This window comes from Nothobranchius furzeri, chromosome 7 (genome assembly GCF_043380555.1).
Source record: "Nothobranchius furzeri strain GRZ-AD chromosome 7, NfurGRZ-RIMD1, whole genome shotgun sequence".
Taxonomy (NCBI): domain Eukaryota; kingdom Metazoa; phylum Chordata; class Actinopteri; order Cyprinodontiformes; family Nothobranchiidae; genus Nothobranchius; species Nothobranchius furzeri.
In genome coordinates this window covers 27,967,752-28,544,467 of record NC_091747.1, presented here as the reverse complement: position 1 = coordinate 28,544,467, position 576,716 = coordinate 27,967,752, and the positions used below count along the sequence as shown (strand labels likewise).

Sequence of the window (576,716 nt, the reverse complement as noted above, 5' to 3'; positions counted from 1 at the left end):
GATATCACAAAGCTGGTCCTGGTTGCTGCATCCCTGGATGTGTGTGAAGCTTAGTAAAAAAGCCTTGCTGCTTTTGCAACTTTGCTAGCAAAGCTTTGGATGTCCGTGCCCTCTCAGCATCAGACAAGTTCTTGTATTTTTCCGAGTGTTTCTTGTCGTAATGCCGACTCAAATTGTAGTCCTTAAACACGGCAATCTCCTCCCCGCAAACCAAACACACGGCTTTGCCTCCGACTTCAGTAAAAAAAATACTTAGCAGTCCAATTTTTGTTGAAAATCCTGCATTCGGCATCTTTCTTTTTTTTTCTTTTTTTTTTTTTTTGCATGAGCGGACATTTCTGGGGGCTACAATCACCATGTCAACCGCGGGCACTTGTTGCTATACGTATTGCGTCATTGTGCACGTAAAAAACAACTTCAAAATAAAAGCAATGCAGCCTTAGTCCATGCATGAGGTAAAATGAGAAAATACATTTATTTTGTAATTTCCAATTAACCTTACGCGGGCCGGTCAAAGTCAACCAAAGGGCCGTATGTGGCCCGTGGGCCGTAAAATGCCCAGGTCTGGTTTAGATGAACATTTGCCATTCTGGGAAGCTAGAGATTTCCAAAAAACTGATGGGGAAAAGCTTGAGCATGCTGATTTGTGGACACTTGTCCCGTGCTACTTGAAGAAATTAAAGATAGTGGTAAAACATGTCAACAGTCATACAGGAGGTGTTGGAGCAGATGAACAAGGTAATACAGAAGTGGATGAATTAGTGCAAGCTAGAGGTTTGTTTCTACCTACAGCGTTTTTACAGAACAGGACTGTAGCAGGCGATGAGGAGCTAGTGACCCATGCACATGTAACATACGGACATATGGGAGCTCAACGCTTGCATGAGATTTTCAAAAAGGAAAAGATTCATGTGCCTAAATTAAGAGAACTAACAGCACAAGTTAAAGCTAAATGTGAGCAGTGTAAATTAAAAGGAGGTGCTCGGCCGGTTGATTATGATTATCTGCCCATCACATGTGAAGAACCAGGGGTGTACTTCAGCACAGATGTAGGAGAGTGTGCTACTAAAGGAGTGAAAGGGCATAAGTTATTTTTAGTGATTAAAGATAATGGGCCAGGAAATCAGAGCAAAGTGGTGCCACTACAACGAGTAACAGGTAATACGGTAAGCATGTTGTTGGGTAATTTCTATATTACTCCCATATTACCTCAAAGAAAGTCAAAGCACACACAGAGGGATTAGATTGATAATTTGGTAAATTGTAAACAACCCTTAAACAGACAACAACACATACTTTGCAAAGTGTGATACTTTGCAAAGGGTGAGAGAATCAATACACACGAAACGAAAGGCAGTTTGCTCTCACACCGAGTCGAAAACTCTGGAGAGAATTTATTTGCAAGAACACACACACCCATACATTCCTCATTCATCACAGACCCATGAGGATATTAATGGTTTGTTGGAAGACAAAAGGGATGCTTCAGATAATAGACCAACGAGTCTCTTGGCCAGGGCAGGATGGCGTTCCTGCATAAGAGATTCCCGGTTTGGCTGGTTTGGCCTCTATATAATAGAACAAATGTGCCTAGAGCAGAAAGGAGTTGCTTTAAACATTTAAATGTAAATAAGTACCAAGGAATTCCTGCAAACATTTGGAGTGAGGTAACTCTGTGTGATAATCAGTTTTTACCTATCAATCCCCCCTGTTCAAACGGAGTTCACCTTAAATAATTATAACAATGAAGGATAACACAATCTGAGTTGATAACAAGAACATCAAACAACAATGGTTACAGAAACTGTAATTTACATTGTTGAAATCATAATGAAACCAACTTTATCAGGCAATATATTCATCTTCTGCAAGCTCCTCTTTTTGTCTATTGGACCAAGGCATTCATCATCAGTTTGCTTACCATACTCTTCAAACACGGGAGCTCACAGCCTAAAACTAAACAAATCATGACCAGGATAACAATAACAGGTGCGAGCAGTGGAAGCTGGTGAAAAATATTTTTGGTGGGGCTGTCCTATTTTTTATTTTTAAACAAACTTGTCCTTTCTGAGCTTTGTGCACAACTTCACTATTTCCTGAATTAAGCACAGCTCTTTTATTTCCTGTCTTACATCATTGGACAAACTGATTAATCCAGGTGTGTCTGACTATTGGCACACTGCCTTGTGGACCAAGGTTGAAAAATACTGCATTAAATTGCACATAAAATAACACGACCATAAATGGTAAATAGGCAATGCAAGAGGCAAGTAACAAAAACATTTTGTTTAATTCAAACATTTGAGTGAACACGAAAAATTATGAGCAGGTCACTGTTACAGTAATGGTAGTAAACACTACTTAGACATAATGCCAGAAATTTACACTGTTAAATATTTCTGGAGTGTTGTGCCAAGGTCAACTTTATACAAAGGTCAAGTGGATGCATTTCTGTGTGTGTGTGATACCTCATTTGTACAGAAATTTTGCCCTTCTGTCCTTCTGAGTGGCAAAGCTCTCGATGAGCTTTTTATTGAAGTCAGGAATGTTTGTGACAAGATTTTTTTCCATGGAGAGCATGGCAAGAGCATTCAGCCGATCCTGTGTCATGGTGTTCCTCAAGGAAAGTCTTAATCCTCTTTAAAGTAGATAAATAAAAAAACAACAGATAAGTACATAGGAAACACTTTCATGGGAAATAATGTCATCAGTATCCTCTTACAAATGTCATATTTCCCAGTTTTTGGGACAATAAAACATTTCTGATTCTCAATCAGATGTTTTTACATTTATGTTTATGTTTATTCATTTCGCAGATGCTTTTATCCAAAGCGACGTACAAGTTTTGTTTTTGTTTTTTTTTAATAACCTGTAGGGCATGTTGTGATGTGTGGGGGAAACCGGAGTACCCGGAGGAAACCCACGCATGCATGGGGAGAACACGCAACTCCACGCAGAAAGGCGAGTTTTGAACCTGTGACCTTCGTGCTGCGAGGCAACAGTGCTAACCACTGCGCCACCATGCAGCCTTACTCTTCTTACTACATTTGAGGTAAAAAACATCTAATTGAGAATCAGAAATGTTTTATTGTCCCAAAAGCTGGGAAATTTGTTTGCTGCAGCAGAAGTGTAACAAGTAAAATGGAATCAGATTGATGTATGTACAAATTTACATGAAATACATATTTACGTGATTAAATATGTATAATAAGTATGCATGTTGAAATTAGTTTTTACAATTATTGCACATTAAACAATGTACATGTTATTAAACAAATGTCCCAGTTTGTGGGACAACCAAGGATTTCTGATTCTGATTGTCTTGTTCACAGAAATGTAATGTACAGCTTACCTCTGCACCCAGCTGCTATTGTTCTCCCTGTCCAAACGTCCTCCGTTTCTTCCGTTTCCCTCGTCGAGCTGCATGGCAATGTTAGCTCTGCCTAGCATGGCTAGCTTCACCGTGTTGTTGTCCATGTGTGCCCGGGATGACTCGTGTTTCTTCACCTTCTCAGAAAAATGTTTCATGTCTGTAACTCCTGACTCAATCCATGCCTTATCTGTCCCAGCCATTTTGAATAACAAACACAGAAAGCAAAATAGCCATTCCTCCCCATCCCCACATATTTCTCTCCTCCTGCTCCCTCACATCATCACACAAACATACACATAGGACCTAGGGGGTGGACAAGTCAGGGAGTGCGGGTATGGACCCCATTTCCGCATTCCTGTGGCAACCTGCCCCCCAATTTTATTTGCACCTTATACACATTCCACGCAAACACACACTTAGGGCCTTGGTAGTGAGCACATTCAACAGCACTTGGCAGGGGGATTTCTCAGCCTCCTCCCGAGTGCCGGTGCCGACTTCCAATTTTAAACTGCACTTAGACACCGAGGGCTGTGGGTGTAAGTGGGGTGGTGCGGTGGCATCAGCTGGCATAGGCCAGACAATGCCCGCACTGCCCGCTCACCACAGCCATGGAATACACCTCATCAACACACAACACTATATTGGAGCAGGCGGAGGGAGACTAGCGGTCTTAGCACACCTCTGTTGTTGCTTGGCTTCCTGGGGCTGGAGGCTAGGAGGGAGATCTGGCCGTCTGGTTGGGGTCTGGGGTGGTGGGTTGCTGTGCTCGGCGTTGGGCGGGGGAGCCTGCTCATCAGCACCCCAGCAGAAAAGGTCAAACTCTGGTAACCGGTGATGGTTGTGCAGCAGTACCGGGACCAGAGTGAATAGGGTGTGTATGGGGAGCATGAGTGGGTGTCCGGTGTGCACTTTTGTAAGTCTTTGGTTGTATGTGTATGTGTGAGCATGAGGGAGGGAGTGTTTGAATGTGTTTGTGTATGACTGTATATGTCAGGTGGGGCCTTTGACTCCTCTCTTCTCCTGGGACTTCTTTTTATGATATAGATCTTCGTCTCCCCTCCCCCTGCCACACCTGGTGTGGAGTGTGGTGCCTTGGTCTGCCTGAGTGTTCGTGGCTCCCGGGTCAGGGGGTTTAAGCTCTTTGGCGCCTGCCTGGTCGATCCCGGTGGCTGCCTGGTGGGGTCTGGGTCCCTGGGCTCTGCTGGGTCCCCGGCGGGGGTGGTCGCCCCTGGGTCCCGGGTCGCTGGGTCCCGGGCTCGGCCGGCTAGGGGGTGGGAGGTTTCGGGCGGGCCTGTGGGCTTGCCGCTGATATCTCCTGGGACTCTGCCGGCTGCTGGTTGTGGCCCCCCGGGGTGATCCTCTGCGCCTCTCGAGGGGGGCGGGGGCCTTTCTGGTTGCAGTCTCCTTGGGGTTCCTGTGTTCTGGGGCAGCGCCTGGATCTCTGGGACTTGGAGCTCCCCCCATCTCCTACGCATCTTTGGGGGGCAGATCTGTGGTCCCTCACACTCTACAAGCGCGTGTACACACACAGGTGCTCACATGGTGCTCTCAAAAGTATGGGCTTGGGCACGTTCAACACATGTCTTAAGGCTGTCGTTGCCACTAAATGCACTATGATTTATTATCGTGTGATTGCTCAGTTAAACAATGTTGATTTTATATTTCATCATCAGGTTGACGCAGTGATAGCTTGCTCCTGATGTATTGTTGTGTGTCCCATTTTTTTCTCTTTCTGCAGGTCTAGAAGCAGACTCTTGTTAATTAGGCCCGAGCAGCGAAGCGCTGCGAAGGCCTATTGTATCTGCTCCGTTTATTAGGCCCGAGCAGTGAAGCTGCGAAGGCCTATTGTATCTGCTCCGTTTATTATTAGGCCCGAGCAGTGAAGCTGCGAAGGCCTATTGTATCTGCTCCGTTTATTATTTTTTTTTTTCTTTCTTTCTTTCTTTCTTTCTTTTTTTTTCTTCCGCGTCTTTGGATGGCCTTTAGGGGGTCTTAGCATATCCAAAAAGTCACCAAATTCTGGCCCAATATAGAAAGTGCGTGAAATTTACGTATTTCACTGGCAACGTGAAAGTTGGTAAAAAAATGTTTCAACAGCGCCCCCTGGAAAATTAAAAATACCCCTCCGCTTTGACCTTTTTTCATAGTAGAGTGATGAAATTTGGTACACTTGTAGAACTCAACAATACGCACAGAAAAGCCTCTTGCACCCATGGTCAATATCAAACAGGAAGTCGGCCATTTTGGACTAAAGTGGCCATTTTGACCCAGTTTTGGCCATTTCTAGGGTCTATATTTGGTTGAACAGTTTGGTCATTTTTCGCACGATCGTCTCAAAAATAGTGTGCGATCGAACAGAAGCGATGGACGATTAAAATGAGACAATAAAATTGACTTTTCGTAAATACTGAAGGGGCGGGACCAGGCCTCAAAGTTCGAGCACTCGCCAAAAAAATTCAAATTGCTATAGATTCATAAATGAAAGAATTACAGTTAAAGAAATGTTCTATGGACAATCGTCGTCGCCCTCCGAAGACAAATGAATGGTCGATTGATGATGTCACATAAGCCCCGCCCCCTCAGGACTTAAAAGGTCAAGTTTTACTGGGAAATTTTCCAAAATTCGCCCTTTCCAATAATCACCCCAAATTTGTAGCGGGTAACTGAAGACAAGTTGGGGTTGCTTGGCGTCACTTTATGGGAGTTTTTTCCAGAAAGCGGGGCTGTGGCGGCGCGGCGAAGTCAGGCGTACCGCTTAGGCCTTACGTTTGCCTCCCATTTCGTCATTTCTAGAGATATCGCCACGAAACTTCTTGTGAGTGATCCTAGTCTGGCCCCCCAAAAGATCTGATGTGAAATTCTGGTGGGCGTGGTCTATTTTCTGAAATAGCGCCCTCTAGGACCATTAAAACTGACAGCCCCAAGGCATGCTTTGACTGAGGATTACGAAATTTGGTACACTAATGTGGTGTCTCAGGACCTACAAAAAAGTCTCTTGGAGCCAAGTGCAATGTCGCACAGGAAGTCGGCCATTTTGGTCCAAGTGCGCGATTTAGTGGTTTTCGCACACGTTGTTTGGAGAGTGATGCTCTGTCGCCCTTTTCACCAATCGCCTTCACACTTCTGCTATATACTCTTAAGACATAGATGAAAAAATTCAACCGTCGGATTTTAAATAAGTATAAAGGTGTGGGCGTGGCTAAGCCTCAAACTTTGACCTGTCGCCACGCCACTCTTTTTTTCACAGCTCCCTATTGGACTCCTTTTAACCAATCACCACCAAACAGTGGCAAATAGCAGCAGACAAGTTGAGGTCACTTGGTCTATAGTACTGGCAGGTTTCGAATAAAGGCGGGGCTTTGGGAGCATGGCAAAATTCGCCATCACGACATGGAAATACGTTTGTCTCTCATTTCTTCAGTCATTGTGACATCGCCACACAAGTTCTGATGAGTGATCCTACTCTGACCCCTAATAGAATTGGACAGCTGAAGTTTGTGGGCGTGGCCTATTTTCTGAAACAGCGCCCCCTAGGACCATTAAAACAGTCAGCCCCAAGCCATGCTTTGACTGAGGTTCACAAAATTTGGCACACTAATGTAGTGTATCAGGACCTACAAAAAAGTCTCTTGGAGCCAAGCGCAATGTCGCACAGGAGGTCGGCCATTTTGGTCCAAGTACTCAATTTAGTGGTTTTCGCACACGTTATTAGGAGAATGATATCTCCTCGCCCTTTCCACCGATCACCTTCAAACTTCTGCTATATACTCATAAGACATAGAGGAAAAAATTCAACCGTCGGATTTTAAATAAGTATAAAGGTGTGGGCGTGGCTAAGCCTCAAACTTTGACCTGTCGCCACGCCACTCTTTTCTTCACAGCTCCCTATTGGACTCCTTTTAACCAATCACCATCAATCACTGGCAAATAGCAGCAGACAAGTTGAGGTCACTTGGTTTATAGTACTGGCAGGTTTCAAATAAAGGCAGGGCTTTGGGAGGATGGCGAAATTCACCATCACGACATGGAAATACGTTTGTCTCTCATTTCTTCAATCATTGTGACATCACCACACAATTTCTGATGAGTGATCTTACTCCCACCCCTAATACAATTGGACAGCTGAAGTTTGTGGGCGTGGCCTATTTTCTTAAATAGCGCCCCCTAGGACCATTAAAACTATCAGCCCCAAGCCATGCTTTGACTGAGGGTCACGAAATTTGGCACACTAATATAGTGTCTCAGGACCTACAAAAATGTCTCTTGGGGCCAAGTACAATGTCGCACAGGAGGTCGGCCATTTTGGTCCAAGTACTCGATTTAGTGGTTTTCGCACACGTTATTAGGAGAATGATGTCTCGTCGTCCTTTCCACCGATCACCTTCAAACTCCTGCTATATACTCTTAACACATAGAGGAAAAAATTCAACCGTCGGATTTTAAATAAGTATAAAGGTGTGGGCGTGGCTAAGCATCAAACTTTGACCAGTCGCCATTACGTTACTTGACTTAATAACTCCCATGTGCATGATCAGATCAATTTCAAACTTTGTCTGTGTGATCACTGACCACATCTGAAGACAGTGACAATGTGGACAGCTGACATTACCTAAGCCCCGCCCCCTGACTACAGGAAGTCTACTGTTTTATGGTGAAATGCCCATATTTGTCCCCTCTAATTTAGTCAACATGACACTAAGGTCATGCACTGTCTTCATAATGTTGTAATGACCATTCAGATCTGATAGCTTTTCAGAAAGGGAGGGGCTTTGATTCCATGGCGATTTCTGGCGTGACGATGTGACCTTACGTTTGACTGTTACTTCCACAAACAGCCTCCGATTTGCCCGCGACTGAACATCACATCACCAGTGTGGTAAAGATAGAGTATCTCCTAGTGGTGAGACGTGTAATGGTGGGCTCAGAGGGGATGCTGAGTCAGGGTGAGGTGTGGACAAGGAGGCCATTCACGGTTTCTGGTGTCGGGGTGGTTGACTTTCTGTTCCGCCAGACGTGCCCTGGTGCCACCGGCTGCCGGCCAGGACATAGAAGCGCGGAGCTGGGTTTGGAGAGCATCTGGGATGGAGCGGAGGTGGTGCGGACGGAGGACGAGCAGCTTCGCTGCGAGGGCCGAACGACGCTGCTTGCAGCTTTAATTTTTTTTTTTTTCTTTCTTTTTTTTTCTTCCGCGTCTTTGGATGGCCTTTAGGGGGTCTTAGCATATCCAAAAAGTCACCAAATTCTGGCCCAATATAGAAAGTGCGTGAAATTTACGTATTTCACTGGCAACTTGAAAGTTGGTAAAAAAATGTTTCAACAGCGCCCCCTGGAAAATTAAAAATACCCCTCCGCTTTGACCTTTTTTCATAGTAGAGTGATGAAATTTGGTACACTTGTAGAACTCAACAATACGCACAGAAAAGCCTCTTGCACCCATGGTCAATATCAAACAGGAAGTCGGCCATTTTGGACTAAAGTGGCCATTTTGACCCCGTTTTGGCCATTTCTAGGGTCTATATTTGGTTTAACAGTTTGGTCATTTTTCGCACGATCGTCTCAAAAATAGTGTGCGATCGAACAGAAGCGATGGACGATTAAAATGAGACAATAAAATTGACTTTTCGTAAATACTGAAGGGGCGGGACCAGGCCTCAAAGTTCGAGCACTCGCCAAAAAAATTCAAATTGCTATAGATTCATAAATGAAAGAATTACAGTTAAAGAAATGGTCTAAGGACAATCGTCGTCGACCTCCGAAGACAAATGAATGGTCGATTGATGATGTCACATAAGCCCCGCCCCCTCAGGACTTAAAAGGTCAAGATTTACTGGGAAATTTTCCAAAATTCGCCTTTTCCAATAACCACCCCAAATTTGTAGCGGGTAACTGAAGACAAGTTGGGGTTGCTTGGCGTCACTTTATGGGAGTTTTCTCCAGAAGGCGGGGCTGTGGCGGCGCGGCGAAGTCAGGCGTACCGCTTAGGCCTTACGTTTGCCTCCCATTTCGTCATTTCTAGAGATATCACCACAAAACCTCTTGGGAGTGATCCTAGTTCAGCCCCCCACAAAATGTGATGTGAACATCCGGTGGGCGTGGCCTATTTTCTGAAATAGCGCCCCCTAGGACCATTAAAACTGTCAGCCCCAAGTCGTGCTTTGACTGAGGATTATGAAATTTGGCACACTAATGTGGTGTCTCAGGACCTACAAAAAAGTCTCTTGGAGCCAAGTGCAAAGTCGCACAGGAAGTCGGCCATTTTGGTCCAAGTACTCGATTTAGTGGTTTTCGCACACGTTGTTTGGAGAGTGATGCTCCATCGCCCTTTTCACCAATCGCCTTCAAACTTCTGCTATAGACTCTTAAGACATAAAGGAAAAAATTCAACCGTCGGATTTTAAATAAGTATAAAGGTGTGGGCGTGGCTAAGCCTCAAACTTTGACCTGTCACCACGCCACTCTTTTTTTCACAGCTACCTATTGGACTCCTTTTACCCAATCGCCAGCAATCTCTGGCGAATAGCAGCTGACAAGTTGAGGTCACTTAGTCTCCAGTACTGGCAGGTTTTGAAAAAAGGCGGGGCTTTGGGAGCATGGCAAAATTCACCATCACGCCATGGCAATACGTTTGCCTCTCATTTCTTCAATTATCGTGCCATCACCACAAAATGTCTGGTGAGTGATCCTAGTCTGACCCCCAATAGATTTGGACAGCTGTAGTTTGTGGGCGTGGCCTATTTTCTGAAATGGCGCCCTCTAGGACCATTAAAACTGTCAGCCCCTAGCCATGCTTTGACTGAGGAGTACGAAATCTGGTACACTAATGTGGTGTCTCCGGTCCTACAAAAAAGTCTCTTGGAGCCAAGTGCAAAGTCGCACAGGAAGTCGGCCATTTTGGTCCAAGTAGTCGATTTAGTGGTTTTCGCACACGTTGTTTGGAGAGTGTTACACCATTGCCCTTTTCACCAATCACCTTCAAACTTCTGCTATAGACTCTTAAGACAAAGGGGAAAAAATTCAACCTACGGATTTTAAATAAGTATAAAGGTGTGGGCGTGGCTAAGCCTCAAACTTTGACCTGTCGCCAAGCCACTCTTTTTTTCACAGCTCCCTATTGGACTCCTTTTAACCAATCACCAGCAATCACTGGCAAATAGCAGCAGACAAGTTGAGGTCACTTGGTCTATAGTACTGGCAGCTTTCGAATAAAGGCGGGGCTTTGGGAGCATGGCGAAATTCGCCATCACGCCATGGAAATACGTTTGTCTCTCATTTCTTCAATCATTGTGACATCGCCACACAATTTCTGATGAGTGATCCTACTCTGACCCCTAATAGAATTGGACAGCTGAAGTTTGTGGGCGTGGCCTATTTTCTGAAATAGCGCCCCCTAGGACCATTAAAACTGTCAGCCCCAAGCCGTGCTTTGACTGAGGATCACGAAATTTGGCACACTAATGTAGTGTCTCAGGACCTACAAAAAAGTCTCTTGGAGCCAAGCGCAATGTCGCACAGGAGGTCGGCCATTTTGGTCCAAGTACTCGATTTAGTGGTTTTCGCACACGTTATTAGGAGAATGATGTCTCGTCGCCCTTTCCACCGATCACCTTCAAACTCTTGCTATATACTCTTAAGACATAGAGGAAAAGATTCAACCGTCGGATTTTAAATAAGTATAAAGGTGTGGGCGTGGCTAAGCCTCAAACTTTGACCAGTCGCCATTACGTTACTTGACTCAATAACTCCCTTGTGCATGATCAGATCAATTTCAAACTTTGTCCATGTGATCACTGACCACATCTGAAGACAGTGACAATGTGGACAGCTGGCATCACCTAAGCCCCGCCCCCTGACTACAGGAAGTCTTCTGTTTTATGGTGAAATGCCCATATTTGTCCCCTCTAATTTAGTCAACATGACACTAAGGTCATGCACTGTCTTCATGATGTTCTAATGACTATTCAGATCTGATAGCTTTTCAGAAAGGGAGGAGCTTTGATGCCATGGCGATTTCTGGCGTGACGCTGTGACCTTACGTTTGACTGTAACTTCCACAAACAGCCTCCGATTTGCCAGAGACTGAACATCACATCACCAGTGTGGTAAAGATAGAGTATCTCCTAGTGGTGAGACGTGTAATGCTGGGCTCAGAGGGGATGCTGAATCAGGGTGAGGTGTGGACGAGGAGGCCGTTCACGGTTTCTGGTGTCGGGGTGGTTGACTTTCTGTTCTGCCAGACGTGCCCTGGTGCCCCCGGCTGCCGTCCAGGATGGACAAGCGCGGAGCTGGGTTTGGAGAGCGTCGGGGATGGAGCGGAGGGGGTGCGGAAGGAGGGCGAGCAGCTTCGCTGCGAGGGCCGAACGACGCTGCTTGCAGCTTTAATTAGGCCCGAGCAGCGAAGCGCTGCGAAGGCCTATTGTATCTGCTCCGTTTATTATTATTAGGCCCGAGCAGCGAAAGCGCTGCGAAGGCCTCTTGTTTTTGCTCTGTTTATTATTTTTCTTTATTATTATTTTTTGTTATTCTCGTGCCCCTTTGAACGGCTTTTTGGGGACCTTAGCATACCCCAAAACTCACAATATTTTGCAAACTTGTCAGGCCTGGTGAAAAATTTGATATTTTAAAGGTCCCAAAAAAATCGCACAGAAAATGACTGAACAGCGCCCCCTAGAAAGTGAAAAAAAACCCTCTCCATAAAGCTTAGTTTATCGTACAGTTATGAAATTTGGTACACTTGTAGTACTCAATAGTCCACACAGAAAAGTCTCTTGCAAGCATGGTCAATATCAAACAGGAAGTCGGCCATTTTGGGTTGAAATGGCGATTTTTTGCCGTTTTTGCCGTTTTTAGGGTCCGTTTCTGATTGGATTGCTCGATCATTTTTCGCACGATCGTCTCAAAAATTGTGTAAAATTGCTAAGAAGGGATGGGCGAACAAAATGAGATGAGAATTCTGAGTTTTCGTATATGTTGAAGGGGCGGGGCCAGGCCTCGAAGTTTGACTACTCGCCAAAAATATTTAAATTGCTATAACTTCATAACTGATTGGAATAGAGTTACCAAACTTTCTGTGGTCATTCGTCATCCACCCACAAAGTTAATTGAATGGTCGGATGATGACATCACACAAGCCCCGCCCCCTCAGGACCAAAAAGATCAAGTTTTACTGTGAAAGGTCCCAAATTGCCCCATTTCACTTAATCACCACAAATTTGTAGCTGGTAACTCAAGACAAGTGGGGGTTGCTTGGCGTCACTTTATGGGAGTTTTCGGCAGAGGGCGGGGCTGTGGCGGCGCGGCGAATTCAGGCGTACCGCCGTGGCCTTACGTTTGCCTCCCATTTCGTCATTTCCAAAGATATCGTCACGAAACTTCTTGTGAGTGATCCTAGTCCGGCCCCCCAAAAGATCTGATGTGAACATCTGGTGGGCGTGGCCTATTTTCTGAAATAGCGCCCCCTAGGACCATTAAAACTGTCAGCCCCAAGCCATGCTTTGACTGAGGATTACGAAATTTGGTACACTAATGTGGTGTCTCAGGACCTACAAAAAAGTCTCTTGGAGCCAAGTGCAAAGTCGCACAGGAAGTCGGCCATTTTGGTCCAAGTGCGCGATTTAGTGGTTTTCACACACGTTGTTTGGAGAGTGATACTCCGTCGCCCTTTTCACCAATCACTTTCAAACTTCTGCTATATAGTCTTAAGACATAGAGGAAAAAATTCAACCGTCGGATTTTAAATAAGTATAAAGGTGTGGGCGTGGCTAAGCCTCAAACTTTGACCTTTCGCCACGCCACTCTTTTTTTCACAGCTCCTTATTGGACTCCTTTTACCCAATCACCAGGAATCTCTGGTAAATAGCAGCAGGCAAGTTGAGGTCACTTGGTCTCCAGTACTGGAAGGTTTTGAAAAAAGGCGGGGCTTTGGGAGCATGGCGAAATTCGCCATCACGCCATGGAAATACGTTTGCCTCTCATTTCTTCATTTATCGTGATATCACCTCGACCATTGTTGTGAGTGATCCTAGTCTGACCCCCAATAGAAAAGGTCAGCTTAAGTTTGTGGGCGTGGCCTATTTTCTGTATTAGCGCCCCCTAGGACCATTAAAACTGTCAGCCCCAAGCCATGCTTTGACTGAGGATTACGAAATTTGGTACACTAATGTGGTGTCTCAGGACCTACAAAAAAGTCTCTTGGAGCCAAGTGCAAAGTCGCACAGGAAGTCGGCCATTTTGGTCCAAGTGCGCGATTTAGTGGTTTTCACACACGTTGTTTGGAGAGTGATGCTCCGTCGCCCTTTTCACCAATCGCCTTCAAACATCTGCTATATACTCTTAAGACATAGAGGAAAAAATTCAACCGTCGGATTTTAAATAAGTATAAAGGTGTGGGCGTGGCTAAGCCTCAAACTTTGACCTTTGGCCACACCACTCTTTTTTTCACAGCTCCCTATTGGACTCCTTTTACCCAATCACCAGGAATCTCTGGTAAATAGCAGCAGACAAGTTGAGGTCACTTGGTCTCCAGTACTGGCAGGTTTTGAAAAAAGGCGGGGCTTTGGGAGCATGGCGAAATTCGCCATCACGCCATGGAAATACGTTTGCCTCTCATTTCTTCAATTATCGTGATATCACCTCGAAATTTGTGGTGAGTGATCCTAGTCTGACCCCCAATAGAAATGGTCAGCTTAAGTTTGTGGGCGTGGCCTATTTTCTGAAATAGCGCCCCCTAGGACCATTATAACTGTCAGCCCCAAGCCATGCTTTGACTGTGGATTACGAAATTTGGTACACTAATGTGGTGTCTCAGGACCTACAAAAAAGTCTCTTGGAGCCAAGCGCAAAGTCGCACAGGAAGTCGGCCATTTTGGTCCAAGTACTCGATTTAGTGGTTTTCGCACACGTTGTTTGGAGAGTGATGCACCATTGCCCTTTTCACCAATCACCTTCAAACTTATGCTATGTACTTTTAAGTCAAAGGGGAAAAAATTCAACCGTCGGATTTTAAATAAGTATAAAGGTGTGGGCGTGGCTAAGCCTCAAACTTTGACCTTTCGCCATGACATTACTTGACTTAATAACTCCCATGTGCATGATCAGATCTAATTCAAACTTTGTCTGTGTGATCACTGACCACATCTCAAGACAACGACAATGTGGACAGCTGACATCACCTAAGCCCCGCCCCCTGACAACAGGAAGTCTATTGTTTTATGGTGAAATGCCCATATTTGTCCCCTCTAATTTAATGAAAATGACACTCAGGTCATACAGTGTCTTCATGATGTTTTAAAGACCATTCAGATCTGATAGCTTTCCAGAAAGGGAGGGGCTTTGATGCCATGGTGAATGCTGGCGTGACGCCATGACCTTACATTTGACTGTAACTTCCACAAACGGCCTCCGATTTGCCCGAAACTGAATATGGCAATGAACAATCATGCCCTTTAGCCAATGAGGCACAAACGGTTGGTGAATGTTATATAATGTCACCAAAGCTGACCTCAATGGGACTTTTCTGTAGTTGGTCACAGCGCCACCTAGATAACGTTATCCTTCGATAACTTTAAAAAACATGGTCAGAATAGCATTAAAGTTGGTCACTGTCATCACACCACCAGTGTGGTAAAGATAGAGGATTCCCTAGTGGTGAGACATAAAATATAATGGTGGGCTCAAAGGGGATGCTGAGTCAGGGTGAGTTGCGGACAAGGTGGCCGTTAGCAGTTTCTGGTGTTGGGGTGGTCGACGTTTGTGTTCTGCGGACGTGCCCTGGTGCCCCGGGCTGCCGGCCAGGCCGGAGCGGCGCGGAGCTGCGAGGGCCGAACGACGCTGCTTGCAGCTTTAATTATTATTATTTTTTTTCTTTCTTTTTTTTTCTTCCGCGTCTTTGGATGGCCTTTAGGGGGTCTTAGCATATCCAAAAAGTCACCAAATTCTGGCCCAATATAGAAAGTGCGTGAAATTTACGTATTTCACTGGCAACGTGAAAGTTGGTAAAAAAATGTTTCAACAGCGCCCCCTGGAAAATTAAAAATACCCCTCCGCTTTGACCTTTTTTCATAGTAGAGTGATGAAATTTGGTACACTTGTAGAACTCAACAATACGCACAGAAAAGCCTCTTGCACGCATGGTCAATATCAAACAGGAAGTCGGCCATTTTGGACTAAAGTGGCCATTTTGACCCCGTTTTGGCCATTTCTAGGGTCTATATTTGGTTGAACAGTTTGGTCATTTTTCGCACGATCGTCTCAAAAATAGTGTGCGATCGAACAGAAGCGATGGACGATTAAAATGAGACAATAAAATTGACTTTTCGTAAATACTGAAGGGGCGGGACCAGGCCTCAAAGTTCGAGCACTCGCCAAAAAAATTCAAATTGCTATAGATTCATAAATGAAAGAATTACAGTTAAAGAAATGTTCTATGGACAATCGACGTCGCCCTCCGAAGACAAATGAATGGTCGTTTGATGATGTCACATAAGCCCCGCCCCCTCAGGACTTAAAAGGTGAAGTTTTACTGGGAAATTTTCCAAAATTCGCCCTTTCAAATAATCATCCCAGATTTGTAGCAGGTAACTGAAGACAAGTTAGGGTTGCTTGGCGTCACTTTATGGGAGTTTTCTGCAGAAGGCGGGGCTGTGGCGGTGCGGCGAAGTCAGGTGTACCGCTTAGGCCTTACGTTTGCCTCCCATTTCGTCATTTCTAAAGATATCACCACAACACTTCTTGGGAGTGATCCTAGTCCAGCCCCAAATAGAATCTGATGTGAACATCCGGTGGGCGTGGCCTATTTTCTGAAATAGCGCCCCCTAGGACCATTAAAACTGTCAGCCCCAAGCCATACTTTGGCTGAGGATTACGAAATTTGGTACACTAATGTGGTGTCTCAGGACCTACAAAAAAGTCTCTTGGAGCCAAGTGCAAAGTCGCACAGGAAGTCGGCCATTTTGGTCAAAGTACTCGATTTAGTGGTATTCGCACACGTTGTTTGGAGAGTGTTGCACCATCACCCTTTTCACCAATCACCTTCAAACATCTGCTATACACTCTTAAGACATAGATGAAAAAATTCAACCGTCGGATTTTATATAAGTATAAAGGTGTGGGCGTGGCTAAGCCTCAAACTTTGACCTGTCGCCACGCCACTCTTTTTTTCACAGCTCCCTATCGGACTCCTTTTAACCAATCACCAGCAATCACTGGCAAATAGCAGCAGACAAGTTGAGGTCACTTGGTCTATAGTACTGGCAGGTTTCGAATAAAGGCGGGGCTTTGGGAGCATGGCGAAATTTGCCATCACGCCATGGAAATACGTTTGTCTCTCATTTCTTCAATCATTGTGACATCGCCACACAATTTCTGATGAGTGATCCTACTCTGACCCCTAATAGAACTGCACAGCTGAAGTTTGTGGGCGTGGCCTATTTAATGAAATAGCGCCCCCTAGGACCATTAAAACTGTCAGCCCCAAGCCATGCTTTGACTGAGGATTACGAAATTTGATACACTAATGTGGGGTCTCAGGACCTACAAAAAAGTCTCTTGGAGCCAAGTGCAAAGTCGCGCAGGAAGTCGGCCATTTTGGTCCAAGTACTCGATTTAGTGGTATTCGCACACGTTGTTTGGAGAGTGGTGCACCATTGCCCTTTTCACCAATCGCCTTCAAACATCTGCTATATACTCTTAAGACATAAAGTAAAAAATTCAACCGTCGGATTTTAAATAAGTATAAAGGTGTGGGCGTGGCTAAGCCTCAAACTTTGACCTGTCGCCACGCCACTCTTTTTTTCACAGCTCCCTATTGGACTCCTTTTACGCAATCACCAGCAATCTCTGGCAAATAAAAGCTGACAAGTTGAGGTCACTTGGTCTACAGTACTGGCAGGTTTTGAAAAAAGGCGGGGCTTTGGGAGCATGGCGAAATTCGCCATCACGCCATGGCAATACGTTTGCCTCTCATTTCTTCAATTATCGTGACATCGCCACAAAATGTCTGGTGAGTGATCCTAGTCTGACCCCCAATAGAATTGGGCAGCTGAGATTTGTGGGCGTGGCCTATATTCTGAAATATCGCCCCCTAGGACCTTTAAAACTGTCAGCCCCAAGACAAGGTTTGACTGAGGATTACGAAAATTGGTACACTCATGTAGGGTCTCTGGACCTACAAAAAAGTCTCTTGGAGCCAAGCGAAATTTCGCACAGGAGGTCGGCCATTTTGGTCCAAGTACTCGATTTAGTGGTTTTCGCACACGTTGTTTGGACATTGATGGCCCGTCGCCCTTTACACAGATCACCTTCAAACTTATGCTATGTACTTTTAAGTCAAAGGGGAAAAAATTCAACCGTCGGATTTTAAATAAGTATAAAGGTGTGGGCGTGGCTAAGCCTCAAACTTTGACCTTTCGCCATGACATTACTTGACTTAATAACTCCCATGTGCATGATCAGATCTAATTCAAACTTTGTCTGTGTGATCACTGACCACATCTCAAGACAACGACAATGTGGACAGCTGACATCACCTAAGCCCCGCCCCCTGACAACAGGAAGTCTATTGTTTTATGGTGAAATGGCCATATTTGTCCCCTCTAATTTAGTGAAAATGACACTCAGGTCATACATTGTCTTCATGATGTTTTAATGACCATTCAGATCTGATAGCTTTCCAGAAAGGGAGGGGCTTTGATGCCATGGTGAATGCTGGCGTGACGCCATGACCTTACATTTGACTGTAACTTCCACAAACGGCCTCCGATTTGCCCGAAACTGAATATGGCAATGAACAATCATGCCCTTTAGCCAATGAGGCACAAACGGTTGGTGAATGTTATATAATGTCACCAAAGCTGACCTCAATTGGACTTTTCTGTAGTTGGTCACAGCGCCACCTAGATAACGTTATCCTTCGATAACTTTAAAAAACATGGTCAGAATAGCATTAAAGTTGGTCACTGTCATCACACCACCAGTGTGGTAAAGATAGAGGATTCCCTAGTGGTGAGACATAAAATGTAATGGTGAGCTCAAAGGGGATGCTGAGTCAGGGTGAGGTGCGGACAAGGTGGCCGTTAGCCGTTTCTGGTGTTGGGGTGGTCGACGTTTGTGTTCTGCGGACGTGCCCTGGTGCCCAGGGCTGCCGGCCAGGCCGGAGCGGCGCGGAGCTGCGAGGGCCGAACGACGCTGCTTGCAGCTTTAATTAGGCCCGAGCAGCGAAGCGCTGCGAAGGCCTATTGTATCTGCTCCGTTTATTAGGCCCGAGCAGCGAAGCGCTGCGAAGGCCTATTGTATCTGCTCCGTTTATTAGGCCCGAGCAGTGAAGCTGCGAAGGCCTATTGTATCTGCTCCGTTTCTTCTTATTATTATTCTTTTTTCTTCCGCGTCTTTGACTGGCCTTTAGGGGGTCTTAGCATATCCAAAAAGTCACCAAATTCTGGCCCAATATAGAAAGTGCGTGAAATTTACGTATTTCACTGGCAATGTGAAAGTTCATAAAAGAATGGCTGAACAGCGCCCCCTAGAAAGTGAAAAATACCCCTCTCCATAAAGCTTAGTTTATCGTACAGTTATGAAATTTGGTACACTTGTAGAACTCAACAATACGCACAGAAAAGCCTCTTGCATCCATGGTCAATATCAAACAGGAAGTCGGCCATTTTGGACTAAAGTGGCCATTTTGACCCTGTTTCGGCCATTTCTTGGGTCTATATTTGGTTGAACAGTTTGGTCATTTTTCGCACGATCGTCTCAAAAATAGTGTGCGATCGAACAGAAGCGACGGACGATTAAAATGAGACAATAAAATTGACTTTTCGTAAATACTGAAGGGGCGGGACCAGGCCTCAAAGTTCGAGCACTCGCCAAAAAAATTCAAATTGCTATAATTTCATAAATGAAAGAATTACAGTTAAAGTAACTTTCTATGGACAATCATCATCGCCCCCCGAAGACAAATGAATGGTCAATTGATGATGTCACATAAGCCCCGCCCCTTCAGGACTTAAAAGGTCAAGTTTTACTGGGAAATTTTCCAAAATTTGCCCTTTCAAATAATCATCCCAAATTTGTATCAGGTAACTGAAGACAAGTTGGGGTTGCTTGGCGTCACTTTATGGGAGTTTTCTGCAGAAGGCGGGGCTGTGGCGGCGCGGCGAACTCAGGCGTACCACTTAGGCCTTACGTTTGCCTCCCATTTCGTCATTTCTAGAGATATCGCCACGAAACTTCTTGTGAGTGATGCTAGTCCGGCCCCCCAAAAAATCTGATGTGACATTCCGGTGGGCGTGGTCTATTTGTTGAAATAGCGCCCCCTAGGACCATTAAAACTGACAGCCCCAAGCCATGCTTTGACTGAGGATTACGAAATGTGGTACACTAATGTGGTGTCTCAGGACCTACAAAAAAGTCTCTTGGAGCCAAGTGCAAAGTCGCACAGGAAGTCGGCCATTTTGGTCCAAGTGCGTGATTTAGTGGTTTTCGCACACGTTGTTTGGAGAGTGATGCTCCGTCGCCCTTTTCACCAATCGCCTTCACACTTCTGCTATATACTCTTAAGACATAGATGAAAAAATTCAACCGTCGGATTTTAAATAAGTATAAAGGTGTGGGCGTGGCTAAGCCTCAAACTCTGACTTGTCGCCACGCCACTCTTTTTTTCACAGTTCCCTATTGGACTCCTTTTATCCAATCACCACCAAACAGTGGCAAATAGCAGCAGACAAGTTGAGGTCACTAGGTCTATAGTACTGGCAGGTTTCGAATAAAGGCGGGGCTTTGGGAGCATGGCGAAATTCGCCATCACGCCATGGAAATACGTTTGTCTCTCATTTCTTCAATCATTGTGACATTGCCACACAATTTCTGATGAGTGATCCTACTCTGACCCCTAATATAATTGGACAGCTGAAGTTTGTGGGCGTGGCCTATTTTCCAAAACAGTGCCCCCTAGGACCATTAAAACAGTCAGCCCCAAGCCATGCTTTGACTGAGGATCACAAAATTTGGCACACTAATGTAGTGTCTCAGGACCTACAAAAAAGTCTCTTGGAGCCAAGCGCAATGTCGCACAGGAGGTCGGCCATTTTGGTGCAATTACTCAATTAAGTGGTTTTCGCACACGTTATAAGGAGAATGATATCTCCTCGCCCTTTCCACCGATCACCTTCAAACTCCTGCTATATACTCTTAAGACATAGAGGAAAAAATTCAACCGTCGGATTTTAAATAAGTATAAAGGTATGGGCGTGGCTAAGCCTCAAACTTTGACCAGTCGCCATTACTTTATTTGACTTAATAACTCCCATGTGCATGATCAGATCAATTTCATACTTTGTCTGTGTGATCACTGACCACATCTGAAGACAGTGACAATGTGGACAGCTGACATCACCTAAGCCCCGCCCCCTGACTAAAGGAAGTCTATTGTTTTATGGTGAACTGCCCATATTTGTCCCCTCTAATTTAGTCAAGATGACACTAAGGTCATGCACTGTCTTCATGATGTTGTAATGACCATTCAGATCTGATAGCTTTTCAGAAAGTGAGGGGCTTTGATGCCATGGCGATTTCTGGCGTGACGCTGTGACCTTACGTTTGACTGTAACTTCCACAAACAGCCTCCGATTTGCCCGAGACTGAACATCACATCACCAGTGTGGTAAAGATAGAGTATCTCCTAGGGGTGAGACATGTAATGGTGGGCTCAGAAGGGATGCTGAGTCAGGGTGAGGTGTGGACGAGGAGGCCTTTCACGGTTTCCGGTGTTGGGGTGGCTGACTTTCTGTTCCGACAGGCATGCCCTGATGCCCTCGGCTGCCGGCCAGGATGGAGAAGCGCGGAGCCGGGTTTGGAGAGCGTCGGGGATGGAGCGGAGGGGGTGCTGAAGGAGGGCGAGCAGCTTCGCTGCGAGGGCCGAACGACGCTGCTTGCAGCTTTAATTATTATTATTTTTTTTTTTCTTTCTTTTTTTTTCTTCCGCGTCTTTGGATGGCCTTTAGGGGGTCTTAGCATATCCAAAAAGTCACCAAATTCTGGCCAAATATAGAAAGTGCGTGAAATTTACGTATTTCACTGGCAACGTGAAAGTTGGTAAAAAAATGTTTCAACAGCGCCCCCTGGAAAATTAAAAATACCCCTCCGCTTTGACCTTTTTTCATAGTAGAGTGATGAAATTTGGTACACTTGTAGAACTCAACAATACGCACAGAAAAGCCTCTTGCACGCATGGTCAATATCAAACAGGAAGTCGGCCATTTTGGACTAAAGTGGCCATTTTGACCCCGTTTTGGCCATTTCTAGGGTCTATATTTGGTTGAACAGTTTGGTCATTTTTCGCACGATCGTCTCAAAAATAGTGTGCGATCGAACAGAAGCGATGGACGATTAAAATGAGACAATAAAATTGACTTTTCGTAAATACTGAAGGGGCGGGACCAGGCCTCAAAGTTCGAGCACTCGCCAAAAAAATTCAAATTGCTATAGATTCATAAATGAAAGAATTACAGTTAAAGAAATGTTCTATGGACAATCGACGTCGCCCTCCGAAGACAAATGAATGGTCGTTTGATGATGTCACATAAGCCCCGCCCCCTCAGGACTTAAAAGGTGAAGTTTTACTGGGAAATTTTCCAAAATTCGCCCTTTCAAATAATCATCCCAGATTTGTAGCAGGTAACTGAAGACAAGTTAGGGTTGCTTGGCGTCACTTTATGGGAGTTTTCTGCAGAAGGCGGGGCTGTGGCGGTGCGGCGAAGTCAGGTGTACCGCTTAGGCCTTACGTTTGCCTCCCATTTCGTCATTTCTAAAGATATCACCACAACACTTCTTGGGAGTGATCCTAGTCCAGCCCCAAATAGAATCTGATGTGAACATCCGGTGGGCGTGGCCTATTTTCTGAAATAGCGCCCCCTAGGACCATTAAAACTGTCAGCCCCAAGCCATACTTTGGCTGAGGATTACGAAATTTGGTACACTAATGTGGTGTCTCAGGACCTACAAAAAAGTCTCTTGGAGCCAAGTGCAAAGTCGCACAGGAAGTCGGCCATTTTGGTCAAAGTACTCGATTTAGTGGTATTCGCACACGTTGTTTGGAGAGTGTTGCACCATCACCCTTTTCACCAATCACCTTCAAACATCTGCTATACACTCTTAAGACATAGATGAAAAAATTCAACCGTCGGATTTTATATAAGTATAAAGGTGTGGGCGTGGCTAAGCCTCAAACTTTGACCTGTCGCCACGCCACTCTTTTTTTCACAGCTCCCTATCGGACTCCTTTTAACCAATCACCAGCAATCACTGGCAAATAGCAGCAGACAAGTTGAGGTCACTTGGTCTATAGTACTGGCAGGTTTCGAATAAAGGCGGGGCTTTGGGAGCATGGCGAAATTTGCCATCACGCCATGGAAATACGTTTGTCTCTCATTTCTTCAATCATTGTGACATCGCCACACAATTTCTGATGAGTGATCCTACTCTGACCCCTAATAGAACTGCACAGCTGAAGTTTGTGGGCGTGGCCTATTTAATGAAATAGCGCCCCCTAGGACCATTAAAACTGTCAGCCCCAAGCCATGCTTTGACTGAGGATTACGAAATTTGATACACTAATGTGGGGTCTCAGGACCTACAAAAAAGTCTCTTGGAGCCAAGTGCAAAGTCGCGCAGGAAGTCGGCCATTTTGGTCCAAGTACTCGATTTAGTGGTATTCGCACACGTTGTTTGGAGAGTGGTGCACCATTGCCCTTTTCACCAATCGCCTTCAAACATCTGCTATATACTCTTAAGACATAGATGAAAAAATTCAACCGTCGGATTTTATATAAGTATAAAGGTGTGGGCGTGGCTAAGCCTCAAACTTTGACCTGTCGCCACGCCACTCTTTTTTTCACAGCTCCCTATTGGACTCCTTTTAACCAATCACCAGCAATCACTGGCAAATGGAAGCAGACAAGTTGAGGTCACTTGATCTGTAGTACTGGCAGGTTTTGAATAAAGGCGGGGCTTTGGGAGCATGGCGAAATTCGCCATCACGCCATGAAAATACGTTTGTCTCTCATTTCTTCAATCATTGTGACATCACAACAAAATGTCTGATGAGTGATCCTAGTCTGACCCCCAATAGAAATGGACAGCTGAAGTTTGTGGGCGTGGCCTATTTTCTTAAATAGCGCCCCCTAGGACCATTAAAACTGTCAGCCCCAAGCCATGCTTTGACTGAGGATTACGAAATTTGATACACTAATGTGGGGTCTCAGGTCCTACAAAAAAGTCTCTTGGAGCCAAGTACAAAGTCGCACAGGAAGTCGGCCATTTTGGTCCAAGTACTCGATTTAGTGGTTTTCGCACACGTTGTTTGGAGAGTGTTGCACCATCGCCCTTTTCACCAATCGCCTTCAAACTTCTGCTATATACTCTTAAGACAAAGGGAGAAAAATTCAACCATCGGATTTTATATAAGTATAAAAGTGTGGGCGTGGCTAAGCCTCAAACTTTGACCTTTCGCCATTACATCACTTGACTTAACTCCCATGTGCATGATCAGATCTATATCAAACTGTGTCTGTGTGATCATTGACCACATCTCAAGACAATGACAATGTGGACAGCTGACATCACCTAAGCCCCGCCCCCTGACTACAGGAAGTCTATTTTTTATGGTGAAATGCCCATATTTGTCCCCTCTAATTTAGTCAACATGACACTAAGGTCATGCACTGTCTTCATGATGTTGTAATGACCATTCAGATCTGCTAGCTTTTCAGAAAGGGAGGGGCTTTGATGCCATGGCGATTTCTTACTCTGACCCCTAATAGACATGGACAGCTGAAGTTTGTGGGCGTGGCCTATTTTCTGAAATAGCGCCCCCCTAGGACCATTAAAACAATCAGCCCCAAGCCATGCTTTGACTGAGGATCACGAAATTTGGCACACTAATGTAGTGTCTCAGGACCTACAAAAAAGTCTCTTGGAGCCAAGCGCAATGTCGCACAGGAGGTCGGCCATTTTGGTCCAAGTACTCGATTTAGTGGTTTTCGCACACGTTATTAGGAGAATGATGTCCCGTCGTCCTTTCCACCGATCACCTTCAAACTTCTGCTATATACTCTTAAGACATAGAGGAAAAAATTCAACCGTCGGATTTTAAATAAGTATAAAGGTGTGGGCGTGGCTAAGCCTCAAACTTTGACCAGTCGCCATTACGTTATTTGACTCAATAACTCCCATGTGCATGATCAGATCAATTTCAAACTTTGTCTGTGTGATCACTGACCACATCTGAAGACAGTGACAATGTGGACAGCTGACATCACCTAAGCCCCGCCCCCTGACTACAGGAAGTCTACAGTTTTATGGTGAAATGCCCATATTTGTCCCCTCTAATTTAATCAACATGACACTAAGGTCATGCACTGTCTTCATGATGCTGTAATGACCATTCAGATCTGATAGCTTTTCAGAAAGGGAGGGGCTTTGATGCCATGGCGAATTCTGTTCTGGTGGACGTTTCTATTCCGCGGACGTGCCCTGGTGTCCCGTGCTGCCGGCCAGGAAGGAGCGGCGGGGAGCTGGGTTTGGAGAGCGTCTGTGATGGAGTGGAGGGGATGCGGAAGGAGGGCGAGCAGCTTCGCTGCGAGGGCCGAACGACGCTGCTTGCAGCTTTAATTTTTCTTTTTTTTTCTTTTTTTTTCTTCCGCGTCTTTGGGTGGCCTTTAGGGGGTCTTAGCATATCCAAAAAGTCACCAAATTCTGGCCCAATATAGAAAGTGCGTGAAATTTACGTATTTCACTGTCAACATGAAAGTTGGTATAAAAATGTTTCAACAGCGCCCCCTGGAAAATTAAAAATACCCCTCCGCATTGACCTTTTTTCATAGTAGAGTGATGAAATTTGGTACACCTGTAGAACTCAACAATACGCACAGAAAAGCCTCTTGCACCCATGGTCAATATCAAACAGGAAGTCGGCCATTTTGGACTAAAGTGGCCATTTTTACCCCGTTTTGGCCATTTCTAGGCTCTATATTTGGTTGAACAGTTTGGTCATTTTTCGCACGATTGTCTCAAAAATAGTGTGCGATCGAACAGAAGCGATGGACGATTAAAATGAGAAAATAAAACTGACTTTTCGTAAATACTGAAGGGGCGGGACCAGGCCTCAAAGTTCGAGCACTCGCCAAAAAAATTCAAATATCTTTAATTTCATAAATAAAAGAATTACATTAAAGTAATTTTCTATGGACAATCGTCATCGCCCCCCGAAGACAAATGAATGGTTGATTGATGATGTCACATAAGCCCCGCCCCCTCAGGCCTTAAAAGGTCAAGTTTTACTGGGAAATTGTCCAAAATTCGCCCTTTCAACTAATCACCCCATATTTGTAGCAGGTAACTGTAGACAAGTTGGGATTGCTTGGCGTCACTTTATGGGAGTTTTCTCCAGAAGGCGGGGCTGTGGCGGCGCGGCGAAGTCAGGCGTACCGACGTGGCCTTACGTTTGCCTCCCATTTCGTCATTTCTAAAGATATCGCCACAAAACCTCTTGTGAGTGATCCTAGTCCAGCCCCCCAAAAAATTTGATGTGAACATCCGGTGGGCGTGGCCTATTTTATGAAATAGCGCCCCCTAGGACCATTAAAACTGTCAGCCCCAAGCCATGCTTTGACTGAGGATTTCGAAATTTGGTACACTAATGTGGTGTCTCAGGACCTACAAAAAAGTCTCTTGGAGCCAAGTGCAAAGTTGCACAGGAAGTCAGCCATTTTGGTCCAAGTACGTGATTTACTGGTTTTCGCACACGTTGTTTGGAGAGTGATGCTCCATCGCCCTTTTCACCAATCGCCTTCAAACATCTGCTATAAACTCTTAAGACATAAAGTAAAAAATTCAACCGTCGGATTTTAAATAAGTATAAAGGTGTGGGCGTGGCTAAGCCTCAAACTTTGACCTGTCGCCACGCCACTCTTTTTTTCACAGCTCCCTATTGGACTCCTTTTACGCAATCACCAGCAATCTCTGGCAAATAAAAGCTGACAAGTTGAGGTCACTTGGTCTACAGTACTGGCAGGTTTTGAAAAAAGGCGGGGCTTTGGGAGCATGGCGAAATTCGCCATCACGCCATGGCAATACGTTTGCCTCTCATTTCTTCAATTATCGTGACATCGCCACAAAATGTCTGGTGAGTGATCCTAGTCTGACCCCCAATAGAATTGGGCAGCTGAGATTTGTGGGCGTGGCCTATATTCTGAAATATCGCCCCCTAGGACCTTTAAAACTGTCAGCCCCAAGACAAGGTTTGACTGAGGATTACGAAAATTGGTACACTCATGTAGGGTCTCTGGACCTACAAAAAAGTCTCTTGGAGCCAAGCGAAATTTCGCACAGGAGGTCGGCCATTTTGGTCCAAGTACTCGATTTAGTGGTTTTCGCACACGTTGTTTGGACATTGATGGCCCGTCGCCCTTTACACAGATCACCTTCAAACTTATGCTATGTACTTTTAAGTCAAAGGGGAAAAAATTCAACCGTCGGATTTTAAATAAGTATAAAGGTGTGGGCGTGGCTAAGCCTCAAACTTTGACCTTTCGCCATGACATTACTTGACTTAATAACTCCCATGTGCATGATCAGATCTAATTCAAACTTTGTCTGTGTGATCACTGACCACATCTCAAGACAACGACAATGTGGACAGCTGACATCACCTAAGCCCCGCCCCCTGACAACAGGAAGTCTATTGTTTTATGGTGAAATGGCCATATTTGTCCCCTCTAATTTAGTGAAAATGACACTCAGGTCATACATTGTCTTCATGATGTTTTAATGACCATTCAGATCTGATAGCTTTCCAGAAAGGGAGGGGCTTTGATGCCATGGTGAATGCTGGCGTGACGCCATGACCTTACATTTGACTGTAACTTCCACAAACGGCCTCCGATTTGCCCGAAACTGAATATGGCAATGAACAATCATGCCCTTTAGCCAATGAGGCACAAACGGTTGGTGAATGTTATATAATGTCACCAAAGCTGACCTCAATGGGACTTTTCTGTAGTTGGTCACAGCGCCACCTAGATAACGTTATCCTTCGATAACTTTAAAAAACATGGTCAGAATAGCATTAAAGTTGGTCACTGTCATCACACCACCAGTGTGGTAAAGATAGAGGATTCCCTAGTGGTGAGACATAAAATGTAATGGTGAGCTCAAAGGGGATGCTGAGTCAGGGTGAGGTGCGGACAAGGTGGCCGTTAGCCGTTTCTGGTGTTGGGGTGGTCGACGTTTGTGTTCTGCGGACGTGCCCTGGTGCCCAGGGCTGCCGGCCAGGCCGGAGCGGCGCGGAGCTGCGAGGGCCGAACGACGCTGCTTGCAGCTTTAATTAGGCCCGAGCAGTGAAGCTGCGAAGGCCTATTGTATCTGCTCCGTTTATTATTTTTTTTTTTCTTTTTTTTTTTTTTCTTTTTTTTTCTTCCGCGTCTTTGGATGGCCTTTAGGGGGTCTTAGCATATCCAAAAAGTCACCAAATTCTGGCCCAATATAGAAAGTGCGTGAAATTTACGTATTTCACTGGCAACGTGAAAGTTGGTAAAAAAATGTTTCAACAGCGCCCCCTGGAAAATTAAAAATACCCCTCCGCTTTGACCTTTTTTCATAGTAGAGTGATGAAATTTGGTACACTTGTAGAACTCAACAATACGCACAGAAAAGCCTCTTGCACCCATGGTCAATATCAAACAGGAAGTCGGCCATTTTGGACTAAAGTGGCCATTTTGACCCCGTTTTGGCCATTTCTAGGGTCTATATTTGGTTTAACAGTTTGGTCATTTTTCGCACGATCGTCTCAAAAATAGTGTGCGATCGAACAGAAGCGATGGACGATTAAAATGAGACAATAAAATTGACTTTTCGTAAATACTGAAGGGGCGGGACCAGGCCTCAAAGTTCGAGCACTCGCCAAAAAAATTCAAATTGCTATAGATTCATAAATGAAAGAATTACAGTTAAAGAAATGTTCTAAGGACAATCGTCGTCGACCTCCGAAGACAAATGAATGGTCGATTGATGATGTCACATAAGCCCCGCCCCCTCAGGACTTAAAAGGTCAAGATTTACTGGGAAATTTTCCAAAATTCGCCCTTTCCAATAACCACCCCAAATTTGTAGCGGGTAACTGAAGACAAGTTGGGGTTGCTTGGCGTCACTTTATGGGAGTTTTCTCCAGAAGGCGGGGCTGTGGCGGCGCAGCGAAGTCAGGCATACCGCTTAGGCCTTACGTTTGCCTCCCATTTTGTCATTTCTAGAGATATCGCCACAAAACCTCTTGGGAGTGATCCTAGTTCAGCCCCCCACAAAATGTGATGTGAACATCCGGTGGGCGTGGCCTATTTTCTGAAATAGCGCCCCCTAGGACCATTAAAACTGTCAGCCCCAAGTCATGCTTTGACTGAGGATTATGAAATTTGGCACACTAATGTGGTGTCTCAGGACCTACAAAAAAGTCTCTTGGAGCCAAGTGCAAAGTCGCACAGGAAGTCGGCCATTTTGGTCCAAGTACTCGATTTAGTGGTTTTCGCACACGTTGTTTGGAGAGTGATGCTCCATCGCCCTTTTCACCAATCGCCTTCAAACTTCTGCTATAGACTCTTAAGACATAAAGGAAAAAATTCAACCGTCGGATTTTAAATAAGTATAAAGGTGTGGGCGTGGCTAAGCCTCAAACTTTGACCTGTCACCACGCCACTCTTTTTTTCACAGCTACCTATTGGACTCCTTTTACCGAATCGCCAGCAATCTCTGGCGAATAGCAGCTGACAAGTTGAGGTCACTTAGTCTCCAGTACTGGCAGGTTTTGAAAAAAGGCGGGGCTTTGGGAGCATGGCAAAATTCACCATCACGCCATGGCAATACGTTTGCCTCTCATTTCTTCAATTATCGTGCCATCACCACAAAATGTCTGGTGAGTGATCCTAGTCTGACCCCCAATAGATTTGGACAGCTGTAGTTTGTGGGCGTGGCCTATTTTCTGAAATGGCGCCCTCTAGGACCATTAAAACTGTCAGCCCCTAGCCATGCTTTGACTGAGGAGTACGAAATCTGGTACACTAATGTGGTGTCTCCGGTCCTACAAAAAAGTCTCTTGGAGCCAAGTGCAAAGTCGCACAGGAAGTCGGCCATTTTGGTCCAAGTAGTCGATTTAGTGGTTTTCGCACACGTTGTTTGGAGAGTGTTACACCATTGCCCTTTTCACCAATCACCTTCAAACTTCTGCTATAGACTCTTAAGACAAAGGGGAAAAAATTCAACCTACGGATTTTAAATAAGTATAAAGGTGTGGGCGTGGCTAAGCCTCAAACTTTGACCTGTCGCCACGCCACTCTTTTTTTCACAGCTCCCTATTGGACTCCTTTTAACCAATCACCAGCAATCACTGGCAAATAGCAGCAGACAAGTTGAGGTCACTTGGTCTATAGTACTGGCAGCTTTCGAATAAAGGCGGGGCTTTGGGAGCATGGCGAAATTCGCCATCACGCCATGGAAATACGTTTGTCTCTCATTTCTTCAATCATTGTGACATCGCCACACAATTTCTGATGAGTGATCCTACTCTGACCCCTAATAGAATTGGACAGCTGAAGTTTGTGGGCGTGGCCTATTTTCTGAAATAGCGCCCCCTAGGACCATTAAAACTGTCAGCCCCAAGCCGTGCTTTGACTGAGGATCACGAAATTTGGCACACTAATGTAGTGTCTCAGGACCTACAAAAAAGTCTCTTGGAGCCAAGCGCAATGTCGCACAGGAGGTCGGCCATTTTGGTCCAAGTACTCGATTTAGTGGTTTTCGCACACGTTATTAGGAGAATGATGTCTCGTCGCCCTTTCCACCGATCACCTTCAAACTCTTGCTATATACTCTTAAGACATAGAGGAAAAGATTCAACCGTCGGATTTTAAATAAGTATAAAGGTGTGGGCGTGGCTAAGCCTCAAACTTTGACCAGTCGCCATTACGTTACTTGACTCAATAACTCCCTTGTGCATGATCAGATCAATTTCAAACTTTGTCCGTGTGATCACTGACCACATCTGAAGACAGTGACAATGTGGACAGCTGGCATCACCTAAGCCCCGCCCCCTGACTACAGGAAGTCTTCTGTTTTATGGTGAAATGCCCATATTTGTCCCCTCTAATTTAGTCAACATGACACTAAGGTCATGCACTGTCTTCATGATGTTCTAATGACTATTCAGATCTGATAGCTTTTCAGAAAGGGAGGAGCTTTGATGCCATGGCGATTTCTGGCGTGACGCTGTGACCTTACGTTTGACTGTAACTTCCACAAACAGCCTCCGATTTGCCAGAGACTGAACATCACATCACCAGTGTGGTAAAGACAGAGTATCTCCTAGTGGTGAGACGTGTAATGCTGGGCTCAGAGGGGATGCTGAATCAGGGTGAGGTGTGGACGAGGAGGCCGTTCACGGTTTCTGGTGTCGGGGTGGTTGACTTTCTGTTCTGCCAGACGTGCCCTGGTGCCCCCGGCTGCCGTCCAGGATGGACAAGCGCGGAGCTGGGTTTGGAGAGCGTCGGGGATGGAGCGGAGGGGGTGCGGAAGGAGGGCGAGCAGCTTCGCTGCGAGGGCCGAACGACGCTGCTTGCAGCTTTAATTATTATTTTTCTTTATTTATTATTCCGGTGCCGCTTTGAATGGCTTTTTGGGGACCTTAACATACCCCAAAACTCACAATATTTTGCACACTTGTCAAGCCTGGTGAAAAATTTGATATTTTAAAGGTCCCAAAAAAATCGCAAAGAAAATGGCTGAACAGCGCCCCCTACAAAATGAAAAAAAAACCCTCTCCATAAAGCTTAGTTTACCGTACAGTTTTGAAATTTGGTACACTTATAGTACTCAACAGTCCGCACAGAAAAGTCTCTTGCAAGCATGGTCAATATCAAACAGGAAGTCGGCCATTTTGGGTTGAAATGGCGATTTTTTGCCGTTTTTGCCGTTTTTAGGGTCCGTTTCTGATTGGATTGCTCGATCATTTTTTGCACAATCCTCTTAAAAATTGTATACAGTTGCTCAGAAGAGATGGGCGAACAAAATGAGACAATAAAATTGACTTTTCGTAAATGCTGAATGGGCGGGGCCAGGCCTCGAAGTTTGACTACTCGCCAAAAAAAATTAAATTGCTATAACTTCATAAATGAATGGAATAGAGTTACCAAACTTTCTGTGGTCATTCGTCATCCACCCACAAAGTAAATTGAATGGTCAGATGATGACATCACACAAGCCCCGCCCCCTCAGGACCAAAAAGATCAAGTTTTACTGTGAAAGGTCCCAAATTGCCCCATTTCACTTAATCACCACAAATTTGTAGCTGGTAACTCAAGACAAGTGGGGGTTGCTTGGCGTCACTTTATGGAAGTTTTCGGCAGAGGGCGGGGCTGTGGCGGCGCGGCGAATTCAGGCGTACCGCCGTGGCCTTACGTTTGCCTCCCATTTCGTCATTTCCAAAGATATCGTCACGAAACTTCTTGTGAGTGATCCTAGTCCGGCCCCCCACAAAATGTGATGTGAACATCCGGTGGGCGTGGCCTATTTTCTGAAATAGCGCCCCCTAGGACCATTAAAACTGTCAGCCCCAAGCCATGCTTTGACTGAGGATTACGAAATTTGGTACACTAATGTGGTGTCTCAGGACCTACAAAAAAGTCTCTTGGAGCCAAGTGCAAAGTCGCACAGGAAGTCGGCCATTTTGGTCCAAGTGCGCGATTTAGTGGTTTTCACACACGTTGTTTGGAGAGTGATACTCCGTCGCCCTTTTCACCAATCACTTTCAAACTTCTGCTATATAGTCTTAAGACATAGAGGAAAAAATTCAACCGTCGGATTTTAAATAAGTATAAAGGTGTGGGCGTGGCTAAGCCTCAAACTTTGACCTTTCGCCACGCCACTCTTTTTTTCACAGCTCCCTATTGGACTCCTTTTACCCAATCACCAGGAATCTCTGGTAAATAGCAGCAGGCAAGTTGAGGTCACTTGGTCTCCAGTACTGGAAGGTTTTGAAAAAAGGCGGGGCTTTGGGAGCATGGCGAATTTCGCCATCACGCCATGGAAATACGTTTGCCTCTCATTTCTTCATTTATCGTGATATCACCTCGACCATTGTTGTGAGTGATCCTAGTCTGACCCCCAATAGAAAAGGTCAGCTAAAGTTTGTGGGCGTGGCCTATTTTCTGTATTAGCGCCCCCTAGGACCATTAAAACTGTCAGCCCCAAGCCATGCTTTGACTGAGGATTACAAAATTTGGTACACTAATGTGGTGTCTCAGGACCTACAAAAAAGTCTCTTGGAGCCAAGTGCAAAGTCGCACAGGAAGTCGGCCATTTTGGTCCAAGTGCGCGATTTAGTGGTTTTCACACACGTTGTTTGGAGAGTGATGCTCCGTCGCCCTTTTCACCAATCGCCTTCGAGCTTCTGCTATATACTCTTAAGACATAGAGGAAAAAATTCAACCGTCGGATTTTAAATAAGTATAAAGGTGTGGGCGTGGCTAAGCCTCAAACTTTGACCTTTCGCCACGCCACTCTTTTTTTCACAGCTCCCTATTGGACTCCTTTTACCCAATCACCTGGAATCTCTGGTAAATAGCAGCTGACAAGTTGAGGTCACTTGGTCTACAGTACTGGCAGGTTTTGAAAAAAGGCGGGGCTTTGGGAGCATGGCGAAATTCTCCATCACGCCATGGCAATACGTTTGCCTCTCATTTCTTCAATTATCGTGACATCGCCACAAAATGTCTAGTGAGTGATCCTAGTCTGACCCCCAATAGAAATGGGCATCTGAGATTTGTGGGCGTGGCCTATATTCTGAAATAGCGCCCCCTAGGACCATTAAAACTGTCAGCCCCAAGACAAGGTTTGACTGAGGATTACGAAAATTGGTACACTCATGTAGGGTCTCTGGACCTACAAAAAAGTATCTTGGAGCCAAGCGCAATTTCGCACAGGAGGTCGGCCATTTTGGTCCAAGTACTCGATTTAGTGGTTTTCGCACACGTTGTTTGGACATTGATGGCCCGTTGCCCTTTACACCGATCACCTTCAAACTTATGCTATGTACTTTTAAGTCAAAGGGGAAAAAATTCAACCGTCGGATTTTAAATAAGTATAAAGGTGTGGGCGTGGCTAAGCCTCAAACTTTGACCTTTCGCCATGACATTACTTGACTTAATAACTCCCATGTGCATGATCAGATCTAATTCAAACTTTGTCTGTGTGATCACTGACCACATCTCAAGACAACGACAATGTGGACAGCTGACATCACCTAAGCCCCGCCCCCTGACAACAGGAAGTCTATTGTTTTATGGTGAAATGCCCATATTTGTCCCCTCTAATTTAGTGAAAATGACACTCAGGTCATACAGTGTCTTCATGATGTTTTAAAGACCATTCAGATCTGATAGCTTTCCAGAAAGGGAGGGGCTTTGATGCCATGGTGAATGCTGGCGTGACGCCATGACCTTACATTTGACTGTAACTTCCACAAACGGCCTCCGATTTGCCCGAAACTGAATATGGCAATGAACAATCATGCCCTTTAGCCAATGAGGCACAAACGGTTGGTGAATGTTATATAATGTCACCAAAGCTGACCTCAATGGGACTTTTCTGTAGTTGGTCACAGCGCCACCTAGATAACGTTATCCTTCGATAACTTTAAAAAACATGGTCCGAATAGCATTAAAGTTGGTCACTGTCATCACACCACCAGTGTGGTAAAGATAGAGGATTCCCTAGTGGTGAGACATAAAATATAATGGTGGGCTCAAAGGGGATGCTGAGTCAGGGTGAGTTGCGGACAAGGTGGCCGTTAGCAGTTTCGGGTGTTGGGGTGGTCGACGTTTGTGTTCTGCGGACGTGCCCTGGTGCCCCGGGCTGCCGGCCAGGCCGGAGCGGCGCGGAGCTGCGAGGGCCGAACGACGCTGCTTGCAGCTTTAATTGTTATTGTTTTTGAATGCTTTGCAATTCCGACAAGACACGGAGTCAGAGGTGAAAGAGAAAGGAAAAGACAAATGGTGGGGAGATGGGGGGAGGGGGGGGGGGGTCCACAAAAATAAACAATAATTAAAGCTGCAAGCAGCATCGTTCGGCCCTCGCAGCTCCGCGCCGCTCCGGCCTGGCCGGCAGCCCTGGGCACCAGGGCACGTCCGCAGAACACAAACGTCGACCACCCCAACACCAGAAACGGCTAACGGCCACCTTGTCCGCACCTCACCCTGACTCAGCATCCCCTTTGAGCTCACCATTACATTTTATGTCTCACCACTAGGGAATCCTCTATCTTTACCACACTGGTGGTGTGATGACAGTGACCAACTTTAATGCTATTCTGACCATGTTTTTTAAAGTTATCGAAGGATAATGTTATCTAGGTGGCGCTGTGACCAACTACAGAAAAGTCCCATTGAGGTCAGCTTTGGTGACATTATATAACATTCACCAACCGTTTGTGCCTCATTGGCTAAAGGGCATGATTGTTCATTGCCATATTCAGTTTCGGGCAAATCGGAGGCCGTTTGTGGAAGTTACAGTCAAATGTAAGGTCATGGCGTCACGCCAGCATTCACCATGGCATCAAAGCCCCTCCCTTTCTGGAAAGCTATCAGATCTGAATGGTCATTAAAACATCATGAAGACAATGTATGACCTGAGTGTCATTTTCACTAAATTAGAGGGGACAAATATGGCCATTTCACCATAAAACAATAGACTTCCTGTTGTCAGGGGGCGGGGCTTAGGTGATGTCAGCTGTCCACATTGTCGTTGTCTTGAGATGTGGTCAGTGATCACACAGACAAAGTTTGAATTAGATCTGATCATGCACATGGGAGTTATTAAGTCAAGTAATGTCATGGCGAAAGGTCAAAGTTTGAGGCTTAGCCACGCCCACACCTTTATACTTATTTAAAATCCGACGGTTGAATTTTTTCCCCTTTGACTTAAAAGTACATAGCATAAGTTTGAAGGTGATCTGTGTAAAGGGCGACGGGCCATCAATGTCCAAACAACGTGTGCGAAAACCACTAAATCGAGTACTTGGACCAAAATGGCCGACCTCCTGTGCGAAATTTCGCTTGGCTCCAAGAGACTTTTTTGTAGGTCCAGAGACCCTACATGAGTGTACCAATTTTCGTAATCCTCAGTCAAACCTTGTCTTGGGGCTGACAGTTTTAAAGGTCCTAGGGGGCGATATTTCAGAATATAGGCCACGCCCACAAATCTCAGCTGCCCAATTCTATTGGGGGTCAGACTAGGATCACTCACCAGACATTTTTTGGCGATGTCACGATAATTGAAGAAATGAGAGGCAAACGTATTGCCATGGCGTGATGGCGAATTTCGCCATGCTCCCAAAGCCCCGCCTTTTTTCAAAACCTGCCAGTACTGTAGACCAAGTGACCTCAACTTGTCAGCTTTTATTTGCCAGAGATTGCTGGTGATTGCGTAAAAGGAGTCCAATAGGGAGCTGTGAAAAAAAGAGTGGCGTGGCGACAGGTCAAAGTTTGAGGCTTAGCCACGCCCACACCTTTATACTTATTTAAAATCCGACGGTTGAATTTTTTACTTTATGTCTTAAGAGTTTATAGCAGATGTTTGAAGGCGATTGGTGAAAAGGGCGATGGAGCATCACTCTCCAAACAACGTGTGCGAAAACCAGTAAATCACGTACTTGGACCAAAATGGCTGACTTCCTGTGCAACTTTGCACTTGGCTCCAAGAGACTTTTTTGTAGGTCCTGAGACACCACATTAGTGTACCAAATTTCGAAATCCTCAGTCAAAGCATGGCTTGGGGCTGACAGTTTTAATGGTCCTAGGGGGCGCTATTTCATAAAATAGGCCACGCCCACCGGATGTTCACATCAAATTTTTTGGGGGGCTGGACTAGGATCACTCACAAGAGGTTTTGTGGCGATATCTTTAGAAATGACGAAATGGGAGGCAAACGTAAGGCCACGTCGGTACGCCTGACTTCGCCGCGCCGCCACAGCCCCGCCTTCTGGAGAAAACTCCCATAAAGTGACGCCAAGCAATCCCAACTTGTCTACAGTTACCTGCTACAAATATGGGGTGATTAGTTGAAAGGGCGAATTTTGGACAATTTCCCAGTAAAACTTGACCTTTTAAGGCCTGAGGGGGCGGGGCTTATGTGACATCATCAATCAACCATTCATTTGTCTTCGGGGGGCGATGACGATTGTCCATAGAAAATTACTTTAAATGTAATTCTTTTATTTATGAAATTAAAGATATTTGAATTTTTTTGGCGAGTGCTCGAACTTTGAGGCCTGGTCCCGCCCCTTCAGTATTTACGAAAAGTCAGTTTTATTTTCTCATTTTAATCGTCCATCGCTTCTGTTCGATCGCACACTATTTTTGAGACAATCGTGCGAAAAATGACCAAACTGTTAAACCAAATATAGACCCTAGAAATGGCCAAAACGGGGTAAAAATGGCCACTTTAGTCCAAAATGGCCGACTTCCTGTTTGATATTGACCATGGGTGCAAGAGGCTTTTCTGTGCGTATTGTTGAGTTCTACAGGTGTACCAAATTTCATCACTCTACTATGAAAAAAGGTCAATGCGGAGGGGTATTTTTAATTTTCCAGGGGGCGCTGTTGAAACATTTTTATACCAACTTTCATGTTGACAGTGAAATACGTAAATTTCACGCACTTTCTATATTGGGCCAGAATTTGGTGACTTTTTGGATATGCTAAGACCCCCTAAAGGCCACCCAAAGACGCGGAAGAAAAAAAAAGAAAAAAAAAGAAAAATTAAAGCTGCAAGCAGCGTCGTTCGGCCCTCGCAGCGAAGATGCTCACCCTCCTTCCGCACCCCCTCCGCTCCATCCCCGATGCTCTCCAAACCCAACTCCCCGCCGCTCCGTCCTGGCCGGCAGCACGGGGCACCAGGGCACGTCCACGGACTGAAACGTCCACCACCCTGACACCAAGAAAAGCTAACAGTCACCTCATCCACACCTCACCCTGAATCAGCATCCCCTCCGAGCCTACCATTATATTACATGTCTCACCACTAGGGCATACTTTATCTTTAGCACACTGTTGGTGTGATGACACAGACCAACTTTAGTGCTTTTTTGCCCATATTTATTAAAGTTTTCGAAAGTTAAAGTTATCTAGGGGGCGCTGTGATCAATTACAGAAAAATCCCATTGAGGTCAGCTTTGGTTGACAAGGACAGTTTTCTGTTATTTTGGCATCAAACGGACGTTGTGTGTGTTATCTAAAGCCAGTGAGCTGAAAGGGGCGGAGCTACAGGGATTTGAATCAACAACCACATCAATGTGTTTGGTGCAGTCACGTGATGTCACAAGCCAAGTATAATGCCATTCTGACTTTGACTTTAGAAGTTAATAAAGTTTGAACCCATCTAGGGGGCGTTGTGACCATTTACAAGTAAATGCCATAGAGGTCATCTTTGGTCATCAAAGATGGTTTTCTGTTAATTTGGAATCAATCAAACGTTGCATGGGTCATCTAGAGACAAAAAGCTGTAAGTGGGTGGAGTTAAAGTGAATTGAACAAGTGATCACATACATGTGTTGATTGCAGATGTGTGATGACTCCCACAATGTTTGATGTAGTTTGGAACTTTTTTGCAGAAGTTACAAAGGTTTTTTGTATCTAGGGGGCGCTGTCCCAAATTTAAGAATTATTCCATGAAGAAGTTTGTAGGTTGATGACAGTCATTTGTGTGCAGTTTGGTGTGAATTGCATCATGCATGTGTTATTAAGGGCCTAATATCTGTCAGGGGGCGGAGCTAAAGCAATATCAACAACTTACCACAGGACTGTGGTGGGTGCCATTGTGTGAGTACACATAGCAAGTTTGGTGCAGTTACGACCTCGTCTGTAGGAGTTATTACAGTTTTAATGGTGTGTAGGGGGCGCTGTGGTGACATTACACAACTTTCACCAATGGTGTGTGCCTCGTTGAATAAAGGGCATGATTGTTGATTGCCATGTTCAGTCTCGGGCAGATCGGAGGTTGTTAGTGGAAGTTACAGTCAAACGTAAGGTCACGGCGTCACGCCAGAATTCGCCGTGGCATCAAAGCCCTTCCCTTTCTGAAAAGCTATCAGATCTGAATGGTCATTACAACATCATGAAGACAGTGCATGACCTTAGTGTCATGTTGACTAAAGTAGAGGGGACAAATATGGGCATTTCACCATTAAAAAATAGACTTCCTGTAGTCAGGGGGCGGGGCATAGGTGAAGTCAGCTGTCCACATTGTCATTGTCTTGAGATGTGGTCAATGATCACACAGACGGAGTTTGATATAGATCTGATCATGCACATGGGAGTTGTTAAGTCAAGTAATGTAATGGCGAAAGGTCAAAGTTTGAGGCTTAGCCACGCCCACACCTTTATACTTGTATAAAATCCGACGGTTGAATTTTTTCCTCTATGTCTTAAGATTATATAGCAGGAGTTTGAAGGTGATAGGTGGAAAGGACGACGAGACATCATTCTCCTAATAACGTGTGTGAAAACCACTAAATCGAGTAATTGGACCAAAATGGCCGACTTCCTGTGCGACTTTGCACTTGGCTCAAAGAGACTTTTTTGTAGGTCCTGAGACCCCACATTAGTGTACCAAATTTCGTACTCCTCAGTCAAAGCATGGCTTGGGGCTGACAGTTTTAATGGACCTAGGGGGCGCTATTTCAGAAAATAGGCCACGCCCATTTGATGTTCACATGAGATCTTTTGGGGGGCCGGACTAGGATCACTCACAAGACGTTTCGTGACTGTATCTATAGAAATGACGACATGGGAGGCACATGTATGGTCACGGCGGTACGCCTGACTTCGCCGCGTCGCCACAGCCCCGCCTTCTGCAGAAAACACCCATAAAGTGACGTCAAGCAACGCCAACTTCTCTTCAGTTACCTGCTACAAATTCGGGCTGATTATTCGACAGGGCGAATTTTGGAAAATTTCCCAGTAAAACTTGACGTTTTAAGTCCTGAGGGGGCGGGGCTTGTGTGACATCATCCAGCGACCATTCATTTGTCTTCGGGGGGCGATGACGATTATCCATAGAAAGTTACTTTAACTGTAATTCTTTCATTTGTGAAATTATAGCAATTTGAATTTTTTTGGCGAGTGCTCGAACTTTGAGGCCTGGCCCCGCCCCTTCAGTATTTACGAAAAGTCAATTTTATTTTCTCATTTGAAGCGTCCATCGCTTCTGTTCGATGGCACACTATTTTTGAGACTATGGTACGAAAAATGACGAAACTGTTCAACCAAATATAGACCCTAGAAATGGCCAAAACGGCTAAAAATCGCCATTTCAACCCAAAATGGCCGACTTCCTGTTTTATATTGACCATGGTTGCAAGAGGCTTTTTTGTGCGGACTGTTGAGTAGTACCAGTATACCAAATTTCATAACTGTACGATAAACTAAGCTTTATGGAGAGGGGTATTTTTCACTCTTTAGGGGGCGCTGTCGAGCCACTTTTTTATCAACTTTCACATCGCCAGTGAAATACGTAAATTTCACGCACTTTCTATATTGGGCCAGAATTTGGTGACTTTTTGGATATGCTAAGACCCCCTAAAGGCCACCCAAAGACGCGGAAGAAAAAAGAAAGCGTAATAATAATTAAAGCTGCAAGCAGCGTCGTTCGGCCCTCGCAGCGAAGATGCTCACCCTCCTTCCGCACCCCCTCCGCTCCATCCCCGATGCTCTCCAAACCCAACTCCCCGCCGCTCCGTCCTGGCCGGCAGCACGGGGCACCAGGGCACGTCCACGGACTGAAACGTCCACCACCCTGACACCAAGAAAAGCTAACAGTCACCTCATCCACACCTCACCCTGAATCAGCATCCCCTCCGAGCCTACCATTATATTACATGTCTCACCACTAGGGCATACTTTATCTTTAGCACACTGTTGGTGTGATGACACAGACCAACTTTAGTGCTTTTTTGCCCATATTTATTAAAGTTTTCGAAAGTTAAAGTTATCTAGGGGGCGCTGTGATCAATTACAGAAAAATCCCATTGAGGTCAGCTTTGGTTGACAAGGACAGTTTTCTGTTATTTTGGCATCAAACGGACGTTGTGTGTGTTATCTAAAGCCAGTGAGCTGAAAGGGGCGGAGCTACAGGGATTTGAATCAACAACCACATCAATGTGTTTGGTGCAGTCACGTGATGTCACAAGCCAAGTATAATGCCATTCTGACTTTGACTTTAGAAGTTAATAAAGTTTGAACCCATCTAGGGGGCGTTGTGACCATTTACAAGTAAATGCCATAGAGGTCATCTTTGGTCATCAAAGATGGTTTTCTGTTAATTTGGAATCAATCAAACGTTGCATGGGTCATCTAGAGACAAAAAGCTGTAAGTGGGTGGAGTTAAAGTGAATTGAACAAGTGATCACATACATGTGTTGATTGCAGATGTGTGATGACTCCCACAATGTTTGATGTAGTTTGGAACTTTTTTGCAGAAGTTACAAAGGTTTTTTGTATCTAGGGGGCGCTGTCCCAAATTTAAGAATTATTCCATGAAGAAGTTTGTAGGTTGATGACAGTCATTTGTGTGCAGTTTGGTGTGAATTGCATCATGCATGTGTTATTAAGGGCCTAATATCTGTCAGGGGGCGGAGCTAAAGCAATATCAACAACTTACCACAGGACTGTGGTGGGTGCCATTGTGTGAGTACACATAGCAAGTTTGGTGCAGTTACGACCTCGTCTGTAGGAGTTATTACAGTTTTAATGGTGTGTAGGGGGCGCTGTGGTGACATTACACAACTTTCACCAACGGTGTGTGCCTCGTTGAATAAAGGGCATGATTGTTGATTGCCATGTTCAGTCTCGGGCAGATCGGAGGTTGTTAGTGGAAGTTACAGTCAAACGTAAGGTCACGGCGTCACGCCAGAATTCGCCGTGGCATCAAAGCCCTTCCCTTTCTGAAAAGCTATCAGATCTGAATGGTCATTACAACATCATGAAGACAGTGCATGACCTTAGTGTCATGTTGACTAAAGTAGAGGGGACAAATATGGGCATTTCACCATTAAAAAATAGACTTCCTGTAGTCAGGGGGCGGGGCATAGGTGATGTCAGCTGTCCACATTGTCATTGTCTTGAGATGTGGTCAATGATCACACAGACGGAGTTTGATATAGATCTGATCATGCACATGGGAGTTGTTAAGTCAAGTAATGTAATGGCGAAAGGTCAAAGTTTGAGGCTTAGCCACGCCCACACCTTTATACTTGTATAAAATCCGACGGTTGAATTTTTTCCTCTATGTCTTAAGATTATATAGCAGGAGTTTGAAGGTGATAGGTGGAAAGGACGACGAGACATCATTCTCCTAATAACGTGTGTGAAAACCACTAAATCGAGTAATTGGACCAAAATGGCCGACTTCCTGTGCGACTTTGCACTTGGCTCAAAGAGACTTTTTTGTAGGTCCTGAGACCCCACATTAGTGTACCAAATTTCGTACTCCTCAGTCAAAGCATGGCTTGGGGCTGACAGTTTTAATGGACCTAGGGGGCGCTATTTCAGAAAATAGGCCACGCCCATTTGATGTTCACATGAGATCTTTTGGGGGGCCGGACTAGGATCACTCACAAGACGTTTCGTGACTGTATCTATAGAAATGACGACATGGGAGGCACATGTATGGTCACGGCGGTACGCCTGACTTCGCCGCGTCGCCACAGCCCCGCCTTCTGCAGAAAACACCCATAAAGTGACGTCAAGCAACGCCAACTTCTCTTCAGTTACCTGCTACAAATTCGGGCTGATTATTCGACAGGGCGAATTTTGGAAAATTTCCCAGTAAAACTTGACGTTTTAAGTCCTGAGGGGGCGGGGCTTGTGTGACATCATCCAGCGACCATTCATTTGTCTTCGGGGGGCGATGACGATTATCCATAGAAAGTTACTTTAACTGTAATTCTTTCATTTGTGAAATTATAGCAATTTGAATTTTTTTGGCGAGTGCTCGAACTTTGAGGCCTGGCCCCGCCCCTTCAGTATTTACGAAAAGTCAATTTTATTTTCTCATTTGAAGCGTCCATCGCTTCTGTTCGATGGCACACTATTTTTGAGACTATGGTACGAAAAATGACGAAACTGTTCAACCAAATATAGACCCTAGAAATGGCCAAAACGGCTAAAAATCGCCATTTCAACCCAAAATGGCCGACTTCCTGTTTTATATTGACCATGGTTGCAAGAGGCTTTTTTGTGCGGACTGTTGAGTAGTACCAGTATACCAAATTTCATAACTGTACGATAAACTAAGCTTTATGGAGAGGGGTATTTTTCACTCTTTAGGGGGCGCTGTCGAGCCACTTTTTTATCAACTTTCACATCGCCAGTGAAATACGTAAATTTCACGCACTTTCTATATTGGGCCAGAATTTGGTGACTTTTTGGATATGCTAAGACCCCCTAAAGGCCACCCAAAGACGCGGAAGAAAAAAGAAAGCGTAATAATAATAAACGGAGCAGATACAATAGGCCTTCGCAGCGCTTCGCTGCTCGGGCCTAATTAAAGCTGCAAGCAGCGTCGTTCGGCCCTCGCAGCGAAGCTGCTCGCCCTCCTTCCGCAACCCCTCCGCTCCATCCGCGACGCTCTCCAAACCCAGCTCCGCGCTTCTCCATCCTGGCCGGCAGCCGGGGGCACCAGGGCACGTCTGGCAGAACAGAAAGTCAACCACCCCGACACCAGAAACCGTGAACGGCCTCCGCGTCCACACCTCACCCTGACTCAGCATCCCCTCTGAGCCCACCATTACACGTCTCACCACTAGGAGATACTCTATCTTTACTACACTGGTGATGTGATGTTCAGTCTCGGGCATATCGAAGGCTGTTTGTGGAAGTTACAGTCAAACGTAAGGTCACAGCGTCACGCCAGAAATCGCCATGGCATAAAAGCCCCCCCTTTCTGAAAAGCTATCAGATCTGAATGGTCATTACAACATCATGAAGACAGTGCATGACCTTAGTGTCATCTTGACTAAATTAGAGGGGACAAATATGGACATTTCACCATAAAACAGTAGACTTCCTGTAGTCAGGGGGCGGGCTTAGGTGATGTAAGCTGTCCACATTGTCACTGTCTTCAGATGGGGTCAGTGATCACACAGACAAAATTTGAAATTGATCTGATCATGCACATGGGAGTTATTAAGTCAAGTAACATAATGGCGACTGGTCAAAGTTTGAGGCTTAGCCACGCCCACACCTTTATACTTATTTAAAATCCAACGGTTGAATTTTTTCCTCTATGTCTTAAGAGTATATAGCAGGAGTTTGAAGGTGATCGGTGGAAAGGACGACGAGACATCATTCTCCTCATAACGTGTGCGAAAACCACTAAATCGAGAACTTGGACAAAAATGGCCGACCTCCTGTGCGACATTGTACTTGGCTCCAAGAGACTTTTTTGTAGGTCCTGAGACACTACATTAGTGTGCCAAATTTCGTGATCCTCAGTCAAAGCATGGCTTGGGGCTGATTGTTTTAATGGTCCTAGGGGGGCGCTATTTCAGAAAATAGGCCACGCCCACAAACTTCAGCTGTCCATGTCTATTAGGGGTCAGAGTAAGAAATCGCCATGGCATCAAAGCCCCTCCCTTTCTGAAAAGCTAGCAGATCTGAATGGTCATTACAACATCATGAAGACAGTGCATGACCTTAGTGTCATGTTGACTAAATTAGAGGGGACAAATATGGGCATTTCACCATAAAAAATAGACTTCCTGTAGTCAGGGGGCGGGGCTTAGGTGATGTCAGCTGTCCACATTGTCATTGTCTTGAGATGTGGTCAATGATCACACAGACACAGTTTGATATAGATCTGATCATGCACATGGGAGTTAAGTCAAGTGATGTAATGGCGAAAGGTCAAAGTTTGAGGCTTAGCCACGCCCACACTTTTATACTTATATAAAATCCGATGGTTGAATTTTTCTCCCTTTGTCTTAAGAGTATATAGCAGAAGTTTGAAGGCGATTGGTGAAAAGGGCGATGGTGCAACACTCTCCAAACAACGTGTGCGAAAACCACTAAATCGAGTACTTGGACCAAAATGGCCGACTTCCTGTGCGACTTTGTACTTGGCTCCAAGAGACTTTTTTGTAGGACCTGAGACCCCACATTAGTGTATCAAATTTCGTAATCCTCAGTCAAAGCATGGCTTGGGGCTGACAGTTTTAATGGTCCTAGGGGGCGCTATTTAAGAAAATAGGCCACGCCCACAAACTTCAGCTGTCCATTTCTATTGGGGGTCAGACTAGGATCACTCATCAGACATTTTGTTGTGATGTCACAATGATTGAAGAAATGAGAGACAAACGTATTTTCATGGCGTGATGGCGAATTTCGCCATGCTCCCAAAGCCCCGCCTTTATTCAAAACCTGCCAGTACTACAGATCAAGTGACCTCAACTTGTCTGCTTCCATTTGCCAGTGATTGCTGGTGATTGGTTAAAAGGAGTCCAATAGGGAGCTGTGAAAAAAAGAGTGGCGTGGCGACAGGTCAAAGTTTGAGGCTTAGCCACGCCCACACCTTTATACTTATATAAAATCCGACGGTTGAATTTTTTCATCTATGTCTTAAGAGTATATAGCAGATGTTTGAAGGCGATTGGTGAAAAGGGCAATGGTGCACCACTCTCCAAACAACGTGTGCGAATACCACTAAATCGAGTACTTGGACCAAAATGGCCGACTTCCTGCGCGACTTTGCACTTGGCTCCAAGAGACTTTTTTGTAGGTCCTGAGACCCCACATTAGTGTATCAAATTTCGTAATCCTCAGTCAAAGCATGGCTTGGGGCTGACAGTTTTAATGGTCCTAGGGGGCGCTATTTCATTAAATAGGCCACGCCCACAAACTTCAGCTGTGCAGTTCTATTAGGGGTCAGAGTAGGATCACTCATCAGAAATTGTGTGGCGATGTCACAATGATTGAAGAAATGAGAGACAAACGTATTTCCATGGCGTGATGGCAAATTTCGCCATGCTCCCAAAGCCCCGCCTTTATTCGAAACCTGCCAGTACTATAGACCAAGTGACCTCAACTTGTCTGCTGCTATTTGCCAGTGATTGCTGGTGATTGGTTAAAAGGAGTCCGATAGGGAGCTGTGAAAAAAAGAGTGGCGTGGCGACAGGTCAAAGTTTGAGGCTTAGCCACGCCCACACCTTTATACTTATATAAAATCCGACGGTTGAATTTTTTCATCTATGTCTTAAGAGTGTATAGCAGATGTTTGAAGGTGATTGGTGAAAAGGGTGATGGTGCAACACTCTCCAAACAACGTGTGCGAATACCACTAAATCGAGTACTTTGACCAAAATGGCCGACTTCCTGTGCGACTTTGCACTTGGCTCCAAGAGACTTTTTTGTAGGTCCTGAGACACCACATTAGTGTACCAAATTTCGTAATCCTCAGCCAAAGTATGGCTTGGGGCTGACAGTTTTAATGGTCCTAGGGGGCGCTATTTCAGAAAATAGGCCACGCCCACCGGATGTTCACATCAGATTCTATTTGGGGCTGGACTAGGATCACTCCCAAGAAGTGTTGTGGTGATATCTTTAGAAATGACGAAATGGGAGGCAAACGTAAGGCCTAAGCGGTACACCTGACTTCGCCGCACCGCCACAGCCCCGCCTTCTGCAGAAAACTCCCATAAAGTGACGCCAAGCAACCCTAACTTGTCTTCAGTTACCTGCTACAAATCTGGGATGATTATTTGAAAGGGCGAATTTTGGAAAATTTCCCAGTAAAACTTCACCTTTTAAGTCCTGAGGGGGCGGGGCTTATGTGACATCATCAAACGACCATTCATTTGTCTTCGGAGGGCGACGTCGATTGTCCATAGAACATTTCTTTAACTGTAATTCTTTCATTTATGAATCTATAGCAATTTGAATTTTTTTGGCGAGTGCTCGAACTTTGAGGCCTGGTCCCGCCCCTTCAGTATTTACGAAAAGTCAATTTTATTGTCTCATTTTAATCGTCCATCGCTTCTGTTCGATCGCACACTATTTTTGAGACGATCGTGCGAAAAATGACCAAACTGTTCAACCAAATATAGACCCTAGAAATGGCCAAAACGGGGTCAAAATGGCCACTTTAGTCCAAAATGGCCGACTTCCTGTTTGATATTGACCATGCGTGCAAGAGGCTTTTCTGTGCGTATTGTTGAGTTCTACAAGTGTACCAAATTTCATCACTCTACTATGAAAAAAGGTCAAAGCGGAGGGGTATTTTTAATTTTCCAGGGGGCGCTGTTGAAACATTTTTTTACCAACTTTCACGTTGCCAGTGAAATACGTAAATTTCACGCACTTTCTATATTTGGCCAGAATTTGGTGACTTTTTGGATATGCTAAGACCCCCTAAAGGCCATCCAAAGACGCGGAAGAAAAAAAAAGAAAGAAAAAAAAAAAAAAATAATAATTAAAGCTGCAAGCAGCGTCGTTCGGCCCTCGCAGCGAAGCTGCTCGCCCTCCTTCCGCACCCCCTCCGCTCCATCCCCGACGCTCTCCAAACCCAGCTCCGCGCTTGTCCATCCTGGACGGCAGCCGGGGGCACCAGGGCACGTCTGGCAGAACAGAAAGTCAACCACCCCGACACCAGAAACCGTGAACGGCCTCCTCGTCCACACCTCACCCTGATTCAGCATCCCCTCTGAGCCCAGCATTACACGTCTCACCACTAGGAGATACTCTATCTTTACCACACTGGTGATGTGATGTTCAGTCTCTGGCAAATCGGAGGCTGTTTGTGGAAGTTACAGTCAAACGTAAGGTCACAGCGTCACGCCAGAAATCGCCATGGCATCAAAGCTCCTCCCTTTCTGAAAAGCTATCAGATCTGAATAGTCATTACAACATCATGAAGACAGTGCATGACCTTAGTGTCATGTTGACTAAATTAGAGGGGACAAATATGGGCATTTCACCATAAAACAGAAGACTTCCTGTAGTCAGGGGGCGGGGCTTAGGTGATGCCAGCTGTCCACATTGTCACTGTCTTCAGATGTGGTCAGTGATCACACGGACAAAGTTTGAAATTGATCTGATCATGCACAAGGGAGTTATTGAGTCAAGTAACGTAATGGCGACTGGTCAAAGTTTGAGGCTTAGCCACGCCCACACCTTTATACTTATTTAAAATCCGACGGTTGAATCTTTTCCTCTATGTCTTAAGAGTATATAGCAAGAGTTTGAAGGTGATCGGTGGAAAGGGCGACGAGACATCATTCTCCTAATAACGTGTGCGAAAACCACTAAATCGAGTACTTGGACCAAAATGGCCGACCTCCTGTGCGACATTGCGCTTGGCTCCAAGAGACTTTTTTGTAGGTCCTGAGACACTACATTAGTGTGCCAAATTTCGTGATCCTCAGTCAAAGCACGGCTTGGGGCTGACAGTTTTAATGGTCCTAGGGGGCGCTATTTCAGAAAATAGGCCACGCCCACAAACTTCAGCTGTCCAATTCTATTAGGGGTCAGAGTAGGATAACTCATCAGAAATTGTGTGGCGATGTCACAATGATTGAAGAAATGAGAGACAAACGTATTTCCATGGCGTGATGGCGAATTTCGCCATGCTCCCAAAGCCCCGCCTTTATTCGAAAGCTGCCAGTACTATAGACCAAGTGACCTCAACTTGTCTGCTGCTATTTGCCAGTGATTGCTGGTGATTGGTTAAAAGGAGTCCAATAGGGAGCTGTGAAAAAAAGAGTGGCGTGGCGACAGGTCAAAGTTTGAGGCTTAGCCACGCCCACACCTTTATACTTATTTAAAATCCGTAGGTTGAATTTTTCCCCCTTTGTCTTAAGAGTCTATAGCAGAAGTTTGAAGGTGATTGGTGAAAAGGGCAATGGTGTAACACTCTCCAAACAACGTGTGCGAAAACCACTAAATCGACTACTTGGACCAAAATGGCCGACTTCCTGTGCGACTTTGCACTTGGCTCCAAGAGACTTTTTTGTAGGACCGAAGACACCACATTAGTGTACCAAATTTCGTACTCCTCAGTCAAAGCATGGCTAGGGGCTGACAGTTTTAATGGTCGTAGAGGGCGCCATTTCAGAAAATAGGCCACGCCCACAAACTACAGCTGTCCAAATCTATTGGGGGTCAGACTAGGATCACTCACCAGACATTTTGTGGTGATGGCACGATAATTGAAGAAATGAGAGGCAAACGTATTGCCATGGCGTGATGGTGAATTTTGCCATGCTCCCAAAGCCCCGCCTTTTTTCAAAACCTGCCAGTACTGGAGACTAAGTGACCTCAACTTGTCAGCTGCTATTCGCCAGAGATTGCTGGCGATTGGGTAAAAGGAGTCCAATAGGTAGCTGTGAAAAAAAGAGTGGCGTGGTGACAGGTCAAAGTTTGAGGCTTAGCCACGCCCACACCTTTATACTTATTTAAAATCCGACGGTTGAATTTTTTCCTTTATGTCTTAAGAGTCTATAGCAGAAGTTTGAAGGCGATTGGTGAAAAGGGCGATGGAGCATCACTCTCCAAACAACGTGTGCGAAAACCACTAAATCGAGTACTTGGACCAAAATGGCCGACTTCCTGTGCGACTTTGCACTTGGCTCCAAGAGACTTTTTTGTAGGTCCTGAGACACCACATTAGTGTGCCAAATTTCATAATCCTCAGTCAAAGCATGACTTGGGGCTGACAGTTTTAATTGTCCTAGGGGGCGCTATTTCAGAAAATAGGCCACGCCCACCGGATGTTCACATCACATTTTGTGGGGGGCTGAACTAGGATCACTCCCAAGAGGTTTTGTGGCGATATCTCTAGAAATGACGAAATGGGAGGCAAACGTAAGGCCTAAGCGGTACGCCTGACTTCGCCGCGCCGCCACAGCCCCGCCTTCTGGAGAAAACTCCCATAAAGTGACGCCAAGCAACCCCAACTTGTCTTCAGTTACCCGCTACAAATTTGGGGTGGTTATTGGAAAGGGCGAATTTTGGAAAATTTCCCAGTAAATCTTGACCTTTTAAGTCCTGAGGGGGCGGGGCTTATGTGACATCATCAATCGACCATTCATTTGTCTTCGGAGGTCGACGACGATTGTCCTTAGAACATTTCTTTAACTGTAATTCTTTCATTTATGAATCTATAGCAATTTGAATTTTTTTGGCGAGTGCTCGAACTTTGAGGCCTGGTCCCGCCCCTTCAGTATTTACGAAAAGTCAATTTTATTGTCTCATTTTAATCGTCCATCGCTTCTGTTCGATCGCACACTATTTTTGAGACGATCGTGCGAAAAATGACCAAACTGTTAAACCAAATATAGACCCTAGAAATGGCCAAAACGGGGTCAAAATGGCCACTTTAGTCCAAAATGGCCGACTTCCTGTTTGATATTGACCATGGGTGCAAGAGGCTTTTCTGTGCGTATTGTTGAGTTCTACAAGTGTACCAAATTTCATCACTCTACTATGAAAAAAGGTCAAAGCGGAGGGGTATTTTTAATTTTCCAGGGGGCGCTGTTGAAACAATTTTTTACCAACTTTCACGTTGCCAGTGAAATACGTAAATTTCACGCACTTTCTATATTGGGCCAGAAGGAGTCCAATAGGGAGCTGTGAAAAAAAGAGTGGCGTGGCGACAGGTCAAAGTTTGAGGCTTAGCCACGCCCACACCTTTATACTTATTTAAAATCCGTAGGTTGAATTTTCCCCCCTTTGTCTTAAGAGTCTATAGCAGAAGTTTGAAGGTGATTGGTGAAAAGGGCAATGGTGTAACACTCTCCAAACAACGTGTGCGAAAACCACTAAATCGACTACTTGGACCAAAATGGCCGACTTCCTGAGCGACTTTGCACTTGGCTCCAAGAGACTTTTTTGTAGGACCGAAGACACCACATTAGTGTACCAGATTTCGTACTCCTCAGTCAAAGCATGGCTAGGGGCTGACAGTTTTAATGGTCCTATAGGGCGCCATTTCAGAAAATAGGCCACGCCCACAAACTACAGCTGTCCAAATCTATTGGGGGTCAGACTAGGATCACTCACCAGACATTTTGTGGTGATGGCACGATAATTGAAGAAATGAGAGGCAAACGTATTGCCATGGCGTGATGGTGAATTTTGCCATGCTCCCAAAGCCCCGCCTTTTTTCAAAACCTGCCAGTACTGGACACTAAGTGACCTCAACTTGTCAGCTGCTATTCGCCAGAGATTGCTGGCGATTGGGTAAAAGGAGTCCAATAGGTAGCTGTGAAAAAAAGAGTGGCGTGGTGACAGGTCAAAGTTTGAGGCTTAGCCACGCCCACACCTTTATACTTATTTAAAATCCGACGGTTGAATTTTTTCCTTTATGTCTTAAGAGTCTATAGCAGAAGTTTGAAGGCGATTGGTGAAAAGGGCGATGGAGCATCACTCTCCAAACAACGTGTGCGAAAACCACTAAATCGAGTACTTGGACCAAAATGGCCGACTTCCTGTGCGACTTTGCACTTGGCTCCAAGAGACTTTTTTGTAGGTCCTGAGACACCACATTAGTGTGCCAAATTTCATAATCCTCAGTCAAAGCATGACTTGGGGCTGACAGTTTTAATGGTCCTAGGGGGCGCTATTTCAGAAAATAGGCCACGCCCACCGGATGTTCACATCACATTTTGTGGGGGGCTGAACTAGGATCACTCCCAAGAGGTTTTGTGGCGATATCTCTAGAAATGACGAAATGGGAGGCAAACGTAAGGCCTAAGCGGTACGCCTGACTTCGCCGCGCCGCCACAGCCCCGCCTTCTGGAGAAAACTCCCATAAAGTGACGCCAAGCAACCCCAACTTGTCTTCAGTTACCCGCTACAAATTTGGGGTGGTTATTGGAAAGGGCGAATTTTGGAAAATTTCCCAGTAAATCTTGACCTTTTAAGTCCTGAGGGGGCGGGGCTTATGTGACATCATCAATCGACCATTCATTTGTCTTCGGAGGTCGACGACGATTGTCCTTAGAACATTTCTTTAACTGTAATTCTTTCATTTATGAATCTATAGCAATTTGAATTTTTTTGGCGAGTGCTCGAACTTTGAGGCCTGGTCCCGCCCCTTCAGTATTTACGAAAAGTCAATTTTCTTGTCTCATTTTAATCGTCCATCGCTTCTGTTCGATCGCACACTATTTTTGAGACGATCGTGCGAAAAATGACCAAACTGTTAAACCAAATATAGACCCTAGAAATGGCCAAAACGGGGTCAAAATGGCCACTTTAGTCCAAAATGGCCGACTTCCTGTTTGATATTGACCATGGGTGCAAGAGGCTTTTCTGTGCGTATTGTTGAGTTCTACAAGTGTACCAAATTTCATCACTCTACTATGAAAAAAGGTCAAAGCGGAGGGGTATTTTTAATTTTCCAGGGGGCGCTGTTGAAACAATTTTTTACCAACTTTCATGTTGCCAGTGAAATACGTAAATTTCACGCACTTTCTATATTGGGCCAGAATTTGGTGACTTTTTGGATATGCTAAGACCCCCTAAAGGCCATCCAAAGACGCGGAAGAAAAAAAAAGAAAAAAAAAAAAAATAATAATTAAAGCTGCAAGCAGCGTCGTTCGGCCCTCGCAGCGAAGCTGCTCGCCCTCCTTCCGCACCCCCTCCGCTCCATCCCCGACGCTCTCCAAACCCAGCTCCGCGCTTCTCCATCCTGGCCGGGGGCCGGGGGCACCAGGGAACGTCTGGCGGAACAGAAAGTCAACCACCCCGACACCAGAAACCGTGAACGGCCTCCTCGTCCACACCTTACCCTGACTCAGCATCCCCTCTGAGCCCACCATTACACGTCTCACCACTAGGAGATACTCTATCTTTACCACACTGGTGATGCGATGTTCAGTCTCGGGCAAGTCGGAGGCTGTTTGTGGAAGTTACAGTCAAACGTAAGGTCACAGCGTCACGTCAGAAATCGCCATGGCATCAAAGCCCCTGCCTTTCTGAAAAGCTATCAGATCTGAATGGTCATTACAACATCATGAAGACAGTGCATGACCTTAGTGTCATCTTGACTAAATTAGAGGGAACAAATATGGGCATTTCACCATAAAACAGTTGACTTCCTGTAGTCAGGGGACGGGGCTTAGGTGATGTCAGCTGTCCACATTGTCACTGTCTTCAGATGTGGTCAGTGATCACACAGACAAAGTATGAAATTGATCTGATCATGCACATGGGAGTTGTTAAGTCAAATAAGGTAATGGCGACTGGTCAAAGTTTGAGGCTTAGCCACGCCCACACCTTTATACTTATTTAAAATCCGACGGTTGAATTTTTTCCTCTATGTCTTAAGAGTATATAGCAGAGGTTTGAAGGTGATCGGTGGAAAGGGCGAGGAGATATCATTTTCCTAATAACGTGTGCGAAAACCACTAAATTGAGTACTTGGACCAAAATGGCCGACCTCCTGTGCGACATTGTGCTTGGCTCCAAGAGACTTTTTTGTAGGTCCTGGTACACTACATTAGTGTGCCAAATTTTGTGATCCTCAGTCAAAGCATGGCTTGGGGCTGACTGTTTTAATTTTCCTAGGGGGCGCTGTTTCAGAAAATAGGCCACGCCCACAAACTTCAGCTGTCCAATTCTATTAGGGGTCAGAGTAGGATCACTCATCAGAACTTGTATGGCGATGTCACAATGACTGAAGAAATGAGAGACAAACGTATTTCCATGTCGTGATGGCGAATTTCGCCATTCTCCCAAAGCCCCGCCTTTATTCGAAACCTGCCAGTACTATAGACCAAGTGACCTCAACTTGTCTGCTGCTATTCGCCACTGTTTGGTGGTGATTGGTTAAAAGGAGTCCAATAGGGAGCTGTGAAAAAAAAGAGTGGCGTGGCGACAGGTCAAAGTTTGAGGCTTAGCCACGCCCACACCTTTATACTTATTTAAAATCCGACGGTTGAATTTTTTCATCTATGTCTTAAGAGTATGTAGCCGAAGTGTGAAGGCAATTGGTGAAAAGGGCGACGGAGCATCACTCTCCAAACAACGTGTGCGAAAACCACTAAATTGCGCACTTGGACCAAAATGGCCGACTTCCTGTGCGACAATGCACTTGGCTCCAAGAGACTTTTTTGTAGGTCCTGAGACACCACATTAGTGTACCAAATTTCGTAATCCTCAGTCAAAGCATGGCTTGGGGCTGTCAGTTTTAATGGTCCTAGGGGGCGCTATTTCAGAAAATAGACCACGCCCACCGGAATTTCACATCAGATCTTTTGGGGGGCCAGACTAGGATCACTCACAAGAAGCTTCGTGGCGATATCTCTAGAAATGACGAAATGGGAGGCAAACGTAAGGCCTAAGCGGTACGCCTGAATTCGCCGCGCCGCCACAGCCCCGCCTTCTGCAGAAAACTCCCATAAAGTGAAGCCAAGCAACCCCAACTTGTCTTCAGTTACCCGCTACAAATTTGGGGTGATTATTGGAAAGGGCGAATTTTGGAAAATTTCCCAGTAAAACTTGACCTTTTAAGTCCTGAGGGGGCGGGGCTTATGTGACATCATCAATCGACCATTCATTTGTCTTCGGAGGGCGATGACAATTGTCCACAGAACATTTCTTTAACTGTAATTCTTTCATTTATGAAATTATAGCAATTTGAATTTTTTTGGCGAGTGCTCGAACTTTGAGGCCTGGCCCCGCCCCTTCAGTATATACGAAAAGTCAATTTTATTGTCTCATTTGAATCGTCCATCGCTTCTGTTCGATCTCGCACAATTTTTGAGACGATGGTGCGAAAAATGACCAAACTGTTCAACCAAATATAGACCCTAGAAATGGCCAAAACGGGGTCAAAATGGCCACTTTACTCCAAAATGGCCGACTTCCTGTTTGATATTGACCATGGTTGCAAGAGACTTTTCTGTGCGGACTGTTGAGTACTACAAGTATACCAAATTTCATAACTGTACGATAAACTAAGCTTTATGGAGAGGGGTATTTTTCACTTTCTAGGGGGCGCTGTTCAGTCACTTTTTGACGAACTTTCACATCGCCAGTGAAATACGCAAATTTCACGCACTTTCTATATTGGGCCAGAATTTGGTGACTTTTTGGATATGCTAAGACCCCCTAAAGGCCATTCAAAGACGCGGAAGAAAAAAGAATAATAATAATAAGAAGAAACGGAGCAGATACAATAGGCCTTCGCAGCTTCACTGCTCGGGCCTAATAAACGGAGCAGATACAATAGGCCTTCGCAGCTTCACTGCTCGGGCCTAATTAAAGCTGCAAGCAGCGTCGTTCGGCCCTCGCAGCGAAGCTGCTCGCCCTCCTTCCGCACCCCCTCCGCTCCATCCCCGACGCTCTCCAAACCCAGCTCCGCGCTTGTCCATCCTGGACGGCAGCCGGGGGCACCAGGGCACGTCTGGCAGAACAGAAAGTCAACCACCCCGACACCAGAAACCGTGAACGGCCTCCTCGTCCACACCTCACCCTGATTCAGCATCCCCTCTGAGCCCAGCATTACACGTCTCACCACTAGGAGATACTCTATCTTTACCACACTGGTGATGTGATGTTCAGTCTCTGGCAAATCGGAGGCTGTTTGTGGAAGTTACAGTCAAACGTAAGGTCACAGCGTCACGCCAGAAATCGCCATGGCATCAAAGCTCCTCCCTTTCTGAAAAGCTATCAGATCTGAATAGTCATTAGAACATCATGAAGACAGTGCATGACCTTAGTGTCATGTTGACTAAATTAGAGGGGACAAATATGGGCATTTCACCATAAAACAGAAGACTTCCTGTAGTCAGGGGGCAGGGCTTAGGTGATGCCAGCTGTCCACATTGTCACTGTCTTCAGATGTGGTCAGTGATCACACGGACAAAGTTTGAAATTGATCTGATCATGCACAAGGGAGTTATTGAGTCAAGTAACGTAATGGCGACTGGTCAAAGTTTGAGGCTTAGCCACGCCCACACCTTTATACTTATTTAAAATCCGACGGTTGAATCTTTTCCTCTATGTCTTAAGAGTATATAGCAAGAGTTTGAAGGTGATCGGTGGAAAGGGCGACGAGACATCATTCTCCTAATAACGTGTGCGAAAACCACTAAATCGAGTACTTGGACCAAAATGGCCGACCTCCTGTGCGACATTGCGCTTGGCTCCAAGAGACTTTTTTGTAGGTCCTGAGACACTACATTAGTGTGCCAAATTTCGTGATCCTCAGTCAAAGCACGGCTTGGGGCTGACAGTTTTAATGGTCCTAGGGGGCGCTATTTCAGAAAATAGGCCACGCCCACAAACTTCAGCTGTCCAATTCTATTAGGGGTCAGAGTAGGATCACTCATCAGAAATTGTGTGGCGATGTCACAATGATTGAAGAAATGAGAGACAAACGTATTTCCATGGCGTGATGGCGAATTTCGCCATGCTCCCAAAGCCCCGCCTTTATTCGAAAGCTGCCAGTACTATAGACCAAGTGACCTCAACTTGTCTGCTGCTATTTGCCAGTGATTGCTGGTGATTGGTTAAAAGGAGTCCAATAGGGAGCTGTGAAAAAAAGAGTGGCGTGGCGACAGGTCAAAGTTTGAGGCTTAGCCACGCCCACACCTTTATACTTATTTAAAATCCGTAGGTTGAATTTTTTCCCCTTTGTCTTAAGAGTCTATAGCAGAAGTTTGAAGGTGATTGGTGAAAAGGGCAATGGTGTAACACTCTCCAAACAACGTGTGCGAAAACCACTAAATCGACTACTTGGACCAAAATGGCCGACTTCCTGTGCGACTTTGCACTTGGCTCCAAGAGACTTTTTTGTAGGACCGGAGACACCACATTAGTGTACCAGATTTCGTACTCCTCAGTCAAAGCATGGCTAGGGGCTGACAGTTTTAATGGTCCTAGAGGGCGCCATTTCAGAAAATAGGCCACGCCCACAAACTACAGCTGTCCAAATCTATTGGGGGTCAGACTAGGATCACTCACCAGACATTTTGTGGTGATGGCACGATAATTGAAGAAATGAGAGGCAAACGTATTGCCATGGCGTGATGGTGAATTTTGCCATGCTCCCAAAGCCCCGCCTTTTTTCAAAACCTGCCAGTACTGGAGACTAAGTGACCTCAACTTGTCAGCTGCTATTCGCCAGAGATTGCTGGCGATTGGGTAAAAGGAGTCCAATAGGTAGCTGTGAAAAAAAGAGTGGCGTGGTGACAGGTCAAAGTTTGAGGCTTAGCCACGCCCACACCTTTATACTTATTTAAAATCCGACGGTTGAATTTTTTCCTTTATGTCTTAAGAGTCTATAGCAGAAGTTTGAAGGCGATTGGTGAAAAGGGCGATGGAGCATCACTCTCCAAACAACGTGTGCGAAAACCACTAAATCGAGTACTTGGACCAAAATGGCCGACTTCCTGTGCGACTTTGCACTTGGCTCCAAGAGACTTTTTTGTAGGTCCTGAGACACCACATTAGTGTGCCAAATTTCATAATCCTCAGTCAAAGCATGACTTGGGGCTGACAGTTTTAATGGTCCTAGGGGGCGCTATTTCAGAAAATAGGCCACGCCCACCGGATGTTCACATCAGATTTTGTGGGGGGCTGAACTAGGATCACTCCCAAGAGGTTTTGTGGCGATATCTCTAGAAATGACGAAATGGGAGGCAAACGTAAGGCCTAAGCGGTACGCCTGACTTCGCCGCGCCGCCACAGCCCCGCCTTCTGGAGAAAACTCCAATAAAGTGACGCCAAGCAACCCCAACTTGTCTTCAGTTACCCGCTACAAATTTGGGGTGGTTATTGGAAAGGGCGAATTTTGGAAAATTTCCCAGTAAATCTTGACCTTTTAAGTCCTGAGGGGGCGGGGCTTATGTGACATCGTCAATCGACCATTCATTTGTCTTCGGAGGTCGACGACGATTGTCCTTAGAACATTTCTTTAACTGTAATTCTTTCATTTATGAATCTATAGCAATTTGAATTTTTTTGGCGAGTGCTCGAACTTTGAGGCCTGGTCCCGCCCCTTCAGTATTTACGAAAAGTCAATTTTATTGTCTCATTTTAATCGTCCATCGCTTCTGTTCGATCGCACACTATTTTTGAGACGATCGTGCGAAAAATGACCAAACTGTTAAACCAAATATAGACCCTAGAAATGGCCAAAACGGGGTCAAAATGGCCACTTTAGTCCAAAATGGCCGACTTCCTGTTTGATATTGACCATGGGTGCAAGAGGCTTTTCTGTGCGTATTGTTGAGTTCTACAAGTGTACCAAATTTCATCACTCTACTATGAAAAAAGGTCAAAGCGGAGGGGTATTTTTAATTTTCCAGGGGGCGCTGTTGAAACATTTTTTTACCAACTTTCACGTTGCCAGTGAAATACGTAAATTTCACGCACTTTCTATATTGGGCCAGAATTTGGTGACTTTTTGGATATGCTAAGACCCCCTAAAGGCCATCCAAAGACGCGGAAGAAAAAAAAAGAAAAAAAAAAAGAAAAAAAAAAAAAATAATAAACGGAGCAGATACAATAGGCCTTCGCAGCTTCACTGCTCGGGCCTAATAAACGGAGCAGATACAATAGGCCTTCGCAGCGCTTCGCTGCTCGGGCCTAATAAACGGAGCAGATACAATAGGCCTTCGCAGCGCTTCGCTGCTCGGGCCTAATTAAAGCTGCAAGCAGCGTCGTTCGGCCCTCGCAGCTCCGCGCCGCTCCGGCCTGGCCGGCAGCCCTGGGCACCAGGGCACGTCCGCAGAACACAAACGTCGACCACCCCAACACCAGAAACGGCTAACGGCCACCTTGTCCGCACCTCACCCTGACTCAGCATCCCCTTTGAGCTCACCATTACATTTTATGTCTCACCACTAGGGAATCCTCTATCTTTACCACACTGGTGGTGTGATGACAGTGACCAACTTTAATGCTATTCTGACCATTTTTTTTAAAGTTATCGAAGGATAACGTTATCTAGGTGGCGCTGTGACCAACTACAGAAAAGTCCAATTGAGGTCAGCTTTGGTGACATTATATAACATTCACCAACCGTTTGTGCCTCATTGGCTAAAGGGCATGATTGTTCATTGCCATATTCAGTTTCGGGCAAATCGGAGGCCGTTTGTGGAAGATACAGTCAAATGTAAGGTCATGGCGTCACGCCAGCATTCACCATGGCATCAAAGCCCCTCCCTTTCTGGAAAGCTATCAGATCTGAATGGTCATTAAAACATCATGAAGACAATGTATGACCTGAGTGTCATTTTCACTAAATTAGAGGGGACAAATATGGCCATTTCACCATAAAACAATAGACTTCCTGTTGTCAGGGGGCGGGGCTTAGGTGATGTCAGCTGTCCACATTGTCGTTGTCTTGAGATGTGGTCAGTGATCACACAGACAAAGTTTGAATTAGATCTGATCATGCACATGGGAGTTATTAAGTCAAGTAATGTCATGGCGAAAGGTCAAAGTTTGAGGCTTAGCCACGCCCACACCTTTATACTTATTTAAAATCCGACGGTTGAATTTTTTCCCCTTTGACTTAAAAGTACATAGCATAAGTTTGAAGGTGATCTGTGTAAAGGGCGACGGGCCATCAATGTCCAAACAACGTGTGCGAAAACCACTAAATCGAGTACTTGGACCAAAATGGCCGACCTCCTGTGCGAAATTTCGCTTGGCTCCAAGAGACTTTTTTGTAGGTCCAGAGACCCTACATGAGTGTACCAATTTTCGTAATCCTCAGTCAAACCTTGTCTTGGGGCTGACAGTTTTAAAGGTCCTAGGGGGCGATATTTCAGAATATAGGCCACGCCCACAAATCTCAGCTGCCCAATTCTATTGGGGGTCAGACTAGGATCACTCACCAGACATTTTGTGGCGATGTCACGATAATTGAAGAAATGAGAGGCAAACGTATTGCCATGGCGTGATGGCGAATTTCGCCATGCTCCCAAAGCCCCGCCTTTTTTCAAAACCTGCCAGTACTGTAGACCAAGTGACCTCAACTTGTCAGCTTTTATTTGCCAGAGATTGCTGGTGATTGCGTAAAAGGAGTCCAATAGGGAGCTGTGAAAAAAAGAGTGGCGTGGCGACAGGTCAAAGTTTGAGGCTTAGCCACGCCCACACCTTTATACTTATTTAAAATCCGACGGTTGAATTTTTTACTTTATGTCTTAAGAGTATATAGCAGATGTTTGAAGGCGATTGGTGAAAAGGGCGATGGAGCATCACTCTCCAAACAACGTGTGCGAAAACCAGTAAATCACGTACTTGGACCAAAATGGCTGACTTCCTGTGCAACTTTGCACTTGGCTCCAAGAGACTTTTTTGTAGGTCCTGAGACACCACATTAGTGTACCAAATTTCGAAATCCTCAGTCAAAGCATGGCTTGGGGCTGACAGTTTTAATGGTCCTAGGGGGCGCTATTTCATAAAATAGGCCACGCCCACCGGATGTTCACATCAAATTTTTTGGGGGGCTGGACTAGGATCACTCACAAGAGGTTTTGTGGCGATATCTTTAGAAATGACGAAATGGGAGGCAAACGTAAGGCCACGTCGGTACGCCTGACTTCGCCGCGCCGCCACAGCCCCGCCTTCTGGAGAAAACTCCCATAAAGTGACGCCAAGCAATCCCAACTTGTCTACAGTTACCTGCTACAAATATGGGGTGATTAGTTGAAAGGGCGAATTTTGGACAATTTCCCAGTAAAACTTGACCTTTTAAGGCCTGAGGGGGCGGGGCTTATGTGACATCATCAATCAACCATTCATTTGTCTTCGGGGGGCGATGACGATTGTCCATAGAAAATTACTTTAAATGTAATTCTTTTATTTATGAAATTAAAGATATTTGAATTTTTTTGGCGAGTGCTCGAACTTTGAGGCCTGGTCCCGCCCCTTCAGTATTTACGAAAAGTCAGTTTTATTTTCTCATTTTAATCGTCCATCGCTTCTGTTCGATCGCACACTATTTTTGAGACAATCGTGCGAAAAATGACCAAACTGTTCAACCAAATATAGAGCCTAGAAATGGCCAAAATGGGGTAAAAATGGCCACTTTAGTCCAAAATGGCCGACTTCCTGTTTGATATTGACCATGGGTGCAAGAGGCTTTTCTGTGCGTATTGTTGAGTTCTACAGGTGTACCAAATTTCATCACTCTACTATGAAAAAAGGTCAATGCGGAGGGGTATTTTTAATTTTCCAGGGGGCGCTGTTGAAACATTTTTATACCAACTTTCATGTTGACAGTGAAATACGTAAATTTCACGCACTTTCTATATTGGGCCAGAATTTGGTGACTTTTTGGATATGCTAAGACCCCCTAAAGGCCACCCAAAGACGCGGAAGAAAAAAAAAGAAAAAAAAAGAAAAATTAAAGCTGCAAGCAGCGTCGTTCGGCCCTCGCAGCGAAGCTGCTCGTCCTCCGTCCGCGCCCCCTCCGCTCCATCCCAGATGCTCTCCAAACCCAGCTCCGCGCTTCTATGTCCTGGCCGGCAGCCGTGGGCACCAGGGCACGTCTGGCAGAACAGAAAGTCAACCACCCCGACACCAGAAACCGTGAATGGCCTCCTCGTCCACACCTCACCCTGACTCAGCATCCCCTTTGAGCCCACCATTACACGTCTCACCACTAGGAGATACTCTATCTTTACCACACTGGTGATGTGATGTTCAGTCTCGGGCAAATCGGAGGCTGTTTGTGGAAGTTACAGTCAAACGTAAGGTCACATCGTCACGCCAGAAATCGCCATGGCATCAAAGCCCCTCCCTTTCTGAAAAGCTATCAGATCTAAATGGTCATTACAACATTATGAAGACAGTGCATGACCTTAGTGTCATGTTGACTAAATTAGAGGGGACAAATATGGGCATTTCACCATAAAACAGTAGACTTCCTGTAGGCAGGGGGCGGGGCTTAGGTGATGTCAGCTGTCCACATTGTCACTGTCTTCAGATGTGGTCAGTGATCACACAGACAAAGTTTGAAATTGATCTGATCATGCACATGGGAGTTATTAAGTCAAGTAACGTAATGGCGACTGGTCAAAGTTTGAGGCTTAGCCACGCCCACACCTTTATACTTATTTAAAATCCGACGGTTGAATTTTTTCCTCTATCTGTTAAGAGTATATAGCAGGAGTTTGAAGGTGATCGGTGGAAAGGACGACGAGACATCATTCTCCTAATAACGTGTGCGAAAACCACTAAATCGAGTACTTGGACCAAAATGGCCGACCTCCTGTGCGACATTGTACTTGGCTCCAAGAGACTTTTTTGTAGGTCCTGAGACACTATATTAGTGTGCCAAATTTCGTGATCCTCAGTCAAAGCATGGCTTGGGGCTGATAGTTTTAATGGTCCTAGGGGGCGCTATTTCAGAAAATAGGCCACGCCCACAAACTTCAGCTGTGCAATTCTATTAGGGGTCAGAGTAAGATCACTCATCAGAAATTGTGTGGTGATGTCACAATGATTGAAGAAATGAGAGACAAACGTATTTCCATGGCGTGATGGTGAATTTCGCCATGCTCCCAAAGCCCCGGCTTTATTCGAAACCTGCCAGTACTATAAACAAAGTGACCTCAACTTGTCTGCTGCTATTTGCCAGTGATTGCTGGTGATTGGTTAAAAGGAGTCCAATAGGGAGCTGTGAAAAAAAGAGTGGCGTGGCGACAGGTCAAAGTTTGAGGCTTAGCCACGCCCACACCTTTATACTTATTTAAAATCCGACGGTTGAATTTTTTCCTCTATGTCTTAAGAGTATATAGCAGAAGTTTGAAGGTGATCGGTGGAAAGGGCGAGGAGATATCATTCTCCTAATAACGTGTGCGAAAACCACTAAATTGAGTACTTGGACCAAAATGGCCGACCTCCTGTGCGACATTGCGCTTGGCTCCAAGAGACTTTTTTGTAGATCCTGATACACTACATTAGTGTGCCAAATTTTGTGAACCTCAGTCAAAGCATGGCTTGGGGCTGACTGTTTTAATGGTCCTAGGGGGCGCTGTTTCAGAAAATAGGCCACGCCCACAAACTTCAGCTGTCCAATTCTATTAGGGGTCAGAGTAGGATCACTCATCAGAACTTGTGTGGCGATGTCACAATGACTGAAGAAATGAGAGACAAACGTATTTCCATGTCGTGATGGCGAATTTTGCCATGCTCCCAAAGCCCCGCCTTTAATCGAAACCTGCCAGTACTATAGACCAAGTGACCTCAACTTGTCTGCTGCTATTTGCCACTGTTTGGTGGTGATTGGTTAAAAGGAGTCCAATAGGGAGCTGTGAAAAAAAGAGTGGCGTGGCGACAGGTCAAAGTTTGAGGCTTAGCCACGCCCACACCTTTATACTTATTTAAAATCCGACGGTTGAATTTTTTCATCTATGTCTTAAGAGTATATAGCAGAAGTGCGAAGGCGATTGGTGAAAAGGGCGACGGAGCATCACTCTCCAAACAACGTGTGCGAAAACCACTAAATCGCGCACTTGGACCAAAATGGCCGACTTCCTGTGCGACATTGCACTTGGCTCCAAGAGACTTTTTTGTAGGTCCTGAGACACCACATTAGTGTACCAAATTTCGTAATCCTCAGTCAAAGCATGGCTTGGGGCTGTCAGTTTTAATGGTCCTAGAGGGCGCTATTTCAGAAAATAGACCACGCCCACCAGAATTTCACATCAGATCTTTTGGGGGGCCAGACTAGGATCACTCACAAGAAGTTTCGTGGCGATATCTCTAGAAATGACGAAATGGGAGGCAAACGTAAGGCCTAAGCGGTACGCCTGACTTCGCCGCGCCGCCACAGCCCCGCCTTCTGGAGAAAACTCCCATAAAGTGACGCCAAGCAACCCCAACTTGTCTTCAGTTACCCGCTACAAATTTGGGGTGATTATTGGAAAGGGCGAATTTTGGAAAATTTCCCAGTAAAACTTGGCCTTTTAAGTCCTGAGGGGGCGGGGCTTATGTGACATCATCAATCGACCATTCATTTGTCTTCGGAGGGCAACGACGATTGTCCATAGACCATTTCTTTAACTGTAATTCTTTCATTTATGAATCTATAGCAATTTGAATTTTTTTGGCGAGTGCTCGAACTTTGAGGCCTGGTCCCGCCCCTTCAGTATTTACGAAAAGTCAATTTTATTGTCTCATTTTAATTGTCCATCGCTTCTGTTCGATCGCACACTATTTTTGAGACGATCGTGCGAAAAATGATCAAACTGTTCAACCAAATATAGACCCTAGAAATGGCCAAAACGGGGTCAAAATGGCCACTTTAGTCCAAAATGGCCGACTTCCTGTTTGATATTGACCATGGGTGCAAGAGGCTTTTCTGTGCGTATTGTTGAGTTCTACAAGTGTACCAAATTTCATCACTCTACTATGAAAAAAGGTCAAAGCCGAGGGGTATTTTTAATTTTCCAGGGGGCGCTGTTGAAACATTTTTTTACCAACTTTCACGTTGCCAGTGAAATACGTAAATTTCACGCACTTTCTATATTGGGCCAGAATTTGGTGACTTTTTGGATATGCTAAGACCCCCTAAAGGCCATCCAAAGACGCGGAAGAAAAAAAAAGAAAGAAAGAAAGAAAGAAAAAAAAAAAAAATAAACGGAGCAGATACAATAGGCCTTCGCAGCTTCACTGCTCGGGCCTAATAAACGGAGCAGATACAATAGGCCTTCGCAGCGCTTCGCTGCTCGGGCCTAATAAACGGAGCAGATACAATAGGCCTTCGCAGCGCTTCGCTGCTCGGGCCTAATTAAAGCTGCAAGCAGCGTCGTTCGGCCCTCGCAGCGAAGCTGCTCGCCCTCCTTCCGCACCCCCTCCGCTCCATCCCCGACGCTCTCCAAACCCAGCTCCGCGCTTGTCCATTCTCGCCGGCAGCCGGGGGCACCAGGGCACGTCTGGCAGAACAGAAAGTCAACCACCCCGACACCAGAAACCGTGAACGGCCTCCTCGTCCACACCTCACCCTGATTCAGCATCCCCTCTGAGCCCAGCATTACACGTCTCACCACTAGGAGATACTCTATCTTTACCACACTGGTGATGTGATGTTCAGTCTCTGGCAAATCGGAGGCTGTTTGTGGAAGTTACAGTCAAACGTAAGGTCACAGCGTCACGCTAGAAATCGCCATGGCATCAAAGCTCCTCCCTTTCTGAAAAGCTATCAGATCTGAATAGTCATTACAACATCTTGAAGACAGTGCATGACCTTAGTGTCATGTTGACTAAATTAGAGGGGACAAATATGGGCATTTCACCATAAAACAGAAGACTTCCTGTAGTCAGGGGGCGGGGCTTAGGTGATGCCAGCTGTCCACATTGTCACTGTCTTCAGATGTGGTCAGTGATCACACGGACAAAGTTTGAAATTGATCTGATCATGCACAAGGGAGTTATTGAGTCAAGTAACGCAATGGCGACTGGTCAAAGTTTGAGGCTTAGCCACGCCCACACCTTTATACTTATTTAAAATCTGACGGTTGAATCTTTTCCTCTATGTCTTAAGAGTATATAGCAAGAGTTTGAAGGTGATCGGTGGAAAGGGCGACGAGACATCATTCTCCTAATAACGTGTGCGAAAACCACTAAATCGAGTACTTGGACCAAAATGGCCGACCTCCTGTGCGACATTGCGCTTGGCTCCAAGAGACTTTTTTGTAGGTCCTGAGACACTACATTAGTGTGCCAAATTTTGTGATCCTCAGTCAAAGCACGGCTTGGGGCTGACAGTTTTAATGGTCCTAGGGGGCGCTATTTCAGAAAATAGGCCACGCCCACAAACTTCAGCTGTCCAATTCTATTAGGGGTCAGAGTAGGATCACTCATCAGAAATTGTGTGGCGATGTCACAATGATTGAAGAAATGAGAGACAAACGTATTTCCATGGCGTGATGGCGAATTTCGCCATGCTCCCAAAGCCCCGCCTTTATTCGAAACCTGCCAGTACTATAGACCAAGTGACCTCAACTTGTCTGCTGCTATTTGCCAGTGATTGCTGGTGATTGGTTAAAAGGAGTCCAATAGGGAGCTGTGAAAAAAATAGTGGCGTGGCGACAGGTCAAAGTTTGAGGCTTAGCCACGCCCACACCTTTATACTTATTTAAAATCCGTAGGTTGAATTTTTTCCCCTTTGACTTAAGAAACTATAGCAGAAGTTTGAAGGTGATTGGTGAAAAGGGCAATGGTGTAACACTCTCCAAACAACGTGTGCGAAAACCACTAAATCGACTACTTGGACCAAAATGGCCGACTTCCTGTGTGACTTTGCACTTGGCTCCAAGAGACTTTTTTGTAGGACCGGAGACACCACATTAGTGTACCAGATTTCGTACTCCTCAGTCAAAGCATGGCTAGGGGCTGACAGTTTTAATGGTCCTAGAGGGCGCCATTTCAGAAAATAGGCCACTCCCACAAACTACAGCTGTCCAAATCTATTGGGGGTCAGACTAGGATCACTCACCAGACATTTTGTGGTGATGGCACGATAATTGAAGAAATGAGAGGCAAACGTATTGCCATGGCGTGATGGTGAATTTTGCCATGCTCCCAAAGCCCCGCCTTTTTTCAAAACCTGCCAGTACTGGAGACTAAGTGACCTCAACTTGTCAGCTGCTATTCGCCAGAGATTGCTGGCGAATGGGTAAAAGGAGTCCAATAGGTAGCTGTGAAAAAAAGAGTGGCGTGGTGACAGGTCAAAGTTTGAGGCTTAGCCACGCCCACACCTTTATACTTATTTAAAATCCGACGGTTGAATTTTTTCCTTTATGTCTTAAGAGTCTATAGCAGAAGTTTGAAGGCGATTGGTGAAAAGGGCGATGGAGCATCACTCTCCAACTAACGTGTGCGAAAACCACTAAATCGAGTACTTGGACCAAAATGGCCGACTTCCTGTGCGACTTTACACTTGGCTCCAAGAGACTTTTTTGTAGGTCCTGAGACACCACATTAGTGTGCCAAATTTCATAATCCTCAGTCAAAGCATGACTTGGGGCTGACAGTTTTAATGGTCCTAGGGGGCGCTATTTCAGAAAATAGGCCACGCCCACCGGATGTTCACATCACATTTTGTGGGGGGCTGAACTAGGATCACTCCCAAGAGGTTTTGTGGCGATATCTCTAGAAATGACGAAATGGGAGGCAAACGTAAGGCCTAAGCGGTACGCCTGACTTCGCCGCGCCGCCACAGCCCCGCCTTCTGGAGAAAACTCCCATAAAGTGACGCCAAGCAACCCCATTGTCTTCAGTTACCCGCTACAAATTTGGGGTTATTATTGGAAAGGGCGAATTTTGGAAAATTTCCCAGTAAATCTTGACCTTTTAAGTCCTGAGGGGGCGGGGCTTATGTGACATCATCAATCGACCATTCATTTGTCTTCGGAGGGCGACGACGATTGTCCTTAGAACATTTCTTTAACTGTAATTCTTTCATTTATGAATCTATAGCAATTTGAATTTTTTTGGCGAGTGCTCGAACTTTGAGGCCTGGTCCCGCCCCTTCAGTATTTACGAAAAGTAATTTTATTGTCTCATTTTAATCGTCCATCGCTTCTGTTCGATCGCACACTATTTTTGAGACGATCGTGCGAAAAATGACCAAACTGTTCAACCAAATATAGACCCTAGAAATGGCCAAAACGGGGTCAAAATGGCCACTTTAGTCCAAAATGGCCGACTTCCTGTTTGATATTGACCATGGGTGCAAGAGGCTTTTCTGTGCGTATTGTTGAGTTCTACAAGTGTACCAAATTTCATCACTCTACTATGAAAAAAGGTCAAAGCGGAGGGGTATTTTTAATTTTCCAGAGGGCGCTGTTGAAACATTTTTTTACCAACTTTCACGTTGCCAGTGAAATACGTAAATTTCACGCACTTTCTATATTGGGCCAGAATTTGGTGACTTTTTGGATATGCTAAGACCCCCTAAAGGCCATCCAAAGACGCGGAAGAAAAAAAAGAAAGAAAGAAAGAAAGAAAGAAAAAAAATAATAATAAACGGAGCAGATACAATAGGCCTTCGCAGCTTCACTGCTCGGGCCTAATAATAATAAACAGAGCAAAAACAAGAGGCCTTCGCAGCGCTTTGCTGCTCGGGCCTAATAAACAGAGCAAAAACAAGAGGCCTTCGCAGCGCTTTCGCTGCTCGGGCCTAATAATAAACAGAGCAAAAACAACAGGCCTTCGCAGCGCTTTCGCTGCTCGGGCCTAATAAAGTTTTAAGTATCAGGCGTGACATTAAAAGCAGACGCTCTGATGCTCCACCTGAGAGTAAATCTGTAAGGCTTGTTACCAGCATTCAGACATCAATTCTGTTTGCTTCACAGCCAGACAGGACATGGTAAAAAAAAGATAATTAAAAAAATGTTAATGATGGGTAACTAAACCATTTTTAAAAAGTAAGTAAAATTATTGTTTGAATTTAAACAAATTTCTGCAATTTACATTTACTATAGTTTGATGGAGAAAATCCTCTGATGAGCCTTCGAGCGCTGCTAAGTTTCTTGTCTACTGGTTTAAGTCAGCACCCAGCGCTGGACTGACCATAGGGCATAGCGGGCAACTGCCCGCTGGGCCGACCCTTTCAACTTTTATGGGCCGGTGTCTGTTTTTTTTTTTCTGGCCTCTAGTTGTTGCGGACAACTTGTCCGCGCCGCGCCACGCGACGCCTCGTAAAAGTTGGTGGATTGGCCAATTGGTCATAATACACTCTGGGCTGGACCAATAGCCAGAGGTCTGATGCACCCGCCAGTTGTTTGTGAATCTCAGTAAACAGACAGACGAGCTTAACAAAATGGTGAACAAAAAAACGGAAAGGAGGAGTGGAGAAAATTCGACTAAAAAAGAAACTGGCCCTTCAGACAGATGCTGGCAAATGTGTTAAAATCGCAGTTGCTTGGCAGTGAAGGTTCAAGTAAAATCAATTTAGGAAGTGATGGAGCCTCAGCCCAGTGACAGGTTGGAGAAGAAAAGAGGGAGGAGGAGGAGAACCCCGAGCCAGCCCCCTGTCCAAGTGGCAGAACCGATTTTCAGGTAAGAAGTTGTCTGGGTCAAATATAACCCAAGTTCAGGTGTAGTTTATTGTCATCGTCCTGCCTGCTAACTTTTTAAAGTAAGTTACAATAACTCATCTTACTGTTTATTATACGGAGTTTCTACTGTTGGCCAGGTGCTATGATGTTACTGACAGTTAATGTTTAGGGTTGCCAACCTTCTCGTAAAAAAACCGAATCGTCCGTATGAGTTGAAACAGAACGTGATTTGTCCTGTAGTTTAGCTAGACTGAAACAAAAAAAGAGACAACGCTGTGGTGTCTTTATTTATGCTGCTCCCACCATTTTTTCTTCTTTTTGTTTTATTGGCAACAAAGGCGGGTGACATCTAAACTCAGGTGCATTTGATCATCAGCGGATCTGTTTATTAGCCGATGTTTGCTGTAAAAGCTGCTGGTCATGGTGTCAGTTTGCATCTGATGAGAGAGAAACATCGAGAAGAAATAGGAGATGTCCAGACTCAATCACCCGAGCAGCTGAACAGTTAATGGAGAAACTGTTTACATTTTAGATTACATGAATGACTTGAAGAAAAGTTATGAACAAATGTCACCAGGATTCTTTTTTACGTAGCTGATAGAAGGCTGGTGACTGTGCAGGGGAGGCTCTAACAGTTTTGCCTGGGGGCAGGTATAAGGCAGAGGGGGAGACAGAAATACTTTTATTTCTTATTTTCATTTTAAATGTGTAGAACTTAAATCAGGGATGTCAAATTCATTTTCATGTCTGGCCACATAAAGATCATGAATGCTCTTAAAGGGCCGGTTATGCAGAAAGTATTGAAAAAACTATTAATAGACTAGTAAAATAGTAATAAATGTCTCTGCATTTTAGCAGTACTAGTTAAAATGATATAATTGTGAAAATCTTCTCCCAATGATGTGATTTACAACTATTCAAATAAACACTTATTTGATTTGACTATAAATTGGACATACATAGAACTTCAAAGTTCTATTTATATTGTCCTCCATGAGATGCTGTTTGTAAAGTTACACAGTTAAAATTAACAATAATGTTGGTTATTTAGCCCGTCATATGAGACATTAAAAGGGAATTAATATTTCAAAGTCATTGTTTATTCATTAAGAAATGTTTCAACTTCAGACTATTTGGTAAAACATTTAACATTCATAAAAACATGTATACTTAGTTTGCAAGTGAAATATTTAGTTAAAAAGTGAAATATTTTGGTGAGAAGATACATATTTGGTTTGTAAACAAAATATTTAGTTAAATAGTTAAATATTTCGTTTGGATGCTAAATATATATTTAAGAAGGTAAATATTTAGTTTGTAATCAAAGTATTTAGTTAAAAAGTTAAATATTTAGTTTGGATGTTAAATATTTTGTTAAGAAGGTATGAATTTCATTTGTAAACAAAATATTTCATAATTAATTATTAATAATGAATTATTTTTCAGAACAAATTTTCAGAAATGTTCAGTAGAATTAAATACAAATAATCATAAGTTTGTGTTTGTGGAGACTTTAATATAGATATTCTAAATGCACACAATCATACACAAAAAATTTATTAATTATGTGTTTTGTTAAAGATTCCGTCCAACAATTACACACCCTAACAGGATAGCTATAAATACTGCAACTCGTATTAACATATTAACAAATAGTTACAGAAGTAAATACTGTATATGATGTCAGCATTTTTCCCACATTTTCTAGATACTGCACCAGTACGATCTAGAGCTGTGGCGACGCATCGATGACGTCGACGGCTCGATTCTAAAAATTCGTCGACGTCAGATCCGGTAGCTGACGCACCACGCCCACTTGTTGCATCCCCAGGAGATTGTAAATGGAGACGGAATCTGTCAGGTACTGGGTTTGTGGGTTCATATTTCTTCACAGGTTGTTGGAGGGCTAGGGAGACTCTTAAGGAGACTCCATCCAGCTAATTACCTCGGCTGCAGAGTCACCCTGCTCACCTGCAGCCCATCATGTAATTAGACGGGAGGAATAAAGGAGCCAGTGAACCAGCCACTCAGCGCCGGATTGTTTGCCTTAGTGGTAACATCCAGCCACCTGAATCTGTTCCTGTTATCCGAACTTATTCTAGTCTGTTCCCTGAAACCTCTGTCTGTCATCACAGGATTCCTAGAACCCGTTCTGGATTACACCTTTGTGTGGAAGTCTCATACCAGCCTCTGCAGCTCCCGGATCTCCTGAACCATGGCTGAATCCTCCCTGGCTCTGTTCTCCTCCCGTGCGTCTCATGTTCACCCTCCAACAACCCGCCTCACTGCTCCGAACCTCCACATCTACCCTCAGCCCCTGTACCGGCTCACCTCTCCCACGCTCAGCTACAACCAAATCTCAGTAAGAACTCTCCCCACTATCTACATAAATATCTCCCCGTCCCGATCATCATTTCATGTGTTATTTCTTCCAGTGATCCAATCTCTAGCTCCGGAACCAGCCCATCCCTGCCTCCGCTCTCCTCTAATAAACGTTTTTTACTACATCTCCTGGTCTCTTGAGAGTCATCTTGTATGTGGGTCAAATATCTAAATAGAGAAAAAACCATGACAGAATCTGCCTGTTTTTCCTCTAGTTCACCCTCTTCTCCGCCTTCACCAACATCTCCGCCAAATACCGAAGACCCGGAACAATGTCCGTCCGCTACGAGATTCCTTTCCTGTTTTGCCCGCCTTCGTCTCCCGGCAACGGACAACAACTTCAAATGCACTGCTTCATCTCTATCGCAGATGTAGAAAATCACCGGGAGCATTTCTACCTTCATAAAGGAGCTTCTTTCAGACATTGGGAGAGCTGTTTTGGTGGTAGCAGTCTCTCCTCCATGCTGGTCTGTTTGCTGCTGGGTATTTTTGGTTGATTTAAACTTGGTAACTTTAACTTAACGTTGGTAAAGCTACTGTTAGCATTTTCGCTAACAGCTTCTTGCATTTGGATAAGCGGTTATGTTTTGGTTTAGAGTTCGTCGTTTTTGTGGTGCAGATCTCCCTTTTATTACATTTAGAGTGTTGTGGGTTTTCGGTTTTGTTTAAAATATCACCTTGAGTTTGGTTTAACTGCCCAGTTTAGAGTTTGGACCTTTGGAGATCCTTATTTGGTCCAGAACCCTGTAATCTTTGCCCAGTGGAACATCCCAGGTTATTTGTACTTTTGTTTTAATTCCCCACAGGCAGAATTAGTTTTATTATTCCCAACCTGTGGATGGAAAGATTTAGTTTTTTTTTTTTTTTTTTTGGTAAATAAACCTGATCATCATTTTAACTTTTAAATCCCGTTATTGTCCCTTCCTTTTTGCACACGATCCAAACTCCCCAGGAAGGATCATTTCGGGAGGGAGATGCGCGTGCGCTGACGGCCGATCACCGGACACAGCAGCGTTTGAAGCTCGTTAGCAACCATCCACAAACAATTCAGATGCATTTTTGCCTAATTTAACTACTGACAACGAAAAAATAATCTGGGAAGTATAACTCGCTCAATCTGGAGGTAAGTGAAGGAAATTTAGAAAGTTTGCTAAATTATATTGACGAAGTTTTTGAAGTTTTCGTCATGGGTCCGAAGAAATCAGCTGAGGCTGAAACACCTGGGATCAAGAGGAGCCGTCCTCAGGACTCGCTTGAGGCCTCATCTCCCCGGAAGGACATATTAGAATTATTATATTCTATTGATAAACGGCTTCTGGGATTTGAGGGGCGACTTCATCTGCTCGAGGTTCTTCACCAGGAGTTTCAGAACCCGTCAGTCTCTGGAGTTCAGCTAGGAGCAGGTTGAGCGGCTCGTTGCTGAGAACGCGTCTCTGCGGGAGTTCGTTTCTTCCCTGGAAGAGGGAATGACGCGATCACCCAGGACAACAAGACTCTGAAGGAGACGGTTTTGGACCTTCAGGCCCGTAGCATGAGGGATAATCTGGTGTTCGCAGGCCTGCCGGAGCAGACAGGAGGGGCGGAGAACTGCGAGCAAACGATAAAAAACTTTCTCCAGACCCAAATGAAGATGCCCGAAGAAACGGTAAAAAACATCACCTTTAACCGGGTACATCGCCTTGGAGCTAAAAGAGGAGACAGCAGAAGACCTCGTCCCACCGTGGCTAAATTTGAACATTTTAAGCAGAAGGATCTTGTTAAAAGTCACGGAAGAGAGCTCAAAGGGAAAGATTTCAGCGTCAATGATCAGTTCCCGAAGGAAATTCTGGATCAGGGCCGGGTCTTCTTTCCGCTGCGAAAAAAGTTTATCCAGGATGGGAAGAGGGCTGTCATCTCGGTGGATAAGCTTTATGTGGACAATAAACTTTACAAGGAGCGAGGAGTGACAGACTGGCTGTATTAGCCCAACATCAGGTCAGACTTTTACTATTCTTATCAGGATTCACTGGGTTTGATCACGTCAGGATTAAACAGCTGCTAAATCCGTTTTGTAGATGATAAGATCACCTGTTAATCACCACCCCACACCCCTACCACCTTTTCTTTTTAGTTCTTTCTTCTTTTTTAACCTGTATCTGTACTTTCCTTTCCTCTTTACCTGCTTCTGCACCTTTACACCTGTATGGCACAACCACACAACTTTCCAACACTGCGTCAGACTCCACACACACACACACACACACACACACACACACACACACACACAGAGGTGTCGCTCTTACCGTTCACAGAGAGACATTAATGTACATCGTACCGTATAGTAACCATTGCGATGGCACTAAACCTTTCACTAGATTCGGCAATGTTAAACTAACACTAGAGTGTAATATATTTTATACATCAACTGAACCCAGACCAAGCAGAGCTGTCCAGGTGCATGATGACACTATGCCCCGGGGTAAAATGTCCTGATCACGCCAACACACATAAGTGCATTATAACTACGAACTAATGGTTGTGTACCACTTATACTCGGTGGTAAAATCTATACGTGTAAAAAAAAATACTCACAGAAACCTGTTAGAAGGGAGAAGGAGATCAGGAGGCCGCTGCGCATCCACACATCAGGCCAGCTCCCCAGGCTCGCTCAGATGCCTCTCACACAGAGTCTCTGGGTGGATGTTAAAAACAAAAAACCATGTAAGAGCTGGTGACACAGGCAAGTTTTCGATGGAGACGGACTGGGAGAAGCGAAAGGGTCTAAAAGAAGGGTGTGAGGGACAAACGTGATCGATCCTGTTTTCTTTGACTCAGTCTGTTTAGCTTTGATTTGATTCTTTTATGTTGGAGAATGTAACCTTAACTTTTTGTAAAGGCTTTTGAAATAACCTCGCTGCGACGGGGTGGAATTATGTACTTTGCATTTTCATATTTGTGGAATAAATCTTAGGTCTCTTGACTCTAAGTGACCGGGAACTCAGCTGGTGCTTGCGTCTTCTCATTTTACCTCTGGTAAACAGTCGGGTGGGTTGCTGTTTTCGATCGTTCAATTTCACACAAAGGCATCGTATTTGTATTTCAGGTTAGTAAACTGAATTAATAAAGCAACATAAAACCTGCTCACAGCTTCACAGTCATGTGTTTAGTATGTTGAAACTATTAATAAACACGTGCAGTTTTTTTTTACAGACGTTAGGACCCATTTCTCAATACTAATGTCACTTTTGCTAGACACTTCACACAACATATCTGTAAGCTGTACACCGGAGCGGACTGCAATGCAATGTCACCCAAAACATTAAAAGCCCTTGGACTGAAAGGAACACTTAGAGCTAGTAATACAAAGCTAGTTCCCTTTTTTGGCCACGAGGTGGCAGCGTTGGGCAAGAAACCTTGAGTACAAAGGGAACGTAAATGAGATTGAGTTTGAACTCACACAGGAAGATGTTAGTAGTACACTCCTAGGAGGGATGCGTGTGTGAAACTGGGTTTAGTGAAAATGAGTTAAAAGAAGATGACATAATAAAAGCCTACCCAGATCTGCTGTTCATTGTGTTGTGTGAATGCGTGCTTACACCAAACAAGATACGCATCTGTATGGATCCTAAAGACTTGAATCAAGCAATAAAACGTGAACACTACCCATTAGTCACAGTAGAAGAAGTGGTTTCAAGAATGCCAGAGCTGATTGATGATGGACGGAGTGGTAAACATCATAGATGATCTGCTGGTGTGGGGCGCCACTCCAAGGAACAGCACGATCAAAGACTGAAGCGGCTTCTGGACCGAGTAAGAGAGTCCAAGCTGAAACTGAACAAGAACAAATGCATCATCAGAACAACTGAGATCAAGTACATCGGACACACACTGACAGACAAAGGGTTAAAGCCAGATGAGGAAAAAGATGCTCCAAACAGAAGGGAAAATAAACATCACAGAGGTCAGGTCGGATAAAAATGGAAGCTGCATGGACTCTGAAAGATTAAAAATAAAAGACAAAGAACTTATCTGTAAGCTGGACACCGGAGCAGACTGCAATGCAATGTCACCCAAAACATTAAAAGCCCTTGGACTGAAAGGAAAACTTAGAGCTAGCTCCCTTTTTCGGCCACAAGGTGGCAGTGTTGGGCAGGAAAACGCTAGGTACAACACACACACACACACACACACACACACACACACACACACACACACACACACACACACACACACACACACACACAAGTAATGTTTAACAACTGCTAGATCTAATTCTGAAATGTACACTCAATTGCTGTAACATCTAAACATAAAGAGACCATTTTTGTTTAAAGACACATCTGTGAAAACAGATGTATTCATTGTGTAGTACAAGGACTATGGTGGATCAGATGCTCAAATTAAAAAAAAAAGACGGCACATCCCAGTCAGTTTTGACACTATGGAAACTTGACTTAACACATAATAAAGTTCTGATAGCAACTACTTATGCAGTCCAATTTTATCACTTCTGGTCAAACGAACCAGCCCAGTACTTTAACCAATTAACATCTCAGATTCGAAGGTATAGTGGTCTAAATGATGACACACACACACACACACACACACACACGCACGCACGCACGCACACACACACACACACACACGCACACACACACGCACACACACACACACACACACACACACACACACACACACACACACACACACACACACACACAGCCACAAAAATTGCAATAAGGTTGGTAGCCTAATGGACACATGACATGTTGTTCCTCTGTTTACAATATGGAATGCACGCACGCACACACACACACGCGCGTGCGCACACACACACACACAGAGCATTAGCCTAATGACCTGTAACCAGCCACAAAAGTTGTGATAAGGTTATTTCTTTCTTTCGGTCTTTATTTTGGTTTAAAGCATCAACATAACATTTTTATTTTCAAACAAAACAACAATATTAACAACTTGAATTTAAACCAAAAAAGGAATAGGCAAAAGCAATGCTTATTTTAGCCTACCCTATTTTCCACCTAAAACACATAACCAATATACATTTCTTTTATTTTCCCCAGTATAAATATCTACAATGAAATTCATTAATGTCTATACATACTTTTCATACCCTGTAAATATGTGACACTTTACACCTGCTTTAAACTTTAGTAAAGAAGTACATTTCTTCAAATCATCATCTAACTCATTCCACAATTTCACACCAACAACGGAAACACATCTTGATTTCACATTAGTTCTGGCTTTTACACATTCAAACATAAATACACCTCTGAGATTATAATGATCATCTCTTGGTTTGAAATAAACTTTTATGCAATTTGGGATATTAATAACTACTTTATGAAGAATCTCTAAGATTTTTACTTTAATAATATCACCTAATTTTAGCGTTTTAGTTTGACTAAATAGATTATGGGTTGGTTCGAGGTATCCCAATTTATTAACTATTCTAATCGCCTTTTTGCCTTTTTTGGTAATTTAAATACAGTCTCAACAAACTTTTACCTGCATTTTCCCCAGACCTCTGCACAGTAAGACAAATAAGGCATAACTAAAGAGCTAAAAATCAAAAACAAGGCTTTTTTATTTAGTACATCACTAGTTTAATAAAGTATAGCAATAGATTTAGACACTTGCCATTTGATATATTCAATATGCGGTTTCCAACTGAGTTTACTTTCAATAATCACACCGAGGAATTTAGTTTCATATACTTGTTCAATTGGGACTCCAAAAAGAAGCAGCTCACAGAGCTAAGGACAGAGAGAGCTACAAGGGCGCTAAATACCAGTTCTCAAAAGAGCTGAAGAAGGCGAGATCTCGGTACAACAAGCGACTAAAGGAGCAGTTCTCTAACAATGAGACCGCCTCTGTCTGGAGAGGGCTCAGGCAAATCACAAACTACAAGCCCAGAGCCCAACATGCTGCTGACGATCTACAACTGGCTGAACAACTTAACTCCTTTTATGCAAGGTTTGAAATGCAACACCCATCCCCCACACCCCCTACTGCACAGGTTTCCTCAGCCACTCAGGTCCATCCCTCCCCCCTCCCCCACCCCCTACCCCTCACCCCCCTCCCCCACCACCTACACCACTGTGAATAGTACAGTCCCCACTGACCACCCCTCCCCCTCCACTGCCTTCTCAGTGACAAAAGAGGATGTGCTTAGGGTTTTCCGTAAGCAAAACCCACGGAAATCCCCGGGCCAGGACGGTGTCTCCCCCGCTACCCTGAGACACTGCGCAGAGGAACTGTCTCCAATCTTCACGGACATCTTTACCATCTCCTTGGAGTCCTGCCATGTTCCAGCCTGCTTTAAGCTGTCCACCACTGTCCCTGTCCCAAAGAAACCCCGTGTCACTGGACTGAATGATTACAGGCCAGTGGCGCTGACGTCTGTAGTCATGAAGTCTTTTGAGCGCCTGGTCCTCCCTCATCTCAAGTCCTTCACCTCCCCCCTCCTGGACCCTCTGCAGTTCGCATACAGAGCAAATAGGTCTGTAGACGACGACATCAATCTGGCCCTCCACTTCATCCTGCAGCACCTGGACTCCCCGGGAACCTACGCTAGGATCCTGTTTGTGGACTTCAGCTCTGCGTTCAACACCATCCTCCCTGCTCTGCTCCAGGACAAGCTCTCCATGCTCAATGTACCCAACTCCACCAGCAGGTGGATCACTGACTTCCTGATGGACCGAAGGCAGAGCGTGTGGCTGGGGAAGAATGTTTCCACCACTCAGACTATTAGCACAGGATCTCCACAGGGCTGTGTACTTTCTCCTCTGCTCTTCTCCATGTACACAAACTGCTGCACCTCGAGCTATGACTCCGTTAAACTGATCAAGTTTGCGGACGACACCACCCTCATCGGGCTCATCTCTGACGGTGATGAGTCCGCCTACAGGAGGGAGGTGGAACGGCTGGTGTCCTGGTGCAGCAGCAACAAGCTGGAGCTCAATGCTCAGAAGACAGTGGAGATGATTGTGAACTTCAGGAAAGTCACAGCCCCATCTCTCCTCCTCGTCCTGACTGACTCCCCCGTCACCACTGTGGACTCCTTCCGCTTCCTCGGAACCACCATCACACATGACCTTAGGTGGGAGCCATCCATCAGCTCCCTGATCAAAAAGGCCCAGCAGAGGATGTACTTTCTGCGGCAGTTGAAAAAGGCCAAGCTGCCGGCCCAGATGATGGTGCAGTTTTACACGGCCATCATTGAGTCCATCCTTACCTCCTCCATCGCTGTGTGGTACGCTGGAGCCACGGTGAGGGACAAACATAGACTGCAGCGCATTGTGCGCTCTGCTGAGAAGGTGATTGGCTGCAGCCTTCCATCTCTCCAGGACCTGTACGTCTCCAGAACTCGGGGGCGTGCAGGTCGGATAGCAGCTGACCCTTCTCACCCGGGACACAGACTTTTCGAGCCGCTCCCCTCAGGCAGGAGGTTACGGTCCATCCAGACCAGAACCTCCCACCATAAGAACAGCTTCTTTCCATCTGCCGTTAGACTTGTGAACAGCTTATAAATACACAACCATGTTCGACTGCTGTACTTGACATAACGTCACGTTATCGGCCATGTTACCATTACCTGCCATTTTTTTATAGCTGAATGTTTAATGCTTGTTTTATTATATTTTGTTCTACTTTATTCTATTTTTGAATTTTATTATTCATGTTATATGTAGCCTATTAGTACCGAAGCAAGTTCCTAGTTTGTGAACTGTTTGTTCACTGACAATGGCAATAAACCTTTTCTGATTCTGATTTAAATATAGCTTAGCACCGAAGCAGGCCATTCTTCTGACAGTTCTTTGAGTTATATTAGGATTAATTTGCGCCTCTGTCAGCTTTTGTGGGCGGTGGTAACTAGAAAATGATTCTTGTTAGTTGATCAGACTAACATAGATTTATCAATTAATCTAATTAATCCAACCTTCCCACGCTGGCAGAGACTTTTTCACACTTGCAAACAGAGCCTATTTTAACCTACTAATGTTTTGGCTTATCAATCCTTAGGATGTCTCGTTACAGACGGGAGAGGAGAAGACTAGCTTTCTAGGTTTCTTTTTTTTAATCTGTCACAAACTGTAAAGCAAATCCTGAAAATTCAGGAACCTGTAATTATAATATGCTTACCTCTCCTATTGTTTCGGATCGGGGCTCCCACTCAAACCTTTAAAAACTCAGGAATGTGGATTCTTTTTCCAAAAAGTTTATTACAAGATTAAAAAATACAAAAAATAGGTAGATATAAGACCGATCACTTCCCCCAAGGAGAAATGCTAATCCTAATAATTAACTAAGAATAATTAGTTGACTTGCGCTAACTCTAAGTCTTCTTCAAGTTTCAGGTTAACACACACACTTTCTCTCTCTCTCTGCTGCACTTTATATACTATTCTTGGGACAGTCTAGACAAAGTCCAGGACTCTTCATGAAGGCCTGTCTTCTCCTAATAAGCTATTTTCAGTCTGCCTCCTGTTGTCCCATCTCTCCTGCTGATGGCTGGGTCAGACACTTCTTATTTCTGCGTCCCTTCTGTGGATCACGCTTCTTGCCAGACCACTTACACCAATTTCCTCCATATGTCCCTCTCTGTGCTTTTCCTTCACAGCGTTCCCTCTATCCCCATTAATATTACATCTGTTTCTCAGTATTAAAGCAGATAAACCAGAAGCTGACCATTTAAATCAACACTAAATCCAGCAAAGTCTTTTCTTAACCTTACTTCTCTGCTTTCCACACGTTAGCACAGCTGACATTTCACAAGCACTCTGCGTTTCTCTGTCCTGCAGCTGGATTTAAAGGTTGAAGTGGACACAGTCTTTTACCTGATGGACACGGAATGTGTGAAAGACTTCACTTAACGCAGCCTGGGGTTTTGCTAGACCGGCACATGAGTTCACGCTCGAGGTTTGCATGTGTTTAGAGTGCCAGGGTCAAAGAGCAAATCTGTTGATCATTCTTTTGCCCTTTAGGGACGAAACACATAAAGGTCTTAATGCCTTTTGCTCCATCAGAGAAATCCACTTTATGAAACACAAGAAACTTTGGTCTAACGTGCTCACTGACTCAAATATCAGAGAGTGAAATGTGTGATGAAAAAAACCCATCAAATTTCAGAATTTATATTTGTTTTATTTGGTCATTTTCTTATAAAGACACAATTTGGTCACAGTTGGCTTCATAATGTCTCTTCAGATTTCCACTCCATTAGTCGGACTGTTTCAGAACATATAAAACACACTGCCATCACCGTCTGAAGGGCGCTGAGCCCTGCTGTGGGCCGTATCCGATCGAGGTTTACTGCTCCTCCACCCCGCAGGGAATTAAAGACATACTGACATCAGCTTCTTGAGGGCGCTGAGTCCGGCTGTGGGCCATATCCGATCGAGAAGCCACAAGCTATACTACCTTTACATTTTCAGTTCCTCCTTTTGTACATGTGTTGTGCCCAACAATAAATATTGCACACTGATTGGACAGAGGGGGGAGATGTCTGCTTGGGGGTAGTTTTCCCTCGGTCGGGACATTTTGCTTGGTTGGAGGGTTTTCTAATCTCTCCAACCGAGGCGTTTCTGCCCCCTTGGTCGGAGGGTTTTTCTGCACTCAAATCTCGATCTCAGTGGCGTGAGACAGAGTCACTCTCCCACTGCGATACTTGGAGCTCAAAGGAGGAGGCTGTTAGTGTGCCAGAGGTGACCAGGTTCCAGCCACGCAGAACACCTGGAGTCAAGTTGGATCAACAAGCCTCCCATTGTCATGCTTGAGGGCAATTCTTGACCCACGACATAAAGAATCACCACAGAGAGACAGAAGGTAAGTTTAAATGATTTCTATTTTTAATTGGAGCGGTAGACGAAGCTTCTACAGGACTGGAGGGATCCGTGGATGTCTGAGAGAGGAAGAGAGGTCAGAGTCTGGAGCAACGTGAGATGATGATGATGATGATGGAGAATGAAAAAAGAGCTTACTGTTTCCTGGATGATCCGGGTATTTTCTGGGGGGGGGGGGGGGGGGGGGGGGGTCAGACCTGGCTGGCTGGGGAGACCCGAGGAGCTGCAGGTGGATAGGTGGGTGACGGAGAGCTGGAGATCAGGGACAAATGGCAGGACTGGAATGTTGTTGATGGTTCCGGAGATATGGCAGAGTGAGCATGAACAGATGATTGGAACCTGGAGGAATCAGGAGGGCGAGCAGGTTAACTGCCAGAAGGGCATGAACAGGCAAACGAACAAATTCTAAAAATCTTTCTAGAAGGTCAGAAGGAGGGCTGGAAACTACCCAAGACTGAGTATCATCTGGTAATGGTGAGATGTCCTGCTGCTCCTTAAATCCCCCTGATCGCTGATGAGCTGATTTGGCACAGCTGGGCTCTCCACACACCCACCTGTAAACAACACTGAAGCAGAGATGGTAATGCGGCACAGATCATGACACCCATAGCTCCAAACGTCTTTTTTTATTGTTTTTTTTTTTTTGCTATTGAAACAGTGAAAACAATCTGCCGAAATACAAACAAAAATGCAGCAAAAAATAAATTATTTGGGAAAAAACTACAAATGAGCTGACATAGAAGTTCAAGATTTGTTCAAATTTTTTGGCCTCCTGATTTATATGTCATTAGTGTAGCTGCCCAGTATCCAGGACTATTGGAAACAAAACAATGTTTTGTCTGTGCCCCTTCCAAACAAACTCATGTCAAGAGACAGGTTCCGTTCAATATTTTGGAACATCCACATTAGTGATGCTGAGGAAGATGTAGAAAATGACAGAAAGAAAGGAACAACTGAGCATGACAAGCTGTTTAGAGTCAAGCCCCTACGTATATGATCTACCAACTCCCAAGGCAGGAGAGATTCATGTTTATGCTTGTGTTTAATTTAATGTAGATGTTTTCTGTTATGGATAGGAAGTTTGTAATTATGATTCAGTTATTTGAGTTACCTGAGTTGATTAGACTGGTTTGTTTGTGTGTGTGTGTGTGTGTGTGTGTGTGTGTGTGTGTGTGTGTGTGTGTGTGTGTGTGTGTGTGTGTGTGTGTGAATTGTTCCCCTCTTGTATGTAGAGTGGTCTGCTCAGCCACTTTTTAAGTTGTGGCACTGGACACCGTCCTTTTCTCTGAGACCTGGCTGGCCAGCAAATCCCACAGGCCAGCCACTGAAATAATGAAAAACAAAGTGTCAGAAAAGGGCACCATATGCATGAGAACTTTAAGCTGTTACCTGAGGATTCTGCCGATGAGGAAGCTGCAGGCTGTGGTGGGTCAAGGGTTGTGCTACTGTTTCGCAGCAGAGTGGCACGTTTGGCGGTCAGTCTTTTTACCGCAGTCTCTGAATTTGTAGCATTACAGATCCCCATCACCTTGAATCTGGGGTCCGGGAGAATGGCGAGAGAATGTTGACTGGCTGTCTCATAGTGGCTAAGCTTGTCATTCATGAGCTGCACAATGTTACTACACAGTTTGCTGGCCGCAACACCCCTGACCTGCCTCTGTTTTGAGGTGATGCTGTGCCTCAGCATACGAATTAAGGGTATAACTTTTGACCCTGACACGGATTTCTCTACCGACAACTCCACAGTTGCTTCTTTTAAGGGTGACAATACCTCAAGGCATTCAGAGATGGCGTCGTATTCTGCAGAGGTCAGGGGAGCCACATCAGTATGTAAGGACGCCAGAGCTGCACCTACTGGTTCACACTGCTCATACAGCCTGGACAACATATCAAAAGTGCTGTTCCATCTTGTGTCCACCTCCTGAATCAATTTATGGACGGGGCCACTGCCTCTGTGGGAAAAGCAGCCTCTCTCTGGCCAAAGTACTGGTCCTGAAGTAAGTAGGCAGCAACCTATCTGGCCTTGCCCCTCATGTCCTCAAGACCAGGGGTCAACTCAAGGGCCTTCCTTACTACTAGATTCAGGGCATGTGCAATGTAGTGACTGTGCCTTGCATCCAAATTATTTGCACATGCCAGCATGTTTGCAGCACCATCAGTCACAAGGCACAAACAACGAGAAAACATAAATCCTGAATAGATTTTAAAAATGCTGATTATACCACAAGTAATGAAAACCACTGATGCCTTTTATTTACAACTGACTTGCTCGTGTGTAATTTGGTTATTGCACATTCAGTGTTACTGCAAAAGTAAGTTTGTTTCCAAATTAAACGGTTCAAAATTGCATACATGTTGATAAAGAAAATGTGCATATTTGCCGTCACTTTTTCATCGTCTGGCCCCAGTGTGAATTTGAGTTTGACACCCCTGGTCTAAAAGATACACCCCTACAATATGCACCAAGTATTACTACTATAAAGGTAATTTACTAGACTAGACCAAATACATTTTCAAACCTTATTTGGAGAGATTAAATTGAAATGTTCTTACATCTCAGAACGCCCTCTTTTTGCTACAGGATCCATTTTTGCGACTCAGTGTTAAATCACTGAATACTGAATCCTAAACCGTCATTCGCAGGTCATACAAACCTGCGCCTAAGGGCTAATAATTATTTTTATTTTTAAAGAAATTGTTATTTGCTTTATTTATTCATATTTTTCATAAATGTACAGTCTAGATTATCATTCTAAATTATAATAAAACATTCGTCATAAATATTTGTTGGTTTCACAGTAAAATAAACAACTTTTTTCCAATTCGGATTTTATGTTTTTGAGTGATTTAAGGTCTAATTTGCAACCTCTTTATGTCCAAATATAAAAAATACGTATAAATTCATAAAGTCCAAGTTGTGCTGAAAGGATTGATGCCACATAAGGCAGTGGTTATGGTTTTAATTTTGGACATACAAAGGGAAACTAAATTAGTCAAAAACGGCAAATTACACACCTGGCCAGACCCCAGAGGGTTAAATGTTGTTTCCCGTGTGCGGTGAGTGACGCAGTCCTGCCACCTGCTGTTGCTGATCTGCATAGCCAACATCACAAACCTTCTGTCATACACACGTAAACTTTAGACATTATCTATGCAAAATGACTACTGCTTCATTTTCAAGTTAGGCGATGAAAAAAATTACCATATTTATTTTTTCTCCAACAGCAGCTGAATCATAAAATGTAAACACAATTTTACAACTGTAAGGTAAAGTGCAACCAACTACAAAAGATATAACAAAAAACTCCAGCATACATTTAAACAGGACCAGTAATTGGTAGGGATGCACATCTCTCTGTGAAAAACGATTCAATACGAATCTAGATGCATGGGTTACGATTCGATTCAAAAACGATATCCTTTTATTACAGACCGATTTGAAATGGTTCGTTTCGATTTTTAACTATTCGATACAGTAAGAATAACTAAACAATTAGATTCTATAGTTTATATTTGTTGAAGATATTTTATAAAGAAAATAACCCAGTTCTGTTAAAGTGACAGTACCACATTTATTTTCAAATATGTAAAAAAAAAAAACCATGTCTTAAGCATTGTGGCTTTATGGCACTTGTAGGAAAAAAATAAAGAAAAACAGAATACCAAAACCACACGTTACTATACTTATTTTTTGGCATAGAGAAATGTGGTTGGATTGCTGGATGGGAAGTCCAGAGGTAAAAGTAGCAAGACTAGTTATAAAAAGGTGCAAGAGTTCAGCCTGAGCTTGTTTTGAACACTAGAGGTAGGTAACAAAGTGCAACATTTTCATGTAAACAAGTCACACACCTATAAACCGTAACCTGATGATTATCTGATTAGCCTCATCTCAAAATGTAGCCTCAAGCCTGGGGAATGACAAAGCAGCAACAAGCTTCTTAACAATGCACAACAGTGGCAAGTGCTTCATACACAAAATTAGAGTAAATAAATATAACTAAAATCAAACTGCTGCTTTTTGACCAGATGAATGTATCACTATCCAATCAGAAACTGAAAAACAGCTCACTTCACATACAGATCGCCTGTGAATGTTCTTTGTCATTTTATTCCTGATCACTGTTCAGTTTATTTTTGGAGGGCAGATTTTTCTTCAGGAAAATGAGCTGATCCACATGCTCATGTTTGAGTAGGCTGCGTTTTGTGGAAACAATATCTCCAGCAGTACTGAACACCCGTTCAGAGGCCACACTAGTGGCTGGGATGCAGAGGTATCTTTTAGCAAGAGATGACAGCAGTGGCAAGTCCTGCTGCTCTTTCCACCACTGTAGAGGATTTTCTTCCAGAGGCAATGAAGCACGCTCTCCGTACCTTTTGACTTCTTCATTGACCTTGTCTCTCACAGATGTAGCCGCCATCCTCACTTCAAAGTCTTTTCCCAACAGCTGGCAGATATTTTCTTCTTTTTGAAAGGAGGGAGATCTAAAAAAAAAAAAACAATTACCAGATGTTACTGACTTTGTTTGCCATGCCCTAGTGTTGCTTTACTTTGTAGCTGACATAACCCAGTCATATCTTTCTTCATCTGATGTTCAGAATGAATTACTCTTGTAAACATATGTAAAAATTGTAGGATTAAACCCTGTCTTTGCATGCTAATTCTCATATTTTATCTGTTGTTTTAATATGGTAATATTTTAGATCTGTAGCATGAGTTTATACCAAGCCCCCACAATGCGGCTCTAAAAATGGTCCCAACCCCGAAGTAAAAGAAATTGCAGTTCCACCCTCATCTGCTGGGGGCTGGTACCAGAAGCGAGCAAATCCTCATTGACTCCATTTTCACAGCAGAAATAAACATGTTTACAGCCTGGTACCAAAACATGTTTTTTGTCTAAGTTATCTAGTTTATACTCATGACAACTCTGAGGGGGGTGAATTTTTTTCTCACTCTTCTGTTTAAGTGTATTGAAAGCCTAAAATTCTGTATAATTAATGAGCATCCGACACACGTGACCGCCGCCTCAGACCCACGTGACCACAGAGCTAGCTCCGTGGAAAGGCCTCAGTACAGCCTCGGTCTCTCCTGTAAACTGTTTCGGGATTTTGAGTCTCTGTGCTTGTGAATTCTGTTTTGGATAATATTGGTGCAATTGTTGGACAAAATGACTTGCTGTGGTATTAATTGCACTAACAGAGCGTCCAAGGAGTCTCCACTTCATTTTTTTCAGTAAGTTAAAATCTATATTTGTATTTTATGCCACTGCCGCCTTTAAACTAGCTGAGTTTACCAAAGTAGCTAGCTAACTATCAGTTTAACATGTAGCATGTACTGTTTAACCATGAAATTTAAATGTAAAATATGGTAAAATAATTAATAGGGCATATTTCGATGGGTAAAAGGGTAAAACCCAGTGCATTTAAGATAAAAATGGGTTGAAATATGACGGAGCGCGCCGCTTGGAGGGACACTTCTGTGCTCCATTCTTTCATCCGGTACTCCCCCATCGGTCAGGCCAGGCAGCCTGACCGATGCGGCGCCTAGCTGCTGCGGGCTGACCGCTCGTGGAGCTCTCGAACTCGGAGAAAGATCTGACCGGAGAAATACTGCAGCTCGGTGAGAAGTCTATAGGGCATACAGCGTTTCCCTTAAATCCCACCGCCACGCCGACAAGATCCCAAGTTTCTTTGTTTTTGTTGGCGCTGTTTACCGAAGAAGCAGCGGGAACACCAGCAAGTTTCATCAGACTTGTAAAGTTTGTTTTTGCTGGGGACCCCCTGTATTTTACCGCTCCCTCCTGCAGTCTTCCCCTATTAAAATTTAAAATGTGTAACTTTATGTATTGGGATGAATGACTAATATTCATGTTAAACTAAAACTTTAGGCATTTAGGGGGAAAAAACAAAATAATAAACATTATACAGATGCCAAATAAATCAAACTGTAATTAAACTATACATTTTCAAAGTCTCGATTCTGGATAAAATCCAACAACATATGCTTTATAAATAACAAACACTACACATGGTTTTTACACACACACACACACACACACACACACACACACACACACACACACACACACACACACACACACACACACACACACACACACACACACACATGCATGCACGCAAGCACATTCACTCACACACACACACAGTGCTCTGGTGTACCAGTGTGTTCATGAAACCAAAGAAGTCCAATTGCCTTCTTTAAAAATCCATTTGATGTCATACTGAACAACTGTTGTATTTGATTCTAATTTTAATTATTCTGTTTCAGGTGGAAATGCTGTATGATTCCTGTGCCATGTGGCCCATGACCTGTGTCAGCCCGGTTCTGGATGTGGCCTTGCTGAGTTCTCTGTAGCAAGGTTTTCTGGTGCTTGTGGCCGTTCCAGAGTGCACCTGATCCGGTCTAACACTTCACATCCCAGCACACGCACGAACACATGCTTGTTGATGTTTGTTGTTCATGATGTTTATGGTTCATGGTTTACATGTTTATAGTTGTTCATCCCACGTTTTCTTGATGACTCTTAGAAGTGTTTCTTCACAGGTGCAGCTGCTGGTTGCTGTTTTTATGTTGGTTTGCTAGTTGTATTAATTTTTCTCTTATTTACTTGTTTATCCTCTATCAGCAGTCTTTATTCCAGATTGGTTCAGCATTTACATGCTGATGTGGCGATACATAACCCAAACCAATATTACTCAAGGGGAACCTCGTACACATTAAGGCTCCTCTTTGATAGAGCAAATCTGTTCAGCACATTCTGACAGACAGACCACCATTCTTCTGTCATGTTGCTGTGCAGGACATTTTTAGAGTTTTTCTTTTTAAAGATAAACAGGATTACATTTATAGTGCAATACTTTCACATTATAATTTTCCAACACTTTCTGTATACCTGCATTTTGTTGTTTTTCAATAAAGAATGACAAATTATTTAAGTTTGGTTTTTGTTGCACACAAATATATATCTGTAAGAAATATCTACAAAGCTAATGTTTACATAACAAGTATGATTGTGTTTTGCAATACGGCACTCTGTTTATTTTAGTAAGATTTTAAACCAAGTAAAGTTAGTAAAGAACACATTTCTATTGTCTGCTAAGAAACTGTTGGGATTTAAAATGGGCCTGTTGTACAAATAACTTGTAAATGATTATTCCTCACTTTTGTCTTAACCAAAGAAATTCCAGTAACTGAGCAAAAACTTTTATTTTTAACACTACATTTTATAAAACAGGGCGCAAAGTGTCGGCACATGTATGTATGTTGATGGTCCGCCCCAACCAAACCAGGAGACACAGACGTCAGGGAGGCCAAGGTTGTCTCCGACGGTCTCTGCAGCTCTCTGGGCACCACGCCTCACGTAGCTGTCTCCAATGATCCAAATGGCTAAGGAGAAAAAATAACAGGTTTGTCATAATTGTTTAAAGTACAAAACCATACATGAAGTGGTCAAGACAGGTATTTGGAACTTACACTTGCTGCGTTGTGTAGCTGATGTTGGAGACACACAGGCTGCCATGGTGACCTTTTAACAGATCTAAGAGAAAAATCTAATAAAAGAATGAAACTTACAAACTCCCATACCTCATGTCATATTTACTAATCAGCTATGGCTGATTTATTGTTTGGATCACAGTGAGTTACACTAATTCTAATATATTTTTATTTCTATTACACAGACATACTTTTTAACTGTTATTTTCACATGACTGTTATCAGGCTCACTTGTTCTGGTTCTCATGATAATTCCATGTCTTCCAGTAAGTTATCTTGTGCTTACTTCATCTGTATAATGTCTCTTTACTTTTGGTAAATTGTACTGAGTCCAGAATAAAGGCTAGTTGGCTGTACAAGATACAAACAAGTATTACGTTTTGGAAATATATAAAATGTATTTAGGCTGCTAATTTAGCTCGAATACTAATAACTGCCGTATTTTCCGGACTATAACTTGCACTTTTTTACATATTCTGGCTGGTCCTGCTACTTTTACTCCGGAGCGACTTATATAACAAAATATGTAGGCTACACCGCACTTCTGCGGGCCGACTCCGACCCGCCCAAGAATGAGTTCCCCTGTCCTGCTGCGAGGGTTTCAAAAACCGCCTTCCTCGACTGGAGAACGTGGCGCGCTGCTGCGAGCCGACTCCGACCCAAGAATAACTTCCCCTGTCCCGCTGGGACGGTTTCAAACACCGCCAGCATCTGTTGGAGCCTGTGGCGGGGTGCTGAGGGCCGGCTCCAGCCCAGGAATGAGCTCTCCTCGCCGGCCGGGAGGGTTTGAAAAACCGCCATCCTCTCCTCTGCTGGCTGGAGACCATGGCGCGCTGTTGTTCATTCTGTTATGGTTACCGGTGCTTGTCTTGCAATGTGAAACGCTTGGTCTCAGATAGCTCCGGTTGGGTTGAAGCTAGGTGGCTGCATCCGTTAGCTCGGCTCCCACCTCCGCGTTAGCTTTGGGTTAGCTTTAGGTTAGCTTGTAGCTAGTTCGCCCGTCGATCCCAGCCTTACAGCCCCACCCTCAGCTCCTCCTCTCTTCCCTTTTATGGAATTGTCTGGGCTGGACGGAACCTGTGACACGGTCAAAATGGCGGTGGTGGCCACCTCCCATTATAGACAAAAACGTGTTATTGGAGCCTATGGAATCGTTTTGTCCAGTATATGTATAGTCTATGGTTTATACCAGCGTCAACCCATTTTGTGGGCACCTCTGTTCACAACCAGCTGCAAAGTGTGTGCCAATGTGCATGGCAGACTTTTACAGCAAACTCCATCATAGCTTTAGCCATGTTACGTGAATTATCCCTCACAACAACATGCACTTTTGCCTCGGGGATTTTCCACTAATCAAAAGTCCCTTCAAAAGCAGCTGAGATCGTTGCAGCTGTATGAGAACCACAGCGCTTATCTAGTCATTGCGCAGTAAAGCTTAGCATGCTAATCTGGCTAACACTTGAAGACCAGATATCTGTTGTGAAGCTGATGGACACAGCACCTGAAAAGAAGCTGTCTCGATTCCTCCTCACATAACTGCCGCTTTACAGTAATCACAAATGGCAATTTTATTGTCCAGAGACACTTTGAAATAATTCCAAATCAAAGACATGCTGGCGAATCAAATTGTCACATGCTACGTAACGCTGCAAGTAAAGACGCGGTTTGATGATGTAATCAGGTGTGCGCCGAGAGATGATGAGTTCAGGGTTGGCTGGGAACTGCTGGAGCCAAAGCATTTTAACGCACTTTGTGCCAGATAAATTATAATATCATCAAAATTATACATCAGGAAGACGTCTCGATTCCTCCTCGCATAACCTCCGCTTTACAGTAATCACAAATGGCAATTTTATTGTCCAGAGACACTTTGAAATAATTCCAAATCAAAGCTACATGCTGGCGAATCCTCTCCTCACATGCTACATGCTACACGTTGGGTGTGTCCGAATCCACAGGACGGATGCTTACGAGTACGGGTTCTCGCCGGTCTAGCAAGGGCCGGGTCCTTGGAGTAGGACCTGGCTGAAGACACCGCTAAAACTGGAACCGAGCGACTCTGAATTCGGACAGTCTAGCCTTCACCTCTACGGTGGCCTGTAGGTCCCGTCACAGCCGTGGCGGCAGCTACACGCAAAGGAAAAATGCTAAAGCTAGCGAAAATGGAGCAGGAATATTAAGGAGCTACAGCCGCTTCACGTCCATCAGCAGCGTTTGTTCACAACCGTTTTCAGTTAAAGTAATTTAGTTTATTCTAGAAGCTTTCAGGACTTACATGTTAACTTTAGATGGTTTCATGTATGTTTTAAGCTACAGAATGAACTTGTTAAACATACACAACACATTTCTACAGACTATTATCATGCAGGTAATTAATATAAACCAAATGTATTATAAATGTTGAATTTAGTAAGATGTTTTCTAATGTAAATTGGACCTTATAACTTATTTTGCATCAAATGGGGGTAAACGTTTTAAAAAACAGGCTTTTTAATAAAATGGCATTGAAGTGTTTTCAATGTGCATTTGTTTATTCAACTTAAGCCTAACATTGATTAGATCTGACTTAAAAATGATAATTCTCTGTAGTTTTCCCTGCTGCTTTTCTTTAAGCTGAACAGAACCAGTGCACTGCAGGTTATATGTTTGTTTTACATTTTTCTATAAAAAAAAAAACAAACTCTTATTTAATCTATTACAGGTCAGCATGAACTTTGCTGCACATCCGCATCGGTGCTGGTGAAGTTGTGGGTCTGGAGGATGAGCGTGAGGAAGATGTGTGTGGAGGAGGTCAGAGGTGCTCTGTCCTAGAGGAAGTGCCAGCAGACCACCACTGCTGTTAACAGGCAAGTCATTCACAGAGATGTAACAGCCGTCATACGAGCCAGCCCAGCAGGCCCTGTAGATGGACGATGGAGTGGACAGTGTGAGAGGAAGCGTCCCAAAGCTCTCTCTGCAGACCGTCCTGTATGATGTTCCTCTGACCAGAAACGTCCAGCCACGGGTCTGCTCCAGCCCTCCATCCACGTCTGGATCCTCCTGCAGCAGATCCAGCTGCACTGTTAAAGACAGACAGTGAGAGAGGAGGAACAGAAGCGCTTGTAGCTGCAACTTCTGGCTCACAGGGGTTGGTACAATTGTACTCTCACACACAAAACTCCGCTACTTCGTATACAACGACACGTCCCAAAACCAACAACAAGACAAGACAAGACAATCTCCCCGACAGCACCAATCCCACGACAACATTAATAGCAGGTGACAGTAGACAGTATAAGGTGCCTTTGGAACAAATAATGTGACAGCTAAAACCAACAATAACGCATTGTCTTAAACATTCAGTGATTGTTTAAAAAATCTTTTATTTTTTTTGCCTTGAAAAATATCACAGCCACCCAATGCTACAAGTGTAATAAGAATACGACACACGCACACTGCTGCGCCTGCATGAGCTCACGCCTCGTCCAGCGCAGCCATTTCACATTGAGTCAAATGCTCGTACGCTTCAGAGATCGCCCTGTAAATCTGCGGCCCCCTCTTGAATGAGTGCAGCAGAGTCACGACCACAGCGTACAGCGTCTCATCCTCCATCCGTGGCACCTCGTCGGCGCGGAGACTCAGGAACCGCTGGAGGCACGAAATAAGATTGCGATGCGCCAACACTCGGCTGACGAGCTCAGCGAAGCGACACTTGTAAAAATCGTATTGACGATGTATTAACATCCTCCTCCTTCTGCGAGAGGCTCGTAGTCGATAACAAGTCCATGGTCTCCACGAGCGGCACATGGTCTGCAACTGTCACTTCTTTTATATTGTCCCGCGTGGACTGGGTGTAGTTTCCTACAGAGGTCCATGGCGCAGCATGAGCCTTGATCGCACCCTGATTCTGCTCGTATGACCACACGCGCACATCTCGGAGAACCCAATAGAAGAGGGAAAAGCTACACACACTATTAATAAACATTGAGCCACCGAAAACAAAACAAATTAGGCTCTCCACTTGCAATCGTGCACCACAGTACGCCACGCGAGGAACCTGGAATGGCCGTCCATGAAATGAAAGAAAAACATGCACAAGTTGCAGAAAAAAACTCACCCTTCACCAGTGAACCTATGGCATGGAAATGGAATGAACCAAACAAGGCAGCTTATTCATTTTCAGGAGCCAGACCAACCCGTTCACTTTTTGACGCCATACCAATTACGTTCGAGCTGAGAGGCAACGTAGTTGAAATGACCACCGGAGAGATTAATCAAAAGCGTTACCAAGAGGAATTACAGAAACGTTCACGACCTAGAACTGAAGGACCAACTTCCAACGCGCCCGATGCATTTACCCGTACCTTCGAGTGGAGATCCGACGACGTCGGAGCGACCACCGGAGAGAGTAATCACAAGTGTGAGCGCAACCGCACAGTTAAATTCATACCGTGTCCAAGTATAACACAACCGTTTGAGATGTACGAATATACGTACTACCGTGGAGAAACACCAATGGAAATACCATAACCTTTAACATACATCTTCTTACTTGCCGTTCTGGACCAGCAGAAATTTTTCCTCACATCGACCGCGTCCCTCGCTCACGCTCCATGTACGCGAACAATCCTACTGTACATCGTAGCTACCACATAAACTTTGCTTGTTGCACGCTGTCAAGTGCTAACGTAGATAGACATCGTTACCACTCCTGTCGACACAAACAAAGACTTGGTACAAACTGTCCGATGAATAGGAACGGTACACATACCCGCGTCTCCTCGAGCCTAAAACGGATCGTAACTTGTGTGCCACTTTCACAGACTTTATACAAACATGTGATGGGAATGAATATGTTATCTCGTTCTTGTGCCGCAAATGCACATGGCTGGTTTCAGCTGTTAGCAAACATACGGATGTTTGTAAAAGGATCTAAGAAGATTACATTAATCGCGATATAGCTACTTCATGTTCACTACTGTGGGATTGATTACATACACTGTATTGATGGGTATATGACATAATAAAGAAAATACCACGGCTTCCCTGTTGTGAGCTTTATTCGTTTGCAGGACAATGTAATTACAACACACCACAAGTTACACGGTAAAGTACTTTCATGAGCGCACACAGTGTTTACAACATGCACAATAAAACCATCATGTGTTTCCCACAGATCTATCAGGGTTGTAAATACAGATGTGTATTGGAGACCTTGCATAAACAGCCATCGTATCAAAGTCCTGGTTAATTAGACACACAATAGTCATTGCCCTATTCACTGCGAGCTTCCTGTGATTTCAATGTGGCGTTATTCAACATCCATTCAGTGTCATAAGGGAGCTTTACGCACGTTTCAAATATGGCACACAGGACTGGATTGGATTGCATATCTTCGTAGGTAAACAGCGTACACCCGGGGCGTATTTGGTGTCGGGTAGAGCCCACGGGGATGGCCAGATCGAGAGATTTCGAGGCCAGTGAAACGCGGATTCTATACTTGTCTGTATCCAGGTAACTGGCCAACTCGCTCAATCTCTGTAGATGATAGTTCACTGAAGTAGAGGTCATGTATGTCACCACTTTGGTGTACTCGTTGTACGTAGCAGTCACACTGTGGGACATCTTACGTCTTCGCATTCCACGTAGGCTCCCAGCTGGCACGTATGTGACTACTTTTACAGGATCACACTCTGTCGATTCAATATACACAGTGCCGCCATATCCCCGCACCTCGCCGTAGCTGGTCTCGAGCCATTTATATGTCGGATCATACCGATAGTCAACAGAGTAACGACCGCTTTCTGCAATCTTCTCCGCGATCGGGTCAGTTTCAAGCGAAAGTTGGCGGCACGCTTCGTAAATATCTTTCATGAGCTCGTTAGCGTGCCTGTTGTTTTTATATAACTGCTTATCACGTGCAGTCTCCGTGGAAGTGATCACATCGATCTGTTTCGCGTGCAGTGAGACTCGGATGCGATACTAGTTGGTATCCATGCGACGTGCAAACTCGAGCAGTTTCTGTAAATGACAGTCCACTTTACATGCAGATAACTTATATCTCCCCGATCCACGTCTGTACCAGGCTGGCGCGTACGTGACCAACGTAACCAAATCAGACTCCTTCGATTCCACGTACACAGTGTCACCATAGCTCTGTGTCTCGCCGTAGCTGCTGGTCTCGCACCATTTGTATTTCGGATCATACCAATAGTCAACTGAGCAACCGCCGCGGTCCGCTATGTTTTCCGCCATCTGTGTTTCACAAACAGTAAAGTACAGTGTAGAAAATAACGACTTCACAGTCGGATACTGTTGAGAGTACGCTCTCTTTCAGTATGGATGTTTGCATGTAGTCGCCCATCGCACACAAATCCCCGACCACGCTAATATCTTGACCGAGCAGAAACCTCCGTCAGAGCTAATGTCACGACCGAGTAAAAGAAACATATACCACCATCACATTCTTTCATTCGTACACACAAAGACAACACAAATAACCTCACGTGGTAATCCATGATATGTTTATTGAATATACATACACATGTAGCACTTTACACATCCACACACACACATATACCAGTAGACTATACAATCCCAACGTTCGGTGTTCGCTTGTAATCCCGATACGCATCCTGAATGGTAACTTTGGTCACAGGTTCTCTAGCATCGTCTATATCTCTATGTAAAGCCAAGGACAGAAAAGTCTTATTGATGTACTCCGAGGCGTGTAGCTGCAGTCCCACGTTATCGGAGATAATCTTGATCACGGGAATAAGCCGTCTCACATCCAGTCATCCTCTCAAGGCGATCAGCAAAAAACATAACCAAGCCTTTTCGTGCTCGGAGGAGTCCAGTTCCTTTCGCAGGTTCGTGTACTCTTCGGAGGTGGCGTTGGCAGAACATCGCAATGAAGATGACGCTACGTGTTGTTTGAGCAAAGCAATGTTCGCCTCTAACCTTGCTATATCCCGTGTTACCGTATGTATGGACACGTCCAGGTTGGCCTCTTCTTTTTTTCGCATTAGTATGAGTGTATTTTCTCGTTCCATGGGATGCGTGTATAGCGACGCGAAGAAAGTGACGCCACACGAAATGATGATATCCGTGAGAACGCACAGAGCCTCCATCACCTTGTCTGCGATTCCGATTCGCCTACCGGGCATGGCTATTCTGTTCGGCGCCCTTCTTTCGCTAACGTAGCGTGCGCGAGTAACGCGTGTTGTTGAACACGCAATTAAACACAGGCGTTATGATACGGAAATTGTTGATCGGGTTACTAGCGAACAGCCCGGTGCCGCTAACTCTGGGCGCCAGTCTATCGATCAGATTTTCTGAAGTGTCATCGCTGCAACACTTGAGCCTCTTATTGGACGTTAGCCCGATGCCGTGAGTACCGCAAAAAGCGACGCCGAGTTCTTTGTGCAGAATGTCAGTGATTCGTTTATCTCCGCTGGCTCTTTGGACCGTGTCTTTGAAAGGGTCCGTGTTAGAGTCTAATACGCCTTTGTCCAATTCGATCACGTGTTGAGCATTACAGAACAACTTCAGGTTACTTTCCTCGCCGCGTCTATCTCTAGACGCCTGTTTTGATTTCAACGCGAGCACCGATGAAAACGGATGAAGCAACGTGGGCATACAAGTGTAGCCTTCCGTTCTCATTAGAGGATCTCGAGACAGTGAGGATGACAGTCGCTCCGAATGACCGGTTGTAAAAATGTAAGGTCTACAGTAACCGCTCACAGTGTCTGATTCAGGACAGAAGCCGTTGAAAGCATCCGCTATCACCACATCGAAGGGCCCTTGTGTGTTGATGTGCACTTCGCTCCCTCTCAGATCTTTCATGTACATGTTTGGAATGTACAACCCCGGAGAGTCTATGGTTTCAGGTATGATTGTAGATTTGCAGCATTGATTGATGGACGTAACCTAGTGCGTGTTGTGACTGGTTGGTTTGCAGATCATTCCTGTTCCCAACGTGTACAGAGCGGATTTTTGTTTCATCAACGAGATTCCGCAGCCGGTGAACCGCAGGCCTCTGAACATGAGATAGGATAAGCCAGAATAGTACTTTGTGTCGTAATGTTCTTGGATCACCCGGTGTGACAAAAGCGTGCTGTAATTAGGTTCCAATAGAAGCTTGGCGAATTTATTGGTCACCTGTGTAAGTTTTCTGATCCTGACAGCCCACAGGTATGTGTGTTTCAAAGCAATGTCGTGTATGACGATAGCGAGATGTTTGCCATGGCCGAACAGCTGAACCTGTCCCTTTATCATTCAGAGAGGCTCGAGACTTAGCTCCTGTAGCCCTGCCAATGTAATTCGTAATCAAACAGTTTTTTGATCACGGCCTACAATAGTAGACACCGCGATCTCTAGCGGAATCTGGTTATTCCGTGGGGTTTCAACAAACATGTTGATTTGCTGAACAGGAGACGTCTTAGATCCCGCATAGCGTTTGTGATCCTCGGTGGGCTTATATTGAACAAAGGTACACTCTCCGTTTCTCGACACTACGCCTATCAAATAATCCAGTGAGACGATATCGTCGTCGATGACCCGACAAATTTTGATCTCCGTTCCGCGCTCGTCGCGACGAGCATGGCTGTCGATGGTGTCCGGTCGCGGTTCCGTGGCGGGCTTGCGGTGGAGACCAGTGTAACATAGCATGGTCACAACGAAATTGTGTTACTCAGGTAGTGAAACCTGCAATCCAGAGTTTGTGAAAAGTCAGCGTCTGAAGTGAAATGATTCAGATTTACATCTCTCAGACCTTGACCTATGTCACACATGCCCGCAGAATCTACGGGTCTGTAAATAGGGTTCCTCCAATGTGCGTGATCCACAAACCATTTGGAACCGGCTGCGTTCACCACATGCCACGCGGGAACGCGATGTTGCCTGCACGCTATCTCGAATACACACTGTATATGTAACACGTAAGGTTCTTGTTGCTCACGGAGAAGGGCTTCGTCGACGTAACGCACGTACCCTGGGCCATCTAGATAGTATCAAACACCCCCCTGAAATAGGATTGAAGTAGCCACTTTGCGTTTGATGTGTAGTTGGCACTTCTGCTGGGGTTGGACGAGAAATCTATTCTCGTGTTCTTGTAGCCGTGTTGCGACGACAGTCTCTTCTTGTCCAACACGAATCGCAGTCTGCTCAGTCGTCTGGTTTTTGTTGTGTTCGATTGCAAATGTCCGTACTGTCTGTGTGGCTCAGAGTAGACCAGCGCTTTGAACTTTTGGTTCCCTACGGTGTTCACGTGTAACACGTGCAAGAGTACCCCATTGATCAAGTTCACTAGACAAGAGCCCGTTGTCCGCAGTCTCGCGTTCGCGGACTCGTTTGTTGCGTCGTGATACCGTTCCGACGCCAACGCCACTGTGGCGTTGGGATTAGTCTCTACACGGCTGGGATTTATGAAGCCACTGGCAAAATTTGTCATTGCAGGTAAAGTCGAACGTCCACAAGGCCGCCAACCAGCACAGCCGAGATAGTCTCGTTTCGTATGTTGTTGGGCGTACATCGTTTGCGTCGGCCGCGGATTCGACCGGATCGCTCGGGTTCCCGAGGTAACACGGGGCATGTCGGCGTGTTGCACGCTCGTCCTTTCCAAGAGCGGTCATTGCGCATCGACACGGGATCCTGCCTAGCGTGTGAAAACAAAGAGGCGCAAAGCTCTAGAGGACAGAGCGTTGCCGTGGGTTGCGGTTTGGTGGTTCGCTCGACGCATGGCACAGTGCGATGCGTAGGCTTTTTGACCTACTTAGAGTCAACGCTGTTGCCGATGACGAGACGTGCCAACGCTGCGGCTACGTGTATAGAGCCGCACCGCAGGTGTGTCCAGAATATCTGAAAAGAGTACTAGCCGTGAGACAGATCAACGAAGTGCTTCTAGGGGAGTTGTGTACGTCTTTGTGCGCTAGAGTCTTTAGCGAGCCTGCCGAGTCAAACGAAATACATCGACGTGGTAAGAACCGAGGATACTGTCTCAACCACAAGCGACCGTACTCTGCCAGTTTCGAAGAAGACCGGGATGTAGAACATGGATACCTCGTGTATGGACAAACGGACAGTTCACGCAAAACACGAGAACCGTCATACGAAAAAGAAACGCTCGACCACGAGGCGCGCGAAAGATGGCATCGTTTATCCACAACCGCGTGACCCCGATCCCGGATGGTGGATGTGGCAAAAACGTTATCGATGCGCTCGCTACGGACAAACGGGGGGTGCGCTTGCTAGCAAAGGATCGTTGTGGGCCTCGTATCTCTCCAAACGCGGCCTCGCCGCGCTCGAATCGGACGGGCACTCATTTTCGATTGACCACTGGCGAATGCTATCGTGTTACTCTGTTGGCTATCATGATAAAACTTTTCCATTTGGACGCGCAGACGAGGGGCTCCTCAGAGTCTGACTTTCCCACGAGAGAGTCCGCTCAAGACGATACGCGGGCGAGACTCGACTGTTACGATAGCCGATGTCAGTGTGTAACGCGTACCTTGGAAGCGATGACGAGTACGTTCCACGAACTAACAACGTGGTGTGCGGAGTTCGAGTCTACAGATATATGTAAAGCTATAGGTTTCGACCTAGCCATGGAGATATGCGGGTGTTACAACGTGACGGTCGCGGCGCTGAAGCGCGATCTAAACGATGCATTCTCTGAACTGAGCCACATTAAACGCTTACAGGACATAGCCAGAATGGACAACGCCATAACTGCGCACCTCTCGTTCTGCTGTGATATCCAACGTGCTCCCGTGTGATACGCTTCCAAAGCGCGTAGCCGATGCCATCGATGATATGTTGCAGAAATCCCACGCCGAGGGTGTACACCAACACAAGCCAGAACGTGTGTTGATACAACCTATACACGATATAATGACTCGTGTGAAGGACGTGGTCGACGCGTTGGTTAAAAAATTTACATGTTTAGAGGCGACAAAGACCAGCGCTGAGATATTGCTAGAGCAAGAACAAACAAAACGTGACACTGCAATGGAAACGTTGACCCGTAAACACAGAGAGGAAACCGAAAGACTATACGATACAATACTTGAGCTACGAACTGATCTGGATGGGTGTAACGATAATCAAATGGCCAGTGAGCAAGCGCATCGCATAGAAACGATGGGATTCAAAACTAACATTGAGGACTTAGAGACAGAACTAGCTCGCGTGAACAAAAAATACACAGAGTCGGCTGAGAACTACATAGAGTCATCGGAGAAATGTGAAGCCTTAACAACTAGCGAGAAATCACTTGTCTCAGAGGTACACCGGTTAACCGAAGAACATCGGGTTGTACGCATCCTACACGCGATTGAACTCGAGAACCGCGACCGTCAATTGCGGCAAGCACAAGATGATGTACGGCAAGCCCTTGAATCCAAAGTGTCAGTGACCAAACAGCTAGAGGAGGCTAAGTGTATACTAGCAATATTGACCGACCAGGATAAGAGTAGCGCGCAACATCAAAACTACACCACGGCCCAACTGGCTAAATGTAAAGACACGATTAAGATCATATCCCGCGTGTTAGATGTAGACATAATAAACCTACTATAGGTAGACATAATAAACCTAATATACTCAGTCGATTCGCTTTGCGCTGATCAACGCCAGATCGGTTGGAAATAAAACTTTTATTTTGAAGGAATTCTTCCAGAACAATAGCCTGGATGTTTTATGCGCCACTGAATCATGGATCACCCATGGGGATTCAGCCTCAATAGCTGAACTGCTACCTCCTGGATGCTCCTTCATTAACATTCCAAGAGCACATCGCAGGGGCGGAGGTCTTTTGACTATATTTAAATCAGATCTTATCTGCACACCAATTACCCCTCAATCAACTCCATTGTCCTTTGAATTGAGCGTATTTGAATTGGGTCGTTCTCCTACATTATCATGTGCTCTCATCTACCGTCCACCACAATATAATAAGGATTTTCTAAATGAATTTGCAGCTTTTCTGGCTGAAGTCTCCTGTAGATACGGAAAAATACTCTTGCTTGGTGATTTTAATATTCACATCTGCTGCCCTGACAAACCTTTGGTAAGGGATTTCCTAGATATTATTGACTCTTTTAGCTTGTCCCAACGTGTGAGTGGGCCCACTCAAGGACATAAACACACACTTGACTTGGTTTTCTGTCATGAGCTGGAAATTTGTGATCTTGATATTTTACTTGCGACTTTTTCAGATAACTCACCAGTTTTGTTTAATTTGAAATTAGAAAATGCCCCTCGTATTGAATATTTCCGTCCCAGCTTCTCTCGCATAATCAGACCCAATACTGCTGCAGATTTTGTCGCTGTTCTTACTCTGAATTCAGCTCCATATGACTCTACTGATTCATCTTCTGTAGTTGAGGGATCACTTCGTGTGCTTGATTCATCCTGCCTCGCTGCTATGGATATTGTCGCTCCATTAAAATCACGTCGAAAGACATCCAAGCCCGACCCATTGCTGAACGAACAAACTCGTTCCTTGAGGCAAAATTGCAGGAGACTGGAACGTAAATGGATAAAAGACAGGCTTACTGTATCCTTTGAGGCCATGAGAGAGGCTTGGTCTCAGTACCAAAGAGCAGTCAGAGGCGCGAGAAATCGATTCTTTGCTAGCATTGTCACGGCTAATTCAAATAATCAAGGTGTGTTATTTAAACCATAAATGCAGTGTTTTCCCCACTTCAAAAACTATTTTCCTCTGTGTCCAATGACTTGTGTAGCCAAATCCTGCAGTTTTTCTTAAATAAGATTACTGTAATCAGAGCTCAGATTCACCAAACCAACCATGTTCCTGATTCATTTACCCCCTCTCATGTGCAACTTCAAAGCTTTCAGCCCATCTCTTTGCCCTATCTAGAAAAAACTGTTGCAGCCATGCAACCCTCTGGCTCCCCTGATGATGTTATCCCACCTCGACTCCTGAAAGAGGTGTTTCCTTTAATTAGCAATAGCGTGCTATGCATTATAAATAGTAGCTTGACATTGGCTGAAGTTCCTCATGCCTTTAAACACGCTGTTCTACAACCAATCCTGAAAAAACCCGGCCTTGATCCCACCGATTACTCTAATCTCCGACCAATTTCCAAATTACCGTTTTTATCTAAGGTCCTTGAGAAAATAGTCTATGCACAGTTGGTGAAACATCTAAATGAATGGACATCTGCCAGTCTGGTTTTAGAAAACAGCACAGCACTGAAACTGCTCACGTTCGGGTGTTTAATGACATTTTTCTGGCTTTAGATTCAGGTTTCCATGTGGTTCTGGTACTTTTGGATCTTTCTGCAGCATTCGACACGATCGATCATGACATTTTGATCACAAGACTTCACACTTGGGCTGGCATTTCAGGCACAGCCCTAGATTGGTTTAGGTCATACTTTTGTAACAGGTCTGCTAGGGTCATGTTGGATGGCTGTTCATCCGAGTCACAGCCTCTACATTGGGGTGTCCCACAAGGTTCAATTCTCGGCCCGTTACTGTTCAACCTCTATATACTGCCCTTAGGAGCCATTTTCAGAAAGCACGCTGTCTCATACCATCTTTACGCTGACGACTGTCAAATCTATTTTTCATTTAAGCCAACTCAATCAACGAAAGTTCTGTCTGATTGTTTCCTTGAGGTCAAGCAATGGCTAGCTGACAACTTCCTCCATCTTAATGACTCCAAAACTGACTTAATCGTTTTCAGTCCTAAAAGTACCACGGCAACTCATCAACCTGACCTAAACTATCTCTCACCTAATGTATCCTCTGTAATCTCCAACCTTGGAGTAAAAATGGACCAGGCTCTGAAGATGGATGCCCAGGTCAATAACACAGTTAAATCATGTTTTTACCAACTAAGACGCACCTCAAAACTAAAGCACATCCTGAGTGTCCGTCTTCTGAAATCCGTGGTCCACACTTTCATCACCTCAAGGCTGGATTACTCTAACTCTTGCTTATATGGCATCAGTAAAGCAGCTCTTTCTAGACTTCAGCTGGTCCAGAATTCAGCAGCTAGTTTACTGACTGGAGCTGACAGAAGACAACACATTTCTCCAATTCTGAAATCTTTCCACTGGTTGCCCGTGCAGTTCAGGATAAATTTCAAAATTATGCTTCTGACTTACAAATCCTTGAACCATCAAGCTCCTCCATATCTATGTGAACTTGTCCATTACTACAACCCGCCGCGTGCTCTCAGGTCTGAAGATAAGCTCCTCCTAGCTGTTCCAAATGCACGTTTAAAAAGCCGTGGCGAAAGGGCTTTCTCTGTCTGTGCACCGAAGCTGTGGAACGCATTACCACTGCTAGTGAGGCAAGCACCAACAGCTAGCATTTTTAAATCACGCTTGAAAACTCACTACTTCAACCTAGCTTATATAACATAATTATGACCATCACTTACATCTGCATTGTTCAAAAATGGACTTTACAATATCAACTTCCGTACTATTGAGGTTCTTTTTAAAAATGTTTTTCTAATTTTTATTCTCCCTGTGTCTTATTGATTTTTAGCTGTTAGTTTTTGGGAATTTTGTTGTATTTCCTTTTTATCTTTTATCTGTGTTGGACATGTTTGTATACCGCCTGTTTGATTAACTAACATTTTTAGTGTACAGCGCCTTGTTTGGTTGTAATGCCTTGTGAATGCGCTTTATAAATAAAAATGGATTGGATTGGAAACCACGCGCATAGCATACCGGTGACTGTAACGGAAAGAGCTTGTGTATCCAGCGTGCATATACACAACGTGTTGCACCGAACTTGTGTGCAAACATTATCCAGTTCGCAGGACCCTGCGGATTTGACTTTCAATTCCAAGAGCGGTTGTCTCTTCTACGATTACGAGTGTGCAATAATGGATGCTATAAGGTCTCTTGCTACAGAACAATCGCCTATGGATTACAGCGCAGATCTACCAAAAACCCCCACATCCGACGTTCCTTGTACCGTCGCTATTAAGACAGACGATGACCCGTGCGAAGTAAGTTTAAAATGTAGTTTCACCGTAGAAGATTGCAAGGACACGTTGTGTATGGCAACTGTACAAGTTTCTGACCTGATCATGGAGTTAGTGTGTGCCGGCGCCGACGCTCTACTTGTCAATGCGGAGATATCGCACGTGTGCCTATCCTTCGCAAAGCTGTTAATGCCGGACGATGAGCAAACGATACGAAAACACGCCGTTTGTCATTGTTTGGAATTCATCTCTGCTAGTCGTATTTTACACTGTGCGTTCTTGGTGTACTGGTCAGAGATGTCTACGTATGAAATATACGGACCGACGCACAAGGACAGAGCTCTATGTATCGTAGTAGTTGACACGCTATGACGCTACTATCTGCTGGCCATCGCAAAGAGTGACAAGAGCTACAATTTCAATGTAGCTCAAACACACAAAGAACTTTTGGACAAGCTACCTACAGACCATGTATTTACACACACCGAAAATAAATGCACGGGACCTTCTAAAAACCGTACATCATGTCCAATAAAGGAGAGGAGCGTACAGACAATTTGCAGTGCTGCTATAGTTCTACAATGAGGTGTTTGTATTATATCGATGTTGGTAGACTACTGTCGACAAGGCGTTTAGCGTGTCCTGGTTCGTACAACCAAGTCTTTACCGTGTTCGCGTTTCGATCAAGTCAGACGTAGGAAAGATACGGCTGGAGCAATAGCGTCACCCTTCTGTCAACAACCTAGTTCTCTCTCTCTGAGTGTGTGTGTGTGTGTGTGTGTGTGTGTGTGTGTCTGTGTGTGTGTGTGTGTGGTGATGTCGGGGCCTCCGAAGCTGACTACGTGGGCCTGGGTTGATAGTGAAAGCGACTGGGACAGTTCGGCTAGTACAAGTCCTGACGTCGACAACGACGAGAATGAATGACTCTGGGATATCTTGAGCCGCTCCGATGACCCGTACGACCCTATGTGTTTCACCGGCACCTTGGTCACGGCGTCTAATCGACCGGCTTTTCGTCCCACAACCTCCTCTACAACTGTCATGGACAGTGGGGAAAGGGGAAGCGAGTCCATTCAATTGGCAGAAGGGGAGGCCGAGCGCTCCCAAGACAACGTTACTCCGAACAGAAAGCTGGTTTGCTGGAAAAGACCCAAGTCAACACCACGCATCGAGAAAAGCATTGTCAAGACGAACGCCACCACCCAGCAGACCGCGTCATGCTCTGCGCGTCACGTGCAGTTCTCTCCACTGGTCCAAATCCATGTTATGCGGACCTGGTCGTTTGCTCGCCAGGCGGCTCGTAAAGGGCAATGGGACGAACAAGCCCGAGATCGGGACCGCTTCAGGAAGTGAATTGCGGACACGGCGCTAGCCATCGGTGGCTGTTTCAACCAGTCCCACAGAGAGACTATGCGAGCGTTTTTTTTTATTTGACAGCCACAGAGGTCTGTGACAAGATTCACTATTTCAATGTGGCTCAAACACGACAACGTGCGTAACAGGGATACCGCCCCGACTATGCGGTTTATGTACATTACAACGTGACGTGTAGGAAGAACCTTTTGTTTGGTGTATATAGATAGATCCGTGAGAATGATAGGACCTCCGTGGGAGATGGTGATATAGCAGCATACAACGACTTTGCGATTGTATATCCAACGCAAGGTTTTTCTGTAGACATTCAGAAGTTCTGTTACTGTTGTGGATTTACATGAAATTGCAAATAAAATTGTTAATTACAACTCTGTATCCCTTGTATTGTTTACATCCCTGCTCCACACACACTGGCTAGTACTATAGCATGAAATAGACAGGTGCTACTATAGTCTGAATGAATCACCACACATTGTGAGATAATACAGTTTTTTATTGACATTCTGACTACAATTGACACATCAAACATTTAAATCATACACCAGCGCAATTCATTCGTAGTCAACAAAGTCCGGTCTAGAGCCAATGTTAGCCGACGTCCAATCTCGGTCCAGTAGTTGTAGAGATGTATGTATGATTATATACGCAAAAGCACAGGTGCCCAATGCCACAAATCTACAGGGATTTTTTTCTGCCAGCATTGCAGTATACCGCTTTCGCAGCACACGTTTCTCATCCTCGTCGGCCACCCGGCACGTGGACGGTATAAAGTAATAGGACACGGTACGGCACAGCGGACACCCTTTCACTGTTGTGTTGGCAAAATCACGCTTGAACCGTTTCCACGTTCGTATGCACAAAAGACAGAAACAGTGGGTGCAGTTGGGTAGAATCGCAAACGTACGGTCCGATGGGTTTTCTTTAAAGACTATCGTATCCATACACACGCCGCACGTCTTGTCAGGATAGCGGCTCGTAGAATCTTCGTCCATCGTGTACACTCCTCTTACAAAATGACCCTTGTGTGCACATTGCTGCTGCTGCTGCGTCCTATGATGCGTCTTAGACATTCTTAACGCTGTGTGTTTACGTCTCTTCGAGTCGTCCTTTATATTCACGCTACAATTAATCGCTGTCCACGGTCGATTGATAACCGCTGAAATGCCTAACGTGCGCCTTGGAGTTTTGTGTAGTCCTAGAACGCGAAGATTCCGGTTGCATGACATTTGGTAGCTCTGGGTACACTCTACGCTCCGGCGGAGGTTTGGTGCAACTATCGTCCTGGGGTGCTGCGCTTAGCGAGGTGTCGACGCATGTTGTTTGATTACGTGCATTACCTCGAGCGAAATCACTGTGGATGTCTTGTTGAGTTAGTGGATCAGGATAGTCCTGTCGATAACCGGTCATTATTGTTGTTTCGCCAGGTCCCGAATGTTGCCAAGACACACCGCTCGAAGGACCTGGGCAAGCGATCGGCGGCGCTGAAGAAAAGCTGCTGAATGCCACAGTTTGCAGCCAGCCTGCGGTGATGTGAATTAGAGGCGATCGATGCCGTCTCGAGCTGCCATCGACCCCGCAACGATCTACTGCACTGATACAGTAACGGAAAAGTAGATAAACGTAGTATCTAGCGAGTTTTCGGCCATCCGCAGAAATGGACATCGGCATACCGACATCGTGACAATCCAGGTTTTTACACTCCATGGCGTGTAAAGATTCTACGCCTGCCTTGGGTACGAACAAGCTATCTACTCTTGTCCACATGTCTCTTAAAAGTTGCAGACTGGTCTGAAGCATAGCTACATCTTGAAAGGAGCAGCTGTACAAAAAACCCGTGGCCGGAGATCCGCTGATCACCAAACACTCAAACAGATCAACAGTCCCAGTGTCCGTGAACGCTATCTCCCTGTGGGATTTCATCGTCTATTTACCTGTCCAATCGATAACAATTGGTACGACCGCAGCGGGTACGGTCCCAGTGGCAGGAAAAAGTTCAGAAGCGTGATCTATAACGCACCCGCCGTGCTGCCGCGACAATGCCCGCCAAGGTTGGTGCCGGTCGCGTCAAGCACAACGTTGAGATACTGTTAGGACTGGTGGAGGCTTATAAACTTTTCCACCTGAAGACCGTCTCGTACAATGACCTACATGGCGTGTTGGCTACTGTGTGCGCAGGGCGAGTCGAGCTCACGCCCACGCCAAACTATGACACGGTAACAGAACTCCACCGGTACATCACCGAGCAGGGCTGCGCGGACGTTCACGTGGCCTCTATTTACGACGATATGGTGTTGAACGATGTTGTGAAATACTTAGAAGTGTACACGTGCACCGCTAAAGCATCGACGCTTAAGTACACTTCTATTGTGATATTTCTAACGACAAAAGCCAAAGGTGTCACACCATATCGTCATGAGGTGGAGTGCATGATTAACAACATCAAGACATCGATCAAAAACCAAGTGGCCCAACAGACGTTTCTACCACAGTTCACGTCTCGACAGAAAGAACAGATAGAACCTACGCCACAGGACACGCGGCCCGTACTTCGCGTACATCAACCGACGTGCTATAGTACGGTTACGCCACGAGCGTGTGCGGGTACGATGGACACGTTCAACAGACAGTATGTGGACCCAGATAAACCGACCGGTTATGCGAATCCTTGGTCCCTGTTGGGGTTATTAGGAGCGAACAATTAGTAAGCTTCAACTTACTTTTGGATTCGTCAATAAATTCTGTAAATATGGGAATATTTACTGATTTATTAATTAATTAAGATATTCTTAGACATCTCCGGGGCACCACCCCGTTCTACCGGGGAAAAATTGAATCCAAAACTCTTATCAGTCTTTCTTGAAGTTCGTAGAATCCTTGGAGCAGAGACTTCTCTTCGAAACAACAAAGCTACTGGAGACGAAAATCTGAATTTTATAACATTTAACTGAACAATTTGTCAAATGAATAAACAGTGGCATAAATGAATAATAACCATGTGATATAATAAAAGGATGTATATTCAAAATAATGTTCAAGGTGTTTATGTGTATGTATGTGTGTGTGTGTGTGTTTCTAAAATGGAGTCTGTTTACAAGATGGCTGACCCCTTTGTCTGGCTAAAGTGTGGGTGGCAACTTGCACTTTAACTTCCAAGGCACTTAGAATCATAAGTAACTTAACCTTAAATTCACTCAAAACATTTCAAAGGATCATGAAACAACAAAAAGATTAATCACGAATAATATCTTTTAGTTTAACCACGTGGCTAAGCAGAAAACATTTAAAGATACCAAACAATGATCAATAAGCAGTTTATTCTCTATCAAAAATGACCCAACGGACATATTGGGAGCGAAAGAGGAAAACACGAAGCTACTTTTTAAGCAATAGCACGGTTTTATTGCTTATTCTGGACTATAGAGGAAACGGAAGAAGGAAAGAGAGAGAAGGAGATGAGTTTCTGATCACCAGAACAGTGAAGCGTCCCTCACCGTTTGATCTGACGGTTCTCTGTGTTTCTCCGCAGTTTGGCGTCGTCCGTCGGTTTGATGGAGTTGTCGCTTTCTCCGTTGTTCTCGGCATTCTCCGTGAGTTTGACGGAGTTGCTGATTTTTCAGTCCGGTTCTGTGTTCTCCCTTCAGCAGCTAGCGCAGCGAGCGGTTGAACAGACCTGATGGCTTGTAGCTTAGTTTTCAGCGGTTCCGTGGGCTCAACTTGGGCACTTAGAGCTTCCGCATGCTCAAGGGAGTCGGAGCGTTCGACAAGCGTGTCCTTACCGCCAGGTATCCTGGGCAAAAGAACGGAGTTTTCTTTGTTCCGTTAATGATTTATAGTCATAGAAGTCGCGGGAAAGCTGTCCAAGCTCCCGCCTCCCGCAGAACGTGTTTCTGGTATTAGGCGGTGACATCATCCCAATGCTTCCGTGTGCAAAGCATCATGGGAAATGAAGTTTCTTGGCGCTGATGTGATTATTTGCTTTTCAGAGCAATTTAAGCACAGTCATTTTGGAGAAAATCACTGCATAGTAATTTCCTCCTGAGGTCAGACCCTCAACAGTCCCTGTACACCGGCGTAACCGTAAATCCACGTGACAGCGTCGATTTACAACCGCTACTGACCGACGTCAATCGTGTGTTGGGTCGAGGTGGATTTGGAATAGCTGTGACGATCCCCAACTCGAACGTTGTAGCCAAAATTACTATGTTTCCCGAAATGGTCGACTGGAGCGTACCTTTCATAGAGGAGCGCTTCTATAGGTATGCCCACGTGGCAGCGCAGGTCGAAGAAATCATGTTAGGCGTATCTATGAAACACCCGAACGTATTACGTACGTTCGGGGGCTATTGGTGTGAACCGCCGCAGTACGCGTTAGGCGGGAGAGCTGTCATTCTAATGGAGAGAGCCATGTTTTCTCTGTATGAATTCATGGCTCGAATGAACGCGGCTAGACCCCCAGGTGTGAAGCGACACACGGCGGTGTGTCCAATAGTAGAATACGACACGCTCAAAGGTCTCGAGTATCTACACAGACTGAACGTACAACACAGAGATATGACCTACAAAAACATACTCATGTGCCACCAGCCAGGACGGCGACCCGTTGAAGTGACATTCAAGATAAGCGATCTGGGAACAGCCTTGAACTACTCCACTCCGGACCAACACAGAGGCAACAGGGTGCACATGGCTCCGGAATGTCTGTGGTGCTTGAATTCTACTACGGCCAGTGATGTGTTCAGTTGGTATTGTATAATGTGGGAATTATACACCAGTACGCCTTTGCTCAAATACAGAGTCCCACCGTCTACAGAGTACTGCAAGAAAACGTACGCGAGCAGTCTCGCTCAACTGCTCGGCGTTTACCCTGTCACCGAGCCAGATGCGTCGTTTGAACACCCGTCTATGAAATTGTTTGACTCGAAAGGGGTGTACGCTAAATACCGGAATGTTAGACCTACAGCGGTCGAGATCCTGCAGGCGCTGAACACCGCGAGTCCCGATGTTCAGGATAGGACATTCGTGAACATGGGCGTGTTGTGCATAACCCTATTCCCCCAGGAACGCTGGACACCTACACGCTTGTTAACGTTGAAACGCTACACAAGCCTGGCGAAGGATATCACAGAAGCCAAAGTGCCGCACTGCGCACCTCCGCACAATTTACACATCGGCGCGTATAAAATCACTGACGTGATTATGTCGAACGATTGCGTCAGTAGCGAATTGTCCACCGTACTCTCCGCAAAGCACGTGACCGTGTTTAAGAGCGATTGTAAAACATACTATGGGCTCGACGTGTTGCGAATATCACCTGAGCTGCAGCCACTAGAGTGGTACAAGCAAAAGGAAAAGGCTCTGGACGGTCTACACAGAACATTTTATCTGAAGCGTAAACTAAGCTACAACCCGGAGGAGCCCACTTCTCCAGACGCACAGACGGCCCAACCGATCGACAGTAACGCACACGTATGTGCACTGATGTCCAGCGACGTCCACGGCAATCAACCCAGCAGACCTAATGCGGTAAACACAACCAAGCGGGACTGTGATGCGAGAGCATTGGTCTCACAGAGTCCGCGTTCCTCGTCGGCGACCGCAGCGGCGGACGTGAAAACAACACCGCTGCTCGACGTGCACCGACTGGAGTCGGGTCAGCCACCGCACCCCCCAGCTCAAACGACGGACAGGCTAGCAATCGTCAATCCCAGTACATACAATAGCAAGTGTGTTATGTGTACCAAACAAGTAGAAGGAGAGCTGCCTGTCACGTTGGTGATCCTTAACAATGCCACCGATGAGGATGTCGCTAGATTCGAACGGGAGGTTGTAGACCCCTCGCACCAGCTTACGGCCAACCACCCTTTACTCTTCGCAGGACCCAGAGAGGCGGTGTACAACAGCTCGCGGTCTCGTGATCTGTATGTGTTTCAGTACGGACAATATTTTGGAGGCGCGACAGCTGCCGACTGGACACCACAGGACGACGATGCGTTTTACGCGTGTTTCACGCAAGTCTTAGTCACGTTATCGCGAGCGAGGCAGCGTAAACTGCTCCCAATTCACCTACGCTTGGACTACTTGCTAGTGAGCCAAGGAACCGTTACGATCGACATTGTGAGATACATCTTGGGGCACGTTCATCTGACATCCGACTATCGAAAGCTGTTCGGCAACAGCAGTTCTATCGCAGATCGCGTGTGCTTAGATCTGCTTAGAATACACGTCCCTGACTCTCCGTTGGTCACGCTGATAGAACACCGGCTCACGGGACCCGGCGGTGACGTGGACGTGCTGCAAACGTTGATATCGGAAGTGTCTAGGTTTACTGGTAACGTCGGAGCGGAAAGAGCGCCACCCGTTTTTGCGTCATTAGCAAACACACATGTCACCTTCAAACATTACGCAGTCCACACGCCGAACTGGTTGCGACCACCCCCCAGTGAGACTGATGCAAAGGAGTGCACGGGTAAGGTTCTTGTGTACGGTACGCTGGCGCGTATTAGGATGGATCGCTTTTCTAAAGTGGCGTGCCGCACAGAGACCACGTGCCCAAACGATAGCGTGGCAGGCAATCTTGTGAGAAACATAATATTGCGTTTAAGGGTCAACGCGTTGGGTATGGCGGCGATCACTGTCACCACTCTAGACTGCACGCAGGGTCTGACAAAAATAAAACTGCGCACCGCGGCATTGACAAATGTCCCGTGTGTAGATAAACTAGACAGATGGCTATTTTGCGGAGACACTAAGAAAGACGTGTACACGCATGACGCGTCAAAGTCCTTACAGTGGGCTCCTGTGATAAGACTCACTAAAACCCACAATCCGGGTCCCGTTCCAGAGCTCACGTCCTGGCACTATAAGGTAACTATATTAATGGTATCTCTAGTTACAACGTCGGCAGATGACGGCGCGGTCAACTCTCTAGAGACGCTATTCAAAAACGTCCTCTTTCATTGTACGACGGACTATTGATACGCAATGCGTTGTGAAAGGTTTGCTCAACACCGGAATGGTGTGCGCATCAAATAGTGTTCTGCAGTGCCTCTACGCCACCCAGGAGTACAGAGATACTCTCTCTCGTGAACAATACAGCGCCGGTTATTGGACCGTGGCGGGAGAATTGCACCGTCTTCTTCGTTCGATGAGCGACCGAACCCAAAGTTCCGCCGCGTGCGATCCGAAGGCGTTCGTGGACGCGTTGACTAAATTTGCGTATGGTACACCACGAGGTGCTATTCGCACAATGGAAGAGGCCGACACCGTGTTCCGTTGCTCGCTGGTCGCGCTAAATGACGACGCTGATCCGGCGTGCAAAGAGCTCTCTGGGCTCTGGGTTATAAAAAAGGCAACAAACTGTCACGTGCGCTCAATGTAAAACCGAAAGCGTTACGGATACCGTGGCCGATGACATAAACGTTTACCCGACACAAGAACCTTCGATGCGCCAACAAGACTATATGGACACCTACACTGAATGTTTTACGATAGCTAAAAAAAAAAAGCCCCGGCTTGTACGAGCGGCCAATACTTGCAGGACCTGAGAACTCACCTGCTTGCAGCATTCTCGTTCGCACAGGCGATATATCTGATTCCATCATCTACAAGATGCAGAGAACTGCATCAAAAGCTAAACACCGTGCTTTGTCTCACCGAACTCTTGTGGACCCTCTTTCGGATCCGGGCCGTGGAGGATGTTGTGGGTCATCCAGATGACACCGGCGGCTGACAGGAGACGTAGGTGTCGAACGGAACCGGTCCAGAGTTGCCCTCGGTCCACGTTGATGGTAAAGCAGAGCTATGCCAATAGTAGTTAATTTCATCAGCAATAATGCAAAGGTATTCAAAGGATAAGCAGCTCGTGCGTCACACGGAGCTGGGCAGGTGACGTATTCCTCAGGCGCAGTCCAGGCGAAGTCCAGCGCAGACCTCGACCCATCTCGAACCACGACCGAAGCCCCATGCGACAGGAAACCAGTTGAAGGATGGTGAAGACGACCCCTCTGATGGGATGTAGTCCATACGATTCAAAACTCTATTCTGACCAACTCTATTCTGACCGGATTCTTTTCCACTAACTGGTGGACCGTTACAAATTCTCTCGTTTGTGGGATGAATTTTTAACAAATGTGATATCCTTTGAATTTTTTTTTTCAGGTTGCCTGCCTCCAGCCAGGACACCTGCTACTAACTCACATTTTTAGGGATTACTAACCTACTGATTTACATTTTTAGAATTGATTTACATCTCTATCTTTTTATTAGTGCTTTGTGTAGCATGATTATATTTGATTACAAATTTAATTTTATTTTGTTACTATTTCCCTTAAAGGGCCACAAGCCATTTTGCCCTTCATTTTCATGATTAGTTCTTTTATATATATGCCTTTACTTAATGCAGCCTGCTGAGTTTCACATATCAGTTAGGATTTAATTTCTTTTATTTGTGTTTTCTCTGCATCACATTTTTACATGACATGTAGAACAGGGTGCAGAACATTTCTTCTTTAGATAATTCACAAAAGGCATCCACATTTTCCCAGAGGCACCCATAGATAGGTTTTGATTGATTTCTTTGATTTGCATCAAATGCTATCTATCGTGTGGGCTGTCTCACTTTGTCTCCTTCTCCGAGCTCGTATGGACTACATCCCATCAGAGGGGTCGTCTTCGCCATCCTTCAACTGGTTTCCTGTCGCATGGGGCTTCGGTCGTGGTTCGAGATGGGTCGAGGTCTGCGCTGGACTTCGCCTGGACTACGCCTGAGGAATACGTCACCTGCCCAGCTCCGTGTGACACACGAGCTGCTTATCCTTTGAATACCTTTGCATTATTGCTGATGAAATTAACTACTATTGGCATAGCTCTGCTTTCAAGATTCCCTAAGTGGATTACTTTACAATGATTGCAACAGTTTTGGCCTTAATCTTCTGATCAGGATATACTCCCTTCTGCACAAGACCTGTGGAGACGCTTCATCGTTCCTGCCTTCATCTGGGATGTCTACCTTCACGAGCGCATCACGTTATTGAGGTTGTGACGTCAGGTGGCCTCTGCTTGACCACCATGTCGTCACAAAAGTGGGGATCTGTAACGTGAGGAAATATGGGTTTTCTGTCACAAAGGTGGTGTTGGACTCAGCTGTGTCAAAGCTGGGTCGCTGAGAACTTTCACCCACAGATTAAGACCTGAACGCCAGCGAGTCTGGGAGGAAACCATAACATCTGCCACCTGCGGTACCAGAAGAAGGAGTTCTCATGGACAAGTAGTCATAACAAGTCAAAACATAAAGTTTAAACTTCCTTTTCTTGTTTGAATGTTAAAAGTTTAATCATCAATTTGCTCATTATAAATGTGTTTTAATCAAATGAATGACTATTATGCTTTGGGGTAATTATAAGAGATTTAATGAATCCATAATTAGATAATGTTGAGAGTGTTTGTTGCTGACCTTCACACACACTCAAGCACACACACCCACACACAGATTCTCACAGTTAAACTCCAAAACATTTGCTGACGCACACGTTTGCTTTGAGAAGAGAAAGGCTTTTGGTAAGTTTCAGTCTTATGATTTCAGTTCGTGCTTGACAACGAAAGAGAGAGGACGTGTGAACAACCGCTGAAAGGGGGGAGCCGGTTGGCTCGTTCCCCCCCCCCCCCCTCTCTCACGCTTTTCCTGCCAAGCCAGGCAGAATAGCTGAATCGCGACTTCTAACGCAGACTCATTACCGAGTCTTTTGATTTCTGAGTGAATTAACTTAAGAAAGCGCATCGACAAAACGCTCTACCATCCACGTGTACCGAGGGCAACTCTGGACCGGTTCCGTTCGACACCTACGTCTCCTGTCAGCCGCCGGTGTCATCTGGATGAACCACAACATCCTCCACGGCCCGGATCCGAAAGAGGGTCCACAAGAGTTCGGTGAGACAGAGCACGGTGTTTAGCGTTTTGATGCATCTTTTCCGACTAAACCTAAGTTTATTCAAACCATCACTTTTCACTCAGACACCTGTTTCTTCCTGAAGCAAAATCAGATGCACACACGCATCCATCTCACCTCAGGTTCAATTCTCACTACACTTTGCACACACACGCATCCATAATCACATCATATCACTTTCAATCTTCATTCACCGACAGAAGGTCTATTTGAGCAAGAACAGCATATCAACTGTTAAAGATTGTCCCACAAAGTTGCCAATGTTGATTGTTATTTCCTGTTTGTCAATTTCAAAATCATTAGTTTAATTTGAAGAATTAAAACTTTTAATTGTCAAACTGGTTTCCTCATTGAACTGAAACACAGACACACAGATATTATCGTCAGTTTATCGATGAAAACAACCTTTGAGTCTTCTTAACAATATAACTGAGTAAAGACAGTTTCTCCTTACAATATAACTGAGCCAGTCAATATTTTCTTTACAAATATGGCTGAGCCAGCCAAATTTCTTTACATAACCATACAACCGAGTTGACCGTAGACACTAGGTTCATTGAGCTACCGAAGCTGCTGTAAGTTAGAATCGCAAGGGTGCAAACGCGTACACAAGACGGGATGGTCTCCACATATAAAAACAACGCCAATGTAGCATTCGCGGATCAGCTGCGCTGCAATAGTCTGCGAGCGGAGTCCTTATACGAACTGTACGCCGTGGTACTACACGCAGGCGACCCTGTGACCGGTCACTACTCAGCCCTTGTGAAATCGGATCACACTTGGATGTATGCGTCTGATACTCTTGTGCAGCAATGTGGCCGTAAGAACCTGTTGTTCCATATGACGGATGCTTCTATTGGTACTACAGCATACATGTTGTTAAACAGGCGTATATTGCAGTGATTGATGATCGTGCAACGCATCACTGCTGCTGTTTGTATTTCAAATTGTTATGTGTGTCGGTCTCTATGCTACCACCCCCACCCTGTGTGCCTATGTGTATACATACTTTTCTGTGGCCTTGCAAACCCATTAAAGAATGACGGGATACGGAATCCTATGACTCTTTCCATTTATTTCTATTACACACACCTTTGAAACAAGCAAAAAACCAGTGTTGATGCTACACACAGGAAAACAGAAAGACCTCAACACAACATCGTATAAGAAACACATACAGGGATACACATTTTGCATTATTTGTTTAAACAAAAGTAATTCAATATGGTATTAGTGGTAGTACTACTAGTGTGTCTGTCTCTATGCTACCACCCCCACCCAGTGTGCCTATATGTATACATACTTTTCTGTGGCCTTGCAAACCCATTAAAGAATGACGGGATATGGAATCCTATGACTCTTTCCATTTATTTCTATTACACACACCTTTGAAACAAACAAACAACCATCCAAACCAGTGTTGAGGCTACACACAGGAAAACAGAAAGACCTCAACACAACATCGTATAAGAAACATACAGGGATACACATTTTGCATTATTTGTTTAAACAAAAGTAATTCAATATGGTATTAGTTGTAGTACTACTACTACTACTATCACTGCTGCTCATGCGTTTACGCTTAGCGGTCGGCGGCTTTTGTTCGCACCGCTTATGCATGCTCGATTCAGATACATGGTCGGGGGTTATTGTTTTCGCCAATGTCTCTAAGTACTTAATCATGACAGGGCTTTGTGGATTAGGGTACCTTTTCTTTTTTTCTTTACACTTAGACATATTGACACTGTTCACATAGATATACCAGAGTTAACCTCTTCTGTATCAGAATCGTCGTCTTTTGTGTTTGTAATCGAGCCTTGCACGGTCGATCGTTCCACGCAGGGAGACCTAGATCTTCTTATATTTTTCTCGCCGCTAGCCGTACCGCTTTTATGGTGAGTGGAACTTTTTTGGGTTCACGGCGGTGGTGTTTTTTGTCTTTCTTTATTATCTTGTCCCTCTGGAGCCTAGAGGAGCTGACGTTGAATTCACGGCGGTGTTTCCTCTTGTGACTCTTTCGTGATGTTGATGATGAACATGAATCAGACTGCAGGCGTTTGTAGTCTCGCTCCCGGTCGCGTCTGGTTGTAGACACACGTGACCTGCTATCGCGGTCAGCGCTCTCTTTGGTAGGCTTGCGGTCTATGTTTGTGTCCAAGCTACACCGCTTATCAGCTGGTCCTCGTTTCATACCGCCGATGGTGAGCTCAGAATCGCAGTCTAGTGCGGAAGCGATGTCCACTGGGGACCTTCTCCGTTTGGCTCTCTTGTTGACTACTTCGTTGTCTGATTCCAGCGCACGTTTATACACGCGTCCGCCACGCGAACTGGATCTGCGCTTGCGATACGGTTTACGATTATTGTGTAAATATTTCGCTTCCGGGTCACTGCTCTCCTCAACCGTGAGCTCGTCGGTTTGGCGATCGTCGATGTAGGCTATGTCACTCTCAGTAGGTTCGTCCTCTTCTGAAAGTTCGATGTTGTCTTGTTCCATGGTGTCCGCCAAACGTTCACCGGAGTAGTGTAGCTCATTCTCATCGGCTTGATGTTCAGCCCATTTGCTGTCATACAAATCTGAGTCATCGCCTTGTGTCGGTCTATGCGGGAGGCTTATTTTTACTGTGGCTCGTATCCGCGAACAACCTCTGTTGTTTTGGTTTGAAACAGCCGTGGATGTTGTTCAGCCAATGTTCCGTGGACATCTCCTCTAGATGGTGGATGAGTGCCAAACTGAGCTTATCAGTTAAGGAGTGACTCTTTAGCTGCTCAACCAGGATGGTGTTGTTGCTTACCCAGTGCATCAACAATTGTTTCTTAGGCAGCAGGGTTTTCGACAATCCCAGTATATCACACACAGCTTCCTGATGCCTGAGTATAACCACGCTGTGCTCTGTAGTAAAGTTCCAAGGTTTTTGATCCACGAACCCAAAGGAGGTTTATCGGGTACAATCATTACATACGTATCATCATCATCATCATCATCATCATCATCCTCTGCCCTTGTCTTCTTTGGTGACGTGGATTGCTCACTGGCAGTTGGAGCGACTGCATTCTTTGACGATGTAGACGGTTCGTCGTCTGCGTTTGTAACGTCAGCTCCTTCCTCTGCTGCAACGGTGCCATTCTTCCTAAGCTTACTCATCTTACTTTGGTACACATGTAGATTGTGCAGCAATACTTTTGTGTCCAGTGTGTTCTTTTGCAGCTTATTGCAGGACATGTTCTTTTGCAGCTTAACCGTCCTCGTATTCAGTGCACGTGCGATAGTGTTTACTTCTGGTATAGAGTTGGTAGTTGGATCTAATTTAAGTGTTGCGTGTGGGTTAGCCTTTTTGAGACTTAGCCAATCTTGTTCTTGTTGCTTTTCCAGTAGCGCTATATATTTAGCGTTTGCTTTGCAGCGAAATGTTTCGTTGCTAGTGTATGCAGCGTATGCCTGTGTGTACTTTTGGAACGTAGGTTGCGGACATAGCAGTAGCTCTGCTACAGCAAATGCGTTGGGTATCCTGTCGTCCATAAACCTTACACCGAGTTCTAATATCTCCCCATAACAGGTTCGAGTGGACTTACGATGTGTCTTGGGATGTAGTTACACCAGTAGTTAGCAGCCGGAACCACTCGTTTCACAAACGCTGCCACAGCCGGAATGATTATGTCTTGGTGAAACTCTCTGCCGCTCAGAAAAGTATTGGTCTGCCCGAGTTTTTTCAACATTTGGTGACAGCGTTTCAGAAGCCTGCTGCTACCTTTCACCACGATACACTTTATCGCTCGGCAGAAGCGCGCGGTCGTGGATACGTACAACTTGCATTTAGACTCCTGACATGTTCGTATGCGGACTACGGGTGTCAGGTTACAGCGTGTTTTATCACCTCGACATGTACCGTTGCATCCAAAGTATACCACTTTAACGATACCTGGGTCACAAACGAAATGAGACAGGTCGCCTTTCACACACTTCACATCTAAGCAGTCCACGCTGTTTGGCCTCTTCTGGCCTGTATTCAAGACTGAGTGCGGGTCGTAAATGCAACACATGGGAATTATGTCTGTCACAGAATCGCCCTCTGTTTGATGGTCTGGTGTGAACATAGTTTCTGGCCTTCCACGAAGCAGCTGGGATTGACGAACGTAGTCGAATGAGGGGGTTAGTGCGTCTGTGTGTGCGGGGACCTCTAGGGACATGTCCCAGAAATTATATTTGTTGCCGGTCACGGTTCTCAACAACGCTAGACTTTCCTTACCCGGGACCACCAGAACCTGTTGCACAAAATACGCATCAGTCTTGTACTTCAACTGTACCATATACGTGGCCAGAGACTATCTGTTTTCGTCGCAGTAACGTAGTTCCATAGGCCTAGAACATTGTAACTGTGCTGTCACCACGGGAATGACGATGCGATTATCTGAACCAATCTTCAACTCTGTAGATGGTATATAGAAATGCGTGTAGTTTCTCAGCGCCAGCAGTAATTCTTTAACGCCGGCTCGGCCATTGGTTGACATAAACTCCAATCCAATAGCTTGAATGTCCACAATGTCCATTAACGTAACCAGGAGTGACCTGGACGGCTGTTGACTAAAATGCCCAATGTCTTCAACGACCATGTCTCTGATGACCTTGCGGATTGTTTTGGGTTGATATGCATTGTTCCCAATGTACTCCGTAAGCGTTGTTGCCTTTTCGCTCATCGCGTGTGCAATGTTGGTGAATAGCTCCTTGGTGCAAGCACAGGTGAAGGGTAGTTTGTGCGCTTGGGCTTCCGTGTACCATGGCAGATTAGCCATTAGGACAAACGTCTTTTTGCCCATGCTCGAGGAGAAAAAGGTCTGGCTTGTAGACCGTTGATGTGAAGGACAATGTGACTGGCTTGGTCACACGCGATGCAAACTTAAATACATTCACCACGAGTCACACTGCTGAGTTGCCCAACCACATAAGCAATAACATGCCCAACCAACACAAAAGCCTCAACCAAGCAACATGCCCCGCCCAAGAGAGCAGAAAACCCTCCAACCAAGCAAAATGCCCCGACCGAGAGGGCGGAAGGGCCTCGGACCGAGAGTTTAGAAAACCCTCCAACCAAACAACATGCCCCGACTGAGAAGGCAGAACCGCCTCGGATCAAGAGTTTTTAAAACCCTCCAACCGAGAGGGCGGAAGCGCCTCGGACCGAGAGTTTAGAAAAACCCTCCAACCAAGCAACATGCCCCGAATGAGAAGACAGAAACGCCTCGGGCGGAGAGTTTAGAAAACCATCCAACCGAGGGGGCAGAAACGCCTCAGTTGCAGAGTTTAGAAAACCCTCCAACCGAGGGGGCAGAAACGCCTCAGTTGGAGAATTTTGAAAACCCTCCAACCGAGGGCCAGAAACGCCTCAGTTGGAGAGTTTTGAAAACCCTCCAACCGAGGGGCCATAAATGCCTCAGTTGGAGAGTTTTGAAATTCCTCCAACCGAGGGGTGGAATTTGAATAAATTACTGCACATGGAATCATTGTGGGTTTACTTTTGTGTACAATAAAGAATTAAGGAATATATGTATGTGTTTGTTTTATTATATCTTTTGAGGCACCCAAGGCTCGGTCCGGCGTACGGGTATCATGTAAACGAAATAAATATCATGACATACATGGATCTTGAATAAATTACTGCATATGGAATCATTGTGGGTTTACTTTTGTGTACAATAAAGAATTAAGGAATATATGTAGATGTGTTTGTTTTATTATATCTTTTATGTTTTATTTAACGCTTAACACGGAGTGTTTTAGTTGGGCGTCTGCTCGGTTGGGTGGGTTTCGTTGACCGACAAAAACCTCCGACCGACAAAACAACACTCTGCCCTCTGATCGAGTGGTGTTGAAGAGGCTTGCTGCTGGCGTACACGATGCGCGTGTCTTACTTTCCCGGTGGGCGCCTTACGCGTAGAGCGCAACGCCGTCATTCCGCGAGCCGCCCGAGACCTGACGAGGAGAAAAATAATTTCCTCGGTGGGCGCCCTACGAGTAGAGCGCAACGCTGTCATTTCGTGAAACCTTCCAACCGAGGGGGCAGAAACGCCTCCGTTGGAGAGTTTTGAAAACCCTCTAGCCGAGGGGGCAGAAACGCCTCTGTTGGAGAGTTTTGAAAACCCTCCAGCCGAGGGAGCGGAAACGCCTCGGTTGGAGAGTTTTGACAACCCTCCAGCCGAGGGGGCGGAAACGCCTCGGTTGGAGAGTTTGGAAAACCCTCCAGCCGAGGGGGCGGAAACGCCTCGGACCGAGAGAAAACTACCCTTCCACCCCGAGCAGACATCCCCCCGTCCAATCAGTGTGCAATATTTATTGTTGCGCACAACACAAATGTACAAAAAGGAGGAACTGAAAATGTAAAGGTAGTATAGCTTGTGGCTTCTCAGGGAAGAAACTATTAGTTTATTTATCTGTGTTCATTTGCTATTTGTAACAAAAACACCATGTCCGCTTCGATGAATCTAGACTATGTCTCAACACTGAAGCTGCTAGCAGACCGCATTGGGTGTACTGCACTTTACCATCATGATAGTCCACAAGGACCGCACCACGTGCCCTCGCATACCGTGAGTGTGTTTCTATCCAACGATCAGAAGACTCGATGTGAAGCTACTGGACTAACTAAAATGGAAGCGAAGCAAAAAGCAGCTAGGGCGTTATATGAGAAGTTACAATCAACAACACAAAGCGATACAGAGCCTTGCGTTATGCCGACCATTGACTCTTTGGCTGAACAAAAAAATTACGTCAGACAGCTGCAGGTATGTATGCACACAACAAATCTGTGTGATTATACCAAGTGTCCGAGTAGCACACTTAAACATTCTGAGTCTTCTCTGGTTGCAGGAGTTGTGTACCAAAAACAAGTGGCATAACCCGCTTTACACAGCGTCTATGGAAGAACACCTGCTATTCGTGGTCACGTGCCAATTGACCATACCACTGGATCTTGTCAGTGTTCTGACTGAGTGCACCGAGGCCGGTGGATGTGTCCACGATCAGCTTTGTACAACATTTAGTGGTGAGGTGTACGTTGTTCATTTTAACATCTTTAAAATCAGCTACATCATACGTAATAATATTATTCTCTCTACAGGCACTGGATCATCTAAAAAAGTCGCTAAACAGCAGTCAGCGGGAAAAACTCTACAGTGGCTCCGGGATCACAACATGTGTTTCTGATTGTATATGTGCTAGTTCTACACCTGTCTGATGATCTGAACATTGAGTGTTTATTTGTTGAATAAAAATAATAATGCCTCACGCTGGTTTTGTCTGTTTTATTTCACGTTATACATCTGTAGCTTGTTCTGTTTTAGCAAGATAACTGTACACATACAAGTATACGCATTACACGACACGTCCGGCCGATGACGCCGTCTCTTGGTCGTTGAGCGAACGGTTGCTATTGGTCTTCCTCAGACGCGTGTCCAGATGATTACTTAGTCTCTTGGTCATTGAGCGAATGGTGGGTATTCGTCTTCCTCAGACACGGTCATAATAGAAGACCCATGGTATCCTGTATATGGTGCGCGTCGCGTTGTGTATAAGAACAGCTCACGCTGGCATAGTTTGGCCGTTACATACACGTGTGTCTTGTTGCCGAAGACAAATTAGCTGGATGAGAAAGTATACACGTTACACTACGTGCAGATCTCCAGGAGAGCGCTTCGTCCCTGGTTTGCCGAGCAAAGGTAGCTGCTGCTGTTCGTCTTCCTCAGACGCAGTCATAACAGAAGACCTGTTGGGGTCGTTAAGTGCGCATGTGGTGGGTTTGTATATGGGATTGTAGATCTTCCGATCGGGGTTATGATTGTTGGAGTCGGTCTGTTTGCTTCTCCACAACTTGTACGTGATCAAAACCGCACCTAGAACAATGAAAACAGGACTTGCTATGAGGGTTGCTTTAAGCCAATAATCGTCGCCTTCTAACCACCACCAGTAGGTAGTCTGGCCAGTGGGATTGTTTATGATAGTCTCCATTTTCTACAATAGCAACGTCTTGTGATCATGTGTATGTCGCTCTGTAGCGTGTCTCTTCTGGTCCTTGTGTCCGTTGCTTTTCTACTCCGTGCAATTAATAGACAATGTGTTTTGGTTCATAAACCCTGTCTTGTAATTTTGGCTTTTGTGTAGCTTAGGTTTTTTTTTTTTGAGGGAGACATTTTTCTTTCGCGTATAGTCTCAGCATCATGGACATTAGACCTTGCATGTGTACCTTCGCCTGTTTTGTATTGATGAAAGAGTTGTGTTTCAAGTGTACACCAAGTTCCAGGTGACCCCCATGAGGCCTAGCATGACTCTCAAGAATGGCGTTCGGCGTGTGACTGACAAACCTGTTCTTTGAGAACCTCACTGTTCATTAGTGTGTGTCTACCCAACTCTGCAGTTGTGAAAGAAAAAAAAAATAACTTGTTTTACTGGATAGTTCATTTTATTGGTACAATAGTTCATTTAATTGGTACAACGTAAATAAAGATGTGACATTACAGAACCCAGGTGTTTAAAACAGTACAGTACATTTCATTAACACACCCATAGCTGGTACGTGTGCATGGTATAACCTAAGCAGAGTAGAAAAAATCCAAACTCAACCTGCTAGTATGGTAATGAAAATACAAACAACAGTTTGTGCCACGTGACATAAACGAACACACGTCATACCGTTTACAGTGTACGCAGACATGATATAAAAGCAATGAGCTTATAACCGACCAGCGACCATATAAAATAAACTAGCTCTGATGAGCTCAATGACACGTAAACCAACATATGCAAAGTATCACATCGCAGTATCCCGCTGTTGAGGAACACAATACAAAGACGATTAATATCACAACACAACAGAAACTGTACCGTGTCACAAAACTAGCGCATAATCATATCTGCAGACGTGAAGAGTTCTGGTCTGTCCAACATGGCACCGTGCGCGCCAAATTCTCATGTGATATCGATGCGTGGTGTATCTAGCGTGTCAGGGGGCTGTTGGCTAAACAACTGGTTCGGAACACTACGGTCAATAACATGTTGAAGATCCGTATTTGGTCTACGCTGAGTCGTATGAACCGCACCAGCCCCACGCGCACCCAACTTTGTAAGCTAAGCAGAGTAGAAAAAATCCAAACTCAACCTGCTAGTATGGTAATGAAAATACAAACAACAGTTTGTGCCACGTGACATAAACGAACACACGTCATACCGTTTACAGTGTACGCAGACATGATATAAAAGCAATGAGCTTATAACCGACCAGCGACCATATAAAATAAACTAGCTCTGATGAGCTCAATGACACGTAAACCAACATATGCAAAGTATCACATCGCAGTATCCCGCTGTTGAGGAACACAATACAAAGACGATTAATATCACAACACAACAGAAACTGTACCGTGTCACAAAACTAGCGCATAATCATATCTGCAGACGTGAAGAGTTCTGGTCTGTCCAACATGGCACCGTGCGCGCCAAATTCTCATGTGATATCGATGCGTGGTGTATCTAGCGTGTCAGGGGGCTGTTGGCTAAACAACTGGTTCGGAACACTACGGTCAATAACATGTTGAAGATCCGTATTTGGTCTACGCTGAGTCGTATGAACCGCACCAGCCCCACGCGCACCCAACTTTGTAAGCAGCATTGACACAGAGTCAGCGAACGTGACGCTTTCGGACGGCATGCAATCCAACGCGATCTTCACGTAGTCCGCCGTGTTTCGGCCGTAATGTACACAGACCCACTTGTGCAAATAAAACAACATGCATTTAAACGCTTTGTCGGAACACAATGCACGCACACCGTGGTCGGTCTGGTCTGTCAGTGGTAATATTGTCGTGACACCTGTGTCGCCAGCGCATCTTGAGCACCACATAGTAAGAATAACCTGGTTGTCAAATACAAAACAGCACCAGTGAAAAGTGATATCACTCATGTGTACGCCAAATAACCGCGGAGTGTACGGATCAGGCGCGAGAGCATCCTCCGAGCCAGGAACATGTCCTCCAGAGACGATGTGATTCCACAGCCCGGGGATGTGTGGAATACAGACAAAGCGATAGGCTATCAATTCTTGAAGCGCTGATCCCGACCAGTACTTGAAAGCCACATGGTCTTGTACGTTGATCAACAACTCGTAAGCTGAAAAAAAAACATACACAAATACACACGGGTTAACTAGAGAAGCCAAAGTAGCCAGTACACATGATTATGTGTACGTTGTCAAGACACCTTTTTGTAAGTCGTCGCGATCAGGAGTTCTGTCATGCAAGCGGATAATATCTTGCACCGCGCTGTTCCCCATGTCCCTAGTCGGCGCAGTGTTGTCCAGTTGTAGATCCCAGTTGCGGCACACTATGTCAGTGAGTTGATTCACAGCGGCGTTCACACTGGCTCGTTTAGACTGTGTAACGTGAGGAAATATGGGTTTTCTGTCACAAAGGTGGTGTTGGACTCAGCTGGGTCAAAGCTGGGTCGCTGAGAACTTTCACCCACAGATTAAGACCTGAACGCCAGCGAGTCTGGGAGGAAACCATAACATCTGCCACCTGCAGCTTCGTGCCAGAAGATGTTGTTCCCACAGAAGATGTTGTTCCCATAAAAGTAGTCACAACATAACAAGTCTTAAAACTTGGTTTCTTGATTTTAATGTTAAAGTAATCATCAATTTGCTCATTATAAATGTGTTTTAATCAAATGAATGATTCTTATGCTTTGGGTAATTATAATGGATTAATGAATCCATACTTAAATAATGTTTGAGGATGTTTGTTATCGACCTTCACAAACACTCAAGCACACACACACTCACACACACCCACACACAGATTCTCACAGTAAACTCCAAAACACATTTGCTGACGCACACGTTTGCTTTGAGAAGAGAAAGGTTTTTGGTAAGTTTGAGTCTTATGATTTCAGTTCGTGCTTGACAACGAAAGAGAGAGGACCTGAATAAACGCTAAAAGGGGGGAGCCGGTTGGCTCGTTCCTCCCCCCCTCTCACGCTGTTCCTGTTAGCCAGACAGGACAGCTGAATCGCAACTTCTAACGCAGACTCATACAGAGTCTTTGATTTCTGAGTGAATTAACTTAAGAAAGCGCATCGACAAAACGCTTTACCATCAACGTGTACCGAGGGCAACTCTGGACCGGTTCGCGCGCATCTTTGTCTTCTTTGCCAGCCAAGGTGCCCTGGATGAAACATCATCCTAAGGTGACGTCCCGGGTCCAACAGGGGGTCCGATTTTCGGTGAGGCAAAACACGACAGATAGCGTTTTGATGCATCTTTTCCAACTAAACCTAAGTTTATTCAAACCATCACTTTTCACTCAGACACCTGTTTCTTCCTGAAGCAAAATCAGATGCACACACGCATTCATCTCACCTCATGTTCAATTCTCACGACACTTTGCACACACACACACATCCATAACCACATCCTATTACTCTCAATCTTCATTCACCAACAGAAGGTCTATTTGAGCAAGAACAGCATATCAACTGTTAAAGATTGTCCCACAAAGTTGCCAATGTTGATTGTTATTTCCTGTTTGTCAATTTCAAAATCATTAGTTTAATTTGAAGAAATAAAACTTTTAATTGTCAAACTGGTTTCCTCATTGAACTGAAACACAGACACACAGATATTATCGTCGGTTTATCAATGAAAACAACCATTGAGTCTTCTTAACAATATAAAATTTGGTTATTGATTTATTAAAAACTAATATTCCGAATTAATACGTAGCATGGTTCCTCTTTCATAAAAGAGCATAAAACCACAACGCTACAATATGGCTGAGCCAAGCCAGTTTCTCCTACATTCAAAACGCTATATCTTGTGTGTTATACACCCGGTGTTTTGTGTGTAACACAAGAGACATATCACACAGCCACAGGCACACTGGATCGGTCTGTTGAGTCTTATAGCGTAATTACAGCACATTAGATTACCGTTGAAAACACGGGCGCAGGATGCGCATTGTACGGCCTTCATCGCAAACTCTAGAATAGCAGAGTTGATGTCAGGGTTGACAGTAGATCCATCAGATGGCAGCACCTCGGTTACATTGTCCTGTTGGTTCGATGCTTGTAGCACAGAGTCTAGGATATTAGGCAAATCCATTGACACGTGACATTCCTGTGCATCGTCGGATGTTGTTGGCTGTGTGTGTAAATAGGAGCGCTGGTCCACAACGGTCTGTGACGTCAAGGACATTAAGCGGCTTACGGGGTAGCCTACATGTGCTGATGTCGTTGTGGGTACTTCTTGATCGTGTCCGCTTGAAGAAGCCGTAAGGGGCGCTTGCAGGTCACGGTCCATGTACGCACCAGACGTGTACATGGGCGTATTTGTGTCGTTAGCCTCGCGCCTGTCTAGTTGATTAGATGTCACGTGGGAAGGTCCACCTTGTACAGCTGGGGATTGCACCCTGGCGTAGCTTTGAGGAATCTCGTTTATATAATCAACAGTAGTATTGTTGTTGTTTTCATCGCTGCTGCTGAAGACAGTCTCCTCCATACGCATCTGGGCTTGCATACCATAGTTGATGCGATCATCTGCCATGTGTATACTCTCTGATCTGTCAGAGACAACAATAAAACACAAAGTACATCAAACATTCATCTTCATACCTATCACTTAGCGTGAATTTATGTGCCCACAGAGCCATACTTACAACTGTGTAAGCGCTTCGACGGTTTCTCTAAGTCCAGCTTCATAGCGTGATTCTTCTTCTTCTTCTTCTTCAGCCGGGTACCCGATCACCTCTTGAGTTGCCATGTAGCCACTTTGTACTGGGGCGCCATGTAAAAGGAGCAGCATATTGGCCGCTATTGTTGATTCTTGCGAGCATGGCTCATTTACCACAGTCTCCGTTGCTACCGTAAAGCTTGGAGCTGGTTGGAGGGCTGTAACAGGGTATCGTTGGCCACGTTGTGCTTGTGATAGATCGTCTGTTGTAAGACTACTTGTAGACAAATGTAATGTGAGGAAATATGGGTTTTCTGTCACAAAGCTGGTGTTTGACCCGACTGGGTCGCTCAGAACTTTAGCACACAGATTGGGACCTTTGCAGACATGAAGTCTGCGAGAGTCTGGAAGCAGCCATAACATCAGCCACCTGCAGCGTCCAGAAGACGTGTTTCCATGAGTTGTACCCAGAACAAGTCAAAACATAAAGTTTAAACTTCCTTTTCTTATTTTGAATGTTAAAAGTTTAATCATCAATTTGCTCATTATAAATGTGTTTTAATCAAATGAATGACTATTATGCTTTGGGTAATTATAAGAGATTTAATTAATCCATTCTTAATTAAATGTTAATGTTGAGAATGTTTGGAAACGACCTTCACACTCCTGCTTCTTCACACACCCAAACACGCCCACGCACATCTGCTCACAGTAAACTCCAAAACACATTTGCTGACGCACACGTTTTGCTTTGAGAGGAGAAAGGCTTTTGGTAAGTTTCAGTCTTATGATTTCAGTTTGTGCTTGACAACGAAAGAGAGAGGACGTGTGAACAACCGCTGAAAGGGGGGGGGGGGGAGCCGGTTGGCTCGTTTCTCCCCCCCTCTCTCAAGCTGTTCCTGCCAAGCCAGGCAGAATAGCTGAATCGCAACTTCTAACGCAGACTCATTACCGAGTCCTTTGATTTCTGAGTGAATTAACTTAAGAAAGCGCATCGACAAAACGCTTTACCATCAACGTGTACCGAGGGCAACTCTGGACCGGTTCCGTTTGACACCTACGTCTCCCCTGTCAGCCGCTGGTGTCATCTGGATGAACCACCACCATCCTCCACGGCCCGGATCCGAAAGAGGGTCCACAAGAGTTCGGTGAGACAGAACACGGTGTTTAGCGTTTGATGCAGTTCTCTGATAAGACCTAAGTTTATCCAAACCATCACTTCACTCAGACACCTGTTTCTTCCTGAAGCAAAACCAGACTCACACACGCATTCATATCACAACATTCTCAATCTTCATAAATTCACCACAAGGTCTATTTGATCATATCAACTTTTAAAGATTGTCCCACAAGTTGCCAATGTTGATTGTTATTTCTTGTTTGTCAATTTCAAAATCATTAGTTTAATTTGAAGAATTAAAACTTTTAATTGTCAAACTGGTTTCCTCATTGAACTGAAACACAGACACACAGATATTATCGTCAGTTTATCGATGAAAACAACCTTTGAGTCTTCTTAACAATATAAAATTTGGTTAATGATTTATTAAAAATTAATATTCCGAATTAATACGTAGCATGGTTCCTCTTTCATAAAAGAGCATAAAACCACAACGCTACAATATGTCTGAGTCAAGCCAGTTTCTCCTTACACAACCCTTGATTTTCTAATGCGCTAATATCATTGGTTATAATCTGGAAATGGAAATATGTAACCGTACCGTTCATTGTAAGATAAAAGAATACAATTGATGCTTTTGTTTAGTCAATCTACAATATCACACATCCTACCTGTTTCTGATCATTGTTTGATACGGGAAGATCTGTTCCGTTCAGCCTTACAACTTCCTTTTTTTTTCATTTCGAGCCGTTTTTGTTGTAGATTTGTAAGTAAGCTGAGGCCTTTTAACATTGTTTTCCTAGGGTTACCGGTGCGCGTCGGCGGCTCCTTGCTGGGTCTTTCTTTTTGTGAGGAGGTTGTTGTATGTGTTTCACTGGTGCAGTTGATATTTGTCGTTGAGATGATGAGGGTTGCTGCTAAGGCGCAGTCGCTCGTGATCCCTGCGCCTTCAGTAATGGCGGCAGTTCTCTTTACCCTTTTCCTGCTGGTAGGGCCGGCGACGACGGGAGCCGCCGCCGCCTCCTTGGAGCACGGCAGAGGTGGTGTTGTTAAGGCGCAGTCACTCGTGATCCCTGCCTCGTCCGTAACGGCGGCAGTTCTCTTTACCCTTTTCCTGCTGGTAGGGCCGGCGACGACGGGAGCCGCAGCCTTGGAGCACGGCAGAGGTGGTGTTGTTAAGGCGCAGCCGCTCGTGATCCTTGCGCCGTCCGTAACGGCGGCAGTTCTCTTTACCCTTTTCCCCCCAAAGGGTGTATGATGCTTGTTCAATTCCATTACCTTTTTTCAAGTTATGTGCCTACTTATTAATGTGTGGTGTAATTATGTCAGTAGAATAACTAGATAAATGAGCTTTCTGGCACAAATGCTGTTTAAAAGCTGGTTACTGAAGAGCTGAGCAGATCCATCAGGGTATAATGTGTCAGGGATTTAGAAATGTGGGTGGGGGGTGAACTGGACCACCCAGAGAAAACCCCCCATGCAGCACAAAGAGACAGAAATAAATTGATCGGGTGATCTTTTTCCTGTGAGATAATCCTTGTGCTGCATTTTTTTATACTCCATGGTGGACGCAGTAGATCCTAGATAGAAACACCTCCTGACTGCATGTCTGACCCTAACAGGTTTTGCGTTACCACCCATCCCCACGTGCTTCTGGCAGCTTGTCCACATCCAGTGTCTTTGTTATCCAGACTTCTTAATGAGAGAGCTACATTTCTTTTTAAAGGTTTGGAAAAGTTTCTTCTTCTGACGCTTGGGTTTCAGATTTAAGTCTTTCTTCACTTGGTTCTCTGACTGAGACAAACACTCCTCTGCCTGGACTAACTTTTAAGATTCTGTGTGTTTAGCTTTTAGATACAGGACTTGTTCGTGAAGGACTTGATTTAGGACCTGGTTTGTTGTAAGTTTCTCCATTAAATGCTCAACATTCTCCTCCAAGCGTTCATTATCCTCAACCAGAGCGCTAGTAACTTCTAGAAACTCCTCAGTTTGGCATTCAAGGCTGCTAACTCCTGTCCTTTACGCCGTCTTGGTGTGATCCCTGTTCACAACGCTCATTACAGATTTGATTAAAAAATTGTTTGCACGCGAAGAGCGTTCTCTAAAGTACTGTGAGGCTCTCTCCCTTTAAGTTACAGAAGGACAAATCGCAACTGAGAGCCCTGTTCGTTCTTTGTCGGTCACTTTTATAGCAAAAATCACTGCGCTTTTGGCTCATGAGGGGACTGTCTCCATCAGACAGTGACATCGTTGACCTTTTACTTTGTAGGTGTAACCAGAGCTTGTGCTGTTATGTGTTCTTAAAGTTGTAACCACATCCCGACTCTTAGGCAATGTGACATGGAGTTGTTTTCGTCTTCAGCATGGTTGTGTAACCACATTCTGAGAATAGATGTAGGTGAAGTCAAGTGTACGCTTATGCAGGTACTGAACATGTGGAAAGCATTTGAGGGCAGATGTCGTCGTCCCCGCTTTGGTTTTCAGGTTTTAGAGGGGTGACGCACGTTACGTGCATTTCAAAGCTTCTGCACCTCTTGCATGCTTTTAGCAGGAAGGCTCAGATCCAGCACCTGGTCCCATCGAACATCATGTCTTCTGCTTGACCATCGCGGTTTCCTGTTCACACTAAGAGGGCCACCGAGGGGGTCATGGGAGCGTTCCTGAGGCGGCCCTCACCACACACCACAAGACCACAATTCAGCAGAAGAGATGGAGAGGGGAGTTTTGGTGCTGCAAAAATATATAACTGACTTTTCCCTGAAGCAGGTCCTGAAGAAACTGACCTTTGAAACAGGAAGAATGAAAAAATATTGAAATGCATGATGATGGGAGGGATGGAATAAAAAGTGTTTGCTGGGTCTGATCAGAGCAGTTGTTGGGGCAGGAGTTGATACAGTAACTGACCGTGTGTCATAGACAAAGCTTTTTGGCTCAGATCTGCTATACTCGGGTCTTTGGATGAGAGTGTTTCCCTTTTTTAGCCTGATTTTCATGCCTGTGTGGATTTATCCTTTTTTCATTTGTGTGTGGAATAAACATTTTCCTCCTCCGGGAGGAAATTAAAAGGCAATTCGTGGGGCCTCCTCTTTAAAACCAGGCAAGGTGAGTTTGCTGGTTATTTTATTCCATCCCAGGTTATTATTTACATCAGCTGTTTCCTGATAAGAAAGGAAGCTGACGGGGTTCTGTGAGTGAGCGTAAATAAGCTCCCACCATGTAAGTGTGTGTTAATGCAACAGAGTCTTCCTGTAGCTAAATAATGGTGATTTAAATGGTAAATGGCCTGTATTTGATATAGCGCCTTCTAGAGTCCTGGAACCCCCCAAGGCGCTTTACAACACAATCAGTCATTCACCCATTCACACACTGGCGGGGATGAGCTACGATGTAGCCACAGCTGCCCTGGGGCGCACTGACAGAGGCGAGGCTGCCGAGCACTGGCGCCACCAGTCCCTCCGACCACCACCAGCAGGCAACGTGTGTTAAGTGTCTTGCCCAAGGACACAACGACAGCGACAGACTGAATGGGGCTCGAACCTGCAACCTTCCGATTTTGGAATTTACCAGAATTAAAGTCTAGGTATAGATAATATGAGTTAAATAATCTCTCTACACAGTTAAAGGGTGTTCGCAGGAGTGGCAGATGTCACCCCCACCATTTAGTATCGCAAGTCAAGGCCTTGAAATTTAACATCTAGAGTTGGAGCTAGTCCGGCAGTTGGCCTGCAACATGGCGCCCAACGTGGGGCTGTGACATCTAGTTACCCGAGGGCACCTGGTAGACGAGCGTAGAAAGTCAGTAACTGGGAAAATTCCCTAGAATGGGGGAAGACTCCCTGAGAGGCCAGCAACAGGTCAAGGGGCCGCATAGGGACCCTAGCTTTAATTCTGGGTCCAGCAGCTGGACATTTGTGGGCCATTCCCATCTGTACCTGGTTGGCCCGGCCCGGATAGCATAGCTTGTTTACATATCTGGGTGGCCTGGTATTTTTCCGGGCGCACCAAGGTTCATTCTCAGCCCTCTTCTCGAGGGGGTCTGCTTTAGGTCGACCAGGCCCAACATACCCACTCTCTACTGATGGGTCAAGTGACGCGTTACCCTCCCCTTGAATCTAATCTTCTGACTGGCCTTGCAGTGTTAACATTTAGTATGTGTAGTGATGTCACAGAATCGCGCCAAACTCAGTCTTCAGTATCGCCATTTTTTGCTTATGTTCTCCAGAATCAACGTCTTCTCCCTGCTCACAGACCTCAGCTTCGAACCCCTGGAGCAATGAGGAGGTTAAAATCTTCCTCTCTTTGCTCGCCGACGACAGAATCCAGGGCGAACTGGACGTTTCTGTGCGAAATTAAAAGATTTTTCAGGGGCTTGCACAAGCAATGTCCACCCATGGCTACGAATGTACCTCCAAGCAGTGCTGTGAAAAATAAAAAAACACTTAAAGCTGAGTACAGGTCCGTCAACGACCACAACAGCAGGAGTGGGGCAGACCGTCGGCACTGGAAATGGTTTGCCGACATGGATTCCATTTACGATGAGAGGCCTGTGAGTAATGGCCGGGAGAGTGGTGTGAACACAGCCACTCCAGCTTACACTGGCCCTCAGGACAACGGTGAGTGAGCACTTATCATAATAATTAATAATATGACCTCCCGTTTGTGCTACACTGTACTATAGTGCGGACAAAATGCTGTGCTAGCTTTGGGTAGCGCTGATATGTGAACAAAAGGCTAGGCTAACTCCAGTTTAGTTGTGGTATGCCTACTAGCGGCCTAGCTTGCCCATTAACGTCTTCGGTTAGTTATTTAACCCAATTTGTGTTTGTGCATATTAAGTTATTTATTGTTTTCTCTTTATAAAAGATATAACTCTGGAACTGTGTGCCGATGAGAGCCAGGACGTGTCCGACACCGGGGACATGAATGCTTGGCCCTCATCTGGCGACTGCGGCCATAGCTGCAGCCTGAGCGTCTCGGCGTCATCGGTGGACAACCGACCAAGCTACGGTGAGTTCATTTGCAACAACAACATCAAAATATGACAAGCACGTGCAACTACATATACATCGTTTTGGCATTTATTCAGGAAAAAGGAGGCGGGGGAGCAGCATCGCGTCACTGTTGTTGGAGATGCTGGTGGAGAGTGACGCAGGGTTCCTTGAAACTGCGAGGAAGATGAACTGTTTAATGGAGCAGCACACTGAGTCAGAGATAGGAGACAGACATCTGCAGAAGGATGAGAGACTTCAGGAGAGAGATGAGAGACAAGAGGAGAGAATAGAACAGCGGATATTCAACCACACTTTCTTGGATTGCTGCATAGTTTGGTGTCTGCGGTCGAAAAATCTACTAAATAAATGACCTGAATGTTTGTTTGTTTTTTAAATAGAGGTGCAATAAAGTGTTTGACAATGCAACGTGTCTTCCATCACTGTGTCCATTTCACAGAATATGAAGTGGAAGGGTCCAATTATAGTTTCAATATAAAAATATATGTGTTAAAATAACATAAACCAGCCTTGGATATTTGCTATATTCAACTTTGAGATTTATATAGGAATAAATACCAGGTAGGTGTCATTGAAGACAAGATTAGGTTATATGTCAGCACAAGTGTAGAGAAGGTTCAGAAGCTCAAATGTGCACTCCACACTTGTGTAGCGTTATGAATATGCCATTTCTGCCCTTAACAGCTGCCCTTTGACACAGTGACAGCGTGCATAAATTGCCAAGGTCGTGCGCTTGTTTTTGATGTTTACATTCCAGGAAAGAAGACAAAAGAAGGACGAAGAACGCTTTTCATTAGTTAATCAAAGAACTTTATTTCTAATAAAGCTAATCAAAACAACTGTTGGTCAATAATAATCCTGATTCACATAAGGTTAACACATGACACATTGTTCATTCATCCAATCAGAACTTCCTTTCTGTTGCGGGGCAGAGTCTGGGGTGTTTATTTAATCTGTCCACTCCGATTCGCTAAGAATTATAAACAACAAGCTTAATAAAACAGAACAACGCCATTTTAAGTCAGTTCCATCTAAGTTCCAACGGAGTTATTCAACCAGCTCTCAAATCCATCTGATGTCCCTCATCACTAAGTAAAGTACAGACTGGCCAGCTGTATTTTCTACTTTTAAGCTGAGAACTGTCAAGCTGGAAAATTCTGTCGTTTTACGAACAAGACGACGGTTCCTTCAGAATAAAAGCTGAACTCTCTACGTGACGCTGAAACCCGCCGTTGTACCGGGAGATTATCCTTAGACTGGTTTGTCGTGCTGTTCGACGCTGTTTCACCAGTTCCAGCACCAAAGGAGGGTCCGAGGACCTGGCATTCCGGATCTAACACGGGAGTCTCCGAAGGTACGTAGTTCGGCATAGATGGCGTCTCATGTCTCATGATCAGCGCCCTGACCCACTGGTGTCAGGACAACAGTCTCACCCTCAACGTCACAAAGACAAAGGAGATGATAGTGGACTTCCGGAGGTGCAGAGGAATACACACCCCCATCACCATCAACGGCGACGCTGTGGAGAGGGTGAGCAGCTTCCGTTTCCTTGGAGTTCATCTGGCTGAGGATCTTACGTGGTCAGTGCAAACGGAAAATACAGTGAAGAAGGCACAGCAGCGCCTCTTCTTTCTCAGGAGACTGAAAAGATTTGGCATGAGCCACCGCATCCTCAGGACCTTCTATCGCTGTGCAATTGAGAGCATCCTCACTGGATGCATCTCCGCCTGGTATGGCAACAGCACCGCTTACAACCGCAAAGCTCTCCAGAGAGTAGTGCGGTGTGCAGAAAGGATTATTGGAGGTGAGCTTCCCTCCCTCCAAGACATCTACAGGAAGCGGTGTCTGAGGAAAGTGGCGAGGATCATCAAGGACTCAAGTCACCCCGGCCATAAACTGTTCAGACTACTTCCATCAGGAAGGAGGTTCTGCAGCATCCGGTCCAGAACCAGCAGACTGAGAGACAGCTTTTTCCATCAGGCCATCAGACTGCTGAACACTTCGCAGACACCTCACCCTCACTACTGAAACTCCAACATTACACACTCCATACTGTACATTAATGCCACTGTTTTGCACATACCAACCTCTGTACATTTTATATCTCTTATCTTATTGCTTACTTTATTCATTTGTAAAACACATATATACACACACAAACACACTCACACGCACACACGTAGAACAATATATTAAAAAAAAAAAGATAAAAAAATAAAAAATAATATACTTGCATAAACATTTAGTAATGTATATACATTACAACTTATACATATTATTACTTAGATTAGCCATTTTTATATTTTACATGTTTTTACGTTACTGTATTTTTTGCACAACTCTGTTGCTGTGAAGCTCGCACACAAGAATTTCACTCGCATGTACAGTACCAGTGTACCTGCGCATGTGACGTGACAATAAAAGTGATTTGATTTGATGTCTCTTCCTCCTGAAGTCCCTCATGGTTAGTTAGTCAAAACAACATCTTACACTCAGACTCGCCTGCATCAGATGGAGATTCCGAACTGACACACACACACACCAACACTTCAGCTCACATCCATTTCTTCACTTAAAGGGTAATTCACGTAAAACTTACACATAGTACAACAGGTACTCATATGGGCCATTCCCATCTGTACCGGGTCGGCCCGGGCCAGGTAGCGTAGGTTGTTTACATATCTGGGTGGCCTGGTATTTTTCCGGGCCAACCAAGGCTCATTCTCAGCCCTCTTCTCGAGGGGGTCTGCTTCAGGCTGACCAGGGCCAACACACCCACTGCTGACAGCAAATTCACACCTTCCATTAGAGCAAGCCTCTGATTGGTGGGTAGAATCAGCCCACATGGGCTTAAGACAAGGATGTGTGGAATCAACCAGGCCAGGCTGGGGCCGACTGGGGCTACCTGGCCCGGGCCGACCAGGTACAGATGGGAATGGCCCAATAGAGTTAGGTTTTTATTTGTTTGAGGACATGAAATGCAATCTTGACGTGTCTACATTGAAGTGCCTGCACTGTGCTCTCTCTCCTCTGCTGAGCTCGTGAGGATCCTGCTTCCTGGGGGTGGACCCGTGACTCGTCATCGGAATCGACTGCTCGTGGTTGGTGCTCCGGCTCGTTTGCCATGGACGTCCGTGGTCCCGGCATGGCTGCTGGGACACCTCGCTCGCTGGGATTACCTGCCTACTGCTCTTCCCTTTTGCTGGATTACGATAAGTGCTGTTACAAAGATCAATTTACTATTTGGAATAATTTGGAATAATTCCCTGCTCGTGGATCCGTACAAGCTTTGCTCCTGCTTGACATTATTGCCCGTGGATATATAAAGTTGCTGTTGCTTCAATTATGGCTTCCATGGGGAATATCTAATAACCTGCTGACTTGTGTGCTTCCCGAGGAGTATAAGAGACTGTTCTTCGGCGTGGGGTTCGTACATCACCACGGTTGGCTGTTCCAGTGGGATCGCACCCTGCTCGGTTGTCAAGATCCTTCATAACTCTGGTTTGTTCAACGACCAAGTGGTCTCTTGGTGGACCACATTGACCTTGAAAGGGGGGGGGGGGTGTAGCGTTATGAATATGCCATTTCTGCCCTTAACAGCTGCCCTTTGACACAGTGACAGCGTGCATAAATTGCCAAGGTCGTGCGCTTGTTTTTGATGTTTACATTCCAGGAAAGAAGACAGAAGAAGGACGAAGAACGCTTTTCATTAGTTAATCAAAGAACTTTATTTCTAATAAAGCTAATCAAAACAACTGTTGGTCAATAATAATCAGGTGACCGATCTGTGAAATCACAATGTTATGATTGATGTGTTTAATGAATGACAGGACTTTGGACTAACTGCGCTAGACATCCTGATCCACATAAGGTAAACACATGACACATTGTTCATTCATCCAATCAGAACTTCCTTTCTGTTGCGGGGCAGAGTCTGTGGTGTTTAGTTAATCTGTCCCCTCCGATTCGCTAAGAATTATAAACAACAAGCTTAATAAAACAGAACAACGCCATTTTAAGTCAGTTCCATCTAAGTTCCAATGGAGTTATTCAACCAGCTCTCAAATCCATCTGATGTCCCTCATCGCTAAGTAAAGTACAGACTGGCCAGCTGTATTTTCTACTTTTAAGCTGAGAACTGTCAAGCTGGAAAATGCTGTCGTTTTACGAACAAGACGACGGTTCCTTCAGAATAAAAGCTGAACTCTCTACGTGACGCTGAAACCCGCCGTTGTACCGGGAGATTATCCTTAGACTGGTTTGTCGTGCTGTTCGACGCTGTTTCACCAGTTCCAGCACCAAAGGAGGGTCCGAGGACCTGGCATTCCGGGTCTAACACGGGAGTCTCCGAAGGTACGTAGTTCGGCATAGATGGCGTCTCATGTCTCTTCCTCCTGAAGTCCCTCGAGGTTAGTTAGTCAAAACAACATCTTACACTCAGACTCGCCTGCATCAGATGGAGATTCTGAACTGGCACACACACACACCAACACTTCAGCTCACATCCATCTTTATCCATCATTAGAGAGTTAGTCCTGGTGATTGTTTCGAATAATTATAAAATAAATATTCTTAAACGTCCCATATTTCTCTTTTCTTGTCTCTAAGTCAATACAAAGTGTTTGAATAAAATTCCCTGTGGTAAAAACAACCTCTTCTGATTCTAAGGTAAGATTAATCTCTGGACCTTAATAAAGTGTAAGAATATACCAACTATATTCCGCTACACTTGGCTAATAAGAACTTTTGTCAGTCAGGCATCAATGTAAACAAGAGTCCAAATATTTATTTGCACTTGCCTTAATAACCAGACTTGAGACATATGGCTAAGCCTTGGATGTGCATAAAAACAATTTCTTAAGTCAACGTTATCTAGCTCATCTGCATTAATTTGGACATGATGTCCATATGATTTATTTGGATTTAAAAGATGGTAGTTCTTTTTTATTCTTTTTGTCAGCAGGCATGTTTAGAAGGATCAGAAACTCAAATGTGTACAGTCCACACTTGACTTAATACAAACTCATGAAATATATTTGCTCATCTTTACAATTTTTAGGTGGTGGTGCATAAAAGAAAGTTTAAAGGTCAAACGTTTGCTGAGTGGATAAAACTTTATTTGAGCAAAACATACAGTCAGATGTAATCCAGTCACTACTCCCCCAGCAGGTGCATCATCAAAGCATCACACTTTGCTTTCCCTCCCACATCTCCTGTGTTTTGTGGCGGTGGTGGTGCAGCCACAGGTTCAGGGTATTCCATTTCAGTTGTCCACACATTGTCATAATTCTCCCCATGGCTCTCACACAGATTATGCAGGGCCCAGCAGGTCGGAATCATGGAACGCACCAGACTGACATCACAGTCATTCCTTTTAAGTAGGCAGCGCCACCTTCCCTTCAGCCTACCAAAGGCATTTTCAACCACCACACGTGCCCGGCTGAACTTCTTGTTAAAAAGAAGTTGCTGCTCTGTCAGTCGCCCAGTGTCTGTGAATGGTTTCAGAAGCCAGTCTTGCAGCGGGTAAGCAGAGTAACCCCAGATGCAGTATTCAATTCAATTTTCAATTCAATTCAATTCAATTCAAGTTTATTTATATAGCGCCAAATCACGACAAGAGTCGTCTCAAGGCACTTCACATAATAAAAATTCCAATTCAGGTCAGTTCATTAAGCCAATCAGAAATAATGTTTCCTATATAAGGAACCCAGCAAATTGCATCAAGTCACTGACTAGTGTCAGTGACTATACAGCAATCCTCATACCAAGCAAGCATAAAGCGACAGTGGAGAGGAAAACTCCCTTTTAACAGGAAGAAACCTCCAGAAAATCCTGGCTCAGTATAAGCAGCCATCCTCCACGACTCACTGGGGATCGAGAAGACAGAGCAGACACACACACACACACACACACACACACACACACACACACACACACACACACACACACACACACACACACACACACACACACACACACACACACACACACACACACACACACACACACACACACACACACACACGGACAAGTAATGTGTCTATAGTTATATTGTGATGTCTTAGTAAATATTGTATTTGGTGAAAGATAAACTTTATTGTATTTATCCTAGTGGATCTATAATTAATCGGATAAACTAGTATTAGCACATCAAAAGTCAAGGAAACCAAAAAGTTATTATCAGGAGAGGGAGAAAGTTTAAGTGGTTAGCAGCAGTGTGCTAGTCGATGGCCCCCTCCATGAGGCCACCACAGCTCAGCAGAACGTCATTGTAGCTTCTTCTGGGGAGAAAAACACTTAGAGAGAAAATAAAGTTAACAGCTGAAATTGCACAAAATAATACAGTTAAAGAGCAAACTGTAGAAGAAAGCAGTAGAGTGTGAGAAGTGGTCAGTGTATCCTCCAGCAGTCTAAGCCTATAGCAGCATAACTACAGAGATAACTCTGGATAATCTATCCTATTTAGATATAGGCATGTTGGAGGCAGGGCAAGGGAGAGCCGTCTTTACCGACTGTACACTCCACCTCCCTCTACTCCCCCACATGTCCAGATTTAGGCTAACATCAGATTTTAACCATAGGCCCTATCAAATAAAAATGTTTTAAGCCTAGTCTTAAAAGTAGACAAAGTGTCTGCCTCACGGACTAAGGCTGGGAGCTGGTTCCACAGGAGAGGAGCCTGATAACTAAAAGATCTGCCTCCCATCCTAATTTTAGACATTCTTGGAACCACCAGTAGACCTGCAGTCTGAGAGCGAAGCGCTCGGTTAGGAACATATGGAACAATCAGATTCCTAATGTATGATGGACCTTGATTATTAAGAGCTTTATATGTGAGAAGAAGGATCTTAAAATCTATTCTGAATTGAACAGGTAGCCGATGTAGTATCCAAAGTCAACGTCAGCAATTTGGATTGGATGGTCAGGAAAGAGATTTCCACGGCTTGCCAAATCCCAGATGGAGGAAAGTCTCAATACCCTTGCGTCGTGCATGCTCCCTGGAAGCCCTGCAAAAACTTTCCAAAACAGCCCCTTTCCATCAACCACAGCTTGCAAGATGAGTGAGTGCCACTCTTTCTGGCTGAAATAGTCTGTGTGAAAGTTTCTGGGTGCTATGACGGGGATGTGTGAGCCATCAATAGCACCCACACACTGTGGCAACCCCCACCTGCTCTCAAAATAGGATGCTATCTCCCAAAATTTACCCTCATCGGGTAAATGAATCAGTTATAATAATAATAATAATAATACATTTTATTTCAAAGCGCCTTTCAGGACACCCAAGGTCACTTTACACAAAACACGTAATAAAATACAATAAAACAATAATAAAACCCAAAGAAGAAAAAACAGAGAGAAACATTTCAATAAAATCAGAGGTTGTAGGCAGATTTAAACATATGTGTTTTGAGTTTTGATTGGAAAAGGGTAAAACTGTCGATGTTCCTGATGTCTGGGGGAAGTGAGTTCCAGAGTCGAGGAGCAGAGCGGCTGAAAGCTCTGCTCCCCATGGTAGCGAGACGGGCAGAAGGAACCGCAAGATGGATGGAAGAAGAAGATCTGAGTGAACGGGACAGGGTGTGAATACTTATAAGGTCTGAGATATATGGAGGAGAGAGGTTGTGGATTGCTTTGAATGTATGGAGGAGAATTTTGAAGATGGGCCTGAATTTAACTGGGAGCCAGTGGAGCTGCTGGAGAACCGGCGTGATGTGGTGAAAGGAAGGGGTTCTGGTGATAATACGGGCTGCTGAATTCTGGACCAGTTGCAGTTTATGAAGGAGTTTGTTGGGGAGACCATAAAGAAGTGAATTGCAATAGTCGAGACGGGAGGTGACGAGGCTGTGGACGAGAATGGCGGCAGTGTGAGGGGTCAGTGAGGGACGAAGACGGTTTATGGAACGTAGATGGAAGTATGCTGACCGAATTAAGTTATTAATGTGAGCCTGAAAAGAAAGGGAGCTGTCGAGAATGACACCCAGACTCTTGACATGAGGTGAGGGGGAGACTGTGGCACTGTCAATAGTTAAAGAAAAGCTGTCAGATGTTGAGAGGGTGGAGTTAGTGCCAACTAGAAGAAGTTCAGTTTTATTGCCGTTGAGTTTGAGGAAATTAGAGGTGAACCATGATTTGATTTCAGAGAGGCAGAGTGTAAGGGAGGATGGTGGGAGAGTTGAGTTGGGCTTACTGGAAATGTAGAGCTGGGTGTCATCTGCAAAGCAGTGAAACTGGATATTGAATTTGCGGAAGATTTTGCCGATAGGGAGGAGATATACTATGAAGAGGAGGGGCCCCAGGACAGAGCCCTGGGGCACACCTGACTTGACTGGGGAGGGTTCTGAGGTAAAGGATTTTAACTGGATGAACTGAGTGCGGCCAGTAAGGTAAGATTGAAACCAGCGGAGGGGGGTGTGAGTGATGCCTAAGGAATAGAGTCTATTAAGGAGGATGGGATGAGAAATGGTGTCAAAGGCCGCACTCAGATCGAGGAGAATAAGAATAGAGATTAAACCAGAATCAGCAGCAATGAGTAGGTCGTTAGTGATCTTGATGAGAGCTGTTTCTGTGCTGTGGTGGGGACGGAAGCCAGACTGAAACTGTTCATAAAGGTTATTGCGGGTGAGATGTGAATGGAGCTGAGATGCAACAGTTTTCTCAAGGACTTTGGAAATGAAGGGAAGATGGGAAATGGGACGGAGGTTATTGAAATCATTGGGATCTAAACCAGGTTTTTTTAGAATAGGGCTGACTGAAGCGGATTTGAATAGGGATGGGACCGTACCAGAGGATAGTGAGGAATGAATAATGGCTGTTATAAAAGGGAGCAGAGAAGAAAGGCAGGATTTAACTAAAACAGTTGGAATAGGGTCCAGTTGACAGGTGGAAGGTTTGGATTTGGTGATGTAATCTAATATTTCTGAGGGATGGGGAAGTTCAAAGGAGGAGAACGGAATGGTGGGTTCAAATAAATCAGGAGAGGGAGGGGAGGAATGAGGTAAAGAGAGATGGATTCTATTGACCTTCTCATTAAAAAACTGAAGGAGAGAGTTACAGGTTTCTGAAGAGTAAAGATGGATGGGTAAGGAGTCGGGAGGCTGAAAAATGCTGTTCATGATGGAAAATAATGTTTTAGTGTTGCTGGAGTTGGACGAGATGAGACCGGAGTAATACTGAGATTTGGCATGGGAGATGGAGTCCTTGTAGAGAGAAATCTGAGCAGAATATAAGTCTTTATGGATGGTGAGACCGGTTTTCTTGTAGAGTCTTTCAAGCCTCCGGTTGGTAGCTTTCAAGGAGCGAAGGGCAGGGGTGAACCATGGAGCAGACCGAGTAAAATATACAGAGCGGGATTTGATGGGAGCAAATGAATTAAGGATAGAAACCAGACCGTTATTGTACTGAATGACAAGATCATCGGGAGTAGAGGACAAGTTAGGGGTCAAGGTGGCAAAACTGGAGGACAGGGAGGCTAGATCAATGTCCTTAATATTACGAAAAGAAATGATACGTGGTGACTTGATGATGGAGAGACGGAGGGGAACAGAAAAGGAGATGAGGAAGTGGTCCGTGAAAGGGAGCGGGTCAGCTGTACAGTTGGAGGGGGTCAGGCCGGAGCAGCAGATTAAATCCAGGGTGTGACCTTTAATGTGAGTGGGAAAATTGGCATATTGATGAAAACTGAGGCTGTCCAAAGATGAGGAGAAGTCTTTGCTGAGGGGGAGGGCCATATTGTCCATATGAATATTAAAATCACCAAGTAAAATTACATTTGGGGAAAGGGCGGACAGATGGGATAAAAGAGCAGAGAGTTCATTTAAAAACTCAGGGCTGAACTTGGGGGGACGATAAACAGTGACAATTATTGTGGGGGTCGGGCCGGAGAGTTGACAGGCGAGGCATTCCAGAGTGGTGAGAGGAGGAAGGTTTACGGGAAGGACCTTCCAAGTCTCGCGATACAGTATCGCGAGACCACCGCCGCGGCCCGACCCACGGGGTTTGGAGAGGTAAACAAATCCGGGAGGAGTACAGTCATTGAGTTGTGAGAAATCGCTGGGTTGTTGCCATGTTTCGTTCAGACAAAGAAAGTCTAGCTTATGGTCACTGATGGTATCTTGGAGGAGATGTCCTTTACCAGAGAGGGAGCGAATGTTGAGAAGACCAAAATTAGCAGTGCGGAAGTCCCTGGCGACAGGAGCATTAGTCCGACTAGCCAGCCGGGCTAACACGCTGGAGTCGGCAGCTCGGCAGGTATTCCTGGGTAGCCGCCGGCTAGTCGTGGACCAGAAGGAGGGTATTCCTTTGGAGCCGTCGAGATGGAGGTTCCGCCGGGACCCCCGATGGATATACCGACGGCGAGGCTGGAAGGTGATGTCGGGGAAGAGGCACAGAGCTGGTGGTGGAGATCCGGAGTAGCGAAAGCGGAGGTTGAAGAGCTCCGCCGCCGAGTACTGGAGAAGGCCATCCACGGACAGAAGAATGAGCGACAGGATGATCCAGGCCAGTGCGAGGCACACAGAAATCCTGCTGGACCACATTATGGAGTGGAGCAGGGAGGTGGTGATGTGCAACCAGAACGCAAGCTGAGCAGGTAGGTGAAAATGAGTTTTCACCGACACAGGGATGTGACCAGGGTGAAAAAGAAGAAAAAAAAATACAAAAAGTTTGTTTGCCAGCGAGCAGCGGCAGCGAGACGCGCCAGCGTTCACTCAACCGGAACCGGAAGTTATGGCAACAACAATGCAGCAGCCCAAAAGTCCTTGATACACTTGGCAACAGTTGAGATGTCAACATCAAACAAAACACTGATGGGTCTGTAATCTGAACCTGTAGCAAATTTCTGTAAAGCAATAGCCACAATCTTGCTCAGAGGCACACACTCATGGAAGAAAGTGTCTTTTCGCTGCAATGCTGGCCGCAGTTGCACAAGAAAATGAACGTCTCCTCTGACATTCTGAATTGCTTCAACCACTGCGCTTCTGTGTAATGAGGCACATACACTGAACAAAAATATAAACGCAACACTTTTGTTTTTGCTCCCATTTTTCATGAGATGGACTTAAAGATCTAAAAGTCATTCCAGATACACAGTATCACCATTTCTCTCAAACATTGTTCACAAATCAGTCTAAATGTGTGATAGTGAGCACCTGTGCTTTGCTGAGATAATCCATCCCACCTCACAGGTGTGCCACATCAAGATGCTGATCTGACATCATGAGTAGTGCACAGGTGTACGTTAGACTGCCCACAATAAAAGCCACCCTGGAATGTGAGGTTATTTTTTTTTTTTTTTGCTGTATTTGGGGTCTGGGGACTCAGAAATGGTCAGTATCTGGTGTGACCACCATTTGCCTCATGCAATGCAACACATCTTCTTCGCATAGAGTTGATCAGATTGTCAATTGTGGCCTGTGGAATGTTGGTCCACTCTTCTTCAATGGTTGTGTGAAGTTGTTGGATATTAGTGGGAACTGGTACACGCTGTCATATACGCCGGTCAAGCACATCCCAAACATGCTCAACGGGTGGCATGTCCGGTGAGTATGCTGGCCATGCAAGAACTGGGACATTTTCAGCTTCCAAGAATTGTGTACAGATCCATGCAACATGGGGCCGTGCATTATCTTGCTGAAACATGAGGTGATGTTCATGGATGTACGGCCCAACAATGGGCCTCAGGATCTCATCACGGTATCTCTGTGCATTCAAAATGCCATCAATAAAATGCACCTGTGCTCTTCGTCCATAACAGATACCTGCCCATACCATAACCCCACCACCACCATGGGCCACTCGATCCACAACATTGACATAGGCAAAGCGCTCACCCACACGATGCCACACACGCTGTCTGCCATCTGCCCTGAACAATGTAAACCGAGATTCATCCATGAAGAGAACACCTCTCCAACGTGCCAGACGCCATGTGTGCATTCGCCCACTCAAGTCTGTTACGGCGACAAGCTGGAGTCAGGTCAAGACCCCAATGAGGACGACGAGCATGCAGTTGAGCTTCCCTGAGCCGGTTTCTGACAGTTTGTGCAGAAATTGTTTGGTTATGTAAACCAATTGTTTCAGCAGCTGTCTGAGTGGCTGGTCTCAGACGATCTTGGAGGTGAACCTGCTGGATGTGGAGGTCCTGGGCTGGTGTGGTTACATGTCACCTGCGGTTGTGAGGCCAGTTGGATGTGTGGCTGTATTCTCTGAAATGCCTTTGGAGATGGCTTATGGTGGAGAAATGAACATTCAATGCGCGAGCAACGGATCTGGTTGACATTCCTGCTGTCAGCATGCCAATTGCACACTCCCTCAATGCTTGTGGCATCTGTGGCATTTTGCTGTGAGACAAAACTGCACATTCCAGGGTGGCCTTTTATTGTGGGCAGTCTAAGGTACACCTGTGCACTACTCATGATGTCAGATCAGCATCTTGATGTGGCACACCTGTGAGGTGGGATGGATTATCTCAGCAAAGCACAGGTGCTCACTATCACACATTTAGACTGATTTGTGAACAATGTTTGAGAGAAATGGTAATATTGTGTATCTGGAATGAATTTTAGATCTTTAAGTCCATCTCATGAAAAATGGGAGCAAAAACAAAAGTGTTGTGTTCATATTTTTGTTCAGTGTAATTATCCCACCAGTCAGAGGATCGGCTGAGTGACCAGATTGTGCACCTGCGGCTGGAGCCTTCCAAAATAGCCATCTAAAACAAATGAAACATATTTTATTAACTTGAAGTGTATTAAACATGCACGTTAGAATTTGAATTTTAGCAATTACCAGGATGCGTCGTCTGCGTTGTTGTAATCGCAGCAATGTGTTGTACTGCTTCAGAATGGCTTCCAACATGACTCGGCAACACTTTGCAGATTTAATCCTCCTCTCATCCCTCCTCAGCTGGCGAAGGCGACGCCTTTCGGCCTGTCTAGCGCGGAGTCCGGCCCCCGAAACGAGCCACAAGCACAGAACCATGAAAAATAACACCACAAAGTTCTCCATTGTTTACAACACTACACACGTATCAAGACAGGGCGGCTCAAATGGTTGCTGATATATGATATCACTGACATCTTCGCGCCAATTTCTCCTGCCGATTTCTGGGGACCGCCCGCATGTTCAGTCACGTCCGCATTCCAGAGCAGGGATGTGAGGAAAGTGAGGAATCACTCGGGCCGGGCTGGGGCCGGCTGGGGCTGCCCGGCCCGTGCGGAGCAGGTACAGATGGGAATGGCCCATTGGACGCCCTAGAGTGATGTTCTCATAGAAAGGGAGTGTAGTCCAACTCGACCAAGTGCACACGGCTTATGAGGAATGTGAGTGGCCTCATCAAAGATTCTCATCAGAAGGAAAGTGGGTAGCCTCATTAAAGATTCTCACAAAATAAAACGAGACCACAGGTTGCAATTCCTGACCTCAAGGATGTAATCCGGAACAGAAAAGCTAAATGGTTGCTGGTGTGAGTGGATGCACACCCTGTTTTTAAAGGACTCTGGTCTTAACAATGGTGATGCCTCATGCAGAAGGGGGTGAGTGTAACTGAGGAAAATTTAGGCATGGCAGACATGAGTGTATATGGATCGGCTGATGAACAGGAGACCAAGCAGGCAGATCACGAGGGCCTACTGGCCTGTGATGACAGAGGGAGAGTACGAGCAGTATCATCAGATTATTCTAGAGTGTGTTTTGCACCTTCAGCATCTCTGGTGAATTCAATAAATGAGAACTGTACTTCAGAGGCAGGGGTAGCACTGGCGCTAAAGCACAGGTACCCTCACTGCCATGCGGCAACAATGGATCAGAACCCTCCATTTGAAATAGGTCGGGTGCTGATATATAGACAGCCTGAAGTCTGAGCTAAAGATGGAATTTACGAAATATTAAATCTGGTAACCACCCCATGTGCCTCAGATACCCCCTTGTTGTGTAAGTCGACTGACCAGCTGGTATGACAGCGTAAGAGGAGTCTGTTCCACAGGGCACATAGCCACATGTTTACTGGGAACAGGAGAGTTAAAATAGACAGTCAAAGCTCCACTGGAGGCATTAAAAACTATAATAAATCTATTTACAGATACTCAGCGGACTGTTGTTCTAAACACAGAGGGCTTATTCAGGGCGGCATGCCAGGCTCTCACCTTGAAGGACTGGCCACCTTGGGGGGCTACTGCACCCCCCAACTTGCCGCTTTACCCTGTTTTGAATCCTCCACGCTCATATGTAGAGAGGGCACCCGCCAGGTTTGAACCTATGAACAGGTATACCAGAAACGATATCTCATCCTCTGAGGAGAATGAAAACGGGTCAGAAAGCAGCAGTGACGATCGAGAGTCCGATGACCCAGCTAGTGAATGGGTGACAAATGTCTCTGCACTGGAAGCACAAATAATGCAGGGTGAAAGTACTGCCTGCCTTTCCTCCTGCGTAATGATGCTGGAAGGAGATTTGGGTGGCAGAACTTTACCAGCTCCTGACTGGGTGATGTCTGCCCTGGTAAAGCCAGGGACAGATGTGTTGGGGTGTGAAAAATTAATTTAAGATTTAAATTAATAGCAAAGTTTATTTATTAGACAGAAGATTCCGCAAGATTCTTTTCATTCGATAAACTGGAAATGCAACCCTTTTCTGTGTTTCGTTTCAATAATGAGGCAAGTTTATAAATGAAGAAATTTATTTACTAACAATTTTAAACTGAAAATTTGAAGCAACAATTATAAAAATGACAATTCATGGATGGCAATTTTAGTAACAATCCTTAACAGCTTTGATATTACTTGCACTCACAGAGCAGTCGCACAGTCGCTTCTGCTTTGCTCCCTTATCTTTTTTCCCAAGACTCTTTTTGTCCTTGTCTGCCTACAGAGCACTTCTCTGCATTTCCTCTGGAAATCACTATTTTTCAGAAATGGATTTAATTAATTGGTCATTCAGCGCAATTGATAAGATTTTTTCTATGATGAGAACGGAGGAGGGGGCTCCCACTTGCCCTCACGGGACACGCGCAGCGGGATATATGCTCGATTCCTGGAAGGTGTGGAATGTCATCTGTCTCTCTCAGCTGTCCATTGAGGACATCGAAGATATGTGGATATTTGGCCTGATGATCACTGGATTTCTTCTGACTGGAGTGGGAGGATATCTGGTTTTCCGAAAAAATGGGATGACGGGAGCGATTGGAGGGCAACCCGCACCCATGGACGGCACCGTCCGGGCGGAGACCTCACAGACTGGGACGTTACTCGAGGTGAATCGTAAGCTGGACAATATCTTAGCTGCGTTACCGGTGTTAGTGCACAAAATGGATGTCATCTCGGAGAGGGTCACCGGACGGTGTGGAGATGTTTAATAACCCTAATTGGCTTCACTGAAGGACTGGAATGACCAGTTACAGACTGAAGGCAGAGGGAAAATTATCTCTGCCTGACCCAAACACAGTCTTGTTATCCTTATCTGATGCCATGCAGCCTTGAAGTTGCAAATAATCATCCCCCACGAAGGAAGGAATGCAGACAGACACAAGTTTCGTGTTTAAATTAACTTCAGAAATCAAATGACTCTGGGAGAGTCTTGCGTTAGCTCGTTAGTTTCGTTTGTTCTTTAGCCATTCTGTCGGAGTGACAGACAGCTTGCAGAGGGTCAAGGAGACGGCCGTTCTCCTTTCCTCGTGGTGTTGGTTCCAGAACTGGACTTGGAATCTGTAATGGTTAGTTTTTACCAAACTCTCTCAGACCCCCCCTCTCTCTCTCTCTCTCCGGAAGAAAGCTTGGTCATGTGTCAAAAAACATGTGATGCAGTTATTGTTATCTGAACTCTGTTAGCTGAACAGGGTGAAGGTCTTCTTTGCTGAACACATCTTTAATGATTATAATAATTATCATTATAATACCCAAAGCATAATAATCCATTTCATGTAATTAAAATACCTTTATATCTGAACCAAGTGATCATGTATTAATGATTATTTAAAACAATAATAAAATCATAAATGTATTAATTAGTATCTAATTATTATCATCGTGGCTTGAAGTGTCCTTCTGGGACGGAACTGCAGATACTGGTGTTATGATCTTGGCAGACATCGTGGCTCCTTGGGCTTTAATCTGTAGATTCAAAGTACTGTTTGACCCAGCTTGACCCAGCTGGGCAAATGTGACCATTGGCACAAATCAGAGAACCTTCATGTTGTTACAGATGTCTGATGGGATCCTGTATTGGCACCCTTAAGGCGCCTAGCAAGGAGAAAAGCTGCTAAAGTTTGGGAAGCCTATGAGCTATCAGGCAGAACCCCAATATGGCTGGATTCAGGGACCTTGGGCCTCATTTATCAAGCTTGCTTACACACAAAACGGGGTTGAAAAACTGCATAAGCAGCTTTCCACGCAAACTTTGGGATTTATGAAAGAAAAATTAGCGTAAAAATGTGCGCAACTTTAAGTTGACTAAGGACCTGGCTTAAGCACATTTTGGACATGGAGAGCACCTGCAGTGCTGCTGCTGAGAAGGATAAAATTATGAAATCCTGCAGCATTATCACTTGTACCGCTTCGTTTTCACACAGAACAAGACCCCCCACACGCACACACGCATGCGCTCACACACACACGCGCGCGCGCGCACACACACACACACACACACAGTCTGAAGCGCAGAATACAGAATGCAGAAAATCAGCAGCGGGATAGATTGAGACAGAATGTCATGCGTCTGTGACAGTGTGTGTGTGTCCTGTCACTGTGACCCGATCATCTCCATTTGGCTGACTGGTTAGCGTGTGTGACTTTTACCCGGGAGTCTGGGGATCGAATCCTGATTGGATCTTTTTTTTTACATCCGCCACAGATCTCTCTGAAGAACTCAGCATTGACGGCTTCAGCAACGCTGTGCCACTCCATGGATTTTCTCTTATTTGTTTTGCAAAAGCACTTCCTTTCATTTCTCCACCTCACCCACAAGTACCTCAACTTCTGCTTGTGAAATAGCGCTTTCTTGATCTGTGGCCGCGATCAAAATGCTGCAACAAGCCGTCTTATGTATATGCATGAGGTCCACCAGGCACTTTGCATTGACCATATATGGCAGTACGTGGGAGTGTTGAGGGTGGGATGTGAATAAAAAGCAGCTGAGAACCTTTCTAGATAGTTTTTGATTTATGAAGCGGAGATTGCGTGCAGCTGTGTGTACTCCATGTTTGATAGATCACAAACCTACTTGGTGTAAGTACATTTTTTTTGCTGAGCTTAAGTACGGTTTTAGTAAGGATTCTATGCAATGTTTGATAAATGAGACCCCTGGCAGTTAAAGCAATAGTTGTTATTTCCCATGCATCAGGCTCGACGCCACGCAGCGAGTTAAAACGCTGGAGCATACAAGCAGAAAGAGCCGTGCAGGCTGCGGAGCTGAAACCCACCCGGATGGTTTATTACCTCCAGAGAGTGAAAAATGTGAAGCTGCAGACACATTCCAGAGAAGCCATGATTCACGCGGCCATAAAGAGCCCGTGGACAGGCAGAGTTATTGAGCTGGCACTCTGGGTGCACACCATGAATGTGGCTGCAAAAGCCCTTATAGCTGGGAAACGGCCAGAGCCAAGTAGGCCCCCCAGCAAAGAGTTAACCTTGGCTGCCATCCCCAGCACGCCGGTCAGTGAGCGGCTGGGACTTCCTACGGGAAGCCTGCGCAGGCCAGCCCCGCCTCGAGCCCCGACTCCGTCTAGGCCATTAAATCCCACAGCACCTATGTGGACGCCAACAGGCCACACAACAGAAAACCCACCGAATGGGACACCTGGTTCTGACCTCAGCAGGCCTTCACCTATTCCCTTTAAGGGACCTTCCCCTATTCCCTTTAAGGGACCTTCCCCTATTCCCTTTAAGGGACCTTCCCCTCCAGCACAAGCACTTGCAGTTTAAATGTCATTGGGCATTTTGGGACGACGCAGGGCAGATGCTTCTCCTTCTGGCAGAAATCCAGGGCCAAAAAATGATTCTAAGCGATATCTACGCGCCAGATTTTGAAGATCCTTCTTTCTTTGGGTTTTTGGAAAGTAAGATAAGTGATACAGGAAATTTTCCCATCTTGATGGCGGTCTGCCGGTCCCTGGCCTTGGTGGATTTCTGGAGAATATTTAATCATACCGCAAGAGATGACCCCCCCCCCCCCCCCCCCCCATCAGCTCTCTTCATATCAAATTCATCGGTAACATACTTCTTTCGGACCACGCGCATGTGCTTTTACATTTATGTCCCTTCGTCAACTCTCCCAGGTGTCCCAGGTGGAGACTTAATTCGAGTCTTCTTCACAATTCTAGATTTCGGCATTCTCTTAAGCCGGGCGTACACTGTGCAACTTTTTCACTTTTTTGAGCCGATTTTCCAGTCATGCGAGAAGCCACGACATCGGGGCGAGTTTTGCGCCGAGCGGTCGTGTAGTGTACAGGGGGTTACGAGAGGCGATTAACACCACGTGACCAGCCGCCGTTCAGCAGTGGTGAGGTCGCAGGGACTTCTGGTGTGTTTAATATTTCGCTCGTCCCTCGTGAGGGTATCGCACTGTTGAAGCGGCGCTGCGAGCAGCTGCGAGCAGCTACGATCCAAAAAAGTATCAGAACCGCTCACGGCGCACGCGAAAACACGAAAGCAGGGGCGGAATTTAGGAAGCGGAAGCGACAAACAAATCAGGCAAGACGACGAGTCGACGAGTACAACATGGCTACAGCACATACAGCTAGAAGCATGGCTACGGCACAACAACGTGTTGTTTGGACTTCAGCAATGGAGCCTCAACTTGTGGAACTTTGGCAAGGTCACGCAAACCTTTACGATGTGGGCACAAAGACGTATCACGACCGCAACAACCGGGAGAAAGATTGGCAAGCAATTGCCACACACTTGCAGCTGCCAGGTAAGCATCTATGAACTGTATTGTTTCTAGTAACAATCAAGCAATATTAACAGTAACATGTAGTAACATTAGCTAATGCATTTGCCTATTAATTGCTTGAAACAGTAACTAACGAACTGATGTAATTCAATTCAACTTCAATACTTTATTAATCCCAGAGGGAAATTAGAGACTTCACAAAATGTTATAATCTATGTTCTTTGATTTTCAGTGAACAAGGTGAAAACACGTGGTGCATCACTTCGCACACAATATGGCAAACTGATGAGGCCGAAAGCCAGCGGCAGTGGCCAAAAACAACTCACTTCCAAACAGAAATGGTTGCTGGCCAATTTGGATTTCCTGAGGCCCAATGTAATTCACAGAGCCACAGTCTCTAATGTAAGTTCATAAGCAAGGCACACACACACACACACACACACACACACACACACACACACGCACACGCACACACACACACACATGCATATATATTAGTATATGATATTCTAATGTTCACTAAAAGATGTAAGCCTGGAACACAAGAGGCCATCGGAGCAAACAAGATCCCACCTGAGATGGATGGTGAGAGGTAGTAGAAGATAAACAAGAGACCAATGAGGGCAGGAAGATGGAGGCAAAACTACAACTACAGTGATGCTTCTGATAATCTGGTAGAGCAGATAGAGCAGGTCTTAGTGAGAAATGGGACGTTTACTTGGTGACATGAGCATAAGCTGATGGTGATCTTTGATCCGTATGAAAGACAAGGACGATAACATCATCTTCATCATGTCCTTTCTGTTTCACTAACTGTTCTGTCACAAGAAACTGTTCTAAATAATCTGTAGAAAAGTTTGATTCCAGGTTTAGGAGGAGCTCTCCGTGTCTGCTTGTGTCCTCACGTCCTGCTGGACTGAGCTTCTCTGGGCTTTGTGGTCCTGCAGGAACCAGGAAGGAGCTGAACAGCAGAGCTCTGACACAGACGGAGCAAACAAAGGTTTTAGTGTTTAAATGTGCACGCGTTTAAAAATAGCTCTTTACAAAAGTTAAACAATAAATACTAAAATATTAAAGACTAATAAAATATTGTCTAAACATGTAAATGATTCAAATTAACTTGAATACATATATATATATATATATATTTTTTTTTTTTTTACCGTGTCCTGTCTGGCTGTGAAGCAAGCAGAATTGATGTCTGAACGATGGTGACAAGCCTTACAGATTTACTCTCAGGTGGAGCATCAAAGCGTTTGCTTTTAATGTCACGCCTGATACTTAAAACTTTATTGTTATTGTTGTTGAATGCTTTGTAATTCCGACCAGACACGGAGACAGAGGTGAAAGAGAAAGGAAAAGAAAAGGTGGGGAGAGGGGGGGGGGGGGGGGGGTTCCACAAAAATAAACAATGAACAAGAGTCTGCTTCTAGACCTGCAGAAAAAGACAAAAAAAAAGCAAAAGGACAAAAAAAAAGGGACACAACAACAATACAAGATCTAGCTATCACTGCGTCAACTTGATGAAAAAAAAAATAATCAACATTGCTTAACTGAAGAATCACGATAATAAATCACAGTGCATTAAGTGCCCACCATAGTCTTAAGACCTGTGTTTAACGTGCCCAAGCCCATACTTTTGAGAGCACCATGTGAGCACCTGTGTGTGTACACGCGCTTGTTTATGTAAGGTTTCTCTATAGGAGCGTCCAACAGAGAGTGTGAGGGACCACAGATCTGCCCCCCAAAGATGCGTAGGAGACGGAGGGAGCTCCAAGTCTCAGAGATCCAGGCACTGCCCCAGAACACAGGAACCCCAAGGAGACTGCAACCAGAAAGGCCCCCGCCCCCCTCGAGAGGCACAGAGGATCGCCCCGGGGGGGCCACAACCTGCAGCCGGCAGAGTCCCGGGAGACATCAGCGGCAAGCCCACAGGCCCGCCCGCAGCCTCCCACCCCCTAGCCGGCCGAGCCCGGGACCCAGCGACCCGGGACCCAGGGGCGACCACCCCCGCCGGGGTCCCAGCAGAGCCCAGGGACCCAGACCCCACCAGGCAGCCACCGGGATCTATCAGGCAGATGCCAAAATCTTAAACCCCCAGACCTGGTTGCCACGAACACTCAGGCAGACCAAGGCACAACCCCTCACACCAGGTGTGGCAGGGGGAGGGGGGACGAAGATCTATATCATCAAGAGAAGTTCCAGGAGAGGGGAGGAGTCAAAGGCCCCACCTGACATATACAGTCATACACAAACACAGTCACACACTCCCTCCCTCATGCTCACACATGCACATACAACCAAAGACTTACAAAAATGCACGCTGGACACCCACTCATGCTCCCCATACACACCCTATTCACTCTGGTCCCGGTACTGCTGCACATTGGGTACAACCATTACCGGTTACCAGAGTTTGACCCTTTCTGCTGGGGTGCTTATGAGCAGGCTCCCCCGCCCAACGCTGAGCACAGCAACCTACCACCCCAGACCCCAACCAGACGGCCAGATCTCCCTCCTAGCCTCCAGCCCCAGGAAGCCTAGCAACAACAGAGGTGGCTAAGACCCCTAGTCTCCCTCCGCCTGCTCCATTATAGTGTTGTGCGATCATGAGGTGTATTCCATGGCTGTGGTGAGTGGGCAGTGTGGGCATCATCCGGCCTATGCCAGCTGATGCCACCGCACCACCCCACTTACACCCTCAGCCATCAGTGTCTAAGTGCTGTTTAAAATTGGAAGTGGGCACCGGCACCCGGGAGGAGGCTGAAATATCCCCCTGCCAAATGCCGTTTGGCAGGGGGGAAGTATGTTCCAACATTGAATATTTTAACAAGTTACTGTGCTGTTAAATTAAAGCAATAAAGACTCAGATTATTTACATTCAACATAACTTTAAGATTCACCGCAGAACAAAATTACGATGCGTTTGACCGCGACTAAAGAACGGATAAACATCGTAAAAAAACGAGAAGTAAATGAAAAGCATAAAAGTCAAAGGAGGCTCTAAATCTGTAAAACGTTTATAAAATACTAAAATGAATTTAATTAGAAATAATTTTTTATTCTGACGGTTTCTTTTTTCCTGCATCAAGACAGAATTTATGTTCCAACATTAAATGCTGTGTTGATGCAGGTTTTGCTTTACCGTCTCGGGTCGCCCAAAGCAAAAGGCTCTGGTAACGGAACTCTCAGTAATGAGACGGGGTTCGATTCCCTGCAGGGCCCTGCTGCTTATGCCGACTGAGACTAACGCTGTTTCACTACACTTTACCATCTACATAAAGATAAACTAGGTTCAGTTATTCATTTTAAGGAATTTTGTCATAAATCTTCATAAAAATCTAAATTCCTCTAAACAGTGAAAAGCTGTTTGTCATACGTCACTAAAAAGATGTCTTACAGGGCAGCTTATGCCGCTAGTACGTCGTGTTTAGCTGTATTTTAATCAACTTCATATTCAATAATTACAGAAAATTGTGTTTACAGTTGCAGCAAAAAGTCTGAACCCTATGTCGGAGTCCTACACACATTGTAACTAACGGTTTGACCTAAAATAATAACCTAAATCTATCTGGAACCGCTACCGGTCTTTCTGCACTCCAGACGAGTCCCGTTAGCATGACTGCAGCAACACAGCTAACTGTGTTAGCAAGGGGAAAAGTAATTTGGAAAGCCACGACACACTCACACAGATAAGATCTAAAAGAAGAGCCACATATTTCAACAACAGATCCTCCAGAGACCGGCAGAACCTCAGAACCATCCTGGATTACTACAAACACAAGCTAGCGAGCTACTGCAGCATCCCAGTCAGGAGGAATTATTCTGCTGATCTATCGATTAAGTTTGTTCTGGAGTTATTACATTATAAACACGCAGTGGTTCAACTGGCAGCTCATTGTTTTATCTATAGATTAGTGAATTATATTGGGACGGTATGATGGGGCTAATGGTCAGCTAACAACTCGTCAGCTGAGGGCTACAAGCTTAGAAATGAAATATTCATCTAAAGTAAACAAACTGAACTGATTTTGGTTCTGAAGATGTTCAGCATTCTCCCTGGAGTCCAGATCAGGCTCACGGGTCTTCTCGCCGTATCCCAGATCTGACCGATCTTGTCATGTTCAAGAAGCCAATGTGAAATGATTTGAGCTTTATGACATCCTGCTGTCATGGTCTGCGTCTGCGTCTTCCCTCATGTGTCTCCTGATGTTTCTCCATCCCTCTCTAGATTCTACGGACGCTTCAAACGATGGCTTGGGAGCAGTACTGTTGCAAAAGAATGAAATAAGTGGCAGCCGGTGGCATATGCATCCAGATCTGACTGAGAAACGCTACGCTCAAATAGAAAAAGCAACTTTAGGCTTGGTCTTTGGATGCAGGAAGTTCCATGGCTAGATGTTTGGTTTACCAACATTCATAGCAGAAACGGATCACAAACCTCTCATCACAAAGAGGAAGTCGAATCTCAATGACATGTCACCAAGAATACAATGTATGATAGTGATGCTGCAGCATTTGAACTGATATACATGCTAGGCAAGTTTGCCAGGCATGCCAGGCAAGTTTATTGTATTGGCTGATGCATTGTCTCATGCACCTGCACCAGGTGGTGACAGCAGTATCAGTATGGTGGTGGAGGAAGTCGAAACCAAGCCCCCACAATTTGGTTCTGAAAGTGAGGCCAATGCGGAAGTGAAATAAATTGCAGTTCCACCCTCATCCACTAGTGGCTGGTGTCAGAAAATAGCAAATCCTCATTGACTCCCATGTTAAAAATACCATTTCACAGCAGAAATGAACATGTGTACAGCTTGGTTTTTGGTTTAAATTATCTAGTTTACACTCATGACAACTCTGAGGGGGGTGAATTTTTTTCACTCTTCTGTTTAAGTGTATTAAAAGCCTAAAATTCTGTACACTGTAAATCCTCTAATACAGGCCCAGGCCTGTATTTGACTCAAGCTCATCAAGCTCCAGGCCTTTATTGGAAGGAGGACCAGAATTAGAGGCAGGCCTCAATTTCTATTTGAGCAAAATGAACTAATGGTTCGCAGGAGTTTTTGACAATTAATATTGCGCCCACATTTTCAAAGTTAAACACATTTCTTTTAACAACGGTAGTTTCTGCTTCAGCCCTCTCCCCCTCCCCCTGCGCAGCGGCCGCAAACTCACTGATGCGCCTGCAGCCTCTCAGAGTTCCTGCTGCTCTAAACATTAAAATAATTATTTCATTTTCTGTTCCTCACTTCTGATTACCTTCAATGGTGTCTGTTTGTTGCAACCACCAGGTACAAAAACTAACTTGTTTTTATTTGACTATTTTTCTGTCCTGCCTGTTTATTATCTTCCTGCATCTCCACTCAATCCTAAAGAAAAACTGCTACCTGCCTTCATATATATTCACCTTATGAGTTACCTTTGAACTGCAGTTCTAAAAGATCTACCGACCACAAAAACAGCGGAGTGCGCGCTGCTCGCCGGCCGCACCGGTGCGTCACTGGAGGACAAGGTGATGCGCCCCGATCCACAGCAGCGAAAAGCATCAGGCTCAAATAAAAGACAGAAAACATAAAAGGAAATGAGCCGACATGAACAATCGCGTGTTAAATTAGTTTTTGAGGTGGCGACACCTGATTTGATAATGTTACTGTGGCCGTGCTCAGGACGCAGATGTTTGGAGCGCGTCAAAAATCAGAGCTTTGCATGCGCAAGCTGGTTAAGGTTAGGATGGGGGTGAGGAGAATGTTAAATTGCAAGAGGGTAAAGGTCACAATTTGGTTAAATGACAGTTTTACAGCGGGTGTCAGTACCGACGCTCTGGCACAGCTAGTTGCCTCACGACGCACAGGAGCTCCTCACCTTCTGACAGCAGGCTGCTGTCTTTTCCAAGGACTGCATCTTGCCGGTCATTATCATGTGACAGCGACTAGTCAATGACAGGCATAACAAGTCACTATAGAGCGGTGAAGTCGACTAGTGACTAGTTCATATTGCTCCCCAGAGTGTTCTGCAGCATAATCAGCACGTTCTCTTTGAACTTGATATCAAATTTTCGCCTCCTCTTCGTCTCCGCACGGTTAAAGTTACCCTCGCGGTCTGTCACTGGCAAATCAAAAGTGAGACGGATGTCACAACCGCCCCCCCTGTGGTACTTGCTTGTTACCACATTCCACCCGGCCACAATAAAAAAACCGGCCATTATTCACCTCCGCCGACTCCGACACCGGCCAAAATGTGATACCCGGCCGTCAATTGAATACAGGCCAATATTAGAGGATTTACAGTAATTAATGAGCATCAGACCCACGTGACCGCAGAGCTAGCTCCGGGGAAAGGCCTCAGTCTGAGCCTCAGCCTCGCCTGAAAACTGTTCCGTCAGTTTCAGTCTCTCAACTTAGACCATTAGTTGTAGCGTTTGTGTATTCTTTTTTGGATATTTTTTGTGCAATTGTTGGACAAAATGACTTGCTGTGGTATTAATTGCAATAATAGAGCGTCCAAGGAGTCTCCACTTAATTTTTTTCGGTAAGTAAAATTATATTTATGTATTTTAGGTCACTGCCGAGCTGAGCTTAGATTTTAACATGTACTGTTTAACCATGAAATTTAAATGTAATAGGGTAAAACGCAGTGCATTTAACATAATGCTGCACTTTAGAAAATGGGTTGAAATATAACATGTTGGTGGAGCTGGGTTCCCACTATTGGCTTGTGGAGCTCTCGGGAGACCTCTGTTTTCCACCCGCTTCTCCCCTCCCCACAGCTCGGCGCATCTCTGTCTGATCGCGGCTCCTGTCTGCTGCGCGGGCTGCCGGCTTGTGGAGCTCTGGGATGGAAACCTTTCCACCCAGTTCTCCCCAGCAGCAGCTCTGCGCATCTCAGATCGCAGCGGCACTTGTCTGCTGTGCGGCTGCTGGCTTGTGGAGGTCTCGGAGACCTCTGTGTTCCACCCGGTTTTACCCAGCGGTCAGCTCGGCGTAGCTCTGACTCAGAAGCTCTGGTGTTGTGCACAGTTAACTCCGGTTGTAGCTAGGTTGCTACCTCCGTTAGCTTAGCTCCCACCTCCGCGTTAGCTTTGGGTTAGCTTCAGGTTAGCTTGTTGTAGCTAGTTCGACTGGGTGTCGTCAGTTGATCCCAGCTTAGGGTGACCAGATTTAAAAAACTGAAAACTGGGACACCAAAGTTTTACACAAAATTAAAGACTGACAAATCCTTGCTGGTGACTTATAACTGCTTTTTATTGTACAAAATGCAACAACATTTGAACATCCTATTAAAAATAAGGACATTCTTTTTTTAGTGCAATGTTTTGTTATTTTCTTTTCCAAAATAATACTGTATTTGTGAAACACATTGAGCAATATTAAATGTAGCCCTTTTGTGAAAAGATAAACAAAGAATTTAACTGACCTTAATAACAGCTTTTGATTGTAGAATGTGCAAGAACAGAAACGTTTGATCTATATTCAAAATAAGGACAGTTTTTCTAATAGTTTTAGTGCAATCGTTTTCCAAAACAATACAGTATTTTTTTAAACACATTTGTTTGGGCAATATTAAATGTAGCCCTTTTGTGAACAAAAAAAGGATTTCACTGACTTCAAGTTTTTTAGAAACAAAAATATTGCACTAAATGAACAGCCCTATTGTTCCATTTAATGTCACAGTAACTCTCTAATAGTATTTCATGTTTGAGTGAATCTTTTTAAGCAGACTGTGGTTGTCAACAAGTCTGGCATGAAACTCAGAGCAGTCATCAAAGTTCACCCGAGTAATGAGCAGTGCCTTCAGAGTGTCCAGTCCCAAACGATTTCTCTCACTGGTCCAAGTGTTGTTCATGAGAGAAAAAATGCGTTCCACAGAGGCGTTTGTGCCAGGTAGGCACATGGCAAACTGGCAGATGACGGCTACATTTTTAAATGGGACATGCTGATGCTTAAAATGTATTAAGATTTCAGCCCAGCGCTCATCTGCTGGTTTAATGTCTCTGTCCCACTGTCCAGTCTTGTCAGATGTGTAAGTTTTGACAGAAGTAACTTCGTCAAAGAGCTCCGTTTCATTGATGTGAATGTTTGGCAGCTTTGAGGAGACACACCTCAGGGAGCTCTCAACCACATCCCAACCTGGTGGATCTTCAAGCAGGGTCCAAGAGAAGCACTTCATGTCAGTAAATGAGGAGCTCCACTCCTGCAGATATGAGATGCAACCTTCATAGAAGGTGTGGACGCTTTGCTTAAACACCTCCACTTGAGGGCGCTCTTGGGTAGCCAGAATGCTCTACACCTGAAAAAAACACCAATAATAATTCAAGAAGCATTAATATAAGAGCCTTGTTTTTACATTACTTTTAATTTGAATATGTTTAAACTCACCTTTAATCCCATGAAGAGGGCGGCCTTCCTCTCCAAAAGTTTCTCCTGTAGATCACACAGGTGCTGTGCAGCATGAACAGCTGTGCTCTTCTCTTTCGCCATCTTTTTGATGGTGTCATTAAACAGTGACAGTTGGTTGTAATGTGTGTAAACCACAACCAGGCCTCACACACTTGGTTTTCTAGGAACTTGATGATTAAATTTGGTGCTTTTTCCTGAGACCTGAAGTAGGACTGAAGTGCTGGATAAAGCTTCAGAACCCTCAACTGCAGGTCCCAGTGAAAGCCAACGGGTTCTGCTGGTCCCAAGGAGAGTGGCATGTTCAACATCAACAAATGAACAGAAGTCTTTCAGCTCCTCAGTTCGGACAGTGTAGATGGGAAAATATCCAAAAACCGTGACAACAAAGTTCTCAATGTCACATTAGCTCAACTTAATGTCACATGTCTGTGTAACCTAATGCTCATTGGTTGATGACAACGCCGTTGACGCAAGACGGCTCCTAAGTCCTGCGTAAAGACGATTCACCAAGTCACTCGTTGTTCAGCATGCCTAAAAGATGGTCAAGACTAACAAAATAGCTACTGGAACGACACAGCTTTCTCAGGAAGGTGCCAAGAAATGAATATGCTGCGTTTTGCGTCTTATGTAAGTGTGAATTCTCCGTTGCTCATGGTGGAAACGCGGACATGCAGAACCATGTTAAAACTAGCAAACATAAGCGGTGGTAACAGGCGGGAAGTTCGGTTAGCATGTTTTTTAGTGCTACTGCTGCTGGAGACAAAGACCTTAAACGCGCTGCTCAGGAAGCAACATTTGCCTACCACCTTGTTAAGCACAATCACAACTTTCGGTCAATGGACTGTACTGCTGGACTACTTCGAAAATTTTATGACCAGCATTTTACGTGTGCTCGGACCAAAGCTGAGGCAGTGGTGACAAGTGTAATTGCCCCGCATGCTATGGATTTGCTAAAAGAAGACACTACGGATACTACTCTGGTCTCTGTCGCAGTTGACACATCAAACCACAAGGCAGTGAAGCTTGTTCCTGTTGTTGTGCGCTACTTCAAAATAACCAAGGGGTTCAGAGTGAAGATACTCGACTTTACATCACTATCAGGTGAGACCTCAACCCTGCTGTGTGATGAGGTTTACAGGTGCCTATCTGCATAAATGGCAGAGTGGATCTCTGACTGGAAAAAAAGCAGGGTTCAAAAGGAAATAAGGCACGAAATACCTCTCGTGTATCCTTGCTCAGCTAGCTAAACGGCTAACAAACAGAGGACACACACCTTTGTAGAACATGAACATTGGAACACGTCTTGGCGGCTCCTGATGATGTATCTTCTAGGCAACCGGGGCGAGGCCAAGACATCAAGGCGAGGTTCCTTGGCATTGAGAAACACCCTCTCTCTCCCTCTCACTAAATAGACAGACAGACTTAGGCCAATATGCACGGATGGTTTTCTACATATTATTTATCCTGTGCCATCCAGTGTGCCTTTGTATACAGGATGTATGGTTTTTGTGGCGGTGTCCCAGCAGACATAACTTCAGAAATAATTTGTCAAAAAATCCACAGAATATCTAGGTTTCAGAATGGAGACCAGACCAGCTTCAGGGGGAGGAGAAATGCCTGGTAGTGGGATACATTCTTCCATTTACAGGAAAAATTGCTTCAGGCTTGCTGATGCTTGGTGAATATGATTGGATGAGGCATGCATGTCCCCTTTTTCTTGTCAGAAGCTGGCAGCTACGAGATGGTGAATTAGCCCCTCTGCAGGCCTACGGTGGTAACAGCAGCTGCAGCTTTGTTCTTGATGGCCTAATTAATAAACGTTGAGTTTTGTAACAGAATAAAATGACTGTTTTTTTTTCCCTCCTCTGCACAAGACTAGTCTGCATGAGATATCAAGGTCTCATGCATTCCTTCTAACCTGCTTAGAAGGCATGCACCACTCATGGGCGCTTGGCAAGATGGCGCCCATGAGTGGCTGTGCGTCTGCTAGGCTCCTGATCCGTTTTGGTTATTTGTTGTTTTTTATTGTTTTTTCTCTATCTAGTGCGGAGTCCCTGCTAACATATGATCGAGACTTACTATTGTCGATCAGGTCCACGATGATCAACCTCCAGAACTCCGATACCGGACCCGCTTTCCCACCGCCTCTGGAACCTGGCGTTAACCCAGGTCTCGGCCCTCTGTTATCTGTGGGCCTTCCGCTACCCCGGAGACCATGGAAGAGGAAACGGGGGAAGAGAGCTGGCTTCTTCGTTCAGCTCCGAAAGATCCTGAGAGGCGAAACTCTTCCCGATCGCTGCTCTGCGGCTGTGTTGTGGCGGATCCAACAGAAACTCAACGGAGTTGGGCTGATCTCGCTGCTAAATGGAGCCCGTGATGCAGGATGCTACCTGAAGGTAAAGAACCACCGCGGGCGTAGCCTGGAGTCGCTACGTAGCTTAGCCCACCAGCCGACCGCCATTATGGAGCCCGCGGTACACACATCGCCAGATTTCTCTGCAAAAATGACGTTCATTAACCCGCGCTCCATCGCCAACAAGTCTCACATCCTCAACAATCTGTTCCGGACCAAAAAATTTAACTTTTTGTGGATTTCTGAGTCGTGGCAGCGCAAAAATGACGTCACTCATCTCCATGAGTTCTGTCCCCAAGACTGCTCTTTCTTCTCTGCTCCACGGACCACAGGCCGCGGTGGAGGAACAGCTGTTATCTTTAAAAAAATACTTTTCGTGCCAAATTATATCCTCAAACTCCTACAGCTCATTTGAGATGATCATGATTAAAATTGGTCGAGCTCTACCAGTTTATGGAATTCTGGTCTATCGCCCACCTGGATCTACTTCATCCTTCCTGTCTGACTTTCAGGATCTCCTATCTTCAACTATTAAACTAGACAGGATAATCATTGTTGGAGATTTCAACATCCATGCTGAGGATCTATCTAACAGCTCCACTAGGGAGTTCCTAAACATGATGAACTCTTTTAACTTCTCTCAACACGTGTCTGGTCCCACTCACAGAGCAGGCCACACCCTGGATCTGGTCTTTTCCTACGGACTTCTAGTTGATAAGCTGCAGATAAATGATGTTGTGTTCAGTGACCATAAGTCAGTTTCTTTTCATATTAACCTAAATTCTTTTACCAGTCTCTGCTAAGCAACGACGTATTATCAACAGTTCTACCATTTGAAATTTCTCCTCCCTCTTTGACTTTGTACCTCCCTCCTCTGATGACGTAGAGCTCCTTACCAACTCATTTAATGATCACTGCCTCAAAATTCTAGATCAGGTCGCCCCTTACAAAACCAGCCGCAGTTCCAGTGCCTCTAGTTCACCCTGGCTGAACAACCAGATTCTTGAACTTAGACGCTCCTATAGAAAAGCGGAACGACGGTGGAAGAGGACAGGTCTGGTTGTTCATCGCGAATATTTTAAAGAACTTCTAGAGTCATACAACGAAGCTGTAGAAAATGCCAGGTCTTCTTTCTTCAGCAACCTCATATGTCAAAATAAGAATAATCCTAAGGTTTTGTTTGATACCATCTCCAGCATCGTTTCTTCTCCTCCGCAGCAGGCTCAGCTATCTTCAGCTGATGATTGTAACACCTTTCTCCACTTTTTTGCCAACAAGGTGTTGAATCTGAGATCCAGCATTCCACCAGCACCCCCCCCCCCCCCCCCAGGAGGGGAGGCTCCCCAGTGCTCCGAGTGTTTCACCTCCTTCGTTACACTAAATGACTTAGCCTCAATAATCAGCCAGATGAAGCTCTCATCATGCTCATCAGACATCTTACCTCCCTCTGTCTTAGTCGGGTCCCTTGCCTCCATCAGTCCATCTCTGTTGACTATGATCAACAGCTCACTGAGCCAAGGCTGTGTTCCATCTTACTTTAAAAATGCAGTAGTGACTCCTCTCTTAAAGAAACCCAACCTTGACGCCAGCTCCACCAGTAACTTTAGGCCCATTTCTAAGCTACCTTTCATCAGTAAAGTACTTGAGAAGGTTGTTGAAACCCAACTCAGATCCTGGTTTTCCAAGTCAAAGATCTCTGACCCCTTCCAATCTGGCTTTCTGAAGCAGCACTCAACCGAGACTGCTCTAGTAAGGGTGCATAATGACCTCCTGATGGCTGCTGATGCTGGGAAATGCTTTGTCATGGTCCTGCTAGACCTCAGTGCAGCTTTTGACACTGTAGACCACAACGTTCTACTAAACAGGTTAAAGGCCCTGGCTGGGATTTCAGGTTTTGCTCTAGACTGGCTCTCTTCCTATCTCACTAACAGAACATTCACAGTGAAGTCAGAAACCTTCTCTTCAGACACTGCCTCTCTTACATGCGGGGTTCCACAAGGATCAGTTCTAGGGCCTCTACTATTCACATTCTATATTCTTCCTCTAGCTGGCATCATTCAGTCTTTCCCAGACATCTCCTACCACATCTACGCTGACGATATACAGCTCTATATGTCCTTAATGCCACACCAGTTGGACAGGCTGGCCACCCTTGTACTCTGCCCGACCCAGATCAGTAACAGGCTGTCCAGCAACCTTCTTCTCAACGCCAACAAGACAGAGACCCTCATCTCTGCACCCCCGGAACTTCATCCAAAAATCGAGCAGGAAATTGCCTCCTTTTGCCCATCAGCCAAGGCCAACATTAGAAACCTGGGAGTTATTTTTGATCCGGTTTTAAGTTTAGACTCACACGTCAAAACCATCTCCCGCTCTTGTTTCTTCCAACTGAGAAACATTTCAAAAGTCCGTAAACTGGTTTCCACAGCAGATCTGGAAAAAATCATCCATGCCTTTGTGTCATCACACTTAGACTATTGCAACGCTCTTTTTACTGGTCTCAGCAAAACCTCCCTCTCACGCCTTCAAGCCATCCAAAATGCAGCAGCCAGACTCCTAACCAAATCCAGCAGACAAGCTCACATCACCCCAGTTTTACAGTCCCTCCACTGGCTCCCGGTAGAATTTAGAATACAGTTTAAAGTTTTAGTGCTGACCTATAGAGCTCTTAACAACCAGGCTCCAAGCTATTTATCTGAGCTTTTATCCCCACACACCACTTCACGGAACCTCCGATCCACATCTGAAAACCTCCTGGCTGTTCCTCGAACCAGACTAAAAACCAAAGGGGACAGGGCCTTTCAGTCTATTGCCCCCAGACTTTGGAACAGTCTGCCTTCAAATCTCCATCTCTTGAAATCTGTAGAGGTATTCAAAAAACATCTTAAAACTCACCTTTTCATGCAGGCTTTCCCCCACTAAATTTTCTAAAAGATGTCTTTGTTCTTGTTCACACCTTGACTTTGTTTTGACTCCTGATTTTGGTTACTATTTTATCACTGCTATTGTTTTTATGATGTTTTTATTGGTTTGAGGTATTTGCCCTGATTTTACTCATGTTATACAGCGCTTTGTGATTTATATCTGTGAAAGGTGCTATATAAATAAACTTTACTTAATTACTTACTTATTTTTAGCTCAACAGAAGAATGAAGAATGAACTATTTTCTTTTAATTAATCAAATAACTCTATTTTAATAAAGCTAATCCATCAAAGTGCTAGTCAATAAATAAGATGTGACCAATCTGTGAAATCAAAATACCGTAAATCCTCTAATATTGGCCTGTATTCAAATAATGGCCGGGTATCATATTTTGGCCAGTGTCGGAGTTGGCGGAGGTGAATAATGGCCGGCATTTTATTGTGGCCGGGTGGAATGTGGTAACAAGCAAGTACCACAGGGGGGGCGGTTGTGTCATCCGTCTCACTTTTGATTTGCCAATGATAGACCACAACGGTAACTTTAACTGTGGCAGGTGCGGAGACGAAGAGGAGGCGAACATTTGATATCAAGTTCAAAGAGAATGTGCTGATTATGTTGCAGAACACTGGGGAGCAATAGGGGTTGTATGAACTAGTCGACTTCACTATAGTGACTTTTTATGCCTGTCATCGACTAGTCGCTGTCACGTGATAATGACCAGCAAGATGCAGTCCACGGAAAAGACAGCAGCCTGCTGTCAGCAGGTGACAAGCTCCTGCGCGTCGGGGGGGCAACGCGCTGTGCCAGAGCGTCGGTACTGACACCCGCCGTAAAACGGACATTTAACCAAATTGTGACCTTTTCCCTCTTGCAATTTAACCTTCCCCTCACCCCATCCTAACCTTAACCAGCTTGCGCATGCAAAGCTCTGATTGTTGACGCGCTCCAGACATCTGCGTCCTGAGCACGGCCACAGTAACATTATCAAATCAGGTGTCGCCACCTCAAAAACTAATTTAACACGCGATCGTTCATGTCGGTTCATTTCCTTTAATGTTTCCTGTCTTTTATTTGCGCCTGATGCGTTTCGCTGCTGTGGAGCGGGGCGCATCACCTTGTCCTCCAGTGATGCACCGATCACTGATGCGGCCGCCAAGCAGCGAGCACTCCGCTGTTTTTGCGGTCGGTAGATCTTTTAGAACTGCATAAGGTGAATATATGAACCCAGGTAGCTTTTCTTTAGGATTGAGAGGAGATGCAGGAAGATAATAAACAGGCAGGACAGAAAAATCTAAAACTAAACCCCTTATGCGCTGTGGTAACAAATAAGCAACCAACGTGTGGCTATGCTGGCGATAGCTCTACAAGGTCAAGGTTAAGTGTCCATGTCAAGTGTCACAGAGGTCACATGGTCTTGGAACGGCTTCCAAATTTTGGCAAAGTCAGTTTCCGAGCCCCTCAGGATGAACCTTATTTTCTCTAGTTTCATAAAATAGAGGGCATCTTTAATCCAGCGGGAGTGGGTTGGTGGTTGGGGGTCATTCCAACTAATCAGGATAACTCTCCTGGCCAATAACGTAAGAAAGGCAACCAGATCAGCAAAGTGAGATGGCAAGGAGTGACCAGCAGGTAACACCCCAAATAGAGCCGTCAATATGGATCGTGGAACCCTCCAAGACACAATAAGTGAAAGTGAATTAAAAATAGAGTCCCAGAATTTTGACAGGGCAGTGCAGGTTAAAAATATATGGTTAAGATTAGCTGGACCCCGATTGCATTTTACACAGTTAGAGTCTGTACCTGGAAATATTTGAGCCAACCTGCTTCTGGACCAGTGAATCCTATGTACTGCCTTACACTGAAGTATGCAGTGCCTTGCATAAATTGAGGAGGAGTGAATACGCCTTAGGGCTGATTCCCATTGGCTGTTATTAATCTCCATGTTAAGTTCCTCAGACCAAGCAACACGAAGGTAATCAGATCACGCCCCAAACGTGGAGAGCAGAAAATTATAAAGTTTGGACATCGCTCCTTTCTGGGAGGGTTTAATCTCCATCATATCATCTAGCATAGTGTTCACAGGTACAATGGGAGAACCCATAAAATATTTTCTGATAAAGTCCCTGGCCTGCAGGTACCGGAAAAAATGTGAATTTGGCAGTTGGTACTTAAGCGACAGCTGTGTAAATGAGGCCAAAACGCCATCTACAAAAAAGTCCTTCACATGGATCAGCTCGTGGCTCCTCCATACCACAAAAGTTTTATCTAACAGGGATGGAGGAAAAAGCAGATTCTGGTCAAATGGCGAGTGCAAAGGTATACCCTGGGTTTTAATATGACACCTCATTTGAGATCAAATCTTAAGACAGTTTTTGACTATAATATTGCTAGTGTACAAATGCGGGCTAACGTTTGAAGGGAGACACAGGAGAGAGAGCAAAGAGGCAGAGTCAGACATGGCCTCCTCCAGTTGCAGTCAAATTGGCTCTGTAGATTTGGCCTGACACCAAAATAAGATTGTGCGAATATTAACAGCCCAATAATAATACTGAAGATTTGGAAGGGCAAGGCTCCCCTGATCCTTACTTTTTTGTTGAGGGCTCTTGCGCTTTCTGGGAGGTTTTTTGTTCCATAAAAACTGTGAAATAGAACTGTCAAGAGTCTGAAAAAAACTTTTTGGAATGAACACCGGGATGCACTGAAAGAGACACAGGCACCTTGGCAAAAAGTTCATTTTAATACTGCTAATCCTTCCTGCTAAAGAAAGAGGCAGCATAGACCAGCGCTCATAGGCGTCATTTTAACCGGGGACGCCGGGGACATGTCCCCGGCAAAATTTGTGATTGGCAGCTGTGTCCCCCCCACTTTCAAAAAAGCCTGCTGATGAGGATTTTTGTTTTACCAGCTCAGATCTTATACCAGGGGTCGGCAACCTGTTCCCATCAAAGAGCCATTATTACCCGTTTCCCACAGTAAAGAAAACACCGCAGTAGCCGCAGCGTTGTGGGCGGGGCCTACCCTCAGACAGCAGAGAGCTGCTCACAACCAGGTGACAGCAGCAGGTACCGGTCGCTCGCATGGGCGTCGCACCCGTGGGGGATTCAACACCCACACTTTTCCAGCTGTTTTGCTCACCTCCACACCAGTCTGGTTTCTCTATGTCGCACACTCACTCTGTTTGCCTCATCTCCTTCTTCACATCCCGCTTCTGACAGCCAATGTCGGGTTTCCAGGAGAGCAGGAGAGGGAGGGACGGAAGAGCTCGACTGAATTCATAATTTTACATCTTGACATTAGCTGTACAAAGTCTGAGTTTGATAAAGTGAAGAACAACAATTTGCAGAGGTTTATAACAGGCGCGGTGCCAGGTTTTCATTTTTGGGTGGGCCACGGTAATTTTGGACGGACCTTAATAAGCAGTGACTTAAGTGAAGCAGGCAGGTCGCGCTAGAAAATCTTGTTTAAAAAGACGTCATAAATGTGTTCCCCCGTCATTTTTATTTCTAAAATATGAAGTAAAAACTCCCAATTTAATTTTCATTCATTTGTCATTAATATGTAGTCTACACCCGTGCGTTAAGTGGACCATCTTCCAGTGAAAGCAAAGCATCCAGCCCACCTCTCCAAATGCGTAAAATGTGCACCACATCCGTTAGGCGCGCCGCGCGCACCGCCAGCTACATCAGCCCAGACAAGAGCAGAGCAAATAGAATAGAGGATAATTGTGTCTGGATGTGGATGGAGATTACATTTTACAGCAGCCTGATCATCATTTAAATACGTAACCATCACCTGTCTTCTAGTCCACGCTATCAGCATCATTTTAATTGGTGTGTGTGTGTGTGTGTGTGTGTGTGTGTGTGTGTGTGTGTGTGTGTGTGTGTGTGTGTGTGTTTTCCACTTCCAACACTGGTCTAACCAACCAGACCAGCATGTCCAACATATTAATGTTACAATTAAACAGTTTCACTTCATGTAGGCTAGGAACGTTTTACCTGCCGTGGCCCGACCGCTTCTGCTCCACATAAACTTTGTGCATAATCAAATGTCTCTACAGGTGCTTTCTGAGCTGAAGAGCTATTCTGCCTCAGACTGGATGCGTCATGCGTCTCCATATTAGAGACGGGAAAAAGCGCTGTTCAGCCAAAGTTTCATAATTTCATAAAAAGAACATTTTTCCAAGCTCATCCATGCGCATCAGTGTGCGTCGGGGTAATTCTTTCAAAACAGCCAGCATCCTTGAGTTTATCCATCAAAATACAGTCAAATGTAAATATCTGTAACCTGCCATTTAACTGTTTTGCCTTCTTGTGAAGATTGTTGCAAAGAGAAACAACTAAACCTGATTAACCCCAGAGCCATGCGCACTGCGCTGTACGTCGTGACTGTAAATGAGGGGAAACGATTTAATCGGATCCTTTTCTTTTCAACATGGTTTAATGTAGTTTCATTCAGTACAAACTTTAGTTACACCAATCTAACGAGACAGAGTCTGGATTTGTATTCTGAACAGTTTAAACATGTTTAAAATGGAGACATGCGTGACGTGTCTAAAATTCGCACCTGCTCCGCTATTATGGAAATTAAACTAACAAGGTGAATAACATCAAATTATTTTAGGCACAGACAACATCTCCCACACTTTTGAAAATCTTGCAACGCGCCTGGTCGCTCGTGTACGTCAAAGTTATCTTTCATAAGAAGATAATCAATAAAACGATTTATATAAAGTGGATCCAGAAGTTGTAGCCCGTCTCTGCCTACAATATTTTGATATTTTTCACCCTGTTGGTGGTTTTACTGAGCAGGTGCCACTTTTGTCACACGCTTCTTTTTAAAACATGTTTAGACTGTTCAGAATACAAATCCAGGCTCTCAGAACCAGAGCGCATGCGGGAAGGTTCCTCCCACTGAAGCGAGTGTTTTCCAAACCCGGTCTCTCAGAGACTTGTCACTTAGAAAATGTTCCCTGATTATGAAACTTTGGCTGAATAGTGCTTGTTCCTGTTTCCAATGTGGCGACGCATCCAGGAGCCGTCTGAGGAGAATCCCAGAATCTGACATCCTCCAGCTCAGGAAGCGCATATGATTACGCACAAGCGTGACGCGTCAACCCGGTCTCACAGTAAGACCGGGTTGGACCTGTTCAGGTTCACGCAGACAATCTTTACATTTAGAATTAGCATACAGATGTAAAATTAATGCAGTAAAATATAAAGCATTTTATTTAAATATCCATTCATTATTTTACAAGCACAGAGAGAGCCGCATCAGATGGATGGAAGAGCCGCATGCGGCTACAGAGCCGCCGACCCCTGTGCTAGCCTATATTGTCCCCAGCAATTTTTAAACCCCACTCAAGTGTATGGTTATTGTCCCCAGCAATTCTGAAAACAAACTGACGCCCTTGCCAGCGCTGCAAATCCTGAGCCAATTGCTCCAGCAGAGGCTCAAAGTTAGTTTTAAAAAGTTTTGAGAAGTCCTTGGTTACATGGATACCCAAATATTTAAAACTTTGCAGGACAGCCTTGAAGGGCAGGCTAGAAAGTGGGTATGCCGTTGCAGCTGAGTTAATCGGAAGGATGTCACTTTTTTCGAAGTTAAGCTTGTATCCGGATATCTGTCCAAAGTCCCTGAGCAAAGATAGAATTGGAGACATGGAGTTATCTGGGTCCGACATAAAGATCAATAGATCATCCGCATACAACGACACTCTGTTGTCACAGCCGCCACGTTGAATGCCTTTCATGGCACTCGCCCTAATGGCCGCCAACAGTTCTATTGCTATTACAAACAAAGATGGAGAGAGAGGGTACCCCTGGCGTGTCCCGCGATCTAGGGAGAAAGGCTTTGAGAGATAATTATTCCTATAAACTTGTGCCAAAGGTGAAGTATACAATAGTTTAATCCAAGAGATAAGAGTGGGACCAAAACCAAAACATTTTAGAGTATAAAATGAATAGGGCCACTCCACCCGGTCGAAAGCCTTTTCAGCATCCATAGATATGACCAGTCCCGGAGTGTCAGATGATGAAGAGGAATACAGAATATTAAGTAAGCGCCTCACATTATGGTATGGATGTCTGGTCCTGACGAAACCTGTTTGTTCTGGATTAATAATTGAAGGTATTACCAATTCCAAGCGTCTTGCCAACATTTTGGCCCAGATTTTAACATCTGCACATAGTAAAGAAATAGGGCGGTAGTTACTACAGAAGCGAGGGTCTTTACCTTTTTTTGGAATTAAGGAAATTGTAAGCGGTAGGATTCCAGATTGAACTGTCTCTTTAAACATGGCAAGCATGAGGGGGGATAACTTGTCAATAAAAGCCTTATAAAATTCCGACGGAAAACCATCGGGCCCTGGACACCTTCCACTTTGCTTGAACATAATTGCAGTTTTAATTTCACCTGCAGTAAATGGTTTATCTAGGTGCACCGCAATATCTGGGGCAACTGTCGGGATCATCAGTCCATTGAAAAAGTCATCCAAATATGCATCGCCAGGCAAATTTTCAGACGTATAAAGAGAAGAATAAAAGTCCCTAAATCGATCGTTAATTTACTGGATAAAACTTGCTAGTACTGGTTTGGTAGAAGGTTGTTAAAGTAGCCTTCAGCACTGCGTCAACCCTTTGTTGTGGCATAGATCCTACAAAGAATACGGAAACATTCCTCAGAGATTTTGGTCCATATTGACATGATAGCATCACACATTTGCTGCAGATTTTTTGGCTGCATATGCATGATGCGTTTCTCCCATTCCACATGGTTCCACCACATCCAAAAGGTGCTCTATTGCATTTAGATCTGGTGACTGTGATCTGGTGACCATTTGAGTACAGTGAACTTATGTTCAAGAAACCAGTCTGAGATTATTCGAGCTTTATGACATGGTGCATTGTCCTACTGGAAGTAGCCATCAGAAGATGGGTACACCGTTGTCATCAAGGGATTCACATGATCAATGATCAATTAGTAATAGGTGCCCAAAGTGTACCAAAGAAATGTCCTCCACACCATTACACCACCACCTCCAGCCTGAACCTTTGATACAAGGCAGGATGGATCCATGCTGTCATGTTGTTGATGCCAAATTCTGACCCTACCATCCGAATGTTGCAGCGGAAATTGACACTCATCAGACCGGGCAACATTTTCCCCATCTTCTTTTGTCCAATTTTGGTAGCCTCAGTTTCCTGTTCTTAGCTGGCAGGAGTGGCACCCGGTGTGGTCTTCTGCTGCTGTAGCCCATCTGTCTCAAGGTTCCACATGTTCAGGGATGCTCTTCTGCATACCTTGGCTGTGATGAGTGATTATTTGAGTTACTTGTTGCTTTTCTATCAGCTTGAACCAGTCTGGCCATTCTCTGACCTCAAGCATCAACAAGGCACTTTCACCCACAGAACTGCTGCACAGTGGATTTTTTCCCTTTTTTTGGACCATTCTCTGTACATCCTAGAGATGGTTGTGCGTGACAATCCCAGAAGATCAGTAGTCTCTGAATGTGGCATGGCTGCTGGTGCCAGACGGCCTGGTCTGAGTATTTCAAAGTCACTTAAATCACCTTTCTTCCCCGTTCTGAAGCTCAGTTTGAACTGCAGCGGATCGTCTTGACCATGTCAACATGCCTAAATGCATTGGGTTGCCATCATGTGATTGGCTGATTAGAAATTTACATTGCGAACAATTGGACAGGTGTCCCCAATAAAGTGGCCAGTGAGCATATATCAGCTTTTGTCTGGGATGGAACCATAAAATTAACATGTTGTTCTCTTTATGTGTCAAAATAGCCTTACAGCTGCTAACATAATACGTATAACTGATATGACTATACCTGTTGACAGCTGCACTCTGGTCATGTAACAAACACGCTAATATTTTTATTAAAAGGCATTCTTGAAGGTGTGTAAAATGTTTGTTAAATGTGTATTTGTGACAAACGATTAACTTTAGGGTCACATGACCATCACTAACAAATACTCTTAAAACTCACAGCTCCTCTAGTCCTCCAGTATCTAAACATCCAGACTCTGGAGCAGAACATGAAAACGACGCATAAATGATGAAAACTTGTCAAATATGTGGAGAAACGAGCTGAAGTGGACTTCTGGCATTGCCATGGAAACATGTAATCTAAATAGCTCAAGCTACACAGCTGGTGGATCTAACCCTGCTTATTTACATCCACTAACTCCAGCTGTTTCGGTAGTTTCTGATTCCTCCACCTCACTCAGCATGACTCTATTAAATACCCGCTCTGTTAACAATAAGTCCTTCCTGCTCAATGATCTAATTCTCTCTAAAAACCTGGATTTTCTGTTTCTGACTGAAGTTTGGCAGCAAACATCTGATTATTCTGGTCTGATTAAACTCTCCCCGGAGAAGGGGGCTCCCACCTGTCCTCAAGGGACATACGCAGCGGGATATGCACTCGATTCTTGGGAGGTCTGGTGAATTGTGTGCCTCTCTCAGTTGTCCATCGAGGACGTGGAAGATTTGTGGATATTCGGCCTGATGATCACTAGATTTCTTCTGATTGGAGTGGGTGGATATCTGGTTTTCTGGAAATTTGGGAAGACGGGAGCGATTGGAGTGCGACACGTACCCACGGAATGTGCCGCCCGTGCGGTGACCTCACAGACTGGGACGTTACTCGAGGTGAACCGTAAGCTGGACAATGTCCTCGTGGCGTTGCCTGTGTTAGTGCGCAAGATGGATGTCATCTCGGAAAGGGTCGCCGGACGGTGTGGGGATGTTTAGAACGTATAAATGGCTTCACTGGTGGACATGAATGATCACTTAATAGACTCCAAGGCAGAGAGGAAAATTATCTCTGTCTGCCCTAAACAAAGTCTTGTTATCCTAATCTGACGCCAAGGCAGCCTCCAAAGCTGCCATCAATATCACCCCCATGAAAGGAGGAAGACAGATGCTGTGACCCGACCTTCCCCCCCTGCCTTCAGATTGTGACTTCTGCTTCGAGGTCATCAACCTAGAGGAAACTCAATGTGCTCTCTGGCCCTCCTCTCTCCTTCCCACCTGTTTGACTGCAGCTGGCTGAGCACCGTACACTGGCAGCTCCCGTTGGAGGATTCAGGATCCCCCCCCCCCCCCCCCCCTATCGGAGTCTGATGTTTTGTAACTGTGATGTTCGTGCTTCTATGTATGTATGTTGAGGAGTTTTTTGTATAGTAGAGCTACTCCCTGCTGGGACTAACTCTGGTATGCCTTTTTTACCTTACCCCAATTATCCTCATGTAACACCCTTTTCATCTAATGAAATGAGCGCCGTTCTGGCTGCTCTCATGGACTGCCTGTACCTGTTTTGTCTACATGTGTGTGTGTTTAACCTTGGTCAGGTTGTGTTTGCGGAGTCAAGTTCCTATGCTCTGGGTCGCTGGAGTGCTGGCAATAAAGCTTATTCTGATTCTGGTTATTGTTTTCTTAGCCAACCCCGGGGTTCTGGTCGTGGTGGAGGCCTAGCTGTTGTTTTCAGAGACCATCTTCCATGTAGCTCTACAACCTCTGGTCACGTTGCTTCCTTTGAACTGCAGCTGATTAAAGTCGGGCATAAAGACCCGTTCTACTGTGCTGTGGTTTATCGTCCACCTGGTCCAAACAGTTCTTTCCTTCGGGAGTTTAATGACTTTCTATCCTCCACTGTGAAGCTGTCCAGACTGGTGGTTGTTGGTGACTTTAGCATCCACATTGATGATCCCTCAGACCACTTTGCCATGAATTTCTCCAGCCTCATGGACACCTTCAGCTTTACCCAGCATGTTTCTGGCCCCACCCACACACACCAGGGGACACACTCTAGACCTTGTTTTTACCCTGAGTCTAAATGCTGACAGTGTTTGTCCTGAGGACATTTATATTTCTGATCACCACTGCATTTTCTTTAACTTGTCCGTTTCTGCATCCCCACCTCCTGCTCTCCGCCTGGTTAGTTCTCATTTTCTTAATGAGAGCACAGCTAGCAATTTTTCCGCTGCTCTGGGCTGCATGGTGGCGCAGTTGTTAGCACTGTTGCCTCACAGCAAGAAGGTTGAAGGTTCGAAACTCGGCTGGGGCCTTTCTGCGTGGAGTTGCATGTTCTCCCCATGCATGCGAGGGTTTCCTCCGGGTAGTCCGGTTTCCCCTACTGATCACAACATGCCCTACAAGTAAAAAATTGTACGTCGCTTTGGATAAAAGTGTCTGCCAAATAAATAAACATAAACATAATCCACCCTGTTGTTCTGATAACGACCCAGACTCCTTAACTTCTCAGTTTAACGAGCACTGCCTCTCCATTCTGGACAACATCTGTCCTGTCAGAACCAGATCAGTTCCTGCAGTGGACGGTACTCCCTGGTTTAATGACAGCCTTCGCAGCCTGAAGCGCCAATGCAGAAAAATTGAGCGTTTGTGGAAGAAAACCCATCTCCATGTCCATCTGCTGCACCTAAAGGATCTTCTGACATCCTTTAACTCCGCAGTCAGAGACTCAAGAGTTTCCTATTTTTCCAACCTGGTGTCCCAGAGCAAAGGGAACCCCAAGGTGCTGTTTAACACCATCAGAAGTATTGTCTCTCCTGCCACTCCTACAGCCTCCATCCACTCTGTTGCAGACTGTGAGAACTTTCTTTGTGGACAAATAAGGTCAGATCTAGCATCTCTCCCTCAGCCTTATCTCTGCCTCTCCCAGCTCCAACATGATCTGTCATCCTAGATAGCTTTGCTCCTGTTTCTTTGCCTGAGTTAACCAAACTAGTTAACTCTATGAAGACCTCTGCATGCCCCCTCGACATCTTACCCTCATCTTTGTTTAAAAGTGCTTTTCAGTCCATCGGTCCCAGCGTGCTCTCTATAATTAATTCGTCTCTGGTCTCTGGCCAGGTTCCTGCTTTCTTTAAGAAAGCTGTAATCCACCCGCTTCTTAAAAAAACGAGTCTTGACCCCTCTCTTCATTAGCAGCTTCAGTCCCATCTCCAAGATCTTGGAAAAGGTTGCGGCTAAACAACTCATAGCTGCTCTTGATGAACATAACATCTATGATAGCTTCCAGTCAGATTTTCGTAGAGCTCATTCTACTGAAACAGCTCTTCTTAGGGTCTCTAATGACCTTCTGACTCACAGTGATGCAGGGGACTGTTCTGTTCTGGTCCTGCTGGACCTGACTGCAGCCTTTGGCACTGTTGACCATCACCTGCTACTGGAGAGGCTGAGAGACTGGGTAGGCCTATCAGGAACTGGTCTGGAGTGGTTCTCCTCTTGTCTTTCTGAGCGCTCCTTTTCTTTGGCAGTTTAGGTCCTCCACCACCTCCCTTACCCATGGTGTCCCACAAGGTTCTGTGCTGGGACCCAGGGGCGGATTTAGCAATTTGGGGGCCCAAGGCGAACACAGACATGGGCCCCTTACACTAAATTTTCGACAATCTGACCTTTAACTGGATTTGCAAAACTCTCCTCTCTTCTGACATGAGTTATTTTCACTTTTTATTAGACCTCCTCTTTTTTCCTGTTTTTCTCTCCCTTTGAGTGCCTTCAATATTTGCTCTGCTTTCTTTTTCCTGTCAGTGCTCCTGTGCTTTAGCCTTATTTTTTTTCTATTTTCCATTTTGGTCTATGTTTTCCTCCCTTGAAACATTTTCCATCATCTTTCCTTTCTGCTTCCTTTTGATGTTTACAGCGAAAAACGACGTCACTTTCAGTGAAAATAAAAGCTTTTATGAAGCAAGCTGCTTCTTTCTCTTATTGGAGCCACTAGGATAACTCAATTTCATGCTTAATGTTTTGAAAACTGCTTCGGGTTTGTTACGAACACTCCCGCCTCTCTTCTTATTCTTATTTGTGGTCTTATGGCACTTGGCAAACAACAATTTGGTGCATTACCGCCACCAATTGGATTGGAGTGGAATGACTACCAATCACTTCCACTTTGTGCATCGCCGTCTTAATAACCCTCTTATGACCATAATTATCACAGGGCCGCCTGGTATTTTTTTAATCTTATGGCTGTAAAATTGTAATAAAAAGTGCAAATTGTGTGTAACTCTTCTCCTTTTTTTCAGACCAACCTCAGCTTTTAGTGTATGGTTTGTATTTAGAATTTATTTCTATTAAAGCCTTTGAAAAATCAGCTTTAAAGTGAAAAAAGCAAAAAACGGATTTGAATTTTTTACATTTATTACTGAACAGGAACTTCAAAATGACTGGGCAAACAATTTAAACTTTGAACTGAAATGCATCTATTCTTAAAAAAGTGTGAACGAACCTTGGTATCATTTTTAGCTGTTTTTAGGACCATTTATTTTTGTAATCTTTCGAACGTTTTTATTTGATGTGGTAGACCTTGAAGCAGTTTCTCTCCAGCTGCAGGCAGAGTCCTGCACACCTCACACTGCCATGGGGTGCTTCTCTTGCATACTGTGCACTGCTATACCAAAATCTTTTGTTTTAGCAAAAATAATTATTCATGGTAAAAAGATAAATAATGCTGGAATGAAGCTGAATCTTACAATTAGCAAATAGTTGAGGGTTGTTCAAATAAAAAAATAAAATATAAAGATGGAACAATCATTCATACCCTGGTTCACCGGAGATCTGTCCTTCTTCGTGGTCACTGTCTTCAGATATAAGCCTTCTGGGACACCTAATAGATCGTGTTGATTTTCTTTGAGGCATTTCCATAATTTCATGCTGGTTTTTATGCTGATTAGCTTCCTCGTTCCATTATCCGCTTTCACCGTGGCGCTGCGCTCCGTTTCAATCAGGCTGTACAGCAGGATTTCCCCTCGTAGCGATATTTTCCATAACTCTGATTGCTTCATGCTATAGATCGTTGGAAAGCTGCTTTTATGTACTTTTAGGAACCATTGGAATTATTTGAATCTGATCAGCCATTCAAACGTTATAAAACAGAGCATTTTGGATGACAAACTCTGAATCTGTGCTGTGATTCATTGCGCTCAAGACAGGGAATCCTGGTGGCTATATGCACGGAAAGCCCCATTTTTAATCTTTTCAGCACTTTTGGAATTTTAATGGTATCTTGAATGGTTCACGAATTATGGTAATGAGAAGTGCACATGTCGAATCCCGTCTGCGGCCACAGGTTGGTAATAAGAATATTGCGGCATTAACAGAGGGGTGCCGGCGGTCAGGGCTAGGAGGCCCCCCAACACAAGGGGGCCCCAGGCGGCCGCCTACCTATGCCTAATGGTAAAACCGCCTCTGCTGGGGCCTCTGCTCTTCCTCCTCTGTCTGCTCCCTCTTCAGCACATCCTGAGCTCCTTCAAAGGAATCTCCTACCATCTTTATGCAGATGACATCCAACTGTACATCTCCTTTAAGCCCCATGAGATGTCTAAGCTGCAGCTGTTACACACCTGCTTAGACTCTATCAAAGCCTGGATGGCTGGGAGCTTTCTACAGCTGAATGAAGATAAGACAGATCCTCATCTGTGCCAGAGACAAGCTGGTTCCCAAAGTCAGAGACTCTCTTGGTCCGCTTGCTTCTCACACCAAACCTTCCATCAGGAATCTTGGCGTGACCTTTGACCCAGCTCTCACCCTGGATTCTGATGTCAGTTCTCTTGTTCGCTCTTCCTTCTTCCATCTCAGGAACATTACTAAGCTGAGTCCCATTCTGTCTCGCTCTGAACTTGAGACTGTTCTCCACACCTTCATCTCCTCACGCTTAGACTACTGCAACTCTCTATTCACGTGTCTGAGTAGAACCTCCCTGCACCGTCTGCAGGTGGTTCAGAATGCCTGTGCTCGGCATGTGACCAAGTCCTCCAAACACACCCACATCGCCCCGCTGCTCCTCCAGCTTCACTGGCTGCCAGTCAACTTCAGGGTTCATTTCAAGATCCTGGTTCTGGTCTATAGGGCTTTACATGGACAAGCACCATCTTACATTGGTGATCTTCTTAGTGATTAAAGCCTACTGGTTGTGCAGCACCAGGCTAAAGACCAAAGGTGACAGATCATTTGCTGCTGTGGCTCCCAGACTCTGGAACTCTCTCCCCCTGAGCCTGAGATCAGTGGACTCAGTGGTCTCCTTTAAAAAGCAGCTGAAAACTCACTTGTTCAGGCTGGTTTTTGTATGACCTTCATCACCCTCTCCTTCTTCTGCTCTCCCCACCTATTCCACCTTCCTCAGGATCCACTTATTTCCCTCTTTCCCATTCACGCTCTTTCTTTACATTTTTAATCACAATTGTCTATTTTTTGCTCATTTTAAATATTTTTTAATCATTTTCTAAATTCTTTTTTATATTTTTACATTTTTTATTTTTGTGAAGCGCCTCGTGATTTTTATCTTGAGAGGCGCTATAGAAAAGATCTTTTCTTCTTCTGTTGTAGTTATGTTTGTAGTCCTTGCAGGCATGAAGAAATAATTCTTGCTCTGTCTGGGAGAAGAACGAGGTACTCTACTTTCCTTCCATTGTAACTTATCTAGCATCGATTAATAGGGGCTGCCTGCGGATGCGTGAGCCTCGCTTGGATTAGAGAGGATTGAATCCACAAACAGGGATTTATCAGGATAGCCCCAATGGTCTGAGCTCGCTTGGAGAAATACACCCTGGTCTTTTTACTCCACTAACATCAGGGTGAGTTATGAAGTAAATGGACTGTTCTCCCCCAGCAGGTTCTGAACCAGTCAAGCTGAACCGGGTCTGTTTGACATTTGAAGGACTGCTTTGGCCTAAGTGGGCCGTTATTGTTCCTGATCCAGGTTTAGATCAGGGTGATTAGAAAACTAAAGGTATATCCAGGATGTGAAAGAAAAGATTATTTACAGAAATGATTTATTGCACAAAAAAGAAAAGCAAAACAAATGTTAGTTACTTTTCTGTACAGCTGTAAATTACATGCCAGTCTTGCTCACAGACACAAACAAGGGCACCCTCTTCAAAACAAAAACAGAACCAAACCCCAGATCAGCTGAGATCTTCTCCCTCTGATGACCCACTGGTATTAAAGCAGCATACAAGTGAAACATACAGATTCTCTCTGGTCACCCTGTTGTTTGGTTAGTCCACACACTCATCTAGGTCCTTCGTAAACTCATCGGAAGACATTTTACTTTAAAGACACTTTTGTTTGTTTGGGGAGTGAAGCAAGTGTTGGTCTGTCTACAAATGGAACAGCTATGCTGGGGTCCAGTTCCAAAGTCTGCTCAGGTTCCTTCACCCTGCACTTATCTGATGCTCCTTGACAGTCTGTCAGCTGAAGGTGAAGTGCAATGTGGAACCTCTCCCCCTCCTTAAAAAACAAACAAAAAAACATGGAACAAGGAAGTATACAGAAGTCAAATTTTCTCATCAGTCATCTCCAGGAACTGAGCGTAGACATCTCTGGAACACTCCCCCTTCTGGTTGAACAGAAACTTGTAGTAGCTGCCGTCAGCACAGATGGCTGCAAGGAGGAAGAGCAAACTATGAGTCAGCAAAAATGAAAAGACAGCTAAAACTATTTCAGCTTGTTTGGCTGATGTGATGAGTTGGGTGGCTTGTTGCTAGTTCTCCTATAGACCCCTATGGATAGATGCTCACATCCACACAAGCTGAAGGGCAAGAACCCGGCTCCAGCCATTATTCAGAGCTTTATCTCTGCAATTTAAGCCAATAAAATGAAACCTAGGAATTTAGTTATTACTACTTAAGATGCTGGTGAAGGTTGTCAGTAACCTGGTCATGGTAATCCAAAAGGGTTCACATGAAGGCCACTGGATTTCTTCGGTTTCTTCTCATCGGAGGAGCTTTGTTAACTCTGACTGGAGAGTCAAGCTTATAAGTTGTAGCTGTCTGTTATTTAACGAGCAGAAACTACTCTGAGTACCCCTCCTCTCTACCCCGATAAGTCGTTAGTCTCTATTGAGAGGGGTCGTAGCTTGCCCTCAAGCTTGGGGCTGAGGTGGGGGGTTGACGTATGGGTCTATAACTATACTCTGCTCTCGGCTGCCCTTTTCATGCTCCATAACTTCATACTCATCTAACCTGATTGTTGCTCAGACAAAGATCTGGCATCAGTGTAGACGGTCTTTAGGTCTCATTAAAGTATTGTTTTCTGCCCCAGTGATGAAGAGCCACATATTTGTTCCTTCTGTGTCTGATGAGGCCTTTAATGGGTGGACCTCTTAATTATGGGAAGCAGAAGCTCAGGAGGTAGAGCGGGTAGTCCAAAAACCGGAAGGCTCTAGGTCCGATCGCAGCTCCTGCCTGAGAATTCTGCTGTTGTTTCCTTGGTCAAGATGCTTACCCCACCTTGCCTGTTGGGGGTCGTCAGAGGAACCAACAGCACCTGTGTGTGTCAGTGTGCCCCAGGGCAGCTCCTCACCATCAGGGTGTGAATGGATGAACAATGTATAAAGTGCTTTGGAGTCCTCTGACTCTGAAAGGTGCTAAACAAGTCATACACACTGCTGCCTGCCAAACAGCAGGACTCTCGCTGTGTCTCAATTCAGGGTCTGCATCCTTCGAAGGACCCAGTCTACTCGGACGACGTGGGCTGGGTCCTCCGTCGGCCGAGTAGACCGGATGTTAACGGCTGTGAATTTGGACAGGCCTAGCCTTCATGAATTCCTGCCACTCCCTCGGCGAACGTTCCGTCGCCTAGCAACCGTGGAACCGCTGAGCAGAAGGGAGAAGGAACTTAAAATGATGGAGCTGGAAGTTTTATTGAGCTTTTTAATAATTTCCTTGGTTCTGGAGGAGATAGAAGACATGTATCGCTGGCGAAGGCATTTTCTATTGCTCAGGCTGAGACGCAACAATGAACAGGTAATTTCTATTAAGTAGGCTTTACCTATCGGCTATAGCTAGTTTAATGGATAGTTTCAGCAACTTTTTCAGGTTGTAAATAGACTCCGTACTAAATTCAAAACTTATACTCAAATATAAACTACAACTTCAAATCTTTTATACTTACTCAACTAAAAAAGCTCCCCACCAAAACAGTTACTCAAGTAAGAAGAAAAAAAATGAGAAAATGGCTTAAATTGAAAAAAATAATGATTAAAAAATATGGATATCATTAAATAACAAATAACTGTTAGCAGAAAGAGCACATTACATGGAACCATCAATTACCTGTAGAGGGACATCTAGTGGACAAAATAAGAACTTGTTACATGACTTACAAAACTTTATTACAGACAGCACTTTCAAAATATAATTGATCTTTTGGCCTTCATTGCATACATTCTTCAAAAGTAAAGTTTTTAGAAATTTGAAAGAATAGCATGAAAATGTACAATATTATCACATTTACATTGAGAATAATGTTATGTTTTATAAAAACTTGAAATTACAGCTTTGAAATAAAACTATTTTTTCTGTATTTCTCTTTAACCAGACTAGACCCAGATACTGCAGGATTAACCTGGGTGTCCCAGTCCTGGACCGTTTCTTCAACCAGCAAGATCCGAGACCAGACTTTCGTTTGAGCAGGGAGTCCCTTCCAGTGCTGCTGAATCTGCTGAACCAAGATCAGCGTCATGGTTGGGGTGCCAAAATTGAGACCCTGGTGTTTCTTTTCTGGTCGGCAAGCGGAGCATCTTACAGGGTGGTCTCCAGAGCGTTCGGGATACCTCGTTCGACTGTCCACCGCATCGTCCACAGAGTCACGGAGGAGGTTGTGGCCATTTGCCACCAGGTCATCCACCTTCCAAAAACCCCTGAAGACCTGGAGGTGGTGTCCCAGGGGTTTGCAGGGCTGGCACGGCATAGAGCTTTTTTTTTAAAGCTGCAGGTGCCATCGACAACTGCCACATCAGGATCAAGCCTCCAAGCGGCCCTGATGGTCACTGCTACAGGAACAGGAAACTGTTCCCCTCTACCATTCTGCAGGCTGTGTGTGACCATCAGGGCCGCTTCATTGACACCTACGTGGGCTGGCCGGGGTCGGTGCACGACTCCAGGGTGCTCCGCCACAGCCCGCTGTACAGGCAGTCAGTCTACCCTCCTCCAGGGCACTTCATCCTCGCAGATGGTGGGTACCCATGCCTGCAAAGCCCACTCCCACTCATCACTCATCCAGCCCTGCAAACCGATAAGACGATGCAGTGGACAGTCAAGACACATCTTGAAGCTCTCTCTGCAGACCACCCAGTAGGATGCTTCACTTGTCAACCAGAAAAGAGCAGCCACGGGTCTCCGCTCCAGCACTCCATCCATGACATTCATCTGTTCAGCAGATCCAGCAGCCCTGTTAGAGACTTCCTGCTTCTAAGTTGTTGAAACGGTCATGGAACAGGACACTCAGGTTAATCATGCACCAAATATGCATTTTATTTTTCTTTGTCAGATATTTCTCTTATTTTGTATGTTTCCCTTCATCATGTTGTGTATATATGTTCAACCATGTTCAAAGTAAATTGTTGTAAATAAAAGTATTAAGTTTGATCCATTTTCTCCATTATTTTCTCAATTATATTTTTTTGTTTAATACTTTAAAACATTACAGGTTACAGAAAAGAATATTGAAGTTAATTTTAATACTGTTTCAAGACATTCTCAATATTTTTAATATGTCACTGCAGCTTCCTGTTGTCAACATTTACATGAGTGATACTGGTACTTTTAACTTAAATAGTTGACCACCAGTCCACTGTGGTGCTTTTAGAGGCAATTCAAATGCACCCACAATAGGCAAAGTTTTATGTTTGTTTTTTATTTATTTATTAAAATGATCAAAATCACACACTTAAATACTGTTTTTGGGACTGTTGGAGAGCTAATTCAGAGAAAATACTTTCGACAAGCTGAGCCTGAGCAAAGATGTGATAATAGTTTTTAATACTTTCTAAGGGTCTTAATCTGACCAAAACCGATTTATCATCTTTTAAGACTTTTCAAGACCCCGCGGATACCCTGTAATATTAAACAATTCACATTTGTAAACAAAAATAAAATTCAACAGTTTAATGCAGAACTGATTTTATATAGATATTTATATTATATATACATGTTTAATCTTTATTAACCATTTTTTCAAGCAAACTAAAAAGCCCGTCAAAGCTCTCCCTTCTCTCCTGTGCCCTCTGCTGCTCTGCCTCCCTCTGCAGCCTCATGTCCTCCCCGATCAGCTCCAGAAGCTGGTCATCGCTGTCCCTTCTCCTTTTTCTTCCACCTAGCTGACCGTCTTCATCCTCACTCTCCTCCTTTTCCTCCACTGCTGTACTTGGCCCTGGAGTGTCCTCACAGATAGAGGCAATTAGGACAGGCGGACTGGTTGAGGGTCTCTGTCCTAATACCTCATCCATGAGGTCAAACCAGGGCCAAGTAGCAGCAGCGGGCTTCCCACTAACCCCCTCTCCTGACCCTAGATACTTGCAATCCTAGATAAAAAAAAAAGTCAGTTTACACAAATAACTACAAACCTGTTTAACCTTTTTAGATTTAGCATGTATACATGTTATATGTTTCCACACACATCTACATACTTTATATTTTTTCTTTAAATTATCCTTTTTTTTTTTTTGCCTGGATGGGGGTCACCTTTCCCTGGATGCCCATTTTCTCCAGAATAGTCCTAACATGTAAGAAAAGAAACAGGAAGAGAAAAGATAGAAGAGGACAACGGGTTATTCCGTTCATGTTTTCGCAGAAAAAACTAAACTCAAACGAAAGTTTTTAAAATATGAGATGTTATTGTACCTCCATGCCACAGCCGCCGAATACTTTGCTCCAGTGATCATGTGGTCCATCTCCGCCCTAAGCTTAATAAATTCTCTGGTTTTGTCTTTTGTCCCTAAAATACAATCTTCTATTAGAATCAGGGGGAAAACGTAGCGGGAGAAGTACGACACCGAGCGGCCAAACATACGAGCCGAGACCGCAATACAAGCACTTTTACTGTTACATTTCTAACTAAAATAACGTTCATGTATCACAAAAAGTCCTTAACCTAACAGTTTAAGTTTATACTGACATTTGTATGCGCAATCCTCTCCAACAGCTCCCGCTTCACTGTCCGCCATTGTTTTTAAAAGTTCTACAGTCTGGCCCGCAAGGCATCTTGGGAAATGTAAACCATTGAAGGATACACCCGACCCATCCTTCATTCAGGCGAAAAGAAGGCCGAATTCGTCGACCGCATTTGAAGGAGTCTTCGAATTGGGACAGGCCTAGTCGCGGCGCTGTAACGTAACCGGCCGACGAAGGATGCAGACCCTGAATTGAGACACAGCGTCTGAGAATCATTTTTTCTGTTACACAAGGATGAATAATATGTTCTGAATGACAATTCCAGGGCTGCCCTCTCCAGTCGCCTGACCCGGTGTTGTGTTTGTACCTGATCCGCTCTGTTCCATGCCTACACGGTCTTGTATATAGCAGCCGATTGTCTAAGCATTGCCACTTTTTATTATTATTTTATCAGGATTATATTCTTACTTCCTATATTTTCTTATCTCTTATTTTATCTAAGTTTGGCAGCCATTTCCTAATATTGTGATTCTTGTACATATGCTAATAAAACCTTCTGGTTCTGATTTAATGTTTCTGTAAAATCACCTGCTGGCTGAGTCTAACCAGACACAGCAGGTCAGAGTGGGACCTTGTTGATCAGCCACTGTCGTAGCTGTTGAAAACCTACCGATGACAGCGTTGGGCTCCGTTCCAAAGGCACACACACAAGGAGACCCTGACGGGACCTGGAACTTGGAGAAGCTCCACTTTGAACTGAAATATTTAGGAAGAAAACTGGCAGATGCCAAACTGCAGAAACAGAGTCACACAAACAGTTCTTGGATGAGTAAATTTCCTGTCACAGAAATGAGTTGGGTGTTCATGCTTGTGGGTGAGTGTGTGTGTGTGTGTGTGTGTGTGTGTGGGGGGGGGTTCTCTTGGTGACAGACCTTGATTGCTTGTTCCTTTTAGGGTCTTCTGCAGCAAAGATGTGCACTGTGCCGTGGTCGCTGGACACACAGATGAGGGATGCATCCTGATTAAAATTAATGCTGAAAAACAGAAAAAGCAGCTCAAATTAGTGCCAGGTAGAGCTGTGGTTGTTCAGATCCACTGCTGTTAGGGTACGGGGCATGCCAGTGCTCACCAGTAGATATTGGCTGCCTGTGAGCCTCGTCTCAGCTCTTGAAGAAGCTGACCTGCAGATGTGTCAAAGATTCGGATCAGAGTCCCCTGCGGAAACAACATCTATAGGTTAGGTGTCTCAGAGTCGGGGCTAAAAAAACCTACAAGGCTTCCATACTTTTTCTGAGGCTGTGGCTATTCTGGTGCCCTGCAGGTTGAGAGCGATACAGCACAGCGCTCCCTCATGAGCTGGGATATCAACGGGAGGCTTCTCTGTGTTGGCGAGGTCTACTATCTGCACATGACCTGAATGAGTTCCTGGGAAAGCCAGCAGAGAGTTGTTGCTGTTGGGACACAGCACACACAGACCTGAAACAGGCAAAGAAAGCGGTTACCGTTTGTGTCTGAAACGTCCTGCACAGCTCACATGACCAGCACTGACCTTTGGGGTTGTAGCAGGTCTCAAACACATGAAGCTGATGGGGGTTGTGAGTGAAGGTGAACACTTTTATCATTGAGTCCAAAACAACCACAATCCTAGGAACAAATAGAAACCATCGTGTTAAAGTTATGAGCAAACTAGTCAGTGTGTTGTTCCTCAGATTAAAACCAAAGAGCTAAAGTCTCATTTAGGTAAAAGCTCCATAAAAAGAGGACCCCACCTGTGCATTAACATCTCCCAATGGCAGCTTTAGTGACACATTACCTGTCACGACGAAGCTTCACAGCCTTGACTTCAGTGGAGAACTCTATCTCAATCACTGTCTTCTTCTTCAAGTCGTCCCAGATCATCACTAGGGCAGGACAGCAGAGATGTTAACCAGCTTGGTGATACAGCAGCGCTTAGAGCCTCAGGACTGTGTTTGAGTTTGTTTATTCTTATCAGCTTAGTCAAGATAAAATGTTAAAACCCATACTTTTAATGTATTGTTGCTTGTGGATTAGTGGTAACCAAGAGATCAGCCCTAGACACTGAGCCCAGAGGACACAAACCTTTTCAGCTTTCAATAACCAACCATGTGGTCTTGGGTCCATCACTACCTAGTGCTCTGCTCGGAGTCATCACATTTTTCTCAATGCTCAAAGTCCACAGTCCCACCAAGGAAGCGTGTTAGCAGTAGACATCAGACCAATGCTGCAAAGAACTAACCAACTGATGCAGACAACATCCAGGAATGGTTCTAACAGAGTCTTGTCTCGTCTCGTCTTCCTCTGCTTATCTGGGTCCGGGTCGCGGGGGCAGCATCCCAACTAGGGAGCTCCAGACCGTCCTCTCCCCGGCCACCTCCACCAACTCGTCCGGCAGGACCCCCAAGGCGTTCCCGGACCAGATTGGAGATGTAACCTCTCCAACGTGTCCTGGGTCGACCTGGGGGCCTCCTGAAGGCAGGAGTTTGCTCTGGAACTTAGTGACATTTTAACATCTACATGTTCCAAGCTACAGTGCTTGAAGGTGTCAACTATTGTCTGAGTCCCAGAATACTTCCAAGAAATGCCTGGTTTTGGTTCACAAATTAAGGATATATTTAGCACCACTCTTACTTATAGTCTTCCTCAGCATCCCTCGTCTTTGAGATGGCCTGATGATCTTGCTCTTCTGTTTAGTTTCGCCATCACAGAGGTCAGAACGTTCCTTGCTGGACTCAGCTTGTTTAGCTTGTGTTTAGGGTTTTTGTTTTCCAGGTAGACAAGTCTCTGAGTCTTGTTGGGTTTACAAAAGCACCACAATATTTTGCTGGAACATCCTTCTGGCCATCTACAAAACCCTAGCACCAGCAGAGCCAGAACGATGAACATAATTCCACGTTCCCTCCTTACTTCAGGCAGATCACTGAACAGCCTCAAAAGCATTGATTGAGGATGGCTGAGGAACAGTTGGTATGGAAGTCGGGCAAGTCCAATGTGCGATTCACAGGCCATTGTGGCCTCCCAAGTGAATTTGTGTGACCTGCAGTTGCATTTTTGTAAACGGTTGTCTCTCCAGCAAAATTTGCATGCCGACTGACAATTTTATGAATGAAGTATAATCTTGACCAGTACAAATAAGTTCAGAACAAAGAAATATTTGAATGTTGCATTTTTTTGTATATTTATGTGGCCTACAAGAAGCTGTACCTTGGTGATTTAGGCTCTCGTTTAGAATATTTTAGATACCCCTGAAGTAAGTAAACTTTTGTTTGTATAGTGCCCTTCACAGAATTAGAAACAGAATAAAACATCAAGTAGTATAGCTCAAACCCAGTTAATCCAGCCTGTCTTCAGCTGTTTTTAACACAAAGCATGAGAAGCAAGAATGTAAAAAATGAGAAAAGCATTCAACGACTTGGTGATTAGTGCTCCTCCTGTGTGATGAACCTCTACCAAGCTTTCACCAGAAGATATCGGACTCTTTAAAAGTCTAAATGTCAGAAGTAGGCAGTAGCATTGTGGCACTGGGCTCTAAATGTGACTGGAGTTATACAACAGACTGTAAACTGAACAGGTGTAAAGGACTACTACCACTCAAACCTAACTGCAGGAGCACCAATAGGATGGACCAAGGCTCGGCTACATATAGGGAAGGACTTGGACACTTGAACAGTTTGTTTGAGCAAAGGTGTTTTTATTTTGTCTGTTTTTGTGAGATTTAGCAATAATATGTACTGAATGAACTAGCTGTTTTGTGTATAATAGGATTGTGGTGTCCCAGCTGACTTTGAGCAGATGTTTAGGTGGTTCCCAGAATATCTAAAAATAGGATGGGAGGCAGATCTTTTAGTTATCAGGCTCCTCTCTTGTGGAACCAACTCCCGGCTTTAGTCCGTGAGGCAGACACCTTGTCTACTTTTAAGACTAGGCTTAAAACATTTTTATTTGATAGGGCCTATGGTTAAAATCTGATGTTAGCCTAGATCTGGACAAGTGGGGGAGTAGAGGGAGGTGGAGTGTACAGTCGGTAAAGACGGCTCTCCCTTGCCCTGCCTCCAACATGCCTACATCTAAAAGGCAAGGTTATCAGAGTTATCTCTGTAGTTATGCTGCTATAGGCTTAGACTGCTGGAGGATACACTGACCCCTTTCTACACTCGACTACTTTCTTCTACAATCCGCTCTTTAACTGTATTATTTCCTGCAATTTCAGCTGTTAACTTTATTTTTTCTCTAAGTGTTTTTCTCCCCAGAAGAAGCTATAATGGTGTTCTGCTGAGCTGTGCTAGCCAATTACCCAGGCTAGAAATCTTGGTGTCATAATTGATTCAGACTTAAGCTTCACTGATTAGCGTTATATCATTTATCCATTCTCTTCTGTTTAACTGGAGTTGGGTTGCTGGGGGAACAGCCAAACGCCAGGTTCACATTAGTTGCGAAGCGATGCGAAGTGGACCGCTCACAAAATTTGTGCGCTGCCCATTGCTCCTCTGTTCACATCAGGCGAGAATTTTCGATGAACGCCTCTGCTCACGCCTACTTGTTTTTCAACCCCCCACCCCACCCCCATGCCCTTGCTCTTTGTGTGTGTAACCAGTTTGCCCTGATGGTGATATCGGAAACTGTGCCGATCCTGCTGCTGTTTTGTAGACCAGTTCCTTTTTAAATGGTAAATAACCTAGTGTTTGTGGTAGTGTACAATGCTGTTGTATATCTACCTTTGAAAAAAATGTATTTGGTTGTATTCAAATTTATTAAATCCATCTGCTCGAGAGAAAAAATACAGCACATGTCAAAATTATCGCTTCACGGCGCAAGCCTTCATCGCAATTCGCAGCTAATGTAAATCAAGACGGCAGGTTACCAAGGGTGTCGAATAGAACCGCTCTTTTGTTCCACAACGCTTTGCATTGTTGCACTTTCATGTTAAGTCGAGAAGCCCAGTCTTCCTGCTCCCCAACTACTTGGGCCAGCTTTTCCAGGGGAACTCCATTGTATTCCCTGGCAAGGTGAGAGACATAGTCCCTCCAATGTGTCCTGGGTCTCCCTTTAGGTCTCCTCCCAGTTGGAGGTGCCCGAAAGACATCACCAGGGAGGCGTCCAGGAGGTATCTCTTCTGACTATGCTCTTTTTTCACCATGACAGACCATTACAACGCCCGCATCACTCGCACTCCAGCTTTCCCTCACTTGTGAAATAGACCCCGAGATACTTAAACTCCTCCACTTGGGGCAAGACCTCGTCCCTGAACCGGAGAAGGGATTCTACCCTTGTCTGACTCAAGACCATGGTCTTTGATTTAGTGGAGCTCATTCTCATCTTAGCTGCTTCACAATTGGCTGCGAACTGCTCCAATTAGAGTCGGAGATCATGTTTCGATGAAGCCAACAGGACCACATCATCTGCCATAAGCAGAGACTCAATCTTTAGGCCACCATAACAGATCCCCTCAACACCTTGGGTGTGCCTAGAAATCCTGTCCATAAAAGCTATGAACAGAATCGTGACAAAGGGCAGCGTTGGCGGTGTCCAACTCACCAGAAACAAGCTCGACTTACTGCCGGCAATGAAGACCAAGCTCTGACACCGGTCATACAGGGACCTAACTGCCCGTATCAGAGCCCCCCCCCCCCCCCCCCCCCCCCGAGGAACGTGGTCAAATGCCTTCTCCAAATTCACAAAACACATGTAGATTGGTTGGGCACACCCCCACACACTCTCCAGGACCCTCCTAAGTGTATAAAGTTGGTCCAGTCTTCTACGGCCAGGACAAAAACCACATTGCTCTCCCTGAAGCAGAGGTCCGATAATCCACCGGACCCTCCTCTCCAGAACCCTGGAATAGACTTTACCAGAAGAGTGATCCCTATGTAGCTGGAACACACACTGAAGCCCCCATTTTTAAATAGGGAGACCACCGCCAGGTCACACTCTGCACCCCACTACAGGGAGTGCAGAATTATTAGGCAAATGAGTATATTGTCCACATCATCCTCGTCATGCATGTTGTCTTACGCCAAGCTGTATAGGCTTGAAAGCCTACTACCAATTAAGCATATTAGGTGATGTGCATCTCTGTAATGAGAAGGGGTGTGGTCTAATGCCATCAACACCCTATATCAGGTGTGCATAATAATTAGGCAATTTCCTTTCCTTTGGCAAAATGGGTCAAAAGAAGGACTTGACAGCCTCAGAAAAGTCAAAAACAGTGAGATATCTTGCAGAGGGATGCAGCAGTCTTAAAATTGCAAAGCTTCTGAAGCGTGATCATCGAACAATCAAGCGTTTCATTCAAAATAGTCAACAGGGTCGCAAGAAGCGTGTGGACAAACCAAGGCGCAAAATAACTGCCCATGAACTGAGAAAACTCAAGCGTGCAGCTGCCAAGATGCCACTTGCCACCAGTTTGGCCATATTTCAGAGCTGCAACATCACTGGAGTGCCCAAAAGCACAAGGTGTGCAATACTCAGAGACATGGCCAAGGTAAGAAAGGCTGGAAGACGACCACCACTGAACAAGACACACGAGCTGAAACGTCAAGACTGGGCCAAGAAATATCTCAAGACTGGTTTTTCTAAGGTTTTATGGACTGATGAAATGAGAGTGAGTCTTGATGGGCCAGATGGATGGGCCCGTGGCTGGATTGGTAAAGGGCAGTCCGACTCAGATGCCAGCAAGGTGGAGGTGGAGTACTGGTTTGGGCTGGTATCATCAAAGATGAGCTTGTGGGGCCTTTTCGGGTTGAGGACGGAGTCGAGCTCAACTCCCAGTCCTACTGCCAGTTTCTGGAAGACACCTTCTTCAAGCAGTGGTACAGGAAGAAGTCTGCATCCTTCAAGAAAAACATGATTTTCATGCAGGACAAGTACTCCACAGCGTGGCTGGCAAGAAAGGGTATAAAAGAAGAAAAACTAATGACATGGCCTCCTTGTTCACCTGATCTGAACCCCATTGAGAACCTGTGGTCCATCATCAAATGTGAGATTTACAAGGAGGGAAAACAGTACACCTCTCTGAACCGTGTCTGGGAGGCTGTGGTTGCTGCTGCACGCAATGTTGATGGTGAACAGATCAAAACACTGACATAATCCATGGATGGCAGGCTTTTGAGTGTCCTTGCAAAGAAAGGTGGCTATATTGTTCGCCGATTTGTTTTTGTATGTCAGAAATGTATTTTTGGGAATGTGGAGATGTTATATTAGTTTCACTTATAAAAATAAATAATTGAAATGGGTATATATTTGTTTTTTGCTAAGTTGCCTAATAATTATGCACAGTAATAGTCACCTGCACACACAGATATCCCCTAAAATAGCTAAAACTACAAACAAACTAAAAACTACTTCCAAAAACATTCAGCTTTGATATTAATGAGTTTTTTGGGTTCATTGAGAACATGGTTGTTGTTCAATAATAAAATTATTCCTCAAAAGTACAACTTGCCTAATAATTCTGCACTCCCTGTACATGACACAATATGAATAATGACATGTGATGGAGTGGATATGCGGTGACAGAATGTGATGTGTAGGCGGTGTGATGTAAGTTAGATGTTTATTAGAATCTTTGTATCTGAAAGAAATTGTGAAAACTAGGTGTAAAAGAATTTGTTGTCCGCTATAAACTAGATTGTTGATTATTAATAAAACAGCATCAGACGCAATCTGTTATGCCTACAAACCCTGGCAGAGACCCCCAGCAGATCCGGACTGTGAGAAGTCGGGTGGACCTCAAGGCACCGGGATTTCGTAGATTAAACTCCGATACGACCCGTCCAGTCTTGAGATGTCTCCAGGTCACAACAGTAACTGGAATACTTGTTTGCGTCCAAAGTGGATGTGGCTCTTAGGGAGCCGTCTGGCTGTGCCAGCTTGCTGTGTGCAAACAGGTTTTGACTGTATGTCAAAAGATATATCTCAAGGATGCTTGTTCCGAATTGGCTGGTCTGGAACTCCGCTAGAAATTGAATTACTTGGGAAGTATTTCCTGTTTTATTAACCTACCTTGCCATGATTTCCAGCCGTTGTGGCAAATCAGAATGTGCCATGTCTGGAAGGCTTTACCAAAACATTCCTCAGAAAGCCACACGTTCCTTCAGATACAAAAATGTTTTTAACCTTAATATGTATCTTACTGTAATGTTGTGAGTTTAACTAGGGCTGGGAGATATATTAATATTTTTAAAATATCGGTATTATTTTTAAACAAGATATAAGATAACTTTATATCTTTATATCGATATAACTGGCCAAGCTGCTATGCTAGCAATTAGCCACTATGCTAGCGACATGTTGCTCAGTCTCTAAGTGGCTATTACATGTATTCTCACAAGTTTGCTCAATCTGAGAGCCTCTGGGTAAATGTGCTGCTCTAAACTTTGCATTTGGTGTCCTGGTTTTTAATTATTTGGGGACGTTCAATGCGAGTTCTGTTTTTCCATCCTGCTTGTGCGGAGAGACGAGCCAAACCCCTCCCTCCCCTGTGTAATGAGGAAACAGCTACGGAAAGCCAGAGTGACCAAATGACCTCAGACATATTGTAAGGGTTTGAATAGTAAACTATAATGTTACAGTTTTATTTTGAAGGCGAGCTCAACGGGTGAGAAATATTGTTCCGGTTATTCCACTCTGGTTTGCTATGCTAGTAAATACTCCGTTATGAGCTATTCTGTTGAAAAAGTTAAGAGTTTGTAAGGCGTGGGTTACGGCGACAGTAGCCCGAAAATAATACTCATAAAAGAGCAACCAGAGACTCTGAGTCATTACTGTATAATCGCTGATTTGAGCCAATACTGTTAGACTGTAGCCATGTTTGCCCTGATAACTAATAGCTCGACGGTGACCCATGTGATCTTCAGTAGATGCAGTTACATCATCATACATTTAGTTTAACATGATATATTTTTTTTTCTCTGGACAAGAAATATATGACATAGCCTACCTCTAGATGAAATTTAAATAATTTTACAAAATTATAAACATATAATTAAAAAGTGCCCATGGGACATTTGATACACCTCTAGCTCTCAACTGTGTGTGTGTGTGTGTGTGTGTGTGTGTGTGTGTGTGTGTGTGTGTGTGTGTGTGTTAGCAGACAGCTGTACCAGTGTATCTAAAGCTCAGACTGGTAGAGAATAGGCACTAAGGTTCAAGTTTGACAAGAATCAATACATTTTTATGCATTTAATCTACTGATTTATGTATATACTTTCTCAAGACAGCTTGAAGTGAGTTAACTCGTAAATAATTTACAGGAGGAAAAATATTGAGATATATATCGTATATCGGAATTCAGCTAAAAAATAAAGATATAAGTTTTGGTCCATATCGTCCAGCCCTAAGTGTAACCAATGATTAACTTGTTAAATCAAACACATAGTGATTTGTGATATAAATGGATCGTTGTATGATCAATATTTATTTCAAATTAATTGATTTAAGCACTGGTTATTCAAACATTTGATTTAAACATCTTGTTCATTCATCACATATGATTATTTAACTTATAAGTTGTAAAGCCTTGTAGGATTCATGTGGATTCCCTTCTACTCAGAGTGAGGAATCCAGCAGTCTGACTTTTAGCAGAGAGATAAGGGCTTTTGCGGGAGACCTTGACAGTTTATTCATGTCTGTGCTAAAGAACAATGAGTGAGCAAAAGGTTTATCTGTGCATCTGGATCCTCCAGCTGGTATAACCTTGACTTTGCAGCTCTGGCGTGCATGAAAGGTTACTGTGTAAATTCTATGGTGAAAACTGACCCTTTTGATTCATTACACAGCACACGGTCCCCACTATCAATTTCCCTCTGGGATTAATAAAGTATTTTTGAATTGAATTGAATTGAATATAAACGGTGTTCGTAGTGCATTGCTTTCCCCTTCTGAGGCACCGGATGGTGGACCAGAATCTCCCCGAAGCCATATGGAAGTCTTGTTCCATGGTCTCACCAAACTCCTCCCATGCCCGTGTTTTTACCTCTGTGACCGCATTCTGCTTGGCCTGCCGGTACACATCAGCTGCCTCTGGAGTCCCACAGGCCAAAAAGACCCTATATGACTCTTTCTTCAGCTTGATGGCCTGCCGGATGTCCACCAGCGGGTTTAGAGATTGTCACCACAACAAACACAGACAACACTGCGGTTGCAACCCCAGTCGGCTGCTTCGACAATGGAAGCATGGAACATGGCCCACTCAGACTCAATTTCCCCCGCCTCCCCTGGAACATTTTGGAAGTTCTGTCGGAGGTGAGAATTGAAACTACTTCTGACAGGAGACTCCGCCAGACATTCCCAGCAGACCCTCACAATGCATCTGGGCCTGCCAGGTCTGATCGGCATCTTCCCCCACCATCGAAGCCAACTCACCACCAGGTTGTGGTCAGTTGACAGCTCCACCCCTCTCTTCACCCGAGTGTCCAAGACATGCGGCCGCAGATCAGATGAGAGTATCCTGAGGTATAAAAAGGCCTGAGGTATCCTGGTGCCAAGAGCACATTTGAACACCTTTATGTCTGAACATGGTGTTCATTATAGACAATCCACGATGAGTACATAAGTCCAACAACAAAACACTGCTTGGATTCAGTTGGGGGGGGGGGGGGGGGGGTCCTCCCCACACCTCCAGGTCTCACTGTCATTGCCCACGTGAGCATTAAGTCCCCCAGCAGAATGAGGGAGTCACCGGAGCACTTTCCAGCACCCCCTCCATGGACTCCAAAAATGGTGGGTAGTCTGAGCTGCAGTTTGGTGCATAAGCACAGACAACAGTCAGCACCCATCCCCCCGCACATAGGCAGAGGGAGGCTACCCTCTCTGTCACTGGGGTAAATCCCAATGTACAGGCACCAAGTTGGGGGGCAACTAGTATGCACACCCCTGTTCAGCGTGTCTCAGTGGGGGTGACTCCAGAGTGGTAGAAAGTCCAACCCCTCTCAAGGAAACTGGTTCCGGAGCCAGAGCCATACTTTGAGGCGAGTCTGACAATCTCGTCGAAATCTCTCAACCTCACAAACCAAATAGGCTCCTTCCAGGTTCATTGAACGATCATTTGTGAACTTTTAATTATTTTTTCTGAATGTAAACCAAACTCGCACGTATTTTGCCTGATGAATATTAATGAGCTCTTAATCAGGCATGTGTGAACGGGTTTATGAATGGTGCTCTCTCACAGTGTGAGAGCTCCAGATCTCCACAGAGCTAAAGCCTTAGCTAAAACATCCTGTTAACCATACAGTTTACAAAAAGTAAACCACAAAAATGCAACTATCATATACAGAAGTGATCGGCAAAGCATCTACTCTTCTATGTCTATACTGTTGAGGACGGCCCTCTGTAATGAACAAATCTACACTAATTTGAATGTGTGTGTGTGTTTAATTATAAGAACTACTTTTGGTTTTTAGAGGCTGTAAAAAAAATTTTATGCTGGTGCTACGTTTTGTTCTGTGCTACAAAACCTATGACCTTTGTAGCACCAGCACTATAAGCAAATAATGTTAATGTATAGCCCTGCTATGATATTTGTCCTGTGTGTGCTGCACTCGTGTCCTCCTCTCATCCTCTCCCATAATCGGGAGCCTGCCGTCGGGAGGCGTTTTTAAAGCTCTTAAAAACCCAGAAACGTTCAATATAAACACACCCAAAGTGTTGCTCAGACTACTGAATATAGAAATCTGCACTATCCTCTGGAGTAAAGTACTAACTTCATGAGGGATCATATTTGCAGCTGTGGCTCATTAAAGTAAAAAATGAAACTTGTTGCAATTTTGCAACTTTGGTGCTTAAGAGTTAAATCGATCTTTGGACATACGAATCAATTCTCATGAATATTTATGAGAATTGATTCAGAGTAGAAAAATATATATTTTTTCCCAACACAGCCCTAGAACCAAGTACATCACTCCTGTTCCTAAATCTCTACACCGGTTACCAGGAAACTACAGAATTTATTTCAAAGTGCTTCTACTAGTTTATAAATCACACAATGGCAATTGGGCCAGATATACGCCCAGCAGGGCTCTGAGGTCCTTAGGAAGATCTCAACTAGCAGAACCCTGGGTCAGAACCAAACAGGGTGAAGCTGCTTTTAGCTACTATGCTGCTCACAGATGGATTCAGCTTCCTCATGACCTTAAATGTGCCCCAACTCTAGTAACTTTTAAAACAAAATTGAAAACCTTGATGTAATTATCAGCCTTTGAATAACTGTTCTTATGTTCCACGTTCCACACTGTAACTGCTCATCCTTTAATTTAGCCTTTTTATCATATTCTTACATCTAATTAAATTAGAATAATCTAAATTTGATTTCAAAATCTGCTGTTTTATGTTATGATGTTGATTATAATTTTTTATGTTCTTCCTGTTCTTGCCTCAGGAAAGAACACTGAATTGCTTTTGTGTAGGGCTGCACATTTAATTGAATTTTAATCATGATTATGATCCTGGTTTTGAACAATTTTATAACAAAACAAGCCAATTATTTGCTCCTCCCTCCTGCTCTATTCTGAGTTGCAAATCAAGCACACCTCCCACACAAAGTTGCCAACTCAGCAACTTTGTTGCCATTTCTATTAACTTCTTACCCCTAAAAACACATAGACAACGGCCAGGCAACATTTTTGAGGACACATAGCTACTTTCTGTATAACTTTGTCGTTGATATTCACTGCAGGTTAGCACAACACTCAGCCTGCACTCTGGACCATCGTTCCAGACATTAGGAAATGGAATGATGTGCAGCATGATCATATCACATTGACTGACCAATCAAATCTTTCTCGTTGCAGTGCACACTAGGCTTGGACAGTATCCAAATTTTATTACAATCTGGCTTCCTCCACATTTTACAAAGGTGTACAGTATTACCGGGACTAATTTAAAATCAAATCAAATCACGTTAATTTGTATTGCACATTTAAATGCAGCAATGTTGCCCAAAGTGCTGAACACAGACATATAAAAACTTTAAATAATATAAGCAGTCAAGTTAAAACACAATAAAACCTAAAAAATACATGAAAAAATCAGACATGAGAAATGATAAAAAATAAATAAAACAGGACTAACAAGTCAACTAGAAATAGTAAAAACTGTTAAGTAAACGTAAGTATTCAGTAGCTTTTTAAAAAGGGCAACAGATGATGCCTGCCTAATGGAGATAGGCAACAGAGTCGGTGCTGCCACAGAGAAAGACCTAAAACCTCTTTTCTGTAGCCTTGCCCTAGGTACACTCATCCTATGCTGGTCAGCTGAACGCAATCCACAAGATGGAACATATGGCACTAGGAGTTCAGATAAATGGCTAGGAGCAAGTTCATTCAAACATTTGTTAGCTAAAACCAAAATCTTAAACTGCTGATGGAACATAACTGGGATCCAATGCAGAGGCAAGAACTGGAGTAATGTGATAGAACCTACATGTACCAGTCAGGAGACATGCTGCAGCATTCTGAACCAGCTGCAGCCAAGCAATACATCGACGGTGGCACAGGAGATAAGTGCTCGCCCCGTAATCGGAAGGTTGCAGGTTCGAGCCCCGCTCAGTCTGCCGCTGTCGTTGTGTCCTTGGGCAAGACACTTTACCCACGTTGTCTGCTGGTGGTGGTCGGAGGGACTGGTGGCGCCAGTGCTCGGCAGCCTCGCCTCTGTCAGTGCGCCCCAGGGCAGCTGTGGCTACATTGTAGCTCATCCCCACCAGTGTGTGAATGTGTGTGTGAATGGGTGAATGACTGATTGTGTTGTAAAGCGCCTTGGGGGGTTTCAAGAACTCTAGAAGGCGCTATATCAAATACAGACCATTTACCATTTTACATTCATGATTAATACACAAGAAAAGACTATTGCAGTACTCTAAGCAAGATGTTATAAATGCATGGATAAGATTTTCAAAAGCATTCCTAGTCAAAAAGGATTCAACCTTATAAAGCTTCCTTGGGTGAAATAAACTAACTCGAACCAAAGTATTGACTTGAACATCAAAATTAAGCTGAGAATCAATCTCAACACCCAAATTAGACAAAATCCTTTGTCTCATATGAAAAGCCACACATCTACGACTGAGTGACTACAGGAGCAACGCTCGGTGCAAACATAATCAACTCAGTTTTAGACTCGTTAATCTGGAGAAAATTACAACCCATCCAATCATTAACCTCACGAAGACAACTTGCAGCTAATTCCTTAGCTTTAATAGGAACATAGACCTGTCATTCACCAGCATAAAAATGAAAGTCAGGCTCATATTTCTTAAAGATGGCCCCAAGTGGGAGCAGGTATAAACTGCAAAGCAGAGGACCAAGTACAGAGCTCTGTGGGATCCCACATTTCAGGGGAGCATCACTCGAACAAAAACTACCAATCTTAACAGTTGCATACCTGCCTGACAGGTAGGAACTCATCCATGAGAGGGCTGAACCAGAGACCGACAAACTTCTCCAGATGATTGAGAAGTATGACATGAGTATCAAAAGCAGCAGTCAGATCTACAGCCAGGCCCATAAATATTGGGACATCGGCACAATGCTAACATTTTTGGCTCTATACACCACCACAATGGATATCAAATTAAACGAACAACATGTGCTTTAACTGCAGACTGTCAGCTTTTATTTGAGGGTATTTACATCCAAATCAGGTGAACGGTGTAGGAATTACAACAGTTTGCATATGTGCCTCCCACTTGTTAAGGGACCAAAAGTAACGGTACAATTGGCTTCTCAGCTGTTCCATGGTCAGGTGTGTGTTATTCCCTCATTATCCCAATTACAATGAGCAGATAAAAGGTCCAAAGTTCATTTCAAGTGTGCTATTTACATTTGGAATCTGTTGCTGTCAACTGTCAAGATGAGATCCAAAGAGCTGTCACTATCAGTGAAGCAAGCCATCATTAGGCTGAAAAAACAAAAGAAACCTATCAGAGAGATAGCAAAAACATTAGGCGTGGCCAAAACAACAGTTTGGAACATTCTCAAAAAGAAGGAACACACTGGTGAGCTCAGCAACACCAAAAGACCCGGAAGACCACGGAAAACAACTGTGGTGGATAACCGAAGAATCCTTTCCCTGGTGAAGAAAATACCCTTCACAACAGTTGGCCAGATCAAGAACACTCAACTCAGAAAACCCACTCAAACACTCTTTGTGAGGAGTTTGCAGCCCACTTCAGAGGGAAGGTAGACACCATCAGATGTAACATTTTATCCTCTCAACGTAACGTGGTTTTAGACACATCTGAGAGTGTCTACCTGAGGAAACACTGGACAGTTTTGTCCTGGTTGAAGCTGAGACTCTTGATAAAGTTTTCTCCTCAGTGAGACCCACCACATGTGTCCTGGACCCTATTCCCACTAGGTTTTTTAAACAATTTTATGATTCTTTTAAAGATGATGATGAATTGCTCCCTTCGGACGGGGGTCTTTCCTGCCACTTTTAAGCAGGGTGAGGCCCCTGCTGAAGAAGAGCAATTTAGATTTGAATGATTTAAACAATTATCGACCAGTATCCAACTTACCATTTTTAAGCAACATTTTAGAAAAGCTTGTTTCAATCCAACTCAATGTTTTTATCAACACCCATAATGTTTTTGAAAATTTTCAGTTTGGTTTTAGAGTGAACCACAGCATAGACAGCCTTTTTGAAGATGTTAAATGATTTTACAATAAATTATGACAAACGGAAGGTGACTGTGTTGGTTCTACTGGATCTAAGTGCTGCCTTTGATACAGTAGACCACACTATTCTCTTAACTCGTTTGAAACGGATCGGCCTCTCTGGTGCTGTTCACCAATGGTTCACATCCTACATCACAGACAGGACTTTTATGGTGAGTTTGGATACCTGTTCCTCGAGGGTTCATGGGATTACATGTGGTGTGCCCCAGGGTTCTATTTTAGGCCCAGTGCTTTTTAAACTTTATATGCTCCCTCTTGGCAGTGTCATCAGGAGACATGGGGTGAATTTCCATAGTTACGCTGATGATACACAGCTGTACATCTCTGTGTCTCCTGATGACACACGGCCAATGGACACACTTTTTAATTACATTTTTGATATCAAATCCTGGATGGCAGAAAAGTTTCTCCAGCTCAACCAGGACACAACTGAAGTTTTAGTCATCGGTCCTGAGGCCCAGAGAGAGAGGCTTTTACCAAAATAACAATCACTGTCTCTTAATCCATCTTCACAAGTGAAGAACCTGGGTGTCATCTTTGACTCTGAGCTGACTTTTATCCATCATATTAAAAATATCACCAAAATAGGTTTTTATTAGGGCTGAAACGATTCCTCGAGTACCACGAATAATTCGAGTACAAAAAATCCTCGAATCAAATTCTCTGCCTCGAGGCTTCGTTTAATTCATGTTTAATTAATTCATGGCTTTGCAATCACCCGGGATCATGTTTCACCCGGACCGAAACAAGTGACGCACATACATACTGCACTGAATGCACACGCGAGTAGCGAATGTAATAACTTAACTTTCTCTTAAGACATGGCGGACAACGTGGACCCCGGTGGAGTGCGAAAAAGACAGAAAATGTCAAAGGTGTGGGACCATTTTTCACTTTGTAAGGCGGAAAATGTACTCCAGTTTAAAAACTGTAAAATGGATCTAGCCTACCACAACACCATATCCTCCATGCTGCAGCACCCGACCAGGAAACATCCACATGTAAATGTCACTTCTGCAAGCGGACTCGGAGCCTCTACAAGATAATGCATTTTAGCCTGTATTTCTATATATTCTGCGGACACTGTGCAACTTTTTCATTTGTAGCGCTCAGTTTCAGCTCACACAGTACGTCTGGTAGCAACACGTCGGTCTTAAAATGTGCTAAAAATAGCTGTTTTTACAACACGTCGGACTTTTTATTGTGTTGTTATTGATGTCTGTTGTCCCTCAGGATTGCTGCAGGAGGACACAGGTATTTATGAGTGGCGGAGGAAAACGAAAGAAAGTAAATAAATGTTTTGTGATCAGTGTAATTTGACATAACCACGGCAAACATGCTTTCGACAATCCTTGTTAGTGTGAGAAAAAAAGTGTAGAAATTAAAACGGAAGTGTGTTAATAGGGAAATAGCTGGCGAGCAATGTTTGCGCATGCGCCGTGAGCGGTTCTGGTGCGGTTTGGGCCGCAGCCGCTCGCATTTGTTCACTGTAAAGTAAAGATGAAGTGCTGAAGTTTTGAAAACTAATTTTGAATAAAACTTGAAGAATAACGGGCAACTGCGTGCTCATTTTAAGAGGTCTTTCATATTTTATAAATGCTATTTGATATAATGGTTTACAAACGCAAAAAGGTAATTTATTAGAGTACTCGATTAATCGATAAAATATTCGATAGAGTACTCGATTACAAAAATATTCGATAGCTGCAGCCCTAGTTTTTATCATCTAAAGAACATCGCCAGAGTCTGCCCCATTCTCTCTCGGGCCAATACGAAGACGCTGATGCATGCTTTTATTACCAGGAGAATAGACTACTGCAATGCCCTGCTTTCTGGTCTTCCTAAAAAGAGGATTTCAGGTTTACAACTACTACAAAACTCAGCAGCACGTGTCATGACGACGACCAGGAGGCGGGAGCACATTACTCCAGTTTTAGAATTCACTGCATTGGCTCCCCTTATGTTTCAGGATCGATTTCAAAATACTTTTAATGGTTTTTAAGTGTCTTAATGGTCTTGGGCCTTCTTATCTTTCAGAACTGCTTTTACCGTATGAACCCACGCAGTCTCTGCGCTCCTCTGGCAGCCGTCTCCTTGTCATATTCACGGCGTGGTGTCCTTCCAGTACTACGGTCCTCGCCTATGGAACGAGCTGCCAGGGGACCTCAGGGCTGCTGAGAACGTTCATGTTTTTAGAAACAGGCTCAAGACCCATCTTTTTAGCTTAGCTTTTAACATAATACTCTCACTTTTTAAATTAATTAATTACAGTGATCCCTCGCTACTTCGCGGTTCGTTTATCGCGGATTCACGACTTCGCGGATTTTTTCTTTGGAGCCTTATTCAAGGGAAATTCGCCGATTCGCGTTATTTTTCTATGCGAAATATCAAGAAATTCCTGTTTTTTCATCATAAAATGCACTTTTTGTAATAAAACTATAAAAAACCAAGTAAAAATTTTTTTTCTTTAGTTTTACCCACAAAAAGAGAATGTGATCATACGATAATTCAATATAGTACTGTACTGTAAATATGGTGTCCCTACTTCGCGGATTTTCACCTATCGCGGCCAGGTCTGGAACGCATCTACCACGATAAAAGAGGGATCACTGTACTTAGTTTATTTATTTATTTGATCTATTTATTTTATTTATTTATGGGCTGCATGGTGACGCAGTGGTTAGCAGCTCGAAGGTCGCAGGTTCGAAACTCGGCTGCGGCCTTTCTGAGTGGAGTTGCGTGTTCTCCCCATGCATGCGTGGGTTTCCTCCGGGGTACTCCGGTTTCCCCCACAGATCACATCATGCCCTATAGGTTATAAATTGTAAGTCACTTTGGATAAAAGCGTCTGCTAAATAAATAAACATACACATATTTATTTAATGTATTCTTTATACGTGCTTTTTAAACAGTTTTTTACCGTAATTTATGATCAACATTATTTTAATATCTATATAACTTTTTATATTATTATTCTCATTTTGTCTCCTTGGATTTTATATTTTAATCTTAATTTAACCTTTTTCCAGTGCTTCCTCTGTGGAAGCCCTCTGCCCCGGTGGCAGTGGTCGGCTGTGGCGGCCTGGGTGCTTTCCATGTGTGCCTGGGAGGTGGTGGGGGTCTCTGCCCTCCCTGCCCTGGGCGCCCGGTGTCAGTGCCTCGGCTGCTGCTGTGGATCTGCTGCTGTCGGAGTGGATGGCTCCCCTGATGGCGTTTCCTTATCCTTATTTTAGCTGGTCTGGCTCATCTGATCTCAGCCAATCGTGTTTTTTTTTTTACCATGGGGAAGCGGGCATGTATGTATGTGTGCGTGTGTGTCTGTGTGTGCGTGTCGGTGGAGGAGTGTTGTGAAGGGTTTTTTATTGTCAGACTGTTTTTAAAATTCTGGGGATGGGAGGGAATGTGGGTATGTGGGGCCTTTTTAATTTGTTAAGCACTTTGAGTTGCATGTACTGCAGGATTAAGTGCTATATACATAAACAGGGTTCCCACTCTTTTCTTGAAATAATTTTCCAGGACTTTTCCAGGACATTTTCAAGACTTTTTCAGTGTACAAGTCAAGTTATCATAACTGCGGTTTGCCGATATCCCGATATATTTAGAAACAGATATGATATTGTACCTACCCACACCGTTATTTTGACAATATAGTTGTGGAAATATTTTTGTCTTTCACAAGCCCACCTGCTTTCCTCTACTTACAATGCAACACAACTAAAACAGAAGTTATTCTCTACTTTAGTTCATACCAGAGGTGTGACATTGTGGCATCATCAAGTCATCTCCATGTCCTGTTTTTGTTCTGCTCAGCAACTGAACCAGGTTAATCCACTGTGCTGAATGAAATCGTCGTCGTCTTCCTCCGCTTATCCGGGTCTGGGTCGCGGGGGCAGCATCCCAACTAGGGAGCTCCAGACCGTCCTCTCCCCAGCCACCTCCACCAGGACCCCAAGGCGTTCCTGGACCAGATTGGAGATGCAACCTCTCCAACGTGTCCTGGGTCGACCCGGGGGCCTCCTGCCGGCAGGACATGCCCGAAACACCTCCCCAGGGAGGCGTCCAGGGGGCATCCTGACCAGATGCCCAAACCACCTCAACTGACTCCTTTCGATCTGGAGGAGCAGCGGTTCTACTCAGAGTCCCTCCCGAATGTCCGAGCTCCTCACCCTATCTCTAAGGCTGAGCCCGGCCACCCTATGGAGGAAACTCATTTCGGTCGCTTGTATCCGCAATCTCGTTCTTTCGGTCATTACCCAAAGCTCATGACCATAGGTGAGGATTGGGACGTAGATTGACCAGTAAATCGAGAGCCTGGCTTTCTGGCTCAGCTCCCTTTTCACCACTACAGATAGGCTCAACGTCCGCAGCACTGCAGACGCCGAACCAACCCGCCTGTCGATCTCCCGATCCCTCCTACCCTCACTCGTGAACAAAACCCTGAAATACTTAAACTCCTCCACTTGAGGTAGGACCTCTCTCCCGACCCGGGGTTGGCAAGCCACCCTTTGCCGGTCGAGAACCATGGTCTCAGATTTGGAGGTGCTGATCCTCATCCCAGCCGCTTCACACTCGGCCGCGAACCTACCCACCAAGAGCTGAAGGTCAGAGCTGGATGAAGCTAGGAGGACCACATCATCCACAAAAAGCAAAGACAAGATTCTCCTGCCATCAAACTCGACACACTCCACACCACGGCTGCGCCTAGAAATTCTGTCCATAAAGGTGATGAACAGAACCAGTGACAAAGGGCAGCCCTGGCGGAGTCCAACCCTCATCGGGAACAGGTCCAACTTACTACCGGATATGCGGACCAAACTCACGCTCCTCTGGTAAAGGGACTGAATGGTCCTTAACAGAAAGCCACCCACCTCATACTCCTGGAGCGTCCCCCACAGAGTGCCCCTGGGGACACAGTCATAAACCTTCTCCAAATCCACAAAACACATGTGGATTGGTTGGGCAAACTCCCATGCCCCTCCATCACCCTTGCAAGGGTATAGAGCTGGTCCACAGTTCCACGGCCAGGACGAAAACCACATTGCTCCTCCTCAATCTGAGATTCGACTATCGATCGGACCCTCCTCTCCAGTACTTCTCCAGGGAGGCTGAGGAGTGTGATCCCCCTATAGTTGGAACACACCCTCTGGTCACCCTTCTAAAAGATGGGGGCCACCACCCCAGTCTGCCACTCCACAGGAACATCCCCCGATGACCACGCAATGTTGCAGAGACATGTCAACCATGACAGTCCTACAACATCCATAGCCTTGAGATACCCAGGATGAATCTCATCCACCCCTGGGGCTCTGCCGCTGTGTAGTTGTTTGACTACCTCAGCAACTTCTGCCCCCAAGATTGGACAGTCCATCCCCATGTCTCCTTGCTCTGGTTCCTCCTCGGAATGCGCGTAGGTGGGATTGAGGAGCTCCTCAAAGTATTCCTTCCACCGTCCGACCATAGCCCCAGTTGATGTCAGCAGCTCCCCATCCCCACTGTAAACAGTGTGAGCGAGTTGCTGTCTTCCTCTCCTGAGGCGTCGGACAGTTTGCCAGAACCTCTTTGGAGCCGATCGATAGTCTTTCTCCATGGCCTGACCAAACTCCTCCCACGCCCGAGATTTTGCCTTGGCAACTGCCACTGCTGCACCCCGCCTGGATATCCGGTACCTATCTGCTGCCTCCGGAGACCCACAGACCAGCTACGCCTTGTAGGCCTCCTTCTTCAGCCTGACGGCTCCCCGAACCTCTGGTGTCCACCAGCGGTTACGGGGGTTACCACCACAACTGGCACCGGCCACCTTGCGACCACAGCTAGCAACAGTCGCCTCAACAATCGCAGAGTGGAAGAAGGCCCGCTCGGAGTCAATGTCCCCCACTGCTCTCGGGACACGGTCAAAGCTCTGCCGGAGGTGGGAGTTGAAGACCGTCTTGACAGGGTCTTCTGCCAGGCGTTCCCAGCAGACCCTCACTATGCGTTTGGGTCTGCCAGGTCTACGCAGCATCTTCCCCTGCCATCTGATCCAACTCACCACCAGGTGGTGATCAGTTGACAGCTCCGCTCCTCTCTTCACTCGGGTATCCAAAACATACGGCCGTAGGTCAGATGATAAGACTACAAAGTCTATCATCGACTTGCGACCTAGGCTGCCCTGGTACTAAGTGTACCGATGGGCATCCTTATGTTCGAACATGGTGTTCGTTATGGCCAAACTGCGGCTTGCACAGAAGTCCAATAATGAAACACCACTTTAGTTCAGATCAGGCGGGCCGTCCCTCCCAATCACACCCCTCCAGGTCATGCTGTCATTGCCCAGGTGAGCATTGAAGTCCCCCAACAGGACAATGGAGTCCCCTGATGGAGCACTATCTAGCACTCGTCCCAGGGATTTCAAAAAGGGTGGGTACTCTGAACTGGTATTTAGCCCATAAGCGCAAACTACAGTCAGGACCCGTTCCCCGACCCGAAGGCACAGGGAAGCTACCCTCTCGTCCACTGGGGTAAACCCCAACACACAGGCAGAGAGTCTTGGGGCTAGCAAAAAGCCAGTTTTGAAAAGTTTTGAATTGGCACCGTCTTCCTGACATCACTCACTCCTCCACAAAGACATATTTTGAAAGATTGTTACTGTTTATACAATAAATTAGGCCTACTTTTCAAACCTTAGCTCTTTCATATTCTATGTATTATACTTACTGTACACACCACATTACACTTTACTGCTTATTCCACATAGTTGGATGTTTAACTGCATTTTGTTGTTCCAGTATTGGTCATTTTAGGTTAGTCCAGTCATCCAGAAACAAGATTCAGGATAGATGACTAGGCTAATATCTCCCGCTAACACCACAGACATATTGGACCTGAAAAATATTTTTTTCTACCTCAGAGATAAGTACTTGTAGTTGTTCGCTACCATTTTAGTCTGGACTGTACGTAACATTACTATGATAAATATATAGTTACCACTTAAAATCATTCTAGTTATTAATTTAGCCGTGTTGAATTCAATTTAATTACGTTAACAACTTTGTTCAATGACCATGCCAGTCCAGTTCTCACTGCCACCTGGCTGCGGTCTGTGTAGCTAGCTAAAAACAGTATGAACAGCTGAGGCTCTGTCCTCTGAGCACATACTTAGTATTTTGATAGAATCAAATTCATGACATTTTTATCATTCACATATTTTTGTTTCTGCTGTTGGACAATAGAACAAGTATGAATTACTGAGTGGAGCGCGGGTCCGGTAGACTACCTGCTTTCCGTTGCTATCCCGAAGCTCTCCTCAAGTTCACTCGTCTCATCGAATGAGTGAAAAAAACAAAAGCTCTCCGCTGCTCCTTTGTCACTCAACAGAGAGAAGGAGAAAAACCTCTCGCTCTATAAACTGCGATAACGCAATACTCGCGAACCGAGTCGCTACTTTTGGCCCTTCTTTAGAGAAATAAATCTAGGGGTGAAAAATCTGTAAATCTAGCCAAAAAGACAGTTGGAAAAACAGAAGTGGAACTGGAACTGAAGGGGATTATGCAATCTGATTGGTTGGAAGCGTCATGTGGGGCGCTGTGCCAGCTAGATGCAGAAATTAAAGGAGAAGCGCTACAGCCCAATATTGCCCAAAATGTTTAATCCATTTGTTTATCCACAAGGATGGAAAATTATTTTCCAGGACAACTCAAAAATTTCCAGGACATTTTGCAATTCCCCCCATTTTCCATGTGTTTTCCATGACTGGAAAATTGGACTATAATTTTCCAGGTTTTCCAGGTTTTCCAGGACGCGTGGGAACCCTGATAAAGTTGATTGATTGATCTACTGAACGCTCTCCAGGAGGTAGGTGTATCTGTGTCAAAGTCAACAATCAAGAGAAGGCTCCACCTGGTGAATACAGAGGGTTCACCACAAGATGTAAACCATTGGTGAGCCCCAAAAACAGGAAGGCCAGATTTGAGTTTGCCAAACAACATCTAAAAAAGCCTTCATAGTTCTGGAACAACATACTATGGACAGATGAGACCAAGATAAACTTGTACCAGAGTGATGGGAAGAGAAGACGGAAAGGAACTGTCATGATTCTAAGCATACCACCTCCTCAGTGAAGCATGGTGCTTGAAGTGTCATGGTGTGGGCATGTATGGCTGCCAGTGGAACTGGTTCTCTTGTATTTATCGATGATGTGACTGCTGACAAAAGCAGCATGATGAATTCTTAAGTGTTTCGGGCAACATCATCTGCTCATATTCAGCCAAATGCCTCAGAACTCATTGGACGGTGCTTCACAGTGCAGATGGACAATGACCCAAAGCATACTGCAAAAGCGTATTTGATGGGAAAGAAGTGGAGAGTTTTGCAATGGCCAAGTCAATCACCTGACCTGAATCCGATTGAGCATGCATTTCACTTGCTGAAGACTAAACTGAATGGAAAATGCCTCAGGAATAAGCAGGAACTGAAGACTGTTGCAGTAGAGGCCTGGCAGAGCATCAACAGGGATGAAACCCAACATCTGGTGATGTCTACGTGTTCCAGACTTCAGGCTGTAATTGACTGCAAAGGATTTGCAACCAAGTAGGGCTGCAACAACGAATCGATAAATTCGATGAAAATCGATTACTAAAAGCGTTGGCAACGAATTGCGTCATCGATTCGTTGTGTTGCGCAACTCTTCCAAAAGCCCCCTCCCCTCCCGCCCGCCGTTGCGCGCAGCCCCTTCCCCTCCCGCCCGCCATTGCGCGCAGACCGGTGGAGAGCCGGCAGGTGTTTGTAAGAGGAACATGGCAGAAGCAGCGAGACTCCAAAAAAGTAAAAACTTCTAAAGTTTGGGAGCATTTTCAGTTAAATCAGGCGAAGACATTCAACGTTTGTAGGTCAGACTTAGCATGGCACGGGGATACTACGGTGATGATGCAGCGTCTTAAACGCAAGCATGTCAGAATCATCAGCGAGGAGGGAGAGAGCTCTGTGTCCGGGTAAGTTAAAAACTTTTCAAAAGTGATTCACCCAAGCCCCGGATTATTACACAGGCTAGACATGCCCTAAGCTCGTAAAAAAAAGTCCATAAAATTGTAAGCGCGACGCTATTAGATGGGGGGGGGGGGGGGGGGGGGGGGGTGGACTCGCGCCGCTGCGAACCGGTTCCGCCGTCACATTCCCGCAGAAACTGGTTGATCACACCGGGGCCAGACTACTAACATGTGGTTTTACAACTGCAATGTCCTCAGAAGCGAAACGCTTTTAAAAGGGAGGGAGGAGTCCTAACTTGCTGCAGAAGTGTTGTGTGAGAGTGCAGTTATATACTGGTTAATATATTTTTGGGTTCAGTTGCTTTCATGTGGCCTAATGTGAGTCTATTTGGGATCATTGGAATGATCAGCAGGATTTCTTGATGTGACTTTATGGCAGTTGCCCAGGGCATCATCACAAGGAGGGTGGCATTCATTTACTTTTGTTTTATTTGGTATTTTTCAGTCATTTTTGGAAATAGTGATTAATTTTGATTAATTCACAGCCTATGTTTAATTACATTTAAAAATTAGTTGTTTGACATCCCCAGTTATAATAAATGTCTACGGATGAGATCAAACAAAACAGATGAGAATTGCCCTTAAAGAGCAAGTCACCCCCAAATAAACTTTTTTTTTGCTGATAAACTAAATAAACGAGTGTCTAATCGTGCTGCAGACACGTGTCGTCAATAATTTGGCACTTCAGTGCATCTTAGTTCAAATTTAAATATTCTGCCTAAAACTGGCAGTGTTGTGCCGTTGTCAGGTAAAAACTCTGCACTGTATTTTAATTTAAATCTGCCCCCGCTATTGGCCAAGAAGTATGATATGATGTAAACTGGTACATTATGATGTCACAATGCTGTCGTGAGCCTGAGTGTGTGTGTATTTGTTAGCGGCTCCGCCCTCTCGGTCTGCCAGGCAACAGCATGTGTTGCATTTTTCAAACATAAAGCAGGAGTGGAGTTAGACTCTGGTAGGGGTTGACTTGCTCTTTAAGCTGTTTAACTTGGACCAAGCATTTTAGGTCACAGATAGGTATAGCTTAGGGTCTCTGTCTATACACCTTATAAGACAATTTAGGTGATGGCATGTTGTTTTTCTGCTACTGAACTGTTTTCTAATAATGTTGTGTTTAATAAAGTGAAGGAAGGAGAAAAATAACGTTTCCCTAGCAGTTTTTAAAAATGTCCCTATGTAATCCGATTAATCGATTAATCGTGTCGAGACCCCATCCAATTAATCGATTATACAAATAATCGTTTGTTGCAGCCCTACAACCAAGTATTGAAATGTATGAGTTTGATTTATGGTTCTTATTTTGTCCCATTACTTTTGGTCCCTTAACAAGTGGGAGGCACATATGCAAACTGTTGTAATTCCTACAACGTTCACCTGATTTGGATGTATATACCCTCAAATAAAAGTTGACAGTCTGCAGTTAAAGCACATCTTGTTCGTTTTATTTGACATCCATTGTGGTGGTGTATAGAGCCAAAAATGTTAGCATTGTATCGATGTCCTAATATTTATGGACCTGACTGTAAGAGTAATAAAAATATTGTGTCACCCACATCAGTATAATTATAAATATCATTAAGCACTCTCACTCGAGCATGACGTAAGCCTCAAGTGGAAATACCAAGCTGTTAGTTTGGACCTTCACCGTTCAGAAACACAACAACACTATAACTAAAACATTAACAGCATTACACACATAATATTAACACCTTTTGCAGCTTATAAAAATATTTTTCACCAGAAAACCAGCATGTTAATGGTTTCCGGCTTCAACCTGCGACTGCTGCAAACCCGCTTTGATGAGCTTGTGACACCAACATACAAGTACTTTGGTCCTAGTCGTGACATCTGGGGAAGGCTAGCAGCTTATTTTTCATCAGAAAAGTGCATTGCTGTCTTTTAATAACAGGCTCCAGACAGATAGGTGCTATTTCAGCTAGGGCTGAAACGATTCCTCGAATACCTCGAATAATTCGAGTACAAAAAATCCTCGAGTCAAATTCTCTGCCTCGAGGATTCGTTTAATTCATATTTAATTAATTCAGGGCTTTGCAATCGCCCGGGGTCATGTTTCACCCGGACCGAAATAAGTGACGCACATGCCCACTGGGCTGAATGCACACGCGAGTAGCGAACGTAACTTAACTTTCTCTTAAGCCATGGCGGACAACTTGAACCCCGGTGGAGTGCGAAAAAGACAGAAAATGTCAAAGTTGTGGAACCATTTTTCACGTCGTAAGGTGAAAAACGTAGTCCAGTATAAATACTGTAAAATGGATTTAGCCTACCACAACACCACATCCCCCGTGCTGCAGCACCTGTAAATGTCACTTCTGCAAGCGGACTCAGAGCCTCTACAAGATAATGCATTTTAGCCTGTATTTCTATATATTCTGCAGATGCTGTGCGACTTTTTCGTTTGTAGCACTCAGTTTTAGCTCACATCTGGTAGCAACACGTCGAACTTAAAATGTGCTAAAAATAGTTTTACACAACACGTCGGACTTTTTATTGTGTTATTGATGCCCGTGTCCCTCGGGGTTTCTGCAGGAGGACACGGGTATTTATGAGTGGCGGAGGAAAACGAAAGAAAGTAAATAAATGTTTTGTGATCAGTGTAATTTGACAAAACCACGGCAAACATGCTTTCTCGACAATCCTTGTTATTGTGTGAGAAAAAAGTGTAGAAATTAAAACAGACGTGTGTTAATAGGGAAACAGCCGGCGAGCTGTTTGCGCATGCGCCGTGAGCGGTTCTTGTTCTGTTTGGGCCGCAGCCGCTCGCAGCGCTACTTCAACAGTTATCCTCTGGCTTGCAGGTTAGCAGATTCTCGCACGAGGGGAAAATCGGCTCAGGTTGTTTACTTATTTTTTGCACAGGCATTTGTTTACTGTGAAGTAAAGTTGAAGTGCTGAAGTTTTGAAAACTAATTTTGAATAAAACTTGAAGAATAACTGGCAATTGCTTGCTCATTTTAAGAGGTCTTTCATAATTATAACATGCTATTTGATATAATGGTTTACAAACACAAAAGGGTAATTTATTAGAGTACTCGATTATTCGAAAAAAAGATTCGATAGAGTACTCGATTACAAAAATATTCGATAGCTGCAGCCCTAATTTCAGCTACGGTTTGCCACTCTTCAGTTACAAAGGCGCGTGCATCTTTCGCTGTCATCTTTTGTTTGCAAAAATGACCTCATCAGTGTTTACCGGCTCTCTTTTTGTTTGCTTCAAACCAGCAGAATACTCCCAAACTGCAGAAGCTGTGTAAACTAGACCAAATCTTTGCCTTGCAAAGTATGGTCTAGGCAAGCTTTATTGGAACCCTCGTGACCCGATCCACTGCTATGGCTTTCCAATCACAGTGCTCTATGATGTGGACCAATCACAGTGATCTATCAGCGGGAGTAGCCAAAGACATCATAGCTGCAACCGCGAACACAAACAACATGGTGGCAGCTCAGGAACCATGTTTGTTTAAAATGGCTTTGTCATCAATATTGGAAGATTTAGACTTGGGGTTTTCTTTAAGACACAAACAGATAGAGGCACTAAAGTCCTTTATTTTGAAAAAGGATGTATTTGCTGCTTTGCCGAAGGGATATGGTAAAAGTTTAATTTACCGGCTGGCTCTGGTTGTTGCTAAACAACTCAGTGAAAACCTGCTTGAAGTTATACTCTCACTGTTGGTAACCCTTATGGAGGACCAAGTGAAAGAGGAGAGTAAAAGTCAGAGACTCTCTTGGTCAGCTTGCTTCTCACACCAAACCTTCTGTCAGGAATCTTGGCATGACCTTTGACCCAGCTCTCACCCTGGATTCTCATGTCAGTTCTCTTGTTCGCTCTTCCTTCTTCCATCTCAGGAACAATGCTAAGCCCGCTCTGAACTTGAAACTGATCTCCACACCTTCATCTCCTCACGCTTAGACTACTGTAACTCTCTTTTCACGTGTCTGAGCAGAACCTCTCTGAACCGTCTACAGGTGGTTCAGAACGCCTGTGCTCGGCTTCTGACCAAGTCCTCCAAACACACCCACATCACCCCGCTTCTCCTCCAGCTTCACTGGCTGCCAGTCAACTTCAGGGTTCATTTCAAGATCCTGGTTCTGGTCTATAGGGCCTTACATGGACAAGCACCATCTTACATTGGTGATCTTCTCAGTCCCTACACCCCCAGCAGGTCCCTGAGGTCCAGTGATCAAAGCCTACTGGTTGTGCAGCACCAGGCTAAAGGTCAAAGGTGACAGATCATTTGCTGCTGTGGCCCCCAGACTCTGGACCTCTCTCCCCCTGAGCCTGAGATCAGTGGACTCAGTGGTCTCCTTTAAAAAGCAGCTGAAGACTCACTTGTTCAAGCTGGCTTTTGTATGACCTTCTTCACCACTCTCTCCACCTATTCCACCTTCCTCAGGATCCACTGATTTCCCTCTTTCCTATTCACTCTCTCTCTTTCTTAACATTTTTTTAATCACAATTGTCTAGTTTTGCTCATTTTAAATATATTTTTAAACATTTTCTAAATGCTTTTTTATGTTTTTACATTTTTTGTTTTTGTGAAGCGCCTCGTGATTTTTATCTTGAGAGGCGCTATAGAAATGATATTTTCTTCTTCTTCTTCAGACAGAAGCCGCGATCAGACAGAGATGCGCCGAGCTGCGGGGAGGGGAGAACCGGGTGGAAAACATCGGTCTCCCGAGAGCTCCACCAACATGTTATATTTCAACCCATTTTCTAAAGTGCAGCATTATGTTAAACGCACTGGGTTTACCCTATTACATTTAAATTTCATGGTTAAACAGTACATGTTAAAATCTAAGCTCAGCTCGGCAGTGACCTAAAATACATAAATAAAATTTTACTTACCGAAGAAAATGAAGTGGAGACTATTTGGATGCTCTATTAGTGCAATTAATGCCACAGCAAGTCATTTTGTCCAACATGTGCACAAATAATATCCCAAAAAAGAATACACAAACGCTACAACTAATGGTCTAAGTTGAGAGACTGAAACTGACGGAGCAGTTTTCCGGCGAGGCCGAGGCTGTACTGAGGCATTTCCCCAGAGCTAGCTCTGTGGTCACGTGGGTTGGATGCTCATTAATTATACAGAATTTTAGGCTTTTAATACACTTAAACAGAAGAGTGAGAAAAAATTCACCCCCTCAGAGTTGTCATGAGTGTAAACTAGATAATTTAAAAACATGTTTTGGTACCAGGCTGTAAACATGTTTATTTCTGCTGTGAAATTGATATTTTTAACATGGGAGTCAATGAGGATTTGCTCGCTTCTGACACCAGCCCCTAGTGGATGAGGGTGGAACTGCAATTTATTTCAGTTCCGCGTTTGCCTCAATTTTTGACCCGCATTGTGGGGGCTTGTATCGCGTCATACCCGTGTCACAACCCGTGCACGCGCATTGGGTCCACAGCGCGCGTGTGAACGGGACTCGCGAGCGAAAATATACATGGCGAGAGGTCATTTGTGCACAGAGAGGGAGCAAACTGTGTCTGTGAGCGCACAAGGATGTGCACAAGTGACAAACCTGCGTGCGCGCGTTGTCAACGAGCACACGGCAGAGGAAAACGTGCGCGCGCGGCAGCCTCTGTGCGCGCTCGGCAGCCTCTCTGCGCGCTCGGTTTCTGACTCCTGCTCGCTCGGCTGTAAGGGCTTTTGGCACTCTGGAGGCGTGGCCTGTGGCAGATTTTGTCTGTCCTCTGATTGGTTAGTTCACCCCGCACTTTACCCTCTATTTATATAAAAAAGTCTGATGTTCAGTAGTTGCTGGCATAGCTCAGCTGGGAGAGCGGGTGACTCTCTCCCCGGAGGATCCAGGTTCGAGTCCGGGCAAGGAAAATGTAGTAGACGTCATGTTAATTTTTCTTAATTTCAGGTATTTTACAGTTGTGACCGTTCAACTGTCATTAAACGTCCGAATGTTTGCTGGGCAGTGTTTTAAAAAGTGCACATAAGCTAGATGGTTTTAACCATATAAAATTACATTTTTTGTGATACTGGAAAAATACATACTGAAATAAAACTACTGATTGAAAACTTTATGACTGTGGTTGTACAATATATGACTCACTAATACACTGCAAACTCCCTTAGAGTGGGGCTTCCAGAGAGAGAGAGAGAGAGAGAGAGAGAGAGAAAAGTTCTTGCCTCATTAATGAATTGTTTATTTTTTTCAGTATTTAATTGACAAATTATCCTTTCAAATAATTAATTGATGAGTTACATAATTGTCCATTTCATAAAGAAACTGCATATCAAGCTTTCATTCAGATGACCTTCAACAGTGCTGCACCCTGCTGAGGGACATCCGAGTAAAACCTTGAGATGGCCATTTTCTGTTCACTAACTTGCTTTAGTAAATCCTTACTTTTGTTAAATAAATCAGTTGTTGAACCCCCACTCCTCTGTTTGGTCTCCTTTCTTATTACAGCCCACCACTTCCAGTCTGGGTTGTAACAATCTGCAGACAGATTTCTGAGTATCTCCTCCTTTACACAGATCCTCACTGAGCCATGTACTGTGAACAAATAGTTTCTCCATGATATTATCCAGCAAGGTCCCGTTTTTGTCAAAACAAGGGTGAGGTAATGAAAAAATAGAAATATTTCATTAAATTAACATTTAAATTATTTATATGCATCATTAAAATAAAAAAAACATGTTTTGAAATATATAAAGTGCACCAAACTTGACTCAGTCCATTCAACAATTCTAAATGGACAATTATGTAACTCATCAATTAATTATTTGAAAGGATAATTTGTCAATTAAATACTGAAAAAAATAAACAATTCATTAATGAGGCAAGAACTTCTCTCTCTCTCTCTTTCTCTCTCTCTCTCTCTCTCTCTCTCTCTGGAAGCCCCACTCTAAGGGAGTTTGCAGTGTATTAGTGAGTCATATATTGTACAACCACAGTCATAAAGTTTTCAACCAGTAGTTTTATTTCAGTATGTATTTTTCCAGTATCACAAAAAATGTAATTTTATATGGTTAAAACCATCTAGCTTATGTGCACTTTTTAAAACACTGCCCAGCAAACATTCGGACGTTTAATGACAGTTGAACGGTCACAACTGTAAAATACCTGAAATTAAGAAAAATTAACATGACATCTACTACATTTTCCTTGCCCGGACTCGAACCTGGATCCTCCGGGGCGAGAGTCACCCGCTCTCCCAGCTGAGCTATGCCAGCAACTACTGAATATCAGACTTTTTTATATAGATAGAGGGTAAAGTGCGGGGTGAACTAACCAATCAGAGGACATACAAGATCTGCCACAGGCCACGCCTCCAGAGTGCCAAAAGCCCTTACAGCCGAGCGAGCAGGAGTCAGAAACCGAGCGCGCAGAGAGGCTGCCGAGCGCGCACAGAGGCTGCCGCGCGCGCACGTTTTCCTCTGCCGTGTGCTCGTTGACAACGCGCGCACGCAGGTTTGTCACTTGTGCACATCCTTGTGCGCTCACAGACACAGTTTGCTCCCTCTCAGTGCACAAATGACCTCTCGCCATGTATATTTCCGCTCGCGAGTCCCGTTCACACGCGCGCTGCCATGTATATTTGCGCTCGCGAGTCCCGTTCACACGCGCGCTGTGGACCAAATGCGCGTGCACGGGTTGTGGCACGCTTTAAACGCCATAGACTTGGTCCATACCTGGTTTCTTAACAAGGGGCTTAACCCTTTAAGCGCCAAAGTTGCAATATTACAAGAAAAGTCATTACTAACTTTAAGGAGCTACAGCTACAAATATGACCCCTCATGAAGTTACTACTTTACACCAGAAGATAGTGGAGATGTGTAACTTCAGGCTGAGAAACACTTATGGGTGCATTTACATGGAAAACCTCTGAGATTTTAGAATTTAAAAACTGTCTCCCACCGAGAGGTTCCCAGTCAGTTAGAGGACAAGAGGGAGAGACGAGTGCTGCATGAAGAGGGTAAATAGAGGGATGAAACTTACAATTGCCAGCAGGTCTGGTCTTTGTTGATTGATCTATTTGCCTGGTGACATCATAATATGCAAATTAGATGAGTGAATTTGCTCCCAACACAAACTTTTGGTCCTACTGAAGATTTTTCTTATTTACAGTTTACCTTTATATCTAACCATTTCCAAGCCAAGGACATCACTAGGATTGAGAGATGGGGGGAGGGGCTTAGTCACAGGAGCTGCTGTTGAATATGTTTTGTCACACTCTGCAAATCCAAAAGAGTTCAAATGAAGGCATCTGGACATCATTTGAACCCTTTTGGATTGCCATGACCTGGATGACTGAGAAATTTCACCAGCACACTCTGCAAAGACTTTGTCAATTCTTTCATTATTTGAAGAACATTCAACAGAACTTGTTATTTTATCACTTTCTTTTTCTTTCTTGCCTTCTTGCATGTTCTCTTCTTTTTATCAAAAAATAACCCCAAATCAATTTATTAGCAGGGTCTGTGTTGAAGAAAGATGTTATATAGATCCATTAAAATTAGACATTTACAAATAACGCTATTCATTTCAGTCTACTGCACTTAATGTGGTCATTTATTTAATTAGTATAATTACAACTAGCTTGGTTCAAATCCTACTGCAATTTGACAATTAAGAACAAATTAATATTTGTCTTTATTCTGCCAAATGAGTGCACAGCTGAGACAGTTTTAATATATAAATAACATTGTTATGATATGGAACAAATGAAGTGTCCTTGAATTAACAATTAAAAGACAAAATAAATAAATCTAACCAGCAAGTAGTCATTTTTAACTATTTAGCTGGAATGGGCAAAGTGTCTCTTTAATGAAAGTCAACAAATGGTCACCCTAATCATGATGTCACATGCGTGGGAGAGTTGCGGTTGAGGATCCAAGTTGCGGGAGAAACAAGGCAGGCAGGCAAGAACGATCACAAAAAAGGGGTTTTAATGAAGAGCACACGGGACACTGAAACAATGGACAGACCAGGAACACAGAACTGGGTGGGTTTAAATACACGAGGAGCTGGGATCTACAGTGATTGGGAGACGAGAGGCAGGTGGGAGCAATCAGGAGAGACACAGGACTGAACAGAGTGGGGAGACAGGACAGGTTGTGACACGACGATGGACACGACACATAAATTACAACTAAGTATCACTCTTGCAGCCAGTGGATGGTGACCGGTTGCTTAGCAGCAGAAAGATTGGCTGTTTATTCTGGAAAGCATTATTTCCTGGACATGCTGTGATTGGATGAAAGAGAGCAGTCTGTGATAGGCTGGGGGAGAGGCTACTTTGATTTGTAAGTCGAGTTGAGCTAGAGCAGGGAGAGATGTGCACACATGGAGACAGAGATGAGCGAGTAGATTGTTTTGGTCTAAGGGAAATTATTGTAAATATGACTACAACAACTAATGATATGATTATAATGGGTTATATATATATATATATATATATATATATATATATATATATAATGTATAGATACACACACACACACACACATACAACCTCTCTCTGTAGACAGACAAGACTTAGGCCAGTATATATGGATGCTTTCCTCATATTATTTATATTTACACCAATAATAAAACTATAGATTGAAAGGCCATGAACCAAATACAATAAGCTAGAGGTGAAGGTTTATGCATTTAACAAGAAACTTCATAAATGATCATCAGGGCTGCTGTAAAATCTGATATCCAGTCTAGTCAGAATTATCATCTCTTCGGTCTCATGATAAGCAGCAGCTCGAAGTTTATGACCACAAAGTTGTTTTTTCCCAACATCATTCCCACTGTCAAGAGAAGCACACTCCTTTTTTGACATCTTATTTCTTGTGTTTGCTCACTAATTCTGTTTATCTCTCCTCCTCCATGGATCTACCTGTCTGTCGGAGCATTTAACTACTGGTTGGTCAGCTGCTACTACAGCTGTCATTCATTGCGGGAATGCATACGATGTGGTTAAATCAGATTTTTCCCACCAATACAGATTTCCTGAAAATCATGTGAACGGACCAGATTTCTGATCAGAGCATCCCTAAAGTTACAAATTTTTTATGGTAATTTGTTATCCGTCCCGAAAGAAAAAGGAAATGGTTGAATGATGACATCACACAAGCCCCGCCCCCTTAGGACAAAAAAGGTCAAATTTTACCGTAATAGGACCCAAATCCCCTCATTTCACCTAATCACCACAAATTCATAACTGGTAACCTAAGACAACTGAGGGTTGATTGGCGTCACATTAAGGGAGTTTTCGAAAGAAGGCGGGGCTGTGGTGGCACGGCAAAGTCAGGCGTAATGCTGTGGCCTAGGGCTGCACAATATATCGAAAAATTATCGTCATCGGGATAACAAGACGTGCGATAGGCCCATCGCAAAGCACGTAAAAATGGCGATAAATGTTTGGTTCAAACATTTCCATCCGTGTCATACATCAACTTTTTGTAAACCAGCTCTGTTTTTTACGCGGAAGTATTATTTGACCAATCAAATGTAGCCCTTCTGATAAGCAGCCAATCAGATGGGTCCGTTCACGTAATACGCCCGCCCCCTACGGATGGGTGGAATGCAACACCCAAACTGAGTTAGCGGTGCCGTTCCCTTGTTCGTCATGCTGGCTCAGAGCAACGAACGCACTTTGTGCTGAGGTTTCTGGAATCAGCACCGCTTTCAAACGTGAACGTGAGTCCGCTCGGTGTCGTTAAGCAGCTGATAATAACCGGGTTGACTCCGACACGTGCCGGTGAACCAACCCACCTCCATGTCGCTAGTGTTCCACCGGGTGGTGATGTTAGCCCCAGGCTCCGGTTAGCTTCCAGCTAAAAGGCTACAGCACTCTCCTCCCAGTCCCACCCTGCTAAAGAGGGCCTGGAAAGGTTCCCCCACACATCAAAGTGATTTTTCCTTCATGAGCGTTTATAACCTTGTTAATCAGGATAGTTGATTTGCTGCTACACATAAACTGTCAGTCAGAAGCTCTGCTAGCCGGTTGTCTTAGAAGAGCTAGTTCAATTTGTTAGCTTGTTACCAGAATCATAGTTGCAGTTTCATCATCTGAGCTGCTTTTAAGATCTAGGTAAACTTGTTCAATTTTGGGGTTAAAAACAAACGTTTTCACATATTTTCCATGTAGTTTTTAGCCAGTTCCTCTTCTGAAAGGTAGACAATTGTTTTTCTCTTTCCCTCAGAAAATCTTAATATTCTCCTAGTTTGGGCCAGCACAGTTCACTTCCCAATTACAGCAACAGCCTTATATCATAACCACATAAGTGGAGAAAATGCTCAGTAGCAATGAATTTGCTGTTGCATTTAAGTGATGTTAACTATTATTTAACATTTAAACTTATTTTCTGATATTTTTTATTTATTCTAAAACCCTGGTAAGGGATGTTTTTCTGTATTTGGAGCATCAGAAAAAGTTTTATGGTGGAGGTGATGTTTTAAAGTCACTGAGAAACTGCATGCATGCAGTTTGTTGTTTTGTTGCTAATACAGTAGCAGGTACAGCTGCATATTTTTGCAATAAAAATTTTATGTTTTAATGGAATTCATGCATTAGTTTTTGTTTGCTTTGAACACAGAGCAGACATCACACACCAGACGACATCAACACTGCATACTTTAGTATTTGTTCATTTATCGCGAGTAACATCGATATCACAATATTAAGCACTGTTATAGAATATTGCAGGTTTTCCTAATATCGTGCAGCCCTACTGTGGCCATACATTTGCCTCACAATTCATCATTTCAGTTAATTGTAAAAATTTAACTGTTTAACTAGTCCTACTCCAACAACAGGTGTTTAGGCATTTCAGCTGTCCAGTTTTTATAGCACACAAAATTTCTACTGGGTGATCCTTGTCCAACCCCCCAAAGACATTAATGTGAAAATCTGGTGGGCGTGGCCCATTTTCTGAAGACCATTAGAACCGTCAGCCCCAAGCCATGCTTTGACTGAGGATTACGAAATTTTGTACACTGATGTAGTGTCTCAGAATCTACAAAAAAAGTCTCTTGGAGCCATGCTCCATGTACACTTTTGAAACTGTGTGATTTCCTGTCTAACCCTATGTCGACTGCAGTAATTGACACATCTCAGAAGTGGCTCACGGGGGGAAAAAAAACCAATCCTTTCTTTAGCGGGGCAGTGTGCTGCTTCTGAAAATACTCCATTCTTCACCTACTTTTTGTGCTTCATTCACTTGTTGGTGCTTTTGGCTTCACAATCTTTCAATACATTCAGCTCATTTGGACAGTTTTGCTTATTTTCAGCTTCAGTTCAGCTTTTCAGCAGCTTCAGCTTACAGTTTCAGCATACAGCATTCAAACAACATTTTTGCAAGAAATGCAATTTATCTAGATGAAATTATATTCATATGTTTTCTAGGGTTTCATAATAATTCCTAATTATTTAATGAACTGAAATAATTTTCTGAACAATTCTGTTAGTCTGTCTTTTGAGCAAAGGGACTGCGTAAACCTCGTGGTAGAAAATGTTTTGCTAAAGGTCACATTGATGGCTCTTTTTTCAAATTATTTCAACAGATTATTGTCACACATATGTATAACATATAAAGGTCAGAGGTCACTAACTCACTGTTAAATAGATACATATCTGAAGCCCACAAGGACAAGAAAAATGTACATTTATAAAGAGCTTCTATCCTCTAGATAAAAATTACAATTTGCTTCATAAGCACATAAAAAATAAAAGATTAAAATAAAATAATGGGAAAAATTATTAGCTTTTAATTTCACTATATTTTAAATAATGTGTTAAACCTTGATTTGAAGAAAATTGTGAATCAAACAGAAATTGCAATTTCTCCTACAAAAACTGCAATTGAATGTTTTCCCAAAATCGTTCAGCCTTACTGCACACTTCTCCATAAACTCCCCAGGATGCAACCAACAGAAGTTCTCCGACGACTCTGCCATAGTTGGCCTCATCACTTGTGATTTAGGGACACATAAATTTGTGAACAAGTATCAGCTGAACCTTAATGATACTGGCCAGAGGCTAAATTCCTTTGAATGGTTCTCATTGAATAGGACACGGCAACGAGAACTAATACTGAATTATCGGAAGTTCAACCGAACTCCGACCCCGCTAGCTAGATATCACCACCGGAGGTGCAGACATGTTTTAGACCGTTTGACTCAGAAGACCCGCGACCCGATTTGGATATTGAGGAAGATTCTGTTCATCTTCAGAACCAAAATTGGTACAGTTTGTTGACTTTTGTTAAATATTTCATTTCTGTGCTCCACCGGGAGCTCTAAGCTGGTCTTAGCTCCATCATGTGTCCCAATATAATTCAGTAATCTACAGATAAATAAAATAATGTGCTGCCAGTTATACCGCTCCATGTATATATTGATATAACTTCAGAAACATTTTAATGAATAGCTTACCAGAATAAATCTTCCAGATGCTGAAGTAACTCGCTGGCTCGGCTCATTGTTTGCACTAATCCAGGATGACACGAAGTTTCTAACTGTACCAGGAGGATCTGTTGTTGAAATATGGGGATCATCTTTTAGATTATATCTGTGTGTGTCGTAGCTTTCCCGAATGACTACCTTTTTCTTTTCCGGAGCTAACCCAGTAAGCAGTTTTGCTGCAGTCATGCTAACAAGACTCTGGAGTCCAGAAGTATCAGTGTGGTTCCAGATGGATTTATAGATGTAGGTTATTATTTTAGATCAGACCTGTGTTAGTTTAAAATGCGTGTAGGACATGGACATATGGCTCAGACCTTTTGCTGCAGCTGTAAACGCCATTTTCCGTAATAATTAAGAGCACGAAAGTAAACAAAATACAGTTATTCACGAGACTAGCAACAGCGGCTACCTTGTTTTACGTGCTGGAGTGACGTATGCGAAACACAGTTCTTCACTGTCTGGAGGAGAGGATTTGGATTTTCTGTAATGATTTATGACAAAAGTCCTTAAAATGAAAAACTGAACCCAGTTCATATTTATATAGATGGTAAAGTGTAGTTATACTGAATTTCTACTATTTTATTGCAGAGTCTGGCCAAAACCTTTAAGAGTCCACACTGAGGTAGTGGACACGTAAAAGTTCTTGGGTGTCGACCTGAACAACAAGCTGGAATGGAACCATAGCAGAGATGCACGTTTACAAGTCCTTATCTGTGGAAGCACAAAACTGAAACTCTTGGCCATTTTAGAATAAAACGACCAAATGTTTCCATGAACATGAATTCATCCATCAAACACTGGATGTGTAAAATAGGTCACACAACAGCTCCTATGTCAGTCATGAGCAAAATACTGCTTCTTGTTCAGCCTTAGAAGACATCAACACTTTGCTTTCAACTGGAGATACTATATATGCAGCCTCTCAATATTTATAAAAAATACCTTTGTTAGTGGGGTACTTGGGTTTCTTTCCACCTCCCACGAGTGCTAGGTAGTTACACCTAAACAGCATCTCCACGTGGCCAATTCCACCTTCCAGGAATTCTGAAAATCAAAGATAGTTTTGTGTTAGCATTCAGCATTAAATCCACATCACTGGCCACACTCAGTCCTCTGGATGAAACTGATTAACATGAATCAGAAGGATTTTACAGAAGTAACATGAACAAGTTTGTGTTTGGAAATTTATGTCCACACTTCTTATGGCCCTTACACACTAGCATCAGCTCCATTCCACCTGGACTGGGTTGAGAGTTGTCTCATTTAGGTAGGAGCTTTGCATTTTCCAGCGGGCAACCGGACGTCTTTTCAGCCCTCTTCCCGAGGTGGTCTGCCTGGAGCCAAACAGAGCAGACATGCCCACTGCTGACTTATTGGCTGGCTCAAAAGCACTCCTAACCACTAAGGGGAGTCTTTGATTGGCAGACAGAATCAGCCAACAGGATTTCCCGCATGCGTGTTTCATTATTCTTCTGAATGCTGTGAAGTTAACAAGCTTCTGACTGAAGCCATTTTTCTCCGTCCCTCACTGCTGTGAAGAGGCACACACAGTGCTGCCAGACACAAGAAAGCAGAATGCAAAATCAGAGTCAAGAGTCTCCAAAAGCAAGACTGGTCAGGCTGCTTTCGTTTAATCAATTTCCCTCTGGGATTAATAAAGTATTTTTGAATTGAACTGAGTTGAATTAATAATGGAGACACTGTGGTCCTCTCTGCGCTCTTTTGCCCCGCCCACATGCTTTAAGATGCCCTCGTGACATCACAGACCACACATGCTCAATTACGTTTGCATAAGAAGCCTAAAGCTTGGTTTATGCTTGACGCATTCACTTTCCGCGCGGTGATGCGGCTCGCGGCTGGAACGCGCTTCACAACTCGCAGCGTTTATGGTTTGTGCGGCTCGTCTCTGCGGTGAGCCAATATTCTCCCAAACTGTAGGGGGCAGCATGGAGCTCTACAGCATGCATCCAACACTACACCATAGTAGAAGTAGAAATCACTGTTTACAACATGGTATTTCAGAATTTTTAACAGCGTTCTCGTCTTTTCCGACAGTGCGAGCTATTTCCCTCCAAGAATTATTAACAACATGTTGATCACGGTGATCTCTGAGAGCTGAATCATGTCTGTATTTACGAACCTCTGCCGTGCCGGTCCGCCATGTTTTTCCGCGTCCGACCGTCCGCGTGGTTACAAATTTTCCGAGGTGCGCGTTGCGGAAATCTTGGGCCGTGCGGAGACGCGGTGGAGGGGCGTGGTTGTTAAAATGACGCAAAATGACGCAACTTTTCCGCGCGGAGCCGTGCGGACCTCGCGGACGCGTCAAGCATAAACCAACCTTTAGTCTCCTCCCTTTCCGGTCAGCTCCCGGGTTCCTGGAATAACGAAAAAATAAATACAAGTCAATGGGGCTGAAAGAGCTATTTTCTAATCCGCTTTGCCTAACGTCCTGGATCACACATACACTAACGGTCAAAGGTTTTAGAACGCCCCAATTTTTCCAGTTTTTTATTGGAAATGATGACGTTTAATGTCACATTGCACTCTGAAATGAAAGCATAGTACAAATAAGCAATTGGAGTTCAAAAAGAAATCATGGAATCAATTTATAGACCAAAGTGTATTCTAAATCGAGCAAAACAGCCCCAGACCATCACACTTCCTCCTCCATGTTTGACAGTTGATGCCACACACTGTGGAACCATCCTTTCACCTCCTCGGCGGCGTACAAAGATCCTGCAGATTTTAAATTTGGATTCATCAGTCCATAATACCTTTTTCCGGTCTTCACTAGTCCAGTGGTGGTGTTTCATGGCACAGGCAAGCCTCTTTCTCTTGTTCTGACATTTTAGCAGTAGCTTTTTTGCTGCAACTTGTTCCGTCTTCACGAGTTCTGTCTTCTCTTCACAGTTGAAACTAAGACTTGCTTACTACGATCACTATTAAGCTGAGCTTGAAGCTGTTGCAGTGTTTCCCCTAGGAATTTTTCCAGCTGTGGTGGAGGTGGTGTTGGCGGTGGGGGGTTGGGGGGGGGGGGGGGGGGGATGACACGTCTCACCTTTATGTTAATATTGTTTTATTTGATGCACTCCACTTTGAACTGCACCAATCCAGCGACTGCTGCATTGTAATAACTAGTATTAAAGGTGAGTACACCAATATTTGTACAAGAATAATTTCTGTTTTAAACTCTCAGTGACACACTTTGCAGGGGGATTTGGCATTTAATTTTTCTTGGCGTCTGGAAAAACATCTCCTTCTGCCCCCTTTATTTGACTTTCTGACCCCTTTATTTTGGTCCAAGACCATTACTGGGCTGGCCCTATTAAAACATTCTACACCCCTGCTTAGTAGACTTAATGAAGTATTTTTAAGCCAGTATAAAAATGACTGAAACACAAATTTACATATTTGGCATTATTGACCAATATTTTTGATTTAATTTATTTGTTAAGAACATCAAGATGCATTACAGGGAACATTATAATAAGCTGGGCGGACACTGTGCGACTTTTTCACTCGTAACACAGCTTCAGCTCTAACTGTACGACTTCAGCGCAGGGTAGATCTCATGAGTCATGTGCTCACACTGTACGTCTGGTAGCAACACGTCGGACCTAAAAATATGTTAAAAATAGCAGTTTTTACTCAACACGTCAGACTTTTTTGTCTTGTTTTGCCTGTTGTCCTTCGGGAGTGCTGCAGGAGGACACACAGGGATTTATGGAGGCTGGATGAGGAAACGAAATAAAGAAAGTAAATCTGTGTTTTGTGATCAGTTTAATTTGACATGAACACGACAAACACACTTTCTTGACAATCTTTGTGAGTAAAAAAACGTGTAGGAATAAAAACGAACAACGTGTGTTATTAGGGAAATAGCGAGTGAGCGGAGTTGATGCATGATTGCGAATGCGCCGTGAGCGGTTCTGATACTTTTTGGGTCGCAGCCGCTCGCTGCGCCGCTTCAACCCTCATGAGGAATGAGCTAAATATCAAACACTCCAGAAGTCCGTGCGAGCCTCACGATTGCTGATCGGTAGCTGGTCACGTTGTGTTGATCGCCTCTCGTAACCCCCTGTACACTACACGACGCTCAGCGCAAAACTCGCCCTGATCTTGTGGATTCTCGCACGAGTGGAAAATCGGCTCAAAAAAGTGAAAAAGTCACACAGTGTCCGCCCAGCTTTACGGTCTGTGTGTGTGCGTTGATGCCTGGGCCGAGCTGACGGAGCTCCCGGCTGCAGTTTGGTGTGTAGGGAGGGGCGGGCGCTCTATCTGACTGGCCAATCACAGAGCGTGAAGACAGTCAGTTACCCAATGAGGACTTCATTCAGCACGATTACAGATATTTACGAGTTTTACACTCGTTTCATGCTCGTATTCGTCAAAAATGCTTTATCCGTACGCTCATAGCTGTAACCACCCTGCCCTGCCTCCTCCTCCTTGCTACCTGCCGGCTGTGATCACAAGCAACAACACAGTAGTTCCCGCTGCTTCTTCGGGAAATGGCGCAAAAAAAAAAAAAAAACATCAATAAAACTTGAGATGTTGTAGGCGTGGCGGTGGGATTTCAACCGTGGCGGGCCGCCACGGCTACGCCTATGTAAGGAAAACCCTGTGTTGTACTGTGAGCCGCATACAGTTGTGGTCAGAAGTTTACATACACTTGTAAAAAAATATAATATAATGGCTCTACTGAGTGTCCCGTTATTTCTAAAACTCAAGATTTTTCTCTGATAGAGTGATTGGAACAGATACTTCTTTGTCACAAAAAACATTCATGAAGTTTGGTTCTTTAATGTCTTTATTATGGGTTAACAGAGAAAAGTGATCACATTTGCTGGGTCACAAATATACATACAGCAACATGAACTAGCAATTTTGGTGACTCAGAAACGTGTCAGTGAACTGAGCTTCATAGCATGGCCTCTTAACTTCTTGTGAGTGATTATGAGTGACTACAGCGGGTGACTTCTCTTAGGTCAGGTAAATAGGGCTCATTGGATACAAACGCCCACAAACGCTGCAATGGGAAAGTCAAAGGAGCTCAGCATGGATCTGAAAAAGCGAGTTATTGACTTGAACAAGTCAGGAATGTCACTTGGGGCCATTTCAAAGCAGCTTCAGGTCCCAAGAGCAACAGTGCAAACAATTGTTTGTAAGTATAAGGTGCATGGCACTGTTTCATCACTGCCAAGATCAGGAAGAAAACACAAGCTATCACCTGCTGCTGAGAGAAAATTGGTCAGGAGGGTAAAGAGTGAACCAAGAATCTGCAAAAAGCAGATCTGCCAAGAATTAGAAGCTGCTGGAACACAGGTGTCATTGTCCACAGTCAAACGTGTTTTGCATCTCCATGGACTGAGAGGCTGCCGTGCAAGAAGGAAGCCCTTGCTCCAAAAGCGGCACCTTAAGGCTCGACTGAAGTTTGCTGCTGATCACATGGACAAAGATAAGACCTTCTGGAGGAAAGTTCTGTGGTCAGACGAAACGAAAATCGAGCTTTTTGGCCACAATGCCCAGCAATATGTTTGGAGGAGAAAAGGTGAGGCCTTTAACCCCCTAGAACACCATGCCTACAGTAAAGCATGGTGGTGGGAATATTATGCTGTGGGGTTGTTTTGCTGCCAATGGAACTGGTGCTTTACAGAGAGTAAATGGGATAATGAAGAAGGAGGATTACCTTCACATTCTTCAACATAACCTAAAATCATCAGTACGAAGGTTGGGTCTTGGGCGCAGTTGGGTGTTCCAACAGGACAATGACCCCAAACACACATCAAAAGTGGTAAAGGAATGGCTAAATCAGGCTAGAATAAGGGTTTTAGAATGGCCTTCCCAAAGTCCTGACTTAAACCCCATTGAAAACATGTGGACAGTGCTGAAGAAACAAGTCCATGTCAGAAAGCCATCAAATTTAACTGAACTTCACCAATTCTGTCAAGAGGAGTGGTCAAAGATTCAACCAGAAGCTTGCCAGAAGCTTGTGGATGGCTACCAAAAGCGCCTAATTGAAGTGAAAATGGCTAAGGGACATGTAACCAAATATTAGCACTGCTGTATGTATAGTTGTGACCCAGCAAATGTGATCACTTTTCTCTGTTAACCCATAATAAAGACATTAAAGAACCAAACTTCATGAATGTTTTTTGTGACAAATAAGTATCTGTTCCAATCACTCTATCAGAGAAAAATCAGAGTTTTAGAAATAACGGGACACTCAGTAGAGCCATTATATTATATTTTCTACAAGTGTATGTAAACTTCTGACCACAACTGTATATGACGTCCCAACATAATCTCCTCTCCTCTATGGTGCTGGTTATCGCGGCCAATTTCCTAAATCAATTCGATTTTGATTCATAAGGATCTGAATCGATTAATCACATTTCGACTCAATTCAATCTGGTCTTAAATAAAATGTGGAGGTAGAAAACGACAACTCAATTGTTTAGACGAGCTTAACGTTAAATCAGGGGTGTCAAACTCAAATTCACACTGGGCCAAAATGAAAAACTGGGACAAAGTTAAAGGCCAAACTCAGTATTATTGAAAAGTTACGGCAAAAGTGCACATTCTCCTTTACAGATATGTTTTGTTGAATCTTTTTATTTGGAAAATAACTTATTTTTGCATAAAAACTTAACCTGGAATTAACAAACTACACACGAGCAAGTCAATTTGAAATAAAACACATAGGGGTATTGGTTACTTCTGTCTCATTTTTAAAATATTTTATTCCTTAAAATGTGTAAATATTCAGCATTTTTTTAAAATTTTCATCTTTTGAATTTAAAGTATTTCTATTTTATGTGTTTTAGTTGTATACTCTTTATTATTAACATTTACTCTCCTCTTTTGCTCCTATAATGAATGTAATTGCTGCTGTGAAAGCAAACTTTTCCCACTGAGGGACAACAAAGAGATTTTTATTCTATTTCTATTCTATTCTTCTATCTGTAGTAGGGCTGGGCAATATATCGATATTTTTAAAATATCGATATAATTTATAAACAAGATACTAGATGACTTTATACCTTCATATTGATATAACTGGTCAAAATGCTATGCTAGCAATTAGCCGCTATGCTAGCGACATGTTGCTCCATCTCTAAGCGGCTATTACATGTATTCTCACAAGTTTGCCCAATCTGAGAGCCTCTGGGTAAATGTGCTGCTCTAAACTTTGTATTTGGCATCCTGGTTTTTAATTATTTGGGAACGTTCAACGCCAACGGAGTTCTGTTTTTCCATCCTGCTTGTGTGGAGAGACGAGCCAATCCCCTCCCTCCACTGTGTAATCAGGAAACATCTATGGATAGCCGGAGTGGCCAAATTATCTCAAACAAATTGTAAGGGTTAGAATAGTAAACTATAAGGTTAATGTTTTATTTTGAAGGCAAGCTCAACAGGTGAAAAAAGTTGTTCCGGTTCCAGTTTTTTCCGCTCTGGTTTGCTATGCTAGTAAATACTCCGTTATGAGTGATTCTGTTGAAAAAGTTAGGAGTTTGTAAGGCGTGGGTTATGGTGACAGTAGCCCAAAAATAATACTCATAAAAGAGCAATCAGAGACTCAAAAATAAGCACTTGCCTGGTATCAGAATGTGTCTTTAAAATTCACGGACATCATTTGTGAAATCCATGGCACAAAACAAGTGGAATTAGAAAATAGCCTTTTTACTCCATTGACTTGCATTAATTTTTTTGTTCTTCCAGGGACCCATGGTCTGGATTTAGATAGCCTTTTCCTAAGGCAGTGTGGAACGAATGCAGCTGGGCTGGGTAGAGTGGATTGGAGCCGATGCTAGTGTGTAAGGCATAATATTAAATTCAATTTCAATTCAGTTTATTTATATAGCACCAAATCACGATAAGAGTAGTCTCAAAGCACTTCACACAGTTAACATTCCAACACAGTTCAGTTCATTAAACCACAGTAAGAAGTTTCCTATATAAGGAACCCAGCAGGTTGAATCGAGTCACTGACTAGTGTCAGAGTCTTTACAGCAATCCTCATACTAAGCAAGCATTTAGTGACAGTGGAGTGGAAAACTCCCTTTTAACAGGAAGAACCCTTCAGAGGATCCTGGCTCAGTATAAGCAGCCATCCACCACGACTCACTGGGGATGGAGAAGACAGAGCAGACACACACACACACGCACGCACACGCACGCACACACACACACAAGTACAAACACGCAACATATTTACCAAGTAGTACTTCTATGGCTACATTGCGATTTCTTAGTAAATATTTTATATAATCTATCTTCCTCTAAAAATAAGAAATCACTGTGTTCTACAATTGTACAACCCCCATTAAAACCAGCGACATCAGTTTAAGGGACTGTTCTGATTAAATAAATGGTCAACAAATCAAGCTATCACCCTAAAACACAGTAATGTTAACAAGTCCATGGTTTCATTTTTACATTAAAACAAATTAAACAGACATTGTTTGAAAACCAGAAGCTCTAAGTTGGACAGGGTTCTGAGCTAAGACACCGAATCTGAGTAAACACATGTTTATATAAAAAACAATATTGAGTAATATTGGTGCAATGTGGGGAAGGTGGAATAGATCAAAGCCAATTATGAAAAAAGAGCCATGATATGGAGCCTCCCAGAGGATCCTAACTTGCTTTGAGACAATCATTGGAGGTCTACTATACTCTGCAAACATCTTACAAAAGATATGTAAATACTATCATGCATTAGCTGACTGGTGAACTGGAAGGTGTCTTCATAGCTATCTTTTTATGCTTTGGTTAAGAGTCATACAGTACAGGTCAAAGGTTTGGACACACTTTCTCATTCAATGTGCTGTCTTTATCGTAATGAGCATTTACATTGGTAGATTCTCACTGAAGGTATCAAAACTATGAATGAACACATGTGGAGATATGTACTTAACTAAAAAAGGTGAAATAACTGAAAACATGTTTAATATTCTATTGCCCTTAAAGAACAACACAGTCTTCACACAAAAAGCCACCATTTGCTCTGATTACTGCTTTGCACACTGTTGGCATTCTCTGGATGAGCTTCAAGGGGTAGTCCTTCAAGACAGTTGGAAAACCATTTCAGTTGACTACAATCAGCAGCAATGGACACAAGGATCTGAGTCACTCATGTCACACAAGCACAGGGACAAAAGCAGCTGCCCCTGAATGTGTTTAAGATTTACAAAAATTATCTGGCTAATTGTATTACAATCTGGTGAGACAGCTGGAAGACTGGTTGTTCATGCTTTCTGCATTCACTTGGACTCATGTCCACAGAGCCTGTGTGATGTAAAGCTTACCCATCTGTTGGGGTCCATCAGGTCCCTCAGCAGACATGCAGCCAAGCTGACTGAGCTCTGAAGGACACGTCTCTTCCATTTAAAAGACGGCACCAAAAACACATAAGAATGTAAATCAAAACTACAAGCAGAAGAAAAACAACATGGAAACTTCTGTTGATTAAAGTGATGGTGTGTATGTTCCCTGATAATAGGGGCCAGTACATTCCTAAATCATTGCAAGCAAGCGTTATTTTTGTATTTGAGTAAGACCTTACCAAAGGATGGCCAATAGGGTCAAAAATCAAAAAGTGCAATTTTTGAACGTTAGATTATTTTCTCTGTTAGCTCGTTCAACTTCCAACAAAATGAAAAGCACATGTCTTTCATCACTGGCAACTATTGAAAATGTTTAAAACAACAATGTTTATGAATGGTGAAAGTTTTGTAACTATTTGCTACAAATCAGTAAATGCGTTTCGTCTTCGCATGCTCACGTAGAATAAAACATGGTGTCCAACATAGCATTGCCCAGAGACTTAGATTCGCTCCCAATTATTTTAGACACAATTTTTATGGTTATATGTTACAAGGCCGCCAATATGTTTGAACAACTGAGCATTATTTAATTCCTTTTAAACAGCATTTTGATGGATGCTGATAAGCGATATGAAAATATTCTGACAACTTTCATAAGATAACTTAACAGTCGATATTGATATATCATGACATAAAAACAAACTTTGCATTTGCTCTTGTCAAGGACTGTAAAGTTATATGTTCTGCATGTTTCAGCAGTGGTGCTGGTTCAGATGATACACCAGACAGATGGTATTCCCAAACTTTCAAGGAACCAATGTTGTTGTTTTTTTTCCTCTTCTGGCACTCGCAGAGTACAGACGCTTCCCATTTTGCTCCCTTATCTATTTTTTTCCCCAAGGCTCTTTGTCCTGTCTGCCCACAGAGCGCTTCTCTGCACTTCTCCTGAAAATCCCAATTTTTTTTAGAAATGGATTTAATTAATTGGTCATTCAACGCGATTGATAAGATTTTTTCAATGATGAGAACAGAGCAGGGGGCTCCCACTTGCCCAGAAAGGGACACACCCGGTGGGGTATATGCTCGATTCCTGGAAAGAATGGAGGATCGTATGCCTCTCCCAGTTGTCCATTGAGGACGTCGAAGATGTGTGGATGTTTGGCCTGATGATCACTGGATTTCTTCTGATTGGAGTGGGAGGATATCTGGTTTTCTGGAAATTTGGGAAGACGGGAGCGATTGGAGGGTGACCCGCATCCACGGAAAGCACCATTTGTGTGGAGACCTCACAGACTGGGACGTTACTCGAGGAGAATCGTAAGCTGGACAAGGTTCTAGCTGCGTTACCGGTATTAGTGCGCAAAATGGATGTCATCTCGGATAGGGTCACCGGACGGTGTGGAGATGTTTAAAACCTGAATTGGCTTCACTGGAGGACTTGAATGATCAGCTACAGACTTGAAGGCAGAGAGGAAAATTATCTCTGCCTGACCCAAACAAAGTCTTGTTATCCGAATCTGACGCCATGGCAGCCTTGTGAATGCCAACAACAAAACCCCCACGAAGGAAGGAATGCAGACAGATGCTGTGAAAACCCGACCCCCGACTTCAGCCTGGCGAGGTCATCAACCTGCAGGTGTCAATGTGCTCTGTGCTCCTCCCACGATCTCCCTCCCACCAGTGGCTACAGTGGATGAGCGCCATACAGGGCTGCTCTCGCTAAGGAAACAGGATCCCAGCCCCCCCCCCCCCCCACCTTCCTCTCGGTGTCTCATGTTGTGCACTGTTGATGTTCGTGTTTATGTTTGAGGCGTTTTTTTGCATAGTAAAGCTACGCCCTGCTGGGAGTAACTCTGGTATGCATTTTTTCCCCTCCCCAATTTATCCTTATGTAATCCCCTTTTCATCTAATTGAAATGAGCGCTGTTATGGCTGCTCTCGTGGTCTGCCTGTATCTGTTCCGTCTACATGTGTGTGTGTAACCTTGGTCAGGCTGTGCTGCGGAGTCAAATTCCTATGCTCTGGTTCGCTGGAGCGCTGGCAATAAAGCTTTTTCTGATTCTGATTGTATCCAACTCTTTAACTCTCAAGTCCAAGTTCAAGTCTCAAGTCCCACCCAAGTCCTTAGTGTTGAGCCTAGGCCAAATCCAAGTCACATATGATCAGTCCAAGTCAAGACGGGCGACATGCTGATTATTCACTGTTTTCACACTTATTTTAAGAAAATTTTATTACTCAGGAATTGACATCACAAACCAAGTCCAACTAAGAATGTTTTCCTGATAATGGGGTTTATTTAGTTGTCTGAAAAGGTAAAACGTTTTTAAAATAATACTGCGATAATAATGAAAACCATGATAATTTTGGTAACAATAATTATGAGGTGAAATTTTCACACCGTGAGAACCCTAATTTGAAGTTGCCCGGTTCATTAAACAAAATAAAGTTTAGCGATAACTTCCGCAGGCTGACACATCAGCAAAAATATTGTTCTCATTTCTCTTTGACTGATCTCTTGCCCAGAGCTCTCAGCTCCTCCGTGCAGCCCCCCACCCTGTGCGTACCTCGGAGCAGCACAGCAGAGTCTGACCCTAAGACTGAAACCGACATGACCCAACAAACTAAGCCCCAAATCAGATCGCTAGAAATTATCACACTTTTAGCGTTTCTGTAACACAATAGTGGAATAAAAATGCTTCCGCTGTTTGGGTTGAGGTGCATCCTCACCTCCTCATATTGTGCAGCCAGTCTCTTTCTCTTTATGTCCAAGCGTCACTCATCACACTCAAATTATTATTAGCCTCAAATCCGACCCGTCAGGCTTACTCTGTTCGGGCTCGGATCGTATGAGCGGGGAAGAGCCCCTCCTCTAGAGGTCTACACCGAAGACTTCCAGACGAGATGTGTTCGTGTGCATCGCATGTCACCGGTTCCAACACATTAGTTAATTTATTTACTCTACTGTTGGTGGTGTCTTAAAGTCATCTGGAATATTTCCCCCCAACAGATGAAACTCTAAAACCAAGGGTGAGCTAAGCTAACAATTGCTGAGAAACAAACACCAAAGCAGACTCCTTCATGTTTACATGTAAACAGCGATATAAGCACCAAAAAATAGCTTTTAATAACGGAGAGAGTTAGAATTATGGCCTACTCACCTCAACGCTATTTAAGCAAATAAATACATTAGCTCTAACATCAGCTCATAAATAAACCCAAGAGGGAGATAAAAGACACCCACCTCACTGGAGCTCAGATCAAAATGACGGTGTTTGAGAAAACTTTCTGGAAGTTACATCAAGTGCAACATGCCCAAACGTGATCAAATGGCCAGCCAATGGCCATCATTAAAGGTTATACAGGAGTCAAGTCAAGAGCATTCCCTAAAGGTAAAAAACAAGTTGTTTTTGTGCATTGTTTTGTCAATCACTTTGCCATGGCAACTGAAAATGCTAAGAAAAGTAATAGCGCATATCTTCCGACCGAGCTGTTCCATTTGATGTAAGATTTGTGTGGGTGCACGTTTTTGCTCGAGCCACATTTACGTAGACAAAAGAATAATAATAATAATAAAAAACAGAGACCATTTGGTCAGTGAAGAACATTGCCTATTCGACAGGCCCCTTAATGTTTTCATGTGGTTTTACTCGTGATTATAAAAACAGGCAAGATAATTTCCTTAATAGGATAATCATGCCTGAGTAAACTTTTCATTTGAACTTCAATGCTCAATTAACCACATTCATAACTGTTGAGAGGAGACTCGGGACAGGCTCGTTGATAACATGACTCAAGCCTGAGTCAGTCTCCCCTCTGTGTGTGGAGTCCTCTGACCTCCAACCCTAATGACCCCCCATCTCCTCCACTCCAACCTGAGCCTCTGTGTGTCTGTAGGCCTCTGACCTCTAGCCCTAATTACCGGACCTCTAGCCCTAGTGAACTGCAGCACTCAGTTCTGTGGAAAGGTGCAGGCGGACTGGGTTTTTCAGAACCGAGACTCCATGCCTGACTCCTCAGAAACCAGAGTGTGAAGTCTAAAAGAGAACTGTATGTGTGAGAGAACAAAGGAAATAGGAGGGGGGCTTCCTGCTTGAAGGGCAAAGAGACGTTAAAACACTAAGATCAAGAATGGGCCTGCAAAGGTGGAAGAGGAGTTTTTGTGCAGCAAAAATAAAATATGAGTCTTCCTGTTAAGAAGTTGAACTTTGAATCGAGACAACAATAAAAGAAAGAAACAGCCCGGAAGAATGAGAAAAAAATTATGATGTATGAAGGTTGGAGGGGTGGAATAAAAGGTGTTTTGGTGGTTCTGATCGGGGTGGTTGTGTTTGCTGCTGGGTCAAGCGTGTGTGTACATCAGAGAGCTTGTTCTCCTCGGATATGCTAGAATCTCTGGTTTTTTGGTAAGAACATTTCCTATTTAGCCTAAGCTGTTCTTCCTTAAGGTAGATTACCTTTTTTTCCTTCTTGTGTGTGGTATAAACTTCTTCCTCCTTCGGGAAGGAATTAAAAGTAATTTGTGGGGGCCTCCTTTCCTTCTCTGGCACAACAAAAGGTGAGTTTGCTGGTTGCTTCATTCCATCCCAGGTTGTTTATATCAGCGTTCGCCTGATCAGAGGGCAAGCTGACGAGGGTCTGTTCTGAGCATGATGCGCTCATGCAGTGTGTTCTGATACAGCAAGAGCCTTCCTACAGCAAAATAAAGGTGATTTTACCAGAATTAAAAGCCTAGGTTGCACAAGGTAAAAAATATCTCAACACAGAGTAAAGGTGTTCTACAGGAGGGGTCAGAGGTCAAGCCCACCATCTAGTACCATGAGCCAAGACCTTTTATTCTGGGTCTAGCAGCTAGACATTTAGGACGCCCTAGAGTGATATTCTCATAGAAAGGGAGTGTAGTCCAGCTCGACCAAGGGCACATGGTTCATGAGGAATGTGAGTGGCCTCATTAAAGATTCTCATCAGAAGGAAAGTGGGTGGCCTCAAAAAGATTCTCACAAATAGAAAGAGACCACAGGTTGCAATTCCTGAGCTAGGGGACGTAATCCGGGACAGAGACACTAAGTTGTTGCTGGTGTGAGTTGATGCACACCCTGTCTTTAAAGGACCCTGGTCTTAACACTGGTTACCCCCTTATGCAGAAGGGGGCGAGTGTAACAGAAGAAATTTAGGCAAGGCAGACATGGGTGAATACGGATCAGGTGATTAGCATGGACCCAGGCAGGAAGATCACGAGGGCCCACTGGCCTGTGATGGCAGAGGGAGAGTTTGAGCAATAATATCAGATTATTCTTGAGTGTGCTTTGCACCCACAGCATCTCTAGTGAACTCAATAATTGAGAATTGTTCCTCAGGGGCCGGGGTAGCACTGGTGCTAAAGCGCAGGTACCCTCACTGCCATGTGGCAACAATGGATCAGAACCCACCATTTGAAATAGGGCGGGTGCTGATTTACAGAAGGCCTGAAGTTGAGGCTAGAGATAGAGGGAATGAAATACAAAACCTGGTAACCACCCCATGTGCATCAGACACCCCCCCATGGAGTGCAGGTCGAAAGACTGGCCAGCTGGTAAGACAGTGTACGGGGAGCCTGCTCCACAAGGCACGTAGCCACCTGCCTACTTGGAACAGGACAATTTAAATACACAGTAAAAGCCTCGCTAGAAGCATTAAAAACAATAATAGATCTGTTTACAGATACTCAGTGGACAGTCGTTCTAAACAGAAGGGTTATTCAGAGCGACATGCCAGGCACTCAACCTGAAGGACTGGCCATCTTGGGGAGCTACTGCACCCCCAAGCTTGCCACTTTACCTCGTTTTGAATCCCCCTCCCTCGGGTGAGGAGAGGTCACCCGCAAGGTTTGAAACTATGAACCGAGATATCAGAGATGATATCTCATCCTCTGAGGAAGTTGAGAGCGGGTCAGAAAGCAGTGAACACGATGAGTCAGACGACCCAGCCAGCGAGTGGGTGACAAATGTGTCTGCATTAGAAGCACAGATAACGCAGGGTGAAAGTACTACCTGCCTTTCTTCCGGTGTAATGATGCTGGAAGGAGACATGGGTGCCAGAACCCTACCAGTTCCTGACTGGGTGATAGGGACAGATCTCAGACGGGACCCTGCGTTGGCACCCCTAAGGCGCCTCGCAGGGAGAAAAGCTGTTAAAGTGAGGGGAGCCCACGAGCCAGCAGGCGGAACCCCAACATGGCTGGATCCAGGAGACCTGGCAGTAAAAGCAATAGTTGTAATTTCTCATGCATCAGGCTCAACTCAATGCAGCGAGTTAAAACGCTGGAAAATACAAACAGAAAGAACTGTGCAGGCTGCAGGGCTGAACCCCATCCGGATGGTGTATTACCTCCGGAGTGTAAAAAATGGGAAGCTGCAGACACATACCAGAGACGCTATGATTCACGCAGCTATAAACAGCCCATGTACAGGCAGGGTAATTGAGCCAGCAGCCTGGATGCACACCATGAATGTGGCTGCAAAAGTCCTTATAGCTCGGAAACTGCCAGAGCCAAGTGGGATCCCAGAAAAAGAGCTAACCTAGTCGGCCATCCCCAGCACGCCTGTCAGCAAGCGGCTGGGGCTTCCTACGGCAAGCCCAAGCAGGTCAACCCCGCCTCGAGCCCCGACTCCGGCTAGACCATTAAATCCCAGAGCACCTATGTGGACACCGATAGGCCACTCAAGAACCGAGCTGGACAGAGCCCTTTAAGGCCCAATTTCGGAGCAGTGGGTATGATTTCTACAGAGACTGCTGTATTCAGCAAGACTGTGATGTAGAGTGGGCACATGGCTGGAGCAGTAATCCCCCGTCCCTTCTCAGGTATATGGGGGTTGGGGAAACAGCCAACCAACGGCTGCTGACCAGTCGCTAGTAGAAAAAAGCTGGAAGCTTTTCAGTGCTGGCTGGTCTCATACCAGACCGAAGGGCCGGGGAACCACAAAATCGTTACATTGCCCGCCTGAGACAAGCAGGACTGACTGACCAGAACATGGAACAACACATTGTTTGGAGAATGGTGGAGTAAAAATTTAACGAAGGAGGTGTTAAAGTGCAGACCGGAAGAAAAAGCTACTTTTAATGCTTTCTGAATGGCTAATAAACTTGCATTGTTAAACCCAGCTACAGTCGCTGTGACATGGGAAGAATGTATAAAAAAAAGGAGTAAATTTGACACCTCCTTTCCTGAAAATGGAGAGGCATGTAGCCTTATTGGCACTAACCTTGGTTAGATCACAAGGACTGCACCTGAGCGAGGTGACCTCAACTAAGGCTTACTCAGTGGTTTTCTCGAACAATAACAATGATTGTCGAGAAAGAATGTTTGTCGTGGTTATGTCAAATTAAACTGATCACAAAACATTATCACACCTTATCGTGGTGGAGGAGTTTGAGTGCCCTAATGATCCTAGGAGCTATGCTGTCTGGGGCACTTTGTGCCCCTGGTAGGGTCTACCAAGACAAACCGGTCTTAGGTGAAGGGTGAGACTAAGTACGGTTCAAAGGACCTTTCAGGGATGTAAATACAAGGAGCCGAAGTACCCGGCCCAGAGGGTTACCGGGGTCCCACCCTGGAGCCAGGCCTGGGGTTGGGGCCTGTGAGCGCCTGGTGGCCGGGCTATCGCCCATGGGGCCCGGCCGGGCCCAGCCCGAACCGGAAACATGGGCTCATCCAACTGTGGACCCAGCACCCACAGGAGGAACATGAAGTGCAGTGTGAATCGGGTGGCAGACCAAGGCGAGAGCCTTGGCGGTCCGATCCCCGGACAAGGAAACTGGTTTTTGGGACATGGAACGTCACCTCGCTGGCGGGGAAGGAGCAAGAGCTTGTGGCAGAGGTTGAGCGGTACCGGCTAGATATAGTCAGACTCACCTCGACACATAGCATTGGCTCTGGAACCCAAGTCCTTGAGAGGGGTTGGACACTCTTCTTTGCTGGAGTTGCTCCGGGTGAGAGGCGGAGGGCAGGGGTTGGCTTTTTGTTAGCCGCAAGACTCTCTGTCTGTGTGTTGGGGTTTTCCCCGGGGATGAGAAGGTAGCTTCCCTGCGCCTTCGGGTCAGGGAATGGGTCCTGACTGTTGTTTGTGCTTATGGGCCAAATATCAGTTCAGAGTACCCACCATTTTTGGAGTCCCTGGGACGAGTGCTAGATAGTGCTCCATCAGGGGACTCCATTGTCCTGCTGGGGGACTTCAATGCTCACGTGGGCAATGACAGCTTGACCTGGAGGGGTGTCATTGGGAGGAACAGCCCCGCCTGATCTGAACTCGAGTGGTGTTTCATTATTGGACTTCTGTGCAAGCCGCAGTCTGGCCATAACGAACACCATGTTCGAACATAAGGATGCCCATCGGTACACTTGGTACCAGGGCAGCCTAGGTCGCAGGTCGATGATAAACTTTGTAGTCGTATCATCTGACCTGCGGCCGTATGTTTTGGACGCCCGAGTGAAGAGGGGAGCGGAGCTGTCAACTGATCACCACCTGGTGGTGAGTTGGATCAGATGGCAGGGGAAGATGCCGTGTAGACCTGGCAGACCCAAATGCATAGTGAGGGTCTGCTGGGAACGCCTGGCAAAATAACCTGTCAAGACGGTCTTCAACTACCACCTCAGGCAGAGCTTTGACCGTGTCCCGAGAGCAGTGGGGGACATTCACTCCGAGTGGGCCTTGTTCCACTCTGCGATTGTTGAGGTGACTGTTGTTATCTGTGGTCGCAAGGTGGCCGGTGCCAGTTGTGGTGGAAACCCCTGTACCCGCTGGTGGACACCAGAGGTTCGGGGAGCCATCAGGCTGAAGAAGGAGGCCTACAGGGCGTGGCTGGTCTGTGGGTCTCCGGAGGCAGCAGACAGGTACCGGATAGCCAAGCGGGGTGCAGCAGTGGCAGTTGCTGAGGCAAAATCTCGAGCGTGGGAGGAGTTTGGTGAGGCCATGGAGAAAGACTATCGATCGGCTCCAAAGAGGTTCTGGTAAACTGTCCGGCGCCTCAGGAGAGGAAGGCAGCAACTCGCTCACACTGTTTACAGTGGGGATGGGGAGCTGCTGACGTCAACTGGGGCTATAGTCAGACGGTAGGAGGAATACTTTGAGGAGCTCCTCAATCCCACCTAAGTGCATTCCGAGGAGGAACCAGAGCCGTGAGACCTGGGGATGGACTGTCCAATCTCGGGGGCAGAAGTTGCTGAGGTAGTCAAACAACTACACAGCGGCGGAGTCCCGGGGGCAGATGAGATTCGTCCTGGGTATCTCAATGCTATGGATGTTGTAGGGCTGTTGTGGTTGACACGTCTCTGCAACATTGCATGGTCATCGGGAGCAGTTCCTGTGGAGTGGCAGACCGGGGTGGTGGTCCCCATCTTTAAGAAGAGTGACCTGAGGGTGTGTTCCAACTATAGGGGGTCACACTCCTCAGCCTCCCTGGAAAGGTCTACTCCAAGGTACTGGAGAGGAGGGTCCGATCGATAGTTGAATCTCAGATTGAGGAGGAACAATGTGGTTTTCGTCCTGGCCGTGGAACTGTGGACCAGCTCTATACCCTTGCAAGGGTGATGGAGGGGGCATGGGAGTTTGCCCAACCAATCCACATGTGTTTTGTGGATTTGGAGAACGCTTTTTACCGTGTCCCCAGGGGCACCCTGTGGGGGACGCTCCAGGAGTATGGGGTGGGTGGCTTTCTGTTAAGGGCCATTCAGTCTCTTTACCAGAGGAGAGTGAGTTTGGTCCGCATAGCCGATAGTAAGTCGGACCTGTTTCCGGTGAGGATTGGACTCCGCCAGGGCTGCCCTTTGTCACCGGTTCTGTTTATTACCTTTATGGACAGAATTTCTAGGCGCAGCCGTGGTGTAGAGTGTGTTGAGTTTGGTGGCAGGAGAATCTTTTCTCTGCTTTTTTGAGATGACGTCGTCCTCCTAGCTTCATCCAGCTCTGACCTTCAGCTCTTGCTGGGTAGGTTCGCAGCCGAGTGTGAAGCGGCTGGGATGAGGATCAGCCCCTCCAAATCTGAGACCATGGTTCTCGACCGGATAAGGGTGGCTTGCCAACTCTGGGTCGGGGGAGAAGTCCTAAGTATCTCGGGGTCTTGTTCACGAGTGAGGATAGGAGGGATCGGGAGATCGACAGGCGGATTGGTTCAGCGTCAACAGTGATGCGGACGCTGAGCCGATCTGTCGTGGTGAAGAGGGAGCTCAGCCAGAAAGCCAGCTCGATTTACCAGTCCATCTACGCCCCAATCCTCACCTATGGTCATGAGCTTTGGGTAATGACCGAAAGAATGAGATTGCGGATACAAGAGGCCAAAATGAGTTTTCTCCGTAGGGTGGCCAGTCTCAGCCTTAGAGATAGTGCGAGGAGCTCGGACATTCAGGAGGGACTCGGAGTAGAACCGCTGCTCCTCCGGATCAAAAGGAGTCAGTTGAGGTGGTTTGGGCATCTGGTCAGGATGCCTCCTGGACGCCTCCCTGGGGAGGTGTTTCGGGCATGTCTTGCCGGAAGGAGGCCCCCGGGTTGACCCAGGACATGTTGGAGAGGTTACATCTCCAATCTGGTCCGGGAACGCCTTGGGGTCCTGCCGGAGGAGCTGGTGGAGATGGCTGGGAAGAGGACAGTCTGGAGCTTCCTAGTTGGGATGCTATCCCCGCGACCCGGACCCAGATAAGCGGAGGAAGACGAGACGAGAAGAGCCTACTTCAATTAGTTTTTAATAAATTTTTAAACTTTTAAACTTGACTCTCTCTCTTCCGTTGTCTCTGAGTGAATACGAAGCTGTTATCTAATCCCTGCATTAAAAGGTTCCAATCTTCTGGTTTACAATAACCTCACAGATCCATAAGGTTGATTTCATATTTACTATGGAATCCTACGCCTTATGGCTTATTAAATAACGTAATTTAAATCATTACAGAATGGCGAGCCATAGCCTGATATCTGTACATTATGGACACGTCGTGCTCATTCTGAGACATTTTAAACAGTAAAACACTAAAACTGATGTTTCTGGTTGAAAACAGGATGATCTGTAATCTCACTAGAGGCGCTGTTTCATCTCTCTTCATCTAAGCTGACGTGTCATCTCGCAGACATTTTAATTTCATCTAAAGGCTGAGGTCATCTCAAGCTACATTGGAGTTTCTAGCACAAAGAACGGATTTTTCCTGCTGTCATCTTGAATGTAAATACATTTTATATGTTTTTGAGTGATTTGTGACACTGTGTAATAACTTGTGTACGGAGATAAAGAGATCTCCACCAGAAGTTCACTTCCAGATTGACGATCGATCACGGTTAATCAACCCGTTGAGCTGCCTAGCACTAGCTGCTAACAATATAAGCTTTAAAAACAGAAAAGCGTTGCTGCACCACAAAGTGCATACGTCATTAGGCCGAATTTTAATACGAATGCTCACGAACGTTCGAATATTCGGGCCGGCCAGTTCTACTGCAGAATTGGACCACAATCGCCTGTTTCAGCTGACAGGCCCGCTAGCTTAGCACGCCAGCTAGTTTAGCTCTCGATTTCGGCAAAAACGGAGTAGCTACCCCCGGCTGAAAATCGATCGACACAGCGCTCCTGGATCTTTAAAATCTGCTACCCACAAAGGGATAAAACTTTGCTTCGTTCGAGTTGATTTAGCTGTGTTTCTAACACTTTCGGTGTGAGAAATGGACTTCGGTTAAGCATTTGTGCTAACCGCCAGTGGACGCATGACGCATGTGCCACCATTTTGCCTGGTAAGATCAAGCAACCGCTGCGCAATCTTACTATACCTCGCTGAGTGACATTTCTGGGTTATTACTTAACTGTTCTGCCCTGAATGTCATTCGAAACACAAAAATTTCTCCAGTAACAAAGCTCATTTACAACCAACCGGTAAGCATTGTCTCTTATTCAGCTTCCATTAATTTTACAACAAATTAAAGGATCTGTACAATGGCTTCAGAGCAACTTAATCCGTTGATGTCTCTCATTCTACAGATGAGAAACAAATTTCAACTACAGATTTCACAAACCCAAATGCTGTTTTTCCAGTGGAAACCTGAAATGCAGACCCAGACCCAAATGCAGCTTGCTGAAATGAGAAACATAAAAATGCAGATTTTCAATCTGCAACAGGAAGTCAAAAAAATCCAAGATATTGGAAATGTTTTCCAGGTGGGAGGGGCTGTAACGCTGTGTTCTGCTGACCTGCCTCCTGAAAAGACGAGAAAGCTGCAACCGGATGTACTAATTGGCTCTGAATTACAGGAAACGCACAACATGCCCCATATAACTTCATACACATTGATGATAAGTGAAACCACCACAGACAGTGGCCCAGCGCCCCCTGGTGTTGAGCCTGACGAACTACTGCTGGGACCTCTCCTGCCACAGGGGAGGGGTGGTAAGCCCACAGTGTCTGTCATTTTGTAACAGGTGCATCCCTGCAACGCACATTTAGATACGGGTTCAGATTTTACAATCATGAGCAAGTCTCTTTATGACCGCGTGCGCCCTCCAGAACTGATTCCCTGTGCATTAACTATCTGTTTTCTCTGATTCTACAGTGCTCTTGTCTTCTAAGACTCTGCTCCAGTTTACGATCGGGCCTATGAGCTTGACACACCCCATGTACATCTGTGTGAGTGGGACCATGCTTTTGCTCATTGGTATCAATCTTTTGAAGCGCTTGGATGCTTTTATCGATACTGGACACGGAGAACTGAAGGCAGGTGTTGGAAAACCTCTGCCGTTCATTCCACCTTCTTTCCCTGACTCACACTGCCTTGCGGTAGGTGATCCTGAGCGTGGGGAAACCGCATGCTCACTGCCAAGCTCAAAGCCATCAGAGACTCCCTCTGATGTTTTGTCTCAGATTGAACAGGTCGTGGACCAAGCAGATGCTCTTACCAACGATGTCAAGCGAGACAAGCTACGACAACTTTTGTTAAAATACAAAGATTTTCTTTCACTCGACTCCTTGGACTGTGGTCTAATCCATGAAGTCAGGATTCCTAAACTGCCACACACTGCGCCAACTTTTGTGCGTCAATACAAGATTCCCCTGGCGTTCCACGGACCAGTCCAGGAAATTATCGAAAGCCTCTTGGCTAAAGGGATCATCCGACCCTGCAACAGCACCTACTCGGCTCCATTGTGGCCAGTAAAGAAGCCTAATGGTAAGTGGCGACTAACCATTGACTACAGGCAACTCAACAAACAGGTTCCCTTGTCTAGGTGGCCGATGGCACGCCTGGAACAAGAACTCCCAAAAGTGAAAGACGCTAAGTACTTCTCCACCCTTGACATTGCATCTGGATTCTGGACAATTCCTGTCCATAAATCGGACCAACACAAACTAGCCTTCTCCTTTGCCAACCGCCAGTACACCTTAACTCTGTGTCCTTTTGGTTATTCCAACTCACCAGCTGAGTTCAACATCTTCTTGGACAAAACCTGCCCTGATGCTCGAGAGCGAGGTACCCTCATCTATCTCGATGACATTCTTGTTCGTAAGTGTACCTTGGATGACCACCTGTCCGAGCTGGACAATGTCATGGGTCAGCTCGCAGCTGCAGGTGCTAAGATTTCTCTCGCCAAAGATCAGTGGTGCAGGTCACAGGTTCAGTTTGTTGGCCTCCTTGTGGGACCACAGGGAGTGCAGCCTCAACTTGGCAGAATTCAAGGTGAGGCCACCATCACACCTCCTACAAATGTCTCTGAACTTTGGAACTTCCTAGGGGTGTGCAACTACTCGCGCCAGTTCGTAGAACATTAGCTTAGATAGCGAGACCTCTGACTAATCTACTGAAGAAGGATGTGCCTTTCGAGTGGACTGAGCAGCAGCAGGCCAAGGATGACCTGAAGGCCGCGTTATGCTCAGCTCCATGCTTGGTGCTCCCCGATTGCGACAAGGAGTTCCATCTTGAGGTTGGTTTCTCATCTCACTGTTTGAGAGCCGGTCTCTACCAAGTATATGACTGCGACGGGCGTGTTGTAGCCTATGCTAGTAAGCTCTTGTCCGGTCCTGAGTTGAAGTACTCTGGCTGTGAAAAAGCTTTGCTTTCCACCATGTAGGCAGTGAAACACTTTTCTAGCTACATCTGGGACAGAAAATCATCATTGAGACTCCGCACCAGCCAGTGACCTTCCTTAACAGTCAGCGCATCAGAGATGGCGTGGTGACCAATGCGCAAATTGCGTCATGGCTGCTGGCTCTTCAAAGCTTCGACATCGAAGTACGCTTCGCCCAGAACCGCCGTAGCCCTCTTGGCATGGGTTTGGCTGCGTGCCAACACTGCTCGGACGACGCTGTCATGTCAGTCCCGCCAGCTAGCCCTCCTCAGACTCTTCTAAACCCCAGCCACCACTACTTCAATCAGTCTCTCTGTGTGGACTTGCCGACCGTGTACGTCGATGGCAGTTCTTTTCGACATGGTATTGCGCCTATGTCAGGCGTGGGTGTCGTCTGGTTGAACGCTGACCAGAAGGACTCCTGCTGTTACCGATTGGGTCCTAAGACCTCACAGTTTGCAGAAGTGGCTGGGATCTTGATAGTACTACAACTTGCTAGGGACCGTGCTGTCCGTGAGCTGGTGATTTGCATTGACTCGGGCTATGCGCGTCTCAGTTTCATTTGTCATCTACCTTCTTGGAAGAGTAACGGGTTCCAAACCTCTAACCGGAAGCCCGTTAAACATCAGGACCTCTTCATGGCTTGTGACGCCCTAGTGACATCACATGACATGCACATCTATTGGTGTAAAGTCAAAAGACATTCTCGTGCACCCGGAACTGATAAGGACTTGAACGACCTTGCAGACTCTCTTGCCAAACAAGGTGCAGCCGATGGTACTCTATGGGCCTTCAACCCCTTGTGGTTTCCTGAGGATGTGTCTTCTCAGTCTGACCCACCCCGTGTGTGTGTCGTGACTCGAGCTCAGGCCGCTAACGAGTCCACCTCCAAACCAACCGAGGGTGTGGTGTCCGTTCAACCTGTCTTTTCTGGTAACGATCTTGTCAGTCTTCAGTCCCAGGACCTGCTATAAGCAGGATGATCCTGTACCTTTCAGATTCTACAACTCATCTGCCTTCTTCCGTCAAGCTTGACTCCATTCCTGAGCTCCGTGCTCTCTTCGTGTTCGGGTCACGCTGAGAATGGTTGAAGGGATGCTGATGCACGCCTCCAAGCCTCCTTTGAGACACAAAGGTGTCAAGGCCACGTTCGGTGCCCTGAGCCAGGTTGCTTATTGGCCGGGGATGCGTTGCGAGGCCTCAGACCACGTCCAGTGTGGTTTGGTTTGTTGTCAGTTTCAGCCATCCAACCCCGCATACAGAGCTCCCCTACAGAGAAAAGGACCGTCCACACCGTGGTCAGACTTGCAATTTGATTGGGTGGGGCCTCTGACCAGGTCCAGCAGGGGTAATAAATACATCTTGACCGTGACCTGTGCATTCATCAAGTGGGTTGAATGTCTACCAGCACCTAATGACACGGCGAAAACAACAGCTATTCTCTTGATGAATCACATCTTCGCCCGGTTCGGTCTGCCCACTCAGGTTGACTCGGACAGGGGTACTCACTTCACCTCTGAAGTGATGGCACATCTTTGGAAACTGTTGGGTGTGAAGGCCAATTTCCACATTAGCCATCATACCCAGTCTTCTGGCCAAGTCGAAAGGATGAATCGGACAGTCGTCGGCATGTTGAGGAAGTACGTGTCCTCTAATCACTGAGACCAGGATGTGAAGCTTCCGTTGGTCCTCATGGCCGTACGGGCCACCCCTCATGAGTCTACTGGTGTCTCCCCATTTGAAATGATGACATGTAGACAAATGACCCTGCCACTTCACCTGCTGTACCAACCTGTTCAGCCAGAGGCGGACCCGGCTTACACGATTGAACAATATTTGCTGGACCTGAAGAAACATCTGCCTACAGCGTTCTCGTTTGCACAGATAAATCTGGAGAAATCAGCTGAGGGCAGGAAGGCTTATTATGATCAGAAGGCCTCACATTCTGAACTCAACATAGGTGACGAGGCCTGGTTCTACATTTTCGCTCCTAAAACTGGTAACACCAAGAACACCTCTGGGAAGCTGGCTAAGAAACTTTTGCCGAAGTGGTCCGGCCCATACCTGATAACTGATAAACTCTCGTTGTGTATCAGATCAAGATTACCCAAACAAACAAGGAGCCCGTCTACAAATGGGTCCACAGGGACCAAATCAAACTGCACAAGGGTTCCACTAATTTGGTCAAGGCTACCACAAACAACTTACTGACTTTGAAAGGGGGGTGCCTCATCGGTTCCATAGCTCTCTGTCTCGAGTTACACAAGTTTGTCTATGTTTGTGTGTGTGCATGGTTGTCTTTCCAGTTTATACATGACGTGCAGACTTGAGTGATTTGAGATGAACATGCTGTGGGTTCCTGAAGTAGCTAAAGGGGCATTATGGAAGTTTGACAGCCAAAACATGTATAGAAATAATACATTTCTTCTTCATGCATTCTCCCGCAACACCTGGTCCTGTAGAATGAGCCCTGGCATTTTGACGGTGATTGCCTATTTTTCTGTAAAATCACAGAAAAAGAGAGCTGCTCGGGTTGAGCAGGCTGCTTCATGCGCGTTCACGCTCAAGCATAGCCCTCCGAACCGTTCTTTGAATGTTGTTTCAGCTGTCATCAAGCATATAAATGTTACAGATACAAATGACGTCACTGGCGCTATAGCACGCCTGGTAAAACGTCGGACTTTCGTGTAGAAGACCCGGGTTCAATTCTGGATGTGAACATAGGTTATTAAGAGTTTCTTTTTTACATTAATGGTATTTTTTTAACAGTAAAATGCACACATTTTTATTTGAGACTCGCCGAACGGCATGGAATTCACAGATAAAAAAGATGTGGGTTCAACTTTCATTTTGGAACAATTTTTCAAGAGCATGCAGGAGGACTGACCCATCTTAAACCTTTGTCGGCTGTGCTGAAGAGGAAGGTACAGAACGAAATTATTTAATTAATTAGCTGCGCGTTCCCCCGTCCTCTGTCCTCCAGGCCACACACACACACACACACACACACACACACACACACACACACACACACACACACACACACACACACACACAAGGAACTGTCTCAGCTGTTATTTTCGTTAAGGAGTGTGCACGTACAGCATGCACGCCTCACGCACGAGCCTACTATTGAAGCTGCCGTTACGCTTTTGGCCTGAGGGGGCAATTGCGAGCATAAAAATTCAAAACTCCGTAAAGTCCCTTTAACAGTAGATGGGTTTAGTCCACATATTACTGTTAACCAAATTTTTTTATTTTTATTTTCACTAATCGTAATTCCTTATGGGTACATTCACATGTAGGTTGATTACTAACTTCACTGATTTACATTTTAGTGCACTTTGACACTCATATCTATCTTTTTATAGAACTTTACTACAGTGATTACGTTTTGAACACTTTATGATTAACATTGTTAATTTACCATTATGGGCTACAATAGGGCTGCAACAAACGATTATTTGGATAATCGATTAATCGGATGGGGTCTCGACACGATTAATCGATTAATCGGATTACATGGGGAAATTTTTTAAAACTGCTAGGGAAACGTTTATTTCTCTCCTTCCTTCACTTTATTTAATACAACATTATTAGAAAACAGTTCAATAGCAGAAAAACAACATGCCATCACCTAAATTGTCTTATAAGGTGTATAGACAGAGACCCTATAAGCTACATCTATCTGTGACCTAAAATGCTTGGTCCAAGTTAAACAGCTTAAGGGCAATTGTCATCTGTTTTGTTTGATCTCATCTGTTGACATTTATTATAACTGGGAATGTAAAACAACTAATTTTTAAATGTAATTAAACATAGGCTGTGAATTAATCAAAATTGATCACTATTTCCAAAAAATGACTGAAAAAATACCAAATAAAACAAAAGTAAATGAATGCCATCCTCCTTGTGATGATGCCCTGGGAAACTGCCATAAAGTCACATCAAGAAATGCTGCTGATCCTTCCAATGATCCCAAATAGACTCACATTAGGCCACATGAAAGCAAATGAACCCAAAAATATATTAACCAGTATATAACTGCACTCTCACACAACACGCCTGCAGCAACAGTTAGGACTCCTCCCTCCCTTTTAAAAGCGTTTTTGCTTCCGAGGACATTGTGGTTGTAAAGCCACATGCTAGTAGTCTAGCCCCAGTGTGATCAACCAGTTTTTGCGGGAATGTGACGGCGGAACCAGGGCCAGATTAACACTTTGTCGTACCCTAGGCAACAATATTCAAGGGCTCCATCATAACGACCCGATCACCATAATGTGGTCACATACAGAATATTTTACTGTAATATGCAGTAAATATACTCAATACTTGAATGCCTGACAACACGTAACCCGCCCAGAGTAAACTTTGACCCACGTCGTGTGGACTGACCAATGAGGAGAGGGTCTTAACTTGAGGCCCTCTCTTCATTGGTCAGTCTGCATGAGACTGACTCTCAACTGACGTTCAGTCATAGGCAGCGAAGCGTCTCTGTGCAGCGCAAAAGCCCGGGTGGACAGTTTGTTTAATAGGGTGACCATATTTCCATTTCCAAACAAGAGGACAGGGGATCTGTGCCTATGACGTCACACTATGGCAACGCCACACAAACCATGTTGGGACCCATTTTTTGTAAGAACTAAATTAATATAAGATTCTGCCAATAAAAGGGCTCTAAAACAATTCATATGTAAATATTTTGCATATTTAATGCAAAATCTCATTTTTCTGCTTTAGTGCTGCAACAAGGTTGTATTAATAATAAATTATTATACCTTTTGTTTTACTACAGCATCGGTAAGCTTCCTGTGCACAGATTATTAAGGATGCTTGTTTCAGCTGTGAGATTAGACGATAGGATCAATGAAAAAATAAGTTGTCCCACACTCCATGGAAACTTTCAGAGAATCCACAAATAGTGGCTTTCAAACGGTTTTGTTACTTTTTGCAAGTTTACAAAAGCAGCAGATGAGACAGCATGTCTGATAATTTAGTTTTTCATCTGATAATATTAGAACATGTCAGTAATGTCTGAGGGGCTTTTATAAACACTGTATAACTAACACTACTGGAGAGGGTATGAATTACACAGAGGCTTCTGGGGAGCCCAGTTATGGGGGGGGGGGCATTTTTGCCTTGGCCCCCAAAATGTCTTGAAACGGCCCTGGGTGTGTGACTGAGTTATGAAGGTGATCTGAATTGTATCAGATGTATAAATATGTTTTTTACTGGTAAAAATTTACTTTGTTTGTTTTGTTTTCTTGTTTTTATTTAACTATTTTCCTATCCTGTCTGTCTCTCATCTTCCTGCATCTCCTCTTAATTGTCCCGAAAATCTGTTGCCTGGATTCTTACCTTTTCACCTCATCAGTTACTTTTGAGCAGATCAAAGGGATCTCCTGACCGCAAAGCTCAGAGCGCGTTTTCGATGCTGCGTGAGGTGACATCACCACAGCACAGGTGATGAGCTCCGCAGTAGCGCGCTTCAGGCACAAATAAGACAGAAAATAGAGAACATGTGCAGACATGAACGATTGTGTGCTAATTATAGTTTTTTGGTTGCGCCACTTTGAGAATGGACCGTGCGCTGGAAGCAGCTGCCTGGATCGCTGCGCAACAATGCGCTGTGCCGCTCTCTGCTCAAAAGAGTCCAAAAATGATATAAATGATATAATATAGAAAACTTTTTTCCGGCTCCCCTGATGTGTAGGATATACAGTTCCCCCATAATTCGATCCCTGCTCCTGGATGAAAAGCCGGACATTTTCATCAATACAAGAGCCCGCAGTCCGGACGCCCGGACAGAGAGTGAAAAGTGGACACGTCCGGGGAAAACGGAACGTACGGTCACCATAGTCCTCATAAAGCAGGGAAATTACAGATACAGTATTTTGCTCGTGCCCTGGGCCCTTTAGAGTTCGTGGGCCCTGGGCAATTGCCCAGTTAATCCGGCCTTGGGCGGAACCGGTTCGCAGCAGCGTCTGCTGGCTCTCCCTCGCGGTGATCTGCCGATACCGGCTCTCCCTCGCGCTGATCTGCCGGTACCGGCTCACCCTCGCGCTGATCTGCCGGCTCTCCCTCGCGCTGATCTGCCGGCTCTCCCTCACACTGATCTGCCGGCTCTCCCTCCGCTGATCTGCCGGCTCTCCCTCGCGCTGATCTGCTGGCTCTCCCTCGCGCTGATCTGACTTGCGCTGGTCTGGAAGAGTTGTGCGACACAACGAATCGATGACGCAATTCGTTGCCAACGCTTTTAGTAATCGATTTTCATCGAATTTATCGATTCGTTGTTGCAGCCCTAGGCTACAACCAATTTTGCCCTTACATTTTGAAGACATTTTAACTTAGTGCAGTGATTTCTCCCATATGCAGTATAGGGTTTTATTAATTTTATTCTTTTTGCACCACTTTTTGCATTACACGTAGTGCATTGCACCCATTTCTTCTCTTAAATGTTAATTCACATAATTGCCTACACATAGTACATGCAGGTACTCACAGTGCTAGGTTTCTTTTTGTTTGTTAATTTGCATTAGACGCCATTTTGTTGTGTCTACATTGAGGTGCCCTGTGCTGTGCTCTCTCTCTCCTCTCCTGAGTTTCGCTGATGATCCTTGCTTCCCTGGGGGTGGACCTATGACTCGTCGTTGGATTCCGCTCCTTCTGATGGGTGTTCCGGCTCGTAGGACCTGGACGACCGTTTGTTTCGGCATGGCTGCTGGGATACTTCGCTCGCTGGGACCTAACCTGCCTGCTGCTCTTTCCTGCACTGAATCACGATAAGTGCAATTACAAAGATCAATATACTGTTGGAAGTATTCCCTACCCGTGGATACATAAAGTTTTGCTCCTGCTTCAAATTATTACCCCCACGTGGATACCTTAATAATCTGCTGACTTGAGTGCTTCCAAAGGGATTATGCGAGGCTGTTGATACCATAGACTGTTCTGAGTGGGGTTCGTACCTCACCACTTTTGGCCTCTTCCGGGGGAACTGCACATTCCCCTGTCATCGAAGTCCCTTTAGGACTCTGGTTTGTTCAACGCCAGGTGGTCTCTGTACGGACCACTGTACCATTGAAAAGGGGGGATATGTAACGTATGAAATGACTGTTTCCCCCTCTCCTCTGCACAGAACTAGTCTGTATGAGATATGGTCTCAAAGTCTCATGCATTTGCTTATAACTGCTTCTTTTCAGCTCAACAGAAGAATGGAGAATGGACTCTCTCTTTTTAATTAATCAAAGAACTCTATTTTAATAAAGCTAATCAAGCAAAGTGTTAGTCAATAAATAAGATGTGACCAATCTGTGAAATCAAAATATCAATTAGTTTATTATAATCCTATAGAATATGATCAGTAATATGACTAAGTGTTCCAATAGGACTGATCTCACGTAGCGTTAAAAGACATGACACATTGCTTTGACTGATCCAATCAGAATCTGCCAGATCTGACGGAGGCATGGTTTTGATGGTGTTTGGTAAATCTGTCAACTTTTCATTCGACCATAAACCAAAACATCCGAAGTATAAAACTATGCCCATGTCATCTCGAACGCCAGTTCAAAGTGTTCTAGAGAAGTGTCGGAGTGGCCAATCCGTAATTTTTGTCTTCAACCGAAAGAACCAACGACAAGCTGGATAAAATATGTTGCTGTTCCAACTGCTGCAACAGTTCCTGCCAGAATGTCACACCATTCTCTGTCTCATTCACCTTAGTTACACCATACATTTAAAGTCAGTCTAGTTCAATTTGTTTTTAGTACATTTTTAAACTTTTAAACTTGACTCTCTTCTGTTGTCTCTGAGTGAATATGAAGCTGCTATTTAATCCCTACATTAAAAAGTTCCAATCTTCTGGTTTAAAATAACCTCACAGATCCATAAGGTTGATTTCATATTTACTATGGAATCCTACGCCTTATGGCTTATTAGATAACATGTAATTTAAATCATTACAGAAGACAGGCAGTGTCCTAACTGATAGGGGCAGTGCTGGGATTTATAGACTCAGGTGCACGCTGCCTGCTCTTGCAGGAATCGATCGGATTAGATAGTGATAATCGATTCTAAATCCCAAGAATCGGAATCGAATCGATTCTGGAAATTTGAATCGATACCCAGCACTACATGGCATAACAGTTAAAATACAAATATAAATTACATAAAATAAAAAAATAAATGAAATATTAAATCTCAATAGGTAGGCTAGAAAAATGTCAATAAAGCCTCTCTCTCTCTCTCTCTCTCTCTCTCTCTCTCTCTCTCTCTCTCTCTCTCTCTCTCTCTCTCTCTCTCTCTCTCTCTCTCTCTCTCTCTCTCTCTCTCTCTCTCTCTCTCTCTCTCTCTCTCTCTCTCTCTCTCTCTCTCTCTCTCTCTCTCTCTCTCTCTCTCTCTCTCTCTCTCTCATGAGGTCTGTGAACAGATGTTTGGGGAATTTTGCCTCGTGCATCAGGAAAAATGTCTCACTCACTCACTCACTCACATCTCACTATAAATAAACTGTGACCGGATGTTCAGGGCATTTTGCCTCGTGCATCATGCCACAGTTAGAACTGTTTGACTTGTCTGCTCATTGTCTCCTTCTCTCTTCACTATAGGAAATGGGGTATTGATAAACATATTGATAAAATCCATGACATGGAGCTTGCACTTTAGTGTCAGTATGGTCCCTTACAGTAACGTACGGGACCAGAATTTGGTTTCACACACGGGTCAGATATGCGGTTTTGGTTCCGAAACGACTCTTTTTTTTTCCAGGCTTCCTCCCAAGCAGTTGGACTGGAATCAAGGTGACACTACAGACTGATTGGCCAGCTGAAATTATGCCCATCAGATTGGCGAGTAAAATCAACCAGGGCAGTAGCCTAAGCAAGGTGGCCTAGACTTCCCTCTCCCCAGCAAGTTGGGCCAGCTCCTCCGGGGGAATCTTAACGCCTAATTTATACTTCTCCGTCAGCTCCACGAGAGACACGCATGCTTGGACAGAGACGTTTTGCTTTCTGACTTCTTCATCTCCTGGGAGTGTTGCAAAGCAATTCCCCACCAGGACAACAGAGGGCATAGTGTTGTTCTGTGGTATCCTGTCCAAGATAATGCATTTACTATTGTGTTTATGGGGTTTTGTTGTATTTCTGAGACTTCTTAACACGGACAAATTGGTCTCACATTCTTCTCCACCGCTTAATGCGCTCGCCACCTCTAAACCCACGTTTTCCGTCATTTCCGTCCATGTATAAAACGCTTGCTACGTATTATTTTTACTCCTCCAGTCATGGGTGAATAAAACGTTCATATTTTTTAGTTTTTTCGTGAGGTATTCTTCAAGCTTCTCCGTATCTGCAGCTAGATATCCTTGGCTCTCTTTATGTTTTTGAGGACGCAATGGCTGACCAATAACAAGCTTGCTTTCTCCATCTCGTTGAACGGATGTTTAGAAAAGAGAACTCGACTGTCCGTCCTTGCAAGCCTGCTGGAGAGACCTCGAAAGGACGGACAATGGCATTGCGAGCAACCGTCTCAAAGCAGACGGAGAAGTATAGATTAGGCTTATATGCCAATAGTCCCTTCAGCGTGTCCTGGGTCTTCCTTTAGGTCTCCCCCCAGGTTGGACGTGCCCAGAAAACCTCACCAGGTAGGCATCCAGGAGGTATCCAAATCAGATGCCCGTGCCGCCTAAACTGGCTCCTCTTGATGTGGAGGAGCAGCATTTCTACTCCGAGACCCTCCTGGATGACTGAGCTTCTCATCCTATCTCTAAGGAACAGCCCTGCCACCCTGCTGAGAAAACTCACAGATATGAAATTAATTAACCCTTCCACATTGTTAATGGGGTCTGATGGGCCTTTTTAAACTTTATTATTGGGCATTGCTTTTTTATTATTCATTTATTTAGGAGTGCACCACTTTACCCTTACCAAGGAATAAACTATCAACCATGTTTAACCAACCTCTGTCCTTGAAGGGTCACCTGATAGGACAGTGGAAGGGTAAAATCATAATAGAGACGTTTTAAGATAGCAAAATATTTAATTCATGGTCAAAAATCTAATACAAGCTTCTATTTTGGGATCATATATTTGTCTGACTTCAGAGCAGTCAGTGCTGCCCCAGTCATGAACTTCACTGCACGTCACTGGTCAACATATCATTTAGCTGGGGTGAAATGCAAATTAGCAGGCAGCAGGCAAAAAATAAGACAAAAACCAAAACAAATCTTTCCATGAAGCTTGGTGTTAGGTTCTTGTTACCTTGCTTCTCCTTCTCTTTGAGAGGATCTGTGTTATAGACACGAAATCCATTCTCCATCCCACAAGCGAAGCATCCTGGACACGCACAAACATCAAATGGGATAAAGAAAAAGAATGAATAGAGCCATTTAAAATAAATTACCCGTAATGCTTCAATAGTAATATTGACACAACATAAAGGTGCCCAAACAATACAGTTAGTGAGATTCACATCAGACAGATAGAGGTCTGTAACCTTTTTTTGATTTGTGAAGGTTTATTGTCGATTTCAGCACTTCTACTACTGGACCACATTGGAAATGGTCCGGCTCAACAACTGACAGGAACAGTTGTACTATCCACCAGCATGAGAACAGATTTCTGGGAAGGGGTGGGTCCAAAACTACTTAGGTGTCTAATGTCTTATCGTATGTTTGGAAGTTGATCAAAGGTGGGGGGAATCTGTTTAGTCAGCCTCACCTCTGGTGCCAGTACCCACTCCCAATTTTAAGTTGAAAGTACACGTTGAGGGTTCTCTTTCAGTAGAAAGAGGGGTGTCTGCACTTCACCTTTCTTGACTGCTGGTGGTGGTCAGAGAGACCGGTGGCACCTGTATACAGCAGCCTCACTTCTGTCAGTGAGCCCCAGAGCAATGTATTTTAAGGGAACCTCATACGAAAAATAAATACATTGAACAAAATAATGCATCACTTTGTTTTTACTCCAATGTATCACGAGCTGAACTCAAAGATGTGAAACATTTTCAAATACACAAAAGACCCATTACTCTCAAATACTGTTCACAAATCTGTCTAAATCGGTGTTTGCCAAAATAATCCATCACACCTCACACGTGTGGCATATAAAGGAGCTGATTAGACTTAATGAATTTTGCACATGCAGCTCTGAAAAGTGTGGTTTGATCACACAGCACAATGCCAGAGATGTTGCAACTTTTGAAGGAGTGTGCAATTGGCATTCTGACTGCATTAGAGCTTTTGCCCAAGAAATTAATCTTCATTTCTCTACCATAAGACGTCTCCATTAACCTTGCACTGGAAGATGATTTCTTGCGAGATTTGGAGTTTTCCAAACTCAAGAGAATCTATCTTGTACCGCTCCAGTTCAAACTGTCCGAACAATCGTGTCAGTACTGTGCTGTAGGGTGGGACATAGTTTTCATGATAGTATCGAGTGCCCGGCTAAGCAAAACAAACATGGCCGTGCTGGTTGACGCCAACAGCTAACTAAATAGTCACAACAGTAATACAGGATCCATGGCTAAAAAAAGGTTGCGGTACATGTCTACAGCTACATGTATAATTGTTATTTTGACAGCTAGTTACCTATAGTTTAACACATAGCATGTTGCGAATCAGTTGCAAGTGTACATCCATTACGTGACTTTATGTAATGTCAAAAGAGATAGCTCACGGCCTTACACACCGGGAACCCGGGGTCAAATCCAGGCAAGGATATGAGTTTTCTATTCAGATGGCAAACAGAGATATTTTTTTATTCCACTAATGATATTACAGTAATGATATATTTTACTTTACAGTAATACAGTAATAAGAAGCCTAAATTCTAATTATTAAACGTCCAAATGAGACGATGTGACGGCCAAAAAAGACGTTGATTCAACCTTTATTTTTGAACTATATTATTTTTCAACCATGATGGAATGTTGCGGGCTGGACCATGTGAGTGGGTGTGGGGGGGTTGGTGATTGCTGTACTCGGGCCGGGGAGGTGGGTTGGGACCATGCTTGGCCTGGCGGTAGACAAAGCTAAGTCTGGTGGCCGCCAGGCTTGTACAGCGCTGGGGGAAATCCTGCCCTTTATGCGCATATTCTTCTTGCAAAACCGGCAGAAATAACTCGAGGACATGGTAATTGCTGCGTGAGTGAATGAATGAAGCTCGAGCAAATTGTTGTTGTTTTCCAGGCGCACATGTCATTTCAGTTACAGTGATTGGCTAAAGACAAAATATGGTAGCCTCTGCCAGCCGGGCACTACCTTGCGTGTCCTCTAAATTAGCTCAAAATATTCTACCAGATAGCCCTCCCTCTTTCAGACTGTTTCTGCTGCTGAGATTTTAGATAGAAATGTATGGACTCGACACAGGGCTACACATAGAGATCTGCCTGATGCCAGGTTACAGTGGTGTGAAAAACTATTTGCCCCCTTCCTGATTTCTTATTCTTTTGCATGTTTGTCACACAAAATGTTTCTGATCATCAAACACATTTAACCATTAGTCAAAGATAACAAGTAAACAGAAAATGCAGTTTTGAAATGATGGTTTTTATTACTTAGGGAGAGAACAAAATCCAAACCTACATTTGCCCTGTGTGAAAAAGTAATTGGCCCCTGAACCTAATAACTGGTTGGGCCTCCCTTAGTAGCAATAACTGCAATCAAACGTTTGCGATAACTTGCTACGAGTCTTTAACAGCGCTCTAGAGGAATTTTGGCCCACTCATCTTTGCAGAATTGTTGTAATTCAGCTTTATTTGAGGCTTTCTAGCATGAACTGCCTTTTTAAGGTCATGCCATAGCATCTCAATAGGATTCAAGTCAGGACTTTTACTAGGCCACTCCAAAGTCTTCATTTTGTTGTTCTTCGGCCATTCAGAGGTGGATTTGCTGCTGTGTTTTGGGTCATTGTCCTGCTGCAGCACACAAGATCGCTTCAGCTTTAGTTGACGAACAGATGGCCGGACATTCTCCTTCAGGATGTTTTGGTAGACAGTAGAATTCATGGTTCCATTTATCACAGCAAGCCTTCCAGTTCCTGAAGCAGCAAAACATCCCCAGACTGTCAAGTGCTTCTTTTTCTGTGAGGCGTCAACACTTGAAAAGACCAGACTTTTGGATTCACTCAGATGTCTTTATTTGACCAGTTTCAGGATCATCATAAAGTCAGCATCAGTATCAGGTGAAAACCGATAGCCTGTCAAGATCAAAAGTTCTCACAGTTGAATTGTTTGCTTACTTCTGCCATCTCAGTTTGTCACACCCTGGTTGAATGCCTGCTGCATGCATTAGGAAGCCACTGGTTGTACTTAGTTTGGCTCACCTGGAGGAGGACACATGCCAGGGTTCACAAGCCCCCTCTGGCCAATGAGAAGATTGCATGCAGAGCTCATGTGCAGATAATGTGCAGAAGAGTCAGCATGAGGAGGAGACAGTTGACAGGGCGACCTCTGCCAAGTCAGCATGACACCTCCCACTCGATCTTTGTGTGGCCTTGCCCAGAAAGATTGCATGCAGGTGAGCTTTATCCGACTTGATCCTCTACCGGTACAAGGACCACAAGGCATCGGACATCCCGATGCAGAACGGTGCTTGACTCAGGATCTCTGGCAGCAGATTTTGGACTCTTCACTGAAATGCTGTAACTTGGGGAGACCCTCATGTGCAAGTCTCGGACAACACCCCTGGAATCAGGATTCACGTTGGGGACCTTTCCAAGTCTGAACTGCCCTCTTAGTGCATTTTGATCACAGATCCAAACAATGTCTCCAACGGCGACGTTCCTGTCAGCAGTATGCCACTTACTGCAAACGAACAGATATGGACCAGCAAGTTGGCTCCAAGATTTCCAGAAGTTGGTGACTGTTGTTTGTACTTCAGTGAGCCTTTTGAAAGAGTAGGTGGTGTAGTCAACAGTTTTAAAGTCCCCACTTTCTGTGGCTTGACCAAGCAACAGGTTGTTTGGCATGATGTACTGGAGGCGTTCTTCTCTGCTCTGAATTCTGGCATCAGTGGGTCTCTCATTTGCAAGGTTGACAGCTAGCTGGAGCACTGTCAGGAACTCACTGAAGGTAAGGCCTTCTACATTCCTAAGACTTTTAAGGGCTCTCTTGGTAACTCTGACAGCAGCTTCAACAGCTCCATTTTGGTGAGGTGAATTGGCGGGAAGGATCTTGCACACCCAGGTGGTCTCATTCTTAGCAGCATATTCCTCCAGTAATTCTTGATTCTGTAGTCTTAGGTAAGTGTACATCTCTTTCAATACAGGTTTTGAGCCGACAAAGTTTGTGCCAGGATCTGACCAAATTTTTTGAGGATGCCCTCAGACAGCAGTGAACCTCATATAGGCACACAGGAAGCTCTCAGTTTGATAGTGTGTTTCCTAGTTCGACATGGATGGCTCGGCTAGCCATATAGCAAAACACAACTCCCCATACTTTCATGGTTACCCTTTTCTTGACATCATCCTTCACATGGTAAGGTCCTAACAGGTGTGAACTCGAAACGTGCAGCAGGACTAGACCTCTCTTCAGTTAAGTTTCCCATTATTTGTTTGCAGGTTTTTCCCCTTTGTTTTCTTGCACACAATGAAATTGTTGACAACTTTTTGGGCAACAAGTCTTCCTTTAATGACTCATGCTTTCCTTCTCATCCGCAGTAAAGTCCCTGCTACTCCATCATGTCCTTCACTGTGTTCTTCTCTGGCAAGGAGGGTGGATAACCAGGCATGAAATGGTAAAAGAGGAACAGCTTTGCGGTCTTCTCTGAAGGTCTGAATTCTGCCCCCACACACTAGAAGTCCACTTGTTTGATCTCTGTAGACGACTAACCTGTCCGTTGTAGTGCAAAGGCAAAGGTCTCGAAATGCATCTCGTCTCTCATTGACTGTAAGGACACCCAAGGAAGGCACTACCTCCCACCTTTCTTGATCTGTGGTCTTGGCATTTCGGAACTTTTTGGCCGCTCTCCAGATCCATGCCACAGCCAGGTTGCTGAAACGCCTTTCGTCAACTAGTTTTCGGGTTTTTGCCCCCGCTGGTGGTCTTCTAGAACATATATAGGCTGGATCATTAGCTGGTTTCAAGTGGTTTCTGGTGAGTACTGCTACAAATGTCTTTTTCCGGACCCTAGTTACTTTCTCTCGAGCATGGGCAACAACGTCTCTGGCAGATTTCGTTGGCCACTCGTCATCAGGAAGTTGGAGAAACTTTGGACCGGACTGCCACTCAGAGTTTTCAGTTAAGACATTTGGACTAGTCCCTCTGGTGATGATTTCTGCTATGTTTGCTGGCCCCAGAATCCACCACCAATCTTGGACGTCAGTGCCACTCTGGATCTCACTGACATGATTTGCAAAGAACGTCTGGAAGCCGTAACTTTCACGTTGTATTGCGCCCAGGATCGACTGGCTGTTGACGAGACGGTACCATCTCCTGACCTGAATACAACAGGGCTTCTCAAAAGTAGGTCTTCAGGTGGGCTGCGAAGACAGCGCCTCGTGATTTTTATCTTGAGAGGCGCTATAGAAATGATATTTTCTTCTTCTTCTTCTTCTTCTTCTCTGCTTTTACAGGGTCACCTTTGTGGTCGAGAGGAGTCAGCTTGGCTTTGGATTCTACTAGTTTCATGACAACACCATGACTGCAGCTCCAGCAAAGGTACATCACTGCACCATATGCGTGTTCACTGCCGTCAGAGAATGCAATTGCACTAGGCTCTGCACAAGGATCTGGTGGAGTCAGGGCTCTAGCAAAGCGAAGTTGGTTCAGATCTGCATACTCTTCCAGAACCTTTATGGCATCTTCTCTGAGACCTACAGACAAGGCAGCATCATCCCATGTGTCTTCTGAGAAGGACTTTATTTTGGTTTCTTGGAAAGCTCTTCTAACTAGGATGGCACCTTTCTGCTTGACAGGAGTCACAAGGCCAAGTGGGTCATACAGGCTGGAGACTTGGCTCAGCAGTTCTCGTCTGGTGAGTGGATCAGGGGTTTGAGTTCTGACTTCTTCCCTTAACAGATTTTGGCCAAGGCACATCTTTTAATTTTTCTTTGAGAAGTTGACTACAACCATGACATGGAGCTTGTCATCTTCGATGGTGTAGCCAAGGCCGAGGGCTTTGTTGTTTTCTTTTGTTAGCTAGTTTGGCAGAATTATAGTCTTTGACTCTGCTACATCCATCTCACTGTTGGCTTCTTTCCTCCCACTTTGATTGGAGTAGACCCAGGGCTTCATGTAAAATCCTCCAGCTCTCAGGATATACTCAATGTTGCCGGTGAGGTATTTCAGATGGTCTTGGTCATTGTGTGAAGTCAAGATATCATCGACATAAGCATCTTCTTCCAACACGTTTCTCTTCTTTAAAATGGCTGAATGAAGGCAAGTTTGCAGTCTCTCGCATGGCAACTTGGGCTATGCAACCAGTAGGTTTGTCCCCCATGTTCACTCTTGTTATGGCGTACTCTTCTACTTCTGACTCTTCTTTGTCACGCCACAGAAACCTGTGGAGGTGGACCTCTCAAGCTTCCAGCCAGACAGAGTTGTACATCTTGCGTATGTCACCAAGGGCAGCAAAAACACCAGTTCGGAACCTCAGCAGGACAGCTCTGATTGGGTTCAGGACGTCGGGACCTTTGATGAGGATGTCGTTCAGGCTGAGACCTCTGTACTTCTGGCTGCTGTTCCACACTAGTCTCACTGGGGTGGATACAGAGTGAGGATTTGGTGCAATGAGATGGCTTATATACGACACAGGCCCAGTCCAACTCTGCAGGATGTCTTTGGACAGCTTCACTGCAGCTCTGCGGTTCACCATCTCATGGACTTGTGTGCTGCAGGCTGCCTTCCACACAGGTTCTTTGGACAGCTGCTTCTTGGTTCTGAGGAATGTTGCTTCTACTGCTTTCTTGTTATTAGGCAGTGATGCTGGATCTTCAAGCCATGGATACTTGGCATGCCAATGTGGTTCAGGACTGTGGTCATCTCCGCTTGAGTAAGTCAGGCCACCCTGACGATCTCCATCTCCCACTCCTCTGCGAGCGTAATTTATTTACCCCCTGGCTGACAGTTCCCGCAACGAGACCCTCCATATCTTGGTTGGCAGGCAGCTCCAATGCTTTCCCAACTCCACCACATCAGAAAGTCTCGGTTTCTGGTGGCTGTGCTGCACAGAGTCTCAATATGATCTGGATGCTGGCAGAGAGAGAGAGAACAAAATCCAAAACTACATTGTCCTGTGTGAAAAAGTAATTGCCCCCCTTGTTAAAAAATAACCCAATTGTGGTGTTTCACTCCTGAGTTCAATTTCTGTAGCCACCCCCCCAGCCTGATTACTGCCACACCTGTTTCAACCAAGAAATCAATTAAATATGAGCTGCCTGACACAGAGAAGTAGACCAAAAGCTAGACACCATGCCAAGATCCAAAGAAATTCAAGAACAAATGAGAATATTGAATTAATTCATTAATAACATGAATTATCCCCCCTAAGAAGACAAAGTCAGAAGTATGGGCATTTTTTGGATATTTGAAGAATGCCGAGGGACAGTTGATAGAAGACGGCTATCCTGTTTGCAGCACGTGCAGGAAAAAGTGTCTGTGAAAGGCAGCAGCGCTCCAAATCTCATGACACATCTGCATGACCATCACCCACAACTCTACAGTCAACGCAAGGCAAGTTAACGTTAGCGTTTTAGCTAAAAATGCGTGATCCGAGGATTTAGGTTGAGGGAGAATGCAACGAGTCACTATATAAAGCAGCAGCAGCGCCCACTACCTGCATATAAACCGTGTCGCGAACACCCCCATATTGAAATGACGCTATGCATTACGGGGCTCCCAGGGGCAGATAAGAGTTGGTCTCTTTCCGAGAATAATTATGAATTTAACAATGATTACTGCCTGATGACATTTTCCCAAATCTGCAAAAATCACTGGAAGGACACAAACCGAGGACAATATTTTCCTGATATAGGGTTTATTACTCATGTAAGGGTAAAAAAGTATCTGATTAGAAGGCTACTTGAGTACTGAGTATCATCTGATCTAATATTTTTAAAATGATGACATCAAACAGACACAAAATAAGAAGTTATGGGCAAATATTGGTATTTTAAAGACTAAATGGGAAATTTTTAAACAAATAAACAACAGAATTACAAAATAACAAATTGTAAGTAAAGTTTAGACACAAACTGAGGATGATATTCCATCCATCCATTTTCATTCGCTTATCCGGAGTCGGGTCGCAGGGGCAGTGGCCTAAGGTGAGAGGCCCAGAACTTCCCTCTTCCCAGTCACTTAGGCCAGGTCCAGGGGGAATCCCAAGGCGCTCCCTGGCCAGGTGAGAGACATAGTCCCTCCACCGTGTCCTGGGTCTGCTCCCGGTTGGACGTGCTCGGAAAACCTCACCAGGGAGGCGTCCAGGAGGCATCCTGACCAGATGCCCAAGCCAGCTCAACTGGCTCCTCTTGATGTGGAGGAGAAGCGGGTCTACTCTGAGCCCCTCCCGGATGATCGAGCTTCTCACCTTATCTCTACGGGAGAGCCCAGCCACCCTTGCCACTCTGACTAAGCTCTCTCTTCACCACGACAAACCGGTACAACGCCCTCATCACTGCAGATGCAGCACCAATCCGCCTATCAATCTCACACTCCAGTTTTCCCTCACTCGTGAACATGACCCCCAGATACTTAAACTCCTCTACTTGGGGCAGGACCTCATCCCTGACCCAGAGAAGGCACTCTACCCATTTCTGAATCAAGGACAATATTGTTCCTGATATACAGGGTTTATTTAGTTGTCTGAAAATGTAACAGGTTTAAAAAAATACCGCGATAATACAGAAAACCGTGATAATTTTGGTCACAATAACCATGAGGTTAAATTTTCACACCGTGACAACCCTAATATATATATATATATATATATATATATATATATATATATATATATATATACTGTAACGTGATGAAGGAGCTATTCCACCGAAGGTTATTTACCCTCTCTCCTCAGATGTCTCTGACACAGAACTAATATGCATGAGACTGCCTCAAGGTCATGCATTTGCTTCTAAAACTTCTCCTTTCCAGCTCAAGAGAAGAATGAAGACAGCTCAAGAGAAGAATGAAGACAAAGGACTCTTTCTTTTTAATGAATCAAAGAACTCTTTCTATTTTTAATAAAGCTAATCAAACAAAGTGTTAGTCAATAATAAGATGTGAACCAATCTGTGAAATGACAATGTTATGATTAGTAAGTTTTAATAAGTAATAAAAGGGCTGGACAATATATTGAAAAATGTTTGTCATCGCGATAACAGGACGTGCGATAGGCCCATTGCAAAACACGGCAAAAACAGCGATAAATGTTTGGTTCAAACATTTCCATCTGTGCCATACATCAGCTTTTTGTAAACCAGCTCTGTTTTTTACGCGGAAGTATTATTTGACCAATCAAATGTAGTCCTTCTGATATGCGGCCAATCAGATGGTTCCGTTCACGTAATACGCCCGCCCCTACGTAGACCCTTTTGGAAAGCAACACCCGAACAGTTAGCGGCGCCATTCCCTTGTTCGTCACGCTGGCTGAGAGCAACGAACGCACTTTGTGCTGATGTTTCTGCAATCAGCGCTGCTTTCAAACGTGAACATGACTCCGCTCTGTGTCGTTAATCATTTTTACCAGGCTGACTCAGACATGTGTCGGTGAACCAACCCACCTTCATGTCGCTAGTGTTAGCCCCAGGCTCCGGTTAGCTTCCAGCTAAAAGGCTACAGCTCTCTCCTCCCAGTCCCACCCTGCTAAAGAGGGCCTGGAAAAGTTCCCCCACACAACAAAGTGGTTTTTCCTTTATGAGCTTTTATAACCTTGTTAATCAGGATAGTTGATTTGCTGCTGCACATAAACTGTCAGTCAGAAGCTCTGCTAGCCAGTTATCTTAGTTCAATTTGTTAGCTTGTTATCACAATCAAAGTTGCAGTTTCATCATCTGAGCAGCTTTTTAAGATCTAGGTAAACTTGTTCAATTTGGGGTTAAAAACAAACGTGTTCACATATTTTCCATGTAGTTTTTTGCCAGTTCCTCTTCTGAAGGGTAGACAATTGTTTTTCTCTTTCCCTCAGAAAATCTTAATATTCTCCTAGTTTGGCCCAGCACAGTTCACTTCCCAGTTACAGCAACAGCCTTATATCATAACCACATAAGTGGAGAAAATGCTCAGTAGCAATGAGAGAATTTGCTGTTGCATTTAAGTGATGTTAACTATTATGTAACATTTAAAGTAATTTTCTGATTTTTTTATTAATTCTAAAAACCCTGGTAAGGGATGTTTTTCTGTATTTGGAGCATCAGAAAAAGTTTTATGGTGGAGGTGATGTTTCAAGTGGTTCCCAAACTTATTTAGCCGCGCACCCCCTTCTATGTCCCGACCATGTTGACGCACCCCCCAGCCCCACATCAGGGCATGGCTATATATATATATATATCTCAATCAGACGTCACGCTAAACCAGGGGTCGGCAACCTGTTCCCATCAAAGAGCCATTATTACCAGTTTCCCACAGTAAAGAAAACACTGCAGCAGCCGCGGCGTTGTGGGCGGGGCCTACCCTCAGACAGCAGAGTGCTGCTCACAACAGGTGACAGCAGCCGGTACCGGTCGCTCGTGTACGTCAAAGTTATCTTTCATAAGACGATAACCAATAAAACGATTTATATAAAGTGGATCCAGAAGTTGTAGCCCGTCTCTGCCTACAATATTTTGATATTTTTCACCCTGTTGGTGGTTTTACTGAGCAGGTGCCACTTTTGTCATACGTTTCTTTTAAAACATGTTTAGACTGTTCAGAATACAAATCCAGGCTCTGTCACGTTTGATTGTTGTAATTAAACTTTGTAGGTGGGGAAGGTCAGAAAAGGATCCGATTATTTTGTTTTTCCCTCATTTACAGTGACAGAGACAATGGCGCAGTGCGCCTGGCTCTGGTGTTAATCAAGTTTAATTTGTAACAATTTTCACAAGAAAACAGAACAGTTAAAAGCAGGGCTTGTGTTGACCGGACAGTTCCCGTATTTGGCCGTTGATTTTGATGGAGAAAGAATAGAAAGAATTACCCCGACGCATGCAGACAAACTAACACTTTATTCGTTTCGCAATTCGCAGATGTAGCTAAATCACTCAAGAAAAGATTTCCTTCTGAATATCTGAGCTGGACACCACTCAGCGCAGCTCGCTGTCAGCATGTACATAAGGTGCACAGCAAGCTAAAGATGTGGAGAGGAGCTTGGAGCGCGTTGCAGAACCAGAGCGCATGCGGGAAGATTCCTTCCACTGAAGCGAGTTTTCCAAACTCGGTCTCTCAGAGAGACTTGTCACTTAGAAAATGTTCCCTGATGATGAAACTTTGGCTGAATTGTGCTTGTTCCTGTCTCCAATGTGGCGTCTGAGGAGAGTCCGAGAATCTCACATCGTCTTCAGCTCAGAAAGCACCTATATGATTGCGCACAAGCGTGACGCGTCAACCCGGTCTCACAGTAGACCGGGTTGGACCTGTTCAGGTTTACGCAGACAATCTTTACATTTAGAATTAGCTTACAGATGTAAAATTTATGCAGTAAAATATAAAGCATTTTATTTAAATATCCATTCATTATTTTACAAGCACAGAGAGCCGCATCAGATGGATGGAAGAGTCGCGTATTGCCGACCCCTGAGCTAGGGCATGTGCGGAGGACACACACGCACACACACACAAGCAAAATATACTTGTTTTCAATTACGTTTATTGGGCCCACTTACATTTTCTTAGGCCCACCCACACATGAGTTTATGGCTACACTAATGGTGACTTTTGACAGACTTCTCTGAGCTCCGCAGCCATTACACTTTTCACCTTGCGCACCTCCTAGCGGCAGCTCGTGCACCACACTTTGGGAATCCCTGTTTTAAAGTCACTGAGAAACTGCATGCATGTAGTTTGTTGTTTTGCTGCTAATACAGTAGCAGGTGCAGCTGCATATTTTTGCAATAAAAATGTTATATTGTAATGGAATTCATGCATTAGTTTTTGTTTGCTTTAAACCCAGAGCAGACATCACACGCCAGACGACATCAACACTGCATACTTTAGTATTTGTTCATTTATCGCGAGTAATATCGATATCGCAATATTAAGCACTGTTATCGAATATCGCATCATCATCATCATCATTTCTCTTCGTGCCAGGAGGCACATAAGGCAAGTAGGGCTGCAACAAACGATTATTTGGATAATCGATTAATCGGATGGGGTCTCGACACGATTAATCGATTAATCGGATTACATAGTGACATTTTTTAAAACTGCTAGGGAAACGTTATTTTTCTCCTTCCTTCACTTTATTAAACACAACATTATTAGAAAACAGTTCAATAGCAGAAAAACAACAAGCCATCACCTAAATTGTCTTATAAGGTGTATAGACAGAGACCCTAAGCTACACCTATCTGTGACCTAAAATGCTTGGTCCAAGTTAAACAGCTTAAAGAGCAAGTCATCCCCTACCAGAGTCTAACTCCACTCCCACTTCATGTTTGAAAAATGCAACACATGCTGTTGCCTGGCAGACCGAGAGGGCGGAGCCGCTAACAAATACACACACACTCAGGCTCACGACAGCATTGTGACATCATAATGTACCAGTTTACATCATAGCATACTTCTTAGCCAAAAGCGGTGGCAGATTTAAATTAAAATACAGTGCAGAGTTTTTACCTGACAACGGAACAACACTGCCAGTTTTAGGCAGAATATTTAAATTTGAACTAAGATGCACTGAAGTGCCAAATTATTGACGACACGTGTCTGCAGCACGATTAGACACTCGTTTATTTAGTTTATCAGCAAAAAAAAGTTTATTTGGGGGTGACTTGCTCTTTAAGGGCAATTCTCATCTGTTTTGTTTGATCTCATCTGTAGACATTTATTATAATTGGGGATGTCAAACAACTAATTTTTAAATGTAATTAAACATAGGCTGTGAATTAATCAAAATTAATCACTATTTCCAAAAATGACTGAAAAATACCAAATAAAACAAAAGTAAATGAATGCCATCCTCCTTGTGATGATGCCCTGGGCAACTGCCATAAAGTCACATCAAGAAATGCTGCTGATCATTCCAATGATCCCAAACAGACTCACATTAGGCCACATGACAGCAACTGAACCCAAAAATATATTAACCAGTATATACTGCACTTTCACACAACACGCCTGCAGCAACAGTTAGGACTCCCCCCTCCCTTTAAAAAAAGCGCTTTCGCTTCTGAGGACATTGTGGTTGTAAAGCCACATGTTAGTCTGGCCCCGGTGTGATCAACCAGTTTCTGCGGGAATGTGACGGTGGAACCGGTTCGCAGCGGCGCGAGTCCCCCCCCCCCCCCCCCCCCCCCGCCTATCTAATAGCGTCGCGCTTACGATTTTATAGACTTTTTTTTACGAGCTTAGGGCATGTCTAGCCTGTGTAATAATCCGGGGCTTGGGTGAATCACTTTTGAAAAGTTTTTAACTTACCCGGACACCGAGCTCTCTCCTTCCTCGCTGATGATTCTGACATGCTTGCGTTTAAGACGCTGCATCATCACCGTAGTATCCCCGTGTCATGCTAAGTCTGACCTACAAACGTTGCATGTCTTCGCCTGATTTAACTGAAAATGCTCCCAAACTTTAGAAGTTTTTACTTTTTTGGGGTCTCGCTGCTTCTGCCATGTTCCTCTTACAAACACCTGCCGGCTCTCCACCGGTCTGCGCGCAACGGCGGGCAGGAGGGGAGGGGGCTTTTGGAAGAGTTGCGCAACACAACGAATCGATGACGCAATTCGTTGCCAACGCTTTTAGTAATCAATTTTAATCGAATTTATCGATTCGTTGTTGCAGCCCTAAAGGCAAGGACATCATTTTTCCACTGGGATCGATTTCCAGCTGCACTTCTTGTTGAGTTCCATGAACACCATCCTGCTCTGTTTCTCTCTGCCTCAGCCACTTGCCGCCAAGTTGTTTTAGGTCGGCCTCTTTTCCTTCGACCTTCAGGCGCCCAACCTAGAGCCACAGCGCAGTCGCTCGTCTCCTCCTTTATATATAATATATATAATATATAATATATATATCGAATATCGCAGGTTTTCCTAATATCGTGCAGCCCTAGTAATAACACTTTAATCTAGCTGCACTAGACATCCTGATCCACGTAATGTAAAGTCACATGACACATTTTATCTTTTTCATCCAATCGGAACCTTCCTTTCTGAAGCGTGGCATAGTCTCTGTGGTGTTTATTAATCTGTCAAACTTTGATTCGACCATAAATCAAAACATCCAGATTAATAAAACCAGTCCCCACGCCATCTTAAGTCAGTTCACCGCATTCTAAGAGAAGTATCAGACCAGCCACTCGGACTTCCGTTTTAAGCAAAGAAACAACAAGCTGGATAAAATCTGTTGCACTTTACCAGCCAAGCAACGGTTCCTTTCAGAATAAAAGCTGAACTCACTGACCCTTCGGGTCCATCTGACGCTGTCAATCAACTGTCGCTTTTTACCTGGAGACACCAAAGACTAGTCTGTCGTACTGCTAACGCTGTTTCATCGGCTCCGGTACCGAAAGAGGGGTTAGAGGACCTGGCAGTCTGGATCTGTATGGAGGTCTCATTCTAAGGGTATGTGTGGAGTGACAAAATGGCGTCTTATGTGTTCATGAAACTCTGATCATAGCTTAAGAGCAAAACATCACTTCATCACTCAGACTTGCTTCTCCGGATACGAGAGTTCTGATGACAACATGACTCACACATACACCATTCATCTCACGTCTCATTCACACCAAGATCCTTTCATCACTTAAGAGTTTAGAGTTAGTCTTGTTTAATATTGTTTAGAAATAAATCTTCTTAAACGTTTTAAAGGCGACTCTCTCGTCTCTCAGTTAAAACGAAGTGTTACATAATCCCTGCAATAAAAAGTTCCACTCTTCTGGTTAAAAGTACCCAAAGACCCAAAGATATACATATATATATATATATATCGTAGGGATGGGTACCGAATTCAGTACTTTTTAAGGTACCAACCGAATTCCACAGTACCGACCGAGCACCGATTCACTTCATTTGAAACGGTGCCTCGTTTCGGTACCCGTCCTTCACAACGAGAACTTGCCTAGACAGCTGCACATGCGCAAGAGGGTGATGATGAAACCAGCAACAACGATCTAAGTGAGACATCCTCATCTTAATCTGCTCCGGTAGGTAACTAAAATGTTTAAGATAACGTTAGCTTGATTTGTTAGGTTCCGTTTCACTAATGGTGCATTCGCTTTCTCCTCGGAACTCCGAAGTTCCGACTAGAAGAACATGAACGCGCTCTAAAGTTTGGCTTCACTTTACTAAATGCGACGGGTGATTGGATAAAGGTGAAACCAGTGACAACGATTTAAGTGTGAGGCATCATCGTTTAAATCTGCTCCAGCAGTTAAATAAACTGTTTAAGATAATGTTAGCTTGATATGTTAGCTTCCTATGCCACCATTGTTATCATCTAATGGTGCGTTCGCTTTCTCCTGGGAAATTCTAACTTCCCAGTAGGAAAAATCAATTGAAAAAGGACGGTAAAAGGAATGAAGATACACAGTAAATTTAGTTCACAGTAAAGATGTTTGCTTCAGTTTAATTATCAGCTTATAAAACTACAAGGACGATGTTAAAATACAAACAGTTGAATGTTATTTATCGTGATATTTATCATATATTGTTATATATTGAGAAAAATATATATTTAATTATAAAAGAAAATTAAAAATATTAAACACTCAAAAGTATCGAAAATTGGTACCGTTAAGTACCGGTATCGATTCGTAGGTACCGGGAATTAGTACCGGATCGATTCAAATGTCAAAGGTACCCATCCCTATATATATGTTTATATGTGTGTGTGTGTGTGTGTGTTAAAATTATAATGTGTGTCTTTTTTAATCATAAATAAAATTACTAACAATCTCAGGAATGTTTCTTTGCTTCACTGTTCTGGTGCTGAGAATATCACTTATGCGGATCAAAGGAGATCCACAGATGAATGCACCTCTTATTTATTATTTGGAGACTACATTTACTGCAGCTGGCAGAGGCAGAGATATTTTCTATTGATACACGGAATTTACAGAATCATTTTAAATTTTAATAGAGGAAGACAGCAGGAGGAAGCGGTAAAATACAGGGGATCCCCAGCAAAAACAAGAAACTACGAGTCTGATGAAACTGGATGAAACCCGCTGGATTTCCATCAGGCAGTCACGGGGCAGCTCCAACGACCCAGTGGCTGTGCTGGGTCAATGTTATCTAGCTCAGTCCGGCTCGGCCGTGAACGAGCCGAGGCAACGTCGTGCTCTGCTTAAGAAGAAGCGTTATTTTCCCGCTTCAGAAGAAGCGTCCAACGTGTTTTTACGCTTTCTCCGAGACATGCCACGTCGCAAAGTTGACACGCCAATAGTGCAGCATAGCCTGCTGGAGGTTTTAAGGGTTCAGATGAAAACACCCGACCTCTCAGGCTGCTCACACATCGATCTTAAGTTGTCGCTGTTGCGCTCACGCAGTAATACAGTATTAGATGCGGTTAAAGTCAGACATGAAAAAATAAATAAATTTTACATGAGTAGGTGATGATTAGCCTGGTGGGGGGAGGAAAACCTGGCCTAATAAGCACTGGAGGAAACCCTGTCAAGATCGTCAACACTCATTTATCTTAATGCTATTGAAACATGTAAACCAAAAAGCATTATATCCACTGCTACCTTTCTAATTTTAAACTCAGTAACTTATGCTGTAACTTCACCTTGCCCTGCCTGCTCCTTGCTCTCCGCCGGCTGTGATCACAAGCGACAACATAGTAGTTCCCGCTGCTTCTTCGGGAAACAAAGCAAAAAAAAATAAATACTTGGGATCTTGTAGGCGTGGCGGTGGGATTTCAGCCGTGGCGGGCCGCCACGGCTACGCCTATGTAAGGGAAACCCTGCCTCCTTCTGAGGCTTGTAGGGAAAGAAATGTAACACTTAAGAACAAAATGAAACCCATTCTGAAAAGCTGACAAAAATTCCTACTTTTTGAGATATAATTTGTTTCGGTACTCCAAACAGTCTGGGTGTTGGAAAGAGTTCTTTCCAGAAAATGTGAAGGTCAAAAGTTAGAGTGCTGAATTTTCAGTTTAGAGTGGTGGGAAGCATTTTTTTTACTTAAATATTCTCAAAGAAATGAACCTTACGACCACAATGATTGGAGTGCATTCATGGATTATAGCTCAAAACGAAGGTATGTTCGTAAGCTGTAAGCCAGCGTGCATCTCATTTCAATCAGACCTACGGTTCTCTCGGGACAATGCCAGAAACGGAGCAAGGGAGGGTCACCGCTCCTATCTTTCCCCATTATACTTTTTGTGATTTTTTTCTGAAAATCTCAAGCCGTACCTCAACTTCTACCTGTGATTTTAGAAAAACTGCAAAAGATATGTAAAAGATTTTTAACCAGTAATAGCTGAAAGTCTTGTGAGTTTGTTGAAACTTGAATGAAGTCTCTAGGTTAAAGTTAAACTATAAGATTAAGAGTTCAAAAAAGTGATATGATTTAGCTGAAAATTGAGCAATCCCATTCATTTCAATGGGACCAAAAATCGCAGAAAAAGCTGAATATCTCAAAAAGTATAAAATACAATGCACACAAAAATGAAAGGAACACTTTAAAGAAACACATTAGATACATCAAATCTCAATATGAAGTTGGACATCTATACAAAAAACGACAGGGCAATGTCCTAGGAACAAAAGATTCCAAGTCTTTTAATGGAAATAAAAGTTATCAGCCTACAGAGGGCTCAGTTGTGTAGACACCCTAAAATCGGCGTGAAATGAAGATGTGGCAGGCTAGTCCATTATTTCAAAAACTTAATTTCTGCAACTCAAATTGCTGTTCAGTATCTTGTATGTGTACCTTGTGTGCATGCTTGACAATATCGGGGCATGCTCCTAATGAGACAACGGATGGTGTCCTGTGGCATTTCCTCCCAGATCTGTGTGAGGGCATCCCTGAGCTTTTGTACAGTCTGAGGAGCAACCTGGCGCTGCCTAATGGACCAAAACATAATGTCCCACAGATGTTCTATTGGGTTTAAGTCAGGGGATCGTGAAGGCCATTCAATTGTTTCAATTCCTTCATCCTCCAGGTACTGCCTGCATACTTTAACCACATGAGGCCGGGCATTGTCGTGCATTAGGAGAAAACCAGGACCTACTGTATCAGCGTAGGGTCTGACAAAGGGTTCAAGGATTTCATCTCGATACCTTATGGCAGTCAGAGCACCATTTCCTATGCAGTAAAGGTCTGTGCGTCCCTCCATGGATATGCCTCCCCAGACCATCACTGACCCACCAATAAACCTGTCATGTTGAACGACGTTGCAGGCAGCATAATGTTCTCCTTGTCTTCTCCAGACTCTTTCACATCTACCACAGGTGCTCAGGGTGAACCTGCTCTCGTCTGTAAAAAGTACAGGGCGCCAGTGGCGGACTTGCCAATTCTGGTGTTCTTGAGCAAATGCCAGTCGAGCTCTACGGTGCTGGGCGGTGAGCACAGGGCCCACTACAGGGCGTCGGGCCCTCAGGCTATCTTCATGAAGTCTGTTCCTGATTGTTTGGGTAGAGACATTCACACCAGTGGCCCTCCAGGAGGTCATTCTGTAGGCCACGAGCAGTGCTCAGCCTGTTCCGCCTTGCACAAAGAAGCAGGTATCGGTCCTGCTGATGGGTTGTGGACCTTCTACGGCCCTGTCCAGCTCTCCAAGAATATCCGCCAGTCTCCTGAAATCTCCTCCATGTTCTGGAGATTGTACTGGGAGACACATTAAACCCTCTTGCTGCAGCGCGTGTGGATGTGCCATCCTGGGGAAGTTGGACAACCTGTGCAACTTCTGTAGGGTTAAGAAATCGCCTCATACTGCCAGTAGAGAGCCAAAACTAGGACGAGTGGAAAACCAGCCGAAAAAGATCAAGAGGGATAAAGTTGAAATTACCTCTACATGTTAAACCAGTCCTGTTTTGAGGGTTTGTAATTGTTGCCACTTTAGTGCACCTGTCATTAAGTCCATGAACACCAGTACAGCTGAAAGTGATTAACAATGCCCTCAGCTGCTTAATCAATCAGGAAATTAACAGACAGGTTTAATTGATTTCATACTAGGCCCAAAAAAAAAGTGTTTTTTAAATTCTTGTGAGCAGTGTATTTTAATGCCAAAAGTCATTGCCGGCATAAGCTGAACGAGCTGAACGTTTTGATACCAAAATTGTGTAAATAGTTGAAGAATTGTGGAAGTAGTTAAATGCCAAAAAACGTACGGGAGCAGAATAATAAACTAACTATAAAGAGAAACAGAATGCTAGCGTGATACCTACAGCCATCGTCATGCGCAAGCTACACGTGTAGGGAAATCTGTCCGACTTAAATGCCAGCTTTCAGCCACGCCCCCTGCTGCGCCTGTCTGCTCTCGTCTGTTTTCCAGGCGAGGCTCTGCTCATCTCGAACAAGGCCAAAGTCTGGGAACTCTCCTATTTAAATAGCCCCACCCCCTGAGAATTCTAACCGAGCCAATCAGCGCTGAGTAGCGTACGTAACACCAGAACGCTGAATTTGCCATAAACATGGGAACTGAAGCGGAGTTCGCTGCGACACTTTCCTCTGTTCTAAATGACTTGATTGTCTTTAACACCACAAGTAGAAGCGCTGAAAGCCTTCCTTCTAAAAAAAATTATGTTTGCGCCGTTGCCAGGAGCCATTTTTGACTACAGCGTGTACATTCAGCATTTCCGTCTTTTTTCTGATTGGTTATTTTTGAACTGGCTAGTCCTGCCCCTCATGAGCCCCTCTGCCCGAGTTACCAGACTAGTTCTCTGTGCAGAATTAAACAGAGGACGAGTCTGACAGGCCAGGCTACTGTGACCCACAGAGCTGCTCCCACAGCTCCTCAGCGCTGACAGCAAGCTGCACTGATCATGGTGTCCAAGTATGAGATATGCTCAGATGTTGTGATGGGAATCTGTTCTCGAAATATTTTGTTACCTCCGTGATGCTCTCTGTGTGGAACGTTTTAAGTGTCTGAACACCTGCAAACGTCACAGTAAATCCAGTCTGAGAGAATGACCAACAGAGATTTCTCCGTCAAAATAAATGGTCAAAAACAGAAAATACCCGGTTAACGCAATGCCTTTTTTCCCCTTCCTGTGAATACAGCATGGCAGCCCTTCACAGAACAGGAGTGTACCATTTTCTGCACTTTAATAAGCTCACAACAAAAAGCTGGCTATCCCATCATGCAATGTGCTACAGCACCCGATAGGGAGCCTAAGTCACTTCCGGACCATGGGTCCTCGGAAGAACGAAAAAATTAATGCAAGTCAACGGGGCTAAAAAACTATTTTCTATTTCCGCTTGTTTTGTGCCATGGATTTCACACATGATGTCCGTGAATTTTAAAGACACATTTGATACAAACACACATGATACCAAGAACGTGCTTATTTAGGGGGTGGGGGGGGGAGACAATATTTTAGATTTTGTGTGAAATTAAGTACAGAACTACAAATGCGCTTCACAAAAGTGACGTCTTCCAAACAGAGATGGAGAAAAGTGAGGCAAAATGGCTGTATATTCAGCAAGCTTCCCACAGGAGGAAAGAACCACCATAAATCTGGGGTGTTTCTCAATGCCAAGGAACCTTGCCTTGATGTCTTGGCCCTGCCCTGGTTGCCTAGGAGATACATCATCGGGAGCCGCCAAGACGTGTTCCAATGTTCATGTTCTACCGAGGCATGTGTTTTCCATTTGTTAGCTGTTTAGCTAGCTGAGCAAGGATACACGGGAGGTGTCTTGTAGCCTTGCTTTGGTCAAAAATTACCCACAGTACACCGCGGTATTTTCAAAAAGACGGCGGATCATAAGCCAGCAGCTACTTCGGGAACAATTTTCAAGTTTAAAAGTAAATCAGCCAATGTAAAAAAATTTTAGATCCAAAGAAGTTATCTATTGTTGGTTAGTTGCAGCTTTGGTGGCTAGCAGGTAGTAATTTGACAATATTTTTAATTTAATGAACATATTCACAATTTAAAAAGTAAAAGGCTCGTTATATATTTATATTGAAACTAATACATATAAAATATAACGTTATCTCCCTTGTCACGTGAAGTTACGTGACCACCGTAGTCACGTGATGCAAGTCTGTTCCATTTAACCGTTTTCGTTGACCAAGGAAGGACATTGTCCTTGTAAGCAAGGCGCCTGGCCTTGCAAGACATTGCCTTGCAAGGCAAGGTGCCCTGCTAGGGCTGCAGCTATCGAATATTTTTGTAATCGAGTACTCTATCAAATCTTTTTTCGATTAATCGAGTACTCTAATAAATTACCCTTTTGTGTTTGTAAACCATTATATCATATATTGATGAGCCAAGATGGCGCCGAGTATGGCTGCCTCGTCGCGAGCTCCACCAAGTTCCAACATTACACGCTCCATACTGTACATTAATGCCACTGTTTTGTACATACCAACCTCTGTACATTTTATATCTCTTATCTTATTGTTTACTTTATTCATTTCTATACTTAGATTAGCCATTTTTATATTTTACTTGTTTTTACATGACTGTATTTTTGCACAACTCTGTTGCTGTGAAGCTCGCACACAAGAATTTCACTCACATGTACTGTACCAGTGTACCTGCACATGTGACGTGACAATAAAAGTGATTTGATTTGATATCAAATAGCATGTTATAATTATGAAAGACCTCTTGAAATGAGAAAGCAATTGCCAGTTATTCTTCAAGTTTTATTCAAAATTAGTTTGCAAAACTTCAGCACTTCAACTTTACTTCACAGTAAACAAATGCCTGTGCAAAAAATAAGTAAACAACCTGAGCCGATTTTCCCCTCGTGCGAGAATCTGCTAGCCTGCAAACCAGACAAAAACTAGGAGGGTAACGCTACGAGCGGCTGCAGCCAAAACAGAACCAGAACCGCTCACGGCGCAAACAGCTCGCCGGCTGTTTCCCTATTAACACACGTCCGTTTTAATTTCTACACTTTTTTTCTCTCACACTAACAAGGATTGCCAAAAGCATGTTTGCTGTGGTTTTGTCAAATTATACTGATCACAAAACATTTACTTTCTTTCGTTTTCCTCCACCACTCATAAATACCCGTGTCCTCCTGCAGAAAGCCCGAGGGACAATAGACATCAATAACAACACAATAAAAAGTCCGACGTGTTGTGTAAAAACTGCTATTTTTTAGCACATTTTAAGTCCGACGTGTTGCTACCAGATGTATGGTGTGAGCTGAAACTGAGTGCTACAAACGAAAAAGTCGCAGTGTCCGCAGAATATATAGAAAAACAGGCTAAAAAGCATTATCTTGTAGAGGCTCCGAGTCCGCTTGCAGAAGTGACATTTACAGGTGCTGCAGCTTGGAGGATGTGGTGTTGTGGTAGGCTAAATCCATTTTACAGTATTTATACTGGACTACGTTTTCCACCTTACGACGTGAAAAATGGTCCCACACCTTTGACATTTTGTGTCTTTTTCGCACTCCACCGGGGTTCAAGTTGTCCGCCATGGCTTAAGAGAAAGTAAAGTTTTATTCGCTACTCGCGTGTGCCTTCAGTCCAGTTATTTCGGTCCGGGTGAAACATGACCCCGGGCGATTGCAAAGCCATGAATTAATTAAACATGAATTAAACGAAGCCTCGAGGCAGAGAATTTGACTCGAGGATTTTTTGTACTCGAATTATTCGAGGTACTCGAGGAATCGTTTCAGCTCTATGCCCTGCAATTGAGAAACACCCCTGGTCATGTGGTAAGTGGAGAGGACATTATGTGTTGACGTCACATATGCAACGTGCAGATTTCTAGTTGTTAATTATGCTAATTACGAACTTTTCCAAGCTGATAAATGTCAAAGTACGTGACTGGCATGGTCAAAACACCCATCATTAATTTTCATTTAAATTGCAGTACAACATATGTGTGATCCAGGGCATAAGGCAAAGCGGATTAGAAAATAGCGTTTTTAGCCCCGTTGACTTGCATTCATTTTTTCGTTCTTCCAGGGACCATGATGCGGAAGTGACTAGGCTCCCGATACTCACCTGACAAGGACCGGTGGGCTTTAATAGCAAGTTGCAAATTGAGCAGAAAATGTGTGTTCAACAAAATACAGAGAGAGAGCAAAGCTATAGACCCTTTTACTGTTTGTAAACAATATGACGTCAGCGAGAATGCGCGCGCAGCTTGGCAACAGAGAATGGCGTTGTGTCAGGCTTTATCAAGCTACGCTGCGGGGTTATCACCGGCAAATCTTGAATGTTACATTATTAAACTCACTTTAACGAATGGCAACAGACTCCCTGATCCCTGTGGCATTACGGAATGGGTGGAAGATGTAGGTGCGTGGCCAGATATCCAGTGGCCCGATATATATACGTTTTTAGTGGAGAGGCCCAGTAAGTACACACGTGAGAAGCTACGGGCATACAAATTGTTAGATGCATACAACTATGTTGTCTGTGGCCACGTACAGAAAGTAAAATATCACGACATAGACTCTGTGAGTTTTGCGTCTTGAAGGCAGAAGTCCTTCCTAGCCAAAGACAAGGACACAAGACTGCTATGTACGAGGCTTGGGTCATAGTAAACAAACCAGAGAACTACGTCTTCACAGCCAACTGTACCTGCATGTCAGGGCGAGTATAGCATAGGTTTTTTTTTTTGCGTGCTCAGAGTACAATCGTGTTAATTTTAGAGAAATACAGTTTATACTAATATGCAGTGGGAAAATACAGATGAATTAGAATGAAATGTTAATTTGAAGCATGAAATAAAGCGTATAAATTTATATGTAATTTTAGTACATAATTACCTTACCTGATATAAAATGGGCGCTACAAACTCGAGCATTTCGGATCGTGTTTTCAGTCCAGTTTTCATCAACCCTTTTGATGGCCTGCAGCCACAGGCGCCTCCGATTTTGTTGAAATGGATGTGCTCCCTTCGGAATTCTGTAAAGTTTCAGTCCACTGCTTGAAGAGAAGCGATTCTGGCATCCATACACGCAACAACCCAACATTTTTATGTGCTCAGAACTTCAAAACAAAGGGTTTAAAACGCTGTTTTAGTATCGAGTGTGAATGAGGAAGCCTTCACTCTCGTTGCCAGGCTGCGCGCGCAACTTTTGATGACGTAGGTAGTAAAAGGGTCTATTTGATTTTCTTTACTTTTTTTTCTGCTGATCCCGATAAAGGATCCGAGCCGTGACTGAAACCCGTGATATGATCTGAACCGTGATATTTTTGATCACCAATAGCTCTGGATGTTACTTTAAACGGTGTATAAATAATGATCGTTATTGTTGGTGCAGCCGGACTACTCCACATTAACTGAGGTTTGTCCTCAGACACCACTGTAAAGCATGGTTTATCGTTAATTAGCCTACCTTGTTTCATCAGAACTGTTAGGTAGGAGAAAAGTCAGTCTGTCCTGATGAGGGGAAGAGCCGTGTTGCTAACAATGCTCGACTCTATAAACTACCTATATTGAAGCTGGGGATGTTTCTCAATGTCAAGGAACCTTGCCTTGATGTCTTGGCCCTACCCTGGTTGCCTAGGAAATACGTCATCAGGAGCCCCCAAGACGTGTTCCAATCGGTTCCAATGTTCATGTTCTACCGAGGAGTGTGTTCTCCATTTGTTAGCCGTTTAGCTAGCTGAGCAAGGACACACAGGAGGTGTCTTGTAGCCTAGCCTTGGTCAAAAATTACCCAGAATACATTGCGGTATTTTCAAAAGAACGGCGGATCAGAAGCCGACAGCTACTTCGGGGACACAATTCAAATTTAAAAGTCAACTGATTTAAAATGGGGTTGTTTTTTTTTTTTAGATCCAAAGAAGTTATCTATTGTTGGTTAGTTGCTTAGTAGTTGCAGCTTCATTGGCTAGCGGGTAGTAACTCACTCATATTTTTGATTTAATAAATATATACACAATTTAAAAAGTAAAAAACTCGTTATATATTGTGGTTGCCCTGCCACTGATAGGCCGGCAAAGCCGCATTGCATTCTGGGGGGACGGTAAATTGGGGTTGTTTATTCAGTTTGTGGTGTTCTTAGGGTTAATTTGTTCGGGGTGATGTTAGTGTTGTTTGTTTCAGTTCAAAGTTCATGTTGTGTTGTTCTTATTTGGTGCCTGTTGGCACCGTGAGTTAACTATGTGTGGGGGGATGAAAAGAGTAGCCATCCGGCTATTAAAGAGTTCTATGTCAGCTAACTCTCGACTCTTCTTTGCTGCATCACACACACACCCCGCTAGAGGGCGGCACAGACCACTACATTGGTGTCAGAAGTGGGATCAGCGCTGTCAAGAAAGACAGAAAAGATGCAGCAACTCGAGCGACTTGACAGAGAGAATAGCAAGCTCGAAGAACAACTACGGCTGGGCAAGAGAGCGAGGACACCGCGCCAGCCGGATGGAACCAGCGATCCGCAGTTAGCCCGGCACCCGCGAGAGATGCGCTCAGCGGAAGCGCCCACAATCCCGGCACCAACGGCGCTGAGAGACGGCGGCAATCGTACACCGGTAAAACTCCCAAGATTGAGCGGCGCCACACCCCTTGTACCCTTCCTCGCTCAAGTAGGGCTGGCGGCTTTACATGAAGGATGAAGCCAACAGGAGACAGCGGTCCAGGTGGTCCTGGCCTTGGAAGGAGGAGCACTTCAGGTCCTGGTGGACCTAGCATCGGAAGAGCGACACGATTGGCAAGCTATCACGGCTGCACTGAACAGACGCTTTGGGAAGCAAGCCTCAGGAAAGCAAAGCTGAAAACAACTGAGCAGCAGACGACACTGCCACGGAGAAAGCCTGATAGGCCAGCAAGGCCGCATTGCATTCTGGGGGGACGGTAAATTGGGGTTGTTTATTCAGTTTGTGGTGTTCTTAGGGTTAATTTGTTCGAGGTTATGTTAGTGTTGTTTGTTTCAGTTCAAAGTTCATGTTGTGTTGTTCTTATCCGGTGCCTGTTGGCACCGTGAGTTAACTGTATGTGTGGGGGGATGAAAAGAGTAGCCATCCGGCTATTAAAGTGTTCTATGTCTGCTAATCAATCAATCAATCAAAGCTTTATTTATAAAGCGCCTTCCGCAACCCTGTCAGGAAGCCCAAGGCGCTGAAGGAAGCCCAAGGCGCTGAGGCGCTAACTCGACTCTTCTTTGCCGCTTCACACACACACCCCGCTAGAGGGCGGCACAGACCACTACAATATTTATATTGAGACTGACCCCTTCTTTCCACCAGAGCCGTCAGCAGCACGTTACTGCAGCAGCACGTCATAGCTGCTGATAGGAACCGCTGTGGTCAACAGAACCTTTTCTACCAGAGCCGTCAGCAGCGCGAGTCGGCCGCGTCTCAGGAGCAGCATGTCGCGGCCTTTACGCCCCGGTTCTATTTTCTACCCGTGACACATCAGAAACGGGTCAAGTTAGACATTTTTGGGGAAGGAAAGACAGGAAATCGGACGCGGAGACGGAGCGAAGCTTCCCGAGATTTTCATAATAAAGAAACGTACTACCTTCCGGTTGCTTTATTTAAAAAAAAGTTACCAACTGTGCGCCCTGTGAGAAGTTATCACCTAGCTAGCGGTCTCCTTTGTTTTTCAGGTCCGTATGGGCGATTACAATGGACAGAACATAAAACACAAGCCTTTTGGAGCCATGTTGTAGTTTTCTCCAGCTTGTTGTTGCGTTTACTGACGAAGTCACTCGTGTCACTTCATGCTCTGTCGGTGACAGCTGCTCCCCTGCTGCTTCGCGTCTCGTGAAAAGGGCCAAGCAGCAGCATACGTGAGCAAGACGTGCTGCTGACAGCTCCGGTGGAAAGAAGGGGTATTACGTATAAAATATAACGTTGTCTCCAGTGTCACGTAACATTTGGTGATTGCCGTGGAAGCCCCAGTCACGTGATGCAAGTCTTCCATTTAACCGTTTTCTTTGACCAAGAAAGGACAGTATCCTCGTAAGTAAGGTGCCTGGCCTCGCAAGACATCGCCTCGCAAGGCCAGGCGCCTTGACATTGAGAAACACCCTGGGTCTTCCTTGAACACGCCTAATAAGGTGTTATGTCGATATGTGTTCCCCCCTCGAGATCTGTTTCTTTTGCGCCCAGCTGTGTTTGCAAAAAATGTGTCCTAACCCTTAACCCACATGTGTCAGACACAAGGCCCGCGGAGCATTTTTATGTGGCCCGCAAGATAAATATCAAAAATATATTAAAACTGGCCAGCTGGCCGATTTAACCGCAAAGACTTCAACTCCCATGATGCTTTGTGGCATCAGCGCGGAGCCGACGCGCCCCCTCCTTTGTGTTTTTTCCAGCGTCTGCTAGGGCTGTCACGGTTGAGGAATTCCCCCTGCGGTGATTCAGGGTGGCTTAATATTGCGGTGTGCGATATTATTGCAGCCCTTTTTTATTGCAGTACTATCTAAACATAATGTTTACACATTTAAAAAAGGTTAAAAATTGCCGTGCTTTCTTTAATAACACTTTACTGAATGCAGATCAAAGGGCAGTAACAACACAGATCGCAGTAACGCTTGTTTCTCCGACAGTCGGAGTCCGACTGAACTTAAAAACAACAACATTCAGGAGAAGGTTAAACTTTTAAATGCAAATTTGGCTGCAGCATCTAACAAATAAGAAACAAGTCCCCATTTTGTTTAGTTGTTTAAAATCAAGCATAAAAAATTACATGTACCGGGCGCGCGCGCGCCGGGGGGCGGGCGCACTATCATTTCACTTTCACACACACGAATGACGGTGATTTATAGCTCGGTCACGTCCTTGTTACCTACAAGGAAAATCAGCATGTTAACTACGGTTTGAGAGAGGATCTGAGAGGGGTGGCAACATTTGCAGCAACACTGAAAACCCTCTCGGATGGTGCGCTCGTTGCACTAACACACACGTACTTGCGTGCGACTCTGGCGAGCAAAGGGAATCTCTCCCGGTTGTTGCTCCACTGTGTCACGGGGTTTTTCTTTAGGGTGGATGCATTCCTCCTGCAGGTAGCGAGTGAGCTCCAGCTCGGCTCAAACTCTCTTTGGGACGGCTGCAGAAGCAGTGCTTGTCCGGGACTTCAGCAGGTCTCCGAGCATTTATTTATTTATTTTTGCCGCTGGTGGCAGCTCTGTCTCGGCCAAGGACTCTGGCTGCGCAGCAGCTGACGTACTGAAAACCAAAGTGCTCCCAAAGGAGCGAAGTAATGTTTCGTTTTGATACCAGTGCAGCCATCCTTCTCAACATGCATCATTGAGTTGAACCAAGTTCAATAATCGCGGTGGCGCATGATGCAGCGCGGTGGGCTTCTTCATATCGCGATATTTCATTTTTGCGGTTACCGCGACAGCCCTAGCGTCTGCTGCCGGTGTCTGCAGCTCCGCTGTCTCGGACAAACTAAACACTCCTCTCACTCAGCGCCGAGTTCACTCAGCTATTTTCTGACGTTGAAGCCCAGAAACGGAGATTCTAGCCGCTCAGTAATGTGTTCACGGCTGAAAGAGAAAGTTTTCTAACTAACGTCCAGACAGAGCTGATATAACTCCAGCGAGCAGCGACACGCTCAAACCAGCATGACTCTGTGGTTGCAGTCGTTGTGTTTCCTCCCCGACACACAACAACGTGGTCAAGCTGCTCAGACATGTTCATCAGCACAAACCTATGTGAGCACCTGTTGTCATCTAATGTTGTCATTATTATGATGAAGATGAACAAAACAACAGGAGTCTCCTCCTCAGCTCAGATCAAACCCATGATGCAGGTATCTGGCTGGAACAGGTGAGCATCACAGTAAACCAGTGGAGCAAACTGAGCTTTAAATATGTTGGTTTTATGCTCTTTTTCTGCTCCAGAACATGAAAGTTAACAGGTGAGATGTTGCATTTTCATTTAAGATAAAATGATATTTTTATTTTGTTGTTGGCCCGTGAGAAAAGATTTAACCTACAGTAAACAGGAAGTGGAAAGGCTGCAGATAGATGAATAGAACAGAAAATCCCTTTATTGTTGCTCAGTGGGGAAAGCTAGATGTCACAGCAGCGATGACACTTATTACAGGAGAAAAAAAGGAGAATAAAACATAAGAAAAATGAATAAAGAAAGCATTAATCCTGAATAGATTTTAAAAATGCTGAATATACCACAAGTAATGAATACCACTGATGCCTTTTATTTAAAACTGATTTGCTCGTGTGTAATTTGGTTATTCCACATTCAGTGTTAATGCAGAAATATGTTTGTTTCCCAATTTAAAGGTTCAAAATTGCAAAAATTCTTTATTGTTGATAAAGAAAATGTGCAATTTTGCCGTCCCTTTTTCAAAAAATATTAAGTTTGGCCCTCGACTCCATCCCAGTTTCATCTCGGCCCCATGTGAGTTTGAGTTTGACACCCCTGCCTTAACCCCAACCCTTTCCCTAACCACAACCCTGAAACAAACATAACAATTGTGCTACATGTAATATTTTCAAAAATTATGCTTTTGCAAAACATACATTTTTGGTGACAGCGTGGTTATGTTTTTTTTTTTTTTTTTTTGTGATTGGGTCGTCTCCACTTGTAGCTGGGTGCAAAAGAAACAGATCTCTAGGGGGAACACATATCGACATAACACCGGTACTGTCAGCGCTGTACTGCTAATGCCAGTAGATAACCAAAGTCAGTGAAATCCAGCTAGCATTAGCATTTACGCTAAGTTCAAATGTAGCATTAGCATTTACGCTAAGTTCAAATGTATCATCACCGTATTGAATCTTGACTGTGATACTGCTCGTTTTCCCATCCCACAGTTGTGTATGTTTATCACCACCGACCATCTGGTACGTTGGAAAGTAAACTGATGCTTACGTTAACGAAAACAACGGCTACGCTCCTTCGTTAGCTCAATATGCTAATGCTAAATAATCGGTAGAGGAAACGTTACATGACCCGATGCAGAAGCACAATTACTGGACCCACCCTAGTCTCTTAAGTAGAATCTTTCACATATATAAGAAGGCGGAAATTGAGATAGACATCCTGCAACGTTCTCTTTGGGACGAAAACATGGGTCTTACCTTGATCCTGGTTAAATCCAGCATAAAGAAGCCCATTTCCATGAGGATTCGAGGGCAGTAAATTCATTCTTCTCCCAGAATTATTGACTGTGGCTAGAAGTGAATCCAACACCAGCTGTCTGCGCTACCCCTTTCTCATTCCGGTTGAGTCTGCTGGATAAAGGAAGACAACCGGAGCTGCTGCCTGCTGCTGCTCACATCCGCGGACAGGCAGAGGGAGTTGAGCCAGACAGGACTACCGCGGTTCAGCCGGACCTAACCCACACCAGCTACATGCACATTGCACTGTTTCCAACCAGAATCCCTGGCTAAAACTTTTAGGTTCTCGTTTTGCTGACAACGCTCCCTGGTTGGGAAAAGAAGTAAATAAATAAATAAACGTATCTTGCTACCACGTCTAGATTAGGTACCGGAAGTCCCGAGTTCCATCCGGGGTTGACTGAAACAGGCTGCATCAACACATCACATTTCCATAACATGTAGCATTAATGCAGCTCTGTAAAAACTAAATGTCTGTTAAACCAACTGTAGCACAGCCATGTTTACTCCACTGTCATTTACTTAACAAACCTGTATAAACTTGTTTTCATTACAAACAAAACACTACAACCCACTCAATCAATATGCAACACCGTTTTATTCAAGAAAATTTATTACTTTTAATCACACATACAAATCTTTTGTAGCGCTACAGCAAATGTGTAAAATATGATACAATTCACAACCCCATTAAACACTTTCTAATAAACCATTTGTGGCAACCACAGATGCAGCACAATATAAAAAATATGCTGAAGAAACTGAAAAGTTTGTTTAAAGTATACATCCTGCCTCATGTTCTAGTACAGATGAAGCTCAGCCCTAACCACCATCACAAGGACCTCACTGACAGATGTATGAGGATTAGTTTCATACCAGAACTAAGCATGAACCAGTCTCCTGTGTCGTTTTAGGCCATGCAAACTTGAAAAGCCCTTGCTACACACAGCACAGACATATGGCCTCTCTCCGGTATGGGTCCGCATGTGTAGCGTAAGAAAACATGACTGGACAAACCCTTTTTCACAAATGTTACATTTGAAAGGTCTTTCCCCGGTGTGGTATCTTCGATGTATCTTCAGCTCTGCAGCAGACCTGAAACACTTGTCACAATCGTCACACTTGAAAGGCCTTTCGCCTGTGTGAATCAACGTGTGCCTGACCAACGCATCCTTGCCGAAGAAGCCCTTTCCACAGTGCTCACATGGGAAACGCATTCCTTTGTGATGGAAATTATCATGTTTCAGAAGGCACCTCCTGGAAGAGAAGGTCTTCCCACACTGTGTACAGGTGAAAACCGGCATGGGTTTCTCCATCGCAGGTTCTCCAGAGTGATGCACACGTTCTACGTGTCTCGTCAGAGTGACGCTATGCCTGAACTTCTTGCCACATTCCCAGCAAAGAAAAGGATAAGCTTTAGTGTGTTTCTTTTGGTGCTCTACAAGATCAGAGTAGGAGCGAAACCGTTTAGAGCAATGGGTGCACTGAAAAGGCTGGTAACCAGTGTGTTTCCACTCATGTCTGATAAAACGCTTCAAACTAGCAAATGTTGTCTCACAGTAGGGGCAAGTAAAAGGCTCAGTGGGGTTGTGAATATCAATGTAATGTTTATGAAGAGCCTTGAACACAGGGAAGTTCTCCTCACATCTGTTACACTGAAATGGTGTATGGGACTCTTTGTGCATGGCCAGAGCGTCTGAATCACGTACTAACTTCATACATACCTCACAGTACAAGGGGTTGTGTGTCTGTTTATGGGAATCCAAAGTTGACTTGTATTTGAACGCCTTTTTGCATTCATCGCATCTGAAACAGTGTTTAATATCTTCTGGGTTTTCGGGATCTACTTGCTGCTCATTATAGCAAATATTTCTTAAATGAAATCTAAATGTTTGTCTGCACTTGAACTCAACGCTGCAGTGAGGACAGTAAAATGGACCTTCCAGTGAGTTCTTATCATCATCAAGGCTCTTTTCTTCCAATTCCTGTGAACACCCCTCTGCAGAGGGTAGGTCTTCTGGGTTCTGGGCAGAGCCATCCAGGGGATGCTCTTTATCATATACCTCAACAGGAATCCCACTGGACGACTGCTCAACCCTCCCTGCCGTCTCTTCCTCTGCACCTTTTTTGTCAGGACTTACTCTAGCTGAAACTGTACATTTGTGCTGTTGCAAGAAGCGCAAACTCTTATAAAACCTTTTGCACACAGTACATGCGATGGGCAGCTTCTCTGAGTGCTGGTTCATGTGTCGCTGTAAGAACTTGGCCTTACTCACCACCTTACCACACACTTTGCATGTTCTCTCATTGAGGTTGTTACTTGTAGCTGAACCTGGGGAACTAGGATCGCTGTCCTGAGTCTTGTCTGACTTTCTCCACTGTGACAAGTACCTTTTCATTTTAAGCCCTCTGTTCTTTCGCACTGGTCTCTCCAAGATGTCGGTTTCTGAAGCTACGTTAAAGCCCCTTGATCTGCTTTCACCTTTGAAGTCTTTGTCTGCAGGGTGTTTTTTTTTCCTACCACGCCTGTTTGACTTCTTTGCCCCACCGTCCAGCACAGTCACCTGGCCATCCTCCCCAATGATCAGTGTCCCAGATGGATCATTGTGGTCATCTGCTATTTCCTCCTCACTGGCTTCAACACCTCCAGGGGCATCTGTAACCACAACACTGTCTATTTCTGCCTTCACCTCACCACTAATGCCAAACCACTGGGGCTGTGCAGACTCAGATTCTCCATTTCCTTCAACGTACACTTCTTTGTTCTCAGATTCCACCTCCATTTCTGAACACACTGTATACACAAGGCTGTTCTCTGCATCAGTTTCTGTTGGTTCATTGACAATCACAACTCTTTCCACAGGAGGGAGACACAGAGCTGACAAGATGCCACTGTCAACAGCATAAGACTCTGAAAGAGAGAAAAAATAAAATGTAAAAAATTACATGAAATAAGTTTACAACTTTATTAATGAGACAGACACTAAACTAGTATGTTCTTGAGACAGCTTTACGCCCAGAACACACCAGACGCGGAAGCGCTACGACGCGCCGTGGAACGACGAGCACTTCAAATGGGCGCCCTTGTTAACCTACGCTCTCGGTTGCATCAGCTGCAAAGCACCACAAAGGCTCGCACCGTGCAGCGATCGTTTCAGCATGCGCTCGAATTTTCCCTTGAGTCTCAAATGAGCCGCGTCAATTCTGGCAGGAAGTCAAACCAAAGCAGAAGGGGCAGGCCGGTAAATTTAACAAAATAAAGACATTTTTCAAAATAAAATGCCACGATTGATAAATGTGATCATTTCTGTGTATCTGAACAGTTTAGAGATGAAAATGAACACACACACACACACACTCACACACACACACACACACACACACACACACACACACACACACACACACACACACACACACACACACACACACTCACTCACTCACACACACTCACTCACTCACACACTCACACACACACTCCTGCAGAAAAACAGTGTTTCCATAATGCTATATGCTGATTTTACAGCAAAAGACGGATTTAACAAATGTGAATACAGTTAAATACGTTGAATTCAAAGGCAATAGTATAGTAGACTACCACGAACACTAGTTATTTACATAACCATTCAGAACAGAACTGGTCTACAAAACTGCAACAGGAAAAACAGTTTCTGACATCAAGAAGCAGGGCAAACTAGTTACACACGTACACCTACACAGCAAGGGCACGGGGGTGGGGTGGGTGTGAGCAGTAGCGCTCTTCGGAAATTCTTGCCTGATATGAACAGAGGAGCAACAGGCAGCGCACAAATTTCGTGAGCGATCCACTTCACGGCGCTTCGTAGCTGGTGTGTTCCGGGCGTTAGGGTGTAATGTCCAACTTACCGATGTCTTCTAACTGGATGAGATTTTTCTGAGTCTCCAGCAAGACTCTGAGATCCTGAGGTTGGACCAGTGTCTTCAATGACTCATTCAGAACAGTTTTGGTGTCGGTGATTAATGAAGCGATCTGACTCAAACACAAACAAATCAATGTTAGACATCTTTGCACATGACTCATGACAGATGATTTGCTTTTTACAAACTTAGCCCAAATGTCCTCTCAAATAGGAGGGAGGGGGTGATATGACCCAAAATTAATATTATAGTTCAGGGTATTCTGACAATAAAATAAATCTGATGACAAAGTACAAAAAAAGTATGTTTATCTTCGTTCATCGCTTCTTGTGCAGTAGTGCCTGTAAAATTTATTATTTTTTTCCTAAAGTCCAATTTTTCTGTAGCATTTATCAATTTATTATCAAATGTATTCTCAATTCCTTATTTCAATTATTTTGGTATTTATAAAGGAAATTAATAATTCAACAAATCAGTAGCCACAGAATTAAACATGTTAGGGATGCTCCGGTCATGTGACTGGAAATTGGGCCTGATCATGTGATTTTCAAAGGATATAAAATCAGATGGAGAAGATCTGATAAGACCAAGAGGCCATTTTGGTCTGAACTTTTTGAAGCCAACAAGGAAGTGATTAAAATTGCTGTTCCACCATCATCCACTAGGGGGGTGAAACCAGAAGCGAGCAAATCCTCATCGACTCCCATGTTAAAAAAGCCAATTTCACAGCAGAAATAAACATGTTTACAGCCTCGCTCAAAACACCATTTTAGGTTAAATAGAAATAGTTTACACTCATGACAGCCCTGAGCGGGGTGAACTCTTTTGTTTGAGTGTAATTTACTGCTTAACAATCTGAAGGATTAATGCAGAGCCAAGTCAAAGCCTGGGAACTAGCTCCGGTGAAAGGCCTCGGCCTCAAGTTAATAGATGTTTGGCCATTTCGACTCTCTGAACTATAGTTGTGTGTGTGTGTTTTTTTTTTTTGGGGGGGGGGGGGGGGGGTCTCTCTCTCTATATATAAATCTCACTAACAGATCATCCAAGCGGTTTCTGCTTCTTTTTTTATCAGTAAGTAAATTTATACTTCTGCACTTTATTTGCTGGTTGAATGGGGAAATGTTGTCATGTCAGTGGGGCTGCTGGCTTGAGCGGGTGCTCAGCTTCTCCTGTCTCCTGCCTAGGAACCGTTGTTAGAGCAGGCGGCTGGCTGTTCCCGGTTTCCCAGGGCAGCCAGGACACATGGACCGGCTTCGATGTGAGGTTGTAGTCATGCTGGTCACTTGTGGATCTCTAAAGAAGACCACAGAAACACTGCAGCTCTTTTAGTTGACGCTTCACTTTTGAGTCACTCAACCGCATTTTTCTCGATAATTGTTGGCTGGTTGAACGGGGGAAAATTCTATGAGTTTACCCATTTTAGACCAAGCAGTGTCTAAGATGGGTTCAAATATAATGTGTTGGTGTGGCTGCAGGGTAACGAAACTAGAGCTACATATCTGACTGAGGACAGCAGAGGCTATCGAGCTTCGCTGTTCCACCGCGGTGAAAGATCTGCGAGTCCGCCATTGTCGACGTTCACAGCTCTGGGATGGTCGACACAGCGCTGGTACCTGTTAGCTGAGTCGACACTCCCGTCTCTGGCCAGGAGTGAAACATGGGAGCCAAGACGATAATCAAACTCACAGATCTTTGACCACAGTAGACCTGCAAAGCCCAATATTCTCAGCCAGCTTGCCTAGTTATGATTTCGTTACAATGCAGGCCGGAGGTGCCATCACTTTGGAATCGCTCTACTGTGTTTTTTTTTTTTTTTTTGCTAAAAACTCTCAGAAAAACTCAGTTAGCTTTGGTTTAGCAAGTAGCTAATTTCCTGTTGATTTCCAGCCGTGGAGCCTGAGCTCCTGTAAAAGGCCAGAGTGCCCGGCTTCCATTGCAGCTGTCTGAGACTCTGCTTGTAATTTAACAGTGCCAGTCCATATTAGATCTCCACAGGCAACCAGCATGACTACAGCCTCACACAGAAGACAAGCGGCCACGCAGTTTGGCAGTTCATACCAAGTTGACGCAACACACCCATTCACTACCAACACTGCACATGGCTGCCTGTGTTAACCAACTTAACTCATTCACTCGTTCACTCATTCGACTTTAGTCGTCATTTGCATTTTTTTACTGTGTGGGCGTTGGAACGAGCCCCTGCACCATGAAAACAAACATCTCAGCTCTAAAGCCGATCTTCATCCATGTACGTCACATTTCATGTGATCAGGAAGCAGAAAATCCATGTGTTAGGAGATCGTTTTGGGCCGCTGCTGTAAAAAAAGGTGAGGTGCGAACCGGAAAAGCTTCTGCCGATCACAATTCAACAACAAATTATGAAAGAACGGATAAAGCTCGAAACGCGCAGATTCTTCCTGATGTAAGAGGTGAGTCTACTCTTTGTTTTGGTAGTTTTGGTGTCGACATCATCCTTGCGCGCAACGTTCTGTGAATTAAAAAAAACTGTAAAATGCTGAAAAATGCTGGCAGTGAATGAGTTAAGGAGTTAAGCACAGACTTCTCTACATGTCATTTTCCCCATCCACATGCTCAGAGACATCCGAGAATAGGGCTGCAACGATTCATCAAAATTGTTGACAAATATCAGTAGTGGAAATAGTCGACAATGATTTTCATTGTCGAAGTTGTCGCCAGATGTGTTTTCTTTCCGACCGAGTGAGGCACCTCACTTCATTACAATCTCTGCTGAGAGTCGCACATGCTTGTGTGACCAGGTGGAGTAACGAGGGACCGGGCGGGATTCGATCCCCAGACTCCCGGGTGAGAGTCATGCACGCTAACCAGTCAGCCAAAGGGACATCCCCTTGGCCAAGTAGCCAGGGCGCATGATCTATCGGGACACAGTGACAGGACGCTCACACTGTCACATCTTCCCCCCTCTTTCCACAACCACGTCCTCGTGCTCCTGCGCAGGGTGCCACTGTTGTGGTTCTGTTGTGTTCATGACAGTTAACAGTGAGTAAGTCCACTCACTGTTATGTTTGATGCAAAATCAATTTTTATTTTTCTATTTCTAGCAATTTTGATAAATTTTAGCATTTTAGAACACGGAAGGACTAATTTGGGTCCAATTTTTTATTGTGCTTCATTTTACTTACTAATCTCTATTTCCTACTGTGGTGACCTCACATATAGGTTTTATTACTAACAACACTGATTTACATTTGAGTGTTTTATCCTCCACTAGTAGCTGTGTTACTGATTCTTTAAAGAGGTACTCACAGATATATTTCTACATTATTTCATTTCAGCTGATTTCTTTTCGTCATTTCTATTATAATCTATTTTAATTTGATGTTTACCAGTTATGGGCTACAGTTTATTTTGCCCTTCTGTTTAGATAACTTTTTGCTCCAAGCATTGATTTCCCTTACATATATTATAGGGTTATGTGATTTTGTTCTTTTTACATCATTTTTCAGTATACGTAGTTTACTGCATCCATTTCTATCACCTGAACTCCGGTCACATAATTAGCTTCACATAGCACATCCAGGGTTCATATAATTACTTCACATAATACATATAGGCACATATAGTGCTACGGTTTTTATTTTGTTGTTGTTTTGCATCAGACGCCATCCGTGTGTGTCTACATTGAAATGCCCTGCGTCTGCTCTTCTTCTCCTCTGGGTTCGCCTGTGATCGTCGCTTCCTGGGAGGGTCTCTACACCATCGCCTGATTTGGCTGCCTGCTGACTGAGGGTTCGGTTCGTGTGGGTCTGGACGTCCTGTGGTTCCTGCCGTGCTTACGGGAGCTCTGCGGTTCGCCTGGGGCCTGGACCGGCCTCTGGTCTTCTGTTTACCTTCCTGATAAGTGGATTACTTATTTTTGTTGTTTATGGAGCTACATTGACCATTCTCGGGTGTGGGGGTTTGCTTTCCTCACTCCAGGGGTCTTTGCCTGGAAACTAACCTGTGCTTCCTCGACTGAGTCCCTAGGGCCTCTGACTTGGTCCAACGACCTGTGGTTTCTGCCAGGACCCCGTGCCCTTGGAAAAGGGGTTCTGTAGCGTCCAGCAATGGTCAGTTTAGGTACAGCCTGACCTTCCACCATCTATTCAACATCTGGTCATTAAGGAGACACAACATTGCATGTGTTCCCTTTAAACAAGTCTGCCATCACACCAGCTGGGATTCAGACTCCACAAGTCTGAATCATAACATTAACTTACTTTCCTCAAGGTCTCAGCTCCAGAAGAAAGCAGACCCAGCTCGGATCAGTTGCTAAATGCAAGAGTTATTATAATAAACTTCTTCTATGACTTTTAATCTATTTAATCATTAAATAAACATTTGCTTATTATTACTTGTGGTAAAATAGTATAATGAAGTGAAATGCTTCATTACTCTAACTCACTAAGTGTTTATCTACTGGACGGTGTTCACCATGTTTTGACGACAAGGTCCTTCACAAGAACAAGTACGGCTAAGTTAAATTCATTCCACATAGCTAGACCTTTCACACAGATCAGACTCTCCGTATTAAAGAAGGCGTGTTTCTGTGTTGCCTTGGTAACATCAACTTTCCTGTCAGCCTCTGATTGGCTGCCCAAATCATAACAGCTAAACTTTAAAACTACAACAGACTGAGAGTTCTTCAGTACTGGAGAGTTCGCTCAGACCGGCCATCTGTTGCAAGACCTCTACAACCATCAAAGGTTTTGACACGTCATCAAAACCTTTTTGCACCTGCAGAGCTGATGAGAAACACTTCCTGCAGAACAAAGCTGAATTGTTGTTCACAAGCGGATTCCATCCTGTATTGCCTGTTGACATCTTTTAGACCAGGGAAAGTCGCTACCGTGTGGTTATAGTACTGGACCTGGGTGCCCCGAGGTCATCTGACCTCCCTGACCTCCGGATCCTGACAAGGGTCAGCAAAAGGGCAAGTAGAACACAGAGATTGCGTCTGGATGCATTTTGATGGTAATAACTTTATAAGCTTAACGCACTCCAAATTCATTTCACCAGAACTCAGCTTCATTTGATAAGGAAGCTCTGATCGATATCACATCTACACACTGGTTACTTCAGCACCTTAGTTCCACTCATTCACCTTAAATGCTTAATTCATTAGTCATGTTTTAAATTGTTTGTAAAAGAAATTCTTACTTTTATAAACTTGACTCTTTCTTGAAGTAACACGAAGCGTGGTTGATCACTGAAAAAGCAAAGAACCGAGATCTTCTGAATCAAATCCTAGAATCTTCTGAATAATTACAATAAAGACCTCACAGGTTAATATTTTATATTTATATTGAATATTACAAATTCGTGGTCATAACAGATTAAAATCATCAATTTGTAGACGCTACATTTATATTTTTGCCGCTGCGTGCCTAAACAGTGTGAGAGAAGGGAGGGAGGGGCGACGCGACGCTGGGGTCCATGGGTGAACGCTCGGCCACCAGGGGCTTGCTAACGTGCCCCACCTCCAGGCCTGGAGGGGCCCCGGTGACCTGCGACTTGGTGAGGGAAGACGGTGTCCATTTATATTTTTCTTCATAAGGGGCCTGTGGGCTGCACTCGTTTAAAAGACACACGTGCCAGCAGATCAGTGTAATATTACCACAGCTGTGTGTCTTACAACTGCGTCATGCCAGCATGGCGATGCGTGAATTTTGCTGCATTCGTTCCATCTGGCTTGGTAGTAATACTGCAGTACTTGTCTGTCTTATAAATGGCAAGTGCACCTTGACGCAACAGGGTGGCGTCATGATCACATGGGGAGTTACTGCTGAGCTCTGAAAATCAAAGTAAAAACAGGCTGCAAGTTTAGCTTTTACAAACAGAATAAACTGAGATTATAACCTGGAGATTGCAGCGCTCCTGGAGCTTTTCTCCGTTGGAGCTGGAGGTCAGATCAGCAGAGACTGCACTGGGACAGACACCTTCAATGTGTGCGGCTTTGATAGCAATAAAAAGCAAGTTATGTCCAAGATAAACATAAGTCCGCGGCAATGTAGAGACTCACCATTAGAGCTGAAACAACTAATCGATTTAATCGATTATAATCGATTATTAAAATAGTTAACTTTTTTAGTCATCGATTAGTTGTTTAATAATCACATTTTACCGCATAAAGTCTATTTTTACCACAATCTGACATCGGTTACAATCTGTTCTGTGTGGCAGTAATGAGCCACTGATCTACCAGTGGAGCCGTGGAAGAAGAAACGAGCCAATAAGTGCCCTCGGTTTTCATGACGTAACACGTTACTGACGCTCATCTTGCTGTGAGAGATGGCGGAACAAGAAGAAATACGGAAGAAAAATAGAAGCGACAATACTGAAGAGAAACCCCGGACAAAAACCTCACGAGTATGGGAGCACTTCACTCTAGATGCCATGAAAAGACGGGTGACCTGCAAAATATGCAAAAACCATCTAGCATGGCACGGAAGCACAATGTCCCTAAGTGAACATTTGAGATGAAAACATGTGGGGGCTGATGCAGCAGAGGAAGCGCCAGCCCGGTAAGTAACAGAAAATAAACAAGCTAAATATAGTGGTCCATCACTACACGCAGATCAAATGTGGGACTTAGTGTTTTAGCTGAGTTCGTTATAGTGGATGTTAAACATGTTTTTTTGCCGCGTCAGTCTACGGTGTTCTACTTCTGATTGACTAGATGCAATCGTGAATCTCCGTGTTGTGTATCATGCGCTCGCCAAATTTAGCACGTCTGTTTATAAGAATGTTCTCGTTAAGAGAAAAACGGCACAAACCCATAACTATGTTCCTCATTCAAAAAAGGACAACTCCGCGGTGAAAAATATACAGACGAGCTGTGTCCAGGTGAATATAACGCTGCATAGTTGTACGCTTTCAATTTTTAAATACAGGAGAAATTCAGAAAGTCATTTTTTTTTTTACTATTAAAAGGCTTTTTTTTACTGTCTAACGCTGTAAAACGCCTCACAACACATTTTTGTCAAAATAAATGATCACTGTATATTGTTAATTAATTCAAATAATATAATATTGATTTAGTGTTGTAGTGTGTGTGCTGCTTTATTTTATATGTGTACTTATTTCAGTCTATTTGTGTTTCTCATGCAGAAAAAAAAAACAAGCAACGATGGACAACTACATGGGGAAACAGACACTCACCCTCCAGCAATGCATACCACTTACAAACTCTATTCTAGATTCTACATTATTTTTTATGGAATTTACCTCTTATATTTTGATGCCAAAAAATTATTCTGGGCTGATATTTTGCACTGTTAAGCTCATTTTACACCGCTGACTGTGTTCATGTGCAATAAAATAGATTGCAGTCAACTGCACAATTCTGTTTTTCTTTTTCTTAACTGAAATGTATTCATCACTAGTATAGGTTAAATAGCTAAACAATAACAAACCGATTAATCGAAAAAATAATCGACAGATTAATCGATTATGAAAATAATCGTTAGTTGCAGCCCTACTCATCATACCGCCTTTTTTCGGCCATTGCTTAATCTTTGTGAACAAAACATGATTGCGCAACATTACCCCCATGTACTGATCACTTAGAAACGACCAATGTTCTCTGATGCCTTTTTGTCGTTGTAATTGGACCCGTTTGACATGGATGATTCTACCAGAGGCATAAAGCCTCAGACAACTTAGCTCCTAGGATCATTGAGACACTCAAACCCCTTCACCACGATAAAGTGGCAGGCCCTACTCTTGAGTAAAATTTTTAATATTTATCGTTTATCGCAACAAAGCCCTGAAATACTGCAGCATTAGTTTTAGGTCATATGGCCCAGCCTTACTAAAGCTTAATTTTGTACCTGCTGAAGTGTTTGGTTAGGAAGAAGCTTTTCCAGTCTGGACAGAAAAAGCCACATCAGTGTCTGAATAGCCTTGTCATATGTTGGACCAAAGTCTCCTGGAAAAACATCCTGGAAAACAAACACATCAATCATTATAAAATGTATTAACTAGAACCATCTCAAAAAACAATGTGTAAAATCACATTTTCTGTTTTAACCTGTTTAATTTTAACTCACTTGGAAAAAGTTTGTTCTCTCTACAGGATCTCTCAGCAGATTTTGGACCAGGCCCATGAAATGAGAGTCAGATGTTTGTTGTTCTGTCTCTGACTGACATAAAAGAAAAAAAAGCATCAGAATTTGTTCACTGGTACTTTTATTTGACACCAAACGACCAACAAAAGTACAGGGCTGTACGTTAATGTTTTTAATTTAAAAACCTACAACCTTTATAGCACCTGTTCTATAACAGAACAAAAACTTGTAACATAAGAATTCTGTTACAGTCTCTACAAATTAAAAGTAGTTCTTATAATAACTTAAATACACTGACAAACAACTAGTAGTGCATATAATGAAAACACAAGAAATATCTTCAGACATGTTTATCAGTGAAATTCCAAAAAGAGCATTTTCCTTTATTCAAATTAGTGTAGATCTGTTCATTACGGAGGTTCGTCCTCGACAGCGTGACGAGTAGATGCCACACCAAACACCACCGCCTAAAGTGGCTAGCCTGGCCTGCCAGACTCGTCCTCTGTTTAATTCTGCACAGAGAAAGAGTCTGGTTACTCACAGGCAGAGAGGCACATGAGGGGCGGGACTAGCCAGCTCAAAAATAACCAATCAGAAAAAAGACAGAAATGTCGACTGTACCACGCAACGCTGTAGTTTTTTTTGCCTGTAGTAAAACAAGGCGTCTGGTGACAGCGCAAACATCTTTTTTTTTTTTGTTGAAGAAAGGCTTTTAGCACTTCTACTTGTGGTTTTAAAGACATTCAAGTCATTTAGACCAGAGGAAAGAGCCGCAGCGAACTCCACTTCAGCTGCCATGTTCAACAAACTTGGCTTTATGGTGTGTGACGTATGCTACTCAGCGCTGATTGGCTCGGTTAGAATTCTCAAGGGGTGGGGTTATTTGAATAGGAGGGTTCCCAGACTCTTTCTCTGTGCAGAATTAAACTGAGGAGGAGTCTGGCGGGCCAGGCTATGAGGTGGCTGCATTTGCACTGTTTACTTTTTCTAAAGTCTATGGTTAACAGGATGTCCTTTTATCACTCTGTTGTTGGCTCTATTTTTCATTCTGCTGTGGTCTGTTGGGGTGCAGGCAGCTCTGACCAATACAGGCAGAGACTGAACAAAGCTAGCTTGGTTTTGAACAGCCAACTAGATTCAGTTGAGGAGATGTGTGAAAATGACCTCCATCTTGTAAAACCCCTCCCACCCACTGTATTCAACTATGAAGGCCATGGACAGCTCCTTCAGTGGCAGACAGACATCCAAGATGTAAAACTGAATTCTACTGTAGGACATTCATCCCCTCTGCAGTAAAAGTGTATAACTCCTCAGTTTAACAGGTACTGGCATTATCCTGGTACACAACAACATTGGTGCAATGCAATATTCAGTATGTGTTCGATTAATACTTGTGCAATACCAGATGTACATTAGTATGTCTGTGTCCTTTATTAGGGATGCACAGTTAACCGGTTACTGGTTAATAGCCATTAATGTTGTAACCGGGTAAAATTGTTTTGCCTGGTTAACTGCTTCAAGTACTTCTGCTGCGTGTGGGTGCAATACATTTTGTGCCACTAGAGTGCGCAACAGCACAGCTATCAAAATGTTTACTGGGCAGCCACAGGAAATGAGCTTGTCACATGACCAAACAAATGTGCTTAAACACTGAGCGGTCAGTAAAGAGCACGGCATGGGAGTAGTTTGTTCTTATTCATTACACTCTTGGAACACAAGCCTCACATCAAATGGCCGAGTCTGGCAGAACATGGAGCAGCAAACTGAACCGAGACCAGTAACAGGTCGGTCTGTCATGATGCTCCTGCTTGCGTCTGACTCTTAATTTGTCTAGTAAAATAAAAAAAGTGTTATTATTTAGTTCAATGTAAGGAAGCTATTGTTTGAATTTGAATGATTCCTATTGATTTCCGATTTTGATTCTTTCAAGAGTCAGGGCTCAAAAACTTTACGTTTTAGATGAGCCAGCTAATCATAGGTCTTACTTGATGAAATAATCTGAACTTCAACATTAATTGTAATTCTATGAAAGAAAAAAAACATCACCTTAATTTAGACAAAAACATGTCAAGAAAGGAAAAAAGAGACACAATCACAACCAAAGTATGGGAACTGAAGAAGCCTCTAGGATTAGAGGCAAAACATCTACAAGATAAACAAAATAGTCCAGTTGTGTACAACCAAAACTCTTGAGATTATCATGTCCAGAATGACTCCGGTTCTACACCAATGGTTCCGTCAAAAGTGAAACTAGCTACATTTAAATGGGCACAAATAATTGGAATGAATTCCCTATCAGATCAAAACATTTTTGTGTAAGCATGTCAGTCGGTGTATTCTGATCCAATACGGCCTCATCGGAATGAAATTTCCTTCCGATTGATGAAGGTGGTTTTGCCTGATCATTATTCAGATTGATGTCCATGTACACACCTACTTGGATTGTTGGGGTAAAATAATGCCCACTTCGTATGTGTGCAACTTCAGCATGGCGTCTTTTTGCCTTTGCAGACGCTCAGGACATGTGGAAAATAAGGCGGGAAGGAAACAGAAGTGGTCTGTTTACTGAAACACTACAGGAGCTCAATGTCATTGAAAGTCTCGACGGCCAAAAGGCTAGAAAGGCAGAGTTACACACTCTAGTGTATCTAAAGATGCAGGGAGCGAGAATTCACCCAAGTATAGACCAAATCACAAACCGCTGGAAAGGTATTTTAACGCACTTCCTTCACAGACTTGTTTGTTTAAATGTTTGCCGCTGCGCACCTGCACATTGTGAAGGAAGACGGAGGAGGGGGCGCAATCAGAGTTTCTGCAGGCTGCACAGTACGAGCGACCAAAAGCTGGTATAATCGGCTCTGAAAGGCGTGGATTGGAATTAGCAGATCATGTGTATTTCCACGAAGATCAACCGATTTGGATCTATGGCCAAAGCCATACTTTAGAATGCCTCCACAGCTGCATATTTTCAATGACTGCACGGTAATACAAACACTGAAGCACATACGTATACCGTAAGCAAGTCAACTTGCAAGAAGATGCAGACATTGTGGGAATTGTAGTAGAATATAGAGTCCAGGGCTGTACGTTGACATTTTTAGCTACAAAGGTCGTAGGTGTTGTAGCACAGAACAAAAAGTTGTAGCACCAGCATCAAAAAATGTGTTAGTCTCTAAAAAACAAAAGTAGTTAAACACACTGAAAAACACCAGTAGTGCATATAATTAAAACACAATAACAACCACCAAAGCAGATTCCTGTTAGCCTGAGTCTCACTCATGTACTTGACAGTAAAGCTGATTCTGAAATAGCTTCAGACATTCTTGTCAGTGATCCGAGTGGTCAGAGGTCCGTCCTCAATGGCGTAGACATAGAACTGTAGACGCCACGCCGATCGCTACAGTGTATGATAGTCGCATTTTCGTGGTCTACTTTTTAGAAACTGTATGGTTAACAGGATGTTTTAGCTAAGGCTTTAGCTTCATGGAAATCTGGAGGTCTCAAACTGTGAGAGAGTGCCATTCATAAACCCGTTCACACATGAATGAGAGCTCACCTTATTATTCATCAAGCAAAATACGTGCGAGTTTGGTTTACATTCACAAAAAAACAAATAACAAAAGAACAAGTTCACGAATTATCATTCAATGAACTAGTTCAGGTACAACACCACTGTGTTGTATTTATGAATGTTTTTGGTTTGGTGCAGGTTGTGTTTTTGTGTCTTCTTTTTTTGTTTGTTTTTCTGTTAAAGTGCTTTGTTTAAAGGTTTAAAATAGGACTGCAGCTACTACATATTTTAGTATTGGAATACTCTATTGAATCCTCTAATCGAATATTCCACTTAAAATGTTTCAAGTGAAACGAGACCATGGTCTGCTGCTAAAAATATGAAATAAAACTACAAAATTATGAGGTTGACATGTCAGACTCTTGATATTAATATGTATTAAATTGGTGTCAATTCACGGTTTCCCATCTGATATTTATAGTTAGATATTTTATGAACAAAAATTGTTTCAATAACATTTTAGGTTTGTATTAATATCACTCATCTTAGTCAAAATAACGTATGAATATATCCACAGTTAAACTATGATCAGTAAAATACTTCATTAATGTGTTCTGTAGTAGCTACTGGAAATGATAACAGTTAATTTCTGCTGCTATGAATGTAATTGTAACATATCTATTTTGTTTGGGTTAACAATAATCCAATTTGAATTGTTTGAAGATAGACACGTTTGTGAATTACGTGCTACAGTGGCTTGCCATATACCAGCTGCAGCGTGTGGAGCAGACACAAAAGCACAACTACAGGCAGCAGTTCTGTTCCATGGCGCTGCAGACAGCTAAGAATAAGCAGGATGATGGAAACTTTTCATCCCCTTGTAGAGTTTAGATGTTCTTAGTAGAGCCCTGCACGGGACTAAAATCTGAGCCCGTGTCCGGCACGGCCCAAGGGGGTGGAGCCCCAGCCTGACCTGGTCTGAAAAGGTTTTCAGGATTCCCTGGCCCAACCCAAGCCCGACTTTTGTTTAACCAACTAAATGAAAACAAAGTGCGTCAATCCTGACCAATGTGTTAAAGGACGTGCAGGATCCGATCAATTTGTTTTTCCCTCATTTACCGTCACGGAGATAACGGCGCACTGGCTCTGGTGGTAATCAAGTTAAATTTTATCTCTTTGCAACAATTTTCACAAGAAAACAAAACAGTCAAAAGCAGGGCTTGTGTTGTGTTGACCGGATAGTTCCCGCATTTGACCGTTTATTTTGACGAAGAATAGAAAGAATTACCCCGACGCATGCAGACGAACTGACATTTTATTCTACGCACATCGCAGATGTAGCTAAATCACTCAAGAAAAGATTCCCATCTGAACATCTGAGCTGGACACTGCTCAGCGCAGCTCGCTGTCAGCGCATATGTGTACAGCGAGCTGAAGTTGTGGAGAATGGCTTGGAGCGCGTCGCAGAACCAGAACCATGCAGGAAGGTTCCTCCCACTGAAGCGAGTGTTTTCCAATCCCGGTCTCTCAGAGAGACTTGTCACTTAGAAAATGTTCCCTGATTACGAAACTTTGGCTGAATAGCGCTTGTTCCTGTCTCCAGTGTGGCGACGCATCCAGGAGCCGTCTGAGGAGAAGCCCAGAATCTCACATCCTCTTCAGCTCAGGAAGCGCCGATATGATTACGCACAACCCGTCAACCCGGTCTCACAGTAAGACCGGGTTGGGCCTGTTCAGGTTTACGCAGACAATCTTTACATAGAATTGACTTACAGATATAAAATTAATGCAGTAAAATATAAAGCATTTTATTTAAATATCCATTCATTATTTTACAAGCAAAGAGAGACGCATCAGATTCAGACCAGCGGGAAGATTCCTCCGACTGAATTCAGTCAGAGGAATCTTCCTGCATGCGCTCTGGTTCTGCAACGCGCTCCAAGCCCCTCTCCACATCTTCAGCTCACTGTGTACCTTATGTAGTACACGCTGACAGCGAGCTGCGCTGAGCAGTGTCCAGCTCAGATGTTCAGATGGGAATCTTTTCTTGGGTGATTTAGCTACATCTGCGATGTGCGTAGAATAAAGTGTCAGTTCGTCTGCATGCGTCAGGGTAATTATTTCTATTCTTTCTTCGTCAAAATAAACGGTCAAATACAGGAACTGTCCAGTCAACACAACACAAGCCCTGCTTTTGACTGTTCTGTTTTCTTGTGAAAATTGATATAATTAAACTTGATTAACACCAGAGCCAGGCGCACTGCGCCGTTATCTCCGTCACTGTAAATGAGGGAAAAACAAAATGATCGGATCCTTTTCTGACCTTCCCCACCTACAAAGTTTAATTACAACAATCAAACGTGACAGAGCCTGGATTTGTATTCTGAACAGTCTAAACATGTTTTAAAAAGAACGTATGACAAAAGTGGCACCTGCTCAGTAAAACCACCAACAGGGTGAAAAATATCAAAATATTGTAGGCAGAGACGGGCTACAACTTCTGGATCCACTTTATATAAATCGTTTTATTGATTATCGTCTTATGAAAGATAACTTTGACGTACACAAGCGACCGGTACTGGCTGCTGTCACCTGTTGTAAGCAGCTCTCTGCTGTCTGAGGGTAGGCCCCGCCCACAACGCTGCGGCTGCTGTGGCTCCCAGTGTTTTCTTTACTGTGGGAAACGGGTAATAATGGATCTTTGATGGGAACAGGTTGCTGACCCCTGGTTTAAGTGTTTCAATTTTTGTTTTATGAATTCGATTAAAAATAAAGGCGCCCGGCCTGTGGTAATTACAATTAATTGGCCCGAAGCCTCGGGCCGGGCCGACCTGAGGGCCTAGGGCTTCAGTGCAGGGCTCTAGTTCTTAGTTTCACAACCATGATGTTTTTTCGGAACAACACTCGGTTGTGAGCCTGCTACTCGTTAACATTAGCTAATCTGCCCAAACTTTGGACTATTTTTGCCTTTGTGTCTTTGCTGGTTTCTCTGTTTTCCTACACAGCACCTATGAGCACAGTGAGCGTCAGTAAAAAGCTTCTTCCTTACACAATAACAAGTAACGTAACTTGTTTAATAAAGAGGGGAAAAGTTACTTGAAGAAATGTTGCGCCAGTGCTACATCTAAAAATAGTTTATCGCAGTTTTTTTGTCGCACTGTACAGCCCTGTAGAGTATTTACATTGACAAGGTAAAACTATCACAATAGACTACAGCCATTATTTGGCATTGTGGCGTGCCATGGCTTTGCTTGTTGCTCGTTCCTTACACAAAAAGGTAACTTACATTCATTCAATAATCAATAAATCAGATTCATTTATATAGCACCTTCTACCACCTTGGCAGAGGCTCAAGGTGCTGAACAGCACATAACACAAGGATAAAAAGCATCGTCGATAAAAAAGAATAAAATAGTAGTAGATAAATACAAATTAAAGCAATTAAAAGCCATGTAGTACAAAAAATAAAATACAAAAGCATGTGTCAACAGTGTTGGGGGAAAGCTAACAGATAAATGTGAGTTTTCAGGCAAGACTTAAACTCCTGAAGAGAAAGCGCTTGATTCACTGACAGATGGAGCTCGCTCTAAAGGGTTGGAGCCATTTCAGAAAAGGCCCGGTTCTCCCCCCCAAATCTCAATTTAAAGCGGGGAACTTCTAGCAACTCCTGCACAGCAGAGCAAAGGGCCCTAGAGGACACGCCACTCTTAGTGCAGCCAGATTTGGGGGAGCACTGCCCTGCAGCACCCTGAAGACATGGAGAAGGACCTTAAATATATCCCGATAATATACCAGGAGCCAGTGCAGAGACGCCAACACTGGGATAATGTGGTCCGTCCTTCTAGTTCACATTTAAGTTCTGGGGGAAAAAATGTAACCTGAAAAGATGTCGCAGAAGTGCTTTGTCTAAAAAAAGTTTATCACACATAAAGTTCTTTTCATCGTACAGCCCTGAATCACCTACACTGAACAAAAATATAGATGCAACACTTTAAATTTTGCTCACATTTTTCATGAGCTGAACTCAAACATCTGAAACTTTTTCTACATCCACAAAACACCCATGACTCAAGCATTGTTCTGAAAGGTTCTACATGTGTGTTAGTGAGCACTTTACCTATACCAAAATAATCCATCCCACCTCAAAGGTGTGGCATTTCAAGGGGCTGATTAGACAGCATGAATAATGTACAGGTGAGCCTTAGACTGCCCACAATAAAAGGACACCCTGAAATGTGCACTTTGATCAAACAGAGACAATGCTGCACATGTTGCAACCTTTGAGAGAGCGTGTAATTGGCATGCTGACTGCAGGAATGTCTACCAGACCTGTTGCCCATCAAATGAATGTTCTTTTATCTACCATAAGCCGTCTCCAAAGGAGATTCAGAGAATTTAACAGTACATCCAAACAGCCTCACATCTGCAGACCACGTGACCACATCAGCCCAGGACCTTCACATCTAGCATGTTCACCTTCAGGATCCCCTGAGACCAGCCACCCAGACAGCTGCAGGAACAATTGGTCTACAGGTCCTTCTAAAAAAATTAGCATATTGTGATAAAGTTAATTATTTTCTGTAATGTACTGATAAACATTAAACTTTCATATATATTAGATTCATTACACACAACTGAAGTAGTTCAAGCTACTTGAATGTAGCTCCAGAAATGGTCAGTTTTCCACCTACAGCCTGACCTCTTCAGTATCTGGACATTTGGAGACATAAGTCTTAACTGGTGCCTTTAATTTGCAAAAGAGATACTGGTGTTTGCCCAAGGTCCCTCGCAAGCTCCCTCTTATATAAGACTGGGTTTTATTCACAGAACAAGACAGATGAACAATATGAGTAACTAATCATATAATGAAATAGACAACATGGTTAAATGAAATGTTTTGATTAATCTGAGCTTAAATTACTGAAGTTGTCGTCGTCTCCCTCTGCTTATCCGGGTCCAGGTCGCGGGGGCAGCATCCCAACTAGGGAGCTCCAGACCGTCTTCTCCCCGGCCACCTCCACCAGCTTCTCCAGCAGGACCCCAAGGCATTCCTGGACCAGATTGGAGATGTAACCTCTCCAACGTGTCCTGGGTCGACTCGGGGACCTCCTGCCGGCAGGACATGCCTGCAATACCTCCCCAGGGAGGCGTCCAGGAGGCATCCTAACCAGATGCCCAAACCACCTCAAGTGACTCCTTTTGATCCGGAGGAGCAGCGGTTCTACTCCGAGTCCCTCCCGAATGTCCGAGCTCCTTACCCTATCGCTAAAGCTGAGCCCGGCCACCCTACCGAGGAAACTCAATTCAGCCGCTTGAATCTGCGATCTCGTTCTTTCGGTCATTACCCAAAGCTCATGACCATAGGTGAGGATTGGGACGTAGATCGACCGGTAAATCGAGAGCCTGGCTTTCTGGCTCAGCTCCCTCTTCACCACGACAGATCGGCTCAGCGTCCGCATCACTGCAGACGCTGAACCAATCCGCCTGTCGATCTCCCGATCCCTCCTACCCTCACTTGTGAACAAGACCCCGAGATACTTAAACTCCTCCACTTGAGGTAGGACTTCTCCCCCGACCCGGAGTTGGCAAGCCACCCTTTTCTGGTCGAGAACCATGGTCTCAGATTTGGAGGTGCTGATCCTCATCCCAGCCGCTTCACACTCTGCCGCGAACCTACCCAGCAAGAGTTGAAGGTCAGAGCTGGATGAAGCTAGGAGGACCACATCATCCGCAAAAACCAGAGACGAGATTCTCCTGCCACCAAACTCGACACACTCCACACCACGGCTGCACCTAGAAATTCTGTCCATAAAGATAATAAACAGAACCGGTGACAAAGGGCAGCCCTGGCGGAGTCCAACCCTCACCGGGAACAGGTCCAACTTACTACCGGCTATGCGGACCAAACTCATGCTCCTCTGGTAAAGGGACTGAATGGGCCTTAACAGAAAGCCACCCACCCCATACTCCTGGAGCGTCCCCCACAGGGTGCCCCTGGGGACACGGTCATAAGCCTTCTCCAAATCCACAAAACACATGTGGATTGGTTGGGCAAACTCCCATGCCCCCTCCATCACCCTTGCAAGGATATAGAGCTGGTCCACAGTTCCACGGCCAGGACGAAAACCACATTACTTGTCCTCAATCTGAGATTGAACTATCGATCGGACCCTCCTCTCTAGTACCTTCGAGTAGACCTTTCCAGGGAGGCTGAGGAGTGTGATCCCCCTATAGTTGGAACACACCCTCAGGTCACCCTTCTTAAAGATGGGGACCACCACCCCGGTCTGCCACTCCACAGGAACTGCCCCCGATGACCACGCAATGTTGCAGAGACGTGTCAACCACGACAGCCCTACAACATCCATAGCCTTGAAATACCCAGGACGAACCTCATCCGCCCCCGGGGCTCCGCCGCTGTGTAGTTGTTTGACTACCTCAGCAACTTCTGCCCCCGAGATTAGATAGTCCATCCCCAGGTCTCCCGGCTCTGGTTCCTCCTCGGAATGCACGTAGGTGGGATTGAAGAGCTCCTCAAAGTATTCCTTCCACCATCCGACTATAGCCCCAGTTGACGTCAGCAGCTCCCCATCCCCACTGTAAACAGTGTGAGCGAGTTGCTGCCTTCCTCTCCTTAGGCGCCGGACAGTTTGCCAGAACCTCTTTGGAGCCGATCGATAGTCTTTCTCCATGGCCTCACCAAACTCCTCCCAAGCCCGAGATTTTGCCTGAAGTTGAAATGAATATTATTATTACATTGAAAGATTAAAAAGGATGAAATGAAATATATGACCCATATATTTAATCAGTGCACTGACTGGGCAAGACACACTCACCATATCTCCATGACGCAAGATAGAATTAACGTCACTGCACAGATATTTTCTTATCCACAAAATCAGCATCTTCATATCCGAGGGAGGTGTGAATCTGAGTTGCTGACAAAACCCCTTTACAGGGCAAATTCTGATTTATCAGTAAACCAAAATATGGCCATTATTTAAACAGCATCACTTCCTGAGTGATTCAGTTGATCCCTACTCTGACTGGCCATCGGAGCAAGCTTCTTCTCCCATCACATTTTTGACAAGCTGTCAAAACCTGTTGCATGCTACAGCTGACCACAAACGGTTCCTTCAGAATAAAGCTGAACGAGCTTCAACTCAAGAGGTATTCCTACGACGCAAACAACTGTGGTGACCTGGAGACATCTCGAGACCAGTCTGGTCGTACTGCAGTTTCTCCTACGGACTTCGGTACCTTTGGGGTCCATCTGACTTCCTGACAGTCCAGATCTACAACGGGGGTCTCCGACGAAGGGTACGTAGACTCACATGATTGCATCTGATGTGGTTTTTATAAACCATCAATTATAGTTTATAGCAGACCAAATTCACTCCCACTCAGAACTCAGTTTCTCCAGATTCGAAGGTTCTGATAACATCGCATTCACACATCATCCACATTCCATCCACTTAGATTCATTCATCACATAAAGAGTTTCTTATTTGTCATGTTTTTAATTGTTTAGAAATTAAATTTCTTACTTTTATAAACTTGACTCTGTCTGAATTGATACGAAGTATCTTACGATCCCTGAATAAACAAAAAATTCTAAATCTTCTGGTTAAACATTCAAAGACTAATCAGACTGGATTTCCATATTTATATAGAAATTCACTTCTTTTTGGTCAAACGTAGTGTATTGAGCTTAAAAAGCACCCAAATTAAACACGTATGCTAGCCTTACACTTTTATTGTTTCTAATATTGATGATTTTGGCATATAGCTCATGAAAACCCAAAAATCCTATCTAAAAAAATTAGCATATCATGAAAAGGTTCTATAAACGAGCTATTAACCTAATCATCTGAATCAACTAATTAACTCTAAACACCTGCAAAAGATTCCTGAGGCTTATAAAAACTCCCAGCCTGGATCATTACTCAAAACCACAATCATGGGTAAGACTGCCGACCTGACTGCTGTCCAGAAGGCCGTCATTGACACCCTCAAGCAAGAGGGTAAGACACAGAAAGAAATTTCTGAATGAATAGGCTGTTCCCAGAGTGCTGTATTAAGGCACCTTAGTGGGAAGTCTGTGGGAAGGACAAAGTGTGGCAGAAAACGCTGCACAACGAGAAGAGGTGACCGGACCCTGAGGAAGATTGTGGATAAGGACCACTTCCAGACCTTGGGGGACCCGCGGAAGCAGTGGAATGAGTCTGGAGTAGAAACATCCAGAGTCACTGTGTACAGGCGTGTGCAGGAAATGGGCTACAGGTGCCGCATTCCCCAGGTCAAGCCACTTTCGAACCAGAAATGGCGGCAGAAGCGCCTGACCTGGGCTACAGAGAAGCAGCACTGGACTGTTGCTCAGTGGATCAAAGTACTTTTTTTTCCGGATGAAAGCAAATTTTGCATGTCATTCGGAAATCAAGGTGCCAGAATCTGGAGGAAGACTGGGCAGAGGGAAATGCCAAAATGCCTTAAGTCCAGTGTCAAGTACCCACAGTCAGTGATGGTCAGGGTTGCCATGTCAGCTGCTGGTGTTGGTCCACTGTGTTTTATCAAGGGCAGGGTCAATGCAGCTAGCTATTAGGAGATTTGGAGCACTTCATGCTTCCATCTGCTGAAAAGCTTTATGGAGATGAACATTTCATTTTTCAGCACGACCTGGCAAATGGTTTACTGACCATGGTATTACTGTGCTCAATTGGCATGCCAACTCTCCTGACCTGAACTCCATAGAGAATCTGTGGGATATTGTGAAGAGAAAGTTGAGAGACGCAAGACCCAACACTCTGGATGAGCTTAGGGCCGCTATCGAAGCATTCTGGGCCTCCATAACACCTCAGCAGTGCCATAGGCTGATTGCCTCCATACCACGCCGCATTGAAGCAGTCATTTCTGCAAAAGGATTCCCGACCAAGTATTGAGTGCATAACTGAACATAATTATTTGAAGGTTGACTTTTTTGTATTAAAAACACTTTTCTTTTATTGGTCGGATGAAATATGCAAAATTTTTGAGATAGGAATTTTGGGTTTTCATGAGCTGTATGCCAAAATCAACAATATTAGAAACAATAAAATGCTTGAACTACTTCAGTTGTGTGTAATTAATCTAATATATATGGAAGTCTAATGTTTATCAGTCCATTACAGAAAATAATTAACTTTATCACAATATGCTAATTTTTTGAGAAGGACCTGTACAAAACCAGAAAATTTCTGCGCCAACGGTCAGAAACCATCTCAGGGAAGCTCATGCGCATGCTCGTCGTCCTCATCAGTGTCTGGACTTGACTGAGGTCCGTCGTCGTAACCAACTTGAGTGGGAAAACACTCACATTTGATGGCGTTTGAAACGTTGGAGAGGTGTTCTGTTCACAGATGAGTCCTGGTTTTCAGTGTTTAGGGCAAATGGGAGACTGGAGTCGTGTGGGTGAGTGGTGTGCTGATGTCAACGTTGTTGAACACGTGGCCCATGGTGGTGGTGGGGTAATGGTATGGGCAGGTGCATTTTATTGATGGAATTTTGAATGCACTGTGGTCCTGAGGACCATTGTTGTGCCGTTCATCCACAACCATCACCTCATATTGCAGCATGATAACGCACGGCCCCATATTGCAAGGATCTGTACACAATTCCTGCAAGCTGAAAGAATCCCAGTTCTTGCATGGCCACCATACTAACCAAACATATCACCCATTGAGCATGTTCGGGATGCTCTGGATAGGCTTATACGACAGCGTGTTCCAGTTCCAGCCAATATTCAGCAACTTGGCACAGCTATTGAAGAGGAGTGGACCTAGGTTTCACAGGCCACATTCAACAATCTGATCAACTCTATGTCACGGAGATGTGTAAATCTGCGTGAGGCAAATGGTGGCCACATCAGATACTGACTGGTTTTCTGCCCCTCTACATCACATCTAAAGCAAAACTGTGCACAAGTCAGGGTGTCCTTGTATTGTGGGCAGTCTACTGGGCCATTCCCATCTGTACCGGGTCGGCCCGGGCCGGGTAGCGTAGGTTGTTTACATATCTGGGTGGCCTGGTATTTTTCCGGGCCAACCAAGGCTCATTCTCAGCCCTCTTCTCGAGGGGGTCTGCTTCAGGCCGACCAGGGCCAACACACCCACTGCTGACAGCAAATTCACACCTTCCATTAGAGCAAGCCTCTGATTGGTGGGAAGAATCAGCCCACATGGGCTTAAGGCAAGGATGTGTGGAATCAACCGGGCCAGGCTGGGGCCGACTGGGGCTACCCGGCCCAGGCCGACCCGGTACAGATGGGAATGGCCCATAAGGCACACCTGTACATTATTCATGCTGTCTAATCAGCCCCTTGATATGGCACACCTGTGAGGTGTGATGTATTATCTTGGTAAAGGAAAAGTGTTCACTAACACACATGAAAACAGATTTCAGAACAATATTTGAGTCATGGGTGTTTTGTGTATGTAGAAAAAGTTTCAGATGTTTGAGTTCAGGTCATGAAAAATGGGAGCAAAAATAAAAGTGTTGCTTTTATATTTTTGTTCAGTGTATTTTAGTAAACTTAATCACAGACAAAGCCAATACACACCAGCTCAGAAAAGGTTTCCACCTACCTCAATCTTCCACAGAGATCTGAGGTTCTGCATTCGGTCAAGGTGTGGCTGAATAACATGGAGCTCTGCGGTCTCTTCAGAACGACACAGTTCAAGAATCAGCTGAAATCAAAGATTAGCACAATCAGTGAGGTCCATTTGAATGCTGATTTCCTTCTTGGCCCGTTTCATTTATACTGAAATCAATCACTTGAGTCTCTCACTTGAACTTATAACATTGATGTTCAATATCTGAAAATAGAAATTACCAACCCAAAAACTCCATTGTCATACAAATCAGACTAAAGCAATGGATTGGTGTCATGCCTTTGACCAAATCAATACAAGCTTTTTTGCCTAGACTAGTTGTACTGTTGTGACCCAACACTTTTTCCCAGGTGGGGACCTGACTGCTGACAGCAGGCTGCTGTCTTTTCCGTGGATTGCATCTTGCCGGTCATTATCACGTGACAGCGACTAGTCGATGACAGGCATAAAAAGTCACTATAGAGCGGTGAAGTCGACTAGTGACTAGTTCATACAACCCCTACTGCTCCCCAGAGTGTTCTGCAGCATAATCAGCACGTTCTCTTTGAACTTGATATCAAATTTTCGCCTCCTCTTCGTCTCCGCACGGTTAAAGTTACCCTCGCGGTCTATCACTGGCAAATCAAAAGTGAGACGGATGACACAACCGCTCCCCGTACTTGCTTGTTACCACATTCCACCCGGCCGCAATAAAAAACTTTAGGTTACTGTCGTAACCCCGGTTCTCTGAGTAACATGAGTGAGATGTCTCACTATGGGATACGCCCCTCCGCGGATTCCTCAGAAGCACTTATCTCAATACGCCAATCCTGATTGGCCAGTGACCGTGACGTACGCGTCCCCCTGCTACTATAAGTAGCAAGCGTCCCAACGTACGCACTATTCAAGATAAACACCTCTTCTCGCTTCGCCCAGCAAGAAGGGTTGTCTGGTGAGACATCTCACTCATGTTACTCAGAGAACCGGGGTTACGACAGTAACCTAAAGTTCTCTTTCTTAACATTCGTTTCGATGTCTCACTATGGGATATGGAGACTCCCGTATTGCCAGACAGCTTATCCAGCGATCACCAACCTACAGGGATACGTCTTGGCCCGCCAAAGACCCCACACTCAGAATCGTGTGAGTCATTGCAGGGACCGAAACATCAAGCTTATAGAAGCGTGCAAATGCAAGTGGAGAAGCCCAACTTGCTGCAGCACAAATCTCCTGGATTGACAGCCCCCGAAAAAGGGCCCAAGAAGCAGACAGGCCCCTAGTAGAATGGGCCCTGAGCCCAACAGGTGCCTGAATGCCCTGACAGGAGTAAGCCATAGAAATAGCCTCCACAATCCAGTGGGAAAGCCTCTGCTTTGTGACGGGTTTCCCCTTACGAGGCCCACCCCATGACACAAAAAGCTGGTTCCCCCTGCGAAGGTTCTCCGTCCGATTCACATACTCCTTGAGCGCGCGAATCGGACACAGCTTGTGCCACCGCTCCTCCTCAGGAGAGGAGAAGGGTGGCGGGTAGAAAGCTGTGAGGATAATAGGAGAAAAGGAGCCCACCACCTTAGGCACAAAGGCAGGGTTGGGCTTCAGGGACACCTTCATGTCACCGGGTGCAAACTGGGTGCAGGATGGGTGCACAGAGAGAGCCTGTAAGTCACTAACTCGCTTTGCAGATACCAAAGCCAGGAGTAGCACCACCTTAAGAGACAGGATCTTAAGGTCCAGGCCGTCCATAGGTTCAAATGGAGGCCCGGAGAGGGCCGACAGCACCAAGGACAGATCCCATGAGGGCACCAGGGGTCGAGACACAGGGAGAAGCCTGCGCGCGCCCCTCATGAAGCTACACACCAGGGGGTGTTGACCTGCCAGTTTCTTCCCAAAACCCAAGTGTCGGGAGGAAATGGCTGCTAGGTACACTTTAATGGTGGAGAAAGCCTTCTTCCCATCCAACAAGTCTTGCAGGAAAGACAGAATGACGTTCACCGGGCATTGGAAGGGTGAGACCTCCCTGCCCTGACACCAGGCTTCAAACACCCTCCATTTACAGTCATATAGGGACCTAGTGGAGGGGGCCCTAGCATTCTGAATGGTTCGAATGACCGCCTGGGGCAGCTCTGCTGACACTAGCCCGCACCCCTCAGGGGCCAGGCCCACAGGGCCAGCCGTTCTGGATGAAGGTGGAAGATCGAGCCTCCCGCTTGGGACACCAGGTCCCTGCGAAGCGGAAGTTTCCAAGGTTGGCCCTCCAGGAGCTGGAAAATGTCCGCCACCCAATGCATAGCTGGCCAGTATGGGGCCACCAGAATGAGAGTGTGGAGCTGGGTTCGTACCCTCAGCAAGGTGGGTGGTATCAGGGCCACTGGGGGAAAAGCGTAAAGCAGTCCCCGTGGCCAGTCGTGCGCCAGCGCGTCCACGCCGAGTGGAGCGTCTCGGTCGCGCAGAGGACAGTAAGCATTCTCCTTGGAGGCAAAAAGATCCACTACGGCTGTGCCGAACCGGATCTAAATCTGTTCCAACACTGCTAGATGCAGGCTCCAATCCCCGTACAGGGGTGTCCCTCTGGACAACAGATACGCCCCCCGATTCAGAACACCCGGGACATGGGTGGCTCTGATTGAGAGGAGATGCCTGCTGCACCATAGGATCAGTCTGCGTGCCAGCGTGTGTAACCGCACGGAGCGCAGCCCCCCCTGGTGGTTTATATAAGCCACAGTCAAGGTGTTGTCTGTTCTCACTAGGACATGATGGCCGGAGAGAAAAGGCAGGAAGCGCCTCAGGGCTAGAAAGACCGTGAGGAGTTCCAGATAATTTATGTGTGTCCCCCAGAGCTCTCTGCTCCACACACCCCTGACAGAGCGACCCTCCAGGAGCCCCCCCCAACCTGACAGGCTCGCATCTGTCGTGACCACTTTCCTCACGAGAACCAACCCCAAAGGCACCCCCTGTGCCAAGAGGGAGGGGTGACGCCAACAGCGGAGCGCCGTGACGCACGCTGCAGAGACCGTCACCCTGCGCGCTCTGTGGCGTACTGGAGAGAGACCCAGAGAAGCCACCCAGCGTTGAGAATCTCTCATGTGTAGACGGCCGAGTGGTACCACTGAAATAGCCGACGCCATGAGACCCAAAAGCCTGAGGCATAACGCAAACCGCACCGAACTGTGTAGGCGGAAGCGCGCCAGGCAGAACGAGAGCGCGTTCACGCGCGGTGCCGAGAGACGGGCCGTGAACGCCCCTGAGTCCAGATTCAGACCTAGAAAGGTTATTTTCTGGGAGGGGAGTAAAGCGCTTTTCTGCCAGTTTATTCTGAAACCCAGACCACACAAGTGAGGGATCACAACCAGCGTGTTTGACGCTGTCTCCTCTCTGGACCGTGCCAGCAGGAGCCAGTCGTCTAAATACGTGGCCAGCCGAATGCCCCTCCCTCTCAGAGGGGCGATCGCCGCCTCCGTACACCTGACAAACACCCTCGGGCTCAGCGAGAGGCCGAATGGGAGCACGGTGTATTCGTAACACACTCCCTGAAAGGCAAACCTCAGAAATGTCCTGTGTGGAGGGTACACGGGAACATGAAATTATGCGTCCCTCAGGTCGATTGAGGTGAACCAGTTGCTCTGGTGAATCAGACGCAAAAGGGATGAGAGCGTGAGCATTTTGAATCTGTACTTTCTGAGGCATTGGTTCAGGGCCCTCAGATCCAGGATCGGGCGAATCCCGGTCCCTCCCCGCTTCGGGACCAGGAAGTACCTGGAGTAGAAACCGCTCTGAGACCGATCGGGAGGCACAATGCATATCGCTCCCTTCTCCAGCAGGGAGGAGATTTCTCCCTGAAGGATGTGAGCTGACGACCCCTGGGCGTGGGAGAACACTACGCCGGAGAATCGAGGAGGAACAGAAGCGAATTGGAGCCTGTAACCCCTCGAAATTGTTCTCAGCACCCAACGTGAAGCAGAAACCGCTGTCCATTCCTCCCTGTGAGTGGAGAGCGGTGACACAGCCGTGACACACGGAGCACCAGCTCCCTCCAGAGGTTGTGGGGCAGCGGTGCTCGTGGCAGCCACTGCGCATGCGCGGGGGCTTTGTGCTTTGACGGCCCAGGCTTACGGGGACGACCCGTGGCGCCGCCCCCGCCTGGAACCGCTCATGGGTGACATTTATATTGATTTTTGCTGCGCCCTTGACATCTTGTCTGGATGCGACAGCGAACCTTTTAATGCTCCTTGAGCGTGACATGTTTGTGAAAAACAATGTGAGTGCTTGTGACGTGTGCTTTGAGCCGGCACCGCCGGCTGCACGTCCTGGCCCCACCCTGGACCGCTCGGGAACTCTGCCGGAGGGGTTCCGTGAGGGGGGGGAGAAAGCACCATGGCAACATCCAACAGGAGGAGCTGGCGAACGGGGAACCGCCAGCTGCAGCGTCGGGAGGGAAGAACTCCGACAGGCTGCCCACTTCTTCCTCCTCACCTGCTGACCGCCGTGTCTGGTGGATTGTCCCGGTGGCGGAGCAGCTTGGTTGCCGGATCCCTGAGGCCAAAGTGGTCGAGGCTCTGAGCCCGAAGGAGCTGGTTGGACAGCTTGAGGCTTCGGGCGCTTTGGGATCCGGAACTGAGGCTGGGCTCGGGCAGCTGCCTGAGGCAGGTTCGGCCGAGCCGGTAGCGCCGGTGAGGGTTTACGGGGAAGGCAGAGATGAAGGGCTTCATCCTCTTTCTTTTTAGCCGCACACCGTTGCTGCATTGATGCCAGGGCAGAGCCGAAAATGCCTTCAGGCACGATTGGCATGTCCAAAATGTCCTCCTTCTCTCTCTCAGAGAGGTTGGTGAGGTTCAGCCATCGTGCACGTTCTTGAAGCACCATCATGCCCATAGCTTTAGCCGTAGCATGGACCGCGCAGCGCTGCACACGCAGGCAGATGTCGGTCAGTACGGTGATTTCCTCCCGCACCTCCGGGTCCGGCTTCGTATTCATGTCCTCACAGAGCTCGGCTTGGTACGCCGAGAGCATGGAGGAGACATTCAAAGCTCGGACCGAGATGGCGGCAGCCTTGTACGCCCTCTCGTTCAGCGCCGACTGGAAGCGGTCCGCCTTCGCAGGGAGAGCGGGAGGCCTGGAGGAAGTCGCCGAGAGCCGTGGGTGCAGGTGGGCTGCAACCAGCGGTTCCATCGGCGGCATGCGAAGCATGCCAGCCGTCTCCATCCCTTCGAAGTCCAGCGAGGAGGCTCCTTGGACAGGAGACCTGGAGCTGAACGGGTGTTTGTCCCAGGAGGACCCCACTTCTTGGAGTAGCTCCGGGAAGGCGGGGAGGAGGGGCTTTGCCGCCCTCGTGGCCTGAGGCAGCTTCTTTCCCTCGTAGCGGGATCTGACAGCCTCAGTGACCACGGTGGGCCAAGGGATGTTGAGCCTGGTCGCAGCGCGTCGGCAGACTGACTGCATGTCCAGGTGGGCGGCCGGAGAAACCGCTCCATCCCTGGGAGAGGACGGAAAGCTAGGCATGGAGGCCTGAGCGATTGGGAGAAAGACGTCGTCCTCCTCGTCCTCCTCTGAAATGAGGAGTTCCGAGGTGTCCTCGTCGTCTCCGTAGTCCAACTCCAACACATCCTCGGCGGGGTGGCTCGGACCGGCCAGTTCGAGCTGTGAGCCCCAGCTGAGTTCGGCACACGGTTCCGGCTCCGGGAGGACATGTTCGCTGGCGTCCCCAGGCGGTGGCCCAGGGGCCGGCAGGCAAGGGTCCTTCCCCGACAGGCTAGCTTGGCGCGCTAGCCGCCGGCGAAGGCTCTTCAGGGTGAAGCAAGCGCAGCTCTCACATGACCCGGGGACTTCCAATGCCAGCTGGGCGTGTTCCAGCCCGAGGCAGCTCGAGCAGACCCTGTGCGGGTCTTTGCTTGAGATTTTGTTCCCACAGGTACAGAGGCGAGCTCCTGCACCGTCGAATCCTCTGGTGGGAGGAGCGGCTTCCATGTTGGCTAACTGGTGTGTTAGCATAGAACGAACAGATGCACTGGAGTGTGAAGCTGCTCGTTATGCCCCGAGCCTATGGTGAAGGTCAGGACAGAAGGACGGTAAGTTAACGTTCGGCGACGGAGAGAATATTAGAAGGCTCCGTCTGTGAACAGTTGAGCTAACTTACCTCAGAGATAAGCGACCACCGAAGCGAGAAGAGGTGATTGAATAGTGCGTACGTTGGGACGCTTGCTACTTATAGTAGCAGGGGGACGCGTACGTCACGGTCACTGGCCAATCAGGATTGGCGTATTGAGATAAGTGCTTCTGAGGAATCCGCGGAGGGGCGTATCCCATAGTGAGACATCGAAACGAATGTTAAGAAAGAGAACCGGCCATTATTCACCTCCGCTGACACCGGCCAAAATATGATACCCGGCAGTTAATTAAATACAGGCTAATATTAGAAGATTTACGGTATATATATATATATATATATACACACACACACACACACACACACACAGTGACGAACATAAGTATTTCAACACCTAGCGATTTTGCAAGTTCTACCACTTAGAAATCATGTAGGGGCCTGAAATGTACATTGTAGGTGCTTCCCCAAATTCACACTAAAGAGATTAAAGGATCTCGTCGCTCGCATTGACCTAAGGCTCATGGAAAGAAGGAGAGAAACAACTAGAGGATGCACTCGTGCTTCTTACCCAGGTCCTTCTCTATCTGGGTGGGCTGTTTCAGGAACCAAAACATTTGTGAGTAACCCCATCTCATCCAAACCTCATAAGGAACAACCAATGCAGCTTGGAAAAATAAAACTAACTGATCAGAAGAGAGAGAGAGAGAGCGAGAGAGAGAGAGCGAGAGAGAGAGAGAGAGAGAGAGAGAGAGAAAGAGAGAGAGAAAGAGAGAGAGAGAGAGAGAGAGAGAGAGAGAGAGAGAGAGGAGAGAGAGAGAGAGAGAGAGAGAGAGAGACTTTATTGACATTTTTCTAGCCTACCTATTGAGATTTAATATTTCATTTATTTTTTTATTTTATGTAATTTATATTTGTATTTTAACTGTTATGCCATGTAGTGCTGGGTATCGATTCAAATTTCCAGAATCGATTCGATTCCGATTCTTGGGATTTAGAATCGATTATCACTATCTAATCCGATCGATTCCGATCCGATATCGATTCAATTCAGGTCATCAATTTAAAAACATTTTTGCAGTTACCTTAATTCCATTGTGTAGTATATTGATAATATTGACATTCAACGATACATTAATGAAATACTGGCTATTAAAAACGGTTGTAAGCACCAGTTCCTCTCCAAGAATGTCAAGTGTTTCCAGTGTTTTCTAGGACATCATTAAATTCAGATGTTAGGAATTCAGCCAAATGCTATTGCTGTTGAAAGCAAATGCCATTTTTATTCAAATAAGTTTCACCATATGAAAAAAGATATTATTTGCCAGTGCAAATGTAAACAGAAACAGAAAGCTTAAAATTAACTGCTTTGGTTTTACTTTGTGCAAATAGAAATTAAAAGGTACAGAACCTTAAACAACTGTTTCACAGTCTTGTGCAAAAACTTAAACACTTCAAGTATCCAGAAACATTCATATTAATGTACCAACAAAACTGAACAGGAAATTAAACTTGACTAAAGACAGACTGTGTAAACTGTCCTCTTATGAACATCACTTGGGAATGGTAAGATTCTTCTGCAGGAAAAGTAGCTGATTCACACGTCCAGGGGTGAGACAGCTTCTTTTTGCAGTGATTATATCACCTGCAGTTGAAAAAACCCTCTCAGATGCGACACTGGTCCCAGGGACACAGAGATATCGCTTAGCCATGCGAGCCAAAAGAGGATACTCTTTTTCATCTTCTCTCTCCACCAGACCAGAGGATTGTCCTGCAGGTCTCCTCGCCCTGTACCTCTTGATCTCATCTTCTGCCACCTCTGCAAGAGTTTTCTTTGCATGTCCCCTCTCCTCTCTTGGTATGTAGGCTTCCCCAAGGAGAGACTCCAAAGCACTGGATTGCTTGGGGTTAGGTGCAGGGGGGTTGTTTTCCTCCTCTTCCTCCATTTCATCAACTTCATCTTGCTGCGTGAGAGAGAAGAAATACTTATATGTGTTGTTGTGCAACAATAGGCTTCGGTTTGGCTATGAATAACTTAACACATAACATAAATCTGTCATTTTGATCTAAACTATCAAGTCAGACAACCACTTGGATATCAGGAAAAGTGTTCAGTCTTGGTTCTTAGAGTTGTGTATTTTTTGAAGGTTACAATAGCTTACTGCCTTGTGTATTTGAGTGTAGTCTTATTATTTCTCGTTTTCTCCAAGGATATGTGCTGCTGTAGCGAATTAACTTCCCCACTGTGTGATTAATCAGAGTATATTCTATCATCTATGAATGCCTGCCTGCTCAGGCTGATATTTAAAATATGATAAAATATTTAAATATTTAAAAAATAAAAACATTAAAACATGTGTTTCTGAACAGTAAGAAACTGCACATTTATAATTGGAATAAACACAAACAACTTCTCCCTGATAGGTAAGAGTTTAACAAATAATATACTTCTATCAACAAACTCACTAACCTAGTAGCACTCAACGAAGATACTACTACTAAATATGAAAGAATAAATGAAAACTAAAATAAAAAATATACAAATAAGAATAAAACCAATAACATGTTGTGAAAACCAGGTTTAATAGGATGATTTCAGAAAATAGGCAAAATTAGCTTTCAACTAATTCAGATCAGACTTCACCAGAATGTGTGTGTGTGTGTGTGTGTGTGTGTGTGTGTGATCAATTACATGGTAGTATTTGCTTGGATTTTCTTTTTCACAAGGCTTCTTATTACTTACATTAGATGCTTCTTCCTCCATCCCACCCACTGCCTCAGCCTGGAGAAGGTGTGCTCTCGCTCCTCCTCACCCAGAAATGGCAGGGCTTTGAAGCGTGGATAAACAGCTGAGGCGGCATGCAGCATGGCCGTCTGATTCACATACGTGAAATATAAATGTCACACATTTAAATCTATGCAATTAGGGAGATAATATTTTCTTAAATTGTTTAATTAAATACACAATATAACCTATTTTCTCTCTCACACACACAAAATAGGCCTACCTTGTGCTCAGGTTTTTCTTGATCTCATTCTTCATATCCTTAACAACTTTGGAGTCTTCTGGGAGGCTGGTCATCTCCTTCAGCAGCAGAGCATGCAGGAGTGCCATCACTGAGAGAGTTGGTGACTTTTCTTCTGACATGACTTCAGTAGCTTTTTTCATTGGCTCCGCTACTTTCATTAGCCGCTTGAAGCCCTCGTTTTCAACGACAGAATATGGGCGCATATTCTTGCAAATGAAGCCCGCTATCACCTCAGTTTTTTTGTGAGAACGTGTAGAATTAGCCGGTAGTTGTAGTGATTCCTTGAATTTCATCTGCTGCAGACCAGCGGACGGCTTGCACGCAAGATCTTGGTGATGTCGCAAAATGCGATTGTTGAGATTGGTTGTATTTCCGCAATATTTCACCTCCATTTGGCATGCCTTGCAAATCACTTTGCTTTTGTCAAGCTGACCTTTCTCTTTGTCCGTTCTGAAACCAAAATGCTGCCAGACCGCAGCTTTAAGAGTTTTTGGTGTTTTCAAATCGAGCGCATGGCTAACGTCGCTGCTAGTATCCGACGCCATTTTAAAAAAATATCTTCACACCTAGCACGCATGCGTGAATTCAGTCACATGACGGTGGGCGGGAGAAGGTCGCTGCACCATATTAACCCTTTATCATCACCCACGCCTCTGAACTTCTTTTATATTTTAGCTGTACAAGAGCCAGACACTGTTAAATGGTTAAATCGATCTTTGGACGTATGAATCGATCTTTATGAATTTATATAAGAATCGATTCAGAATCAGAGAATCGATTTTTTCAACACAGCCATGCCATATGCTTGATTTTGTGAAAAAGCATAATAAAATGTGTTTTTTAGTTGGATAAACACATTCCTCATTAGAAATACTGTGAATGCACTGGGGGCAAATGGAGACCCATCCAAGATGGCAGCCAACTACTACGGCAGCTCCAATAGGCAGCGCCAGTCCACAGGGAGTCTTTGTATATGTCTGTGGTTGCTGCAGTCTGCTCGACCCTCTGTCAAGGATGTTTGAGTGGAGTGGGCCGCCAACAACTGAATGCAGCACAACCACCTCCCCTGGAGCACACCTACTGTTTTAGGATTCTTCAGAACTCACAGAAAATCTGTCTGCCTCTGGTAATGCATTAGCTTCCTTCTTAACACATTTTCACATATTTTAGTTGGAGAAAGATCCACTAAACCAAGTCTTTGCACATGAGTGCACAGGCATCAAGCAGCTAAAAAAAAAAGAAGTTAGGAGGTCTCTACTGCGCCATATCATCCCCAGAACTCCTATATGTCCTTTCACCAATGCTATGTTCTCTCACTCAAACCAGGAACATCAGTGTCCTGTCTTCATTGATTCAGGGGCAGACACAGAATTTATGGACACTGATATTGCCAAGTCTATTGGGTTGAGTTTACACCCCATTTCCAAAACACAGGAAGTACAGGCCATAGACGGTCACCCCATGTCACCCATGAAACGGAACCAGTGAGAATGAGACTAGGAGGCAAACATAGTGAAAATCTCTGCTTCCTGCTTATCAATTCCCCTGATATCCCAATCATTTTGGGGATTCCCTGGCTCTGAACCCACAACCCACATCTCGACTAGTGTAAGGGGGAGATTTTAAGTTGGTCTGACCAACGTCTGTCTAAATGTTTTTCCAATGCATCATCATGTACTCTATGTAGAACTTCCAAGAAACCTATCCTCACCTCTCCAAAGTTCCCCCAGATTACCATGACCTGAAAATGGCTTTCATTAAACACTGAGCCACCATGCTGCCTCCACATTGCCCATATGAATGTGCCATTGATATCCTCCCAGGTACCACTCCCCCCAGGGGGCATTTGTTTTCCCTCTCTGTCACTGAACAAACGGCCATCTTATTATCAAAATGCGTCTTTAAAATTCACAGACATCATATGTGAAATCCATGGCACAAAACAAGCGGAGTTAGACAATAGCGTTTTTAGCCCCGTTGACTTGCATTCATTTTTTTGTTCCTCTGTGAACCCGTGGTCCAGAAGTAGATGGGTGTGACTTAGGCGTTATGCCACCTGCTTTGCTTTAATTGCAATACAACAAAACTAAAACAGAAGTGATTCTCTACTTTAGTTAACACACTGCTATTTTACATACTGATATCAGTTTAAAAGTCCAAACTCTCACAGTCAATCTGTGTTCACAATCAGTCACTAACTTTAGAAAATATAACCAAACATTCAAATTATTTGCATTTGCTCATACCAAGACGTAGGGCTGGGCGATATGGCCTAACATCAATATCACCATTTACTCCTATAGAGAAACCTTACATAAACAAGCGCGTGTACACACACAGGTGCTCACATGGTGCTCTCAAAAGTATGGGCTTGGGCACGTTAAACACAGGTCTTAAGGCCATGGTGGGCACTTAATGCGCTGCGATTTATTATCGTGTGATTGTTCAGTAAAACAATGTTGATTTTATATTTCATCATCAAGTTGACACAGTGATAGCTTGATCTTGTTGTATTGTTGTTGTGTCCCTTTTTTTTTTTTGTTCCTTTGCTTTTTTTTCTTGTCTCTTTCTGCAGGTCTAGAAGCAGACTCTTGTTTATTATTGTTTATTTTTGTGGACCCTCCCCCCCCCCCCCCCTCAGGATAGATGCACCTAATACATATCTTACTTTACTTCACTGTTCTGGTGCTGAGAATATCACTAATGCGGATCAAAGGAGATACACAGATGAATGCACCTCTTATTTATTATTTGGAAACTACATTTACTGCAGCTGGCAGAGGCAGAGATTTTTTCTATTGATACACGGAATTTACAGAATCATTTTAAATTTTAATAGGGGAAGACGTCAGGAGGGAGCGGTAAAATACAGGGGGTCCCAGCAAAAACAAGAAACTACGAGTCTGATGAAACCCGCTGGTTTTCCATCAGGCAGTCACGGGGCAGCTCCAACGACCCAGTGGCTGTGCTGGGTCAATGTTATCGAGCTCAGTCCGGCTCGGCCGTGAACGAGCCGAGGCGACGTCGTGCTCTGTTATTTTCCCGCTTCAGAAGAAGCGTCCAACGTGTTTTTACGCTTTCTCCGAGACATGTCACGTTGCTAAGTTGTTAGCGCTGTGCGCTAACACGTCAATAGTGCAACGTAGCCTGCTGGAGGTTTTAAGGGTTCAGATGAAAACACCCGACCTCTCAGGCTGCTCACACATCGATCTTAAGTTGTCGCTATTGCGCTCACGCCGTAATACAGTATTAGATGCGGTTAAAGTCAGACATGACAAAATAAATTTTACATGAATAAGTGATGCTTAGCCTGGTGGGGGGAGGAAAACCTGTCAAGATCGTATCAACCCCGTGTCACTGGACTGAATGATTACAGGCCTGTGGCGCTGACGTCTGTAGTCATGAAGTCTTTTGAGCGCCTGGTCCTCCCCCCTCCTGGACCCTCTGCAGTTCGCATACAGAGCCAATAGGTCTGTAGACGACGCCATCAACCTGGCCCTCCACTTCATCCTGCAGCACCTGGACTCCCCGGGAACCTACACTAGGATCCTGTTTGTGGACTTCAGCTCTGCGTTCAACACCATCCTCCCTGCTCTGCTCCAGGACAAGCTCTCCATGCTCAATGTACCCAACTCCACCAGCAGGTGGATCACTGACTTCCTGACAGACCGAAGGCAGAGCGTGCGGCTGGGGAAGAATGTTTCCACCATTCAGACTATTAGCACAGGATCTCCACAGGGCTGTGTACTTTCTCCTCTGCTCTTCTCCCTGTACACAAACTGCTGCACCTCGAGCTATGACTCCGTTAAACTGATCAAGTTTGCGGACGACACCACCCTCATCGGGCTCATCTCTGACGGTGATGAGTCCGCCTACAGGAGGGAGGTGGAACGGCTGGTGTACTGGTGCAGCAGCAACAAGCTGGAGCTCAATGCTCAGAAGACAGTGGAGATGATTGTGGACTTCAGGAAAGTCACAGCCCCATCTCTCCTCCTCGTCCTGACTGACTCCCCCGTCACCACTGTGGACTCCTTCCGCTTCCTCGGAACCACCATCACACATGACCTTAGGTGGGAGCCATCCATCAGCTCCCTGCTCAAAAAGGCCCAGCAGAGGATGTACTTTCTGCGGCAGTTGAAAAAGGCCAAGCTGCCGGCCCAGATGATGGTGCAGTTTTACACGGCCATCATTGAGTCCATCCTCACCTCCTCCATCGCTGTGTGGTACGCTGGAGCCACGGTGAGGGACAAACATAGACTGCAGCGCATTGTGCGCTCTGCTGAGAAGGTGATTGGCTGCAGCCTTCCATCTCTCCAGGACCTGTACGTCTCCAGAACTCGGGGGTGTGCAGGTCGGATAGCAGCTGACCCTTCTCACCCGGGTCACAGACTTTTTGAGCCGCTCCCCTCAGGCAGGAGGTTACGGTCCATCCAGACCAGAACCTCCCGCCATAAGAACAGCTTCTTTCCATCTGCTGTTAGACTTGTGAATAGATTATAAACACACAACCATGCTCGTCTTCTGTACTCGACACAACGTCACGTTATCGGCCATGTTACCATTACCTGCCATTTTTATAGCTGAAAGTTTCTTTCTATTTTATTCTATTTTTAATCTTATTATTCATGTTATATGTAGCACATTAGTACCAAAGCAAGTTCCTAGTTTGTGAATTGTTTGTTCACTGACAATGGCAATAAACCTATTCTGATTCTGATTCACCCCTACCAAGACGCACCCAGCAGCAGCGATGATGTCAACTGTAAAATATGTTATTCACAATTGAAATGCAACAATTAAAATCATGATCCAAAGTAGCCCCTCCCACACAAAAGAGGGTGCTTCAGGACATAATTTGCATCGACTAGAAAATCAAAATGCAACTCACACGAGCTCTGAGACCCAAAATTAGTTCAGCTCGCTGCCTTATGGAGAGAATTTGAGGGACGATCTCTGTGACCCTGAAGACAAATTCCTCAAGCAGGCCATAGTCCAACACCACTTTCTGCTCCACCGTCTGCCAGATGGCAGCAGACACCAACCGAATGGGTGAGACCAGAAGGCGTAGTGAAGAGATGGAAAGAGTGGAAGCTGTGGAGAAGAATACATTAGGTAAAAATTTAGGAAAGTTGAAATCTCATCTGTAAAAAAAAATTTAAAACAAGTACAACTAAATCAAGTTTAAAATTAAAGCTCTAGAACTTCTTCAGTGATTTTAGACAAATCTACCTAGCACAAAAATTTTGGTGGTTTGTTATTTGCACAATTTCATCACAATTAGCTATTATTGTCCACAGATCTTATGTACCAAATCCCAACTTGATTAGAAAAATTGATGGAGTGGTCACTAGAACTGATTTGCGGCTCTTGCAATATGAGAAGTAAATCTAGCTAAGCAAAAATGTGTGCATCCTTGATCAAGTGATGCAAATTCTTTGAATTAATCATTTAGTGTAGGTATTGGTGGATTTTGTTCTGCTAAACTGGAATGTTTTATTTTTTTTTTTTTTTGACCCAGGCATTTTTGGTTGAAACAAAAAATAATCTTACTTTAACAGAAAAAAAAACACAATTTGAGCTTGGACCTGCTGGGTCGGGTGTGTCACAGATGCGCTCCAAGCAACTCTTTAGCAGTGAGATGGGGATAAAGTGTGAAATAATGCCCAGAAGCGCTGATGGAAATAATTTCTTGATCGTTACCTCCTCAATGTTCTGTGTGTAAAGTGTAAAATATCTGCACATCTGCTTGAGTCATTAACAAACATACTCACAGCCAAATAAATAAACAAATTGCCTCTTGTAAAGACAACTGTAACAGCTCAGATCATTGTTGATGGTTGAATAAGTTGTCACATCACCACAAATGTGAACTGATGTTCGTCCTCAGCTTACACACCAGAACTTTTCACGCTTGTGTTTCTGTATCATTTGACTTCCCTTGTTTTTATACTTAACTTTGTTCTATTTTAATTACTATCTTTTGAAAAGATTAAAAAAAATTGTACTTGTAAAGCACCTTGTGATTTTTGTCTAGAGGCACTATATAAAACCCGTTTATAAAGTCCAAAAAAGTCTCCTTTAACATTGTGCATCACTGTTTAATTCAACCTTTTCCTATAAACCCTTGATATAAAATAGATGTTGATTAGAACCACGTGGATTAGCCCTGAAACACTTAATTTCCTTTCTAAACATAATTTATCCACCTCCAAGTGTCTGTCATACATACTGCTATGTTCACAAATGCCACACGGGTTCAGTCCGATGCGCCTGCGATGCTTGTTGAAGACACAAAAAGGGAAATATGACCAGATACGTTTCTGACTGTGTTTGAACATTTGGAGTTCACTCGAAAACGCAGTTTAGGGCACTTCCTACCCTAGCATTGTAGCGCTAGTTAGCTACGCTCCGGTAACTCATCATCGGTAATGTAACCGCCACGGTTATTACCTCACATGCATCTGGTACAGCACTAGGTGCTACAGGAAGCAATGCATTATTCAAATACCGCTTCAGAAAGGCTTAGATTAAAACGTGATTTACGGTGTTGTTAGCAATGCTATTCCCGCGCGCGGGTTGCGGTGCGGCCTAGCCAAACAAATAACTCTGTTGCCGTTTCACTCACCTGGTGACTCGAAAATAGCTCCATCCATTCTGAATATTTATCTCTCTTACATTACACTGAGTAGATACTAATTATGTTGATTTACTAAAGTTAACCTGAATATTTTCTGAAGTTTCCTCGAGCGATTTCTCCTCTTCAACACAACGGATACTCCGGGTTCCGTCTAAAACAACAGTCCGACTTGAAGCAAAGACATTATAATTTCGTTCTGCATTTTAATGTTTAGCTGTTCTCTGTGATTTCAGTCATTCAGTCTGACTTATACTCAATTTTATATGTTTAATGGACTTAGATTTTGAATTTAATTAAGTGTAAGCTAAGCTCCAAGACTTGCTGGTAGTGACTTTTAGTGTCTCTTCTTCCGGTCATGGGTCCTGGGCCTGCCGGACAGGCAGGGCCCTTTTTGTTCTTCAACAAACATAACGGTCTCTTTATTTTTATTTTTATTAGGGTTCCAAGCCCAAAGGGCAGGGAACCCTATTGTTTTTCTACGGATTTTTCATTATTTATTATTATTTATTATTATTCTTCTCCGCTAAAAGTATATGGGCGCAAGAGCCTGAAATTGCCAGGGAAAATCTGACATGGCAGTCTGATAGAAAATCCTGACCGCTACTCAGATTCGAAAATTTGGACCCCGCGTCACCTAGGTGGCGCTATTGCGGAGGTCAACACGTTTCAGCTACTAGCTCCCAAACCGTAGGTCCTACAGTCAAAAACTTTATATGTACATGATCCTTGGATGATTCTCCATCTTTTATGTATTGGCCACGCCCATTTCCGCCTAACTAGATTTTTTGCTAGATCACAAAAAATGCAAAACTTAGTTTTAATCACCTATTCGACATTTTTCGTCGAATCAACTTCAACCTTCGTACATATGATCTGTGGACTAAGATAAGATCTTGTGATGAAGAAAAATGCAGAAATACTGAAAATTGGGCTAATAACGCCATGTCAAATTCAATGCGCTAGCTAGCACATGTGATAATTGATGATATCTTCACTATTTTTCAAGATAAAGTGATGAGACTCTAGACCCTTATAAAGTATGAGCGGCAAGCCCAATCGACCCAATTTGGTTTAGATTCACCAAGAGGGGGCGCTAAAGAGTCAAAAAGTTTGTTTGAGCAAAACGGCTTGATGGATTTCCACAGAGCTTGGCATATATGTTAATCATCGGACCCTTAAGCTATATTTTGAAAATGATTAAAAAGTGGGCGTGGCTTATAGGCCTTAAAAATTTTCGCCCTTTTCCTCATGAAAAATACATATTCTATACAGAAAGTTACAATTCATATCAGTCATAGTGACATCTACAATCACAGAAAAAAAATTGAATTTTTTCCAATAGGTGGCGCTGTTGTACCCCAAAAATGTTTATGGCGTGTTTCTCCCCATTTTTTTTTGTTAAAAAACAAATGGTCTCATCCAGTATGTTCATTGAGTCAGTCAAATTAAGATGAGTATTTTAAAAAATATTTTTAACTTATGCTAATTAGTAGAAATTTGCATAGTAAGTCAAACGTACTTTCGTAAACTCCTCCCGGCCCTCAGACCCAATCACATCACAACTTTGCCTGACAAGAGAGGAGGAGCGGCTGACCAAACGATCTGAAGGGATTTTGGATAATTTGCTTACTTTTTTAAATATGAATTTTTTAAATATTTTTTTGGGAATGAAAAAGTTTTTTTAGCATAACTTCAAAATATTTGGACATTTTTCAAAGCTGTTCATAACAGTCAAACCTAAGGTCAATTCAAGTGTATGTCTTGATTTTCACCTTGATTAAACAATAGGGGGCGCTATAAATAGCAAGACATTATACTGCTGAACTGGTTAAATGGATCTGCACGAAACTTAGTAATTGTCATCATTGTAGAGTCTGAAGACTACTTTATCAATATGGTAATGATTGATCAAAGTGGGCGTGGTTTATGATCATTTAAAATTTCAAATTTGAAAAATTTCCTAAAAATCATTATTTTCATGTAAGAAGCTACGTTTTCCAGATTGTGTTAACTGGATAGCCATGAGCTTAGATATTGAAAACCGCAGCTCCACGAAGAGGTTTGCGCTTTAAATTTACAAAAATACATTTTTAGGCTAGCAATTGTTGCGCAAATTCTGTTTTCATAATCTTCTTGACATTTGCCACAAAGTTCAATCTTAGGTGGTTCCTGAAACAAAAAAAATGTCGTCTTGATTTGAGCTCCCCCTTGTGTTTAATTATAGGACATATTTTTGTCTACAGCAACTAACGCAAATATTATTTTATTGTAGGTACAATTTTACATTTATGACCCCAACAAAAATATAAAAAGAATTCTCACATCACAGAGGCAATCTGGGAATATTTTGAGATTTTTGTACGAAAGCATTGATTTTTAATGAATTTTTTACTTTTTGCCAGTTTTTTGTATAGTTGGACAAAAAGTAACTAATTTTTGTTAGAAAGTTTTTTTTAGGTACAAAGTAAATATAAAACATTTATAACATTCCACATGTGCCTATGGTGATCTGAGATTTTTCTATAAATTTTAGAAAGGAGCACTATTTTTTATGAATATTTTAATTTTGACTGTGACCCTTACAGTTATATTTACCGATTTTTCTTCAAAAAAGCTTTGAGTCTACTGATTTAAAAACAACATCATAATATTCCACATGTTAACACTGCCATGTGAGAATATTTTGGTAATTTTATGATGAGTTATGTATTTTTCATGATTTTTTGAAACATTTGGTCAGTAAGTCACAAAATGAAACTCATTGTTTTTGTTGAAAATCAATTAAATCTAAAGACATTATCAAGTATTTATGTTGTTTGTAATATTCTGTTGATGTTTAGATTATTGTTTGATAATCTCACTCATTAAATCTTCACGTTCTTTAATAAGGAAACAGTGGAATTACATTGTAATCACGATTGAGAAGTCAGCCATGCCTCTGAAAGATGTGTATATAGGCTTTGCAGGTTTAATGACGTATCCTGAGTGTTACTTTCATTGCGCCGGTTGAAGTGAGCTGACGGGACGCCGGCGGGAGAACGTGTTTTTGGGGCGGGACCGCGTGAGGACCGGCGAAGTTGAGGGTGGGCGACTGGCGCTGGGGGCTTGGAACCCGTTGATAACTGCTTGCAGTTCTAGTTTCTAATTTTATTTTTATTTTTATTTAAGGGGCCTGTCACTAGGCAGGGCCCTTTTTGTTCTTGTTTTTATTTATTTTTTCTGTATACATGGGCGTCAGATGCATAAAAAATGTGGGGGGCACATGATACAGGGAGAATGGGGCACAAAAAATAAAAATGGTGTAGATTACATTTCCTGCACTCTGGTGTATTTACACAGGTTGTTACACCTATTTTATCTACTGTACTAAAATATTAACTCAATAACTATTGTTCACCACAAACCTCTCGCTGTGTAATGTAGAAAATATGAAAACACAAAAAATAGACACTTCTAATAAAATGTTGATTATGTGTTTTTTTCATTCTTGGTGATAATAAGAATACCAGAAGGTGGCTATGGACTGAATTTGAATTTAATTAGCCATTTTAACATTTAATAAGAAGGATTCCTAACAACTGCTCTGATTACATTCATTAGGTTTATTGGATATGAATTCCAGATATCAATGAATCTTTTGATCCAAGTACAGTTATATTTTCCAGATATCCATAAAAAACATTCTTAATATCCATAATGAACACTTGACATTTCTAATTGTATCTATTTAAAATGACAGTATGTAGTTTTGCTGGTGATAGGGGGCAGTACATACCTGAATGATTGCAAGCAAGCATTACTTTTGTAGAAAAAGCAAGAGGAACTCCAAGGCACTCTCAAATAGAAAAAGTTAAAAAGCCTTTATTGTAATGGCTGGCGAATTAAACTTGTCATTTGTTTTAAGGGCAACAGAACAAAGAAGCGTTTTTATTAAGCTTAGAGATGAAGAGTGAAGCTGCTAACTGTTTTAAAAGCACAGTGTTACATTCAGAGTTTAACACAGTTGACATGTTTTAAACAACAATTAAATTAGTTTGTGTGAAGAATATAATTTTTATCTTCTCATGTGGATAAATGTAAAAATGTGTTTCTGTGACCTCTGATTTTCTCTGTAGGACTGCAGGTGTCCAGGGTCAGGAGAGGCTTTACCTGGTTGTCATCCTGGGAGAGAGGCCTTCTACTGTCATCATGTTAATGTTATTTAGCTGTTTGATATTTGAACACATTTATTAAAACAAATACTAACTAATAACTCTTTCTGGTCATTGATTTTATCACCAGTTTTATTATTACAGATGTTTTTGAACATGTTACATGAACAGAAAATGAAAAGAAGGTAAGGAGACAAGATTATTTATAATACGTTACACTTATTTACAGATCAAAACCAGTATGGACCAGTTATGTACGGTTAAAGCAGGATTAACCTGAGTGACTCTTCCTGGATCATTTATTTAAACTGAGTGAGCAGGAGGTCTTTAACAGTGCAGCTGGATCTGCTGCAGGAGGATCCAGACGTGGATGGAGGGCTGGAGCAGACCCGTGGCTGGACGTTTCTGGCCAGAGGAACATCATACAGGACGGTCTGCAGAGAGAGCTGTGGGACGCTTCCTCTCACTGTCCACTCCATCGTCCATCTACAGGGCCTGCTGAGCTGCCCTCAGACGACGGCTGTTACATCTCTAAGACGTATTCAGAAATATGAAATGAGGAGATGGTTTATGGATCCACTGGTATAACAATTGTGACTCTTCAGCAAATAAAACCACAGTGTTGTTTTTAATAGAGGTTCCTACATAAATGACTTGCCTGTTAACATCAGTGGTGGTCTGCTGGTACCTCCTCCAGGACAGAATACAGCTGACCGTCTCCATACCAGCCATCATCTGCATCTTCCTCAGGCTCATCCTCCAGGGCCACAACTTCGCCAGCACAGATGCAGATGTGCAGAATAGTGCATGCTGACCTGTAATGGATAAAAAATGAGTTTTTTTAAAAGAGCTTTTATAAAGGAGCGCTTCCCGGACTCAACATAAATTGGTTTGTGGTGCTCTTTGGATGGGAAGATTCAGTTGAAAAAAACAAGAGACACTCCAAGGCACTCTCAAATAGAAAAAGTTAAAAAGCCTGTATTGTAATGGCTGGGTCATATATGGCCTTTAAAAAAAAAACTCCAACGCGTTTCGGCGAATGTAGCCTTCATCAGGGAGTCAAAAAGTTCTCAGCAGTAAGGAGAGATTCTTAACCAATACAAGCACCAATCAGAAAGCGCCACATAGCAGATGTGTTAGACAGGTGACAAGTGTCAACAATCACCAGCAGGTGTCATCCTTATTAAACTGAAAGAAACCGACATACTGTAGTAAATAAAATACACCAAATATCATACAGTATATAAAATGGTTCAAATGCACCTGTTACATGTCAGTGCCGGCTGGACATGTATTTTCTTTTTCTGGCTGTGTTTGTGTTTGTCATCCCCAGCTGCAGAGCCTGGTTAGAGGACTGCTGGTGCTGCTGGAGCTGGATTGGCTAATAAAGTGCCCAGCCCTTTGCCAACAGACCAATCTGGATCCCCGAAGGTCTCTGCTGGACCAATCAGAAGCCGAGGAGTCACTATAAAGGCTGGCTACAAGCACCGGCTCTCTCTCTCTCTCTCCCTGGCACCTGTTGCTGATTGACTCACCTGTGTTGCAGCTGGAGCCTGTCTTTTGTTTGAAGGTTTGTGGTGGGGGTCATCAGATTGATGACATCCGGGTACCAAGACTTTGTGGGCCACTGAGGGGCCACTAAAATCAGAGACAGGTATGACATGTTCTCTCCAGTACTGCTGGAATAAGTTCTACTGGAGGAAAAGCATAGAAGAGAACATTGGGCCAAGGGTGCGCTAGAGCATCTGAGCCAGCTGGAGCGGTTTGATCCATTAAGAACAGTAGTGATGATGATGTGAAGCCTTTTGAACCAACAAAGCTTTACAATCCAATTGTATTGAAAAAAGGTTCAAAGTTCGATGCTTCAAAACTCTGGGAGGACATCTGCTGGTAAATGTTTGTATTTCATTGTATTGTCACCCAATTCTACTGAAAATGAATGGTGTATTGAACTTTATGGACAAATAAAGCATTAAAAAGCTTCCTCAGGATCATATAATAGTGTCTTGAATTTGAAAATTACACTAAATATACTAAAATTGCTTTTCTTGGTGTGAATACTTGAAATGAAACAATGTTTATTTTATGGGATACGTGATGAAATACATCTAATTTACACATATTAACATTCTCTACATATTCATATATTTAACTTTTCACATTTCTATTGGATTATTAGGCAGGAATAATTAGCTCAATTTATGTATCTTTTTTAGAAATAGAGTAACAAAATGAAGATTAGGAAATTCACATAAGGATAGGACATACTAAATTCCATTACACGTACAACCAAACTGAAAAGCTCATCAACTATTATATTAATTTCCAATAAAAGAAGAAAAATCATACCAAACTAGATTTTAATTTAATTAAAGGAAAATGACAGACGGTCTAAAAGATATAGCCCTACAATATGCACCAAGTATTACTACCATAAAGGTAATTTACTAGACTAGACCAAATACATTTTCAAACCTTATTTGGAGAGATTAAATTGAAACATTCCCACATCTCAGAACGTCCTCTTTTTGCTACAGGATCCATTTTTGCGACTCGGTGTTTTATCACTGAATACTGAATCCTGAACCGTCAATCTCAGGTTATACAAACCAGTATGGCAAGCCAAATAAGCATTTATTCTTATATCAGGATATCAGCCAGAATTGTCATGAACATGTAAGCCATTTCTGTACACTAGTTAACTAGTTAGCCATGTTCGTGTCAACTAGTTAAATATCGAGGGTGAAAATGTGCCCACTAGTTAACTAGTGACAGCAGAAATGCGCACTAGTTAACTAGTGAACACATTTAGGCTTCAGTAGTTAACTAGTTGACACAAAAACTGCTCAATAGTTAACTAGTAAAAGCAGAAATGCAAACCAGTCAGCTACTTGAAGGTATTTGTCTCACTAGTTAACTAGTGAGGGTCAAAATGTGCACACTAGTTAACTTGTGGTAGGCATAAATGTGCACTAGTTAACTAGTGAACACACTGAGCAATACTAGTTAACTAGTAAGATATGAACCATTTTAACTAGTTAACTAGAGAGAATTTAGGCCTTACTAGTTAACTAGTTGACATTTAGGCTGTCACTATTTTACTAGTTGACACAAACATGGCTAACTAGTTAACTAGTGGACAGAAATGGCTTACATGTTCATGACAATTCTGGCTGAATCCTGATATCTGAATAAATGCTCATTTGGCTTGCCTTAAACCTGCGCCTCTCGGTTTGCGTTGCTTTAAATGTTTGAAACAACGTGTGAAGCGGTCACGTGGGTGGAAGGGTGAATGAAGCATCGTTGCTCATTGGTCACGTGACTTTCAGTAAACAAATCAAGCTCCGACACAGTGGTTCATGCAACTGGGGACATAAGCTGCTCTGAGAGACAGGAGATTCAGACTGCAACAGTGCAGCAACGTGTGGGGCAGATTCAGCAGAGGAGGAGAGCGTGTTCCTCCCTGTCTGACTGGCTTAATGAGCTGACCTGTATTGGAATGCTTACTGTGTGAAAGTCCTTGAGACGGCTCTGGTCGTGATTTGGCGCTTTTTAAATAAACTTGAATTGTTTAGATGTGAGATGACTGAAATGTTTCAGAGCCAGAAACATGGCTAACAGCTTCGGAAAGTTTATATGGAATCTGGATTGGGCTGAGGATCATACCCCCCTCACCACTATGCCCCCCAGCCTCTTAAGAGAAGCGTTCTGACAGCATCCCCATAAGAGAACCCTGGCACAACAGCCCTGGTTCTCTCCATAGGAGAAGTCGCCATGCGAGCTCTGGTGACCGTCAACCTCTGCTGGAGGTGACGTGAAGGATGAAGATGGTGAGAGCGGACCCACCGCTGGAAATGTTTAATCTTTCACAGGCCGAGAGGCACTACAGCTACGGAAGAAGCCATCTTGCCCAGCGGCTGTAGAGCTGTGCCGAGTGTTAGTTAGGCTCCTAGCTGATAGCGGGCTAAGCAGCTGCGTAACGCGGCTATTCGCTGGTCTGAGAGACATGCTCTGCCTGACTGAGAGCAAATTTCCAGTCCGTGGAAGGAGAAAGTTTGACTCTGAACCTGGGAGCTCTTTTTGTAATTTACTGTGAAACCCAGGACTTGAATATGATAGAGAACCTGGGATATGTGAGCTTCCGCTTTCCCACTGGAATTTGCTACCAGAACCCAGTCATCCAGATAGGTGAGAAAGCAGATTCTCCTCTCCCCGAGAGGTGTTAGCGCGGCTTCCACACATTTGGAAAAGATGTGTGGAGCTAGGGCTAGTCCGAACGGGAAACCATGATCTCGTAGGCTTTTCCTTCAAATACAAATCATGTTGTCATGTTGTTGTGATCGGGATAAATTCCCACATGGAGGTACGCATCCGTGAAATCGATCATGGCAAACCAATCTGCTTCCTGCTTCTCGGTTTATTCTGGAGTACCGTTGCATGACATTAACAGATTTACTCCATATATTAGGCGAAATGAGATTTCGGAGTGTTTGAGGACTCTTGATAAACGCCTATTCAAATTCCTCAGATCTGGTTGGTCAGTTTATAAACAAACACTTCTTAAAAGTGAACTCACTTCCTATTTTTCCTGGTTCCAGCCAAAGGTCACAGCTCATACTAAATGACCAACCTATGGGCAATTGTCATGGATTTTATCAATATGTTTATCAATAACCCATTTCCTGTAGTGAAGAGAGAAGGAGACAATGAGCAGACAAGTCAAACAGTTATAACTGTGGCATGATGCCGAAGCAAATGCCCCGAAAATCTGTTCACAGACTTTATTTACAGAGAGGACGAGAAGAAAGGAGGAGTGAGGTCATTGTGTGAGAGAGGGTCAGTGTGTGTGTGTGTGTGTGTGTGTGAGCATGTAGAGAGGCATAGAACAATACATTACATCCAGTTGATTGAGTCCATGATCAAGAATTAATAAACATAGATTTTTCCATAACATTCCCTCCTGTTTATCCGAATAGGATAACCAAACAGAAGGAAGTAACAAAACAAAACCAAATAAGGAAAAATAAAAATAAGTAAAATAATAAGGAATTTCATCCTCTTCCATAACTTGTCACCACTAACTATGAAAGCTACATCGATCACAAAAATCTAATCATAGAAAAGGGGTAAACCAGGAAAGATGATCACCTCAGTAGTCATGAGGGCCAACAGGTTACAAATCAATTATCTCGAGACAAAACCAAAACCAAATTGATAAGCATCAAAACAAGAAAAATAATAAGTTAAGTAACAAACACCACGATCAGATGTAAAAGGTTCAGAATCAACACGAAAAGTCAACACAGCATAAGGTGCTGCAATCATATGTCCATTGCAGATTGTAATCTCAATCCTGTTGACTTGTCCAAAGAATAATTCCATACAAAGCTCAATACAAAAACAGCAAAAAAGAATAACAAATAAAATAATAAAGATGATTCCAATAAAAAATAATGAGTACAAATAAATTAATAAACACAAATAAGGCAAACACAACTGACAATAATATCTTACAGCAGTTCACAGAGATAGAAAATAGAATCAGCTAAATCAACACAATTATAGACATAAAAAGCTATTCCATACATATCGAAACGAATTTCCTGTGATGCACAATTCTACGACTAATGGCAGTTCCTGTAAGAAGATTGGGAAGGGTCTGCAAAACCATATAATACACAGAAAACATCAGTTAGGTGTATTGAAACATCAGGTGAATTTAAATCAAAGCTCTAAGGTGCAGACAAATCTTTCTGTGAAGGAGGAAAAATGAAGGTGTAATATTCATTTACTCAGCTCTAACTACGGCAGAGCTGAGGCAAACCAGGCGTTCTTCATCAAGCGCTTGTCCGTGGACTGAGAGTCTTGGTTGGAGAATAGGTTAGAAAGTCAGAGTCCTCTTCCGTTGGTCTGGATGGTTTCAGTCTTACGTTGATGAGTACCTTGAAGTTCAGGTCCGGAGCATTGTAACGTGGTTCGGAACATGAAGCGCAAAGTTCAACTTCTCAATAGGAAGACACCGGGGTCCCAGGTGTCGAGGCGGTTGTCCAATTGTCAGGGAGCTGATCTTCTCCCGGAAAAGGTCCTACAGGTCCTTGACCATGAAACCGGTCTGGAGATTTGGGTGCAGGTGCTTGAAGTAGTTGATCCTTTCCCTTTCCTTGTTTTTGTATTGTTTTTGAATGTCAGAAATGTATATTTGGGAATGTGGAGATGTTATATTGGTTTCACTGGTAAAAAATACATAATTGAAATGGGTATATATTTGTTTTTTTGTTAAGTTGCCTAATAATTATGCACAGTAATAGTCACCTGTACACACAGATATCCCCCTAAAATAGATAAAACTACAAACAAACTAACTAAAAACTACTTCCAAAAACATTCAGCTTTGATATTAATGAGTTTTTGGGTTCATTGAGAACATTGTTGTTGTTCAATAATAAAATTATTCCTCAAAAGTACAACTTGCCTAATAGTTCTGCACTCCCTGTATGTCTTGTTTTCTCTTTGGGACTAAAAATCAATCATACATTAGTGTCATTAATCAGTCAGCAGTGGACGGATTTTCTAGATTATTTGACAGCAGCTCAGTTCAGGGTGACGATCCAAGCTTGTTCATCCAGTCATCGGATAAACAATGCTGCCGTATTTTAGATAAAGTAGCTCCTGTTAAGCAGGTTACTTTTTCTAGCAAGAAACAAAGTCCCTGGATTAATCAAAATATTTACAGTCTCAGGACATGCCGCAGAACTGAGAGACGTTGGAAGACAACTAGATTAGAAAGTCACAGGCTGCACTTTAAAGAACTGATAACATCTCTGAATGAGATGGTGAAAACTTCCAGGGCCACTTACTTTGTTCAGCTGATTGTTGTAAACAAAAGTAACTCTAAAGTCCTGTTTGACACCATAAACCAGACTGTTTCACCCCACGCCCCTCTTATGCCAGTAAAATCAAGGTCTGACTGTAACAACTTTCTAGCATTCTTTTAGAATAAAATCATAAAAATCAGGGAAAGTTTTTCACCCCCCACCCCCATCAAACCAGGGGCGTGTCCAGGGAGTGGCCTGGGGTAGCACATGCCACCCTTGGAATCTTATTGGCAACCCCAGGTGCCACCACACTAATTTACCTTTAAATAGGCTTTTCATTGTCCACAAAAGGCTTGGGGGTAAAACAAAAAAGCATAACCATTGGTGCCACCCATGCATAAAGTTGTGCCTCACCTGGACCACCCCATTTTAAAAGATCTGGACACACCACTGCATCCAACCCCCTCCCTCTTAATCATGGTCTGTCTTTACTCCTGTAGATTTCCAGGACATGTGCCTCATTCAGAAACACATGAAACCAACCTCGTGCCCTGCTGAGTTCATTCCTACTACCTTGTTAATCAGGATGTTTGACCAAATTGGCCCATACATTGTAGATTTTATTAATTTATCCCTACAATCTGTCTCTGGATAACCTAGCCTTTTAGATGGAGGCATGTTGGAGGCAGGGCAAGGGAGAGCCGTCTTTACCGACTGTATTCTGATGAGTGGGTGGTGGATTGAGCAAATAATGACTGACTAAAAAAGGATGTTTTTTTAAGCCGCTAAAATTATTTGACTGAAAAATCTGGTTGATTCCCCACACTATGGTCATTTAGCCTGACCTCTGAGCTAGTCTGTAACCTGGAGCGCTGGTGGACCTGGGAAAAATAGGAAGTGAGTTCATTTTTAAGAAGTGTTTATAAACTTTGACCAACCAGATCCACGTTTACCAAGACCCTCAGATGTCACACATTCCTCCAGCACTCAGAAGAGGCTGGTTCCACTTAATGTGAAATAAATCTGTTAAAGATTCATTTGTTAATGCACTGTAGGGTTTGGGAAATTGAGTGCTTTAAGAGCTCAATATATATATTATTATTATTATTATATTGTGGGCTGCATGGTGGCACAGTGGGTAGCACTGTTGCTTCGCAGCAAGAAGGTTGCAGGTTCGAAACTCGGCTGTGGCCTTTCTGCGTGGAGTTGCGTGTTCTCCCCATGCATGCGTGGGTTTCCTCTGGTTTCCCCCACAGATCACAACATACCCTACAAGTTAAAAATTGTACATCGCTTTGGATAAAAGCGTCTGCCAAATAAATTAACATAAATATATATATATTACCTCTACTTATGACCAATAAGCTGTGATACTCTATCTAAATATAGAATATCAACCCTGCTCGGTCTTTACTGTTTATCAGAAGATCCTAGGATTCTTTGTTTATTAAGGGATTGTACACACTTCGTTTTGCTTCAGAAGACAGTCAGGTTTATAAAAGTAAGAATTTATTTGACCAACAATTAAAACAAGACAAGTTAACTAACATTTACTGTGATGGATGGAACTAGATATGACGTATGAACCTATGTGTGAATGCGATGTTATCAGAACTTCTGTATCTAGGAGAGCTGAGTTCTGGATGTAAAAGAATTTGTGTTGAGCTATGAAGTTGATATTATTAAAAACACATCAGACGCTATCTGTCGTGTCTACACACCCACTCGAAGATCCTCGTTATAGATCCGGAGTGTCGAAGTCCTCGGACTTCCAGGCACCGAGGTCCGTGGAGGAAACTGCGGCACTACTAGACTGCTCTTAGAGTTGTCTCCAGGTCACAACAGACAGATGGAACCGCGCGTCTGGGACTCTTAAGGAGTCTGAACAATATCAGTTTGTTCTGCAGGAACTGTTCGCTGTATCAGCTTTGCAGGTTTAAAAAGATTTGATGACGTGTCAAAAGCTTTGATGGGTTAAAGAGACTTTTGCTTCAGATGGCCGGTCTGAAGCTTTCTCTAGAACTGACTGAGCTGAGCTGCTGAATCACCAGAGTGATCCAGTTTTAATGTTCTCATGTTATGATTTGTGTAACCAACCAGAGGTTGACAAGTTTAGGAATTTATTACCAAGAAAACTCAGAAACACACCTTCCTTGATACCGGAGGCTCTGATCTGGGGTAAAGGACTATTTATGTGTCACGAGTTTAACTTAACTTTACTTTGTCCTTGTGTGAGTGCAAGTGGTGATGACCATATAAACATGCTGAGATGTATTTCAATCAATGTAATCATAACATAACATTCATTTAAAACTTCAATCATTGAGCACAGATTAATGAAACATTTCATTATATTATAATAATTATAAGTAGTAATAAACAAACGTTTGTTTAATGATTATCTAGCTTATAAGGTGTAGAAGTTCATGTTTCATTTAGGAAATCATTCTTTGATTTGGCAACTGATCTTGGCTGCGTGTGTTCCTTATTCAAAGGCATGAAGAATCCTGTAGGATGATAAGGGAAGCTTGGACCTTGAGGAGAAAACATTATTGACATTTCGTTATTACGTGTTCAGAGCTGCAGAGAGGCTCTGAGCTCCAGCTGATGGGATGAAGGCAGGCTGATTTAAAGGGAACACGTGCAGTCTCGTGTCTCCTCTTTGACCAGATGTTGAATGGTCAAACTGTACCTAAAAACTGATCATTGCTGGACATTACATACTTAAATATTAACATGTGAATGTAACTGATAATAAATCATTATTAAATCATCAAGTAGACTCATTTTGTGCATTTAAGATTTGAAATAAGTCATGAAATAATAAACTTTTATGTTCGTTCATGATTAATTATTAAACCACTTTAGATAGAACATTCATTGTAGAGAACACAGCAAACAACCTGTAGATTGAAATAAATAATTTTATGAGACCAAAACAATAATAATTTTATAATGCTTTGTAGGTGGTTACTAAAATTGTCAATAGAATTCAATAAAACATAATATTCCATAAAAATATGGATTATCAATATTACTGAACCTTTAACATTAGATACTTTGGTGAATCCAGGGAGACAACACTTTATAATAATTAGACTCAGAGACAAATATATATTTAATAAAAATCTATTTGTGACTATATCAATGATGATGAAAGGCTAATGATTATGAATGATGACACAGTGATGTTAAATGAGACAATGAATGAACTCTGATGAAACATGACCTGGTGTGTTCAAGAGTTTTCTACGCGACTCAGAAAGGTGTGATGTCTGGTTTATTAAATAATCTGGACGGTTGTTGGATGTCATTTAACAAGTTATCAGATGAATATAAACCACTCTGACACCATTCAAAAATGTGAAGAATCAGAAGGTTTTAATGGTGTTCAGGAGCATCATACGAGATCTGCTGGATTGCTCTGGACCAGCATCCAGTAAAGCAAACACCCAGAACCGATCTGAGATGAAGCAAAGAGCTCGTTAAAGACCATCTGGAAAAGAAAATCCTGTCCCAACTTCACAGTTACCCTAAAGGTCGTCTACTTTAACAGCCAGACTCTCATCCTTAGAATGATTTAGGTGTTCTCCAGTAGCACAAAAATGCTCAAATGTTTATGGGTTAACTCAAAGTTGTGATTTTAGAGGAAAACAAATTCTTAGGCAGGTATTGGTATGAGTCTAGGCATCCATCAGGCTCTTGTTGTACTCTGCCACCAGCTGGTAGACGTTGTTGGTAATGGAGGCGTACTCACACTGCTGAGTCTTGGATGCAATGACTGATGCAGCAGTAAAGGAATTCACCGCGTTCTGCTTTCATTTGCCCCAGTCTTCACTCAGATTTACTAACAACATCCCTAAAGCTCTGAAACTGGAAAAGGGTTCCCTCTCTCACACAAGAATGTGCACTGCAAGTAAAACATCTAAGTAGAATTGTGGATTCTGAAGGATACACTCTTTCATGACATAATTGTTCTGCTCCAAATGCTGCCATTTCCTTTCCAGGTTTGCCAGCTAAAACACAAACACACAAACATCCATGGTGGTTCTGTTCTCTAACTTTGACATTTGGGAATTTGGAATTAGATGGCTCCAACCTGAGTATGAGTCTCATTTTCTTGAAGTTTGGTCTTCTGAGCTTCATATTTCTGGTTCATCTCCTCCAGCAGCTGCATGAATGAATCTCGACGCTGCGCCAGAGATGTCTGGCTCTCCAGTAGTCTCTGTCCCAAAGACGACTTGAGTCAGTGAGCAGATAAAATAAAACGTGTTTGTGTCAGCAACACAGGTGTCGATACCTTTCTCTTTTCCTCGGCTGTGTGTCTCAGAGTATTCAGGTCTCTGAAGGTGTCCAGCTCAGACTTCATGTTGCTGAGCTGCTCCTTTAAGGTGCTGAGCTCACTTTTGATCTTCGCCTCCAGCTGCTGGACCTTCTCCAGGTCCTGGTGCAGACGCAGCGACTCTGGGCGGTGGAGAACAAAGTCAAATTAGCCTGGCATCATTCTGCTTCTGCTACGCTCGGCCTACATTTGGAGGCTAACATTTTATGATATTACGTGTGTGTCAGACCTATTGTGAGTCCTTTGGCAGTGCTCTCTGACTGGACTACCTCGGTCTCCTTGTTGAACAGTACCTCCTGCATGTTCCTCAGCTCACTAGCAGTCATTGTATCCACCTGACGTAGCCGCAGCATGTTCTATAACACACACACACACACACACACACACACACACACACACACACACACACACACACACACACACACACACACACACACACACACACACACACACACACACACACACACACACACACACACACACATACACACACACTTCTTTATATCCCTCCCCTCCTCCACCCCACCCAAACCAAACCAAACCTCACCCTGCTACAGAGCTCCAGGACTGAGACGATGTTCTCTTGACTCTGGGTCAGCTTCTCCAGCTCATCAGCCTCCAACTGCTTGTAAGAATCCAGTAATTCTAAGACAGGAGGAACAACTCAATTCCATGGGCACACAGGAGCACTCTCGGGCATTTTATGGGCAGTCTAAGGCCTAGTCCACACGTAGCCAGGTTTTTTAAAAACGAATATCCACCCCTCCAAAAACTTGCATCCACACCACCTCGTTTTAAAACAAAACTCTGTCCACACGTACCCGGATAAATACGTTGTTAAGGACATGCCAGACCTGTAGGTGGCAGTACTTCCCCCGTTCTTAACCTCTTCCTTCGTCTGTGGTCTTCCGCAAGCAGCAGTAATTCCGCTTGCAAAAACAAACAAGCAAAAAGCGCTTGGACAATTGATAAAGCGAGCGCAGCTCTGAGGGCATCCATGTTGTCGGCTAGTGTAAACACAGGTCGCACACGTGATGTCAGCATTTTTTTTGTCGCGGAAAGTGACGTTGCGGACCTTAAAACTCCGGGTTTGTCCGTCCACACGCAGACACCCAAAACGGAGAAAACGCAGATCTTCACTTTGGCCGGAGTTTTAAAAAAGATCCGTTTTCGTGTGAAAAAACTCAGTTTTCGTGTGGATGACAGGCCAAAACGTAGAAAAATATCTACGTTTTGGCAGATCCCTGGCTACGTGTGGACAGGGCCTGTGTACATTATTCATGCTGTCTAATCAGCCCCTTGGTATGCCACACCTGTGAGGTGGGATGTATTATGTTGGTAAAGGAAAAGTGCTCTCTAAGACACAAGTAAACAGATTTCAGAACAATATTTAAGAGTCATGGGTCTTTTGTGGATGTAGAAAAATTTTTATAGATGTTTGAGTTCAGCTCATGAAAAATGGGAGCAAAAACTAAAGTGTTGCGTCTATACTTTGGGTGATTCAGGTGGTTTCCATTTCTTCTGATCATCCTTGAGATAGTCCCTTCATTGGAGCCCAGTTGTGTTTGATTATACTGATTGGACTTGATTAAGAAAGCAACACAATACAATATATACGACCAATTTCACTTGTAGCAAGACACAGATGTGGCCAAGGTTACAAAAAAAAAATCTCTGTTGCACTCAAGTGTCCTAAGAGCACAGTGGCCTCCATAATCCTTAAAGGAAAGACGTTTGAGATGACCAGATCCCTTCCTAGAGCAGGCTGTCCGGCCAAACTGAGTTACTGGGGAAGAAGAGCCTTGGTGAGAGAGGTAAAAATAACCCAAAGAACACCAGGCTGAGCCCCAGAGATGCAGTCAGGAGACGGATGAAAGTCAGGGCTTTATGGCAGAGTGTTCCGTCGGAAGCCTCTACTCAGTGCAAAACACACGAAAGCCATTTTGGCTAAAAGACATCTGAAGGACCTTGATGGTGAGAAATAAGATTCTCTGGTCTGATGACACCAAGATAAAACAGTTTGGCCTTAAGCCTAATTTATACTTCTCCGTCTGAGTTAGGATGGACACACACAACGCCATTATCCGTCCTCGCAAGGACAGATGGAGTCGAGCTCTCTTTTCTAAACATCCGTCCGTTGAGACGGAGAACGCAAGCTTGTGATTGGTTAGGATGCGGCTGTCGTCTGCAGCGCCGCCATTGCAACCTCAAAAACATAAAGAGAGCCGAGGATATCTAGCGGCAGACGCGGAGCAGCTTGAAGAATACCTCACGGGAAAACTTAAAAAAATTAATATTATTGCCCCGTGACTGGAGGAGTGAAAGGATGTGCAGCAAGTGTTTTATTCATGAACGGAAATGACAGGAAACATGGGTTTAAAGGTGGCGGGCACATGAAGAGGTGGAGAAGAACAAGGGACAAATTTGCTTGTTAAAAAGTCTTTTAAACAAAAAAAAAAAAAACAATAGTAAATGCACTACCTTGGACCAGATCCATGACAGGATGCCACAGAACAGTGCTATGCCCTCTTCTCCTGGCGGGGAATGGCTTTGCAACACTCCTCAAGAGACGGAGAAGTCTGAAGGCAAAACGTGCCCATCCATGCGAGCATGGGAGGCTGTTCTTTCTTTATTTCTTATGCGTGTTTCCCACAGATGCACACATATGAGCTCTGTTCTGTCTTGTCTTCCACAAGACAGAACAGTTATAGGGGGTGGGTCACACCCAGTAGTGATGTGACGTTCACGTATGAATCGTCTTCCGGTAACAAACCTCCCAGAAAGTCAGTAAAGCGCACCCGCTCAAACTCCACCCACTGCTGTGACGGACGTAGGAGTAACACTACCCGACACCGTGTGCCCTCACGGACACCAGAGGAACACGTTGCTCTTAATACCCCCCCACCCCACCGCTCTACTGGCTTTACTAATGAACGGCTCCCATGAAAGAGCCATAAATCCCATCTATTACTACTAAATACTGAGCAAAGGGTCTGAATACTTAGGACCATGTGATATTTCTGTTTGTCTTTAATAAATCTGCAGAAATTTCTAACATTCTGTGTTTTTCTGCCAATATGGGGTGCTTTCTGTACATTAATGAGGAAAAAATGTATTTAATTGATTTCAGCAAATGTCTGCAAAATAAAGAGTGAGCATCTAACCACTAATAATCTGTTTGAGGAATTTCAGTCTGGTTTTAGAGAGTATCACAACACTGAAACTGTATTAGTGGAAGTTACAAATGATATTCTCATGGCCTCAGATAAGAATCTTGTGTCTGTTCTAGTCTTGTTAGATCTCAGTGCTGCCTTTGACACAGTTGATCACAATGTTCTTTTAGAAAGACTTGAACATGTTGTAGGGATCAAAGGAACAGCGCTAGGCTGGTTTAAATCCTTCCTGTCTGACAGATTTCATTTTGTAAATGTACATGACAAATCTTCTTCATACTCCAGGGTTACTTGTGGAGTACCACAGGGTTCAGTGCTTGGATCAATTTTCTTCTCTATGTATAAGGATTATCAGGAACACCATAAGAATACGGTGTTTGACCCCCTTTCTCCTTTAGAACTGCCTTAATTCTATGTGGCATTAATTCAACAAGGTGCTGAAAGCATCCTTTAGAAATGTTAGCCCATATTGATAGGATGGCATCTTGCAGTTGATGGAGATGTGTGGGATGCATATCCAGGGCACGAAGCTCCCGTTCCACCACATCCCAAAGATGCTCTATTGGGTTGAGATCTGGTGACTGTGGGGGGCCGTTGTAGTACAGTGAACTCATTGTCATGTTCAAAAAACCAGTTTGAAATGACTGGAGCTTTAAGACATGGTGCATTATCCTGCTAGAAGTAGCCATCAGAGGATGGGTACATGGTGGTTATGAAGGGATGGACATGGTCAAAAACAATGGTCAGGTAGCCTGTGACATTTAAACCACGCCCAGTTGGCACTAAGGGGCCTAAAGTGTGCCAAGAAAACATCCTCCACACCATGACACCACCACCACCACTACCCTGCACAGTGGTAGCAAGGCATGATGGATCCATGTTCTCATTCTGTTTACGTTGTCTTTAATAAATCTGCAGAAATTTCTAACATTCTGTGTTTTTCTGCCAATATGGGGTGCTTTCTGTACATTAATGAGGAAAAAATGTATTTAATTGATTTCAGCAAATGTCTGCAAAATAAAGAGTGAGCATCTAACCACTAATAATCTGTTTGAGGAATTTCAGTCTGGTTTTAGAGAGTATCACAACACTGAAACTGTATTAGTGGAAGTTACAAATGATATTCTCATGGCCTCAGATAAGAATCTTGTGTCTGTTCTAGTCTTGTTAGATCTCAGTGCTGCCTTTGACACAGTTGATCACAATGTTCTTTTAGAAAGACTTGAACATGTTGTAGGGATCAAAGGAACAGCGCTAGGCTGGTTTAAATCCTTCCTGTCTGACAGATTTCATTTTGTAAATGTACATGACAAATCTTCTTCATACTCCAGGGTTACTTGTGGAGTACCACAGGGTTCAGTGCTTGGATCAATTTTCTTCTCTATGTATAAGGATTATCAGGAACACCATAAGAATACGGTGTTTGACCCCCTTTCTCCTTTAGAACTGCCTTAATTCTATGTGGCATTAATTCAACAAGGTGCTGAAAGCATCCTTTAGAAATGTTAGCCCATATTGATAGGATGGCATCTTGCAGTTGATGGAGATGTGTGGGATGCATATCCAGGGCACGAAGCTCCCGTTCCACCACATCCCAAAGATGCTCTATTGGGTTGAGATCTGGTGACTGTGGGGGGCCGTTGTAGTACAGTGAACTCATTGTCATGTTCAAAAAACCAGTTTGAAATGACTGGAGCTTTAAGACATGGTGCATTATCCTGCTAGAAGTAGCCATCAGAGGATGGGTACATGGTGGTTATGAAGGGATGGACATGGTCAAAAACAATGGTCAGGTAGCCTGTGACATTTAAACCACGCCCAGTTGGCACTAAGGGGCCTAAAGTGTGCCAAGAAAACATCCTCCACACCATGACACCACCACCACCACTACCCTGCACAGTGGTAGCAAGGCATGATGGATCCATGTTCTCATTCTGTTTACGTCAAATTCTGACTCTACCATTTGAATGTCTCAACAGAAATCAAGACTCATCAGACCAGGAAACATTTTTCCAGTCTTCAACTGTCCAGTTTTGGTGAGCTGGTGCAAATTGTAGCCTCTTTTTCCTATTTGTAGTGGAGGTGAGTGGTACCCGGTGGGGTCTTCTGCTGTTGTAGCCCATCTGCCTCAAGGTTGTGCCTGTTGTGGCTTCACAAATGCTTTGCTGTATAACTCTGTTGTAACGAGTGGTTATTTCAGCCAAAGTTGCTCTTCTATCAGCTTGAATCAGTCAGCCCATTTTCCTCTGACCTCTAGCATTAGCAAGGCATTCTGGCCCACAGGACTGCCACATACTGGATGATTTTCCCTTTTCACACCATTCTTTTTAAACCCTAGAAATGGTTGTGGGTGAAAATCCCAGTAACTGAACAGATTGTGAAATACTCAGAACGGCCCGTCTGGCACCAACAACTGCCACACTCAAAATAACTTAAGTCACCTTTCTTTCCCATTCTGGCATTCAGGTTGGAGTTCAGGAGATTGTCTTGACCAGGACCACACCCCTAAATGCATTGAAGCAACTGCCATGTGATTGGTTGATTAGATAATTGCATTAGGAGAAGTTGAACAGGTGTTCCTGATAAACATTTAGGTGAGTGTATATATGCTTCCAATTGGTAAAATCATTAGACAGCATGAGATAAACTTCCACTGTTATGCTGATGATACTCAGTTATATCTATCCATTAACCCTGATTAACCTAATCGGTTAGGTAGATTACAGGCTTCTCAAGTTCTCATATTTGGACCGGAACTTCAGAAAAGGATTGCTTAGTCTATCACCTGATCTGAATGGCATTAAATTAATCTCTGAGAACAAAGTAAAGAACCTTGGTGTTATCTTTGACCATGACATGTCATTCAAATCCAACGTTAAACAGGTTTGTAGGATTTCCTTTTTCCACCATTGAAATATTGCTAAGATTTGAAGCATACATTCTGAGAGTGATGCTGAAAAACCTCAAGACTGGATTACTGTAATTCATTACTCTCAGGAAGTCCACAGAATGTAGTTAAAAGTCTTCAGCTTGTCCAAAATGCTGCAGCTAGAGTTCTGATGAGAATTAAAAAGAGAGATCATATCTCCTGTCTTAGCTTCCCTACACTGGCTACCTGTTAAATTTAGAATATATTTTCAGATCCTCCTCACATATAAAGCTCTTAATAATCAAGCTCCATCATACATCTGTGACCTGATTGTTCCATATGTTTCTAACCGAGCACTTCACTCTCAGACTGCAGGTTTACTGGTGGTTCCTAAAGTATCTAAAAATAGGATGGGAGGCAGATCTTTTAGTTATCAGGCTCCTCTCTTGTGGAACCAACTCCCAGCTTTAGTACATGAGGCAGACACTTTGTCTACTTTTAAGACTAGGCTTAAAAAATATTTATTTGATAGGGCCTATGGTTAAAATCTGATGTTAGCCTAGATCTGGACAAGTGGGGGAGTAGAGGGAGGTGGAGTGTACAGTCGGTAAAGACGGCTCTCCCTTGCCCTGCCTCCATCTAAAAGGCTAGGTTATCCAGAGTTATCTCTGTAGTTATGGTGCTATAGGCTTAGACTGCTGGAGGACACACTGACCACTTTCCACACTCAACTACTTTCTTCTACAATCTGCTCTTTAAAGCCACCTTCAGACAGGCCATGAAAAACGGAAATGTTCCGGACTCTGTCTGTAAGACCTTTGTGTCTGAATACAAACATCCGGATAACGTTTTCCGTAATTAAACTGGACGAAGCCCCTAGTGACAGGACCGGACTTGTTACGGACAGGGTGGCTGCTTCAGACTTGTGAGGTTGAGTTCCGGACAGGGAGGAGGGGGAGGAGGAGGGGACCGGGGGACGCTGTGCGCACCTAGATAGCTCGCTCCTGTAGCATGCGGCGAACCATGGCAGCTCGCCTCCTACGGTACCGTCTCCTAGACGCGCGACGGAGCGCATCACACCGCTTCCGTGATTCCTTTTAACCATTGAGCTTCATCATACTGGTCTCTTATGCGTCTTTGTGTGTGCAGAATTATGCTAACACAAGTCCGATCAGTGAGAGGAATTCTATCTCTGTCACAAACAGAACTCAGAAGACCCGTGAAGACGCCAACACAGTAAAAATATATATAAAAAGTCTTTATTGAAAGCAGAGGTACCTGGAGGGCAAGGCTGAGGCAGGTTCAGAGGCAGGCTAAGGTCAAAGTGGCAGGCAGAGAGCAAGGCAGGGGTCAGGCAAAAAACAAGGTCCAGAGGCAAAGATCAGGCAGGGTGGATGGCTGGAGAACTACTGACAAGGCTGTAATAATCTGGCATCGGTTGACTGGATGGCTGGTTCTTTTATAGCAGGGGAAGCAGGTGAATGGGATGAGGCTGATTACAGGAGCAGGTGGAATGAATGGAGCTGATTGAAGCTGACAGAGGTTGCTGGGGAAAACAGGGCTTGGCTGGAGCTTGGTGAGAGGACAAGGTGAGCTGAATGAGGAGGTATAATGAGGAAGTGGAGGAGGGTGAAGGATGGGAGTCATGACAGAACCCCCCCCTCAAGGGCGGATACCAGACGCCCACAGGAAACCAGAGCAGGGTGGGAGGAGGGGGACCAAGAAGGAGGGCCAGAGCAGGGCGGGAGGAGGGGGACCAGGAAGGAGGGCCGTAAGGGTCTGGGGGGCCGGCGACGGGGAGCCAGGAGCCGGGACCGTGGGAGTCTGGGGGGCCGGCGACGAGGAACCAAGAGCCGGGACCGTGGGAGTCTGAGGGGCGGGCGACGGGGAACCAGGAGCCGGGACCGTGGGAGTCTGGGGGGCCGACGACGGGGAACCAGGAGCCGGGACCGTAGGAGTGTGGTGACAGAGGAGACTGGCGGACGAGGACTACGAGGGGAAACTGGACCACGACTAAGACTACGAGGGGAAACTGGACCACGACTACGAGGGGAAACTGGACCACGAATACGAGGGGAAACTGGACCACGACTACGAGGGGAAACTGGACCACGACTACGAGGGGAAACTGGACCACGACTACGAGGGGAAACTGGACCACGACTACGAGGGGAAACTGGACCACGACTACGAGGGGAAACTGGACCACGACTAAGAGGGGAAACTGGACCACGACTAAGAGGGGAAACTGGACCACGACTAAGAGGGGAAACTGGACCACGACTAAGAGGGGACACAGACACTTCAGACTGGGGAACTTCAGACTGGGGAATTTGAGAGCAGGAGGGGTCCTCTTCAGAGCAGGGGCAGGAGAGGTCCTCTTCAGAGCAGGGGCAGGAGAGGTCCTCTTCAGAGCGGGGGCAGGAGAGGTCCTCTTCAGAGCGGGGGCAGGAGAGGTCCTCTTCAGAGCGGGGGCAGGAGGGGTCCTCTTCAGAGCGGGGGCAGGAGGGGTCCTCTTCAGAAAGGGGGCAGGAGGGGTCCTCTTCAGAGCAGGGGCAGGAGGGGTCCTCTTCAGAGCAGGGGCAGGAGGGGTCCTCTTCAGAGCAGGGGCAGGAGAGGTCCTCTTCAGAGCAGGGGCAGGAGAGGTCCTCTTCAGAGCCTGGAGGCGTCGACCCTTGGACTGGAGCCCCTTGGACAGGCTGGGCCGGAGCCCCTTGGACAGGCTGGGCCGGGACCGGGGCCTCTTGGACCTCATCCGTTGAAGCCGGATGCGATGCGTCCTCCGAGACCACCGTCAGAGCAGGATGCGATGCGTCCCCCGGGACCACCGCCAGCGCAGAATGCGATGCGTCCCCCGGGACCACCACCAGAGCAGAATGCGATGCGTCCTCAGAGACCACCGCCAGAGCAGGGTGCGATGCGTCCTCAGAGACCACCGCCAGAGCAGGGTGCGATGCGTCCTCAGAGACCACCGCCAGAGCAGGGTGTGATGCGTCCTCCCGGACCACCGCCAGAGCGGGGTGCGATGCGTCCTCCCGGACCACCGCCAGAGCAGGGTGCGATGCGTCCTCCCAGACCACCACCAGAGCAGGGTGCGATGCGTCCTCCGGGACCACCGCCGGCGCAGGATGCGATGCGTCCACCGGGACCACTGCCGGAGCAGGATGCGATGCGTCCACCGGGACCACCGCCGGAGCAGGATGCGATGCGTCCACCGGGACCACCGCCGGAGCAGGATGCGATGCGTCCACCGGGACCACCGCCGGAGCAGGATGCGATGCGTCCACCGGGACCACCGCCGGAGCAGGATGCGACACGTTGGAGTGTTCTGGGGAAGGTGACCACCTCTCACAGCAGGTCAGACCCTCCATGGCGACATCCTTCAGTGCAGACCCATATACCCTCCGGACATAAATGTAGTAATTACCAACTGCTGGGACCGCTATCAACTCTGGATGGGTGGAGAAGATGACATTTAACCTATCAGCCGCCCACAGACGTAAGTGGGGGCAGGTTGGCTTGGCAAAGACCTCCCACACAGCCTCCTCGACCATCTGCATCATCCCCTGAACAATCTCCTCCGTCGGGACCGGTCCAGAAGCAGAACATGAGGTGCCGTCCGTGGAACCCGCCGACACCAGCACGGGAGAAGGATTAACCCTCTTATCAGCTCCAGAAAACCTCCGGGACCGCAGCCGTAGTGACCTGACAGGAGGGGTTTGAGGCTGGAGCGGCGTGGTCATGAACCCGCTGCACAAGACGTTTGCAGCAGGCCTGGACAGAGGAGTGGAGCCTCTGCGTGGCTCTGGCCTGATGGCCAGCCGCGTTCCCCAGAACGGTGACTCCTGCTCCTTCTCTAGCTCCATAAACTCCAGGAGCGTGAGATCCTCCATGACAGGTACGATGAAAAAAAAGAAAAAAAATACTCCAAGTGCTGTGTCAGCGTTGGGTCAGATTTTTGGCCAGATTATTCTGTCACAAACAGAACTCAGAAGACCCGTGAAGACGCCAACACAGTAAAAATATATATAAAAAGTCTTTATTGAAAGCAGAGGTACCTGGAGGGCAAGGCTGAGGCAGGTTCAGAGGCAGGCTAAGGTCAAAGTGGCAGGCAGAGAGCAAGGCAGGGGTCAGGCAAAAAACAAGGTCCAGAGGCAAAGATCAGGCAGGGTGGATGGCTGGAGAACTACTGACAAGGCTGTAATAATCTGGCATCGGTTGACTGGATGGCTGGTTCTTTTATAGCAGGGGAAGCAGGTGAATGGGATGAGGCTGATTACAGGAGCAGGTGGAATGAATGGAGCTGATTGAAGCTGACAGAGGTTGCTGGGGAAAACAGGGCTTGGCTGGAGCTTGGTGAGAGGACAAGGTGAGCTGAATGAGGAGGTATAATGAGGAAGTGGAGGAGGGTGAAGGATGGGAGTCATGACAGAACCCCCCCCTCAAGGGCGGATACCAGACGCCCACAGGAAACCAGAGCAGGGTGGGAGGAGGGGGACCAGGAAGGAGGGCCAGAGCAGGGCGGGAGGAGGGGGACCAGGAAGGAGGGCCGTAAGGGTCTGGGGGGCCGGCGACGGGGAGCCAGGAGCCGGGACCGTGGGAGTCTGGGGGGCCGGCGACGGGGAACCAAGAGCCGGGACCGTGGGAGTCTGAGGGGCGGGCGACGGGGAACCAGGAGCCGGGACCGTGGGAGTCTGGGGGGCCGACGACGGGGAACCAGGAGCCGGGACCGTAGGAGTGTGGTGACAGAGGACACTGGCGGACGAGGACTACGAGGGGAAACTGGACCACGACTACGAGGGGAAACTGGACCACGGATACGAGGGGAAACTGGACCACGGATACGAGGGGAAACTGGACCACGACTACGAGGGGAAACTGGACCACGACTACGAGGGGAAACTGGACCACGACTACGAGGGGAAACTGGACCACGACTACGAGGGGAAACTGGACCACGACTACGAGGGGAAACTGGACCACGACTAAGAGGGGAAACTGGACCACGACTAAGAGGGGAAACTGGACCACGACTAAGAGGGGAAACTGGACCACGACTAAGAGGGGAAACTGGACCACGACTAAGAGGGGACACAGACACTTCAGACTGGGGAACTTCAGACTGGGGAATTTGAGAGCAGGAGGGGTCCTCTTCAGAGCAGGGGCAGGAGAGGTCCTCTTCAGAGCAGGGGCAGGAGAGGTCCTCTTCAGAGCAGGGGCAGGAGAGGTCCTCTTCAGAGCAGGGGCAGGAGAGGGACACAGACACTTCAGACTGGGGAACTTCAGACTGGGGAACTTGAGAGCAGGAGGGGTCCTCTTCAGAGCAGGGGCAGGAGGGGTCCTCTTCAGAGCAGGGGCAGGAGAGGTCCTCTTCAGAGCAGGGGCAGGAGAGGTCCTCTTCAGAGCAGGGGCAGGAGAGGTCCTCTTCAGAGCAGCGGCAGGAGAGGTCCTCTTCAGAGCAGGGGCAGGAGAGGTCCTCTTCAGAGCAGGAGCAGGAGGGGTCCTCTTCAGAGCGGGGGCAGGAGGGGTCCTCTTCAGAGCGGGGGCAGGAGGGGTCCTCTTCAGAGCAGGGGCAGGAGGGGTCCTCTTCAGAGCAGGGGCAGGAGAGGTCCTCTTCAGAGCAGGGGCAGGAGAGGTCCTCTTCAGAGCCTGGAGGCGTCGACCCTTGGACTGGAGCCCCTTGGACAGGCTGGGCCGGAGCCCCTTGGACAGGCTGGGCCGGGACCGGGGCCTCTTGGACCTCATCCGTCGAAGCCGGATGCGATGCGTCCTCCGAGACCACCGTCAGAGCAGGATGCGATGCGTCCCCCGGGACCACCGCCAGCGCAGAATGCGATGCGTCCCCCGGGACCACCGCCAGAGCAGGGTGCGATGCGTCCTCAGAGACCACCGCCAGAGCAGGGTGCGATGCGTCCTCAGAGACCACCGCCAGAGCAGGGTGTGATGCGTCCTCCCGGACCACCGCCAGAGCGGGGTGCGATGCGTCCTCCCGGACCACCGCCAGAGCAGGGTGCGATGCATCCTCCCGGACCACCGCCAGAGCAGGGTGCGATGCGTCCTCCCGGACCACCGCCAGAGCAGGGTGCGATGCGTCCTCCGGGACCACCGCCGGCGCAGGATGCGATGCGTCCACCGGGACCACTGCCGGAGCAGGATGCGATGCGTCCACCGGGACCACCGCCGGAGCAGGATGCGATGCGTCCACCGGGACCACCGCCGGAGCAGGATGCGATGCGTCCACCGGGACCACCGCCGGAGCAGGATGCGATGCGTCCACCGGGACCACCGCCGGAGCAGGATGCGACATGTTGGAGGATTCTGGGGAAGGTGACCACCTCTCACAGCAGGTCAGACCCTCCATGGCGACATCCTTCAGTGCAGACCCATATACCCTCCGGACATAAATGTAGTAATTACCAACTGCTGGGACCGCTATCAACTCTGGATGGGTGGAGAAGATGACATTTAACCTATCAGCCGCCCACAGACGTAAGTGGGGGCAGGTTGGCTTGGCAAAGACCTCCCACACAGCCTCCTCGACCATCTGCATCATCCCCTGAACAATCTCCTCCGTCGGGACCGGTCCAGAAGCAGAACATGAGGTGCCGTCCGTGGAACCCGCCGACACCAGCACGGGAGAAGGATTAACCCTCTTATCAGCTCCAGAAAACCTCCGGGACCGCAGCCGTAGTGACCTGACAGGAGGGGTTTGAGGCTGGAGCGGCGTGGTCATGAACCCGCTGCACAAGACGTTTGCAGCAGGCCTGGACAGAGGAGTGGAGCCTCTGCGTGGCTCTGGCCTGATGGCCAGCCGCGTTCCCCAGAACGGTGACTCCTGCTCCTTCTCTAGCTCCATAAACTCCAGGAGCGTGAGATCCTCCATGACAGGTACGATGAAAAAAAAGAAAAAAAATACTCCAAGTGCTGTGTCAGCGTTGAGTCAGATTTTTGGCCAGATTATTCTGTCACAAACAGAACTCAGAAGACCCGTGAAGACGCCAACACAGTAAAAATATATATAAAAAGTCTTTATTGAAAGCAGAGGTACCTGGAGGGCAAGGCTGAGGCAGGTTCAGAGGCAGGCTAAGGTCAAAGTGGCAGGCAGAGAGCAAGGCAGGGGTCAGGCAAAAAACAAGGTCCAGAGGAAAAGATCAGGCAGGGTGGATGGCTGGAGAACTACTGACAAGGCTGTAATAATCTGGCATCGGTTGACTGGATGGCTGGTTCTTTTATAGCAGGGGAAGCAGGTGAATGGGATGAGGCTGATTACAGGAGCAGGTGGAATGAATGGAGCTGATTGAAGCTGACAGAGGTTGCTGGGGAAAACAGGGCTTGGCTGGAGCTTGGTGAGAGGACAAGGTGAGCTGAATGAGGAGGTATAATGAGGAAGTGGAGGAGGGTGAAGGATGGGAGTCATGACAATCTCTTCTGCCACATTTGACTGAATGGCTTTGTTTGGGTAAACGACGCGTGTGCGCCCGCCGCACTATGTGTCCCTCAACCCCCCAGACATCTGGAACTTTTCCCTGCTGTGTGAAGGCAGCCGAAAGGACAAGTTCTGGTACAAAAGTGGTGTGTCTGAAAACACAGTTCCGGTTAAAAACCAGATTGAATTGTCCACACGTATTCCAGAATGTCTATCTGAAAAGGGTTTAACTGTATTATTTCCTGCTATTTCAGCTGTTAACTTTATTTTTTCTCGAAAACCTTTTCAGATAGACATTCTGGAATACGTGTGGACAATTCAATCTGGTTTTTAACCGGAACTGTGTTTTCAGACACACCACTTTTGTACCAGAACTTGTCCTTTCGGCTGCCTTCACACAGCAGGGAAAAGTTCCAGATGTCTTGGGAGGGGGGGACATAGTGCTGCGGGCGTACACGCGTCATTTACCCAAACAAAGCCATTCAGTCAAACATGGCGGACAAAGAGATAGAATTCCTCTCACTGATCGGACTGATGTTAAGCATAATTCTGCGCACACGAAGACACATAAGAAACCTGGATGATGAAGCTCAATGGTTAAAAGGAATCACGGAAGCGGTGTGATGCGCTCCGTCGCGCGTCTAGGAGACAGTACCGTAGGAGGCGAGCTGCCATGGTTCGCCGCATGCTACAGGAGCGAGCTATCTAGGTGTGCACAGCGTCCCCTGGCCCCCTCCTCCTCCCCCTCCTCCCAGTCCGGAACTCGACCTCACAAGTCTGAAGCAGCCACCCTATCCGTAACAAGTCCGGTCCTGTTACTAGGGGCTTCGTCCAGTTTAATTACGGAAAACGTTATCCGGATGTTTGTATTCAGACACAAAGGTCTTACGGACAGAGTCCGGAACATTTCCGTTTTTCATGGCCTGTCTGAAGGGGGCTTTAGTGTTTTTCTCCCCAGAAGAAACTACAGTGATGTTCTGGTGAGATGTGGTAGCCTCATGGTGGGGGCCATCGGCTTGAACACTACTTCTAATCTCTCTCACACTAGTCAGTGACTCGATGCAATTTTCTGGGTTCAAAACCGTTTGAGGAATTATGGCCTCTCCAGGCTGCTGGTCTATTTAGCAAGACAAAGTATGAGGTGTTTTCTCATTATATTATAATCATATCATAAGCTGTAGTCATATTTACATTCATTTCATTGTGCCATTTCCCATTTAGACTATAATATAGACAAGACACTTATTTTTCTCCACTTCAAGCACTGCTGATGCGGCTAAGAGTCATTGCATCCACAGACTGAACGCTAACAGATCACACCAGATCTTGTTCAAGGTAGTACTATGATGATGTGTGAGTTGAGTGATAACATTTTACCATGGTGTAACTCACCATCCATTTCATCCTCTTTCCTTTTTAACATCTTGTATTTCTGTTGACACTCCCCTTGAAAAAAAAAAAACAGTTAGAGGAAAGTCGTCAGTATTTCATTAACTAACCTAAAAGAGCCCTCTCAGTAGCAGATGAATAACTAATGAAGCAATGAGAAAGGACATGGATGAGAAAACAAGTCATTACCCTGAGCTGCATCAGAACCCTGCTCAAGGTGTTCAGCCTCCTCCAAGATTTGTCTGGTTCTGCCGCTGATCTCACTAAGCCTGAGAGGACACACACACACACACACACACGCACACACACACACACAAACACACACACACACGCACGCACGCACGCACACACACACACACACACACATTAGTTTATGATCCAAGCTAAGTCGTAGCTAGTTAGCAGGTATGAATACACACTGTCTCTCCATGCTGGCAATCTCTTGGTTGTCCACCTTCACCTGGAAGAGAGAAGTTGTTCAACAGGGTTCATGGGTTCCTTCAAGTTTAATTAAAATATTTTTAAGACCATTTATTTAAAAAACTTAATACCTATTTCATGATCCTACTGGCGAAGAAAAACAAAGTACTTGTTACGTTGTTCACCAATAGAATGGATTCAAGCTGCGGTGCATGTCTTTCATCGAAACTTTGAATAAGTAAAAATGATTTGAGGAATTTATTGTTTTGAACCATTCAATGATTTGTTTCTCCACTAAAATATAGCACAGGCTTTAGGACCAAGATACTTAAACTCAAGGCTTTTTAAGGTATTCTTTCCAAATTCATAAACTCAATGCTTTTATGGCTTTCTAAGACCACAAAGGTAAAGAAGTCTTGAGTTTATATGTCATCATAAAAGTACGGGATAATCAAGACACCTTTTCATTCATTTAGTTATTTCAGCCAAGTTACCAAACCCTCAGATCCTTTTATATCAAACATACGGTGGGATGTGAAAGCTTGGGCAGCCTTCAGGGTTTTCTTGTATAAATTGTTGGTTGTTAGAACAAAAAATTGAGTTAAATATATCACATAGAAGACACACACAGTGGTATTTGATAAGTGAAATAAAGTTTATAGGACCTTTTGCACCTGCCAATGATGCATGTGCCTAATTTTGTTTAAACAATTACACACATCAAAATCATGAAGATTAACACGGCTTCCCAAACTTTTGCATCCCACTGAATTACGCCCGGAACACACCAGGTGCCTAAGCGCCATGAAGGTTCGCGGCGTGCAACGATCGTTTCGGCGTGAGCGCCATTTTTTCGTGAGCCATCTGTTTCTCATGTGGCCCCATGGAAAAAATAATTGCCCACCCCTGCGTTACACCATACTGTTATGGCTGGCGCTTTTAACATTTAATCAGTAATCACACCTTTTTTTTAGCTTCATTTCTATTTTCACATAGCGACAATATCCTGGATCCTAGTCTAAGTATTATTCTAACTAGTCATCATGGAAATTAAAGGTACCAGCAGATACTTTTTTACTAATATATATTATTTTAAGGACATGTTAGCAACTGCTTCAGGAATTAAGACTGAGAAATAATAAAACCTTAATAGGTGGCAATTTTAACACTTATTAGGCAGACTGGATATTTTCTCTAGACATCTCTAATTCTATTTAACATTTAAGATGAGCAGCAGGTTGAAGTTAACTTCATAGAATTATTTAAAAACATCAGTTTTAGGTAGTAAATATGACAGATATTCATGCTGGTTTTTACTGTTTCGCCAGGTTGTGATGCTGATACAGCAGGTAGCATCATCTCTGTGTTGCTGCTGATCGCAGCGTGTCTATGTAGGGCAAGCCGTTTTAACAAGTAATCAGCAATCATACCTCTCTGTAACTCCTGCTTTTATAGCAAGTTGCACAATGAGCAGAAATCTTTGCACTAAGTGTTCGAGAAAATAAAGAGAGAGCAAAACTTTTTGATTTTTCTGGTCTGTTTCTTTCTGCTGATCCGAAAAACGACCCGATCCAAGACCGAAAACCGTGATACGATCCAAACCGTGAGATCAGTCGCAACACTAGAGGCAAGCATGGCTACAGCAAGCAACATCTTAGGTGTGTTCTTGCTGTGTCTTTGTAAATCCATGCTTTCGTTCTTTTTTAAACACAGAAACAGTTTTGTTTACCTGTTTGTAGCTACGGTTTCGCCGACAGCTGCCGGCTTCTTCAGGCTGACGCTGATGGTGGCGCGTCACTTCCTTCTCCGTTTATCTGCGGGCAGCAGAGGACGTTGTCGCCCTCTACTGCCCGCTCTCCCCTCTCCGACGATGCAGTCCCATGCGTGGTCCAGCGTGTAAACTCCGTCGTCCCTGTTCATGGTCCCACATCCACGTCTCCTTATCTCGATTGCTTCCTTGATCCATCTTTTGTATTTTTGTTGTTCAGTGGTTATGATCCGTGTGCTGTCCCAGTCATTATATGGTTTTCTCTTAAGCAATGATCTGTTACGGCTGACTTTTTTATTGTACTTTCTGCTTCTTCTTTTGCTGCTCTTGTGTGTTTACGATTTGCCTCTTTCTCACACTCCTTTCTGTGTTCTACTGTTCGTGTGTTGAGTTGGCGTCCGGTTTCTCCTATGTATGTTTTATTGCATATTTTGCATGGGATTTCGTAGATGACTCCACATTTTTGTCCAGCTGATATTTTGTCTTTTGGGTGTACCAGTCTGTTTCTAACTGTTGTGTATGGCTTTGTTGGTGTGTTTATGTTGTGTTTTTTCATTGTTGCTCTTATTTTTTCCGTTATGCCTCTGATGTATGGTAGGGTTATCACTGGTTTTGGTTCTTGTCTTTCTGGGTTTCTGGTTCTTTTTTTGGGTTGTTCTTTGCTTTCTGTTTTTGTTTGTTGTTTTCCTTTGTTTATTGCCCATGTCGGGTATGCGCAGGTCTTTAAAGCGTGTTGTATGTGTTTGTCCTCTTGTTTACGGTCTCTCTCTTCTGTTATTATGTTTGCTCGGTGATATAATGTTCTGATTACTGACATTTTGTGTATGGTGGGGTGTTCTGATGTCCATAATAAATATTGGTCTGTGTGTGTTGGTTTCCTGTATGTGTTTATGTTTAGGGTCCCGCCGGTCTGCCTGGTGATTTTCATGTCCATAAATGCTATGCTGCCTTCTGTTTCTAACTCATAAGTGAATTTTATGTTGCCCGTGTCGTCAATATTGTTTAAGTGTTGTGTTAGTGTTTCTGTTTGACCTTTTGGTATGATTTCCAGTATGTCGTCCACGTAGCGTTTCCATAGTTTTATTTTGCAGTTTGGGGGGGCGGTGGCTATGGCTTCATCATCGGAGAGGGGAGAGCGGGCAGTAGAGGGCAACAACGTCCTCTGCTGCCCGCAGATAAACGGAGAAGGAAGTGACGCGCCACCATCAGCGTCAGCCTGAAGAAGCCGGCAGCTGTCGGCGAAACCGTAGCTACAAACAGGTAAACAAAACTGTTTCTGTGTTTAAAAAAGAACGAAAGCATGGATACAGCAAGCAACTTCAAGATAGTGGACGCTTGAATCAGTTTGAAGACAACAGTGTGGTAGCTTGTTGGCTTCTCTGTGTTTACAAATGAAAAGGGTGAACAAAACACCGACAAGACAAAAATCGAAAAATTTGGATTTGTGAACTTAAAACCAGGAATGGAACTGAATCATGGCTTGAGTGAATCGTTACATCCCTCATAAACAGGGTTCCCATGGGGCCTTAAAAAGCCTTAAAAGCATTGAATTTAGGAATTTGGAAATAATATCTTAAAAAGTCTTGAATTTTGACAACTGGGTCTCAAAATTTGTGTGTAAATTCTCCGTACTGTATTTATCCTCTAAATTTTCATTTGTCAACCACAATAATTTTTATCAAATAATGAAGTATAAATAAAGAGTGGCAGAACCAATAATTTAGAACGCAGCGAAGCCTCGGGTCAAAATACTCCAAACACGGACTCAGCTCCTTTTATAGTCTTGTTCCAGAAACGCTCCTCAGCCTAAAACAGCTCTGTATTCGGCTCCCGCGCTACAGCAGTGATACAAAATGGTGAACATAACAACACAACATCGGTTGACTGACGCCCAGGGTGGGGTGCCAGAACTCTGGACCTCTTTGGGACTGAGTGAAGATGTTCGGTAGGTACCGATATCAGAAAACAAGTATTAAAATGTCCCAATGTGCCACCGTGGGTCACATGACTGATCCCAAGTTATGAGTGGAGGAGACGAGTCTCCTTTCAACAAAACTCTGCAGTTCGTGGATGAAAATGCTAAAAAACTCAAATGTTTGTGTGCGTTTAGCTAAAGTAAGCAGCAGCAACACCAGCTAGAAGATTTGTGCAGCAAAAACCAGGAATACCAGCAATTTAACAAAACGCCTCTTTGTGCAGGGCAACATGTTGAGAGCTGAAACATAAAACGTATTTGACTGCAAAAGAGTAAACCTGAGCCCACCCCCTTCCAAAACACTGGAGGAGCTGCAGTCTGCAACACTGACCGCTACTGGAGATCCTTCCTGCCAACAGCCATTGTAATATACAACAACTCTTTGATGACTTCATTATTATTATTATTCTGAGCTACTACAGCAATTTCCCTCTGGGATTAATAAAGTATTTTTGAATTGAATTTAATTGTTTAGCAGCTTTATAACAGCAGTTCAGCAGGTTGTTATTACTGCTGTTATAAAGCTGCTAAACGGCAGTTCAGCAGGTTGTTATTACTGCTGTTATAAAGCTGCTAAACGGCAGCTTTTTAACAGCAGTTCAGCAGGTTGTTATTACTGCTGTTATAAAGCTGCTAAACGGCAGCTTTATAACAGCAGTTCAGCAGGTTGTTATTACTGCTGTTATAAAGCTGCTAAACGGCAGCTTTATAACAGCAGTTCAGCAGGTTGTTATTACTGCTGTTATAAAGCTGCTAAACGGCAGCTTTATAACAGCAGTTCAGCAGGTTGTTATTACTGCTGTTAAAAAGCTGCTAAATGACAGCAGCTTTATAACAGCAGTTCAGCAGGTTGTCATTACTGCTGTTATAAAGCTGCTAAACGGCAGCTTTATAACAGCAGTTCAGCAGGTTATTACTGCTGTTATAAAGCTGCTAAACGGCAGCTTTATAACAGCAGTTCAGCAGGTTATTACTGCTGTTATAAAGCTGCTAAATGACAGCAGCTTTATAACAGCAGTTCAGCAGGTTGTTATTACTGCTGTTACTGGCATGAAGGCAAGCATTAATGAAGGCTAGTTTTATACATCAAAATGTTGTGCCTTTACTGTGCACTGTAGCTTTGCTGTTTTGCTTAGAAAATTTTGAAATAAAGTATAATATAAATAAATATAATAAAATATTATAAACAATAAGAACAAAATATTTAAGTAGTTTGTTATACTCTCTTAAAGTAAAAAAAATAGATCTCAACAAAAGTATCATTAAAGTAGTAGTATCAAGAAGTATCTACTTGTACCCTGCCCTACTTGTCACGGTGCAGGTGAGGACCCAAAGGTGCAGGGGAAAAAGCCGGCAGAAGTTTTAATGACGAGCACGCGGACAATGAAACGATAAACGGACAAGGAACACAGAACAGGGAGGGTTTAAATACAACAGGAGCTGGGATCTACAGTAATTGGGGGGCGAGTGGCAGGTGGGAGCAATTAGGGAAGACACAGGACTGAGCAGAGAGTGGGGAGACAGGACAGAGTGCGACACTACTGACGCTGTTATATTTAAACATTTGTTTTACGTTACCATAGCTACCCTTTCTGGGAAAGCTCAAACCGCTCTTCTGTTCTCTACCAAGTATTTTGGCAAAATATAATAAAAAAAAAAGATAAATAGATGAACAAAGTTGAAGGATATGTTTTGCCGGTAGGGCTGTGAAATAATTATTAATCATTTACATAAGGGGTCTGAACTGAACAATGTGTAGGAACCCTGATAAATGAATGCCTTGTGAGTTCCTCTCTTAGGGGAGGAGCTCTGGTGCTCCTGTTTCAGGGACCAGAAGAAAGTCTTGCCTCTGATCAGCTGCTTTTTCAGTTAACGTGCTCATGCTGGAGGCCCATCCTGCAAGTAGCAAAACAGCAGGAGACAGCTCCCCCCCCCCAAAAAGAATGGGATTTTCGCCCCAGGTCTCCAGTCAAGCCTTAAAGCCTGGTTTATGCTTCTCCGTCAGCTCCGCAAGGGACAGACACGCACGGATTGACGGAAATGTTTTGCTCTCATACTTCTCCGTCTCCTGGAGAGTGTTGCAAAGCAATCCCCCACCAGGACAACAGAGGGCGTAGCGCTGTTCTGTGGTATTCTGTCATGTATCGGTCCAAGATAGTGTGTTTATATTGTGTTTTTGTGTATATAAGAGACTTTTAACACGGACATATTTGTCTCTCATTCTTCCACCTCTTCATGGGCTCGCCACCTCTAAACCCACGTTTCCTGTCATTTCTGTCCACAAATAAAACGCTTGCTGCGCATCTTTTCACTCCTCCAGTCACGGGGGAATTAAACGTTCATATTTTTAGAGTTTTTTCATGAGGTATTCTTCAAGCTTCTCCGTGTCTGCCGCTAGTTGTCCTCGGTTCTCTTTATGTTTTTGAGGGCGCAATGGTGGCGGTGTAAACGACAGCGGCGTCCTGACCAATCACAAGCTTGCGTTGTCCGTCTCGACAGACGGATGATTAGAAAAGAGAGCTCGACTCCGTCCGTCCTTGCGGGGCTCTCCAGCAGGCCCGCAAGGACGTTGCGCGTCTCCGCACCGACGCAGACGGAGAAGCATGAATCAGGCTTCCGTGTGTTTCTGAGTAACCTGCTTAAATAACTTCTCTCTCTGTTCCTTCGGGGAGTCCAGGCTCTTGTGCTCGGCCTCCATAGCATCCCGCTTTGCTTCCAGTTCTGACAACAAGTCATGAAGGTGAACCACTTCTCGTTTTGTCGGAGAGTGGGATATCTCCTGTGCACAAGAGAGAACAAAGCAATTCCACTACATACCTGCATTGTAACTGTTCCACTTTAGTTAAACATGACTCACAGCTTCACTGTCTCCCTTCCTTGTTAGCAGACTATCCAGCTCTTCCTGGAGGACGGCTAGCTCCTTCAGAGAAAAGCATGTAAAGGAGTAAGCAGGAACATTTATCTCAGTGAATACATGACATCACTAATGGGGACTCAGACTGAAGCTGTACATGTAGCAGTTGTTTGTTGGCTGCTGTCATGGTGAAATACTTCTCCTGATTTAGAGCTGGCATGGCCTGGATGACTTCATCAGCAACTCGTCTTTCCTTGCTGATCTCCTCATCTATCACTCGGACTGCTTCCTCTCCTCTGCAGCAAACATACACAACAATGTAGTTCCACCTCTGGGGAATGCTGTCCTTATTTCATTAGCATCAGGAACCTGAAGAGACTAAAGACGACCAATCGATGGTTGGCAGTAGGGGTGCACTGAAAATGACCCAGGAATGCATTTTCAGTTTTCGGTCAAAACACCAAAATAAGCAAAACAACATGGCCGAAACAGGCCGACAGCTGAACCCTGTTTCGTGTCTTTCCTCATGTGACAACTTGCTCTTTGCTTTAGAGAAATTATAAATTCATGTTGATTTCTAAAGTAAAGTCTTTCCCCTTTAAGTGATGCTGTTTTATTACAAACACCGGAATATTCATATCAATGATGTGACACACTTTTTACTTTTGGTTTCAGATCCAGCGTGTCTGCTCGGCGTTTCTTTTTTCTTTTTTACTCCCGCTATGTCTGTTGCTTTTAGCGGAGTTCTAAATGCTATCGTTCTAAATATTGACATAATTCATTTTTTTCAGTGTTCCTGTTTTGGCCCTTGGGTTCCTCATTTTTGGTTTTTGGTCCAGAGTTCTCATTTCGGTGCATCCTTAGTTGGCAGTAGTTGTACCATCCAGTTATTGCTCATACTTTAAAATGCACAACAAATGTATAAAACATATTTTACATCGTTAAGATCATTTCTCCTTATTTTAGGTAAAACAAATGAAAACACACTGAATACTTACTCTCTCCTCTTAGTGAAGATGCTGTCAATACTCTGAGCTTCACCGTCATTCTGTGCTTTAAGCTGGAAGAGACCATAACCATGAGAGGAAGTACTGAAGTACTCTTTTAAACACCGCTCGTTGGACGTATTTACCATGCTGTAGTCACTGGTCATGTCATCCATGTCTGTGTTGGTATTGAGCTTGTCCATTAACTGAAAAACAAAGGTGATGTCATACTGAGCCCACTTTCTGAGCTGAGCTTATTTCTGAGGACAGACAGATGTATTTACAAGATAATATATTTTTATTTTGGTTTCTAACAGAGTTACCAAACTCCTCTAATGCGTGAGGCAGACGCCCTGTCTACTTTTCACTGGTGAGCCATGGACTCAGTTGAAATAGTTTACAGGAACTTCCTGGATAAGATGGCAGAATTGCCCCCATCGCCGTTACTGAACACATAATTCCTCCACAACCACCTAAATCACGGGCCTTCGTTGTCTCAAAGAGAGGCGTAAACAACTGAATCCTTCTGATGGTGAACACCACCCAGCTGCTCTCCTCCTCCGACTGGATTTAATTATGATTCACTTGGAATAAAACTTATGGTTATTAATGTTGCTGTGGATGCTTTTTGGCGCTGATCAGTGACATCACTCACCGCAGTTGCGATATGCTGACTTGTGTGCAAAGTCCTGAAAAGGCTCTATTTGCATGTAGACTCAACAGCTGACAGGACCGAGACGCTGCAGCTCCCGCTGAATTTTCCCTTCCCAGACTTTACCCTGAAGTTCCCACAATGAAAACTCGCCTTTAGACCATTAAGCACTCAGAGGATTTTGTGTGAATTGGTTCTGCAAAGTAACCCGATTTCAAATTTAACTAAAATTTTAACAGTTGAGGTTAGAAAAACAAAATTGATGTTCAAAGCTAAATATCATTATTATTTGCATCAATTAGTAGCTAAGTGAAACAGACTTCTCCCGTTTTTTGGGTAAATTTGAGAATTAATTCCCTGAGCAGCATATTGGTGATGTCTTCTCCTGTTGTCTTTTTCTCTTCAACCAGCTAAGTTCTGGATGACTGAAAATGTCCAACCTGACAATGTGCAAGTACTGCTTACCATGTTATAGTCAGCAAGATGGCCTTGCAGGTCCTTGATCTCTGCAGCCAGGCCCTCAGCTCTGCCACACACAGACAACAGCAAAAGTTAAAAGGATGTTGTAAGTTTAGGATTTGAGGCAGAATTGACCAATTTTGCCAAATGAATGACTTCTTTCAGTTCCTCACCTCTTCTCATAGGAGAGGTAGACAGAGTTTTCCTGGTTGTAGTTTTCAATCTCTTTGTGCAGTCTGGAGGTCTCTGTGGTTAACTCGTTGATTTTGGCCCTAACAGCAAAATCAGAGTCAAAGCTCCTTTTGACACTGGCAAACTGAGATGTTTAAAACATGTTCGAGATACATAGAAGACTTTGTTAAGAAGCTAAAAATGAGATACTACGTTTTAACAGAAATTCATCATAAAAGGTGCTGTAGGTAAACATAGGCTAAAGCATAACATTTTACTTACCTAAGAAGGCCAAGGTAATAGGACTTATCCATAATCTGTCTCTGAGGTCCTTCAAGGGAAATGGGTTTGTGGTGGTAGAGAGAAGGAGAGAGAGAGCTATAACAAAGACTCATGCTAGCACAAGCCCAGGACAACAATCTTCAGAATAATACCTTTCACACTAGTCTTCATTCCACTGAGACCCTGCTGGGTTACAGGTCTGTCAGCTACTCTGATGGGTGCAGACAGAACTCCCGGAGAGGGGATGGCACCCCTTGTACCAGGATGACCACTGGTACTCGGAACCATCTGGAATAAAAAAAGTTAAATGAAGACTTTAATGTACAGGTTTTTATTTGATCTACTGATCAAGAGGTTGAATAGATGGGGCCAAACAGGTTCACCCTGGTGGCATCAGCGGCGTGAAAAGGCAGCGGAACAGTTCACTCGCGTTGACAGCGGCATGACCTCCTCGCTGTGCTCTTCGCTGGACTCGCGAGATCACAAGATCCCTCGAGACTTCAGGTCACAGTTTGTTTATGCAATTTGCCATTAAACCAAGAAGAAGGTATAGCTGTTTGATGTCATATATGGTGTTGTTCCTCTCCACTGCCAGAACTAAAGCCATAAAAACACACTGCTGCAATTCTGGAATGATGCTGTGCATAAATAAGCCGTTGGGTCACACGTAAGCTTCATATATATGAAATAGCATTGCTACAGTACTTTTATTTTGAAATTTACCAGTGATTTTACACTGAAACCGTGTGTGATTTCCTGTCAAACCCTGTGTTAACTGTGGAAATAACACATCCCAGAAGCGGCACACGGCAAAAACAGAACCCGATCCCATGTTTAGCGTTGCTGCTGGTTTGGTTTGAAACACTCCATATAATGGATTCTATTTGAAGCCGTTCCGTGCCGCCGATGCTTTCAGTGTGAAACAGAGGTAATGGCATCATGAAGACAAATCCCATTATTAAAATGTTTTGGCATTTTTACTCAGGCTTTTCTCAGGCAAGAAATAGTCAAAGCCATCAGGTGCTTATTTTAAGTTCTAGGAAACAAGAGGAGGAGAAATGATCAAAAGACACATTTAAGAACGCATCTACGTGTCATAGAAAATAAAGGTATTATTTACATGTTTATGTCTCCTTTGTAGCGGTTACACTTTATAGCGTGATGACAGCAAATTAATTATGACCAATAAGATGTGATGATTCCATATAAATATGAAATAGCAATCTGATTGATCTTTGAATGTTTAATCAGAAGATTATAGTTACTTTTACTTGTTCAGGGACCATAAACACACTTCGTATTAATTCAGACAGAGTCAGGGATATACACACAACAAAAATATAAACGCAACACCTTTGTTTTTGCTCCAATTTTTCATGAGATGGACTTAAGAATCTAAAATTCATTCCCGATACACAATATTACCATTTCTCTCAAACATAGTTCATAAATCAGTTTAAATGTTTGATAGTGAGCACTTCTGCTTTGCTGAGATAATCCATCCCACCTCACAGGTGTGCCACATCAAGATGCTGATCTGACATCATGAGTAGTGCACAGGTGTACCTTATACTGCCCACAATAAAAGGCCACCCTGGAATGTGCAGTTATGTCTCACAGCAAAATGCCACAGATGCCACAAGCATTGAGGGAGCATAAAATTGGCATGCTGACAGCAGGAATGTCAACCAGATATGTTGCCCATGCATTGAATGTACATTTCTCCACCATAAGCCGTCTCCAAAGGCGTTTCAGAGAGTATGGCAGTACATCCAACCAGCCTCACAACCGCAGACGACGTGTAACCACACCAGCCCAGGACCTCCACATCCAGCAGGTTCACCTCCAAGATTGTCTGAGACCAGCCACTCAGACAGCTGCTGAAACAATTGGTTTGCATAACCAAACAATTTCTGCACAAACTGTCAGAAACCGTCTCAGGGAAGCTCAGCTGCATGCTCGTTGTCCTCATCGGGGTGTTGACCTGACTCCAGCTTGTCGCTGTAACAGACTTGAGTGGGCAAATGCGATTCAATGGTGTCTGGCACGTTGGAGAGGTGTTCTCTTCATGGATAAATATCGGTTTACATTGTTCAGGGCAGATGGCAGACAGCGTGTGTGGTGTTGTGTGGGTGGGCGCTTTGCCGATGTCAATGTTGTGGATCGAGAGGCCCATCGTGGTGGTGGGGTTATGGTATGGGCAGGTATCTGTTATGGACGAAGAAAACAGGTGTATTTTATTGATGACATTTTGAATGCACAGAGATACCGTGATGAGATCCTGAGGCCCATTGTTGGGCCGTACATCCATGAACATCACCTCATGTTTCAGCAAGATAATGCACGGCTCCATGTTGCAAGGATCCATACACAATTCTTGGAAGCTGAAAATGTCCCAGTTCTTGCATGGCCAGCATACTCACCGGACATGTCACCCGTTGAGCATGTTTGGGATGTGCTTGACCGACGTATACAACAGCGTGTACCAGTTCCCACTAATATCCAACAACTTCGCACAACCATTGAAGAAGAGTGGACCAACATTCCACAGGCCACAATTGACAATCTGATAAACTCTATGTGAAGAAGATGTGTTGCACTGCATGAGGCAAATGGTGGTCACACCAGATACTGACCGGTTCTGAGTCCCCAGACCCCCAATAAAGCAAAAAACTGCACATTCCAGGGTAGCCTTTTATTGTGGGCAGTATAAGGTTCACATGTGCACTACTCATGATGTCAGATCAGCATCTTGATGTGGCACACCTGTGAGGAGGGATGGATTATCTCAGCAAAGCACAGGTGCTCACTATCACACAATTAGACTGATTTGTGAACCATGTTTGAGAGAAATGGTGATATTGTGTATCTGGAAAGACTTTTAGATCTTTAAGTCCATCTCATGAAAAATCGGAGCAGAAACAAAAGTGTTGCGTTTATATATATATATTTTTTAGAGTAGTTAAAAAGGAATTTTATTCTTTTCTAAACTAATGATTATGCATAACCAGATATGAATAATGAGATGTGATGGAGTGGATATGCAGTGATGGAAAGTGATGTGTAGGTGGTGTGATGTAAGCTAGATGTTTATCAGAATCTTTGTATCTGAAGAAATTTTGAAAACTAGGTGTAAAAGAATTTGTTGTCCACTATAAACTAGAGAGTTGATTATTAATAAAACAGCATCAGACGCAATCTGTTGAGTCTACAAACCCTGGTTGAGACCCCCAGCAGATCCTGACTGTCAGAGGTCGGGTAGACCTCACGGTACCGGGAGCCAGTACCATCCAGTCTTGAGATGTCTCCCAAGTCACAACAGTAGTTGGAATGCTTGTTTGCGTCCAAAGTGGATGTGGCTCTTATGGAGCCGTCTGGCTGTGTCAGCTTGCAGTGTGCAAACAGGTTTTGACTGTATGTCAGAAGGGATGTCTCAAGGATGCTTGTTCCAAATTGGCCGGCTCGGAACTCTGCTAGAAACGGAATTACTCGGGAAGTAAGTCTTGTTTTATTAAATCACAAGGTTATGATTGCTGGCGTATTCTGGCAAATCAGAATTTGACACGTTTCTGAGTATTTACAAACATCCCTCAGTTGAGGGAAAGCCACTCTTTCCTTCAGATGCAAGATTCTTAATTCTGTGAATAAAGAATCTTTAAACGTTATGTGAGGTGAACCTTAACATTAATTTGTATCAAATGAAGATGTGTATGAGTGTAGATAATGAATAACTTGTTAAATCAAACACATACTGATCACAAGACCTGCAATGGATCATTGTAAGTGCAACATTCATTTCAACTTCATTGATTTAAGCACAGATTATTCAAACATTTCATTTAAACATCTTGTTCATTCATCACATATGATTATTTAACTTATAAGTTGTAAAAGTTCACTTTTTATTCAGAGTCAGGAATCCAGCAGTCTGAGATTCAATTCAATTCAATTCAAAAATACTTTATTAATCCCAGAGGGAAATTGATTGCTGTAGGAGCTCAGGATAATAATAATAATGAAGTCATCAAAGAGTTGTTGTATATTACAATGGCTGTTGGCAGGAAGGATCTCCAGTAGCGGTCAGTGTTGCAGCGAAACTGAAGAAGCCTCTGACTGAAGACACTCTTCCGTTGTCGGACAGTCTTGTGAAGAGAATGCTCAGGGTTGTCCATCATTTTCTTGATTCTCTGGAGAATCCTTCTTTGCATTATCTCCTCCAGTGGTTCCACAGTCGTCCCCAGAACAGAACCAGCCTTTTTTATTAGGCTGTTGAGCCTTTTCAGGTCCCTGCTTCTGATGCTGCTACCCTAACAGACGATAGCTGAAGAGATTACACTCTCAACAACAGACTTGTAGAAGATCTGCAGCATCTTGCTACAGACACTGAAGGACCTAAGCGTCCTCAAGAAGTGCAGTCTGCTGTGTCCCTTCTTGTAAACAGCTTCACTGTTCTTTCTCCAGTCCAGTCTGTTGTCCAGGTGAACGCCAAGGTATTTGTATTCCTCAACCACCTCCACTTCTTCTCCCATGATGGAAACAGTGTTTGACTCCACCCTGTTTCTTCTGAAGTCTAAAATCATCTTCTTTGTTTTGTTCACGTTCAAGGTCAGATGATTGTTTCCACACCATGCCACAAAGCGCTCCACCAGCTCTCTGTACTCAGCTTCCTGTCCATCTCTGATACACCCGACAACTGCAGAGTCATCTGAGTATTTCTGTAGATGGCAGGTCTCTGATTTGTACTGGAAGTCTGAGGTGTACAGGGTGAAAAGGAATGGTGAGAGTACAGTCCCCTGTGGTGCTCCAGTGTTACTGATCACCTGGTTTGATGTGCAGTTCTTCAGCCTCACAAACTGTGGTCTGTTTGTCAGGTAGTCTTTAATCCAGGCGATAGTTGAGGCCCCACCTGTGTCTTCTGGAGTTTCTGGCAAAGTACATCAGGCTGGATTGTGTTAATGCACTGGAGAAATCAAAGAACATGACCCTCACAGTGCTGCCTGCTTTGTCCAGATGACAGTGGGTTGGTTGAAGCAGCTGGATGATGGTATCTTCAGCTCCAACTCCATGGTGATAAGCAAACTGCAGCGGGTCCTGATATGTTCTAGTTTGCTTATTCAGGTGGACCAACAGGAGTCTCTCCAGGACCTTCATGATGTGGAATGTCAGGGCAACCGGTCTGTAGTCATCATTGACTGATGGGCGAGTTTTCTTTGGAACTGGAACAAGGCAGGATGTCTTCCACAGGACTGGAACCTTCTCCTGGGCCAGGCTGAGGTTGAAGAGGTGCTGCAGAATCCCACAGAGCTACTCTGCACAGGCCTTCAGTACTCTGGGGCTGACACCATCTGGACCTGCAGCCTTGTTCCTGTTCAGTCTCTCCAGCTGCCTCTTCACCTGACATCTAGAGATAAATAGGTGTGAGGGGGAGGTAAAAGGGGCAGCAGCATCTCCTGACTTGGTTGAAGACGGATTTATAGAACCAGAAGAGTCCATGACTGCATTAGAGGACAAAAGAGCTGGCGTGTGACAGGAAAATGTTGGATCAGAGGAGGATGGGATGTCTGATTGGCTGGGGATAGGCGAGGAGGATGCCGAGTTTGTTCCTGAAGTGAACCAATTGAAGAACTTGTTCAGTTCATTGGCTGTGTCCAGGCTGCCATCTGTGCAATCCTTCCTCTGCTTGAAGCCTGTGATCTTCTTCATCCCTGACCAGACATCTCTGATATTGTTCCTCTGTAGCGTGTTCTCCAGCTTCTTCCTGTATGCCTCCTTGCTGTCTCTGATCTTGATCTTCAGTTGCTTCTGTATACTCCTCAATAATTCCCTGTCTCCCTCCTTGAAGGCTCTTTTTTTCTCATTTAGCAGATTCTTCAGTTCACTGGTGATCCAGGGTTTGTTATTAGCAAAGCATCTCACTGTTCTGGTGGGTATTATATTATCCATACAGAAGTTTATATAATCAGTGACACATCCAGTCATGGCATTGATGTCCTCTTCATATCCTTGGCAGAGAGTCATCCAATCTGTGATCTCAAAACAACCCTGCAGGGCTTCTTCAGCGTCCTGTGACCATTTTCTAACAGTTCTTCTTGTCACAGGTTGCCTCTGAACAAGTGGTTTGTATTCTGAGCAGAGAAAAACAAGATTGTGATCTGATTGTCCCAGAGGAGGTCTTGTTTTGGACATGTATGCATTCTTTACATTTGCATAACACAAATCCAATGTCTTGTTTTCTCTGGTGGAGCAGCTGACAAACTGTTGAAATGTTGGAAGTGTAGCAGAGAGCGAGGCATGATTAAAATCACCAGATATAGCCACAAATGCATTGGAGTGCTGGGTTTGTAGCTTAGCGACAACGGAACTGATGGCATCACATGCATTTTCAGCAATGGCTAAAGGTGGAATATAAACGGTTGCCAAGACAACACTGGTGAACTCTCTTGGCAAATAATATGGGCGACAACTTACTACCAAGAGTTCAACATCTGGGCTGCAGAGATGACATTTCACTGAAACATGACCTGGATGGCACCATCTATTGTTGACAAGCACTGCCACTCCACCTCCTTTTCTTTTCCCGCTTCTCTTCAGATCTCTGTCTGCTCGTACGGTCAGGAATCCTGGCAGAGAGACGCTGGAATCGGGGATATGGTCCTGCAGCCACGTCTCACTGAAACGCATAACACTGTACTGCCGATACTCTGGCTGAGTCCTTTAAAGGGCTTGGAATTCCTCCATCTTGTTGGCCAGTGATCTCACATTGCCCATTATGATCGATGGAAGAGATGGTTTGAATTTCCTCTTTGTCTCCGTTTTGCTCCCGCTCTGCACCCACGCTTCTTGCGTTTTAGCTCATTTGGGATTTGTGGCTTCAGTTGAGGTATTATTTCAGCCTTCCCAATGTTAAGCAGCTGCTCCCGATTGTAAACCAGCTTGTTGCCATGGTTACGCATCATAACAAATGCTCAAAAAGTGAAAAATGAGCAGTAAAAATCCTCCAAGCTTCACAGCACCAGAAACAGAAAAGTAAAATGTCCAAAAGAATACGGTTTTTCTTGAGAAACTAAAGAAAAAATGTCCAAGAAAAGGCAAGGCAAGGCAATAAGGGAGATAAGGGCTTTTGTGGGAGACCGTGGCAGTTTATTTATGTCTGCGTTGAAGAACAATAAGTGAGCAAAAGGTTGATTTGTGCGTCTGGATCCTCCAGCTGGCGTAACCTTGATTTAGCAGCTCTGGCATGCATGAAAGGTTACTGTGTTAATTCAATGGTGAAATTTGACCCTTTTGATTCATTACACCTTGAAACTACATCATTTTATTCTTCATCCATTTGGCTGACAGTTAGCAAGACTGCAGATTTAACACTGTTGTAGTTTATTTATTCTCAGAGGTGTACTTAAGTAGTTTTTTAGGTATCTGCACTTAACTTGAGTATTTTTTTCTGACAACATTTTACTTTTACTCCCTACATCTGAGCATAAATATCTGTACTTTCTACTAAAATGGTCTTGTTACTTAAAGGAGCACTACATTCATCATCCTTGGCCTTATTTAAAAGAACTGTTTGACGTTGTTGGCTCCAAGAACAATTTGTGGCGAATGCACAGTGTTTTTAGAGGACTGCCCACTCCAGTCACTTTGTTCCAGTCACCTGACCCTGTGTTGTGTTTGCACCCAGACTGTTCCGTTCTGATCAGTACCTACGCTGTCTTCATATATTATCCGTTTTCTCCAATTATTGCCTCTCACTTGTTTCTATTTTTTGCACGAAGTACCGCAGCAATTTCCTAATGTTGTCATCAGTCATCACTCAAATGGACATGTGTACATACACACCTTATAATAATTGTTTTATTCAGTTTTTTATTCTTCACGTATTTCATCAGATCTGTGAGCCACTGGGGCGACTAAAGAGGTGACCGGTGTCTGAGTCATGAAGAAAGGGGAGATGAGGCCTCTGAACTCCATGTGATGCTCCCAGAGGTAAGGGACCACCAGAGACCATATTCTAAATCATCTCTCATACACACGTGCAAATAGAGCTGTCGTGTTTGAAAGCAATGGCGCCTCCAAGAGGTGGCCATAAAACGAGCTTTTTTCTGATTCGTTACTTTTTAGCCGGCTAGTCCCACCCCTTATATGCCTTACCTTACTTGGCTCATCTGGACTCAGTCAAATATAAATTTTTACTGGTGTGTGTGTGTGTGTTAACGTTTTTAAACTGTCATGGGAATTTGGGGTCATTTTGTAAAGCACTTTGTTTGAAAAGCGCTTTATAAATAAAATCTGATTGATTGATTGATTGATTGATTGTGTAACGTCCAGCAATGGCCAGTTTAGGTACAGTCTGACCTTTCAACATCTATTCAACATCCAGTCAGAAAGGAGACACAACATTGCATGTGTTCCCTTTAAATGAGCCTGTCTTCATACCAGCTCACAGACTCTGCAAGTCTGAAAGATAAACAATAACTTTCTTTCCCAAGGTCCCATCTGTCTGCCTCCACAGAAGGAACAACTCCAGCCCGAATAAGTTGCTAAAATCAAGAATGATTTCCTAAATCAATATGAACTTCTTCCATGACTCATAATCTAGATAATCATTAAATATGCATTTGTTTATTGCTACTTACAATCATTATATTGTAATGATCTGCTTCATTAATCTGTGTTCAATAATTGTTATGTTATGTCTACAGAGACTGCCATGTGTTCATGTTTATACGACAGGTCCTCACACCTGCATTCACACCATAACAAGTACGGTTAAGTTAAACTCCAACTAGGGCTGGGCGATATGGCAAAAATAGAATATCACGATTTTTCCAATATTTTATCACGATTTCGATTTTATCACGATTTTTTTATCCATGAATAGCATAACTTCAATTGCGTATTAAAGAAGAGAAACAATGAATAAATAGACATTTATTCATATTAGGGATAATCAGCACAGTGCTAACACACTTCTATTTTAAACTCACACCAGAGATGATAAAAGCCCTGAGAGAAACAATTACAAAAATCAGTTTTTCTCGTTTTTCAAGTAACTTAACATAAATTAAAACCGTAAACATATTTAAAGTGCAAACATGTCAATTGCAAACGTATTGTGCAAACATTAACTTGTTTAAAATACTATGTAGCTCCCAGTTGCTCATGTAGTGGATAGTTAAGCTCAAATACGGCTCTGATGTGCGGCTGGACCAGAGATCGCTTGTGGTAGCAAATAACTGCGCATTCTGAATATTTTCTGCAACAAGTCTCTAAATAAAGTAAAATTTTCCAGTGCAGATTGGAGACAACCCATAGAAGCACTGATTTGATCTCATTTAAGAGAAAAATAGAACAGGTCAGATGAACCTAATAAATAAAATTACTAACAAACTCAGGAATCTTTCTTTGCTTCCCTGTTCTGGTGCTGAGAATATCACTAATGCGGATCAAAGGAGATACACAGATGAATGCACCTCTTATTATTTGGAAACTACATTTACTGCAGCTGGCAGAGGCAGAGATTGTTTCTATTGATACAGGGATTTACAGAATCATTTTAAATTTTAATAGGGGAAGACTGCAGGAGGGAGCGGTAAAATACAGAGGTCCCTAACAAAAACAAGAAACTTTACGAGTTTGATGAAACCCGCTGGTTTTCCATCAGGCAGTCACGGGGCGGCTCCATCGACCCAGTGACCGAGCTCAGTCGGTACCGACACCGGCTCGGCAGAGGGTGAACGAGCCGAGGCGACGTCGTGCTCTGCTTAAGAAGCGGTGTTATTTTCCTGCTTCAGAAGAAGCGTCCAACGTGTTTTTACGCTTTCTCCGAGACATGTCATGTCGCTAAGTTGTTAGCGCCGCGCGCTAAGGAAACCCTGCGTTCCTCTTCGGAACGAAAACCTCGTTGTCGCTCAGCCGCGGCGAAGCCATGTTTGTTCACACACAAGTGAAAACAAGCGGGGCACTAATACTATGACTCACTCTGATTGGTTAAGGGTCAAACAAAGGCGTGTCATTCGCCTGGGGTAAGTTCCCTTTTCATTCAGAGGCAGAAATTCAGCTGTGAATCGTGATAAAACGGTCTCTCAAAAATGACAGACCGTCAGATGTGTAGATCGTAAAACGGTCTAAAATCGTCATATCGCCCAGCCCTAACTCCAACACAGAGACTTTTAAACCAGTCAGAACATCCTGTATCAAGAAGGCGTGTTTCTGAGTTGTCTTGGTAACATATCTCAAACTTGTCAGCCTTTGATTGGCTATGCAAGTCATAACATCAAAACCTTAAAACTGGATCATCCTGAGTGATTCGACAGTTCTAGAGAATCGCTCATACCATCTGTAGCAAAATCTCTTTAACCATCAAAGATTTTGACATGTCGTCAAAACCTTTTTGCACCTGCAAAGCTGATGAGCAAACAGTTCCTGCAGAAACAAAGCTGATATTGTTAGACTCCTTAAGAGTCCGCCAGACGCACGGTTCCATCCAGCTGTTGTGACCCGAGACATCTCTGGACTGAAGAGTCGGTACCACGGTATTCTGCAGCCCTCCGGTGCCAGAGCTCAGCCGACCCCTGCGACTTTCGGATCCACCAAGAGGGTCTCTCCAAAATGGGTGAAATAGACATGACAGATAGCGTCTGCTGTTCTTCTGATAATAACTTTATAGCTTAGAGCAAACCAAATTTTGATAGGGAAGCTCTGACTGACATTGCATTCACACATAGGTTCCTTCATCACGTTTAGTTACATCCACTCACAGTAAATGCTTAGTTAATTAGTCATGTTTTAAATTGTTTGTAAAATAAATTCCTACTTTTATAAACCTGACTCTTTCTTGAAGTAACACGAAGTGTGGTTGATCACTGAAAAAGCAAAGAACCTAGATCTTCTGAATTAAATCCTAGAATCTTCTGATTAATTACAATAAAGACCTAGCAGATTAATATTTTATATTTATATAGAATATTACATCTTCCTGGTCATAACAAATAAAAATCATCGATTTGCCTACGCTACAATTGATTGATGTGCCTCTCTGCTTGTGAGTAACCCAACTAGGTCTCTGTGCAGAATTAAACAGAGGGAGTCTGGCAGGCCAGGCTAATTCTTTAGAGCAACATAAGTTCTTTTCTTGGTTTTTCAGATGCTGGTGACCATTCTGGAGGATGAAAGACAGACGAGGTTGCAAGCTGTGCTCACGAAGCCAGGGAACTGATGGCAGAAGACCCCATCCCATCAACACTTCAAACTGAAGGATCTTGTTAAAAGCCACGGGAGAGAACTTAAAGGGAAAGACTTCAGCATCAACGACCAGTTTCCTTTGAAGTCCTAGAGCGCCGCAGAGTCCTCTTTCCACTGCGTAAAAAGTTAATCCAGGATGGGAGCCCGGCTGTCATCACCGTGGACAAGCTCTACATGAACAACAAGCTGTACAAGGAGCAAGGAGTGATCGACTGGCTCTATTAGCCCAATATCAGGTCACAAACGTATTATTCTTATCAGATTCACTGGGTTACGTCACGGGCGTCAGTCCAAGCAAGGCACTCACAGTATCTTCTATCTAGCAAAGCCATAGACGTAGATGGACCCAACAAGCCATTCCTCCCCATTCCCGCACATTTCTCTCCTCCTGCTCCCTCACATCATCACACAAACATGCACATAGGACCTTGGGGGGTGGACAAGTCAGGGAGTGCGGGTATGGACCCCATTTCCGCATTCCTGTGGCAACCTGGTCGCCAATTTTATTTGCACCTTAAACACTTCCACCAACGACATTCCACGCAAACACACACTTAGGGCCTTGGGAGTGAGCACATTCAACAGCAGTTGGCAGGGGGGTTTCTCAGCCTCATCCCAAGTGCCAGTGTCCACTTCCAATTTTAAACTGCACTTAGACACCGAGGGCTCTGGGTGCAAGTGGGGTGGTGTGGTGGCATCAGCTGGCATAGGCCCGCACTGCCCGCTCACCACAGCCACCTCCCATTTTTCTTCCATATAAATATTGTCCAATATTTATATGTCGATGGTCTGAATCCACGTGAAGGATACTTGTAAGAGCGCATTTTGAGGTCGATGGCATCACAGCGCAGCGACGAGTACTGTCCGAATTCCAAGAATACTCATGCTTGCGCCCTCAAATGCGTCCTCGCTCCGCCCACATTTTGAGGATGGATCTGTTGTATCCTCACAGAACAAGGCTATCCCAGCATGCTTTGCGTGCCGGCTGTGGATTTTCAACAGGAAGAGAAAATGGGGAGAGCTACGAAGTTTTAAACGTGAGTTTGTTAAGAACTAGCCGTAGAAACCTAAAAAGCTTAAAGCGGTTCAGTTTATAAACATTTTTCATTTGCATATTTGTTTATTAAATTACATTTTAGGCAGAAATCAGCCAGAACGAGTTTGTTTTGCGGGTCCCAGTTATTCCTGTGTGTGTGGCAAATTAAACTTGTCATTTGTTTTAAGGACAACGGAGCAAAGAAGCGTTTTTATTAAGCTTAGAGGTGAAGAGTGACGCTGTTTACACACAACCACAGAAGTTCTGCTGTGAAAAGTAGTTTTACATTCAGGGATTTACACAGCTGACACATTATAATGAAGTAAAAAGTTTGTGTGAAGAATATAATTTTTATCTTCTCATGTGGATAAATGTAAAAATGTGTTTATTGCCTTTTTGTCACCTGTGGTCTGATTTTCTCTGTAGGACTGCAGGTGTCCAGGGTCAGGAGAGGCTTTACCTGGTGGTCCTGCTGGGAGAGAGGCCTTCTACTGTCATCATGTTGATGTTATTTAGCTGTTTGATATTTGAACACATTTATTAAAACAAATACTAACTGATAACTCTTTCTGGTCATTGATTTTATCACCAGTTTTATTATTACAGATGTTTTTGAACAAGTTACATTAACAGAAAATGAAAAGATTTTAAGGAGACAAGATTATTTATAATACGTTACACTTATTTACAGATCAAAACCAGTATGGACCAATTAAGTACGGTTAAAGCAGGATTAACCTGAGTGACTCTTCCTGGATCATTTATTTAAACTGAGTGAGCAGGAAGTCTTTAACAGGGCAGCTGGATCTGCTGCAGGAGGATCCAGACGTGGATGGAGGGCTGGAGCAGACCCGTGGCTGGACGTTTCTGGCCAGAGGAACATCATACAGGACGGTCTGCAGAGAGAGCTTTGGGACGCTTCCTCTCACTGTCCACTCCATCGTCCATCTACAGGGCCTGCTGGGCTGGCTCAGACGACGGCTGTTAAATCTCTGATATATTCAGAAATATGAAATGAGGAGATGGTTTATGGATCCACTGGTATAACAATTGTGACTCTTCAGCAAATAAAACCACAGTGTTGTTTTTAATAGAGGTTCCTACATAAATGACTTGCCTGTTAAAAGCAGTGGTGGTTTGCTGGTACCTCCTCCAGGACAGAGCACCACTGACCTCCTCCACACACATCTTCCTCAGGCTCATCCTCCAGACCCACAACTTCACCAGCACAGAGGCAGATGTGCAGCACAGTTCATGCTGACTTGTAATAGATTAAAAAATATTTTTTTTAAATTGAAAAATGTAAAGCAAACCTATAACACTGATTCTGTTCAGTTTAAAGAAAAGCAGCAGGAAAAACTACAGAGAATTTACATTTTTAAGACAAATCTAATCATTATTAGGCTTAAGTTGAATAAACAAATGCACATTGAAAACACATCAATGCTATTTTATTAAAAAGCCTGTTTTTTAAAAACATTTTACCGCATTTGATGCTAAATAAGAAGTTCTAAGGTCCAATTTACATTAGAAAACATCCTACTGCATTTAACATTTATAATGCATTTGGTTTATATTAATTACCTACGTGATAATACTCTGTAGTAATGTGTTGTGTACGTTTAACAAGTTCATTCTGTAGCTTAAAACATACATGAAACCATCTAAAGTTAACATGTAAGTCCTGAAAGCTTCTAGAATAAACAAAGTTACTTTACCTGAAAACGGTTGTGAACAAACGCTGCTGATGGACGTGAAGCTGCTGTAGCTCCTTAATATTCCTGCTCCATTTTCGCTAGCTTTAGCATTTTTCCTTTGCGTGTAGCTGCCGCCACGGCTGGGACGGGACCTACGGGTCACCGTAGAGGTGAAGGCTAGACTGTCCGAATTCAGAGCCGCTGGGTTTCGGTCTTAGACGGGCGAGGACCCGTGCTCATAAGCATTATACCCGTGGATTCGGACATCCTATGATCCACGATTCCAAATCATACTGGAAGCGACCATCGACATTTGAAGCGACCCATTACCCGGAAGCAGATAGGCGTGACTTGGGCGCCACACACAAACCCTACGCTCTCTGCTGTCCTGGCGGAGAGTTGCTCCACAACGGTGACACCAACTGGGAAGGAAAGTCTCTGCGTGTGCATGTGAGTGCAAACTTACTGACGGACAAGTATAAACTCGGCTTTACACGCACACCAAGGCCAAAGTTGCACCTTACCCCGGTTGAGACGCGGACCGCGGTGGGGAGGGATCGGACAGCCGTTGGGGGTCTTCCTAGGCCGGCGACCACAAAGCTCCGACTTGGTGGTCTACCCACGCTGGAAGGTGGTCGTTGGTTCGCCATACCTAAAGCAATGAAGTCATTAACGACAAATAAAGCAAACTGTTGCCTTTATCTACATGTTGACACGGGTTATGCTAACTTATCCTTAAATTTACCCCTAAAATAGCTCATTTAAGTGTTTAGCAAAGCCAGGCACGGCTGACGACCAAAATGGTAGCTTTTGATTAAGTTTTACTTACCGTATCAGAATTCAATCGTTTTACTTCAGGTCAGAGATTTCGTCAGAACGGGTAGTCTTAAGCGCCTGCAGGAAATGCAGGTGATCATGCGTGTTGCTTCAACACAACTCCTGTAACATCATTAATGTTTGACTTATAACCTATCCTTTTGCTGGTGCGCTTGTTTATTTCCCACTAATCTTTCTGAAGCTACGCCGACAAGCTAACGGAAAGCTAAGAGACGCTATGCGCCCGAGATGTCGTTACTGGGGCAACCACCGTGTGCCTCTTTTGGAATAGTAGTACGTTCAAGGAAGGTCTCGCGTTTCTCAACTCTGATTTGCTATCAGGGCTATGTATTAGCCAATCGTATTAGGGCTACCCATACGATTGGCTATTTCATTTAGCATCAGTCTTCTCGCTCGAGCAGGTTCCGAACAGATGGACGCCGCGTGCGTCATTGGAATTCTAGGATGTCAAAGGAAGATCCCGCCTTTCTCGTCTCTGATTGGCTGGAAAGGCTCTACTACGATTGGCTGTTTCATTTAACAGCTGTCCTCGCTAAGTGCTGACTGTGTCCTGCCACCAGCAGAAAGCTGTTTTGGGAAGTTTAGTAAAGAAAATGTGAACTTAGTGCTATAATAAACATTCTGTCCTGGTTTGCACAATATTTAATGTTTTATGTTTCATAAAAAAACAGAAAAACTTAAAATGTAAATTTCAGGGCTGCAGCAATCGAATATTTTTGTAATCGAGTACTCTATCTAATCTTTTATCGATAAATCGAGTACTCTAATAAATTACCCTTTTGTGTTTGTAAACCATTATATCAAATAGCATGTTATAAAATATGAAAGACCTCTTAAAATGAGCAAGCAATTGCCAGTTATTCTTCAAGTTTTATTCAAAATTAGTTTTCAAAACTTCAACTTTACTTCACAGTAAACAAATGCCTGTGCAAAAAATAACTTTACAACCTGAGCCGATTTTCCCCTTGCGGCGAGAATCTACCAGCACCAGAACCGCTCACGGCGCATGCGCAAACACGTCCGTTTTAAATGGTAAATGGTAAATGGCCTGTATTTGATATAGCGCCTTCCGGAGTCCTGGAACCCCCCAAGGCGCTTTACAACACAGTCAGTCATTCATCCATTCACACACACATTCACACACTGGTGGGGACGAGCTACAATGTAGCCACAGCTGCTCTGGGGCACACTGACAGAGGCGAGGCTGCTGAGCACTGGCGCCACCGGTCCCTCCGACCACCACCAGCAGGCAATGTGGGCTAAGTGTCTTGCCCAAGGACACAACGACAGCGACAGACTGAGCGGGGCTCGAACCTGCAACCTTCCAATTACGGGGCGAGCACTTAACTCCTGTGCCACCGTCGCCCCATTTTAATTTCTACACTTTTTTTCTCACACAATAACAAGGATTGTTGAAAAAGCATGTTTGCCGTGGTTATGCCAAATTATACTGATCACAAAACATTTATTTATTTAGTTTTCCTCCGCCACTCTTAAATACCTGTGTCCTCCTGCAGCAATCCTGAGGGACAACAGAGACATCAATAACAACACAATAAAAAGTATGACGTGTTGTGTAAAAAATGCTATTTTTAGCACATTTTTAGGTCCGACGTGTTTCTTCCAGACGCACAGTGTGAGCTAAAACTGAGTGCTACAAACGAAAAAGTCGCACAGTGTCCGCAGAATATATAGCGGACCTCCAAGTCCGCTTGCAGAAGTGACATTTACATGTGGATGTTTCGTGGTCCGGTGCTGCAGCATCAAGGATTTGGTGTGGTAGGCTAAATCCATTTTCCAGAATTTACACTGGACTACGTTTTCCACCTTATGAAGTGAAAAATTGTCCCACACCTTTGACATTTTCTGTCTTTTTTGCAGTCCACCGAGGTCCACGTTGTCCGCCATGGCTTAAGAGAAAGTTGTTACATTCGCTACTTGCGTGTGCATTCAGTGCATGCAGTGTGTATGTGCGTCACTTATTTCAGTCCAGGTGAAACATGACCCTAGGCGATTGCAAAGCCATGAATGAATTAAACATGAAATTAAACGAAGCCTCGAGGCAGAGAATTTGACTCGAGGCTTTTTGTACTCGAATTATTCGAGGTACTCGGGGAATCGTTTCAGCCCTAGCAAATTTTAAATCTTGTTGCATTTATCAAACTGTTGGACTTTATATCTCTTGGCTCTGAAGCAGAGTACATAGGATAAACATATGTGCCTTACCTGGTTATGACATTTAATAAAACTGCCCTATTCTGCCCAACTGTGTGCATCAGGTCTGTTTCTTATCTAGAATAATGAAAACTGGTGAAAAATAGGTCTAAATCATAATCAGCTGTAACTTAATTTCTGATTAAATGATATACATTTAATCTGATTATGAGAGATGTGCTCTTAACTTGTAAACAGCCTTAACCTATTAAAGCAGGATAGCCTACTAATGAAGTAATAAGAAGATAACCCCAATAGAGCCAACAGATATAAAGTCAGTCTACAGTGTGATAAAACAAGGTTTATTAAGTTCACATCTGATGTTTTTCAGGCTCTGTTATGAAAGAAACTGAACCTGGTTTGTTGCTAAACAGGAAAGGATGTTTATTATAGTGATGAGTTCACATTTTCTTTCAAAAACTCCTCAAGATCTGGCTGCAAACATAAAAACATGCAGCGAGGGAAAACCAGAGCTGTAGAAAGAGAGTTGCGACATTCCAATAGACATCTATGGAAAGAACGGAATGCGAAAGTCACGTGGTTCATGTAGCTTCGAATAGTTCCAAACAGCCCCCGCTGCTGCAATGACCGCAGTTCATTTTCGGTGTTTCGGAAGGATTTTCTCCGGTAAGTTGATGAAATGTCATCATTTTTTTTCCATTGTGAAGCGTTAGCTAACCACTTCGTACCAAACTAAGCCATCAATGATATTTTATGTTGCCAGTTTTTGCTAGATAACCTTTAATGAGCTAATTGTGTGCAGCTTGTTGATTGTGAGGAGGGTTTAGACAAGCTTGACGAGCTGCAGACGGGTTTATTTCAGTTTGTTGGTTTCTACATTTTAAAAATATTCCCCACAGTTTGAAATAGGTTCTAAACTTTTTACATTAGTTTTATTTTGGGATTTCTTTGTACAATATAGGGCTGCACCTGCGATATTCGATAACAGTGCTTAATATTGCGATATCGATATTACTCACGATAAATGAACAAATACTAAAGTATGCAGTGTTGATGTCGTCTGGCGTGTGACGTCTGCTCTGGGTTCAAAGCAAACAAAAACTAATGCATGAATTCCATTACAACATATCATTTTTATTGAAAAATATGCAGCTGCACCTGCTACTGTATTAGCAGCAAAACAACAAACTGCATGCATGCAGTTTCTCAGTGACTTTAAAACATCACCTCCACCATAAAACTTTTTCTGATGCTCCAAATACAGAAAAACATCCCTTTCCAGGGTTTTTGAATAAATAAAAATATCTGAAAATAAGTTTAAATGTTAAATAATAGTTAACATCACTTAAATGCAACAGCAAATTCTCTCATTGCTACTGAACATTTTCTCCACTTATGTGGTTATGATATAAGGCTGTTGCTGTAACTGGGAAGTGAACTGTGCTGGGCCAAACTAGGAGAATATTAAGATTTTTTGAGGGAAAGAGAAAAACATTTGTCTACCTTTCAGAAGAGGAACTGGCAAAAATCTACATGGAAAATATGTGAAAACGTTTGGTTTTAACCCCAAATTGAACAAGTTTACCTAGATCTTAAAAAGCTGCTCAGATGATGAAACTGCAACTATGATTCTGGTAACAAGCTAACAAATTGAACTAAGATAACCGGCTAGCAGAGCTTCTGACTGACAGTTTATGTGTAGCAGCAAATCAACTATCCTGATTAACAAGGTTATAAAAGCTCATAAAGGAAAAATCACTTTGATGTGTGGGGGAACTTTTCCAGGCCCTCTTTAGCAGGGTGGGACTGGGAGGAGAGTGCTGTAGCCTTTTAGCTGGAAGCTAACTGGAGCCTGGGGCTAACATCACCACCCAGTGGAACACTAGCGACATGAAGGTGGGTTGGTTCACCGGCACATGTCGGAGTAAGCCCGGTAAAAATGATTAACGACACCGAGCGGACTCACGTTCACATTTGAAAGCAGCGCTGAATCCAGAAACCTCAGCACAAAGTGCGTTCGTTGCTCTGAGCCAGCATGACGAACAAGGGAACGGCGCCGCTTACTCAGTTCGGGTATGTTGCCTACTTGCTACCGATTTGCTAACATTCTTTAATATTTTTATATTTAAGTTGAAAACATGAACTGCTGTAACACAAATTTCAAATGTTCTAGATGAGCACTTGTTTCTAATCAACTAATCATTATTTCTGTGATTAGTCAGCATTTTTTCTTTTCAATAAACACATGGAAAAATTACAATTATCTTACTGAAAAAATGGTTTAACAGTGTTGCACATGTATACTTATCTGCACTGGTTTTGATAGTTACGGCATTCTTCAAACTATAATAATAAAATAAAGTGAAAAGATATTTAGAAGAAGAAGAAAATTTCATTTCTATAGCGCCTCTCAAGATAAAAATCATGAGGCGCTTCACAAAAACAAAAAATGTAAAAATTAGAAAAAAAGCATTTTGAAAATGTTTAAAAATATATTTAAAATGAGCAAGAATAAGCAATTGCGATTTAAAAGAAAAAATGTTAAGAAAGAGAGAGAGTGAATAGGAAAGAGAGAAATCAGTGGATCCCGAGGAAGGTGGAATAGGTGGGGAGAGCAGAATAAAGAGAGAGTGGTGAAGAAGGTCATCCAAAAGCCAGCTTGAACAAGTGAGTCTTCAGCTGCTTTTTAAAGGAGACCACTGAGTCCACTGATCTCAGGCTCAGGGGGAGAGAGGTCCAGAGTCTGGGGGCCACAGCAGCAGATGATCTGTCACCTTTGACCTTTAGCCTGGTGCTGCACAACCAGTAGGCTTTGATCACTGGACCTCAGGGACCTGCTGGGGGTGTAGGGACTAAGAAGATCACCAATGTAAGATGGTGCTTGTCCATGTAAGGCCCTATAGACCAGAACCAGGATCTTGAAATGAACCCTGAAGTTGACTGGCAGCCAATGAAGCTGGAGGAGAAGCGGGGTGATGTGGGTGTGTTTGGAGGACTTGGTCAGAAGCCGAGCACAGGCATTCTGAACCACCTGTAGACGGTTCAGGGAGGTTCTGCTCAGACACGTGAAAAGAGAGTTACAGTAGTCTAAGCGTGAGGAGATGGAGGTGTGGAGAACTGTCTCAAGTTCAGAGCGGGACAGAATGGGACTCAGCTTAGCAACGTTCCTGAGATGGAAGAACAACGAGCGAACAAGAGAACTGACATGAGAATCCAGGGAGAGAGCTGGGTCAAAGGTCACGCCAAGATTCCTGACGGAATTTACAATTGATTACTTCAAGTTCCTACTATTTACATTTTATGCATCAATACTGTAAATGGCTGTTTACTAAGGCATACAAAGTCAGTGCCTGTAGTTTGCTAGTAGTGCTCTGATCCTGGATCTGGGAAGGTTCTGGAGTGGCTGGTCTGAGGATCTGGAGTGATGATGGAGAAGCAAGACAACATCTTCAGAAGCTCCTGTAAGACAAGTATAACAATAGTAAAACAACAACAAAAACCAATAGTAAATACTGAAAGTGGATGAGCTTAAGAAGAAGGGAGTTTTGGACAGAAAGAGCACTGATGTTCCAGCTGGACTCACGAGCCACGAAACGAGGACAGACTGATACGTGGCACCATCTAGTGACCACACTTTTAAGTAATCATCAGGTCTGACCGAAACAGCGTTTCTGCCTTTTATAGGTGGACAGAAAAAATAATAATGTTGACACATTGTTGATAATATTACTACATTTCTAGGCTTTATTTATACAGTGAAATTAGTTGAAATGGAGCAGAGTTGTATTAGAAAACAGTAGTCTGACTGCAGCAACCTCTACAGCCCGGCGAATCTGTGACGAATTAGTGCTGCCTCAACCTCCTCTTCTTTCATTGGGTCACTGGAGTTTAAATTAAGTGGATGAGAAACCCATGGGGAGGGCTCTGCACAAATGAGAGTAAAGTTGAATTTTAAACGTGTGAAAACTGTCACAAAGTGGTGTTAAAAATGGCGTTTTATGTCACAGAGCAGCGAAAAAAGCAGCGTTCAATGTCGGTACAAAACGCCCTTTTTTATGCCACCCACACAGGGAACGCGTCTAGGATTAGGGTGACGTAAAAAATGTCCTTTTTTCCGGCATTCTACGGGACCGTTAAGAACGGCTCTGGCTGACGTCAAATACGGCGTTCAGGGAGAGTTTTCGCCGTATTTTACGACGTCTTGACACATCAAACAGCGTTTTTTTTTTTCGCCATCTCTTAACTAGACGGGTTGGGAAAGTGGCATATTTTGGCGGTTTTGGCTTGCCATAACCGTGTGCTGCGGCTGCACGCGCCGCCATAATGACACGTTTTATTTGGAAATGCAGCAGTGTTACCAGCCGGTGTCGGTACAAGATCTGCTCGGGTGCAAGATCGGCTCGGGGTCCTTTGACTGCCGATGACGTCAAAGTACGGCAAACCCACTCGGACAAAATACACTACACATCTATACTGTTGGAAAGAATTTAGCAGTTTCGTTATTAAAATAATGTTTCTTAAGATGTAAGTTTGTGTTTATAATGGTATTTGTAAAATAAAACACTATATTGTATTCATAATGTTGAATTCCTCTTTGAGCACATCCCTTGAAGAATCATAGGTATTAGCAACACCTGTGAAATTGTATTTGCAGGAAAGAAGTGTGTCCCGTTTATTGAAGTATTTTGTGTTTAGAGTTTTTGACGTCTTGTCCATGCGTAGTTCAGTTACGCTCATAGCTGCTAGCCAAAACTCTGGAGTTAAAAGTTTTCTGGCTTTACTAAAATACCTGTCTGTACTTATTTGATTGATGGTATTTTTACTTTCTATTAGACTCCAAATGTAATCATTTGGCACGTTTCTAATTCATAATTTGTAATAATGTAATCGGCGATATTAGCATTTCTATGGGTTTTTCCATGTATATTAGCATTGCGCTAATCACTCGCTGCCAAATTGCAGCCTTTGCGATTAGAAAATCTCCTTTTGTCACATCGCAATTTAATTGCACATGCAGTTAATCGTTCAGCCCTAATATACACGCAGCTCTATGCTAAAAGTGTATTTTCAAAGAGGTAGTGATGGATTTCTTTGTAAAAGTTGTCCATCGTTCCAACAGAAAGATTTGCCTGGACCAACGTAACGTATAACAACGTAACGTGATTACGTAATTCCGTAAGGTTCATGTTCAGCCAATCAACTACTTAGACGTCATCGGCAGTCGACGGACCCCGAGCCAATTTTGCACCCGAGCAGATCTTGTACCGACACCGGTGTTGACGGAGCTTCAGTCTCGAATGTTTTTCTTTTGTTTTCACTCATCAGCCACAGATCGCTGCTCTCGCTCACAGCAAGCTGGGCTTCTTACCATGGTGGCTAGCTCACATGTTCCCTCTCCTACATTAGTTCGTGACGTGGATTCCTAATTTTTTTTATTCACCGCTTCACCAGTGTGTTTTTCCTGTTTGTGAGACTACTGGTACGGAAGCCTGGAAAGGCCAAAATTCCTCAAACGTTTTTTTTTCCTACTGGCTGATATGAATTAATAGAATAGAATAGAGTACATTTTATTAGTCCCACAGTGGGGACATCCACTCGTTACAGCAGCACACACACTTAGAGACACAGGTTACAGTAAAACGTATTCCAGCCATGTTTGCTTTGATAACTTCAATAACTTCATGCTGATGACCCACATGAACATAATCCTCTGTTTAGTGGATGCAACTACATCATGAAGTTAGCTTTACATGATAGATTGTTTTTCTTGGCAGGAAATAATAACTGGAAATATGAATGACATGATAGTACCCACCCCGAGATGGAATTTAAATCATTTACATTCATTATAATCAGTGTTGGGAGTAACGCGGTACAAAAGTAATAAATTACTGTAATGCATTGCTTTTGCTGTAAGTTTATCTCAGCCCATATTCTCTGGTACTTCATGCACTTTTCAGCTGGGTTCATAATCTGTGCCCCAGTGATTTCAACTCATTGCTGCTGGAGCGCAGCGCATATTACGTTTTATTTTTTTGCGTTCGTTAGATCCCTTTGGCTGATTAGTTAGAAAGTAGGAAATCTAGGAAAGAGTTTTTCTGGAAGAAGGAGAAAATATGCAGCATGCAGGAAGGTTAGAGAGAGAAAGGGCCGGAATTTTTCACATAAAATCAAGAAAACAAAAGAAAGTGCTTGAAAAGAAAAAAAGTAGGTAGATTTATCCCCAATACACATTTTTACCAGTGAAAAGCAATAATATATAAACATTTAATATTTATACATATGATAGAATCAGATCATCCCAAAAGTCAGTCCCACATCCAGGGCCGTATCAAGGCATTTGGGGACCAAGGCAAATCTAGGCTTGGAGCCCCCACCACCTCACTCCCTGCTCAGATGGCCCTATAAGATGGCAGCGTGCTGAGAGTACAGATTGTTGTTGCTTTTATTTAATAAACAATCATTTTAAAGCACTGTTATTATATCTGACTGTTTCTAACAGCAACCCTAGCTCAGACACCACATCACTTTCCACATATATGTCATGAGCTCACTGAGCGTCAGATTACCAGATTCATACTGAAGTTGTTTTGGTGAAAGTAACTTAAAGTAATGCAAAGGTAGTGTAATGCCTTACATTTTAAAATCAGTAATATTGTAATGTAAGGAATTACTTTTAAATGAGGGTAACAAGTAATAAGTAATGCATTACAGTTTTGAAGTAACTTGCCCAACACTGATTATAATTAAGTTCCTGTAACTCTTTACTGCAGACAGACAGACAGACAAACAGACAGACAGACAGTGTGAAGATGTTCAGGAGACTTGAATGTAAAATTTTCCTCACGAAAAGAAAATTTGTATTAAACAAAGGTCAGTTCCCTCTGTAAAGTCAGAGGTACAGAAGAGGATTAGGGCCACTGAAAAGAAATAAAGGAAGAAAAGAAAGAATTCAGACTTTTCCCCCAGAATTCTGAGGTTAAAAGTCAGAATTCTGAGAAAAAAGTAAGAATTCTCTTTCTTTTTTTTTTTTTTACTTGTCAGTAATAATAATAATAGTGCATTTAACTTATATAGCGCTTTTCAAGACACCCAAAGACGCTTTCACACACTCTCACATTCACACACTGCTAGTGATGGTAAGCTACTTGTAGCTACAGCCGCCCTGGGGAGGTCTGACAGAGGCGAGGCTGCCATTTGGTGCCATCGGCCTCTCTGACCACCACTAACACAGGCAAGTTGGGTGAAGTGTCTTGCCCAAGGACACAACAGCAGGATACCCCTGGCGGGAGCTGGAATCGAACCCATGACCCTGCGATCATGAGACAACCCACTCTACCACCTGAGCTACTACTGCAGTGGCTCTGTACAGAGTAGAAATAAATAAATAAAGTCAATATTGATACCCCCCTCTAAACGGTCGGCGAATTGTCCGCTCCCAACCCCGCGACCCCATCTCACTTTTTGAAATGTTCAAAAGTTGGCAGCCCTGTTGTACACTGCGGAGTAAACTGCCATTAAACGAAACACAAGGAGAATAGAACATTTGCGGTACGGATCGGGTAGACCCGATCTGTACGGTCCGACGTATTTTTTTTCTTTTCGTTTTTATCTACATTATATTGAAATGTTTCAATATCGCAAACATTTTAATAGATACTTATTATTTTTAACATCTTAACAGATACTCTGACCTGTAACTATCGTAAATTGCTTTGAGCAGAAATAGACGCCTTTCGCGCATGCGTGGTACGGATCGGGTTTCCGGTACAGATCGGGTAGTGACAAGACTGTCCAAATTCAGAGCCGCTGGGTTCCAGTTTTATCGGTCGAGCAAGGAGCCGGCCTTGCTAGACCGGCGAGGACCCGTACTCATAAGCCTCCTGCCCATGGATTTGGACACACAAGCACCGTGTCCATACTTTGTGAGTGATTGCTTTTGTCTGACTGAATTAGCAGCCAATGACACACTGGCTCCACCCCGTTAGTCTTGACTGACGGACTGAGACATTCTGCTGTAAAGTCTCATGAAATAAATCAGCCATGGGAAAAACACTATTATGAAATAAAAGCTGTCTTTGTTAAAAAGACATTAAGTAATAAAACTGAATGAATTAAATAAAAATGGCTCGATATTAATTTGGATTATTATGAATAAATGACTTTTGGAAAAAAAACATTATATTAATAAATACATTTTAAAAGAAGAATGAAAAATATTTCATAATATTGAGCTTATAGATTTTACATCACATTCTGTTATTTATGTCATGTTGTGGGGCAAGAGTCTAACCAAGGACATGCAGAGTCAGAGTCAGATTGTATAAAAAAATATTTATTGACAAAAAGGTGAACTAAGGGCGCACTGGAAAATCCAGCGGGTGCAGAAACGGGAAGCAGCGTCTAGAGGGAAAAGTAGCAGAGGTGAGTATGGGAGTTGTAGAATGGCAGGGGAATTGCTGGCTGAGGGACTTACGGCTTAGATAGACGAGAAGCGTGTGGGAGCCGCGGTAAGTCCAGGTAATGATTGTAGAGCGGTAGAGGTGAATGAGGAATGGGATCCGGACCGGTGTGGTTCTGGAGAGGGAGCAAGAGGTGGAGGAGATCGGGTCGGCACTTGGAGGAGGGTGAACCAGGAAACGAACCAGATAAAAATCCAAAACGGCGTCGGGGAAAACTCTGATGATTATCCAGACCTGAGGTGGGGTAAAATCCAAAAATAGAATTAATCCAAGTCACAAGAGAAAAAAACGAGAGAACAAGAGCAGAGATAAGCGAGAGCTAGAGACTACCAGTCAGTAGTTAATCATCTGGCGTTGAGTCTTCTTCTTCTTATGGTGTTTTATTGGCGGTTGGCAAACAACGAATGGTGCATTACAGCCACCAACTAGTGTGGAGTGTGGTCTGGAACAGCGCTCACAAAACAAAATCAAACAGGGAGAAACAAAAAACCCTCAAAGTCTCCCAAACATCCTTATCTCTTTCAAAAACCGAAATAAAATCTGAAAAGTCACTTTTTGAGTTCTGTCTCAATAAATCAACAAGATCTAGTTTCACTTTCATCTGACTAAGATTTTGAATCATTTTCCTTCTTTCCGCCTGATATTTCTGACATTGTAATATAACATGATCTATAGTTTCGTCTTCTCCACAATAATCACATTTCCCTGCATTATGTTTCCCTATTATGAATAATGTATTGTTTAACCCAGTATGTCCAGACCTTAGTCTAGCCATGATCACCTCCTCTCTCCTACTCGTTCCAGTGTTTCTCATTTCTCCTACTCTTCTTTGAATATTATACAACCATCTTCCCCTCCTTTCCTCCTCCCATTGTTTTTGCCATTTTTTCTTCATTTCTTGCCTTATTATGCTCTTTATCTCTTTTTGACAAAATTGAACATCTAACTGAACCGATGTATTTATTGTTGCTTCCTTAGCCATCGTATCGACTTCTTCATTTCCTCTGATTCCATAATGAACCGGAATCCATAAAAAACGTATTTTACGTCCCATCATGTTTAATCTATAAAAAGTTTGCTGAATCTCTATGAGTATGTCTGGTCTGCTTTCTGAATGGCTGCACTTTAAAATGGTCAATGATGAGCTGGAGTCTGAACAAATAACTGAGAATAATGGTCTGTTTTCTTCCACCCAATGAACAGCTAACAGCATTGCGAGCATTTCCCCTGTGTATACTGATAATCCATCACTTACCCTTCGGCGTCGAGTCATGTCCACCTTCCTCCTTATGAACCGGCCCGCTGATCAGCTGATTGGAAACAGCTGTTGCTCCCTCTCCTGAAACCAAAACACTCAGAGATAGTGAGATGATGAGACGAGTACTCACCCCGGCTCATGACAATTTCCTCATTTAATTGTCAGATTACATGACTGTCTAGTATTTCTTCATGTAGAAATTTATTTCATTATGTCTTATTTATTTAATGAATTTTGAATACTTTTGAGTTCCATGATATTTAGGCATAATTTTTAATTTTTAAAGAAAATGCACCAAAATGCTAAAATAATGAATACACACGTTTAAAACACTAGACACTCATTTAAACAGTTTATCAGCAAAAAAGGTTAATTTAGGCGTTACTTGCTCTTTAAGCAGTCGGTCCTTTTTCCCTCTCTCCCCGTGTCCTGTCCTCCTGTAACGCAACCAGAACTGATGTCTGAGTACCGAAAACAGTTTAACTCACAGGTAGAGCGTTGTAGATTCAGCTATAATCCTCCACCTGATATCTAAACTTTACTAAAAATGCTTTTGGCTGTTTTTAATCCCAAAGGAGACAGAGATGAAAGAGAACAGGGAAGAGGAAAGGAAGAGATGGGGAGAGTTCACAAAAACAAACAATAAATGATGAATAAGAAGCAGCTTCTAGATCTGCAGAAAGGGAGAAACAAAAAAATCCAACAGAATCAGAACATCACTAACAGTCAGTTCTAATGGATGGTTTGTTCTTGTCATCCATATTTTGTTAATTATATTGTATATATAGCTAGCGAAAATGGAGCAGGAATATTAAGGAGCTACAGCAGCTTCACGTCCATCAGCAGCGTTTGTTCACAACCGTTTTCAGGTAAAGTAACTTTGTTTATTCTAGAAGCTTTCAGGACTTACTTGTTAAATTTAGATGGTTTCGTGTATGTTTTAAGCTACAGAATTATGGAACTAGGATTGGGACAATATTCAGCGTAACTTGTACCAAGTTTTGTAACTTCGAACATGTTTCATCACATTTAACTTTGGATTCGTAACTTGTAACTTTGGATTCGTAACTTGTAACTCTGGATTCCTAACTTGTAACTTTAGTTTTCTAACTTGTAATTCTCAATTCGTACTTGTATTTCTTGTTTTCTAACAGGAAAATTGTATTTTGTACATGTATTTTTTATTTTGTCAAATCAAACTTTTATTTTGTACATTTACTACTCATTTTGTAACATCAAACATTCATTCAGAAACATGAAACTTTCGTTTTGTAACTAGCAGACTTCCAAATTGAAAAAATCAAGGTACAAGTTTGAAATCAAAACTCTCAAAACACACATTTCATTCTACAGGTACACACCTCAAATCCTACAGTGTTACGAATCTTTTTGTCTCGATTCTAGCGTCAGTGGGAGGAACTTGGGTGGAACCAATGAGAGCACGAGTCTTGGCTACCAATCACGTTTCTCGAATTCCTGTCCAATCGTTGGGAGAGGAGGGCAGAGCTGTACAATAATACTCGAGCTGTAGAGAGAGTTACGACACTCCGAATGTCCGAATCCACGGGAAGGATGCTTATGAGTACGGGTCCTCGCCGGTCTAGCAAGACCGGGTCCTTGAAGACCGCTAAAACTGGAAGTCAGTGGCTCTGAATTCGGACAGTCTAGCCTTCACCTCTACGGTGACCCGTAGGTCCCGTCACAGCCGTGGCGGCAGCTACACGCAAAGGAAAAATGCTAACGCTAGCGAAAATGGAGCAGGAATATTAAGGAGCTACAGCAGCTTCACGTCCATCAGCAGCGTTTGTTCACAACCGTTTTCAGGTAAAGTAACTTTGTTTATTCTAGAAGCTTTCAGGACTTACATGTTAACTTTAGATGGTTTCATGTATGTTTTAAGCTACAGAATGAACTTGTTAAACGTACACAACACATTACTACAGAGTATTATCATGTAAGTAATTAATATAAACCAAATGCATTATAAATGTTGAATGCAGCAGGATGTTTTCTAATGTTAATTGGACCGTAGAACTTATTTTGCATCAAATGAGGGTAAAACGTTAAAAAAACAGGCTTTTTAATAAAATAGCATTGAAGTGTTTTCAATGTGCATTTGTTTATTAAACTTAAGCCTAATAATGATTAGATTTGTCTTAAAAATGTAAATTCTCTGTAGTTTTCCCTGCTGCTTTTCTTTAAACTGAACAGAACCAGTGTACTGCAGGTTATATGTTTTGTTTTACATTTTTCTATAAAAAAAACTTATTTAATCTATTACAGGTCAGCGTGCACTGTGCTGCACATCTGCCTCTGTGCTGAAGTTGTGGGTCTGGAGGATGAGCCTGAGGAAGATGTGTGTGGAGGAGGTCCCAGCAGACCACCACTACTGTTAACAGGCAAGTCATTCATAGAGATGTAACAGCCGTCGTCTGAGCCAGCCCAGCAGGCCCTGTAGATGGACGATGGAGTGGACAGTGAGAAGAAGCGTCCCACAGCTTTCTCTGCAGACCGTCCTGTATGATGTTCCTCTGGCCAGAAACGTCCAGCCACAGGTCTGCTCCAGCCCTCCATCCACGTCTGGATCCTCCTGCAGCAGATCCAGCTGCACTGTTTAAGACTTCCTGCTCACTCAGTTTAAATAAATGATCCAGGAAGAGTCACTCAGGTTAATCCTGCTTTAACCGTACATAACTGGTCCATACTGGTTTTGATCTGTAAATAAGTGTAACGTATTATAAATAATCTTGTCTCCTTACCATCTTTTCATTTTCTGTTCATGTAACATGTTGAAAAACATCTGTAATAATAAAACTGGTGATAAAATCAATGACCAGAAAGAGTTATCAGTTAGTATTTGTTTTAGTAAACGTGTTCAAATATCAAACAGCTAAATAACATTAACATGATGACAGTAGAAGGCCTCTCTCCCAGGAGGACCACCAGGTAAAGCCTCTCCTGACCCTAGACACCTGCAGTCCTACAGAGAAAATCAGACCACAGGTGACAAAAAGGCAATAAACACATGTGTACATTTATCCACATGAGAAGATAGAAATTATATTCTTCACACAAACTTTTTACTTCATTATAACGTGTCAGCTGTGTAAATCCCTGAATGTCAAACTACTTTTCACAGAAGAACTTCTGTGGTTTTGTGTAAACAGCTTCACTCTTCACCTCTAAGCTTAATAAAAACGCTTCTTTGCTCCGTTGTCCTTAAAACAAATGACAAGTTTAATTAGACACACACACACACACACACACACACACACACACACACACACACACACACACAACACACACACACACACACACACACACACACACACACACACACACACAGGAATAACTGGGACCCTGGGACAAACTCGTTCTGGCTGATTTCTGCCTAAAATGTAATTTAATAAACAAATATACAAACGAAAAATGTCTATAAACGGAACAGCTTTAAGCTTTTTAGGTTTCTACGGCTAGTTTTTAACAAACTTATGTTTAAAACTTCGTAGCTCTCCCCATTTTCTCTTCCTGTTGAAAATCCACAGCCGGCACGCAAATCATGCTGGCATAGCTTTGTTCTGTAAGGATACAACAGACCCGTCCTCGAAATGTGGGCGGAGCGAGGACGCATTTGAGGACGCGAGAATGAGTATTCTTGGAATTCGGACAGTACTCGTCGCTGCGCTGTGACGTCATCGCACTCTTTCAAGCATCCTTCCTGTGGATTCGGACACACCCTATTTATTTCCAACTATCATACATTTAGTTTTTTCTGCATTGGTTTCTAGTTTGTTCATTCTAATCCATTGTGTAACAAAATCCAACTCCTTTTTAAAAATATCATTTAATTGGCCTTCTGTTTTTGCTGATTTAAATAATGTAGTGTCATCTGCATATATAGCCATGATTGCATGTTTTAAAATCAAAGGTAAGTCATTAATAAAAATAGAAAACAAAAGAGGGCCCAAACAACTGCCCTGTGACACTCCACAATCTAACTGACCTGTTTCAGAATAACTGCCATTAAAATAGAAGTTAAATTCACGATTTGTTAAATAACTTTCTGTCCTCTTAATGGAGGACGACTGAAATCTATAACGTTCTAATTTTTTTAATAACATTTTATAATCAATCACATCAAAAGCTGCACTCAAATCTAAAAATATAGTACCAACTAACTTTTTATCATTTATTTCTCCTAACCAATGATCAGTAATCTGAGCAAGTGCAGTAGTAGTGGAGTGACCTGCCTTATATGCATGTTGATAAATTGTGTTTAATCTATTTGTTATAAAATATTCTTGTATTTGTTCATATGCTACTCTTTCCAAAAATGTGCTTAATGCTGATAACAAACTTATTGGCCGATTATTTTTGCCAGGCGGTGATTCTCTGTTATTCTTGATTAATGGAATTACTTTTGTCTTTTTCCATTGGGCTGGAAAAAGACTTTTCCTAAAACTTATGTTAATTATATGTGAAACTGGCAGTAAAATAAAATCTACCACCAATTTTAGCAATCTTATATCAATATTGTCCATTACAGGGGGTTTATCTTTACTATTTAAGATTAATTTTTTAACGTAATCCTCTGACACCTCCATAAACAAACGCACAGTCTTTCATTTGAATTATAACATCCTTAATTCTTTGATGAAATGTATTTTCATCTTATCTTTCCTCCCTGTAATTATGCAATGTTTTAATTTTATTGATAAAAACAGTTTTAAATCATCAGCTATTTCTTTTGGTTTGGTTAAAAAAATTCATCTGCCTCTAGAAGAGTAGGTGCCTTCCTTTTTTGAACCCTCATAAGTTAATTTAATGTACCCCGCGCCTTTGCATTATCTAATTTAGCTTCTGTGATTCTTCTATGAAAATATAATTGTTTTTGGTTTTTATTCAGTTTAGTTACAATGTTCCTTATTTTGCGATATTTGCACCATGTTTCCAATTGATTTGCTTTTATTGCTTCAAAACGAAGCGGTACAAGTGATAATGCTGCAGGATTTCATCATTTTATCCTTCTCAGCAGCAGCACTGCAGGTGCTCTCCATGTCCAAAATGTGCGTAAGCCAGATCCTTAGTCAACTTAAAGTTGCGCACATTTTTCCGCTAAGTTTTCTTTCATAAATCCCAAAGTTTGCGTGGAAAGTTGCTTACGCAGTTTTCCGACCCCGTTTTGTGCATAAGCAAGCTTGAAAAATGAGGCCCCTGGTCTCTATACTCTCTTTTGCTATCTCTTGCTCTACTTCTCTCTCGCTCTCAATCTGGAAAAACCAACAATGGAAAGGGGTTTCTGAGTGACATGCGGCAGCCCGTGCACTGCCAGTGATTCCCTAATTAAACTGTTTCGGTCACTGGACTGACTCAGGGGGAATTCACTGAGTTATATCTATTGAACCTAACCCTTGTCACCCCTTAAAAATCAGTTTTATTAATATTTAACAAAGCCAAACTGGACAATAAATAAGACCCAATAGGAGTGCCCAAAGTTTTGAAGAGGGCGGGGCTTAAGCCCAGGCCAGGGTATATAAAGCAAGGCAAACACATGGAAGGAAGGAAAAGATAAAGGGAGTGCCTAACTAAATAAATATGTTGCAAAAAGGGAAAAGAGGAATGAGCACAAATACTTACCTCTAAGAAGCTAAAGAGGGATTCCAGTGGCCTGATGAAGATTGAAGAGTGTCGAAACGCGTAGCCAAAGTGGGATGGGGACAACTTTAAAAGCCGAAAGGAGCAAATTGAACGTCAGTTAATTGAAGGTAAGGGAATGAAAGAAGGATTCATACAAATCATAATTCAAAACTGAATTCAGTTACTTGGGGAGCTGTGGGCGCTCGTGTGGGGATTGCCCGAGCATGTTATGGTGGACTAACCGCCAGGAGTGCCAGTGCATTCAAGGTTGATAAAACCTTTTATCCTAAACCTAACCCTTGCTCTCTTTAAACAACTCATCACCCCTCAAAAACCTCATTAATTATAAGAACCATTAGGGATAACCGAAGTTTCAAAAGGCGGGACTCAATCCTAGACCGGGACATATAAAGCAAGCCAAACTCATAGAAAGGACAAGACGAGGGGGTGCCTAACTAAATTAATATGTTGCAGTGAAGTGAACTTATGAATAAGAACAAATACTTACATAAGAAGCCAAAGAGGGATTCCAGTGTCCAGAAACGCACAGCCAAACTTGGATGGAGGCAACTTTAAAAGCAGAGAGGAGCAAATCGATTGCCAATTAATAGAAGGTAAGGGAATGAAAGAAGGATTCATAAAAATCATAATTCATCATTTAAAACGGAATACAGTTACTTGGGGAGCTGCGGGCGCTCGTGTGGGGATAGCCTGAGCATGTATTGGTGGACTGAATGCCAGGAGTGCCTGTGCACTTAAGGTTTTTATTGCCTTCGGCGACATTACCTTTCACCCCAAACGTAACCCAATGTCGCCATAGAAACACTACTGTTTATATACATTGTGTGTGTGCGTGCATGCATGCGTGCACGTATGTGTCTGCCCTGTCTTCTCAAATCCCAGTGAGTTGTGGCAGATGGCTGCTCATATTGACCCAGAATGTACTGGGGGTTTCCTCCTGTCAAAAGGTGGCTTTTCTCTCTGCTGTTGCTACACACTTTTAGTATCAGAATTGTTGTAAAGTCACTGACACTGTGCAATCTGCTGGGTTCCTTATTTTGGAAACTGGCATAATGAACTGAACAGTTGAAATGTTTCACTTTGTAAAGTGCCTTGATACAACTCTTGTTTGACTTGGCATTATATAAATTAATTTGATTTAATTTACTTTAAAATATGATGTTTTCCAGTTTCAAATGTGGCATTATTAAACATTGTTTTAATGACAAAACAATATATTTCAGGTTGGAAAACTCTATTATAGCCCAAAAAGTGTAAAACTGTTAAAGGAGTTCAGCTATTTTTTTTCTTCATTTACAGGAAATGGGGACGTTGCAGCAGCTTATTTGAGAGACAGCTGGTTTGAAGAAACCACGTGATGACTCATACTTCCTCTCTGACTGAGGCCTTCCTTTCTTCATTTACATTTGAGACACATGGTGATGGAGGGAATGAGGTAAGAATGTATGGAAAATCTAAATGTCTGTTTCAGATCTTTGACATTTTGAAAAATATATTACTTTTTGTGTGTTCAGAACTTCCAACTGCATTTTTATAACCAGTACAACAGCTTTAGGCTCAGTGTGGAACTTGTACACACCCTTTCCCCCATAAACTAAAAACTACAGCCTTACTTTTAAAGAACATTGTAAGAAGTTACATTTGACTGTTTAGGGATAATTTACAATCTGTCCTTTTATGCAAAGATGGTTTTTGAAAACCTGATGCAAAAGTGAAGAAGCTGCTTCTGTTGTTTGGAGGACTTCCATTTGTTTCCTGTAAGAATTAGTACTCTGTGCTTTTGGTGTGGGTCAGACCAAGGACGAAACCATTTGAAGAGCGTGATTTTCATTTTGATAATCCAAAAATTAAGATATATTGTCAGTGTACCAGTGCAGCTGTTTGTACAGTGTGATTTACCATCACAAGCAGAGTATGAATTTATAGTATATTGCCTGTAACGCAATTTGAGTGACTTGAAAAGCACTATACAAAATCAGTCCATTATTATTAGGGTAAGGGTTAGCATTATCAATATTTAAAAGATTTTCATGTGATCTTTAATTAAATAATTAATTACTGTTTACCTTTGAGTAAATTGTATTATATTATTATTGATTATATTTACTCCCTGATCAGTTGAATTCAAACTTAATCTACTTTTATTCCTAAAAGCATTTATTTTTATTAATATTACCATAATAATGCTAAACATCATCACAAAGGATGGTCTTTATTTTAAAATTGACACCTTTCTAGAGTGTGTGTGTGTGTGTTAAGAGGAGTTTTATACAGGCAATAATGTGCAATTTAGGCAGTTTAGAGGAGTAATTTAAGGCATCGGTCTTAATATAGCAGAAGAAAATGGAGAAATGTTTAGCAGAACATTAGTAGTTTAAAACAGGAAACCAATGAAAACCAAAGAAAAGAACTGGTCTCATGAGAACATTAGAAGCTTTGGTAACACTTTATAATAAGTGCACAATAAATGCAGGAAGCCACACTGCCCAGGATTTTTACGGTTGGTGGTTTGGTTAGAAAGTCTAATAAAAACTAAAAACATGATACTCACATGTCATGTGTGCTTTTTATGCACACTTCTATTATTAATAGTATTATTATAGAATTTTAAAAGGAGTTTTCAAAAAATAAATAAAAACAGTTTTTGTCCTGTCTCCTCATGTAAAGACACCTAACATTAGCATATTCTGTTCAATCTAAAAAAAAAAAGTTTTAAAATTCAGGGTGGTTTGCTTAATTTTTATATTATAACATTCTAAACAATATATAGTTGCAGATTTTTTTTCTCAGTGTTAGATCTTACTAATCTAAAAAACAAAATAATGACCGAAGGGCAAATAATTGTATTTGTATTGTGCCTTCCTGAGTCAGATGACTTCAAAGAGCTTACACTACAGTGAATAATTTACCCATTCATTCACACACTGGTGGTGATGCACTACATCACAGGGTTCAAACTAGCAACCCACAGATTATGAGGTGATCCCCCCTCTCAGAATAAATAAATGTTTGGCAGATTTGTGCACAGGGTTGCAAACCTGCAGAATGCTGTGAAGCAGATGCCTGTGGCTCAAACTCCTCAACACAGTTCGGTTGCACAAGGAGCAGTTCAGATGAGGATACAAAACTCTCAGAGCTCTCAAGACCGCCTCAGTCAGTCCAAATCTATGGTGCTGCAGGACTCGGACCTTCCTCCAAAACCTGTAGGTATAGTGAAAAGCATCAAATATGGTCATGTTCTGTTTTAAAGTACATTTTCTTCTTCAGATATCCCGACATCGTAGAAATCAGTCTCAGCACAATGTGATTGTTACAGGAGCCACCAGCCTTGAACCCACGGTATGCACAAAATTTAACGGTTCAAATCTCACTTGACACATGTGGAGAAAACCGTATTGTCCTAACCTCATTCCATCTTAGTCACCGCTTTTTTGTTGTGTTTGATTGTTTTTCACATGAAGCTATCTGAAAGTTGAAAAAAATACCAATAAATGATCATCCATTATTTATAAAAAATTTCAAATACTTTAATACAGTTTTTGGACTCATGGAGAATCTGCAAATAAGTTGCACATTTCTGTGGACCTACTTGCCAATTTTCACATCTGGACACAAAGTAACCATGGACAAGGTTTGTGGGGTTTAGGTAGGGTTGTCAACTTTCTGAAATGAAAATAAGGAACATCCACCAGGGCTTCTCTGGCCTCCCAGTTCTCTAGTAGTGAGGGGACGCAGTAGTCGTCATCGTCTTCCTCCGCTTATCCGGGTCTGGGTCGTGGGGGCAGCATCCCAACTAGGGAGCTCCAGACCGTCCTCTCCCCGGCCTTCTCCACCAGCTCCAGCTCCTCCGGCAGGACCCCAAGGCGTTCCCGGACCAGATTGGAGATGTAACCTCTCCAACGTGTCCTGGGTCGACCTGGGGGCCTCCTGCTGGCAGGACATGCCCGAAACACCTCCCCAGGGAGGCGTCAAGGTGGCATCCTGACCAGATGCCCAAACCACCTCAACTGACTCCTTTTGATCCGGAGGAGCAGGGGTTCTACTCCGAGTCCCCCCCAAATGTCCGAGCTCCTCACCCTATCTCTAAGGCTGAGCCCGGCCACCCTACGGAGGAAACTCATTTCGGCCGCTTGTATCCGCGATCTCGTTCTTTCGGTCATTACCCAAAGCTCATGACCATAGGTGAGGATTGGGACGTAGATCGACCGGTAAATCGAGAGCCTGGCTTTCTGGCTCAGCTCCCTTTTCACCACAACAGATCGGCTCAGCGTCCGCATCACTGCAGATGCTGAACCCATCCGCCTGTCGATCTCTCGATCCCTCCTACCCTCACTCGTGAACAAGACCCCGAGATACTTAAACTCCTCCACTTGAGGTAGGACCTCTCCCCCGACCCGGAGTTGGTAAGCCACGCTTTTCCGGTCGAGAACCATGGTCTCAGATTTGGAGGTGCTGATCCTAACCCCAGCCACTTCACACTCGGCCACGAACCTACCCAGCAAGAGCTGAAGGTCAGAGCTGGATGAAGCTAGGAGGACCACATCATCCGCAAAAGCAGAGACGAAATTCTCCTGCCACCAAACTCGACACACTCCACACCAGGGCTGTGCCTAGAAATTCTGTCCATAAAGGTAATGAACAGAACCGGTGACAAAGGGCAGCCCTGGCGGAATCCAACCCTCACTGGGAACAGGTCCGACATACTACCGGTTATGCGGACCAAACTCACGCTCCTCTGGTAAAAGGACTGAATGACCCTTAACAGAAAGCCACCCACCCCATACTCCTGGAGCGTCCCCCACAGGGTGCTCCTGGGGACACGGTCATAAGCCTTCTCCAAATCCACAAAACACATGTGGATTGGTTGGGCAAACTCCCATGCCCCCCTCCATCGCCCTTGCAAGGGTATAGAGCTGGTCCACAGTTCCACGGCCAGGACAAAAACCACATTGCTCCTCCTCAATCTGAGATTCAACTATCGATCGGACCCTGCTCTCCAGTACCTTGGAGTAGACCTTTCCAGGGAGGCTGAGGAGTGTGATTCCCCTATAGTTGGAACACACCCTCAGGTCACCCTTCTTAAAGATTGGGACCACCACCCTGGTCTGCCACTCCACAGGAACTGCCCCCGATGACCACGCAATGTTGCAGAGACTTGTCAACCACGACAGCCCTACAACATCCATAGCCTTGAGATACCCAGGACGAACCTCATCCACCCCCGTGGCTCTGCTGCTGTGTAGTTGTTTGACTACCTCAGCAACTTCTGCCCCCGAGATTGGACAGTCCATCCCCACCTCTGGTTCCTCCTCGGAATGCGCATAGGTGGGATTGAGCAGCTCCTCAAAGTATTCCTTCCACCGTCTGACTATAGCCCCAGTTGACGTCAGCAGATCCCCATCCCCACTGTAAACAGTGTGAGCGAGTTGCTGCCTTCCTTTCCTGAGGCACCGGACAGTTTGCCAGAACCTCTTTGGAGTCAATCGATAGTCTTTCTTCATGGCCTCACCAAACTCCTCCCACGCCCGAGATTTTGCCTCGGCAACTGTCACTGCTGCATCCCGCTTGGCTATCCGGTACCTGTCTGCTGCCTCCGGAGACCCACAGACCAGCCACGCCCTGTAGGCCTCCTTCTTCAGCCTGACGGCTCCCCGAACCTCTGGTGTCTACCAGCGGGTACGGGGGTTGCCACCACGACTGGCACCAGCCACCTTGCGACCACAGCTAGCAACAGCCACCTCAAAATCGCAGAGGGGAACAAGGCCCACTCGGAGTCAATGTCCCCCACTGCTCTCGGGATGCGGTCAACGTTCTGCTGGAGGTGGGATTTGAAGACCGTCTTGACAGGTTCTTCTGCCAGGCGTTCCCAGCAGACCCTCACTATGCGTTTGGGTCTGCCAGGTCTATGCAGCATATTCCCCTGCCATCTGATCCAACTCACCACCAGATGGTGATCAGTTGACAGCTCCGCTCCTCTCTTCACTCGGGTGTCCAAAACATATGGCCGCAGGTCAGATGATACGACTACAAAGTCTATCATCGACCTGCAACCTAGGCTGCCCTGGTACCAAGAGTACCGATGGGCATCCTTATGTTCGAACATGGTGTTCGTTATGGCCAAACTGCGGCTTGCACAGAAGTCCAATAACGAAAACCACTTGAGTTCAGATCAGGCGGGCCGTTCCTCCCAATCACACCCCTCCAGGTCAAGCTGTCATTGCCCACATGAGCATTGAAGTCCCCCAGCAGGACAATGGAGTCCCCTGATGGAGCACTATCTAGCACTCGTCCCAGGGACTCCAAAAAGGGTGGGTCCTCTGAACTGATATTTGGCCCATAAGCACAAACAACAGTCAGGACCCGTTCCCCGACCCGAAGGCGCAGGGAAGCTACCCTCTCGTCCCTTCGGGGTAAACCCCAACACACAGGCAGAGAGTCTTGGGGCTAACAAAAAGCCAACCCCAGCCCTCCGCCTCTCATCCGGAGCAACTCCAGCAAAGGAGAGTGTCCAACCCCTCTCAGGGACTTGGGTTCCAGAGCCAATGCTATGGTCGAGGTGAGTCCGACTATATCTAGCCGGTACCGCTCAACCTCTGCCACGAGCTCCTGCTCCTTCCCCGCCAGTGAGGTGACGTTCCATGTCCCAAAGACCAGTTTTCTTGTCCGGGGATCGGACCGCCATGGCTCCTGCCTTGGTCTGCCACCCGATCCACATTGCACCGGACCCTTCATGTTCCTCCTGCGGGTGGTGGGTCCACTGTTGGATGAGCCCATGTATCCGGTTCGGGCTAGGCCCGGCCGGGCCCCATGGGCGAAAGCCCGGCCATCAGGCGCTCGCTCACGGGTCCCAACCCCAGGCCTGGTTCCAGGGTGGGACCCCGGTAACCCTCCGGGCCAGGTACTCCGACTCTTTGAATTTACTTCCATGAAAGATCCTGTGAACTGTCCTTTGTCTCACCCTTCACCTAAGACCAATTTGTCATGGGAGACCCTACCAGGGGCACTAAGTGCCCCAGACAACATAGCTCCTAGGATCATTAGGGCACTCAAACTCCTCCACCACGATAAGGTGACGGTTCAAGGAGGGACGCAGTAGTGTTATGCTTTATTCTATGCTACAATATTCTTGTGGGCATCATCACTAACAGGTTCTACCCACATCTCGTTTTATTGCTTTTTGCAGCCCTTACAAAAGAGTCGTAAATCCATGCCACAAACTTTACTCAAAGCTTTGATTTTATGTCACGCCAAACTGATGCATGAAATCTATCTTATATGAAATCTGACTGCCATCAAGCAGTACTGAAAGGGTTAGTTTCTTTTAGTCTTTTGTAATACTCGGTGGATTTGAACCCACAATCTACAAGCCTCAGGGTGGAAACATACCATTAGGCCACTGAGCTGGATAAAAGGGTGAATTTTCTTGCTCTTTGTGTGATGTATCTTTGGTACAGTGTGTCAATGGAAGGCAGGGTGTGGCCTATATTCTGGATGATTTGCCTATTATGTTTTGTAGTTTTTTGTGTGAATTGGAGTCCAAATTATGATAAATGACCTTTACTTGTATAGCGCCTTTCAGAGTCAGAAGACTCCAAAACAGTGTATCATTCATCCTTTCACAAACCTTAACATGCTGATGGTAATGAGCTGCATTGTAGCCACAGCTGCCCTGGGACAAACTGCCGAGCACAGGCGCCACCAGTCCCTCTCACCAACATCAGCAGGCAGGGAGGGTTATATGTCTTGCCCAATTACACTACAGCAGAATTCTCTGTCCACACACACACACACACACACACACACACACACACACACACACACACACACACACACACACACACACACACACACACACACACACACACACACACACACACACACACACACACACAACATATATACCAAGTAATGTTTCTATGGTTACACTGTGAATTTCTTAGTAAATGTTCTATTTAGTAAGATCTAAACTTTATTGTATTTATCCTAGTGAATCTATAATTAAGTCAACAGGTAAACTAGTAGTAGCACATTCAACGTCAAAGAGAGTAAAATGTTATTATCAGGAGAGGGAGAATATTTAAGTGGTTAGCAGCAGTGTGCTAGACGATGGCCCCCTCCATGAGGCCACCACGGCTCAGCAGAACATCATTGTAGCTTCTTCTGGGGAGAAAAACACTTAGAGAAAAAATAAAGTTAACAGCTGAAATAGCAGGAAATAATACAGTTAAAGAGCAGATTGTAGAAAAACGTAAGAGTGTGGAAAGTGGTCAGTATGCCCTCCAGTAGTCGAAGCCTATAACAGGCTCTGTAGAGGGAGGTGGAGTGTACATTCGGTAAAGAGATAACTCTGGATAACCTAGCCTTTTAGATGTAGGCATGTTGGAGGGAGGGCAAGGGAGAGCCGTCTTTACCGACTGTACACTCCACCTCCCTCTACTCCCCCACTTGTCCAGATCTGGGCTAACATCGAAATTTAACCTTAGGCCCTATCAAATAAAAAAGTTTTAAGACTAGTTTTAAAAGTAGACAAGGTGTCTGCCTCACACGCACTCCATGCCTGTGGCATGTTAAGAACATATGGAACAATCAGGTCACTGATGTATGATGGAGCTTGATTATTAAGAGCTTTATATGTGAGGAGGATCTGAAAATATATTCTAAATTTAACAGGCAGCCAATGTAGGAAAGCTAAGGCAGGAGAGATATGATCTCTCTTTTTAATTCACATCAGAACTCTAGTTGCAGCATTTTGGACAAGCTGAAGACTTTTAACAACATTCTGTGGACTTCCCGAGAGTAATGAGTTACAGTAATCCAGTCTGGATGTAATAAATGCATGAACTAGTTTTTCAGCATCACTCCTGGAAAGGATGCTTCTAATCTTAGCAATATTCCGAAGGTGGAAAAAAGAAATCCTACAAACCTTTTTAACGTGGGATTTGAATGACATCTCCTGGTCAAAGATAACATCAAGGTTCCTTACTTCGTTCTCGGAGACTAATTTAATGCCGTTCAGGTCATGTGATTGACTAAGCAATTTCCTTTTCTGACTTTTAGGTCCAAAGACGAGAATTTCAGTCTTGTCTTGATTTAAAAGCAAAAAGTTTAGAGTCATACAATTTTTTATGTCTTCAAGACAAGCCTGTAATCTAACTAACTGATTAGGTTCATCAGGGTTAATGGATAAATATAACTGAGTATTGTCAGCATAACAGTGGAATTTTATCCCATGTTGTCTAATGATTTTACCAATTGGGAGCATATGTATATTAAAAAGAATTGGTCCAAGCACTGAACCCTGTTGTACTCCACAAGTAACCCTGGAGTATGGAGAAGATTTGTCATGTACATTTACAAAAAGAAATCTATCATACAGGTAGGATTTAAAACAACCTAGCGCTGTTCCTTTGATCCCTACATGTTCAAGCCTTTCTAAAAGAACATTGTGATCAACTGTGCCAAAAGCAGCACTGAGATCCAACAAGACTAGAACAGACACAAGATTCTTATCTGAGGCCATGAGAATATTATTTGTTACTTTCACTAATGTAGTTTCAGTGCTGTGATACTCTCTAAAACCAGACTGCAATTCCTCAAACAGATCATTAGTGTTTAAATGCTCACATACTTGATTGACCACAATTTTCTCAAGGACTTTGGATAAAAATGGAAGTATAGATATTGGTCTATAATTCATTAGATCATCTGGATCCAGAGACGGTTTCTTAAGTAGAGGTTTAATTACAGCATCCTTAAAATCCTGTGGTACGTATCCATTTACTAAGGATAGCTAGATTATATCTAGAATGGGGCAGTAACCAAAGGAAATGCATCTTTAAATAATTTGGTTGGGGTTAGATCTAAGATGCAAGTTAAAGGTTTAGATCAGTGGTCCTCAATAGGCAGTCCACGGGGCCTCCTCTTTGTGGCCCCTGAACCTTGCACACCCTTCTCCCCAGGACGACGGGCGAACGGAAGGTGTGCTGTCATATAGAAGGCTGGTGTAATGAACAGCCACCAGCAACACGAGAGCAGAAAATCACCCCCCGGTTCGGACCTCTTGCTTCTGGGTTTTTACTTGATTGGCCCTCGGACCATTATAATTGAGGACCCCTGATTTAGATTAAACTAATATTTTTGATAACTCTGAAAGCTCAACTGGATCAAAACGGTTCAAGCACAGATGAGGTTCTACAGTCACCTCTGATGCTGCCTCACTTACTGAGGAAGAAGAAATCACATTAGGGAGGATGCTAATGATTTTGTTTCTAATTGAATTCATTTTACTCGTGAAAAATCCCATAAAGTTGTTGCTGCTGAGGGCTAAGGGAATATATGGTTCAGAGCTATGGTTCTTTGTAAGTTTGGCAACTGTACTGAAAAGCAATTTAGGATTCTTCTTATTTTTTCTCAATCAGCGATGAAAAATATGCAGTTCTAGCTTGCCAATGCTTATTTTTATACAGCACAAGACTATTTTTCCAGGATAAGTAGGACTCCTCCTGTGTGTAGAGCTCCATGTTCTCCTCAATTTTCTAGAGTTTTGTTTTAAAGTTCGTAAATGAGAATAAAACCAGGGAGCCAACTTCCTGTCCCTAATTACCTTCTTTTTTAAAGGTGCAACATCATCTAATGCCACACATAAAGACAAAGTAACATTATGAACTAAAGCATCAATTTGTGAAGGCTAGAAATAAAAATATTGCCCCCTGCTATGTTCCTCTGCGATGCTGAGGACGGTAAAGATGGAACAGTTGATTTAAAAGATGCAACAGCATTGTCAGATAGAGACCGACTAGTGAAATTTACTTTCATGTCTCAAGAACTCAGTTATAAAAACTCAAAGGTTATCAAAAAGTGGTCAGAGAGGACTGAATTATGTGGAAATATCATTATTTCCTCACACTCTATGTCATAAGTCAGCACAAGGTCTAATGTTTGATGGCAGGAGTGGGCGGAGTTATGTATTCTTTGGGTAAAATCAATTGAGTCTAAGATATTACTAAAGGCTACATTGAGGTTATCATTTTCAATGTCCACATGAATGTTAAAATCTCCCACTACAATAACCTTATCAGTATTTAGCACCAAATCAGATAAAAAAAATCAGAGATCTGATCCAAAAACTCAGAGTAAGGGCCTGGTGGACGATATAAAACTACAAACAAGAGTGGTTTTACAGTTTTGCAATCTGGATTAGGAAAACTAAGAATAAGATATTCAAAAGAAGTGTAACTATTAATTGGTAAGGGATTGATTAATAGGTCTGAATGAAAAATGATTGCTACTCCTCCTCCTCGCCCTGTACTTTGAGCAATATGATGATTTGAATAATTAGAATGTCGACTCATTTAAGCTAACATAGTCCTCTTGCTGCAGCCAGGATTCTGTGAGAGAGAGCAAAGAGATCTGATTATCACAAATAAAGTCATTAACTAACAAAGCCTTAGAAAACATAGACCTAATGTTCAACAACCCACATTTATTTTTTCTAGTTTTCTGCTCAGTTGAATTTGTTCTAATATTTATGAGATTTCCATGATTTACTTTATTAAGCCTGATATTTCATCTGTGTGATTTTGGCCGTGGGCAGGACACTGTCTCAATGGGGTAGCGGGTTTGTAACAGTGCTGAAGCTGCAGAGGGGTGTGTTAAACTACGACTCTGCTTCCTGGTCTGGACCCTGGGGTGTCATGGAGGACTAATAAAATTTGCCATGTTCCTAGAAAGAAGAGATGCTCCATCCAAAGAGGGATAGATGCCGTCTCTTCGCATCAGACCAGGTTTTCCCCAAAAAGTTTTCCAATTATCAATGTAGCCCACGTTGTTTCAGGACATCACCTAGACAACTAGCGGTTGGACAGCATGCGGCTAAACATGTCATCACTGGTCCGATCAGGCAGGGGGCCAGAGAAAATTACGGAGTCTGACATTGTTTTGGCAAACTTACACACCGAAGCAACATTAATGTTAGTGACCCTAACCGCCAGTGTCCACCAACAGTTTCGGGGCTTGCCACCACGACAGGCATCAATGACACTGTAGCTGCCTTGAAAATGGAAGCACGGAACATTGCCCACTGGGACACAGTGTTTCTCGCTTCTTTCTGGACATGTTCTAAATGCTGTCCAAGGTGGGAATTGAAGCTACTTTTTACAGGAGACTCCAGATGTTCCCAGCAGACTCTTACAATTTGTTTAGGCCTGCCAGGACTGACTGGCATTCTCCTCCATCATCGAAGCCAATTCACCAGCAGATAGTACTCAGATAACAGCTTCACCCCTTTATTCACTTGAGTGTCCAAGACATGCAATCGCAGATCAGATGAGATGACAACAAAGTCAATCATTGAGCTGCGGCCTAAAGTCTCCTGGTGCCAAGAGCAAATATGGACATTTTTATTCCTGAACGCTGTGTTCATTATGGACAATCCATGACAAGGGTAGTCTGAGCTACAGTTCGGTGCATAAGCACAAACCAGTCAGGAACTGTCCCTCCACATGTAGCCAGAGGGAGGCTACCCTCTAATTCACTAGGGTAAACCCAAAAAGTACAGGTACCAAGATGGGGCAACAAGTATGCCCACCCCTGGTTGGCGCCTCTCAGTGGGAGTCACTCCAGCATGGTAAAAAGTCCAACCCCTCTCTAGGAAACTGATTCCAGAGCCAAAGCCTTGCGTTGAGGTGAGTCAGATTATATCTAGCCAGAACATCTCAAACTCACACATCAACTCTGGCTCTTTCCCAACCTGAAAGATGACATTCCATGTACCAAGAGCTACCTTTTGTAGCCAAGAAGTAGACCACTACATTTCCTGCCTTTGGCTACCACCTGACACACAATGCACCTGACCTCTTTGGCCCTTCCCATGAGTGGTGAGCTCATGGAAAGAGGGACTCCTGTCTCCTCTTTGGGTTGTGTTTGGCCACGTTCCAGGGGTAAAATCCCGGCTACCAGGTGCTCGCCAGTGTGTCCCAAATCCAGGCCTGGCACCAGAGAGGGCCCCGTTGACTCACATCCAGGTGGAAACACTGTTTCCATTTGTGTCACACAAAAGAGGTCTTTGGGCTGCACTTTGTCTGATCCCTCACCTAGGACCTGTTTGCCATGGGTGACCCTACCAGAGGCATAAAGCCTCTGACAACTTAGCTCCTAGGATCATTGGGACACCCAAACCTCTCCACCACTGTAAGGTGGCAGCCCAGGCAGGACCCAATCAGAGGTGAGATGTCTAATAATCAGGAAAAAAGATTTCAAATCCTTCAGTCTGAAAATCTCCCCTGATCTTGTCATCTTCTAGATCCTGAAGCAGGTGCACCAGGGCTTTTTGTACCCAGAGTACATTTTACAAGGCATTCATTTATACCAGAAACCACTGCAAATGTATTGATTAAACAAGTGAACAACACCTATAATATTCACTGACTCACCCATCTCGACTTGCCCCACCAGGAAAGTTGACTATTGAGCAGGATTGGTGGTTCATTTCTTTATGTCCACGTGGCGGGGTGAGGTTGTGCTCACTCCTCACCTCTGCCATGTGGACCTCAAAGGATAAACCATTAACCCTGCTCAATGGTCAACTTTCCTGGCAGGGTCACCCGATAAGACAGTGGAAGGGTTGGGAAGCAGCAAAGAATGTCTCAACTAGTCAAAGCTAATCGTTCGCATTGAAAATCCCACCCCACAGCTCTACTACAACGGTAGTTTCTGCTTCAGCCCTCTCCCCCCTCCCCCTCTTCAAGGCTTGGGGTATTTCTGGAGATAAAACATCAATGTTGCAGAGCAAACAGAGTCGGTGGTAAAGTCTTTTTTTTACCGTTATTTAACCAGATAAGTCAATTGAGAACTAATTCTCATTTACAACAACGGTCTGGCCAAGAAGCAGCAGCAACAGAACCATAGTTAGCTTTACAGTCGTGTTCTTGTTATTCAGTTCAAGGCAAAATGGCAAAATATCAAAGTCCTAAACCTGCTGTCTGAAAGTACTTTCTCCTCCAGCAGACGTATACTTTCTGATTTAGGTGGATGGATTTTTTTTGTGCTGTTCAGTTTATATTGGCTGTAAAAACCCACATAGCAGCACAAAAAAATGCAAAAGATGATCTCCTTTAAAAACTTCAGAACCCAACTTTGAAGATGTTAAAGTAGGTTTAACAGGTTTGGAATCACAGGGAGTCATTTGAGCCACTTCCACTTATAAAGACTGTGCTTGATCCAAAATGGTAAAAATGGTAAATGGCCTGTATTTGTATATTGCGCTTTCCATCACAGTCATTCACCCATTTACATGCTGGCGGGGATGAGCTACGATGTAGCCACAGCTGCTCTGGGGCGCATTGACAGAGTCGAGCCCTGCCGAACATGGGCACCATTGGCTCCCTCCACCCACCACCAGCAGGCAAGCCAGGTTAAGTGTCTTGCCCAAAGACACAACAACAACATTCTCTGGTCAGAGCCAGGATTGAACCTGCAACCTTCTGATTACTGGACAACCCGCTCTACATCTTGAGCTACTTGTTGACCAATCCAAAGTCAACAAATGTTGTATAAAAACCTAGTACACTGTGTCGTATGAACTTTAAAAAAAATGCAGGTGACTTACTCTCTAGTATATTAACAGGCTTTAGACATTTGGAAGGTCATTAATGCTTATTCTGTTTCCAGGTGAACCTGAAAGGTGAACACCTTAATGTGGCAAAAATTTTGGAGAAGGGCAAGAAACATAAAAAGAACTGGGGTTTGATGTTGATCATGCTGACTTCAGAGGAGCTGCTGCTTCATAAAGACAAACAAGAAACAAGTGTGGTATGAAATACTCATTAAAATTGACTCCAGTTTGAACAAAAAGCAGATTAAACTGCCATTTTATTTTCAGGCTTATTTGATTCTTAAAGAACATTTAATTACACCTACAACGTTGACCAAAGTGCTTTACAATGAAAAAAAAAGCGTTGCCAACGCATTTCTTCATCGAATTTTATTGATTCGTTGTTGCAGCACTAGTATGGTGGTGCTTGTCCATGTAAGGCCCTAAAACTGAGAACCAGAATCTTGAAATGAACCTTAAAATTGACTGGCAGCCAGTGAAGCTGTTTGGTTCCAGTTCCAAAAACCTCACATCCCCTAGAACCAGACCACTACAGTCGCCTTGACCTCCCATCTGATGAATACCATTGAAGACTCATCCTCACCCATCTACATTCAGTGATGAGCCCGGAAATAGACCAACTGCAATTTGCATATAAACCAAACATGGAGAAAGCCCTCGCCTACCTGCAGCACCAGGCACTGACTCATTGAAGGATGCAAAAAAGCACTGTGAGAATCATGTTTTTCAGCCAGCCAGAAACATCACCAGGCACAGCTGAAGTCAGGTCTATTTAACCATACCAGCCCTGGTACTGGTAGGTCCAGCTTTTCGTTAACTCTGCGTTGTGTTTTTAGAAAGGGGTCTTGAGACGAAGTTTTGCTGACACCAGTATTTAACCTGTTAAACACAGGAATGCTGGTCAGAAACTTAGCTTTTGTTCAAGTCATGCAGCACACTGTTGGAATAAAAAGACAATTAATTATTAAATAACTTTAGGAGTTTTCTTCACACATAGAGCACTAATAGAACCCGAACTACCTCGAACGTCTCTGTCTTAAAACTGAGGAACATCAGACACAGCTGGCTATGTAAGCACGTAAAACAGACATTCAAAACCAACTCCCCACTTACGGCAGAGCAGTTTTACTGCTGACAAGTGGAATGACACTATTTACTCTGTTACATCTACTGCAGCAGAAGATGAGGGGTGCAGGAGTGGACAAACTACTCTGGCCGAAGCTACTCTGGGTACCCCATCAGGGGATGGAGAGCCAGTGTACCCAGATTAGTTTAGACTCGTTAAACAACAACAGACAGCTACAGCTTATAAGCTTGACTCTCCCACATTCCATTTAGAATTGACAAAGCGCCTCGGATGAGAAGCAAGACGTCTTCAAGAAACCAAAGAGGTCCAGTTGCCTTCATTTGAACCCTTTTGGATTTCCATGACCTGGATGACTAAGAACCTTCACTAGCATATGAAATTCAAATTTTATTTATTTATTTATTTACTGCTGAAGGTTACAACAATAGCCTACTGCCTTTGTGTATTTGCCTGTGTTAAAGAATACTTAGTTGTTTGGCTTGCTTTCGACACCCCCTAGTGCTCATTACTGCTGAAATTTCTCCTCAACCTTCATTATTTTCTACATGAGCAGTTCATCACTAAATCAAACAAATCAACTGTGTTCATGATCTAAAAAATGTGCAGAAAATATGCTGAAAGCACATTCCAGCACCAGGCATGTCACTTCCACTTTTACTAAGCCCAACAGGGACCTAACCAGCACTCTAAAAGTTGCAAGTGTGATATCCTGGCCATAGAGGGTGGTGGGTGTCTGAGTGACATTTCATTAACCCTCCCACTGTCTTTATGGGTGACCCCGTGAGGAAAGTTGACCATTGAGCAGCATTGATGGTTTATCCCTTGAGGTCCACATGGCAGGGGTGAGGTGGTGCTCACTCCTCACCCCTGCCCTGTGGACCCAAGGGATAATCCATCAACCCTGCTCAATGGTCAACTTTCCTCGCGGGGTCACACCTATTAGGACAGTGGGAGATTTAACCATGTAAAGGGTCATTTTAGCATATACTGGTTCATAAAAAGTTTTTAAAATATGAAAAAGTTGCAAAGTATGTCTTTATTTTTCGCCCCCATATTTTCTAAGTGTATGTACCACCTTAATGAGTGAGTTCTATTCTTGTCTAGCCTATTCTAAAAGTAGACAAGGTGTCTCCCCCATTGAAGGAAACTAAATGCTGGTTTACCAGAAGCCTGAGAACTGAAAGCTCTACCTTCCATTGCACTAATGGAACCGCTAGGAAACTTAAGTAAACCTGCAGTCAATTGCTTAGTTGTTCCATCTGGAACATGATAATAGAATAAGGATAATAGAAGGAGCTCAAACTTTCAAAACTTTAGAAGTTTAAATAAAAAATGTTCATTCAGTTGTGGATCTTGCTAGAACAACTGGGAGCAGAGACCTAATGTATACTGGATTTGCACTGCGTTGATTTCTTCACTTTTATGTTAGCGTGTTTGTCTACTGAATGCAGGAAATAATTACAATCCGTGTCAATCTATCCTGTTCTCAGAAAGCAGGGGGTAAAATTGACGTTGTGTCGCTGTGTGGGGCAACTATTAAGTGGACATCAGAAAAGTCAAGCAAGAAAAATGTTTTCCAGGTAACAAGTTTACAATGACTCATCATTTAATCTGTAAAATGATTTGAGGTTGGTCTCCCTGTAATGCTGTTAATTTTTTCAATTGTGTGCAGAAACAAAACTGTAATATACAGAGTGGGCTATTTAAATGGATACACCTTAATAAAATTGGAATGGTTGGTGATATTACCTTCCTGTTTGTGGCACATTAGTATATGAGGGGGGCAAACTTTTGAAGATGGATGTTGACCATGGTGACTATTTTGAAGTCAGCCATCTTGGAACCAACTTTTGTTATTTCATTAGGAAGAGGGTCATGTGACACATCAAACTTATTAGTAATTTCAAAAGAAGCACACCTCTGGAGGTGCTTGGGTTGCCTCAGTGGTTGAACTACTGGCGGTTGTGAGTGGGGCCCCTTGGAGGTCTTGGCGGTGGCCATGGGTCACTGCCCGGCAGCTGCATTGCTCCTGGGCAGGTCTGGGTGGGGGGCTGGGGGCTCGGGGTGTGGGGATGGCTGGTCCCGTGGGGGGATCTGGGCGGGGCCTTGGGGGTCGGGTCCTGACATGTATGCTGCCGGGGAGAAGGCAGGAACATGCGGCAGTGCCTGGCTCAGGTTCAGGGGCCTCAGGTAGACCTTGGCTCCTCTGCTGTTCAATCACAGGGGAGGGGAAGTCCAGCAGGGGGAGGACCCAACCTTACCTGGATGTCCTATGTCTTATATAATCTGGAAGTTGTGCACATGCAGGGATGGGCGTAGATATTCTGCTGGGGTGGGGCTGGGTTGGTGCCCGTGGACTCCATGAGGCTCTGTGATGCTGCTGCTTTGGGCCCTGGCAGGATGGGCTGGGGTCTCCATGCCCTGGGTGGCATTTTGACAACAGAGGTGCCTATTGGGGCCAGTGGGGGAGCTGGCTCCCTGGAGGGCTAAGCCCAACCAGCCATTCCTCCCCATCCCTACACATTTCTCTCCTCCTGCTCCCTCACATCATCACACAAACATGCACATAGGATCTTGGGGGGTGGACAAGTCAGGGAGTGTGGGTATGGACTCCATTTCCGCATTCCTGTAGCAACCTGCCCCCCAATTTTATTTGCACCTTAAACACTTGACATTCCAATGACATTCCACGCAAACACACACTTAGGGCCTTGGGAGTGAGCACATTCAACGGCATTTGGCAAGGGGATCTTTCAGCCTCATCCCAAGTGCCGGTGCCCACTTCCAATTTTAAACTGGACTTAGACACTGAGGGCTGTGGTTGCAAGTGGGGTGGTGTGGTGGCATCAGCTGGCATAGGCAAGATGATGCCCGCACTGCCCGCTCACCACAGCCATGGAATACACCTCATCAACACGCACTAACACCATATTGGAGCAGGTGGAGGGAGACTAGGAGGTCTTAGCACACCTCTGTTGTCGCTTGGCTTCCTGGGGCTGGAGGCTAGGAGGGAGATCCGGCCGTCCGGTTGGGGTCTGGGGTGGTGGGTTGCTGTGCTCAGCGTTGGGCGGGGGAGCCTGCTCATCAGCACCCCATGTGCAGCAGTACCGGGACCAGAGTGAATAGGGTGTGTATGGGGAGCATGAGTGGGTGTCCGACGTGCATTTTTGTAAGTCTTTGGTTGTATATGCATGTGTGAGCATGAAGGAGGGAGTGTGTGACTGTTTTTGTGTATGACTGTATATGTCAGGTGGGGCCTTTGACTCCTCCCTTCTCCTGGGACTTCTTCTGTTGATAAAGATCTTCATCTCCCCTCTCCCTGCCACACCTGGTGTGGAGTGCGGTGCCTTGGTCTGCCATGGTCGTGGCTCCTGGGTCAGGGAGTTTAAGATTTTTGTCATCTGTCTGACCAATCCCTGTGGCTGCCTGGTGGGGTCTGGGTCCCTGGGCTTTGCTGGGTCCCCGGCGGGGGTGGTGGCCCCTGGGTCCTGGGTCATTGGGTCCCTGGTTCGGCCGGCTAGGGGGTGGGAGGCTGCGGGCGGGCCTGTGGGCTTGCCGCCGATATCTCCCGGGACTCTGCCGGCTGCTGGTTGTGGCCCCCCGGAGCGATCCTCTGCGCCACTCAAGGGGGGCTGGGGCTTTTCTGGTCGCAGTGTCCCTGGGGTTCCTGTGCTCTGGGGCAGTTCCTGGATCTCTGGGACTTGGAGCTCCCTCCGTCTCCTGCACATCTTTAGGGGGCAGATCTGTGGCCCCTCACACTCTCTATTGGACGCTCCTATAGAGAAACCTTACATAAACAAACGCGTGTACACACACAGGTGCTCACATGGTGCTGTCATAAGTATGGACTTGGGCACATGCTACAGTTAGCAAACTGCATGCTAAGTTTCGTGAAACTGGTTCAGTGTTGGATTAGCCAAAATGTGGATGCATGAAAACTGTCACTAATGAAGAAACATCAGTGGCTGTCCTAGCTTCATCAACAAGAGCCCACAGCGTAGCACTTGCCGCATGTCACTGGAGAGTGGCATTAGTCGAACATCCCTTTGGCGGATATTAGCTACTCACAAATGGCACTCTTACAAACTCCAGCTACTGCAGCATCTCAACGAGAATGACCCACATTGGCCTACAGAATGTGCAGTTCACGCAGAAGATTTTGTTCAGTGATGAGGCAAACTTTTATGTGAATGGTGAAGTTAAACAAAACCATCACTATTGGTCTGACACTAACCCACATTGGATAGATCCCTCCATTGGACTGTTGGAACAAAAAATTGATAGTATGGTGTGGTATATGGGGTACAAAGATAGTGGGGCCATTCATTATCAATGGAAACCTCAAGGTCAATGGATATTTGAAAATGCTACATGATGATGTGTTTCCCTCTTTATGCACTGAAGCTAGCATGTTCCCTGAGTTTTTCCAGCAAGACGGTGCACCACCACATTATGGGTGTCAGGTCTGAGCATTCCTAGATGAATAGTTTCCTGGAAAGTGGATTGGTCATTGTGGGCCAGTTGAATGGCCCCCTAATGTCTCCCAATCTCACCCCCTTAGGCTTTTATCTTTGTGGTCATCTGAAGGCAATTGTCTATGGTGTGAAGATACGAGATGTGCAGCACCTGAAACTGCAGATACTGGAAGCCTGTGCTGGCATTTCTCCTGCGTGTTGCTATCCGTGTGTGAAGAGGGGGAGAGGAGGGTTACATTGATAATCCCAACAAAATGGGCAGCACATTGAACACAATTTATAAGTGGTCAGAAACTTGTAAATAACTAATGAAATAATAAAGTTACGTTCAAACCAAGCACACCATTTTTTTCTTGTGAAATTACCAATAAGTTAGATGTGTAGCATGACCCTCTTCCTATTGAAAAAAAAAGTTGGATCCAAGATGACCAACTTCAAAATGGCCACCATGGTCACCACTCATCTTGAAAAGTTTGTCCCCTTACATGTACTAATGTGCCACAAACAGGAAGTTAATATCACCAACCATTCCCATTTTATTGGTATGTATCCATATAAATGGTCCTCCCTGTATAATTACCTTTCCATCTGTTCCAGATTACAACAAATACAGGAAGTGAGTACCTTCTCCAGTCTGACATTTACTCCACTTCCAGCAAATGGCACGATGCCATCAAAAAAACAATTGAGTCAGTGGTAAGTCATCACACAAAACATCAAATATATGATGTAGTAATTCATTTGACAGAGTGAGGAACATAATTTTAAATAGTTTGTGACTTATTTTTCTTTTCAGACTAAAGAAGACAGGGGTTTTGCTCTATGGAGGTCTAACAGCACAGAATACTTGTCCAGACACAGCTCCTTACCTGGATATGGAACAGCGTCCTCGAACATGAAAATACAAAACCCAGTTCACAGACGCTCCATCAGTAAGTCCAAGACAAGTCAACAAATTAAAAACAACCTAGTCACACAATTATCAGAATGAATTTCTATAGTTGGTTTTTGTTTTGTAATTCTCAAGAGTAAAAAGTAAATAAGGCTAATAGAAATTTTATCTTGCTGCTTGAAGAGAAAACCCATCTTAAAATCTTTCTATGTTTAGGGTTAGGGTTAAGGAACAGAAAAATCTATGTTTTAAATGTTCAGTTAAAGGTTAAATAGACAGTATGTTAGTTTTTTTCAATTGAACTCTTTTTACAGATGTGTTCAGCAGCTCTAAGCTAAAACACAGTGTCTCAGACAGCATTGACAAGAATGGAGTGAAGAATAGACTAAAGAAATTCATCAGCAGACGTCCATCCATGCAGACTCTCAAGGAGAAAGGACTTATCAAAGGTTTTTATCTTTTTAACCACTCTAAAATAATGTTTTGGGATGTGGCTTTTGGTGCAACAGTGGCAGAGGAGTTAAAGCTACGGCACTTTCTAGTGACGGACAAATGTATTTCATCTTAAGACGTAATTTCTTTCAAAATTTAAGGCCAAAAGCAGTGCCTCACATATGTGAACATGCACCTCTAGCTGGTAAGCAGAGATAAAACACATTGTTTTACAATAATTCTCATGTTATGTTGTTTATTCCTATATTGGTACATATTTTAAGGACTCACTTGTCAACAACAAAAGTTACTAACTCTGCATCTGTCTAGGTATGTACTCCAACACTTGCACACACTATGATTGACAGATGTACAGAAGCTGATGCATAACATTACTGGTTAATGCCGAACAGTGGTCAGATGAAATTGTGTTGGGCTTTATGGGTTAACTGCTGAAATGAAAGTTGAAGCTGCTTAAAAACTGCAGAGAAGATTATACTGCCTTGTGGGGGAGGGAAAGGATGAGCGTTGGGGGTGGGTGAGAGATGGGTGTGTCGTAATCATCGACATGGTCATAATCCCTGCAGCAGCGTTGTAACAGCCATAGGAAATAAGCTATTCTTCCGTGTCAGTGCATGCTCTTTTGACTCTGTCTGTGGGACGGTTAGAGAATAGTGCTTTCTTGAATGGGCGAAGTCTACAAATCTTGTTGGCCTTACGGAGGAGCAGTGGCAGAGGAATTAAGTGTTCACTCCATAATTAGAAAGTTGCATGTAGCTATATTGTAGCTCATTACTATCGAGGTGTGAATTTGTGTGTGTGTGTGTGTGTGTGTGTGTGTGTGTGTGTGTGTGTGTGTGTGTGTGTGTGTGTGTGTGTGTGTGTGTGTGTGTGTGTGTGTGTGTGTGTGTGTGTGTGAATGACTAGTGTTGTAAAGTGCCTTGAGCGGTTCCAGGGACCTCTTTTATCAAAAGTTCGTAGAGACGTTTCTATATTCTACCCTACAAATGGAATTTAGAATGTTCACACGAACAGCCCAAAGTCTGATTTCAGAAACACGCGGTGGCCTCTCGCATGTTCCTCCACAAACAGCTGCTGATAAATCCCACTTGCGCGTACTCAGATGCTTGTGCCTGTTGACAGCCATTTGCATAGACAAATGCCCTCAATTAACCATATTTGTTCACGGTACGTCCTCAGCACGTGAGGCCATGGGGCTTTTTTTCTTCAGAAAAAATAAGTAAAACTTTATTGACAATGAGATCGAAACACTGGCTGCCGAAGCGCAAAAGAACTTAACACGTTACAGAGGTAAAAAATTTGGCCAGGACAGAGGAGAGGTTCCTGCCAGAGATAAATAAAGAATGGATTTGATAAATGGTAGAATAACGGGTTCTTATGTACATTTAAGGAATCGTTCTGTTTGGAGTTAGTTTCAGTTGGAAATGTTGTCCCAGAGTGCAGCCTCTGAGCTGTCATTCAATCTGGTTACCTTGTCAACGTGACGTGTATGATCAGGGAGCAGAGGAGGTTCTGGGGTGTTCTCCAGTTGTAAAATAAAATATGAATTGGGATCAGATTCATGAGGTTTGTCTGTCAAGCCATGAAGGGTCCCCAATCCAAGCATAGCAGAAGGATTTCCTTTGAGATCAGAGCGCTCACGGAGAACACGTTCCCTCCAGAGAGCATGCTCTGTTGAATCCTTCAATAACACAGATTCCCATCGGTCACAGGTGTCTTTTATTGGTTTTAGCAACAATTATGTGAAAAAGCAGTTTTTCCACTGACAAAATTACATACTGGGTAAATAAAATTTGTGGATGAGAAACACATTTGGATGACCGAGACATTCGGTCTTGCGCTTCCCTGTTCAGCCACTAGATGCTGTGCGTACGCATGGTCAGAGATGTTCTTACGTTTGGGAACATTTCTACACACAAGTACAAAATGATAAATACCACATAATGCGTAGAATTGTTCCTACGCACGAAATATGCACAGAACTGTTTACTCTCGACAATCACAGCATTCCAGTGCACAATGAGAGAGTCTCAGCAGCGAAGCGGCTTCTCTGCCGTGCTCAACTCGCTAGATCACACGACCCCTGGAGACTTCAAAGGTTACGCTTTGTTTATGCCATCTGCCATTAAACCGAAAAGAAGGAAATCAGGTTATTATTGCTGTTTGATGTCATATATTATGTTGTTCCTCTCCACTGCCAGGATTAAAGCCGTGAAAAACACACCGCTGCACTTTTGAACTAAATAAGTCATTAAATCACACATAAGCTTTGTAAATATGAAACTGGGTCGCTGCAATACTTTTATTTTGAAAATAACAAGGGTTTTTACTCTGAAACCGTGTGTGACGTCTTGTCTAGCCCTATGTTAACTGTAGTAACTGATGCATCCCCCAAGCAGCTTGCAGAAAAAATAGAACCCGATGCTATTTTTAGCGGCGTTCCTGCTGGTTTGTTACGCTCCATAGACTACAGTGGATTCTATTTGAAGCAGTGCCGTTCCGCACCGCTGATGCTTCCAATGTAGTGGGGGTTAGTCTTGAGGTTGAGATGGTTGTTACTGTACCAGGCTGCCAGTGGGACAATTTGCAAATGCCCAAGCCACCTCAACTGGTTGCTCTTAATGTGGAAGAGCAGCGGATCTACTACGAGCCCCTCCCGGATAATCGAGCTTCTCACCTTATCTCTAACTGAGAGCCCAGTTACCTCTGTCTATTTATGGGGAAACAGTGCTACCAACTATGCCACTACATAGCCCTATCTTGGCACTTTCTTCTGACAATAGTGTCTGTTTTAATTTTAGATCGAGTGTTTGGCTGTCACCTGTTCACACTATGTGAACGAGAAGGAACCACAGTACCAAAGTTTGTAAGGATGTGTCTGAATGCTGTTGAAAAGCGAGGTGAGTGACTGAATAAAATGGAGCTCTTGCATTGTGTGATCACAACCAGGAATGGACAACGTAGCTTTAAAAAAAATTACTAGGTTACTAAAAATTATTAGGTGTTAAAATTGTATTTCTGTTTATTACAGTTCTTATCTTTATCTTAGTCACATGAAGTATCACTGATTTCCAGCTGCACTAAATGTTTTGTGTTTGATTCTGTCAAAGCAACATTTATTTTTCTAGATGTTGGTCAGCTTGAAGGCAGCTGATGATGTCGTTTAAAATAGTCTCAGTCAAATCAAAGTTCTCTGGTTTTGGAATAAATACATTTACACATCTTTACTTGTAGATATAAGATCATAAATACCACGGCACATTTATATTTTTAACCATAAAACTGTAATAGCTTTTATCAAGTAAAAAAATATTTGGCTTGCTGGGAACCAAACCTGGGTCAGGCTAATGCTTGGAATGCAGCTATGCTAACGGCCATACCACCAACACTTATGAGCAGTTTAATTCACAACTATTTTCCAGTGATCAAAGAAGCTTTTGTACGTCATCAGAAACAGTTAAGTCACGTTGCTAATATTTTTGTTAGCTAAGTTGATAGTGCTAGGGTGGAGATGCTAGTTTTGACTTTCACCAGCATGTTTTAGATACCAAACTAACTAGCTGTTATAATGCTTCATAACCATATTGAACAGGAGGCTCCTCTGGTACCATCAATATTCCAGAAGCTGCCGAGAAAGCTAGCAGCATAGTTATCGGACAGTAGTAGATTTTAGCAGTTGCAGCTGGAGTGAATGCCCGTACACGATGGTCTAATGGCGGTACGTGTGAAAACACAGCAGCTGATCATTTTTTCTAATAAAATCTTAATGTTAATGCTTTTTCTTTGAGAAAAACAAACCACTTTAGTTAAACAGAGACAAAGTCAATTTATTGTCCATCTCTACCAAATACAGACAGAAACTTCAAATCAGATGTGTTTGATTTTAGCCTTAAAAGGCCCAAACCAGTTAGTACGTCTGGATCCTCTGACAGAAGTTGGTATGATTTTTTAAAGTCTTTTTAAGGCATTAACTTCTTTTTCAGGTTTGGAGGCAGATGGGATCTACAGGGTCAGTGGGAACCTGGCCACAATCCAAAAACTACGCTTCCTGGTGGATCAAGGTCTGAATAAAGAGCTAGTTACCCCTAAAATAACTTTTTTTTTCTTCTGATAAATGATATTGGCAGAAAAGTTTGGTGTCCACACCAGGTTCGAGCACTGTTACAGTCAGTGTTTTTAGGAAAGACATTTAATCCTCCTTGCCTGCAGGGGGTGGTCAGAGGGACCACCCCGGGGCAGCTGTGGCTACATTGTACCTGTGTCTGAAAATGTGTGTGCGTTGGGGAATGACTGTGTTGTAAAGTATCTTGGGGCATTGTTGAATCCTAGAAGGTCCTATATCAAATACAGGCCATTTACCACAAACTGTATAACTGAATGTCAGAATAAGAATTGTGATCATTTATTGCCAAGGATGTGAGAGTGTTACATTACTAGGATTTTGCTTCAGTGGAATGGTGCAAACATTCAAGTGAAGCAAGTCAAAGTCAAATTTATTTTTATGAAAATTTTAAAATGGTGTGGCAGCTTACCAAAGTGCTGAACAAAGAAGGGTAACATTAAACGAGACAGATCAGTAAACTGAAACATGTATCAAGAGCAGCCGAGATACAGAAGCAACAGTAGAACGTAGTGCCCAGCATCAATTGAAACCAGAATGTCATTCTGTCATTCACACAAATATGCACTGACTTTGATTCAGCCTAAAGGCTGATTGAAAGTGGCCCAGTAGGTAATGATCTGTATGTGTGCAGATCTTGCATTGATGGAATGCTAAAGCTGATCACCTTTTTCTGCTGATTGCTCAACACGTTGTAGTCTGTGCTTTTCCCTGGCACTGGCCCCTGCGTACCACACAGTGATGGAGGAAGTGAGACTGATAGACTCAATGATGGTCGTGTAGAACTGGACCATCATCATGGTTGACGTTCTGAGTTTCCTCAGCTGCTGCAGTGAAATATTGCTGTAGACCTATAAAGTCATTATTTTGTCATTTTAGTACATCTTATCTAAAATATAAATATTCAGCCTTAAACCCTCTTCAGGTTAACCCTTTGATGCATGAATTATGAAATCTTCAACCATGATTTTTTAAACAGTTTTTTTCATTTGTCTTTAGGTGTGAATGAAACAAATTTCAACAAATATTTTTTGTAAAATTTTATAATTTACAAATAATTTATTACATGTCCACTTCAGTGGGCAGCGTGCATTCTGAGCATGAAACATGTTGGCTTGACTCACTGAAGTCCAAACGGAGGGGCTCAAATACAATAAAGTCTTCAACAGCTGTGCTTAATAGCAAAAACAAATAAATAACAATTTGGAGTACCTGTCCACTGTAGTGACCATTATGCATCAAAGGGCTAAAACTCTGCCCTACATTGATTTTGAATCAGCCATTGAGACCAAAGCTGACAGATCATTTATTCCGCCTTTCCCGGGATCCACTGGTTTCCCTATTTTCTATTCATTTTCTTTTTCCCTTTTCTTAATTTTTTTAATCACAATTTATAATTTTTCTCAATTTTGAACGTATTTATCATTTTCTGGAACCCTTTTTTATACTTTAATTTTCTTTTGTTTTTGTGAAGAGCCTCGTGATTTTTATCTTGAGGTGCTATATAAAAACATCATTCTTTCTATTGCTTATGGCTAAGAGGTCTCCAGTGATGTTGACTGTAGAGTATTACAGGTCCTTCTAAAAAATTTGCATATTGTGATAAAGTTAATTATTCTCCGTAATGTACTGATAAACATTAGACTTTCATATATATATATTAGATTCATTACACACAACTGAAGTAGTTCAAGCCTTCTATTGTTTCTAATATTGATGATTTTGGCATACAGCTCATGAAAACCCCAAATTCCTATTTAAAAAAATAGCATATCATGAAAAGGTTCTCTAAACGAGCTATTAACCTAATCATCTGAATAAAGTAATTAACTCTAAACACCTGCAAAAGATTCCTGAGGCTTTTAAATAATGAACTTTATACAGTATGCTAATTTTTTGAGAAGGACCTGTACATGGCTGGACTGCAACAAAGTCTGGACCATACTTCCAGCTCCAGCAGCAGCCTAAGTCGAGAAGCCCAGACTTCACTCTCCCCGGCCACTTGGACCAACTCTTCTAGGGGAATCCCTGTCTCTCAAGACATAGTCCCTCCAGCGTGACCTTGGTCTCCCTTTAGGCCTCCACCTGATCAGATGGGCCCAGAAGAGCTCACCGGGGAGGCATCCAGGACACATCCTAATAAGATGCCTGAGCCACCATAACTGGGTCCTCTCGATGTGGAGGAGCACCGGATATATTCCGAGCCCATCCCGGATGACCGATCTTCTCACCCTATCTCTAAGGGAGAGCCCAGCCACCCTGCGGAGTAAACTCATTTTGGCCGCTTGTATCCGCAATCTCGTTCTTTTGGTTACTACCCAAAGCTCGTGACCATAGGTGAGGGTAGGAACGTAGATCGACTGGTAAATCGAGAGCTTTGCCTTCTGGCTCAGCTCTCCTCACCGCGACAGATCAGTACAGCACCTGCATCACTGCAGACGCAGCACCAATCCGCCTGTCGATCTCACTCTCCATCTTTCCCTCACTCGTGAACAAGACCCCGAGATACTTAAACTCCTCCACTTGAGGCAGGACCTCATCTCTGACACAGAGACGGCATTCTACCCTTTTTCAAATCAAGACCGTGGTCTAGAATTTAAAAGAGTTGATGCTCATCCCAGCTGCTTCACACTCGTCTGTGGACCGCTCCAGCTAAAGCCGAAGATCACGTTCTGATAAAGCCAACAGGACCACATCATCTGCAAAAAGTAGAGACCCGGTCCTCAGGCCACCAAAATGAATCCCCTCAATAACTTGGCTTCGCCTAGAAATACTGCTCATAAAAGTTATGAACAGAGTCACTGACAAAGGGCAGCCTTGGCGGAGTCCAACTCTCACTGGGAACGAGCCCAACTTACTGCCGGCAAATCAAACCAAACTGACACCAGTCATACAGGGACCTAACAGCCGGTATCAGAGGGCCTGGTTCCCCATTCTTGTGGAGTGCCCCCCACAGGGCCCTCTGAGGCCCCTCCACGGTGTTCACTACGGACAATCGATGACTAGCACAGAAGTCCAATAACAAAACACAGCTCAATTTCAGATCAGCAGGGCCATTCCTCCCCACCACACACCTCCAGGTCTCACTGTCATTGCCCACGTGAGTGTTAAAGTCCCCTAGCAGAACGAGAGAGTCACTGGAAGGAGCGCTTTCCAGTACCCCTTCCAAGGTCTCTAAAAAGAGTGGGTAGTCTGAACTGTAGTTTAAGCACAAACCACAGTCAGGACCCGTTCCCCCACATGTAGACGGAGAGAGGCTACCCTCTCGTTCACCGGGATAAACTCAAATGTACAGGCAACAAGATGGCGGGCAACTAGTTTGCCCTCCCCTGCTCGGCGCCTCTCAGTGGGAGAAACTCCAGAGTGGTAGAGTGTCCAGCCCCTCTCAAGGAAAATGGTTCTGGAGCCAGAGCCATGTGTTGAGGTTAGTCAGACTATATTTAGTCAGAACCTCTCAACATCACACACCAACCCAGATCCAGCATAAACAATCAAACCCAATTATTTTTGACCCATAGGGCCCTATGTTCCAACAGACTGGAAAATTGCTGCAGTTACACCAATTTTCAAAGCAGGCGTGAGGACTGATATGACAAATTATCACCCCATAAGCATACTCACGGTTATATCTAAAATAGCTGAGAAGTGGGTGGTTAAACTCCTCAATTCTCGCCTTGAAGACACTCAACCCTCACTGCATCCATTGCAGTTAGGCTTTTGGGCCCATCACACAGAGACTGCCCTGTGTGTTAGTGGAGATTTTGAAGAGCTTGTTGGACAAGAGTCCATGTGTTGGAGCTGTATTTTTAGATCTGAAGAAGATGCAAACCATCAGATATTGCTGTCCAGGTTTACTCAGTTTAACATCTCCAGTAAGGCTCTTCAGTGGTTTGCCTCATATCTCTCACACAGGAAACTGTGTGTAGTGTTGGACGGGGTTAAATCTCCATATTTAGATTGTGATACAGGGGTTCCTCAGCGATCTGTTCTCGGGCCCTTATTATTCTCTCTTTTCATCAATAACTTACCTGAAGTTTGTCCAAATACGCTTGTTCAAATGTATGCAGAGGATGCGGTTACATATATGCAAGCTAAAAGTGTCCAGCAGGTGGCAGGAGATCTTACAGCTGCCTTAGCACTTGTAGCGTTAATGAGCGGCTACATGTGTAAAAAATGACCAATAAGATGTGATAATTCCATATAAATATGAAATATAGACCTGATTGATCTTTGAATGTTTAATCAGAAGATTATAGTTACTTTTACTTATTCAGGGACCATAAACACACTTCGTATTTATTCAGACCATCAAGTATATAGTTTATAAAGATGAATTTATTTCTTTTTCCCTAAACTTATAATCATACATGACAAGGGATGAATGAAATGATGGAATGTAATGGATGAAGTTATTTAATCTGATGTGTGGAATGCTGGAATGGAAGCTAGATGTTTTAGCAAAACCTTTAAGTATCTGAGTTTGTGGAGTCTGGGTTGTCAAAGAATTTGGCTTTGTTACAACCCCCTTAGTCTAGGACCAATGGGGCCATAACATATGGAAGACGCGTCACAGATTTCCTACCACTACTGCCACGTGTTAAATAAAACAAACCACTGAACTTCAAAAACTTTGAAACTTAAAAGAGTGTGTTTGATATATAAAGTCCTACATTCCCTTGCTCCACCACCACTAAAGGAGTTCATTCGATGTAAAGAAAGTTCAAACAGGACTACTCAAGCCACAACTCAGCGAGACTTGTTTATACCTTTCAGACGGACAAAATTTGGGCAGAACGTCCTTTCTGTCGAGGGTGGCCATCTGTGGAACCGTCTTCCCCAATCCATCAGAGAATGCTCTACATTTAACTTGTTTAAGGCACAGGTTAAAAACTGATTATGGACAGATCAAGTGTGTGATCATGTGTAAGGTGTATGTCAGTTTAATGTTGTACTTGGTGATAGAATGGTATGTATGTGTGAGTGAGGAGATGAAAGTTTTTACTATGTACAAAAACGGAATGCATGGTCTGCTTAAATGAGAAATATTTTAATAGTTTAATGGGATATGGATGTATACTGTAATATGTTTTTTGTTTAATGTGTATTGGCCTCCATATGACCTACCCTTCAGGACAACAGATGAAAATTAACTCTAGCCTATAATCTGCTGTGTTTATGTTGATCTCATTGTTTTTACATGACTGTTCATTAACATGCACTGTCCTAAATAAATAAATATGATTTCCGTAATGTAGAAAATACAGAAGGACTCATGGAATGTAAAAAACAAAATGGAATTCAGTACAAACACTGAATTTCACAGTATTCCCTCATGTTAGCAAGTAGAGAGAAATAGATGGTAGTTTGTGAGGTATTGTGACCACTGCAGTAACCTGGTGAGGCGGTCGGCTCTCCTCCCCACTCAAATGGGTAAAAAGAAAAAATGGTCAGTCATGGCAAAGAGGCTAATAGAAACATCAATGTCTCCCCAAATGTTTAAAACCATGTAGCTGTGTGTAAAGTTCATAGCAGGAAAATACCCCAGCAATTCTTATAAGAAACATTTTACTATTCAATTTACTTTAACATTCTCTCTAATAGTTATCCAACTTTCATTACAGGCTTGCATTTTTCTCCTACATAACAAACTCCTGGGGCCAACATCTTTAGTTGTAATTTGAAAATTCTTGTGTTGTCTCTCCACTAGAGGAAGATCTTGACCTGGACCACAGTCAGTGGGAGGACATCCATGTCATCAGTGGAGCCCTGAAAATGTTTTTTCGTGAGCTTCCAGAACCACTCTTCCCATTCAAGTCCTTCCAGCAGTTTGTAGAAGCCATCCGTAAGTTATACCAATAAACATTCATTAATGGTTCAAGCTCATAGATGTACCACAATTATAAAACACACCACAGATATCTTAAAAACATGAATTGAACTGCGATGATGGTGGTAGAGAAGCCCATCTCATAACTGGAGGGTTGTGGGTTGAGTCCCGCTTAGTCTGTCACACTCGTGTCCTTGGGCAAGATGCCTCACCATCCTTGCCTGCTGGTGATGGTTGGAGGGAGTGGTGGCATCTATGTACAACAGCCTCACTTTTGTCAATATGTCCCAGTACATGTGTGGCTAAATTGTAGCTCATCACCACCAACATGTGAATGTGTGTGCATAGATGAATTATGGGATGTGTTGTGAAGTGCCTTAGGGCAGGGATTCCCTAAGTGAGCTGCCGCTAGGGGGTGCGCGAGGTGAAAAGTGTAATGACTGCGGAGCTCAGAGAAGTCTGTCATAAGTCACCATTAGCGTAGCCAGAAACTCATTTGTGGGTGGGCCTAAGAAAATGTAAGTGGGCCCAATAAATGTGATTGAAAACAAGTATATTTTTGCGCGCGTGTCCTCCACATGTGCCCTAACTTCATAATAACAATGCGCCGAGCTTCAGCGCTCTGGCCTGCGCACGCCGATATGTTCCGTATTTGATCATTTTTAACGGTGTTGGAGGAATCTGAAGGTGGCGAGTCATTCTGGCAGATTGTAATTAACACCTGTCTCATGCAGGTGTTCTGACATTGTAAACCTCACACACAGAACATTGTGGATGTAACTAAATAAATCAAGAAATGATTCCCATTCAGGCTATTAACAGCGCGCTGAAGATCTGAAGTTCAGAGTGCGTCTGTCAGAGGTCAGACGCGTTCCAGCGGAACCACGGCTCACGGGTGCACAAGTGAGCACATCTGGGCTGGGCAGAAGAAATTTTACAACATTGGTTTAAATAGCGCCAATAACGAGACGCGGTGACTTGAGCGGCTCATGGAGCTGTGCCGCGAACACACACACACACACACACACAGATTCAATAAGCGCGCACGCTGCGCAAACTCCGGCGCGCCGTCAGACTGAAGGCAGAAATGAGCGCTGCCTTCTCTGTGATAAAAACTTTTAAGAGGTTTTATAACATTTTTATTTCAAGGTCAAATTAAGATATTAGCTTCTATTTTGGGATGACGTATTAAAGTCGGGTCCACACCAGTCAGTGACTCCGAACCTGCAGCACTTGTTATTCCAGTCCGCGTGGCAGCGGATCGCAGATTCAGCCACACCATAAAACAGCAATAAGTCGGTCTGAGGCTATATCTTTTCCATCTTTGCCCCTATAGACATTTGATTACGCACAAGTAGGTGATCAGTTCAGGTTTACGCAGAGCAGAAGGAAGGAGAGCGCTCTGGCCGCACAGGTTAAACGTTCCTACTTTAAGAAAACTGTTAAATTGCATTTTTTATGTGCTACCTGGGCACTCTAAATATTTATTTAAAATTAAATCAAAGGAAATTGTAATGGTATCGAATGCTTATTAATCACTGGGGCGACAGTGGCACAGGAGTTAAGTGCTCGCCCCGTAAGCGGAAGGTTGCTGGTTCGAGTCCCGCTCAGTCTGTCGCTGTCGTTGTGTCCTTGGGCAAGACACTTAACCCACGTTGCCTGCTGGTGGTGGTCGGAGGGACTGGTGGCGCCAGTGCTCGGCAGCCTCGCCTCTGTCAGTGCGCCCCAGGGCAGCTGTGGCTACATTGTAGCTCATCCCCACCAGTGTGTGAATGTGTGTGTGAATGGGTGAATGACTGATTGTGTTGTAAAGCGCCTTGGGGGGTTCTAGGACTCTAGAAGGCGCTATATCAAATACAGGCCATTTACCATTTACCATTTAAAAAATGAAAGTGATGGGGAAAAAGGTCGATTTTTTTTTTGGCCCTGTCTGTTTAGCTTGACGTCTGATATATATATATATATATATATATATATATATATATATATATATATATATATATATATATATATATATATATATAGCCATGCCCTGATGTGGGAACTGGGGGGTGCGTCGTCATGGTCGGGACATAGAAGGGGGTGCGCGGCTAAATAAGTTTGGGAACCACTGCCTTAGGGGGTTGTAGAACCCTGGAAGCCACTATACAAATACAAGTCACTTAGTAAAAACACCTAACAACTCATGTTTCAACTAGAGAATCAATGTTAAACAAATGCTGTTCTTTTTTTTGTTTGTTTTTGATCAGAGATCAAAGAGTCCAAACTCAAAGTTCAAGCTGTGAAGAAACTGATCCAATGTCTGCCCAGAACCAACCAGGACACAATGAAGCTGCTCTTCAGCCACCTACAGAGGTACCACTCCAGATCTATTCCAGAACAACACCAGAAATAAACTGTTATGAGTGTCTGCCCTGGGACTGAGAGATTGGGGTTCAAATCCTGGTCGGGTCATGCCAAAGATATTGGAAAAAATGTGGCCCAGAGCTTTGGGTAATGACTGAAAGAACGAGATTGCGGATTCAAGTGGCCGAAATTAGTATCCTTCGCAGGGTGGCCGGGCTTAGCCTTAGGTATAGGGTAAGGAACTCGGACATCTGGGAGGGAGTTGGAGTGGAGCTGGTGCTTCCTCTGCACCAAAAGGTGCCAGCTGAGGTGGTTCGGGCATCTGGTCAGGATGCTTCCTGAACACTTCCATCGTGAGGTGTTTTGGGCATGTCCTGCCAGCAGGAGGCCCCCAGGTCGACCCAGGACTACCTGGAGGAAACATCTCTAGGTTGGCCAGGGAAAGCCTGGGTGTCCCAGCTGAGGTGCTGACAGACTTGGCAGGGGAGAGGATTGCCTGGGTGGCCCTACTTGGGATGCTTACCCCGCGACCCGGACCCCGGACAAGTGGAGCAAGGTAAAGTGAAGGGAGGTGACCCAATGCCTCCCTGCTTGACACACTGCATCAAGGGGTTGGTTTGGGGGTTAAACCATCAAATGGTTCTTGAGCATGGCTGTGTCTCAATCAATTAAATTTTTTTAAAGCACCTTCCTGCCACCAATTAATGCAGCCCAAGGTGCTAAACACCAAACAAAAGCCATCCATCCATTTTCTGAACCCGCTTTGTCCATATAGGGTCACGGAGGGGGGGGGGGGGCCTATCTCCAGCGGTGAACGGGCAATCAGGCGGGGTACACCCTAGACAGAGAGCCAGTCCATCGCAGGGCAACACAGAGACACACAGGACAAGCAATCACACACACACACACTCACACACCTAAGGACAATTTAGACAGACCAATTAACCTAACAGTCATGTTTTCGGACTGTGGGAGGAAGCCGGAGTACCCGGTGAGAACCCACGCATGCACAGGGAGAACATGCAAACTCCATGCAGAAAGATCCCAGGCTGGGAAGCGAACCCAGGACCTTCTTACTGCAAGGCAACAGCTCTAACCACTGCACATCCCACACCATACAAAAGCCAGAATCTGAAAATAAAACAAGGAAAATATTGAATATTGAAAGTTATTGAATATAATGTGAATAAAACCCAACAAAAGTTTTCAGTGATCCCTGTTTGCCAACTGAACAAAAGCATCTACATTACAGAATTATGAATATAAAAGCCACCTACATTGAAAACCATGTGTCGGCATGGAACAAAAAAACAACAACAAGCAAACGTTAAAAATTTGAATTAAAATAAATAAAAACATCAGATCATGACAGTACAATTCCAGCAAGTCGATTTAAAGATTGCCCTCAAGTACTGATGCAGTCGGACTTGAGGTGAGGTGTGATGATGTGTGAATATGATGTTATCAGAACCCTCGTATCTGAAGAAACTGAGTTCTGAGTGAGAGTGAATTTGGTCTGCTATAAACTATAAGTGAGGGTTTATAAAACCACACCAGACGCAATCTGTCGTGTCTTTGTACCCTCTCAAAGACCCTCGTGGTACATCCAGAATGTGTTGAAGTCTGTGGACCCCAAAGGTACCGAAGTCCGTAGAAGAAACCGCAGCACCATTAGACCAGCCTTAGAGTTGTCTCCAGGTCACAACAGGTAGTTTTTAGTCTCTATGGAAGGACCCTAAGGAGTCGGAGCTGTGTCAGCTTTATTCTGAAGGAACCGTTTGCAGTCAGCTGTAGCATGCTACAGGTTTTGACAGCTTGTCAAAAGATGCGATGGGAGAAGAGTTTTCCTCCAGTGGCCAGTCCAGAGTTAGGCTCAAATGACTCACTAGGAAGTGAGTTCTATCAGAATCTTACAAGTGAAGGGATTTTGTCAACAAACCTCAGAAACCACACCTTGCATCAGATACAGGAGCTCTGATTTGTGGAACAGAAAGCAATGTGTCATGAGATTAGTTTAACCTTGTCATTGACATGTGTCTGAGTGTGTGAGCTGTCAGTAGATAGTGATTCACTTGTTAGTGATTCACTTGTTAAATCAAACTTTACTGATCACAACATAATAATATTCATTTCAACTTCAGTAATTTAAGCACAGATTAATCAAAACGTTGTTATTATTCTTCAGACATTATTATTCATTCAACCATATGATTATATATGTATTCCATTGCATCATCCAGTATTCATTATTATAATGGTTCATTCTTATAAAAGTTCATTCTTCTTGTTCTGTGAAGCAAAGCAGATAAAGATAAGGGGAAACTTGAGAGGGACTTTGGTCAAGCAACAGTGTCTTTCTTGCAGATTAAAGGTTCCAGTTAAGACATATGTGTCCATTCGACCCAATATTGGAGAGGTCAACTGTAGATGAAAAACTGACCATTTCTGGACGCTACAGCGCATTTGATAATTTCAGCTTATGTTATAAAGTCACGTAAGAACTTCGAGGAAGTTGACCTTTATTCACAGTGAGGATTGCAGGAGTCTCGCATGAGACCTTGAGTGAGAATGTTATGTTTTCTTGTACGGTAATGAGAAGACATTTGATGGTTTAAAACTCTAAATGGAGGTCGATTGCTTCACATCACCAGGTAAGCAGTTCCATCATTTTGGGGCCATCACAGCGAATGCACAATCACCATGGCATTTGAGCTTGGTTCTTGACACCACCAGCAGTTCACCATCAGCATAGCACAATGATCGAGATGGAACATGTCTCCAAAGAAGCACTGATATTTAAGGAGGAGTCATACCTGCCAGCGAATGGAAAATTAAAACCAGAATTTTAAATTCAATGCACTGCTTCACAGGTAGCCATTTCAGTGCATGCAGAGTCTGTGATATATGATCACACTTCTGCAGCCCAAAGATGAATCTTGCCGCAGAGTTTTGAAGCATTTCTAGACAACGCTATCATATTTAGTCCGGTGTACAGGGAATTACAGTTGTCAAGTCTACACACGAGAGCATGCATCACAACCTCCAGGTTCTGATGTGAGAGCACTTGCTTTATCCTAGAGAAAGTCTTAGCTGGAAGAAATAAGATCTCACAACTTAATTTACCTGGGAGTCCGTTGTCAGGGTGGAATCTACCGTAACACCAAAGTCAGTGATCAGTCTTCTCAAATTGAGCCAATGATAAGAGTTCCAGACCATCTAACTAAAAAAAACTTTAGAGAAAATTATGACCTCAGTTTTATTGTCCCTAAGGCTCAAGACATTCGAGGCTATCCAAGCACATGCCTCACTCAGGCACTCCAAAGGCTGAAGCATTCTTGGTGACCCAATTCATTGGCAAGTAAATCTGGAAGGTGTCTGCATATAAATGAAAATGAACACTGTGCCTTAAAAAAAACATTCCCGGGGAAAGTCGGTAGATAGAAAATAGTAGATAGCCCAGAAGAAATCCCAGAGGCACCCCCCATTATAATGAAGCAGGGAAGCTGAAGACAAGTACATGAATTTAGACACATCATGACCTTTGTACAAAAAATTACACAAGAAAACCCATTGTAACTTACTTGGTTGTGGACCTCACCAAATTGGCTTAATTCCTGGGCCTGCCTCTGTTACAACCCGTCTAGGAGGGCCAGGCTGTAACATCAAAATGGTTCCATCTTCCACCAATTCCAAACCACCACACCAGAATTCCGAGTACAATAATTTATTATAATAAAATAATTTCTTCACAAGATCAAGGTGCTGAACTAAGGACGAGGGAGGATTAATAACTCAGGGTGAACCATCAGCAGTCCCACTTCACAGTCTTGGAGGGACTGCAACTTATTTACCAACTGCTTAAGATGTGGCCATTGAAGTGCTGTGTCTTTTGTAGGTATGTGGGACTTATCCACTGGGATGAAATCCCTAGTGTAGATTTGTCACGGTTTATCAGGTGTTTCTAATGCAAACCCTCTGATCTCTAAACCACACGCAACTTTACTTGAGATGATAGTATCTACTGCTGTCATTGTGCTGAGCTTCAACTGAACTGGCAGAGTACTCACACTTAGTTTAGAGACTAGGCTTTCCAAGATAAAACTTGTATCACTCAGAGTATCCAATAAAGCTTAAGTAAGGATTTCCTTCTTTGGCTCATCTGCAGCTGCCACAAAAACTGGAACAATACTAGAAGTAGCAGAAGAAAACCGTGTCAATGTGTGAGACATGACATGCTGGATGTCCCTAGCATCATCCCCAACACCTGTTAAATTGCTATGAGATACTTTTGTATTCTCCCAGTTTCTCTGTATTTGTAGACATGTTGGATGGTGTCTGCTACATACGCTACAGGTGAGTTTCTGCCTACAATCTTTAGTTATGTGCCCCTTTCTTAAAGAACCAAAACAAAGCTGATTGTCATAAATAAAAGTCTTCTTCTCATCAACAGTTCTTACTGAAAAAAATCAGGCATCTACTCACTCCATGCTTTTCATCTTGACAGACTAAACAGGATGGCTTGAGAAAATTTGAACCCGAGGTGGGAGGCTCAGTTTGAACAGTAGTATTGAGGATGGCGAAATCCTTCACACGAGGCATGGCAGCAGCACAGCCCTGTAGAAAATCTGCAAATTCTCTAATGGCAAAAGGGTAATTTCCAGCTAATTAGGGCCACCTGCTAAGTTTGTCCCTGAATGCCCTTTGGATAATAAAACAACGTCCATACCTTTGTTGAAGGACTGGCCAAGCTCCTTTATATGCATCATCTGAATTCCTAGTAAATAATCCTTCCACTGCCTTGAAGGCCTCACCCGCTACGCATTTCTTTAAGAACAGCATTTTTTCACAGGCAGGGAGTGGTTTTTGATCAATCATGGCCATAAAAGAAACTCTACAATCTATAAACTGTAAAGTATCACCCATGAAGACTGAAGCTTCAGGAATGGGTTAACAACTTAAAATAAACAAACTTGCAAAGTTCCTCAGCAAGATGGATCTGTGAGTTTTGTGACTCCTCTGGAGGCACACACTGGGGTTGGAATGGCGCCGCTGCTGAACTTAATGAGACCTGGGATTGTGTTTGGCTGTTTGCGGCCACTTTCTGCATCATGATTGGTTTCTTGCTCAAAAATGTCCACATCACCAGCAAGGTTTTCATAAGTCCTTACTCTAGCGTCAGCAACTTTTACATTCTTTCCTGTTTGCAACAGTTGCAGTTTCCTCTTCTCCAATTTCACAGTCTTTTCTGCAAGCGTTAGAGCTTCTTTTACATTACAATCACTCTCTAAAAAGGTTTAACCTTGCTCCTGGATCTCCTGAAGAGCTATGACCTGCTCTACCTTTGCAGCAAGTTCAGCCTTTGCCTCAGCTCTTTTAGAGAAGCCGGAGGATGCTGTTGAGTGTAAGTCTGACGCTTCTGAGTCAGAAGTTACAGTCTCTGTTACTGAGGATCCAAATGTTGAGGCATATTAATTTTTGTTCAAAATCATTCTCACATGATCCTTTTCAAGCTGATCATTGAACACAGATTCAAAAGTTTCAACCCGTTTTCTAATAAGATCAAGAATTTCTGCTGTCAGTACTGAACAAGCATCCATCTTTTTAAGGTTTGATTTCTACAAATGGGTTCATACAACTTACACAACTATGTTTCCTTCATTTTAACTTCTTCCTTTAATTTGTCCAGTTCCTCAACTACACAACCCTTAAGTTTAGTTCTGGCATTTGTGGCTGCCTTTTTCCAAGACTTATACGCCATAGATCAAAGGCTCTCTCATTTCTCTTTGCTTGCTGTTAATGGAGCTCTTTACTCTTTTCTGTTAATGTACACTCTCTAGAGTTGGTTTTAACCTGCTTCAGCTCCTTGGATTCCTCTGCTGCATCATTTGATGACAACACTTTGAATTAGGTTACTGGCACTTTAACCCCAAGATTCCACTACCTCCGCTCCGCCCCCGCCTTCCGCAGCCGCTCGCTTCCGAACTCAATTTTTACTGGTACCCGCTCTACAACGGCTCCGCTCCGTGGGAGAAGCATCGAAATGAACTGTCTAATCTGCCCATTATTTGTGTTGAGAGATCAGCAGTGTTTGGATCAACAGAGTGTGACTACTTTGATAGTAGAAACTGTATTTATGGCTTATTTTGGTGCATTTAAAGTTCAACCGCCATTGATAGTTGTTAAAAGTTGTTAAACCTGTGCATATGAAACAAAAAATGCTTTTTGTTTATCAATTTATTGTGAAATAACGGAAGTTGTGCTTGCTCCTTTTCCTGTTGGGCGGTTGTGATTTCTGTCCATTGACTGCGGAGGTGCTCCGGCGTCCGGCAGAAATAGAATCAATCCTATTTTTGCCAGATGGCGGAACGGCGGGCGGTGCACTGCGCTGCACGGCCGCAGTAGTGGAACAGCTCTGATTGACTACAACAGGACCGATTTTGCTGCGGAGTTCGTGCCGGAGCGGAGCGGAGGTAGTGGAATTTTGGGCTAAGAGTTAACATCCAATAACCTAAATAATAAATACAGACAAATTCAATTGACTTTACATTAAGCCACCAATACAAAATAGCCTTTAAAGCTGTCAAGAGACACGACACTTGATATTTATGCATTGAAATGTGTGCGATACAGACAGCCCATTACTTGTTGAAAGGTTTCTTGAATTCAGTCGACCAGTATTAACCAGTCTTGGGTTTATTTACAAGTAAGTCTGAGTTCTGGATGCAAACATGGGACATCAGTCTTTACTCATGGTTCACCTTGGATGGAGACAAGCAGGATTTTATGTGGTTTCAAGATCTTCTCCTTTCTCTGGCCTCCTCTTTCACTCCAACGTCGGCGACAAGTTACAGCCCCATGACTTCCAAATACATCAGCAAGAGTTTCGACGGGTGCAGACCTTTTATTCATTTCTCTTCTTTGTTCAGTTGTCTCATCATGAACATCATGAGAACAATGAGCACTCTTTAAATGCTTAAAGTGTCCTAAAGCATTGTGAAAACTACAAAAAGAGCAAACAACACAAACATTTAAGAAAACAAGATTCAACTGACACATTAATCATAACACATGCAAACAGTACAATTTAGTACAGCATACCTTGCTTTGCTTGCCAAGGGAAGCGAGCTTTGGACACAGCCACTTTACCAAACATTGGCTAGGAACAACACGGCAGCTGAAGACAAGTGCATCAATTTAGACACATCATGACCTTTGTACAAAAAATTACACAAGAAAACTCATTGTAACTTACTTGGTTGTGGGCCTCACCAAAATGGCTTAATTGCTGGTTCTGCCCCTCTTCTTCTTCTTCTGTTGAAATTATTGGCAGTTGGGCTCCAGTTCTGGGGCATTACCACCACATACCAAACCAAACTAATACTCATCAATAAAATGGTCAGAGGAAACTTTACTTTGAACAACACTAACCTATCAATTCCAGCTAATTAATCAATACTTTTAAATTCGAAAAATAGTTTTGTACGCATCAAATATTGCATCAACACTTTCCTAATTAATATGCTTGAGTCTCCCAAAAGGGTACAAAGTGATAACACTTTGTTCTCCTTATCCATGATTAACTTAAGTCCAATTCTCTGTTCCGCATATTGCTGACATTCTATTAAAACATGTTTCACAGTTTCTTGTTGTCCACAATAATCACACAAACCCAACTGATGTCTTCCAATTTTCTTAAGTGAATAATTTAAACCTGTGTGGCCTATCCTCAATCTAGACAAAACTTATTCTTGTCTACGATTTCCCTCAATAATTATCTTATATGCTACCCTATTTTGAATATTACACAAATATCTCCCAGTATCACTAAAACTTCCACAGCCCTGCCACAGTTGTAAAACTTTGAAATTAATATAGGATTTCCCTTCTGCTCGACTAATTGGAACATGTATATTTATCTCTTCTGATCTTGGTACTTGTTTGGCCAAAATATCAGCTTCTTCACTACCTTCCACACCTACATGGGCAGGAATCTAAATAAATATAACCTTTATGTTTTTGTTCATTAGCTGCAACAGAAGGAGATAAACGTTATTCAACAAGTCTTTCCTACATGAATTTCCTGTTTCAATACTGAGTAGAACTGCTTGACTATCAGAAGCTATGATCATTTTCTCTATACAATTTGCATCATTTTCATTCATCCAAGTCAGTGCAAGTATAATTGCAACTAATTCAGCAGTATACACCACAGGAAAATCCGCCAATCTCTTTCAAATCTGAATCTCCCACCTTGGAATATTCACTGCTGCACTCGTCCTTCCACTACAAGGATCTTTAGATCCATCTGTATATGAAACCAAACTATCCTTGTATTTATCTAATAATTCTTGTACCATGAGCCACTCAGAATTACACCTATCTTTACTCCTCAGTATCTGCTGTAAGGATAGATGTACAACTGGAACAGAAAACATCCATGGGTAACCGATGAATCAGTCACATTTAAACAATATTTGAATTGATTTAACTCAAAACTCTGTGCTTTACAATCTCCAACCCATCCAAAGCTAATTGATGTCGCCTTCTGATGTTCCCAGCAATCCAATAACATTGTCTTTGTAGGATGTGTCATGTGCCGGGGTGAGTGCTCCTCTCGTTTTTGTTCCATCTTTGAGCTGCTGTGTTTCAGGAGAGGGAGGCTCCAGCTGCAGCTCATTAACAATCAGCGGGTCCAGCCATGGATGTAATTTTTTTTGGGGGGGGGGGGGGGGGGGGGGGGGACATGTCCCCCCCCAGTTTTTCCAAAGTCAAGTTTTGACCCCTGCGCTTTTTACCATCCAAAACCAATATTACGCTATCCCTGTTAGTGTTTAGTGTGAGATGATAGTAAATATTCTCTTTCTTTCTCCACCAACTTTACCTGATAAGCTAACTTTAGGCAAACCAGCAGCACAACTAATTTTTTCAAATAAGACTAACAAACCTGAGTCAACACCAGTCTCATCAAAGCTGGGGTTCTGTCGTTGTACTTTTTGTCTAAAAAACGTCCTTATGTCCATCTTCACTCATGCGTTTCAGGCAGAGTGTAGAAGAAGCCGGCTGCTGAAGGGCTTCTTCTTCAGTGGTGGAGGCTCAGGCAGGCTGTATACAAACTACTGCCAGCTGCTCCCTCTCTGTTGGACTTTGGTACTGCATGTTACTTCCGCGATTTAGATCCAGGGCTTTTCATAAAACATCTGGGGCTTCAGCCCAAGTAGCCGGGCCTAACGCCGCCGCTGAGGAGGAGAACACATCTCGACGCCGGATGATTAACTACAACTTGGTAGTTCCAGCCCTTTGTGTCTCCAGGTTAACTCTAGTGATTTTTGGATTTTAGATCCCTTGTGGATATACTTGTGCTTACCTGTTCCCAGGATTTTGGATCTTTTGTGAACCTTACCTTGACTCCTCAGGATCTCCTTGCACTTCTGAAGCTTCTGGAGTTTCTCTGGTTTTCCTGTGGCTCCTCTGATTGACTACTTGGACATTTCCACGATCCCGCTGGATTACTCACCTGTGCCCCATAAATCTCCTGGACGCAGCATTCACCGTTCTCCTCTCCTCCCTGCCGGCCCGCTCTCCTGCTCTCCTTGCGCTCCCTCTCCTGGACACCCCCCTTCCTGGATTCACCCCGGCACTCCACCTACCCTCCCAACTCCTCAGCTCCCAGCTCCCCATGCTGCGGTTCCGTTGCAATCCACTGGGCCTTATCCAGTGTGTCCTCAGTTCCCGATTATTTTAATAAAGATACTTTACTTTTACCTGTTTGGTGCGTGAGTGGTGATTCTGCATGTCTTGGGTTAAACTCGTCCCCAAAACCATGTCAGGCTGATCATTACCATATCCTTGTAAACTAATCTAGTAGTCAAGCATTAGTTTTAACCTTCTTAATCGAAGAGGAGTTTTCCAACCTCAAACTGCATAGCATCTACAGGAGATGACCTAAATGCTCCACAAGGTTCGGCCTCTCACCTCCACTCATACAGAACACCTGAGAGGCAGCTCCAGCACCAGCAGATTTAAAGACACAGTACATCATTGTATTACACACCTTAAGAAAAAAACTCCTGTAAAATAACATTATAATACTATATATATATATATATATATATATATATATATATATATATATATATATATATATATAATTTTACTGCTATTTTACAAGATACTGTAAACTATTTTTTTTAATTAGCTTACTGTTAAAGTAAATACAGAACATAAATTTTAATAAAAACTAAGTATACTGGCATCTGTAGCTGCCAGTATTTAACTGTTAATTTACATTTTGGACACTGTAATTGTATTTTAATGTAGTTTACCATTAAAGTAAATACAGTCGGAAACTTAATTGACAGTATAGCTGCCACAATGTGTATTATATTGACATTATATTAAGTAATTTTCCATCCATCCATTTTCATTCGCTTATCCTGAGTCGGGTCGCGGGGCCAGTAGCCTATGGCGAGGGGCCCAGACCTTCCTCTCCCCAGCCACTTGGGCCAGCTCCTCCGGGGGAATCCCAAGGCATTCCCTGGCCAGGTGAGAGACATAATCCCTCCACCGTGTCCTGGGTCTATCTTTAGGTCTCCTCCCGATTGGATGTGCCCGGAAAACCTCACCAGGGAGGCATCCTGACCAGATGCCCGAGCCACCTCAACTGGCTCCTCTCGATGTGGAGGAGCAGCGGGTCTACTCCGAGCCCCTCCCGAATTACGGAGCTTCTCACCCTATCTCTAAGGGAGAGCCCAGCCACTCTTCGGAGAAAACTCATTTCGGCCGCTTGTATCCGCAACCTCGTTCTTTCGGTCACTACCCAAAGCTCATGACCATAGGTGAGGGTAGGAACGTAGATCGATGGGTGAATCGAGAGCTTTGCCTTCTGACTCAGCTCTCTCTTCACCACGACAGACCGGTACAACGCCCGCATCACTGCAGATGCAGCACCAATCCGCCTGTCGATCTCACGCTCCAGTTTTCCCTCACTCATGAACAAGACCCCAAGATACTTAAACTCCTCCACTTGGGGCAGGACCTCATCCCTGACCCGGAGAAGGCATTCTACCCTTTTCCGAATCAAGACCATGGTCTCAGATTTAGAGGAGCTGATTCTCATCCCAGCTGCTTCACACTCGGCTGCGAACCGCTCCAACGAAAGCTGAAGATCACGTTCTGATGAAGCCAACAGGACCACATCATCTGCAAAAAGCAGAGACCTGATCCTCAGGCCACCAACACGGATGCCCTCCACACCTTGGCTGTGCCTAGAAATTCTGTCCATAAAGTTTATGAACAGAATCGGTGACAAAGGGCAGCTGCAACAGCCGGCTTTTGTATATGCATGAGATCCACAAGGCACTTTGCATGGACTATTTATGGCAGTAAGTGGGCGTGGTGAGGGCGGGATGTGACTAAAAAGCAGCTGAGAAACTTTCTAGATAGTTTCTGATTTATGCTCCATGTTTGATAGATCACAAACCTACTTGGCGTAAGTACATTTTTTTTTTTTTTTTGCTGAGCTTAAGTACGGTTTTAGTAAGGATTCTATGCAATGCTTGATAAATGAGACCCATGGACAGTTCTCACTGTACTGGACTGCATGAACGACACCGCTATGCTTCTGTTGGCCAGTATGCAGTCCATTGCAGTGAGGACTGTACTGAAGTAATATGAAACCGGCATGTCAGTGACTGTTACAAAAGCTTATAAGCTTAACTCGTTCACTGCCAATTAGTCGTCCATTATGTTATTAACGGGAGGTGGTAGGGAACAAGCTCACGCACCCTGACAGTAAACACCAATCATCTAAAAATGATCTTCACCTGTGTGCGCGTCCGTGACACGTCACGTGATCGGGAAGAAGCCGATCCATGAAATAGGAGCTGGTTTTGGGAAGCCACTATGCCTATGGCGAGACGCAAAGCGGATAACCTTTTGAGCTCACACTTCAACAAAGTCTGTTTAGCGGTAGCTAAACTTTGCATCGTGTTCCTATTGAAAGAAAAGACGACAACCAACCCGGGTCAAGGGGAGGCGAAAGGCGTAGGTCGCAACATGTTTAATCTGAGCCAGAGACATTGATTTCAGCAGACAGTCCTGACTCAGATCATTTTAGCGAACCTGATCCAGATTTGTCAGAGGAATGGTTGCCGTCTGGACCAACTGGGAGCAGCAGAGATTCTTCACCAGACGATAAAAGAAAAAATGAATAAGGTAACGTAACAGCTAGCTAACAGCTAATGGCTGTGTTATTTGTTTGTTGTGATCACGTCATTCTTTTCTTCACGCTTACCCGTCTTCCCTACTTTCATGAATGTCACACTCTCCTCAACACTTGTTTCCAGCTTTTTTCTGTACAGATTTATAATGGGAATGGTTTGATTTTTGACTATTATTTGAAGATATTTTCAATTTACAGATCGTGCACCCAGAAAAGCTCCCCCCACCACAGCTTTGGGTACTGCAAAGAAAAGAGGTTAGAGAGGCAACAAACAAATAAATATAAAAACAAATAAATAAATAATGTGTGTGTGTGTGTGTGTGTGTAATTATTACAGGTCGTGCATCAAGCAGGACTCCAGGGCAGGATTTGGACTGGGATAAGGCCGGCTGGCAACCCAACAAGATCCCCTTTACTGCATCCTCTGGACCCAAAGATGCTGCTGCAGACTTAGACTGTGATTTATTTGATTACATTGTGGAAAAATTCAAGCAGATGTATCAGCCAGACAAAAACATTTGCATTGATGAGGGTATGAAGCTGTGGCGAGGGCGCTTATCTTTCAGGGTGTACAACCCACAAAATCCTGTGAAATATGGAATCAAGTTCCACATATTGTGTGACTCTGCCACGGGTTGTTGTTTCAATAAGAGGCCTTATTTTGGGGAAGGTAGTAGTTTGCCAGACACCGTGTTTTCTCTTCTTGATCGCCTTTTAGGTCATGGCTATACACTGTATATGGATAACTTCTACAATTCTGTAGCATTGTGTGAGCGCTTACTGGAAGCACAGACCAATGTCTGTGGAACACTGAGGAAGAATAGGGGGGAGCCTCAGGTCATCAGGGATTTGGTAAAAACCGATCTAGGGACTGGGGACAAAGTTGTGCGGCACAATGAAAAAGTCACGGTAGTAGCACGGCAGGACAAACGATTAGCGCAGATGGTGAAAACCTGCCACCAAGATGGGATGCAGAAAGTTCATGTGTGGCAGAAGGGGAACAAAGACAAGGTTGTTCAGTTCAAGCCAGAGTGTATTGTTGCATACAACTCTCACATGAATGGAGTGGATAAGTTGGACCAAAACATTTCCTACTACCCCTTCATCTGCAGGTCGCTGAACTGGTCCAAGAAGTTTTTAGCCTATCTGTTCCAAATGTGCATGTTCAACGCCTTTGTCCTGTACCAAGCCAGAAACACAGGGGCATGTAATACTCTTTTGAAGTTCATTCGTAGTGTAGTGAAGTCCTGGACCTTGAAGGTACACGAGCGGAAAGGGAGTGAGGTGGGGGAACAGGTAGAGAAAGAGGAAGGAGCAGGTGTTGAGGATGGGGACTTGGAGGATGTCAAACATACTCTGAGGGCACCCTATAACACTGACCCAGAGAGCAGGCTAGATGGAGACCTTGGCAGACACAAACTCTGTTACCTGAAACCCACCAGTAAGAAGTTGAGACCAACAAAAAGGTGTAGGGTCTGCATACGCAGAGGAACTCGCAGAGAGACGAAAATGATGTGCAAAGTCTGTTGTGTCCCCTTGCACGCAGGACAGTGTTATATAGATTACCACACCACAGTGAGATACTCTGTCTCTGTGCAGGGGTAGAAGCGCGCGCACACACACACACACACACACACACATGGGTATAACTACAACAGCACTTTCTGTAAGATTGCATGCCTGCAAATGAAATTGTTACCTTTGACAAAAATGATTATTTATTGTTATACATTTGTGAATAAACATCTAATTTCTTGTCAAAAACCATTTTATAGTTTGGTTTTACTATTTTTACACAAGGTAACTGCTTTTGGGGTGTCTGAGGTGTAAAAAAAGCAAAGTATATTAGTGCCAAAGACAGTTTACTGCGTTACATCTCTCTTGACACAAAAAGCCTGTTTTCTCCGTTTTTGGTTCAGAAACAGGCATTTCTGGTGAAACCCACCTGTGTTCTACAGCAAATTGTGAAAGAATGGAAAAGGTTAAAAACGAGCCGTTTTCTCTTGATGAAAGAGAGTTAACTCTTTCATTTGGTAGTTTTGGTGTTTGCATAGTCATAGAGCACAATATTCTGTGACTCTTCAAAAAACAGTAAAAATACTCAAAATCGCTGGCAGTGAGGGGCTTTAGTGATCAGAAAACAGCTGGCAGTGAATGAGTTAAAGATTTTCATCCATTTACCCATGAAAAATATATATTCTGTCCAAAAAATTACAGATCATGTACATGTTTCCTGTAGACTGAGAAAAACTTTGAACTGCATCCATTAGGTGGCGCTGATATACCCAAAAATTACTTTTGGCAATTTTCTTCCAAAGTCTTCAGTAAAGAAACACTTGTTATCCTCCATGTTTGTTGTGTCCTTCAAAGTGAGATGAGTATTTTACCAAAATATTTTGAGTGATGCAAATGTTACACCCTTGTAAAGGAGGGATAGTGAAGAAACAGCAGGGACACGATGTTACTTCTGTCACTTCCGCTGCAATAATGGACTTCCAACAAAATACAACAAACATCTGCATTGCATGTACACAATAGGAAAATAACTTGTTTACATGAAATAAAATGTAAATCACATAGGATTTGGCTACTAGACTTCTGTATCATATGTATGCATCATGTATGTATCATATCAAAACTTAGGCCTTCCTAAACTCTCAGAACTACTTAAATACGAGCCTTCGTGGCCCCTGCACTCCTCGGGCAGTCGTCTCCTCGTTATACCAAAAGTCAGGATGCACTCCGAAGGCGAGGCATCCTTCCAGTCTTATGGCCCTCACCTCTGAAGCAGTCTGCCAGAAGATTTAAGGGCCGTAGAGAGCGTTCATGTTTTTAAGGCCAGGCTCAAGACTCACCTTTTAAGTATAGCTTTTAGCTGATTTTGATCTATTTTAGCCTGTTTTACCATCTTTTATATGTTTTATCAGTGTTTTATTACTTACTCTTTTAATTAAATGACACACATTTTCTTATATATTAACTTTGACTTGTTTTAACTTTTAATAATTATTTGTTTTAACCAGTATTAATAATCTGTATTACAATATATAAATATATATATATATATATATATATATATATATATATATATATATATATATATATATATATATATAAATAATTGTGTGTTTCTACTTGGTTATCTTTCATCAGTGTGTTTCATTTAGATTTTTATTTTTCAGGTGTTTTTGCTAAATTCGATTCTTAACTTATCTTAATCTCATTAGATTTTGCCAGTGTTTCCTCTGTGGGGGCAGCGGTTGGCTGTGGCTCCCTGGGTGCTTCTCGTGCCTCCTCTTGGTGCCATGTGGTGGTGCCCGGGCTGCTGCTGCCGATCCTACTGCTCCCGGTGCAGTTGGCTCCTTTGATGGTGTTTCCGTCTTCTTTGTGCCTACTACATCTGCGCTCAGCCAGCTGCCCGTTCTCTTTAGTTTGTGTGTGTGTGTGTGTGTGTTTGTGTTTGTGTGTGTGTGTGTGTGTGTGTTTGTGTGTGTGTGTGTGTGTGTGTGTGTGAGAGAGAGAGAGAGAGAGAGAGAGAGAGAGAGAGAGAGAGAGAGAGAGAGAGAGAGAGAGAGAGAGAGAGAGAGAGAGAGAGAGAGAGAGTTTGCATCTGCTTGGGATGGGATTGAGGAGGGGAGGACTTGGAAGATGTTGGATGTTAATCTGCATGGGAGGAGTGGGAAACCTACTGCTGTGGGTTGCTTTTAATATTGTAAAGCGCTTTGAGCTGCATGTGTTGTATGAAAAGCGGGTGCGCAAAGTGAAAAGTGTAATGGCTGCGGAGCTCAGAGAAGTCTGTCATAAGTCACCATTAGCGTAGCCAGAAACTCATTTGTGGGTGGGCCTAAGAAAAAGTAAGTGGGCCCAATAAATGTAATTGAAAACAAGTATATTTTTGCGCGTGTGTCCTCCACATGTGCCCTAGCTTCATAACAATGCGCCGAGCTTCAGCGCTCTGGCCTGCGCACGCTGATATGTTCCGTATTTGATCATTTTAATGATGTTGGAGAAATCTGAAGGTGGTGAGTCATTCTGGCAGATTGTAATTAACACCTGTCTCATGCAGGTGTTCTGACATTGTAAACCTCACACACAGAACATTGTGGATGTAACAAAATAAATCAAGAAATGATTCCCATTCAGGCTATTAACAGCGCGCTGAAGATCTGAAGTTCAGAGTGCGTCTGTCAGAGGTCAGACGCGTTCCAGCGGAACCACGGCTCACGGGTGCACAAGTGAGCACATCTGGGCTGGGCAGAAGTAATTTTACAACATTAGTTTAAATAGCGCCGATAACGAGACGCAGTGACTTGAGCGGCTCATGGAGCTGTGCCGCGCGCACACACACACACACACACAGATTCAATAAGCGCGCACGCTGCGCAAACTCCGGCGTGCCATCAGACTGAAGACAGAAATGAGCGCTGCCTCCTCTGTGATAAAAACTTTTAAGAGGTTTTATAACATTTTTCATTCAAGGTCAAATTAAGATATTAGCTTCTATTTTGGGATGACGTATTAAAGTCGGGTCCGCTCCAGCCAGTGACTCCTCATGAACCTGACCACAACTCATGTTACTGCAGCACTTGTTATTCCAGTCCGCGTGGCAGTGGATCGCAGATTCAGCCACACCATGAAACAGCAATAAGTCGGTCTGAGGCTATAGCTTTTCCATCTTTTCCCCTATAGACATTTGATTACGCACAAGTAGGTGACCAGCTTAGGTTTACGCAGAGCAGAAGGAAGGAGAGAGCTCTGGCCGCAAAGAAAACCGTTAAATTGCATTCTTTATGTGCTACCTGGGCACTCTAAATATTTATTTAAAATTAAATCAAAGGAAATTGTAATGGTATCGAATGTTTATTAATTACTATTTAAAAAATCAAAGTGATGTGGAAAAAGGTCGATCATATTTTTTTTAACCCTGTCTGTTTAGCTTGATGTCTGATATATATATATATATATATATATATATATATATATATATATCCATATATATATATATATATATATATATATATATATATATATATATATATATATATATATATATATATATATATATATATAGCCATGCCCTGATGTGGGGCTGGGGGGTGCGTCGACATGGTCGGGACATAGAAGGGGGTGCGCGGCTAAATAAGTTTGGGAACCGCTGTGATATGATATGATAAGGTGTAGTTAGAGAAATAAAACACATTATGAACTGAAATATTAAGCAAAACTTGATACATTTGATACCTAAAATTCAGATGAGAGCAACAACTCCTGAATCTGAGGTTCGACAATCCGATGGACCCTCCTCTCTAGAACTGCTGAATGAATAGACTTTACCAGGGAGGTTCAGAAGTGTGATCCCTCTGTAGTTGAAACACATTCTGCTGCCCCCCTTTTTAAATAGGGGGACCACTACCCCAGTCTGCGAGTCCAATAGCACTACCTCCAATGTCCACGCGATACTGCAGAGCTGCGTCAACCGTGACAGCCCCACAACATCCAGAGCCTTGAAGAACTCAGGGCAGATCTTGTCCACCCCCCGGGTCCTTCCCACTGAGGAGTTTTTTGACCACCTTAGTGACCTCAGCACCAGAGATTGGAGATTCCAACTCAAAGTCCCCATATCCTACTTCCTCACTGGAAGGCGTGCCGCCTGGTTAGCGTTAGACCCTCACAATACATTTGGGCCTGCCAGTTCTGGCCAGCTTCCTCCCCCACCATTGAAGCCAATTCACCACCAGGTAGTGGTCAGTTGATAGCTCTGCCCCTCCCTTCACCTGAGTGTTCAATACATGCGCCCTCAGATCAGATGAAATGATAACAACGTCAATCATCAAACTGCGGCCTAAGGTCTCCTGGTGCCAAAAGCATATATGGGCACCTTTATGCTTGAAAATGGTGTTTTCTCCAGGTCAGAGATGAGGTCCTGCCTCAAGTGAAGGAGTTTAAGTATCTTGGGGTCTTGTTCACGAGTGAGGGAAAAAGCGTGTGATCGATATGCGAATTAGTGCACTGTACCGATCTGTTGTGGTGAAGAGAGAGCTGAGCTGGAAGGCAAAGCTCTCAATTTACCGGTTGATCTATGTTCCTACCCTCACCTATGATCACGAGCTTTGGGTAAAAACCAAAAGAACGAGATCACGGATATAAGCGGCCTAAATGAGTTTTCTTCGTTGGCTGTCTGGGCTCTCCCTTAGAGATAGGGTGAGATGCTCGGTCATCCGGGAGGGGCTGTCCAACTGGGAGGAGACCCAAGGGACGACCCAGGACAAGCTGGAGGAACTATGTCTCTCGGCTGGCCAGGGAACACCTTGGGATTCCCCTGGAAGAGCTGGCCCAAGAAGCTGGGGAGAGGAAAGTCAGGGTGTCTCGGCATAAGCTGCTGCCCCCACGACCCGACTCTGGATAAGCGCTGAAAATGGATGGATGGATGGATGGATGGATGGGTAACAACTACCATGACATGCTGAGGCCATATCATACATTCACACTTCGTCTTAAGGACTGGCTTTTAAGCACACAAAAATGTGAACACCTCTCATAATAATCATTGTATGTTGGTCTTTATTTTTTAACCCATGGTATATGTGTCACACCCTGTCCTGTCTCCCCATTCTGTTCAGTCCTGTGTCCATGTTAACTGCTCCCACCTGCCTCTCGTCTCCCAATCACCCAAGGTCCCAGCTCCTCCTGTATTTAAACCCTGTTAGTCCATTTTGTCTGGTTGGTTCATTGTTTCATTGTCCTGCGTGTCCTCCATTAAATCAGTTTTTTAAATGTTCCTGTCTGCCTCCCTGTCTGTTTCTTCCCCCGCACTTGGATCCTCACCTCAGTCTCACTCACCGGCATGTTGTGACAATATGTATGAGAGATTGATGGATATATGGTTACTTTTGATTCCTTAATGAGTTGTATGGTTATATGAATGTATGTTTTTTATGTTCTTATGTTTTAATGGAGTAAGTGCAATGGCATTATGTTTTATTGTTGTATATTAATTGTTGTGTTATTTAATATGCTCATGTAATGCGTTTTCTTCTTTTTAGCCATCATGTGCTTAATATGACAGGGGTGGACATTAACTTCAAAACCAACCAGCCAGCCGGGCCGGTAACTCTGAAAATCTACCAGCCCCGCTGGTCAGCTGCCAAAACGAGTCAAAATAACAACTGAACCGTTTAAAATGTAATAAACCTTTATTTTGTACACATTCACAAACATAATAACGTATTCAAGTTTGAATTTGTTTGTTCCCTCAACAAAACTCGATTTTGTCGTCACATACTTCCGGCATACAACGCAGTACATCACCAACTCCACTTTGCTATACTCGAGCCATTGGCTGTGTTCGAGATGAGCCAGTTCTGCGCAGATTAGACCAGAGGTGATCGGCGAGCAGTGCATGCCGGTTAGATTTGTGTCCGACTTGACGCCGACTTGCTCTGACGTCATGCAACGAGGCAACGATAACCTCGTGAGATCAAGGTGGCCGCAGATTTTGGAGCAAGGCGCTGCAGTTGTTCTCCCTCGGCTGCAAAACCTAGATGATGACGGGATACGCCTGGCTCTCACCTGAACTAAGATCTGATTGGTTCATATTTTGATCCAAACATCCGGTGGTAGAACATGAAATGTTAGTTGGTCACATGTATTCTGTAAGTCATGTTACAACAATACATGTAACAACAATATAGGCCATAAAGAGAAATATGTTTTCTTTTGTCACGTTTCCTATGAGCACACTGAAGCTACAGCTGATAACCTTTACTTATTATTACAGTCATGTTTTCATATACAATATATGATATCCACAAGCACGTGACGATGTGTTTCAGCTGCTAACAGGCACCAGAATTAAAATTGAAAATTGAACAAGTGTGAATGCTAACGTGATATCTTCAGCCATCGTCACCCCCGAGCTACACATGTAGGGAAATCTGTCCGACTTACGCCGGGGACACACCGGCCGCGGAAGCGCCGCAAAAATGGGACCGCCTTCATTCGGCGCCCTTGTTAAGCTATTCTATAGACCACATGGGCCGCTGAAGCATCGCGAATTGCCTCGCGCCGGCGCTCCAGCCCGCGCCGTGCAGCGATCATTTCGGCTTCTGCTCTTTTTTTCGCGAGCCACGGGTGAATCGCGTCAATTCTGGCAGGAAGTCAAACCTAGACATAAGAGGAAGGCTGGGAAATTTAACAAAATAAAGCATTTCAAAATAAAATTCCGCAGTAGTCAAATGTTTTCGTAATCAGACACTGCAGAAAAACCACACGCACACACATACACACACATCAAACTTGTGTGCGTGTGTGACCACGTGAAGGGGTGTGTGATTTTGGGTGTCTTTTTACCGGAGCAAACAGGACAGAGAGGCAGAAAGTCTGAGGCAAGCAGTTAAGATGGATGACTTTAAATTAATTATGGAAGTTGAGAAACACAAGGAGCTGTACGACCCCCGAAAAACATGGTTATTTACGTACCCATTTCAGAAGAAACTGCTAGGATACAGCTGCAGAAATGGAGCGGGTTCCAAGAGATTCAACTGGCAGAAACAACTGGTTCATACCATAGGTACACACACACACACACACACACGTAGAGGAAAAGAGCTGAGAAAAGGCAGAGAGGAAATGGAGGACACCAAGTAGTTAAAAGAAAAACTACAGCTGAGCCGAGGCGTGCCTCGACTGGGGCGCGTCTGATCTGAACTGAGGAGCGGCGAGCAGCGGCCGAATTTCGTGAGCGATTCGCTTCTCGGCGCTTCCGCGGCCGGTGTGTCCCCGGCGTTAAACGCCGGCTTTCAGCCACTCCCCCTGCTGCTTCCGTCTGCTCTCGTCTGTGTTCCTGGCGAGGCGTTGCTCAACTCGAACACGGCCATTCTCTGCGCCTCCCGTCTTCTTTAAACCGCCAAGAATCATTCAACCTACGCACACGCTTCTCTGCTTCATACCGTTTCGAACTGTCTCGCTTCTCCTCAACAGTTTTAAAGCGTTTTGCCAGAGATTTCATCAAGAAATCCAATCCCTGTGGTGGCGCAATCTTCCTGCGTGCTTGTGTGTTTCTAGCATGGTTCCACTTCGTCTTTAATAGTTCATGTGACTATAACTAGAGTCGTGCAGATTTACTCTCAGGTGGAGCATCAAAGCGTCTGCTTTTAATGTCACGCATGATACTTAAAACTTTATTGTTATTGTTTTTGAATGCTTTGTAATTCCGACCAGACACGGAGTCAGAGGTGAAAGAGAAAGGAAAAGAAAAGGTGGGGAGAGAAGGGGGAGGTCCACAAAAATAAACAATAATGAACAAGAGTCTGCTTCTAGACCTGCAGAAAGAGAAAGAAGAGGGGAAAAAAGGGACACAGCAACAATACAACAGGAGCAAGCTATTGCTGCGTCAACTCGAAGAAATATACAATCAGCATTGTTTAACTGAACCATCACATGATAATATATCATGGTGCATTTAGTGGCAACCACAGCCTTGAGACATGTGTTGAACGTGCCCAAGCCCATACTTATGAGAGCACCATGTGAGCACCTGTGTGTGTACACGCGCTTGTTTATGTAAGGTTTCTCTATAAAAGGGGCCAACAGAGAGTGTGAGGGACCACAGATCTGCCCCACAAAGATGCGTAGGAGAGGCTCCAAGTCCCAGAGATCCAGGCGCTGCCCCAGAACACAGGAACTCCAAGGAGACTGCAACCAGAAAGGCCCCCGCTCCCCTCGAGAGGCACAGAGGATCGTCCCGGGGGGCCACAACCAGCAGCCGGCAGAGTCCCGGGAGATATCAGCGGCAAGCCCACAGGCCCGCCCGCAGCCTCCCACCCCCTAGCCGGCCGTGCCCGGGACCCAGCGACCCGGGACCTAGGGATGACCACCCCCGCCGGGGACCCAACAGAGCCCAGGGACCCAGACCCCACCAGACAGCCACCGGGATTAATCAGGCAGACGCCAAAAATCTTGAACCCCCTGACCCGGGAGCCATGAACATTCAGGCAGACCAAGGCACCGCACTCCACACCAGGTGTGGCACGGGGAGGGGAGACGAAAAAGAAAGAAAAGTTAAAGGGGACTTATTATGCAGAACTCATCTTCAGCATCCTTTTGAGCTGCCATGTGGGTCTCTACTCTGTCCATCCATTTTCTGTTAGTGTTTGGTTTAAGGAATTATGTGCCAGAAATGTACTGACATTTATAATGTACTGACATTTATAATAGTATAGGTCTTTTAAGTACAATTCATCCAGTAATTCAATTACAACTTGCTCAGCATGACTCTAATCGAATTGGACCGGTTTGACGGCCTTTCCATCAGTAACAGATACCAGGTTGCAGCCCCTTTTTTGGTGCCTGCTTTGATGTGGTTCCAAGTGTACTAAGTAAGAAAAAATATGTCAGTTCAGAGAACGTCAGTAACTGATTGGCTATGGAGCTGTGTCACTGGTTGTTCCTGACTTTCCCCTCTGCCTCGCTGCCCGAAGCATTTTTTTTTTGATCGAGTCTGACAAAAAGCCTGCAACTGAGCAGAATAAATAACTTCATCACGTCTGCCTTTGTTGTGTTTTTGTGAAACACAGCTGCAGTTTAGTTGATTTCTGAGTACTGACTCATATTGTACTGCAAGTAATGGACCCATTCATCCAGTGATCTCAAACACTGGTTCCACATGTTTTCTTTGATCTTCCATTTGTTTTGTTGTTTTTAGAGTCCTGGCTTTCTCTCAGAAGAACCTCATGTCCACTCAAGGTATCAGTATTGTGTTTGGACCAACCCTGATGTGGCCAGAATTGGATGCAGGAAACATGGCAGTCAACATGGTGTATCAGAACCAGATTGTGGAGTTCATCTTGATCAACAGCCAAGAGATCTTCAACCTGGACAGGAAGTAAGATGTCGGGGATTGGATGAGACTCAAGGACCCATCAGAACCAGATTCATTCATCTGTTTCACTGATACATTCCTTGTTTTAATCATGTAAAAATAATACATGTATTTGATCAAAATTTGACAACAGTTTTTAAACCCAGTTTGAACTTTGTTTTAGCAAATTCATTTTCCCAAAGATAGACACAATTAGAATGTGGGTATAGACAACAAAACAGTATATTCTTGTGCTCTCTGAAACATGGCTAATGATGGATTGAGTTGACTGGCTTTGTGAACTGTTTTGATTGTACTTTTGTAACTTGTTATGTTTTTATTGAGCTTTAGTAACTTATTGTGCTGTATGAATGATAGCAGCTGGCCATAAAGCAGTTACCTGCAGGACCAATAAAACTTTTATTCAAGAGGGTTTTATTTTCGTTGCACAGGTGTACAACAAAACTGACTTTGTGCTCACTACCACACACGCTCTCTGTCTCACTCACACACACTTCGCACATACAGCCAGTTTAAGGTGCAAAAAATGTAAAAGTATAAATGTAAACATGGTAATAGGCCGTATTTAAAATGTAAACTGAAATATTAAGTAAACATAATATAAATGTAAACAGTCACATGAGGTATCAGAATTAGCTAGCTTAATGTAAAGCTGCTGTAGTGCATTAATTGTCCAGCAGAATCACTGTTAGTGTGACCCCCTAGCAACAACATTCTGTTCAGTGATGGCTCTTGCATAAAAGCTGCTCATCAGCCTGGCGGTGCATGTTTAAAATTGCCCTGTATTGTTTACCAGATGGAAGCAGTTTGAAGAGATGGTTAGCAGGGTGGTTTGAGTCCTTTAGAATGTATGTGGTATTTCGAAAGCAGCAAGTGGTAAAGAAGTCATCCAGGGCAAGAAGGTGTGTGTTTGTAATTTTCGCTGCAGTTTTGATTATCCTCTGCAGAACCTTTCTGTCAGCTGCAGAGCTGCTTCTCTATCACACCAACTCTATGGAGCAGTGGTAAAGTCACACCAACAGTTTTTGATAAAGGTTGATCTTCCTGAGCGCCCTGGAACTTTAACTGTGACACCCTCTCCATGTTCCACCTTTTTCCTTATTGGGTCAATGATGATTTTCTTATTTTTGTTGGTATTCAGGGTCAGGTCGTCAGCTGTACACCAGTCCACCAGCATCTGCACTTCTTCCCTGTACGCACTCATTTCCCTGGCTGATTAGGCCCACCACGGCTGCATCATCGGCAAATTTAATGATAGCGTTGGTGTTGTGAGTGGACTTACAGTCATGTGTGTCGTGTGCACAGGGAGTACAGAAAGGGATTCAGCACGCAGCCTTGTGGAGCTCCTGTGCTGAGGGACAGGGAGGAGGAATCACATTGGCCTAACTTAGACTTTTGTTAGAAAGTCTTTGTCTTTGATAGGCAGTGTTTGTTGATTAGTTACTTTGTAAGTATTGCTAGTTGCCCTGTTGTCATATTTTCTCGTAAAGTATAACCAAACTTCCAAGCATTTGTGCCACTTAGGCACAGTGTTTCCTGCTGAGTGAATGCATTAGCTACACAACGTGTAGACCCACATCACCCACTGGAGCACAAAATGTTGGTCATCAGGACTTTACACCATCGGGCCGAGAACATTCCCACAAAGACTGAAGGAAAACAAAAGCAAGGGAAACACATGAAGAAAGCTCTCCAGAACTGCAGATACCCTAACTGGGCCTTTGTGAAATCTACAATGAACTCTGGAAAAGCGTCCAAAGCAGCAACCAGCAAAGAAAAGGACAACAAGCCCAAAGGCACCGCCATCCCATACGTGCAGGAGTCTCAGAGAAACTTAGAAGAATCTTCTCCAAACACAACATCCCAGCAAACTTTAAACCCAACAACATCCTCAGACAGAACCTGGTCCATCCTAAAGACAAAACACCAAACAGAAACTCACTGGCATTGTTTATGCAGTCCAGTGCAGTGAGGACTGTCCAGATGTTTACATCGGGGAAACTAAACAACAATTACACAAGAGCATGGCACAACACAGGAGAGCCACCTCTTCAGGTCAGGACTCTGCAGTCCACCTACATCTGAAGGACAAGAGACACACCTTTGAAAATGAAAAAGTAGATGATCTTATATATAACACCTCTAGAGAAAAATATCACAAGGCACTTAACAAAAACAAAAACAAACAAATAAAGTATAAAAATATTTCTAAAATAATACAAATATATGTTTAAAATGAGAAAAGAACAACAAAAAAGTAAGGAAAGGGAGAGAGAAAATGAATAGGAAAGAGGGAAATCAATGGATCCCGGGAAAGGCGGAATAAGAACAGAATAAGGAGAGTGGTGACGAAAGTCTTGCAAAAGCCAGCTTGAACAGGTACGTTTTCAGCTGGTTTTCTAAAGGAGACCACTGAGTCCACCTATCTCAGGCTCAGGGGGAGAGAGGTCCAGAATCTGGGGGCCACAGCAGCAGATGATCTGTCACCTCTGGTCTTTAGCCTGGTGCTGCACAACCAGTAGGCTTTGGTCACTGGACCTCAGGGGCCTGCTGGCAAATTACTGAAAAAGTACACATACCATAGTCTGTAACACATGCGTGTAACCGTCATAGTGTCACGTTGCAGGTTAGGAGGAAGTTAGGACCCAAGATGCAGAAGCACCAGATGGCACGACGCAGGAGCGGATTAAAAGTAAAATCCTTTTATTTAGGATGAGGAACAAAAAATCCAAAGGGCAGGAAGCCAAAAACCAAAGTCCTGAAGACCAGGAGAACATAAGCTCACTTAGAGCACAAAACCTAGAGACAAGGCGCAAAAGCTCACATAGAGCACAAAACAACACTGACACAAAACAATGGACTGACAACAGACAGAGACGCAGGGTTAAATACACTGGGGCATGATGGGAGGCAGATAGGATACAGATGTGTGGGGAGAGGATCCAAGTGAAAGCAATTAACTAATCAGGGAGGAAACTAACATGACCTAAGAGTAAAAAACCTAAAGACAAGATGAGCGCGCAAAATTAACTAATATTCTAGGGGGAAGGGAAACTACAAAAACCTGTGGGAAAACATACTAAAGAGACTAATACAATGAGAAGCTGAACCTATAAAAAACTGCAGAGGGGTGACTGGGGAAGACTGAAGGAACACAGGACCTGGGAGGGATGATCTAGAGGGCTGCAAAACAGGAGACACATGAGGAACACAAAGAGACACATAAAAGAGACGCAGACAAGGACACATGAGGGCGCTAGGAGACACAAAAGGAGAACCTAGAGAGGGATGGAGAACACAAGGAGACACATGAGGGGAGACGCAGACGCAGACCATGACACATAGGACGTTTAAAATCTCTCGCCATTTCACCAACACCACACAAACCCGCAGGTATGTCATGCAGAAAATTGGGTACCTGTTTCAGTAAACGCATCAAAGGCACTTAGCAGTTTCTGAGTGCATACCATTTCAGGATCAAACCTTGCAAATACCTTTTGTGTGAACAGATGGTAGTTAGTCGATAACAGGCCTGGGCACTCCCTGAGTGTGATACACGAAGAGGGCCCAGGTTCATACAGTCACGGTAGAGAAGACAGAAGTGAAGGCTTAGCTGCATGGGGCATCACGAAGACACACACAACCGGCATAAGATGCTTTGTTAGACCCACCGAAAGGTCAAGGAAAGACAGAGGACAATGTCACTGGAGCCGGAGCGTAAGGACTGATGTCCACGGCGCCGGGTGTGACTGAAAGCTGGAGGCTTTCCCAAAGAGAACGACAAAAGATAGAAAAAGGGCTCTTCTTTACAATGAGGTTGTGCACAGGCGGCATAGGTGCACGAGGACGTGCACAGGCCTGCAGAGGAGACAAGCAGAACCTCCTTAGTCTTAGATGGGTCTTTATCCAAGTGTAGCGTCGTGGTTTATGCTCTTTTATGAAAGAGGAACCATTCTACATTGTAATTTGTGATATTAATTTTATTAAATTAATAACCAAATTGTATAGTTTTAAGAAGACTCAAAGGTTGTTTTCATCGATAAACTGTCGATAATATCCGTGGGTCTGTGTTTCAGTTCAATGAAGAAACCAGTTTGACAATTAAAAGTTTTAATTCTTCAAATTAAACTAATGATTTTGAAATTGACAAACAGGAAATAACAATCAACATTGGCAACTTTGTGGGACAATCTTTAACAGTTGATATTGTAAACTTGCTCAAATAGACCTTCTGTTGGAGGTGCTGAAGGTTGAGAGTGATATGATGTGATTATGGATGCGTGTGTGCAAAGTGTAGTGAGAATTGAACATGAGGTGAGATGAATGCGTGTGTGCATCTGATTTTGCTTCAGGAAGAAACAGGTGTCTGAGTGAAAAGTGATGGTTTGAATAAACTTAGGTTTTGTTGGAAAAGATGCATCAAAACGCTATCTGCCATGTTCTGTCTCACCGAAAATCGGACCCCCTTTTAGATCCGGGACGCCAGAGGATGGTGATGTCCATCCAGGTGACACCAGCGGCTGGCAGAGGAGACGGAGGTGTCCGCGGCCCAGTCCAGAGATGCCCGCGGTACACGTCGATGGAAAGACGTTTTGTCGATGCGTTTGTTAAGTTTAGTTCACTCAGAAAATCAAAAGACCCGGTATGAGTCTGCGTTAGTTGTTGCATTTCTGCTATTCCTGTCTGGCTGACAGGAATAACGGGAGGGGGGGGAGAAACGAGCCGATCGGCTCTGTCCCCCCCTTCGGTTTCGTCAGGTCCTCTCTCTTTCGTTGTCAAGCACGAACTGAATCATAAGACTAAAACTTACCAAAAGCCTTTCTCTTCTCAAAGCAAACGTGTGCGTCAGCAAATGTTTTTTGGAGTTTACTGTGAGAATCTGTGTGTGGGTGTGTGTGAGTGTGTGTGTGCTTGAGTGTGTGTGAAGGTTAACAAACATCCTCAAACTTTATTTAATCAGGTATGGATTCATTAATCCATTATAATTACCCAAAGCATAAGAATCATTCATTTGATTAAAACACATTTTTAATGAGCAAAATGATAATGATTATTCTTTAACATTAAAATCAAGAAAGGAAGTTTAACTTGTTATGACTACATTTCCTGGCAACTCATCTTCTGGTAGACTGCAGGTGGCAGATGTTATGGTTTCCAGCAGACTCTTGCAGACTTTATGTCTGCAAAGGTCTCAATCTGTGGGTGAAAGTTCTCAGCGACCCAGCTCTTTGACCCAGCCGAGTCAAATGACCTTTTGCACAGAAAACCCATATTTCCTCACATTACGCAAGGCACAGATAGCAGATGTCAGCGCGTCATACAGGGCTTCAGGGAACACGCGTTCAGAATTAGATCTTGGCCTTGGGGCCGGGCTGTGGCCCATGTGTTCACGGTGCAGTGAGTAACGGTCAGGGGCAAGTGCGGCATTCGCCTGAGCGATAGGACTCCCTCCTGGAGTAGTACTGAGAATCCGCCTTTTAGTTAAAAGAGACTCGGAATCGACCACGACCAAGTTGTGGGATGGTAAATGTTGTGCTTTTAAGCGTAATATATTACCATTACTTATAACCAATAAGCTGTGATACTCTATATAAATATAGAATATCAACCTGCTTGGTCTTTGGATGCTTAATCAGAAGATTCTAGGGTTCTTTTTCTTTTTCAGTGATCAAACACACACTTCGTCTCAATTCAGACAGTCAGGTTTATAAAAGATAAGAAATAAGAAATTTATTTTCTAAACAAATAAAAACATGACAAGTTAAACATCTTTTGTACGTTATTGCTGTGTTTGTCTTCTAATTCCATTTTTGGTTCTTTTTTAAACACAGATAAGGTTTCTCTTTATCTTGCTGATGGTTTCATTTGCAGCTGCAAACATCTTCAGAGCTGACGGAAACAAAACCATCAGCAAGGTGAAGAGAACCTTATCTGAGTTTTAAAAAGAACCAAAAATGGAATGACAAGTTAACCAAGGCTACTGTGATGGCTGAAACTAAGAGGATGTGATGTATGGTGACTATGTGTGAATGTTTATCAGAACCTTTGTATCTAGGAGAACTGAGTTCTGGGTGTAAAAAGGAGAATTTGGTTTGCATTAAGCTATGAAGTTGGTTCTAATCAAAAAGACATCAGAAGCAATCTGTGTGTCTACCTCACCCTTTCTTTGGAGACCCTCTTTGTGGATCCGAAGGTCAGGGAGGTCGGATGACCTCTGGGCACCGAAGTTTGGTAGATTACCTCAGCACTGACTCTCCAGTCCAGAGATGTTTCAGAGTCACAACAGATAAATGAAATTGTTTGCGTCTAGAACAGCTGTTTCTGAATAGCTGAAGGAACCGTTTTGCTGTGTCAGCTGTAGCGTGTAGCAGGGTTTTTGACAGCTTGTCAAAAATGCTCTGGGTTAAAGAGGGTTCGCTATGGGTGGCCTGTCTGTAGCTTTCTCTAGAACTGAATGCTGAACCTCACAGGATGCTGGAAGTTGAAGTTGAAGTGCTGAATCACTGTAAGTGATTCTGTTTTAAAATTCTCATATTATGATTTACTTGGCCAATCGGGACGTGCCATCTTAAGGGGTGTTCACAAGCAAACTTCAGAACGTCACGCCTCTTTCAGATACAGGATGTTCTGATTTGTGGAACAGAAAGCAAGGTGTCAGGATATTAGTTTAACCTTGTCATCGTCACGTGTCTGAGTGTGTGAGCTGTCAGAAAATAGTGATTCATTTGTTAAACCAACATTACTGATCATAATATCAAAATGTTTCATTTCAACCACAGTAGTTTAAGCACAGATTAATCAACCCTATTAATTTAAGCACAGATTAATCAAAACATTATTGATCACTTCATATAACATTTGTTTATTCCATTTCGATTGATTAACTCATATGAGCTGAAAATAGTCACTTTATTCAGAGGCATGAGGAATCCTGCGGAGTAATCAGAAGAATGCCTTGTTTGGGAACACAGGCTGACATCGTGTTCCTCCTGAAATGTCAACAATGTTTGCAGAACCTTGTTGCTTGTTGGAAGGTAGAATGTGAAATCCACCTTAGAGCTGGAATTTATGTCTTCTGGTGACCGGTGACATATAGTTCAGTTTTTAGGTAAAAACTGACCATTGCTGGACGTTACAAAGTCGTAGTGAATTTTGGTACCCCTCACCTATTGGTGGGGGGGCTCCGAGCTTTGGTGAAACCTTGGGACCTATTATTAGGGAAGACCTGGGGCTTAAATGGCTAATTGGACTTCTGGCCCTGTGAGTTTGCTCCAGGCCAGAAGTATTGAGCTGAACGGTTGTTACCTTTATGAGTGCCCGGTTCAGGTGCCCCTTCAAGACGCAGCGTGAAGAGAGCATCCCCCACTGCCAGGACTGAAGTGGTGTTGGGGGTCTTGCCTGTAGTTTTAGTCTTCCTGAATATATTGCCTGCCATTTTCCTGAGATCACTCATGGAGGTGAGCTCAATATCTACGGCACCCACAGGGAGGCTTTACTAAGCATGTAAATTCTCAAGGAAAAGTTTTTTGAAATCTTTGTCCTCCTCCATCACTGGTGTAAATTTGAAGCCGAAGTACGCTTCGAAAAGCCGGCGGTAGAAGGCTTGGTGGTCTTTAGAGCTACCCTGCTTTATGGACATAGCCAATTTTAGGCCAGCTGTCTTGGCAGTGCCAGTGCTCAGCTGTTGTGACTCTTTTTGGGCACGTAACTCTTTTTGGATACGCTCGTAATTTATGACTTCATTATTCCAGATGGCTAGACAAGTAACAAAATGCTCTAAAGCATCTGCGCACATCCCAACTTTAACCTTCTCAGCGCAAGAGAGAACCTTGTTAGCTTGTTCCCAAATCAGGTGAAGTATTTCAGCGGATGCAGATTGAGTAACTCTATCACTGAATTCTTTACGGTAATAGAATCAGTCCAAGCTCAAACTGCAGCTTTTACATGCTGTCCTAATGACTGAGGTGCAAGAGTTTTAGAAATTTCACCCTCAGACTGAGACATGTTTGCAATTAGAACCTCAGAATGAAAGATTCACAAATAGTGGTGAAGATGCCAAGAGGTGGTACCAGAGTGTCACTGGTGGGTTGGGAACGGTTGATGAGAGAGTGGGCAGGAGGGGGGTACGTCACTTCCGCCTTCTCGGTGAAGACGCGGAACAAAATAGCACTGTTTGGCTGGATTAGAGAGTTATCGTCTCATTATTTTTTTCCAAACATGGTTTGATTCACCAGAGCTTTACCCTAAAGGGATTGGAGTTGATTTGCAGTCTGTCGCTGCAACGGTAGATAGATAAAGGCTCTTGGAATTATAAATTCAGTGGCATTTATCCATGGATTTTATTAACGTTTAGCAGTGCTAATGTGTTTGATCCGGTTATTATTAACCCTTCGGTTACAGAATACCTTTGGCACCAAGGCTCTCGTTTTTATTTGCCGGTATAATGCATGCGCACGGAATTTGCTTCCTGCTAGCCTTCTGTGTTAAAGCTAGAATGCTAACGTTAGCTTCTACGGGTATGGATGTGTGGTGTGAACGTGCACCTGGTCAGGTCCGGTACCAGCTTCAGAACCGGGGAGGATCTGGAATTTTCAAACAAATTTGCTTCGCTTGGAATGAGTCGTCGAATGGTATTAAAAACACGGGTGATCAGTCCCGGTTAAGATTTTAGCTTTTCGGTTACAATGTTGGATTTAGAGCGTCCTCTATTACCAAGTTACACAAAGCAAATTCACAAATAAACAGACAAATAAACACACTCACTCCCTTTTGAAGGTAAAACAATATTGTAAGTAAAAGCTTTGAGTAGTTACAGACTTGGTTGTGAGATAAGTAAGCACCTAAACTGACAAGAGGTGGTGAGGAGTCAGGCTGCTCTTTGCTTCAACAAAAACCAACCCAGCACAGAGATTTGAAACTTTAGAAAGTATGTAACTAATATGATGTGTTATGATTTGATTGGGCTGGTTGAGCTCACCATAATATGTAGCGGTGAGGATTAGCTACATTTATTAAATGATCAATCAGATTGATAATTCATATTTACTGTATATGGAATATCACATCCTATTGGTCATTTAATAAAAGTAGATAATCCTCATCTCTACACTATTCTACATGAAGTTGTGGAGACAGGTACTTACAGTACATTTTCTACTTTGTGTAGCGGATGTCAAGGATGCCCAAGCAGTCATGGTGACCTTGTAACAAATCTATTAAAAATAAAAAACAGTTGTAATAAAAAGAGTGAAAGTTTTAACCTCCCAGACCTCAATTCTGACACTCTTTGCAGACAGGAAGAGGATCAAAAAATATCATCAACAATCTTTTTGTGAACTGTACTAAGAGTACAGAAGTGCTACTTCACTTGTGAGAACAATTTTTGTAAGTATTAATGAATTAACTTTAATAAGTTTAAGCTTGTTCACGTATCTCAAACGCAAAAAAGTAAAAAAAAAAAAAAACCTTAAAAATTTGTCTTTTTAATTGTATCATTTAACCTTATTTAACCAGGAAAAAACACTTGAGATTAAAAAACCTCATTCAAGAGAGTCCTGGCCAAGACCGACAGCAGCTCACCAACAACTATCAACACACATATGAAAAACCGTTTCAACATCATAAAACAAAAGGACATTATTACATAATAACTTACCGATTGGATAGTTTTTTATTTTCCAGATGATTGTGTTTTCTGGCAAAATCACCAGCAATACTCAGTCAGCTATGAACTCTGTGTGAGCTTCGGTTTAGCTCCCTAGCTTCAGGTTAGCTTTGTTAGCAGCTAGGTTGGTACCTCCGTGGTTGCTCCATTAGCTTAGCACCTAGCTTCGGGTCAGCTTAACTACATCAGTTCAATATGATGGATGTGTTCACACCCTCACAGCACCACCCTCAGCTCCACCTCTTGCCCATTTTTGATTTTTCAGTAGTGACGACACAAATTATGGTAACTACACAGCCAAGACAGGAGTGGAAGGAACCATCTCTCTTAAGCTTCAGATAGGCCGACCAAAAGAGGTGGGCTTTATCAGTCCATTTTTATCTACAGTCATTGGTGGAGACAAGCAGGTTTGTGAAGAATGGACTCTACCTAATGAGGTCTTTAGGAAGGCTTGCTCAGAAAAGGAGTTTTTCTCTCACAGTTTTCAACTTTAAAATTTACATAAAAAGTAGGTCACACATGTCTTTGACCTTTTGGAACCCAAGCTGTCTTTATTCAACAACAAGAACAATGTTGGTTTACATTCTAGGTCTCCTTTAATTTAAAAAATGTCATCTTGATCTAGTTTTCTGCTGTCAATTTTTATTCTAACACTTTCTTTGTTTGGTCACCTTTGAAAAACATGTCTTGATCTTAATGGGTTTTTATTTTAGTTTTGTGTGACGGTGGCACAGGAGTTAAGTGCTAGCCCCGTAATCAGAAGGTTGCAGGTTCGAGCCCCGCTCACACTGTGTCCTTGGGCAAGACACTTAACCACCCTTGCCTGCTGGTGGTGGTCAGTGGGACCGGTGGCACCAGTGCTCTGCAGCCTCGCCTCTGTCAGTGAGCCCTAGGGCAGCTGTGGCTACATCGTAACTCCTCCCCACCAACGTGTGTGAATGGATGAATGACTGATTGTGTTGCAAAGCACCTTGGGGGATTGCAGGACTCTAGAAGGTGTTATATCAAATACAGGCCATTTACCATTTAAAGGCAAAATGATGATTTTTGACCCTAAGGGCCATCCGCTGGTAAGGTTTTACTGGTACTGCCTCTTATGGCACTTTATGTTTATGTTTATTCGCTTAGCAGACGCTTTTATCCAAAGCGACTTACAATTTCTAACCTATAGGGCATGTTGTGAACTGTGGGGGGAAACTGGAGTACCTGGAGGAAACCCACGCATGCATGGGGAGAACACGCAACTCCACGCAGAAAGGCCACAGCTGAGTTTCGAACCTGCAACCTTCGTGCTGCGAGGCAACAGTGCTAACCACTGCGCCACCATGCAGCCCAATGACAAATTCTGAGGTTCCTAGAGGTGGATACTAGCTCAGCCAATGTGGGTGAATGGTCAGGTTGTAGGTCAAAACAAAGCCACTAGAGAATAAGAACTACTGTAACTAAAGTTTATTGATAAAGCTGTTTCACCATCACAATACAGTTTACAGGAATTAAAATCAACCTGTAAACCAAAGAAAGCTTTCATCCAACAGGAAAAAATCACATTTTTATCTTAAGGGTTTTTCAACAGCACTACCCAGTGACTCAGGTGGATGTGGTTCAGTTTGACAGTTTTTTCCAACAACACGGTTCTACGGTGACTCTGAAGTGCAAACCACACCGAAAAATCACTAAACACAACAAACGGAGAAACAAAAAAAACAAAAAATAACAAAAACAAATTAAGATTCATAAAAACATAAGAGGAATCACAAAAATAAAAGGCGAAGCACAAAAACAAACTGAGAAACACAATTGTATTAAGAAACCGGAAAGGGTAGGTACCAGTCGGAAACAGAAGACATCACTGATTGGATGATCGCACTGTTCGTCTTTGGAACCGGAAGTTACTCTGCCTGTTGTGCAAAAGGCACGACGAAGCTGAAGTTGGTTCCCATTTCTGGCTCCCATCAGCTGTGTGTCTGAATCCATGGGCAGGATGCTTGAGGAGGGGTCCTTACCTGTCCAGTTAGGAAGACTGGAAGCCAGTGGCTCTGAATTCTGACAGTCTAGCCTTCACCTCTACGGTGGTCTATCAGACCTGTCACAGCCGTGACGGATGCTACACACAAAAGAATCAAGCTAAAGCTGGCAAAAATTGAGCAGGAATATTTTTGGGAGCTACTGCAGCTTTACCTCGATCACCAGTGTTTGTTCTTCTTCCGCGTCCGGTCGGGAACAAGATGGTGCCTGTGCTTGGCTTAGCCGCAGTCACCTGCCACTTTTTCAAACTTTTCTCCACTAACCTCGTCTTTTCCACCTTGCTCCTGTCTGCGATCCTCTTCAGTAGTGTCCCTGCTACCATCTCCTATGACCGCCAGACTCTTTTGTGCTTCCGTTCGTTCACGATCACCCAAGATGCACCGAGGATGTACCATCCTGTTTGTTTACCTGAGTGGCGCACTGGCCCAGAGCCAAACGACGGTCCCGAACTGCGCGCCTCCGCCTATGTTTATCCGGTCCCGGGAAAACGTCGAAGGAAAAGAGGTAAACGAGCAGGAATCCAGGTGAGAATAAGACTTCTCTTAAAGCGTGGTTTATCTAGTAAACATCGGCGTGATCTTCTAGCTTCCAGTCCTTTGTTTGGTGACCTGAGCGCCACTTCCACATTCCCGCCAGGCCGCTTTGCGGCGTGGTTCATCCGTCAAAGTTTTTTAAGGTCGGTTTATCCTCATTCCTCAGTGGTTTCTCCTCCTGTTCCCTCCATAAGTGGTTTTAATAAACACCGTGGATCTAACCCTGCTAATTTACATCCACTAACTCCAGCTGTTTCGTTAATTTCTGATTCCTCCACCTCACTCAGCATGGCTCTATTAAACACCTGCTCTGTTAACAATAAGTCCTTCCTGCTCAATGATCTAATTCTCTCTAAAAACCTGGATTCTCTGTTTCTGACTGAAGTTTGGCAGCAAACATCTGATTATTCTGGTCTGATTGAACTTTGCCTGAGTGGTTATTCTTTTCTTAGCCAGCCCCGGGGTTCTGGTCGTGGTGGAGGCCTAGCTGTTGTTTTCAGAGACCATCTTCCATGTAGCTCTACAACATCTGGTCACGTTGCTTCCTTTGAACTTCAGCTGATTAAAGTCGGGCGTAAGGACCCGTTCTACTGTGCTGTGGTCTATTGTCCACCTGGTCCAAACAGTTCTTTCCTTCAGGAGTTTAGTGACTTTCTATCCTCCACTGTGAAGTTGTCCAGACTGGCGATTGTTGGTGACCTTAACATCCACGTTGATGATCCCTCTGATCACTTTGCCATGAATTTCTCCAGCCTTATGGACTCCTTCAGCTTTACCCAGGGTGTTTCTGGCCCCACACACACCAGGGGGCACACTCTGGACCTTGTTTTTACCCTGAGTCTAAATGCTGACAGTGTTTGTCCTGAGGACGTTTATATTTCAGATCGCCACTGCATTTTCTTTAACTTGTCAGTTTCTGCGTCCCCACCTCCTGCTCACCGTATGGTTAGTTCTCGTTTTCTTAATGAGAGCACAGCTAGCAATTTTTCTGCTGCTTTTGATCCACCCTGTTCTTCTGATAACGACCCAGATTCCTTAACTTCTCAATTTAATGAGCACTGCCTCTCCATTCTGGACAACATCTGTCCTATCAGAATCAGATCAGTTGATCAGTGAACCCTACTCCCTGGTTTAATGACAGCCTTCGCAGCCTGAAGCGCCAATGCAGAAAAATTGAGCGTTTGTGGAAGAAAACCCATCTCTACGTCCATCTGCTGCACCTAAAGGATCTTCTGACATCCTTTAACTCTGCAGTCAGAGATGCAAGGGTTTCCTATTTCTCCAACCTGGTGTCCCAGAGCAAAGGGAACCCCAAGGTGCTGTTTAACACCATCAGCAGCATTGTCTCTCCTGCCTCTCCTACAGCCTCCATCCACTCTTTTACAGACTGTGAGAACTTTCTGTCTTTCTTTGTGGACAAAGTCAATGAGGTTAGATCTAGCATCTCTCCTTTAGCCTTATCGCTGCCTCTCCCGACTCCAACCCGACCCATCATCCTAGATAGTTTTGCTCCTGTTTCTTTGCCTGAGTTAACCAAACTAGTTAACTCTATGAAGACCCCTGCATGCCCCCTCGACATCTTACCCTCATCTTTGTTTAAAAGTGCTTTTCAGTCCATCGGTCCCAGCATGCTCTCTATAATTAATGCTTCTCTGGTTTCTGGTCAGGTCCCTGCTTACTTTAAAAATGCTGTAATCCACCAGCTTCTTAAAAAACCGAATCTCGACCCGTCTCTCCATAGCAGCTTCAGACCCATCTCTAAACTTCCGTTCATCTCCAAGATCTTGGAAAAGGTTGTGGCTAAACAACTCACAGCTGCTCTTGATGAACATAACATCTATGATAGCTTCCAGTCATGTTTTCGTAGAGCTCATTCTACTGAAACAGCTCTTCTTAGGGTCTCTAATGACCTTCTGACTCACAGTGATGCAGGGGACTGTTCTGGTCCTGCTGGACCTGACTGCAGCCTTTGACACTGTTGACTATCACCTGCTACTGGAGAGGCTGAGAGTCTGGGTAGGCCTATCAGGATCTGCTCTGGAGTGGTTCTCCTCTTATCTCTCTGAGCGCTCCTTTTCTGTGGCCGTCTTCAAGTTTAGGTCCTCCACCACCTGTCTTACCCATGGTGTCCCACAAGGTTCTGTGCTGGGGCCTCTGCTCTTCCTCCTCTATCTGCTTCCTCTTCAGCACATCCTGAGCTCCTTCAAAGGAATCTCCTACCATCTTTATGCAGATGACATCCAACTGTACATCTCCTTTAAGCCCCATGAGATGTCTAAGCTGCAGCTGTTACACACCTGCTTAGAGTCTATCAAAACCTGGATGGCTGGGAGCATTCTACAGCTGAATGAAGATAAGACTGAGATCCTCATCTGTGCCCCAGACAAGCTGGTTCCCAAAGTCAGAGACTCTCTTGGTCAGCTTGCTTTTCACACCAAACCTTCTGTCAGGAATCTTGGCATGACCTTTGACCCAGCTCTCACCCTGGATTCTCATGTCAGTTCTCTTGTTGGCTCTTCCTTCTTCCATCTCAGGAACATTGCTAAGCTGAGTCCCATTCTGTCCCGCTCTGAACTTGAGACATTTATCCACACCTTCATCTTCTCACGCTTAGACTACTGTAACTCTCTTTTCACGTGTCTGAGCAGAACCTCCCTGAACAGTCTACAGGTGGTTCAGAACGCCTGTGCTCGGCTTCTGACCAAGTCCTCCAAACACACCCACATCACCCCGCTTCTCCTCCAGCTTCACTGGCTGCCAGTCAACTTCAGGGTTCATTTCAAGATCCTGGTTCTGGTCTATAGGGCCTTACATGGACAAGCACCATCTTACATTGGTGATCTTCTTAGTCCCTACACCCCCAGCAGGTCCCTGAGGTCCAGTTATGAAAGCCTACTGGTTGTGCAGCACCAGGCTAAAGACCAAAGGTGACAGATCATTTGCTGCTGTGGCCCCCAACCTCTCTCCCCCTGAGCCTGAGATCAGTGGACTCAGTGGTCTCCTTCAAAAAGCAGCTGAAGACTCACTTGTTCAAGCTGGCTTTTGTATGACCTTCTTCAACCCCTCTCTCTTTATTCTGCTCTCCCCACCTATTCCACCTTCCTCAGGATCTACTGATTTTCCTCTTTCCTATTCACTCTCTCTCTTTCTTAATATTTTTGTAATCACAATTGCCCGTTTTTGCTCATTTTAAATATATTTTAAACATTTTCTAAATGCTTTTTTTAAATATTTTTACATTTTTTGTTTTTGTGAAGTGCCTCGTGATTTTTATCTTGAGAGGTGCTATAGAAATGATATTTTCTTCTTCTTCACAACCGTTCCAGGTAAAATAATTTTGTTTAGTCTACAAGCTTTCATAACTTGCATGTTAACTTTAGTTTAATGTATGTTTTAAGCAACAGAATGAACCACCGTTCATTCTGTTGCTTAAAACATGAAAGTTTTGAGACATCCATAATTTGACCTTCTCTAAGCAGTCCAATAGTGGCTGAAGGGAGCCTGTGTTATTATGTCTTAATCGGATATTGACTTGACAATCATCCGCATATAGATGAAACTTGACATTGTGCTTAAGGAAGATGTTGCCCAGTGGCAGCAGATGAAGGGAGAAGAATGGGGAGCCAGGATGGAACCCTGGGGTACTCCTCACTCTAACCATAACCAGTGTATTCTTAAACTTAACTGAAACTTAATTCACATCATACCTCTAAAATTAACGAGTAGAGCTCTGTAGCATTGTACCAAAGTGAGGACCAGCAAAATGTCCCCACTTCGCTACTAATGCCGTCAGTTTGCAGGTAAAAAACTTGTTTTGGTCCTCACTTTGATGTATAGATGGGTACACACACACACACACACACACACACACACACACACACACACACACACACACACACACACACACACACACACACACACACACACACACACACACACACACGACCCGCTATACAAGCTTGTTCTGGCTGATTTCTGCCTAAAACGTAATCTAAAAAACAAATATAAAGACAGAAAATGCCTATAAACAGAACTGCTTTAAGCTTTTAAGTTTTCAACAAACATGTTTAAAACTTTGCTGCTCTCCTGTTTCTCTTCCTGTTCCATAACAGGAACCAGAAACGGGAACCAACTTCAGCTTTGTGGTTCTTCAAACAAAATGCATTACAGGCAGAGTAACTTCCGGTTCCAAAGACAAACAGTGCGATCATCCAATCTAAAATAGACCGGACCAGTTGTGTGTCAGTACTGCGCTGTAGGGTGGGACTTAGCTTTCACGATATTATCAAGTGCCCATCTAAGCAAAACAAACATGGCCATGCCAGTTGACTCTAACAGCAAACAACAGTCACAAACGGTAACACGGGGTCAACAGCCAAAATTGGTCGCGGTCAGATGTCTTCAATTTGTTAAAACCTATGTAACAGAAAATTCCCTAAAAATCTATTCAGATAAATTTTTACATGTGCACATCCACTAGGTGACTTTATGTACAAGTCAACTGGTAAGGTGCACGCCTTACATGCCGAGGACCTGGGTTCATATGAGTTTTCTATTCAGATGGCATACGGAAATGTTTTTTTTTATTCCACTAATTATATTTAATTACAGTAATGATATATTTCATTTGACAGTAAGACAGTAATAAGAACTCTAAATTTTAGTTATTGAATGTCCAAATGAGATGCCACAGCCATAAAAGACGTCGGTTCAACTTTCATTTTGGAACAAATTTTCAACCATGATGGAACGTCTCGGGGTGGTGGTGAGAGCGGAGGTTGGGGGTTGCGGTGCTCCGCTACCGTCTCGAGTCAGTGTCAGCGGAGGAGAGGCCCAAGGTTTGTTTCATTGCCATATATTGTGGCAGCCTCTGCAAGCCTGTCGGAGAGTCCTTGAACCAATGCATAATGGTGTTGCGTCTCCGTACCCACACAAATGGTAAAGTAGAAGTTAGACCTAACATTCGCACCCCATCTCCCTTGCAAACTATGACGGGTACACTCACTTTGAGCTGGTTGTACTGAGCTGTTTGAGTAATGCTGTTGGAAAAAGAGGGTTAGTGAAGTTTAGTTAACATGTCTAAACACTTTACCAAGAAGTCCATCACAGTAAATACACCACTGAGAATAAAACACAACACATGGATATGATGTACACACACACGTACAGAGAGAGAGAGAGAGAGAGAGAGAGAGAGAGAGAGAGAGAGAGAGAGAGAGAGAGAGAGAGAGAGAGAGAGAGAGAGAGAGAGAGAGAGAGAGAGAGAGAGAGAGAGAGAGAGAGAAACGGAAGGAAAGCTTTTGGCTTCATGTGCTGTTGAAGTCAAATTTAATTTCCAGCTTTTCCCTGAAGGACAATTGGACACAGAAACCAAAGCAAGCCACTGAGGAAAATAAAAAGTTAAAATGTCACAACTACAAAAACGTTCCATAATAAAATACAAAACAACCATTACAATCACAAAAGGAACATTTACAACTTCAAACACATCAGGATGAATAAAATATGTCATAAAAAACAAAAGGCTTGAATATTTCATTCTAAAAAGGCATCGAGTAGTGGGTCCCCATGATTCCAGAAAAACCATCAGATTGACTGGTATTTATTTATAAAACAGAAACATTGAGACAGCGAGGATCAGCCATGGATCATCATGAGTGTAAGCTCATCTATGTGGGTAGCAGTTCTCTGGAGAACACAGGGTGTGCATTAACACAAGAAGAAAAGATATCAACCTTTTATAAGTAACTGCTGCTTCCCATCAGTCTGAGATGGGTCAAAGTTCAATCCTGTGCTATTTGTAGGTGGGGCTTTTCAGTGAGATGCTGTTGAAAGACCCTCAGGGAAAGCAGAGAGGACAAGGACGTTTCCAGGAGCAGAACCTCATGAGAAACAGATGAAGTCCTGAGGCCAAAGAAGGTTGCATATTATTGTGATGTTATTATTATACATGAATACTAAAAAAACACAAACAAGTGAAGCCTGCAACACTAAAATCTTTTTCTGTGAATTTTTAGTTCAGATTTCACGTAAAAGTAAAAAAAATTTGTTTTGGGTTAGAGAATTCAAACACCCAAAACAAACATGAAGAAATAATAAAAGTTTAATAAATTATATCAAACTGGGTTTGATTTATTTAAATATTTATCAATTAAATTTTAATGCAATAACTCCAAACAGAATTTTACCTCATTTGTGACCCACTGGTAGTAGCTTCACTGAGGGAGTTGCTTTTGACTTGTCTGGAGTCTGGGGGCATGATGACGTGGACTGGGTATACCACCTCCTCTAACCGAGGATTTGATGGTCGGAGAAGAGATCAGCTGGTGTTGATGCCCAGGTCTGATTGGCTTAGCTGCACGGACACAGGTTACAGCTGAGTAAGGTGGTAAGTACCATGCTTCTGGTTTGAAAGCAGGCCTCACCAATCTGAGCAGAATGTCCTCTCCTGGACATGTTCTTGTATCGGACCACCTCTTTAATTCGATCCACTTCCTGCTGGTAACGTTTGCGGTCCCTCACAGCCGACTCCTTAGCATTCCTCAGAGCACTTTCCAAGGTTTTCACTCGTTCTGCTGTGGCCCTCAGACGCCGGTCCAACTTGGGCAGCTCACAACGAAGGTCTGCATTATCACAAACCAGCTGGAAACACAGGATACATTTACTAGGCTTCATCTGGTCCATCAAACAGATGTGGTCTCTTCTAATATCTGGAGCCCCACTAAACAAAATGATACAGAAGAAAACATCATAATAATAAAGCTGTTTAGGAAATTCTACAAAAATACGAGAAGAAAGTACAGAATCATTATTTTTGGGGTTGATTTGTATTTGACAAAAGTGAGTACTTGAGATATCACGAGGAATGTATCACTTTAAAGGGATATTTCACCCTAAAGTAAAATTTGGTCTGTTGCTATATTTCCCAAAGTTAAATAGGAAATAAATATTTGTAACTAGTCCAGTCATTGCCCTGATCCAGCAGCACTCTTTTAGCTTTAGCTTAGCATACAACAATGTAAGTGATTAGTACCAACTAGCCTATAGAGTAAAAAAGTCCTTATAATTACTCAATAGCAGAGGTCGACCGATATGGGTATTCTATTGCTGATACCGACGACAATACGTAAAAATCATGGTAAGTCAATGCCGATATTTTGGGCCAATTTTCATTGTGAATATTTATACATTTTAGTGCTAGTCGTAGCACATTCAATGTCAAAGAAAGTAAAATGTTATTATCAGGAGAGGGAGAATGTTTAAGTGGTTAGCAGCAGTTCTGGGGAGAAAAACACTTAGAGAGAAAATAAAATTAACAGCTGAAATAGCAGGAAATAATACAGTTAAAGAGCAGATTGTAGAAGAAAGTAGTCGAGTGTGGAAAGTGGTCAGTGTATCCTCCAGCAGTCTAAGCCTATAGCAGCATAACTACAGAGATAACTCTGGATAATCTATCCTATTTAGATGGAGGCATGTTGGAGGCAGGGCAAGGGAGAGCCGTCTTTACCGACTGTACACTCCACCTCCCTGTACTCCCCCACTTGTCCAGATTTAGGCTAACATCAGATTTTAACCATAGGCCCTATCAAATAAAAATGTTTTAAGCCTAGTCTTAAAAGTAGACAAGGTGTCTGCCTCACGGACTAAAGCTGGGAGCTGGTTCCACAGGAGAGGAGCCTGATAGATAAAAGATCTGCCTCCCATCCTAATTTTAGATATTCTGTGAACCACCAGTAAACCTGCAGTCTGAGAGTGAAGTGCTCGGTTAGGAACGTATGGAACAATCAGGTCACTGATGTACAGTGTTGGAAGTAACGCCGTTTAAATATAACGGCGTTCTTTTTTAGGTAACGGAATAATCTAATTAATTACTTTTCCCACTGTTGCAACGCCGTTACGTTACTGGGGACAGAAGGTTGTGCGTTACTATGTGCTTGTCTAACGTTGAGCAACAGTGTGAGGCTTTCTGACTGCCACACTTCAGCAGCAGCCAGGGAGAGAGAGGTGTCGGTAACACACTTACAAACACGATGATGATTGGCCAGGTAGGCGGAGACCCCCAGTGTTCTCACTGTCTCAGTCGCTGCATGCTGTAGACCCAACAGAGCAGTGATGGGAATAACGCCATTTAAAATAACCGCGTTACTAAAAACGCGTTCTTTCAGTAACGAGCAAACTAATTATAGTAATTACCGTCTTCTTTTAACAAAACGATTGTTTCTGTTACTGATAGGAAAATGCGTGCGTTAAGCAGCGCGGTGTATTGAAGCTGTCATCAGCTGATCAGGAGCTAAAGAGGTAGATGTTTTCATCCAAGCGCATCACGGCCCGTGAAGAACGAGGAAGACGTGATGAATATCTACAGCTGCAGACCCGCAGATTCGTTGCTGCAGCAACGAATCTGCGGGTCTGCAGCCGTGCCCTTCTTAGAGTGACAGCGGGACGTCCCGAAGGTCCGCTCACCTGTTCACCGCTCAGATGTCCTGATCTTCTACCTTCCTAGATCATCCAGCTGTAACCTGTTTCTGATCATGTCTTTAGTCCCGCTGTAACACTGATGCATCAGTCTCAGACGTCATGGAGCTCAGGTGTTATTAGAACTACTTGTGTGTGTTTACCATCCAGTTTCAGCTCTTCTGTGGTTGGGTCTGACCCACGTTAGTACATTTAAGTCCTCCATCAGATTTGTGCCTCTTCTAGTGTCATGTTAAAGGATGTTATTTATTTATTTATTTATTTATTTATTTATTTATTTATTTATTTAACCATTACTAGATTAGCAGCAACAGAAATGCTACTAAAAACACACAATTATGTGAAGCTGGAAAAATTAAAATACTGTGCAAAATTACATTCATTTCTGTAATTTAACTAGACTGAGCGACCATTTAAAGGCTCGGGAACCTTTACAGGTGATTCTATTTGCGATTTTAAATTTTAGCTGATTGGGGTCTTGTTAAATATCACACAGTCACCTTTTAATAGTCTAGATAAGTGTAATGTTCCTGTTAGCAGTTCCTCCTGTAAAGTGCTTATTTATTTAAATTATTCAGGTTTATAAAAATACATTTGGACATACATTTTATTATGTTCCAGTCATTAGTCATTTATATTTCACTATTGTAGTAATTCTTGCATTCTTTAATGAAAAAAGTAACGAAGTAGTTATTTTTCTTGGTAATTAGTTACTTTTATAATCTTGTAACTCAGTTAGTAACTGAGTGACTTTTTTGACAAAGTAATCAGTAACTATAACTAATTACTTTTTTAAAGTAACGTTTCCAACACACTGATGTATGATGGAGCTTGATTATTAAGAGCTTTATTTGTGAGAAGAAGGATCTTAAAATCTATTCTGAATTTAACAGGTAGCCAATGTAGGGAAGCTAAGACAGGAGAGATAAGATCTCTCTTTTTAATTCTCATCAGAACTCTAACTGCAGCATTTTGGACAAGCTGAAAACTTTGAACTACATTCTGTGGACTTCCTGAGAGTAATGAATTACAGTAATCCAGTCTTGATGTAATAAATGCATGAACTAGTTTTTCAGCATCACTCCTGGAAAGGATGTTTCTGATCTTAGCAATATTCCAAAGATGGAAGAAGGAAATCCTACAAACCTGTTTACCACGGAATTTGAATGACATGTCCATCCCCCACCCCTGAACTTAGTAGTTATTTTTATGGATGTTCCAATCAAGTTTTTTTTTTGCTTCTTATTCAATTTGGAGTCATCTGCTCAGGACAGCATTAAAATAAGAAGTTGGTGTAAAACATTTTTCAAAATGCAATTTAAAATGCACACATGCATGGGTTTTTAGATGGACTAACGCTGATGGAGCCACACAAGCAATTTGTGAACTCAAATCTCATTTGATATTAATGAGACAAACACATTTCTTGTTCCTTCCACTAATGGCAATCCAGAAGTGGGCAAGGCTTTGTGACACACCTCACCTGCTTGTGGACTTTGCTGAGCTGCTCCAGGTTATTTTCTAGAAAAATGATTCTGTGCCTCTGAGCCAGACTGCCACCGGCTTCATCACAGTCGCCATCTGAACTCTGTTCAGCACAGAGAAAAAACCTTTAGTATTTCCACATCTACGAAATACTTCTTGCTGCTCCAAAGTGTTCAAATGAAGGCAACTGGACTTCTTTGGTTTCTTGAAGACGTTTCACTTCAAGAAACCAAAGAAGTCCTGTTGCCTCCATTTGAACACTTTGGATTCCCATGACCTGGATGCCTGAGAACCTTCACCAGCATACTCCTTGCTGCTGTGCTCTGGGATTTAGACTAGACTTCCATGAGGCAATGGCTTAAAGACCACCATATTGGAATGTTGGATCCATTATCAGAAAATTCCCTAGAGAGGGTTAGCCATGCCCAGTCAGGAAGGTAATATTCAGCACGTTGATGTGAACTGGATCAATTTGGATCTCATTTAATCCCAGCTCATTCCTGGGAATTCTGCTCTTGTATCCTTGGGCAAGGCATTTTATCTGACTTGAATGTGTTGGTGGTGGTCAGAGGTGCCGATGGCCTCAGTCAAACTGCTCCGGGGCAGCTGTGGCTAACATGTAGTTTAATATCACCAGCAGATTAATGGATTCTCTGTAAATAAATCCAACCCATCATTATTATTGTTGGGTATTTTTATAATTGTACCTTTTTGAGGCCTAAATGTTATTAACACAAAATGAATCTCTGTTTTTGCCAACTGTTGCTGTTCATGAAAGGTTGAGCAAGGATGTTGATTGTGGGTTTCCAACTGAAAACTGTACCTCTGTAACCTGAGAAGGCCCGCCTTCTCCCCCATCCTTTTGGTGAATAAAGCCCCTGGGAAACTGAGGAGATTTGGGAGTGACGGGGGAAAAGCCTCGGAGGAGGTTTTTCCCTGCGTAAACTCTCCATTATTTTGGGGACTCAGGGTAAAATGTCTCCCTTATTGTCATGTGTGTTATTTCAGGTTCCATGGTTATGGAGATTAAATATTACCCCACATGTAATTACTTAACATTTTGGTGGAGATGCCGGGGATTCAGAGCTGGTGAGCTGAAGGCTTTCCCCAGGAACAGAGGGGGGCTGGTTAGCTCCATGGAGGGGTTTCTGCGCCCAGCTCTCGCATGACGATTCATGGACATTACAAATAATCTCTCTCTCTCTGTTTGTGTCGTCCTTTAAGGTAATATGGGATAAATCTAAAATTACCTATCAATTATCATTATTACTATAATACACAATGTATGCATAACACATTAGCAGTTTATGTATCAGAAGGTTCGTAAGGTTAGCGTGTTCCTTTAAGTCTGGGCTTTCTTACATTCTGGACTCGAGAAGTGAGGTCTTGAATGAAAAGCTTACGAAGGTTGGTCAGCATCTGCAGCTCTTTGACCTGTTAAATAAAAGAAGAATTATTCAGAGATTGCTGATCTCTGATCTATTTTAGCTGCATATTAAAATGATTTCAACATAAACTAATAAAGCTTGTACCACGGTCTCATCTAGACCCTTCAGGTCCTCTTTGGCTTGTTCCCTTCTCTCATTTAGGAACCTAAAATCACAGCAACAATTTTTAAATCCAAACCTGACTTAGATTTTTGCAAAATATATTTTTACATAATGTAAATGTCAACACTTCCATCTACTGCTGATTTAGGGAATCTGTTTTTATGTTTTTTTTTTAATTGAACACAAAATAAAACCAGGTGAACAGAAAAACTTTCTCTCTGGATCTTTTGCAGAAACGCTGCAGACTTGTGCTAGGTCTACAGGGAGCAAAGAGGGACAAACTTACTGATGTTTCCGTAGTTTCTGCTCTTTGTTTTGATCCTCAGCTCTTAGCCTGTCAACGTCTGAGAGGAGTTTTCGGTTCTCCAGCTGCAGCGCCTGATTCACACTGACAGAAATATAGAATAAAAACCTTGTTTTGGTAATGGTGTTTGAATCAAATTCAAGATGAAACTCATGTTTTACTCTCTGAGGTGGTCGGTCTCTCTTTGTTTTTGCTCAATCTCATCTCTGAGTCGGCTTAGATGTTTCTGATGAACCTCTCTGTGATTCTCCATCTGTTCCTCCAATGTTCTCTACAAAAGACCAACAACACTTAATTTACCGTCAGGAACAAAGCAATCCTCTTTAGAATAAACCCGACAGATAGAGCAGGTGTCTGAGGTCTGTCAGCCCGGTGAATCCTTCTAAAGCTTTAAATCTTACAGATTTAATAGGTGTTTTAGTCTGTAGAACAACAAACAATTATTAATACATAACAAAAAAAACACAAAACATGCTTGAGACTCATTCCTGGTTTTGAACCTTGTGAAGTCTGACGTCACGACACGGCCACTCCGCTCTTCTAAGAAGTGTGGACACCATGCTAATGACCATATTTTCCTGACAGTCCATGATGGTAGTTCTACAGGGCTACCAGGCCAACTCTTCAGAGAGCATCTCGTACCCTACCACCTACCCAGCACATCTCTATATTTGAACTCAGTGACCTTTGACTGGAGTTATTCCCTCTCATTAGTTTATCGTTAGCCTCAAGGGTCGCTGCAGTGTTACATGTCCTCACGTTTAAATCACTTTAGATAAAAGCATCTATGAAACATAAATAACATAAACAACTATGTCAATAAAACAATCTGTGGTTAAACTAGAATGATGGATTAGTTGGAGTTCCCTTTTCTAACATTTATTTTGATGCCTCACTATAGAATACGCCTCTCCACAGATTCCTCAGGAACAGTTATCTCAATACGCCAATCCTGATTGGCCAGTGACCGAAATGGTCACATCACATGCTACTGCATAAAGGAGCATCCAAAGGGAAAATTCAGTCTCTTCTTACTTCAGTGGTGGCTTAAGTCTCTGGTAAGTTAGCTGAACCTTTTGCAGACAAAGCCAGATTCATTTTTTCACATCATCAAATGCTAACTTGTGTTTTCCTCTATCCTGACCTTGCTCATAGGTTGGACATCATAGGTTTCACACATCAGTGTAGCTGTTGTCTTTTTCAGCTAACACACCTGTTAGACCACATGAAAGCCGCAAGCAGAAATTATTGACCCTAGTGCTGAGGTTGGCAACCTTTTCCCATCAAAGAGCCATTATTACCCGTTTTCCACAGAAAAGAAAACACTGGGAGCCACAGCAGTTGGGTGCTCACTCCTCACCCCTGTCACGTGGACCCAAGGGATAAACCATCAACACCTGCTCATTGGTCAACTTTCCTTGCGGGGTCACACCCATTAGGACAGTGGGAGGGTTAACCGATCACAACAGGTGACAGCAACCAATACCATTCGCTCATGTACCTTAAAGTTATCTTTCAACAGAAGATGACTAATAAAACAGTTTGTAAAAAATTGACTGCTGGCTGTCACTACCCTGGGGGTGAGACTTGATTCTGCCCTTAGATTGGACTGTCATGTCAACTCAGTGGTTCGGTCTTGCTTTTTTCAGTTACGTGACCTTACTAAACTCAAGCCTATTCTTTCCAGAACTCACTTGGAGCGTGTACTCCATGCGTCTGTGATCTCTAGGCTTGACTATTATATCTCCCTCTATGCTGGGTTGGGTCAGACTATTGTGCATCGCCTGCAAATAGACCCTTTTACTGTTTGTAAACAATATGACGTCAGCGAGAATGCGCGCGCAGCTTGGCAACAGAGAATGGCGTTGTGTCAGGCTTTATCAAGCTACGCTGCGGGGTTATCACTGGCAAATCTTGAATGTTATATTATTAAACTCACTTTAACGAATGGCAACAGACTCCCGGATCCCTGTGGCATTACGGAATGGGTGGAAGATGTAGGTGCGTGGCCAGATATCCAGTGGCCCGATATATATACGTTTTTAGTGGAGAGGCCCAGTAAGTACACACGTGAGAAGCTACGGGCAAACAAAGCGTTAGATGCATACAACTATGTTGTCTGTGGCCACGTACAGAAAGTAAAATATCACGACATAGACTCTGAGTTTTGCGTCCTGAAGGCAGAAGTCCTTCCTAGCCAAAGACAAGGACACAAGACTGCTATGTACGAGGCTTGGGTCATAGTAAACAAACCAGAGAACTACGTCTTCACAGCCAACTGTACCTGCATGGCAGGGTGAGTATAGCATAGGTTTCTTGTTTTAACGTGCTCAGAGTACAATCATGTTAATTTCAGAGAAATACAGTTTATACTAATATGCAGTGGGAAAATACAGATGAATTAGAATGAAATGTTAATTTGAAGCATGAAATAAAGTGAATAAATTTATATGTAACCTTAGTACATAATTACCTTACCTGATATAAAATGGGCGCTACAAACTCGAGCATTTCGGATCGTGTTTTCAGCCCAGTTTTCATCAACCCTTTTGATGGCCTGCAGCCACAGACGCCTCCGATTTTGTTGAAATGGATGTGCTCCCTTCGGAATTCTGTAAAGTTTCACTCCACTGCTTGATTTTTATAGGGTGGTTTTTTTCCGAATTCGTTTGGTTTCTATTTTTTAATCTTTGTTTTGATTTCGTTTAACAACTTAATTTAAATTTCTTTTATCTAAGTTTAATCTCATTTGCATTTTATTGTTCTCAGTAATGTCTATGTTCTTATTTTAGTTTTTAGTGTTTTTATGACTTGCTACCACTTTTTATCTTTATAACTTTTCCTGTTTAGCACCTTGGGCCACCTTTGAGAGTGGTGGAAAGTGCTATATAAATAAAGCATGATGATGATGATGATGATGATGATGATGATGATGATAAGGAAGAGGAGTCTGGAAGGAGCGATCACCTTGACTTTTATATCTGGTCTTTGGAACTTCTAGAATGTTCTGGTGGGTGGACCTGAGGGCTTGGGTTGGAGCATAAGGCTTTAACAGTTCAGTAATATAGGGAGGAGCTTGACCATGTAGAGCCCTGAAAGTTATAATCAGGATTCTAAAATGAACTCCAAGTTAACGGGTAACCAGTGCAGAGACATCAGAATAGGAGTGATGTGTGCTCTTGTTTGCTCCAGTTAGGAGCCTCACTGCAGAGTTCTGGACCAACTGAAGGCAGTCAAGGGCTTTTTTGTTAAAACATGTGAAAAGTGTGTTACAGTAATCTAGACGGGAGGAGATAAAGGCATGGAAAACCATTTCAAGTTCATGTTTTGACACCAACCTTCTCAGTTTGGAGATATTTCTTAAGTGATAAAAACAGTTTTGGATTTCTACTTTCTAAGAGTGCATCAGTATTTACACTTACAAACCCAAATTTAATTTAATGGAATTAACAGAAGAAATATCGGAAGCCCTTGACAAAAAAAAATCATCTCATAAGTATCTTTATTGATTTAAAAAAAGCATTCGATACAGTGGATCATACAATTCTTATTAAAAAACTTTGTAAATATGGCATCAAAGGGATGGCCCTAAAATGGATAACAAGTTATCTTACCGATAGGCAGCAATATGTTCAAATAAACAACACAAAATCACATATAAATAACATTACTTGTGGTGTACCACAAGGGTCGGTATTGGGCCCTAAACTATTTATCATTTATATAAATGACATTGTTGAGGCATCCAATATATTAAAATGCACCTTATTTGCAGATGATACAACTTTTTACTATTCAGGAGATAATATTGAGCAGATGATAGAAGTGATACAAGCAGAGATGAAAAAAATTAAACTATGGTTTGATGGAAACAAACTATCATTAAACAGTGATAAATCCTGTTTTATGATATTTAGTAATACAAATTCAAATGATGAAATTTTATTAAATATAGATGAGATTAATATTAAAAGAGTTCAAGAAGTCAAGTATCTGGGAGTCATCATTGATGAAAAACTGTCATGGAAACTACATATAAACAGTGTCAAAACTAAAATATCTAAAACGATTGCACTGTTACATAGAGCAAAAGGGTTGCTTGATAATAATTCATTATATTTGTTATATAACTCACTGATCGTACCATACCTGAACTACTGCATTGAAATCTGGGGAACAACATATAAAACTTACACAAATTCCATTTACATCTTACAGAAAAAAGCAATAAGAATAATCACAAGGAGCAACTACAGAGATCCGTCCAATCCATTATTTATTAAATTAAAAACACTAAAATTCTATGATCTGGTGGACTACAATATTTTAAAATTTATGTATAATGCAAACAAAAGGAACGTACCTGCAGGATTAATTAAAAGATTTTCAAAAAGACATAGCAAATATGATTTAAAGGGACATGAATTATTTAATATACCTAGACATCGGATACTCGTAAAGGAACATTGTGTCTCCATATATGGAGTTAAATTGTGGAATAAATTGAATACTGAACTCAAGAATGCAAAAACAATATTGACTTTCAAAAAAGAGATAAAAAATAAAACGATTAACTTATATAGATCCGTTACATAAATGTGTGAGGGGAGGGGGGTGGGGGGGATTAAAGGAACAAAATATTAACCTAGTATGTGCTTGTATGTGTATATATGTATGTATATAGATCTGTAACTTAATGCTTCTTTCTGTGTAAATTGTTTTCTTTTTCTATTTTTTTCTCAAATTCATGGGTTGAGATTTTGTCGGCCAACAAGTCCAGGAACTATATTGTTCAATTTCCTTAAAAGTCATATGATTATTTCATTTGTATTAATGCTATTTTAGTTAAAAGGGGCAGACAACATAAGTTTTTCTTCTTTCTGTCCCCTTTTTCATTTTGGCTTGCAGCAATTTAGTTCTGATTGTATTTTTATTTTAATGTCAATAAATGAAAATAAAAGATTAAAAAAAAATAAAAATTTATGTAAAGTTGCAAATTTATGTAAAGTTGCAAATAAGGACTTCCAGTTAACTCTATCAAAAGCCTTTTCTGCATCTAGAGATATTATACTAGTTTCTATGTTTCTACTGTAAGAGAAATCTATCAAATTAAGTAATCTACGTGAGTTTGTGGATGACTGTCTACCCTTGATGAAAACAGTTTGGTCAGGGTGTATTATGAAGGGGGTTACCTTTTCTAATCTTTTAGCCAGGGCTTTACAAATTATTTTGAGATCAACATTAATAAGGGAAATTGGGCGATAGCTGGTAGGAAATGCAGGGTCTTTGCCTGGTTTTAACAAGAGACTAATATTGGCTGAATTCATGTTTGGCTGTAATCTGCCACTCTGTTCGATTTCCCTCACCATTCTGAAAAATGTTGGAGCCAGAATCATCCAGAATTCTTTGTAGAACTCTGCTGGAAACCCGTCTGGACCTGGAGCTTTCCAATTTGTCATGGATTTAAGGCCTTCCTGGAGCTCTGCTGATGTTAGTGGCGAGTCCAGGACTGTAACTTGGCTGTCTGATAATTTAGGAAGTGTTATCCTGTCAAGGAACTCATTGATCTCGTTATCTGATGGGTTTATCTGTGGTGAGTACAAAGTTTGGTAAAAGTCTCTGAAAGTATTGTTTATGCTTTCAGGGTCATAAACTATATTCCCGGTTGAATCTTTAACAGCAGATATGGTAGTTTTCTATTTATTAATTTTTAACTGGCTAGCCAAAGATTTACCTGTTTTATTACTATGTTCAAAGTTTTCTATTCGTAGTCTTTGTGCTAAAAATGTTGTCTTTTTGTCAATAATTCCATGAAGTTCTAATTTAGCTTTACGTAATTTGCTCATTAACTCTTCTTCTGTGGATGCCTCTAAAGACTTGATGATTTCCTCTAACTCTTGAATACGTTTGTTTTCTGTTTTTTTTTTCTTATGTGATGAGAAAGAGATTGTTTCACCTCTCATCACTGCCTTTCCTGCCTTCCAGAGAACAGATGTTGATGTTCCAGGCAGGTCATTATGTTCTAAATATAAAGCCCACTCCTTTTTTAAAAAAATCTATAAAACCTTCGTCTTCAAGCAGTGATGTATTAAACCTCCAGTTTTTGCTTGGTGGGATTGTCTTCTTGTTTACCAGAGTTAAAGAAACCGGAGCATGGTCGCTGACAACTATGGGGTGTATCTCAGTGTCTGAAATGCCAGCTAACAATCAGCTGCTGACTAGAAAATAATCCAAACGTGAATGAGAGTGATGGACGTGCGAAAATAAAGTATACTCTCTACGGTTAGGATGAAGAGATCGCCATGCATCACAAAGCCCATAATCACTCATGTACTGTTTAACTATGTTAGTGGATTGCCAATTGCGCTGAGTCCCAGCTGTACTGAGCCTGTCTGTTAAAGAGTTCATCCAAAAATTAAAATCGCCTCCAAGTATAAGTGGAAAGTCCAAGTGTTCGGAGAGTACAGAGAAAAGATTATGAAAGAATGAAGGGTCATCAATATTTGGACAGTATATGCTGACAATACATAAGCTTTGGTTCTGTACAGATATTTTTAACATTATAAATCTACCCTCTGGATCAGAGACTGTGTCCAATACTGTGAAATTGATGCTGTCGAAGCGGACTTCTTACCAGACCTGGCCGGGGAACTCCTTGGGATTACCCCGGAGGAGCTGGCCCAAGTGGCTGGGGAGAGGGAAGTATGGGCCTCTCGACGCTACTGCCCCCGCAACCCGACTCCAGATAAGCGGATGAAAATGGATGGATGGATGGACAAATAACAGATTTACATGTAAGTAGTTTAAATAGAGTGCTGTGCTGTTTGAATGTATAAACTGAATGCCAAGATAAATCACTAGTCTGATTTTTTTCCGTGAATAAAATAAATATGTCAGGCAGGAGCGTCTCAGGATCTGTCTGAGATCTGTCTCGGTGAGACAGATAATAGCAATCCAAAGTGCTTTTTATGTGTGATCTGACAATTGATCAACCATTGCTTAAAATGAAATACAGCTTAGCCGGTTAATTGCTGCGATCATAAAACACGGAAACGGCAGCATGCAGAACTCACGAGGCAACGTTTTACGTGATGTTTACTTGTTGCTATAAGACGGAAAAAGCCACGCCAAAATAAGTTTAGGAAGCCCACTAAGAATCATAATAAAAACATTTAAAATAAATACCATACACAGTTGAGGAAACGTTGGTTTAAGTACCTGATATGAAGTGGTCGCTGCATAAGCGAAAACCTTTACTCTCAGGATCTCACAGTTTCATTTTAGCCCGGTCACTAGTGCGTTTTATTACAATGATCCAACGTTTGCGGCGCTCAGGATCTTGGGGAATCCTGTAGACGGCTCATCTCTTATGTCGTCCGCGCCTGTTCTGCATCCTGGGGCACAACAGGAATCTACAATATTTCCCGTCTGATTGAGTTTTCTGACAATAACAAATAGTCCAGCTGCGGGCTTCTGCCTGCCAATATGGCGGCATTTCGATTTGAAATGTTGCATGCCGGAAGAAGTGACGTCAACTCCCGGAGCTCTATATAGGCCAACGACTCATCAGGGGATGGACAGGAGGAGTACTCAGAGTAGTTTCTGCTCAATAAACAGCAACAGACAGCTACAGCTGATAAGCTTGACTCTCCCATATTTCAGTCGGAAAGCTCCTCGGATGAGAAGTTAAACATCTTCAAGAAACCAAACAAGTCCTGTTGCCTTCATCTGAACTCTTTAGACTATCGTGACCTGGATGACTGAGAACCTTCACCGTCATGTGTGTAAAAGGTTATTTTTATTATTCAGTTCAGTTCAGTTCAGTTCACTTTTTTTCAAACATATACATTCACCAACATTTAATAAAAATCATTCCACGCAATTGTTTGAAAAGGAGTAGGGAGAAGTGTATACTTATTTAGCCCTACCCCCTCAGGTTTACATCCTCATCATCAAAATGTAAACAACAAAACAGTTACAATGCCTTCAAAAAAAAACAAAAAAAAAAAAGCAATAATAATAAATAAATTAAATTCTCATGTTCAACTAGAACTATATTTAGATTTTCTAATTTGTAGAAGAGATTAAACATCAGTTTGCATGCCGTCCTGGGTTAATTGCATATATATATATATACATACATATATACAGTTGTGGTCAGAAGTTTACATACACTTGTAAAAAATATAATATAATGGCTCTACTGAGTGTCCCGTTATTTCTAAAACTCTGATCTTTCTCTGATAGAGTGATTGGAACAGATACTTCTTTGTCACAAAAAACATTCATGAAGTTTGGTTCTTTAATGTCTTTATTATGGGTTAACAGAGAAAAGTGATCACATTTGCTGGGTCACAAATATACATACAGCAACATGATCTAGCAATTTAGGTGACTTAGAAACGTGTCAGTGAACTGAGCTTCATAGCATGGCCTCAACTTCTTGTGAGGGATTATGAGTGACTACAGCTGGTGACTTCTCTTAGGCCAGGTAAATAGGGCTCATTGGATACAAACACCCACAAACGCTACAATGGGAAAGTCAAAGGAGCTCAGCATGGATCTGAAAAAGCGAATTATTGACTTGAACAAGTCAGGAAAGTCACTTGGGGCCATTTCAAAGCAGCTGCAGGTCCCAAGAGCAACAGTGCAAACAATTGTTTGTAAGTATAAGGTGCATGGCACTGTTTCATCACTGCCAAGATCAGGAAGAAAATGCAAGCTATCACCTGCTGCTGAGAGAAAATTGGTCAGGAGGGTAAAGAGTGAACCAAGAATCACCAAAAAGCAGATCTGCCAAGAATTAGAAGCTGCTGGAACACAGGTGTCATTGTCCACAGTCAAACGTGTTTTGCATCTCCATGGACTGAGAGGCTGCCGTGCAAGAAGGAAGCCCTTGCTCCAAAAGCGGCAGCTTAAGGCTCGACTGAAGTTTGCTGCTGATCACATGGACAAAGAGAAGACCTTCTGGAGGAAAGTTCTGTGGTCAGACGAAACAAAAATCGAGCTTTTGTCCACAATGCCCAGCAATATGTTTGGAGGAGAAAAGATGAGGCCTTTAACCCCAAGAACACCATGCCTACAGTCAAGCATGGTGGTGGGAATATTATGCTGTGGGGCTGTTTTGCTGCCAATGGAACTGGTGCTTTACAGAGAGTAAATGGGATAATGAAGGAGGATTACCTTCACAATCTTCAACATAACCTCAAATCATCAGTACGAAGGTTGGGTCTTGGGCGCAGTTGGGTGTTCCAACAGGACGATGACCCCAAACACACATCAAAAGTGGTAAAGGAATGGCTAAATCAGGCTAGAATAAGGGTTTAGAATGGCCTTCCCAAAGTCCTGACTTAAACCCCATTGAAAACATGTGGACAGTGCTGAAGAAACAAGTCCATGTAAGAAAGCCATCAAATTTAACTGAACTTCACCAATTCTGTCAAGAGGAGTGGTCAAAGATTCAACCAGAAGCTTGCCAGAAGCTTGTGGATGGCTACTAAAAGCACCTAATTGAAGTGAAAATGGCTAAGGGACATGTAACCAAATATTAGCACTGCTGTATGTATATTTGTGACCCAGCAAATGTGATCACTTTTCTCTGTTAACCCATAATAAAGACATTAAAGAACCAAACTTCATGAATGTTTTTTGTGACAAAGAAGTATCTGTTCCAATCACTCTATCAGAGAAAAATCAGAGTTTTAGAAATAACGGGACACTCAGTAGAGCCATTATATTATATTTTTTACAAGTGTATGTAAACTTCTGACCACAACTGTACATATATATATATAAATATATATATATATATATATATATATATATATATATATATATATATATATATATATATATATATTTTTTTTTTTTTTTTTTTTTTTACAAAAACAATGACCATGTCTGGAGGTTTCATGTACAGGTCCTTCTCAAAAAATTATCATATTGTGATAAAGTTAATTATTTTCTGTAATGTACTGATAATATATATGAAAGTCTAATGTTTATCAGTACATTACAGACAATAATGAACTTTATCACAATATGGTAATTTTTTAGAAGGACCTGTACTTTCAAGCAGAACTGTATTATGTCTTATTCTTGTATAGTCATAGTTATTTTTCTCTTGTCATGCTGTGTTTTTTAACTGTTTTTGATATTTGTCTCATTAGGAAATGTTTTTGTTCTATCCCAGCCTACAGCACTTTGGTTAGCTGCCATGCTATTTTTAAATGTGTTAAAAATAAAGACGGCAGGTATGGTGTGTTCCTCAGAGAGCCAGGGTTACAAAAGTGACCTGAGGTTTCTAAGAGTTTGTATTAGGTGATGGAGTTTATGTCTGAATGTGAACTTTTGCTCTTCAGTCAGCAGAACAAGCTGAAAATAAAGAAAACCAGAAAAGCCATCTGCATTCGCAGGGATTCCCAAAGTGTGGTGCGCGAGGTGAAAAGTGTAATGGCTGCGGAGCTCAGAGAAGTCTGTCATATGTCACCATTAGCGTAGAAACTCATTTGTGGGTGGGCCAAAGAAAAAGTAAGTGGGCACAATAAATGTAATTGAAAACAAGTATATTTTTGCGCGCGCGCATGCGCGTGTCCTCCACATGTGCCCTAGCTTCATAATAACAATGCGCCGAGCTTCAGCACTCTGGCCTGCGCACGCCGATATGTTCCGTCGCGCGCGTGTCCTCCGCATGTGCCCTAGTTTCATAATAACAATGCGCCGAGCTTCAGCACTCTGGCCCGCGCACGCCGATATGTTCCGTACAGAGGTGGAAAGAGTACTAAAATGTTGTACTTAAGTACAAGTATAAATACTTTCATGAAATTTTACTCAATTACAAGTAAAATTACCTGCCTCAAAATGTACTCAAGTAAAAGTAAAAAGTAGCTTATTTCAAATGTAGTCAGAGTAAAAGTTACTTAGTTACTTTTTTGACTGTGCAAGGACGGGCTCTTCTGAATAGTTAAAAAAGACAATGGGGTATAAATGTCAAAGTGGCCGTTTTTTTAATTAAATGAACAAATATGCATATTGAAGTACAAAGGCAGTTACACTGCAAACTAGTAACATAAATTAGGTTATAGTCACAAGCCCATGACTTTCCCCTGAATGCTTATTTAGAGCAGCTGATTTTTAAAGTTAGCAGAGTTCATCTTTGGTAGTGGGTTCACTCACTCATTTAAAGATATCGGCCAGAGGCAAAATTTGTTTGAACAGCATGTGTAAATGTGTATTAAAATCTCAGATGAAAACGGTTTTTGGATTTTGACGGCTGGAATTGTAAGAAAATCTGATGTTTGTGACTGGCGCAGGAAAAACAGAAACTAACTTCCGGTCTAAGCCCTGGGCAGCAGTTGACGTTTCACATGGAGCTCTGCTGAAACAGCTGTAGTAAACAAAGCCTGGCTCCGCTGTTTCTGCATTAGCGTTATAGCAGAGAACATTGTGTGATCAATCAGATGTAGCTTCTGAAGCCTCTACTAGTCCATCAGATTTGTTTTTTCTCTGGGATACGGCGACGAGAACGGATGTTAGATTACTGGAGAAGTTCAACAGAACTTCGACCCCGCCAGCTGGATATCACTACCAGAGGTGCAGACATGTTTTAGACCGTTTGACTCAGAAGACCTGCGACCTGATTTGGACATAGAGGAGGATTCTGTTAATCTTCAGAACCAAAATCGGTACAGTTTGTTTACTTTTCTTAAATATTTCATTTCTGTGCTCCACTGGGAGCTCTAAGCTGGTCTTAGCTCCATCATGTGTCCCAATATAGTTCAGTAAGCTACAGTTTTACTGCTGTGTGTATTTATTGATATAACTCTGGAAAATATTTAACCGACAATTTACCAGAATAAATCTTCCTGATGCTGGAGTAACTCCTTAGCTCAACTCGTTGTTTGCACTAATCCAGGATGTCATGGAGGTTCTAATGTTGAAATATAGAGATCATCTTTTAGATTATATTTGTGTGTGTGTGTGTGTGTGTGTGTGAGTGCGTGCGTGCGTGCGTGTGTGTGTGTGTCGTAGTTTTCCCAAAGGACTTGTTCTTTCCTTACCGGAGCTAACACGGTTAGCAGTTTTGCTGCAGTCATGCTAACGGGACTCGTCTGGAGTCCAGAAGTAGCGGTGCGGCTCTAGATGGATTTATAGATGTAGGTTATTATTTTAGATCAGACCTGTTATTTAAAAATGCGTGTAGGACACGGACACATGGCTCAGACCTTTTGCTGCAGCTGTAAACGCAATTTTACGTAATAATTAGGAGCATGAAAGTAAACAAATAACAGTGATTCACAATATTAGCATCAGCAGCTAGCTTGTTTTACGTGCTGGAGTGACGTACGCGAAACACAGTTCTTCACTGTCTGGAGGAGAGAATTTGGATTTTCTGTAATGATTTATGACAAAAGTCCTTAACAAAATAAATAACTGGACCCAGTACATGTTTATATAGATAATAAAGTGTAGTTATTTTGCATTTCTACAATTTTAATGCCGAGCCAATACCTTTAACCCTTCACCAGTGAAACCAGTTTGTTCATCCCAATCCTCCTAAATAATCCTCCAATCATCCAACTGGAATCCTTAAGGGTCCCGTAACGTCCATCCTGTCAGAACAGGCCGTGGGAGCCCAGGTGTTACTAGAACTAATGGTGTCTCCTCACCAGCGTGAGCCTCCAAACTGTGAAGGTTGGTCTCCAAACATGAACTTTAAATTCATGCATTTATCTCCTCTTGTAACACTTTAACATGTTTTAAAAGGCTTGTATCATGATATGTTACACCTCCCAGACCAAAGATAGGTCCAATATAAGATAAAACATTATCATAGACACTGCAGAGACGTCATTATTTATGAAATATAAGTTATTTTCCTGAGCCATTACTTCAGCCAAGATATAGGATGCATGGATTTGATGAAACCATGCTGTCTTATGCAGTCCCACACACACATACACACACACACATACACACACACACACACACACACACACACACACACACGCACACACGCACACACAGCAGCATGTTAGAATCATTTGAATGACTAATTTAACTACACTGAACTGCTTTTGTAATAATTTAATCTCTTATTCTGGAGTAAAAAAAAAAGAAACAAGCTAAATCATCACATATCTGTGGCATCAAGAAGCAACTTCTGAGTTCAAACACAGGGATGGAGCACAATGTTTACACCTGAACAGTATCAGGATGTTTTAACTCACAGAGGCCTGCAGGTCTTCTGTTTTATGAGCAGAGCGCTGATAATCCGCTTCTTAGGAGCGCTAAACGTAATTTTGCCGCTTCTGTGCGCGGTAAGGAAACACATTTCAAACACGGAACCGAGTCCGGTTGCCGAACCGAGCAGAATTCTGATGACGTCACACCGGTGCGCGAAGGTGCGGGTTCCAACCCACAGGAGAGGAGGGAGAGAGGAGGTAAACAGCGAGTGGATCACAGGGACTGAACTGATGTTTTTGAGCAAAACTGCGGTAAAAATGGCTGTTTGTCCTCATCATAAAGCGTGTAGCCCCCCCGGATTAGACGTGGCGCTCATGCAGGGGTCTCTTTCTGTTCCGACGCTGCTACACGTAATATTTTTAATGTATTAAGCCTACAATTTATTTTTACTCAGTAACGGATATGATTTAAAATGTAGCGAATTACAATTCTTTTTTAAAAACTTACTCAAGTAAAAGTAAAAGTACGGATTTTAAAAACGACTTAAAAGTATAAATTTACAAAAAAGCTACTCAATTACAGTAACGTGAGTAAATGTAATTTGTTACTTTCCACCTCTGGTTCCGTATTTGATCATTTTTAACGGTGTTGGAGGAATCTGAAGGTGGCGAGTCATTCTGGCAGATTGTAATTAACACCTGTCTCATGCAGGTGTTCTGACATTGTAAACCTCACACACAGAACATTGTGGATGTAACTAAATAAATCAAGAAATGATTCCCATTCAGGCTATTAACAGCGCGCTGAAGATCTGAAGTTCAGAGTGCGTCTGTCAGAGGTCAGATGTGTTCCAGCGGAACCGCGGCTCACGGGTGCACAAGTGAGCACATCTGGGGTGGGCAGAAGGAATTTTACAACATTGGTTTAAATAGCGCGAGACGCGGTGACTTGAGCGGCTGTGCCGCGCGCGCGTGCGCACACACACACACAGATTCAATAAGCGCACATGCTGCTTTAACTCAGGCGCGCCGTCGGACTGAAGGCAGAAATGAACGCTGCCTCCACCGTGATAAAAACTTTTGAGAGGTTATTTTTCATTCAATGTCAAATTAAGATATTAGCTTCTGGGATGAGTCGGTCCGCTCCAGCCAGTGACTCCTCATGAACCTGAACACAAGTCCTGTTACTGCAGCATTTGCTATTCCAGTCAGCGTGGCAGCGGATCGCAGATTCAGCCACACCATAAAACAGCAATAAGTCGGTCTGAGGTAAAAGTGAACATCATGGCTATATCTTGTCCCCTATTGACATTTGATTACGCACAAGTAGGTGATCAGCTCAGGTTTACGCAGAGCAGAAGGAAGGAGAGTGCTCTGGCCGCACAGGTTAAACGTTCCCACTTTAAGAAAACCGTTCAATTGCATTTTTTAATGTACTACCTGGGCACTCTAAATATTTATTTAAAATTAAATCAAAGGAAATTGTAATGGTATCGAATGCTTATTAATTACTATTTAAAAAATGAAAGTGTTGGGGAATTTTTTTTAACCCTCTCTGTTTAGCTTGACATCTGATATATATATATATATATATATATATATATATATATATAGAGAGAGAGAGAGAGAGAGAGAGAGAGAGAGAGAGAGAGAGAGAGAGAGAGAGCCATGCCCCGATGTGGGGCTGGGGGGGGGGGGGGGGGTGCGTCGACATGGTCGGGACATAGAAGGGGGTGCGCGGCTAAATAAGTTTGGGAACCACTGCTGTATAGGGTTGGATGTGTTTACCTTCATCTCCACTGCATCCTTCAGTCTGCTCATGTGTTCCTTTTCTTTGTCCATCACTGTCAGCTCGTGCATCTGACCTGAAATTATGCACACCATCAGTCAGAATAATTTTCACCTGCTTTGCTTGGTTCAGCAACTAATCTGTCAGCCAATCACAGGCCAGGGGTTTTCTGGAACCGTTGCAATTGTAACCCACCTTGAGCATGGAGTTTGGCAATCTCCTCCGTCAGAGCATCATGACTTTCCTCCAACTGCCTCTTTTTCTGCTCCAATTTCTGCAGATCATTAGTCAGTGATTCTAATTTGGCCTGGAGCTGCACAATAAAAATGAGAAATGTTAAAATAACCATGAAACATCCTGGCCGTAAAACACCAACAGCATTAGACAACAGTATGAAACTTAAAGGTGCAGTGTGTGATATTTTTCAGAAGCATTTTTAGCTCTATTTGAAATGTTCTTTTCAAACTGATGGCAACAAATGAATCAAATGTTAATGACTGCACTTTCCACTTGCCAGTAGGAAAAACTTTAAATCATCACTTCATCTTACTCTTAAAAACCATCACTGACAGCAATTGTCTGACCTCGAGTGGAAGATCATTCCACAGCTCGGGGGCCAAAACTGAGAAAGCCCTGCCTCCTCTAGTCGAGCACTTTACTCATGGAACGACGAGTAAGTATTGCTGTGATGACCTTCGATCAGTGACGGGTTGTATCGAGTGAGTAACTCGGACAGATAGCTAGGAGCACAGCCCTGCAGAGACTTAAAAATCAAATCAAGTATCTAGAATCTGACTCTGAAAGATACTGTAAACCAGTGCAGATTGGCTAAAACAGGCGTGATGTGTTCCCGCTTTCTGGTGCCGCTCAGGAATCTAGCAGCAGCATTTTATGCAAGCTGGAGTCAAGCAAGTGCAGCCTTGCTAACTCCAAAGTAGCGCTGCACGATATTAGGAAAACCTGCGATATTCGATAATGATTAATATTGCGATGACGATATTACTTACGATAAATAGAAACTTAACTCAGGAACAAAATTAATCAAAAACAAAGAAATAAAAAAATTATAAAAATGAGAAAAGCTAAAGATGTGAAGAAAGGGAAAAAGGAAATGAACAAGAAAAGAAAATCAGTGGCTCCCGGGAAAAGCAGAATCAGCTAAAAGAGCAGACCAAAGCTAAATCAGGTGTATGCTAACCATCAAAATGAAGTGCCACCCGCCTCGGGGGCGGGCCTCTGACCTATGAGAACCCACCTAATTGGCCAAATGGGCGAAGAGCTCTATTTGATTTGTTAAAAAAACATAATGCTTTCATTTGATTGACAGAATGCATTATGTGTAGCAAACATTTGAGCTGAACATTCAATGCGATATTTATCTGTTCTTTGCGATATGCTTATTGTGTATGCTGATATCGCGATAACAATATATTTACGATATATTGTGCAGCCCTACTCCAGAGTAAAGGTAGTTTCGGTAGTCGAGATAAGAAGCAATAAAAGCATGGACTATGGTCTTCAGGTGAGCTTGGGACACTAGTGGCTTGATCCTGGAGAGGCAGCTGTAGCAATGCACCAGCTACATCGGGCTCAACCACACCACTCAGACCACACAGTTTTGCAGGTTTTCATTCTTTATTAGGCTCTCCTGGTCTGACCTACGCACTCCCAGTGCTCATTCCAGGTCTCAGAGCCATCAGACTCTCCTCCTCTTCTTTCAGTCTTCCCCTGCATCTCCAGTGTCTGTGCTTATGTGGGTGTTGTACTTATTGGGGATCTTGTCTTTTGAAACCTATTTTTATGATTTGGCTTTTAACTCAGCATGAGTCTTTTAATGCTAGTTCTTAAGCTTTAGTTTTTATGTATTTTAATGTTGGGTATTGTTTTAAATGTTTTTAATTTCTGTGAAGCACTTTGCTGTTGTAAGGTGTGATACAAATAATGCTGCCTTGCCATATATAGGACCTCCTGCTGATTGCCAATCAGCACCGGCCTCAGGTGTGCTCTGCAACAGTGGCGAAGATGGAAGTGAAGCTAGCTGAGCTGTCTAGTGCCACATACAGAATTTTCCATTGTGTCTGACATTTTCATTTTAAGGATTGTTTTACACATTCTGTTTGGTCTGGTTTTGTAGGGTTAGGAGTCAGAAGCTGGCACAGCACAGAGAGGAAAACAAGTATTGGGTTCTGAAAGTTAAGACCTGTTGATTGTGGGATGTCCTCCAATCAGCTTTATTAAGCACTAGCAGTCCTCCATACATGTATCAACTGAAGGCACCAAAAAAATTATGAACTAACTGTGGGCACTATTATTCCTCCATACAGTGACCAACTTGAAGAGGTGTTTGGGGATAGTTATGTGTGTGAATGTGGGCCTGTGGTTTCCTACGTAGAATAAACAATACTCTTATTAGATTAGAATACTCACAAGGCAATAGACATGTGACTAATGTCTAACACGAAAGTTAAGAGCTAACTTATAATAAGCTACAAAGAAGTAAACTGAAATGCACCTGAAAAATAGCTGTACCTGCTGAGAATTGTCTCAAACTAAAATGTACAGCACACAACTAATGAACACGGCAATAAAGACTCCAACCACTGACCGTATATGTCAAAGCTAAACAAAGCTCTAACAAGTAACACTCAGTAGCTAGCAGTTAGCTTCTCAAACTGTACAGAAAACCGCACAAATGGCCACAATAATCTACCAGATCAAGTATATATATATATATATATAGCTATAAGTCATATAATAAACATAAATGAGGCATAAGTATTGTTACTCACTTCCAATAGACCCAAACAATACCATGGTTAGTATAAGCCACATATGTCAGACTCAAGACCCGCAGGTCAGATGCGGCCCGCGGAGCATTTTTATGTGGCCCGCGAGATAAATATCAAAAATATATTAAAACTGGCCCGCTGGCCGATTTTACCGCAAAGACTTCAACTCCCATGATGCTTTGCGGCGTCAGCGTGGAACCGATGCGCCCCCTCCTTTGTGTTTTTTCCAGCGCCTGCTGCCGGTGTCTGCAGCTCCGCTGTCTCGGACAAACTAAACACTCCTCTCACTCAGCGCCGAGTTCACTCAGCTATTTTCTGACGTTGAAGCCCAGAAACGGAGATTCTAGCCACTCGGTAATGTGTTCACGACTGAAAGAGAAAGTTTTCAAACTAACGTCCAGACAGAGCTGATATAACTCCAGCGAGCAGCGACACGCTCAAACCAGCACGACTCTGTGGCTGCTGTCGTTGTGTTTCCTCCCCGACACACAACAACGTGGTCAAGCTGCTCAGACATGTTCATCAGCACAAACCTATGTGAGCACCTGGTGTCATCTAATGTTGTCATTATTATGATGAAGATGAACAAAACAACAGGAGTCTCCTCCTCAGCTCAGATCAAACCCATGATGCAGGTATCTGGCTGGAACAGGTGAGCATCACAGTAAACCAGCGGAGCAAACTGAGCTTTAAATATGTTGGTTTTATGCTCTTTTTCTGCTCCAGAACATGAAAGTTAACAGGTGAGATGTTGCATTTTCATTTAAGATAAAATGATATTTTTATTTTGTTGTTGGCCCGTGAGAAAAGATTTAACCTACAGTAAACAGGAAGTGGAAAGGCTGCAGATAGATGAATAGAATAGAAAATCCCTTTATTGTTCCTCAGTGGGGAAAGCTAGACGTCACAGCAGCGATGACACGTATTACAGGAGAAAAAAGGAGAATAAAAAATAAGAAAAATGAATAAACAAGAAAACAAAAATCCTGAATAGATTTATAAAATGCTGATTATACCACAAGTAATGAATACCACTGATGCCTTTTATTTAAAACGGACTTGCTCGTGTGTAATTTGGTTATTCCACATTCAGTGTTGATGCAGAAATATGTTTGTTTCCAAATTTAAAGGTTCAAAATTGCATATATGTTGATAAAGAAAATGTGCAAATTTGCGTCACTTTTTAAAAAAATATTAAGTTTGGCCCTCGACTCCGTCCCAGAGTTTCATTTCGGCCCCTTGTGAGTTTGAGTTTGACTCAAGCAGTGATTTAAGCATGCATTGATGAAGTCTGATTGCCATCTAGTGGCAGAAACTACAACTACATGCCAAACACAGAGAAGATACAGACTTAAAGGCTGTAACCAAGTAAATTAGCAGTCTGTTGTACAGTTACGTAGGTGAGTATCCATGCATCCGGTGTTATTCTCCTCCCCAGGCATTCTGAACCACCTGTAGACGGTTCAGAGAGGTTCTGCTCAGACACGTGAAAAGAGAGTTACAGTAGTCTAAGCGTGAGGAGATGAAGGTGTGGAGAACTTTCTCAAGTTCAGAGCGGGACAGAATGGACTCAGCTACGGGAAAATGACATTGAAGAATGGTTGTTGTGTTTTCACAACTTTTTCTCTCCCTATTTGTATTATCTTTTTTTTTAAATATATTTTATTTTATTAATGTGTGTTAATGTCAACACACAGCAACTTGTAGTCACTTCCAATATTAATGTTCATTTCCTTGGATGTTTACTGGAGACACAAGCTGCTCTCTTTTGGAAATTGATCATCAGAACTTTTATATTAATTTATATTTGTACAATCTATGTTACAAATCTTATAAATTATTGGGGATGTCAGGTTTGTGTTGAACTCTTTGTTGAAGCTTAGTCAGTTGATTAGATCTAGGTGTTGTTTACCTGTGAAACTAGCAGCTGATAGGTGCTCAGCTCCCTCGTAGCGGCCTCCATCTTGCAGCCACTCTCCATCAGGTTGGCCTCCAGCTGTTTGCGGCGGTTCACCAGAGATTTGACTTCAGACTTCATTTTATTAATGTACAGACGAGCTGTGATGAACTCCTCCTCCATCATCCCGCTCACCTCCGCCATCTGGGATCAGAGATGAAAAACTCTGGAAACAGACTGTAAAGCTGCAAATATTTTCTTAGTGCATTTCCCTTCTAAGTGTTAACTGAAGCATGAATCTATAAATGTAATGGGGGGGGGGGGGCTCCCGCCTATTGAGTACCACTGCTATAAAGTGTGACATATAGCATGTTCAGTGACGTGTCATGCAGTAAAATGAAAACAGAAGCAACTATTCTTACAGCTTTGAGCTCTGTGGTGCCGAGAATGTTGCCAATTTCAATGACGTCTCTAAGCAACAGATTGAGAATATCTGCAGACCTCTTCTTATGGTGAGAGCTCAGCTCCTGCAGGTTGGACAGCTCCATCCGAACTGCTTCAAGATCAACCTGGACCCAAAAGACATTACAAGAAATTCACCCAAAATCCTTCAAACCAGTTTATAACCCATATTTAAGTTTAACTAATAAAACCAAATGAATCCTTACTAAATATGACTTGATTAAAACTAAACTAAAACCCTAAAACCAGAAAAGTTGTTGCTTTAACATTTATATTTGACTTTTGATAAACTCTGTACCCAGCAGTTGAAGACCATGGAGTTTGGTTTTGAGTCTGAGCTTTATATAGACATGTGTACATATACTCTAAAGGAGCGTACTCGGTACAGACATGTGTAGATATACTCTAAAGGAGCGTACTCGGTACAGACATGTGTAGATATACTCTAAAGGAGCGTACTCGGTACAGACATGTGTAGATATACTCTAAAGGAGCGTACTCGGTACAGACATGCGTACATGTACTCTAAAGGAGCGTACTCGGTAAAGACATGCGTACATGTACTCTAAAGGAGCGTACTCGGTACAGACATGCGTACATGTACTCTAAAGGAGCGTACTCGGTACAGACATGCGTACATGTACTCTAAAGGAGCGTACTCGGTACAGACATGCGTACATGTACTCTAAAGGAGCGTACTCGGTACAGACATGCGTACATGTACTCTAAAGGAGCGTACTCGGTACAGACATGCGCACATGTACTCTAAAGGAGCGTACTCTGTACAGACATGCGCACATGTACTCTAAAGGAGCGTACTTGGTACAGACATGCGCACATGTACTCTAAAGGAGCGTACTCGGTACAGACATGCGTACATGTACTCTAAAGGAGCTTACTCGGTACAGACATGCATAGTTTTCTAAGAGACTAGGACCAAGAATGATCCTTCCTCTTATCCCTTCAAGGTTTGTTTTTAGAACCGTCTCCTTCAGCCATCTCCGAGAACCTCTCATCAGCTCCACTTCACACAGCTCCAACTCATGGCTGTCTGCTCGCCACCACTCCCCTACCGCCTGACCCTTTTAAGCTCACCACGCAGAACCTCTGGACCTCGTCTTCATCAAGACCCCTTTTGCAACCCTTCTTCACAGACCAACCAGTGCTCCTTCCCACGCCCTCTAACCACCTCCCGACAGTAAGCCTAAAACCTTCAGTTATCCATCTCATCATCTCTCACGAATACTGACCTTTCTCTCTCCTTTAAAACATCCTGGTACTTCCTGCATCAGTTCGAGCAGCGCCTTTTCTCCATTCTACAATTTATTTTATTTTTTTTTACCTCCCTGTTTCCGCCTCTGATTCTGCATGTCGTGGGTCAAAAGAGTACCACAGAACATGACACAAGGCCTTGTAATTGGATCTATGAGTCCTCTTGGTCCCTTATTAGCATTTGTGAAGCCCTACATAAAAAAAAACCTTGGGATCTTTATTGATGGTTCCTTTAAATTTGATAGACAGGTGTGTGCAGTGGTCCAGTCTGGCTTCCATCACTTAAAACAACTGGCAAGGCTTAAAAATCTACCAGCAACAGTTTTGGAACAAGTAATCCATTAGTTTCTCTTGTTGGCTGGACTACTGCAACTCCCCCTATTACGGCCTAGAACACTCCACCTTACATCGTCTGCAGTTGGTCCAAAATGCAGCAGCTCGTTTGCTGGCAGGTACAAAGACGCATGATCATATAACTCCAGTGCTTGCTTCTCTTCACTGGATTCCCATTCAGTATAGGATCCAATTTAAAAAGTGCTTTTTGTTTTTAAAACTCTCTGGCCTTGCTCCACCCTACATTGATGATTTACTCACCATCTACACTCCCACAAGAAATTTGAGGTCCTGTTCCCAGTCATTATTAGTGGTCCCAAAAGCTTGTTTAAAGTCCTGTGGGGATAGAGCTTTTTCAGTGGCTGACCTTAGGTTCTGGAACAGTCTGCCCCTAGAACTGAGGACCACTCAAAGCACGGAGCATTTAAAGTCAAAAACTAAAAACAGATTTATTTCCCTTAGCTTGTAGCGGTAGTTGAGTTGTGGTTTGTTGTAGTTTTATTGTATCTTGTTTTATTTTAAAATGGTATCTTATTGTTTACGCTCATTCTTTTATTTATAGTTTTGATCATATACATTGTTTTTAACGCCATAATTTGTAATGTTTCACTGGAGCATGTTTGATTTCATGGCATTGTTTTGTTCAGCACTTTGGGTTGCGTGAGCAACAGTAAAGGTGCTATATAAATAAAGTTAACCTTGATCTTAATAATCAAGCTCCATCATACATAAGTGATCTGATTGTTCCATATGTTCCTAACCCACACATTCTCACTCCCAGCACGTCAAAAACAAATGCTTGGTCAGCCACCCTCCACATCAGACCCCTGACGCCAAAAGTGCCCTTTTTCGTTACTTATGTGCGAAAAGTGGTTTTTTCCCTTATTTGACTGCAGATCCCAATGCAGCGTTACACTGACGCGATGGGATGTCCGCAGCCAGGGCACCAAACAAGCTCATTGTACCTCAACTTAACCTTATCCTCTTATTTAACCTTCCCCTCACCCTTATCCTAACCTTAACCATCTTGCTAGCGAACACGTTAGTGATGTGTCAATCGCTCTAAAAGCCGGCTCTATGAAGTGAACGGCGGGAGCCGCCTCGTGATTGGTCGAGTTTGGACCGAGCCAACGCGAGGGGGAGGTTTCAACTACCACGGTGGAGGTTAAAAGTAGAGGGTATTTGTAACCTCCCCCTCGCCAGATGGTATGTTCTAATGTTCCCCTTGGGCGGCAAATACGAAAATTAACAGTCAGACTCTGACTGTCAGAGTCAGAATGCATGGGAAACAAACGCTTGATCACAGTGAGAGTAACGTTTTAGGTAGCAAGAGGGTTAAGGTTAGGACGAGGGAGAGGGGAAGGTTATAAATAGTGAAACGTTAAGGTTTAGGTGCTGTTAAATGAGCTGGTTCTGTGCCGCATCAGCGGATATCTCATCACGTCAGTTTTACGCTGCATTGGGATCTGCAGTTACAAAAGGGAAAAACCCCTTTTTGCACATAAGTAACGAAAAAGGGCACTTTTGGCGTCTGGGGTCTGACGTGGAGGGTGGCTGACCAAGCGTTTGTTTTTGACGCTTAGGGTGTGAGAATGTGTTGTCCTAACAGATCCCTTCACTCTCAGACTGCAGATTTACTGGTGGTTCCCAGAATATCTAAAAATAGGATGGGAGGCACATATTTTAGTTATCAGGCTCCTCTCTTGTGGAGCCAACTCCCAGCTTTAGTCCGTGAGGCAGACACCATGTCTACTTTTAAGACCGGGCTTAAAACATTTTTATTTGATAGGGCCTATGGTTAAAATCTGATGTTAGCCCAGATCTGGACAAGTGGGGGAGTAGATGGAGGTGGAGTGTACAGTCTGTAAAGATGGCTCTCCCTTGCCCTCCCTCCAACATGCCGCCATCTAAAAGGCTAGGTTATCCAGAGCTAGGTTTTCTCTCCTTCCCTTATTTTATTTAACAACAAAACATGATTAGAAAACAGTTCAATAGTGTGCAAAACAGCATGCTAGCATCTAAATCCATGATTAAATATCAATTAAACTATGATCAGTAAAACTGTATGTGTTTCATTAACATGTTCAGTAGTGAGCTATTGGAAATGCTAATAACATTTAATTTCTATTGCAAAAAATGTAATGGTGACATATTTATTATGTACGGTTTGGCAATAATCCAGTTTAAATTATGTTCACAGATAGACTCGTTTGTGAATTACATGCTACAGTGGCTTGCCATAATCCTGCAGCAGTGTTTAGCCGAGCAGACTCGAACCTAACAGCTGCGGTTCTGCTGCATAGCGCTGCAGACAGCTAAGAATAAACAGGATGGTGAGGTCTTTTCTTTCGCTTGTAGAGTTTGCCAACGCATTTCGTCATCAATTTTTATCCATTTTATTGATTCATTGTTTTAGCCCATCTACTGACATCCGTTTGTTCATTCTAATATTACAGGTTATCCTCGGGTAATCCAACAGTTTTCAAAGGTGAGTACCTTATTTTTTTCCCCACTTCAAGCACTGCTCTTAACAATAACTTATTTAATAAGCATAGCCAAAGTCACACTCAGAGGAATACACCACCATTATTTTCATTCTGACACCCCACTTGCTGCCATGTCAAACAGCAGCGAAATGGGTACAGACCATCTGAACCAGCCCTAGCTTTAACCTTTATCCGTTTGGTTTTGAATACTTACATGAATACTATCGAACAAAGAAATGTTTAATTATGGCCACAGGTTGTGAACTTCACATGGTCCAATATAACCACCAAAGCAGCAGGCCTGTACCAGTTGGATAAGGGGGGGGGGGGTCCGAGGGGACACCTTGTTTTTAGACAGAAGGTGTAAAAGCAAACTCACAAATTTTTGTGCAAGCTCCTCATTGAGCTGCTCATTGCAGCGACTTTTGTTTTCTGCCTCCTGACACTTGTGGTCGTAGTTGACAGCAAGCTCCTCCAGTGCTTGAAGCACTTCCTTCACCTCCTCTTTGCCAAAGTCGTTGTCCCTCTGCAGCCGGGAAACCTCCTCCTGCAGCCGCCCATAATCCTGACGGCTGGACACCAGCAGCTGAGGGTCAGATCAGCAGGTGTCAACAGAGCAAATGACCATAAAACATTGTTTATAAACTCCATCAGCTCAAGCATAGTGTTGTATACAAACATTACACAAATGCAATCATGCGCTGCAAGAAGAAATCTCGCAGCCCGCCAGGCCTATAAAGCGCTGGGGGAAACCCTGCCCTTTATGCGCATTTTCTTCTTGCAAAATTGGCAGAAATCACCCGAAGAGATGGTAATTGGTGCGTGAGCGAGTGAATGTAGCCTGAGTGAATAGTTGTTGTTTTCCAGGCGCACATGGTGTACGTCATTTGAGTTGTTACTGTGATTGGCTAAAGACAAAATATGGTAGCCAGTGCAGCCGGGCACAAGCTCAAAATATTCTACGAGATAGCCGTCCCTCTTTCCGACAGAGTTTCCAGATGGAAGTGTGTAGACTGGACACAGGGCTGGGCTGCACACACAGATCTGCCAGGTTACCAGAAATGTTTTCCTTTCAGACTTCTCTGTTGCCGGGATAATGCTGTGAAACAGCTGCCCACCAGGACAACAGAGAGTGTAGTGCAGTTCTGGCGGGTTCTGTTGGCATTACCATCACGTCTCTGGTCCACAATAGTAAATTCATTACTGCGTATTAGCGTACATGATTTTTTTTATGTATTTCAGAGTTTTTATCATTGACAAATTTCTCTCTTTATTCTTCACCTCTTCATGCTATCGGCTACCTCCAAACTCACATTTTTTATAATTTCCTTCAACAAACAAAAAAATCTGCTGCACATCTTTTTCTTCCTTCAGTCATGGCTGTATAAATGTTAATATCAACTGAGTTCTTCGATGAGACGTTCTCCAAGTCCGCAGCTAAATATCTTCAGCAATCTTAGTTTCTAATGGCAGTGCTGTTGTCAATTTTAATGGAAGTGGTATGTCGAGGTTGCACGTCTCCATATCGTATAGTATAAATTAGACCCAACCCAAATCCACAGAGAGGTAAAACTGACCTCATCTTGCTCAGCCAGCTGCTGGTGGAGCTTCTCAGATGTCTGACTTTGAAGGTTGATCTCATCATCCTAAGACACGGTAAAATAAGGTTCTGAATTTAGTGCGTTCATCACCTCCAGACAGTTTATCAGTTGAACTCACCTTGTCATCCAGCTGCTGGTACAGGTTAGTGATGAGGATCTCATACTGACTCTTCTCCTCCTCTGACAGAGGGACAGTGCGTGGAGGTAAGCTGTCAGTCACAGCTGGTGCTTCAGAGTTGCTCTTAATATTTTTGCTGCTTAGCTGCTCTTCCACAGGTACAGACTCACCTGGATACCCAAACACCAGGAATTTGCTTTATTACCCAGTTCTAGGTCAGGATCAGAGTGAAGCTTAGAGTTGTAACTCTGAAAGTTTGATTTAACTACAAAAACATATAAAACAAATTAAACAGAATGACCGGCACATCAAACAGCAACCCCAACCCAGGGTTAGAGCTTGTTTACGCTGCTGCAGTCTGACAGGCTTTGATGATGAACCAGACTGCTTGGATATCCAAATATTCCTGTGATTAGTTCTTACCTGAACCAGTTCTGCAGAATTCAGTCACTGATGAAACACCTGCGGTCTCTGCTCTCCTCACAGGTACGTACTGGGTCAATAAAGTTTCAATTTATTGACTTTTACAATCTGCAATCTGACATGTGCCCTGATTTAAGGCAATTTTAATAAGTCTTAACTTGTCCCACTTCTTTTTTTGCCGTTTCAAGCTAGTTGTAATGTTTTGTACATATGAAAATGTTTTTTTTTTTAATGAAAAGATATGTGTAGGTTGGCAATGTTCAAGTTGCTTTATGATGCCATACTACAAACTGGGATGGGGTCGAGTCCACCCCAACCGGTCTGTAACAAGAGGATAAAGGAATGGTGAGGAAATGGAGGATGATTCAAATTTTGAACCAGGATACGGCTGGTCAAAGAGGAGGAGAAGCTCATTCCCCTCCAAAAAAAATGCTTCAGCCATCTTGCAACTTTTTGGATTCAGCAAAGATAATGTTGATAAAAGATTTTTAAAAAGTTAAACGTAACCTGTGCAGAAAGATTGCTGTGACAAGTAGAGCTGGACGATAACTTTATTATGATATAAATTTATCGATAGACATGTGGTGCAATAGGAAAATATGGGTTGATTTTGTTATTGTCACAGATCTGTTGTCCTTCTAATTATACTCCATCATTTCTTACACTGCCTGAACAAAAACAAAGTCGCCACCTGGATGTAGCGAAGCAAACAGGTGGGAGCCTCTCATTAAATAATGACTGCATGGGCGATTATCTTTCAGCTGCAACAAGTTATTTAGCCCAACTGCTGCAACGAGTTGCTTCTCATTTCGTAAACAGTCGTTTGGAACGACACATCTCATGGTCAAGGAAAAGGTTGTAACGTCCAGCAATGATCAGTTTTTAGCTACAGTTTGACCATTCAACATCTGGTCAAAAAAGGGACACGAGACTGCACGTGTTCCCTTTAAATCGGCCTGCCTTCATCCCATCAGCTGGAGCTCAGAGCCTCTCTGCAGCTCTGAACACATGATAATGAAATGTCAACAATAATGTTCAATTCAATTTTATTTATATAGCACCAAATCACGACAAGAGTCATCTCAAGGCACTTCACATAATAAACATTCCAAATGTTTTCTCCTGAAGGTCCAAGCTTCCCTTATCGTCCTACAGGATTCTTCATGCTTTTGAAGAAGTGAACACTCGCAGCCAAGATTAGTTGCCAAATTAAAGAATGATTTCCTAAATTAAATATGAACTTTTAAAACTTATAAGCTAGATAATCATTAAATAAACGTTTGTTTATTACTACTTATAATAATTATAATATAATAAAATGTTTTCATTAATCTGTGCTCAATGATTGAAGTTTGAAATGAATGTTATGTTATGATTACAGTGATTGAAATATGTTTCAGCATGTTGATATGGTCATCACCACTTGCACTCACACAAGGACAAAGTAAAGTTAAGTTAAACTCGTGACACATAAATAGCTCTTTACCCCAGATCAGAGCATCCGGTATCAAGGAAGGCATGTTTCTGAGTTGTCTTGATAATATTCCTCAACTTGTCAACCTCTGGTTGGCTACACAAATCAAAACATGAGAACGTTAAAACCAGATCGCTCTGGTGATTCAGCAGTTCTTGAGACCGGCCATCTGAAGCAAAACCCTCTTTAACCATCAAAGCTTTTGACGCGTCGTCAAAATCTTTTTGCACCTGCGAAGCTGATACAGAAAACGGTTCCTGCAGATCAAGCTGATACTGTTCCGACTCCTTAAGAGTCCCAGACGCGCTTTCCCTCCATCTGTCGTGACCCGAGACATCTCTGGACTGAAGAGTCGGTGCCACGGTATTCTACAGCCCTCCGGTGCCAGAAGTCATCTGACCTCTCTGACCTTCGGATCCACCAAGAGGGTCTCCGAGAACGGGTGAAGTAGACACACAGATAGCGTCTGATGTGCTTTTGATAATAATCAATCTCATAGCTTAACACAAACCAAATTCTTTTACATCCAGAACTCCGCTCTCCTAGATACGAAAGTTCTGATAACATCGCATTGACACATAGGTTCATACATCACATCTAGTTCCATCCATCACAGTAAATGTTAGTTAACTTGTCATGTTTTAATTGTTGGTAAAATAAATTCTTACTTTTATAAACCTGACTGTTTTCTGAAGCAAAACGGAGTGTGTACAATCCCCAAATGAACGGTCACCTCTGGTGTGATAGCAAGTGCGAGGACCTTTAAGCAGATTAAGATCCCCACTCCTTAGAACCCACATAGGGGTGTTGGGTTGGATCAGTTCTCCAATGGGAGCTTGTCCATGCAGGGCTCTGAAAACCAAAACCAAAATCTTAAACTTAAACCTAAAAGACACAGGCAGCCAGTGGAGTTCCTTTAGGATGGGTGAAATGTGAAACCTCCTATTCGTGTGCGTCAGGATTCCTGCAGCAGAGTTCTGTACTAGTTGCAGACAATGGAGCTCCTTCTTGTTCAGACTAGAAAATAAACTATTACAATAGTCTACACGGGATGACACAAAGGCACGAATGAGGAGCTCCAAATCATTTCTTGACACCATACGTCTAAGCTTCGAGATGTTCCTTAGTTGAAAAAAGCAGTTTCTCGTTAGCTGCTCACAGCGCTGCACAAAAGACCTTTCACTGTCAAAGATGACTCCTACATTTCTAAGGCTTAACTTCACAGATCGGCCCAAATCGCCCAGGTACTGCTTAATCTCGAGGACAGAACCAACAGGGGCAACAACCAGAGTTTGTGTTTTGTTAGCATTTAGCTTAAACGCCTTTCATCACATCTCCAAACAAACAGAACTTCACTGACAGCCCTATCTGCAAGTATTTTTTCCACATCACCGTTCTTCAGCAGCTCCACTGGCTTCCAGTTAAATTTAGGTCCACCTTCAAGATCCTCCTCCACACCTTCAAAGCAAGACATGCTCTTTCTCCTCCCTCCTTAACAGACCTCATTAATATTGCTACCCCGTCAGGCTCATTCAGATCCTCTTCTCTCCACCTTGTTGCCCCTTCTGCACGCCTCACCACCACGGGGGACAGAGCTTTCAGCCGCTCTGCTCCCCGTCTTTGGAGCGCACTCCCCCCAGACATCAGAAACATTGACTGCCTCACCCTTTTCAAATCCAGACTCATCTGTTTTTATGACTGTTTGATTGGTTTTATTCTGGTATTTGACAGAATTTTATTGTGCTTTTTCTTGTAAAGTGACCTCGGGTGTTTTGAAAGGTGCTTTTAAATAAAATGTATTATTATTACTTTTGTCAAAGCAAAAAAGTGAAAAATCCATACAAAACAATGGCATTGCCTGCCTTTTTGCGAGAAACTCTAATAATTGTGATGAACAGATCTAGGGAAATCGTAATGTAAAATAAAATGGCTGTTGAGCTGCCGCCACAGCCCCATCTACTGGTCAATCTGCAGTTACGCTCCATTTATGATTATCAAAGTGAACTAACTGCTCATCTTACTGCGATACTGATACAAGGCCATATTTTGTTTCTTGGTGAAGCAGTCACAGTCTCCCACCAGATGTTTCTGACCTTTCCTCCAGCGCTTCAGCTCATTCTCCAGCTTCTGGATGGCGACGCTCTGACTTCTGTTCTTCTCTTTTTCCCTCTCATACTTTTTCTTCCATTCCTCAGCAGTGAGCTCTAAGTTGACAGAAACCGTGTTCTTGATGGTTTTAGCCCTGAAACACAAACATGGAAAAGCCTGGGTATGACTTATACAAGGACTTAAATTGTGACAACATAGAGGGTACACGTTGGGGGGTATTCCAGAAAGCCAGTTTAGAACATCAGGGATCTCCTGATAAATCCCTGCTCCCCTCCCAGTTTCACCAGCTCCATGAACGATTCTCAGGTGGATTCAATCCCTTCTAATCCAAGTGAGGATCAGCAACCGAGGCTCACGAGCGTCCAGAGGCAGCCCCCGTTAATGGATGCTAGATAAATGAGAAAGTATGTAAAGGACAAAGCCTCGTTCTTCATCCAGACAGAGCAATAATTATTCATCCATGCCTACGAGGACTACAGAGATATCAGTAGTAAAATAGAGACCATGAGCTGTTTGATTAAACCTGTGTAGCTGGAGCTATTTAGTTAGAACGAGCATAGTTTACATGTTTCCATGGCAACAACGGAAGTCCACTTCAGCCCGTTTCTCCTCTTATTTTATTAAAGTTTACATCATTTATGTTCTCCTCCAGAGTCTGGAAGCTTAGAGACTCGAGGACTTTGTTTTTGCAGCGCAGCTGTGAGTTGTAAGAACATATGTTCGTGGTCACATGACCCTGAAGTTAACGCTGTAAACCATTTAGCTCTCATATTACTCAAAGAGGAAAAAAACATCACTCATGTATTTTAAATCAGATATTAGCGTGTTTCTATAGTCACACCAATAAAGTACTTCCTTTTACATGTATTATGGTAGCAGCTGTAAGCTAGTTTGAGGCTATTTTAGCATAAAGAGGACAGCATGTTAATGATATGGGCCCCTCCCAGACTAAAGCTGATATATAATTATACTTATTAATAATGCTGACATCAGTGGAATCAAATGTTCCTGCCTGCAAATAAAGATTAAATACAACAAATATTAAGATGTAAATCCAGTTAGAGCTCATGTTTAAAAGTTTAAACTCCACATTTATTACAAATTTAGCCATCAAACCAAAGCTGCAGCTGCTGCTCCCACTGTGGGCTAACAGTGGCGCAGAAACAAGAAATAGGTGGCATCACTTGCCTCGTTCAGTCATATTCACAAAGTGTCAGTAATCCCAGCTGCTTGCCTGCATCGGAGCAGGTTTGTTCTCCAGTATGTGTTACCATGGTAACCGGGAGGGCTTTCAGGCCAGCCACATCTGTAGAAATGATTTAGGGCGGTTCCACCGAGATTCTCACCAGAAAGTCTGGTTTTCGGAAAACCTTGCTCTCTGGAATACCCCCCCCCACCCCACCCCCCACCCCCTACCCGTTGTCAAATTTAATTCATTTACCAAAGAAGTCAAACTACCAAATGTATACTCTGAAGATACGTTTAGCAGATACTGCTGTTCTGTTACATGAATGCAGCTCCATTAGTCTAACAAATGGTTTTTCTGGGTTTCGATGCTGCTGAGACAGTAGTCTGTAAAAGAGACCTCCTGAAGTCTACCTTTGTCCAAACATGAGGGTGGACTTGGTTTCAGCCTCATTGAAGACGGATGGAGAACAGCAAATAATAATGGTGGTTCGGCAATTTCCTCCCAGAGAGTCCTGTAGTATCCTGGTCATCTTGCTGTCTCGGTAGGGCACATGGGTTTTCTACAAACACAGGCATAAATGCTCTAATCATTTTGGTCAACACAAGTTTATCATCTGATCTGTGTTAAACTACAGGAGTTATCATCATCTCTATGAACAGCTAGAAGTTTATAAGGAAACCAGTCTGAAGACTCCATAAAGTTCATAAAAACGTATACGACCACTGCGTTGTTAGAGCTATAGAACCAAGCCTGCTTCAGACCAGGTCTGACTCCTGGCATCACTAACTATGGTAACAGACCAAGCTCCATCACCTGTAGTTAAGTGATTAAAACTGCAATCCTGATTCTTAGTCCAGATCTCACCTGAGGCAACAAGCTTTCCAACAGTGGAAATGACGAATAAGTGATATGTTCTGCTCAGTAGGTAGCAGTAATAGCTCAAGATGAGGTTAGAAAGGTCAGATATTTGTTTAGTTTAGTTTATTTCAAACAAAGAAAACATACATAATTTTTTAAAAAGTACCACAAACAGAAAAAATACATATCATCCCATCTGTGTTTGAAAAGGAGTAGGCTGAAGTGGAAACTTATATATCCCTACCCCTTTATACAAGTCATTTTTACTTGTTTACTTAAATCTAACACAAAACCTACATTAAAACAAACAAAATGGTACAAGTCACCAAAAAACCACCAAATTATATGGAAAAAACAAAAAAAGAAAAAAAAACCATCTTTTTACAATTGATACAATTTACTTTTACATCTATTTTCCACTATATACTTGTTCAGAATATGTTTTTTATAATTCATTTTAAACACATTTATATTTGTACTTACTTTGATTTCTTCTTCTAAATTGTTCCATAATTTAACCCCTATTATTGTGATACACATCTGTTTTAATGTTGTTCTAAACTTATGTATCTTTAAGTTTAGTGTCCCTCTCAGGTTATATCCTCCTTCTCTCTCTGTGAACAGTTTCTGTATTTTATCAGGCATTAATTTATTTCTTACTTTATACATTATTTGTGCTGTTTTGTATTTAACCAAGTCCTGGAACTTCATTGTCCGTGTTTTAATAAAAAGATATAAAAGAAGAGAGCCTGATACAGCACATGTCCCTCAGCATATCTCATCAAACTACGGACTCGTCTTCCCAAACACAAACACAACAGTGGACACATACCGTTCCTTCGCTCAGAGCAGCGATGACATTCCCAAGAGCAGACAAAGATTTGTTGATGTTCTTTGCTTCATCCAATACAGAACCTTCTGCTCCTGTTTTACTCACCTGGACCAGAAAACAAACAAACAAGGTGATGGACAGGGAAGGAATGAAGAGGGAAAGGTGAGACAAGGAAGTGAACGGTAAGCCACACACAGGTAACAGAAGATAGAGAACAGAGCCACCTTCTCGCTGCCTGCAAGGTCGACCAGATAAAGTTTTCCAGACAGTTTTGTCTCTGTCTCCATGTTCTCCTGTTTGATGTTTATCAGGAAGATGCTGTGACTGCGAGAGCTGTGCTCGTTCATGTCTGCAACACAACAGGTGAAGGACCCAGATCATTCACATGGACTCGAGCAGTCACAACAGCACCCCCAGAGGTCACAGACAGCATTACTGCAGGTCTGTCCGGGGAGGACTGCCCACACAAAGCTTCTATGTGTTCAGACAGTCACGTTAAAACGAAGGATATTCTGTTTCCAACCCACCGACAAGTGGAGCAGCAGAAAAAGTTCAGTAGGAGCAAGGACTTACTGGTGACTGCAACATGTCGATTTGCTTTTCCTTCATCGATGATGTCCATCACTTCTTCAGGACTTGACACAAACCGTTCAGTGCAACCCTGAGGGAAACTCAATAAACATCAACAAAGCCCAGGTAGTTCCTCACCCTGAAGCCAACATCACACAGAGACAGAGTACCTTCACGAAGGGAACACGGTTCTTGTCCTCATGAACAGCCAGGTTTGTCTTTGATACTGAACAAATGAACTCAGATGAAGAGTTGATAACTCAGACTTTAAAAAAGCAAAAGTCAGATAGCTCACCATCCAGCAGGTCTCGAATTTTGTCCAGATAGATTTCAAAATAAGACACCTGAAGGCAGAAAAGAGCACATGTTGTTCTGTGATTAAAATGAAACATAATAAAGCATCTCAGGTGTTTTGAGCTCAGCTGCAAAAGCAGCAACACTCAAAACGATATATCTAGCCCCCTAAAACATCTCTATATTAAACACGTTAATGAACACTTATGATCCATCTGCAGGCTTTTTTTATTGTGTTAAAGAAAACACACATCAGTGTTATAAAAACTTGCTTATGAAAGCACCGTGGTGCAGCGTGATTGATGCTGCTACGAGTTTCCTAAATGATCAACAAGATGTGATATTCCATATAAATACAAATTACCAATCTGATTGGTCTTTGAATATTTGATTTAATATTAACTTAGGTTCATTGGACTATTCAGGGAACACACACTTCATATTAATTCAGACAGTCAAGAATATAGTTTATAAAAATGAATTTATTTCCATCGTTCTAAACTAATGATTATACGTGAAAAGGTTTGATGAATGATGGTAGACAAGATAACGGACAACGAATGAAAAAAATGGAATGGAAGCTAGATATTTTGTAGCAAAACCTTAAAAGTATCTGAGATAACTTGTGATGTCTGGGTTGTAAAATCAGTCTGACGGTATGGTTTAACAAGCTATCAATTATTCATAAAACCATCCGACACCAGTGTGCAGGTCTGCGATACCCGAGTTGGAAGCTCTGGGTGGTCTGGAGGGAAGGCAGCCAGAGTGGTGAGGTCACTGGACATAGTGGCCACTGGAATCTCCCTTTGGATTCAGACATCACCAGCCATAAGATGCTTCCAGGGTCTGCTAGTCAGACGTTCCACGTCTGAGGTGTTGTAGCATCTGATACCGCGCGCAAGCCTTGCAGAGAGGCTTTGACCTTGAGGTCCAAAGAGAGCATGGTTCCAAATGCTTTGCTCACCCGGTCGGCCGAACCGGGAGTCTGCTGAGAACTGTTAGTTCAGGAAGTGAACTATATTCTTATTAGCTACTGTTGACAAATTTAGACAAATCAGAATTTGACAAGTTTAAAGGCGTTACCAAAATACCTCAGACAATCACTCCTTCACCCAGATATTTAGAGAGGTTATTCTTAGTGTGAAGAAAAAATGTTAAACATTATTAATAATATTATGAGGTTTGAATATACTTATAGATTAAATTCTTAAAATCAACAAATACTAATCTGGTGTAATTTAAGATATGAAATAAATCAATACAGAAACAACATTCATGTTAACCCATCATTCATTATTTCAGAGTATGGGACACATTAAACGGCCTGTATTTGATATAGTGCCTTCTAAAGGTAAAGTTAAAGTCCCATTAGTTGTCACAGACACTGATGTGTGTGCGAAATTTGTTCTCCGCATTTGACCCATCCCCTGGGGGAGCGGTGAGCTGCAGACAAGCCGCGCTCGGGAACTATTTGGTGGTTTAACCCCCCAATCCAACCCTCTACCTTTCTCAGTGGCCTAGTGGTAGAGTGTCCGCCCTGAGACTGGGAGATCAGGGTTCGACTCCTGGTCGGGTCATACCAAAGACTTTGAAAAAATGGGACCCAATGCCTCCTTGCTTGACACTCAGCATTAAGGGGTTTGGATTGGGGGGTTAAACCACCAAATAGTTCCCGAGCACGGCTTGTCTGCAGCTCACCGCTCCCCCAGGGGATGGGTCAAATGCGGAGAATAAATTTCGCACACACACCTGTGTGTGTGACAACTAATGGGACTTTAACTTTAACTTAATACTGAGTGTCAAGCACGGAGGCATTGGGTCCCATTTTTTCAAAGTCTTTGGTATGACCCATCAAACCCTGATCTCCCAGTCTCTGGGCGGACACTCTACCACTAGGCCACTGAGCTGGTCGTTGGTAGAGTCCTGGAACCCCCCGATGCATTTTACAACAGAATCAATCATTCACCCATTCACACACACATTCACACCCTGGTGGGGATGAGCTACGATGTAGCCACAGCTGCCCTGGGGCACACCGACAGAGGCGAGACTGCTGAGCACTGGTGCCACCAGTCCCTCCAACCACCACCAGCAGACAAGGGGGTTAAGTGTCTTGCCCAAGGACACAATGGGAACCTTCAGTTTACGGGGCAAGCCCTTAACCCCTGTGTCACAGACACCCTAAAAACACTTTATATTGTTCATTCAACATAATATGATATGAAGTTTTACGACCCAGGGAAGACCAGCTTTATTAAAATAAGATAGATAAGAAGTCCTGCATCTCTTGCAGGACTTGTGATGTACACAGGATTAGTTAAAATTGGCTCAAGTTCATGGAAAAAAGAAAGAAAGAAAGAAATATATTATATAGTGCCTCTTTTTTCCTTTCTTTTTTCTTTTTTTTCTATTTATAAAGCATCAAATAACTACAAGAGTTGCCTCAAGGCACTTCACACAGTAAACATTCCAATACAGGTCAGTTCATTAAGCCAATCACTAAAAGTTTCCTATATAAGGAACCCAGCAGGTTGCATCGAGTCACTGACTAGTTACAGAATATTTACAGCAATCCTCATACTAAGCAAGCATGAAGTGACAGTGGAGAGGAAAACTCCCTTTTAACAGGAAGAAACCTCCAGAGGATCCTGGATTAGTTTAAGCAGCCATCCGCCTCTCAAGATAAAAATCACGAGGCATTTCACAAAAACAAAAAAATTTAAGTAAAAAAGAGATTTCAAATTAATTATTAAAAATATGTTTAATATAAGAAATAAATTTGTGAATTAAAAAAATGTAAGGAAAGAGAGAGAGAAAATGAACAGGTAAAAAGGGAAATCAGTGGATCCTGGAAAAGGTGGAACAAGAGCAGAACAAGGAGAGGGAGGTGATGAAGGTCCCACCAAAGCCTGAACAGGTGAGTTTAAAGGAGACCACTGAGTCCACTGATCTCAGGCTCAGGGGGAGAGAGGTCCAGAGTCTGGGGGCCACAGCAGCAAATGATCTGTCACCTTTGGTCTTTAGCCTGGTGCTGCACAACCAGTAGGCTTTGGGCTCTGGACCTCAGGGACCTGCTGGGGGTGTAGGGACTAAGAAGATCACCAATGTAAGATGGTGCTTGTCCATGTAAGGCCCTATAGACCAGAACCAGGATCTTGAAATGAACCCTGAAGTTGACTGGCAGCCAGTGAAGCTGGAGGAGAAGCGGGGTGATGTGGGTGTGTTTGGAGGACTTGGTCAGAAGCCGAGCACAGGCATTCTGAACCACCTGTAGACGGTTCAGGGAGGTTTTGCTGGGTCAAAGGTCACACCAAGATTCCTGAAAGAGGGTTTGGTGTGAGATGAAAGCTGACTAAGAGAGTCTCTGACTTTGGGAACCAGCTTGTCCAGGGAACAGATGAGAATCTTAGTCTCATCTTCTGTAGAAAGTTCCCAGCTAACCAGGTTTTAATAGAGTCTAAGCAGGTGTGTAACAGCTGCAGCTTAGACATCTCATGGGGCTTAAAGGAGATGTACCGTTGGATGTCATCTGTGTAAAGATGGTGGAAGGTTCCTTTAATGGAGATCAGGATGTGCTGAAGAGGAAGCAGATAGAGGAGGAAGAGTAGAGGCCCCATCACAGAACCTTGTGGGACACCGTGGGTGAGGGAGGTGGTGGAGGACCTAAACTTGGAGACGGTCACAGGAAAGGAGCACTCAGAAAGATAAGAGGAGAACCACCAGAGCAGATCCTGATAGGCCTACCCAGTCTCTCAGCCTCTCCAGTAACAGGTGATGGTCAACAGTGTCAAAGGCTGCTGTCAGGTCCAGCAGGACCAGAACAGAACAGTCCCCTGCATCACTGTGGGTCAGAAGGTCATTAGAGAGTTAATAAGGGCGCCAAGTAGAAGAGCTCGTCGTTCCACGGCGCTTTGTTGCACTTCCGCGCCTGGTGTGTTCCGAGGGAAAGGCCGTGATGGCAGGCTGTTAGCCATTTATTGCTGTGATTTGGAGTTATCCCTAGTTCCACTACTGTAACTTTCCTCTTTTAAATGCCTTGCCCTTAAATGCAAGTCCCCCTCCCCTCTGTTGCTCCTCATTTACTGACTACCAAAATCAATTTCATCCTTTATCTCCGAGACGTCTAACCTCCTCTTTTTGCACATTTTCCATGGGTGATAACCATGTTGACACCACTTCCTCCCAGTTTGCTGCTGAATTTTTTAAAAAACTCGACTGCTTTAACCTTAAACATCTCATTAACGTCCCTACCCACACTAAAGGGCTCACCTTGGATGTGGTCATAGCAAACTGTGCGTGTATCTCCAACCTTCCCCTCAGATTCCTCCTAACCATCGACAAAATATCATTTTCTGTCAAATGAAGAACATTAACTCTGACCACTTGGCAGCCAATCTTCACCACCTCTCCACCACCTTCTCATCAGCTGAAGTGGTGGACTACAATAGCCATCTGAATAGCCTTGTGGGCCACCATGCCCCTGTAGATACAATGGTTGTAACTTTATCTCACTCAGCCCTTTAGTACACAGATGACCTTTGGAGGATGAAGACTGTTGGCCGAGTCCTTGAATGACACTTGATGCAACCTGCTAGGTTACTTATATAGGAAACTTTTTACTGACTGGCTAAATGAACTGACATGTATTGGAATGTTTACTGTGTGAAGGTCCTTGAGATGACTCTTGTCATGATTTGGTGCTTTATAAATAAAGTTGAATTGAATTGAATAGTTTTAAAAGTTGCACTTTTCATACACTGTGGAGGATTCACCCAGCGCTGAAGCTGACTTCCTCATATCACACTGCAAACCAAATGAAAGCCTTTTACAAGCCTGGAAGCCTACAGCTATTTATTTCTGGTTGGTTAATGTTTTAGTGATCCGGAGAAGCTTTAAATGACCGTCGTTTTGTTTTTGCTTGGTAGTGAGTTGTGCTTTTTTATTCCATTGGCTCATGATAATAATGCTATTGCTAATCCAAGGTTTTCCCCAGCACTTTATAAGCCTGGCGGGCTGCCTGCTTGGTCACCTGCCAAGCTATGTGTGGCCCCACCCCCTCCCTAGCTCTACCTTCTTTGCTGACACAGAGGATGCATGTCAGCAAAAGAAACCGCTGGCCCTAACTCCACTGATTTTCGATCCACGCGATTTTTAACTCATGTCAAACTAACATCAACGGTGTAAGGTAACCTGTACGCTCCACAAAAACACAACTCAGCTTAAATATGGTGGTGTTGCTGGACATTTTGCCCAGTTTTATGGCTTTTGTCAGACTCTGAACCAGGAAATGGCTGCAAGCAGTAAAACAGAAAGCAAAAAACTCCAGAGCAACCTCTTGACTCCGCCCCCTAGACATTCGGCAGAATCACGATGCCGACCCGACTCAGCCTTGCCAGGTACCTCAATGGAGCAGGGACTAAAAATAGGGGAGAAAGTAGAGGGGGAAATACCGAACTGTGTCCTTGGGAACAATGGTCAGGTCAAGCTGCATTGGTCTGAGTTGCTCGAGTAGTGTTCCTGGAAAAAACACCATAAATGTGCTAAAAGACCCCAGCTCTGATGGTGTATCTTCTGCTACTCTAAAGCACTGTGCTGAAGAGCTAGCCCCAGTGTTTACAGGCATTTTCAACTCCTCACTGGAGGCATCTCCCGCCTGCTTCAAGACCTCCACCATGGTCCCTGTCCCCAAGAAACCAAGGATCACTGGACTCAGTGACTTCAGACCTGTGGCTCTGACATCTGTGGTCATGAAGTAATTTGAGCACCTGGTTCTCCTCCACCTCTAGACCCTCACAGCCCCCCTCCTGGACCCCCTGCAGTTTGCCTACAGAGCCAACAGGTCAGTAGATGAGGCCATCAACACGGCTCTACACTTTATCCTGCAGCATCTGGACTCCCCAGGTATCTACACCAGGATCCTGTTGGTGGACTTTAGCTCTGCCTTCAACACAGTCCTCCCAGACCTCCTCCAAGTCAAATTGTCCCAGAGGAACGCGCCTGAACCCATCTGCAGGTGGATCACTGACTTCCTGACAGACATAAAGCAACAAGTGAGGCTGGAGAAGAATGTCTCTGACCTGCAGACCAGCACCGGTTCCCCTCAGGGCTGTGTCCTCTCCCCTCTGATCTTCTCCTTGTACACCAACAGCTGCACCTCCAACCATGAGTCTGTCAAGCTTATCAAGTTTGCAGACGACACCACCGACATCAGACTCATCTCTGATGGGGATGAGTCTGCCTACAGAATGGAGGTGGAACGGCTGGTGTCCTGGTGCAGCCACAACAACCTGGTGCTAACACCCAGAAGACAGCGGAGGTTGTTGTGGACTTTAGGAAGCACACAGCCCCCCTCCCCTCCATAACACTGTCTGACACTCCCATCATGATGGTGGACTCATGTTGCTTCCTGGGCACCACCATCACCCAGGACCTCAAGTGGGATCCCACCATGACCTCCATCATAACAAGGCCCAGTAGAGGATGAACTTCTTGAGGCAGCTGAAGAAATTCAACCTGCCACCACAGTCGATGAGGCAGTTCTACATCACAGTCATCGAGTCCATCCTCACCTCTTCCATCACCGTGTGGTACACTGGAGCTACCATCAGGGACAAAAAGAAGCTGCAGCGTGTTGTACGCTCTGCTGAGAAGGCCATTGGCTGCAAACTCCCCTCCATACAGGACCTGTACACCTCCAGGTCATTGAGGCGTGCAGGTCGGATCACAGCTGACCCGTCTCACCCTGGACAGTCTCTTCGACTCGCTCCCATCTGGCAGGAGGCTCAGATCCATTCGACCAGAACCTCTCACCACGAGAACAGTTTCTTCCCCTCTGCTGTTGGACTCATAAACAACAAGCCCACTCCAGTCACTTTGCTGCAGTCACATGACCCGGTGTTGTGTTTGTGCCTGAACGGAACCCCTCTGATTAGTACCTATATTGTGTTTATAGTAGCCACTTCTCGAATTATTGCCATTTTATATTAATTATTTCATCATGAGTATATTATTACTTCCCATATTTGCCTATTTGGGTGTAACGTCTAGAAATGGTCAGTTTTCACCTACATATTGACCTACATGCCACCGGTCATCTACAGACCTAATTCCATCCTCTCAGGTGGATTTTACATTCTATCTTCCAACAAGCCACAAGATTCAGCAAACCTTGTTGACCTTTCAGAGGGAACAAGATGTCAGCCTATGTTCCTAAACAGAGCCTTCTTTTGATAGGACCACAGGATTGCTCACTCTCATGAAACAGGAACTTTTACAACTCATCAGTTAAATAATCATTAAATAATAATATGGTTGAATGAACATATGTGATATGAATACTAATGAAATGTTTTGATTAATCTGTGCTTAAATTACTGTGGTTGAAATGAATTTTATTATTACAATGAAACATTTTGATGTTATGATCAGTAATGATTGAATTAACAAGTGAATCATTATCTACACTCATACACAATGTTCATAAGATATAAATTAAAGTTAACATCACTGCACATAGATATTTTCTTACCCACAAATCAGAGCATCCTGTACCTGAGAAGGCGTGTTGTTCTGAGGTTTGTTTGTTAACACCTCAACATGGCACGCCCCGACTGGCCAAGTAAATCATAATATGACAAAATTAAAACAGGATCACTTGCCTAGTGGTTCAGCATTCTGTGAGATTCAGCATTCTGTTAGTTTGAGCAGAACTCCGGACTGGCCATCGGAGGAAACTCTATAACCACCGCATCTCTTGACAAGCTTTCGACAAGTTAAAGCTGCCTACAGCTGAAACAGCAAAACGGTTCCTTCAGCTATTCAGAAACAGCTGCTCTAAACGCAAACTAGTTCCAACCTGTGTGCCTGGCAACATCTCTGGACTGGAGCGTCTGTGCTGCGGTTAATTTACTGAACCTCAGTGCCCAGAGGTCATCCGACCTTCCAGACCTCCGGATCCGCGAAGAGGGTCTCCAAAGAAAGGGTGAGGTAGATACAGCATGATTGCATCTGATGCCGTTTTGATAAGAACCAACTTCATAGTTTAATGCAAACCAAATTCTTTTTACACCCAGAACTCAGTTATTCTAGATAAAAGGTTCTGATAAACACACACAATTCAAACACCATACATCACATCCCATCCACTTAGATCCATCCATCACAGTCATCTTAGTTAACGTCTTGTTTTAATTTGTTTAGAAAATCCATTTCTTAACTTTTATAAACCTGACTCTGTCTGAATTGAAACGAAGTGTGTTTGATCCCTGAAAAAGCAAAGAATCCTAGAATCTTCTGATTCAAAGACTAATTTACCAGTAAAATCATACATACGTGTGTTTGATGTCTAAGTGTTTTTCTTTTCTTGAGAGGGGGTTTTGTGTGTAGTAAGAATGTGTTTGTATTGGGGAATGACGATATTTGTTGAGGTGTGGTGCTCAGGTAGAGAGCAACCGGAAAGGCCCGGTGGGAGGGGCCGTGTGGGGATCACATGCAGCAGATAGAAGAGGAGGAGAGGACAACAGGTGTGTCTGAGAGCCGCGATAAAGCGGTACCCACTCTGTAACAAGGAACTCATTAAAACGAATGTTACTCATACTCAGAAAATGACTCATCATGGAGTTTTTATTACCGATTTGACAAGGAACCCATCACAATGTTTCTATATAGGAACTACTGTTGTATATAGTGTCTTCTCTTAGTTATTTAGTTAATTATTCTTGATCATTTTGTACTCTTTTGCTATCTGTCCTGAGCTGTGATAATTGCAAAAAGTTCCCTACTATGGGATCAAAAAAAGTCCTATCTTATATATAATGTTTCCTTTATTTCTATGCCAAACACACTATTGAATGCCTTTAATTTCATTGCATTCTTATGCAATGACAATAAAAGCTTCTGATTCTGATCATCACCTTTATGTGGAACTCCAGGTTCTCGTCCATGGAGTAGATGTGGTCAAAGATGTCGCTGGCAATTCGAGGAATGATTCCCATCAGATGAGGGTCATGAAGTTTCCCCTTAACAATAACACAACATTACAAACACATAGAAACACATTCACTGCTTACTCAACATCACACTGACCTCCATGGTGTGAGTCTTTCCTGATGATGTCTGACCGTAAGCAAAGATGGTGCCATTGTATCCTCCTAGCACATCTAAAACCAGAGAAACACGAACATTAACAAAAAGCAACCAAACAAGAAAACAGAACAACAGTACATTTCACACAGCAAACACATCCAGTAAATCAGTGTCAGACATCTTTCCTGCTTGTTACAATATTCCGTCATGTGTAGACGGGGTGGGGGGGTGGGGTGGGGGTTCTGGATCAAGCTGTTTCACAGATACTCTGAATCAAATGAGCTCACCTTTGATGATCTGTTTTGCACAGGTGTCGTATACCTGAACCTGTTCAGTGTTTGGAGGAAGAACCCTGTCAAACGCATATGGCTTTCCCTGAAACACAGGAAAAACACTATACAGGAAAAAATAATCAACCCTTGGATCTCTGGGGCTTGGGGCTCCTCCATCTCCTACACATCTTTGGTGGTAGATCTGTGGCCCCTCTCACTCACTATTGGACACTCCTATAGAGAAACCTTACATATACAAGTGTGTGATTTATTATTGTGTGATTGTTCAGTTAAACAATGTTGATTTTATATTTCCTCATCAGGCTGACACAGTGATAGGTTGCTCTAGTTGTATTGTTGTGTTGTTTTTCTCTTTCTGCAGGTCTAGAAGCAGACTCTTGTTCATCATTGGTTGTTTATTTTTGTGGAAAGGTTAGGGTTAGTTGACCAAACACACAGGCTTAGAAGATTTAAAAGACCAAGCCACATGTTAAAATTTCAATGAAAAACCTGACCTGTGTGTGTATGCATGCGTGTAGGTTTAGGGTTAGGGTGTGCACGTGGTGAAGTCACCATCTCTCAGATCCAAGTCCTACCCAAGTGTAGGTAGTCTTGAATCAGATTCCCACCTTCCCTACACTGTAAACACCAACACCTAGTCTCTCAGAGTGAGTCACCCAGCTGCAGCAAGGTATCGCAAGGAGCTCTACTACTTACCGGAAGTTACGTAACCTCCAGGACTTCCTGGAAGTAATCTTTTGACCCAGACATCTAGGGTTGGGAATGAAAAACCATTTTTTTTTAAACTTTATTTATGATTTTCAGAGAGTGAATTACATATCACCACATGACCAGTATACATAATTGGCAGCCTTTTTGTCTTTTACCCCAGTGATTGTTCACAGCAGTAATTGTAAACAAATAATAAACAAAAAATATGAAATCCCCATTTAAGCAAGAAAAGAAAGAGAGAGAGAGAGAAATGAATGAATGAATGAATGAATGAATGAATGAATGAATAAATAAATAAATAAAGTTAAATTTAATTAAATAAACGGAACAAGGACAAAACAAATAATAAATTAAAGAAGGTTACAAATCCGTGCACAAGTAATATTAATGAATTCTAATAATGATCATAAGTGGTGAGCGTTATCACTGTTAGGCTATTAATATTTTACGTTTGACCTGTTCGTGGGCTTTGTTCCACTCTGCGATTGTTGAGGTGGCTGTTGCTAGCTGTGGTCACAAGGTGGCCGGTGCCAGTCGTGGTGGCAACCCTCGTACCCGCTGGTGGACACCAGAGGTTCGGGGAGTCGTCAGGCTGAAGACAGAGGCCTACAGGGTGTGGCTGGTCTGTGGGTCTCCGGAGGCAGCAGACAGGTACAGGATAGCCAAGCAGGGTGCAGCAGTAGCAGTTGCTGAGGCAAAATCTCGGGCGTGGGAGGAGTTTGGTGAGGCCATGGAGAAAGACTATCGATTGGCTCCAAAGAGGTTCTGGCAAACTGTCCGGCGCCTCAGGAGAGGAAGGCAGCAACTCGCTCACACTGTTTACAGTGGGGATGGGGAGTTGCTGACGTCAACTGAGCTATAGTCAGACGGTGGAAGGAATACTTTGAGGAGCTCCTCAATCCCACCTATGCGTATTCCGAGGAGGAACCAGAGCCGGGAGACCTGGGGATGGACTGTCCAATCTTGGGGGCAGAAGCTGCTGACCTCCATCATAGAAAGGCCCAGTAGATGATGACACAGCGGCGGAGCCCCGGGGGCGGATGAGGTTCATCCTGGGTATCTCAAGGCTATGGATGTTATAGGGCTGTCGTGGTTGACACGTCTCTGCAACATTGTGTGGTCATCTGGGGCAGTTCCTGTGGAGTGGCAGACCGGGGTGGTGGTCCCCATCTTTAAGAAGGGTGACCTGAGGGTGTTTTCCAACTACAGGGGGATCACACTCCTCAGCCTCCCTGGAAAGGTCTACTCCAAGGTACTGGAGAGGAGGGTCCGATCGATAGTTGAATCTCAGATTGAGGAGGAGCAATGTGATTTTCGTCCTGGCCGTGGAACTGTGGACCAGCTCCATACCCTTGCAAGGGTGATGGAGGGGGCACTGGAGTTTGCCCAACCAATCCACATGTGTTTTGTGGATTTGGAGAAGGCTTATGACCGTGTCCCCAGGGGCACCCTGTGGGGGACGCTCCAGGAGTATGGGGTGGGTGGCTTTCTGTTAAGGGCCATTCAGTCCCTTTACCAGAGGAGCATGAGTTTGGTCCGTATAGCCGGTAGTAAGTCGGACCTGTTCCCAGTGAGGGTTGGACTCAGCCAGGGCTGCCCTTTGTCACCGGTTCTGTTCATTACCTTTATGGACAGAATTTCTAGGCGCAGCCGTGGTGTGGAGTGTGTCGAGTTTGGTGGCAGGAGAATCTTCTCGTCTCTGCTTTTTGCGGATGATGTAGTCCTCCTAGCTTCATCCAGCTCTGACCTTCAGCTCTTGCTGGGTAGGTTCGCGGCCAAGTTTGAAGCGGCTGGGATGAGGATCAGCACCTACAAATCTGAGACCATGGTTTTCGACCGGAAAAGGGTGGCTTGCCAAATCTGGGTCGGGGGAGTTTTTATTCTTATTATTGGGCTGTTTTAATTTTATGTCTCCTGTGTTTTATTTATTTCTCTTTGCTCCTTTCTGTTTATTCTATTGTTTTAATGTATTTTCTGTACAGCACTTTGTTCCTGTGCTGGGTGTTTTAAAGTGCTTTATAAATAAATGAACTGAACTGAACTGAGGTCCTACCTCAAGTGGAGGAGTTTAAGTATCTCGGGGTCTTGTTCACGAGTGAGGGTAGTAGGGATCAGGGGATCGACAGGCGGATTGGTTCGGCGTCTGCAGTGATGCGGACGCTGAGCCGATCTGTCGTGGTGAAGAGGGAGCTGAGCCAGAAAGCCAGGCTCTCGATTTACCGGTCGATCTACATCCCAATCCTCAACTATGGTCATGAGCTTTGGGTAATGACCGAAAGAACGAGATCACGGATACAAGCGGCCGAAATGAGTTTCCTCCGTAGGGTGGCCGGGCTCAGCCTTAGAGATAGGGTGAGGAGCTCAGACATTCGGGAGGGACTCGGAGTAGAACCGCTGCTCCTCCGGATCGAAAGGAGCCAGTTGAGGTGGTTTGGGCATATGGTCAGGATGCCTCCTGGATGCCTCCCTGGGGAGGTGTTTCGGGCATGTCCTGCCGGCAGGAGGCCCCCGGGTCGACCCAGGACTCGTTGGAGAGGTTACATCTCCAATCTGGTCCAGGAATGCCTTGGGGTCCTGCCGGAGGAGCTGGTGGAGAAGGCCGGGGAGAGGACGGTCTGGAGCTCCCTAGTTGGGATGCTGCCCCCGCGACCCGGACCCGGATAAGCGGAGGAAGACGACGAGACGACGATGACCTGTTCATGTTAGGGATTACTAGGTAGCTTGAAGGTTTCCATGTATTTTAGAAACGGCTGCCATATTTTAATGAATTTAATAGTTGATCCTGAAAGGGTACACCTAATTTTTTCGAGATGCAGATACCTCATACGATCTGCAATCCATTGACTATGGGAGGGAGGGGCCTCTTGTTTCCACTTCAGAAGAATGAGACGTCTTGCCAGCAGGGATGCAAAGGCCACTAACTAGGAGAAATATTTCGAAGTAGAGATATTGGGTGGCAACACTCCGAACAGTGCCGTCAGAGCGTTTGGGCTGAGTTTAACTTTAAATGCTTCTGAGAGTGTCTGAAACATTAAATCCCAGTATTGGGTAAGTTTAGGGCATTGCCAAAATGTGTGAATAAGTGATCCAACATTGGATTTACTGTGACTGCACATCGGGTCGGCTCCTGGGTAGATCTTTGCAAGTTTTTCTTTTGAGAAATGTAACCGATGTAGAATCTTAAATTGGATAAGTCCATGTCTAGAAGACAGAAGAGGAGTGTACCCTTAGAAGTATAGTTTCCCAGAGGTGATCACTTAATTCCAACGTTAAATCCTTTTCCCAGTGCGATTTTATTACTGAAAGAGATTTTGACTGCAATTCCAAAAATAAATAATAAATCACTCTTACGGGACCTTTTCTCAGAACATCAACAACTAGAATTATATCCATGGTTGTCCTCTGTGGTTTATTTGAGCATGAGGGATATCTATTATTAATGAAATGATGAATTTGTAGGTATCGGAAAAAATGTGCCCGTGGGATATTATAGCGGTTGTGTAACTGTGAGAAAGAAGTAAAGATTTCATCAATAAAGAGATCATTCACTGTTCGTAGTCCTCTGTCGCTCCAAATTTTAAAGGCAGAGTCAATCACAGAAGGTGGAAACATATGGTTGGAATACACTGGAGCATTACCCGACATTATGTGTAGGCCAAAGTTCTACACTGTACCCATTTTCGGAGAGAATCACAGACAACAGGATTACTTTTACATCGATGTAAGTCTAAAGGCAGCACTGAACTCAACAATGCTGGTAGGGAGGTTTTCCCGCAACTGGATGACTCAATATGGACCCATGAGGTGGTGTTAAAAGATGAGTTTTCCAACCAGTGAGGAGTGTTACGTATGTTTGTCGCCCAGTAATAAAGTTGAAAATTTGGAAGAGCAAGACCACCTGAAGGTCTCGATCTTTGCATGAATTCCTTACGGATCCGCACAGGTCCACCATTCCAGACAAACGCTGAGATGATTCTATCAAGATCCACAAAGAATTTTTTGGGTAAATATAATGGAATGCATTGAAAGAGATAAAGGATCCTTGGCAGTATGTTCATTTTTACAGAGTTAACATAGCCGATTAATGAGAGCAGCTGGGTGTTCCACCGATGCAAATCTTTTTTTTATATTATCTAGTATTAACATGAAACTTTCCTCATTAAGTTATTTATATTCTCGGGTTACCTTGACACCTAGATAAGTCAAGTAGTTGGATTTTATCTTAACATTTAAGTTTGCCAATGAGATATTGTTTGCTTTTGAGTTAATTCTCAGCAGTTCATTCTTGTGCATATTTAATCTGTAACCCGATATCCTTCCATATTGATTAAAAATAATCAGGGCATGCTGGAGAGAACTTATTGGGTCTGAAAGGTATAATAGCAGGTCATCTGCATATAAAGATAACTTATGTTCTTTTCCTGCTTTATGAATACCCTTATTTTTGCCCTCTTCCTGTAGTTTGATTGCGAGAGGCTCAATAGATAAGGCAAATAGCAGGGGCGACAGTGGGCATCCCTGCCGCGTATCGCAGTGGAGTGAGAAATAAGGTGAAAATGGTGAGTTTGTTCTGGCCCGTGCCATGGGTGAGGAATACAGTAATTGTATCCATGAGATAAATGAAGGTCCAAAACCAAATCTTCCAAAGATATAAAATAAGTAGCATCAAGCTACAGAGCTATTTCGGGAGTTGACAATGTGTGTATGTAGGATATTGATAAATCTGCGAATATTAAAAAACCCAAACCTACCCTTAATAAACCCCGTTTGGTCAGGTTAAATCAGGGATGGCAGACAGACTTCAAGACGTAGAGCCAATAGTTTGGATACAATTTTAAAATCAATGTTCAGTAGTGATATTGGTCGAAATGAAGAGCATTCTAGTGGGTCTTTATTTGGCGCCAGTAATAGAGAGATTGTTGCATGTCGGAGAGTAGGGGGAAGCAATTTGGAATTAAATGACTCCAGATATACATTCCTTAAAAGAGGGGAGAGGTTATCTTTAAAGGTTTTAAAGAATTCTGCTGGAAAACCGTCCGGTCCAGGAGACTTCCCGTTGTGAATGTTGTTAATTGCCGATTTAATGTCCTCAACAGATACTGGTTCTTCGAGTTGAGTTTTAGTTGTTGGTTCCAAGGTTGGTAGAGATAAAGTCTCAAAGAATTGCTCAAATAGTTCAGGTGACTGTAAAGTTTCAGACTGATAATGCTCAGAATAAAAAGATTGAAAACATTGATTAATTTCTTTTGGGTCAGTAGAAATCTGTCCATTTTGAGTTCTAATCTCAGATATCAAATGAGCTGACTCTGATTTACGCAACTGATGTGCTAATAGTTTGATTTGTCTCCATGCTCATACCATAGCCTTCTAGATTTATAAATCATCCGCTCTGCTTCTTGTGTTAAAATCAGATTTAGCTCTGTTTGCAGGATTAGCCGCTGTTTGTACAGCTCCGGGAAAGGAGGTGCCGAATGTTGGTTATCTAAATCTAATATTAATTTTGTCAGCTAATTGATGCGGCTTTGTCTCAGCCTTTTTTTATGTGATCAATGTGAAATAATATGTCCCAGTAAAAAAGCTTTCAAACTTTCCCAAATTGTTCCATAAGTCACATCGGGACCAACCACCTGACCAACCAGTGGTTAGATGTACCAACAGGCAGGTGGATCCATGAGGAGTGTGCATCATTTGAAAGTGGGCAAGAAAACCACAACAACAACTTTGTGTTCATAAACATCCCAGCTGTTGCTGATCATGAGACAAAATAGGGAATACTTGTTTCTGGATAGACTGGAGATTACATTTTACACAAGGCTGAATATGCTTTATTAAATGCCTTGTAAAATGCATAAACCTTCACCTCTGGCTTATATTGTCTTTAACTGATGGTTTTTCAATACATATATTATAATCGGTGTATATATAAAAAATAATTAGGAAAACGTCCATATTGGCCTAAGTCTATCTGTCGGAGAGGGAGGGAGAGAGTGTGAGGTTTTCCTATACATATAACATGTTATAATCACATCATTAGTCATTGTAGTTGTATTTACATTCATTTATTTGTTTCATTTCTTAATCTGCTTGTATAATGGATTTCTGGTCATAACGAGGTCAATGCTGAAGGTAGACGTGAACCCTAGCTCTCCTTGTTAGTTGCTGCTGCTGACTGAAGCATTTCAAAGCCAAGGCTCATCTATGGCACGAGAACACTTAAGTGGTCTGACTGCCATAAGTTCAGTTGAGCTCAGAAGCAGCATAGCATCAGATGACCTCATTAATAACTTCACATTCAGAAAAAGATGCGCAAAAGGCTTCTTCTACTACTGAACAAGGTGCTCTCATAAGTATGGACTTGGGCATTTTCAACACATGTCTTAAGGCTGTGGTTGGCACTAAATATACTGTGATTTATTATCGTGTTATCTGTTATTATCAGCTAAACAATTGAAAAAAAAGTTAATTTACATCTAATTAAAGGCACAGTCTGCAACATTTAAATGTAGAATAACTTTAAAAATGTTTGATTTTGACCATCTGACCCAATTTTATTAAAAAAAGTAAATAATCTTTAATATTTCAATTTTCTCCTAAGTCCCTCCCCTGCCCTGTAGAGCTCAGCCAATATTTCTGCAAGCCTAACGCGTTGACCAATAGCGCTGCGTTTCCACCAGGGGGCAGCTGTCAATCATCGAGCAGAGCAGGTCTCAGCGTGCACAACAGAGTCACGCGCCTCACTTGGCTTACTGCAGAAACATGGAGCAACAAAACCCCAAATTACCGATTCCTCGACTGCCTTCCACATCTCAAAAAACATTTAAAAAGATTAAAAGCCCGTCTTCAAAAGTGGCTGTAAGACATTTAAGACAGTCGAGTAGAATTTACATTGGAGATTGTTTTACACACGATGGAGAGATTTTCGTGATCTACACGGCCTGAAAACGGATGAAGAGTTGGCAAAGTATCTTTTAGACAGGTAAGTTATTTATTGTTTTTCGGATAAATTTACTTATAATCTTTCTTTCACTGAAAGAAGTAATAGAGCAAACCAGCTTTGTATGCTTGGTGTCCTATTGGCTAATGTAGCATTAGCTTGAATGCTAAGTCGACATGAATCGATGCTAGTCGAACTGTTTATGCTATATTTGGAATATGTTTGAGTAACGAAAGGGGATTTTAGTTTTTTGTTTATATGAGAGCTAATGATTAGTGTGGCGTTTAACTATAGGCCACATCAGTATATTGTTTTAAGCTCTTGTTTATAACTTCCCCGTTAGCGGGGTTCAGTTAGCATCTTGAAAGCTGAATTAGGTGTTTACACTTTCCTGAGCTGCGTGTTTGATTAAAATGAGTAATCAGCAGCTCATGTAGCACTTGTAGAAGTCTGAGGAGATGATTCAGCAGTTAGAATTAGGTGTGATTGATCAGGAACCTATCCGAAACCTTACGTTTCCATTAGCACTGAAAGACATATTGTGCTAACCTTGGTGGGCCACGTGTACAGATTACCGTCTGAGTTTGTGGTCTTACCTACGTGAAAACTCCATATTAAAATAAAAGGAATGATAATCAGCTCGTGCAAAAATCTGTGAAGGCTGGAGAGACTTGTTTAGCTTGTGATCACTAATTTTTGGGCTTTGTTTTTTGCAGTCATCAGTCCAAATAAGAAGCATCAACATCTACACCATTGAAGCGCCAACTGTGTATTTCTCCAACACCAGTGCCAGCTCTGTCTAGCATTCATGGAGAATCATCTGAAAGGTAAATAGCTGCATAAAAACCTCTACCAGGAATATTATAATTTTGCCTCTGTTTTAAGTTAGTGTTGGATTATTTTGAAAAAATTCTAGAAATGGGATAATGAATGTCTTAGGTGTGTTCTGTGTCTTTCTAAATCCATGCTTTCGTTCTTTTTTAAAAAAGAACGAAAGCATGGGGATAATGAATGACTATAAAAAAATGTATAGAAATAAATAGTAAAACTACATTTTATATAGCGCCTCTCAGGATAAAACTCTTGAGACACTTCACAACAACAAAATTAAACATATTTTAAAAAATTATATTTTTATTTCAAAGTTTATGAGAAAAAAATAACACAATTGTGTTTTTAAAATGTAAAGAGAGAGACAGGAAATTATTTGTAAAGAAGGAATTCAGTGGATACAGAGAAATGCGTAATAAGTAGAGTGAGAAAAATAAGGAGAGGGTGATGATGACGGCCAATAGACGAGGTCTGTTACCTTCAAAATGACAAAATATGTATTGATTCTAATCATATTCTTGTGCTTGTATTTTATTTTCATAGGGATGATAATTTGGAGGTGATGGAACAAGGTGAAACTAAAAAAGAAGGATCTTCACAAATGTAAGTACAAGGTTGTATTTGTATTTGGCTGTCACATTTGTCAGGAAAAGTAAACAATAATTACTTTTTTAGGTTATCTTGTGTGGGAATTGAAGCAAACATTGACGAGAAAGAGTTCAACAATATTCAAAACTCTGTGTAAGTATTCAGATGTTAATAAAATGTGTCTAATTTTCCATACTAAAAACTTTATATTGTGTATATTCAGGATAAAGTCATCAGATGACACATGGTCACCAAACAGAGAAACAGAAGTTGATTTGTCTTCAGAGGAGGACGAAACCATCGAGATGGACAGCGGTACTGATGACAGCGGTGATGAGGACCACGCACCTTATATACATATAAGGTAATTCCTTTCGTTTAACATTCTATAAAACAGCAATAGCGCATAGTTAATAAAAAGCTTTTGTTCACAGGACTGGAGCAGCATTACAAAAAACATTACAACTTGAGACTCTGCAAGAAATTAACATAGAGGATACAGTTCATGACTGTAATATCCCAGAAGCAACTGACCGACGTTTGACAAGCAAGAAAGGTCTTCCTCGACGCTACAAGCTAAGGCCTGAGGATCCAAGGCGTTATGGTTTGCTGTCCGGAGTCCCTGCACCATCAACAGAGGAACTTCTACAACACCTACGGACTTGCGGTGATGGTAAAATAAAACATTATCTGCCTTACATCTTCCACACAATAGTCCATTGCTAATTGAGTTTATTTTTTATTTACAGGTAAAACTTTGCCACAGACACAGGTGTTGGGGGAGGCAAGAGAAAACCCAAAACCTTCTTTATTTTTGTTTCCTGTGTTTTTTTTTTAATAAAGATATATTTTGGGGAAATAAGGACTAATAATTAAAAAATCTATGTAAAATGTTGGAGGTAGACATAATTTTTTGTTTTTGTGCAGGAGTGTTAAAATTTATGGTATTTTTACAAATACAAAACAAAGTTATGCTTTAGACCACTTTATTAGAGCATCAAACAAAAATATCTAAAAACAAACTTATGTAAAATATCAAATATATACATTTATTTACAATCGTCTTGGAATAAAACCAGTGTAGTTACCATTGGGGTCAGGGAATTTTGCAGAATAAACTCCTCCATGTGTGGTACAGTTGAAATACATGTCTGGGGAGGCTGTTGGCAGCATTTCTTTTCCAAATCAGTTGGCATATCTCTGCAGTGGGAGCATACACACCATGTTGGTTGGAGGTGTTGTGGCAGGTGGACCAGAGAGGGCAAGTACATCAAAGAGAACACCAGTGTCTGTCCAGCACCATGGTAAGGATATCAATAGCCTAATGAGGGTTCAGGTTCTGTATGTGTTGCTACAAAAGCAACAGTTTTTAGGATAATTTAGTGTAATTTTGTTATGCTTACACGTTCAAAGTCTATTCACTCGGAACAAAGATTCCGAACTCGAGAGAGATCTTCATCTCCAAGGTCCACAGCTGAGTGTCTCACACTTCTTCGGCCTCTGGATGCACCACGGCCTCTGGATGCACCACGGCTTTGAGTTGATGGTGGGCATCTCCTTTTTTGCACCATGTCTTGAGGATGCAATAGGAGGTTCAAACTCTTCCTCAGAGGATTCCTCAATCACTGAACTCTAAATTGTATTAGAAAAAAAAATTATACTAATATAAAAAGTACTCTTGCATATTAATCAATTTTGACACACATCAGGTTTACATCTAGTCAAAATTTGGGCTAAACCAACAATAAACAGAAACCCTATCAAAACAACCATGATTATAGGAGGACTACACAGAATGCAGTGTTTATTCATGATTTCCACATAAATTATATGCTTTGATATATTCATCCCATCTTGAATGGCAAAGCAATTAAAAATAAGCTAGTTACTTGTAATAAAATGCTAACAATTTGATAGGATTAATTTTATTTACAATATAGATTGCCAACTGTTACTGGTATTTTAAAATATAAATATATTTATAGATATTCTTTATAAAATGCCTTTTGTAAACAGTAAGTGTTTAATGTGCTGGTTAAATACAACTTTCTTACCTCAGATAACTCCATTGCTAACACTAGCTCAGCTCTATTACAAGAAGCAATGCTCCGACGTTGACTCTGCTTTTCCTGCGCGTGCACATTGGGAGGTGTGGCTTTCGGCTCTTTCAGGAAGGGCGGGGGAGTGAGCAACAGCCGTTCGAATTTAAAGGAGACATAACATGCTTTTAAGTTATTCCTTTTTACATCTAAATCCTTCAGTTGGGGTCTAAATACAGTGGAACTGCAGTTCTTTGGTCTGATTTCCTCATTATTGTTGCTCTACAGACCCTCATCTACCCCTGTTCTGAGGAGAGTCTTGAGAACGAGCCGTTTTGGGGTACTGTCTCTTTAAACTGGAGGAGGAGCTGTAAACTCCGCCCCCCTCCATAGTGCAGACCTGTACTCTCCTCCCCCAGCCGGACTTTGTAGTTCTATAGAGAAATCATTATTTAGCATAGCATATTAGCATTTTTAAAACATGTGGGGAGAGTAGTTCATCAAGCTGTTTCAAGGCTGCTAACTCTCATGCATTTGTCTGTAGTCACTCACACACACCCGTCACGGCCGACGGAGGGACAAGCGAGCAGGCACGTGCGCGCGCACACACACACACAAGGAATGCTGCTTGCTTATTTATTTCTATAAAAAATGTTTTAAAAAAATGATACAGCTCATGAAAACACCATTAAAAGAATATATTTTATTAAGATCTCTATCTATATACATACATATAATTATAAATAATTTTATAAGTAGTCTTATTTTATATTGGGTGTCTTAAGGCTGAAAATGGATAAAAAGCAGTCACATTTTAATTTAAAGATTTGAGATTCTAGTCAAAAATAAAGAACATTTCTCAATGTTCTTTAATTTGATCATTATAATTCTAATGCTTACAACTTTGTTTTTATTGTCTGCAATGCGTAGCCTATATCTTTATTAAATATGTGTTTAGCTGTAAAGTGGTAATTCTCTCTAATGTGTACACACAGGTGGACATCAGTGCTGCAGTGAAATTCCCAAGATCAGTCTGCTTTGCTAACAAATATAGTTAAATCTGACCTGCATTCTAAATAAATACCGTTAGGTGAAAACATCAGTAGGCATTGAGTTATTGATACAATCCCTAACAGCCAGAATGGAAGAAGAGCATGCTGGGTCATCCTGGATCTGAGCCTGTTCTGTGTATTTACCTTCGTCTTCGTCTTCCTCCGCTTATCCGGGTCCGGGTCGCAGGGGCAGCATCCCAATTAGGGAGCTCCAGGCCGTCCTCTCCCCGGCCTTGTCCACCAGCTCCTCCGGCAGGACCCCAAGGCGTTCCCGGACCAGATTACAGATGTAATCTCTCCAACGTGTCCTGGGTCGACCCGGGGGCCTTCTGCCGGAAGGACATGCCCGAAACACCTCCCCGGGGAGGCGTCCAGGAGGCATCCTGACCAGATGCCCAAACCACCTCAACTGGCTCCTTTCGATCCGGAGGAGCAGCGGTTCTACTCCGAGTCCCTCCCGAATGTCCGAGCTCCTCACCCTATCTCTAAGGCTGAGCCCGGCCACCCTACGGAGGAAACTCATTTCGGCCGCTTGTATCCGCGATCTCGTTCTTTCGGTCATTACCCAAAGCTCATGACCATAGGTGAGGATTGGGACGTAGATCGACCGGTAAATCGAGAGCCTGGCTTTCTGGCTCAGCTCCCTCTTCCCCACGACAGATCGGCTCAGCGTCCGCATCACTGCAGACGCCGAACCAATCCGCCTGTCGATCTCCCGATCCCTCCTACCCTCACTCGTGAACAAGACCCCGAGATACTTAAACTCCTCCACTTGAGGTAGGACCTCTCCCCCGACCCGGAGGTGGCAAGCCACCCTTTTCCGGTCGAGAACCATGGTCTCAGATTTGGAGGTGCTGATCCTTATCCCAGCCGCTTCACATTCGGCCGCGAACCTACCCAGCAAGAGCTGAAGGTCAGAGCTGGATGAAGCTAGGAGGACCACATCATCCGCAAAAAGCAGAGACGAGATTCTCCTGCCACCAAACTCGACACACTCCACACCACGGCTGCGTCTAGAAATTCTGTCCATAAAAGTGATGAACAGAACCGTTGACAAAGGGCAGCCCTGGCGGAGTCCAACCCTCACTGGGAACAGGTCCGACTTACTACCGGCTATGCGGACCAAATTCACGCTCCTCTGGTAAAGGGACTGAATGGCCCTTAACAGAAAGCCACCCACCCCATACTCCTGGAGCGTCCCCCACAGGGTGCCCCTGGGGACACGGTCATAAGCCTTCTCCAAATCCACAAAGCACATGTGGATTGGTTGGGCAAACTCCCATGCCCCCTCCATCACCCTTGCAAGGGTATAGAGCTGGTCCACAGTTCCACGGCCAGGACGAAAACCACATTGCTCCTCCTCTATCTGAGATTCAACTATCGATCGGACCCTCCTCTCCAGTACCTTGGCGTAGACCTTTCCAGGGAGGCTGAGGAGTGTGATCCCCCTATAGTTGGAACACACCCTCAGGTCACCCTTCTTAAAGATGGGGACCACCACCCCGGTCTGCCACTCCCTAGGAACTGCCCCCGATGACCATGCAATGTTGTAGAGACGTGTCAACCATGACAGCCCTACAACATCCATAGCCTTGAGATACCCAGGACGAACCTCATCCGCCCCCGGGGCTCCGCCGCTGTGTAGTTGTTTGACTACCTCAGCAACTTCTGCCCCCGAGATCGGACTGTCCATCCCCAGGCCTCCCAGCTCTGGTTCCTCCTCGGAATGCGCATTGGTGGGATTGAGGAGCTCCTCAAAGTATTCCTTCCACCGTCCGACTATAGCCTCAGTTGACGTCAGCAGCTCCCCATCCCCACTGTAAACAATGTGAGCGAGTTGCTGCCTTCCTCTCCTGAGGCGCCGGACAGTTTGCCAGAACCTCTTTGGAGCCGATCGATAGTCTTTCTCCATGGCCTCACCAAACTCCTCCCACGCCCGAGATTTTGCCTCGGCAACTGCCACTGCTGCACCCCGCTTGGCTATCCGGTACCTGTCTGCTGCCTCCGGAGACCCACAGACCAGCCACGCCCTGTAGGCCTCCTTCTTCAGCCTGACGGCTCCCCGAACCTCTGGTGTCCACCAGCGGGTACGGGGGTTGCCACCACGACTGGCACCGGCCACCTATCGACCACAGCTAGCAACAGCCGCCTCGACAATCGCAGAGTGGAACAAGGCCCACTCGGACTCAATGTCCCCCACTGCTCTCGGGATGTGGTCAAAGCTCTGCCGGAGGTGGGAGTTGAAGACCGTCTTGACAGGTTCTTCTGCCAGGCGTTCCCAGCAGACCCTCACTATGCGTATTGGTCTACCAGGTCTACGCGGCATGTTCCCTTGCCATCTGATCCAACTCACCACCAGGTGGTGATCAGTTGACAGCTCCGCCCCTCTCTTCACTCGGGTGTCCAAAACATATGGCCGCAGATCAGATGATACGACTACAAAATCTATCATCGACCTGTGACCTAGGCTGCCCTGGTACCAAGTGTACCGGTGGGCATCCTTATGTTCGAACATGGTGTTCGTTATGGCCAAACTGCGGCTTGCACAGAAGTCCAATAACAAAACACCGCTCGAGTTCAGATTAGGTGGGCCGTTCCTCCCAATCACACCCCTCCAGGTCAAGCTGTCATTGCCCACGTGAGCATTGAAGTCCCCCAGCAGGACAATGGAGTCCCCTGATGGAGCACTATCTAGCACTCGTCCCAGGGACTCCAAAAAGGGTGGGTCCTCTGAACTGATATTTGGCCCATAAGCACAAACAACAGTCAGGACCCGTTCCCCGACCCGAAGGCGCAGGGAAGCTACCCTCTCGTCCCTTCGGGGTAAACCCCAACACACAGGCAGAGAGTCTCGGGGTTAACAAAAAGCCAACCCCAGCCCTCCGCCTCTCACCCGGAGCAACTCCAGCAAAGTAGAGTGTCCAACCCCTCTCCAGGTCTCGGGTTCCAGAGCCAATGCAATGTGTCGAGGTGAGTCCGACTATATCTAGCCGGTATCGCTCAACCTCTGCCACAAGCTCCGGCTCCTTCCCCGCCAGCGAGGTGACGTTCCATGTCCCAAAAACTAGTTTTCTTGTCCGGGGATTGGACCGCCAAGGCTCCCGCCTTGGTCTGCCACCCGATTCGCATTGCACCGGACCCTTCATGTTCCTCCTGCGGGTGGTGGGTCCACAGTTGGACGAGCCCATGTATCCGGTTCGGGCTGGGCCCGGCCGGGCCCCATGGGCGAAAGCCCGGCCACCAGGCGCTCGCTCACGGGCCCCAACCCCAGGCCTGGCTCCAGGGTGGGACCCCGGTAACCCTCCGGGCCGGGTACTCCGACTCTTCGTTTTAACCGCCATGAAAGATCCTTTGTATTTACCTACAGGATGCAATAAATGTCTACAAGGCTGAGTTTGGACCATTACATCTAAAAGAAAACATACAATCAGTGATTTTTTTATTGTTTACATTAATATACAAATTTTCTAAGTATTAACCTCACAGCAAATAAGTAGAACAATATAATAAACAGGCTTTAGTAGTTAAACAGGCGTTGTACACACAGGTGCTTTGTGTCCCGGTGCTGGTGGTATCTAGGTCTCAGAGTTCCTGTCCTCCTGCCGTCTTCTGTTGTCCTCAGGATACGGATTGATGTTTCCTGGTGATGAGGGAGGGGCAGTATGTGGGCTTCAAACTGGTCCTGGATAACAGTGGGAGACCTCCGTTGTCTGAATACTGAGACCAGAGGGTTGGTGAGATGCAGATCTTCTCTACCTCATCTAGAAACGGAGTTGATTCAGGGAAAACTTTTCCAAAGACCAGTTCCATGATGTCATCGCCATATTCTGCAATGATAGACGATAACTTTAATGACATATTTTGTTTACAAGCAGCTTTAGGAAAGTTGGTTCTTTAGCTTTCATGTTTATAGTCACGTTTGTGTTTGTTCACAAGTTCACTTTGCTGCAGTGACTTCATATTCCTACAAATGTAATAAAATAGTGACACTAAAATTATACAAATGATTCCTTATGAAAGGAAGCTCATTAGAGAGCAGTGCAGACAGACTTACTACATGCTGCAGCTGTTTTTGTAGGCCAGCTGCTGCTGAACTTGGGGAAAGTTATTCTGTACACGTCCAGATCAGATGGTCGATTACAGAAAATAATGTAATTCAACAATTTCTAAACAGACTAAAGAAGTAAAACATCAAATAAATCACTCTGCTGTCATCAGACGGAGTGATTCAGGGGGTGAGGTGTTCTTAATGATGAGGGTGGCTGAGGTGTCATCACTCACTTTGGTCTGGTCCAGACCGTCTCTTTACTGGTGGGTCTCCTTCCTCAGTAGGTCACGTGAAGCTTCAACATCAGAATGTTCTGTGTTCCTTAGAGGAGAAGAAAAGTAACATTAGCAAGCTGGCTAAATTATTTTTTACTAGCATCTCAAGGCCTTGGAGAAGCAGATCTTCACGTACCTAAACATCAGACCAGTTTATCCCAGCTGAGCTCATCAGGGCTTTAGTCTGACAGCCTGTCAGTGAAACACGGCTCCAGTCTTCTGGATGTTGACTCTAAAAAAGCAAAGGACCATTTCTACTTTTGTTTTAATTATTTTACAGCTGATTTTATCAGCTTTCCGACGCTCACGCTCATACAGACGGTGAGCTTTGCTGCGTCTGACTGATGCAGTTAGTTTTTATATCTGCAGTGAGACAAAAAACTAACCTCACTACACTCAGAGATCGTTCTTTAAAACTCTATTAAATCCACTGTGTTGACGCACTTTAATGACTTTGTCACGCTGCATTTTAGCTGATATGGGACTTTATTTACTGGATGCTAAGATTACATCACACTCACGTAGAATAACACACAGGCTCTCTGCTGCTACAATCAGTGGGAGGTTATCATCTGGTGTAAAAGAAGGCGTTGATCAGAAATCACGTTTTATTCCACGAAAATCAGCCAAATCCACATTAATCTGGGTGCTAACTTTACTAGCATACTGTGCTAGCGATAGCAAGCCGGATGCTAACGCTTTAGTGCTGCTAATGCCCGTAAATCTAAAGTAAAGTTTGTCGACATTTTAGAGTGATATGAAGCTTACCGCTCTGCTGCTGTGTCCCGTTGCTGCCACATTCAGATGGAAAAAACTCCTTTTAGATAGATGAAGCCCTCGGTACTTGGTCAGTAGCCTGGAGACACCGAACGAACCACGCGCGCGCGCGCGCACACACACACACACACACTCACACTCACACTCACACACACACAAACACACACACTACTTTTTCTTCTGTGTTTTTTTTAGCAGTAGTGTCATCAGCTCCTGGGTTTAAATACTGCCCCACCACGCTTCCTTAAAACGAGGAACAGTTTTGAGCTGTGTGTGGCTAAAATAACCAGGCATTCTGCATTTTTCCAATAGGACTACAAAAAATCTTAGCGAGAAGAAAAAATGGCGGATTGGCTCTGTGTTTAGCCGAGGGCCATTACCATATTTGGTAGTTATCCTGACGAAATAGATGTAATAGATAATGTGAAAAACTGAACGGGTGGACAAATATGCCCAAAACTTAATTATTAAATATCTAAATAGCAACTCCAGTGAATAATATAAGCCTTTTTGCTCACTTAGACACTTAAAATGTGAAACACACTGTGTTAATGGATAAAAAAGTGTGTTTTTCATGTTATGTCTCCTTTAAAAATCTCCTCCTCCTCACCCTGACGGTGTCATCCTGCGGACTGTGCCTTTAAGGACCATGCGACATTACGATTGCATATCGAGTATGGAATCAATCTTATGGACCACTGAGTTATTTAACCAGAAGATTGGAACTTTTTATTGTAGGGATTTTGTAACACTTTGTATTAACTGAGAGACAAGAGAAGAGAGGGTCCTTTAAACGATAATTTAAATGATTTGTTCTTTGTATGATGATCTACGGAAGCATATAGCCTTCACTTGAAAAAAATACAGGCAAAATGATTTATGTCTTTTCTTTTGGTTTTGCCTTTTATATCATTTTTGTACGCACATCAGCAGAGAAAAACAATTCATAAAAACAGAGCCGTTTTTATTTATTTTTCTAAAACTTATCACGTTAATTCAGAAAAACAAAGCTGTTTTCTTTATTTTTTGTAAAACTTCGTTTAGTAATTCCGAAAAATTAAGCTTTTTACTTTTTTAAAGAGAATGCAATACGCTTCCGTAATGATCAGAAATCTTGGTTGATTGAAACGTTAAGAATATTTCATTTAATAATCTCACAATGTTTTGGATTTGTCTTTGGCCGGGATCAGACTGTGTGGTTTTTGGCCGTCGTTACCAAATCCCTCGTCCTGAGCAGAATTGTGACAAAAAACGGTCAACGTCATGGTGATTTGCATATCTATGCACCAGCGCCGGCGCTCCGCACACGCACACCACACACAGCGCGTAGGGCACCACGCCGGGGGAGGGGCACCATCAAACGCAAGCTTAAGAAAAAATAATATATATGATGAAGACAGATTTCAAGTACAAGATGTGCAAAGCAAGTTAGCATGTTTACAGAGAGAAAACAATACAAAAAGGAAAGGAGATGGACCGTGTCACACCATCCGTCCGTCCGCCCCACCCCCCACCCCCGCAGACACCTGCGGAGGATGCAGCGACCACAGTCATGGCTCCAAAAAGGCTGCAGGAGTCCAGGGCAGTAAAGAGACAAAAGAAAAAACAGCGGGATGATGCTGTTATTTGATTGCAGGTAAGACAAGTATTTTAATGGAAATTCTTAATTTTTTATCTATTTCTAATTCTAAACACCCGTGTGGTCAAGTTCAGAGGGTCGTTTGACCTAGCTTAAATTCGGACTTGTTACAGCTGTTAATTAATCTGTTTTTGGTCAGATTTTGCCAAGTTTGGTAAGCATGCTGCTTTTCAGGACTTTTATTTGGTGTTTTTCGCACTCTGCTTCCGCACATTTAACATTTTGACTCTATCTGCGTGGTTTGGGCAGATTTCGTTCTCTGCTTCTCCAGTCTGTTAAAAGTATAATGCGCCACTCTGTCCCGCAGCCTCCCGTCCGCCTACCGGGCGTTCATTAGTAGCTGAGTGAGAGGCTGAGAGGGAGAGAAACTCAGAGAAGCTTTAGAGCTTTAAACTGCTGGAGAAAAAAACAGCAAGTCATCATCTTCCTAAATGCAATTATTCTCTTCTGAATCAGCACTGCAACAAAGGGAAAATTCCTTTTATTCAGTCTGTTCATGCGACTTGTATCAACAAATAAGTCTGAACAGTGTTTTGAAACAGAAATAAACAAATGAATCATATTTGTCCACCCAAATACTTGATAAATATCACAACAACAGGAAGGACAAAAACACAGTCAAGGTAAAGTAATAAGCGGCTGTTTGTGATTAATCATGAGTTAACTATGGACATGATTTATATCATTATTAAATAGCCCATGTGGCCTATAGGCTATGTAACTGAGATTTAATATGAAAAATTAGACAAACCTATTTTCTAATTAGGTATTTGCTCCATGTTGATATATATTTCATAAACATTTATGGGCCAAGAGGAACATCAGCTGCTGATGGTATAATTTGAAGAAAAAAGTCCATTATGCTAACCTCCTCCCTTCATATTCAGAATTTTCTAGTTGTTTATAAAATGTGTATATTGTGCCTCTCTAGTTCTTAATAAAGGTTAAATAGTTTTGAATTTAGTCATGTCACATGCCAGTGATTTACAAGCCAATATAAACCTATAAATAATCTATTGCAGTATGTTTTTTTACCATGGTTTTATCTTTATTATAGAATGAATATGACAAATTATCTTTTTGTGTTTGAATGCAGGCTCAATGAACAAGTACATTCAAGGAGGAGCTCATGCCAAAAGTTCAGATCAGCCATCCACCAGCAGTTCAAGAGCTCAAGATCAGTTGTCAGCCATCACATCTGAACCTTCTACAACGTCACCCAGCCCTGACCAGGAATAACAAAGTAAAGCACACCTACAGACAGAGTGAGTCCTGGGTCTGAAAAAGCATCTGAAAATTACACTGGAGAAACACATGTGCTACAACCGGTGCTTGTGTTGTGTGAACCTGTTACATAGTTCTAAATAATAACAATATGGAGTTCCTGTGTTGAGTATGTTATATTATGTAAATTTCAATCCTACTTTTTGGAAATAATAAGCAGTTTGTGCATACAAGAGAATTAAAGAGAAGTTAAGGCGCTTGCACATACTGCGTTATTGTGTTATTTTTTCCAGGGGGGGGGGGGGGGGGGCACAAAGCCTTTGTGCTTAGGGCGCCAACATAGCTAGCAACGGCCCTGCAAGCTAGCGTTAGTGTTTTAGCTAAAATGCGTGATTTGGGTTGAGGGAGAATGCAACGAGTCGCTATATAAAGCAGCCGCAGCGCCGCTACCTGCATATAAACCGTGTCGCGGACACCCCCATGTTGAAATGATGCATGCATTACGGGGCTCCCAGGGGCAGATAAGAGTTGGTCTCTCTCCGAGAATAATTATGAATTTAACAATGATTACTGCCTGATGACATTTGTTTTTATTTAAATATTCTCAAACAAATGAACGGTACGACCACAATGTTTAGAGAACATTCATGATTTATAGCTCAAAACGAAGGGTTATTTGATTGTTTGTAGTGGGTGTTATTTGTCATTTTGAGGGACTTTTAAGGCCTTATATTTGGAAAAGCTAATTTAAGACTTTTTAAGGACCCGCAGCGCTGACGTCGTTAGGTCCGTTTTAATCACAAGCCCCCCTATCATTTTGGTTTATTTTATTTTTTCAGTTAACTTTTTTTTATTTGTTCACATCTACATGCTCAACACAATCACGACACGGGTAGTTGGTACATGAGTTTTTTTTTTTTTAGTCTGAAACAGAAATAATAATTAATGAATATAGAACTACACCGTCACACACAGGAAGTATCAAGAAAGGACTTCCTCCCCTTAAGCCCGGCAGCTTTGTTGACAAGTCAGGGGCAGGGGTAGGGTTGCCAACCGTCCCTTGAAAAACGGAATCGTCCCGTATTTAGAAACACAAGTGCACGTCCCGTATTGAACTCAAAAGGGACGCACTTTGTCCCGTAATATAGTATGGATCAAAATTAGTCTGTAGTCTATTACCGGAATTAACGCTTTGTTTGAAAGCCAGCCCTTCGCCTGCTCTGTGACCAATGAACTGACCGCATGCTTACACACGAATATGACGATACAGATTACCGCTTATTTCATTGGTCGAGGAACGGTCGCTTGGGGAGAAGATACCGGAAGAAAACAGACGACAGCAAACAGCACGGCCAACCAGGAAACTAACGCCGACACTGCTGTACAAGTCTCGGACGACAGTACCCCTCCGAGAAAGAAGAAAAAAGGCTTCAAAAATACAGGGAGGAATGGGAAAAGGAAAATTCCTGGCTGGAAAAACTGCGCGATAACACCTATAAAGCGCACTGCACCGTGTACCGGCGCAGTTTTTCCAAAGGGCATGGTGGACTCACTGACCTCAAGCAACATGCGTCTAGTAGTAGCCACATGAAAAAAATAAAGGACGTGAAATTACGGGGAACCCTCGATCAGTTTGTCGTCCACAAGGCCACGGCAGAAGCAGATATGGTAAGTAAACATTGCTTTTTTAAACCCTCTGGTTAAAGTGAAGGTATTTATATGAAGAAAAAAAACCACTGTGTTGGGGCTTGTTTACTATTATTTTTGTTGTCTGTTTCTGTTTTGTCATTAGTTTTTCTATTTTTTTTTTAACTTGGGTGTTTAGTTTCGATGTAGCCTTGTCTTGGTTTATATGTTGTTTGGATAATTTTAAACTAAAAGGATGGATAAATACATAATAAAGTGAACTATTGTATTGTATAAAAGCTATACAATGCAATAAATATACAATAAATGTTTTCCATTTATTTACCACTGTAAGTGTTCTATGTGGTGCTTATAACCCAGGTTTACTTCTTATCTCCATTGGCAGGTTAAACATCTCTATGGATGAGCTTTATGACGAGTGTGTCACTGCAACCAGCCTTCTGGAGCACCTCACCAAAGGACCTCAGGAGAAGGAAAAGTGGCAGTCCAAGGGAACAGCAGAGAAGTGTATAGAAATTCTTCAGGCAGCTGACCTCTCCAACATCCAGCCTGTTGTATCGTTTGTACTCAGCATCCCATCTTCCACTGGATTGGCAGAGAGGATTTTCTCTCTCATGAAGAATAAGTGGACTGATGTGCGGAACAAATGTTCTACTGAAATAATTAGATGTTAGCTCATTGTCACTCTAAATTGTGACATGTCTTGCTCAGAGTTTTACTCTGCAGTACTGAAAGACAACTCCTAAATGCAGCAAGATCTCAAAAGAAATACAAATGGAGAAAATAGTCTGTTTTCACATAATGTAGCATTGAGCTTTTGAGTTCATGAGTTTGGACTTTTTTTTTAGTTCAACCGTAGGCTACAGTCAAGGCCTTTGAGGCACAAATATGTTTACAGCTTCTCCACAGACTTTCTGTTTGCACTTTTCTAATTGCACTCAATGTGCAGTTACAGCGTTGCTCTTTCTGTTGTTTTCTATTAATTTATACAATTTTAAGTTAAGCAGAACAGAGTTGTTTTAAAGAGAGCTATTTATATTCTAAAAAGTAAAGCATAACAGGCTACCGTTTAAGAAAGAGACCTACTTTTTTTTTGTCATTTTGCACAAAAAGTTGAGCATAACAGTTTTCTGTTTAAGAAAAATACCTTTGTTACTTATAATAATTTTGTAATTTCACGCCATAAATAAATGGCTAAATGATCATTTGTTTCCCATGTTTTCATATCACAAAGAATATGCATCTTCTTAAACCAACTTTAAGTCAAATAGTAAAAAAAAAAATCCTTTCACACCCACACACAAAAAAAGAGCAAAAAATCACCACACTGGGAAGGGTGGCCTGGAGCGGCCGGCCCTGCCCGCGAGGTGTCCCTTATTTATTTTTCAGGGAGTTGGCAACCCTAGGCAGGGGTTATACAGCAAAACCTTTATATCGATGAGCAAACCCTGCTCAGCGCTCTTGTAAGTCACTCAACATCACATTAGGGTAAGACAGCAACAGCAGCACACCGTTAATATTTCAAGGTTATAGTTCAGACGAGAGAGGAAAATGCTACCGCACCGACATGCTAATGCTAACTCCGCTAGCATGTTTACATGCCGCAAACCATAATGAAAAGCCGCGTCATAGTTAAATGGTCGGAAAACTCCCCTGAAGTGACATGATTAACGAGCCAGCCAGTTCATTGAGTGACTTAGTGCCACCAACTTGAGCGTACAGTAATGAGTCTGCACAAACAGAACCTGCTCTGCGCTTGTGTGCAGGAGCTGCAGCCCTCTGTGGGCTCAACTCTGTCTCTCCCTGCTCTCCTCAACAAGTAGCCTCTCCACCAGTCAATCACAGACAGCTCTGTTTTATCCAATTAAAGCATTTCCAGGAAACACTGCTTTACAGAAAAACACCCATTTAACAGCTAATTGAACTGCTTTCTGCTGCTGGTTAGCTACCAGTCACCATCCACTGCCTGCAAGATACTTTGTTGTAATTCATGTGTCATGATTAGGGTGACCATATTTGACTTCCAGAAAAGACACATTGCCTATTCCTAAAACTGTTAAATTGCACTCTTTTCAGTTAAAGAGGACTTTTAATTTCAACATATAAAGTGTTTCTTCTCTGTTTGGTCAGACATAAATGAGCCCTTGATGTGTAAAAGGAAGTGAACAGTGGAAATGTCCCAGGAAAAGAGGAGGGTTAATCAACCTAATTAAATATAATTATATAAAGTCCTCTTTATCTGAAAAAAGTGCAATTTTCCTGGCAGTATTTCCTGGACATGCTTTGATTGCATAATGGAGAGCTGTCTGATTGGCTGACGGAGAGGCTACATTGCTTTGTAAATTGCAAGTTCAGCAACAGCAGGGAGATTTGTGCAGGCAGAGACAGAGTTGAGCATGCAGAGAGGGCTGCATATGACTGCAGAGCACGCTCCAGTTGGTGGCACAAAAATCACTCCACACTAAAAACCTGAATCAGAATATGGCCGAATGTGTATATTATTGACCATTTTTCTATATTATATATTTTTTCTATAATATATATATTATACTATAGGTACATATATGTATCTATAATATAGTAAACAGCCAGTTTAATAATGTCACATATATTCAAAAGCTACATCAAAACATATATTAAAACCTATATGTTTATGACTTCTTTCCATGTGGGTTGTCAGTTGCTTAATATTTCCTACGTTTACCTATGGGAAAGAAAGGAGATATTGTACTCATCTATCTTTAACATAAATTTTGGCAGCTTAATGTGACGTTATGGAAAATGCCATCATCATGAGCAACCAAACATAGGCTACATTAGGCTAACAGTTGTCCATATTCTGTCCCATTTATCCACCAATGCCTGTTTCAATTATTGTGAGTGAAAACTAAATGGCTTAGTAGCATTTGTCTTGGCATTAGAAATAGAAAATGTTTTTCAATGTGTTGGCTAGATGGATATACGAAGATTTTTTTAAGAGAGTGAGTGAGGAACAGGAGAGAGACCAGGTGGTTGATGCTGAGGAGATCTGCATGGTCAAGGTCAGTGATCTACAGAGAAAACAGGGGCGAGTGCACCGTTATGAGCATTTACCTGAGCACAAAGTTCCCAAGCAGAATTGAACAGTTTTCTATTTAGGAGTGAACATATAAGAGAACTTGAGAAAAAAAAACTATAATTATCATGTGACCTGCAACCTTATGTCAAGTTGTATCTGTATAGTTGACTTTCTGTATTATAAGTTCTACTACTTGCTCGATATTTTCATATATACTGTTATTTTGTATTTGTAATTATATACTCCTTTATTCCATATCATAGCAGTGTTATTCATATATTAAAACTGTCAACTGCACACTCATTTGGCAGAATAAAAGTTTGACAATTATTCATTTGTTCTTTGTCACATTTAAGTAACATTTATAATTAAACAAGTTGTAATTAAACAAATTAAATAAATGACTACAACATTTCCCCCTGTTAAGTGCAGTAGACTGAAATGAATAGCTTTATTTGGAAATATAACATATCAAATTTTTAATGGTCTTACATAAAATCTTTCAACATAGACCCCACTAATTAACTGATTAAGTGTTATTTTTTATAAAAAGAAGAGAGAAAATGCACAAAAGTAGGAAAGGAAAGGAAAGTGATAAAATAATAGGTTTTGTTAGATTTTCTTCAGATAATGAATTAATTGACAACGTTTTTGCAGGGTGTGACAAAAAACGTTCGAGGTCAAGCTCCTGGGGCTAAGCCCCCCCTATATCTCAATCCTAGTGACGTCCATGACCCGCAGATACCCTGTTCTCTTATTTAGAAAAGATGCTGAGACAAATTGTTTCGTGTTGTCATGGAGACGGTTGTCACGGAGATAACCGAGTAAAAATAGAGCGAAACTGTTTTACTTTAAAACTCACCGGTAAAGCAGCTGTAACTGAACAGCTGTTATTTTACAAAACATCATGGTTATGCTTATGCCCCCATGTATGTCTTGAGCACACGCTGGTTGGTCCTGTTGTTTCATTTTAACAAACAAACCGCAGGCTTTGTCTCAGCTTTGCTTTGTGATTGTGTTTGTTGCTGCCACATATGCGCGCACCCTGGAGCAGGGCGTGCCTGTTGTTAACAGGTTCGGTTCGGTTCAGACGGGCGGCACTCACCGCAAGCACCACCGTGTCGTCTCCGCTGAATTTGGGGATGAATTTGTCCCCACGGCTTCCCTCCGCGTCGCTCAGCGGCCTGAAGCGGCACATCACCTTCACCCCGCACACGCCACACCCTGCTGCGTCCATCCCGCACAACACAACACGGATCCGTTGGGATGCTGGGCTCGGTTCGCTCTCAGCAGGTAGTTCTCCCCGGTAACAGCCTGAGCTCGGTCAATGATGTAGACGCACGGATCCGCCCTAGAGCACAGAGCCCTAGGGAACTCTGGGAAATGGAGTCCTTTGAGCTCGGGCTCGAGCAGGTTGAGAAGGGGGAGAAGTATGGGATTAGATTTGTGCCAATAGGATCAAGAAAAAAAACACTTCGAAGATCAAACAAATATTAAAACATTGAGAGAGAAAAAATTGGTTCAAAAGAAAAACTTACGATCTGAATCCGATTCTTAAAATGATCACGAAAAACACTTTGAAGTTCAAACAAAAATTAAGAAATTGACAGAACAAAAATATTGACTGAAGGAAAAATAAATGTTTCTAAAGTAAAACTTACGATCTGAATAAACTTCTTAAAATCAGTAACAAAGTATGTTTCCTTTTTCTGTTTGCCTCTGTATGTGTTTTTGTTATCAGTTTCCTTAGTTTTGTTCTCGCTGCTCACAGCTTTGCTCTCACCACCAGATTTGCACTTACACTGTCTGGCTTTCTCCTTTGCAATCCCTGAGTTTTTGGTTGCAATTCTGACACAACCCTTTCGGGTGGGTGGGACTTCTGAGAAGTCCTCTCCCATAGGACAGTGGTTTCTCTTGAGTGACAGTTCAATGACCCGGAAGTGATGTAGCCTCCAAGACTTTTTTTTCCACCTATAGTAAGTTTTACTTTTGAAACTTTTTTTTTCCTTTAGTCAATATTTTTGTTCTGTCAATTTCTTAATTTTGTTTGATCTTCAAAGTGTTTTTCTTGATCCTATTGGCACAAATCTAACCCGATGGAGAAGGGCCTGGCTGCAGCCAGAGCCAGTTACGACCAAGCCCCCACAATGCGTCTCTAAATTTGGTCTCAACCCGGAAGTACCACAAATTGCAGTTCCCCCCTCATCCGCTGGGGGCTGGTGTCAGAAGCGAGCAAATCCTCATTGACTCCCATGTTAAAAATACCAATTTCACAGCACAAATAAACATGTTTACAGCCTGGTACCAGAACATGTTTTTGGTTTAAATGATCTAGTTTACACTCATGACAACTCTGAGGGGGGTGAATTTTTTTCTCACTCTTCTGTTTAAGTGTATTAAAAGCCTAAAATTCTGTATAATTAATGAGCATCAGACCCACGTGACCACCGCCTCAGACCCACGTGACCACAGGCCTCAGTAGAGCCTCGGTCTGGCTTGGAAACTGTTCCGGGATTTTGAGTCTGTGTTTGTGTATTATTTTTTGGATATTATTTGTGCAATTGTTGGACAAAATGACTTGCTGTGGCATTAATTTCACTAATAGAGTGTCCAAGGAGTCTCCACTTCATTTTTTTCAGTAAGTAAAATTATATTTATGTATTTTAGGTCACTGCCGAGCTGAGCTTAGATTTTAACATGTACTGTTTAACCATGAAATTTAAATGTAATAGGGTAAAACCCAGTGCATTTAACAAAATGCTGCACTTTAGAAAATGGGTTGAAATAGAACATGTTGGTGGAGCTGGGTTCCCACTATCGGCTTGTGGAGCTCTCGGGAGACCGATGTTTTCCACCCGTTTCTCCCCTCGGCGCATCTCTGTCTGATCGCGGCTTCTGTCTGCTGCGCGGGCTGCCGGCTTGTGGAGGTCTGGATGGAAACCTTTCCACCCGGTTCTCCCCAGCGGCAGCTCTGCGTATCTCAGATCGCAGCGGCGCTTGTCTGCTGTGCGGTTGCCGGCTTGTGGAGGTCTCGGAGACCTCTGTGTTCCACCCGGTTTTACCCGGCGGTCAGCCCGGCGTATCTCTGACTCAGAAGCTCTGGTGTTGTGCACAGTGAACTCCGGTTGTAGCTAGGTTACTACCTCTGTTAGCTTAGCTCCCACCTCCGCATTGGCTTTGGGTTAGCTTCAGGTTGGCTTGTAGCTAGTTCGACCGGGTGTTGTCAGTTGATCACAGCCTTACAGCCCCACCCTCAGCTCCTCCTCTCTTCCCTTTTGTGGAATTGTCTGGGCTTGACGGAACCTGTGACACGGTCAAAATGGCGGTGGTGGCCACCTCCCATTTGGCCTCGAAAATTTGATATTGGAGTCTTTGGAAAGGAGATGTCCAGTATATTTATGTCGATGGTTACAACACGATTTGAACTCGCTGACTCGCGGTCACGTGGTTCATGGAGCTCTCAATAGTTCCAAACATCCCAGCGCCATATGTCAGTTTGAATGGCGTATAGTGGGACAAATCACAAAAATTGAATATCGTCACATTACCCCTGGCGATTTTTGGTAATTATTGAATAATATTTTTATGTCCTGATTCCTTCACAAAGTAGCCTATTTATATTTTTCCGAGCATTTGTAGGAAGACAGACACCCGTGACTGTAGAACACATTTAGACCACATAGCTACATTACGATAATATTTTATAGCAATAAATTTGATGTAGTAATGCAACACACTGCTCTAATTTAAGCATACTTAATAACTTTAAGTCCTACAAGAAGCCCTAAACTCGAGTTGTAATATCCATTTTAAAGTGTTTATTGAAAGCTAGAATTCTGCTCCAGCTTACCTTGAAGAAAATATGTAGCTGTTTATGCTTTGAATGATGATCTGTTATGTTCAGTAGAATACATTTTACAGTCATTACTTTATATTTTTACGTGAAGACAGTACATGCATCTATAACCCAGTTTATCTGGCTTCTATAGCAACTAATTAAAAAGAAAATTTCAATAAAACTGTATGGTCAAACACAGTAGATAAAAAAGTGTGTGTTAATTGTAAAAAATGAATACAAACTTGTACAACATGTATAATAGCATTTTTAATAAAGCATTTTACCAACATTATGTTTAGTCATTACATATGCACAAATAAGCTGAATCGTTAATTTTGAGCACTGTACTCAAGACCTAATGAAACTCTTGAATAACTTTATTTTGATTATTATTAAAATAAAATGTGTCCGTGGGTTAAAATTTGAAATTACCAAGTTTAGGGTTGGATAAAAATTTTAAATGTCATTTTACATCTATTTTTTGGTTCAGTTCAATATTTCTATATGTACAAAAATAGTATTCTATTAATCCCTTTATAGGTTGATTATCTTACATGGTTGGCTGCGCTGCATACAGCAATCGGTCTGAGAGAGGAATCAGAATTACGGCTTACCCAAAGACGCAGAGAGAAGAAGAAAATGGTTGGCTCAAGTCAGGAGCAACCTCACCATGACCAGGGGCGGATTTAGCAATTTGGGGGCCCAAGGCGAACACAGACATGGGGCCTCTTACACTAAATTTTCGACAATCTTACCTTTAACTGGATTTGCGAAAATCTACCCTCTTCTGACACGATTTATTTTCACTTTTTATTAGTTCTCCTCTTTTTTCCTGTTTTTCTCTCCCTTTTAGTGCTTTCTTCTTCCTGTCAGTGCTCCTGCTTTTGCCTTTGTTATTTTATTTCTATTTTCCATTTTGGTCTATGTTTTCCTCCCTTTAAACATTTTCCATTGTCTTTCCTTTCTGCCTCCTTTTGATGTTTACATCGAGAAACAACGTCACTTTCAGAAGTGAAAATAAAAGCTTGTATGAAGCAAGCTGCTTCTTTCTCTTATTGGAGCCACTAGGATAACTCCATTTCATGCTTCATGTTTTACTATTGCTTTGAGTTTGTTACGAACGCTCCCGCCTCTCTTCTTCTTATTTGTGGTCTTATGGCACTTGGCAAACAACAATTTGGTGCATTACCGCCACCAACTGGATTGTAGTGGAATGACTACCAATCACTTCCTGTTTGTGCATCTCCGTCTTAATAACCCTCTTATGACCATAATTATAACAGGGCCGCCTGGCATGTTCTTAATCTTATGGCTGTAAAATTGTAATAAAAAGTGCAAAGTGTGTGTAACTCTCTCCTTTTTCAGAACAACCTCAGCTTTCCGTGTATGGTTTGTATTTAGAATTTATTTCTATTAAAGCCTTTAAAAAATCAGCTTCAAATTGAAAAAAGCAAAAAACGGATTTGAATTTTTTACATTTCTTACTGAACAGGAACTTCAAAATTACTGGGCAAACAATTTAAACTTTGAACTGAAATGCATCTATTCTTTAAAAAGTTTGAACCTTGGTATCTTTTTTAGCTGTTTTTAAGACCATTTAGTATTGTAAACTTTCAGACGTTTTTATTTGATGTGGTAGACCTTGAAGCAGTTTCTCTCCAGCTGCAGGCAGAGTGCTGCACACCTCACACCGCCATGGGGTGCTTCTCTGGCACACCGTGCACTGCTATACCAGAAACTTTTGTTTTAGCAAAAATAATTATTTATTGTAAAAGGATAAATAATGCTGGAATGATGCTGAATCTTACAATTAGCAAATAGTTGAGGGTTGTTAAAATAAAAAATAAAGACTGAACAAACATTCATATCCTGGTTCACTGGAGATCTGTCCTTCGTGGTCACTGTCTTCAGATATAAGCCTTCTGGGACACCTAATAGATCGTGTTAATTTTCTTTGAGGCATTTCCATAATTTCATGCTGGTTTTTATGCTAATTAGCTTCCCCGTTCCGTTATCCGCTTCCACCGCGCTGTGCTCCGTTTCAATCAGGCTGTACAGCAGGATTTCCCCTCGTAGCGATATTTTCCATAACTCTGATTGCTTCATGCTATAGATCGTTGGAAAGCTGCTTTTTTGTACTTTTAGGAACCGTTAGAATTATTTGAATCTGATCAGCCGTTCAAAAGTTATAAAACGGAGCATTTTGGATGACAAACTCAGCACGTCTCTGAATCTGTGTTGTGATTCGTTGCGCTCAAGACAGGGAATCCCGGTGGCTACCGTAATGTATTGTACATGCACGAAAAGCCCAATTTTTAATCTTTTCAGCACTTTTGGAATTTTAATGATATCTTGAATGGTTCAGGAATTATGGTAATGAGAAGTGCGCATGTCCAATCCCGTATGCGGCAACAGGTTGGTAATAAGAATATTGTGGCATTAACAGAGGGGTGCCGGCAGTCAGGGCTAGGAGGCCCCCCACCACTAGGGGGCCCCAGGCGGCCGCCTACCTATGCCTAATGGTAAAACCGCCTCTGACCATGACCAGAGATCACAATAACAAAAAGCTGTGTGCAGAGAGTTTAACGTGCTCTCTCAAATGTTTTCTATCGAGGCTCTACATGTTCTGCTCTCAACTGCACAAGGCTGCAATTAAACTGTTAAATGTGGTAGGAAATAAACTAATACACCACTCTACAGGCACATGTTGAGGAGGGACAGTTTACTAAGCTTACTCTCTTAAAACTGCTGGGTTATTTTTAACCCAGCAGTTTTAAGTGTGCAGGGTTGGAAGATGCAGGACTCTCAGAGTTGTTAGCCAAAAATGAATAATTGACCATTTAGCAGCAGGAAAGGATCGAACTGATCCGCTGGTGGAGAAGAGGGAGATGACGGCGCAGACAAACACGCTGCCCCGGAGCCCTCTGGTGGACAGAAATGTTACTGCATCTGCATCAACACCACAGCGCTCAAGCAGCACTGCTGGCCCAGACTCTCTGCCAACCAGAACCCACATAAATATACATCCTGTATACAGAAAAGACTTCAGAATTATTGGCCAAATTGGTGAAGTGGGACAAAAGGAGAGATTAAATTTCACAAGCCTTGAGAGACAAATTTAACTTGAATTAAAGAAAGGCTATGATGAATGTGCGATTGTGGAAGCTGTAATCCAGTCCGTTGCACCTGAAGTTAAACTAAAAATTTATTTAGAAAGCAGACAAGAAGTCTTTAAGGCTGTACTGTATCACTAATTGACACGTGCCATCCAAGAGCCACAAGAGACTGTTGTCCAGTTTGTAATACGTGCCATGGATCTTAGACAGAAAGTGCTCTTTTCTTCTGAGAGAGCAAAAGTTGGACTGAAGTATGACTCTGAACTCATTCAAACCCAGTTCTTGCAAACACTGCTGACAGGAATCAGAGATGAGGTGATGCGTGCTGATATCAAGCCCTACCTGCAGCAACCATCTACTGGAGATGAATACTGGAGAAAGTAAGTGCAGCACCTACTGTGGAGACAGAGAGAACAAATAAACTGCAGTCTGCTTCCAAACAAAAAACCGTTAAAGTGGCCGTGGTTCAAGAAGAGGAAAATGTCAAAGTTCATAAAACTGACAATCCAAAGCAAAATCAGGGCCCTTCCGCTAAGCCAGACCCCATTCTTGAGAAGCTTGACGCCAGTAATAAGGTGATCTGTGAAGCTCTGCAGAACCTTACAACACATGTTGCCAGTCTCAACCAAGTGCAAGCAAGAAGATGGGAAGACAGATTACCCAAAGACAAAAATAAAAAACTAACTACTGCTAAACCAATGCCACAAAAGTGTAGTGAATGTGAAAAATCAAATCCTGAGGGAAGGTGCACACACTGCAACAAATGTGGGAGCAGCGAGCACTGGGCTGCTGGCTGCCGCAAAAAGAAAAACCACCGCAAGCACCTGTAAAATAGAAGTGCACTCTGATCATTTGAAATCTGACACCTTGTCAGGCTTCCATGTCAAAGCATCAAGAGAGGACAGCAAAACTAGTGGGACATAAAAGCCTCGTCCAGTGCAAACTTGGAGGCGTCTCATGTACAGTCTTATGGGACACGGGATCCCAAGTGTCCATAGTTGACATGGACTGGAAGAAGAAAAATCTACCAGATGCTGAGGTTCGACCTGTGAAAGAACTACTGGATGAGGATGTCTTAAATCTCTCCACAGCAAATGGGACGCAAATGCCATATGAAGGTTGGATTTTAGTAAATTTCAGCCTGCCTGAAAATGAAGAGAGTGAGCTAGCAGTTCCTGTGTTGGTGAGCACCTTTCCACTCACAAAACTAATCATAGGATTTAATGTCATTGAGGAGCTGGCACAGCCCAACATGTGTACTGACAGAAACATATCAAGCAAGTTTGTTTACAGCCTGGGATCAGCGCTGGATGTTGGACATAAAAGGGCAAAAGCTGTCTACTCAGTTCTGAAAAAGTAGACAAGTAACCCAGAAGGCCAGATTGCAAGGGTGGGAAGAGAGGATCTCACTGTCCCAAAACGCAAAATGCTGAAGATAAATTGTGGAAAGCTCAGAAAAGGCATATTAAAGGAAAAGTATGTAATATTTGAGCCAAGTGAAGACACACCGTGGACTAATTAAGTATTTTTGAATTGAATTGAAAGTTGCAACCCACCCAAGGCACTGTGTTTTTCTTTGGGGAGAAATTAGCTAACAGTAGCATGAAGCCAGCACATCTGCAGCGTCATCTTACGACAAAACATGGATGTCATGTTGGCAAGCCACCGGATGTTTTAAAGAGGAAACTGTCTGAATTCAGATCATCTCAAGACACGATGCGGAAGGCCTCCACAACATCAGCCAAAGCCCTGGAGGCCTCTTATGAGGTATGTTGATACTGGTGACATTTATGAGCACATACTATTCTGCAAAAGCTTGGAAGGGAAAACAACAGGAGCGGACATATTTAATGTTGTCAATGTCGCTTTCTGTGAATACGGTTTGAGCTGGAAATCCTGCAGCAGCATCCGTACGGACAGCATCAATGACGGGCCGCGCGAAAGGGCTGAAAACCCCAACGTGATGTGGACTCACTGTCCAAGCATTGGCATCCAATGGGCTGCATGGTGGCGCAGTTGTTAGCACTGTTGTCTCGCAGCACGAAGCTTGCAGGTTCGAAACTCGGCTGCAGCCTTTCTGCGTGGAGTTGTGTGTTCTCCCCATGCATGCGTAGGTTTCCTCCGGGTACTCCGGTTTCCCCCACAGATCACAACATGCCCTGTAGGTTATAAATTGTAAGTCGCTTTGGATAAAAGCGTCTGCCAAATAAACAAACATAAACATAAAATGAGCCCTGTGTTACATGATGTTTTGAACAGCAGCTTCAAAGTGATCAACTTCAGTCCAGGCCACTTAACGCGTGCCTGTTTTGCCGCCTCTGCGAAAATATGGTAGCTGAACACACACAACTACTGCTGCACACACAAGTGTGCTGGCTCTCCTGAGGGAAAATACTCAGCCGGCTGTTGGAATTAAGATCCGAAGTACACGCCTTTCTGACTGAGCACAGATCTCCCCATGCCACCTTGTTCCAGGACACAGATTGGCTTGCAAAGCTGTGTCATCTGGCAGATATATTCAGCAAACTGAACACATCTCTGCAGGGCAAGAACACCAGCATTTTAAACCTGTGTGATATTTCCAATACATCCTGTATGCATATTTCCAATACAGTTAGTAATGGATTATTAACGTTTAAAATATTTGAAATAGATATTTAGTTCAAATGGTTGAACTTTGTGCATGTTTATCAGTTCCAAATTTGAATAAATCAGTCACTGAAGGCACAGTGCTCTAGTTAAGGTCTTGTGTTTTTTTACAACCAAAAATGCTTTTGCGCTGATCAGGGGGTACTCGGCTGAAAAAAATATTTCACAGGGGGTACATCGGTGAAAAAAGATTGAGTACCACTGATTTAAACAACACATTAATGATAATAAGGAACAATTACATTAAAGTAAACTTATAAATAGGAGCATCACCTTGGAATGAGATCTGTTTCTCTCCAAGTCCAGCTGCTGCAAGCTCAAATTTTACTGCTTTGGCTGGCACCTTGTCAGACATGTGATCATTCAGGCAAAAGAAGGTGTTTGTATAATTTGAGCGGCATGCTTTCTTGGATATTTGAGGGGTCAGAGGCATAGAAGAAAGCCTTCCTCTATACGGAGCAAACAGTCTTGCAACTTCAGCTTAAAGAAAGAAGAAAATAAGGATTAAAATGATATAAAAAGCCTAAATCAAATTAGATGTAATTTGCAATGAAAACATCTATTGGCATAAATCACTGAAACATCAATGCTGCTCGTCCATGTTTTTTACAAGTTATTTATCTTGGATGTTGGAAAAAACTAAAGCAGTTACTATCTAACACAATAAAAAAACACAAATAGGCAGCAGGGTTTTTCCTGGCTCAAATTCAGGCAGAGGTGGTACCATCCTGACCGTGCGCCAGCACATGCATACTCTGTACATTCAACTGCCTCACCTTTTTAAAGGCAAAATATTTTTTCGTTAAGTTTTCTAATCCAAGCTTCTATTGATTAATTGAAAATTCCATTTGACAACGTTTCAAGTGAAACCAAAACTGGTTTGCTGCTAAAAAATATGAAATAAAACAACAAAATTATCAGGCTGAAATAACAGACTCTTATTATAAAAGGCTCAATAGTATGCATTAGATTGGTGTTTAGTTCCCTTTTTCCCATCTGATATTTATAGTTAAAATATTTTTAAATATTTGATCCACATTTCAGCAACATTTTAGGTTTGTATTACTAACACTCATCTTAATCAACTTAACACATTAATATATCCAGTAAAATATAATGCATTTCATTAACAAGCATTTGTATTGCAAATGGTAATAACATTAAATTACTTCTGCCAACTATGTAATGGTGGCATGTCGATTATGTACGGGTTGGCAATATTCCAGTTTATAATATGTTCAAAGATAGAGCGTTTGTGATTTATATACTACAACGGCTTGCCGTACTTCCTGCTCCTGTGTGTGGAGCAGAAATGTGACTCGTATCTGAAGCGGTTCTGATCCATAGTGCTGCAGGATGCAGAACAAACAGGATGGTGGGGACTTGTAACGCATTAATCCGCTTGTAGAGTTTTGTCTTTCTTAGTTTTATGATCAATCAATCAAAGCTTTATTTATAAAGCACCTTCCGCGACCTTGCCAGGAAGCCCAAGGCGCTGAACACAGTACATGAGAAATGTGAAACACAATGAATAAATAGATAATAAAAGCAATTCAAATTAAAGTAGAAACAAATGGATAAAACAAGGGATAAAGAGACCAATGAAAACAGGGAGATAAAATCAACATAAAAGAGGGCCAACCTCAAACACGTTTAGGGAACGATCATCATATATTTGTCTGTGAGCCACTTGTTCTATTTCGTCTAGTCTTAGCCCTTAAGCTAGCTGCTATTGGAAGGATGATCTCAGCATCAGCCAATCATGAAGAGCTTAAATGTACGCCCACCAATGGTGGGCACCCCTGTGGGTATATAAGTGGAGCGACTCCACTGTTCGCCTCCGTTATCTCTTCAAGCCAAGCTTAAGAGCTTCCTTTAAAGAGCAATTATCCAAGAAGATTCTACTCACCCACCATGTCCAGCGACGCCAGGACCTGCCCGGCCTGCCAGACGGGCTCCATCTCCAGTGGCGACCTACACGCCAAGTGTGAGGTCTGTCTCGGGGCACATCACGCTGGCCTGGCCTTGACCCCCCAGGCCTCGTGCCCGTTTTGTGCCGCTTTGCCCATGGCTGAAAAGATCCGCCGGGTCGAGTACTGCCCCCCCGCCGCCGCCGAGGAATTTCCGGTGGCTGACACGTACTCGCTGGACAAGGACCTACAGTTCTTCAATGTCGGTCAGGAGCCGGCTGGCTCCAACCGACTGGACGATGTCAGATGTATGTGCTTCTGACTGTAGTGTTAACCCTGTGAATGATTTTGGTTTTGAAATAAAACCCAAAAAACGTCACTCAGAGAGCACAATCCTACAGTCCTCTGCAGAATTATCTGCTGAATCCTCACACATGTTCCCCACACCAAGCACTGTGACACATCTGCATGTTCCCGCAGTCAGTCATATTACACGGCCAGCTGTACGGGTGCGCTCCATTTGCGCACCAGCCCTAGCTCCCAGCCAGGCCCAACACATTCCGCTCCCCCCACAACGTAGGCTGGGACGGGATGTCATGGCGCTGTCACAACCATGCACGGCGACACAGTGCGCGGCTCCATCCGCTGGCACGTTGTCATCCCTATGCACGGGTCCGGCTCCCACTCGTCCTTCATCTTTGGACTCCACGCTCCGCGGTGCAGATCAGCCTTTTCCAGCTGTTTCACACTCGCCCTTTCGAGCACAGCCCTCCATGGGTCGCTCCCAGTTCTCTGGTGCGAGCGATGGCGGTAAGGGCGCGAACCCAGTCCTCAGACGTCGTTCACGTGACCTCGAACACGCGTCCGCTGTCGGAACGTGCGCAAGAATGGCGCCGCCTCTGTCTCATGAGCAAATGGATATCGGACACCATTCATTGCGGTCACACACTCCATTTTCAGTCTGCTCCTCCTCCCTTCAACGGGATCGTGGAGACGACGTTCACGTCACAGGAACAATCTCAGGCCCCGGAGCTGGAGCTGTGGGAACTTTTGTCTAAGGACGCCATTTCCCAAGTCCCTCGCCGACAAGAGCTCTCAGGCTTCTACTCCCCGCTACTTCGTAGTACCGAAGAAGTTGGGAGGAATGAGACCAATTCTCGACCTTTCCCTGTTCAACTGCTCCATAGCAGTGATGCATTTCCACATGTTAACAATGAGGGAAGTCCTAGAATACGTACGCTCCGGGGACTGGTTCACGTCAATAGACTTGAAAGACGCATACTTCCACATCCCAGTAATTCCCAAACACCGGAAGTTCCTGCGCTTTTTATTCAAGGGAGTTCAATACCAGTTCAATCGTCTCCCTTTCGGCTACTCGCTAGCACCGCGCACCTTCTCCAAATGTCTGGAAACCGCTCTGCAGCCATTGCGCACGGCGGGAATGAGGGTTTTATTTTACCTAGACGATCTGCTCCTATGCACCCGGTCCAAGGACGAGGCGTCAGAGCAAACCAGGAAGTTAATAGAGCATCTGTCAACCCTGGGGTTTTCCATAAACTGGGAAAAGAGCTCCATCCTTCCATCCCAGTCGATTGTGTTTCTCGGAGTGGAGCTGAATGCCTTCCTAATGAGAGCACGTTTGTCTCCGGTGAGAGCGGCAGATCTCACCACGGTGATCTCCTGCGTGCAACCCCGCAAGATCGTGAGAGCCCTGTTAGTCATGAAACTTCTGGGCATGCTGGCTGCAGTCCCCGCTGTGGTGCCGTTAGGTTTACTGCACACGAGACACTTACAGCGTTGGTTCATCTGCCTCCGGGTACACCCGATACGTCAGAAGAGACGTATATCGTGGGTTCCCCCTTCAGTGGGCGATGACCTCTCTCACTGGGGCAATCCCTGCATCCTCTCACAACGGGTTCCCATCGGACGTCCTATGTCACACATATCTGTGTTCACGGATGCGTCACTGTTGGGATGGGGGGGCACGCGCTTGTCCCATACGGTGGCAGATCGCTGACCCTCCCACACGCACAAGCACATAAATGTGTTGGAGCTTATGACAGTGAGGAATGTGATCAGACACTTTGCTGCCCTTCTCGAGGGCCGTCATGTCGAAGTTCACACAGACAACCAGGTGGCGGCAGCCTACATAAATCGCCAAGGGGGAGTTCGATCCCTCCCACTATTGTGCGTAGCCACGGATTTACTGTGTTGGGCACATGTCCACCTGCTGCCCATCAAAGCCACCTACATTCCAGGGGTCCTGAACGTGGCAGCAGACATCCTGTCGAGAGGGGGACCCCACGACTCCGACTGGCGTCTGCATCCCGCACTGATATCTCAGATCTGGATCAAGTTCAGGGAACCCTCTGTGGATCTGTTCGCGGCTCGCGAAAACGCACAGTGTCGCCTGTGGTTTTCCCTGAGTTCCCGGGACCACCCCCCACTCGGAGCGGACGCCTTCTCATACCAGCCCTGGCCTCAGACGCTCCTGTATGCGTTTCTGCCAGTCCCACGGATTCCCCGTCTCCTGGACCGAGTTCGGTCGGAACAGCTATCGGTAATTCTGGTAGCTCCCAGACGCTTGTCCGCGTCATGGTTTCCGGACCTGCAAGCGCTAGTGTCCGGCTCCCCGTGGAGGCTTCCGTGGAGGGCGGACGCCCTTCTCCAGGCGGATGGGATAATCAAACATCCTCCGGAAATAGGCCAACGGCTGTGGGTCTGACCGCTGAGCGGTCATGCTTAGAGGCTTCTGGGCTGCCGAATGATGTGGTCGCCACGATTCAGAGTGCGCGGGCGCCTTCTACCGTCACATCTTATGCTACTAAATGGGCAGCTTTCCAGAAATGGTGCACAGAGCAGAATGTTCAAGCGCTCTCCTGCCAGCTGGCGGATGTCCTATCGTTTCTGCAGATACTGATGGACAGGGGCCCCATTTGAACCCTTGGACCAGGTCTCACTCAAGTTCCTGTCACTCAAAACTGCCTTGCTGCTGGCACTGGCATCAGTCAAGAGAGTGAGCGACCTAACTAACCGCCCTCTCAGTGGCTCCCGCATGCCTCAGGATCCGGGAAGATGGCGGGTCTGCTGTTTTATGCCTGTTTTGGTTCTGTTGTATTTTTTCATTCTGTCTTTTTCTGCAGAACTAGAAGTTGATTCTTGTACATCCTTTATTGTTTATTTTTGTAAACTTTCTTCCCCCACCTATTCTCTTCCCCTCCCCCCTTCCTCTATCATTTCTGTCTCAATGACCGTTTTCATTTAAAACAATCGAAAAAATGTCTAATAAAGTTTTGGTTTCAGGCGTGACATTATAGCTGAATCTATAACACTCCATCTGAGAGAGTAAAACTGTAAGGCTTGTCGTTGGCACTCAGACATCAATTGTGATCGCTTTTCAGCCGGACAGGACACAGAGAAAAAAATAACTCATGTTTATATAGTCTACATAGTCCTTTTTACTGTTTTTCCATCTTATTTATACAGAGTCGAAATGCGCCAAAATGAAAATGCTTGTCCAAAACCAAAAAACCGAAAGAAACTCTTGTCAATAATTAGAACCATAGAATTTATATCCACGTGTACTAATGTATGTCTGTACTTACCTCACTGAAATCAAGACATTACAATAAACCAAATATAAAACTATGAAAATATTTATTCAGCACTGACATAATAATGCACAATATACAGTGGAGGAAATACTTATTTGACCCCTCGCTGATTTTGTAGTTTCAATTCAATTCATAAGTACTTTATTAATCCCAGAGGGAAATTCAATTGTTTCAGTACACACAATTCTGAGATCACCTGAGTTGCTTGTTCCCCCTTTTATCCAGAACCTACAGCAGTGTTGAGTTGCAGCGGGTTTCCTCCCAAAGTAAAACTTCTCTGAGCAAAGAAATGAATCAGGAAAGCAGAAAGAAATGTTATCACTTTAGTTCAGAAAATTTTTAATTTAGTGTTTTCATCACATGCAGCTTGTATTTTATTTAAAATATCTTCATCTTTATCAATTTATGATTATTTTTGCTGCATTGTTTGGAAAAAGAATAAAAACTGAGATTTTGTATTTAAAGTCTTAAATGTAATTTATACTGAAATGTATTCTATACTCAAGAATAATTTGTTCTACAATTCATGTGGTATGTGAGATTGTCATTTAGACATGTATAAACAAAATAAAAGAACATATCACAATATATATCGTTACCACATGTGCTTCGAAATTGATCACAACAAGCTATATTGCCCATTCCTACCTTTAGGGGGAGCCTCTGATTTGCCAAGTGATTCAGAAGATCTGCTGCAATGACTCAGAGTCCAGTAGATGGCAGATCAGACCCATAAAAACAAAAGGCTGGAGCAGAAGAACCAGCTGTTAGTGGGCTAGTCACCAGAACCTGCTGAGATGTTTTTCTTCAGGTGGACCCACATGCTGCAGCTGATTCTGACGTTTGTTTCACTTAAAAACATTTTTTATTTTTTAATCGTTGTACCGGGTCTAGATCTGGGACCGGGTGTGGATCCAGCAGATCTGATCAGGTTTTGAATTCCAAGAAACTGGTCTGGTAGACCTTGATTTGGTGGTGGACTGGATTTTATCAGGGTTGGCTCTAAAAGTAGATTTAGGAACAGTCCAAGTCCCAGGTCAGTTCTCCGGATCTAACAACCAGCAGCTCCCACAGGAAGAGTCCTCAGGACCTGGTCCCATCTGGCATCTGGGTCAGCCGCAGAAGTTTTTCCTAGAGGTCTGGATCTGGATCATGGACCTGCAGCCCAGATTAGACTTTAATCCTCTGAAGTTGGTTTTAATTCCCCGAGTCTAATCTGACCAGAGCAGATGTGGTTCTCCTGAAAAGTCACCACTGCTCAGGAGTATGAAACAGAACCAGCAGGTCATGTGACCCAGAAACTCTGAGCTCCCTGCTGCAGTCAGACCCAACAAAGCATCACGCTTTAATTCCACCAGAAACCATATAAAGCTGCAGGTGACTTGCTGGTTAGCTGATCTAGTTAACTAGTTCATGTCCATCTGTGGATCCATCAGCTTCGACCCAGTTCTTCCACCTGGAGTGGGTGGGGGCTGATGGAGCTGTAGAATTTATTTAGACAGCTTCTGGTCAGAGGAACAAAATCCCGTTCGAGTTCTGTTCAAAGCTCCACTCATCAACATCTGTTGTTTCTGACTGGACCATTTGGGCCACGCCACTCGTGTCGGCCAGAGGCTGAACTCCTCTGAACAGCATGTGTAGAGAAGTATTAAAACCTCAAATAAAAAAGGTTTTTGGATTTTCACGGCTGGAATTTAAAGAAAATCTGATGTTTGTGACCGGAGCAGGAAAAACAGAGAGTAACTTCCGGTCTGCGCCCTGGACAGCTGGTGGCGTTCCACAAGGAGCTGAAACAGCTGTAGTAAACAACCCGACTCCAGTGTTTCTGCGTTAGCGTTATAGCAGAACAACGCATCATCAGTCAGATGTAGCTTCTGAAGCCTCTGCTAGTCGGTCACATTGGTTTTTCCTCTGGGATACGGCGACCAGAACGGATATCGGATTACCGGAGAAGTTCAGCCAAACTCCGACCCCACTAGCTGGATGGTGCCACTACCGGAGGTGCAGACATGTTTTAGACCTGCATTTTTGGTTCTTTTAAAAACACAGAAAAGGTTGTTTTTTTTTTTACCTTGCTGACAGTTTCGTTTCGTTTACTGACTGTAAACTTCCTCAGAGCTGACGCTGATGGTGGCGTCACTTCCTACTCCGTTTATCCGCGGGCAGCAGAGGACGTTGTCGCCCTCTGCTGCCCGCTCTCCCCTCACCGATGATGCAGTCCCATGCGTGATCCAATGTGTAGACCCCATTGTCTCTGTTCATGGTCCCGTATCCACGTCCCCTTATCTCTATGGCTTCCTTTATCCATCTTTTGTTTTTCTGTTGTTCGGTGTTTATGATCCTTGTGTTGTCCCAGTCCATTATATGGTTTTCTCTTGTGCAGTGATCTGTTACGGCCAATTTCTTTATTGTACTTTCCGCTTCTTGTTTCGCTGCTCTTGTGTGTCTTCGACTTGTTTCTCTCTCACACTCCTGTCTATGTTCTATTGTTTGTGTGTTGAGTTGGCGTCCGGTTTCTCCTGTGTATGCTTTATTGCAGAGTTTGCACGGGATTTCGTAAACAACTCCACACTTATGTCCAGCTGGTATCTTGTCGGGCAGCAGAGGGCGACAACGTGCTCTGCTGTCCACATGACGCCACCATCAGCATCAGCTCTGAGGAAGTTTTGCAGTCAGCAAGGTAAAAAAAAAAAAAAAACTTTTCTGTGTTTTAATAAGAACCAAAAATGCTGTTAGAAACCAGACACAGCAAGAACATACCAAAGATGTTTTAGACCGTTTGAGAAGGTCAAACACCGTATTAGTATGGCGTTCCTGCCAATCCTTTAGGTTAGTGTAGTCTGAGACCAGAGACAGCTTCAGGAAGCAGAACCAGGTCCTCTGAGGACATGAGTCATGTTGTTAGTCAGAAGTGATTTATATTGTATGATGAGAGCGAGTCATTAACGGTCCCCAGACACCGATAGTGGCACACGCACCCGATAAGTCCTCCAACAAAATCTACTCAAACATAGACAATACAGAGGGTTCAGGTCGGGGTCAGATATTTTTGTTGTCTGTCATTCTGAACGACAGGGTAAAGACTCCAGACCAGATCCTGATTAATTTTGTTTCTGTCCCTTTCATTTCCATAAGAATAACAAAAAACATTCAATATTATCACATTTTCATTCATTCTCAATATTTAGAATGCCCCCGTAACATATAAACAACGCAATTACAATTTTCACTTAAAGAAGGAACATTTCACCTACTTTACTTTTGCTTCAAGTAAACCTGCTTGTTTATAATCAATTGTCTCTAGGACACTTGCTGAAGAGGCTGTAGTCATGAGGTTCTGAACTTATGCCTCAGACTCATGGCTCTTTTAATGTTGTCACACGGAGACTGGGACATCAACACCACTTCAGCCAAAGTTTTGAATCAGGGAACTTTTCTCCACATGAAATAAGCAGAAGTCTGCAAACCTCTCTGAAAGAAGAGTTTCCAAACCTAGAAAGAACTTGTTTCCTGCACTATTGTGCACCTGCGGTTCTGCTGCACTGGAGCGCGTCTGTGGCCTACGACAGACGTGCGTAGATCTCCTGGTCACAGCTCTACAGCGCGGTGTCCACTTACACGTGTTGTCAATAGTGAGATGGATTGATAATGGTGTCCAAGTGTGAGATACTGGTGGGATTCTCTGTTGTGTGTAACATTAAAAATGTCTGCACACCTGCATGAGTCGGGGTGTTGATGGTAATCTGTTGAAATGACAGACAGCCTTTAGATTTTTTGTCAGTGTTAACAAAAATGATCAAATACAGAAAATAAATGGTTACCATGACCTGTAATGAAATTTACATTTTTTAAATATAATTTATAAGCAAAATAGATCAGGAGTGAGGAGATAGTCACTTCCTGCAGTAAGGCGCTTTGCGTCACTTCCTGTTTTCAGTGTTGCACTCCGTGTAGCTGTTTGGTGATTGTGGCTCGCTATAACTGATTACATTTCTCTGTACTGGGACATATGAGTTATTGTAGCACAAAAGCACGCTAAAACACACATTTTCTGTTGTTCCACCTAGCTTTTAGGGAACCATTTGAGTTCGCACGCAGTTTATGTTGAACAGGCTGCTCGTCCAGTAACTTAGCCTCAGCATGGCTATGGCTACTTCTGTCTCTGCTTCTCCGTCTCCTATCTCTTGCTCTCTGTGTCAGATGTTTAGTTACTCCTCAGCCTCCTTTAGTGATAATGGTACGTGTAATAAATGTAGCATTTTTGTAGCTTTGGAGGCGAGGGTGTCGAAATTGGAGGCCCGGCTCCACGCTGTAGAAAAGCCCGTAGATAGCCGTAACTACTTAGCTACCACCGGGCTAACTAGAACCACCCCGTAGCGGTCCTCCAGTAGAACCCGAGCAGCCGGGACCTCAGGCCGGCTGGGTGACGGTACGTAGGAAGCATGAATCCAGCCCGTGGGCCACCACCAACCCGCTCAGTGACGCACCCACTGACAAGCCGACTGTGATCATTGGCAGCTCCATAGTCGGAAATGTGGCATTAGAGACTCCAGCAACCATAGTTAAATGTTTACCTGGGGCCAGAGCAGGCGACATTCTTCATCATCATCATCATCATCATCATCATCATCATCATCATCATCATCATCATCATTTATTTATTTCCAACATGCCAATAACATCACAATTAACAACAGGATATAAACCAATAATAAACCTCACAAGATAAATCAATAATAAATCAAGATGACATTGTTGTAGGCATGTTTGAAAGGGAGTGGGCGGAAGCCAAGCTTATTCAAGCCCACCCCTATTTTTCACTAAAAGTTTAACATTCAATATGTAGAAAAAACTCAAATTCAACAACCTTATGACCAAAGAAAATCATAATCATAACAATTATAATAATGGTAGTCTAGACAATTAAACAATTCTTGTCAATATCATTAATTATATATTCCCAAACACCTTTACTCACATCATCGCCCATTCTCATTTGTAATGTATTGTAACCAAACTGTTCTTCTGTAGTGTGCTTTAAAAATCTGAATATTTTGACATTGTTTGTGATCAGTCTTTAAGTTTTATCCCACACACAGACACACAGAAGCTTTTACGTGTTGTTCACACCAGTGGTAATTTAAATATTTTATCTCTCCTTAGGCCTTGTGACAGCTCTTTAATTATAAATAGCTTTTGTAAATTATTTGGTAAAAGTTTATTAAATGCTTTGAAAATAATTTGAACTGTTTGGTATTTAATTATATCCTGTAATTTTAATAATTTTGATTGTAAATAAAAAAGTTGATTTGTGTGTTCTGAGAATCCAATCTTATTTATGATATGGACCGCTCTTTTTTGCAATATATAAAGGGGATGTAATTGATTGATAATTATCCCCCCCATACCTCAGCGCCTTAAGTAAAAAAAGGGACAACTAAGGAGCAATACAATACATGAAATGTGTTGCAATCAAGAAATGACTTGGCTTTATTTATTATCGATAGACGTTTTGAGATTTTTTGTTTTGTGTGTCTGATGTGAGGTTTCCATGACAGTTTACTATCTATTGTGATTCCCAAAAATATGCTTTCCTGTACCATTTCAATTTGAAAACCATCTATAGTTATTGGCAACTCAAACTTTGTTTTTTGATTACCAAATGTTATTGCTTTAGTCTTGTTTAAATATTTTTTAAGTTATTGCTGTCCATCCATCTTTTAACAACAATCAATTCTTCATTTATTTTTTTAAATAAGATTTGGATAATTGTCACTGCTATAAAATATATGTGTATCATCTGCAAATAACATAAATTTGTAGATGTTTCAAAAATATCATTAATGTACAAATTGAACAAACTATGTCCCAGTACTGATCACTGGGGTACACCACAAACAATGTCAAGATTTTTTTTTTTTTTACTTTTTCTGTCCATTATTAATATACTGTACACTTCCACTTAAATAACTTCTTACCCAGTTCAATGTCACTCATCTAATTCCATATCTTTCCAATTTGTCAAGCAGAATTGAGTGATTGAGTGACATTAAATCCTACCTGAAACTGCTGGCTAAGGATAAGCATAAATACAGCAAGATTGTTATTCACGCTGGCGTTAACGATGTCACACAGTGGAAAAATTGTATCTGTTTTTTTGCACTAATTTGAGTAATTTTTGTTGCATTATTTAAGCTTTTGAGTTGGATGTTTATTAAATGTTTTTATGTTTGATCCACTGTGGACTTTGTGGACATTTTTGCTAAATGACAGTCACCTGTTGAGAGGTGGATGTGTCCTGAGACTGCTGATTAGGTGCCAACAGAGTTGGGAGGAGAGAAAAGGGAGAGCAGGCTGCAGGACGAGAGAGCAGGGGCGCCTCCAGAAAAATTTGATAGGGGTGGCCAGATGGGGCCTAAGACATTTTTGGGGTGGCACACCAAATTGGTCCTTGTGGTTACTCTTGGAGAATTTAGCCTGTGGTGATGTGCTGCATTGCACCTTTATTCAGTTTTAGTAAAATAACAGTACATATCCAAAACATTTAACTTAAATTTTACAAATGCAAACATTTTAGAAAAATACATTTCAGTTATTTATGTCATGTTCTGTGTTCTTTGTTCCCCAGCTCCTCCAGTTCCCACTCCAGGCTCTCCTTTTGTGTTCTCTTAGCGCCCTCATGTGTCCGTTGTCTGCATCTCTGTTGTGTGTCTTAAGTTATACCTCTAGCCCTCTGTAGACTTCCCCAGGTGTCCTTCTAATCATTCCCCATTCCTAATCAATCTTTATTTAGTCCTCATCCGTCTGGTTATTAGTTGTTTGTTTTTGGCCCTCAGGCTTTAGGTTTAGTTTTGTGTTAATGTTTTTCTGCCCTCTGGTCAAGCTCCTTCCCTTCCCATTTTGTTAATTGATTCCACCAGTTTCTCCTCAGCTCACACTCTTCACACCTGTCACCTGTTTCCCTGATTACCTCCCTCCTGTTTATAAGCCTTGTCTTGTCACTCTGTGTTTGTCGGTCCATTGTTGCTGTCAGTGTGTTTGTAGTTCTGTCAGTCACGTCTCTCTGTGTATAACCTGTGTTTTTTGGATTTCCAGTTCTTGATCTGGTTTTTGGATTTTGGCTCCCAGCTTTGGATTCATTCTTTTTGCTTTTCAGCTCACCTTTAAATACAGTATTTTTACCTTACACCATCTCCTGCCTCGTGTCATCCTGGGTTTCTGCAATTTGGTTTCTACCATCCCTCCGAATCGTGACAATTTAAACTGTTATCCCAAATTTTATTTTAAAATGCTTTTTTAAGGTTAATTCACCTGTTGCTGTGTTCACAAAAAAACAAAATAAAACAACAAAGGAGATAAAAACTTTTTTAAAATGGTGAGCAGCAGAAACATATGTATAATTTTTTATTTCTTTACTGATTAATTGTAACATTGTAATTTTGTTTTACAACTATGTCTTGAATGAACAAGATTAATATATGGTTTGATTGAACATTAATATGATTTGTTAACACTGGCTTTTCCTGGGGGGGGGCAGCAATTTTCTAGGGGTGGCCATGGCTACCCCTTGGGGGCGCCCTTGCGAGAGAGAAGTCAGAAGGACGACTGACAGCATGAGCCGAGGTGCAAGAAAAAGTCAGACTTTAATAAAGGTGGAGCGGCATAATTCAGAAAGTGGACACATCTGAGACATTTTAGAGCTCTTTGTATTTTTCTTGTTTTATACGGGCATATTTTAAAAGAAACGGTTTTATTAGTTTAGATGCAGTCTTAAAAGCAAGTCTTTGTTGTTATCCTGTTGGAGTTTGCTAGGAATCATAAAGACTGCAATTATTACTGATCTCCTGTGTCTCTGTTCTCTGGGTTCCATGACACTTACCTCCACCCTGTATTGAGCCTATCTGGTTTACACCTCAGACCATTCAGGCTGAGAGTTGCTTTCGGATATGTACATTTTGGCATTGTTGGCAGGATACAGGCTTGGCAGTGGTGTTTTGTGCCTGAGAGCAGTGGCAAATATGATGATGCCTGTGTATCCAGATGCCCCTTGGGTTCCAAAGTACAGGGCTCTGGATGCAGATGTGTCAAATGGGGACTGGAAGGAGCAAATACAGGGGTTGTTAAATGCCCAGGAAATAGAAGAGCCTCAGAAAGGGGAAATTTTGACTGGAGCTCTGGGTGGTGAGGCAAAGCGTCAAGTCAGTGTGTTAGAGGAAGCAGCCAGAGACAGAGCCAGGAACATTTTCAGTTACCTGGACACTTTATATGGTGACAATACCCCTGTCTTGAGGTCACAGTTTTTGGGTTGTTTACAAAAACTCAGTGCATCTGTGAAAATCTTTGCCTTAAATAGTAAATGGCCTGTTTTTGTATAGCACCTTCTTAGGGTTCTACAACCCCCCAAGGTCCTTCACAACACAATCAGTCATCCACACATTCACACCTTGGTGGTGATGAGCTACGATGTAGCCACAGCTGCCGTGGGGCGCACTGACAAATGCGAGGCTGCTGAACACAGGCACCTCCAGTCCCTCCGACCACCATCAGCAGGCAAGGGGGGGGGTTACGTGTCTTGCCCAAGGACACAACAGCAGCATTCTCTGGTCAAAGCCAGAATTGAACCTGCAACCTTCTGATTACTGGGCAACCCACTCTACCTCCTGAGCTACTGCTGTCTCAAGATTATCCTTAAGATTGAGAGAAATATATTGCAGGCTAAGGCAGCGCAACCCTGACCACACACCCATGGAGGAGAATCTACAGGAACAACTGCTTTTGGGTTTGTGTGATGGCCCACTGTCACAGACTCTGCAAGCTTATGTGAGGCATCACCCTGAAGAGGACTTTGCAGCTGTTTAACAAGAAGCTTTGCTCTTGGAGGAGGAACAGCTGGGATGTCAGGGGTTGCAAACTTCTTATTTCACAGTGGTTGAGTCCAGAGGTGTTAAACCCCCATATGAATGTTGGGTGGCACAGCTGGCTTCTTTTGACTTTGAGGTCAAGTACAGGGCAGGAAAAGAAAATGTTAATACTCTATCCAGGTTTCCAGCAGCCTGCCAAGTGGCCCACATAACCACCCATTTTGATCAGTCAGAAGTCTTGCAGGAACCTCTGCCACCAATGAATGATTGGAAGGATGCCCAAGAAGGAGATGGGGACAGTCGAATACTGAGGGAGTATATGGATCAAGGGACCCCACCTGACGCAGAAATGAGGAGAATGCTCCCTAGGCCAGTGCAGAGATTTATGCCAGTGGAAGACTTCAACACCATAGAGGAGTGCTGGGCAGAGAGGTAATGGACTCAAACACCCACGAAGTATATTTTCAGGTCTTATGCCCTGCGGCAAGACAAGAGGAGGTGTGAAAGGACTCCTGTAGGCGGCAGTATCTGCAGTAAGGCGTTTTAGCATCATTTCCTATTTTCAGTGTTGCACTACGAGTAGCTGTTCGGTGTTTGTGGCTCGCTAAAATTTATTAAATTTCTCTGTACAAAGATATCTCTGAGTTATTGTAGCACATAAGCACGCTGAAACACACATTTTCTGTTGTTCCACCTAGCTTTTAGGGAGCCATTTGAGTTCGCACAAAGTTTATTTGGTGTTGAACAGTTTGCTCGCCCAGTTAGCTTAGCCTCAGCATGGCTATGGCTTCCTCTGTCTCTGCTTCTCTGTCTCCTATCTTTTGCTCTCTGTGTCAGATATTTAGTTATTCCTCTGCCTCCTTTAGCGATAATGGTACGTGTAATAAATGTAGCATTTTTGTAGCTTTGGAGTCGAGGGTGTCGGAATTGGGAGGCCCGGCTCTGCGCTGTTGAAAAGCCCGTAGATAGTTGTAGCTACTTAGCTAACACGGGGCTAACTAGACCAGAACCACCTTGTAGCGTTCCTCCAGTAGAACCCGAGCAGCCGGGACCTCAGGCCCGCTGGGTGACGGTACGCAGAAAGCATGAACCCAGCCCGTGGGACACCACCAACCCATCCACGTTTCTAACAGATTTTCCCCGCTCAGTGATGCACCCACTGATGAGCCGACTCTGATCATTGGCAGCTCCATAGTCAGAAACGTGGCATTAGAGACTCCAGCAACCATGGTTAAATGTTTACCTGGGGCCAGAGCGGGCGGCATTAAATCTTACCCGAAACAGCTGGCTAAGGATAAGCGTAAACACAGTAAGATTGTTATTCACGCTGGCGGTAACGAAATCTGGTTACGCCAATTGGAGGTCACTAAAATTAATGTTGCTTCGGTGTGTAAGTTTGCCAAAACAATGTCGGACTCCATAATTTTCTCTGGCCCCCTGCCTGATTGGACCAGTGACGACATGTTTAGCTGCATGCTGTCCTTCAACCGCTGGTTGTCTAGGTGGTGTCCTGAAAACAACGTGGGCTACATTGATAATTGGAAAACTTTTGGGGGGAAACCTGGTCTGATGCGAAGAGACGGCATCCATCCCTCTTTGGATGGAGCAGCTGTTCTTTCTAGGAACATGGCCAGTTTTGTTAGTCCTCCATGACAACCCAGGGTCCAGACCAGGAAGCAGAGTCGTAGTTTAACACTCCCCTCTGCAGCTTCCGTACTGTTACCCACCCACTACCCCATAGAGACAGTGTCCTGCCCGCGGCCAAAGTCACACAGACAAAATATCAGGCTTAATAGAGCAAATCATGGAAATTTCATAAATATTAGAACAAATTCAACTGAGCAGAAAACTAGAAAAATTAAATGTGGGTTATTGAACATTAGGTCTATTTTTTCTAAGACTTTGTTAGTTAATGACTTGATTTGTGATAATCAGATTTATTTGCTCTCTCTCACAGAATCCTGGCTGCCGCAGGAGGACTATGTTAGTTTAAATGAGTCGACTCCTTCTAATTATTTAAATCATCATAATGTTTAGGGTTGTCACGGTAACCGGTGTAGCGGTAAACCCCGGTAAAAAAGTTGACCTTGAGCCGCTTCCCTCAGGCAGGAGGTTACGGTCAATCCAGACCAGAACCTCTCGCCATAAGAACAGCTTCTTTCCATCTGCCGTTAGACTTGTGAACAGCTTATAAACACACAACCTTGCTCGTCTTCTGTACTTGACATAACGTCACGTTATCGGCCATATTACCATTACCTGCCTTTTTTATAGCAAAGTTGTATGCTAGTTTATTATATTTTATTCTACTTTATTCTATTTTTAATTATTTTATTCAT

At 43.8% G+C, this 576,716-nt stretch overlaps 7 protein-coding genes and 2 long non-coding RNA genes across 16 annotated transcripts; 2 read left to right on the top strand and 7 right to left on the bottom strand.

Moving 5' to 3' along the window:
- Window positions 1-180,660: 180,660 nt before the first annotated feature.
- Window positions 180,661-288,044, bottom strand: wdr45b (WD repeat domain 45B). Of its 4 annotated transcripts, XM_070553006.1 has the most exons (11): window positions 287,546-288,044; window positions 257,594-257,668; window positions 233,259-233,330; window positions 224,893-224,994; window positions 187,612-187,699; window positions 187,348-187,442; window positions 187,084-187,274; window positions 186,928-187,013; window positions 186,731-186,832; window positions 186,469-186,590; window positions 180,661-181,287 (listed from the first exon to the last, which is right to left on the bottom strand). In XM_070553006.1, the coding sequence occupies exons 1-11, from the start codon at window positions 287,610-287,612 to the stop codon at window positions 181,181-181,183; spliced, it is 1,107 nt and encodes a 368-aa protein (XP_070409107.1). In that variant the 5' UTR covers window positions 287,613-288,044; the 3' UTR covers window positions 180,661-181,180. The 4 variants fall into 4 exon arrangements, with proteins under 4 accessions (XP_070409107.1, XP_070409108.1, XP_070409109.1 ...); XM_070553007.1 differs by lacking the exon at window positions 233,259-233,330; XM_070553008.1 differs by lacking the exon at window positions 257,594-257,668.
- A 135-nt stretch (window positions 288,045-288,179) lies between these two features.
- On the bottom strand, window positions 288,180-329,842 carry LOC107374395 (zinc finger protein 84). The gene is made up of 7 exons (XM_070553001.1): window positions 329,456-329,842; window positions 327,719-327,921; window positions 313,699-313,800; window positions 299,551-299,643; window positions 299,332-299,442; window positions 291,470-291,593; window positions 288,180-290,495 (listed from the first exon to the last, which is right to left on the bottom strand). Exons 1-7 carry the CDS (start codon window positions 329,481-329,483, stop codon window positions 288,466-288,468), a joined length of 2,691 nt encoding a protein of 896 aa, XP_070409102.1. The 5' UTR covers window positions 329,484-329,842; the 3' UTR covers window positions 288,180-288,465.
- LOC139070551 (E3 SUMO-protein ligase ZBED1-like) lies at window positions 321,063-325,456 on the bottom strand. Its single transcript, XM_070553010.1, has 3 exons — window positions 322,810-325,456; window positions 322,545-322,675; window positions 321,063-321,765 (listed from the first exon to the last, which is right to left on the bottom strand). The coding sequence occupies exons 2-3, from the start codon at window positions 322,563-322,565 to the stop codon at window positions 321,355-321,357; spliced, it is 432 nt and encodes a 143-aa protein (XP_070409111.1). The 5' UTR covers window positions 322,566-322,675; window positions 322,810-325,456; the 3' UTR covers window positions 321,063-321,354.
- Window positions 329,843-343,795: 13,953 nt separating the features above from the next.
- Window positions 343,796-384,605, bottom strand: ift74 (intraflagellar transport 74). The gene is made up of 20 exons (XM_054738631.2): window positions 384,003-384,605; window positions 383,698-383,825; window positions 369,352-369,487; window positions 369,200-369,248; window positions 368,920-369,018; window positions 368,753-368,813; window positions 367,782-367,841; window positions 367,648-367,709; window positions 366,807-366,945; window positions 366,653-366,715; window positions 366,431-366,574; window positions 360,052-360,092; window positions 359,822-359,901; window positions 359,636-359,689; window positions 345,323-345,420; window positions 345,005-345,131; window positions 344,734-344,897; window positions 344,533-344,658; window positions 344,389-344,449; window positions 343,796-344,214 (listed from the first exon to the last, which is right to left on the bottom strand). The coding sequence occupies exons 2-20, from the start codon at window positions 383,821-383,823 to the stop codon at window positions 344,117-344,119; spliced, it is 1,788 nt and encodes a 595-aa protein (XP_054594606.1). The 5' UTR covers window positions 383,824-383,825; window positions 384,003-384,605; the 3' UTR covers window positions 343,796-344,116.
- On the bottom strand, window positions 374,133-383,334 carry LOC139070550 (uncharacterized). 2 transcript variants are annotated; one of them, XM_070553002.1, is made up of 3 exons: window positions 383,195-383,334; window positions 382,594-382,737; window positions 374,133-382,468 (listed from the first exon to the last, which is right to left on the bottom strand). In XM_070553002.1, the coding sequence occupies exon 3, from the start codon at window positions 375,878-375,880 to the stop codon at window positions 374,504-374,506; it is 1,377 nt and encodes a 458-aa protein (XP_070409103.1). In that variant the 5' UTR covers window positions 375,881-382,468; window positions 382,594-382,737; window positions 383,195-383,334; the 3' UTR covers window positions 374,133-374,503. The 2 variants fall into 2 exon arrangements, with proteins under 2 accessions (XP_070409103.1, XP_070409104.1); XM_070553003.1 differs by having other exon boundaries at window positions 382,594-382,733.
- arhgap15 (Rho GTPase activating protein 15) lies at window positions 383,123-458,880 on the top strand. 4 transcript variants are annotated; one of them, XR_011521034.1, is made up of 15 exons: window positions 383,123-383,623; window positions 402,863-402,998; window positions 404,580-404,766; window positions 404,831-404,902; window positions 416,231-416,371; window positions 418,752-418,841; window positions 422,334-422,432; window positions 422,533-422,668; window positions 422,943-423,077; window positions 425,883-425,981; window positions 427,065-427,142; window positions 432,909-433,043; window positions 435,278-435,383; window positions 447,490-447,849; window positions 447,932-448,081. XR_011521034.1 is itself a non-coding variant. In XM_015976661.3 (14 exons), the coding sequence occupies exons 2-14, from the start codon at window positions 402,979-402,981 to the stop codon at window positions 458,478-458,480; spliced, it is 1,470 nt and encodes a 489-aa protein (XP_015832147.1). In that variant the 5' UTR covers window positions 383,125-383,623; window positions 402,863-402,978; the 3' UTR covers window positions 458,481-458,880. The 4 variants fall into 4 exon arrangements, 3 of the variants coding, with proteins under 3 accessions (XP_015832147.1, XP_015832145.1, XP_015832148.1); XM_015976661.3 differs by lacking the exons at window positions 447,490-447,849; window positions 447,932-448,081 and adding an exon at window positions 458,297-458,880 and having other exon boundaries at window positions 383,125-383,623; window positions 404,592-404,766; XM_015976659.3 differs by lacking the exons at window positions 447,490-447,849; window positions 447,932-448,081 and adding an exon at window positions 458,297-458,880 and having other exon boundaries at window positions 383,126-383,623.
- Window positions 458,881-476,006: 17,126 nt separating this feature from the next.
- LOC107396813 (kinesin heavy chain) lies at window positions 476,007-551,772 on the bottom strand. Its single transcript, XM_054738637.2, has 26 exons — window positions 551,495-551,772; window positions 525,561-525,648; window positions 525,274-525,347; window positions 525,102-525,206; window positions 516,191-516,239; window positions 516,066-516,121; window positions 515,899-515,986; window positions 515,550-515,674; window positions 515,326-515,430; window positions 514,046-514,194; window positions 512,431-512,579; window positions 508,441-508,610; window positions 508,299-508,367; window positions 507,101-507,307; window positions 502,591-502,737; window positions 502,184-502,372; window positions 497,678-497,795; window positions 497,482-497,558; window positions 482,671-482,780; window positions 482,492-482,593; window positions 482,188-482,248; window positions 482,018-482,089; window positions 480,654-480,758; window positions 477,121-477,337; window positions 476,884-477,050; window positions 476,007-476,599 (listed from the first exon to the last, which is right to left on the bottom strand). The coding sequence occupies exons 1-25, from the start codon at window positions 551,624-551,626 to the stop codon at window positions 476,911-476,913; spliced, it is 2,904 nt and encodes a 967-aa protein (XP_054594612.2). The 5' UTR covers window positions 551,627-551,772; the 3' UTR covers window positions 476,007-476,599; window positions 476,884-476,910.
- LOC139070553 (uncharacterized) lies at window positions 533,131-544,344 on the bottom strand. Its single transcript, XR_011521038.1, has 5 exons — window positions 542,181-544,344; window positions 542,003-542,090; window positions 541,083-541,548; window positions 536,685-537,865; window positions 533,131-536,262 (listed from the first exon to the last, which is right to left on the bottom strand). It is a non-coding gene; the product is annotated as an uncharacterized lncRNA (long non-coding RNA).
- LOC107395573 (uncharacterized) lies at window positions 547,241-548,536 on the top strand. Its single transcript, XR_001574192.3, has 2 exons — window positions 547,241-547,352; window positions 547,717-548,536. It is a non-coding gene; the product is annotated as an uncharacterized lncRNA (long non-coding RNA).
- Window positions 551,773-576,716: the final 24,944 nt, after the last annotated feature.

Bases quoted from the DNA above. Each gene is read 5' to 3' on its own strand.
- wdr45b (XM_070553006.1), bottom strand. From the start codon at position 287,612: ATGAATTTACTGCCCTCGAATCCTCATGGAAATGGGCTTCTTTATGCT. The intron at 187,443-187,611 runs GTAATGTGTCAC...ATTTGTTCCTAG, and splicing joins GTGAAGCTTCGTCGTGACAG to GATTGTGGTTGTTTTGGACT. The intron at 186,591-186,730 runs GTCTGTCACCAA...CTGTTTCTGCAG, and splicing joins AAAAGGAACAAGCAATCAAG to TTTGGCATCTGCCAGTTTTC.
- LOC139070551 (XM_070553010.1), bottom strand. From the start codon at position 322,565: ATGGAGGAAGAAGCATCTAAT. The intron at 321,766-322,544 runs GTAAGTAATAAG...TCTCTCACGCAG, and splicing joins TGGAGGAAGAAGCATCTAAT to CAAGATGAAGTTGATGAAAT.
- LOC107374395 (XM_070553001.1), bottom strand. From the start codon at position 329,483: ATGGATGGAGCTATTTTCGAGTCACCAG. The intron at 299,443-299,550 runs GTGAGTTAAAAT...TTTGTTTTCCAG, and splicing joins AGAGAACAAACTTTTTCCAA to GATGTTTTTCCAGGAGACTT. The intron at 290,496-291,469 runs GTAAGTTGGACA...TCTCTCTTTCAG, and splicing joins CATCCAGTTAGAAGACATCG to AGTCTTATGCTGTTGACAGT.
- LOC139070550 (XM_070553002.1), bottom strand. From the start codon at position 375,880: ATGCGTTTCAGTGAGACGTGGCTGCAGGACCATATCCCCGATTCCAGC.
- ift74 (XM_054738631.2), bottom strand. From the start codon at position 383,823: ATGGCGAACCAACGACCACCTTCCAGCGTGGGTAGACCACCAAGTCGG. The intron at 366,716-366,806 runs GTACAGCTTCAG...TTTTCTCTGAAG, and splicing joins CCAACAAACAACTGCTACAT to GAGCTAGCCGTCCTCCAGGA. The intron at 345,421-359,635 runs GTGAGTTACACC...CTCCTGTCTTAG, and splicing joins GAAAGAGGATGAAATGGATG to AATTACTGGATTCTTACAAG.
- arhgap15 (XM_015976659.3), top strand. From the start codon at position 402,979: ATGGTGATGGAGGGAATGAG. The intron at 422,669-422,942 runs GTAAGTCCAAGA...CTCTTTTTACAG, and splicing joins AGTTCACAGACGCTCCATCA to ATGTGTTCAGCAGCTCTAAG. The intron at 423,078-425,882 runs GTTTTTATCTTT...TTTTAATTTTAG, and splicing joins GGAGAAAGGACTTATCAAAG to ATCGAGTGTTTGGCTGTCAC.
- LOC107396813 (XM_054738637.2), bottom strand. From the start codon at position 551,626: ATGGACGCAGCAGGGTGTGGCGTGTGCGGGGTGAAGGTGATGTGCCGC. The intron at 525,207-525,273 runs GTCAGTGTGATG...GTTATTGTTAAG, and splicing joins GAAAGACTCACACCATGGAG to GGGAAACTTCATGACCCTCA. The intron at 482,594-482,670 runs GTAAAACATGAG...TATTTCTGTCAG, and splicing joins GAGACCGACCACCTCAGAGA to TGTGAATCAGGCGCTGCAGC.